General features: G+C 48.7%; 2 protein-coding genes across 6 annotated transcripts in view; one reads left to right on the forward strand and one right to left on the reverse strand.

Moving 5' to 3' along the window:
- Positions 1-5,974: 5,974 nt before the first annotated feature.
- On the forward strand, positions 5,975-317,036 carry LOC119402432 (ATP-binding cassette sub-family C member 3). The gene is made up of 23 exons (XM_037669579.2): positions 5,975-6,103; positions 11,048-11,212; positions 42,935-43,109; positions 56,134-56,388; positions 60,519-60,722; positions 109,656-109,802; positions 126,970-127,054; positions 127,331-127,524; positions 131,915-132,091; positions 156,343-156,510; positions 164,347-164,591; positions 178,883-179,072; positions 219,482-219,698; positions 220,232-220,376; positions 227,001-227,166; positions 227,350-227,549; positions 232,628-232,754; positions 234,913-235,014; positions 243,551-243,697; positions 251,961-252,119; positions 254,070-254,236; positions 262,313-262,507; positions 316,747-317,036. Exons 1-23 carry the CDS (start codon positions 5,976-5,978, stop codon positions 316,856-316,858), a joined length of 3,870 nt encoding a protein of 1,289 aa, XP_037525507.1. The 5' UTR covers position 5,975; the 3' UTR covers positions 316,859-317,036.
- A 114,477-nt stretch (positions 317,037-431,513) lies between these two features.
- The window catches only part of LOC119402433 (ferredoxin-fold anticodon-binding domain-containing protein 1), a 157,349-nt gene continuing 12,146 nt past the window's right edge, over positions 431,514-576,716 (reverse strand). For 2 of the 5 annotated variants that reach the window (XM_037669583.2, XM_037669580.2), the window contains exons 2-5: positions 570,466-570,625; positions 519,467-519,664; positions 454,403-454,540; positions 431,514-433,295 (exon numbers count right to left, since the gene is read on the reverse strand). In XM_037669583.2, the coding sequence (XP_037525511.1) occupies positions 432,359-433,295; positions 454,403-454,540; positions 519,467-519,664; positions 570,466-570,611 (1,419 nt within the window). In that variant the 5' untranslated portion in view covers positions 570,612-570,625 and the 3' untranslated portion in view covers positions 431,514-432,358. Of the gene's footprint in view, positions 433,296-454,402; positions 454,554-519,466; positions 519,665-570,465; positions 570,626-576,716 lie in introns of all 5 variants that reach the window. The other 3 variants (XM_049418639.1, XM_037669581.2, XM_037669582.2) reach the window with 3 other exon arrangements.

The raw sequence follows: 576,716 nt of genomic DNA on the forward strand, positions 1-576,716 counted from the left end.
ATACGGGACACGCGACGGCGGGGGAACGCCGGACGGAGCGACGACCGACCAGGTGATGCTATAAGGAGCTTTGCCCCTAAAAAAATTACGCCATCTTCCACTATAGGAAATCATGTGGGGATGCGAAGCAGCCCATGGGTCGACTTAAAGGTTTCGTGATTGCTGAGAGAGTAAGGCAGATAGGCCACAGCGTCTTAACCAGCCCCTTACACAGGCCCGAACGCGCTAGCGCGTGCCAGCGCGTTCTGACTAGGATACAACGCGTTGGTTCATCGCGCATCTGCAGGATCTTGTTCCCCGACGCCATCACATGAATGCTGAGCGAGTGTAGGGGAGAGGCCACAGCGTCTTAACCAGCCCCTTACACAGGCCCGAACGCGCTAGCGCGTGCCAGCGCGTTCTGACTAGGATACAACGCGTTGGTTCATCGCGCATCTGCAGAATCTTGTTCTCCGACGCCATCACATGATTGCTGAGCGAGTGTAGGGGAGAGGCCATAGCGTCTTAACCAGCCCCTTACAGAGGCCCGAACGCGCTAGCGCGTGCCAGCGCGTTCTGACTAGGATAGAACGCGTTGGTTCATCGCGCATCTGCAGAATCTTGTTCCCCGACGCCATCACATGATTGCTGACCGAGTGTAGGGGAGAGGCCACAGCGTCTTACTCAGCCCCTTACACAGGCCCGAACGCGCTAGCGCGTGCCAGCACACATGGTCCCGTGTGGACGGTCGCCAAGGGACGGACCAAGAGCTGCTTCGCATCTAAAAGTGATTTGTGGCAAAGTAAAAGACGACGTCCAAGCTACAATGACGCGTATAGTTTAGACACAGAGGGTTCACAGCAGCTCTGGCCCGAAGCTTGCAGGTGGCATATCAATTCGCTCTCAACAGAGCCATATGTACACGTCGCAAAAGTTGTTCTTTCATCCTGCCGCTATCTGCACCCCGCTCAAGCGCCGCCCACTTTGTGTGACGTATGCTCATCGTCCTTGCCAGCCCACGGCAGCGGAGCGGCGGAGACGAGGCGCCATATTTGCGCCAGCTCTGGGTTGCGTAAAGTGGCCATATTCCGCAGCCTCCAAAGCGGGACGGGGGCCGATTGCGGAGTGACGGAAGGAGGGGCACGTCATACAGTTGAAACAGAATATTCCACTTCTAACAGCGGGGCTGGTGTAGGCTTGGAGTGAGTCCAAACTACGCGGGCGTGTGTGCGTCACAGGAATTGGGCAAGCCACGCTACCGAGTACAGCTGCTGCGAGGGAAAGCGGACGTTAGCGAGAGAGTGGTGGGGAAGGAGGCCTGTGGTGGGAGAGGGTAAGGAGGACCGTTAAGCGAAAACTCTGCTCGGCGCAGTGGGAACTAGGGGGAAGGAAAGGGAGATGAATTAAAGAAAACGCTATCAGATTGCGAGGTGGGATTCGAACACGGGTACCCACGGTCCGAAGGCCAGCGTCGTAACCACTCGACTATGCAGGCGGGATAGCTGAACAAGCATTTATGGAAACAATATGATGGCGTTGCTATGGGCGAGAGAACGAGATAGAGAGAACGAAACGCAAAGAAACATAGAGAAAGCAGATCGTGGCAAAGAGGTGTGGTGACCGCGAGTGTAGGCCGGCTTTCGACCGAAAGCGGGACAAAAGTGTCCCGCAAGGAGGTTGGCGGGACAGCCGGACACCAGCCGCAAAACCGGGACATGTCCCGCCTAAATCACTTCTGGGTAGCGTGCGCATTTCGTGCGAAATATGCTCGTCTTCACACGTCAAGTGCTTGCGCGCTAAGGGTTGTTGCTCAAGCTTAGTGCTGCAGACTAAGCTTCCCAAGAAAATAAAAACGAAGGCTCCTTTGAGTTCGAGACATTCGACGCAACAAATGTACCCTGCCCGCCACAAATCTCGAAGCCTCCGTAAAGGGTGCGTAGTTTGCATCTCGGACAGTTCAGAAAGGGTCAAGATATTATCTTTGCTACCAAGAATCATTGCAGACGCCAAGGAACAAATGTAATATTCTGGCCAAGTACACGAAATTACTCCGCAGCAATCTAGCACATATTTCAGAGATCGCCAGCTGCTATTGTCATGCTAGAGTCAGACTCCAGCTGCAAGAAAAAAAGGGCTACTGAAAAAGTTTGCAGCTGCTGCTCAATCGTGTCAATAAACCGCCGACGGCACCATCACAAAGGGGCTAATGTTTGGGGCCCTGATGTCGGTTTTGCAGATGAATATTTGATGTAAACAGCATGAGTATGTTCAACCAACAAGTGTATCACTAATATTTCATTGTGTATCGTCACCAAATATCTGCGGCTATGTAGAGTCGGATTTCAAAACAAAAATGTATCGTGATATCTTGGCAGCACATTCTTGCGTAGTTTGTAATTAGTATAGAAAGTTTTCAGATTACAATAAAACAAGCTTCATAATTAAACCCATTAAATAATCGAGGATTTGTCAGCAAGCTTGTAGAGCGCATCTGCTCTCGTTAAGGTGCTTTCAGAAATACAATCAGCCGCCCACTGCAGGGCCTCTCGCATGTTCCGCCAATCAACCCGGTCCTGTGCTGCCAACCGCAAACTTCTTAATCTCACCGGCTCACCTAAATTTGTCTCCCCCTCGCGCATTTGTCGTCTCTTGGAATCCAGTCAGTTACTCTTAATGACCAGCGGTTATCTTGCCTACGCGCTACATATAGTTTCCAATCAAACAAACCATGACACCTACGTACCCCGTCTCACTTATATTAAATGCCGCTTAAAAGCAGTTAGTTTGCGAATCTTCTGCGCAAAAGTAGGTGCAAGCCGTGTATCGGATAGAATGAAAGAGAGCTAACAACGCTTAATTATATTCCCGGAGAGGTTTATCGCCTGGCTTGCTACTGCAGCTGTCGGATGGTGATTATGACATACACAAAGGTACGCACGAGTAATACGTAGTCAGGGACACACATATACACGAAAGCGATTCATTTGTGAGGACGCCTTAGTGAAGCAGTGAATACTTGCTAGTTATCACAACATTTCATCTTTAATTGCTCACCTGCTCGAGCGAGGGGCTAATGCAATCTGCTTTATAGCAGTACACCCTTTTGCAAGCAAGGTCTGGTTCATGGAGGCATGTCTTCGGCAAAACATGCAGCTTGCTTGATGAGAACTTGTTGCGGGGCTAGTACATGAAGATGTCGTCGTGCAGCTTGCGTTCGAGATGCCGTTGTCACGCAAAACTGGCGCACGTGCAGGCACAAATTTGTCATATTTTTATCTCTGTGTGAAAATAAACGTCACGTGGTCGTCACTTCACGGAAGGCCCGCATGATAATGCATGTAAACTGTGTTTAAGAGCGGCAACTGATAGAAATGCGATCTCTTCAGGCCCTTTGTGCATTTACATTGTTCACACAGGCCTCATTAAGCCAGTAGATGGCATGTGACCGCAGAGTTTATCAATAATTGCTCGGGCCCAAATCGTAGAAGTCGAAAGTAATATTGTAATACTTACGACAGCTTTAATCTAGCTTAATGAGCACCCCCGAGCGTCGAAAGTGCGACTTCCCGGACGAAACCGGACCAGTGATTTGTGATCGTAAATACTCGCTCGGGCTTAATCGCAGATGGTGGCAAATATCTTCCCTACACGCCAACAGATCGACTCTGGCGCGAGCAGCGGGGCTTTGACACGAACAAGTGCCAAATGAGACTGCATTTTGCTGAACGCCTTCAGCATCAGAAATACTGTCGCGTTGACGAAGGAAGCTGTCGGCGTGTTCAGTACTAGTCTTTATTTGGGCGAACCTGTGCCCGGTAAATGAAGAGAGAAGGTACAAGCAATTCACGCTGACAGCGGCCAACAGAGCGTCGGCCGTCGTTAATCTGATCTGCGGTTAGGCGCGCCGGCATTTATACATGTGGTATCGATCATCCAAGTCTTATCGCTGGTGGCCCCGCTAGTTCCAGAATAAAGTCAACTGTTCGAGTTTGCGCGCTCAAATCTATCGGAAGATTCTAAAGTAATCTGGAAGACATTCGGGCGCATGTTGCCAAAGGCAGTGGCTATACGTGTGACCGACCGGTCACACAGAAATACAAAAAGGAGCGCCCGTGGCAATATTATTACCAAGCGCAATAAAGTTAAGCTACAAGAAAAAGTTAGCTTCAGTACAACCTTAAAGATAAGCGAGCGGTAGGCTTTCATAGTGTAGGAAAAACGCCGCAGTTGAATCCAAGTTCGCGTAAACAATGTTAGACGTGCGCTTTTCTATTGTTTCAATATTAGCACACACCTTACCCTGTTCACCGCCTTTATTAAACTCGTACTAGAATATTACTGCACAATTTGCTTTTGTTTAGAAGCGCACGACCAGCGCGTGTATACGCTCAGCCATGCGGACTTGGCGCGGGTGTCGTAAACATGGCGGAGGGAGGCCACGCCCATTCGCCAGACCCTCTCCATATACGGCTCTACTCATTTGTCCTAGGAGTTTATTAATTGGCAAGCGAGAGAAGGAATTAATCGTGCCTGATAAACGGGAAGCCTTTGGACGTAGCAATCGCCTTTTGACCTTACACAAAAAGGGAGCACGAGGGAAACTGCGGAATTTCAACAAATCTTCTGAAAGCAGGGGTAACGACTCACGAGCTGCAGGCTCGGGAGAAGATGGGGGGGGGGGGGTTGCATCCTTGGAGAAGACCGCTTGTCGAAACGTCCACTCCAACCACCTTTTCAGGGATTTCTTATATCATGCATTGTTTGGTGCGTTGAACGAGTTTGTACGCTGATGTCACAGTGTCGCTGGCGCAACTCGCGCAACTTCTCGTAAAGCATAACTCACCCTGTTTTTTCGTAAAAAAAATGATGCAAGACTACCTCAGTCAGATTTATAAAGATACTAAAATTTTGGAGGAGCTTTGAAGAAAACTGTTTCGCATCGACGATAAAAATGCTGAGAACTGGAACGTGCTTAAAGGGACCGACAACCGGTCACACCGTGTGATTAGATCCTGGGAGAAATGAAAAGACAGTGAAATATAGTGACAGATTCCAGCATCCTTTTCGCCTTGTGAGTAGGGTTTATATGTTTAGATCGTGTTTAAAAGTAACAAAAACCGGTATGTGGCGCAGCCTGGCGGAAGAGCCTTGAAGCAGGAGACGGCCACATTGCTGTACGTAGTCTGATGCTGACATGCGCGCCATAATTCGTCCTCGAAGTTAATGTATGTTATTATCTATCCCCGCTCTATTTTGTGCTGATTCGAGGTAAAATGAGTTGCACGGTGAGAAGCGGCGCTGCCTTCGCGGTTGTGTCGAGCCGCGGCTCATGCGCGCGGTGTGCACGCATGCGCAGTAAACCGCCGCGCTCGAACACGAACCGCTCTCGCGCTCTCTGTTTGCAGCATGTGTTGTCACATGTGTATACGACTTCATATTCGCCGCAGATTGAAAAATTCTGATTACTAATGTTTCACGGCGTTTTCCACGTTACCGTTCCGTGATTAGACCTCTCAACGGTATGTTTTCCGTTGCGATAAAGAAAACGGGCACCATAAAAATTGGTTGTCGGCCCCTTTGATGGCGACGACGAAAACCTATAGTGATGACTTCATGGCAGGGAACAGCGCAGATACACGAGACAAGAAAGACTGGCGGGACTTGGCCTGTCAGTCTCTCATATACAGAAGCGCATATATTTGTGCACATACGAAATAAACGCTCATCTTGTTAGCCAGCGCCAAGTCCTGTCAGTCTCTCTTGTCTCGTGTGTCTGCGCTGATCCCTGCTATGAAGCCAAGCCAAGAAGCTCAAGTTTACACCCTTCTATAGTGATGACACACTTCAGTGCGAGTGGGTCTTTCGTGTCATTCAACAATAGCTGCGGTGACTCATGCTACCAAGCTAGTTGGCTGTAATTGTCACGCTTCGGCTCTTAAGATAAATCGCTCGGTTGAAGGAAAGTTAATCCAACAAGTGGCGTTCTCTCCAACAGCATGGCGATCCTGGGATTCAAGCGGCCCCTGCAGATGCACAACATGTGGTTCCTGGATCAACCCAACCAGACGGCCAAGATTGCGGAAGACTTCTCTTATCACTTCGAGAAGGAGAAGCTGAAGAGGGGGTACGTACGCCATCTCGACACAATCTCCTCCGATAACGGCCGTGCATTGTTAGGCCACGAAATAATCATTCCAGGAAGCGAAAATGCGCCTCTCGCTGAGAGGGCATCACGCGCTCCGATCACAAAATGCATTAGTTTGTTGGAGGGGGCAAACCTTTAGAACCAATTCTTTAAGCGAAATATCCAGATGTCGCACCGAAGAAGCGACGCTTCGCTCGTTGCTGTATAGGAATGCTTCCCCGCTGGGGTTATCGTAAAGTTATGCTCCTTTAATATGTCACACGTTCTACTGGAAAGTTATTCTTGAGAAAGTCGATCCCTTTATTACTGGGTCGTTTTAATTCTCTTGTCTTTTCACGTTGTCCTTCTTCGTTTAACTTCAATGAAAAATGCGGTTTCATACAGGCTACGTGTGCAATACGTGCCTCGCACCACTGTGCATACACTGCTCATGCTGCAAGACGTTTTTTCTCTGTACTCAGTTAAGCCTTGTTCTGGTCCGCGTCGTGTAATATAGACCTCAGCGATGCCACTCACTGGTCCTTCTGTTTCTGCGCTTTCCAGTGGCGGCATCGTGCATCTGATCGGAACCATAGTCAAAGCTGAAATTTGGGCTAGTTGGTCTTGACTTAAATACATAATACAGCGGAACAAAACAAGGACAGAGAAAGAAGCACACAGGACGACCGCTAGACCTCAACTGAAAATTTTACTCTGGACACGTGACATATAAAGTGTAAAAAACACCTAAACTGATGGAAACGTCACCATTCTGCCTTCACATCAAGCTGCACGTGCCAAGCTACGCGTCGCGCATGCGCCCTTCCAAGAAGCCAATCTCCTTTTTCGTTAGGGCAATTGAGGGCACACTCATACACCTATCTGCCTCCCTGTGTATATACATGGCCTCACAGATCTCACGTCGTATCTGGTCATGACCCCTTCCCAACACCCGAGTTGCACCAAATGCTGGGGCGCACCCATACCGCTTACACCGCTTACAAGTGGCCCCCCGTTTGTTGCGGGGGGCCACTTGGCCGATCATTGCGGGGGGAAGACCGAAGCCGACTTCGTATTCGGCGGGTAGGGGTGCCCTACATTCATCAGCTTACGCATCGCTTAAAAAAAGTGGGCAAGAAATGCGGTGTTGATGTGCTCTGCACTGCACCGGGTAAGCTGATGCGGCTGTGTCCTGCTGTGAATGAGAATAGAAGGCAAGGATGCACAAAAAAAACACGCTACCAGTTTCGTTTCCTGTGTTGAAGGCGTCGTCTACAGTATCCCTTTGTCCTGAAAATGTTACGTGGGACAGACGGGGCGCTGTTTGAATGACCGGCTAAGAGAGCATCGAACAGCGGTTTCATCGCTTGTCGCGGGGGGCCACTTGGCCGATCATTGTAAGCGGTGTGGGTGCGCCCCAGCATTTGGTGCAACTCGGGTGTTGGGAAGGGGTCATGACCAGATACGACGTGAGATCTGTGAGGCCATGTATATAAACAGGGAGGCGGATAGGTGTGTGAGTGTGCCCTCAATTGCCCTAACGAAAAAGGAGATAGGCTTCTTGGAAGGGCGCATGCACGACGCGTAGCTTGGCACGTGCAGCTTGATGTGAAGGCAGAATGGTGACGTTTCCATCAGTTTAGATGTTGTTTTTTACACTTTATATGTCACGTGTCCAGAGTAAAATTTTCAGTTGAAGTCTAGCGGTCGTCCTGTGTGCTTCTTTCTCTGTCCTTGTTTTGTTCCGCTATATTATGTATTTAAGTCAGGAACCATAGTCAGTGGCTTGTAATCATATTCGTAGCGCAAAAAACCAGACGCACACACAAGTAAGGAACACATACACAGGACAGGCGCGTCCTGTCTATTACTTACTGCGCTCGCCCGTGTCTTCTGCGTCCTCGTCTGTAGTTTGCGCGCATCCATTTTTTCCTTGCACGTATGAGCCAACTCGTCCAGCATCAAGTTTTACTGAACCATGCTTCCTTACTTATGCCTGCGTCTGTTTTTTTGCGCTACGAATACTATTACAAGTGACTCAAACCAACCACCCTGCATCACCGCCTTGCATGGTCAGTGAGGTCGCAAGCAGTGCATGTGTCTCTTGCTCGATGTTCCCAGTTTCGTCTGATACTTCGCAGAGACGACCTACGCAGCGTGCTTGCTCGTTTACAAAGAGCGGGCTGTTTAGGAAGACGCCTAACGTTTTCCTTGTGTGACATAATTGATGGCGCAAAGTGCACAGCCAAGATGACGGAAACAGGTTTTATTAGGTGAAGTTGTATCCAACTCCCTGCCAAATGATAATTCAAAACTTTGTTTCCATGCTCAGTAGTTTTCTATTGTGTGCAGTACTGTATTTATCCACTGCGCCATTTCCTTTGTGCTATTTATTATTTCGTACACGCTATTTTATTTGTTTGCTGCAATCTGTGATGTAATTTATTGTAACTGATGCATTTTGTTCCCCGAAAAAATTTCCGACGAGAATTGCAGTATAAACTTAATAATTAATAAATGTGATCTAGCTATCGATTTTGCTGCTTGTGTGGCGTACTTTCTCGATACGAGGATCGGCGATTAATATATTTCAAACCGCGACAGTTTCTGAAATCGTCGTATTCGAACGGCTGGCATCGCCATGATTTCGGAGTTTTTCGTCGCTCTTTCCGAGTGTTTCGCTGTTCAAGACACTGTGACCGTCCAGCAGTGAGTGCGAGTTAAAAGCGTTCCTTCACATCAGTCGAATAGAGGCAGTGCTTGGCCACAATAGTCCTTCGCAGCATTGCGATTTATCCCGCCTTAAACTACGCCTTGAAAGTAGGAGGGGTTGGACAGAGCTGCCTTTTGGTGAACTCTTAGATTTCAGGAATCACGGTAGTAGTAAATAGACCGATCTCACCAGATGATCTGCGCATGCGCGAGTTTCCGACAGCGGCACGGCCGCCATCTTAGTTGGAGTACTCTGAGCACTGCTGGTGCGGCTGCCTGCTTTTTGGCATGAATCCTCGGCAGAGAAGACAAATAAACGCTGTGTTAAACTGTGTCCGGACCTCTGATGTATGTTGTTTTACTTCAGGTTACACTGCATGTCCTAGCGTAAGAAGAAAAGAACAACAGACGACGCTTATACATGTAGCCAGCTCGTCTCGTCGTGTTGATGCGCTCGCGTTGCTTCGCTGAATAAGTATTAGTACAAGAAAATAAATGAAACACGAGAAATCACGTTCCTGCCGCCATGAGAGCAAAAATCTTTAGTGAACGTCAGCACGCGAGCGATACAAGTTACAGTGTACGGAAAATAACTTGCTCAATACGCCTATCTCTCCGCGACTACGAAGACGGGAAAAAAACAAACCAATGGGACTAGAAGAACCAAAAAAAGAAAGCTTTTTGCACTTCGTTTTTGTTCAAGCAGTACTTTCAATGTACACTGTGTTGTCAACGCAGGACTTCGATCGCAGTGGTGCGTTAAACGTTAATGAATATGAGACGGTCGCCGTGAAGCGCGTCCGCGGAGCGACGACTGCAGCCGCATGCCGTTTGGAAAAGTTCAACGTCACTGAAATCTTGTGAACGGTAAAATATCTCCTGCTGCACAAGGGATGGATGAGTCAGTAAGAGGTTTCGGTGACACACACAATGCGGCGGATGAGCAGTAGCCCGCTCAGGCCGGCGGCGGCAGCCTCAGCCGATGGCTCGGCGCCGATATCGTCGCTAGGCTTCGAAGCTTCAGTGTACGGCACATTAATAAGAGCCGCGTACGCTCATGTAAGAAGCTGAGCTTTGCTACCGCTGTTGCTGCTTTACGCTGCGTTCGCCATAAAATCACATTTTGAAAGGAATAGGGATATCCCGGCGTCGAAGTTGGCTGCGATGCCGGCACGGTCGAGTTTTCGCCGTGCACTCCATGGCGCGAACTGTACACAACATGCCGTTATGTTTGGCTTGTATCGCAGGTCTCGTTCATGCTAGGCACTTGACAGTCGTCATCGCTTTTAATGATAGGTCGGTTTAGGCATCGCTATATGTTTAAGCGATCTCTGTTTTGCCCGTAAAACACGTTGTATCCAATCTGTCGCCGCTGGCGCGCCGAGGGGACCGAGCACACGTTGTATGAAGTATTGCTGTCGCTGATTGGAGCATCAGTCGCGCAGAAAGCTTGTTATGACGCAATAGTCCGCTGATAAATTACCATGCATTATACACACGGAATTCACAAACACGTTGAACAATACGTTGAAGGTGCGTGGTAGTTGCCGCTCCGTCCGACTTGGTTGACTGTCGCACACATTCCTGTCGGAGGTTGACATCCCTTGAAAACACGTAAAAACCGAGTCCTTTTGCTTCAGGTTGCTGTTGTAGCATCCTAGCACGCAGCACGTGAACCCAACCATCGCGATTCATCCAAATACGGCCGCTAAAACGCGTCAATGCAGCTCGTCGATGCACCAGCTATATGCAGCTGAACGTACCGAGTACTCTAAGTACCGGCATGCACTGCGGCAGCGGTGGCGTAGTGCAACTCGCGGTGAGATCGGTCTATTAGCAGTTGTAAAAAAGTTGAATAATGAGAACAAGTGAGCCGAGAAACGGAGAGGTGGCACTTGTCCTCTTTTCGCTCGCGCTGAACAACTTTGCGCGGGACGTATGCCTCGTAGGTTAAAAAAAGAAGAGTTAGTGACGTTTCGATCGGGCTAGACATATCTCTCTCAAAGCACGCACAGGGTGCAGCTGCATTCGCGCAGTGGGTACTTGGCAACTGCATTCTGGGCCACTTGCTGCCGTATACCATACCGCTTGATCAAGTTAGCACGGCAGGTGGCGTTAAACGACAAAGCCAAGCTCGCTTCGTGGGGTGTTGTGGCCCAACACATGTCTAGCACACGGCAGTGCACTTTTCTCAAAGGCCTTGGAAGCAAGCATCAAGTGCTCTGTGTGCAGGGCGGTTCCCAGCAAAAAGCCGGACGCCGACGGCCGCCGTCCCATAGTGTCTATGACCGGCATAATGACTCCGCTGTTCCGAACCTTCTGGCTCGAGCTCACCCTGGTTGCCCTGGTCAAGCTCGTCTCCAGCGTTCTCACATTCGTCAGTCCTCTCATCCTCGAGTGAGTACATGTTTGCTCTTTTTTTTTTGGTCTGCTCTATGGGAAACAGAAGAAAGCTTACTGGAATGGATCTCGTCGTCCACTTCTGACGATTTAACTAAGGCAATCATATTGCGTGAGCACCAGTACTTGAAGCCTGCGAAGGAGATTTTTTTTACTTACATGCATATTGACATCACTGGTATAATTCAATGACCTTATCGGTCTTTAGGTGTTAATGAGGAACTTTTCTTCGGGAGAGCAGTCTGCGACGGCAACAAGTCTTGTTTCTGGGGATTCGAGCATGTTAAAACTTTTCCTAAATGTGTTGTAGATGTTGTTTAGTATAGCTTGTAGAATGTAAATACTAGGTATGTTCAAACTTAGGCGAGAACCTGAAGTAGTAACCTTATAGCCTAGTATGTTTGCTGTAGTACTTTGGGTCACCGTGTCGAAATATAACAAGAACGGCGACGGGACGAACGAGCGTCCTCTCGTTTCGGCTCAGTCCAGAACTTCCCTCCAGCACTGCGGCGTAAAGGTGCGGGCATACGAAATTTTCTCGCTGCCTGTGGGTTGCGAGAAAATTTCTCGCTGCATTCCTGTTACAGTGCCCACTTATATACCAGCCAACATGGGGATCTCGCAATTTGTAGAGAGGGGGACGCAGCAAAGGTACTCGAATATGACATTTATGGTTTCTCATGACACCATCTGCGTCATAGGCAGCTATCTCTTAGTGGTTGCTAGTAATATTTTAGACATCGTAATGTCGCTCGTAATTATACGACGCTTGCGTAATTAGAAATGTGTTATGTCTCCGTGAAATCCTTCCCCACTCACCATACTTCTCATCGTGTCACGACTGAAGTGCGGTGAGGCTCATTAAGTACATAGGGGCGTGAAAACGGTCAAGTTTAGAGCTGTATTCAATACGACTTTTTTTTTTCGGATAGCGAGGCAACAATTTACAAAACAGCCTTGGAAGTCAACGTTTTACTTGTAACTAATATTGACAAAGCTTAAAAGGAACATTGCTATTACTTTTAAGCGAAGGAAATCACCACAGTCATTTAGACTGTGAGAAATAGAGCGACGAGTACAGCCTTCGAGACATTCTCCAACTGTGGACACAGCACTGGAGGTAGTACTTTGGCACCAGCTCTTAAATAATACATAGACCTAAAAATTAAACGCCATACGTTGAGACAAATATGTAACGAAAGAATTTAACAAGTTTGTTCTCCTCGACAGACGGTAGTTGGCGAAGACGAACAGGAGAGACGCGCGGACGCCACTCGCAACAAGAAAGTTTAATTCCTTGATCGATCCCACGGAGGAAGCGAAAACTGAGGGGCCCTGGCGTCGGTGAAGCCAGAAGTCGGCCACGTTGACCGGGGGGCAGGCTCTCTTGTTTACGTGTGAACAGCGAAGGCCCGTGTCTCTCTCCGGCTCAACGTGGGCTGCACGGCGCGTGGCGTGGCGATCCGAAACCAACGAAACACGACGGGCCACAGCGATACTAAACAGCGTGCGTAGGTTGTTTTAGCAACATGCCGTTTCTGCTCAGCATGCCTCGTTGATCCTTTCCCGCTCGTTTCGTCGATATAAGTCGTGTCGCCACCCCCCATCGTACTTGTAGACGACCTCGCTCTGATCGGTCTTTTGGTTTCGCGAACACGTCTTAAACGGCTTGTATGCCCAGTGGACGCAAAGCTCTCCGAACAGGGTCTGATACACCCTGAACACGGGGAATGGACGCAGTGGACGTCGTCTTCAATCGTAGCGCATGCACTTCTGGGTATCGTTAATAAACATCCGTCGTTCCAGTACATCAACCACGTTTTCCACTTCTAGGACGTTTATTGTAGCGACAAAATGAGGTGTACACATCGATTGCTTGTCTTGGCCCCCTTTGCGGTTTCGTCTAAGGTTTTACGACGTGCGTATTTTGACAACCCGCATGCCTTCGTACGATTTTATTCAATAATTATATCATTTGGTTTGTGATCTATTACTCATTTTCTAAAGTAACGGGAAAGCAGCCGCGTTACTTCTTATTTTTATTTATTTACATATACTGCCGTCTCATTGCGAGACATTGCAGGGGTGGATACAGAAGTTGCTTGCAAATCAGGCATAACATAAAACAAATTAGCGTACAAATGAACGCTAAACTGCGTGATTTAACGAGCACATAAAAAAAGCAAGTTATACTAATGCACGCATAACAAATCAACATTGCATCAGATAACACTGGTTAGATGGTAGAAAAAGGCACAAATATACAAAAAGCGCACCACACATTTAGAACTCGAGAGGCACATGTCGAATTTTTTTCTGCAAATTGTGCGGCAGGTAACAGGCGAAGTGCGCCGTCAAGACCGTTCCAGAGTTCGACTGTGGATGGGAAAAATGAGTATTTAACGTGGGCGCAATGAGACAAGATTAAGGGGGTGATAGCTTGGAGTAGCACGAGTAGGACGCTTCACGAACGAAACTGGGGCCGCGATAACCGATGAATCATGTACAATCTTATGTAGAGTGAAAAGCCGTTCGCACGTGCGTCGGTGCGCTAGTGTTTCAAGCGATATGTGCATGCGATGAAGGAGAAAAGTGGCGATTGTATCTGCTTTTTATAAACCTTATGGCTTTCCTTTGCAAAGATTCCAACTTGACTACATCACAAGAGAAGTAGGTGGACCACACAATTGACGCGTACTCCAAGATTGGGCTGATTAGGGTTTTGTACGCAGTTAATTTGCAGTCCTTAGTAGCATCCTTCAATGTACGGCTTAAGTAGAATAGTTTGCGAAGGGCTTTGGAGTGAATGCGGTCTATGTGTTTCTGCCATTTCAAATGATGTGTGCAAGACACCCCAAGGTATTTAAACTCATCTACGTGTGCGATGTTAGCTCCACTGTAACCAGAAGAAAAACGTAACGGCTAAAGTCATAGAGACTGTCTTCGTTAGATTAGTAGATAGTTGCCAGGAATCGCTCCAGGCACAGAGCCTAGAAAAAACCTCATTTAATAGGAACTGGTCAGCACTCTTGGAAATTACAGAATATAGAACACAGTCATCTGCATTGGCTTGCAGTTTAACTGGCATGTTTTGAATGACCTTCACGACGTCATTAATATAAATGACAAATAAAAGCGGACCCAATACAGAGCCTTGGGGGACACCGGATTTAACTTCAACGGTATAGGACTTTTCTTTGTTAAAAGAAACATACTGAAGTCTACGATGCAGATAATCAACGATCCAAGAAATCAGTGCGTCATTTTTTTGTTACCTCACGAAGCTTGAGAAGTTTTCGGTGACAGACCGAGTCAAAAGCTTTGACGTAATTTATAAAGATAGCGTCCAGCTGACCTTGATTGTTAAGTACCGAAGCAATGTCACGCGAAAACTCGACGAGTTGCGGGATTTTCGAGTAACCCGGTCGAAAACCGTGCTGGCAGGACGAGATCACGTTATTCTCAGTTAAGTACTTAGCAATGTGTTTGTGTACAATGTGCTCTAGTAACTTACATGTGGTAGATAACAACGAAATTGGCCCGTAGTTAAAAATTATTTGTTTGTTACCGGACTGGGATGACGTTAGCTGTCTTCCATGTGCAAGGAACGGTAGACGTCTCAAGAGACTTCCTAAAGATGATTGTTAGGTAGCGAGCATTCCACTCGGAGTAACGTTTAAGAAGAATGTTACGAATGTCGTCAGGACTGCTGCTTTTGGTTGTGTTGACATTCAACAAAAGGTTATGTACACCTTCATAAGAAACAACAATGTCAGGGAGTGCTGGGAGGGATGGAGGGTTAAAAGGTGGAGTGGAGCCATCGTCATCGACGAAAACAGACTGAAAAAAGTTATTGAACGCCTCGGAGATGCAGGAAGGCTCAGAAAAGGGGGTGCCATCCACGAGGAACGATGAAGTGCTAGACGCTTTAGGATTGATTGTTTTCCAGAACCGCGAGGGGTTATCTTTGAGAACAGTTGATAGGGTGACGTTATAGTAGAAGTGTTTCGCCTCATACATTTTGGCTTTTAGTGTGGTCTTTAATGAGCTTAGAAGACTAAGGAATGGTCTTTGTGGCAGCGTTTACGAACACGTTAACTGTAACTGTAACTGTCACAGTAACTGTAACAGGTTACTTTTGGAAACTGTGTAACTGTAACAGTTACTTTTTTGGCTTAGGTAACTAACTGTAAAACTGTTACATTTTAATGGTAACGTGCCTATGACTGCCCCGTATATCCAGTGCCCCGTGCACTGGATCTTGACCTGCTGCAATGTAGTGCCGGTGGGAGATTGCGTAGTTGAACAATAATGGTTCGCAGCGTACACGTTAACTAGAAGCGGACCGCGGGTCTCTGTGTCTAATTTTTTTCTGTCTCTCATTGCCCAATAGCAGTGATCTTGCTATTGTGGGAAACATCGGCGCACACTGCATGCTTCGCCCCTCCACATGTTTCACGTTAGTGGAGCTGAAACACACTTCCCTACATGCTTTTTATTGTTTGTAATAGCTCTCTAGGGCTGAGCCTCTGAGAGTTTTATTCAGGACAAAGCCATTTGTTCCCAAACCACACAAGACTTTTATTTACGAATTAAAGCGAAAGACTGTCTACATAAAACTAAACACTGAACAAAAGGTTCACTGCATACGGTAAATACTTCTACCGGCACACAAACTGAAAGTTCAGCTACTCAAACCAAGCTGTATAGCTCGGCACGGATGAGCGGCGTAGCAATGGTAGAAATGGTGGTCAGTCTCACTCTGTCGTTGAGGGCTCGGCGACGTTTACGAAACCGGAACGCGGTGGCTTCGGCTAGGGCAGTGGACGCGGCTTGCTGGCTGGCTACGAAGAGGAAACGCTGGCTCGGACCCGTAGCCCGACTGCTGCTGGAGCCTTGGGCTGGAGTTCACGCACCATTACTGTGGCCGTCTCGCACGGGAACGCGACGGCAGGAGGCTCCGGCCTGTTGAAACCCTGGAGGCTCGGGTCCGCAACCCGACTGCCCGTCTTCAGCGCCCGGTCCGGGAACAACCTTCTGCTCGCCTCCTCCTCGAACGCCCCCCCCCCCCCCTTTCTTGTGCTGTGGATCAGGCTTTTTATCCACCTCGGGCCCACTTGTCTACTACTCATCGGATACTGCTCGACTGCCGCGTTGACAGGTGATTGGCCCCTGACAGGTTCCGTGTTGTTCTTTTATTGGTCCATTTGTACGTCGAACCCTTGCGCCTCGAGCCCTCGTGAAGTTATTCGTCGTCGTCTTCCATACGGCACTGTGCTCATCCCGTGCGCGCCCTATATGCGAATGGCTTCGACGACTTCCGACAACAAGACATGGCCTCGATTGCTGAGCAGCTCCTGGGTGGACCTGGGGTGAGGTGGACCGGCGTATCGCATGACATGGTCAACAGCGACGACGGCCCAGCGGTTACGAGCCGACGTGAGAGGAAGTGGCCCGTACAAATCTACGCCAACGCAACCGAACGGCTGGTTAGGGCAAGGTAAAGGTTGCAGACCTGCTGGCGGCATGTGCGTTCAAGTTTTTCGGCGCCGAAAATCGAGGCAGGAGCGAACGAACTTCTGCGCGTAGTGAAACATCCCTCGCCAAAACTACCGTTGTCGAATGCGGTGGCAAGTTTTGGATACTCCAGAGCAGTGTTGTGGAATGGGCGCCTCCATTCCATTCCAATTCCATTCCTTTCAAGTCCTTGGAATGAAAAAAACTTATCCCATTCCCACTGCGGGAATGGCCGGGCAGTTCAATTCCATTCCTGTAATTCCTCAACGTAGGAAAGGCACCTTGATAGTTTTATCGAGTTAAGAATGAACGCCCCATAAAGCTGATTCCATCAGATGCATTAAGAACTGCAAACGTACGCAATAACACGTTACCAACGTCGAGGGATCGCAGCTTGGTGACATATCTCGTGCAGTACAACCATCCTACTAATTCCCAGAGGGGCAGTTCTCCCGCTATCTAGAGTATTTGCATGGTCAGCATGTTTGATGTTTTGGTGATGTTTAAGTATTTTTTAGGCTTAAATGTGTTAATGCTAAAACGACGACATAGCGTATTTTTATGCTGATAAAAGTAGTATTCAAGAAGACTAAACTGTTTTGCCACGCGTCTGGAGCGGTCGTGAATGTGGAGAAAACTAAGATTTCGTTAATGTGGAACAAAACCCCCTAGATCTGCTGGTATTAGTTGGAAGTTCCCTCTGCATCGAATACCGAACACTGGGCCACACTGCTCGTCAGCACTCACGCTTGTCGAGCGCGCCTCGCAAGCATGGATGGGGTGAGGAGAACTTCCTGTGTTCGCCTGTGCGCAGGTATGCAATGTCTTCCTTGTCGCAACGGTTATTTAAGTGTGTCGGGTACTAAAGTGCTCGTGAGATAAAGATCAGGCTGTGCGTAGAGTATACGCCGCTTTCATGTGGGAGTATCAATGGGAACCAATGCGCAAGGATAATTTTTCTCCCTTCAGTATCTACAGGGATAATGAATTTGTTTGTACTCAACTAATGCCTCAGTTTGTAGTAGGCGCGTTGCTTATAAATGTACCGTGCTTGTAATCAGCCAAGTCATCTTAAAAATACTGCTTTATTGTTAAACTCGAGGCTCTGACTTGCTAATGTCTGAAGTTTCAAAAACAGCACGTAGATGAAAATGTGCTCTATTTTCGGAAAAAGACGTAATTCCGTTCCCATTCCATTCCGTGCAAAATGCGCTTAATTCCATTGCCATTCCATTCCTCCATGCGCTGTCTCCATTTCATGCCCATTCCATTCCGGGGTCGCGACAATGTGAAATGATTCCGGAGTCATTCCAATTCCGGAGTGGCAACTCCGCAACAGTGCTCCAGAGTGCGCACACTGCGGATTTTAGTGGAACGACTCTGGAGGCCGTCGGCGTTGTAATTGCGTTGGTGAAGTTGGTCGTCTCGAATGGCGAAATGGTGGGCTTGACGACGCAACGCGCGAGTGTTTGGTGTTGCCGATGGATCAGTGAGCAACTCTGACAGCGAGGCTATCCATTTATTCTTGCGCTGTTTGGTAGCGATGTTGTGAATGTCGACGGAAGAGACGGCACTGAGCTGTGAGCATTGTCGTCAGGCAAGAGCGAGCGCGAGAGGGCGTCGGAGTCAGCAAGTTGGCCTCCGTTAGGGTACAGCACGCGCATATCGTAGCCTTGCAGACGAAGTGCCCAGCTGGCGAGGCGGCCTGGGGGATCCTTCAAATACAACCAGCATACTGCATGATGGTCGGTAACGACATCAAATCGGCGGCCATAGAAGTAAGGTCGGAAGTTCGTAAGGGCCCAGATGATCCCTAGGCATTCTCTTTCCGTGACGGCGCAATTGGTCTCGGCTTTAGTAAGCGTACGGCTTGCATATGCCTCGACATATTCACAAACAGTGGTTTGCGCTGCGCAAGGACAGTGCCGAGGCCAACACCGCTGGTGTCCTTGTGTACCTCTGTAGGGGCCGTAGGGACGTAGTGGCGTAGGATGGGAGGAAAGGTCAACAAACGACGGAGATTTGCGAAAGCGTCGTCGCACTCTGACGAACACGAATTGAGGGGTCCGTTACTTCGAAAGAGCTTGATCAGTGGCGATGCGACAGTGGTGAAATTTCGAATGAAGCTCCGAAAGTAGGAACACAGCCCTGCGAAACTGTGCAGTTCTTTGAAGGACGTAGGCTTGGGAAACTCGGTCACGGCCCGAAACTTGGATGGATCGGGAAGAATTCCATCTTCGGACACGACGTAGCCTAGTATGGTCAGCTGCCGTGCTGCAAATCGGCACTTCTTTAGATTCAGTTGTAGACCGGCGTTGCTCAAACGCGTCAAAACATGCTACCAGAGCGAAAACGACGACGTCGTCGACGTAGTACAAGCATATGTGCCATTTCTAGTTGCGCAGAACGGTATCCGTTATGCGCTCAAAGGTCGCGGGCGCATTACACAGCCCAAACGACATGACTTTGAACTCGTACAAGCCGTCGGGCGTGATAAAGGCAGTCTTCGGTCAAGCGTCATCAGCCATGTGTGCCTGAGCGTCATCAGCCAGTAGCCTGAACGTAAATCGAGAAACGAAAAGAATTGTGCTCCCTGCAGGCTGCCAATCACGTCGTCTATTCGCGGTAGTGGAGAAAAATCCTTACGAGGGATTTTGTTGGTCGTCGGTAGTCCACAAGGAACCGCACTAAACCGTCTTTCTTCGAAACAAGAACAACTGGAGACGCCCAAAGGCCGTTTGTGGGTCGAATAACATCGCGTTGAAGCATGTCGTCGACTTGCTCGCCAATAACCCGACGTTCTGCAGGAGATACGCGATATGGACGCTGCCGCAGCGGTGGTTGGTCGACGGTGTCGATGCGATGTGTAACGGCGGGCGTGCAGCTGAGAGAAGTTTGCGCGACATCGAAAGAAGAACGAAATTCTTCCAATAGGCACATAAGCTGCGGACGCTGGACCGGCCTAAGGTTGTCAGCAATGGAGGAACTAAATACATCAGCGGGTGACGAATCAGACATGGAAACAGCACTGAACGTACTGCAACTGGGCAGGGCGTGTCATCGGGTGAGTCCATAACTTGTGCGTCTGTGAGGGCTCCAGTCTGCTGAGACATTTCTCTCGCACCAACGTACGGGGATGAGCTGGTAACAAAAATAGCGGTGCTGCCCTGAGTGGCTTGCACGGTCGCAAGTGGCACCAGCAAGCCTTTCCTATTGCAAACGCGGTCAGATGGAGAAAAGTGCAACGGTGTCGGAGAAGCTGGCGCAGTAGACTGACACAGCCGTTGACAAGTTTGGAGGCACTTTGGTATCGTATTTGACGAGTATCTTGCTCGAAGCCGATGGACCGTGTGCCGGCGTCAAATCTGAGAGCGGTGAGAGTTCTATCTCGGCTTGAGCGCAAGGAATTCGTCGTGGCAGGATAGAGAATCTCATCCCAGGATGACGTCATGGGAAGTTATGAAGAATGCGATGGTGTACAGAGCGTCCTCAATGATGACACGGGCTGCGCATACTGCTATAGGCCCGGTGTGTGCCACCCTCTGGCTACGCCACTGAGCCACAGGGATCGCTTGGGGCGACCTGGCTACAACTTACGCGTAACCGAGTGGCGCAGACACCGGAGGGGGCTGGTGGTATTCGTGCATGACCTCCGCGATTTCTTCCTCAGTCGCTCGGTGGAGGCAGAAGTGTGGTTGACGGCTGTTCAACATGCGGCGGGTGAGCAAATACCAACAGAGACATGGCGGGCAATGTCCTCGCGCACGAATGACTTGATCTCGGCGAGCAAGGCGAAGTGGTCAGAAATGGCCGACAAGCCAGCGAGATCTGCGTCGCGTGATGGAGGGCGACGGGTAAACCGCTGCCCGTGCAGCTCCTCGTAGCTTGGGCACAGTGTGATTACCTCTGCCACAGTGCGAAGGTTCTAGGCGAGCAGCGTTATATAATATTCGCGATCTTCTCAGACTCCGACACGGTCGCGTTGGCTTTCTTGCAAAAGTCGAGGATGTATTCGATGTAGCCTGTGAAAGATTCACCAGCCTGCTGAGCTCGTTCGCGTAAATGCTGTTCTGCTTGCGGCTTACGAACGGCAAGGCGGCCAAACACGTTGATAAGGGCGGTCTTGAAATCGGGCCACGTCGGAAAATGTGACGCGTGGTGTTGTACTACAGGCTTGCCACACTCGCGAGCTAGAAGACCACGTTGCTCAGTTTTCCTGCCTCGTCCCATTTATTGGGTGCGCTCACGCGCTCGTAAATCGCGAGCCAGTCCTCCACGTCGCTGTCATCCGCGCCGGTGAAGACAGGTGGGTCGCGGACACGAGGGACACCAGGACATGCGGTCGGTGCAGGGAGGAGGAGTTTGCTGGGCAGTGTCTCGAGGCATGGTAGGTGGCAGGGTACGGGATCGAAGGCACTCGGCGACAATGCGCGATGTCGGCAGTCAAGGCGAAGCACGGACTCCCAGCACGAGCGGCGTTCTTTCAGAAAGGAGCCGAAGAGGACTACTCACTAGAAGGCGCTGAAGAGGACGTCCCATTAGAGAGCTCCATGCGTTCGCTACAATATGATGCCCTCATTTCGTCGTGCGGGGCACAAGTGCTTCATCCGCTTTCAGAAGCAGGAATACTGCACAACCGTCACTGCGTTCATCGTGCACAGTGGTTCCGTTCTGTCATGGTGCATGAGCATGATTCGCCGAGCGATTCCAATCCTTTAACTGCTTCATCTGCCGCACAGCGCGTGGATACGCGCCCGTTCCACGCACTGTACACACCCCGTGGCTATCAACACGTTTTATAAGCGTTGCTGGGTAGAGTAACTGCTGGAAGAACACTGCGGGGCTAACGACGCGGCACAAAGAACTGATACTGTCCGCCACGGTTGGATGCGAGAAATGGGAAGGCACAGCGCGACTGAGACAATGGACAAGAACACGCAACACACACGAGCGCTGACTTACAACTGGATTTATTTTGCACCAAACTGCCTTATAAATGCGCTTAAACTTGACAAATGACACATCGGTAGTCAAACAGAAATAATCTTTTTTTTTTCCTTTTTCTTTTGGTTTATCAGCCACAATATACTAACAACCTGATTTTTGCTCTTTCCAAGAGCCAATTGACCAACGTACCAAGATAACAAAACCTAGAAATGGACACTTATCAACACATGGCTAACAGCAATATCACAATGCTCACAATGGTACAATGATTTAACCTGCTGGCGCAAGAAAAAAAAAGACAGAAAAAAGAAAAACAAAAAGGCACAAAAGAAAGATGGTTGATCCCTCTGTCATAGGAATCGGTATAACACGAAAGTGAAACGTGTCGTCACAGAAGTAATTGATTGCTTTAGTGCACTGGTATATCAGAGCTCGCATAATATCTGTTGTTGTTTGGCAGATGTAGCACCGCCTAATGTGGACGCACTCACGTTGACGTCTAGTGGCACATCTCCGTACCGACGACTAACGCCCATGATTATGATTTAACCCTTGCGATAGCTGAAGTTCTTAACATCGCATATGGTGAATCCCGCGCAAATATGTCATCAAAAAGCACATAATAAACACTGAGACTCGGTATGCACTCCTCCAAAGCGTCGTGAAACGCGAAGAGAAACGCTACGCGCGTTGTGTCTTCCCTCTAGCCTGGCAGTTAATTCTCACAGGGCGAGCGGTAACGCGGTACGACAGCCCCGACAGCCAGGCGAGCGTCGGAGAGCTATTTTTCGATATGGATGGACGCTATGAGCCAGGTTTGGGCTGAAGCAGCGGTGGCTGAAGCCACCGCCTCGCGGTGTGTTAAACGAAAACATTTCTATTGCAAACGCGCGGCATAGTACGGTCGCAGCAACGGCGCGTTTTTTTGTTTTGTTTTTCGAGCCTGGTGGCACACATGTCACGACCCCGTTATAAAGGGGACGCTTAGAGCATCCATCCATCCATCCATGCAAGAGCACTGTGAGAGGAAAGTGTGAAAGATAAAAGGCGCGTTCATGTAGTCTCTGATACGTGTTCGGCGGTAGCTTGGCAATAAAGAAAAAAAAAGTTCGGCGGTAGCTTAGTGGGCTAAAGCGCGCCCGCCAGCCATCGTCGCGGACCGAGAGGTCATGGGTTCGACTCCTGTCAACGGTACTTTTTTCTTATAGTTTTTTTGTTTGCCATTTGATGGCGTTCATTTTGCTGACGTATTTCCGTGACGGAAATACGTCAAGAAAATCTTGGTGAACCCGGCATAAAACACTTTCGTGTTAAAAAACGGGAGAAAGCATGAACATATGCATTGGTGAAACACTGTAGAAGCTAAACAAAACCATCAAGATACTGAATCTCGGCGTCATTCAGTAAAACGGAAGGCCTGCTTACGCAGTTGTCCGACGATTTGTTAATAAAGAGAGCTTCAATAAGCTTCAATAAGCTCCGTCCTGTCACTTGATTTCTTCAAAAACTTTGTAGCGGAAAAGCCGGCGAGCAACCGCACCTCCTGCATTGCTCCGCTAAAAAGCCTCCGGACTTATTTCGAACATTTAGGTTATGCTCCTTGGCGCGCTCATTGAGGCACCGTCCTGTTTGGCCGATGTATCGGCGACCGCAGCTCAAGGGAATGTCAGACTACATTTGACACACACTCTGTGAATCTGTTCCTATGCTGCGTTGGGCACTGTGGCAGCTCATCCTTTCTTGTCATTGTACATAGTTTTGACAACTTGCATGGTGCAGAAAATACAATTTGAACATCGTGCCTCGAGGAAATCGTCTAATTTTGTGTGACAGTTTATGGATGTATGGAATGACATGTACCGGCTGCTTTCGCTTGCCTTGGCTAACTTTTGTGCTCGGGCACTTAATCCTTCGAAGCAAAGCCTCTGAAACTGCGGTGATGAGCGCCGACGGATACCCGGCTTCTTCCACCCTCGCCACCTGAGTGTCGAAGCTTTCATTCAACAGGTGCACACACGTCTTCTTTAAGGCGGAATGAAGGCAATTCTTTGCGACTCCTCTTTTAACGAGTTTGGAATGCGCGCTGTTGAAAGGAAGTAACCCTTTCCGAGACCATATATCATCATCATCAGCCTGTCTACGCCCACTGCAGGGCAAAGGCCTCTCCCATCTTCCGCCAAGCAACCCGGTCCTGTGCTTTCTGCTGCCACGTTATACCTACAAACTTCTTAATCTCATCTAAGGTGCGTATTTGGGCCGGTTGGTACATGTTCAACGATACGAGAAACAGCGCGACACACGGGACAGTGAAAGAGACGGACCAAGCGCTGACTTTCAACCAAGGTTTTATTCCGTACGTGGGGGTATATATAGCACACGCAACATGAAAGGAAGGAGAGAAGAACAGTGACGTGGAACTTTGTTCACGAATTCTATGAAAGCTTCTGAAAAAATAAAACCATCATCCACTAGACAGATAGGCAATTTCCCTGATGAGGAGCGCTAACGAAGGCACACTCACGCACATATCACCTTTTTTTGTCAATGCAAAATGCCTCATAAATCTCGCGTGCTCGTTGATCCCTGTATCGCCGAAGTATCTTACATTGATCCAACATTGCATGACAGCCGCATACGGAGCTGTGCGCAGCTAGGTGGCTGCCCACAGAATATACCACCATATACCCCCATGTACGGAATAAAACCTTGGTCGTAAGTCAGCGCTTGGTCCGTCTCTTTCACTGTCCCTTGTGTCGCGCTGTTTCTCGTATCGCTTAATCTCATCTAGAGCTGTGCACGGCCGTATTTCCGAGCCCGAGCCCGGCCCGGGCCCGTTGACTTTATCGAAGGCCCGCCCGAGCCCGACGGCAAAGGGCTGCAAGCCCGCCCGGCCCGACCCGACGTACGAAAACACAATCCCGGGCCCGGTCCGGCCCGGCTTTTTGAAGGTTCGCTGCAAAAACAAAACATCGTTTTCCGGGAATTAGGCATTTTATTGAGCATGTCAAATATGATCAAACGACACACGACGAACAGTCTCTAATAGAGACTGTTCGCGGCACTTTTGCTATACAAGTAGACGGCCTCATGCCAGCAACAATTGAGTTCGCTCGCCAAAGCCGTCACGTGTATGGGGCATGCCCATGCAAGCATCAGCTTGCACGAAGGCGATCTACGTCGGGTCGCTCGTCGTTGTCGCGTGCATTTTCACTCATATGGGACTTGCCTTAAATCTAACGCGGAACAGTCGCGTGGCGCCGTCACTAGCTAAGATGTAGGGAGCCTACATGACCGGCCAACGGCCGGTCATGCAGGCTCCCTACTCAGGTGGTGCTACTTCTCTGTTTGTCGGAGTGCAACAGAGGCAGTGCTTTACCTGCTCCCCTTTTTTGTTTAATGTAGCGAATGGAAAGGAAACACGGTAAACGGCGGTCGCGGAAAAGGCGCTGTATGCGTGCTGGAAAACAATTCCCGCTCCTTCTCTATATGTCGGGCTTGAGTCGGGCTTTGCGCCGGGCCCGAGCCCGGCCTGGGCCCGAGGTGAAAATACGTCGGCCCGCCCGAGCCCGGCCCGCGGGCCGGGTCGGGCTCGGGCTTTCGGGTTACCCGGAGCCCGTGCACACCTCTAATCTCATCTACCCACCTAATTTTCTGTCTCCCCCTCACGCGTTTGCCATCTCTTGGAATCCAGTCAGTTACCCTTTTATCCTGCCGACGTGCTACGTGCCCGGCCCATATCCATTTCTTCTTCTTGATTTCAACTATGATGTCCTTAACCGCCGTTTGTTCCCTGACCCACTCTATGTTCCTGTCTCTTAAGGTTATACCTATCATTCTCCTTTCCATCGCTCGCTGCGTCGTCCTCAATTTAAGTTGAACCCTCTTTGTAAGTCTCCAGGTTTCTGCTCCGTAGGTAAGTACCGGTAAGATGCAGCTGTTATATACCTTCCTCTTGAGGGATAGTGGTAGATTACCATTCATGATTTGATAATGCTTGCCATTTGATAATGCTTGCCATGATTACCATTCATGATTTGATAATGATTTGATAAGGCAGCGATGGCGTAGTGGTAGAGCATCAGCTTCGCATGCAAGAGGTCCGTGGTTCGAATCCCGGTGCCGGACAATTCCCAACCGGATTTTTAAAAAATCCGCGTGATGATGGAATTGTGTAAAAAGGCCTGGGGTGCAGCCTGACTGGCGACCACAGCCAGCAATGCACTCCCTCACCAGAGCAGGATTGGCCACCCTGGTGTAGTACTTGGCCACTACCACCCACATGAATACGCCAATTGAAGACCATATATGGTCGTTCCTAAATAGCAACTTCAGGTCAAGGAACTGCAATTTATGGTCTTCAGGGGTCTCCCATGTAAAGTTAAGCCCACTACCACTGGAAGTGAAAACCTAGATAATATTGTGAAAGAAATCTTGAAATTCGCAACACTGCACATATTTAAAGATTACCAGAAAGTCGTCTACAAACCTACATATTTTTACAACACGAGGATCCTGCATGTTTGATTCAATGCGCTTGCCTACAGCTGCCAAAAATATATCGCAAAGCACCGGAGCAACAGCAGAACGTATACATATGCCTCGTTTTTGTACGAAAAAGTTCCCATCAATCTTGACTGTGGTCGAGTTCGGATAAAGTTCTAATAACATTAAGAATGCGTCATTGCGGATCTCTGTAGCACTCTGAAAATCTAGCTCTCCGTATTCCGCTATCTTTTCTTCGAATGCGCTAAGCGGCTATTTATGTGGTACAGAATAGTCTTCTATATCAACAGAAAAACCGCTATACGAAGCAGGTGATAATCGTCTAAGAACTTAACAATGTCCGAAGAATTCCTCATCAAAGAGGGATCACCGCTCACCAGCAGTTTCAGATGCTTTTGTAGGTAGCGGGCGATGAGGCGTTGCCAGTACCCTTTTCCGAGACAATGGCACGAAGCGGTGCCTCTGACTTGTGAGTTTTTAGGGTGAAGAAGACGTTGAGGAATCCCTTTTGTTCTTTCTTAGCTTGCTTTGCAAGGCTTTCAAGGTGAAGATCTTGCAGCGTATCTATTGCTTTCTTCTTCTGCTTCTTCGGGTCGAAGGTTACTTGCTTGAATTTTTTCCCGATGGCGCACCTTGCTTTTTCATGAAACGCTGCCTCAGGTGGAAGAGAAAACTCACCTTCCTTGTCATCTTGTACGACAACTGGTTGATGTTCCTCGAGGACCCTCAAAATCTTCACAAAGGGTGATTTTGAGGAAGGGATTGACCCAACATTCTTTCTCAATCACGCCACTCCTTCCGAGAGGGCAGCCTCTTTGCTTTGCTCACCACTGCGGTTAGCGACTCGGTGGACCATTGCGAGTAGCCCCGAGCGCCTGACCGGCGGTGGGAGGCTGCATTTTGGTCCCGTGTCTAAAATCTTCTCGACCTCTTGCGGCAGTTGTGCCCCTTCAAAAACTTTCACCTTATTCCCCTTGGATACCACCTTCTTCGGTCGCATTTCAAGGCTTTGAAGCGCTCGTTGCCACAGAAATTCAGTGGATGCGGCGGCTTGCCTTTTCAAGTCTTCCAGCTGTTTGGCTTCCTTCGTCGGTGCAACTCCTATAAGGATGAGGACACGAAGCCAACCGTGAAGCATCCTGACTTGCCTCCAGTACTCCGACTTCAGAATCTTGCAGACTCGTTTACAGTGTCCCCATGACGGCTGCAGAACACCAAACAGGGTTTGAACTTCCAGCGGAATTATCTTGCGCTTGATGCAGTAGGAGACCACTCTGGACTGACACGTCGAAGCGGCTATACATTGAAGATGTCGTCCACAATATTATCTAGGTTATCACTTCCAATGGCAGTGGGTTTAACTTTACATGGGAGACCCCTGAAGACCACAAATTGCAGTTCCTTGACCTGAAGTTGCTATTTAGGAGCAACCATATATGTTGGCAGTACAGTCCTAGGTCTCGGAAAGGGTTACTTCCTTTCAACAGTGTGCATTCCAAACTCGTTAAAAGAGGAATCTCAATGAATTGCCTTCATTCCGCCTTAAAGAAGACGTGTGTGCACCTGTTGAATGAAAGCTTCGACACTCTGGTGGCGAGGTTGGAAGAAGCCGGGTATCCGTCGGCGCTCATCACCGCAGTTTCAGAGGCTTTGCTTCGAAGGATTAGGTGCCCGAGCACAAACGTTAGCCAAGGCAAGCGAAAGCAGCAGGTACATGTCATTCCATACATCCATAAACTGTCACACAACAATAAGACGATTGCCTCGAGGCACGATGTTCAAATTTTTTTTCTGCACCATGCAAATTTTCTGCACCAGTGCTTTGCAATGCTTACAAGACACGTTTTCGCGACGGTTAAAGGGATACTGAGCCAAAATCACAAAATTTTACGAGAACTCTGTAAATGAAATCGCAGTGTGCGATTACATCGAATAGATGTCGTCTCTGAGCAATTTTTTCAGCGGATAGTTGTATTTTCGGTGTTTTTGTGGGCGCGCGCTCGTAAGATTGCCTGAGCTTGATTTCATCAATAAGCTCCTCCATGCTCTATTTGGAGGCTCCTTGCTCATTTGCCGTTGTATGGCTTCCAAGCAGACGACTTTAAATCCATATTTACATGGAATGTCCTTCAGTATTTGCCTCAGTCGGCTCATTGTTGGCAGTGGTAGCATGTTCAGGTCTATCAGCAGCTTGTAGGTCCGTGGGCTGGCGATTCGTACAAGCAGGCAGTTAAACAACAATTCTGCGTTGTATCGCATGGTGCCCTTGCTTTGATTTTGCGGAATGCAGTTGCAACCGCAAGCTTTTGCAGCCGTGGAAGAAAGTCGAGCTGCTTGTTTAGGCGCTCCTCCGAGGTCGTTTCTATCTTTCCTTTCAGTTCCACGATTTCTTTCTTCTGTCTCTCGCGAGCTGCTGCGGCCCTAAGCAACATTATTCTAAGGTTCTTAACGGTTGCCTTCGCTGGCCTCTGTAGTCGCATCTTTCTACGGTGCCTTAAACAATTCCGATAGATCGGCCGTGATGTGAGCACCGAGCAGTTCTTCGCGCGTACTCTGTCGCTACAAGAGTCGTCATTACTGACTCCTTCGCACAACTTCAGTTTTTCAACTTCACCGAGCAAATGTTCCATGCCCGCAGCACTTCTTACACTGTACGACAGCCGTTTGCGTTGCGTGCTGTAGCCGTTCACTACGCAGTTACACTGCTCGTCAACTACAATTGTATTTTGCACAAGTAAGTCTCCGTTCACGAGCCGGCGAGTGTAAAATATTGCGCACATCTTGTTCGATACCTCGTCGTAAAATGCCTCGAAAATCCACTGCTCTGAAGGCAGCGCGACAGTTGACAATTGATCGAATGTCAGTGTGATGTTACTCTGTCTCGCCTGCCTTTCGTTTTGCTGTTCCATTTCTGGAGGCTTCTCCAAACTGGGCTCTGGGCTTTTGCTGGACGCTATGCGTTTTTTTGGGGGGGGGATTTGCGCCTTGGTCCCGAACATTCTGACTTCGAAATGTGGGGTGGAAGTGCTGGGAACAAGCGCGGCACGGCAGCGGGCGCGAGTTCCCTCTTTCCACGTGGGGTTAAAACGTCTCGTCCCGCAAGATCATCACGACAGTGTCTTACAATGTCGTCACTCTCAAAATGAACGACACAGACCTTGCATTTCGCAGTAAGCTTTCTATCTTTGCGATGCGAAGCTTGAATGGCGTAGGGTCTTTTGGAGGTCCGAAGAAGTGTCGTGAAGCGGAGTCGTCGTTGCGGTAGCCGCTCTAGCAGCCCCCCGCAAAGCAAGTCGGCATACCGAACCGTGAATCTGTTCGTCCTCTTTACGCTTCGTAGATCATGCACGTGTCCTCGTACAAGACGCTAAGCCTGGTCAAGAACAGTCGCAAAAAAATGTTGCAGTGGCTTAGCTCGGCTATACCAGGATAACGTAGCGTTAGCAAAGGTTTAGCTGATTGTTCTTAGCTTGCCTGGTTGTCTAGGATTAGCTTGATTATCATGCTCACTGCTGCTCCAATAACACACACATTGTATACATATTATGTGGCACACGTACATTTATTTTGCCATTTATTTTGCTTCGAGATCCGATGAGTTAAGCTTCTCCGCTCTTCTGCGCCGTTGAGCAGCATTTGCGCTCTCCTTCTCCATGGCTCTACCACACTGGCAAACGCCAGTCAGAGGTGCTATCAAGCGGCTCCCGCGCAGTGTCCGACGGCGAGTGCACAACGAAGGCGAATAGCTGCGCACGCGCGGGCGCCAGTACGTCTACCTAGGCTACGACGTCACTCCTCTGGAAAGCGCAGACCGGCGGCAGCGAGTCGCGCGCGGCAGTGGCGGAGTGCGCGGGAGGCGCCGGCTGCGATGCGCCAACTGTGTGACATCAGTGATCATCGCGCATGCGCAGCACGGCTCTTGAGGATCCACGCGAAACTGGCTGGGCTAGGCCAGTGTAGCTAACGCTACAAAATGACGAGTGAACAAAGCGCAGGCGTCGCTGTAACACACGTGCGCTCGTCCGTCGCCGATCACAACATGCGCCAGCCGTGGGAGCTAGACCAGCTAGACCAGAGCCATATATACCCTTCGGGAGAGTTTGGCGATTGACTGCAGCGCCAGTAGTTCTCACGACCGCCACGCAGACCGCCTCTCCGGCGGAGCTTTTAAACTGTTCTAGTAACGTTGGCTTGAACAGCTTCGACGTTAAAGAAGTTAAGCAAGGAATCACTGATTCGTCGCAAGCAATGGCGCCCAAGGATGGAATAGCGGAAAAGACGAAACATCAAGATACCCATCCAAACCAAACTTCATGCACGCGTTGCAATTACAACGTGCGACATTAAGCCGATATGTTATATTCAAACCTAATGCAGGCGCCTTTCTTTTGCCTCCTTCTTTTATGCGCAATTCATTCGAAGCCATAGAACCTTTCACAACGCGGTCCGAAAAAGGTCGAGTTTCTTGCGTAAGCCGCAAAATATATTGAGGCGGAATACTTAGATGCTTCATCAAGCGCGGAAATGAACTGTAGGCGACGGCACGAGTGATGAAAAAATCATCCCGTGATGACGTCGCCGTATTACGTCATCCGATTGCCAAAATTTGTAATGTCACACACCACGACGTCATCACATTACACCGTCGCTTGGTCAGAGGATCACGGAGGCAGCGAGAAACAAGGTGAGGTGCCGAAAGGTTGCAATGCCTCCGATTCTGGAGGCACTGCAGAACCAATATACACACAGAACACATGCGCTTTCAAGCGCATTCAACAACGATGTTAGTGTACAGAAAAGTGTGTACAAGATTGCTAATACACAGGTAGCCCCAAGAAGAGAGAAGAAATAATAGAGAAGGAAAGGCAGGGAGGTTAACCAGGATAGGACATGGTTAAAAACAGCGCGAAGAAGACGCGGACAAGAAAGAACACAGGGCTAGCGCTGACTGCCAACTGATGGTTTATTGTAAAACGCGCAAATATACACAGAAACAGAAAAAACGGGGAAGGGAAACATAAGAGGGCTTCTAGCGGCGCATGCGTCCAGCGGCACATTATCGTTTAGTCATAGGTGATTAGTTACGGAGATAGCAACACTCCTTGTATGTTAGATTAATAGACGGCTCGCTTACACATACTTCATCTACACAGAGTAATGCCGTTTGCATCGGCTCGCGCATCGCACCTGTGTTGAGCGATCTGCTTTTAGCACATTATGATGACATCCTCGATGAGAAGCTTCAGTCCGCCGGCTGGGTCCGGATCTTCCGGTATGTAGACGATTTCCTGGTTTTATTTCGGGTCTGACCAGAGGAGACCTCCTGTGAAGTGGAAAGAATACTTGGTATGTTCCGGTCCTGTTTTCCAGGCCATACCTTCACCCGAGAGCTACCTGTTGAAGGCAAGATTCGCTTCCTTGACATGGAAATCTACCTCGGCCTAAACCACACCTGCTGGTCTTACGCACCACGATCAAAGAAGCTCCTCCTGCCGTTTTCATCGAATCACTCAAAGATTGTGAAACGGGCCATCGCTTGTGGAGCCCTGAGAAATGCCCTCGTTCGCTCCTGCCACCCCTCGATCGCAAGCAGCTATGGGTCGCAAGTTCAGGGGCTAAAGGAGTGTGGCTACCCGGAGAGCCTGCTGACTTCGTTGACTGCAGCTCTTTTGCGAGAAGTGAGGTACACGAGGGAACGCATCCGGCCGACCCTTCAGAAGTCGAAGAATGTGGTTATCCCATATGTACACAGTGTGTCCCACCGCATCAAGAAGGCCGCTGGGCGAGTGGTGGTCCATGTAGTATTCTCGGCCCCCAACAAACTGAGCTCCCTTTGCAAGAAGGCGAATGAGAACAAGCAAGTCAGCAAGGGTTGTGTAAAAAAGCACTCAACGAACTTTGTCTCATGCAGGTTTGAAGTAGTGTACGAGATCCCGACCACGTGTGGGGGTGCCTATATCAGGCAGACGGGCCGTTGCCTGAACGACCGTCTGCGCGAACACGCCAACAACTTCAAGGCAAGAAGCGGCAGCAATTTGGCCATTCACTGTGCTAAGTGTGGCTGCCAACCTCGTTTTCAAGAGACCCGTGTGCTGCGGACAAACAAGGACCAGACTGCACGTGAAGTCTACGAGGCTTTCGCAATGAAATGTAAAGATGAAGCATGTGTAAGCGAGCCGTCTATTAATCTAACAGACAAGGAGTGTTGCTATCTCCGTAACTAAACACCTATGACTAAACGATAATGTGCCGCTGGACGCATGCGCCGCTAGAAGCTCTCTTATGTTTCCCTTCCCCGTTTTTTTCTGTTTCTGTTATAAAGAGGTTTATTAGCGGCGACGATACTCAACAGCGACAGTCGAAGCGGGGCCGACTCTCAGCGCGAGTTGCGTTCTCTTCTAAAAGAGCCGAAGAGGGCGACCCACTAGGAGGTGTTCTAGAGGACGACCCATTACCAAGTTCGATCGCTTCGCTACAGTTACCCCGGGTACGAAAAGGGAGCCGCCTGGCGACCTAGCAACTTGTCACTATGAGGGGGTCGTGGTAGGGCTTCAGGCGCTCCACGTTGACAATGTCGCGCCCTCGACGGCGCAGGTCCGAAGATGGTTCTATGGGTTCGATCAGGTAGTTGACCGGGGATGTGCGTTCGACGATACGGTAGGGGCCTTCGTATTTCGGTAGTAGTTTTGAAGAGAGGCCGGTTGCAGTGGTAGGGACCGAGAGCCATACAAGCGCTCCGGGGAGGAACGTGGACTCAGAAGTGGTGGTGCCACCGCGAAGGCTCTTCTGCCGCTCTTGTTCGTGCGTTGTAAAGGCCTTTGCAAGCTCGCGACACTCTTCAGCAAGCCTGGCTGTGTCAGAAATAGGCGCACAATCAGATGGATCCGGCTTGTAGGGAAGGATTGTGTCGATTGTGTGCGACGGGTGCCTGCCATACAATAAGAAAAAGGGTGAGAAACCAGTAGTGCTCTGAGGGGCGGTATTGTAGGCGTACGTAACGAAGGGCAGAATGGCATCCCAATTTGTGTGGTCGGCGGCGACGTACATCGAGAGCATGTCGCCGAGCGTGAGGTTAAAGCGTTCGGTGAGGCCATTCGTCTGCGGATGGTAAGCAGTAGTTTTGCGGTGAACAACGTTGCACTCTTTGAGAATGGCTTCGACGACTTCCGACAAGAAGACACGGCCTCGATCACTGAGCAGCTCCTGGGGTGGACCGTGACGCAGCATGAATCGGTGGAGCAGGAAGGAGGCCACATCGCGCGCTGTAGCCCCAGGGAGGGCGGCAGTTTCAGCGTATCGCGTGAGGTAGTCTACAGCGACGATGGCCCAGCGGTTACCAGCGGACGTCAGAGGAAGTGGCCCGTACAAATCGATGCCAACGCGCCCAAACGGCCGGTCAGGGCAAGGTAGAGGTTGCAGACCTGCCGGCGACAGGTGCATTGAAGTTTTGCGGCGCTGACAATCGATGCAGGAGCGAACAAACTTCTGCACGTAGCGGTACATTCCTCGCCAAAAGTACCGTTGGCGAATGCGGTGGTAGGTTTTCGATACCCCAGAGTGTGCACACTGCGGATCAGAGTGGAACGACTCGCATATGTGAGAACGCAGACTGCGGGGTATTACTAGTAGCCACTGGCGACCGTCGCCGTCGTAATTGCGTCGATGGAGGAGGTCGTCGCGAACGGCGAAGTGGTGGGCTTCACGACGCAATGCGCGAGAGGATGGTGTGGCCGATGGATCGGTCAGCAAGTCTATCAGTGAGGCAATCCATTGATCCTTGCGCTGTTCGGTAGCGATGGTGTGAACGTCGACTGAAGCTACAGCTATGTGAGACACTGAGCTGTGGGCATTGTCGTCAGGCAAGGGAGAGCGGGACAGGGCGTCGGCGTCAGCATGCTGGCGTCCGTTGCGGTACAGCACACGGATGTCGTAGTCTTGCAGGCGAAGTGCCCACCGGGCGAGACGGCCTGAGGGATCCTTCAAGGACGACAACCAGCATAGTGCATGATGGTCGGTGACGACATCAAATGGGCGACCATACAAATAAGGTCGGAACTTCGTAAGGGCCCAAATGATTGCCAGGCATTCTTTCTCCGTAACGGTATAGTTGGTCTCAGCTTTAGTAAGCGTACGACTTGCATATGCCACGACGTATTCCGGGAACCCAGGTTTGCGCTGCGCAAGGACAGCGCCGAGGCCAACACCGCTGGCGTCCGTGTGTACTTTTGTAGGGGCCGTCGGGTCGTAGTGGCGTAGTATCGGAGGAGACGTCAACAAACTACGGAGCTTTGCGAAAGCGTCATCGCACTCTGACGACCACGAATTGAGGGGCCCGTTGCTGCCAAGGAGCTTCGTCAGCGGCGATATAATAGTCGCGAAGTTGCGGATGAAGCGCCGAAAGTAGGAGCATAGTCCTACGAAACTGCGCAGTTCTTTGACCGACGTAGGTTTGGGGAACTCTGACACGGCCCGAAGCTTGGCTGGATTGGGGAGAATTCCGTCCTTGGACACCACGTAGCCTAGTATTGTCAGCTGCCGTGCTGCAAATAGGCACTTCTTTAGATTCAGTTGTAGCCCGGCGTCGCTCAAACGCGTCAACACATCCCGTAGGCGTTGAAGATGCGTGGAGAAGTCCGGGGCGAAAACTACCACGTCGTCGAGATAACACAGGCACGTGTGCCATTTCAAGTTGCGCAGAACGGTATCCATCATGCGCTCAAAGGTCGCGGGCGCATTACACAGCCCAAACGGCATGACGTTGAATTCGTACAAGCCATCCGGCGTGACAAAGGCTGCCTTCGGTCGAGCGTCATCAGCCATGGGGACTTGCCAGTACCCTGATCGCAAATCAAGCGATGAAAAGAATTCTGCTCCTTGCAGGCTGTCAATGGCGTCGTCTATTCGAGGTAGGGGATAAACGTCCTTACGGGTGATCTTATTTAGTCGTCGGTAGTCCACACAGAACCGCACAGAGCCGTCCTTCTTCGCAACAAGAACGACAGGAGACGCCCACGGGCTGTTTGAGGGTCGAATAACGTCGCGGCGAAGCATGTCGTCGACTTGCTCGTTAATTACACGACGCTCTGCTGGAGATACGCGATATGGACGTTGCCGCAGTGGTGGTTGAGCGCCAGTGTCGATGCAATGGGTGACAGCAGACGTGCGGCCGAGAGGAGTTTGCGCGACATCGAACGAAGAACGAAATTCTTCCAACAGGCATAAAAGCTGGGAACGCTCGACCGACGTAAGGTTGTCAGCAATCGAGGAACGAAATACATCAGCGGATGACGAATCAGATGTGGAAACAGCACTGAGCGTACGGGAGCTGGCGCAGTGCGTGTCACCCGGTGCGTCCATAAGTTGTGCGTCTTCGAGGGGTTCCGCTCTGCCGAGACATTCCCCTCGCACCAACGTAACCATGAACGGGGATGGGTTGGTCACAAAAATATCCGTGTCGCCCTGAGTGATTTCCACGGTCGCAAATGGCACCAGCAAGCCTTTCCTAGTGAAAACGCGGTCACATGGAGAAAGAAGTGCAACGGCGTCGCAGAGACCGGTGCAATAGACTGACACAGCCGTTGACGAATTCGCAGGAACTGTGATGTCGTCTTTGACGAATACCTTGGTCGCAGCCGATGAACTGTCTGCCAGCGTCAAATGTGAGAATGGCGAGAGCTCTAATTCGGCTGGTGCGCAATGAATGACGGCGTCGTGGCGGGCGAGAAAATCCCATCCCAGGATCACGTCGTGAGAGCATGAAGAAATTATGATGAATTCGACGGCGTACAGAGCGTCCTGAATGATGACACGGGCTGTGCATACCGCCGTCGGGTGAATACTTTGGGTGCTGGCTGTACGGAGGGAGAGCCCGGAAAGCGGCGTCGTCACTTTTCGTAGCAGGCGGCTTAGTTTAGCATCCATAACAGATACGGCGGCTCCAGTATCGATAAGAGCAGATGCGCGAACACCGTCCACAAAAACGTCTATCACGTTCGATGGTCTTCGCTGAGGGCTTTCGCAGTTCGATAGCGTCGCAGCCCTTGCCTCGTGGACTGCGACGACTAGTTTTCCTGGTCGCGTGCGACCGAACGTGGCCGCATCGGTGACAGCGAGCGGCGTCGTGGTGACGGTGAACGGCGGGTAGATGCAGCTGGGCGAGACGGCGGCGACGGAGGCGTAGGTGGGTCGTAATACGGCCGGTTCGACTGGATGGCAGGCGACACGTCTCTAGGCGGCTGCACGCGATTGCAATAGCGCGCCACGTGGCCGGCGTAACCGCATGCGAAGCATATGGGGCGGTTGTCAGGTGTGCGCCATCGGTTCGCTGGGGCAGGGCCCACCCATGGTGCAGGACGGGATTGACGGGGCGGCAACTGATAGGACTGCATGGTGGGCTGCAGTCGTGGCCTGTGCGTGACGTCGGCGTAGGCTAACGGTACATCAGCTTCGAAAGAGTGAGGTCGAGTGGAGGCTTCGGCGTAAATGTGTGGGGCCGCCGTAGCGATTGATGGGGGCGGTCTTGCGACAACTTGGGCGTAACTCAAAGGTGCAGGAGCCGGATGGTGCTGGTGGTACTCGGGCATGACCTCCGCGATTTCCTGCTCAATTGCTCGACGGAGGGGAGGCAGAAGGGTGGTCGACTGCTGTTGAGCGTACCGAGGGCGAGCAAAGTCCAGCAAAGAGAACTGGCGCGCGATTTCCTCGCGCACGAAGGTCTTGATCTCTGCGAGCAACGCGGAGTGGTCGGGTATGGTCGACAAGCCAGCAAGCTCGGCGTCGCGTGATGGAGAGCGACGGGTCATCGATCGCTGCCGGCGCAGCTCCTCATAGCTTTGGCAGAGCGTGATGACCTCTGCCACTGTGCTGGGGTTCTTGGCGAGCAGCATGGTGAAGGCGTCGTCGTCGATGCCTTTCATGATGTGCCTGATGTTGTCAGAATCGGACATGGTGGCGTCGGCTTTCTTACAGAAGTCTAAGACGTCTTCAATGTAACTGGTGAATGATTCACCGGTCTGCTGGGCGCGTTCACGTAAGCGCTGTTCGGCCTGGAGCTTACGAACGGCAGGTCGGCCGAACACGTTTATAATGGCGGTCTTGAAGTCGGACCACGTCGTAAAATCGGATGCGTGGTTGTTGTACCACAGGCCCGCCACACCCGCGACGTAGAAAACCAGGTTAGTCAATTTTCCGGCCTCGTCCCATTTATTGGGGACACTCACGCGCTCGTAAATGGCGAGCCAGTCCTCCACGTCGGTACCATCGGCGCCAGTGAAGACTGGAGGGTCGCGAATACGAGGGACACCGGGACATGTCGGTGCGGGCGGGGTCGTTTGCTGGGAGGTGTCTTGAGACATGGTAGGCGGCAAGGTACGGGATCGAAGAGCCAGGGGCATCGAACGAGGGCCGAAGTTGTTGTGAAGGCTCAGCACTCTCCACCAAATTATAAAGAGGTTTATTAGCGGCGACGATACTCAACAGCGACAGTCGAAGCGGGGCCGACTCTCAGCGCGAGTTGCGTTCTCTTCTAAAAGAGCCGAAGAGGGCGACCCACTAGGAGGTGTTCGAGAGGACGACCCATTACCAAGTTCGATCGCTTCGCTACACTGTGTATATTCGCGCGTTTTACAATAAACCATCACTTGGCAGTCAGCGCTAATCCTCTGTTCTTTCTTGTCCGCGTCTTCTTCGCGCTGTTTTAGATGCGTAGCAGCTCTTTGACTAGCATGTGTAACGCTGTCCGTCCGCACAAACGCGAGGCAATGCGCTTTCCTCGGCGCAGGTGTTGGAGCGCTGCCAAGTAGGTCACGCCGCAGCTGGGCGTTGACGTCACGCACCCCTCGCACGCTTCCCTCGCAGGTGCGCGCGTACGTCACTCTCCCTCACCCGCCGGAGCGCCGCAGCTGCCGGCTCCGACGCCCGCTCACCTCCCGTGTCCGCGTTTCAAACAAACGTTTACAACAGTAAACGCTACACCGAGTTTCGCTTCAAACGAATCTTCCAGCGCCCACCGCAGCACCCGCGTTAGCGCTGTTCAACCCGTGACGCCACCCGTGCGCAACGCTGCTGCTTCGCATCCCATCAGGGTTCCCTTCGGGGAGATGGTCCATTTTTTTTAAACCATGGATTCTTACCAATTGGCTCGCATTCATTCGCATTTAAGTATAGGACAACCGGTTTGCTACCCTACTCATGGGGACAGGGTGGGGGAGATTAAAGATGGAGAGGAAAGAGAGACAGAAAGATAGAAAGATACCACATGACACTGCACACACAGAATCAGCCTGTCACTCTTGCGTGGTACGCGACATTTCTGTCACAGCCGCTTGTCCACGTTCGTCTCTCTTAAAAACCTCAGCAGTGCCTTCGTCGCCTTCAGCTGTGATGTCTTCTGTTGACGGCATGCAAGAACTGTTTCAACAGACATTTGTCTACTGTCAAGCTCGTATTTGAAATTCGATGTCTTCTTCACACTACACATCAGAAAGGGCACCACGTGACGTTTCAGTGGCTGCCAAGTCACTGCGGCGTCATAGGGAACGAACACGCCGATAATGCCGCTCGGGCAGCTCATGAAAGCACACAGGAAGATACCATCCCACTTTCAAGGTCTGACGCTGCCAGCAGTCTTCGAGGGCTTGCACATGAGATAACGCTCGCTCTATGGTGCCTACCAAGCAGCCGAACCAACCGGACCAATCGTCAACGCCACCGGTCCTCTTTTATGCATCTCTGCATGCCAACTGGACTCCGCCGAAGAGAGTCCACACTGCTTTATCGCTTATGGCTAGGCGTGGCATTTACGAGGTCATATACCTTTCGGATTGGAATGGCCGACAACGCTCTTTGCGATGCCTGTCGTTGCGAGGAGACGTTACACCACGTCCTGTGCAACTGTCCGGCATATAATGTTCAGAGACAGTCACTGGCGTCCGTTCTAGCGCGCCTTGACAGTAGACGTAGCCCTAAAGTTAGAAACAGTCAGGCGGTCTCCCATACATGATGTGAATGGGAGAAAGAAACGAAATATACATCATTCAGTGGCTACAGTATCTTCGGTACGAAATAAAATGGACAGTGCGAAAAAACGAAAGCAAAAAAATACATATACGTTTAACAAGGCAAAAAAAGTGAGTCTGAAGAACAATGGCAAGTTACAAATACAAAAAAATAAGAGCAATATAACGTGTGTACCAATTGTTGTCGTTACAATCAAAAAGCGATTGCTAGGATGAAGGCAGTTGTTGCAAAAAGTATTTCTTTACTTGGTTTTTGAATGCATGTTCCGTGACTGATGATGTAAGGAAAGGAATTCCACAGCTTGATTCCTTTAAATGTGGTAGTGAACTTACCTTAGTTTGTGCGAACTTTAGGGAGAAGACGGTTATCAAGCTCAGACAACCTAGCAATGTAAGCATTTACAAGGCCTTCCACGACAATGCCATCTACATGTACATTACCGCGAAAAAGCCTGTACATCACAACTGATAAGTTCAGCTCAAAGATGTGATGACGAGGATGTATATTTAAATTGCGATAAAGTGGCGTCGCATTGGTTAAGAAATTTTCGCAGGCGTTGAAGTTTGTTGAGGTGGGTGAAATATGTGTTACCCCAGGCTGATATGCAATGATAGATGGCTATGAATATGTGCGTGATAATGGGAGTGGATTATGTGTGGCTGAAAATATGAAAGAGTTCTGATTATGGCGCGTGAAGATTGCATTTCATGTGCCTGTCGATAACTTCCTTTTTGTCGAGAACCATTCCTTTTTTTATGTTCGTGCGTGCGTTTGTATGTGTGCGTGTATATATACACATGCAAAATCGAAAAATTTCGGGGGGGTCAACCCCCCCAAACACCCCCCCCCCATCCTGGCTGCGCCCCTGGCTCATCGACGTTATTAGCGTAGGTAAAAATGGTCGTGTCATCTGCATATTAGATAGTCTGTAGGCAGATCGTTAATGAATAGCAAAAAGAGCAGCCGGCCAAGGATCGGGCCCTGAGGAACGCCTTGATTTACTCTTAGCTGCTGAAACTTTGCCGTTCATCTGAACAACTTGAGTGCGATTGCATAGAAATAAATTCAACTAGAGGGCAGTTGTGCCATACGATTCAAGTTTATGTATAAGAATGTTGTCATAGGCGTATCTACCGGGGGGGGGGGCAAGAGGGGCGCTAGCCCCCCCCCCCCCCCACTGAGAGAAGGTAGGGCGGCGGAGCCCCCCCACTTTCGATAGTGGTCACTGTCGGCTGTTCCCTGGCAAAGCAACAATTGAGGCGAAGTTTTCCTTCAACACAGCAATCACGTACTTATATAATGAAACTTGTCCTACGCTTCTGCTGTAAAGATTGCCCTCCGCGTCTCACGACCACGCACTGCATACGCTCTCTGCGGTGCAAGCGAATTGCGTGACACTTTCACGCCTTGTGCTCAGACACTGCAGAGCAGAGAGGGGATCTATAACGTTAGATCAGTCTGTCATGCTCTTATGCTCCTCTATCTGGCCTGGAATTTAAATAATGGGAGACGCAAATACGGGCGGAGACCAGTAAACTTTTCATGGAGCGATGAAACCTCTTCCTGTTTCAGGAAATTCCCTTTATTTCAGAGAAAAGGAATAGCATCACCGCTTCCCTATGTCCAAGCCGCTGTGAGTCGATGAGTGTGCAGAAGTTTTCAGTGTTTTAGTTTGGCCGAAGTGGAAGCGATAAAAAAGTTTTCAGCTTTAGTCTCCGATCAAGCTGCTTAGCCTTCCTCATCATACGATTGTGGTATCTTGCAGCGTTCGCGGTGGCTTGAAACAAGGCGAAGAATATGGCAGTGGACAGCGGCATAGCCCGGAATTTTTCGATTTTGCATGTGTACATATACACACGCACGCATGCAAACTTGCGCACGAACATACAAAAATGATAACTGAACCCCCGCCCCCGTGGAAGCTCCGTCATCCGGTGATCACTAGAGCGTCGATAGTGCTGTAAACGCTTCGGACTGAATCCACCGGGTTGGTCAGTTAACGTATTAAAGCAAAGAACGACCCCTCGCTTTCTTACCTTGTTGTATCTTTGAGGTTTTCCCATCCTTGCTGATTATTCTAAAACTATTGGTGAAATATTCGGTGTTTCGAGTGTACATTATTCGATACGACGGCCCAATCGAATAGAACGCTATTCGATCCCTCGTTCGCAAATTTCGAACATACTTAAATGAGTTTCGCAGCGGCATCTAGAGCGCGAGAACTAAAATACATTTTTGCGTTTAAATGAAGACACTTTAGAAGACACTGCGGTGTTTAACAGGGTAGACTCGGCCACCGCGGTGGTGTAGCGGTTACGGTGCTCGGCTGCTGATCGCGAGTTGGATCCCGGCCGCAGCGGTCGCATCTCAACGGAGGCGAAATGGTAGAGGCCCGTGTGTGTGCGACGTCAGTGCACGTTATCAGATGGTCGAAATTTCCGGAGCCGTCTTCTGCGTCGTCCCTCATAATCATATCCTGGTTTTGGCACGTAAAACCCCCGAGGTTATTAACAGGGTAGACAAATGCTGCAAGACAATAGCTTCTGTGTTGATGTGTTTTCGCGGGATAACAAAGTCCACGGCCAATCGCAGTGCTATTTGGTTAAAGGCCCCTGAAATTGTCGGTGGGACGGTTGGGAAAGCTCAAGGCGTTTTTGGGTGCTGCCTTTTCGCGATGGGGCTTTTTTTTCTGGCCTGTTCCGAGTTTGTAGGTGTGCGCTAATAATTTCTTACTGAAAAACCAAAAAGACGCGTACCATCAAGGAAAAAGTAAGGACAGGACAGAAAGGGCGTCACTCGCAACTAACTTTATTCCAAGAACATCAGCGTCATATATAACCACAGCGACCCGGCGCGCGCACATCGCCTCACACGCTCGTCAAAAACCCGCGATAACAAGATTAACTAATCGAAAAATGAATCGATGAAACTAAATTCACCCCCACGCAGAGCAACAGATGTGTCACTAACACAGCATTCTTTTTTCTTTCTAATATTGTATGCTTCCATAATTTCACGCGCTAAGACATCGTTACTCTTTCCAAGAACGGAAACACTGGCAAACCCAGGCTCTCACTTGAAGGAACCACAATGCACAGGCAAATGTGCTGAAAGTTTATTTTTCAGCACATTTGCTCCCCGTGTGGGAAGAGGCACGCAAGGCCCTTTGTCGCCTGCTCGGTTGGCGTGGTGTACGAGATCCCGCTTAGTTGCGGTAGGGTATATATCGGCCAAACAGGCCGGTGCATAAACGACAGGATGAGGGAGCACGAACTTTCGGTGAAAAATAAACTTTCAGCACATTTGCCTGTGCATTGTGGTTCCTGCAAGTGTGAGCCTGGGTTTGCCAGTGTTTCCGTTCTTGGAAAGAGTAACGATGTCTTAGCGCGTGAAATTATGGAAGCATACTATATTAGAAAGAAAAAAGAATGCTGTGTTAGTGACACACCTGTTGCTCTGCGTGGGGGTGAATTTAGTTTCATCGATTCATTTTTCGATTAATCTTGTTATCGCGGGTTTTTGACGAGCGTGTGAGGCGATGTGCGCGCGCAGGGACGCTGTGGTTATATATGACGCTGATGTTCTGGGAATAAAGTTAGTTGCGAGTGACGCCCTTTCTGTCCTGTCCTTACTTTTTCCTTGATGGTACGCGTCTTTTTGGTTTTTCAGTAAGCATGTACCAACTCGCCCAACAAAAAGTTCTATTAGGCTAATAATTTCTTTCCGACATCGCAGCCTGCTGATCGCGTTCGTCAGTTCCGACGACCCTCTTTGGCGCGGCCTGTTGTTCGCCTTCACCATGTTCTTCTCGGCCATGCTGGAGTCCATACTGAACGGCCAGTACGACTACCGCATCTACGTCATCTCTATGCGCATGCGCTCGGCCATGATCAATGCCATCTACAAAAAGGTACGTGCCCTTGTTTGCACTCGTCTTCTGTGCGCCGTTTGCGATGTTATTCCGACCGGCCAAGTCGAAACGGACGTTTCGAATCAGCATTAAAAAAAATCGGTTTACTGCCTTAAACGGGACGCTATCAGTCGTATGTCGTTTCTAATGTCCGGCAGATATGAGTGTCGCTGAACGTTCTGCAATCCTGCCTAAAGTAGGTTCGAGAGAGCCCTTCTTATAAAAGGGTTTTTGAAAGACCACCAAAAGCACTTGAGGACAGACTCCTTCTGCAACCCGCGATGTAATGTACATTTTCTCGTTTTTCAAGCGAACCTTGTACTGACTGATCTGAGAAGCTGTTGGCGGAGGTGTTCCGAAAAACCCACAGCCGAGGAAAAAACACGTGACACACAAAAATCCTCAACCATAGCTGGCGCGCACCAAATAAATAATAAAAAAACAATATAAATTTTCTTTCACGAGTTGGTTTGAACCCGGGTCCCCCCGAAAGGTCCGAAAGCGAGTGCCTTGAGCACTAGGCAATGCGTCGTCGTTATCACGCTTGCTACAGATATCACGCTTGCTGCCTCGTCCGCAAATTGAAAAGTTTTACGGCTTCGTGGCGCCAGCTTTCGCCTTTTCTGCCAGTGCGCGGACTTAAACGAGCTTGGCGGGTTTTTGTCGCCGTTGATCTCACGGCCGCGAACACAAACTTCGCATCACGAGCGCTGTTCTTGGGTTAGTGCTTGAGTGCGATCCTTTGGACGTCCGATCTTCATGTTGTCTTGGACAAACTTCCCACGACAACATGCTGAACCGCAGGCAAGGCCTAATCAGCGTTGCTTGCTTTTCGATAGCGGTCGCGAGCGATAAAAGTTGCGGTTTGTTGCAGAATGAACGAAACTCCTTGCGATGGCTGCAATTGAAGGGAAGGGAATCATATCGTTAATGAAAACGAAGGCATGGTTGGCACGTGCAAATGTGGAATGGTGGTTCCGGATTCGATTGCAATGTCTCGGACATTGGGTGCGCGCCGGTGAAATCGAACGATCGGTACCGTTGAGCACGCGAAACTTCGGTCGCGATTCGACATAGTTTCTGTGTAATGCGCATACCTCGAGGTGGCCTGAAACGTAGTCGGCGAATTTCCGCGATGGCATTTTTTGTTTGCTTTTTCCCCCCGTGTTCACATCGTTGGCAGTGCGGGTCTTTGGCGGTTAATTTTTGAACATTAGGAAATCTAAGTGGTTGTAAGCGCCCCAAATCGCATGTGTCGATTATCGGACACGCGAGGCTACATGCTCAACACGTTTTGCGCAAGTGCAGCCTTTGAAGAAGGTTGTTTTGGTTATAGTGCGGTACCGCTTATAGTGCGGATATTCGCGACTCCGCTGAAAAACGTTATAAGCAGTCTACACCTAATACTTTGTCTCCATTAATAAAAGTAAAATCAGGTGTTCCGCAAGGTACCGTGCTAGGGCCAATCTTGTTCCTAATTTACGTCAACGATATAAGTAATCGCCTGTCATCCCCAGTCAGACTTTTTGCAGACGATTGTGTCATTTACAGACAAATTACTAATCATATCGACGTGAGTGCACTGCAGTCTGAAATTAACCAAATTACCCGCTGGTGCTATCAACGGCAAAAGGAAATTAATGACTCAAAAACGGAGTACTTTCAATATACAAGAACTAGAAACCCCGAGCTGCATTCTTACATGATTAACAATATGCTAGTCGAAAACGTGTCACTAAACACCAAATTTTTCGAAACACCACCTGGCAAGCCGCTGTATCTAGTTATTTGCAGAACTGCTTAACCTCTGAGTTTTTCAGACCCTTTTCGTATGCGTAATTCTCAGGCTCTAGTTCAGTTCCTCTGAGAGGAGAACCGCGGCTGTTGTAAGGCCTTTAGTATGGATATTGAATACCTGTATTATTCTTTGGCGCATGAGGACTTGTTCGTTAATACATTAACAAATTTTAACAAGAGCACCAGACGGTTTTCACCGAAAAATGCGGTGTTTCTACCGGGGCATTTCTAGAAATCCTTTCCATATATTTAAAGTCGACGCTGCTAGGTTGGAAGGAAGGCGTTTATGTGCAGAAATCAGGGATACGTATTGGTTCTAAGGTTGCTCCGGTTCTTAGTAATTTATACCTCAGCAAGATTGACAACCTCTTGGAAGACGCCTTAGGTAATTCGGCTATTAAGGTTTTTCGTTATGTGGACGATTACTTGATTTTTTGTAGTGGTGAGGACTTTGAAGCGGTAGTAACTTCCGTGAGCGAAAAATTTGAATTAAATGGACGAGGGCTGAGCTTTACTAAAGAGGTGCCTCAGAATAATGGAATAGAATTTCTAGACATTTCCTTAACGTTCCAGGAGAACCACGTGGGCTGGCAGTATTCTCCTAGATCTTCACAACCGCTATTAAAGGTTTCGTCGAAGCACTCGAAGGTTGTAAAAAACGGCATCGCCATGTCTTGCCTTAAATCAGTCCTCACCAAGTCGTGTGAGCACAAAATGAGTGATAGCTTTAACGCACAGGTTACGCGTCTTTTAGATGTTAGGTGTCCTCGTGATGCAGTGGCCACGGTCGCTGAACATTTAAAGAAGTCTATTGTGTTAAGTCCGAGCATGGTTGCAGAAAGCGATAGGAAGAAACGTGCGTAGGTATACCGTACATTCATTGCGTATCTCACAAGCTAAAGAAAGTAGGAACTAGATACGGCGTTAATGTTGTTTTCACCGCTGCCAATAAGCTAGGTAAGATTTGTGCCGCTGTGCAGAGGAAGAATGCGGGAGTAAAAGACAAGAAGCGGACCGATATTTGTTTCGTGAAACACACCAACAAATTCACTGATTGCCGTACGAATGTGGTGTAAAGATCCCTTTCAAGTGCGGCCGCTTCTACGTAGGACAGACGGGCCGATGCATCAACCAGAGATTGTTGAAACATAAGAGATCGCTAACAGGAGACTCACCTTCTAATCTATCCTTACATTGTCGAGATTGTAAGTGCACGCCAAAATTTGATGAATGCGCAATGTTGTACCGGCATAGAAATGAAGAAACGCGACTGATGGTTGAAGCATGGCATATCGAGAATAGTGGTAGCGCATGCGTGAGCCAACTGTCGATTAACTTGCATAAAGATGAAATCAAATGCCTTAACAGTTATCTTCCACGTAGACCACCACGCGTGCCGCATTGATAGGTTCGCCTGTTGCATGGGCATGCGCAGATAAGTTTTCGTGCCTTCCTTCTTTTCAGCCGTTGTGCGTCTCTTCAGTTGTTAGTCGGCGTTTGTGGTGTCCCGACTTCTTTCTTGTGTCCGTGTTTGCACGCCCTGTCTTTTTAGAATAGTACGGTGACCTACCGGTACGATACCCAGTGCTTCGCCATTCCTCACGGTTCACATTAGTGGAGATGCGGTGATTTGTTTTACCCATTTTCCCGCAAAACTTGATTTCATAGCGCTGCTAAAAAAACTGGCCCATTTTTTTCTCGACGAGGGTGCAGTAGATACCTCTGCGCAAAGCATGACCTGCCAACAACTGAGCGCAGGCAGCCGAAACCGGACTCGTTTTGAAGCCTATATCCTCCACCAACTTCTCCGCCCGAAGCCTAACCCCGCCATACGGCGTTGCCGGCTACCGAAAAAAAATCGGGAAGCTTTTCGGGCAGACCATGTATGCCGGCCAGACCGGCCAGTGTCTTAATGAACCGCTTGCACGAGCACCGAAATTACGCGAACAGTGTGGTGCAGGGGCATATTGGCATTCGTTGGCGTGACTGTGGTTGAACCCCCGTTTTCATCAGTGGGCGATAGTGGCAAGGCACATGAAGCCGGGAGATAACAAAAGCGGAAAAGATACACAAGCGGCTGCTACGTAAGCAGCCCATCCGCGGCACTGTTATGGCTTGAGCGTGATCGATTGGCCAGATTGTACAGGGAATCGTGGGCGCGAGCCCAAAAGGATTTGACTTGACCTTCTCATTAGGCTCGTATTTATCGGTTTCTGCGCATATTGCCACGTGCGCTTAGTTCATTTTGATGTAATCGATTTCGCCCACAAAAATGCTACCATCGCTCGGCGCCGCAATGTTAGAGAAACTTCTAAATTGTTCTATACTGTTGTCATAAGACTGCGCGCACGGCACGAATAGTCGCGTTTATTCTGGAGACAATGTGAACCCCAGCGATAACGCTCGAATTTTTAGGGGCGAAGCTCCTTAAGGCGGCACCCGTTCGTCCCTCGTAGTCGTAGTGGTGCGTAACCAGTCGTAACGCTAGTACCAGATCTTGACCTCCAAGGTGGTGCCGGTGGGAGATTTTTCCTGTGCGTTGTTCAACAATAAAAAATTCGCAGCGTGTGCGTTAACCAAAAGCCGAATTCTTCTGTCTCTCATTCCCCATTAGCAGCCATTGGCATGTTCCAGTAGGAAACGTTAGTAGAAGTAGAAGTGTAAGTGTTAGCTAAAAGCCGACTTCTTCTGTCTCTCATTCCCATTAGCAGCCATTGTTTACCTCCAAGGTAGTGCCTGGTGAGATTTCTCCTGTGCGTGATTAAACAATAAAAATTTTGTTCAAAACGCCGTTGATTGATGAAATAAACCAACTAACGACGCCAGATGTTTTCTAAAAGCAAAACGAAAGAACGCCAGATGTTTCTAAAGCAAAACGAAAAGACGCCAGCTGCTTAACGAAAGACGCCAGATGTTTTCTAAAGCAATGGTTTTCTAAACAATGAAAATTCACAGCGTACATGTAAAATTAAAGTGAGCTGCAAGTCGTCATAACTCATCTAACCTTTAGTATAAACGCGCCCGATCTCACGTCGGTGATGATGTACTGGGCAGGATTCACGGAAGATTCACGGTTTACCGATGAACCTCCGCAGCTTCGCCCACTCATCATCATTCACTCCGTGGATATGCTGTGATTTTTTATCATTCATGTATAGAATAACTGATTACCCACGGCCGACGATTGTGATCGCCGCTATCACCGTACAGAGTGCATTGCTTGTACTTTGGGTTTTCATTTACTGGACAGAAGTTCGCCGAATAGTTCTGTATTCACCAGTCTTACTGTAGCCATCTTCTTCACCGTCACTACGCGCAAGGGGGGCACTGGCAAGGGGGGCACTCTTAAAAGGCGGGGGGAAGGGCTGAGCCCCCCACACTTTTGTGAGCGTTCACTGCCGGCAGCGCAGTGGCAAACCAACAACTATGGCGAAGTTTTCGTTCGACACAGCTGTCATAAAATTAGATTATGAAATTTAGATGTATCCCCAACTTCTGCAGTGAAGATCGTCTTTCGTGCCTCACCACGACGCACCGTAGGTTCTCTGCCGTGCGAGTCGCCTATGCAACGCTTTGATACCTTGTGCTCTTGCATTGTGGAGGAGGCTACAGCTAAGCAGGGGCTCTCGGGCATCAGTCTTCCTTCCTGCGTTTATTCCGTTCTACCTGAAATCAAACTTGTATCACTGCCGACGCAAGCTAAGGCGGGAACCAGCAGCATTTATGAGGATTTCAGTCAATAAATGTCACTGCAGTTCACAGGAAATGCCTCTGCTTTTTCTTCGAAAACGTACAGCATTTCCTGCCGTATCCCCTTGCCTGAGGTGAGTCGACGAGCGCGCAGATGCGCTGAGTGTTACTTGGGCAGAGCTGACGCGGAACGGCGGTTGATGACGGTTCTGCCTGGGTTTCCGAATTAATATTATTCGCCTGGCTGTTCATACTGTAGCTTGCAATGACCTTAGTGGCTTGGATTAGGGCGATAAAAAAAACGCATCCTCAACAAAGAAGAGTTTACAGAGTGACGCCGTATACGCGCACGAACGGTTCAACTACGTTATACAAGCTCTGCAATTATTTATTATGAGAAAATAAATCCATTCTCGCCGCCTGCTACGAGTAGCCTCTGCTAAACCATCGTCGCGATGCCATCTTCTCTTTTGCTCGGAGCAAGAAGAAACATATAAAGTTTTGCTCGACATATTAACACTAATGCGCTGTTTAGTGCGTACTCGTAATTCTGACGTCGTAAGTTTGGCGATTTCGTGACATTGCGTGACAGACAAGCTATTTTAGCGCCGACCAACAATTAAGAACCAAGAGCGAAGAAGTAATGGCGAGGAAAGGCAGTATCGGAAATAATTTATTACCTCGATCTTCTGCCTAACAATACGTGGGGGAGTCATAGCGAGATGGGACGTTTTAGCTCCTTTCGTTGAATCGCGTTACGAACAGGAGCTGTGGGCATGACTCATAAGACTTCGACAGATCATAAACAGCAATTGGCTTATGCGAGACAGGCAAAAAAAAAACAAAAAAAACGGGCAACTTTATTATGCCAGTCCAGATCTAGTCAATACAAGTGTGGGGTTCTGCCGCTTGCATAGCCATATTGACAGAGAGGAAGAGTGGTAAGGGCACACTTGCCCTCCTTGCCCCCGCTCTCAGAAATGAGAGGTCAAAGTGTGACGCCTAAGGTACCATTTTTTGTACCTTTATAATCTTATACTTCCCACTGAATACTTTTTCCGTAAAATTATATCGACGATGCTTGCTCTTCTTGCTCATGAGGTTATATTACAAAACTCAATGTTACAAAGTGGCACACGGCCTATTTTTAGACGTCTCCAAAGCCGCTCACTTCGTCAACCACAACGTTTTGTTAAGAATGCTGGAATTTTATGGTACGGGAGGCATAGCAAGTTTTTGAACCTCATTGTATCTATAACGTGGAACTCAGATTGTCATAATTGCAGGTGAATTCTCAGATGCAGTGCTTCACAGGGAAGCGCTTTGTGGCCTTCTCTGTTTACATTCTCCATTTACCATATCCCAAACATTGATAGCAAAGCTAAATTTGTAATCTATGCAGATGGCGCGAGTTTATTTTTTCTGAGAAATTAAGGTTCAGGGCTAGTAACAAGGGTTAACAGACACCAACTGGTATAAATCTACCTTGACGAACACATATGTGATAAACACGTCCCGAGTGTGATGAGTAAACTCCGTAAAACATTTAATATTACACGCGAAACATTCTTGTGTGTACACCACATCAGTCGGCACGCCTCTGTACGAGACATGTTACTACAGAATAAATATTTCGCATTGCTCGTTCGAGCAGTCACCACCAATAAAAGTATTACGAAGTGGCGCCGTTTCAAAACCGCGTAGTTTATACAATATGAAATGTACCGTACATACCTTTTTCGGTGGCCTTTTCATAATAAACGCGGCACTATTTAGGTTAATTCTATATACACTGACAATGTTCCGGAAAATACAAAGTTGGGCTCGTTGATAATATTACCGAATATATTAACGATTATCACATGACAGAATCACTAGCTGGACTAAAAGCAAACAAAACGAAATGTATTAAGACTTTCAAAAGGCTCCAACCAAAAAAATGGGTTTAATTCCCGACGTTTCGGAATCAACTCGATTCCTTCCTCAGGGGGAGTGACAACGGCGGTGTCGAGGCGCAACTCTTAACTTCTCTTTCGAACCAGCTGGGGAGAAGGAGGGAAGGCGCGTCTTCTTTGGTGGTGAGAGTGTTGAGGGGGTCGTGGCTGCCGCGGTTGCTGCGGTTGTGTGGGATTGATGGGCGGGGGCCGGCCGGGGAAGGATGCGCTCACTCGCGACTTTGTTTGCATTGGTTTTCTTGCTGTGGTTAGACCGTGAATGTATACTGACGGCAGGTTCCCCTTGCAACGGTTCAAGTTGCCTTCGGTGTTCTGGATGAACCACGATTCCAGTAATAGCCGCTTTTGTTGGTTAGTTTCTGTTGCAAGGATTTCGGTTTTTTCCAAGTAATCTTATGGTCGGCATCTTCTGAGTGTTCTGCAAGGGGGTTTCGTCGTCTTGAGAACGTCCTGACGTCGTTTTTGTGCAGTTTAATTCTTTCGGTCAAGGAGGAGGAGGAGGAGGAGAAGGAAAACGGAAAGACAGGGAGGTTAGCCAGTTCTCAGACCGGCTGGCTACCCTGTGCTGGGGAAAGAGGAAGGGGGAGTGAAAGATGATAGAAAAGGGATCTTACAAAAAGAAAAAAAAAAGAACAATAGTACGATAAACGACACTGCTTAAAGTCTGTCTATGAGATTAGTTTTGCGCAAAAAGCGCAATAACGCTTTCAAAGCTTTCCGTGCCGAGGATGGTTTCGGCCAGTGTCCTAAGATCTTTTCTTCCGACAGTGGACGATTGTCAAGTCTATTTAACGCTGCGGACAGTTCTTCTCTTTGTGCACTGAAGCGAGGACACTCACAGAGAAGATGGGCGATTGTCTCCTCGCAGCTACAGTTATCACATGTCGGGCTGCTGGCCATTCCAATTCGAAATGAGTAGGCCTTCGTGAAGGCCACCCCGAGCCACAGGCGGCACAGGAGCGTCTCCTCAGCTCTAGTTATTCCCGACGGAAGACGGAGCTGTAGATTCGGGTCCAAGTTGTGAAGACGGGCGTTGGTAAATTCCGTCGAGTTCCACTGTGCCAGTGTCAGTTCACGTGCATGGGAACGAAGCCTTGTTGCGGCGTCCGTTCTTGACAGCGGTATAGCTGCACAATGGAGAGCATCATGGGCAGATCGGGCAGCCTCATCAGCACGGTCATTTCCGTAGGTACCGCAATGGCCCGGTATCCACTGATAGATTAGGCTGTGGTGCTTCTCAATGGCGCGGTGATGAAGCATTCTTATGTCAACGACTAACTGTTCATTTGGTCCATGACGATATGGGGACATAATGCACTGGAGCGCTGCTTTGGAGTCAGAGAAGACTGACCATGCCTGTGGCGTTTCTTCCACTACGAACTCTAGAGCAGCACGGATGGCGGTGAGTTCTGCAGCCGTCGATGATGTCAAGTGCGACGTCTTGAACTTTATGGTGACGGATTTCTCGGGTATGACCACTGCCCCTGCTGAGCTTGTAGGAGAAACTGAACCGTCAGTATAAATGTGAAGGCGTCCACTGTGTTTTTCATGCAGAAACAATAGAGTGGCTTGCTGTAGGGCCAGATATGACGAGTGTTTTTTCTTTTGTATACCGGGAATGGTTATCAGGGCTTCCAGTGGATGTAGACACCACAACGGCAACGGCGATCTTGCTGCGTGCGTGAAGTTCGTGGGAATCACTGCGCTATGCGAAGCAATAATTCCGCTGAATGCAGAGTGTGGCCTAGCAGCTGGAAGTGAGGCGAGGTGGTGTGATGGAATCCGGGCGGCATGTCTTATGTGCATTCTTAAAACATCGACGCGGATGTATGTTGTGATGGGGTGATCACGAGCGATGACGACAGTCGCTGCTGAGGACGCGCATCTGGGAAGCCCAAGGCATATCCTCAGAGCTTGAGCTTGAATCGACTGGAGTACGCGTAAGTTTGTTCTTCGGGTCCTGCCCAGTACAGGTAAACTGTAGCGCATGAAGCCGAGGAAAAGTGCAGTATACAGTTGAAGCATCGCTCGTACAGATGCACCCCACGATTTTCCCGCAAGAAACCTTAGGACGTGTGTGATCGTGGCGAGCTTCTTTTTCATGTAGGCGATCTGGGGGCTCCAGGACAAGTCGCGATCTATGATTACTCCCAGGAAACGGTGGGTCTTCACGTAGCTGATCGTGCGCCCATTGATTTTGATGACGTATGGGGTCATTACCTTGCGCGTAAACGCAACCACTGAGCATTTTTCAGACGACAGTTCCAGTCCCCGTCCTTGGAGGTAGTTTGCAGTCAGTGTAGCCGCTCGCTGAAGCCTGGCTCGTACGTGTAGACGCGTGACCCCTGACGCCCAGATGCAGATGTCGTCAGCGTATATTGACAGATGCACAGACCGCGGAAGAACGTCAACAAGACCGATGAGCGCAAGGTTAAAGAATATGGGGCTCAGGACTCCACCTTGAGGTACGCCGCGACAAGTACAATGTTGCGTTGTTGCACCATCTTCTGTCTGAACAAAGAAAGTTCTGTCCTTCAAATAGCTGTAGATCCAGTGATAGACGCGGCCCCCCAATCCAATGTTACCCAAGGCGTTCAGGATGGCTTCATGCAATACATTGTCATATGCGCCTTTCACGTCCAAGAACATTGCTGCAGATAATCTCTTTATGCTTTTTTGTTGCTGCACAGACGTGACAAGGTCAATAACATTATCTATAGAAGACCGTCCACGCCGAAAGCCGGTCATAGCATCGGGGTATATCTCGTTATGCTCCAGGTACCACTCTATGCGAGTCAGTATCATCCTCTCCATCACCTTTCCAAAACAGCTGGCAAGCGCGATGGGTCGATAGGAGGCCAAGTCCAGAGGAGATTTACCTGGTTTGAGCAGGGGGACAAGTCGGCTGGACTTCCACGAAGGAGGAACCAATCCGTTACACCACGAGTCGTTGTATACCGCTAGGAGGGCACGCCGAGCTGCTTGTCCGAGGTTACAAAGGGCCATGTAGGTGACGCCATCAGGTCCTGGTGATGACGAACGCTTGCATGCTGCCAAAGCTGCCTGAAGCTCCTCTGCAGAGAACAGGTTGTCCATCCGGGAATCTCTGGACATCGGCGCGTTTCCTAGGTTACTCAGGGTGATCCCGGACCCCTTATTGGCAACTCTGGCGCAGAAGTCTTCTGCCACTTCAATTTCGCGTCGACTTTGATGGAGAGCGAGGCATTTGAAAGGGCGGTGCTGTTGTGGCAATGTTCGTAAGCCGCGGACGATTCTCCATATTTGCGATAGGGGTTTGTGGGGATCAAGCGACTCGCACAATGATTTCCATCGTAGCGACTGGAGTGCGTTGATTCGACGCTGAATCTTCTTTTGCAGACGCCTCGCCTCCCTCAAGTCATAGATGGATTTTGTGCGTCTATATCGTCGTTCAGCACGACGACGGATTGCTCGGAGCCGCTCTAATTCCACTTCATATTCGCAAAACTGCGATGAAGGTGTGACATTATATGAAGCGTCTTGAGTAGCCGCTTTGATTATGTCTTCTAAGCTTTCAAGAGAAACTTCTTGATTTTCCTCGCACCGCTTCTCTGTGGATGATCTGTACTTGGACCAATCGATGCGTGAAGGGGCGGTGATCTGCGACTTGCTTAGGCCCTTGATCTTAATATAGGTGGGGATGTGGTCACTTCCATGGGTTTCATTGTCCGCGAACCACTGTACCTTGGCACTTAGGCTACGTGACACAAAAGTTAGGTCGAGACAGCTGCTATATGTCAGACCCCGTAAAAACGTAGGACTGCCGTCGTTTAAACAGTATAGTTCATGGTCAGACGCGAACGAGGATACATGTCGTCCCCGACGATCTGTCTTCAGGCTTCCCCACAATGGGTGATGAGCGTTGAAATCGCCGGTAATAATCCATGGTCCAGGTGTTGCCGATATAATAGCGCTTAATCTTGCACTGTCAAAGCGGCCTGAAGGTGAAATATATACGCCTACTAGTGTGAACGTCAGGTTATTGCGTTTCACAGTCAGGCACACGTATTGGTTGCTGTCATCAGGTGGTACTGGATGCTCGATATAGGTGAGTTCGCACCTGATAAAAACGATGACTTTACTACTGTCGTTGCAGGTAGCAGACTTGAAAGCTTCATATTTAGACAATCGTATCGCACTGTGAAGGCGTGGCTCACAAATGACGATAATCGGAAACTGATTCTTAAACACATATGGCCGAATATCCGAAATGCGGGTTTTAAGGCCTCGGGCATTCCACTGGAATATAGACGCTTCTTTCACTTCTTTACTGAAGGGCTGCAGAGGAGGAGCCATGATGCTTCTCCAGACTTGACAGCACCGGGTTTAGTGCATCCAATATTTGAAGTGCACTACGAGCAGCCGGAGTTTTTTGTTTCGCCAATGTATGCGGCCTGGCAGTCGGAACACTTGATTTCGTAGACAACGCCTTGCGCTCTCTCTCTTGGTGGAAGGTCCCTGGGTTTCGGTAGAAGGTTTATTGTGTTGGTTGGCTTGTGTGCGACCGTTATGCCTTCCTTCTTGAGAAGTCTGCTTATGGCTTCACTGGTGCCTTTCACGTAGGGGAGAGAGATTCGCTTCTGGGAAGGCGGTGACGCTGGGGCATTCGTTGGAAGTACTTTTCTTTTTTGCTGCCGGATTGCTTTCCGAATGAAATCGGGCGGGTAGCCGTTTTTTTTTTGTAGTTCGTTGAACACGGTGTTTCTTTCTTTCCTCCTGTCTGATTCTGATGTGCAATGCGTTTCCGTTCTTCTTATTAAAGTGTTGACTACTGATGTTTTGTGGCTTGCAGGGTGATTTGAATTAAAGTGCAGGTAGCGGCCTGTATGCGTGGGTTTGCGGTAGACTGAGAAACTTAAGGAATCTCCCACTCGCTTGATTAGTAAATCAAGGAATGGAAGGGATCACGCAGCCATGCGCGTGATCCCTTCCATTCACGGGCTGCGTTTGTTCCGTGCAAGATGGGGGTCGTATATGATTTGCCACTGTCATGTGGGAAGAGGTATGTAGGGCAGACGGGGCGCCGCATTAATGTGCGCCTAAAAGAGCATGAAAGAACAGGTCGGTCTGGTAGATTGTCGCACATTGGGGCGCAATGCAATGCAAGTGGTTGTGAGCCCTGCTGTGAGGAGTGTACAATCATTCACCGTCATAAGAACCAACTCATCAAAGAAATCATCGAAGCGTATCACATTTGTAAAGAGAGAGATTCGTGCGTTAGCCATACTTCAGTGTCAAGTAAAGAGAGCTATCTGCGGGCATCATTTGGTGACTAGGCGTTTCTCACGCGCATGTTGGCGTTTCTCACGCGCATATATATATATATATATATATATATATATATATATATATATATATCTGCGTGTGTGCGTGCTTCGAGGGCCTCCCACTCGTGAACAAGTTGGTACGCCACTGTACACAGAGGAGATGACTCCTTTGTGCTGTCATGCAGAGTCCGCTACGTATGTCTTATGTTCTAGAGCACGAATCGCCCTGTTTAGACTTGACGCAAGATGCTGCATGTTGTTCCTCTTTGCCCACAGGCGTTGGCCCTCTCCAGCGTCGCAAGAGGGCAGTACACAACAGGAGAGATTGTGAATCTCATGTCTGTGGACACGCAGCGCGTGATGGACTACATCCAGGTGTTCAACTTGATTTGGATAACACCCCTGCAGATTGGCCTCGCTATCTGGCTCCTCTGGGGACAACTTGGCATTGCCACCCTGGGTGGTCTTGGCGTCATGATCATTTTGCTGCCAGTGAATGGCGTAGTGACCGCTTACATAAGGAAGTATCAGGTGCGTGGACGTTTACAACTCATTATTTTTGAATTTTTGCTTTTTGCAAGCTCAATTTTTACACGGGCCGTCTCCACCCAAATAAGAGGACAATGTCGCCAACCGTCGCCCAATATCGCTAATATACGCCAATTCACTTAGCACAGTATTCGTAAGCGCTTTTTTCGTCTTTGCACAGTAGCGCAGATCTACGGCGATTGACGAGTCGGTGGAGCGGGAATTGGTATCCCTTGTGCCACAAACCGAATTCGACCTCGTCTTCTGTAAAGCGCTCGACCCAGTTCTACATAAAAAGCATTCAATTACCGGTGACAGTAGCCAAATCAGCAATGACCGACTGGATGCATAACTAGTCACTCTGTTAAAGCACGAGAAATCAGACGTAATTAAAGTGGCATCGCGAGTAACAGACCACGGCTCCAATTTCATTCTTTTTACCGATGAGCAACTGTTATACATCACAACAGAACCTTTAGCTGGTTGCAATATTTTAAAGAAAAAGCTGCCCTTCCATTCCCTAAAAATAGTGAATAATGATATACTACTTTAAAAGCACAAACGTGAGCTTAACTAAATATAACGCGTAAACAAACCATTTGTAACTAATCCATCATTAGGACGTGGGTTATATTCCCGACCACGGAAATATTCGACAAATTGTTATTTCCAGTTGAAAAGCCTTTCCTCATTTATGGCTCCTTTCTGAAGGTGAATTGACGTCAGGTTTCGAGAAACATGTGGATACTGGTCTGCAGGCTGACTGCATCTGGATGCCGATTATGGAGTACTAGTTTCTTTTTCACGTTTATGTTTTAACCAAAAAGTGGTTTTAACACATGGTGATGGCATGGGGCGCCTCGCAAAAAAAATTCATTGAGATTGATCACATCCCTTCAGCTCATGAACGTTCTCATTAAGAAAATAAAAATATACGGGACGAAGACAGTCATTCATTATAAAAACAGCGCAGCAACACGAGGACAGAAAATGAAAGAAGCAACGGGACGGGCGCTGTCCCGTTGCTTCTGGCAAGCAGCCAAATGTCCGTGGAGCGTTTTTTAGAATTGCTTACTTTTTATTTGTGCTCCACAATGATCGCGTGGAAAAATGGCATGTTTGTGCAAAGAAATGGGATTTGCATCGGGTCACGGATAGCGCCAGTGCTTAGTAACATTTTTCTAAGCTCTGTAGATACAATACTGGAGCGCAGCCTTGACACCCGTGTAAAAAAAAGTGTTTAGGTATGTCGACGACTACCTGGTTTTAATGGATGAAGGCACAGCAAAAGCTGGGGTGCATTAGGCCATGAATAGATTTGCGGAGGCCGGACAAGGCTTGGTTTTTACACGTGAAGCACCATGCGCGGGTGTGTTACAATTTCTTGACTTGGAATTGACGGTGAAGGTTGATCATTTGTGTTGGATGTATGCTCCTCGCTCCGTAAAACCACTCTTGGACTACAAGTCAGCCCACTCTAAGATTATAAAAAGTGGTATAGCGGTTTCGTGTTTGAGGGCGGCGGTGTGTAAGTCGTGCCCAGAAGTTGCTCAAGAGAGCTTTGATAGGCAAGTGGGCAGGCTGAAAGCCGCTGGCTACCCGGCGCACTTACTTACTCGGTCCTGCGAGAAGAATATTAGGAAGGAAGCAGCGTGATCGGGCGAGGGAAGGCAAGACGGCAGCCATGCCGTATGTGCACCGCATGTCACACGGTCTGAAAAAGTGTGCCAAAAAGATACGGCATCGACGTGTTGTATTCGGCGCCTAGCAAAATGGGTGGCATCTTCGCTTCTGTCCAGAGAAAACTTGAGAACAAAAAGTGGGCTTCCAGCGTGTGCGGCGTCAAGCATAGGGCTGCGTTTGTTCCGTGCAAGATGGGGGTCGTATATGATTTGCCAATGTCATGTGGGAAGAGGGCAGACGGGGCGCCGCATTAATGTGCGCCTAAAAGAGCATGAAAGAACAGGTCGGTCTGGTAGATTGTCGCACATTGGGGCGCAATGCAATGCAAGTGGTTGTGAGCCCTGCTGTGAGGAGTGTACAATCATTCACCGTCATAAGAACCAACTCATCAAAGAAATCATCGAAGCGTATCACATTTGTAAAGAGAGAGATTCGTGCGTTAGCCATACTTCAGTGTCAAGTAAAGAGAGCTATCTGCGGGCATCATTTGGTGACTAGGCGTTTCTCACGCGCATGTTGGCGGCGTCCATGTGGCATATACATGCTCTACTTTGGCTTCACTCTAGTTTTCGGTTGTCAATGTCACAGCGCCCGTCCCGTTGCTTCTTTCATTCTGTCCTCGTGCTGCTGGGCTGTATTTTTTATAATGAATGCAAACCAACTCGCCCAAATTTCCGTTCTCTGAAGACAGTCATGCGCGGGCCGGCCGCTAACGAGAGGCCCGCGAATTTGAGATTCAAGTTAAACAGCACAAACAATAAGTGGAGCCAATGACTTCGGACGACCTCAGATGGGAGACAAGTGTAAATTGTGCTGCGAATTCTGCCTTATGCTCTTTCTTAAAGGACGAGTCCCATCAGCTGTTCTGGTACGGGTCGAGTAACTGTTTGGTTACCGGCCTAGAGCGATTCCGTTAAAAAGCTGGAAGGTGTGCACAAAAGCCGTAATGTTTGCGTGCTCTAAAGATGATCAGTTTGATTCAGCATCAAAATAATTGAGACGAGCTGGACCTATCATGCAAATATAGGCCTAGTGATACGAGTGCTGTTTCTTGGGCGAGTTGGAAATTCATACTTGGAAGAGTAGCGCTAGTAGACACGGATCCGTGTCTACTAGCGCTACCCTTCCAACTAGTGATACGAACTTTTTCATAAGCAGTCTGGTATCGAGATTTCAAAGCCTGAAACTAGACAGTCACGCAACAGACGTTCGCTAACCTTACAGAGATACCGTTGCAGCACTGTTACAAACATTCTTTATTTCTGTTGGCATTTAGGAAATGGGGTAGATAGATAAAATTTTCACATGACGTTAAAATACCCAATGTGCCAGCAGTCGCTAAAATCTTGTCTACTTTCTGTGTAGCAGCCCAATTTTGTAGGACTGTGCTAAGTGTATTTGTATTGGCATCGTAGAATTTTTAGCCCATCATTTAGAAGTGATATTCTATAAGGCCTGTAACATTATACTAACCACGCTCCTACATTTAACATTGCGCATTTTTGCCCTTGCTGCGAAGAAGCTCCAGCGAGATTGGCGATATACATTAGATTTATAGTGGGCAAAAACAGCGCGCACGGACGGGATGAAGAAAAGGATACACAGGATAAGCGCTGACTCTCAACCGTGATTCATTGTTATATGCAGACTATGCACAAAATATAAGCATAAAGAACATGCGCAGAGGAGCTGGCAAGGGACCATAAATATATAGAGGCAAATAGGAAATGCTTTTTTACCTTGAAGAGACTGCGCAGGAGCGACAAAGATCAGATCATACAAACATACCACTGATTAGGTTTACTTCTTTTTCGTGTAAAGAAACCGATGTTTGGCTGACTCCCTTTCTTTTTTAATGTAGGAAGCTTCCACAAGTTCCCGTGTCGTTTGATCACTGTGTCTAAAGAGCACTGTCGTGTCACTGAACAGGCTTGCACCCACAAGTGTTGCAGTGCGAAGGCAGGTTGGCATACGTGCAGGTCTTCACGGTTCCAGAATGCTTATCGTTTGTGTATAAATAATCTGCATATGCCAAATAAATCACAGTTGAGAGTCAGCGCTTGTTCCGTGCATGCTTTTCTTCGTCTCGTCCGTCTGCACGCTGTTCTTGCCCGTCACCAACTAGCCCAATTTTCAGTCTTGCTGCATGCATTAGATTTCGGAATAACTTCTAGCGGCGCGTATTATAACTTTGTTGCATCACGCAGCACACCCCGATCATGAATTTCGATGCCTTCCGCTTCACAAGTGTGCGGCAAAATTTCGTCAGGGTGCTTCAAGTAATGTAACAAAGTGACACGCCGAGTGATGTAGTCAGGAATGTGCACTTCCGCACAAGCGGCCGGCTGCACTCTCAGTTAGCCAGAATGAATGACCACCTAGTGCTTTAGTTTCGACCCGAGTCATTTTTGTGCCGCGATACTAATCGCCATCCTTTGTCCGGTGTGTAGGTTCAACTGATGAAACACAAGGACCGGCGCCTGAAACTGATGAACGAGATCCTTGGCGGGATCAAGGTGCTCAAACTGTACGCCTGGGAGAAATCCTTCCAGCAGCGTGTGCAAAGCATCCGAGATGATGAGATGAAGTCCTTGAAAGTGCAAGCATACCTCAGCGCCGCCGTCATCTTTGCCTTCACCTGTGCACCATTCTTGGTGAGAGCAGACACAGCGCAGAATGTCGCCGTCTCTGATGGTTTCAAAGATATCAATTCAAGGACGCATCTAAAGACAAAGAACAGGAGTGGTTTCATTTCATGCGCTAACACGTGTTCCCCAACAATGTAGGGCCGGCATTTCGCGGTTGCTGTACAATTCAAGAATAACTTACATGCATCTTGGCACATTATCACTCCTCTTGTAGCCCTTAACTTGGTTCTTTGCTTCTGTTCGGTTTAAATACCAACACATAAGCAAGTGCGTATGCAGAGCTACACGTGTACATGATTTAAGCGTTTAAGATGCATTGGATTTGTAAAGACGTTGTGGGAATCGAGCGCGCCCTCCCCTTTGGCGCCTCGTTCCCCAGCTAACGCGTGTGCTGGCCCCGCGCGGCTCGAGCGCCGGGAACCGCCGTTATTCGGCGACATGGCTACCGTGGCTACGCCGCCAGGCATTGTTGCTTGGTGCGAGCCATGCATTGGTCTTCCCCGCACGATCCACGCGACCGGACATGCCTGGATGCTCGCGCCACTACGCTAGCCTACGTCACTGCGCAACGCCTGTCCTCATTGGCCGCCATTGACAACCCCCTTCCCCATGAGCTCGCTTCTGTGTGGCGTTGGCTGGCTCGCCGCGACAGATGCTTTCAGGCCGGCACGAGAGGTTGACGCGCTGCTCTGGCAGGCGGCTTCTCGTCCGTGTGCTCGACTGCTGCCCTTTGTGTGATAGTCGTAGCGCCGCTGGCAAGCGTACTCGATCGGTCTTGCGGAGTTACCCTGACGGCCCGCAAACCCGCGATTGTCGCACTGTGCTGCATCTTGGGTTAATAAACCCGTGTTTGTTGACAACCTGCCTCGAGTGCTTTTTCTGCGCCGTGACGAAGAGTCGACGAACCCGGCCGTAGCGTCTTTGTTCGGTGCGGCAGTGGAGAACGTCGCGTCGCTTCTCGGTCGCCTCGTGGGGTAAGCTTCGTGCAAACCTATCTCCACAACGTTTATTAGCGGGTACTCGGCGACGATGCACGACAGCGACAGTCAAAACGGGGCCGACTCTCAGCACGAGGGGCGTGCTCTCAGAGAAGAGGACGACCCACTAGACGGCGCTCGAGAATGACGACCCGTTACAGAGTTCGAACGCTTCGCTACAATTACCCCGGGTACGAAAAGGGAGCCGTGTGACGACACTTGTCACTATGAGAGGCTCATGGTAGGGCTTCAGGCGTTCCACTTTGACAATGTCGCGCCCTCGACGGCGCATGTCCGAAGATGATTCCATGGGTTCGATCAGGTAGTTGACCGGGGATGTGCGTTCGACGACACGGTATGGGCCTTCGTATTTGGGCAGTAGTTTGGAAGAGAGACCACTTGCAGTAGTAAGAACCGAAAACCACACGAGCGCTCCAGGGAGGAACGTGGACGCAGAAGTGGTGGTGTCACCACGAATGCTTTTCTGCCGCTCTTGGTCATGCGTAGTAAGTCTTTGCAAGCTCGTGACACTCCTCAGCAAGTCTGGCTGTGGCAGAAATAGGTGCATATTCAGATCGATCCGGCTTGTAGGGAAGGATTGTGTCAATTGTGTGCGACGGCTGCTTGCCGGACAATAAGAAAAAGTGTGAGGAACGAGTAGTGCTCTGAGGAGCGGTATTGTAGGCGTACGTGAAGAAGGGCAGAATGGCATCCCAATCTGTGTGGTCGGCGGCGACGTACATCGAGAGCATGTCGCCGAGCGTACGGTTAAAAGCGTTCGGTGAGGCCATTCGTCTGCGGGTGGTAAGCAGTAGTTTCGCGGTGAACAACGTTGCATTCTTTTAGAATGGCTTCGAAGACTTCCGACAAGAAAACACGGCCTCGATCACTGAGCAGCTCCTGGGGTGGACCGTGACGCAGCATGAATCGGTGGAGCAGGAAGGAGGCCACATCGTGCGCTGTAGCCGCAGGGAGGGCGGCACTTTCAGCGTATCGCGTGAAGTGGTCTACAGCGACGATGGCCCAGCGGTTACCAGCGAACGTCAGAGGAAGTGGCCAATACAAATAGATGGCAACGAGCCCAAACGGTCGGTCAGGGCAAGGTAGAGATTGCAGACCAGCCGGCGACAGGTGCGTTGAAGTTTCGCGGCGCTGACAATCGATGCAGGAGCGAACGAACTTCTGCCCGTATCGGTACATCCCTGGCCAAAAGTACCGTTGGCGAATGCCATAGTAGGTTTTCGATACCCCAGAGTGCGCACACTGCGGATCAGAGTGTAACGACTCGCATATGTCAGAACGCGGACTGCGGGGTATTACTGGTTGCCAGAGGCGGCCGTCGCCGTTAAAATTGCGTCGGTGGAGCAGGTGGTCGCGAACGGCGAATAGGGGGCTTGACGCAATGCGCGAGTGGATGGTGTGGCCGATGGATCAGTCAGCAAGTCTATCAGTGAGGCAATCCATCGATCTTTGCGCTGTTCGGTAGCAATGGTGTGAATGTCGATGGAAGAAATGGCAATGTGAGACACTGAGCTGTGGGCATTGTCGTGAGTCAAGGGAGAGCGCGACACCGCAACGGACGTCAGCATGCTGGCATCCGTTGCGGTACAGCACGCGGATGTCGTAGTCTTGCAGGCGAAGTGTCCAACTGGCGAGACGGCTCAGGGATCTTTGAATGACGACAACGAGCACAGTGCATGATGGTCGGTGACATCAAATGGGCGGCCATAAAATAAGGTCGGAACTTCGTAAGGGCCCAGATTATTGCCAGGCATTCTTTCTCAGTAGCGGTGTAGTTGGTCTCGGCTTTAGTAAGCGTACGACTTGCACATGCCACGTGATATTCCGGGAACCCAGGTTTGCGCTGCGCAAGAACAGCGCCAAGGCCAACACCGCTGGCGTCCGTGTGTACCTCTGTAGGGACCGTAGGGTCGTAGTGGCGTAGTATGGGAGGAGACGTCAACAAACGTCGGAACTTTGCGAAAGCGTCGTCGCGCTCTGACGACCACGAATTGAGGGGCCCGTTGCTGCCAAGGAGCTTCGTCAGCGCCGATATGATAGTCGCGATGTTTCGGATGAAGCGTGGAAAGTAGGAGCATAGTTCTACGAAAGTGCGCAGTTCTTTGACGGACGTAGGTTTGCGGAACTGTGTCACGGTCCGAGGCTTGGCTGGATCGGGGAGAATTCCGTCCTTGGACGCGACGCAGCCTAGTATTGTCAGCTGCCGTGCTGCAAATGGGCACTTCTTTTGATTCAGTCGTAGCCTCGCGTCGCTCAAACGCGTCAAAAAATGCCGCAGGCGTTGAAGATGCGTGGAGAAGTCCGGTGCGAAAACGACGACGTCGTCGAGGTAGCACAGGCACGTGTGCCATTTCAAGTTGCGGAGAACGGTATCCATCATGCACTCAAATGTCGCGGGCGTATTACACAGCCCAAAGGGCATGGCGTTGAATTCGTACAAGCCGTCGGGCGTGACAAAGGCTGTCTTCGGTCGAGCGTCATCAGCCAAGGGACTTGCCTGTACCCTGAGCGCAAATCGAGTGATGAAAATAGTTCTGCTCCTTGGAGACTGTCAATGGCGTCGTCTATTCGAGGTAGGGGATAAACGTTCTTACGGGTGATCTTATTCAGTCGTCGGTAGTCCACACAGAACCGCACAGAGCCGTCCTTCTTCGCAACGAGAACGACAGGAGACGCCCACGGGCTGTTTGAGGGTCGAATAACATCGCGGCGAAGCATGTATACGACTTGCTCGTTAAGTACACGACGCTCTGCTGGATAAACCCGACATGGACGTTGCCACAGCGGTGGTTGGGCGCCAGTGTCTATGCGATGCGTGACAGCAGATGTGCGGCCGAGAGAAGTTTGCGCGACATCGAAAGAACGAAATTCTTCCAACATGCATAGAAGCAGGGAACGCTCCACCGACGTAAGGTTGTCAGCAATCGAGGAAAGAAATGCATCAGGGGATGACGAATCAGCTGTAGAAACAGCACTGAGCGTACGGGAGCTGATGCAGTGCGTGTCACCCGGTGCGTCCATAACTTGTGCGTCTTCGAGGGGTTACGCTCTGCCAGGACATTACCGTCGCACCAAGCTAACAATGAACGGGGATGGGTTGGTAACAGAAATATCGGTGTCGCCCTGAGTGACTTCCACGGCCGCAAATGGCACCAGCAAGTCTTTCCATTGAAAACGCGGTCACAAGGAGAAAGGAGTGCAACGGCGTCGGAGAGACCGGTGCAGTAGACCGACATAGCCGTTGACCAGTTTGTAGGAACTGTGGTGTCGCCTTTGACGAGTACCTTGGTCGCAGCCGATGGACTATCTGCCGGCGTCAAATCTGACAATGGTGTGAGAGCTCTATTTCGGCTGGTGCGCAATTAATTACGGCGTCGTGGCGCTAGAGAAAATCCCCTCCCGTGATGACGTCCTTAGAGCATGAAATTATGAAGAAGTCGACGGCGTACAGATCGTCCTGAATGATGACACCGGCTGTGCATACCGCTGTCGGGTGAATACTTTGGGCGCTGGCTGTACGAAGAGAGAGCCCGGAAAGTGGCGTCGTCACTTTTTGTAGTAGTCGGCTAAGTTTAGCGTCCATAACGGATACAGCGGCTCCAGTGTCGATGAGGGCAGATGCACGAACACCGTCTACAAACATGTCTATCACGTTCGATGGGCTTCGATAGCGTCGCAGCCCTTGCCTTGTGTACTGCGACGACTAATTTTCCTGGTCGCGTGGGACCACACGTGGCCGCATCGGCGACAGTGAGCGACGGCGTAGAGACGGTGAACGGCGGGTATATGGTGCGGGGCGAGACGTCGGTGACATAGGCGGCGGTTGGGCATAATAAGGGTGGCTTGATTGGCTCCTGAGGGTTGATGCGACCCGAGGCGGCTGCACGAGGTTGCAATAGCGTGCGTCGTGATCGGCGCAACCGCACGCAAAGCAGATGAGGCGGTTGTCAGAAGTGCGCCATCGGGTCGTGGGTCTGATCCATGTCGCCGAATGCGATGTACGAGGCGGCTGCTGATATGACTGCATGGTGGGCTGCAGTCGGGACCTGTGGATGACCTCGACGTATGTAGGCGGCACAGCCGAGTCGAAGGCCTGGGGTCTGGCTACGGCTTCGGCGTAACTGAGCGAGCCAGCCACAGGAATCGCTGGGGGTAGCCTGGCTACAGCTTGCGCGTAGCTTAGTGGCACGGGCCCTGGAGGCGACCGGTGGTATTCAGGAATGACCTCCGCGATTTCTTGCTGAATCGCTCGGCGGAGGGGAGGCAGAAGTGTAGTTGGACGGCTGTTCAAGATGTTGCGGTGGAGCGAAAGCCAGAAGAGAGACCTGTCGGGAAATTTCCTCTCGCACAAACGACTTGATTTCGGCGAGCAAGGTGGAGTGGTCAGAAATGGCCGACAAGCCCGGGAGATCAACGTCGCGTGATGGTGGGCGACGGGTGATCAAGCGCTGGCGGCGCAGCTCCTCGTAGCTTCGGCACAGCGTGATGACCTCTACCACCGTGCGAGGGTTTTTGGCCAGCAGCATGGTGAAAGCATCGTCGTCGATGCGTTTCATAATATTCCTGATTCTGTCAGACTCCGACATGCTCGCGTCGGCTTTCTTGCACAAGTCAAGGATGTCTTCAATGTAGCTCGTGAAAGATTCACCGGCCTGCTGAGCTCGCTCACGTAAACGCTGTCGGCTTGCAGCTTGAGAACGGCAGGGCGGCCAAACAGGTCGACAATGGCGGTCTTCAAATCGGACCACGTCGGAGAATCGGATGCATGGTTGTTGTACCACATGCCTGCCACACCCGCGAGGTAGAAAACCAAGTTGTTCAGTTTGCCTGCTTCGTCCCCTTTATTGGGGACGCTCACGCATTCTTAAATTGCGAGCCAGTCCTCCACGTCGGTGCCATCCGCGCCGGTGAAGACAGGAGCGTCGCGGATACGGGGGACACCGGGTCAAGCGGTCGGTGTGGGAGGCGGCGTTTGCTGGGCGGCGTCTTGCGGCATGGTAGCTGGGACGGTACGGGATCGAAGCTCCAGGGGCATCGAATGGAGACCGAAGTTGTTTTAAGAGCACAACACTCTCCACCAAATTGTAAAGACGTTTATTAGCGGGCACTCGACGACGATGCACGACAGTCAAGGCGGGGCCGACTCTTAGCACGAGGGGCGTGCTCTCAGAGAAGAGGACGACCCACTAGAAGGCGCTCGAGAGGACGAACCATTACCGAGTTCGAACGCTTCGCTACTGATTCCTAAATGTTTGCATGAATTCGGACCGGACAATTGTCACTGCAGGTGACTGAAGAATAGACAAAAGGATGCCGCAAAAATTCGTGAGATGAAGCTTCGTGAGATGAAAAATTCGTGAGATGGCCGGCCGTAAAAACTTTGGTGTGTACAAAAAGCCCCTCGGAGCGCCTCGCGTTTCCTAGAAACCGCTCATGCCACAGCTGCGCCGCACCTGCTCCGCGAGACCAGCACGCGGTCTCTTCATCCTCTTCGTCGTCTTCACCTCCTGCTTCGCCACCACTGTTGAGCACACGAAGGCGATAATAGAGAGTTTGAGAATTGGGGACCCAAGACGCTGGGACCCCAAGCTGCGGTGGGTAGGCTGCTCTCGCGTTCGGAGGAGCAGCAGAGTTTCGAAATTGGGTCACACGCAAGATTCGTTGATTCAAACGCACCGGGCGCCACATGTGGCGAAATTAAAATCATGGCGAGGCGCGTGCCATACTTCGTGGCCCCCGCTGCGTCATCAGCTGGCGACCCAAGACGCCTTGGGGACCCATGCTATAGTTTTCGATTTTGGGGCCTTGGGCCAACGCGAGCGCAAGAGCACAACAGTGGCTTGTGTTCTGCGCATGCGCCCTGGCGGCTCGCAAGCTTCTTGGCTCCCCAAGCTCCTTGGGGCCCCAATTCTCAAACTCTCTAATGTACACTGACTCGTTAAGTGCACTAAAACCTCTATATCTGAAATCCTAGTGTGAACCCTTAGTTGGCGAGGTTTTAAATATTCTGAAACGAGAGGCAGTATCCGTTCGTTCCTGCTGGGTCCCAAGCCACGTTGCGATGCCGGGCAATGAAAAAGCAGATAAATATGCTTCCTTATAGCTGCTGACGAAATAGTTACAAAAACGAAAATTCCTTTTAAGGACAGCCAGCGAACAATTCGGACAGCTTTGTTCGGTAAATGGCAGCAGCAATGGGACTGCGCCTAGTAAAACCTGTACTTGGAGAATGGAAGACCTGCCCTCACCAAGAACGGTTTGCTGAGGTCATTTTAGGCCGACTCCGAATTAAGCACACACACCTGACACACTACTTCTTACTCACAAACGACGAACAAACAACCTGTGAAAAATGTCCACAGCCCTTATCATTAATGAGAAGTGATGGACAATAATGTCAAGGAATGTTACTACTTATAGGGGGTGTTATAAGTAGTGAATAGGATATAAATGTGAAGAAAGTAAAGTGGACGAAAAGGTAACTTGCCGCCGGCAGGGACCGAACCTTCGACCTTCGAATAACGCGTCCGATGCTCTACCACGGAGCTACGGCGGCGGTCACCCTCCCGTCCACTTTATGGGGTATACATGTGCATTTAAACCAAGTTATCAAGTTACCTCTCCGTCCACTTTACTTTCTTCATATTTATATCCTATTCACTGCTAATAACATCCCCTATACTTTCCTTGACATTATTGTCTGTTAGTTCTCCTTAATATCGTGGCTAAGAAAAGAAAAACGAGCACTTAAGAGTAATTTAAGAACCATTAAAGTGACACACATCCTAATCTCATGTATACCCATACTGTTAGGCAGACAAGAAAGTATTTCGGCCAGCTGTGCAAACAACACACGCTTATCCACCCAGCTCTGCTTCTTTGAGACGATCCTCTTGTACCCTTGCCTGCTGTGCTGAACCTTTTAAGAGAACGTGGCTTTTTAAATAAGCTGTACGCGACGTTATTTCACCGTGCATTACACACCTTTTCCCTCGCGCAGCACAGCCACAACTGCTTTTGCGCCATAAAACGTCGAATTACCTATCTTCTGCTTCGCTCTCAAAGCATCTTCGCCGACTGCTACGGCGCGCGACTCTTGAGGGGTGCGACAACGAGTACAGAGAGAGAGAGAAAAAAAGAGAGAAGTTTTAGGGGAAGTGATCCTTCGTCAGGCGAGATTCGAACGCACGTACCCATAACCCAAAGGCGAGCCTCTTAACCACTCGGCTATCCAGGCACGCTTGCATAACGTAGCATAGCCTTGTGTTATGTAGCATATCTACGGGGTAGGAAAGGGAAATGAGGGTAAGGAGGACCTATGGGAGACCGAGGAAAAGGAGAGAGTAAAGCATGGCATAGAAAGAAAACAGGAGAGAAAGAAAAATAGAAAGGCCGAGATAAAAAAAATAGAAAAAAACACGCAAAAAAAGACACACAAAAGAGAGAGAGAGGAAAAGAAATTCGTGCCATCTTCGCTCGAGACGGCCACGGCTCTGCCGATTTTTCGCCTGCTGCCTGATGCCAATAAACACGCTCCCAAAATAAGACCAATTTTGTCATTGAGTTCAACAAGGCGTTCATACAAAACATTTGTTTTTTTTTAATTTACTTATTCACTGTGTTTAGCGACGTGTAGGAAGTGATACAGACTGCCTGCTCTCGAACAGACTTGAATAAAATAAAGGTTTCACTGAATAATTCTTAACGAATAAGCATAATCAAAGTATAAGGTAAATTGTCGTCAACGATAACGACGCTTTCCAAAGCGAAACTTCAGCGCAGCTCTTATGATCTTGCGATATTGTCACGCGGTCGTGACGTGGACGAAGGCAGCAATCGGCTCGTTCGAGAATAAACTTTTAAATGCGAGGCATATCTTAGCGAACCTCAGGATCTTTGGCAGTTTCTGTCTACGTATATATCTATCTACCTAGCCGCCTATGTCTCGGCGCTCTCCTGGTCGTCTCCATAACTTGTAATATACCAAAATTGGCATAGCAGTGGTTCATTGTATGACGAACACGATTCACTGGTCATGACATGAACAACGCAAAATGCCTGTCGAGTACGTGATGAAATCCCTTCTCTCAGTCACGTGTTGCAATTACCCGCATACCACAGTTCATGTTATTCGGGTACGTGCCGCAGGTGATTCACAGTCTCAATCAACAGAGTAACGGCGAATGAATGAATAAAGCAGACGCCACGTACCGTAGGAATCGATGTAATGCGAAGCATTTGGCGGGAAGGTGACTGTGGCGCAATTTTTAGGGGCGACGCTCCTTATGCCGTGGGTGTGTCCATCCTCCGTTTGTTTGTAGCGTTGTAGTAGCCACCTCTAGCTCGCGAGAAGCGCGCGTTCTGGTATGCAATAGAAGAAGACGACGTTGACGAGTGAGACTCTCGTGCGTGTTCGCCTGTGTGGCATTCTTTCTTCTTTACTGCGCGCGTTCTGGTACGCAGTAGAAGACGACGTTGACGAGTGACACTCTCGTGCGTGTTCGCCTGTGTGGCGTTCTTTCTTCTTTACTACGTCTCGTGTTTTCAATGACACCTGAAGACAACATTTCAGAAGTAACGCGCCATGAGGCTCTCTCTTGGCACGCTTTCTCTTTAGCTCGGAGTCGCCAGATGGAAGACAAGACTGCGGAACGGAGGGCACGGAAGGCGGCGGCAGCGCGCGCTCGCAGACAGAATCCTGAGGTGAGAGCCCCGAGGCCGAAGCTGCACGTCGACGCCGCGAAGCAGATTCCGCCGTTCGAGCCCGCGAAGCCGAAGCTGCTCGACAAGCTGCACGGCTGCGGCGAGAAGACCCCGCCGTTCGAGCCCGCGAGGCCGATGCTGCTCGACAAACTGCACGGCTGCGGCGCGAAGACCCCGCCGTTCGAGCCCGCGAGGCCGAAGGTGCTCGACAAACTGCTCGGCTGCGGCGCGAAGACCCCGCCGTTCGAGCCCGCGAGGCCGAAGCTGCTCGACAAGCTGCACGGCTGCGGCGCGAAGGCCCTGCCGTTTGAGCCCGCGAGGCCGAAGCTGCTCGACAAGCTGCACGGCTGTGGCGAGAAGACCCCGCCGTTCGAGCCCTCGAAGCCGAAGCTGCTCGACAAACTGCACGGCTGCGGCGAGAAGACCCCGCCGTTCGAGCCCGCGAGGCCGAAGCTGCTCGACAAACTGCACGGCTGCGGCGCGAAGACCCCGCCGTTCGAGCCCCCGAAGCCGAAGCTGCTCGACAAGCTGCACGGCTGCGGCGCGAAGACCCCGCCGTTCGCGCCCGCGAGGCCGAAGCTGCTCGACAAGCTGCACGGCTGCGGCGAGAAGACCCCGCCGTTCGAGCCCTCGAAGCCGAAGCTGCTCGACAAACTGCACGGCTGCGGCGAGAAGACCCCGCCGTTCGAGCCCGCGAGGCCGAAGCTGCTCGACAAGCTGCACGGCTGCGGCGAGAAGACCCCGCCGTTCGAGCCCGCGAGGCCGAAGCTGCTCGACAAGCTGCACGGCTGCGGCGCGAAGGCCCTGCCGTTTGAGCCCGCGAGGCCGAAGCTGCTCGACAAGCTGCACGGCTGTGGCGAGAAGACCCCGCCGTTCGAGCCCTCGAAGCCGAAGCTGCTCGACAAACTGCACGGCTGCGGCGAGAAGACCCCGCCGTTCGAGCCCGCGAGGCCGAAGCTGCTCGACAAACTGCACGGCTGCGGCGCGAAGACCCCGCCGTTCGAGCCCCCGAAGCCGAAGCTGCTCGACAAGCTGCACGGCTGCGGCGCGAAGACCCCGCCGTTCGAGCCCGCGAGGCCGAAGCTGCTCGACAAGCTGCACGGTTGCGGCGAGAAGACCCCGCCGTTCGAGCCCTCGAAGCCGAAGCTGCTCGACAAACTGCACGGCTGCGGCGAGAAGACCCCGCCGTTCGAGCCCGCGAGGCCGAAGCTGCTCGACAAGCTGCACGGCTGCGGCGAGAAGACCCCGCCGTTCGAGCCCGCGAGGCCGAAGCTGCTCGACAAGCTGCACGTCTGCGGCGAGAAGACCCCGCCGTTCGAGCCCGCGAGGCCGAAGCTGCTCGACAAGCTGCACGGCTGCGGCGCGAAGACCCCGCCGTTCGAGCCCGCGAGGCCGAAGCTGCTCGACAAGCTGCACGGCTGCGGCGCGAAGACCCTGCCGTTCGAGCTCGCGAGGCCGAAGCTGCTCGACAAGCTGCACGGCTGCGGCGCGAAGACCCCGCCGTTCGAGCCCGCGAGGCCGAAACTGCACGGCTGCGGCGCGAATCGGATCTTCAAAATGTGAAGGACCATGAAGCGGCGTGAAAGCGCGCGTACCGGCAGGCAGAGCCCGAGGCTGTGCGAGCACGTGAAGTGGCTGCAAAACGCATGAGGCGGGCTCTGCCCGAAGGCGCCGACGCGCGCTTCCAGCGGGAATTCTTTGATAAGTTTCGGCCATAGTTGCGGTGTGTGCAACAGAATGTGGTTCTCAAACAATCTAGTCACAATATCTTCCATCAAGAAGGACCACGCTCGCGCCAATGCCATCGCCGTGCTGCAGCGCGAGTTCGCTTCGCCCCACTCATCATCATTCACCACGTGGATATGCTGTGATTTTTTACATTGAGCGAAACGTTACGAAATGACGATATAGATAGGCGCAAATAGTATACGCGCACACATATGTTGAACAGTTGCACATGTGTGATATAACCAATTGTTTACAGTTGAGATAACGGACAGTTTCAAAGCCACTATACGGAATGTGTTAGTTCATATTGCCGCGCGTATGTGCCAGTAGCGTCGACAATGAAGCAGCGCGAGGACACTGGCCCCAGTGCAAAGACGAAGAAGACGTTGTTGTCATTTCAGCTACTGATAAAGCGTATTTGTTGGTCGTTCTCCTTTTGATCGTCGATCCCGCGTCGTTACACTGGTGGAGGTGCGGGGTAAGCTTCATGCTTGGCACGCCTTCGCGGAGTCGACGATCGAGCCCGGAATCACCACCGCGCGTCGAAACACCGGTCCACCGTTTCAGTCGCCGTCGGCTAGGCCTGGCGCCCGAGCTCAATCCCCTGCCAGCAGTCGTCCTTCAACCACCATGGCCACTGCAGCTCCATCGCACGTGACACTGCAGAATCCTATGATTCCTGAGTGTTTTCATGGTGAAGCCTACGAAGACGCCCACGATTGGCTGGACCAGTTCGAACGCTGTGCGAAATACAATCAATGGACCACCTCAGACGACAAGCTTTCGAACGTCTATTTCTACCTCAAGGACAATGCTCAGACGTGGTACATAAACCGGGAGAGGAGTTTGGCTACGTGGGACGACTTCCGCACCCAGCTGCTCGACACTTTTACCAGTGTCGACAGGAGGGAGAATGCGCAACGTCTCCTGGAATCTCGCATCCAGAAACCGAGCGAGAGCGTTGCTATGTTCGCTGAAGACATGGCCCGTCTTTTCCGTAGGGCGGACCCTGAGATGCCAGAAGAAAGGAAGTTGCGGTATCTCATGCGAGGAGTGAAAGAGCAGTTGTTTGCCGGGCTTGTCAGAAATCCACCGACAACAGTCGCTGAATTCACTAAAGAGGGCACAGCGATCGAACGGGCCTTACAGCAGCGATACCGCCAGCATGAACACATGATCAACTCGGTAGCGAGTACCTCAGCCATGACTTTGAGTCACGACAAGCCTCTGCGTGAAGTCATCCGGGAGATTCTGCGAGAGGAGCTTCGGCAGCTCGGTTTGATTCCACCAACAGAACCGACGCCGGCATTATCTCTTGTCGCTGATGTCGTCCGGGAAGAGGTCCGTCAAGCTCTTTCTTCGCCAGGATATGGTGATGTGCAACGGCATCTTACTTACGCTGATGCTGTCCGATGTCCAGTCATCGCACCTCCGACGCCGCCGACTCCGACTAGGCCACCGCCTACCCTGCAAACGCAGCCTATCTCATCACCACCAACCTTGCCGATCTCGCCGACACGCAGAATGCCGTACGGTCGACACCCGAACGCCACAACGTGGTTCAACGGAGAATCCCCACTGAACTACCAGCGCCGGAAAACCGATTTGTGGCGTACCGCTGACCGTCGACCGGTGTGCTTTCATTGTGGCGAAGCAGGGCACGTCTATCGAGTTTGCCGTTATCGCGAGGCTCAATACTCGAGATTTCCTCCCCACCCCGATTACGCTACGCATGACGGTCGGCGCACGCACAACGACGCTCCTCTGAGTCTTCCGCCGCAAAATCTCACCACGCCCCGATCACGTTCTCCATCTCCTGCACGGTATAGTTCACCGAATCGTCGCAGTTTTGCCGACGTCACCAGAGGCAGGTCCCCTAGCCCGCGACGGGGAAACTAGACGCAGCGACCTCCGGGGGTGGGGTTGCCAATCGTCGAAATTCCGAACAGCCCCCACTACAGACGAACGCCAACTCAAAGACACCGACGCCGAAGACTGCGATTACAACGACGACTACGGCGACTGCGACGAATACGACGAATACGACACCTGCCGATGTAAGCGAAGTGGTCAGCGCTGACCTTGTCATTCACATTGACGGCCATCAAGTGACGGCTCTTGTTGACACTGGCTCCCACTTTTCGATCATCAGCCTACAACTAGCCGACAGATTAAGGAAAGTAGACACCATGGCACGGGCCCAATATCAGAACTGCCGGAGGTCAGTTGATGACACCTGTTGGAAAGTGCACGGCCCGACTCATCATCGCGGGTTCAACCTTCGTCGCCACCCTTGTGATTCTTTGTGAATGCTGTAAAGAGCTCATATTAGGAATGGATTTCTTGCGCGAATACGGGGCTGTGATTAACATCCGCGACAAGAGCGTAACATTTGCTTCACACTCGGGCACTGCTAACGATGAGGAAAACCAGCGACCTCGTTTGCGTATCGCCGGTGACGACGTTATACTACTGCCACGCAGTTGCTCCCTTGTACCCGTGCGCTGCGACAGCCTGCAGAGCGCCACTGGCGTCGCTGAACACATCAGTGAGCTAACATTTACTTGCGGCATTTCTATTGCCAGGGCCGTCATCAATATCAGCGATGGATGCGCTGAACTCTTGTTGACAAATTTCAGCAAGGAACGCCGACACATCGTTAGTGGCACTGCCATTGCCTATTTCGATGAACTTGCGCAAATCGAAGACTGCCATCTGGCGGAGAAGGTGGCACCGTCTACTATCAATACACCGGCACCTGTTGACGTTAGCCCGACATTATCGGCCATCGAGCGAGACCGCCTTCTTGCGCTGATCCACAAGTTTCACGGCTGCTTCTCATCCACTTCCAGGGTTGGTCAAACACCGCTCACGAAACACCGCATCATCACAGACTCCGATGCCCAACCCATCCGGCAAAATCCTTATCGCGTTGCCCTAAAGGAGCGTGAGGCAATTCAAAAACAGGTGAAAACGATGCTGGAAGATGGCGTCATTCGGCCATCTAACAGTCCTTGGGCATCGCCTATAGTACTAGTGAAAAAGAAGGACGGCAGCTTGCGTTTCTGCGTCGACTACAGGAAGCTCAACCAGATCACAAAGAAGGATGGTTATCGTCTGCCGCGTATTGATGATTCCCTGGATAGACTACGAAACGCCTGTTACTTTTCGTCAATGCATTTAAAAAGCGGCTACTGGCAAATTGATGTGGATGAGAGAGACCGTGAAAAGACCGCCTTTGTCACGCCCGACGGACTTTATGAATTTCAGGTGCTTCCCTTCGGTTTGTGTTCGGCGCCAGCAACGTTTCAGCGTCTAATGGACACTGTGCTATCGGGACTTAAGTGGCAAACCTGCCTGGTGTACCTCGATGACGTGATTCTTTTCTGCTGTGGGCATATGAAATGTCTTTGTTCGTGCGTGCGTTTGTTTGTGCGCGTGTATATATACAACCCCCCGCTCCCCTGGCTACGCCCCTGGTGGGCAGAAGTAGAAATGTGTGCGTGTAGACGCGTTATTCCAATGTGAACTTCTGCAAGCAAACTGTGCATTACCATGTTACTTTAACTTGTTTCAGTGTGAGGTAGTCGGTAGCTACGACTATCCATTTCTTTCCGGAATTCGACATCGGGAACGGCCCCAGTAAGTCCATCCCGATTTGCTGGAAGGGCCGGCGAGGTGGCTAGATCGCCTGAACAAGTCCGGCTGGCCTAGCCGGCGGTTTCTTCCATAGCTGAGTCTCGCCAAGTCTTTACGTGGTGGGTGACGTCGGCAGTGAGGCGAGGATAGTAGTACTTTTCGTGTATTCTCGCAAGCGTGCGGGAAACACTGAGGTGTCCAGCCGTCGGGTCGTCGTTGGACGTAATACTGAAGGTACTACGAGGAAGAAGTTGGCCCGGAGTGGCGAGAAGTTGTTTTAGGAGAACGCCATTCCGCAAGAAAAACGACGCCAGTCCTGCCTTGAATACTTCTGGAACAACGGTGGCCTTGCTCTCGAGGTATTCCACAAGGTGAGTTGCGGGTTGGCTCGCTGTTGTTCGGCGAGGTCATCAGCACTTAAGGTTCCCAAGAAGTAGTCACTATCGTGGTCGTCGTGTGGTGGTGGATCAACCAGGGCGCGGGACAGGCAGTCGGCGTCAGAGTGCGTTCGTGTGGACTTGTAAACGACGGTAATGTTGAATTCCTGAAGTCGCAGACTCGACCGTGCGATGCGACCTGAAGGGTCCTTCAAGTTAGCTAGCCAACACAAGGCGTAGTGGTCGCTGCCAACTTTGAAAGGCCTGCCGTAGATAGGGGCGCAACTTTGATGTAGCCCAGATGATGGCAAGGCACAGCGACGGGCTAGCGAAACTGACAACCTTTTCTAGTCCGTCAGTCCACTGCACTAGGACGGCGCCTAGTCCTACGCTGCTTGCGTCGGTGTCGATTTCTGTGTCGGCGTATTCGTCGAAGTGCGCAAGTATCGACGGCGTCTGCAGGCGTCGTTTCAGTTCATCAAATGCTTCGATTTGTGCCGATCCCCATTTGAATTCCACGTCGGTTTTCGTGAGGTGCGTTAGCCGCTCGGCGATCCGTGAAACTCCTTTGACGAGAAGGGCCATGGTAGGGGCTAGTTGGTTGTACATCTTTGACACTTGCGACGCCCTGTTTGAACACGAAGACTCATGAAAAACAACTGGTAGTACACACACGAGCGCGAACTAACAACTGTTTATTCGATAGAAACATCACACATATATACTGGGTGGAAAAACGAAAGGACAGGTAGCCTGCGCAAAGCACACAACAGGAGAACAACCATCTGCGTCACACATCAATTATGTGCATGTCTAATGTCTAAATTCCTTGTAAAAATGACACTTTATCATGGTCAGATTTATCGATGGCGCACTAACACACGTCTTCGCGAAGGTCGCGCACCGTAAAGGCTTCGATAATCTCGTCTGTAAACGTCTGTAACGGGCGCACAAGTCGAGAAATTGGCGCACGGCCTTCTCGTCGGTGGGCGGCGGGAAGGCAGCAATGGCAGCTGTTTTTCGTGGGTCGGGCTACAGAGTACTAGAAGGGGGCAGTGGAACGAACGAAGCGGCCGCGCCGAATCGCGGCTGATGCTCCGACGGGCGACCGTAGCGGCGGCGCTTTAGTCACTTTGTACTGAAGCTGTGGAGAGCGTCTGTATTTGGCGCGCGCGCGTCGCAGCCTACGAAAGCATAAATTGCGCGTTTTGAGCGCGTTTAATGCATTACTAAGCTTTAATCGGTGTCTCAACGCCTGCTACGCGCAGTGGTGCCCGAGTGAATATGCAGGCGTGCCAAAATTGCGCAGGCATATTCCCTGTTTTTGGAGCCGGCCGGCCCCCAAAGAAGGCGACAATCGGATTTTGCACCTAGCTGCTCATTGATTGCTGTGCGGTTTGTAAGCAACACTTCGAGCCGCGCTACAATATGTCACTACGAACACTGACTACGAAGAAATAACAAACCAGCTATGAAAGCCTACCATTCTTCTGCCGGCAGTCTGGTATCCAGAGCATTGATCCTTATATGAGCTGCAATGCGCTCGACTGTTTCATGAGTAACCCGCGGGTACAAATGACTATCACAACATTTATATTAGTGACGGCTCAGTTCTGCCTGTTTTGCTCTGTTTCTTTAATGGCGAAAGGCTATCTTGTTTCAACAGCGTGCTTTCGCGGTTACTATGCATCGGTTAGACAACATGAGTAGCACAAATTTCGGGACACGATTCGTGCCGCATGTGACCCTTTTCTGCGCATGCGGCTCCATAGACCACTCAACTTCCGCGGAGCCGAGAAAACCATGCGCATGCCATGTTTCATCGCCACGTTGTTGATATTGCGCGATAAGTTATGTACATATGGCATGACCACAAAATTGCCTCGGTTCCGCGAAGCAGAGGCGTTAACTGCTTCCCCTCTGCGCGACCTTTGCTGCTCTTTCAGCAGCTTCTCGGAAACCGCTCGCGTAAAATGGTCCGGGAACCCAGCTGACTTCAGTCTACTTGCTTGTTGGTCTATACTCGCCTGTATCAGTCATAACGTAGTTCAGCGCAAAAAACAGGCAACAGACGAGTGAGAGGACAAGGACACAGCGCATTCTTCCAACTAAAGTTTATTGGATTGGAACGCATGTATATATACACGCAGGCAAAGCAAGAAAAGATAAAAGGAAAAAGAAAAAAAAACAGGAAGTAAAAACCGAAAGGTGGAAAGAAGAAAAGTGCCGATAAGTCACACACGTGTGCCAACACCGCCCCCCATCCCATGTCTCGCCAAAAACAAAAGCTCTTTGTCAGAAAGATGCAAGGAAGGCATGCTTACGCATGCGTCCCCAGACCGTTTAATTTCCTCAGCCTCGATGATTTCCCTCACCCTTTGGTCCCGACTGCGTGCAAGGACCGCAGTGTTTTCAAAGAGGGGCCTACACTCACAATCCCGCACGTGGATGCCGAGGTGCCCCGATACTGTCGTTTGGACGCTGTAGTAGTGCTCACGGAGCCTATCGTTCAGGCAACGTCCCGTCTGACCCACGTACTTTCTACCACACGTCAGAGGGATGTGGGTCAGACGGGACGTTGCCTGAACGATAGGCTCCGTGAGCACTACTACAGCGTCCAAACGACAGTATCGGGGCACCTCGGCATCCACGTGCGGGATTGTGAGTGTAGGCCCCTCTTTGAAAACACTGCGGTCCTTGCACGCAGTCGGGACCAAAGGGTGAGGGAAATCATCGAGGCTGAGGAAATTAAACGGTCTGGGGACGCATGCGTAAGCATGCCTTCCTTGCATCTTTCTGACAAAGAGCTTTTGTTTTTGGCGAGACATGGGATGGGGGGCGGTGTTGGCACACGTGTGTGACTTATCGGCCCTTTTCTTCTTTCCACCTTTCGGTTTTTACTTCCTGTTTTTTTCTTTTATCTTTTCTTGCTTTCCCTGTGTGTATATATACATGCGTCGCAATCCAATAAACTTTAGTTGGAAGAATGCGCTGTGTCCTTGTCCTCTCACTCGTCTGTTGCCTGTTTTTTGCGCTGAACTACGTTATGACTGACTCGTTCCAACTCGCCCAACAAGCAACGTCGCCTGTATCGCGTGAAAACAGCTCTTTCGCAATGCGTTCTTGAAACAAAGCATTGCTCTGCCTCTTTTTGTTAGCTTTGAGTGGCAGTAGCTGTATGGCAGGACGTCTTCCTTAGAGCGCGGTGCATATGTCCAGCATACATGCATGTCGACATGGAACGAAATTTCTAAACCTAAAAACCTTATAGCACTACCTTGTGGTAATTCATAGGTGAAACGGAGGGACACAGCGCAGGCACTAAAACACTTGAGAATATCTGTCGTCACAGATTCTAGAGCAATGCGAGGAGACGTATTTACAAGCACAAAAAATCACCTACGTATCTAAAATCTTGACCGCACGGTTGTCATCCAGACTATCGCGTAACATGCAGTCGAATTCTGCCCAAAAGTTTTTCAACACAGATGCTATACCGGAGCCTATGCATATTCCACGCACGTTTTTGTGCATAAATGTCGCCACGAAAGTACACAATCATGGATTTCAGATAGTGGCCTAAAAGTTCTAAAAAACTGTCCACTGAAAAGGGAGACAACGCTTGGCATGGCGCTGGACCACTGTCCTCCAAGAATTCGCGCACCGCCGGTAGGAGTTATCGACTTGGTTCTTAAGTCGATGACGGCGCCGTGATGGTTTAAGAAGTCCTTGCCAAGTATGACATCTTTGGAGCAGCGTTGCAAGATAACGAAGCTCGCAGGATAAGTGCGATCATTTACTGTGACTCTTGCTGTGCAGACTCCAGACGGCGTTATGAGATGGCCTCCAGCAGTACGGATTTCGGGGCCGTCCCAGGCGCTCCTGACTTTCTTCAACTTCGTGGCGAACGGTCCACTAATGACAAAATAGTCGGCTCCAGTGTCGACGAGAGCTGTCACGCTGTGGCTGTCGATAAGAACGTCGAGATCGCTGGTTCGTCGTCTTATCACGGCTACGTCAGTTTGTCGCGCTGCTTCGACGTTGCGTCGTCAGGTTTTCTTCGGGCCGCGAAGTTTCGACGTCAGGGCTCCGTTCGCCTTGCGGCGTGTTCTTTAGATTTCGTCGCGGCGGTGTCGTCGGCGACGGAGGATCTTCGGTATTTCGTCGTACAGCAACCGCACCTCCATCGGTGGCTGCCCTTAGTTTTCCGGATACAGGCTCGGTGACCGGCTCCGAGTTGGGCCAGTGTATGGTCGGCGTTGGGTAGAGACGTAGCGGCCTGGCGACGGCGGTCAGTAAGGTCCTTGGGGAGTCCATTGCGCTCCTGCGAGATAGTCGGCGTTGTCACGTGGCCGTTCACCTCGTTCTGGACGTGGCGCGTTGATGGAAAATCCACGCAGGACCATCTCACGGTAGCGGCAGCGGCGGTAGGTGTGACCAGCCTCTCCGCAATGACAGTAGAGTGGGAGGGGCTGGGGGCGCGCCAAACGTCGGTCTTCCTCGGAGTGTAGCGCTGGCCGGCAGGTGGGCGGTATGGCTTCGGTGGCGGCAGCGGTGTCTGGCGGCGGAACTGCGGCGGTGCCGTGCCTTCACGTGGGCGCGGCGGGGAGCATTACGACGCGCTGAAGCAGCGTAGCTCATAGCTTCCGGATGAGGCTGCGGTGGTTTGGAAATTCCCAGCGATTGCCGGACTTTTTCGTGCACCATGTCGGCGATCGAATCCACTTGAGGCTGCGCCGAAGGTAACAGCTTGCGCAGCTCCTCTGGCACGATTGATCTGATGGTTTGCCGTTGGTCGTCGGTGCCTAGCGAGTGCGCTTTCGTGTAGCCTGTAGACCGGGTTGAGCGGTTGTATTGCTTCGTCCGCATGATAAAGCTCATTACGGAAATGGCAGAAATTAGAAGAAGCTCTCGGATAGCCGTAAGAAATCAGCCACCTTCAGCTAGCGGCAGAAGCAAGCAATCTGAAGTCCCACGACCCATGGACGTTACTGATGAGGAGGGGATAAGGAGAAACCCGCGCCTAAGAAGCGAGCCATGACCATGTGAACAAGTGCCTACCAGGGCGAAATCCGAAGTCAAAGAAATGCTCACAGCACTCAGCGAGAGCGTAAAGCAGATTAACGAAAGGCTGACACAATTCCAGTCAGGTATTTCAGCCATGGAAGAGCGCACTAACCAGAGATTCCTCAAGATTGAAGCATATCTCAACGATACAGTGGTCCCAGCTCTGGCTCCCACGGCTCCTGAATTTCTCGTTCAACGCAGGAGGTCTCACAGTCTTACTAAATAATACACCTCAGCCCAAGCACGATGGCTGCACAAACTAGTACACTTAAAATGTGGCAATGGAACTACAGGGGTTACCAACAAAAAAAAGCGCCCCTGCAACAATATATTCGAACGCACCCCGAGAAACCGCATGTCATCGTACTCCAAGAAACGCTCACCACCAGCGTCGCTTAGCCCGGGTATCGCTCGGAGATAAAGAGTAACGATGGGGGGGGGGGGGGAGGGTATCGCAACCCTAGTTACTAAAAGGGCTACGCACATCAGCCACAATCTAAAAGTGGCAGGTAGCAAATTGAATACATCATGACGGAAATCATTCCAAACTCTTCAATTGGCAATCAGGAAAGCATCTTTATTCTGTATGTCTACAGCAGTCCTAAGGATATGAAGCAAAGATTAAAGTCCCTACTTACCAAAGCTGTCAAACTAGCTCGAGACTCCGCTAATCGTTGCCGGAGACTTCAACGCTCCCCATCACGCATGAGGTTACCACTACAATACGAACAAAGGGGAGAGCCTATGGCGCGAAGCGACAGACCAAGAGTTAACGCTCATTACGGACCCAGCATTCCCGACTACAGGTTTTCCCGCTCAATTTAATCCAAGCGCCAGCCAAATTAAGCTAGGCGCCAGTGAATTTAATCCAGCCGCCACTCAAATTAATCCAGGTGCCATTCATTTTAATCCAAGTGCCACTGAAATTAATCCAACCGCCATCCGATTTAATCCAGAGGCCAGCGAATTTAATCCTGACGACATCGTGACTTCAAAGCGACCCAGAATTTTCGGGAACGCGTGGAGTGAATAGCTTCGGAGTGAATTTAAGAGGAAATATTATCAAGATGCGTAGAATAAACAATGAATGAGTCACTAGTGACACAATGTGACTCGCGCGACTTCATCACGCCTATCACCCGCGTACGCACTATTCACACCTTCGACATGTATATCAAAGGAAAGGCCGTCCACACAGTAATAACTTGATACCTATTGCCCAGGCCTATGATCTGATCACTAGTGACTCAGGTGACGTCATCACGCATATCACCCACGCACGCGCTGTCTTAACCTTCCGTCAAGCATATCAAACGAAACGTCTTTGAGAGAGTAATGACTTGAACCCTGTCACTTGGCCTAGTGATGTGATCACTAGTGACTCGCGTGACGTCATCACGCCTAACACCCACGCAAGCACTCTCTAACCTGCCTTCATGCATATCAAACGAAATGTCTTTGAGAAGGTAATAACTTGAACGCTGTTACTCGGCTTAGTGACCTGATCACTAGTGACTCGCGTGACGTTATCACGCCGAACACCCACGCAAGCACTCTCTAACCTGCCTTCATGCATATCGAACCAAACGTCTTTCAGAGGGTAATAACTTGAACGCCGTCACTCGGCCTAGTGACGTGATCACTAGTGACTCGCGTGATGTCATCACGCCTGACACTCACGCAAGCACTCTCTAACCTGCCTTCATGCATATCAAACGAAACGTCTTCGAGAGGGTAATAACTTGAACGCTGTCACTCGACCTAGTGACGGCATCACTAGTGACTCGCGTGATGTCATCACGCCTGACACTCACGCAAGCACTCTCTAACCTGCCTTCATGCATATCAAACGAAACGTCGTTGAGAGAGTAATAACTTGAATGCCGTCGCAGGCAGCGTCTGCTAGTAGAAAACTGACTGCTCGCGCTGCACAGCCGTTCACCGGCCATCCCGTATATGTAGGCACCGGATCGCGCGTTTCGAATTCAGTCAAGGGCGTCTTTACATGGATTTCGCTTGACTTGACGTTTTTCTTGACTCGAGTAGATGCGATGGAAGCAACAGTACCTTCAACCAGTAGTGGGGTACAACCCAACATCAGCGTCCCACCACTCGTTGAAGGCAACGCTTCTTCTTCATTCAATAAATAATAATAATAAAGGCGAAATAACAATTAAGCATTTCCAAACCATACTCAATTACGCAAAATTCACCCGATACCGTCACCACTATGCGACGCATTTACTCCAGCTCATCGTGTGGGAAGATGTGGGCGGCTTTCTTGTTGCTTCTCGTATTTCGAAGTATGCCTTGGAAACGCGGGCAGCCAGGCCGCACTACAGTGAACGAACAGGCGTTCACCACCAAACGGGCACGCTTATTTCAAGCACACTAACCTATAAGAAACGGCGTGGCGTAGAAGGTAGAAAGAAAGGCACGAGTCAGGCACAGCGTTCAACGGCGCATCAGCAAATGGTCACCTGCAATTAGCAATAGTATGTATCTCAAGTACGAGGACTGCCCTCTACGACAACGTATTTGTTTCACAGGATAACTAGATGAAATATTATTTGAGCCGAAGGAGTGGTTGACAAATTCTTTTGTAGCATGTTTTGAAACAGGCAGACCGTGCATCTTATGCTTGATTATGTATATACAGTGTTATGACTTACCTGGCATGTCATCGCAGTGCCGAAGCAAAGATGATGCCCGGTTAAAACACCCACCCGACCTTAAGAAACAATAGTTGTTCCTATAACGTCGAGCTTGTTAAATCGGTTATGAAATGGGTGATGAAAGAGAACCGGGGCAAGTCCGTGGAAAACGAAATTTATCATTGTACAGGCAAAGCAGTTTTCATAAACACGCAGCTGTACTTGTGCTGCTGAGCAGTGTTTCACATATCAAGGCAGTCGAGGGCAGCTTGTACGAAAGTGTAATTGTGCCTATCATAAGCGGCACAGTCCACACGCTGGATGTGCTGCATAGAGCGCCCCGCGGCCTCAACCAGCAGAGCACGGCGATGTTCTTTCTTGGAGATCCCTCCCGGTGTCGTGAGGAGATCATCCCTCCGCTCGCTTAGAAAGCCCTTCACACCTGCCTTGAACTTTGAGAAAAGCTCCTCAATTGGATTGAAGAATGGGCTGTATGGCGATAGCCACTTGACTGTGTGGTCGCTTGCCGCGAGGACAGCCTGTTCGGCGCGGCTTTGCGCTGGTGCGTTGTCAAACAGGAACACTGCCTGTATTCCCGGTTCCTGCTGAGAAACTTTTCTCGACACTTCTGCGAGAAAGTCGTTGAAGACAGCCCAGTGGACCTTGTCCGCAATTGTCCAATGGACAAGGCCGTTCGCCGACATGCAGGCTATAACCTTTACATTCGCCCCCTTCGCGCTAGTTGACAAACGGCACGCTGGAGCACCTCGTTTCGCCCTTCCGAAACTGCGCGAGCACCATACGTTGAAGTTGGTCTCGTCGATGTAGTATCGTGTTAGTGTAGTTCCCTCGCTCTGAAGCCACAGGGCATATCGGCGCCGCAGCTGCTTCACGTCGGCTCGATTTCGATCTACTGGCATCTGGGTCAGCAGCTTCACCGAATAACCATGGCCATCGAGAAGCCGATCAATCGTCGACGTGCTCACGTCAATATTAGGCACCTCTTCTTTGAGGGCCCTCTTTATTTGTTCCAGCGTGAAGGATGGATTTTCCTGTACGATTTGTTGCAGGGCGTCCACCACGTCCGGTCCAAACTTCTTCGACGAACCACCACGTGTTTTAGCTGTGTCACGGTCAGTAGCGGCAATAGAACGCACGGTCTTTATATTGATTCCCAGTGTTTCGGAGAGCACTTTTAAATCACCTCCGCGCCTGTGAACATCTATTATCCGGCAACGATCTACAGGGGAAACGCGAGCGTACTTTTTCTTCTGTTCATCAGGTGCCTTCCGCGGCCTTCCGGGGCGTCGAGTGTCTCGGTCTTCCATAGCACCAGTGGTCGCAGCGCAAACTCACTTATTCCAAGGCCTGCAAAAGCGCTCACATAACGATGTCACCAGCAGAAACTTGGAACCACGCCGGCTTGTCGCTCGCGTCGCCCCACGTCGTCCCGTCATCTGCGTGAAACAGACTCGCCGAAAACAGCTGCGACACACTGTCGTCTGCTTCAGTTTGATTTAAAGCAATTGCTTCGAATCATAAATAACCAGCTATATGGTATTCTCGCAGAATGTAAAACGTATTTAAAACGCATTTTCAATTCTCAATTTTCGTTCTACAATGCAGACGACAATCACACGAAATAGTGAATTGAAGATACGTTTTATTTTATTCTTATTTATTGAATGAAGAAGCGTTGACCCGATTTTACTCCGGTTTTCGAAGCTGAACTCATGGCCGTCATCATGGCACTGCGAAAACTCCCGACAGACGAGATCAGGGCGATAATAATAACTGATTCGCTCTCCGTATGCACAGCACTTACAGCTTCACATAACTCTCGTGCCCTCAAGACATTTCGATCTTTAGTTCCGTCTCAGCTGAAGCACCTAAAACTAGTGTGGGTCCCAGGTCACTGTGGCTTAAAATTAAATGAAATGGCTGATGCTTTAGCGCGCGCATCGCTAGATCTCCCAATAATCCAGGTTCTTCCAGTGGTAGAATATTTCACCGCAATCAGATACAGAAAATCGGCAATTCACACTGATAGGATGGAAACAATAACAACGTGGACGGAATACAAACATCTCAACTTCCCATGGAAGTCTCATTGGAGCCAATCTAGACAATCTGAAGTTACGATCACCAGATTTCGATGCCGTGTCCCCCCATTAAATCTATACTTACACAGAGCTGGTCTGACGATATCGCTCCTATGTCAATTCTGCGGAGAATTAGAAAATATTGCACATGTTAAGGTGTTTAATAGACAGCACTCAACGACAATGAGTAATGGCGGCAGTCACGGCAAGGCACGAACTCCCTGCGCGAGCGGCGTTCTTTCTTCAAGCAACCAAAGAGGATGACCCACTAGAAGGCGCTGGAGAGGGTAACCCATTACCATGTCCCAAGGCTTCTCTACAATCACCCCGGGTACGAAAAGGGAGCCGTCCGGCGACCTAACAGCTCGTCACTATGAGTGGGTCATAGTAGGCCTTGAGGCGCTCCACGTTGACAATGTCGCGCCCTCGACGGCGCATGTCCGAAGCTGGTTCGATGGGTTCGATCAAGTAGTTGACCGGGGATGTGCGCTCGACGACCCGGTATGGGCCTTCGTATTTCGGCAGCAGTTTTGAAGAAAGGCCACTTGCAGTGGTAGGGACCGAGAGCCATACGAGCGCTCCAGGAAGGAACGTGGGTTCAGAAGTGGTGGTGCCATCGCGAATGCTCTTCTGCAGCTCTTGTCCCTGCGTCGTAAATGTCTTGGAAAGCTCGCGACACTCTTCAGCGAGCCTGGCTGTGTCAGAAATAGGCGCACACTCAGATGAATCCGGCTTGTATGGAAATATCGTGTCGATGGTGTGCGACGGGTGCCTTCCGTACAGTAAGAAGAACGGTGAAAAACCAGTAGTGCTCTGAGGGGCGGTGTTATAGGCGTAGGTGACGAAGGGCAGAATGGCATCCCAATTGGTGTGATCGGCGGCGACGTACATTGACAGCATGTCGCCGAGCGTGCGGTTAAAGCGTTCGGTTAGGCCATTCGTCTGCGGGTGGTAAGCAGTAGTTTTACGGTGAACAGCATGGCACTCTTTCAGAATGGCTTCCACGACTTCCGATAAGAAGACACGGCCTCGGTCGCTGAGAAGCTCTTGGGGTGGACCGTGACGCAGTATGAATCGGTGTAGTAGGAAGGAGGCAACATCGCGCGCTGTAGCCGCTGGGAGGGCGGCGGTTTCGGCGTATCGCGTTAGATGGTCAACAGCGACGATGGCCCAGCGGTTACCAGCCGAACTCAGAGGAAGTGGTCCATACAAATCGATGCCCACGCGCCCGAACGGACGGTTAGGGCAAGGTAATGGTTGTAGACCTGCTGGCGACACGTGCGTTGCAGGTTTTCGGCGTTGGCAATCGAGGCAGGAGCGAACGAACTTCTGCACGTAGCGGTACATCCCACGCCAGAAGTATCGTTGTCGAATGCGGTGGTAAGTTTTGGATACCCCAGAGTGCGCGCATTGCGGGTCGGAGTGGAAGGCCTCGCATATATCAGAACGCAGACTGCGGGGTATCACTAGTAGCCACTGGCGGCCGTCGGCGTTGTAATTGCGTCGGTGCAGGAGGTCGTCACGAACGGCGAAATGGTGGGCTTGACGACGTAACGCGCGAGTGGATGGTGTTGCCGTCGGATCAGTGAGCAAGTCGATCAGCGAGGTGATCCATTTATCCTTGCGCTGTTCGGTAGCGATGGTGTGGACGCTGATTGAAGCAACAGCTATGTGAGATACTGAGCAGGGGGCATTGTCGTCAGGCAAGGGAGAGCGCGAGAGGGCGTCGGCGTCAGCATGCTGGCGTCCGTTGCGGTACAGCACGCGGATGTCGTAGTCCTGCAGGCGAAGTGCCCAGCGGGCGAGACGGCCTGAGGGATCCTTCAATGACGACAGCCAGCATAGTGCATGATGGTCGGTGACGACATCAAATGGGCGACCATACAAATAAGGTCGAAACTTTGTAAGGGCCCATATGATCGCCAGGCACTCTTTTTCCGTGACTGAGTAATTGGTCTCGGCTCTGGTAAGCGTACGGCTTGCGTATGCCACGACATATTCGGGGAACCCTGGTTTGCGTTGCGCAAGGACAGCGCCGAGGCCTACACCGCTGGCGTCCGTGTGTACCTCCGTTGGAGCCGTAGGATCGTAGTGGCGTAGGATGGGAGGAGACGTCAACAAACGACGGAGCTTTGCGAACGCGTCGTCACACTCGGACGACCACGAATTTAGGGGTCCGTTACTTCCAAGGAGCTTCGTCAGCGGAGATATGATGGTGGCAAAGTTTCGTATGAAGCGTCGAAAGTATGAACACAGTCCGACGAAACTGCGCAGTTCTTTGACGGACGTAGGTTTGGGAAATTCGGCCACGGCCCGAAGCTTGGCCGGATCGGGAAGGATTCCGTCCTTGGATACGACGTAGCCGAGGATTTTCAGCTGCCGTGCCGCAAATCGGCACTTCTTAAGATTCAGTTGGAGGCCGGCGTTGCTCAAACGTGTCAAAACATGCCGCAGACGTTGGAGATGCGTGGAGAAGTCCGGAGCGAAGACGACGACGTCGTCCAGGTAACACAGGCACGTGTGCCATTTCAAGTTACGCAGAACGGTGTCCATCATGCGCTCGAAGGTCGCGGGCGCATTACACAGACCGAACGGCATGACGTTGAACTCGTACAGGCCGTCGGGCGTGACAAAGGCTGTCTTTGGTCGAGCGTCATCAGCCATGGGTACTTGCCAGTACCCCGAGCGCAAATCGAGAGAGGAAAAGAATTCTGCTCCTTGGAGGCTGTCAATCGCGTCGTCGATTCGCGGCAGTGGATAAACATTCTTGCGGGTGACCTTGTTGAGCCGTCGGTAGTCCACACAGAACCGCACAGAACCGTCCTTCTTCGTAACGAGAACAACAGGAGACGCCCAATGGCTGTCGGAGGGCCGAATTACATCGCGTCGAAGCATATCGTCCACTTGCTCGTTAATTACCCGGCGTTCTGTGGGAGACACGCGATATGGACGTTGCCGCAGTGGTGGTTGGGCGCCAGTGTCGATGCGATGCGTAACAGCGGACGTGCGGCCGAGGGAAGTTTGCCCGACATCGAAAGAATGACGAAATTCATCCAACAAGCACAGAAGCTGCGAACGCTGGACCGACGTAAGGTTGTCAGCAATGGAGGGACCAAATACATCAGTAGGTGACGAATCAGACGTGGAAACAGCACTGATGGTGCGGGAACTGGTACAGTGCGAGTCATCGGGTGCGTCCAGAACTTGTGCGTCTTCAACGGGTTCCACTTTGCCGAGACATTCCCCTCGAACCAACGTAACAATGCACGGGGATGTGTTCGTAACAAAAATAGTGGTGCTGCCCTGAGTGATTCGCACGGTCGCAAAAGGTACCAGCAACCCTTTCCTAGTGCAGACGCGGGCAGATGGCGAAAGGAGTGCAGTGGTGTCGGAGAGACCGGCGCAGTAGACCGACACAGCCGTTGACGAGTTTGGAGGCACTTTCGTATCGTCTTGGACGAGGATCTTGCTCATTACCGATGGACTGTCTGTCGGCGTCAAATGTGAGAACGGTGAGAGTTCGATTTCGGCTGGTGCGCAACGAATTACGGCGTCGTGGCGGGAGAGGAAATCCCATCCCAAGATGGCGTCGTGAGAGCATGCCGCAATTATGATGAACTCGACGTCGTACAGAACGTCCTGAATGACGACGCGAGCAGTGCATACTGCTGTGGGATGAATACTCTGGGAGCTCGCGGTACGAAGGGACATCCCAGAAAGTGGCGTCATCACTTTTCGAAGTAGGCGGCAAAGTTTTGCGTCCATAACGGATACAGCGGCTCCAGTATCAATAAGGGCCGATGCGCGAACACCGTCCACAAGCACGTCGATTACATTTGATGGACTTCGCTGAGGGCTTTCACAGTTCGATAGCGTCGCAGCCCTTGCCTCCTGGACTGCGACGACTAGTTTTCCTGCTCTCGTGCGACCGAACGAGGCCGCATGGGTGACAGTGACCGACGTCGGGGAGACGGAGAGCGGCGAGTAGCTGGAGGTGGGCGTGACGTCGGCGACATAGGTGGAGGTGGGTCGTAGAATGCACGGCTTGACTGGCTGGTGACAGGTGACGCGACTCGAGGCGGCTGCACGCGTTGACAATAACGTGCCACGTGACCGGCGTAACCGCAAGCAAAGCAGATGGGCCGGTTGTCGGGGGTGCGCCATCGGTTCGCCGGGGTAGATCCCGCCCATGTCGCAGTACGTGATTGACGAGTCGGCTGCTGAAATGACTGCATAGTGGGCTGCAGGCGGGGCCGAGGGATGGCGTCAGCATATGTAGCCGGCACACCCGCCTCAAAGAACGGAGGTCTAGCGGCGGCTTCGGCGTAACTCATTGGGGCAGCAGCAGGAATTACTTGGGGCGTCCTGGCGACAACTTGAGCGTAACTCTGAGGCGCAGGAGCCGGAGGTTGCGGGTGGTACTCAGGCATGACCTCCGCAATTTCCTGCTCAATCGCTCGGCGGAGAGGAGGAAGAAGGGTGGTCGACGACTGTTGAACGTGCGGCGGGTGGGCAAAGGTGAGGAGGGAGATCTGGCGTGCAATTTCCTCGCGCACGAATGACTTGACTTCTGCTAGCAACGTGGCCTGGTCAGATATTGCCGCCAAGCCAGCAAGCTCTGCGTCGCGTGATGGGGAGCGACGGGTCATCGAACGCTGCCGGCGGAGCTCCTCGTAGCTCTGGCACAGCGTTATGACCTCGGCCACTGTGTCAGGGTTTTTGGCGAGCAGCATGGTGAAGGCATCGTCGTCAATGCCTTTCATTACGTTCCGGATCTTGTCAGACTCAGACATGGTTCCGTTGGCCTTCTTACACAAGTCGAGGACGTCTTCGATATAACTTGTGAACGATTCACCGGCCTGCTGAGATCGCTCACGTAAGCGCTGTTCGGCTTGCAGCTTACGAACTGCTGGGCGGCCAAAAACGCTGATGACGGCGGTCTTGAAATCGGCCCAAGTCGCAAAATCGGACGCGTGGTTGTTGTACCACAAGCTTGCTACGCCCGCGAGGTAGAACACCAAGTTGCTTAACTTGCCTTCTTCGTCCCATTTGTTGGGGATGCTGACGCGCTCGTAAACTGCGAGCCAGTCCTCCACGTCGGTGCTATCGGCGCCAGTGAAGATAGGTGGGTCGCGTATACGGGGGACACCGGGACATGTGCTCGTTGCGAGAGGAGGCGTTTGCTGGGCGGCGTCTTGAGGCATGGTAGATGGCAAGGTACGGGATCGGAGCTCCAGGGGCATTGAATGGGAGCAGAGCACTCTCCACCAAATTGTTAAGGTGTTTAATAGACAGCACTCAACGACAATGAGTAATGGCGGCAGTCACGGCAAGGCACGAACTCCCTGCGCGAGCGGCGTTCTTTCTTCAAGCAACCAAAGAGGATGACCCACTAGAAGGCGCTGGAGAGGGTAACCCATTACCATGTCCCAAGGCTTCTCTACACACATTTCTTTTTGTCATGCCGCAGATATTCAATTATTAGATCACGACTGCTCATTACTCCGCTGTTAAAAATAGGCTTAAACTTAACTGAAGAAATTATACTAAGCTTCGGAGCCTCAGGGTTGGGATACTGCCATAGGGATGCCTTCAATGCCGTGTGTAATTTCATGCAAAACACTAAACGTGTACGTTTTTAATCTTCCTTCAAAAACGCTCTTAATTAAAATGCGGTTCAATATATATAATCTCACCAAATTGTTCTGATCAGGTTAATACGGCTGTCTGAAATACGAGCGCAATAGCATAATTTTTGAAGTATTAATTTGATGTCTTATTTATTGTTGCCATTTCTACTCTTAATTTTTTTTAACCATTGTACATTCTTCGAATAAGATTTTAAGCTTCAACTACATATTCTTGGCCCATCCCCCAGAGTGGGTACGTGCCATAGAAAAGTAGGCAAAACAAACAAACAAACGAGTGCTGGGACGCTGATGTTGGGTTGTACCCCACTACTGGTTGAAGGTACTGTTGCTTCCATCGCATCTACTCGAGTCAAGAAAAGCGTCAAGTCAAGCGAAAGCCATGTAAAGACGCCCTTGACTGAATTCGAAACGCGCGATCCGGTGCCTACATATACGGGTTGGCCGGTGAACGGCTGTGCAGCGCGAGCAGTCAGTTTTCTACTAGCAGACGCTGCCTGCGACGGCCTTCAAGTTATTACTCTCTCAACGACGTTTCGTTTGATATGCATGAAGGCAGGTTAGAGAGTGCTTGCGTGAGTGTCAGGCGTGATGACATCACGCGAGTCACTAGTGATCCCGTCTCTAGGCCGAGTGACAGCGTTCAAGTTATTACCCTCTCGAAGACGTTTCGTTTGATATGCATGAAAGCAGGTTAGAGAGTGCCTGCGTGGGTGTTAGGCGTGATGACGTCACGTGAGTCACTAGTGATGACGTCACTAGGCCGAGTGACAGCGTTTAAGTGATTACCCTCTCAAAGACGTTTCGTTCGATATGCATGAAGGCAGGTTAGAGAGTGCCTGCGTGGGTGTTAGGCGTGATGACGTCACGTGAGTCACTAGTGCTCACGTCACTAGGCCGAGTGACAGCGTTCAAGTTATTACCCTCTCAAAGACGTTTCGTTTGATATGTATGAAGACAGGTTTGTACTGCGCGTACGTGGCTCAAATGCGTGATGACGTCACGTGAGTCACTAGTGAGCACATCACTAGGCCGAGTGACAGCGTTCAAGTTATTACCCTCTCAAAGACGTTTCGTTTGTGTTGTGTAAATTATTGCGTTGTGTAAATATATTGTAAATACGCACTGCTTCCCTGTGTGCCTTCACGTAATATTTTGGTGGAAGTGCGGGGTAGGAGCGCACAACGGAGCTCCGCAGCGGCCGCCAAGTCGCCACTTCAAACATGTCTACCGGCAGGGATCCTGCGTGAACAGCCGCGCCCACCGTACCAACGGCACCCACTCCCCTGTCCGGTGACATTACCCGAATCGTTCGACGCGAAATTGAAGCTATATCACCCAGCACCTCCACCAAAATATTACGTGAAGGCACACAGGGAAGCAGTGCGTATTTACAATATATTTACACAACGCTTAGGCGTTAGACAAGATGGCGGAGAGCGTGCCGCACACAGCAACATCACGTCGTCTTCTTTCGTGCCTTCCTTGCTTCGGCAGTGTGAAACATTCTTGTAACAATATGTATGAAGACAGGTTTGTACTGCGCGTGCGTGGCTCAAATGCGTTATGACGTCACGTGAGTCACTAGTGCTCACGTCACTAGGCCGAGTGACGGCGTTCAAGTTATTACTCTCTCAACGACGTTTCGTTTGATGTGCATGAAGACAGGTTAGGACAGCGCGTGCGTTGGTGTTAGACGTGATGACGTCACGTGAGTCACTAGTGCTCACGTCACTAGGCCGAGTGACAGCGTTCAAGTTATTACCCTCTCAAAGACGTTTCGTTTGATATGCATGAATGCAGGTTAGAGAGTGCTTGCGTGGGTGTCAGGCGTGATGACGTAACGCGAGTCACTAGTGATCAGGTCACTAGGCCGAGTGACGGCGTTCAAGTTATTATACCCTCTCATGGACGTTTCGTTCGATATGCATGAAGGCAGGTTAGAGAGTGCTTGCGTGGGTGTTAGGCGTGATAACGTCACGCGAGTCACTAGTGATCAGGTCACTAAGCCGAGTAACAGCGTTCAAGTTATTACCTTCTCAAAGACGTTTCGTTTGATATGCATGAAGGCAGGTTAGAGAGTGCTTGCGTGGGTGTTAGGCGTGATGACGTCACGCGAGTCACTAGCGATCACATCACTAGGCCAAGTGACAGGGTTCAAGTCATTACTCTCTCAAAGACGTTTCGTTTGATATGCATGACGGAAGGTTAAGACAGCGCGTGCGTGGGTGATATGCGTGATGTCGTCATCTGAGTCACTAGTGATCAGATCATTGGCCTGGGCAATAGGTATCAAGTTATTTCTGTGTGGACGGCCTTTCCTTTGATATGCATGTCGAAGGTGTGAATAGTGCGTACGCGGGTGATAGGCGTGATGAAGTCGCGCGAGTCACATTGTGTCACTAGTGATTCATTCATTGTTTATTCTACGCATCTTGATAATATTTCCTCTTAAATTCACTCCGAAGCTATTCACTCCACGCGTTCCCGAAAATTCTGGGTCGCTTTGAAGTCACGATGTCGTCAGGATTAAATTCGCTGGCGTCTGGATTAAATCGGCTGGCGGTTGGATTAATTTCAGTGGCACTTGGATTAAAATGAATGGCACCTGGATTAATTTGAGTGGCGGCTGGATTAAATTGACTGGCGCCTAGATTAATTTGGCTGGCGCTTGGATTAAATTGAGCGGGAAAACCTGTAGTGACTCAGGTGACGTCATCACGCATATCACCCACGCACGCGCTGTCTTAACCTTCCGTCAAGCATATCAAACGAAACGTCTTTGAGAGAGTAATGACTTGAAACCTGTCACTTGGCCTAGTGATGTGATCACTAATGACTCGCGTGACGTCATCACGCCTAACACCCACGCAAGCACTCTCCAACCTGCATTCATGCATATCAAACGAAACGTCTTTGAGAGGGTAATAACTTGAACGCCGTCACTCGGCCTAGTGACGTGCTCACTAGTGACTCGCGTGACGTCATCACGCCTGACACCCACGCACGCGCTGTCCTAACCTGTCTTCATGTATATCAAACGAAACGTCTTTGAGAGGGTAATAACTTGAACGCTGTCACTCGGCCTAGTGATGTGATCACTAGTGACTCGCGTGACGTCATCACGCATTTGAGCCACGCACACGCAGTACAAACCTGTCTTCATACATATCAAACGAAACGTCTACGAGAGGGCAATAACTTGAACGCCGTCACTTGGCCTAGTGACGTGATCACTAGTGACACGCGTGACGTCATCACGCCTAACACCCACGCACGTGCTGTCCTAACCTCTCTTCATGCATATCAAACGAAACGTCTTTGAGAGGGTAATAACTTCAACGCTGTCACTCGGCCTAGTGATGTGATCACTAGTGACTCGCGTGACGTCATCACGCATTTGAGCCACGCACACGCAGTACAAACCTGTCTTCACACGTATCAAACGAAACGTCTTCGAGAGGGCAATAACTTGAACGCCGCCACTCGGCCTAGTGACGTGATCACTAGTGACTCGTGTGACGTCATCACGCCTAACACCCACGCACGCGCTGGCCTAACCTGTCTTCATGCATATCAAACGAAACGTCTTTGAGAGGGTAATAACTTGAACGCCGTCACTTGGCCTAGTGACGTGATCACTAGTGACTCGCGTGACGTCATCACGCCTAACACCCACGCACGCGCTGTCCTAACCTGTCTTCATGCATATCAAACGAAACGCCTTTGAGAGGGTGAAAACTTGAACGCTGTCACTCGGCCTAGTGATGTGATCACTAGTGACTCGCGTGACGTCATCACGCATTTGAGCCACGCACACGCAGTACAAACCTGTCTTCACACATATCAAACGAAACGTCTTTGAGAGGGTAATAACTTGAACGCCGTCACTTGGCCTAGTGACGTGATCACTAGTGACTCGCGTGACGTCATCACGCCTAACACCCACGCACGCGCTGTCCTAACCTGTCTTCATGCATATCAAACGAAACGTCTTTGAGAGGGTAATAACTTGAACGCTGTCACTCGGCCTAGTGATGTGATCACTAGTGACTCGCGTGACGTCATCACGCATTTGAGCCACGCACACGCAGTACAAACCTGTCTTCATGCATATCAAATGAAACGTCGTTGAGAGGGTAATAACTTGAACGCCGTCACTCGGCCTAGTGATGTGAGCACTAGTGACTCGCGTGACGTCATCACGCCTGACACCCACGCAAGCACTCTCTAACCTGCATTCATGCATATCAAACGAAACGTCTTCGAGAGGGTAATAACTTGAACGCTGTCACTCGGCCTAGTGACGGGATCACTAGTGACTCACGTGACGTCATCACGCCTAACACCCACGCAGGCACTCTCTAACCTGCCTTCATGCATATCAAACGAAACGTCTTCGAGAGGGTAATAACTTGAACGCTGTCACTCGGCCTAGTGACGGGATCACTAGTGACTCGCGTGATGTCATCACGCCTGACATTCACGCAAGCACTCTCTAACCTGCCTTCATGCATATCAAACGAAACGTCGTTGAGAGAGTAATAACTTGAAGGCCGTCGCAGGCAGCGTCTGCTAGCAGAAAACTGACTGATCGCGCTGCACAGCCGTTCACCGGCCAACCCGTATATGTAGGCACCGGATCGCGCGTTTCGAATTCAGTCAAGGGCGTCTTCACATGGCTTTCGCTTGACTTGACGCTTTTCTTGACTCGAGTAGATGCGATGGAAGCAACAGTACCTTCAACCAGTAGTGGGGTACAACCCAACATCAGCGTCCCACCACTCGTTGAAGGCAACGCTTCTTCTTCATTCAATAAATAAGAATAATAAAGGCGAAATAACAATTAAGCATTTCCAAACCATACTCAATTACGCAACATTCACCCGAAACCGTCACCACTATGCGACGCATTTACTCCAGCTCGTCGTGTGGGAAGATGTGGACGGCTTTCTTGTTGCTTCTCGTATTTCGCAGTATGCCTTGGAAACGCGGGCAGCCAGGCCGCACTACAGTGAACGAACAGGCGTTCACCACCAAACAGGCACGCTTATTCCAAGCACACTAACCTATAAGAAACGGCGTGGCGTAGAAGGTAGAAAGAAAGGCACGAGTCAGGCACAGCGTTCAACGGCGCATCAGCAAATGGTCACCTGCAATTAGCAATAGTATGTATCTCAAGTACGAGGACTGCCCTCTATTACAACGGATTTGTTTCACAGGATAACCAGATGAATTATTATTTGAGCCGAAGGAGTGGTTGACAAATCATTTTGCAGCATGTTTTGAAACAGGCAGACCGTGCGTCTTATGCTTGATTATGTATATACAGTGTTATGACTTACCTGGCATGTTATCGCAATGACGAAGCAAAGATGATGCCCGGTTAAAACACCCACCCGACCTTAAGAAACAATCGTTGTTCTTATAACGTCGAGCTTGTTAAATCGGTTATGAAATGGGTGATGAAAGAGAACCGGGGCAAGTCCGTGGAAAACGAAATTTATCATTATACAGGCAAAGCAGTTTTCATAAACACGCAGCCGTACTTGTGCTGCTGAGCAGTGTTTCACATATCAAGGCAGTCGAGGGCAGCTTGTACGAAAGTGTAATTGTGCCTATCATAAGCGGCACAGTCCACACGCTGGATGTGCTGCATAGAGCGCCCCGCGGCCTCAACCAGCAGAGCACGGCGATGTTCTTTCTTGGAGATCCCTCCCGGTGTCGTGAGGAGATCATCCCTCCGCTCGCTTAGAAAGCCCTTCACGCCTGCCTTGAACTTTGAGAAAAGCTCCTCAATTGGATTGAAGAATGGGCTGTATGGCGGTAGCCACTTGACTGTGTGGTCGCTTGCCGCGAGGACAGCCTGTTCGGCGCGGCGGTGCGCTGGTGCGTTGTCAAACAGGAACACTGCCTGTATTCCCGGTTCCTGCTGAGAAACTTTTCTCGACACTTCTGCGAGAAAGTCGTTGAAGACAGCCCAGTGGACCTTGTCCGCAATTGTCCAATGGACAAGGCCGTTCGCCGACATGCAGGCTATAACATTTATATTCGCCCCCTTTGCGCTAGTTGACAAACGGCACGCTGGAGCACCTCGTTTCGCCCTTCCGAAACTGCGCGAGCACCATACGTTGAAGTTGGTCTCGTCGATGTAGTATCGTGTTAGTGTAGTTCCCTCGCTCTGAAGCCACTGGGCATATCGGCGCCGCAGCTGCTTCACGTCGGCGCGATTTCGATCTACTGGCCTCTGGGTCAGCAGCTTCACCGAATATCCATGGCCATCGAGAAGCCGATCAATCGTCGACGTGCTCACTTCAATATTAGGCATCTCTTCCTTGAGGGCCCTCTTTATTTGTTCCAGCGTGAAGGATGGATTTTCCTGTACGATTTGTTGCAGGGCGTCCACCACGTCCGGTCCAAACTTCTTCGACGAACCACCACGTGTTTTAGCTGTGTCACGGTCAGTAGCGGCAATAGAACGCACGGTCTTTATATTGATTCCCAGTGTTTCGGAGAGCACTTTTAAATCACCTCCGCGCCTGTGAACATCTATTATCCGGCAACGATCTACAGGGGAAACGCGAGCGTACTTTTTCTTCTGTTCATCAGGTGCCTTCCGCGGCCTTCCGGGGCGTCGAGTGTCTCGGTCTTCCATAGCACCAGTGGTCGCAGCGCAAACTTTCACTTATTCCAAGGCCTGCAAAAGCGCTCACATAACGATGTCACCAGCAGAAACTTGGAATTATGCTGGCTTGTCGCTCGCGTCGCACCACGTCGTCCCGTCGTCTGCGTGAAACAGACTCGGCGAAAACAGCTGCGACACACTGTCGTCTGCTTCAGTTTGATGTAAAACGTATCTTCAATTCAATATTTCGTGTGATTGTCGTCTGCATTGTAGAACGAAAATTGAGAATTGAAAATGCGTTTTAAATACGTTTTACATTCTGCGAGAATACCATAATGCTGGTTATTTATGATTCGAAGCAATTGCTTTAAATCAAACTGAAGCAGACGACAGTGTGCTGCGGCGAAAACAGCTGCGACACACTGTCGTCTGCTTCAGTTTGATTTAAAGCAATTGCTTCGAATCATAAATAACCAGCATTATGGTATTCTCGCAGAATGTAAAACGTATTTAAAACGCATTTTCAATTCTCAATTTTCGTTCTACAATGCAGACGACAATCACACGAAATATTGAATTGAAGATACGTTTTACATCAAACTGAAGCAGACGACAGTGTGTCGCAGCTGTTTTCGGCGAGTCTGTTTCACGCAGATGACGGGACGACGTGGGGCGACGCGAGCGACAAGCCGGCGTGGTTCCAAGTTTCTGCTGGTGACATCGTTATGTGAGCGCTTTTGCAGGCCTTGGAATAAGTGAGTTTGCGCTGCGACCACTGGTGCTATGGAAGACCGAGACACTCGACGCCCCGGACGGCCGCGGAAGGCACCTGATGAACAGAAGAAAAAGTACGCTCGCGTTTCCCCTGTAGATCGTTGCCGGATAATAGATGTTCACAGGCGCGGAGGGGATTTGAAAGTGCTCTCCGAAACACTGGGAATCAATATAAAGACCGTGCGTTCTATTGCCGCTACTGACCGTGACACAGCTAAAACACGTGGTGGTTCGTCGAAGAAGTTTGGACCGGACGTGGTGGACGCCCTGCAACAAATCGTACAGGAAAATCCATCCTTCACGCTGGAACAAATAAAGAGGGCCCTCAAGGAAGAGATGCCTAATATTGAAGTGAGCACGTCGACGATTGATCGGCTTCTCGATGGCCATGGATATTCGGTGAAGCTGCTGACCCAGAGGCCCGTAGATCGAAATCGCGCCGACGTGAAGCAGCTGCGGCGCCGATATGCCCAGTGGCTTCAGAGCGAGGGAACTACACTAACACGATACTACATCGACGAGACCAACTTCAACGTATGGTGCTCGCGCAGTTTCGGAAGGGCGAAACGAGGTGCTCCAGCGTGCCGTTTGTCAACTAGCGCAAAGGGGGCGAATATAAATGTTATAGCCTGCATGTCGGCGAGCGGCCTTGTCCATTGGACAATTGCGGACAAGGTCCACTGGGCTGTCTTCAACGACTTTCTCGCAGAAGTGTCGAGAAAAGTTTCTCAGCAGGAACCGGGAATACAGGCAGTGTTCCTGTTTGACAACGCACCAGCGCACCGCCGCGCCGAACAGGCTGTCCTCGCGGCAAGCGACCACACAGTCAAGTGGCTACCGCCATACAGCCCATTCTTCAATCCAATTGAGGAGCTTTTCTCAAAGTTCAAGGCAGGTGTGAAGGGCTTTCTAAGCGAGCGGAGGGATGATCTCCTCACGACACCGGGAGGGATCTCCAAGAAAGAACATCGCCGTGCTCTGCTGGTTGAGGCCGCGGGGCGCTCTATGCAGCACATCCAGCGTGTGGACTGTGCCGCTTATGATAGGCACAATTACACTTTCGTACAAGCTGCCCTCGACTGCCTTGATATGTGAAACACTGCTCAGCAGCACAAGTACGGCTGCGTGTTTATGAAAACTGCTTTGCCTGAATAATGATAAATTTCGTTTCCCACGGACTTGCCCCGGTTCTCTTTCATCACCCATTTCATAACCGATTTAACAAGCTCGACGTTATAAGAACAACGATTGTTTCTTAAGGTCGGGTGGGTGTTTTAACCGGGCATCATCTTTGCTTCGGCATTGCGATAACATGCCAGGTAAGTCATAACACTGTATATACATAATCAAGCATAAGACGCACGGTCTGCCTGTTTCAAAACATGCTACAAAAGGATTTGTCAACCACTCCTTCGGCTCAAATAATAATTCATCTGGTTATCCTGTGAAACAAATCCGTTGTAATAGAGGGCAGTCCTCGTACTTGAGATACATACTATTGCTAATTGCAGGTGACCATTTGCTGATGCGCCGTTGAACGCTGTGCCTGACTCGTGCCTTTCTTTCTACCTTCTACGCCACGCCGTTTCTTATAGGTTAGTGTGCTTGGAATAAGCGTGCGTGTTTGGTGGTGAACGCCTGTTCGTTCACTGTAGTGCGGCCTGGCTGCCCGCGTTTCCAAGGCATACTGCGAAATACGAGAAGCAACAAGAAAGCCGCCCACATCTTCCCACACGACGAGCTGGAGTAAATGCGTCGCATAGTGGTGACGGTTTCGGGTGAATGTTGCGTAATTGAGTATGGTTTGGAAATGCTTAATTGTTATTTCGCCTTTATTATTCCTATTTATTGAATGAAGAAGCGTTGCCTTCAACGAGTGGTGGGACGCTAATGTTGGGTTGTACCCCACTACTGGTTGAAGGTACTGTTGCTTCCATCGCATCTACTCGAGTCAAGAAAAGCGTCAAGTCAAGCGAAAGCCATGTGAAGACGCCCTTGACTGAATTCGAAACGCGCGATCCGGTGCCTACATATACGGGTTGGCCGGTGAACGGCTGTGCAGCGCGATCAGTCAGTTTTCTACTAGCAGACGCTGCCTACGACGGCCTTCAAGTTATTACCCTCTCAACGACGTTTCGTTTGATATGCATGAAGGCAGGTTAGAGAGTGCTTGCGTGAATGTCAGGCGTGATGACATCACGTGAGTCACTAGTGATCACATCACTAGGCCGAGTGACAGCGTTCAAGTTTTCACCCTCTCAAAGGCGTTTCGTTTGATATGCATGAAGACAGGTTAGGACAGCGCGTGCGTGGGTGTTAGGCGTGATGACGTCACGCGAGTCACTAGTGATCACGTCACTTGGCCGAGTGACGGCGTTCAAGTTATTACCCTCTCAAAGACGTTTCGTTTGATATGTGTGAAGACAGGTTTGTACTGCGTGTGCGTGGCTCAAATGCGTGATGACGTCACGCGAGTCACTAGTGATCACATCACTAGGCCGAGTGACAGCGTTCAAGTTATTACCCTCTCAAAGACGTTTCGTTTGATATGCATGAAGACAGGTTAGGACAGCGCGTGCGTGGGTGTTAGGCGTGATGACATCACACGAGTCACTAGTGATCACGTCACTAGGCCAAGTGACGGCGTTCAAGTTATTGCCCTCTCGAAGACGTTTCGTTTGATATGTGTGAAGACAGGTTTGTACTGCGTGTGCGTGGCTCAAATGCGTGATGACGTCACGCGAATCACTAGTGATCACATCACTAGGCCGAGTGACAGCGTTCAAGTTATTACCCTCTCAAAGACGTTTCGTTTGATATGCATGAAGGTAGGTTAGAGAGTGCTTGCGTGGGTGTTAGGCGTGATGACGTCACGCGAGTCATTAGTGATCACATCACTAGGCCAAGTGACAGGTTTCAAGTCATTACTCTCTCAAAGACGTTTCGTTTGATATGCTTGACGGAAGGTTAAGACAGCGCGTGCGTGGGTGATATGCGTGATGACGTCACCTGAGTCACTAGTGATCAGATCATAGGCCTGGGCAATAGGTATCAAGTTATTACTGTGTGGACGGCCTTTCCTTTGATATACATGTCGAAGGTGTGAATAGTGCGTACGCGGGTGATAGGCGTGATGAAGTCGCGCGAGTCACATTGTGTCACTAGTGACTCATTCATTGTTTATTCTACGCATCTTGATATTTCCTCTTAAATTCACTCCGAAGCTATTCACTCCACGCGTTCCCGAAAATTCTGGGTCGCTTTGAAGTCACGATGTCGTCAGGATTAAATTCGCTGGCCTCTGGATTAAATCGGCTGGCGTTTGGATTAATTTCAGTGGCACTTGGATTAAAATGAATGGCACCTGGATTAATTTGAGTGGCGGCTGGATTAAATTGACTGGCGCCTAGATTAATTTGGCTGGCGCTTGGATTAAATTGAGCGGGAAAACCTGTAGATGCGGCACATCGACATGTCGAGACACAACTCCGGACCTCACTTTTGTACACAACACTACGGAACCCACCTGGACTAACTTGAGCCAAGACTTTGGTAGTGACCATAATATATTAAGGATCGACTTACGAATTAGGCAGAAGAGACTACGCAAATTTCAGGTCATGGCCTGGGACGAATTCCGTAAAGTCAGAAAGGACAGGGTGATTGGAGAAGTGAACCTGGAACAATGGACTGCACAGCTGAGGGAGGATGTTGACGCCGCAACTAAAGAGGTGCTCACGGATCTCCCTATCGAGAAGATGGACAGCCGACTAGCGCACCTCATAGAATCTAAACAGTCCCTATTCAACCGGTGGAAGGGCCAGAGACTCAACTGTAGGCTGCGAAAGAAAACTGCCGAAATCAACCAAGCGATAGAAGAGCACTGCCAAACCCTATCCAAACAACAGTGGGATGAGGTTTGCAACTTCATAGATGGCCGAATAAGAAAAGGAGGAACCTGGAATCTACTCAAGCATCTACTAGACAAAACCCACATGAAATCGAATCAGCGAAACACGTTGAGCAAAATTCTGCAAGTGGCACAAAATGATTCGTCTAAGTCGCAAGTTATTGAGCAGCTAGTGAAAGGTAATAGATTGAGCGCAAATGGACAGGACACAAGAAGACAAGACGACTACATGAGCGCTTCCAGATGCAAATGACCTTTCTCACAAATGTAGAAAAAAAAAAGAATAACAATGACAACACAGAGAAACACGTAATGCTTTTCATATAAATCTCAATAAACAGCGCAGGAGGGCTTCTGGCCCAACTGTCAAGATGTCTCGCTCAGTAATGGCAGAGTCTTGCTGCATGCGTTACAAGTAGGGTTCCGTGTTTTCAGTTTAATCCAAAAAGACAAAAAATGCCTACCGGTAAATATTTGGCGATATGGTTCGAATCGAAAAAACACCGATGCTTCTGCCGTGATTTTTTTGGGGAAAAAACCCTATGTACCAACTATTAAAGGGCATTCACTATGCTAACAGTGATTAACAGAAATACAGATGCTTCTGTTGAAATGCATGAACTTTTAGGTATTTCTGTATATGAGCTCGTGTAGTCGTCTTGTCTTCTTGTGTCGCGTCCATTTGCGCTCAATCTATTACAGAATGAACCAACACTCCCAACAGAGCATTTTACTAGTGAATAGGTACCTATCCGTCGAGGACACACAGCAGCCGCCCCCTTCTCGATTAGGCTATGCGGGTCCAAGCAACCCCAGTTTAGATGCTGAATTCACAATAGCAGATGTGAGGGTGGCTTCACTTGAAACAGCGACCTCACTGTTTGACATTTTGACCGCACAAAAAAGACGAGGACAGAGGGAGGTACGACGACACGGGTGGTCCTCGTCTTTTTTGTGCGGTCAAAATGTCAAACAGTAAGCACCAACTAGGCCAAACGCAAGTTCTCCTGAAGCTTATAAGACCTCAATGGAAGATCTGCCCCCGACAAGATAACAAACAAGATGCTCCGCAAGTACTTAACACAACTAATTAATGGGATGTGGAAGAACGGTGAAGTTCCTCGCGAATGGAAGACCGCTAACACCATCTTAATCCCAAAACCCAGGCCTTGAGAATCTACGACCGATTTCCCTCACATCGTACGTGGGAAAGGTTGCTAAACATGCTATACTAAATCGATTATCTCGGTACCTGGAAGAGCACGAGGATTACCCTAACACTATGATAGGCTTCAGACATGGTCTATCTACGCAAGATGCCATGCTCCTACTCAAGAACCAAATAATCAGCCACAGGGCAAAGGACACGAGAGCAATACTGGGACTAGACATGGAGAAAGCCTTCGATAATATCCACCATACCTTTATACTCAAGACCATTTCGAACATCGGTTTGGGTAGTCACTTTTATCAATATGTCGAGGCTTTTCTCAGTGGAAGGATGGCAACGCTCAAGGCTGGGGATCAAACATCAGATACAGTGAAGTTAGGCAACCAAGGTACACCCCATGGAGCGGTCCCTTTTCAATATCGCTATGATAGGTCTCACCAAAAGAATAGAACACATCGAAGGCATAGAGTACACGATTTACGCGGACGACGTCACGACATGGTGTACTGGAGGCAGCGACGGAGAAATAGAAAATTTACAAGAATCCGTAATCGTCACTGAAGAGTACCTCATTCCAACGGGACTCCGATGCTCATCATGAAATCGGAACTCCTGTTATACAGACCGAAGAGAAGAGGCCGCAAGCCCCGGGGGTGGATTCCTCCAGAGGAGAACGAGATAACGCTTTATACCATGAGCGGAAGCGTCATCTAAAGAGTTAATTCTATCCGGGTCTTGGGCTTGGTGATAGAATCCAACGGCTCCAATAATCAAACAATACAACGTATCGCTAAGAAAGTGGACAACGCCATCAGGCTCGTCAAAAGAGCGACTAACCGCCGACAAAGGCTTGGAGAAGACAGCATCGTAACACTAGTTCACGCCTTTGTGCTTTGTCATTTCGCCTACGTAGCAGCCATGCACGAGTGGCAGAGATCCGAAAGAGACAAACTAAATGCATCGTTAAGGAAGGTAATCAAGGTAGCTCTTGGGCTACCTGTGTACACCGAAACTGACAAGCTCATGAAGCTCGGGATGCACAATACAGTGGAAGAAATAGCAGAGGCACAAGAAAGAGCCCAGTTCATTACTCTCCACCACGCGATCAAGACGGCACATCCTCACACGGATTGGTATACCAATTACAGCGATATATAACCATAGAGAAATTCCCAACGATCTCAGGGATTTTTCGATCAGCTTACAGCGCAAAAACGACGAGGACACAGACCAAGAATGCGACGACACGAGCGCTGACTCTCAACTAAGAGAAGGTGAAAGAGAAGGAGAAGGTGAAAGGTGTATAAGTCATCCGTCGGTTGTCCTCAGCGAAAAGGAAGTGCAATTTCTTAATCGAAATTTGCCTTCACTGGCGCCGGATTAGATGGCGTCACACATGGGTTTGTAAGTGCGTCTTGTTTATGTATATTTCTTGACGCACGTAGGTGTTCCACGTGCCCTGAGTAATTTGGTTATCACCGCGATGACTCTGATGAACACGCACACTTGCACGGTTGATAGCCGGTTGACCTCTGTATGTATTTATTCGTGCCCTTCCTTCCAATTAACCTTAGTTGAGAGTCAGCGCTCGTGTCATCGCATTCTTGGTCTGTGTCCTCGTCGTTTTTGCGCTGTAAGCTGATCGAAAATGAACTATAACGAACTAGCCCAGATTTCCTTTCTTAATCTCAGGCAGAATATAACAGTTCTGCCTATTCCAAGGAATGTTCACCCCATTCATAATGCAAGCAGAAGGCAAGCGAGGGCCAAAGCCCTGCTAGAAAAAGCTAAAAATCAGGCTGAAGAATGCTCGTCTGTCGACGCGGCTTTCGTGTCCAATAAACGAGCCTTCACAGTAGTACTTGTGAACGGCGAAGTGAACTCGTCAACTCGGCTTCCACCTACACCACATAATCAGAAATTGCTGAGCAAGTAGCTATCTCACTGGCACCTTTAGACCCAAATAGATCGAGGATCCACAGCGATTATAGGGCAGCCGTCCGAGCGTTTGCCAAAGGAGTTATTTCCAGACAGGCTCTGGCAATTCTAAAGGGAAAAGTAATCAAACCACACACGATCATCTGGTTTCCTGTTCACATGGGAGAAATCAACGGTGCTCCCGCGAACCTCAACGAATCTGCCCACAATGCTGCACGAGGACTTGCCATCCGTGCAACTACAAGGCAAGAAGATGCTGAGGTTTCAGAATGCAGTGATCACCTCCTCTCGTACGAGCTAACCAATCACTTCCACCTAGGACGCAGGGTATTCCCCCCTCCGCACAGTAAACTAAATAGAGCACAGGCCATTACGCTAAGGCTCTTACAAACAAGAACCTATCCGAACCCGCTGTTAATTAACAGGATTTATCCGGAGTTCTCTACTCCTACAACATGCCACAAATGCCATGAAACCATAGATATCACTCATATGCTCTGCCCTTGCTCCGCGTTACGCAGCGACAAGGAAAACACTGAAGAGCGGTGGGACGCAGCTCTGCACATTCCGCCATTAGAGAGACAATTATGGGCACTTCAACGGGCCCGCGAAGCGGCCAGAAGGCTAGGTCTTTCGGTCCCAACGTGGGAGCGGCTCGCTTCGGGCTAGGAATTTAGCATGACCTATTGGACCTCAGTAAAGTTCTTTCATCCATCGGGGTAGGAATTCGGTGATTGTCTCGGTGGGTTCCTCACCAATCCTGCAAAGAGGTCTTGTTTCACTCCCCGCCTAAGGAAGCGGACCTTTTTCACCTCAGGCATGGCAGCAACAGCCAGGCGGAAAAGTCGCGTAATCTCTTTCGTGTAGATGGTGACGGTCTCATTCGGCAGCTGCGCTCTTGTCTCCAGCAAAGCAGCGGCCTTTTCCTTGCGGACAATGCTCGCGAAGGTATTAACCCCTTAAGGGCTTATGACGACCTAAGCTCGTCATGAGCAGTCGCCACTTTTTTGCTTATGACGACCACAGGTCGTCATGACTCTTCCGCAATGTTCCAAGAGGCTTTTGACGAGCCCAGCTCGTCAAATGGTGCGTTTCTATTTACAACACAGATGGCAGCACGGGTTCCGTCATTGGTGCTTTTGTTGAATGAGCGTTTGCGCACTTGTTGGCGCGATGCGCGCCTTGTGTTTTCCTCGCGTCATAGAGGTTTTTGACGAGCCCAGCTCGAGGAATGGTGCTTTTCTATTTACACCATAGATGGCAGCATGGGTTCCGTCATTGGTGCTTTTGTTGAATGAGCGTTTGCGCAACAGTTGGCGGAATGCGCGCGTTGTGTTTCCCGCGCGTTGTATAACAAACATGGCCACATGTTGACGGAAATGGCAAAAACATCCGCAAGGAAACCAGGATCTGGTGCAGGTGGTGCGAGAAGGCTCTCTGCGCAGTGCCGTGCTTCGAACGCTACCACACTAAGTGAACTATCAAGGAATAGTGCATTTTGTGCGCAGCAATTCAATTCCAACCTTTACTTTCTAGAGTTGCAGAAATTTTTTGCAGAATACACCTCAAATGCGCTATGTAATATAGAGTAATACATGATGGAGCGAAGAATGGCCATTAAAACATTACTATCTGCCGAAAAAAGTTTTCGCAAATATTTTTTTGTTTTGAACACATTACTGAAGCATTTCGCATCATAAAAAAATTTGGCAATTTGGGACATATTTTTTTTTTTGTTAAATGAGCCTTAAGGGGTTAAGAAACGTCGTCCGAAAGAGGTCCCAGGTTTGAAGTGTCGATTCTCGGTTCTCAAACCACGTCTTTGCAGCGTCTCCTAGGTAGAAGTAGACGTAGCGCAGCTGAGGCGGAAATGTTTAAGGCCCGCGTACTTAGATTTAGGTGCACATTAAAGAACCCCAGGTGGTCGAAATTTCCGGAGCCCTCCACTACGGCGTCTCTCATAATCATATCGTGGTTTTTTTTGAGACGTTAAACCCCAGATATCATTATTATTATACGTGCCGCAGCTTCCAGAGTCCCACTGGTTGAAGGTGGCGACTCGCTCCTACGTCTCCAGCCAGCTCTCCGGGTCTTCAAACGACGATCCACGGAAAGTCGGTGGCTCCCTTGGCTGCTACATCACGACCGTTGTAGTCGGCAGACTACAACGGTCGTGTCATCGTCTCGGAGGTAGATGTGACGGTCTTGGGCTGCGTGGTGTTTTCGGGAAGGAGCCCGTACTCTGGCTGTAGTCCCTTCTGCCGGCAGCTAGTACGACGATCCAGGTGGTCTTTATCGTCGTCCAGGGGCGTAGCCAGAAATTTTTTTCGGGGGGGGGGGGTTCAACCATACTTTATGTATGTTCGTGCGTGCGTTTGTATGTGTGCGTGCCTATATACGCAAGCAAAACTGAAATTTCGGGGGGGGGGGTTTGAACCCCCCAACCCCCCCCCTTGGCTACGCCCCTGTCGTCGTCGTCTTTGTCATTTGGGCTGGGCTCACGGCCTGACGAGGGCGTCCGGAACACAAACGAAGCAGCACCTCCACCAGATGTCACGTGTCCGTGACGAGGGCAGCACTCGGCTTGTTCGAGACTAAAGTTTTTATTTGTGCGAACCTGTGCCCGGTAAACGAGAGGTCAAACTACACTGATTGCGGCGAATTGATAACGTCGTTCATTGATAACCTGAACCACGGCAAGGCGCGTAGGCATATAGTACAAGCGGCGTCAAACGTTCGAGCCTTATCGCTGGTGGCCGCGTTTGTTCTAGAATAATCTCAGCTGTTCGCGTTTGCTCCCTCAATCCTATAAGAAGATTCTAACATAATCTGGAAAGTTCCCAGGACATTAGGGCGCGGCTTGCGCAAGGCAGCGGCTACGCGCGCAACGGGCTTGTTAGATAAAAATAACCAAAGAAGCGCGCGTGGCAGTATTATACCTGCTGCTTGTTCCTGGAATAGGTATGTGTGTGTTTCAGTCTGCCAAGAAGAAAATAAATCAATAGGATGATTCTAATTATTCTTTAATAACAGCATGCTCTCACGAGTTTTTTGAATAGAACGTCTAACACATTTTCAGTTTCTGGGAGTTCCGTGTGTGTCGCCCTATACCCTAATTTCGAACGATCATAGAAGTGCCCGAGCCGTGTGTGCGGTCGCAAGTAGGTGACGTCACACACGTAATTGCACGTGCTGGAATACTAGTGCTTGCCTCTCATTCCGAACAGGCATGCTATCATGCAAGGAATAATTGTGGCCTTTGTGGTGTCCTGACTTCTTTCCCGTGTCCGTGTTTGCACGCCCTGTCTTTTTTAGAATGAATACTTACCAACTAGCCCAGCTCTCTGTTGTTCTAATAATTAAGACGTTATTTTATGTTTCTCGTTCGTTTTTTGACTACGACTTGAAATTTTGCCAGCAGCGGTACCACTGAATGTGAAATAGAAACCTTATTATTCAGCAGCCTTATCATTTAAGACGGCACTACTGGGGCGTTGGAGCACGTGCAATAATTGCAGCGTTAGATACGCTGTGCGCATTAATTCTGCCGTCTTAACGTTTCAGCGAGAAGCAGAAAGCGTTTAATGCCACTGTCTGCCCGACAGGTGGCACTGGCGAGCTTCGCGGTCTTCATCGCCATCGACCCGGCCAACATACTGGACGCCAACAAGGCCTTCGTGTCGCTCTCGCTGTTCAACATCCTTCGCGTGCCCATGGCCTTCCTGCCGATGCTCATCACCTTCACCGCCATGGCAAGTGTCTCGCAATCGTGTGCCTCTCACGTGTCCTTTATACCGTGCCTCACTGAAGGCTTGCTATCGAAAACATCGAAATTTTCACTTTGAAGACTGGCAGTTAACTTGTGTACGAGATTTTACCGCTAGTAAAGACAACGTACACAAGAAAGACAGAAGCACGACGACAAGGGCGGCCCTTGTCGTCGTTTTCGTGTCTTTCTTGTGTGCGTTGTCTTTACTGGCGGCAAAAATGTCACGCAGTAAGCAATAGGCCAAGAAGTTCTCAACTCACTTGTGGTTTCTGTTCAATAATACTGATACTTGCAGCCTGTTGTTATTGGCTACGACAGCGAAATGGTTGTCGTCGCGCCTTTTATTCCGTAAAGTTTTCTCAGAAGATTATGGCAACTACTTGTAGTTAGTGCCGAGGAGAGCAGGCACAACAGAGGAACGAGGACCACGGGACAAGCGCTGACTCAATTGAATGTCTATTACAAGGCAACCAGGCTTTTATACGGTCTCAGGAGAAACATACGCACAATCTCTGATCAGTGACAATCTTTCTTTCAAAAAGTTTATTTCTCTCTCCGATTGTAAGAGATGGCGAACTGACACAGCCTTTCTTGAGAATCCAAAAGGCCTCCAACATTTTTTTCCCTCTGGTCAACTGCTATATCCATTCTTTACGTTATTGTAGTGTTGACGAGCACGATCATTGAAACATTGTCCGGTTTGACCTGTATATAATTTCCCGCCGCTCATGGTAATGTGATACGCCACATTATTCATGAATTTAGTGAAACTCGTCTTGTGATAGCTGTGCACGCGAGGGGGCCTGTTTCCCGTATTCACACGTGCGAAAATCAAGGGCAGCTTGCAAGGTGCATTGTAAAGTGTAATAACGTTATCAGTCAGCCCGGCTGGAATAGAAGGCGTTTATTCAGCGCCAATGTACATATATATACCGATATGTGATGTCACATGAATTGCATACAGATTGTCAGCCACATATACACGTGGCGCGACATGCTGCGCTATCACAACTTCTGCCCTCTCAATTCAACAAGATTTTAGGTCACAGCTAGTAACCTTAAGCCACCGGAGTGCGCAAGCCACTCCGGTGGCTTGCGCACACAAACACTTCAACGTAGCAGTGGGCGTAGGTGTGCGCAGGGTTCCCCTTCAGGGGGCGCGAAGGTTCATCGCGGCGCCCCCCCCTCCCTATTAAGTCAACGTATGGGCCAGACTTTGCGCCCCCCTCTTCTCAGGTGACAAGGGAGGGGGGGGGGGGGCGGCCGCTTCTCTTGTTTCAGCACCTGTTTCAGGAAGGCCTTTTTTACGGTTTGTACCTTTCGTTCTGCAGCACTACTGGATGCAGCGTGATAAGGTGGAATACGAACTTGTTTCGCGCCATTGGTACTCAGAAAATCAGCAAACTCAGTTGAGGTGAACTGTGGCCTGTTGTCACTCACAAGGACTTCTGGCAAATGCACCCCGAGGTTTTTCCAGGGTTTTTAGGCCTGACGTTGACGAGTTAGGCCACAGTTGAATCCATTTTGAGAATGAGTCGGCCAATATCAGAAACACGTTCGCGTCTTTCTGAGCAAAATCTACATGCACGCGTGACCAACACTGCGCAGGGTATTGCCACGGCTGAAACGGAACAGGCCGGGCTGCACTACTTGGCAAATATTGCACGTATTGCTCAATGGCCAAACCTATTCTTGGCCACCATACGAAACTTCTATAGCCAGCATCTTCTTGCTGCTTGTGCCAGGGTGCTCCTTATGTAGCATGCTCCCTCGGCTGTTCCGAGATTACGACTCTTGCGCCCCAAGTGACAGCTCATCACGGCGAACATAGTACGATTTCAACTCGTCTGCATGCTGCCTAGGCCACCCGTTTAGCGTGAATTGGGCCACACGGCTGAGTGTTAGGCTTCGTCTTGGGAACAGCGGGAGGCACTGAAAGACTGATACGCACTCTGGTGCCTCATCCTTAGCAAGTCCTGGCTACAGGTGGAATATGCTTGTCGTGCCCTAGTGCCCGTACTAGTGGCTGATGATCTGTGTATATGGTAAATTCTCGGCCATACAAGCACCCGTGAAATTTCTTTAGCCTATAGATAACAACCTAAACCCCAACAGGGGAGGCGTGCTGATCCACGTTGTCAGTGCGGTGACATACATGGTGAAAGTGCGCGATGTACACCGTTTCACACATCTGCGCCCTCGACATGCGGACCCTGCTGAAGCGCCACCGCCCTTCGAAGCAAAGCAAACCCCAACAGGGGAGGTGCCGCCGGATCCCATTTCGACGCTTTCCCCATCCTGCTGTACGCGCCGGTTCAACTTGCACCGTTCCGCTATTACTGACCTTCTAGGGCTGTAGTGCTCCTTCAGGAGACGTTTTACTTTTTCGTACGGTCACGGTGCCTCTGGTACAACAACACTTCTTAGCACTTCATAAGGCTCTGGGCCTATTACTGTCAAAAAGACGGGAAGGCGCTTGACCTCGGCTATATCATTAGCCGTTAAGAAATGCTCGAAACGCTCTAAGTCCAATTCCAAGTTTGGGTCGAACTCCGCTATTTTCTCAAGTGGCGGCATATCGAGAAAATTAGATATGACTGCTAGTCATCGGTTTGGTGTTTCCTTGCTTTCACTGGCTGCGAGCTCGACGTATCGTAGCCGTTACTCAGACGAGTACCTCTGCAGGGCGTCGGGTACTTGTGTGTTCACTGGACGAATGCGCGGCTCGCTTGCTTCCGTTCAGTCCACTCGACTGCTGGGTACGTAGGATCCTCGTCGACAGTGGTAAGAACATCAGCCCGGCAGGAATAGAATGCGTTGGTTCAGAGCGCCGATGTAATATATATATATATATATATATATATATATATATATATATATATATATATAGCGATATGTGGCGTCACATAAATTGCATGCCGATTGTCAGCCAGGTATACACGTGGCGCTACATGCTGCGCTATCACAGAAAGTAAGTTGACATTGTCAAGAGTTCGATTAATACTCGGCTGGTGAGGTAGCATGATGCAGGTAGCGCAAAGAGACACGGACACAAGCGAAGAATAAGTGCACAGGACAAGCGCCACCTGTCCTGTGCACCTGTCCCACCTGTCCTGTGGCGCTTGTCCTGTGCACTTATTCTTCGCTTGTGTCCGTGTCTCTTTGCGCTACCTGCCTTAACATGAGTTCCCACAAACTAGCCCAGTTATCCGTTCTCGTAATCATGATGCACATAATGAAAATCGCGCTCACAGGCCAAGCCAAAAAACAAGGTTTTTGACGTTTGGGAGCCCGTACTGGTTCCTTGTTGACAATGCACCGGACGTAGTGCAGTCGTTCAATGAACGCACTGTATGACGCAATGAACGACTCTAAATGTGGGGCATTATTTCGGTCTGTCCTGTTAACAGTATCTGGTGTCAGCAGAGATCCGAGTGGCAATCTCGTTGTCATGCTTCTTTCCTTAGCACTGATTGTGGCATTCTCCCAAGCAATGCAGTGGCATCTCTAGTGCACATACTCTGCGAGTGCATTGGACACATGGCGATTACTTTGAACATCTCGTTTGAGCTCTTTCAGTCATCGCGTCAAGTTTCCCGTTTCACCAATGTTTAGCAGAAATTGCAGTGTTCGGACGGGATCTTGTAGATTAGCCTGGGAAACTTGTCCTCTCGCAAAGGTTCTTTCACGTTGACGATCTTGTTTCGTAGCTTATTGGTTGGCACATGTGCAAAGCGTAAGGCTTTGATGGAGAATATTCGTGACAGGGCTTGTACGTAATATTCGTGACATACCAGGTACGTAAGGAATGCTGGCCCGTTTCGGATAAGCTCGTTGTTCTGCTGGATTAGGATTCAGCACCCGTTCCTAGATTCCTCCACAAAAGCAGCAGAATAGCCCTTATTGCACAGTTCTCGAGTGAAGATCCCTTTGGAGTTGGTCTTCACTAGAGCATAAGCGTGTGGCACGCTGAATGAATGGCGACACGACAGATGACGAAATCCGAGATAGCGACCAGTACGAGTCAGTTTCGGATGAACGCAGAAGGACACGGTTTTTCCGTTGGAACGAGCAAGTCGAGCAAAAGGCTGTCTTTTTCCACGGTGAGTTGCATAGCCGATTCTATGGCAGTGAGGTTATGCAGGAAACGGTTGACGTCGTTCCTGCACAAGATACAGAAGCAGTCGTTGACATAACGCAGAAACACTTTTGGTGCAGGTTTCAACTCTGCCAGAACTATTTGCTCCAGTGCTTCCATTACAAGGTTTGCGGTCGTCATTGAGATCGATGCTCCCATGGCGGTTCCGTTTCTGCTTGTAGCTTTTAAATTCGAAAGTGAAGTATGCGTTACTTCAACATAATTCAAGCAGCTTACACAACTCAAAAGGATCCAGGGGTGTTCGGTCAGCGATGGCGTCCTTAGAAAGGGCTTCCTTGCAGGTCTCGACGGCCAAGTCAACAAGAACGCTAGTGCAGAGGGAGGCAACGTCAAACGACGCCACCATCATCACTGGGATGAAGGTCACGCACAGTTTCCACAAATTCTACAGAGTTCCCGACCTGTGTTGAGGTGCGACCGGCTAGAGGATTTGGCTCAGATATCCCCATGGATTGCAGAGTGGCGAACGAGTGAAGTCCACTATTGGCGGTAGAGGTACGCCTGTTTTGTGCACTTTCGGGAGACCGCATATCGCAGGTGCCGAACCCTTCGTGCACAATAAGCGACAGTTCACCTTCTCGGGCTGAGGACAGGCCGCTGGGAAGACAGGTGCCAAGCCTGAAGGAAGTGTGGAGCTGGGTAGCCTTCTTTGTTTCTCTATACTTTTTTTTCTTTCTTTTCCCATCCCTTTGTATTTTTTTGCATCCGTTTATTTCCGTGTCTTTCTTTCTCTATGTATTTCTTTGTCTTTCTCACTCTTTCTTTCTCTCTATTTCTTGCTTCCTCTTTCTTTGTCTTTCTCTCTCTCTTTCTTCCCTTCCTTTCTCTCTACTTCTCGTTCTCTTTTGTTAACACGAAAGTGTCTTATGCCGGGATCCACCAAGTACGTCTGTTATGGATATGACGTTGATAAAATGGACGCCAACGGTGAGAAAGAAAAAACCAAGTAAAAGATCCGCCGCTGGGAATCGATCCGACCACTTTGAGGCCGCGACGGTAAGCGCCCGACGCTCAACCGACTAAGCTACCTTGGCAAATGCCGGACATTCACGAAAGCGCCTTATATCTTTCACACATTCTCTCTCACACGGTGCTCTCTGTTGGGGGTGTAGGTAGGCGGGGTGGAGCGGGGTGGTGCCGCCGTCTGTGAGAGGCGGCAAGAAGTAATGCGTCACGATCGACACTTATAGCGCTTACTCCGAGATTGCGCGCGATATCGGAGTAAGCGTCTGGATACCAGCGAGAGACACTGGCCAGGCTGGCGTCGCCGAGGCAGCCTAGACGCAGTTACGTTCTTTGCCTTTCGCATCGTGTTAGCGTGCGCCGGCTCATCGGAGCAGTGCAGGTTCCACATGCATCAACGGGATTCCTCCGCTGCCGACTGCTTCGATTGCGAGAGCACCGACTAACAAAACTGCTGCAATACACGTTGCAGAAAGGACACGATTTCGACGGGCGAATGTCGTGCCTTGGTGGCGCGAGACATAGGACTGCGGGACGCACGCGTTTGCGGCTCAAGCTACGAACCTCTGCCTCCCGTGTTGATGCGCAGTGTGGTAGTGTGCGCATGAGCACAGGCGCCTGTCACCCATTACTAGAAAGCGTACACCATGCCGTTTCTCTCGTTAATTCACGACGTGTTGAAGAAGTGCATATCGGGTACCAGTGTTGATTACGAGCTTGTTGATGTCATGTTTACGCGGGATTCACGATTCACTGTGTCCACATATATGTTCACAACATCAGTTACCACAATTGTTTAATCATGATCATGGGCGTTAGTCGTCGCGATGACATGACACTAGGCGTCAACATGGGTGCATCCACGTCAAACGGTTCTATAGCGGCCAAACACGAATAGACATCGTACAAGCTGTTATAGCACACTGAAACGCGGTTCCGAAAACACAGCGCGGTTTATTATTGTATCTCCGCCATTGTTCCAACTACCTCTTCCTTCTCCACAGCAGACTACCCACTACTAGTTTATGTCCCAAGTGCGTCGTGCCAGAAGAAGAAATATCTGTGGCATACTTTTCTTCTTCTTCTGGCACGACGCACTTGGGACATAAACTAGTAGTGGGTAGTCTGCTGTGGAGAAGGAAGAGGTAGTTGGAACAATGGCGGAGATACAATAATAAACCGCGCTGTGTTTTCGGAACCGCGTTTCAGTGTGCTATATTTATTGGTGACCCGGACTACGAACGCGACCTTCCATGGAGCAGCGTGAGCATCTCCACGGCCTCAGCCCTGGTACCGCTGCCACTGCACCTGGCCATGTACCCTCTTCCGGCGTTGTTGGAGGTACTACTACCATAACGCTACCACAGCTGTGGCTTGCCGATCCCTCCTTATGGTTCATTCAAGTCGAGAACAAGTTCCGCATTCATCGCATCACGTCAGAAGTTCGCAAGCATGAGCTCCTCGTTGAAGCGTTGCCGCCACAGGCAATGGCCGAAATACGCGACATCCTCGTGGGCCCGCCTGGTGACACTCCATATACGACAGTCAAACAGGCTCTTCTTCACCGACTCGTTCCGCCTAAGCATCGGCGCATTCAGCAACTTCTGTGCAACGAAGAGCTCGGGGACCGCCGTCCCACACAGTTTCTACGTCACCTGCAGCACCTGCTTGGGGACCAGCCGGACGGCTTAGAAACATCCATACTTCGTGAGTTGTTTCTACAGCGTCTTCCACCTACCGTGCGAATGGCTCTTGTCCCAGCTCAGGATAAGACGCTGTCGGAGCTGGCAGAAATGGCCGATGACATGATGGACGTTGCTCCGGCAGTCATAAACGCTGCCCACACCTCTCCGATTTCTGAAGCAGATTCCCTTCTAGAAACGGTAAAAGATCTCGCAGCTGAAGTCGCTAACTTGCGTCTGCAATTGCTGAGCATTCATAACTTAAATGACCATCCTCGTCCACACCGACCATCTCTCACGTCGCCTGCTCCGCAACGGCCCCTCCACCAGCCCGAGCACCGCTTTTCACCGCAGAACACATGCTACTATCACCGGCGTTTTCGTGCCGCGGCTCGCAGATGTGTGCCACCCTGCTCATGGCGCATGGGAAACGCTCCGGCCGATCGTCAGTAACAGCGGCGGGCGATCAAGGCCAAGCATCAAGCCGCCTCTTCCACATCACCGACAGAACCACAGGTCTTCGCTTGCTGGTGGACACTGGAGCAGAAGTCAGCATAATTCCAGCGTCCAAAACTGACCGGCGTCTCCGCGAGAAGTCTACTCCTTTACAAGCGATCAATTCTTCGGTCATCGCAACTTACGGACAGAAGTCTCTGACCCTTGATCTCGGTCTCAAAAGGAAACTGCAGTGGTTATTTTGGATAGCAGACGTACGCTACGCAATCTTAGGCGCCGATTTAAGGCATTTTCATCTGCTCGTGGATATGAACCGCTGTCGCCTGGTGGATAGCTATACCGGCTTATCGGTCAATGGTTTTCTGTCACGCGCTACGGCCCTAAACCCCACTTTCGTGAAACCGCCTACGTCACCATATACAGCTCTGCTCAACGAGTTTCCGGAGATTACAACGCAGTCTCCAATGGATAAGACCCCCAAGCACACTGTGACCCACTGCATCGTAACCACAGGCCCACCGGTTCACTGCCGCCCTCGCCGACTTGGCCCTGATAAAGTTCGCATTGCTTGCAACGAGTTTGAGCATATGTTACAGCTGCAGATCATTCGTCCGTCATCAAGCTCGTGGTCGTCGGCGCTACACATGGTTCCCAAGAAGAACAATGACTGGCGGCCCTGTGGTGATTATCGGGCTCTCAATGCAGTCACCGTTCCAGATCGATACCCGTTACCCAATATTCAGGACTGTACTGCCTTTTTAACCGGCACAACAGTATACTCGAAGATTGATCTCGTGAAAGCTTATCACCAGATCCCCGTTGAGCCTTCTGACATTCCCAAAACTGCAATAATTACCCCATTTGGGCCGTAGCGCGTGACAGAAAACCATTGACCGATAAGCCGGTATAGCTATCCACCAGGCGACAGCGGTTCATATCCACGAGCAGATGAAAATGCCTTAAGAAATCGGCGCCTAAGATTGCGTAGCGTACGTCTGCTATCCAAAATAACCACTGCAGTTTCCTTTTGAGACCGAGATCAAGGGTCAGAGACTTCTGTCCGTAAGTTGCGATGACCGAAGAATTGATCGCTTGTAAAGGAGTAGACTTCTCGCGGAGACGCCGGTCAGTTTTGGACGCTGGAATTATGCTGACTTCTGCTCCAGTGTCCACCAGCAAGCGAAGACCTGTGGTTCTGTCGGTGATGTGGAAGAGGCGGCTTGATGCTTGGCCTTGATCGCCCGCCGCTGTTACTGGCGATCGGCCGGAGCGTTTCCCATGCGCCATGAGCAGGGTGGCACACATCTGCGAGCCGCGGCACGAAAACGCCGGTGATAGTAGCATGTGTTCTGCGGTGAAAAGCGGTGCTCGGGCTGGTGGAGGGGCCGTTGCGGAGCAGGCGACGTGAGAGATGGTCGGTGTGGACGAGGATGGTCATTTAAGTTATGAATGCTCAGCAATTGCAGACGCAAGTTAGCGACTTCAGCTGCGAGATCTTTTACCGTTTCTCGAAGGGAATCTGCTTCAGAAATCGGAGAGGTGTGGGCAGCGTTTATGACTGCCGGAGCAACGTCCATCATGTCATCGGCCATTTCTGCCAGCTCCGACAGCGTCTTATCCTGAGCTGGGACAAGAGCCATTCGCACGGTAGGTGGAAGACGCTGTAGAAACAACTCACGTAGTATGGATGTTTCTAAGCCGTCCGGCTGGTCCCCAAGCAGGTGCTGCAGGTGACGTAGAAACTGTGTGGGACGGCGGTCCCCGAGCTCTTCGTTGCACAGAAGTTGCTGAATGCGCCGATGCTTAGGCGGAACGAGTCGGTGAAGAAGATACTGTTTGACTGTCGTATATGGAGTGTCACCAGGCGGGCCCACGAGGATGTCGCGTATTTCGGCCATTGCCTGTGGCGGCAACGCTTCAACGAGGAGCTCATGCTTGCGAACTTCTGACGTGATGCGATGAATGCGGAACTTGTTCTCGACTTGAATGAACCATAAGGAGGGATCGGCAAGCCACAGCTGTGGTAGCGTTATGGTAGTAGTACCTCCAACAACGCCGGAAGAGGGTACATGGCCAGGTGCAGTGGCAGCGGTACCAGGGCTGAGGCCGTCGAGATGCTCACGCTGCTCCATGGAAGGTCGCGTTCGTAGTCCGGGTCACCAATAAATATAGCACACTGAAACGCGGTTCCGAAAACACAGCGCGGTTTATTATTGTATCTCCGCCATTGTTCCAACTACCTCTTCCTTCTCCACAGCAGACTACCCACTACTAGTTTATGTCCCAAGTGCGTCATGCCAGAAGAAGAAGAAAAGTATGCCACACTGTCATATATAGCTACACAATAAGCACTACTTCTGCGAAGACACGTTTCACTTTCGTGTGATACCGAATCATATGACGGAGGGATCAGCCATGTTTTTTTCTGTGATGCTTTCCTCTGCTCCTTTCCCTCCTCCTCACTCTCACTTGGCTTTCCCGCCACACTGCTGCACTAGACTACACTATACAAGGCTATGCTCTGCTAGCGTGCTTAGTTTCTACAGCGCGACTGGACGCGGACGGAGAAGGAACACGCAAACACACACACAGCGCTGACTTTCTACTGGAATGTTTATTTTTCATATGCACGTGACGCTTATATAGACACACGCGAGCAGGTGCACACAAAACAAGAAACAAAAGCAGGACCCAAACGCGCATGTTCTGCCGCGATCACAACCAGTTGCCACCAACCTAGAGTGACGCATCCAGATATCTCTTTTCCTTATCTGTTAGAGACAAGGATGGCATGCTGACACATGTATCATTCATTTTATCAATTTCATACGCTTCAATAATTTCTCTAGTCAATCGATCTCTTGCCCTGTTGAGAATACTAGTTTTATCAAAAATTGGAAAACAGCCACATCTTTGGCAGTGAATGGCAAGGTGTCCGGAAATAACTTTCGTGATATTGTACTTATGTTCGCGCAACCTTTGATTCACACACCGGCCGGTCTGGCCAATGTACACACGGGAACATGGCAGCGGGACGGAATAAATAACGTCTTTAGCGCAGGCAACATACTTCTCGCTATGTTTAGTGGAACACGAAGCATTTTCTTTTTCCCTTTCGGCGTTCACTCGCCTGCAAAGTCCCTGCAGTCGCACGGGCGCGGAAAAAACAACGTCCACACCGGACCTTCTCGCAATCCTTTTCAGGTTGTGAGATACGGTGTGGATGTAGGGCACTACTGCGAGCTTTTCCCTTCGAGTGTCACTCTGATGCTCACTCGGATTAGACCTGTACTTTTTGTTCAGGCGCTCCGCCACCGCTGACAACAGTCTCATGAAGTAACCGGAGTCGTACAGACGCTTGGCCTGGCCCCACAAACTTTCCTCAATCTTATGCTCACAAGACTTGGACAAAGAATTGTGGAAACACGACTGAATCACGGCACGTTTGACTAACTTGGAGTGCGCCGATGCAAATGGCAACACCGGCTTGTTACCTCTAGGCTCGTAGCTCCAGCAAACACCTCTTGGATGGCAATACAACCCTATGTCCAAAAATCTTATGAAATTGTCCTTTGGGACTTCATGCGTCAGTAAAAGAGGGGACAACACGTCAGTAAAAATGCTCAGGGTTCTAGCGACCCCTGCGTCAAAGTTGTTAGAGTCAAGGCGTGAAACAATTAGGTAGTCGTCTACGAATCTGAAGACGCCAACGACGTCCGAACTGGTCAAACGATCGCGAAGGAGCTTGTTGCGGTGAGCCAGAAATAGGTCGCTCAAACAGGGAGCGATAGAAGACCCAATACATATGCCATTTTTTTGTTTCACAATGTGTTCGTCCCAGGTTGCGTAGGTTGAGTTTACATAAAAGTGAAGGAGCTCTAAAAACTGATCACATGACAAGCCGGAAGCGTTCTGCTAGCGTGTGTGAATATCCAAGTGGTTGGGACGCTCGTCATCGGATCGTGGGTACGCGGGTTCGAATCCCGCCTCGCCAAGAATTTTTTTCGTCAAGGTGTTCTCTCTCTCTTTGCTTATATCTCCCTCCGTTCCTTTCTCTCTCTGTACTCGTTCTCTCAGCCACCAGATTTATTCATCCTGCGCCGAAGAAATCGGCGCACGTGTTCTGCGAGAGAAGCGGAAAATGCAGATGAAGAAGAGGACGAAGAGAGCGCGTGTCGATTCGTGATGATGATAGTTTCTGTTCGCACTACCCTGGGCAACGAAAAGCTTAAAGAATCTATGGGGTACATTTTAGCGCAAACTGTGAAAGAAAGCACGGGAAAAGCACAGATAATAGGCAGGAGCAGTGACACATTAGCGCGAGAGTTATTGGAGGCGTTCCATATTAAGAAGAGAGGCACGAGTTGTATCAGTGATACGTCTGTTTGTCTGTTCCAAAACGAGATGCAATTATTTGACATGAAAGTGTGATTTTTTCCCTTACTGGCGCGCGCATGCGCACATGGTTATTTGTTGTTGGCCTCACCTTTCGAATAAACAGTTGAAGTTTAGCGCTCGACCTTTCTGCTATCCTCTACCCTTTTCCCGTGCTTTCTTTCACAGTTTGCGCTAAAATGTACCCCATAGATTTCAACCAACTCGCCCAGCAACAAGTCTTACTCAAGCTTAAAGAATGCAGTTCGACCAGCCCTTTGAGCTTCGTTAATTGCCAAAATAATTTATTCGGAGCTTACCATGAAAGGGTCCTTTATTGCAGCTTTTTCAGATACGTCTGTATAACCTTCCCTATAGAGGGCACTGCGAAAATGTCTTCTCGGACACATTCACCCTGAGAGGTTTACCGAGCTCGTGGGTTTCGCGCGTGAAGAAAACTTCCAGGAACTCTGCAGCTGTGGTGTTGACAAGCTGCCTCAACGAGTCCATGTCCTTGAGTAGCTTCAAGGCGGCTTTCTTTCCTTTCTTCGGTTCGAAGGAATCCGCCACGGTAGTCTAATAGTTATGGTGTTCGAATTCTGACCCGCAGGTTGCTGGATCGAATCCCGGCCACGGCGGCCGCACTTTCGATGGAGGCGAAAATGCTTGAGCCCCGTGTACTTAGATTTAGGTGCACGTTAAAGAACCCCAGGTGGTCTAACTTTCCGGAGCCCTCCACTACGGTGTCTCTCATAATCATATCGTGGTTTTGGGACGTTAAACCCCAACAACTATATCGGTTTGAAGGAAATTTGTTTCAAGTTCGTCAAAACGGCGTTCCTGTATTTTTCTTTCATTAGGGCAGAACGAAGCCCACTTATTTCTCTGCCTGCATCCCTTGAAGTTCCTCCGGCAGGTCACAGCTCTCCTTAAGGGCGCTGTTCCCGATTTCTTCCTGCTTGAGAACACTGTCACCGATAACTCGTTCACCGTCCTGATCGTCCGCTCTGTATCCCATGCTTCTGCATGGCAGGAAGCTGCGAAGCAGTGAAATGTGGCTCAAAATTGTATTTTGGGCCTTTTACCAGAATCTTTCCGACATGGTCTGGAATTTTCGCGTCTCAAAGCGTAGTTAAAATGTTTGGGCTGGTGGTCTTAGCAGGCGGGTTTGGTAAAAAAAAAAAGCCTGCTTTGTTGCCAAAGGAGCTCTGCGGACTGCCCTTCTAGTCTTTTGTAGGTGCGCAGCGTTTGGTCTTCTTGGCAGGAGTCCTTTTCTTCTTCAAGATGCACTTTCCGTCAGTCATTGTACAGTCAATTTGGCGCCATTTTCCGACTTCAAAACTTTGCATATTTTCGCGTGTCGCCAAGAGATTCCACGAAACCAAAAACGACGTTGACTTCGGGAGGAACGATTAGTCTTCTTAGACAGTAGCCCACTGGCGCATTGTGGGATGTGCGCATGTTTTTCCTAAGTCTGTGTAACGGGCTCGTTTCCTTGAAATAAACATTCAGTTGGGCAGTCGGCGTTTGTTCCGTGGTCTTCGTCCCTTTGTTGTCCTTGTTGTAATCGCGCTGTTTCACCCTCAGCTTCAATTTTGAACCAACCGGCCCTCAGCAAGTTCTATTAAATTGCAGTCTTTGATGAGTGAAACTTCCTTCATTTGCCGACAACGTCAACAACACACTGATGCAAATACAGGGTACTTGAATTGCGCTCATCCAGCGGTGGGGCGTTTAGCGCGTTCTCAGCTCACTCATGTATAGATATGACATTCCACTTGTAGAATGGTGCAGAGCTATGCTAATATTTTTTGTCTTCCCGACGGGGCAGTTTAGTATTAATCCCACAACATATGAGTCTGTCCACTGAGACAAACCAGACATAGTCGTAACCACGACCTCGCACCCAATTTGACGCGTACCAACCTTTCAAAACATCTTTTGGTCGAAAAACTGTTGTATGGTACGCAATAACTTGACATGTTTTCGTGGAATATAGCGTTAATAATTTCGAGAAGGAGACAGTTTTCACGGTCTGGAATGCGCACTTGGTGATCGTTTTTATGTTTATCATCTTTACAGCTCTGTTCGCCGCTTTTCTGCTCCTCCAGTTGTCTTGGCTGACCGACTGGGGTGTCTATTTATTGGCATAAAAATACACGCCATATTGCCCCGCGAACTTTGTTTTCTCGTAACCGTCCCGTTACACTTGCGCGCGCCGCGCCGGCATTTCGAACATTCCCGATTATTTTCCATTGGTCTGATAAGCTGCCGCGGCGGCTGCATTTTGGATGGAAGCGAAAATGTTTGAGGCGCGTGTACTTAGATTTAGGTGCACGTTAAAGAACCCCAGGTGGTGGGAATTTCCGGAGCCCTCCACTACGGCGTCTCTCATAATCATATCGTGGTTTTGGTACGTTAAACCCCAGATATTATTATGCTCTGACAAGCTTGAGCGCGCAACGCGAACAGCAAACTTTATTCTGGAACATAAGTACTGCAGATTGGGCAAGCTGGCGCATTGTGTCTTATTGCTATATAATACGGCACCAATGATAGGCCTGGAATCTTTGATGCCACACGTTATAAATTCCGACGCGCCTTACCAGCGAAAGTGTCCTCTGCTGGCCGCTTTCGCTGCACCTTGAGTGTTCGCTCTGTTTTCTTGGCGCAAATTCGCCCAATAAAGCTTTATCGGTTGCGTTTTCCTTTCTTCGCCGTCATTTAGGGGCTAATATAAGAATTCCACTTAAAGCTTCACTGATACCTCTGTCACACGGGCACTTTTTAACGGCCATGAAAACGCCACAACTCTATCAACTCGATGGAGCTGTCGCGCTGCTGCACGGCAATTCTGAACGGCCGTTGAGTGGTTCCCGCGTCTCTCGCAAAACCTGCGTGGCGCTGCGGATCTTTATTTTCGTACTCATGTCACCGAAAGTTGAATAATACAAACCCGCCTAAAATCACAAATGTGTCTGTTGTTTTTGTTTGAACATTTTAATAAAGTGTTTATTTGTAGTTAGCAACACATATTTAATTTTTAAGTTGTTGAGCAGCGAAACTGTGGCGAGCGATAGACGGCAGGACGGCACGATAAGACAAGCACGTCGCTGATGTAGAGAGTATGTGCAGTTCGCACATTTCAAGTGACATACTTAAGGTTAACAGCGCGAAAATACCACACGGAGGACAGGAGAAAGACAGGACGGGAGAGGTCCTGCCATCACGTTTTGGAAGCCAGTCTCCTGGCACAGTCAAAGCGCCTAGAAAGAGAAGGGTACCCGCGCCCGTTACTTATTTCTGTGGCCGAAGCAATGCACAGAAAGAGGAAACGTAAGGGCAGTGACGGTAATGATAGAGCTCACCACAGCGGAAAAGCGGGAAAAGTTGGCGGTCATTCCGTATATGCCCTCGGTGTCACATCGCCTAAAGAAAATAGGACAACGCCTCAACGTGAAAGTGGTTTTCAGTGCTCCTGACAAGTTGGCCCATCTGGCTAGCAGGACCTGCCCCGTGAAGAGGCGTGGTAAATAGTGCGTGGTCAAGCACAGGGCGCAGTTTTTCAGTGCTCCTGACAAGTTGGCCCATCTGGCTAGCAGGACCTGCCCCGTGAAGAGGCGTGGTAAATAGTGCGTGGTCAAGCACAGGGCGCAGTTTTTCAGTGCTCCTGACAAGTTGGCCCATCTGGCTAGCAGGACCTGCCCCGTGAAGAGGCGTGGTAAATAGTGCGTGGTCAAGCACAGGGCGCAGTTTTTCAGTGCTCCTTACAAGTTGGCCCATCTGGCTAGCAGGACCTGCCCCGTGAAGAGGCGTGGTAAATAGTGCGTGGTCAAGCACAGGGCGCAGTTTTTCAGTGGTCCTGACAAGTTGGCCCATCTGGCTAGCAGGACCTGCCCCGTGAAGAGGCGTGGTAAATAGTGCGTGGTCAAGCACAGGGCGCAGTTTTTCAGTGCTCCTTACAAGTTGGCCCATCTGGCTAGCAGGACCTGCCCCGTGAAGAGGCGTGGTAAATAGTGCGTGGTCAAGCACAGGGCGCAGTTTTTCAGTGGTCCTGACAAGTTGGCCCATCTGGCTAGCAGGACCTGCCCCGTGAAGAGGCGTGGTAAATAGTGCGTGGTCAAGCACAGGGCGCAGTTTTTCAGTGCTCCTTACAAGTTGGCCCATCTGGCTAGCAGGACCTGCCCCGTGAAGAGGCGTGGTAAATAGTGCGTGGTCAAGCACAGGGCGCAGTTTTTCAGTGCTCCTGACAAGTTGGCCCATCTGGCTAGCAGGACCTGCCCCGTGAAGAGGCGTGGTAAATAGTGCGTGGTCAAGCACAGGGCGCAGTTTTTCAGTGCTCCTTACAAGTTGGCCCATCTGGCTAGCAGGACCTGCCCCGTGAAGAGGCGTGGTAAATAGTGCATGGTCAAGCACAGGGCGCAGTTTGTCGACTGTGCCGAGGGCGTGGTGTACAGGATCCCATGGTCTTGCGGCGCGTGCTACGTGGGCCAGACGGGCAGATGCCTGAACGAGCGCTTACGGGAACACGCCAATAACGTTCGTAATGGCAAAGATCGTTTCCTGGCGCTTCACGTGAGCACGTGTGGGTGCAGTCCGCAGTTTGAGAGGACCACAGTTCTGGATAAGATTAAAGAAGAGCACGAGCGCATAATATGTGAGGCAGCTCAGATGGCGCATGAAAGGAGCACGTGCGTCAGCAAGCCATCAGTTGCATTGTCAGACAGGGAGCTCTGTTTTTTGGGATGCGCGAGTCGGCGTAGCAGGCTCAGTGATAGTTGTTTAGTTGTTTCGTATTTTTGCTTCTGTTTTCACCTTTTTTCACCGCTTGTTTTCTGTTCACTCGGGGATATATAAGAGCATTCTTGTCAATAAATATTCAGTTGGAAGTCAGCGCTTGTCTCGTCTTTTTCCTGTCCGCCGTGTGTTCTCTACGCGCTGTTAACCTTAAGTATGCACAACCAACTAGCCCAGTCAGCCACTTTATTTTTCAAGTGGCACAAATACTTTACTAAATAATCGATAGCGCTCACATATACTGCTCTAAAGCATACTGGTTAACCTTTTTGTAATCGTGAATACGAGCACACTGTGAACGAGAGAGCACGTTCACGCTGTTTCCGCTTCCGTCGCTCAATGGTCATCGAAGTTTCCATGGAGTTGTGGGTTGCTCCGTTGACTCGATGGCCTTCGAAACCGCCCGTGTGCCAGCTCGTGCTTGACCATTGAGTCAATAGACTATCGGTTGGAAGGCCTTCCAAATGCCCGTGTGACCCGGGTATGAGACATGAACAGAGTGTGCAGGCCCGGAGCCAGGGGTGGGGTGGGGGGAAACACCATGTAACATTGTTGTGATGCATTGTGTTTTACCGAGAATAAATTATGAATATAGGCGTTTTTCTCAAATAGTCAAGGCTTTCAGCAAGTGCCCCCCCGAAAACAATTCCAGGTTACGGGCCTGAGTGTGTGGTTTCTTAACTAAATATTTTCTGCATTTCTCACCCGTCGTTTTTCAGTTCTTTGTGTCCCTGGGCCGTATAAACAAGTACCTTCGCTCGGACGAGCTGGACCCGAACGCTGTCCAGCACGACACAAACGAAGGTGCGTGAGCTTTCCTTGACTCTAAAGGTTAAGGTAAAACACGCGGTTGCATTCCTAGCATGCAGTAGAACAGTAATAGCTACCTGGTGTTACTATTTCTGTAAACGCTGACTGAAAATAACTAAATATCGCTGATGGAATATTTCTCAACTTGGATTAGCCGAGGACAAGTGTGGCATATTTTCTGCATGAGTAATCGCTCAACTTGTAGCCGTTTACATAGCTAACACTTGCAGTCACCATTTAATCCAGTTAACGACACGTGCTTGACCACAGGCAATCCATTGGTGATAAAAGATGCCAGCTTTGCCTGGGAAAAGCACGCTCAGCCCGCGCTGGATGACCTGAACATCAGCGTCCCCACGGGCGCTTTGGCGGCCGTCGTCGGTTCAGTTGGTTCCGGGAAGTCGTCCATGCTGTCGGCTTTCCTTGGCGACATGGTGAAGCTGAAGGGCTCGGTGAACATCAACGTGAGTGGATTGTTTGCCTGAGTGGAATAGCGCACGCTTAGACAGGGACACGACACAAGCGGTAACAAATGTTTATTTGAAACAGACTTGCATAGAGCTGGGTGAGTGTGCATGTTGTTACCTATCCTTGTTGCACGCAGTCATAGGTACGGTCTGAAGTTCGACGTGATCGATTTGCGAGTAATAGTGGTGTACTCAGTTTCGATGAGTAGATGCGCATTCTTCATGTCTACATCTCCACTAAAACATGGTGCTCGAGGGAACGGCACTTGGAACACACCCGCTGACCTTCTCAGCGGACGCTCGCAAAGAAGCAGATACTCACAAGGCCCTTGTGAATAAACCTAAAGAAACGCATGGAGGTTTCTTTGCAGAACGCACTTTGACAGCAAAGCGAAGGTGTCAACCTGTATTGTGCACTAGTTTGCATCACTTTGCCGCGTTCTCCAGTTCAAGACATGCGCCACCCTGGACCGGGATATGCAATATTGTCACGTGGTCGTGACGTCGACGAAGGCAGCAGTCAGCACGTCAGAGATCAAACTCTTTATTTGACCGAACTTGTGGCCGGGAAACTGAAAGTCAAACTACAGCAACACACTGATAGCGGCGAACAGAGCGTCGACCGTCGATCAACTGACAAGCGGTGAAGCGCGTCGGCATTTATGCATGTACCATCGAATATTCCAGCGTTATCGCTGGTTGTCGCGCAAGTTCTACAATAAGCTCGAGTGGTCGCGTCTTGAGCGCAATCTTAACAAAACGATCTACAATAATCGCGAAGCATCGGTTTTTCTTGCGACTAATGGTGTATGATTACACCTTGCAGTACGTACCTGCAAAGGATATCGTAATTCCGGACACCCTCTCCAGGGCATTCCTGCGTGACAAAAGGGCTCAGGACTGTGATGCCTCAGCTGACACAGACCTTCGCGCGCTTACCATTCAACGTAGCCTAGTTAGCGAGCAGACAGCCCATCGATTGGTCAAAGCTACTGCAGAAGGCCCAGAGCTGCAAAGTGTTATTGAATCTTTGAAGGCGGGCAATCTAGTAAAAGGCCCCTTCCGTACATTGGCAGCGGAGCTATCGGAGATAAACGGACTGCTATTTAAGGGCACCAAAGTGGTCATTTCACTTGCATTGAGACGAGAAATGCTGCAGCGTATTCACGAGGGTCACTTAGGCCTCAACAAGTGCAAAGCAAGGGCACGGGCACTGCTCTTCTGGCCTGGTCTGGCCACTAATATAGAAGCCTTAATCAGGTCATGCAGGGTGTGCAAGACGTTCGCATATCGTCAGGCATGCGAGCCCATTTTGCCCCGCGAAGCGCCAGGACGACCGTGGGATCATGTGGGAGTAGACATCTGCCAGTTCAATGCGCAGCACTGTCTGGTTGCGTATGACGCATTCTCAAATTTCTTGTTGAGCGATTGGGAAGCACTGATGCCCGGAAAGTTATTGATGTGTTAGGCAGCATGTTTTTCAGACACGGCATCCCAGGGGAGGTTGTGACTGACAATGGTCCGCAATTCGCTTGCTACGAATTCAGACAATTCGCAAACGTCTTTGAATTCAATCACACAACCTCCAGCCCACGATTTCCCCGGTCAATTGGCCTGGCAGAAAACTGTGTATAAATTGCTAAGCTGTTACTACAAAAGGCAGCGAGTGGAAAAGAATGCTTCTGGTTGGGCCTGTAAAACTGCAGAGCCTCCCCGCTCGAAGATGAAAGGTGCCCGAGTGAGCTTCTCATGGGCCGCCGCCTGAGAACGCGGCTACCGGACTTTTCAGCAAATGAACCTCAAGAAGTATGGAAACGGAAACAACCAAAGCGAGGACGTCTGCTCCCGGTCTTGAAGAAAGGGGACGTAGTACGTGTTCGCGAGGACCGCGGATGGAATATCAAGACTAAAGTACAGAAGCAGGTCGCACCGAGGTCATACACTGTGGTCACGGAAGACGGAACCATACTGCGCAGGAACAGGCAGCATCTGCTCTCAACCGAGGAGCAGTACGAACCCATCTTTACCGACGGCTGTGGTCAAACAGCGGACTGGTTTGGACACCCGGAAATGCAATGCAGGTCTCAGTCGCCAGCGAGGCCCCACCTAATGGACCATCTGCAGTTGCCCGCCAGCCAATGTGGTAGATAAACGCAGATCAGCCAGACATCCCCCAGCAAGGCTGACCTACGACGAAAACTTCCACCAGCTCGCCTGGCACTGACGCAGCTGTGCTCAGCGATGTAGCTCAGGCAGTGGGTAGGACGATGCTTCAACAATGGGTCCTTGTGACATTTCTGTGCGGGGTGTGTCTGTGACTGGACTGATAGTGAGCTTTCATTCTTTGTTTTGAAGAAGGGAAGATGTATCGTATGTATATAGTTGTATATAGCTGCTATCCACCACTCTCGGCTCGTATCGTACTATACGTGCACCTCAAACTACCGTCTTTGAATAAACGAAAACCATTGTTTAGTCATCTAAGTGTTCTGCACATTGATTTTTTTACGTTTTCACGCGCGGACGTACGCTGCGCACTCAATATCGATGCCATTAGGACTTACACGAAAGCTCATCTCAAAACGGCATCGTGTACCTTCATCAGTGCAGACACAATCTGCGTTCAGCAAACAATCGCCCTTCATAAGTGACTGCATCCCTCATATTACGGGAGCTTGTACAAAAACGCGCATAAGTGTCTCCACTTGTTGATAGGCAATTTAGGTTGGGCATCCACGACAGCCCCGCGGACGCAGGCTGCCATTGGAAATGGCTGGCAACCTACCTCCGCAGAGCTGCTGCAGACGCCCAGCTAAAGCTGTGTAAATTAGTGCCTACGAAAGCAGCACACACACCGTTAACAGGCGGACGTTCTCCGTGTTCGCAGCTCCGTGAATACGGCGCCCCCAAGCGTCTTTTGGAACACGCAGCTTCCAACCGCATCTTCCGCAACCGAAGATGTGCGTGCTTTCTCGAACACAAGACTACAAAACGCGCAACGCACAACGACAGGGGAGACTGAGAGAGGAGGCGCAGTCGCCGCCGGCCACCGTCGCGACGACGGCGATCCGCGGAGCCAGGGCATACAGCGCATGCGAACAGCGTCGAATGCCAGCACGTCATATGATGTTTGTCACGGCGTCTTCGTCGCGGAAGCCAATTGATGCGCGCTTCACGAGAGTCAAGTGACTCTTGCAGAAATGTGCCCCCTTTTCTGCTTACCTTCCAAAAGGGGTAAAATGGATACCGGAAGAGAGTCAGGGCACCGCGACCCTCTTTTGACTCTTTTTTGTAGCGTTAGCTACACTGGCCCAGCCGAGCCAGTTTCGCGTGCCTCCTCAAGAGCCGTGCTGCGCGTGCGCGAGGACCATTGATGTCACGCACCGGAGCCGGCACCTTCCGCGCACTCTGCCGCCGCCGGTCTGCGGTTTCCAGGAGTGACGTCGTAGCCGTGGCATACGTATTGGCGCCGGCGCGCGCAGCTGTTCGCCTTCGCTGTGCAGTCACAGTCTGACACTGCGCTGGAGCCGCTTGATAACGCCTCTGACTGGCGTTTGCCAGTGTGGTATAGTCATGGCGAAGGAGAGCGCAAATTCTGCTCAAGGGCGTAGAGGAGCGGAGAAGCTTAACTCATCGGATCCCGAAGTAGTTGCCTGGCAAAATAAATATACATATGCCGCATAATACGTATACCGTGTGTGTGTCATTGGAGCAGCAGTAAGCATGATAATCAAGCTAATCCTAGAGAATCAGGAAAGCTAAGAATAATTAGCTGAACCTTTGCTAACGCTACGTCATCCTGGCGTAGCCGAGCTAAGCCACTGCAACATTTTTTTTTCTTGGAGTGCTTTCAGTGCGTTCTCTCGGGGTCAAGGGATCGACGGCGTCCATTGCCTGGCTTGGAGTTGGCGCTTCGGGGTATGCGGCATCACGGACAACGTGGTGTTCCGATGGCGCGGCTTGGCATGCAGACTGTTCAATATAAAGCTAGGGCCGTGATGTTTCGTTAGAGCGCAAGCTGGAAGACCCGTCTGTGTCAAAATGGGAAAAAAATCGCCACTTTTTCACTAAATTATTTCAGAGAAAGTTTGGTGATACCGGTCTTGTTGACCTATTAAGCTAGGTTAGTTAATTCTTGATGGCAGCGTTGAACCCCATGGGTACCTACCGATGAACGGGGATTTCTTCTTTAGTTCGAAAATTTCGTAAAATCGGCTTCCGTTAGATTAAGTTTTAACTATATTGAGATTAGATGCCGTGACGCAGATGACATAATCAGGGCAGGCTGCGTTGCGCTAAGCGTGTCTCTATTTACGATGTTTTAATGTTGATCGCACCAAGCAGTGGCGAAAATGATCAGACAACTGCTCCACGTCGCTTCTTGCAGGGCTCTGTGGCCTACTGTCCTCAGCAGGCCTGGATACAAAACGCCAGCGTGAAGAACAACATAACCTTTGGGCAGCCGTTCGACCGCGACAGATATGAGCAGGTGATAGAAGCGTGTGCCCTCAAGCAGGATTTGGACATTCTTCCGGGAGGTGATGACACCGAGGTCGGCGAAAAGGTACGCGCTTTCCTTCTCTCTGTGTGGAGCATTTTGAAAGAAACTCTGTGAAATCGCTTTACACACATCGCGTGCCTTATTCATGTAATGCAATGTTTCACGCAAGCAAATCACTCTTGCATACCGTCTGCCTAACAACTTGCCGCAACACGTTCCTAGTTTTATGTCGCAGTGCTAAAACCTAACAAGTGCGTCGGAAGGTGTAGAGGGATTATGGCTTTTATTTAGAAGAAAAGTAGAATCGCATGATTTCTGTTTTACTAAGCCACATTTCTACTTTACACATTACATATGCTCAGCAACAATACAAACAGCCCCGGAGGCACTTGACTTTCTTCAAGGATAGCATAACGGGTGCGATGTAGTCGCTACTTATTATGTAATTTCCCGACTGATTTCGTATTGCAAGTATTTATTGGCGCACAAATATCGCATTGCCTCTGTGAAGCGCCTTAATATAGATTGTGTATAGCAGGCCGATTGTGATCTCCTTTGTGCACTGTCTACAGAACTGGCTATTTTTCGGCTTCCTTTAAAGGGGCCCTGCAACACTTGTTCGGCATGGTCAGAAAACGCTGCAGATTGGTAGTCGAGGCTCCTGAGAAAACGCGAGCCAAACATAATAGCGCAGCACGCGGCCTGGAATTTACAATTCCCGAAGTAACCCAGAAATCGCTCCCTCTTCTCTCTACAAATGATGCCATATACCAAAATTACTGCGCTTTATACACGAAGTCCTAACAGAATTAATACGACATTAGAGTTCAATCAACCAAGAGACCAGGCAGGATTTCGTACAGGATTCTCAACAATAGACCATATTCATACTATCAATCAGGTGATAGAGAAATGCGCGGAATACAACAAACCCTTATACATAGCCTTCATAGATTACGAGAAGGCATTTGATTCGGTGGAAACATCAGCAGTCATGCAGGCACTGCGGAATCAAGGCATCGACGAAGCCTATATAAACATAATGGAAGAAATCTACAGCGGATCCACAGCCACTATAGTCCTCCATAAAGAAAGCGACAGAATCCCAATAAAGAAGGGCGTACGGCAGGGAGACACGATCTCTCCAATGTTATTCACCGCGTGTTTACAGGAGGTTTTCAGGGCCCTAGATTGGGAAGAGTTAGGAGTTATAAGAGTTAATGGAGAGTATCTCAGTAACCTACGATTCGCTGATGACATTGCATTGATGAGTAACACGGGAGACGAATTGCAGCTCATGATTACTGAACTGGATGCGGAAAGTAGAAGAGTAGGTCTGAAAATTAATATGCATAAAACTAAAGTAATGTGGAACAATCTTGGCAGAGAACAGCGCTTTGCGATAGGTGGCGAGACACTGGAAGTTGTAAAGGAGTACGTCTACTTAGGACAGGTAGTAACCGCGGAGCCGAACCATGAGAGTGAAATAACTAGAAGAATAAGGATGGGTTGGGGCTCATTCGGCAAGCATTACCAAATCATGAATGGTAATCTACCACTATCCCTCAAGAGGAAGGTATATAACAGCTGCATCTTACCGGTACTTACCTAGGGAGCAGAAACCTGGAGACTTACAAAGAGGGTTCAACTTAAATTGAGGACGACGCAGCGAGCGATGGAAAGGAAAATGATAGGCGTAACCTTAAGAGACAGGAAGAGAGCAGAGTGGGTCAGGGAACAAACGGGGGTTAAGGACATCATAGTTGAAATCAAGAAGAAGAAATGGATATGGGCCGGGCACGTAGCACGTCGGCAGGATAACCGGTGGTCATTAAGGGCAACTGACTGGATTCCAAGAGATGGCAAACGCGTGAGGGGGAGACAGAAAATTAGGTGGGTAGATGAGATTAAGAAGTTTGCAGGTATTACGTGGCAGCAGAAAGCACAGGACCGGGTTGATTGGCGGAACATGGGAGAGGCCTTTGCCCTGCAGTGGGCGTAGACAGGCTGACGATGATGATGATACACGAAGTCCACGGCCGTTGACTGATTTGAACATCGTGAGCCGCATAGTTACCGTGGCCGCCGCAAGATGCGCTCGCATGCCCGCCCGCGCGCGCTCGCTCGCGATAACTGAACGTAAGCCGCGCGTTTCAAGAAAGCATTAAAAAGTGCTCAAGGTCATGGCGCGCTGACGAAGGGACGCATCTTCTTGTGCCCTTGTCAACTCCCTCTCTGCGTAGCCTGCAGCGCGCTCGCTGGTACGAAAGGAGAGAGACAGAAAGCGCTTAAAGGGGCCCCGCAACATTTTCCCAAGTAACTGTCTAATGACTTCATTAAAACAGCTTATTGCCTCACGAATGGACTACCACAAAATTTTTTTATAATCCGTCAAGTACGAGCGGAGTTACAGGGATTTGCGAGCGCTTTCCCTCTCCTTTCGTATCAGCGAGCGCGCTGAAGGCTACGCAGGGAGGGGGACGACAAAGGGGCAAGAAAATTGGTCCTTTCGTCAGCGCGCGTCATGATCTTGAGCACTTTCTTTACTCTTCAAACGCCTGGCTTACTTTCAATGTGATCGCGAGCGAGCGCGCGGGCACGTGGCGGCATCCCGCGGCGGCCATGGTAACTATGCAGCTCACGATGTTCAAATCAGTCAACGGCCGTGGACTTTGGGTATATGGCGCAGTGTATGTCATAATTTGTACAGAGAAGAGGGAGCGATTTCTAGCGACTCCAGGCCGCGTGCTGCGCTATTGGCCGCGACATCAAGCGGAGTCGCCGCCTGGCGGCTACTGGCTGAAGCGCGCCTAGTGTGGATTGCTCCCTGCGTCGTCTGCTAGCCACGTCGTTTTTGCATGTGCGCGTACGTCCTGCGAATTCTCAAAGGACGGTTTATTATTTTATGTTAGCGCGATTTTAACTGATCGTACGTATACCCAACATTGTGTACAGAAGCAAATGGACTTGCTCGGCTGCATGCGCATTGTAATAAGATCAGTGAGTGTGACTTTCGGGAGGGCTGTGTATTGGTGTCGTACCCTTCGTTCACCAGAATCATTTCGGTGTTGATGCCGCTTTCTGGTTCAAGCACATTTTAAAGTTCGCTTGGCATAGTCCCAAACATGAGGAGTATTAAATTGTGTGTGAATGCAGCGTTTTAGCGACTCCGTGGTAAACAAAGATGAGGCTCATGCGCTTTCGTGTTGTTGTTAGGTGTATAACAGCGGCACTGTAGTTCATGATGAGCTTTAGTTGCACTTAAGATGTCCTTTTATTTTACGGTCGTGGTCCCGCTACAGCGAAATATTTCTATCGAGTGAAGTCTGAGACTTCGGTACTCAAACTGTCCCTTAAAAAAAAACAGACAATGGAATGACACGGCAGTGATAAAACTGTATTGCCGCGCGAAATTTGAACTTGGGGCGAAATTTATGCAGAACCACCCGTGTTCTTAGCCCGACGGCGTGCCTCACATTTGTGTCGTATAATTTCATGCAAAACCTCATCCTTTTTTTTCACATTATCTTGAGCGTTTGTGTGGAGTTGTTATAAATTGATGGAAGGCAGCGGACATTATTATTTTGAAAAAAAAAGACACTTTTTCCACAAAATAACCGGACCTTTGTTGCATCACTGCCGTGCACGTAATCAATCGATGAAAGCTCTGTGCTAAACTCTTACCTGCGTATGCGTATTCGCGTGAACAGTGCTATTGAACTCATTGCACAGGAATATGGGCTGGTATACAAATGAACAAGAAGTAAACACATAAGTAGTTCAGTCGTGCTACAGCAGTGCGTGGTACACAGAAAAAAAGCTAAACACGTACAGAGAAAACAATATATATATATATATATATATATATATATATATATATATATATATATATATATATATATAGCGCGTAAGCGCAGACTGTCATCCAGGGCGAGCATCCCTTTCATCTGCAGATTGCGCTTCTCTCAGTAATAATAGGAACGTTGGATGATCTTCGTGCACGGTCTATTCAACAATGAGGAGTGTATATATTACCAGTAAGCAGCAATCAGCGCATTTTATTCGCCGACAATCGGCTCAAACTGCTCACAACGAAGCGCCGCTGTGTGCATTTCTATACGCGCCTCCGACCGCCTCTCCACACTAACGCGGCGACGCTGCTGCCGCCTATAGGTCGATCTCGCGGCCAATAATGTTTCTCTCGCGTGTTCTCTGGAGCCTCGACTGCCGCTCGGCGGCGTTTTCTGACCATCCTGAAAAAGTGTTGCAGGACCCCGATAAAGCGTGCGGCAAGTCCCTGTAACTCCGCTCGTACTTGCGGATTCTAAAAATTTTTGCGGCAGTTGATTCGTGAGGCAGTGAGCTGCTTTAATGAAGCCATTAGACGACTACTTGGACAAGTGTTGCAGGGCCCCTTCAAGGCCGCTAGTGCACCTGTTGCAGGTAACACTTTCAAGCGACGTTCGTGGATTTAGGCCTGGTACCTTTACATGTTCTGACACGCATATTCGACCGATTAGAGTCGACGAAAAACCGCCGACGATGAAGGTACTGCGTAATGTGATACGCGAGCGCAACTCTTCAGCTCTATTGATTTGCTATATGTAATTTGAGAGGCATGCATGCGTGTCTCCGCGATGGCTTCGGCTCTGCGAAAGACGAGCTCTTCTCGGCGGCCTCAGGATTTTGGCGCCGCTGTAGGGCTGCTCGTGCACCTCAGCAGCGGCTGCATTGCTCATTGATGGGAAAATTAATGAGGTCTGGCCATAAGGCCATGGAAAGTATAGGGGGTGTTATTTCTAGTAATTATGATATAAATGTGAAGTGGACGAAAAGATAACTTGCCGCCGGCAGGGACCGAACCTGCGACCTTCGAATAACGCGTCCGATGCTCTACCACTGAGCTACGTCGGCGGTCATCCCCTCGTCCACTTTGTGGGGTATATATTGTTGCGCATATGGACGAGGCAAGGACTCGTGTCCACACTGGCAACAGTCGTAACGTTTGCCAGCCGACCAAACTTTGGCGTAATCCGACGCATCTTGAGCGTTTCAAACGTTCTGCAATGCCGAATGACGTCGGACACAGAACTGAGGCTTTCTTTTCCAATTAGGAAATTGTACACGTCCTCAGCGACTCCTTTTAGCAAATGGCCGACTTTGTCTTCTTCCGACATACTAGCGCAGACCACCTTGCACAGCCTTAACACTTCTTCGATGTATGTGGTGCACGTCTCACCTGGGAGCTGCGCCCGTTGCGACAGTGTTTGCTCAGCGCGCTTCTTTTTAGCGACTGAGTCCCCGAAACACGCCTTGAGCTCCTCAACGAAGAGGTCCCACGTTGTAAGCGTGTCCTCATGGTTCTCGTACCACACGAGTGCGGTGTCACTCAGGGAGAACACCACGTTGGTTAGTTGAGCGGCTGAATCCCACCCGTTGGACTTGCTCACTCGCTTGTACTTGGCGAGCCACGCGTCGACATCTTCTCCCGCTTTTCCTCCGAAGGGTGGTGGGACTCGATAGTATTGAAGTGGGCCGCAAAGTGCTGTCCTGGGAGCGTCTCCTTCTTCGGACATGTCGAAGGCAGTCGCGGCAGATGGTGGGAGGCCGGCAAGTCGACGGCTTCGACGAAGCTGCAGCAGTGATGGTTCCGTCGTTGTAAAAGCGTACCCAGCTCCTCCACCACTCTGTTACGCTCAAAGGAGACCGTCAAGGTTGAAAGGGGCTGTTTATTACGTCGTGAGGGTGAGCTCAGGAGCGGCCGACTAGTTGGTGATTTTCGCCTCGTCCTCTTCTCTCTTTCTGACCTGGAGCGGCAAGCACGTTCACTGTGGTCTTCGTTGTCCTCGTCCATATGCGCAACATATGCGTCCATATGCGCTTACAAGAGCGGTCGACGACATGCCGATGCGGACTGCCTTTCACGTATGCCACTTAGCACAACGGATTGTGACGCCGATGACCTTGACCACCTTGTAGCTTCTGTTCCGGCTAATTTTCCAGACTTCCACAGCTTCGAAGTAGAACAGCGAAAGGACGCCAAACTAGCGCCGCTCTTCGCCGCTGCATCCGCCTCTACTACAGCACGCCATTTCTGTGTGCGTGATGGACTGCTATACAAGAAGAACCTTTCCAGCAGTGGCGCACGTTTTCTGCTGGTGGTGCCGGAGAGCCTTCGAACATCGATTATGACTGCTATGCACGACGACCCTACGTCTGGACATTTAGGTTCTGCGCGGACGCTTCATCGGACTAAGGAACGCTTTTATTGGCCTGGTATGCAAAAGTCTATTGAGATGTATGTGGCCAGCTGCATGCAGTGCCAGCGCCACAAGCGTCCATCTACTGCTCCAGCTGGTCTTCTGCAGCCGATGCCAACTCCAAGCGCACCTTTCCAGCAAGTGGGCATTGACTTACTGGGCCCCTTTCCTAAATCAGCACATGGCAACCGATGGATAATTGTTTGCGTCGACTACCTCACACGCTACTGCGAGACGGCGGCCGTTCCTTCCGCAACTGCCAGTGACGTATCATTGCTCTTGCTACAACACGTCATCCTCCGGCATGGCCCTCCTCGCGTGATCATCAGCGACCGTGGACGACAATTCACAGCGGATGTCGTGGAGGAGCTCCTTCGTCTCGACCCCCTACCATCCACAAACGAATGGGCTTACGGAGCGTACCAACCGGACAATTGTGAACATGGTTTCTATGTATGTTTCATCCGACCACAATTCTATTGAATTCAATTTCAAAATTTGTTTTATTGTATTCTTGTACAAGGAACAAGAAACAAAAGGATGTTGGGGCTAAAGGCATATAGCCTGACAGAGGACCAAACACCCTTGTACACAGTTCGTACAGCAAAATAAAAAAAACAAATAAAAAATACAGCTTTCGCGGCATCCAGACCATCATGAACAAAAGAAGCAATAGAGGAAAAAATAGCTGACAAAAAATGTCATGTTACATTGAATCTGTCTGACTATACAAATCTTGTACATAACATAATCCCTCAGGAAAGAATTAGACTATAACATTAGAGGCATGTGATACATAACGTTTTTATAGTTTATACAATACATGCAGTACAAAAATTCCAACTCCTAACTACTATCATTGCTAGCATCAGTATTTTTATGATACATCAAACAATATGTTTTCCTGCATTAGCACTTCTTGAACTTGTACAAGAACTGGGATGACGTACTGCCTTTCATTACGTACGCATTCAACACCGCGAAGCACGAGACTACAGGCTATAGCCCTTTCTTCTTGCTGTACGCACGTTCGCCCCGTCACACAATCGACACAGTCTTCCCTTTCAGTGATCACGAAAACGTTACTGTCGCCGAGACCCTCTGCCTGGCCGAAGAGGCGCGTCGCATAGCTCGGTTACGCACCTTGGCATCGCAAGACAGAGCGAAAGCACGCTACGACATTCACCACCGACCTGTAACCTATGGCCGTGGTGATTTAGTGTGGTTGTGGACTCCAACACGAAAACGCGGTTTGTGCCAAAAGTTTTTGGCCACTTACGATGGACCATTTGTTATAGTCAACGGACTCACAGAGATCACCTACACAATAGCTCGCCTCACTGCGAGTGGTCGAAGATCTGCCAAGACGCAAGTTGTCCATGTCGCCCGCCTGAAATTATTCACGCCGAGACAAATCGACTGACTCGTCCGGCGGCCTTCGTCTAAGAGGAGAGGAATGTTGCGCATATGGACGAAGACAACGAAGACCACAGTGAACGTGCTTGCCGCTCCTGGTCAGAAAGAGCGAAGAGGACGAGGTGAAAATCATCAACTAGTCGGCCGCTCCTGAGCTCACCCTCACGACGTAATAAACAGCCCCTTTCCACCTTGACGGTCTCCTTTGAGCGTAACAATATGTATCGCGTAATTAATACCCGAGCCCTAGACCAAGCATTCTATCTCTATATTCCACTGCTCGTGTCTACGTCTTCTTTCTTCTCTTTGTCCTCCTGCTTGTTGCCGCGCGGCCGCAATCGTCCGCAACATACTCCCAAGGGGCCAAGGCGATCACGAAGCAGTTGTAGCCTTCGAGGTGACGACAGCAGCGGGTTCCACACTATCCGTGACTTTGCGAACGCTGGTCTTAACCGAAACCTCATTCGTCTGGTCGTGATGGGAACGCACTCCCAGTGGCTGCGGGTCCCCTGGTCTCTCTGAGCGGCAGTCTTCTTCGCGCGGACACTCCAATCTCGCTTGCGATGCGATTCGCGTTGCCGCTTGGCGCCACGCGTCAGCTCCCTGGACTCGCTAGCGCTTCTGACGGCGACGCGGTGCGAATTCTCTGCTGCGACGTTCCGTGAACGCGCCCTCCTGGACGACGTCGCCATCATCGTCTCCCTGCCCGAATCTCCCGTAGGGTGTCTTCTTCCTCGATCGGTCTCGCTGTCGCTCGAGCCAGACCTGGTGTAGAAACTTCGCGACTCCCAGCAGCCTCTGCGGTCGTTAGAATCCCGTGCGCCTTGAGACGTGCGCGTCCTCCAGTTCCCTTTCCAGGCGCCCGGTTGCGTCGGCGGTGTGACCGACCGGCCACGCTGTCTCCACTGAGGTCTGCCCTGTTGAGTACGATCCGGCAGAGAATGAGGTCCATCGACGGCGTCGTCTCGGCAATCGCCGTACCGTGTGTGGTCGTAGTCCCGCGAAGACGTGTCGTTGTTGCCGTGGAAAGGCGGCCGGACTCCGAAGCCTCTGCGAGGACCCCGAGCTCCGTCGAAACCACCACCGCTTCCTCCTTGAAGAACGCGAGGATATCTTAGTGGCCTTGCCGTCTGAAGGGCGCAGCCTCTGAAGTAATGCCGGCGTCGTGACGGTGGGCCGCCGCGGTCGCACCGCGGAAATGCTGAACTTCTTTCGCGTTCCGTGGTGCCCTGAACGGTCCAGCCGAACTTGGTTTCCACGGCCGTCAGGTTGCTGGTTAAATGATCAACCTTTCCAGTCGCGACCTTCCAGTAGACGTCGGAACCAAGTAATACGCTTACTTCCTGTGGGTGCCATGTGTCGGGATGAAAGTTGTCTGCGGCATCATAGTTCTTGTCGCACAAAAGCTGCAAAATATCAGTGCTGAGCGGCGGGCTTGTAACTGCACACACTTCGGGGACCTCCAAGGCCTCCACGGTTACCGCTATGTCCCTACGTTGGCCTCGTAAAGTCAAAGCTACCCGTCGACTGCGTATTACTTCGCGGGGCTTCGAGTGGCCGAACGTCACCAAGGAAAGTTCTTCGGTTCCGATAACCGGGCATCTGAGGTCCTTTGAGACATCCGCTCGGATGAATGTGCGCTGGCTACCACTGTCAAGTAGAATGCGCACGAGACGCTTTTGGGACCCGCACTCGATCCAGACTCGTCCTGTTTGGAGAAGAACGGCGTTGATTCCGCTCAGGGCGCTTGGGGCCGATGTCACTGACGGCGTGTTCGTGCCTCGCCCGGCGATGCGAGGCTCGTCTTGGCTCACTGTCGTTGCGTTTGCACGGGTTGGGGCTGCCGGCGTGAACAATTCACAGAGGATAGTGAGATGTCGTCGGTTGCACTTACTACAGATGATGCTGCGCGCACGTCGGCAAAAACGCGCCATGTGGTTTTGCAAGCCGCAACGGTAGCAGCAACGAGCAGTGCGCAACCGAGCCCGTTTTTCCTCAGCTGAGAGTTGAACGTTGCAGTCCGCGATGGTGTGCTGACAACTGCTGCATAAGGGGCACACCTCTTCCGTAACTGGAACAGATTCGGCAGCAAGTGCGGACGCTGTAGGCAAATGTCCCATCGGGGCTGACTGAGGTTCGACATCTTCTTCGGGCAGTAACCGCGAGAAAGCAGACGGTGTTCGTCCTGGCCTGCCTTCCTCTCGAACCTCAATTTGTATGCGCAGGAAGCTTAGCATTTCTGCAGCCTGACGAGCTCTTTCTTCGGGGGTCGCTATACCGGACGTATTCTGCGCGGCTTCTTTGGACTTCTGCCGGTAGAGGATCGCGAGGTCGTCAGGCAGGCACCTCATTAGGACGCGGTTGAGGACCACGTTGTACTGGTCGGGTGAGACGCCCAAACCGGTCAGTGCCGAGACGCGAAATTGTACCTTGTCGTAGAGTAGGCGAAGTTTGTCGACATCTGCCGAAGACTTGACTGGTGGTAAGGCGAGCAGGTGGTCGATGTGCTCGTTGATGAGCAACTCGCGTCGACCAAATCGCTCCGTCAAGGTCCTGATGGCGATCGCATAATTGTCCTCCGTGAGTCTAATACCTTCGATGGCTCTCTTCGCGACGCCACTCAAATACGAGAGGAGGTACTTAAACTTCTCAATCGGCAGAAGGTCTTCATTACGGTGGATCGTGGCACTGAAATGGTCCCAGAAGGTCTGCCAGTCGCGAAGTGCGCCGGAAAATGTAGGTATCTGACGTTTCGGCAGGACCACTGTGCGATGACGCGGCACGGTTGCTGGGTCGGGTGTCCGCTCTGTTACACGAGGTGCAGCGTCAGTGACCTCTGTATGCGCTGAGCTGCCGGCCCCAGCGACGTCGGCGTTCGGTAACGTAGCCTCGGGCCTTGAAGTCCTCGTTGCCGTCGCTGTGTTGGCGTGTTCGCGCAGGAACAAGCGCGCTCGAGACACGGCATAGGACACCTTCCGGTCGTAGTCTTCCGCGGCCTCGAGCTCTTCGTCATAAGCGTCATCGTCCGTGGCGTCGAGGATTTGCTTGTTGAGGTTGCCGAGCTCGACGTTCTTCTGAGTCAGGTATGTAATGTGCGAATCAACTTGAGCGGCATCGGGAGCCGTGGCCTGAAGTTCGTCGGTCAGGAGCGTAATTGTTCGTGTGACGCTGGCCCTGACGACGCCACGGTTCTTGCGGAGCCGTTCCAACGATGCCATGGAAGCTGGAAGTCTTGGAAGGGCGATGACCGGGGGGTTTTCGGCACCAGAAAGAATATCGCGTAATTAATACCCGAGCCCTATACCAAGCATTCTATCTCTATATTCCACTGCTCGTGTCTACGTCTTCTTTCTTCTCTTTGTCCTCCTGCTTGTTGCCGCGCGGCCGCAATCGTCCGCAACAATATGTACATTTAAACCTAGGAGTGTTAGTCAGCGCCGATCGCAGCCATGGCGGCGAGTGTGGAACACTTTTTCTGCCTGTTGGCGTCACGTAGCACGTGATCTTTTTAGGAGCCGGCAGCTGACCAATAATCCCTCGCATACTACCTGAAGGCATCAAGTCTGCCAGAACGATACTCTCGATATGAATGAAGGAAAGAAGGTGACATTTGAGGGTTCGTTTTTCTTTGTTGGACCCATATTAATGAGGACTAACAGGCAATAATGCCAAGGAAAGTATAGGGGGTGTTATTTCTAGTAATTAGGATATAAATGTGATGAGCGATCACTAGATCATTGGATGAAGGCGATCGTTCGAGATGTTTCGATGCAGTGCGAGGGGAGACCCCTAGGGGTGAGAGCTATAGAATGCGCTCGCTCTTGGCGCGCTTGTTCTGATTGAAAGCGGCTGCGGCGCGAGCGAGCCGCTTTCCGTGCCCTCCGCTCCGCCGCCTTGTCTTGCATATGGCGCAGCGACTCCATTTATATCCTAATTACTAGAAATAACACCCCCCATACTTGGCATTGTTGTCTGTTAGTCCTCATTAATATTGTGTCTAACAAAGAAAAATGAACCCTTAAAAAGTCAGCTTCTTTCCTTCATTGATGGGAAGCCACTGGCTAGACTACGAGAAGCCTGTTGTGGACAATCTGGTGCGCGGCAAGTTGGATTACGCGTGGGTGCACCGCATCCTTTACTGTGTCGACGAACGCCCTAAGGTTACCGGCCAAGTCATCGTCGACGAGGCGTCACTCGGACGCCACCTTTCCCTGCTGCAGGGACGTCTGCGCGTTTATAGAGCAGCGTCGCCTGGCCGTGCCTGGCTGAGCCACGTTCAGGAAATACGGGGGTCCTGTTGGTTTAACTGACAATGGACCCACTCCTTAGTGGAGGCGGCACACCCCTTCAACGCAGTTGCTTTACGCAGACCTTGTGCTGACCTATCCCAAGAATATTGCCAGTCGCCTTTCAAGTGCAGAGAACTCTATGGGCCCGGGCTGTCGTATAATGTCGTGTGTTCTCGTATGCTGTCGTTTGCTGTCGTCTCGCGTAGCTCGGCTCCACGCACACAAACCCATGATAAGCATAGTCACGTATGGCATAGCCTTGTACGGAATAGCATAGTGAGAAGGCGGGAAAGCGAGTCAGGAGGAGGGAGAGGGTAAAGCATAGCATAACCAGGCCTGGCGTCACTCATACAAAACTATGTATAGCATAGCCGCGTATAGAAAGGTATATAGCAAGGGTGCGTGAAAGCCACGTGAGGGTGAGGAGATGATGATCAAGGAAAACAGATCATGACGTGGGCTCACGTAAGGCACGAGGAAACTGCCGAAATGTAGGAACACCCGCTTTTACCAGGCTTAATGACTGTCACATTAAGGAGACGGGACACACCGATGAAGTCCTGAGCTTGTTCACCAAACCTGGACATTTCCCACTGCATGAAGTATCACACAGTGAAAAAAAATCACAGGATATCCACGGGTGAATGATGGTCAGTGGGCGAAGCTCCGGAGGTTCGTGGCTCTTTCGTGAAAATTCGCCCGTTACATCATCATGAAAGACGTGAGAACTAGTGTGTGAGGTTTTATAAAAACTTTTATTCATTTTCTTAGATGAAGTTTGGCTTCCGTTGTCCCTTCCATATGACGGCTTTGTGGTCCGTGAAATGCAAGGAGAGTGGTTCTTGTATGGGTTGCAGTTGGACGTTCGTAAATGCAATGTCTATGCACGTCCTGTACGCTCGTTTCCTCGCCGCTTCTCGGGCTCTCACAGTTTCTGGATCCGCTTCTCGGCGTCGCCGTGCACCTTCTGCTTCGCGGGCTCGAACGTCGGGATCCGTTTCTCGGCGCCTCCGTGCAGCTTCGGCTTCGCGGGCTCTCACCTCCGGGTTTTGTCTGCGAGCGCGCGCTGCAGCCGCTTTCCGTGCCCTCCGCTCCGCCGCCTTGTCTTCCATATGCCGCAGCGACTGCGAGCGAAAGAGGAAGCGCGCCAAGAGCGAGCGCATTTTATAGCTCTCACCCCTAGCGGTCTCCCATCGCACTGCATCGAAACATCTCGAACGATCGCCTCCATCCAATGATCTAATGATCGCTCATCACACTATGCGGTTCCATACATCTGAATGGAGCGAGCACCGCAGCGCCATCTCGTATTTTAATTCATGGATGGATGGATGGATGCTATGAGCGTCCCCTTTATAACGGGGCGGTGACTAGTGTGCCACCAGGCTCGACAAAAAAAAAAAAACCCTTTACTCTTCTTTTTCTTAGTGTTGGCCTAGTGTCTTTACTTCAATTAAAACTATCTTACTCCAGAAAAAAAAAACTTTTTCAGCTCCGTTCTCTGCCCTTTACGGCAGAATGTCCTTATTTTTTTCCATTATTTATTTTTGTCCTTTCTCTCTAATTTTCTGCCACCAATACTCTAACCGTCTCCTACTTATTTCAATCGCGGGTGTGTTCAGCTTTCCATTCTCTCTAAAACCCAAGGCGTCATGTAGGCTCGTGCCCAAACGTACACCTGGGTCGATGTCTCCACACTCAATCAGAACATGCTCCGCCGTTTCCTTATCTTCCCCGCTGCACGTGCATTGTTCTTCTTCTTTACTGAATCTCGCTTTATAACTACCCGTTCTAAGGCAACCCGATCCCGCTTCCAACAGTAAAGCGCTTCCCCTTGAATTATCGTAAAATGCCTCCCTCCTTATGGAGCGAGCGCCGCAGCGCCATCTCGTATTGTAATTGGTCAACTATGCTGCGCTAGCGCCATCTAGTGATATCCCGTCACACTAGCCTTTACCGTGTATCTCTATGGATGGATGGATGGATGGATGGATGGATGGATGGATGGATGCTATGAGCGTCCCCTTTATAACGGGGCGGTGACAAATGTGCCACCAGGCTCGACAAAAAAGTCTTTTTCCTGTTTCTTTATTTTTTTCAATTGTTGGCCTAATGCCTCTACTGGAGCGAGCGCCACCAACGCCATCTAGTGGTCACTTCACGAACTCTCACCGCCGGATCCTGTCGGCGAGCGCGTGCCGCAGCCGCTTTCTGTGCCCTCCGCTCCGCCGCCTTGTCTTCGCTGTTCATGGCGCAGCGTCGAAAGAGGAAGCCCGCCAAGAGCGAGCGCCTTTTCGACTCTTAACGCTCCATCTGGCGCTCTCCTATCGCACTAACCCCACACGCAGCGCGCGCCTCCACGCCATCTATTGAGTGATTCATGTACTGTCACAGCGCAGCGCCATCTAGTGAACATTACGAGAAGCAGCTGGGGTGGATACGACAACGGAGGGACTGAGCCACAGCGTAAGGAGCTTCGCCCCTAAAAAAATTCAGCGGGGCTCTTCTATCGCAAACACCAAAGAAGAGCGGAGCTGGGCGTAATCTGTCTTCGCCGAACTGCGCTGGTCTTTGGCGCTTGCGGTAGAAAAGCCACACTTGATTTTTTTAGTCACTGCGAAAAATTTCCAAGCAAACGCCGTGTCACTTGTTTCAGTCCACTGCGAAAGAAGAAGACCGCCGAAGCGAGTGTGCGGGGAACGCAATCGAGCCCAGAAACACGTTTGAACATGCCCACGCAGCGAGCGTGCTGGAACGCCAGCACTAGAGTTACTGTATATGCTACCTTTAGGTAGCAGAGTTGCGCATCTATTTTCCAAACGTCGCTAGCAACCATGCATTGCGGAGAAGCTGACGCTCGGGCCAATTTTTGTATTTCTCGACGCCGCCGCTGCAGCTCACTCAATTAACACTAGTCATCGACAGCCAATGTTTATCGCCGGCCTTCGACACGCCAGACATGTTTATCAGCGACGCGGTAGGCATGTCGCCTGCAAAAATGGAGTGCGACTTCACCCCATAGCTGGTCTGCTACCTAAAAGCAGCATATACAGTGACTCTAGCCAGCACAGCTCTGCTGCGCCGCCACAGACGCGTGCGTTTGTGCACGACGAACACTCCTTGCGCGCCCATGATCTTGTCTTGGTGGTGATAGAGCATATGCTTCATGAAGCGTATCTCTAGGTCGGGGTGGTGGTGTGCCGCCGCCCGCTCAACCTCGCTATTCTGCGCGATGGTATCCTTAGCCCGGCGAGAACTGTGCACGTCATAGATCTAGCAGCTCCGCTGCAAAAGAACGGCGACACGTTTTATAAGAACGGAGCACGAGGTTGCGCAGTGAAGCAGGAGATCGCCCTTATCTGCTGTTTAGGATGTGCTGAACATTGGGCACATTCCAGTTTCCCATTTGTCGTGCACGAGCACTCATCGGTTGCGTCGACATTCCGAAGAAGCGCGTCGAGGTGCTCGCTTCAGAACACACTCTTCACGTGTTTCAATCAACGCATCCTATGACACGCAGGCAACTGCGTTTTACTGTGTATACTCCGCAACGTACAGAGGCTTGTTCGTCAAACTCGGGCAGGTAAGTGACGTGCACTAGTTAATAGCAAAACTAGTTATAGGAAGTGGTTCATGAGGTTTACACAGAATAAGAATAGCGATGTGGGCGAGTTGGTTTGCGTTTATAGTGATGACTAACACGGGGACTGAAGTATCAGCACCATGTTGGTTGGGTAGGTCCTGAATAACCTGGCTCAACCCATCCCGGGGATCGACCATGAGTCGGGCGCCGGGATGGGTTGCCCAACTCGCTCGGAGAGCTTCGTCGGCGCTGCAGGGAGAAATTGCGTTCTGCAGTGGAGATGAAGAACAACTTCGTCAGCTCTCGAGAACTCAAGTATAGCGCGCTATGCCTCACCGTCAGTGATCGCGTCTGTGCAGTGCTTCATTCGTCCTGTAAATAAGCCCATCCCGACTGAATTGCTGACAGCTTGGTAATTGCAGGATCGTGCAGCGCAAGCAGACGAGGACGAAGAAGGACGTGTGCAGATGAGACAGCCGATGGCTTCCAATTGAATTTGGACTGGTTAATGCGCACTTTATCGATTTATTATTGCGATAGGAATTATATGGACACTCTCGGATGATTTTTGCCGTCGCCGCCCTGTCCCAGATATGTGTATATATATATATATATATATATATATATATATATATATATATATATATATAGCACACTGAAACGCGGTTCCGAAAACACAGCGCGGTTTATTATTGTATCTCCGCCATTGTTCCAACTACTTCTTCTCTCACCACAGCAGACTACCCACTACTAGTTTATGTCCCAAGTGCGTCGTGCCAGAAAAAGAAGAAAAGTATGCCACAGATAGGCCCCCCCTGCAGACAAGTGGCCGTGGGCACTTGAAGAAAAAAAAATGGTCAGACTGAGCTTGTCAGAATGGGTGCCGGCTTGATCCTTTCAATGCTGACTGTGTCTTCATGCCCATTACGCAGGATTGTAAAATGATGTTCAGAACGCTTGATGACTGGGAAAGGACCGTCATAGCGAGGCTGAAGAGCACGGCGAGACGCATCGACACGAACAAAAACGTGTGAAGATGTCTGTAGGTTTGCCGGCAGAAAAACGTCGTTCTTAGTATGAGCTGAAGTTGGTGATGGGCGCAAGTTTTGCATGAAGACCCGCAGACGCTGGACGAAAGAAGATGGATCCGAAACACTCTGCGTAGTAACGGGGCTGACGAGGTCACCAGGCAAACGGAGTGTGCAGCCATAAACCATCTCGGCTACAGAGCAGGCAAGTTCTGGCCGAAGTGTTGAACGCAGGCCGAGAAGCACGATAGGGAGGTGTGATACCCAATCTTCGGCGTGAGGCTGCGAGGCGAGTGCTGCTTTTAGATGACGGTGGAGTCTCTCCACTAAGCCATTTGATGCTGGATGATACGCAGTTGTGCGAATACGCGCACAACCCAGTAGAGATGTGACAGAGGTGAAAAGCGCTGACTCAAACTGTCTGCCTCGATCGGTAGTCACCGTTGATGGTACACCGAAACGGCTAATCCAGGTAGCAAGAAAGGTACGAGCAACTGTTTCTGCCGTGATGTCAAGTATTGGAGCTGCTTCAGGCCACCTAGTGTACCTGTCAATACACGTAAGCAAATACGTATTTCCCCGACATGGAGGTAAAGGCCCGACAATGTCCAAATGAATGGTGTCGAAACGTGCATCAGGGAGAGGGAATTTTCCCCATGGAGGCTTGGTGTGCCGTTGTACCTTGATACGCTGACACGCTGTGCAAGTGCGAACCCAGTCACGAATGTTAGCGCGTATGCGCGGCCAGACATAGCGTTCAGTGACCAGGTGTTGCGTAGCTCTTACGCCTGGATGGCAGATGGAGTGGAGGGTGTCAAAAACAGCACGACGCAGCTGTGAAGGAACATAGATACGAGTGCAGTTGTGTGAAACATCGCACCAGAGCGTAACGTCGTCGTCGGGAAAGTTGACTTGTTCCAGTCGGAGGGAAGTAGAGTATCGGAGTCGTGGAAGCTCATCGTCTAATGCCTGTGCCTCCGCGAGCGAAGACAATGAAAGGTCGGTGGTGCCTGTCGTGGCATTGATGGTAATACGACTGAGAGCGTCCGCTGCACTGTTAAAACTGCCTTTTACATAACGTATGTCTGTGGTGAATTCGGCAATGAAAGCAAGGTGCCGAAGTTCTCTAGGAGTGTGCGTGGCACTGCAGGAACGTAAAGCCGAAACAAGTGGCTTGTGGTCGGTAAGAATGGCAAATTGTCGCCCTTCAAGGAAGTACCTGAAATGCTTCACCGCAAGGTAGGCTGCGAGGAGCTCCCGTCCGAAAGTACTGTATCGGCGCTCAGTGTCGCGTAACTTGCGGGAGAAGAAGGAAATTGGAGCCCATGCACCATTGATCCATTGATGAAGAGCGGCTCCAACTGCTTCTGAAGAAGCGTCCACCATGAGGCTAGTGGGAGCAGTTGGTGAAGGGTGATGCAGGAGGGTGGCCTGGGCGAGTTTGGTCTTAACGGCGGAAAAAGCTTGATCCGCGACCGTGTCCCAGGGAAGTGCGGCTGACTCGGCTTGAGAAGTCGAGAGTAGTGCTTCCAGAGGCTGCAGCAGTGTAGAGCATGTAGGGATGAAGCGGCGATAAAAATTGACGAGTCCGAGAAAACGTCGCAGACTACATATGGACGTGGGAGGCGGGTACTCGAGGATAGCTTGAACCTTGTCAGGTAGAGGAGTGATGCCAACTTTAGTGATCTGATGTCCGAGGAATGCTATCTCCGAGACTCCAAACTGACACTTTTCTACATTGATGACAAGGTCGTAATCACGCAGTCGAGTGAAAAGCTCACGTAGATGTGCCTTGTGCGTTTCAGCGTCCTTGCTGGCAACGAGAAGATCGTCGATATAGGCGAAACAAAACGGCAAGCCTCTTGTGACTTCGTCTATAAAACGCTGAAATGTCTGAGCTGCGTTTCTCAAACCGAAGGGCATTCGTAAATACTCATAGAGCCCAAATGGGGCAATTATTGCAGTTTTGGGAATGTCAGAAGGCTCAACGGGGATCTGGTGATAAGCTTTCACGAGATCAATCTTCGAGTATACTGTTGTGCCGGTTAAAAAGGCAGTACAGTCCTGAATATTGGGTAACGGGTATCGATCTGGAACGGTGACTGCATTGAGAGCCCGATAATCACCACAGGGCCGCCAGTCATTGTTCTTCTTGGGAACCATGTGTAGCGCCGACGACCACGAGCTTGATGACGGACGAATGATCTGCAGCTGTAACATATGCTCAAACTCGTTGCGAGCAATGCGAAGTTTATCAGGGCCAAGTCGGCGAGGGCGGCAGTGAACCGGTGGGCCTGTGGTTACGATGCAGTGGGTCACAGTGTGCTTGGGGGTCTTATCCATTGGAGACTGCGTTGTAATCTCCGGAAATTCGTTGAGCAGAGCTGTATATGGTGACGTAGGCGGTTTCACGAAAGTGGGGTTTAGGGCCGTAGCGCGTGACAGAAAACCATTGACCGATAAGCCGGTATAGCTATCCACCAGGCGACAGCGGTTCATATCCACGAGCAGATGAAAATGCCTTAAGAAATCGGCGCCTAAGATTGCGTAGCGTACGTCTGCTATCCAAAATAACCACTGCAGTTTCCTTTTGAGACCGAGATCAAGGGTCAGAGACTTCTGTCCGTAAGTTGCGATGACCGAAGAATTGATCGCTTGTAAAGGAGTAGACTTCTCGCGGAGACGCCGGTCAGTTTTGGACGCTGGAATTATGCTGACTTCTGCTCCAGTGTCCACCAGCAAGCGAAGACCTGTGGTTCTGTCGGTGATGTGGAAGAGGCGGCTTGATGCTTGGCCTTGATCGCCCGCCGCTGTTACTGACGATCGGCCGGAGCGTTTCCCATGCGCCATGAGCAGGGTGGCACACATCTGCGAGCCGCGGCACGAAAACGCCGGTGATAGTAGCATGTGTTCTGCGGTGAAAAGCGGTGCTCGGGCTGGTGGAGGGGCCGTTGCGGAGCAGGCGACGTGAGAGATGGTCGGTGTGGACGAGGATGGTCATTTAAGTTATGAATGCTCAGCAATTGCAGACGCAAGTTAGCGACTTCAGCTGCGAGATCTTTTACCGTTTCTCGAAGGGAATCTGCTTCAGAAATCGGAGAGGTGTGGGCAGCGTTTATGACTGCCGGAGCAACGTCCATCATGTCATCGGCCATTTCTGCCAGCTCCGACAGCGTCTTATCCTGAGCTGGGACAAGAGCCATTCGCACGGTAGGTGGAAGACGCTGTAGAAACAACTCACGTAGTATGGATGTTTCTAAGCCGTCCGGCTGGTCCCCAAGCAGTTGCTGCAGGTGACGTAGAAACTGTGTGGGACGGCGGTCCCCGAGCTCTTCGTTGCACAGAAGTTGCTGAATGCGCCGATGCTTAGGCGGAACGAGTCGGTGAAGAAGAGCCTGTTTGACTGTCGTATATGGAGTGTCACCAGGCGGGCCCACGAGGATGTCGCGTATTTCGGCCATTGCCTGTGGCGGCAACGCTTCAACGAGGAGCTCATGCCTGCGAACTTCTGACGTGATGCGATGAATGCGGAACTTGTTCTCGACTTGAATGAACCATAAGGAGGGATCGGCAAGCCACAGCTGTGGTAGCGTTATGGTAGTAGTACCTCCAACAACGCCGGAAGAGGGTACATGGCCAGGTGCAGTGGCAGCGGTACCAGGGCTGAGGCCGTCGAGATGCTCACGCTGCTCCATGGAAGGTCGCGTTCGTAGTCCGGGTCACCAATAAATATAGCACACTGAAACGCGGTTCCGAAAACACAGCGCGGTTTATTATTGTATCTCCGCCATTGTTCCAACTACTTCTTCTCTCACCACAGCAGACTACCCACTACTAGTTTATGTCCCAAGTGCGTCGTGCCAGAAAAAGAAGAAAAGTATGCCACATATATATATATATATATATATATATATATATATATATATATATATATATATAAAAGGCACAAAGAAAAATATAGCAGAAGAAAAAAAATTGGCGGCGTATCTGCGTGCTTCGCTGCAAATGTCGCCGAAAGACGATAGTCTCCTGCCGGCCGTACTACATGAGTCCTCTTCCTCTGTTAAATCGCCGCATCTGGCTCATAGCGTCGCATTTGCAGCGCAGCCCAAAAAACAATAGCATTTTCAGCGCACCCTTAGAGACATTAGGGTCTTTAAAATTATGTACCTATGTATTTTCTAATAAAGGAACACACCACCTAATTCTTACGTATTGATGTTGCGCCTCAGATATGCGTAACAGTTGCTTTTTATCGACAATGTTCACAAGTATGAACGGCGCTACCAGTTCAACATGGCTGGGCGTTCAGCAAGTCGTTAAACTTTGGCCGGGTGGCTGAATCGGGTGACAGACAGGGAAACAGACAGACAGACAGACAGACCAAAATTTCTGCGTTTGTGTTCCCCAAGAAAGACTATCGTCTTCAAAAAAATTCCGATGCACCCGACCGGGGATTCGAAACATCGACCCCTCGCTCCCACTGCATTAGGTAACTCAACCATGCCCCTTTTTTGTAGCGTTACCTACACTTGCCTAGCCGGAGCCGATTTCGCGTAGAGCGTCAGGAGCCGTGCCGCGCATGCGCGAGGATCAGTGATGTCACACAGCTGGGTCACCGGAGCTGGCATCTCACGCGCTCTCCGACACCGCCGCGCGCGGCTCGCCGCTGCTGTTCTGCGCGTTCGGGAGGAGTGGCGTAGTAGGCGCGGCAGACACGCTGGCGCCGGCGCGCGCGCAGACTCCGCCACCGCCGCGCGCGGCTCGCTGCTGCTGGTCTGCGCCGCATTCGAGAGGAGTGACGCACAGTGGCGCCGGCACGCGCGCAGCTATTCGCATTCGCTGTGCAGTCGCCGTCTGACACTGCGCTGGGGCCGCTTGATAGCGCCTCTGACTGGCGTTAGCAGGTGGGTAATGCCATGGAGAAGGAGAGCACAAATGCTGCTCGACGGCGCAGAAGAGCCGAGAATCTTATCTCACCGGATCCCGAAGTAGTTGCCTGGCAATTATCGGTTCAGCGTACGAAGAATGAACAGAAGGCTAATAATCCTAGACAATCTGGAAAGCTAAGAATAATCAGCTGAACCTTTGCTAACGCTACGTATATCCTGGCATAGCCGAGCTAAGCCACTGCAAAATTTTTTATCTTCATTTCATGAAAAGATGTCCTGTTATTGCTGCGAACGGCGCACTACATAAATCGTCACATTAGAATTACCTTAACTGACACAACACCCACATTGTTCCCTACAGTAGGAGGCATTTCAAAAGTCAGGCAAATACACACAAGCATCCAGAAGTGCAAGCCACTCCGGAACGAGCTCGAAAGTCTCAACAACACTGCCCACTTGAGCAGCTTCTTCTCGGAAGAGAGACCTCGTCGATCGTGGTGGATCGGCGTGTCTGACGATCATGCGACTTTTCCATAGCGAATAAAGTCTTAATAACATAAAGAAATTATACGGTGTATTATTGGTGGGGCTATTTTTGAAAGGGAGAAACTTAATACCATAAGCTGTGATAGGAAGATCTTTTCTGATTGTTCTCTTTAGAATGTCCCAGAAATAAAGTGCGTCACGACAATGGATAAAACAATTCATGCGCCGGCGACACCTATTATATACACCCCTTACCGCTGGTGGTAAGCAAATCTCGGAGCTTGAGCGTGTTTTCTATCACGCAACGCTCCTAATTTTCTTTCAATTTGAAAATTGCCCTTGAGACACGCACGACAAAGCGGTCCATTTCTGTACCCTCTCATGATGTGGAAGAAAAAAAAACAAAGAACATCGGGCACACCTTATATGAGACGCCCCCGTGTGGCCGGAGACGCAGGGGGTCACTCCACGCGCCGCAGTTTAAAAGAAAGAAATATCTCAGAGCGTCTGATTCTCCATTGTCGACACTTGCAGCACGTTGCTCAAGCACAAAGACGTAACAACTGCGACAGCTGTTAGTTCACGCTCGCCCTGTGCATGTCTGTGCGTTCTTTTCGGGCGTCCTTCTTTGTGCTTCAGCGGCGCGCTGCAAATATCGAGATGCTTCTCGTTCTTCGTGTGACATTCCAATTTCTTGCTATCGCATTCATTGCTTCGCCCTTGCGGCGAAACTGTGACTTTCTTTCCTTATATATTTATTTATTTACTTATTTATTTATTTGTTTATTTATTTAATTAATTAATTATGTATTTATATGTTTATTTATTTATTTATTTATACATGTACCTACAGTGTCCTTACAAAGCCAAAGTACATACACGTCATCAGAGAAAGCATATTGCGCAGTACAAAACAAAACAAAGAAAAACAAAAGAAATCCAGAAATCGGAGCATACAGTATATAGCACAAAATACACGGGCTGGACATTTCTGCTTTGCAAACTTAAAAAGCGCTGTAGTTAAAGCGCTGAGAGACAGAAGTGTTTCTTGAGCCTTTCGGAAGAGTAGATGATGACTGCAAGTGAATATTCAACTAGAACTTTTTGTTGGACTGGTTGGTGAATGTTTAACGGAAGGAATAAGGCGCAAATGAGACGAACACAAGTGACATGGACGGACGCCTATACTAACAACAGTTGTTAGTAGGCGTTCGTCCATGTCACTTCTTGTGTTGGTCTCGTTTGCGCCTTATTCCTTCCGTTAAGAATGTTCAACTATTTCAAGTTTCAAATATATCTTTGCGCACAACATCGTGTAATCACGCCAAACCTGTGAAATATTCAACGTCTAGTAGCAGCACGAATAGCGATTTCGTGCTGATGGAACTTGTCCCTTTCAGAGTAATAAAAGAACACCTTAAATATTCCGGGACTTTGAATGGGAGACAATTTCGGAATGTTATGGCATTCCAAAATTATTTGCAGGAGGGTGGAAGGTTCGTTTCTCTAATGGCGTTGGCGCAAAGGAAAGTACGCCTCCGAGATGGTTGATCCTACGGGCTGCAGCGCTGTTCGAGCCCTTTGTACTCCGCGTCGCGCTGACCGACGAACCTCGTTAGGCGCGATTTGGGCTCCTCCTACAGCTCATTGCCTGTTAACAGTGCAGCTCTTTAGACGTGTTGCGTTCGCAAAAAGTCGGCCTGACTTTGGCGGGGACTGAAAGCGGATATGTGCCAAGCACAGCCATCGATGCCTAGTGATAGTCAATCGATAAGCAATCAACGGCTAATCGATAACCGATCAATAGCCAATGAATTCTAGAAAATGCTTAGATGTGCTTAGCATGACCCAAATACATAGCCGAAGCCTAGTGATGGCCAATCGATAGTGAATAAATAGCTAATCGATAATATATAAATAAGCAGTAAATTCGAGAAAATGCTTCGATGAGCTTAGCCTGACTCAAATGCATGTCCGATGCCTTGTGGTAACCAATCGATAGCCAATCAATAAGTAATCCGTAATCGACCAACAAGGAATTTGATTGGATGAGCGTAGCCTGACCCAGAAAATTCATGAGCGATACGTTGTGATAATCAATCGATAGCAAATGAATCATCAATAACTGATAAATTGTATCAAATGCTTGGTCGTGCTTACCCTAGCCATGTCAAGAGGTTGGAAAGCGAAGTGATGCATACAAAAGTTCAGCGAGGGGAGGGATGGGAAATTGAAAGGAACGCTACCAGCTCCACTGCTTCTTCGCACCGCTAGCTGCCCCAGTTTTGACAATGCGGGTGTGCCTGCATCGACATGCTTTACGGTATGTCAATCCCGTCTGTTCATCCTTCTCTCACTAGGGCATCAACTTGAGCGGTGGTCAGAAGCAGCGCATCAGCCTGGCCAGGGCAGTGTACAGCGGTTCGAGCATCTATTTCTTCGACGATCCCCTCAGCGCTGTCGATTCACACGTCGGCAAGCACATCTTCGACAAGGTCATCGGTCCCAAGGGGCTCTTGAGGAAGAAGGTGGGTCAATGAAACAATCTAATATCGTCAGCTTGTGCGATTAGCCACACACACAATTGTAGTTTCTGAAACTAGTGGGCGTCAGTTTCCATGAACAAGCTGTAGGCATCCTACAAAACAAGTCGTTTAAGACAGTCTGATGCAGAAGCTTGCTATGATCCCGTACGTTGACTAGAAAAGAAAAGCCGAATGTAAAAGTTCTTTCCACGCCTGAGACGTTTCATAAACTGCGCAGAATAAAATCCCGGCGCCATCTCAAGATTGTGTGCAAAGACAACCGAAAGACAAAGTTGGCCGAATGTGCGGTGTCGGTCATGTATATGTTACTAATTTCCTATGGCAAAACTTATCTAGGTCAAAGTGGGAGGTGTGCAAATAATCTCCTCAGGGAACATTGTGGAAACTTGAAGGTCAAGTGCGGAGGCTTTCTCGATGTGCCTAGTAGAAATGGCGGTTTTCGTGATTATCTTTCTGTGGTTCCCAGTTCTGGCCAAAGGGCAGATCCCTGTGTGAAAAGGGGCTGTGCACCACTCTGTAAGGAATGTGCCATTGTTACAAGCAGCAGCCAACTCGCGCGTGAAACAATGGAGGCAGAAAGTATGGATAATTTAGGTGGTAAGGGCTTATCATAGCCATTGGTCGCCTTATTTTAAAAAAGTATCACGTCAGCTGCGTGGTCACCGATTGTTTTGCTGTCTGCGCTTGCGTGTTGAATGGTCACGATGTGCCTTGTGTATGCCGCTCGGCGGTTTTCAACGAAGCGTGTGTGTGTGTGTGTGTGTGTGTGTGTGTGTGTGTGTGTGTGTGTGTGTGTGTGTGTGTGTGTGTGTGTGTGTGTGTGTGTGTGTGTGTTTTCACGTGGTCGTGACGTTGATGAAGGCAGCAATTGGCGTGATCAAGACGAAACTCTGTTTGGGCGAACTTCTACCCGGCAAATGAAAGGGTCAGCGTACAAGCAATTCAGGCTTTACACTGGAAGCGGCGACAACAGCGTCAGCCGTCGATGATCTGCCAAGTGGTAAAGCGCTTCAGCTTTTATACATGTGCTATCGAAGATTCCAGCATTATCGCTGGTGGCTCTCGAATAAACTACACTGTTCGCGTCCTGCGCGCAATGTTAACAGTACAATCGCGAAGCTTCTCAAACACTGCGGCGCGGTCTGCGCCGTGCGTTTCTAGCAGTCTTTGTGGGTGAAATTCGAATACATCAAAATAAAACACGCATGGCAATGCCCCCCTCTGAAAAAAGCATCGCCCCGATGCCTAAAACAGAACATAGAATTAAAAAATTGGCCGCGTATCTGCGTGCTTCGCTGCAAATGTCGTCAAAAGACGATAGTCTTGTGCCGGCCGTACTACACGAAACCTCCTCCTCTATGTTGAACCGCCGCATCTGGCTCATAGCATTGCAATTTCAGCGCAGCCTGAGAAACACTAGCATTTTCAGCGCAGCCTAAGAAACATTAGGGTCTTTAGAATTACTGCTCTATGTATACTTACGTATTGATGTTGCGCCTCAGATATGCGTAATATTTGCTTTTTGGTCGAAAATGTTCCCGAGTATGGATGGCCGCACCAGTTCAAGATGGCTGGGCGTTCAGAAAGTGGTTAAACTTAGGCCGGGTGGCTGAATCGGGTGAGAGACGGACAGACCAAAATTTCTGCGTTTAAGCTCCCCAAGAAACACTATCCTCTTTAAAACATGCATGCAATACGAAAGAGCAATAATAAAGCAGGCAAAATAAGTCGCGCATAGAACGGTTTAAGGCGCACGACATGAACGACTTCAGGTCGTGCGCTGCGCCGCTGAGATTTGGTAATGCCGTCTGGGGCAACCTTGTAGTCTAGAGCGCCGAGACGTGGCAGCGCCTCGTATGGCCCAAAGTATCGCTGAAGAAGCTTTTCACTAAGTCCACATCAGCGTGTCGGTGTCCAGACACGGGCGCCAGGCTGGTATTCCAGGTGGCGTCGTCGAAGGTTGGAACGACGGCTGTCGGTCTTTTGCTCACTCTTGATGCGCAGACGGGCGAGTTGTCGTACTTCTGAAGCGCACTCAAAGTAGACTGTGACGTCGAAGTTTTCTTCGCCCGTGACGTTGGTTAGCATGGCATCAAGCGTCGTCGGGCTCCTTCCGTAGACCAGCTTGTATGGCGTCATCTGCGTCGTTTCTTGCATGACCGTGTTGTATGCGAAGGTCACGTACGGAAGGATGACATGGCCAGCATGTCCGCTATGGTTTTATTCGGACGCTCGGTGAGGTCATTGGTCTATGGGTGGTACGCTGTGGTTCGGCGATGGCTTGTTTGGCTGTATCTCAATTTCACCTGAGTTTGGTCAGCAGTAAAGGCCGTACGTCTGTCGGTGATGAGGGCCACTGGGGCGGCTCAATGACGCAGGACGATGTTCTCAACGAAAAACCTCGCTACTTCGGCGGCACTGCCTTTGGGCGGGGCCCTTGTCTTGGTGTAGCGGTTGAAGTAGTCGCTAGCTACGACGATCCATTTGTTTGCGCAAGTCCACGTCGGGAACGGCCCAAGTAAGTCCATCCCGATTTGCTGGAACGGCCTGTGAGGTCGCTCGATCGGCTGAAGTCCGACTGGCCTTGTCAGCGGTGTCTTCCGTCGCTGACAGTCTCAGCAAATATTAATGTAGTGGGTGACGTCGGCAGTGAGGCGAGGCCAGTAGTACTTTTCTTGTATTCTCGCGAGGAAGCGGGAAACACCAAGGTGTCCAGCCAGCGGGTCGTCGTGTAAAGCTTCCAGATCCTCTGGACTAAATGCTGAAGGTATAACGAGCAGGTAGTGGGCTCGAAGTGGCGAGTTCTTCTTTAGGAGAACGCCGTTACGCAAGAAAAACGACGCCAGGCTTCGCTTGCATACCTTTGGAACAACGGTGGCCTTGCTCTCGAGGTATTCCACAAGGCCCTTGAGTTGCGGGTCGGCTCGCTGTTGTTCGGCGAGGTCATCAGCACTTAAGGTTCTTAAGAAGCAGTCACCGCCATGGTCGTCCTGCGGCGTTAGGTCAACGGGGACACGAGACAGGCATTCGCCGTCAGAGTGCTTTCGTCCGGACTAGTACAATACGGTGATGTCCAATTCCTGAAGTCGCAGACTCCATAGTGCGAGGCAACTTGAAGGGTCCTTCAAGTTAGCTAGCCAACACAAGGCGTGGTGGTAGCTCACAACTTTGAAAGACCTGCCGTGAAGGTAGGGGCGAAACTTTGATGGAAAGACACTCCTTTTTTGTTATGGGATAGTTCGCTTCCGCTTTATATAGCAACCGGCTAGCGTAACTGAGAACGCTTTCTAGTCCGTCAGTCCCCTGCACAAGGACGGCTCTGAGCTCTACGCTGCTTGCGTCGGTGTGGATTTCGGTGTCCGAATATTGATCGAAATGCGCATTTATCGGAGCCGTCTGCAGGCGTCGTTTCAGTTGTTGAAATGCTTCGACTCGTGCCGTTTCCCACTTGAATGGCACGTCGGTTTTCGTGAGGTGAGTTAGTGGCTCGGCGGTCCGTGCAAATCCCTTGACGAAGTGTCTTTAGTAGGCGCACAAGCCGAAAAATCAGCGTACGGTTTTCTTGTCGTTTGGGCGGTGGGAAGGCAGCGACGGCAGCTGTTTTCCGTGGGTCGGGGCGAACTCTGGACGTGCTTTAACGTGGCCCACGAACAAGAAGCGGCACTTTTCTGGCTTCAGGGTGAGTAAGAAGGCCTTGATTTCTTGAAGTACTGCTTCAAGGCGCCGGAGGTGTTCTTCGAAGTTTGAGGTAAACAAGTTTGAGTACACGAGGCATGTCTGCCACTTCAAGCGTGCCAGTACTGTATCCATAAGTCGATCGATGGAAAGTCGAAGGTGCCGAGCAAAGACCAAAGGGCATGACCTTGAACCTTGCGAATTTTGACCTTGACATTGTTAGAGGTACTGGGATCAACAAGAGCTTGATTTGGGCGAGTTGGTTACTGCTGAATATCGTAGGTACAGCGCAGCAACAGTAAGAAGGAGGGAAGTTAATAATTAACAATGCTATGCATAATCACACACGTGTTGTGGCCCTGCGCACCGATCTTGCACCTTGTATAAAAGAGGCCAAGTACCTTCAATAAAATCAGTTGAAAGTCAGCGCTCTTTGCTGTCTTCTTCTTCCTTTTTACTGTTGTTGCGCTGTGCCTACGATATTCAGTACTGGGATCAATACCCAGCTCTTCCACCAGATGTCCCGAGCTCGTGACGTTGACGAAGGCCGCAGTCAGCGTGATCAAGACGAAACTCATCATTTGGGCGAACTTACTTGTGCCCGGAAAATGAAAGGGTCAACGTACAAGCAATTCAAGCTTTACACTGAAAGCGGCGACAACAGCGTTGACCGTCGAGTGATCTGCCAAGTGGTAAAGCGCGTCGCCTTTTATACATGTGCTAAGATTCTAGCCTTATCGCTGGTGGCCGCGTAGGCTCTCGAATAAATTAGGCTGTTCGCGTGTTGCGCGCAATCCTAAAAGTACCACCGCGAAGCTTCTCAAACATTGCGGCGCGGTCTGCGCCGAGCGTTGCTAACAGTCTTTGCTTGCTTGAGGCCCGTGTACTTAGATTTAGGTGCGCGTTAAAGAACCCCAGGTGGTCGAAATTTTCGGAGCCCTCACTACGGCGTCCCTCATAATCATATCTTGGTGTTGGGACGTTAAACCCCAGATAATATTAGATGCGAAGCAGCTTATGGCGCAGTTCAATCCGGTGGTGTGCGGCGTGACCACCCTTACTGTGCATGCGCAAACCCTCTCCACAAACCTCCTCTCCACGCGCCGTAGCCAACCTCCCTCTCCTCACATTTCCCCTCCTCGTTTAGATAAAAGGCTCGCGTTAAGCCGTACACACGCTCAGTCACTGCACCGGCTGCGGTCCTCGAGCTCCGGGCTAGGGAAGCCCAGCGCAAACGACAATGTCGGCGGGAAACTGCTACGGATGAAACGCGAGCTCGACATGCCGAAACGCAACGGCAGCGTCGGCAAGCAAACCCCGCCGTACGCAACCCCGACATCGAAGCCAAGCGTCAGCGTCGGCAAGCAAACCCCGCCGTACGCAACGCCGACGTCGAAGCCAAGCGTCAGCGTCGGCAAGCAAACCCCGCCGTACGCAACGCCGACGTCGAAGCCAAGCGTCAGCGTCGGCAAGCAAACCCCGCCGTACGCAACGCCGACGTCGAAGCCAAGCGTCAGCGTCGGCAAGCAAACCCCGCCGTACGCAACGTCGACGTCGAAGCCAAGCGTCAGCGTCGGCAAGCAAACCCCGCCGTACGCAACCTTGACGTCGAAGCCAAGCGTCAGCGTCGGCAAGCAAACCCCGCCGTACGCAACGCCGACGTCGAAGCCAAGCGTCAGCGTCGGCAAGCAAACCCCGCCGTACGCAACCCCGACGTCGAAGCCAAGCGTCAGCGTCGGCAAGCAAACCCCGCCGTACGCAACGCCGACGTCGAAGCCAAGCGTCAGCGTCGGCAAGAAACCCCGCCGTACGCAACCCCGACATCGAAGCCAAGCGTCAGCGTCGGCAAGCAAACCCCGCCGTACGCAACGCCGACGTCGAAGCCAAGCGTCAGCGTCGGCAAGCAAACCCCGCCGTACGCAACGCCGACGTCGAAGCCAAGCGTCAGCGTCGGCAAGCAAACCCCGCCGTACGCAACGCCGACGTCGAAGCCAAGCGTCAGCGTCGGCAAGCAAACCCCGCCGTACGCAACCCCGACATCGAAGCCAAGCGTCAGCGTCGGCAAGCAAACCCCGCCGTACGCAACGTCGACGTCGAAGCCAAGCGTCAGCGTCGGCAAGCAAACCCCGCCGTACGCAACCTTAACGTCGAAGCCAAGCGTCAGCGTCGGCAAGCAAACCCCGCCGTACGCAACGCCGACGTCGAAGCCAAGCATCAGCGTCGGCAAGCAAACCCCGCCGTACGGAACCCCGACGTCGAAGCCAAGCGTCAGCGTCGGCAAGCAAACCCCGCCGTACGCAACGCCGACGTCGAAGCCAAGCGTCAGCGTCGGCAAGCAAACCCCGCCGTACGCAACGCCGACGTCGAAGCCAAGCGTCAGCGTCGGCAAGCAAACCCCGCCGTACGCAACGCCGACGTCGAAGCCAAGCGTCAGCGTCGGCAAGCAAACCCCGCCGTACGCAACGTCGACGTCGAAGCCAAGCGTCAGCGTCGGCAAGCAAACCCCGCCGTACGCAACCTTGACGTCGAAGCCAAGCGTCAGCGTCGGCAAGCAAACCCCGCCGTACGCAACGCCGACGTCGAAGCCAAGCGTCAGCGTCGGCAAGCAAACCCCGCCGTACGGAACCCCGACGTCGAAGCCAAGCGTCAGCGTCGGCAAGCAAACCCCGCCGTACGCAACGCCGACGTCGAAGCCAAGCGTCAGCGTCGGCAAGAAACCCCGCCGTACGCAACCCCGACATCGAAGCCAAGCGTCAGCGTCGGCAAGCCAACCCCGCCGTACGCAACGCCGACGTCGAAGCCAAGCGTCAGCGTCGGCAAGCAAACCCCGCCGTACGCAACGCCGACGTCGAAGCCAAGCGTCAGCGTCGGCAAGCAAACCCCGCCGTACGCAACGTCGACGTCGAAGCCAAGCGTCAGCGTCGGCAAGCAAACCCCGCCGTACGCAACCTTGACGTCGAAGCCAAGCGTCAGCGTCGGCAAGCAAACCCCGCCGTACGCAACGCCGACGTCGAAGCCAAGCGTCAGCGTCGGCAAGCAAACCCCGCCGTACGGAACCCCGACGTCGAAGCCAAGCGTCAGCGTTGGCAAGCAAGCCCCGCCGTACGCAACGCCGACGTCGAAGCCAAGCGTCAGCGTCGGCAAGAAACCCCGCCGTACGCAACCCCGACATAGAAGCCAAGCGTCAGCGTCGGCAAGCAAACCCCGCCGTACGCAACGCCGACGTCGAAGCCAAGCGTCAGCATCGGCAAGCAAACCCCGCCGTACGCAACGCCGACGTCGAAGCCAAGCGTCAGCGTCGGCAAGCAAACCCCGCCGTACGCAACGCCGACGTCGAAGCCAAGCGTCAGCGTCGGCAAGCAAACCCCGCCGTACGCAACCCCGACATCGAAGCCAAGCGTCAGCGTCGGCAAGCAAACCCCGCCGTACGCAACGCCGACGTCGAAGCCAAGCGTCAGCGTCGAGCCAACGCGTCGGCTGCGGACAGAAGACGCGAGTCCGACGCCCGTGCAGGACGCCTCGCTAGACAACTTCAACGCCCGGGCTTCGACGGTGCCGACGCCCTGTTCCAGCGCCAATTCCTCGACCGGAGCTTCGGGCACAGCTACAACGTGTGCTACCGACTTTGGTGCGATGACAATCTGACCGAGGTCGGTAGCACGCGCAACGACCGCCAACGGAACGCGATCGTGCAAGTGCTCCCGCTTAGCGTCGCCTCATGGTCCCCTTTAGAGGGAGATGGTGTAATATTTATTAAGTCTTTGCTGGTGAAATTCGAATACGTCAAAATAATACATGCGTGGATGTGTGTGTGGGTGTTTGTGTATTATCGATTACTACGGGAAGAGTGCAGTGGTCGGTAAGCTCATGAGATTATTGTGACTAGTACAGTTCTTGCAGATTAATACAGAGACGTGCCGACCGTCACGATAAGGAGTTTGCGCTCCTGCCGTACGGCAAACCGGTACTGCTGAATATCCTTCGCTAGTGCAACGGGGAGGTCACAGGGATAAAGGCGCAATGCAATACTGGGAAAGTGGTCGTTTCACGTGGCGGGCATTTAGAATTCACTGCGGCTAGCAGGCGTCGTTGGTGTACGGGCCCTGGGCGCTCTTAAAGCTTCTCGTTGCCATGTGCTTGCAGACCCGTCTCCTGGTGACTCATCGGCTGTCAGTGCTGCCGCAAGTGGACATGGTTATAGTGCTCAGCGATGGCAAGATCAGCGACGTGGGCACCTACGACGAGCTGCTCACTCGTGGCGGGGCCTTCTCCGACTTCCTCGTTCAGTTCCTGCAAGAAGGAGAGGAGACGGAAGGAGTTTCCGACGAGGACATGCAGCTTCTCGGAGAAATCGTCTCCCAGGTCGGAGCGTCTTCCGAACTGGCCAGGTACGCGCTGCGGTTACAACACTTGGCGTAATTCTTGTGCTCGCTTCTGAATGCGGACAGTAAAGCTGTGCCATATTGGGTCCTGGATTGTTGTACTGACGCCAGCGAGCGCGCTTGTCTTCCCAATAGGGGAGAGATGTCGGGTAAAGCGGCGCCGACGCGCAGTACGAGTTATGATGAACGTTTCTTGCGCAAACTTTACAAAAAAGAACTGAAAATGAATGACGTACAAAACACATCAGCGCAAACTAACAACCGTTTATTACGAAGATGGATATGAAATATATACAGTGACCACATGCGTGCGCAGAACTGCTCGAGCTAGCGACGCCCCCTGTCCTCGTTGATCAGCTCAATTTCGGCTTGGCTGAGCGCTATCGACGGCGCGCTTACACACGTGCCCTCTGCTGTCATTTTTATAGTGAAGGCTTGGAAGACCTCTCTCTTCGTCTGCTTGTTCGACCTGTGCCAAATTTCAGTTTCTTCAAACACAGGACTACACGGGCACCCGCTGCAGTGTGTCGCCAGATGCCCTGGAGCTTGTAGGAGGCCGCAGTTGTAGCGGTGCTCCCGCAGCCTCTCGTTGACGCACCTTCCCGTCTGTCCAACGTAATGAGCACCGCAGGACAGTGGGATCCTGTGCACGACTTTTTTTCGTGCATTCAACGAACCTCTCCGCATGTCTGGTCGAGCACAGCGCTTCTTCGTTTCTGTCGTGGTCACCGTTCACTTTTGGGCACAATCCTATGAGCTTTTTCGGCGCAGTGAATGCCGTCCTCATACCGTACTTTTCAGCAACCTTCTTCATTCGGTGTACCACCGTGTGCATGCATGGTATTGTAATGAAAGGTGGCCTTTTATCTTTTGGCAGTTTTTCTTTTGCTTGCCTTAGCACAAGTGACGACGTGATTGCTAGCAACAAGTGACGTGGGTATCACCCCTCTTTTCGAGGCGCTGCACTCGCATGCTCACTGCCGCTTCGATAGTGGGAAAGAATGATTGCTCAACTGCCTCCAGGAGGCTCGCCGTGGCTATGCTCCTTTTCACAATCTTGGAGTGCCCGGAATCAAACGGCAACATCTGCTTTTCCCCTCTTGGCTCGTGGGTCCAGCACGTGTGCTTGCTTTCCCTTGTTTCAGTTTCAGTTTCAGTTTATTGCAATTGAGATTACAATGATCGGTACAAAAAGATATGCAGACGAGGGTCCCAAAGTCAGTGACTGCAAACGGGACCCTCGGTTAAAAATACACAACGAGAAGATGTACAGTAAAAACAGGGGAAAAAATATAGGATACAATTCAAAAGAAAAAAAAAACATCAAAAAGTAACGCAAGTCAACTGTAGCATAAAGAAACATCAAACAATCAACCTTATACACCGAGAAATGGTCAGAATGAAAGCAAAAAAAAGCTATCAGTGAAACTGTTTACAGAGAATATAAAGCTTTAATTCATGCCTAAATGTGTTTAAAGAAGTCAGCTGTTTAAGTTGTAATGGAAGGTCATTCCAAATTTTAAGCGATGAAAAAGATGCCATTTTACCATAGTTGGTGTTACATCGAGGAAGCAGAAAATTAAGATTGTGTGCAAACCTAGTGCAGTTATTATTGGTACGCAATCTGCCATCAATATATACGTAAGGTAGACGATTATGCAGTAATTTAAAAAAGAGAATACATGAATGATATTTAAACAAACCAGAAATTGGTAAAATAGAGTTATTTAGCAGAAGTGTGCAAGCATTCGATTGGAATGGACTGTTAGTGATGATACGAAAAGCCATGTTCTGTAAATGTTGAATAGATGAGAGGTGAACATTGTACGTGTTTCCCCATGAAGTGATCCCATAAGTAATATGACTATGAATGAACTCAAAGTATAATGATAATAAAGCCTGTAGTGGAAAATAGGTTCGTGCTTTTATTAATGCTCTTATGCCAAAAGCAGTTTTTTGTTTAATAAACGCAATGTGGTGGGTAAATTTCAAGTTTGAATCTAATTTTATTCCAAGAAATGATACACAGTTTGTCGCAGTTATTAAATGATTGTTGACAGTTACTTGAGGTACACATGACAACAACCTATGATTAGATTTAAATAACATGAACTGAGATTTTATAGGGTTTAAAATGAGATGATTTGTCTTACACCACTCAACGTCTCTTTCTAGTTCATTGTTTAGTTTAAAAAGTAAGGAAGTTATGGACGTATTAGACGCGGAAATAGTAGTGTCATCTGCATATAAAACAGTGTTTGAGAGCTCAAGACAATCAGGTAAATCGTTAATATATATACAAAACAACAAGGGACTCAATATTGAGCCCTGAGGTACGCCTTGATTAAAAAGTTTTGATTCAGAAAATACTCCACCAACATAGACTGATTGTTCTCGATTATGTAAGTAACTTTTTGTGAGAGTAAGGGCAGGGCCAGTTATACCTAAGGATTCAAGTTTAGCAAATAATATAGTGTGGTTAATGGTATCGAAAGCTTTAGTAAAATCTAAAAACACTGAACCAATAAACTTGCCTTTGTCAATAGAACTTCTTATAAAATCGGTTAATGCTATCAAAGCTAAGCTGGTCGAGCTGCCCTGTCGGAAACCAAACTGGAAAGGGTTCAACAAATTATATTTAGCGAGGTACTTATGTAAACGTGTTAGAAACAATTTTTCAATAAGCTTACTAATCGACGACAGAATAGAGATGGGGCGATAATTAGATACTTGAGATTTGTTCCCTTTTTTAAGACAGGAATTAATTTTGCCTTTTTCAGGGATTCGGGAAATATACCGCTTTTAAAAATTAAATTAATAAGATTGCACAAGGGTTCCGAAACAGATGAAGCAACAAGTTTTAAGTGATAGGCGGAGATGTTATCTCTACCAGAGCTAGTGTTCTTAAGATTCAGTATTGCAGAATAGACTTCATCTGCTGACACTGGAAAAAGAAAAAAATGATTACAACGATTAAGCGGAAAACTAGAATCTAGCGGGATGTTGTTGTAAACTTCATGGAAGTAATTACTAAATGCATTAGCTACACTAGATGATTCAGTGTAGGCTATATCATGATAGTATATTTTATCTATTGCACCGTTACCTGTTGGCGAGTTCAGAAAACTATTAAAAAGTTGCCATTGCTTTTTTGGGTTGTTCGTAGCTTGGAGAAACATTTTTTCATAGTAAAGCCTTTTAGATTTTTTTAGCAAATTGTTAAGCAAAGTATTGTATTTTTTATAGCGCTGCATTAACTTTACATTAAAAGGTTGTTTTTTAGTTTTTTGTATAGGTTATCTTTTTTTCGCAAGCTGGTTAACAAACCATTTGTTATCCAAGGATTGTGAATGAATTTATATCTGTTTTTTGCATTTAACGGTTGAAGTATTAGCGTACACGGCTTTCAGAAATACAGAGCAGAATTTATCTAGAGCCATTTCAGGGTGACATTGGGCACTCACTGATGACCAATCTACCTCACTTATCGCATTAACAAAGTTGTCAGTGTTGAACCTGGAAGTGAAATAACTTTTGTTGCATTTAGGTTTATTTGTAGCAAGGGAAACGAAAATGGGATGATTATCTGTGATTGGCATGTCAATGACACCTGCAATTGGAGACGGAGTGATGTTACACAAGGCATGATCAAGGAGAGTGTTAGTTCCAGAAGCGGAATACCTAGTAGGAGAAGTGATCAACGATTCCAATCCTAAACCAGCAAAGCAATCGCTGTAGGATGATACTAGAGAGTTTTCTGTGTCAAGTCATCATCATCATCATCATCAGCCTGTCTACGCCCACTGCAGGGCAAAGGCCTCTCCCATGTTCCGCCAATCAACCCGGTCCTGTGCTTTCTGCTGCCACGTAATACCTGCAAACTTCTTAGTCTCATCTACCCACCTAATTTTCTGTCTCCCCCTCACGCGTTTGCCATCTCTTGGAATCCAGTCAGTTACCCTTAATGACCACCGGTTATCCTGCCGACGTGCTACGTGCCCGGCCCATATCCATTTCTTCTTCTTGATTTCAACTATGATGTCATTAACCCCCGTTTGTTCCCTGACCCACTCTGCTCTCTTCCTGTCTCTTAAGGTTACACCTATCATTTTCCTTTCCATCGCTCGCTGCGTCGTCCTCTATTTAAGTTGAACCCTCTTTGTAAGTCTCCAGGTTTCTGCTCCGTAGGTAAGTACCGGTAAGATGCAGCTGTTATATACCTTCCTCTTGAGGGATAGTGGTAGATTACCATTCATGATTTGATAATGCTTGCCGAATGAGCCCCAACCCATCCTTATTCTTCTAGTTATTTCACTCTCATGGTTCGGCTCCGCGGTTACTACCTGTCCTAAGTAGACTTACTCCTTTACAACTTCCAGTGTCTCGCCACCTATCGCAAAGCGCTGTTCTCTACCAAGGTTGTTCCACATTAAGTCACCAACAATTAAAATATGTTTGTTTTCAGAAGTAATCTTTTCAAAGATTACAGAAAAATTGTGCAAGAAGTCAGGTATAGAAGATGATGGCGAACGATAAATGCAACCGATGATTAGACTGTTGTGATTGCTAGGAGAAGTCAAGTGTGTTTCGATCCATACTGATTCGCAATTGGATACATTTAAACTTAAATCAAGCCTTCGTTCATAGTTAATTGCTGATGAAATGCAAATAGCTGAACCGCCGTGGCGACTGGCGATGCGGTGGCAATATTCAGAATGGTAAGTGGGAAAATCATATAGGCTGCCATCAGAGGCTCCAAGCCAGGTTTCGGAGATACATAAGAATGAAAAAGAATGACCGAGTGAGTCGATAAGTGTAGCAATGCTGTCATAGTTTTTACGTAAACTTCTTGCATTTACATGTAGAATTGTGTAGTTAGAATCACTAAGCAGTGCTTTAGTGTCTTCAGTTGAGAACAAAGACATGCAGAGAGGCTGTAGCAAGAAAGTTAGGTGATTGATTTCGTCGGGTTAATGTCTAGGAGAAGACACGAAGATCAGAATCAGAAGATATCCAGAAGACCTTGCTGTCTTCAGTTTTACGCGCTTTGATGCGGCAGTTGTCGGTCCAAAGGTAACGCCATTTTAATTCTTTTTTGAGAGCGAGCGCTTTACTGAAAAGGTTCTTGTTGGCGATAGTCAGATGATCGTTGACAAAAACGGCATTATCAGAGCTTCCAGACAAGCCTAGCTGAGAAGTGCGCAAGCGCGCCTTACGAGCTTTCCGAAGAAATTCATTCTTCTTGTCACGCGAGCAAAATCGGGCGATAATATTCTTATCTGATGTCTTACTCGCCACACGATGGATAGTGTCAATGTCTGAGGATGAAACATGACATTCAATAGATTGGGCGATTGTTTTCAAGATGGCAGTGCAATCTTCACCTTGCGTACAGGGGACACCTTTGATCTCAATATTATTTAGCCTGCTGTATTGTTCTACGTCAGCGACTTTTTTGTTCAGTGCTTCATTGTCGGCCTTCAGGCCTTTGATCGTTGTTGCCATATCATCGACAGACGCCTGCACTTTGTCATATTCATCACTCATAAAACGCACACTGTCAACCAGTGACGTAAGGTTACGAAGACCTTGATCATCAAGCTGCTTGACAACCTTTGAGGCAAGGTCATCAACAAGTTTGTCAAGCTTATCGTTAAGCAATGATTCAAGCTGCTCGATCTTTCTAGCCAGTTCAGCATATGAAGGCATACAGTAACACAGGAAAATGCAAGCGAGCAGCAGTCGCGGTAAGATTTGTTAAATCCGGCTACAATATCGTCACAGTAGAGAACAACCAACCTGTAAAAGTTGGTTTATCGCACCAACACCACTAGGAATACGCTAAAAAGTCTGCAATAAGGACACGCAGAAACTACACTAGAAAAAACACTAAAAAGACTGCAATAAAGACAGCGCGAAAACTACAAAAAACTGCTGGCAGCAGTGGGAGCGGTGCGGAGTTCCAAGACAAAACCAAAAGTAAGGAGGCCAACCTGTATCACGCGGAAGCAGGGAATTAGAGCGTCGTCCTTTAGCCGGAACTACTGCTGCCAAAATGACGAGCCAGGACCAGAGGGAATCCTTATGTAGGGTCCAAGGCGCCTAATGGTGGCAGGCCAAGCTGTCCAATGACGTCCACTCCGCCGGTGGTAAGGGCAACCCAGCGCAGATGACGCAGGTTTCCCAGGCACGTGTACTGACCATGCAATTGCAATCAGCAGGCAGCTGATTGAATGTAGGCGACCGGCGGATAAGTGGTCGTCCTAGGAACGAACTGGCTGTCACCAACCTGTATCACGCGGAAGCAGGGAATTAGAGCGTCGTCCTTTAGCCGCAACCACTGCTGCCAAAATGACGAGCCAGGACCAGAGGGAATCCTTATGTAGGGTCCAAGGCGCCTAATGGTGGCAGGCCAAGCTGTCCAATGACGTCCACTCCGCCGGTGGTAAGGGCAACCCAGCGCAGATGACGCAGGTTTCCCAGGCACGTGTACTGACCATGCAATTGCAATCAGCAGGCAGCTGATTGAATGTAGGCGACCGGCGGATAAGTGGTCGTCCTAGGAACGAACTGGCTGTCACCAACCTGTATCACGCGGAAGCAGGGAATTAGAGCGTCGTCCTTTAGCCGCAACCACTGCTGCCAAAAATTTTAGCCGCAACCACTGCTGCCAAAAATGTGATGCTCAAATCGAGATATTGAAGGCGTCCGTCCTTCGGAACTTCGAATGTGAACCGCAGCCATTCGTGCTGCGGTTCACAGATGATGGAATCCGATGCAGATTCCATCATCTTGGAGAAGCAAGGCAGTCGAGGAAGCAATTGAAAGTTTCGGGGTGGGGAAATTTCAAAATGAGTGGGGCACGTCCCTGCGGGGCTTCGCGGACTTCAGTCACTGTTCGTCGGGTTCGATGGGAAGTTTTTTTTCCAAGATGACGGAACCTGCATCGGATCCAGAATCGCTCCAGTGCTCTGTAACCTTTTCATGGCAAGAGGAAACAGAAAATTATAGGCCTCTCTGCAGCAGTTTGGTGTGGCGAAGTGCGTCAGGTACGTGGACGATTTCCTCGTGTGCCTTCCTTATGGTTTGATGTCTGAGTAGACAAGGGATGACGTGTTACGCTCATTTGCAATTGAGCACGAAGGGCTACGGTTCACATTCGAAGTTCCGAAGGACGGACGCCTTCAGTATCTCGATTTGAGCATCTTAAGGGAAAGCAAGCACACGTGCTGAACCCACGAGCCAAGAGGGGAAAAGCAGATGTTGCCGTTTGATTCCGGGCACTCCAAGATTGTGAAAAGGAGCATAGCCACGGCGAGCCTCCTGGAGGCAGTTGAGCAATCGTTCTTTCCCACTATCGAAGCAGCAGTGAGCATGCGAGTGCAGCGCCTCGAAAAGAGGGGTGATACCCACGTCACTTGTTGCTAGCAATCACGTCGTCACTTGTGCTAAGGCAAGCAAAAGAAAAACTGCCAAAAGATAAAAGGCCACCTTTCATTACAATACCATGCATGCACACGGTGGTACACCGAACCCCGCAGGGGCGTCTGCGCAAGCAGGCGTTTGGTGTGTAGCGACACCACGGACCCGAGCTAACGGGGGGGTCTCGACCCCCTCCCACGCCCCGCCGTGCGTGGCTTTGCCGTGTCCGGGGAAAAGGGGATCCTGGGGGTTGAGCCGACGCCGGGTGCTTGGACCTTTAAGGCCCCCCGGCAGAGGCAACACACCCCTTTGGCCCCTGCTTCACGTAGACGGCACCCCTGGGCTGACCCACCCAGGGGAAATCGGCGGTCGCCTTTTCCTATCCCCCTCTCTGATCTTTCGCCTTCCTATCTTCCTTCCTCGCTGTCCTGTCTTCTAATCTCTTCTGTTACTTCCCCATTTTCGTAGGCGGCCCGGGTTAACCGTGTATATGTGTCCTCTCTTGGACATAATATATTAGGTTATAGCGGCATTGTACGGCTGGCGTCTGCAGCCTTAGTTCATAAGTGCTGCAGCGTCCCCAAGTTGGACTCCATGGTGGGTGGCCGCCACTGCTGCCGAAACACACACAACTATAATGGAAAGAGCTCCATTCCCCCGTCTCCTTGATCGTTAACCTCAAAAGAGGGTACGCACCGATGAAATACTTAATTCTCTGACCCGACCAACTGAAACGTTTCCAAAATTCCATGTCCTTCACAGCCAGAACCCTGACAAACTCGCAAGAACTATCTCTCCATTCACAGTTGCAAAATCCTTGACCGAAGCCTTAGGGCCGGGCTACAAGGTAACCAAAATGGCGAGCGGTGACCTTCTTCTCGAAGTCACAGCGAAACAACAGCATGAAAAACTCAGCACTCTCGTATCACTTGGAAGCATAGCCATTACAGTGTCACCCCATAGGTCCATGAACACCTCACGCGGTGTCGTTTCGGAAGTAGACCTCCTTGACTTGTCTGAAGCTGAACTGCTAGAGGGATGGAAAAGCCAGAACGTGACTGATGTGAAACGAATCGTTATTAGAAGAGAAGGAAAAGAAATCCCAACGAAACACCTGATTCTCACATTTTCAACCAGTGTTGTTCCCCAAACCATTGAAACAGGCTACATAAAATTAAATGTCAGACAATACATTCCTAACCCCAGACGTTGCTTCCAATGCCAGAGATTCGGCCACGGATCACTCAGCTGCCGTGGTCATCAAACTTGTCCTAAATGCGGTGTACAAGGCCACCCCTCCGACAACTGTGCTGAGCCACCACACTGCGTCAACTGTAACGGCAACCATCCTGCATACTCACGTTCATGTCCAAGCTGGAAAAAAGAAAAGGACATCATCACATTGAAGTACAAAGAGAACATTTCTTTCCGCGAAGCCCGTAAAAGGTGCTCACCCTTTCACAGCACACCCTACGCTGATGCGGCGCGCCGGGGGGCCGCGTCGCATCGGCCCCCGCCACTCCCACGGTCTGCGCAGAGCGAACCGTCGGCTGTGGCGCCTGCCCCCACGGCGGCAGTAGTCAAGTCTACTCCGCCAACTAGCGAACAGGGACCGGCGACTCCAGGGCCGTCGGGTCTCAAGGCCTCGTCACGCCAGACGAGGCCCGAAACTCGAGCCATTAGCCCGACCGTGCGGGCATCCAGTGCCTCCGAGGAGGCAATGGACACGGTATCGGCACCCCTGGTGCCGAAACACCGGCGCAGTTCTCTGGACCGCGCCAAGAAAACAAAAAAGCCAATAACGGGGCCGGACGACCGCCCTGCCTCCTGAAACAAAGTATTTCACTTGAACACTCCACACTTCCTTACTGTACACACAGCACCTTTTTATCATTAATATGCACACAGAAATATTACAGTGGAACATCCGAGGCCTTCTGCGAAACCTCGATGACATTCAAGAACTCCTTCACGAACTCAATCCAAAAGTGCTGTGTGTACAAGAGACACATTTAAAACCACAACACAAAAACTTTCTACGCAACTACCTCATTTTTCGAAAGGACCGAGATGATGCCATGGTATCATCCGGTGGTGTAGCCATTATAGTCAACCAATCAGTAGCATGTACACATTTACCACTACAAACGTCCCTGGAGGCAGTGGCTGTTCGAGTGGTTCTTTTGAACAAACTCGTCACCATTTGCTCTCTTTACATACCTCCACACTACCACCTGCAAAAACACGAATTCCAGTCCTTAATAGATGAACTTCCGGAACCTTACCTTGTACTTGGAGACTTTAATGCACATAGCAATCTATGGGGCGATTCTCGGTGCGATGCGCGAGGTCGTCTAATTGAACAATTCCTTTTCTCTTCGGGCGCTTGTCTGTTGAATCAGAAAGACCCAACATATTACAGCCTCGCTAACAATACATACTCGTCTATAGATCTCAGCATTACATCTCCATCGCTTCTATCCTTACTTAAATGGAAAGTGATTAAGAACCCTTACGGAAGTGACCACTTTCCTATTGTTCTGAGCACACAAATAGTAAATGAATGTCCCCCACAGGTTCCCAAATGGCACATCGACAAAGCCGATTGGGAACAGTTTCGTAAGACTGCTCTCTTAAGCTGGACAGACATGTGTGATTTAAGCATAGGTGCAGCTGTAGACTACTTCACAGCTTTTTTGATTAATGCTGCCACCAAATGTATCCCACAAACAAGTGGACTGTCTGGCAAACGACGGGTCCCATGGTGGAACAATGAATGCCGGAAGGCGCGCAAAAAACAAAACAAAGCATGGAGGTTGCTTCGGGACTCTCCCACAGCCGAGAACCTTGACAGTTTCAAAAACATAAAATCTCAAGGCAGGAGAACGCGCCGTCAGGCAAGAAGAGAAAGTTGGGAGAAGTTTTTAACGGGGATCAATTCGTATACACAGGAGGCTAAAGTCTGGAACATGGTTAGTAGGGTAGCAGGGCGGCAAGTACATTCACTTCCTCTAGTAAACACACAAGGCGACACCCTGGAAGACCAGGCAAACTTCCTCGGCGCACACTTCGAACAAGTGTCTAGTTCCGCGCATTACTCTGAAGTCTTCCAACGGTACAAAACAAGAATAGAAAAACAAAAACTAGAGCGGAAATGTACAAAACACGAGGCATACAACCAACCCTTCAGCTTAGCTGAGCTCCAGGTATCGCTTAACAGCTGCAGTAATTCCGCCCCAGGTTCTGACCGTGTGATATACGACATGTTGAAAAACCTACCTGCCGAAACGCAAAGAACCCTACTGTCCTTGTATAATGCTATCTGGTTCTCCGGCGAAATCCCCTCGTCTTGGAAAGAGGCCATTGTCATTCCTATTCTTAAACAGGACAAGGATCCATCCTCCGTTACGAGCTACAGGCCGATCGCACTAACAAGCTGCCTGTGCAAACTTTTTGAAAAGATGATAAACCGCCGTCTTATATATTTCCTGGAAACAAACAATCTACTTGACCCGTACCAGTGCGGATTTCGCGAGGGTAGATCCACGACCGACCACCTGTTACGTATCGAGGCACAAATCCGTGACGCATTCGTCCACAGGCAGTTCTTTCTGTCTGTGTTCCTCGATATGGAAAAGGCTTACGACACAACATGGCGCTTTGGAATACTAAGAGACCTGTCCCACCTTGGTGTACGTGGTAGAATGCTAGATATAATAGAGAGCTACTTGTCAGATCGCACGTTTCGAGTTCGGGTAGGAAATGTTCTATCAAGACCATTTCTTCAAGAAACGGGAGTGCCACAGGGTGGTGTACTTAGTTGCACACTCTTTATTATCAAAATGAATTCCTTGCGCCTCTGCATACCACGAAATATGTTTTATTGCACATATGTCGACGATGTACAGGTCGGTTTTAAGTCGTGCAACCTTTCGATCTGTGAGCGTCAGGTCCAGCTAGGGCTGAACAAGATCTCCAAATGGGCGGACGAGAATGGTTTCAGCCTTAATCCTCAAAAAAGCACCTGTGTCCTGTTCTCTCGAAAGAGAGGCCTTCATCCTGATCCAGATATTGACCTGCATGGTCAACATCTCTCCGTGAAGACGGAGCACAAATTCTTAGGCCTAATTCTCGATAGTAAGCTTACGTTCGTATCGCACATTAAATATTTAAAAACAAATGCCTAAAAACAATGAATGTTCTAAAAGTGTTGTCACACACTACGTGGGGTAGTGACAAAAAGTGTCTGTTGAATCTGTACAAAAGCCTCATACGCACTCGCCTAGACTACGGTGCAATAATCTATCAGTCGGCGACAGCAAGCGCCTTGAAGATGCTTGACCCTGTCCACCATCTAGGCATTCGCCTTTCTACGGGCGCCTTTCGCACCAGCCCCGTGGAAAGCCTCTACGTCGAATCGGACGAGTGGTCGCTACACCTACAGAGATCTTACCTATCTTTTGTATATTTTCTAAAGGTGAACGCAAACAAGGAACACCCCTCACACTCCACAATCAATGATTTGTCCAGTTCTGCCCTTTTCGACAACCGTTCTTCGGTGAGACAGCCGTACTCACTTCGTGTGAGGGCTCTAGCTGAAGAAATGGGTGTGCGAATTCTCGAACACTCTCTAATGGCTCCCGCTCCACGTCTCCCGCCGTGGCAGTGGCAGCTTATAGATTGTGATGTTTCTTTCGTGGAAGTTACCAAGCACGCTCCACTTGCACATATCTGCACACACTTCCTCGAACTCCAGCACAAATACACGTGTCCAGAATTCTTCACAGATGCCTCAAAGTCCAATACTTCTGTGTCGTACGCAGCGGTTGGTCCATCCTTTTCCGATTCCGGTATTCTGCACCCAAACTCAAGTATCTTCACAGCGGAAGCTTACGCGATACTTGCGGCTGTTAAACACATAAGACACTCAAAACTACAAAAGGCAGTTATTTACACGGATTCCCTAAGCGTGGTAAAAGCTTTAAAAACTCTGAAAAAACACAAAAACCCTGTCCTTGTCTCGCTATACTCTCTTTTATGCACGATCTACACACTCGAACAACGTGTCGTAGTGTGCTGGGTGCCAGGGCACCGCGAGATTGCAGGCAACGTGTTGGCGGATCACCTAGCAGTATCCGCCCACGAAAACAGTCCCAATACACTCATAGCTATTCCCCCACTAGACTTAAAACCCTTCCTCAAAAGAAAGCTCAGGGCCTTTTGGCAGACCACATGGGATATGCAGACAAGAAATAAGCTACACGTTATCAAACCACATCTAGGTAATTGGCCGCCGGTATCGAATTCACGCTACACAGAAGTTACACTCTGCAGACTGAGGATTGGCCACACACATAGTACCCACTCATATCTTTTGTCCGGAGGCGATCCACCTCTGTGTGATCACTGTGGCGATCCACTAACTGTACTCCACACCTTACTGCAATGCACGGAACTGGACGCTCTCAGAAAAAAGCATTTTTCATCTGTATACCTGCAGTACCCTCTTCATCCTGCTATGTTCATTGGCAGTGAACCCCATTTTAAATATCAGTCCCTGTTTGCATTCCTAAAAGATGTACACAATTTTAACGTTATTTTTCCAGGCGCTCCGTAGCGCGGCCTCATGATTGAGGCTGCTGCTACGGTTTCCATCAAAGGAAGCACCTGCCTCTCGGCCTTTGGGATCAAAGGCCTTGAGGAGGCACTCGTGCTGTTATCCCGCCTCTCACATGTAAATACCATGCTCACTAGTCATTTATCCCACACCCATAGATCACACCACTTGTCACTGCCATAATTTTATACTGTATACACATTTTTTACGCTTCTTTATAGCGCGTGATTTTAGGCCTTTATACAGCCACAATACACCCTGCCATCGTAATCATTGGTCATCGCCAACACCACATAACAGACATGGCGCTCTTTGGCCACCCATGGCCCTTGCGCCAAAAAGCCCCACTAATCATCATCGGTGGTACACCGAATGAAGAAGGTTGCTGAAAAGTACGGTATGAGGACGGCATTCACTGCGCCGAAAAAGCTCATAGGATTGTGCCCAAAAGTGAACGGTGACCACGACAGAAACGAAGAAGCGCTGTGCTCGACCAGACATGCGGAGAGGTTCGTTGAATGCACGAAAAAAAAGTCGTGCACAGGATCCCACTGTCCTGCGGTGCTCATTACGTTGGACAGACGGGAAGGTGCGTCAACGAGAGGCTGCGGGAGCACCGCTACAACTGCGGCCTCCTACAAGCTCCAGGGCATCTGGCGACACACTGCAGCGGGTGCCCGTGTAGTCCTGTGTCTGAAGAAACTGAAATTTGGCACAGGTCGAACAAGCAGACGAAGAGAGAGGTCTTCCAAGCCTTTCACTATAAAAATGACAGCAGAGGGCACGTGTGTAAGCGCGCCGTCGATAGCGCTCAGCCAAGCCGAAATTGAGCTGATCAACGAGGACAGGGGGCGTCGCTAGCTCGAGCAGTTCTGCGCACGCATGTGGTCACTGTATATATTACATATCCATCTTCGTAATAAACGGTTGTTAGTTTGCGCTGATGTGTTTTGTACGTCATTCATTTTGAGTTCTTTTTTGTAAAGTTTGCGCAAGAAACGTTCATCACGTCAAACCAATTAGCCCATTGTCAAGTTTTTCTTAAGTACGAGATAGTTGACCAGTGTTGCCGCGAGACGGGTGAGGTCTGAAGCGCTGTCGCTGTTTAGAAGCGGTAGCTGTAAAGAAATGTGGTCGAATTACTCGAAGCATTCGGTGTTGTGGAATGCTCGCTGCACGAAGCCCCGTTCTTCCGCGTAAGATGTTCCGATAGTATTGTTATTGATGCGCCTCTTTGGAACGTGATGTTTCCATCTAGGCAGTACTCCCGGCTGAGCGCCAACGAAAGTGACTCCACCTCGGATACTGAACGACGCGCCAGGCGGCGTCGCACTTCGTCCACTCGCAGCGCTGGAGAGAAGTCTGTACTGGCCAAGGCCAAGCCCGACAAGGCGCCCGTGGCTGCCGGAGCCAAACTGACCGAAGAGGAGAGCGCCCAAGTTGGATCGGTAAGCGTCGTTCGGGTCAGCGCGATGGTTCTGGAGTAGCTTGCTTGAATCTTTTTTTCTTGTCGCGTTAGCATGCATTTCGTATAGTACTGAGGAAACGCACCCTAACTTTTATCGCAGCGTTTTACCAACGTGGCTGAAGATAATATTCTTCTCGTGCCACATTCAGACATAAAAGCACTTCAACTACCTTGTACTGCACCAGAGTCTGCGACATCAGTAGAAATTCTTCTAAAATGTCAGACTTCGTGCTTTGGATATTGCCTCCCACTACTCGCATTGTAGTACAGTGACAATCACATTGTGGTGCTGAGCTTCGGACTTTCATTCTTGGCAAGACCGCCTCATTTTAATACGGGAACGCCTACAAAAAGGGATAATTGACAACCACCCACTTTTAGCGCGAAGCCCCAACGCAAGAGATTCATTCTTGTATGATTTGAATAGGGTCTTCAAAGTTTGTCAATTATCCCTTTCATAACGTTTCTGCCGCATAGCGGGATTTCACAGAACTCATAGCATTGTGTGTCCGTGTGCTTCGAGTTGTTGACTAATTCGCCGTCGCGCTGCCTATTGATAGCATGCTGGCTAGCGGTATTGGTAGAGCGACCGCCCCGGAAAGGCGTTGGTCCTGGGTTCGATCCCCGGACCAGGACGAGCTTTTCTTTAACTAGGAAGCTTTCCAGCGTTTGTTCTGTGTTACCTTTTCTTCGTCCCGTCCGTCTGCGCGCTGTTTTTTCCCACTGGGAAGCTTTCCTTTCTGAGAAATCCTTCCTTGTGGCTTCGTGCTACAAACGAGGTGGTTGTCCGCTTCATAACCTTTCGTCCACCTTGCGGGATTCCGCATAACTCTTTCGGAAGAAATGCCTACGTACAGTCCTCACGGTTTGAAACGCGACAGTTTCCACACTCTTCAGTTCGAGACATACCGCGTAATTTTTGGTTTGAACAGCAGGCTAACTTGAGTCTGGCCTAGTTGGTGTTTACTGTTTGACATCGTTTTTTCGGCGCCTTCCAAGCTGTCGTGGCTCTGCCCCCGTACCTCCGGAGAACCTAGAAGACACGGCTGTGGTAAGAACCATCCAGAGCCGTATGCTAAATGCTCTACCGGGGTTGTGTACGAGATCCCATATACGTGCGGCAAGTCCTACATAGGGCAGACGGGGCGGTGCCTCAACGATCGAGCCAGGGAACAGGCACAAAAGTAAAAAAAAAGGCAATTTGGCTCTTCTGCCTGCGCACTGTAATGACTGCACCTCTGAACCGCGGTTTCATCAGATCAAGATTCTGGACAGAAGCCAAGATCAGACAGCCCCAGAGCTGTTGGAGGCATATCATATTAGAAAGAAAAGTGATGACTGTGTAAGCGATACATCCATTAGATTATTTCAATCCGAAATATGTTTGTTTGACAAGTGTCTGCCCCGCTTGGCTGGTGAGTGAATGTAACGCTTTCTGCGCATGTCATAAGTCCCTGTATATTGCTAGGTCTGTGTATGAATAAACGAGTTCAAATTTTACCGCCCGTGTCTTCTACTTCCCTCTTGCCTCGTCTTTTGTGTGCGGTCAAGATGTCAAATTTACATCAGAGCCAACATGACCATTAGTGGCCAGATTTGCAGCGACATGGTGAGGTTATCTCGAGAAATTCTTCACACCAGTCGCTATACTAAAGAAAAGTTCGATTTTGCGTTCTAATCAGTGGGGACTGTACTTATATTTCAACCTGGCGTGCGCAGGGTTCCCCATTAAGGGGGGAGTCTTACCTCAGTGGTATGATTACCGACGACGTCTCGAACATGCTATTTCGACGCCAGTGGCCCGTGTAATTGTCACGTGAACCGTCACTCTGCCATGTGACCTTGCAAAATTGTGCTCCTACATGGCCACGGGACCGTCACATGACGCGATCACCTGTATAATCACACTGGGGAAAGTGGGTTTTGTGTCACTTGGGACAGTCAGTCTTTTTGAACACGAAAGCCTTCTATGCTGGGGTCCACCAAGATTTCAGTGACGTATGTCCGTCACCGATACGACGTCGAAAATATGCACGCGATCAGATGACAAAGAAAAAAAGTTCCGTCAACGGGAGTCAAACCCACGACCTCTCGGTCCGCGACAAGAAATGCCGGGCACGCTATCCACTGCGCCACGGTCACATAGTCTAGAGGATTTACAAACGCGCCCTTTATATCTCGCGCTTTCCTCTCACAGTGCTCTAGGCCGGCGGAATGGTGTCGCCCTCTGGGAGCGATAAAGCGAAGTAATGTATCATGACCATGGCCGGCAATTAGCTCCTGCAACGCGTCGCTGTACGTGTCCGTCCCATTCGGCGCGTTTCCAATAGAAGTGCGATTTTGTCAACGCTTTAACGCACCGCGATGTGGCGACCTTAGCCCAAGCGCGGCCTCGCTCATAGCATCCGGATATTCATACCCAAAATAGCTCTGCCACGCGCGCCTGCCTCGCCTGGCTGAAACACCGTGTTCCCAGCCTATACTCGCCCCGAAAACAAATCGCGGCCGGGCTACAGGGGAGAAACGACGCGCGTTGAGTTTCCCTGTTGTGTGGTCAATAACTCTAACATGCCGCGGGATGACGACATTAGCCCAAGTTCTGCGTGCACTCAGCGACGCTTTTCTGGCTGTCACACCGCTTTCTCTGATCAAGTTCTCACCTTCAACTACTACAGCTACCACAAGGATTCGTTTAATCATTAACCACGGACATTAGTCGTCGGGATGGAGATGTACCACCAAGCGTCCACCTGGGGGCATCCATGCTATAGCTGCCAAACACTAATAGACATTATGATATAGACATTATCTTATATCAATGTACAGTAAACATTCAACTGCTTCTGTAAGAACACGTTTTACTTTTGTGTTATACTGATTCCTATGATGACGGGATCAACCATGTTTTTCTTATTCCTTGCTTCCATCGACATTTCTCTTTTGGCGGGACACAGCTTGGTTTTTCTTGACGTTAAAGCGTGTCGCCATCACTTGGTCACGTGGCATTCGGTACCATCGGATTCTAACACCCGATGCTCGTGGGATTTTCCGCTTCATGGGGCATAATGCTTTCGCGTGTCCGACGGCACTCCAGTGTTCCTCATATGATTTCTTCCAGAAAAACGAGCCTGGCTTTATCTCGTAATTACATGACTTGGATTCGCTTTAACGTAAAGCAAACTAGTTGAACATGCCTGCTGCACCGTAAGTTAGCTACGAGTACATCGGCCCAATAAATCTTAGATCTCAAGAAATCGCACCATTATTCAGCTAATTAAAAATATCCCCTTCATCCGTGGCGGGCGGCATAAACTCAAAAGTTCCGAAACAGTAATCCCCCACCAATTCTCTCAAGTAATCCCATCTATCACATTCCTCAGCAATCCTTAAATACACGTGCAATGCTAAGTAATGGGAAAATTGTTAAGGTAATTCCAGTTCACAAATCTGGAGATAGAAATAAGGTCTGCAATTATCACCTGATATGACTAACCAACTTTCCTGGTAAGTTACGTGAACACATAATCGTTTCAAACGTAACCAGCTACTTGGAAAATTTCTTTGAAAACCAGCATGGCTTCAGAAAAGGATTCACATGAAAAACAATAGAATTTACTAATCTATTCCGTAGAGCTGACTCTAACTTTCAGACAGACTGCATACTCATAAGCTTTTCGAAAGCATTCGAATATGTCGCCCATCGTGCCCTCGTAGAAAACTTATATAGCATAGATTCCCTTGCTGGCTCCGAAATTGGTCATTTCGCAAGCAATTCACGATCGTCGATGATACTTTATCTCGAATTACTGACGTTTCGTCCGGTATACCCTAGGAGATAGTCTTGGGCGGCGGCCGCATGTTCGATGGAGGCGAAAATGCTTGAGGCCCGTGTGCTTGGATTTCAGTGCACGTCAAAGAACCCCAGGTGGTCGAAATTTCCGGAACCCTCCACTACAGGGTGATTCCACGAGAGATCGAACATGCCTGTCCGGTCGATATTTATGTTTTGCCTGGGTTTTTATATGTTGTGTGGGCACATACAATGTGCACGGAACCAAAAATATTATTTCCAAGAAACGCTCCCAGCGCGCCAAAAAAATATTTGTAGGTGGCGGCGTGGGCCTCCTGTTTTTGCTCACTGCAATGTTTTCGAATTTCACGGTCGAATTTAACGTGAACTATAAATGATGTGACGAAAACCTTTTTTGTTGATTTTAATACGCATTGCTGTGAATTACATCCACGCTTTTTTATGACGTCCTCGAAATGAAGAAAATGTCAAAAAGTGGCACACACTGCTGAAATAAAAAAAAGTGTGCTAAGTTTGAGGCGCCTTGGCGGCTTTCCTATTTCAGAGAGAAACTTGAAAACAGTGTCAAATATAGATAAGAGCCTTTGCAACATTAATACGGCAGATCATTTTCCTACAGGCAGCGCAAAAAAAAAGACAAAAAATAGTTAAAAAGCAAGTTTTTTCAAAAAAGTTCGTCTTGAAAAACTAAAATAAAAAAAACCTCCGGTCTCAATTTTGACGGCAGTCTTTTATCGAAGAGCGCTTATGTCAGTGAACACACGGTTTTAATATCAAATGTCCTTATTTGCTTTGTTCACGAGATATAACGGGCCAAAATTACGCTTAGTGTGTGTGCTCACTTCAGTTCGAATGATGGTTGTTATCAGCTTGCGTTGTACGTAAATGTACAGTTTCAATTATTCTGCTGCAGCAGAACTTTGCTCTGGTGGCTTTTCGTCAAGAAAAATGCGTTCTCAGAATTTATTTGTGTGTAGCGTGTGCGAAAGTGTGCTGCTGCCGCCCTCTAAAGGGCTAACGTGTACATAGTTTGCAGCTTACAACCTCGCCTACAAGCATCAGAGGAAAGGTGGGCGCACCTGGTCAAGATATCAATCGCTGAGGGGAACAGCGCAAAAAACGGGACGGAGAAAGATTGAACACACGACAGAAGCGCTTGTGTCGTGTGTTCAATCTTTCTCCGTCCCGTTTTTTGCGCTGTTCCCCTCAGTATCATGTACCAACTGGCCCTTCAAGAAACCCTTCATCAATCGCTTCTTCTTCTTGAAGAAATGCTTGGTCTACATCATCGCGGATAGATGTAGACAGGTTTTCCTTGAGGAGCGTAAAGCAGTGCTAGCAGACCTCGCAGTTGTCCCGAAGATCCTCAGCAAAGATCCTCAGCCTATGACAGTAGCTTCTGGAGGTAGGCAACAACAAAACGAGCAAGGAAAAAAAATTGTGCAACGAAAATGTTTTTCTCAGCAATCTTTTTTTTGTGAACGCATAAATAATTGGCACTGTATACTCGGGCGTAGCCATGGGCCGCGCGCATCGCGTGTAGTGAACAGCTAGACCAAGTCGAAACGTTTACACTGAACGGCGCCGCACACATTATCCCACTTCTGCGCAGCTGTCATGAATGAGTTTCCAGAACTGCTCACGGTTTCACATTTTATGACCAAGGGTGTCTAAGCGTTGGGTTGTGATAATTAATTTGTAGGCCACACTCGTTGTCAAAACTAAGGATAATGTCCGTCTGGCGCCACCAGTGACCTCTGCTGTTCTCGACGTGGGAAAGCACTTTAGTAAAGTGCCAACAAAACATCAGTTAGGCAGCTTCGGCCACTTATGGCTTAATCATGCCGCACCGCACGTTTTCTGGCTGCTGAAACGCTGAGGTAAAGGTCGAGATGATACAGGAAGACGTTATCTGCGACGCCGAAAACATGTGATAGCGGGAAGTAAAATAAACGGCTCGAAAATGATTGAGCTAACCTTTTACAAGTGTTGTTTAGGCACAGTGTGCGTCGAATGGGGAAGATGGTCAGAGCGTACAATGCACGTAATGGAAAACAACTGCATAACAGCGCGCCTACTGATTGTGGCATTTAGTTAGTTTAAGCTGGTCTTCGCTGCATACAGATGCTTTGTTTGGTGTGCAAGAAGAGATTTGACAAAGTCACCTAAACCATGTGCTCACGGTGTCTCGCGTACTCCTGATTGGCGAATACTGCCGGATTAGTTGAGGTTGTAAGCTGCAAACTGCGTACGCGTTAGACCTTTAGAGAGCGGCAGCAGCCCGCCCCCGCACACGCTAGACACAAATAAAGTTTGAGAATACATTTTTCTTGACGACAAGACACCACAGCAAAGCTTTACTGCAGGAAAATAATTACAACTAGATTTACGTGCAATGCAATATGATGGCAACCATCAATCGCACTGAAGTGAGCACACACAGCAAGGGTCAATTTGGCCCGTTAAATCTCGTGAACAAAGCAAATGAGGACATTAATATTAACACGGTGTTCTCACTGACATAAGCGCTCTTTGATAAAAAAATGTCGTCAAAATTGAGACCGCAGTTTTTTTTTACTGTTTTTAAATGAGCTTTTTTAAAAATCTCGCTTCTCCAATTCTTCTTCTTTTGCGCTGCCTGTAGGAAAACTATCTTCCGCATAAATGTTGCAAAGGCTCTTTGCTATACTTGACACTTTTTTTTAACTTTCTATGTGAAATAGGAAAGGCGCCAAGGCGCATCAAACATAGCAAACTCTCTTGATTTGGACCAAGTTTGCCATTTTTGTCATTTTTTTTCCTTCTGAGGACGGCATAAAAAAAGCATAGATGTAATTTACAGTAATGCGTATTAAAACCAGCAAACATTTTTTTCTACACATCACATATAGTTGGCGTTAAATTCGGTCGTAAAATCCGAAAACATTGCAGTGAGCAAAAACAGGAGGCCCGCGGCGCCACCTTCAAATATTTTTTATAACGAAAGCTGTTATGAGATCACAAGGGCGGTTTTTGGTGCCGCCGCTGCCGCCGCCGCCGGTGTCCGTAACCAGTATCGCTCGAAATAAGGAAAAAAAAACGAAATAAGAAAAAATTTCCAGGTTGGAACGAGGTTCGAACCTCCTGGGCCCTCTGCGTGGGAGCCCAGTATTCTACCTCAGAGCGATGCCGGTACTTAAAACTGCTTTGCAAAAAGACCCTATATAGCCTCCATATCGAGAAGGAACCACATTAACCTATGTAATGTAGCGTAGTAGAACAGTAAAATAACAAGCAAGTGTCACACAACGCGAATTATGTAACCAGGCGTCACACAATGCGAATTGTGCTACGAGTAGGTTGTTGAATGCTTCCAACCCATTACAAGGGGCTGTGCCATAATTCTTCATCGTCATCAGCCACAGCATCAACAAAGTACACATAATGTCTTACAGGTGTTTAGCAGGTACCACGGTTCTCCGCAGAATGAGAAAAATTGCATAGTCGCTGCTTCTCTACTTCACAAAAAAAAAATCACAGCATATCCACTGGGTGTATTGATGAGTGGGGCGAAGTTCCAGAGGAAATGATCGTGTTGAAACTTTTTTAGCGCGCACAAAAGACGGAGGACACAGAAAGAAGGCACAAAACGAGCGCTTGATGATCGCAAATGATCGGTAAACCGTGAAACCCTTCATCATAAAAAGAGTGTGAAACACCGTGTATATAATAAACATCAAACTTTTATTGTATGGTGGTTTACGTGGTCCCTTCATTATCACCGCTTTGTGATCGGTGAAATGCAGGGAAAGTGTCCGCTTCCGAGCGAAAGAGAAAGCGCGCCAAGAGCGACCGCGTTCCCCGCTCGCCCTATGAGATTTAACGGCAAGGCTTGAGGGAAGACACGACGCGCGTAGCGTTCTTCTTCGCGTTCCACGAGGCGAGGTCGGTCGCATGCCCAACGAAAGCCAACGGAACGCGATCGTGCAAGTGCTCCGGCTTCGCATCACCTCATGGTCCCATTTAGCCAAACATCTTGCTCAAGGTGTGCTTTGCGTTTTTTGTAGAAATTTCTTTATCATGTACATTAAGACAAAAAATTGAAAGCTCACTAGAGTATATCGCCGGCAAAGTATGTCTTTTAGTGTGATTAAATCAAGGAACACTACGATGTCTTGTAAATTATGATATCTAGTGAATTGCTCATCTAGTGAGCAATTCATTAAACTAGAGCTGGCTACATACTATTACAGAGGAGGGAACGACCCACGCCCTAAGGAGCTTCGCCCCTAATAATTCGGGAAGTAACCACGGCGCTCCTCAACATGACCTCTATCGCATATTGCATTGGTGTGAGTTATGACAAATTAGTTTGGACAGTAACAAATGCATAACCATGACTTTTGGGTGGAAAGCTCTCGAATTCTATCTTTACATATTCCCCTAACGAGGATTCACACTCAACTACAACTTGCTACAGATATGTTTGTATTCATTACACGCCTAATGTATCGTGAACAAAGAAGAGATCGCCGCAACTGCAGCGCAAACATAAGGCTATCTCAAAGGTAATTTAACAGCACAACTGCAACTACTCCCAAGCTCACCTACCATACTTTCGTGCGCCCTCAGCTGGAATATGGATCTGGTCACCTCACTAGGATTATCTCATCAAATCCCTCGAAGATGTCCAGAATTGTGCTTCATTATTCATGACTATAAGAGACTATCTAGTACCACAAAAATGCAGCATGCAATCACTTTTCCTGCCTTACCTTCGCTCTGGTAGGAATGCTGCTCTAATCCCACACGAGGCTACAAAAGAACAAAGAAAACGAGAATGCAAGTGTCCGATCATGTGGCCAGCGGTTCAAGTCTCTATATTACTTTTGAAATGCAGTACACTTTTTGTGTTGATCTTTTTTAACTTCAAACGCGCAGATACGCCTTCGTTTGTAGAGAGCCTTCGCTCGGCATATGATCCAATGCTCATTAGAGGCAGCATGAAAGCCGTGGATGGGTGGACGGATGCTGTGAGTTGAAATTGTCAAGTGGCAGCTCTCCCTCGGTTGCGCTCTCATTAACTCACCGGGGAAATCCCCTCGACATTCTTTTCAAGCGAATCGGCTGTTACCTTCCGGATGTAACCTAGCGCTTGGTACCCTTCCAGTTGATTTCCTTCTCCATCTACAATGTGTTGTTGCATTGTGACACACTTCCTACCTATAGCTTTTATGTGGCTCCAAAATACTCTAGGCGCGGCCTTGTTTTTTTCGTGAATCTGTCACCCAGCGTTCATTTTCACCTTAATTCTTCGCTTCGAGCAATATCTGTACAATAGATCTTTTTCTCTAAATACATTTACGATGTGAATAACTTCAGGCAGCGTGAAAAACACAACAGGTGTGTGTGTGTGTGTGTGTGTGTGTGTGTGTGTGTGTGTGTGTGTGTGTGTGTGTGTGTGTGTGTGTGTGTGTGTGTGTGTGTGTGTGTGTGTGTGTGTGTGTGTGTGTTCCTCAGCTTCGTCCTCGATTTTTTCGCGCTGCCTCAAGTTGTTCGAAAGATGCGCCGGCTCGCCAAAAAAAGTTGTTGATATTTACCACATTTTGTTCAGTTCGTCCTGCGGCCGCTTCGCCTTCTATGCTCCATCTCACAAGCTGGTTGCAGCACTGTGGAAGCTACGGGGCTGCACAGCCAATGGGAAGAGCGAGCACACCTCCCGATGTATTCATCCCCGCCGCGCCGTCTGCTCGGCGTCCGCGTAGCCGTAACGCGTTGTGCGAATAGAGCAAGCACACGAGAGCAGCCAACGCTCTTAGCGTTGGGCAGCAAGGGCAGCGCCGCAACAAAATAATAATAATAATAATAATAATAATAATAATAATAATAATAATAATAATAATAATAATAATAATAATAAAACATGCGTTGGGCAGATGTTGCGTAGGGCAAGTAAAACGTACAAGTGGTAGCAATCAACGCTGTTGCGTTGGGCAGCAGCGGTAGCGCCGGAAAAAAATTTGCAGTGGCTTAGCTCGGCTATGCCAGGATATACGTAGCGTTAGCAAAAGTTCAGCTGATTATTCTTAGCTTTCCAGATTGTGTAGGATTATTAGCCTTCTTCTGTTCATTCTTCGTACGCTGAACCGCTAATTGCCAGGCAACTACTTCGGGATCCGATGAGATAAGCTTCTCGGCTCTTCTGCGCCATTGAGCAGCATTTGTGCTCTCCTTCTCCATGGCGTTACCCACCTGCAAACGCCAGTCAGAGGCGCTATCAAGCGGCTCCAGCACAGTCTCAGACGGCGACTGCACAGCGAAGGCAAATAGGTGCGCGCGCGCTGCACCAATACGTCTGCCAAGGCTACGACGTCACTCTGGAAAGCGCAGACCGGCGGCGGCGAGTCGCGCGCGGCGCTGGCGGAGTCTGCGCGCGCACCGGCGCCAGTTTGTTTGCCGCTGCTACGACGCCACTCCTCCTGAACCCGCAGACAAGCAGCGGCGAGCCGCGCGCGGCGGTGTCGTAGAGCGCGTGAGATGCCATCTCCGGTGACCCAGCTGTGTGACATCACTGATCCTCGCGCATGCGCAGCACGGCTCATGGCGCTCCACGCGAAATCGGCTCCGGCTAGGCAAGTGTAGCTAACGCTACAAAAAGAAAGAATAACGTGGCAGCATCGGCGTGCGCAGGGTTCCCCATCAGGGGGGGGGGCGAAGGTTAATCGTAGCGCCCCCCCCCTTGTAAGTCAATGTACGAGGCAGATTTTGCGCCCCCCTCCCTCTTAGGGGACTCGGGGGGTCAATTTATGGGGCAGATTTTGCGCCCCCCCCTCTTAGTTTATTAGGGGGGGGGCGGCCGCCCCCCCTGTGCGCACGCCTATGCGTAGCAGCACACGTCGACGCTGGTTTAGCCCATAGCTGGTTCCTTGCGCTCGAAATTAAGAAGTCGCCGTCGAGAGCTGTGCGGCCGTAAGTTCTAAACCGACGCTTCGGCTTGCGTTGTATTTGCGTCCCGGTGCTTCGACAGCAATGTACTCATGTCTACTTTGCACTGTTTCCAAGATTCATTCTCAAATTCTCGGCGACAAGGCTTAGCAGGCATGGCTGAACAAACAGCTAATAAAAATGTGCCTGATACTTTGTCCTCAGCGTGAGATGCCACAAAGCGATAGCAGATTCCACCGTTTATTTATTGCTTTCAGGACAGTGGGCAAGTAGCAAACGCGAGTTCGGATCGAAGCGAGCGATCGCGTCTGCATGAGCGCTGCCATGTTGGTTCGTCATCACAATTATCGGAAGTTACCGATGCAATAAAAAAATGCCCGTGACGTACATGCGAATCCTGCTTAGCGCATCACGAATTGCTGTGACGTGTAGCACCTCCTCCAATTATAATGCAATTACAAACGGAACTACGTTTTCCTGCGCAAGGGTGTGACTTTCTTACACCTCGTAGCTTCCACCCTGCTGCAACCAGCTTGTGAGATGGAGTATAGGATTCTATCGTACGTTGTTCAAGAATACTTCTATGGTGACTAGCTTCGACCGCGTAATTTGTCTCATTATGTTAGGAGCGAGCATCTTACGGTCTCGGCTTGTCGGCGGTGCATCGTCGTGACCCATTTGGTTCGGCGCATCGTCGTGTCCTGTCCATTTGCTTGAGTGCAAGAGAGGGCGCCACCGCCTCAGCGCTCGCCCTGTGGCGAGAGAGAGCGAACGGCGTGCTTTGACTATGGAAATGCTCTTTCTGCGATGAACGCTGAACTACCAGCTCGCGAGGAACGAGAATGCGCCCTCGCCCGCGAGAGACAACGCCGACGCAGGCAACGTGTGCTAGCGAGTTTCTTGAAAAATTGGCCGCGTATCTGCGTGCTTAGTAGGATTGAAAGCTCGGCAAGTTGGTAACGATTCATAGTTGGTCGAGGTAAACAGCACAAAAAACGAAGACAGAGTAAAGGAGGGACACAACACGAGCGCTGCGTGCTTTGCTGCAAATGTCGTCTAAAGACGATAGAAGGGGCGCTGCGTGAGATGTGGACGCCATCTGGCAATACGTCGAGAAACATGAGTGCTGTGTTACGGCTGTAGTCCCGGCGCTGCAGCAGGCGAAGACCGGCGGTGACCAACGCGACCGGCGGGGACGCCAGCCAGCCCGAACACGCGGTTTGGCGCGAAGCGCTGAAGCAGACGAAACGTCCGCACTCAACTAGTACTCTCCACGCACTCTTTTATTTACACGTCGCCTAGGTAAAACAGGAATGCCAGAGCGGCGCCCCATGGCATTCGTACAGTGCAATACAGAACCGAAACCGAAACACAACAATGAGCTCGGGCAGAGGGCACGGAGGAAGGTAAGTTTCAGCGCAGTCGCATTTTTAGTGCAGCTTAAGAAGCTAGGGTCTTTAGAATTACGTATGTATGCATTTTCTATTAAAGGAACTAGAGCACTGCACGGGCTCGGGCCTACCCGAAAACCCGGGCCCGGCCCGGCCCGTGGGCCGGGCCGGGCCGGGTAAAGTAGTTTTAACGGCGGGCCCGGGCCGGGCTCGGGCCTGAAGCTCCGGGCTTAGGGCCGGGCCCGGGTTTCAGGTGGCGGGCTCGGGTCGGGCCGGGCTTGGACTTCCCTCAGTTCTTATTTTATCCCAAGGGAACGATGTTTTTACGTGTACCACGCTATTTAGAGAAGTTTTCTGAGGGACAAATACAGAACTTCGTTCGCTTATTGCACGGAGCTACATGATTGATGTGAAACGAACTAGCTAAACGTAAATAGACCAGACGCTTATACAGATGACATCTCACTGATATGTGCTTTATTTGCATTGGTTATCATTTTATATCCCAAATGTTATTTTGTAATCGCAGTACTAAATGTAATAAATTAATTTATACCTATAACTTATTATTGCAAAAGTGATCACAGAGCATGCAGAGCGGGAAACGTTCTTGGATGTTTCAGCCGTCCACTAAAACAAGGTCTGCGCGGAGTCTCGTTACATAGAGTCTCTATCGAGAAACGTTCTTTTTCCGTGGCTCCCCCACGGCTTCCAGTGGTCATGCGACGCGACATGCACATGCACAGCCTGCTTTGTGTGCCCACATTGCTAACGTCCAGGGTTTCGTCTTGTTCCCCTATATGGTGTGAGAGCTACATAATACTGCAGCAACAGCGTTGGAATCTGCAGGAATAGCATAGGTTCATTAAACAAGGTGTGGGCAAAGTGATATTCACTGGACAAAATATTTGGCTTAAAAAAAGGAAAAAATGCCAGGCCTGCGCGGAGCGCGCAGCATGCACAGTCACAGCGAGAACTCTCGCCAGTTAGAAGGTTCTTACACAAGATTACGATGTAGAATTCCACAATTGAATTACTACTTCCATAAAGCTGGACTTAAGGCATCCTCGTTATGCATGTTTTGCAACGAAATCGAAACAGTAGAGCATTTCTTTTTATTTTGTCGCCGCTATTCTAATCAGAGAAAAAGATACCTTGTAGCTCCATTTCAGAAGTTAGGTTAGCAATAAATGCTCCAGTAATTTTATCATTGGGCGGCACTTCGTTAGGTTATAGCCACAGGGGTGTCTGCCCTGCTGTGTTCGGTCACATCAATGAAACAAGAATATTATTACCTTGTTAGTCTGTTTTTCTGTGTTCATAATCTTGGTTTGAAATCTGTCATTATTTCTCTTAGAAATCCCAAACGAGTCTGACCGCTTGCTCGTTAAGCATTTTAATTTATTACAGCGAAAGCTGTTATGAGATCATTTCAACGGCCGTTTTTGGAACCGTAGTTGTCCGCCCCCGCCGCCGGTGTCCGTAACCACTATCGCACGAAATAAGAAAGAAAAGGTAACAAGAAAAATTTTCGAGGATGGAACGAGGTTCGAACCTGGGCCCTCTGCGTGGGAGCCCAGTGTTCTACCTCAGGGCCATGCAGGTGCTTGAGACTGCGTTGCAAAAAGACCCTATACAGGATTCATGTCGGGAGGGAACCACATTAACATATGTAATGTAGTGTGGTAGAAGAGTAAAATAACAACCAGGCGTGACACAAACGCGAATTCTGTAACCGGGCGTCACACAATGCAAATTGCGCAACGAGTGGGTTGTTGAGTGCTTTCAACCCATTACAAAGGCCTCTACGAGAATTCTTCATCGTCATCAACCACAGCATCAACAAATTGCACATAATACCTTACAGGTGTTTAGCGAGTACCACGGTTCTCCGCAGAATGACGGAAAATTGCATAGTGGCTGCTTCCCTACTTCACAAAAATTATGATGATTTATAGCGTAGTGGGTTCCTGGCAAGTGCACTTCTATTGGTTGCCAAGGAAGCCCATAAGGCTCCCATGATACATATCCTCAGGCTCTCAATAAAGTTAATTCCTGCTCTCTCTCGCTCTCCGTTTCTCCGCTTAACGTATGTTATAAAGCGTGGTGGGACAGTTAAATAACGACCGGGCGTCACACAATATAATTTACGTAACTAGTGGGTCGTTTAAAGCTTCCAACCCATTACAAAGGCCTCAGCCATAATTCTTCATCGTCATCAACCACCGCAATAACAAAGTGCACATAATGCCTCACAGATGGCACCTCGCTTCTCCGCAGAATAACGAATAATGTCGTGGTGGGTACTTCCCAACTTCCCAAAAATTATGATTTGTGGCGTAGTGGGTACGTTGCTAATATACTTGTATTAGTAGCCACAAGAGAGTTTATAACGGGCTCTAGAAATGCCGCTCTTCCAGCTTTCGCTGTGACTGTGCTGCGCTTTCCGCGCAGGCCTGGCGTTTTTTCGATGTTTCATTTCTAATCAAAATTTCCAGATTTGTTTAGTTTCATAGGTGTTTACCTTAAGCATCCTGCCGCCCGCTTCTTGCCCATCCCCCGTTGGGTGCGAGCGCCATCAGGCAGAGGACATCATCATCATTATCATCATCATCAGGTCAAAGAGCGGACTTTCTAGAGCCCGCTCAAAACTATCTTGGGGAAACTAATACAAGTACACATGCAAGGTATCCACTACGCCATAAATCATAATTATTGTGTAGTATGGAAGCACCCACTATATGCCATTATTCGTCTTTCTGCGGATAAGCGAGGTACCCGCTACGCATCTGTAAGGTATTATGTGCACTTTGTTGCTGCTGCATGCAGCTGATGACGATGAAGAATTGTGGCCGAGTACTTTGCAGCGGGTGGGAAGCATTAAAACACCCACTCGTTGCGCAATTAGCATTGTGTGATCACTGGCTGGTATTTTAGTCTTCTGCCACGCTATATTACATAGGTTAACGCGATGCCTTGCCCGACATGACGCCTGTATAGGGTATTTTTGCGAAGGAGTTTCAAGCACCAGCGTGGCTCTGTGGTAGAACACTCGACTGCCACGCAGAGGGCCCGGTTTCAAATCTCCTTCGATCCTGGATATTTTATTCTTATTTATTCTTTCTTATTTCACGCGATAGTGGTTACGGACACCGGCGGCGGCGGACATCTACCCCACTGCCGTTGTGATCTGATAACAGCTTTCGCTGTAAAAAAAAATGACAATGACGAATTGACTTTCTACCGGTACAGCATCGTTATGAAGGCATACACCATTAAACACCGAAAAAAGAGCACGGCACAATCCGTGCACAACCGAACCTACGACGACAAACCCACAAAGAGGAGCTTTATGGGTGATATTGAAGAGTAGCATGGTATTCGGGAACGAGCTATATTAATTCTGCAAAGGTCCGCAAAGACATCTGAAATTTGCTCCAGTGGTGAAGTCTAAGAAAAACGAGTGCCGATGCCTTCACAACTCGCAGGGCTGATTTTGTGCGCCCCTGCGGCTACTGCAAACAGCGAGAGCAACTTCAGCGCTGCAGGATATGCGATGCAATAGCGTAGGGCGTGCTTAAAGCCAGAATCTCACAATAATTTGCTTTTTCGCACAATAACACATGAGGACGTAAACTGTAAACTATGCAACAAAAATCTTATAGTCTAAATACTATAGCAGTGTAGTGATGCATGAAAATAATGGTTCCACGAATAGCGTTTTTTTTTCTCTCCGGCGGTGCATACGACTTTCGAAAAGTACACGTGGTGCACGTCGTTCATAATAACTTTTATCTAAGTTAGCATATTTTATTAAATTTCGCTTTTTTTTCCTCTCTATTTCTCTTGCGGTCGGAAGGTACTACTACGCTGAAGACAGGTGCTACAGAAGTGTGTACCATTGGGTTTGTTGGTAGAGCATGCTTTAACGTTCAATATAGAGCGCAATAAAAACAGAAAGGAAACAGATTATATTTGAACAGACTATTGGGCTCTCTACTGAAACTTAAGTCATGCTGCAAATCACTTTCTTTGCTGGAATATCTGCCACAAAACGCTTATGACGATTCCACTCTGTATTTGCAGAACAAAATAGGTACCGTATGCAGCTGCCGAACAAACGTCCATCGTACCTAGTATGTCCACTCAACTATATTTCCATCGTGAGACCATTTTGTACAAGGAATTACCGTAGATTAATGTATACATGTTAGCAAAGCATGCGCCAGAAAAACGTAGGTATTTGCTACTTAAAACGTTTTGCTGTCGATTCCATATGCGGGCAACACCACCTCGATTACAGGCTCGGGCCCATGTCGGGCCCTATCTGCGGTCGGGCCGGGCCGGGCCGGGTAGGAGAAATTTTTTCTCGGGTTCGGGCCGGGCCCGGGTCTCGCTTGGAGTCACCGGGCCGGGTTCGGGTGGGTAAACTTCAAGGACTGTCGGGCTCGGGCCGGGCCCGGGTCGAAAATCGCGGCCCGTGCAGTGCTCTAAAAGGAACACACCACCTAATACTTACCTAGTGATGTTGCGCCTCAGATATGCGTAATGTTTGCTTTTTGATCGACAATGTACACAAGTATGAACCTAGTCAGCCGTTCAAGATGACTGGCCCTTGGGCAAGTGGTTCAACTTTGGCCGAGTGGCTGAATCGAGTGACGTGCCGACAAACAGAAAGAGGAAGACGAAGATAGTGCGATCCTGTTGACGTCCCTGCGTGTTCCACGTCAGGAACGTCCAAAAAAACAAGCCATGGCGCCTTCAACGTCGTGGACGCCTTCGAAGGCTCAAGCCTTCGATGATTTTGTCCCTGCGGAGACTAGTCCGGAGACCGTAGTCGACGCGACGGCCTCAATAGTTCGCCTCTCAGAGGTACACTGTGTTCAGCATATAGGAGGCATGAACTTCGAAGTCACCGTCAAGAGCATGGCTTCCATGACTCTGATCGTCGAAGCTGGCTACCTGAACATCGGTGGCGAGCGTATTCCCGTCTTTCCTGTTGGCCCGCAGGTAACTAACGTCGCCTGGCTATTCCTGCCGTCCTTCGTCCCCAACGAAGTCCTCGTCCAGGCTCTGTACCCAACGGCAAGGTGCTATCTGTAAACGCAGGCTTCATGAGCGCTCGACGCGGAGTCCTTACAGGCACACGTTTTGTTCGGATGGAAATGAGCACCACGAATTAGAGCACTGCACGGGCTCGGGCCTACCCGAAAACCCGGGCCCGGCCCGGCCCGTGGGCCGGGCCGGGCCGGGTAAAGTAGCTCTTACGGCGGGCCCGGGCCGGGCTCGGGCCTGAAGCTCCGGGCTTAGGGCCGGGCCCGGGTTTGAGGTCGCGGGCTCGGGTCGGGCCGGGCTTAGACTTTGCTGGGTTCTTAAATGAACACTATAGTGAAGCACTGAATCGGTTTAGACTGATAGAGTGACGTCTAAGAACTCGAATGTCATACATTTCACCATGACATGTTTATTATCAGACGAGAAAGTCAAGGTCAAAATTCCACTTTTTTAAATTTCGCGCCGAAATCTCCGAGCCTGACGCCACGGATTTCAAAGTGCATTTGTCGTATTTGGGGACATTGGCTCTATAAATTTCCTGAAACTTGGTATGTTAAGTCTATGGCCCCCTCAGCGGTCATCGTACTTCATTTTTAGTGATTAGGAACTACGTAGACCCCATTAGACGCCGTTAGAATCTAAGATGTCACGGTGTCTGCTGCGCGAACTTAAAGCGGGCGTCGCCACCCGCATTTACCTTTTTGCGCGTTATCTCACTTACCAAGAGTCTTGTCCCGGCGAGCGTGGTGATTTAGGAATTGCTAAAGAGTAATTTACTGATAATAGGGAAATTGTTTTTCTTTCTTGTGCCCCTTCATGTTTGTTCCACATACGTTGTGCATACGTACATATATGTTTCACATTTTCTCTCGAAAAAAATGCTTTTTTTATGTGGGGCAAGCTGTTTAGAGAAATTTTATTAGAGACAAGTACTGAACTACTTTTGCTCCTTGCATATGGGGCTACTTGATTTATCTTAAACGGACGAGCTCAAAGTAGATATACCAGGCGCTTATATAGTTAACATGTCGTTATTCTGTGCTTTATTTGCATTCGTTATGATTTTATATCCCAAATGTATTCTGTAATCGCAGAAATAAATGTAATATAATAAATATATACCTGTAACTTGTCGCAAAAGCGATCATAGAGCTCCAAAGCGAGGAAACGTTTCTGAAGTTTCCAGCCCTCCACTAAAACGAATGGACTGCACGGAGTCTCGTTACGTATAATTCATATACAGAGACATTCTTTTTCCGTGGCTTCATCACGGCCTCGAGTGGTCATGTGACGCGAGATGGACGTGCAGAGCCTGCTTGGTGTGCCCAATTTGTTAACATTTGAACTTTCGCCTTTTTAAATGCGAAGCATTTCTTAGCGAACTTCTGCGACTTTGAGCGTATCTATCTATCTATCTATCTATCTATCTATCTATCTAGCCGCCTACGACTTTGTGCTCTCCTGGTCGCTTGGTTCATCGAATGTGCACCAAAATTGGTATGGTGTAACATGACTGTATGACGAACATGAATGGCAAGTCATAACATGAAAATCATGACACGCATGTCATGTACAGCATGATTTACATGCTACGCTCATGGTGCGCTGGCGGCCGTTTCGCTAGTTTGATATACACCAAAATTGGTATCTTGCGACGTGACTGTGTGACGAACATAAAAACACGAGTTAACATGAAAATCAAGACACGCATGTCATGTACAGCATGACTTACGTGGCACGCTCATGGGGCGCTGGCGGCAGTTTCGCTAGCTTGATCTACCCCGAAATTGGTATTGCGCGACGTGACTGTATGACGAACATAAAAACACGAGTTAACATGAAAATCATGACACGCATGTCATGTACAGCATGACTTAAGTGCCACGCTCATGGAGCGCTGGCGGCAGTTTCGCTAGCTTGATCTACCCCGAAATTGGTATTGCGCGACGTGACTGTGTGACGAACATAAAAACTCGAGTTAACATGAAAATCATGACACGTATGTCATGTACAGCATGGCTTAAGTGCCACGCTCATGGAGCGCTGGCGGCAGTTTCGCTAGCTTGATCTACCCCGAAATTGGTATTGCGCGACGTGACTGTGTGACGAACATAAAAGCTCGAGTTAATTATGAAAATCATGACACGCATGTCATGTACAGCATGACTTCCGTGCCACGCTCATGGAGCGCTGGCGGCCGTTCGCTAGCTTGATCTACCACGAAATTAGTATTGCGCGACGTGACTGTGTGACGAACATAAAAAACACGAGTTAACATGACAATCATGACACGCATGTCATGTACAGCATGACTTACGTCCCACGCTCATGGGGCACTGGCGGCCGTTTCGCTAGCTTGATCTACCCCGAAATTGGTATTGTGCGACGTGACTGTGTGACGAACATAAAAACACGAGTTAACATGAAAATCATGACACGCATGTCATGTACAGCATGACTTACGTCCCACGCTCATGGAGCGCTGGCGGCCGTTTCGCTAGCTTGATCTACCACGAAATTGGTATTGCGCGACGTGACTGTGTGACGAACATAAAAGCTCGAGTTAACATGAAAATCATGACACGCATGTCATGTACAGCATGACTTCCGTGCCACGCTCATGGAGCGCTGGCGGCCGTTTCGCTAGCTTGATCTACCACGAAATTAGTATTGCGCGACGTGACTGTGTGACGAACATAAAAAACACGAGTTAACATGACAATCATGACACGCATGTCATGTACAGCATGACTTACGTCCCACGCTCATTGGGCACTGGCGGCCGTTTCGCTAGCTTGATCTACCCCGAAACTGGTATTGTGCGACGTGACTGTGTGACGAACATAAAAAACACGAGTTAACATGACAATCATGACACGCATGTCATGTACAGCATGACTTCCGTGCCACGCTCATGGAGCGCTGGCGGGCGTTTCGCTAGCTTGATCTACCCCGAAATTGGTATTGCGCGACGTGACTGTATGACGAACATAAAAACACGAGTTAACATGAAAATCATGACACGCATGTCATGTACAGCATGACTTAAGTGCCACGCTCATGGAGCGCTGGCGGCAGTTTCGCTAGCTTGATCTACCCCGAAATTGGTATTGCGCGACGTGACTGTGTGACGAACATAAAAACTCGAGTTAACATGAAAATCATGACACGTATGTCATGTACAGCATGACTTAAGTGCCACGCTCATGGAGCGCTGGCGGCAGTTTCGCTAGCTTGATCTACCCCGAAATTGGTATTGCGCGACGTGACTGTGTGACGAACATAAAAGCTCGAGTTAATTATGAAAATCATGACACGCATGTCATGTACAGCATGACTTCCGTGCCACGCTCATGGAGCGCTGGCGGCCGTTTCGCTAGCTTGATCTACCACGAAATTAGTATTGCGCGACGTGACTGTGTGACGAGCATAAAAAACACGAGTTAACATGACAATCATGACACGCATGTCATGTACAGCATGACTTACGTCCCACGCTCATGGGGCACTGGCGGCCGTTTCGCTAGCTTGATCTACCCCGAAATTGGTATTGTGCGACGTGACTGTGTGACGAACATAAAAACGCGAGTTAACATGAAAATCATGACACGCATGTCATGTACAGCATGACTTACGTCCCACGCTCATGGAGCGCTGGCGGCCGTTTCGCTAGCTTGATCTACCACGAAATTGGTATTGCGCGACGTGACTGTGTGACGAACATAAAAGCTCGAGTTAACATGAAAATCATGACACGCATGTCATGTACAGCATGACTTCCGTGCCACGCTCATGGAGCGCTGGCGGCCGTTTCGCTAGCTTGATCTACCACGAAATTAGTATTGCGCGACGTGACTGTGTGACGAACATAAAAAACACGAGTTAACATGACAATCATGACACGCATGTCATGTACAGCATGACTTACGTCCCACGCTCATGGGGCACTGGCGGCCGTTTCGCTAGCTTGATCTACCCCGAAACTGGTATTGTGCGACGTGACTGTGTGACGAACATAAAAAACACGAGTTAACATGACAATCATGACACGCATGTCATGTACAGCATGACTTACGTCCCACGCTCATGGGGCGCTGGCGGCCGTTTCGCTAGCTTGATCTACCCCGAAATTGTTATTGTGCGACGTGACTGTGTGACGAACATAAAAACACGAGTTAACATGAAAATCATGACACGCATGTCATGTACAGCATGACTTACGTCCCACGCTCATGGGGCGCTGGCGGCCGTTTCTCTAGCTTGATCGACCCCAAAGTTGGTATTGCGCGACGTTACTGTGTGACGAACATAAATAATAGGAGTTAACATGAAAACCATGACACGCATTTTTCTCAATGACATACAAGACGATGTATGCATCTCTTTGCTGGCTGCTTCGCATTACATCGATTCCCACAATGCGTGGGATCTGCCGGCTTTTTTCGCTATATCAGGTGTCTCCAACCCACCTCAGCTAACGGGCCGCATTCACAAAAATTTACTCAGGCAGGGGCCAGGACAGTAACGCAGCTAAAAGCAGGAGGGGGTGGGGGGGGGGGGGTTTAGAGGGGCTAGGTCGTACCAAATGTTAGCCAACGTTGCCATTTAAAAGAAGAGCTTTCCCATATGTCACATATGGGTCGTTTCTGAAGGGTACTTGGCGGCAGGATTCCAACAACATATCGATACCTATCTTCAACATGACTAAAATCAGGACGCCGATTTTGAAATATAGAGTTTGTTTCACGGTTAGTTATCAACACATGGTGGCCGCAGGGGATGCCTCACGACAAAAAAGCTTTAGACCTGTCATGCCTGTGTGGTTTAAGCACATACTTATAAAGAAAATGAAAAAGTGGGACGAAGACAGTCATGTGTGGGCCGCGGGCCTTTAGGGAGGGGCCCACGGGCCGCGTGTTTGGGTCCCCTGCTCTATACAGATATAGTGTGAGAACTACATGACACTGCCACAACACCGTTGGAATGTGCCGGAATAGCATAGGTTCAAACAGCATAAGGCGTGAGGCAAAATATATTCGCTTGACGAAATATCAGGCTTGAAAAAAGACAATTACGAATTCCGTGCCGGGTGATGTCCCTTTACCTCGAACCATAGGCACCCAATGAGTAAGCGTCGAGAAGCTTACTCGCGCCTTTATTACCAAACTGTAACGAACACCAAAAATAAATCGAGATCGCTTCGTCCACCTCCTGCCAGTCCTACCCGCGTAGTGCAGTGGTCACCTTCTACCAGTACAACATCGTTAAGAAGGCATAGAGTATTATGATACAGAAGAAAAGACGAGCGCGGTGCAAGCCGTGCATAACATACACTGCTCAAAACTGCAAGCAAAAGCCCCCAAAGAGGAGTTTTATAGGTGATACTGAAGAGTGCAGGGGCGTATCCAGAAGTTTTTTTCGGGGGGGGGGGGGGGGGTTCAACTATACTTTATGTATGTTCGTGCGTGCGTTTGTATGGGTGCGTGTATATATACGCAAGCAAAATTGAAAATTTTCGGGGGGGTTTCAACCCCCCCAACCCCCCCTCCCTTGGCTACGCACCTGGAAGAGTGTCACGACGTTCGGGAACGATATATAGAAATGAAGGGATAAGCTGCACAGCTACATTCATTCTGCAGATGTCCACAAAGACATCCTAAATTTGCTCCAGTGGTGGAAGTTAAGAACAACGACTGCCGACGCCTTCACATTTCGCAAGGCAGATGTGCACCCCTGCGGCTAGCGCATGCAGTGCGAGAAACTTTAGCGCGACAGGATATGCGATATAACGGTGGATGGCGTGGTTAAAGCCGGAATCTCTAGATAACTTGATTTTTTTCACAATAACACGTGAAGAAATAAACTATAAAATATGCCCCAAAAGACTTATGGACTCTATATAGCAGCCCTGGTGACATATGAAATATATATGATATATGAAAAGAATGCTACCACAAATATTTTTTCGTCCTTTCGGCTTCCTATACGTATTTCTAAAAGTACACGTGGTGCACACGGTTTCTTCTTTTTATCTAGATTATTGTACATACAGCAAGGTAATAAACTTGGCTTTCTTCCTCCATCTTGCTGTGGCTAGGTACTACCATGCCGAAGACATGTGTTGCATTTCCGGAAGTGCATGATTGGCTTTGTCGTTAGAGCATGTTTTAAGTTTCAGTAAAGAGCGCAATGAGGCGTTGTGTTGCAGTAAGACAGATAACTGGGCAAGTTGGTATGGATCCATAATTTAAACTTTTTTAGCGCGCACAAAAGACAAAAGACGCTCGTGTGTCTCTTGCTTGTCCTTGTCTTTTGTGCGCGCTAAAAAAGTTTAAATTAAGGCGTTGTGTTCTCTGTCTCCTCTGTTTTTATTGCACTTCCTATCGAAACTGAACTCATGCTGCAAATCACTTTCCGTGCTACAATATCTGCTACAAAACGCTCTTGATGATCGCTATTGCATTAGCAAAAAAAGAAAAAAAAAGTTATAGTATACCATTGCCGAACAAACGTTCATTGTACCCAGTATGCCCACTCAACTCTTTCTACCGTGAGCCCCTTTTTACACGAAATTACCGTAGGTTAAAGTAGAATTGTTAGCGAAATATTCAATGTTCTGGCAACACCACCTATATTATTGGCTCTCGGGCCTCTGTCGGGCCTGATCTGCCGTCGGGCCGGGCCGGGCCGGGTAGGCGAAATTTTTTCTCGGGTTCGGGCCGGGCTCGGGCCGCGTATTGAATCACCGGGCCGGGCTCGGGCGGGTAAACTTGAACGAGGTCCGGGCCCGGGCCGGGCCCGGGCCGAAAATTACGGCCCGTGCAGTGCTCTACCACGAATCCCGTCCCCAACTACCTTCGAGTTTCTGGTCATCGAGTCACTTTCGACTACCGCGGCTTACAACGTGTTTGTCGTCGGTGTGGCTCGAGTGGCCATTATCGTGCACAGTACACAGCACCGTTCTGTGGTCGCTGTGGTGTCCATGGGCACGAAACCGAAGGTTGCGACCGCCAATGCCGAAGTTGTGGAGATGGTCACCCTACTACCGTCTGCCCAGTGCGGCGTTCGTATTCGGATGATGCTGCGGGGACCTTTCCTCCTCTACCGACTGAGTCGCCTGCGGTAACAGCTGAACGAGAAACCAGAGCTTCAGACGAAATACTCAAGAATTCACCTCCTGAAGCTATGTTAAACGGAGAAGTGTGCGGCTTGGCCAATCTCAACGCGCCATGTTTGCCCGCCTCGCTGGCAAGAAAAGATGACACCACGGTGGACGTGGCGCCCATTTCAAACACAACGTGCCATGTTTGCCGACCTCTCAAGCCGAGAAGCAAGAGCATGCAGGGACCGACGCGCCGGCCCCATCGTTAATTCTAGCGGCTGAGTGCGCAGTAGTCTCAGATGTTCCGAAGTGTACGGACGCTGGCGTTTCGTCAGGTGCAGTATTAAAGCCGAATGAGCCAAACACGGTTCCTTCAGAAAGTCAAGCTCGCGACTTCCTTGAACAAGTTGCAAGACGCCATGGGAGCTCCTTATTGACGCGTCTCGACAAGCAGCCAGTCGTCAAGGTTGTTGGTGGAGACAACGTCGACCCTGCAGCCCTACCGCTACCTGACTCGTCGGAAAACAGCTTCAGCCTTGGCGTGGACAGTAGCATCGTGCTCTCTCCTAGCCTTGAAGAATGTGATGTGGAAATGATAGCCCCGCGAGAAGTTAAGCGTCTCACACGGCTGGCACCAGCTCGGACGGCACCCAGGGTAGCCGCTCTGAGTCCCAGCAGCCAAAGAAACCTCGGCCCTCTTCTAGAGGGCCGAAGTGTGTTGTGTAACGTGTGCACCGAATGTCCCCCGGACAGGTCCCCGGGGTGCCGAATCGAACAACACGACCAGGTCAGTATGGTCACTCTTTAACATTCCGATATGACCGACACCCTGAAAATTATTTCTTCAAAATGTGCAAGGGTTCCGTAACCCTGTGAAACAAGCTGAAGTTATCAGCGTAGCTCGCGCAGAGCATTGTGATGTTCTGTGTTTACAAGAAACAAATTTTTAGGGGCGAAGCTCCTTAAGGCGGCACCCGTTCGTCCCTCGTAGTCGTAGTCGTAGTGCGTAACCAGTCTTACGCTTTGACCTCCAAGGTGGTGCCGGTGGGAGATTTTTCCTGTGCGTTGTTGAACAATAAAAAATTCGCAGCGTTAGCTAAAAGCCGACTTCTTCTGTCTCTCATTCCCATTAGCAGCCATTCTTTACCTCCAAGGTAGTGCCTGGTGAGATTTCTCCTGTACGTGATTAAACAATAAAAATTTTGTTCAAAACGCCGTTGATTGACGAAATAAACCAACGAAAGACGCCAGATGTTTTGTAAAAGCAAAACGAAAGAACGCCAGATGTTTCTAAAGCAAAACGAAAAGACGCCAGCTGCTTAACGAAAGACGCCAGATGTTTTCTAAAGCAATGGCTTTCTAAACAATGAAAATTCACAGCGTACATGTAAAATTAAAGTGAGCTGCAAGTCGTCATAACTCATCGAACCTTTAGTATAAACGCGCCCGATCTCACGTCGGTGATTAGGTACTGGGCAGAATTCACGGAAGATTCACGGTTTACCGATGAACCTCCGCAGCTTCGCCCACTCATCATCATTCACTCCGTGGATATGCTGTGATTTTTTTGACACGAAAGTGTTTTATGCCGGGGTCCACCAAGTGACGTATTTCCGTCACGGAAATGACGTCGAAAAAATGTACATGATCAGATGGCAAAGAAAAAAGTTCCGTCAACGGGCATCGAACCCACGACCGCTCGGTCCGCGACAACATATGCCGGGCACGCTATCCACTGCGCCACGGTCACAGACTCCAGAGGCTTTACAAATACGCCTTTTATAGCTACCACTCTCCCCGTCGGCGGAGTGGTGTTGCTCTCTGGGAGTGGTAGAGTAAAGTAATTCGTCATTACTCTGGCCTTCGCGACTAGCACCTGCAACGCGTCTACGCGTCCGTCCCATTCGGCCCGTTTTCAATAGTTCAATTTCGTCAATGCCTTAACACACCGCGAGGGGGCGACATTAGTGCAAGCGTCGTAAAAGCGTCTGCCTCGCTCACTGCATCACGCTAATCCAAACCAAAAATAGCTCTGCGACGCGCGCCTGCCTCACCTGGCTGTAACACCGCGTTGCCCGCTCACGCGCTCACCCCGAGAAAAAGATCACAGCATATCCACGGAGTGAATGATGATGAGTGGGCGAAGCTGCGGAGGTTCATCGGTAAACCGTGAATCTTCCGTGAATTCTGCCCAGTACATCATCACCGACGTGAGATCGGGCGCGTTTATACTAGAGGTTCGATGAGTTATGACGACTTGCAGCTCGCTTTAATTTTACATGTACGCTGTGAATTTTCATTGTTTAGAAAACCATTGCTTTAGATAACATCTGGCGTCTTTCGTTAAACAGCTGGCGTCTTTTCGTTTTGCTTTAGACACATCTGGCGTTCTTTCGTTTTGCTTTAGAAACATCTGGCGTTCTTTCGTTTTGCTTTTAGAAAACATCTGGCGTCTTTCGTTGGTTTATTTCATCAATCAACGCCGTTTTGAACAAAATTTTTATTGTTTAATCACGCACAGGACAAATCTCACCAGGCACTACCTTGGAGGTAAACAATGGCTGCTAATGGGAATGAGAGACAGAAGAAGTCGGCTTTTAGCTAACACTTACACTTCTACTTCTACTAACGTTTCCTACTGGAACATGCCAATGGCTGCTAATGGGGAATGAGAGACAGAAGAATTCGGCTTTTAGTTAACGCGCACGCTGCGAATTTTTTATTGTTCAACAACGCATAGGAAAAATCTCCCACTGGCACCACCTTGGAGGTCAAGATCTGGTACTAGCGTTACGACTGGTTACGCACTACGACTACGACAACTACGAGGGACGAACGGTTGCCGCCTTAAGGAGCTTCGCCCCTAAAATCGCGGCCGGGCTACCGGGCGGCACGACGCGCTTTGCGTTTCCCTCTAGTCCGGCCGTGGTGTTCAATCACATTTTAACATGCCGCGGGATGGCGACCAAGTTCTGCGTCCCATATGCGACGCTCCCCTGGCTACACACCTCGTTCTCTGATTACGCTTTCACCGTTAACTACTACAGCTACCACAAGGGTTTGTTTAATCACTTAGCATGGACGTTAGTCGTCAGGATGGAGACGTACCACCAATCATCAAAGTGGGTACATCCATGTTAAACGGTGCTATAGCTGCGAGACATCAATATACATTTTCCAAACTCTCTTATATCAATGTACAGTAAAGATTCAGTTACTTCTGTAAGGGCGCGCTTTACTTTCGTGTTATTTCGATTCCTTTGACGGAGGGATCAACCATGTTTTTTTTCCCCATTAGCCACGTTCGTGCATTCAAACGCACATTTACCTTGGACTGTTACTTTTCTTTCGCGACATCTCGCTTTAGTAGAGTTGGAATCATTATTTTTAACCTAACTCTCTTGCGAGATCATCACGTTTTCTATCACGGGTTAGGTCGTGTACTGGCTTTTGACTGCGTCCTATCGTCATTCAGGCTGCGCATTTTGTGTATTTATGGGCCAGCTCATGCAGTCATGTCTAACGATTTTTTTCGTCACCTGGACGTGTATTTTCTTGACGGTCGGCATGTCATACTCACCGGGGAATTTAACTGTGTATTAGACACGCGAGCTGACGTGCAGGATCCGGGATGCTGTCGATCTGAGTGGAATGCACGCGAGCTGCGTCGCCTGGTCCAGCACTTCTCTTTGATAGATGCCTACATACTAGTACATGGACCACAATATTGTCACGTGGTTGTGACGTCGAAGAAGGCAGCAGTCAGCACGTCCGAGATGAAACACTTTATTTGGCCGAACTTGTGGCCGAGAAACTGAAAGTCAAACTACAGCAATACACTGATAGCGGCGAACAGAGCGTCGACCGTCGATCAACTGACAAGCGGTCAAGTGCGTCGGCTTTTATACAGGCGCTGTCGAACTTTCCAGCGATATCGTTGGTGGCGGCGTTATCTCTCGATAAAGCTGGAACATTCGCGTGCGGCGCGAAATCTTAACAAAACGATCTACTACAATCGAGAAGCTGCTCGAACACTGCTTCGCGGACAGCCTCGAGCGTTGATAACCGTCCTTGCTGGTCAAACCCCCAAAAACATCAAAATAAAACAAGAAGTGGGCGTGGCATTGCCCCCTCTGAAAAAGCATCGTCCCGGTGCATGTGAAAGAACAAAGAGAAAAAAAAAACAAGTGCATACATAAATAAATTACAATAACAAAGGTAAAAGTAGAGTCCCCAGGTTCGCTAACGTGCAAAAAACGGCTTAAGGCGCACGACATGGACGACTTCAGGTCGTGCGCGGCGTCGCTGGGAGTTCGTAATGCCGTCCGGGATGACCTCATAGTCAAGAGCGCCGAGACGTCGAAGAACCTTGTATGGTCCGAAGTATCGCCAAAGGAGTTTTTCGCTAAGTCCACGTCGGCGTATCGGTGTCCAGACCCAAACACGGTCGCCGGGCTGGTATTCCACGAAGCGTCGTCGAAGATTGTAGCGACGGCTGTCGGTGTGCTGCTGGGTCTTGATGCGCAGGCGGGCGAGCTGTCGAGCTTCCTCGGCACGTTGTAAGTAAGCGGCGGCGTCGAGGTTTTCTTCGTCGGTGACGTTCGGTAGCATGGCGTCGAGCGTCGTCGCCGGGCTCCTTCCGTAGACCAACTTGTACGGCGTCATCTGCGTCGTTTCTTGGACGGCCGTGTTGTAAGCGAAGGTCACGTACGGAAGGACGGCGTCCCACGTCTTGTGCTCAACGTCGACGTACATGGCCAGCATGTCGGCGATGGTCTTATTTAGACGTTCGGTGAGGCCATTGGTCTGCGGGTGGTAGGCGGTGGTGCGGCGGTGGCTCGTCTCGCTGTATTTTAAGACCGCCTGAGTTAGGTCCGCAGTAAAGGCGGTACCTCTGTCTGTGATGAGGACCTCTGGGGCGCCATGACGCAAGACGATGTTCTCCAGGAAGAACTTGGCTACCTCGGCGGCACTGCCTTTGGGCAAGGCCTTTGTCGTGGCGTAGCGGGTGAGGTAGTCAGTTGCTACGACGATCCACTTGTTGCCGGAAGTCGACGTCGGGAACGGCCCCAGTAGGTCCATCCCGATTTGCTGGAACGGCCGGTGAGGTGGTTTGATTGGCTGCAGCAGTCCCGCGGGCCTAGTCGGCGGTGTCTTCCGTCGCTGGCAATCTCGACAAGTCTTAACGTAGTGGGCGACGTCGGCAGCAAGGCGTGGCCAGTAGTATTTTCCCTGTATTCTGGCGAGCGTGCGGGAAACACCGAGGTGCCCAGCCGTCGGGTCGTCGTGTAGGGCCTGGAGGACCTCTGGTCGCAATGATGAGAGCACGACGAGAAGGTAGTCGGTTCGAAGTGGCGAGAAGTTATTCTTCATGAGAACGCCGTTCCGTAAGAAAAACGAGGGCAGTGCTCGCTTGAATACCTTCGGAACAACGGCGGTCTTGCGCTCGAGGTACTCCATAAGGCCCCCCAGTTCCGCGTCGGCTCATTGCCTTTCGGCGAAGTCGTCGGCACTTATAGTTCCGAGGAAGCAGTCGTCGTCGTCCTCTTGCGGCGGCGCGTCGACGGGGGCTCGGGGCAGTCGGCGTCAGAGTGTTTTCGTCCGGACTTGAACACGACGGTAATGTCGAATTCTTGAAGCCTCAGACTCCATCGTGCGAGACGACCTGAAGGATCCTTCAAGTTAGCTAGCCAACATAAGGCGTGATGGTCACTGACAACTTTTAAGGGCCTGCCATAGAGGTAGGGGCGAAACTTTGACGTAGCCCAGATGATGGCAAGGCATTCCTTTTCTGTTGTGGAATAGTTGGCTTCTGCCTTGGATAGTGACCGGCTAGCATAACTGATAACCCTTTCAAGCCCGTCATTCTTTTGCACAAGGACGGCACCGAGTCCTACGCTGCTTGCGTCGGTGTGTATTTCCGTATCGGCGCAATCGTCGAAATGCGCAAGTATGGGTGGCGTCTGCAGGCGTCGTTTAAGTTCTTGAAATGCTTGCACTTGCGCCGTTTCCCACCTGAATTCCACGTTAGTCTTCGTGAGAAGCGTCAGTGGTTCGGCGATCCGTGAAAAGTTTTTGACGAAGCGTCTGTAATAGGCGCATAAGCCGAGAAATCGGCGCACGGCCTTCTTGTCGGTCGGTGGCGCGAAGTCCGCGATGGCAGCTGTTTTCCGCGGGTCTGGGCGCACTCCACACTTGCTGATCACATGACCCAGAAACAGGAGCTCGTCGTATGCGAATCGGCACTTTTCTGGCTTCAGGGTCAGTCCAGATGTCTTGATTGCTTGAAGTACTGCCTCAAGCCGCCGGAGATGCTCGTGGAAGGTCGAGGAAAACACAACGACGTCGTCCAAATACACAAGGCACGTCTGCCACTTCAATCCGGCGAGTACGGTGTCCATGACGCGCTGGAACGTCGCAGGTGCCGATCAAAGACTGAAAGGCATGACCTTGAACTCAAAGAGGCCGTCGGGTGTTATAAAAGCGGTCTTTTCTCGGTCTCTTTCGTCTACTTCGATCTGCCAATAGCCGGTCTTGAGGTCCATCGAGGAAAAGTACGTCGCGTTGTGAAGTCGATCCAGGGTGTCGTCTATCCGTGGGAGGGGGTACAAGTCCTTCTTCGTGATTTTATTCAGGCGCCGATAATCAACGCAGAAGCGCAGTGTCCCGTCCTTCTTCACTAACACCACGGGTGACGCCCACGGACTCTTTGAAGGCTGGATGATGTCGTCGCGTAGCATTTCGTCGACTTGTTTCTTTATGGCCTCACGTTCTCGCGTCGAAACTCTGTAGGGGCTCTGTCGGAGTGGTCGAGAATTTTCTTCTGTTATAATGCGGTGCTTAGCAAGGGCCGTTTGTCGGACCCGCGATGACGACGAGAAACAGTCCTTGTATTGCAGGAGCAGGGTTTTGAGCTGGGCTTGCTTGACCTTCGGAAGGCTAGGGTTGACGTCAAAATCCGGTTCGGGACTCTATTCGTCGAAGCAGGTTCGGCAGCATCGAAGAGGGCGAAAGCATCGCTGGCGGCTACACATTCGTCGATGTAGGCAACCGTCCTACCCATGTTGAGGTGCCCATATTCGTGGCTGAAGTTTGTCAGCAGTACCTTTGCTTTACCGTCATGCAGCTCGGCGATACCTCTTGCGACGCAAATTTGACGGTTCAGAAGTAGTTGCTGATCGCCGTCGATTACGCCTTCAAGGTTCGCAGGTTTTTCGGTGCCGACGGAAATAATGACACTGGAGCGCGGCGGAACGGTCACCTGCTCTTCTATCACATTCAGTGCATGGTTCCCTGGCGTCGCGTGGGGCGGGAGCGCTTTGTCTGAGGTTAGTGTTATCGACTCAGACCTCAGGTCAATAACGGCGCCGTGGTCACTTAGGAAGTCCATTCCGAGTATCACATCCCTGGAGCAGTTTTGTAGGATTACAAAGCTCGCAGGATAGGTCCGGTTATTGATGGTGACTCTCGCCGTGCAGACACCAATCGGCGTTATCAGGTGGCCTCCAGCTGTCCGGATTTCGGGTCCACTCCAAGCGGTCTTTACTTTCTTCAGCTTGGTGGCGAATGGCCCACTGACGACGGAATAGTCGGCTCCGGTGCCGACGAGAGCTGTGACGCTGCGGCCGTCGATAAGAACATCGAGGTCACTAGTTCGTCGTCTTGCGTTGCAGTTAGGTCGTGGCTTCGGATCACGGCTTCGTCGATTTGTCCCGCTGTTTCGACGTTGCGTCGTGAGGTTTTCTTCGGGCCGCGAAGTTTCGTCGTGAGGGCTCCGTCCGGTTTGCGTCGTGTTCTGAAGGTCTCGTCGCGTTGTCGTCGTCGGCGGCCGCGGAGGATTTACGGCATTTCTTCGTACAGCAACCGCACCTCCATCGGTTGCTGCCCTTAGTTTCCCGGATACGGGCTAGGCGACCGGCCCCGGTTTGGACCAGTGTACTGCCGGCGGTGCGGTGTCATGTAGCGGCCGGGCGAGGGCGAGCGGGTAGGTCGTCGTTCTGGCCACTGTGTTCCGGTGAGGTAGTCGTTAATATCGCGAGGCCGTTCGCCTGGCTGCGGGCGCGGCGCGTTGATGGCGAATCTGCGTAGCCCAATCTGTCGGTATTGGCAGCGGCGGTACGTGTGGCCGGCCTCCCCGCAATGGTAGCAGAGCGGGCGGTTGCCAGGGGCACGCCAAACGTCGGTCTTTCGGGGTGCGTACCCTTGTCCTGTCGGCGGGCGGTATGGCGTCGGTGGTGGTGGCGGCGGTGCATGACGGCGGAACTGCTGCGCCGGCGCGGCGTCTTGACGCGGGCGAGGAAGGGGAGCGTTGCGTCGGGCTGCAGCAGCATAGCTCATGGCTTCCGGCTGAGCCTGCGGTGCTTCGGGAATTCCAAGCGATTGCCGGACTTCCTCGCGAACAACGTCGGCGATTGAATCCACTTCATGCTGCGGCGGGGGTAAAAGCTTTCGCAGTTCCTCCCGCACGATCACTCGAATCGTTTCACGCAGGTCGTCGGAGCAGAATGATTGAACTTCTGCGTGAGCTGGCGTCGAGCGGCGATTGAATTGTCGGGTGCGCATCTCCAGTGTCTTTTCAATCGTCGTCGCTTCGGAGATAAATTCCTGGACAGTACTCGGTGGGTTCCGCATCAGACCTGCGAACAGCTCCTGCTTTACTCCTCGCATGAGGAAGCGAACTTTCTTGTCTTCCGGCGTTTGGGGGTCGGCCTGGCGGAAGAGTCTGGTCATCTCTTCTGTGAAGAGCACCACGTTTTCGTTTGGCAGCTGCGAACGGGTTTCAAGCGCCTCGGCCCTCTCCTTGCGGATGACGCTCGTGAGTGTAGCGAGGAACCTGGTGCGAAATGTGTCCCACGTTGTCAGGGCTCGCTCTTGGTTCTCGAACCAGGTGCGAGCGGCGTCTTGCAAGGCGAAGTAGACATGCCGTAGCTTGTCTTCGCTGGTCCAGTCATTGTAAACGGCGACTCAGTCGTAGGCTTCGAGCCAACTTTCCGGGTCTTCGAATGACGATCCGCGGAAGGTTGACGGTTCCATGGGCGTCAGGAGAAGTATCGGTGCGGGCGGCACAGCGTCTGTCATCGTCGCTGTGGTCGAGGTCAGGGTCTTTGTTTGCCTGGTCTTTTCAGGTAGAGGCCCGTGCTCTGGCGGTAGACCTTGTTGCCTGCGGCTTGCTCGCTGCTCGGCCTTGGCGTCGACGTCTTCTTTGCGATTCGGGCTTGGTTCACGGCTTGACGGGGGCGTCCGGAACATGGACGTACAGCACCTCCACCAGATGTCACGTGGTTGTGACGTCGAAGAAGACAGCAGTCAGCACGTCCGAGATGAAACTCTTTATTTGGCCGAACTTCTGGCCGAGAAATTGAAAGTCAAACTACAGCAATACACTGATAGCGGCGAACAGAGCGTCGACGGTCGATCAACTGACAAGCGGTCAAGTGCGTCGGCTTTTATACAGGCGCTATCGAACTTTCCAGCGATATCGTTGGTGGCGGCGTTATCTCTCGATAAAGCTGGAACATTCGCGTGCGGCGCAAAATCTTAACAAAACGATCTACTACAATCGAGAAGCTGCTCGAACACTGGTTCGCGGACAGCCTCGAGCGTTCATAACCGTCCTTGCTAGTCAAACCCCCAAAAACATCAAAATAAAACAAGTGGGCGTGGCAAAATGCCTGGACTTGGCGGCGTGGTTCATCGTCTAGTAGATTGGATCGCTTCTACGTCCCAAGTGCGCTAGCTTCTTGTGTGTCGCGATCCGATGTGATACCATTACCATCATCCCCTGTTTATATTTCTGACTATCGAACAGTGTTTCTCGAGGCTTGCTTCCCTTTTTCTTCATCAGTGAAACCATGGCGTCTTGACATCCGCGTACTGCATGACACGCGTTCGCGTTCCAGTTTGTCTAGAGTATTGTGCGCCTCCCTGTTCGGCTCCGGTCCCGAGTCATGGGACGCGCTCAAGGTACAGGTACTGCTCAGTCGAAGGGCGTGCCCTCAGACGCCGTATGTCGGAAGAACTAGCGGACACTGCCCCAAAGCTACGCATTGCTCTTCGGGTGGATCGACTAACTCCATTGATGCGCTCATGGCAGCGAGAGTTACGGGGACGTTTCCAACGCCTTATTGCCGCATCGTCGTTGTCGGCAGCTGCTTGGCGCTGCAGACGTAATCCATGTGCTCACCCCGAGGTTCTGCGCTTTGCGAGAAGCTCGCTTCTCAGACAGTCGAGTCCGCTGGGAACTCAGGCCGCCAGAGCTCTTCCCGCTGCGTTGCCACCTGCGCGTGATCGATCAATCTTCATAGCTCACTTTGAAAACATGGCTCGTACGACAATGTCAACGCATCATGGTACCGCCGAGACATTCACAATGTTTAGTGGGCTGCCTCAGGTTCCACCAGAGGTAGCTGCACAACTTTGTGCAAGTCCGTCAGTTGATGAGGTGAAAGAGGCATTGTCTTCCATGAAGCGTGGTTCGGCTCCTGGGCCGGATGGGTTGCCCGTTGAATTTTATTTAACCTTTTGGGATGACATTGGTGCCACTTTCTCTTCTGTTATTCGCCGCTGCTTCGAGAACTTTGATTTCCCTGATAGCTTTCACGATGGTCCAATTGTGTTAATAGCTAAACGTGACCCATCGTCAGTTCGCCCAGAGGAATGGCGACCAGTTACGCTTCTCAACGTTGATTACAAAACTTTTGCAGCAGTTGTCACTCGGCGTTTGAGAAGCCTGAAGCCTTCCTTAATAGAACATCATCAGGCGTGCTCGATTCCTGGAAGAGAAATTCATAGCCTCTCCTTTGTTACGCGTGATATATTTGCGTACACGTTGGCGAGATCAGCACGTGGACTCTTGGTTTCACTTGATCAAGAAAAGGCATTCGATCACCTTGAGCATAGCTACATATTTAGCGTAATGGTGGCGTTTGGCTTCTCGCAAGACTTCGTTGAGCTTCTCAGAAACGCATACAGAAATATACGCAGCACGCTGTTTCTTGATGGTTATGAAAGTGCCCCATTTCCTGTTCCACGCGCCAAGGGTGTCCTCTATCTCCAGTACTTTTTGTGCTTAGTCTCGAACCATTCCTGCTCTCACTCCTTAATGATCCTTACATTCGAGGCCTCCCACTACCTGGAAGTGGTACCGTGAAGGTGACAGCTTTCGCCGATGACATCACGCTGTATCTAAAGAACGAGGACAGCTTATCCCGTAGCCTACGGCTTTTTGCTGAGTATGGGTCTATTTCAGGGGCTGCATTGAATTTTTCGAAATGTCGATATTTGTTCATTGGTTCCCCAGACATCTGCCTAAGCCCCTTTTTCGGTCTTCAAAAAAGCGACTCTATTCGCATTCTGGGGCTTCATTACGGCTACTACGGCATATCAGCCTCCGTGTGGCTCTCAGTTCTCGAGGATGTAAAACGACAAGTCCGGGAAGTGCAAGAATACGATTTGCCACTGTTGGAAAGAAGGTACTTAGCACAGACTATTTTGCGGCCGTGCATGGTACATTTATTTATTTATTTATTTATTTATTTATTTATTTATTTATTTATTTATTTATTTATTTATTTATTTATTTATTTATTTATTTATTTATTTATTTATTTATTTGTACCTCAAATGCCCCGTGAGGGGTATTACATGAGGGGTGGGCATAACTAGTCGATGATAGTTTCGATGGATGCCTTGAAAGATGCATGGCTGGAGTGGTGTACAACGTCGGTAGGAAGACGATTCCAGTCCTTTGCCGTGTGAACGAAGAATGATTTCATGTGAGCGGTAGTGCGGGCTGCCGGAGGATAGACTGCCTTTGGGTGGCCATGACGGGATGAAGTACGATGCAAGGGTTCGATGTCAGCCTGGTGAGGTAAAAGGTGATAGAACTTATGAAAAAGACACAATCTTGCAGTCCTGCGGCGCTGCTCGAGGGTTTCAAGATGAAGAGATAACTTGAGCTCGGTGACGCTGGTGTGATCAGAGTAGTCTGAACAAATAAACCTAGCTGCGCGATTTTGTATGGATTCCAGAGCGGTTGAGAGGTTAGTTTGATGCGGGTCCCAAACTGAGCATGCATATTCGAGTTTTGGTCGAACGAGTGTTAAGTATGCTAGTAGTTTCACCGAGGAAGGAAAAGGGCGTAGGTTACGACGCAAATAGCCAAGCGCACAATTAGCTGCATTGCTGATGTTAGAAATGTGAAGTGACCAAATAAGGTTATTGCATAAGTTAACACCAAGGTATTTATAAGATGTAACTGCGCATATTTCCGAGCCAGCTATCATGTATTTAGCGGAAACGAACGATTGACGACGATGAAAAGTTAGAAGTGATGTTTTGCTCACGTTTAGAGACATTAGCCATTTGTTACACCAAGATTCTATGAGAGAAAGGTCAGACTGCAGGATGAGGATGTCAGTGTTGTTAAGTATGGGACGGTAAATTACACAGTCATCAGCAAACAGCCGGATTTTAGAAGCACAATCCTTGGGTAAGTCGTTAATGTATATTAAAAAAAGCAACGGGCCCAGAACAGTGCCCTGTGGCACGCCGGAGACAACAGGTGATAAAGGAGAGGAGTGTTGGTTAGCGTAAACAAATTGCTGACGGTTAGACAGAGTCGCAGAGCCATTCGTAAACAGGAGGGTTGAGATTTAATCGTGAGAGTTTTAGAAAGAGCCGTTTATGAGGAACCTTGTCAAATGCCTTTTGAAAGTCTTGGAAGAGGGTGTCGACGGGTATGTTTTGGTCGAGGTAAGAGGATATGTCATTGATGAAGAGGACGAGTTGAGACATACCCTTCTGAAAGCCATGCTGGTTAGGATTGAAGTAATGACATGACGCTAGAAACTTTACCACGTGAGAACAGATTATATGTTCCATTAGTTTCGAACAAACACTGGTCAGGGAAATTGGACGATAGTTATTGCATGAAGATGATGAACCTTTTTTAGGTACTGGAATTATCTTGCCCACCTTCCAGTCTTGCGGCACCACTCCAGATGACAGAGATTGCTGAAAGATGTGACATAGGAAGGTACTGGTGACGTGTTTAGTATTCTTCAACAATTTAGAGTTGATTCCGTCAATGCCAGCTGAAGACGTAAACTTAAGCGTCTCAATTAATTTGGTGATGCCATTTACTTCAAATGTTATATCGGACATTGGTGGGTGGTCTAGGTAGGGACATTCAGGAAGATTAGTACAAGGCTCAGAAGTGAACACGCTCGAAAAAACAGTGTTGAGTACATGAGCTATGTTATGGTCTGGAATAGGCTTACTATCGTCATCAACTAGAGATAATGGTTTGTGTGGCTTTGGGTTAATGTATTTCCAAAATTGCTTCGGGTTATTTCTTAACATGGAAGGCAGTGTTTCCGAATAAAACGATCGTTTAGCACTTGCGGCCAATGAATTAAACTCTTTTTCTGCTATTTTATATTTTTCCCAGGAAGAGACTCTATTTGAGCGTTTGGCTAAACGAAATAACCTTTTCTTTTTGTTGTTTAGGCGTTTTAATGCGTTGTTGAACCATGGGGATGAAGGGCGTTCTGTTATAATAATGGTTGGGATGAATGTTTCCTCATGTCGTACAGCCTCCATTGCGAATAACTCGGTCGTTGCAATCCCTTCTTGGCTCGTTTTTCTGGTCAGGTGGACCTGAGCTGGTTTGCCGAGCTGCGCTTGGGCAACCACGTAACAGGGGTGGATTCGCGTTTCCCTCCGTGTCTGTTCGCTGCCGGCTGCTTGCCCTGCGATTCTTGCTTCGTTTGTTACACGGTGATCAGTGTCCCGCGCGTGATCTTGCCTGCTATTTCTTCGGCACTAAGTTACGTTATTTCTTACCGGGAGCACGGCTAAACTCTGCGCCGCAAGTACTTAATTCTCCTACATTTTACTCCACGGCAGTAGCATTTTATCGCCACGCACAGCAGGTCTGTCCTGATGTAGACATTCTAGAAAACCGTGTTGTAGATACAACGGCGGCCTTGCTGCTCCCTCTGGTTCCTCCAGATCGTGTAACACGTTCGAGTCGTGTCTCGTGGAGCGCGATAACGGCATCATTTCTGCCTGGCCATCTCCGTGACTTCATGTGGCGTCTGGGATGGAGAGTACTCCCAACACGAGACAGACTGGAGAGGTGGGGCATGGTCCCATCGTCCACTTGTCCGAACTGTCCGCTACAAGAGTCTAACCAGCATGTGCTGCAGCAATGTGTAATTGCGAAGGTATTTTGGAGAGCTGTTAATACCGGTTTCCGTGGCCTAGGAGTTAATCGTTTCGTCACATCTGGTCGATGCTCGCGTAGTCGCTTTGCACGCCTTCTAATTGCTGCGGGGGCTTTTTGTTTGTGGCGTAACAGGTGTGAGGCTGTTGCAGCGGGTCACCGTCGTCGTGCTCTGTTTCCGATTCTGGAACGGTTGTATTCTGAACTGCTGTCCTTTTTGTCGGAGGAATTGTTCTTCCTGGGGGAAGAGGAATTTCTACGACAGTGGTCGTGCCGCTTCCTGTCGGTAGTAAATAGACGTGTGCGGCTAGCTTTTGACCTGGCCTGGTTCTTGTAACCAGGTCACCAAGCAGTGATCTATTAATGATTATAATCGGTTTGTATTGATTATTTCTGTGTGTGCATGTTCCCGTAGGTGTGTGAGTTCTTGTATATACACATTTCATGCTAACACTATAAATTTATTTAAATTACATGTACCATATGATTTGCTGTACACATATGTGCTGACATGTTCACAGTCATGTATATTGTGTATATGTTAGTCCTTAGTCCGTGTCCGTGTGTTAGTCCGTGTGTGTATGTTAGTCCTTAGTAGCATGTGTTAAGGACACCCTGTGGAATTGGACATTTCTGTTAAGACGTTTAATGTATATTGTGTTTAGTCATTTGTGTATGTTAATGTCGTTGTTGTACAGAGACTGTTTCCAAGTGTTCGTAGCGTCTTTTGATGGAACAACTTTTTTCTAAACAAGACAGACCAAAATTTCTCCGTTTAAGTATCCCAAGAAAGACGATCGTCTTTAAAAACAGACTGCTGGCGCTGCGCAACCATTCACCGGCCACCCCATAATATAGGCACTGCATCTTGACCTGCAAGGTAGTGCCGGTGGCAGATTTCTCTTGTGCGTAGTTGAACAATAAAGATTCGCAACGTGCACATTAACTAAAAGCGGACTGCGGGTCTCTGTCTAATCTTCCTTCTGTGTCTCATTGTCCATTAGCAGTGATTTTGCTGTGGGAAACACCGGCACACACTGCATGCTTCGCCCCTCCACGGGTTTCACGTTAGTGGAGCTGAAACAACCTTCCTTACATGCTTCGCCCCTCCCCAGTTGTTTTTCATGAACGCTTCCCCGAGTTCACTAGCCCTTTATCTTTGTGCTTCAACATAATGACTGTGTCACGGACAAAAGGCTTACACCCACATGATCTGCAATGAGCTGAAAGATGCGACGTCGGCGTTCCCTTTAAGGTATCGTATTCCCATTTTCCATTTGCATAGTAGCAAGCCGGAGACGAAGATCCTTGGGTAACTCCTTTCTCGCATTGAAGGGTATCTCTCCCTTTTCCATGCTAGTTCCCTCCCTCTCCACCTCCTAAACCATGTAAGCCCAACCGCAGGCTATTATTTTTGTGCTGCAGTTCAACCAAAAGCTCACCAAGTCTCTTATGTTTTCGCCTTAGACTACTCGAAGGCATTCAGCGACCGTAAAGATGTACATAGAGGGTACTTTATTTCACCTCTTCCTCATATTATGCACTCGGTTATGCACTTTCTTTCTTTAACGAATTCTCCTTAATGCGTTGGTAGTTCTGACATATTTCGATCTTTTTCAGTGGCTGCTACGTCATCGTCTTGAAGAGTGCGTGCCGTTCGACGACACATTGTCACTAATTAACTTCCACTAATTAACTGATTTCGCAAGTAAACTCACTTAAAAATTGCTTTGATCAGTCAAGCTTTCACTCGCTTTTGTATGACTCGGATAGACGCCATGTAATCTTCTTTTCTTGCTCGCACACGGGCCTAAGGCCGCGCTCGCGCGAGACACAACCGTCTCACGCATTCGCTGATGCAATCTTCCCGTGTGCGCAGGTGAAGTGGTGGGTGTACTTGGCGTACATCAAGGCCATGGGCAAGTGGTTGACGGCGCTCACCTTCGTGTCGTACGTCTTCTCGCACGCTTTCAACATAATGGGCAGCTACTGGCTCAGCCTTTGGAGCAACGATGCCCTTGACCCCGTACTGGCCACGGACCCGCAGCAGCGCAACTTCCGTCTAGGCATGTACGCCATGTACGGATTGGTCGAAAGTGAGTGAATGCCACTCCTGCCAACACTCCGCAATTCTTGGGTTCTTTGAACGAGTGTGCCAGCATGTGTCGCACCTGTATAATCGTGTGCAACTGAAGGCGCGCTTGAACGAAAGAAGGGCTGCTTTCTTTGTTCGACACAATGTTAATCAGAATCAAGCAGACGATGAAGCCACGTAATTTGTGCTGTTTTACCTGTATTACGAATGTGAAGAAAGTGCCCCCTATGCGTGCATGCAATGCCCCCGTGTTTTCGCAATCATTTTTACGCGGCCCCACATTGAGAAATGCGAGCTTGTTTTGCTACAAAGTGAGCCAGCATAATTGCCTATAGTTCAGTTTCAATATTCATTATTTACGATGTAAGTGCAAAGCCTGTGGTACCTCTTAATTTAGTCTGTTGGAAGCATTTGTGGGTAGTTGTGCTATATTCGCTTACAGTCGGTCACTTTCCGCCGCACTGTTATCTATCCGTATCGGTCTTGCGCGCGCGTGTGTTGTTGCTCATCTCGGGTGCCTGTGGTCTCTCGCAGCTATGTTCATCCTGGTGGGCAGCATTTCTCTGAACCTCGCCGCACTGAGAGGAAGCAAGATCTTGCATGCCGGAATGCTGGAGCGCGTCCTCTCTTCTCCCATGTCTTTCTTCGACACCACGCCGATGGGCAGGATTTTAAACCGGTTCGAACACTTACTTGCCACCGCGTTTTTTATTCGTGAACTAATGCATGAGCATTGAAGATGTTCAACACCGGCTCTATTTGCTGTCATGCAATGAAAAACGTATTTTCTAGAGCTTCGCTAGTACGCATGACCATAGGTCGGCAAAAAAGTTAGAGCTCACTCAGTCTCACCCAACAAATGTATTCTGCTCTGAGTGCTCACTGGGACTTAGATTCACGAACATATTTCTCAGCCGAACTCACTCGGACTCAAACTCACTAAACTTTTTCTCCACCAGACTCACTCGGACTCAGTCACCAACATATTACACAGCCAGACTCACTTAGACTCACGGTTTCGCTTGAGTCTGAGTGAGTACTCATGAGTCCGTGAGCGTAAAACTAGCTTTTTTCCGTGTTGGTGTCAACGCCCTTTAATGTCAATATCTCGCACACCCGGGGCTCTACGATGCACCTTTTTATGTTATACCTTCAAATACGAGTTATCAGTAATCCAGTAACCCAGTAAGGACATTTTTTTTAGATAGCCGACTCACACGACATATTTTTATCAAGAACTTTCCATGATAGTTTCCCGGGTAAGGTCATGGCACCCCTCCCAACTCACGTATCTGACCAATAAGTACTGAGGTGGCGCGTAAACGTGAGTGCGTTGAGATATGTGTGAATAGACTTGAGTATAAACGTAAGCCGATGTAAGGTTGACAGTAATGCTGAATATGAGTAGATAGGACCATAGGTCGGCAGTGAAAGGTGGAGCTCGCTCAGGACTCACTTAAAAATTATATTTTGCGCTTAGGGCTCACTCGGACTTAGGCTCACCAATATTTTCCTCAACCGGACTCGCTCGGGCTCACACTCACCAAAATATTGCTCATCTGGACTCACTAAGACTCAGACTCGCGGGCCGATCTGAGTCTGAGTGAGTCGATTCATGAGTGAGTTTGCCGACCTATGCGCATGACAGCTTAAAATGTGTTTTCATTGCACAATTCTGAGATGTAAAGGCGCCCTGTACCTCACTACTAAAGGGGCCTCTAAACCAACCAGAGGTCGAAGTGTGGTTGTGCTGCTGCAGTTGTACACGAGTCTGCAACAAACACGTAGCCGTGAGAATATTTCGAAACGGTGCCGTAATAGCGGAGTTACACGCGCCTGATGATGAAAAAATTCTGCAGATCCCACGCGTTGTGGGAATCGGTTTCACGCGAAGCAGTCAGCGAGTACTTCTATGCTGACCACCTCATATTGTTTGGCTTTGAGCCAAACAGTATGAGGTGGATCGACGTGTTCTTGTAAGTGTAATGGCTGTGTGCACATCGTGGGCTTACCAGGCACGTCGCCAACACTGGCCTTTAAAGAGTAACTTATGGCGCGACGTAAAAACAGCCCTCACGTTACAGTACATACGTCAGTATTATCGAAACTAAGTGCACTTTATGTTGTAATCATGTGAATATCATACGTACCTTCCGTTAATGTATTCATCCGGGCTCGAGCAATGCTTCAATATAGCTTGCTGAATCATAGGAATGCAAATGTAATGTTTATATAGACTGCTATAAAAGCGGAGCCAACTCTGGAACCACAGACGTTAATCTGATATGACGCCTGTATCGTAGGAGTACATATGTAGTGCTTATTGCTTTCTTGTAAAATGAGATAGCCAGCACCACAAACACAACGCTGCACCGACATTACGCCTGCATAGGCTCTTTTTACAAACCAGTTCATAGACCTGGCGTGGCTCTGTGGTAGAATACCTGATTGCCACGCAGAATGCTTGGGTTCGATTCCTGCTGGGATCCTAATTCTTATTCAACGCTGCCGGTGTCGGTTTTTCTTAACGCTCTCGCATTTAAATTAGCAATGGCTGTTCTCGCCGTTGCTGGGTAGATATAAACTGTCAATCACCTGTGGCGCATACCCGTACACCGATGCCCGTGCTAAACGGGTATGTGCTACACGTGTCTGGAGGAAAGGGTTTCACGACGTACGCGACAGCATTCTCACGTTATTCATCTCATGACCAGACAGTCATTTTCGTCATACCCTCACCCTCTTGTGCCAACTTTGGTCTACACCAAGCTAAGGAGGCAATATCGCGAGATAGATAGATAGATAGATAGATAGATAGATAGATAGATAGATAGATAGATAGATAGATATGCTCAAAGTCGCAGAAGTTCGCTAAGAAATGCTTCGCATTTTATATTACGGTCTTTGTTTTCGCATGCCACGGATGCTTGCATCCGTGGCATTCGCAGCGCTGCGTTTCGTCTGCCGTCTTTACCTCGTCCTTTGTGTGTTTTTCGCGCTAGTAGATATGTCCGCAGTTAATACGCACCAACTAGCCCAACTCGCTTCTCTAATATTGCATAACCGCACGTTATTGCGAACAGCATGCGAGGGCCCGCGATCAGCGCAACGATGAGCGCGATTATATAGCGAACAAACAACTCCGTCTACTGTACGGCTCCGCAACTCTTTGCTCCGTGCTCGCGGCGCATGCTGACCGAAGAAAGCGAAATAAAAATAAAAGCGGATAGATAAGGGGGCGTAAAGCGAAGGGCAGACGTGGCATGCGGACTACGTACTTCGGCGCATACTGCCTCGCGAAGCTTGCAAAGAGATGCCTGCGGGAATCTTTGCGCCGATCGAGTCTCGTGTGGCGGCACTGAAATTACCGCGCACGCGCGCAGCAGCGTCTGTGGCACTGCCTACACACTTTTACGTACGTAAAATAATTGTTTTCGTCGATCTGCAACAGCGACAAGCTAATGTTATCAATCATGCTCTCTCGCGCGTGTGCGACGTGGGCCGTCTCTCTTAAATTGCATATATCGTAATATATTGTCCTTCAGGTCTAGCTTATGTTGCAGGCGAGCAACTAAATAGCGCGGAGAAATAACAGCTGAGGTTGAAGAGCGCTTTTGCAGGCGCCGGTCATTTCCGAACCAGTGCCGATCTTGTTGACGCAACAAGTTCGCGTCGGTACATTCTTTTTCTTCGATCAGGTAATTGGTGAATTCGATTAAAAATAGTGTAAGCACATTTAACGCACTTGGTCGTTCTAACTGCTTGGTGCCGAGGCAGACAGAGCGGAATAAACGGTTCCGCTGGCGTTGTCTGGTCCGGTCGTCCTGCGTCTTTCAATAGTGTTACCTTGTTCCCGGCATTTTCAGGGCTCCCTCGTTGCCTGAACAGCGCACGAAGCAGTGTGAAGCCATCGCAGAACGAAGATAAAATGCAGTAGCTAGCACCTGAAAGGCTGCCATATGCGACTGGTTTCGTTTTCGCGCCCAACAAAACATGGCGGATTGAGCTTATGGTATTGTCGACAGATGGCGCTATACATTTTAAATACCTAAGTCCCCTGAAACTTGGCAAAGTAGCGACACTCTCCTCCTCCGCTCTCGTTCCTCCTCTCCTTCGCGCACTCTTTTCCAACGTGGCACCACCTACTTTGCTCCTGCGTGGCAGACGCACTTTCGTGGAGATAGCGCTTGCTTGCCAGGCAGCGCGCTGTATTCGCACCAGCCGTCTAGCTCTTAATATTTTGTTTAATTAGTTTTTGTTTGGGAGATACTAGCGCTTTTATATAGTACCGGCTACTTCTTTTCGCAAATAGGATTCGGGAAAACCACAGCAGTGCAATAAAGTTGCATAAAAGAGCACCGAGTGACAGTTCGTGTATCTTCTCCTAGAGCATAGAATTTCTCTCCGGTGGCGTATGCACATTTATTAACTGGACCTTTTGCTGTTTGATAACTTATTCTCAAGTTATCTAAACGAGCGTAACGGTGGCCCATGATAGCTCTGTAGCGCCGCATAGGGTGTACATGTGCCGAGAGCATGTACTTGCCTTTGATTGGTAAGTTTAGTAGTTCTTTTCATTAGTAAGGTACTTTTTTCATTGGTAAATGTCAACTCACGAGACGCACTGCAGTCCCTGAAGTCACCGCGCACGCAAGATCAACTAGTCCTGGACAGCAGGCGCTTAGGCAGAACCCACAGGGTCCCCTATGCATTCGCCTAAGACGACTCGAAGGTGAAAACCAGCTTCGTGTTCCTACCCAGCACCCCTCCGAAAACTTTCTGCACATCGCCTGGTTTTGCATTGCCTCCGCGATCGGCCCAACAATCACGGAGGCAATGCAAAGAAACAATGTCATCGTGTGACGTCACGTTGTGTGACGCCATGATGACGTCATAATGACGTTGCCATGTCGTCACCAGTTTTGGCGATCTGTGAAGTCATGATGACGTCTTTTGGTGACGTCTTCGCGGAGCGATATTTTGGATCACTCGTGTTGACGCCGCCGACACGGGACGCCGACTTTGCCGACGGTGAGTTTTAGCGCTTGATGAGGCATCTAAAGCTTTCGCATTAATAATGCGCGAGAAGGCGTACATCAATTATAGTTGATATATTTGGACGGCGTTGGTTGCTTCGTTAAGTCATTAAGCGCACCAACCGTATTGCGCAAGTGCGCCTTATAGATGTATCTGACATACGAACTATACCGCTGAATGAACGAGCAAGCGAATGTAAAAACTAGCGTGTCACCGCAAACGTTTCCTTCACGAAACCTCCACTCGCGGATATAAACGTTCACACGAACTAGCACGTAAACCTACGCGCGAAATGGCGCCTATACGTAGGTTCCCAAACGATGAACGCGCCCTGCGACTCGGTTGGGCACGCACGCTTTGCATAGCTACCTTCGTATCGCAAGCGCACCGGCTGATCGGTCAACGTAAAAGCGCCAGTGAAAGCTTTTTGCTCCGAATTAAACGAGCACGCCCGAAAAACAAACGGAGAGTATAAATCCTAATGCGAGTTTTCGGCCTCCAGCTTTGTTTATTCAAAAGAGAGCTGCGCCGAATCTCTGAAGTTTCGCAATCACATTGCTTATCGTCAGTCCGCGTGCATGATGCTAGCTTCGCGCAAACCAATACCGCGAACTCGAACCAGTCGGCGCATGACGTCAAGCAGAAAACGCAACCACGCATTGTTGACAAAGAAACAAAAACTAAGTAAAGACCCCGCACAAGCAGTAATAAAACGTGCGTGAGATGGCCACGTACTGTAGTGCGATGCCTGCTTTATTACGGCGTTAGAGCGGGCATCGAACTTCGCTAACCTCCATGCATACTTACAGTATGAGAGACCCGCAACTTACCTCGCATAGTCGAGTCGAGAATGTCGGCCTGAGGCTCTCCCTTCCGATTATGTGCAACGAAGTCTTTCGTCGTTGTTGCGCTTACCGGACAGTATTCCGAGGAGCTTCTTGCCTTCGCAAGAAGCTCCTCGGAATACCATCAGAAGGTGCAGCAGCCGCCCATGGCAACCAGCAGTGACGTCCATCTAGTGTGAGAAATACTTCACAGCACAACGCGCACGGCATGATAAGTGCCTATCCATAAAACACATGCGCTGCGCACAAGCGACTCCACGCTACACGAGCAAAGATGGCAGTCGAGAGCGACTGTAAACAAACGAACGCTGCGCGCGGTTCCACGTGACGGCAGTTGGCCAATACCGACGCGGCGTCAGCCTCGGAGAGGGCGGAGGAGGGAGAAAAGAGAGGAGGCGCGCTTTTATGCACGTATGTCGCTACATTACGAAGTTTCGGGGGCTTTTGGGGGCCTACGCGCGCGCTGACGTAACGTCTTTCCGCGGCGGCATCTCTGTAGCTTCCACCGTCGAGACGAGAGAAGGCTTTCAAAGCGTGTGACGAATCCATGCAATTCCGCCGGTTTTTTTAGGTGTGACAAGACGTATTAATGACGCGAAAAGACGTTATTGCACACTCACATCTTTCCTCAATGTGGAGACGTGTGTGAGTGTGCGACAGCGTAAGCGAGAACAGTTGGGGTAAAGCGAAGACAAATCAGACCTACAACAAGAAGCAGAATATCATTGTTTTATTTCACACATCGCGCTAAGACCACAACTAGTGAGACTGATGGGGGTGAACATCTCTAAGCCTATTTCCATATCACTTTCCAAGGGAGCGCGTTTTTCATAACTGTGCGGCTACAATATGTAAACTGCAATATTCGCCATAAAAAGTTGGATGAGCGAGATCGACGCATGTCGATCGCGGTTATCCTATGCGCGCAGCCAGACGTCATTACTAGGCAGGAATCGAGTGCACGCTACTTTCACCTGCCGTTACCTGCAGACTTGTAGAATAGGCTTTATTGACTTCTGAAAGCACATGTTCCGTTTGCGCAGAATGTGTGCCGCAGTCAGCGTCGGCAAGTTGCCGTAAGATGCTCGAGTGGGTGACCAAGCGGCATAACATTACCGAAGTGAACAAGACGCAACTACAATTCGGTGATGCGTCACTTCACACAGACGTTATAAAGACAACGCATGACATGGAACCAGACGAGCGATAAGTCCGATGTCTTAGTACTCGTTAAGTCCCATTGTCTGCTTCACTAATTTCCTTTTTTTTTTTTTTTGCAATCCGGAGCGTACACGTCTACATTTTGTGTAAGTGAAATCTCTCCAATCAAATTCTTGACTAGCAGGCGGTTCGAACTTAAGGAATGCCAGATCTATCTGTATGACTTGAAGGAACAACACAGAATGTGCCTCCCCACGCAGGTTTTCCAAGGATATTGACACGGCTGATGTGACTCTGCGCTTCAACCTAAGAATGCTCATGATGCAGTTCTTCAGGACAATAGTATCTTTCATCCTCATCTCCATGGAGAATCCTGTATTCCTGGCTGCGGTTATCCCACTACTCATAATCTACTACTTTGTGCAGGTAAGCAGCAGGTTTCACTTTGTCTTTAAAGCTAGATTTATTGTAGCTCCCTTTGAATTGAAGAGTCGACCAGTTGTCCGGCCCGTAACATAAAGGATGCGGGGAGCATTTTTAGTTGTTTTTTTTTGCGTAGGTTCAATAAGATACTTGACCACTCATGCATATTTTGTATGCGTGTTCCAGAAATTCTACATAGCCACGTCGCGTCAGCTGAAGCGACTGGAGTCCATCTCGCGCTCTCCGATCTACGTGCACTTTTCGGAGACGGTGTCCGGCAGCAGTTCGATTAGGGCGTACGGCGCCGGCGAAAGATTCGTGGCTCGCTCCAACGAGCTCACCGACATCAACCACGGCAGCTTCTTCCCCAGCATCGCTGCAAGCCGGTACGTATGTGGCCACACGCCAGGCCCTCCCAGATGAACAGCGCTCGCATGAAACGGGAGTGCCGTTGGCGAATGGCCAAAGGGTACTCGGTCTTCTTGCAACGGCGGCTCAGGGGTATCTGTGAAAGGAATTTGTTGTGTCGGGATCAGGGTTATTAGCTCGCCAAGTGCACGGGTATTCAGAAAAGGTGAATCAGGCAGCACGGTTTTGTACTGAGTGTAGGAGCCTTACATCGGCGAGGTTATCAAACGGCGTATTTACATTAATAGGCCTGACGCACGTCTAAGTGTTTAAGAACGAGTAGAAGGCTCAAGCGCATGCGGTGGTTGGCATCGTTCCCTATAGACTTCCCAAGCATCGCTTAGTGGCGCTGCTGCTCTTGACAGGCAGCGCCATCTCTGGCGGAAAAATAGAAACTGGGAGCATGCAACGAGCGTTTTCCGTTCTCGCCGCCACGCCGCCGCTCGCTTCCGCGCACGTGCAGAGACCTCGCGGTACATTCGCGTCGCCTCACAATGTACCGCGCGCAGTGCGGCTTCAAAAAGATTTCCGAGCTGGACAGGCACTTCGGAAAAGCGAACTTGATAAAAGGAGAAAGGCTCGTCAATCACGTTTACGGTGAAGAGCAGACGATCGACGACAACGACGCCCGACTCAAAGCGAAATGCATTTGCGAAGTCGCGATTACACAGTGTAGGACGTATACCTCGAGGTACGACTCATTCTGTCATGTTGAAGATACGTAATGGCCCATATGAATTGCGAAATGAAGCCGTGCACGCTATCGATGTTCTGCGTTGTGGAGTAAGAAGCATATGATTGTTTTGATATGGCCTTCTTGCAGTAGCAGCCATGTACTTTCGTGAACAAACGTTTGCGGCGTGCGAAAAACAGAAATTATACGGCCATGGCACTAGAAAAGCCTGAGAAGGTTAGAGTTAAGTCATCCGTGCCGCTGGAGCATCACCGCCGGTTTAGACGCGAGGCGGCTAGCTGAACTTTTACCACTGTGAAGAAAGTTGAACTGCTCGCCTCATTTTAGGGGCGAAGCTCCTTAAAGCGGCACCCGTTCGTCCCCGTCGTAGTGCGTAACCAGTCTTAACGCTAGTACCAGATCTTGACCTCCAAGGTGGTGCCGGTGGGAGATTTCTCCTGTGCGTTGTTGAACAATAAAAAATTCGCAGCGTGCGCGTTAACTAAAAGCCGACTTCTTCTGTCTCTCATTCCCCATTAGCAGCCATTGGCATGTTCCAGTAGGAAACGTTAGTAGAAGAAGTGTGTTAGCTAAAAGCCGACTTCTTCTGTCTCTCATTCCCCATTAGCAGCCATTGTTTACCTCCAAGGTAGTGCCTGGTGAGATTTCTCCTGTGCGTGATTAAACAATAAAAATTCACAGCGTACATGTAAAATTAAAGTGAGCTGCAAGTCGCCATGACTCTCATCGACCCTTTAGTATAAACCGGCCCGATCTCACGTCGTTGATGATGTACTGGGCGTGAAGCTGCGCGACGCCGCCGCCAAGATCCTGCCGTACGAGAGCTTCGCCCCACTCATCATCATTCACCCCGTGGATATGCTGTGGAATTTTTTTTTCGGCTCTCGCGTCATGCTTGCACTCTCTTTTTTTGAGAATATCGACTTTACAGGCGTATCAAACCTGCTGCACGAACACGTCCGTTCCGGCGTGATATAGCAGCCTTCCCGACGCGTAAATTGTAGGCGCCGAAATTTTGACAATGTGCCGAGTTCAGTTGAATTCAACAAACCGCGCAACGCTAACCGCGGTATAATGCTAGTGTGAACGTTCGACAACGACGGGTAGGTCTCGCGAACACGGGGAATCAAAACACAAAGTTGTTTCACCTACAACCGTAACTGGACTTCCACAATGCGAGAACACGGCGAGTAATCATTACTGTAGTCGTTGCGTGCATGCGCCGCGTTACGTACTGATACCGGTAGTCGAAACGAACGAAAGCGATGAACTGAGACAGCCAAAACAGAACGCGACACAGTGCTATCAACTAGGACATACTTGATTCTCCTTACTGCTGTGATCCACGCTTCTCGCCTTTATTTCTCGTGCGACGTGCCCGGGAACCGATACAGTTTGTGCCTTCGTGTTCCCTGCACTGTTGTGGCAGTCCATGACACAGCAATACTTCGGACCTCGCTTCTGCGGGGTCGCTTCAGCCAACGCGGAAATGTAGATTTGCACAGCAAGCCTCTCGATTCAGCGTGCCAAGCTGTCGGCACGGCGCCCCAGTTCCCCGCACCGACTGAGGAACGTGCGCGCGCGCGTGTTCTCGCTGCCAACAAACAGGCTGAGTCGGCCGCGCATGCACCCAGTTGCACCAGAGCGTCTCTCCAGAGCCGCAGCGCGGCGCTGTCGTCGCACCGCAAACTTGAGCTTGGGTTCCCTGTAGTGCAGGTGCAACGACACACACGGGAGATAAGCAAACCAGAAAATACGTATCTCTACTGAGCCAACGACTTGTTAGTGCTCAGGCTCAATAAACATTCTTTTTTAACACGAAAGTTTTATTCCGGGGTCCACCAAGATTTTCATAACGTATTTCGCTCACGGAAATACGTCAGCAATATGAACGCCATCAGATGGCAAAGAAAAAAACTAGAAGAAAACAATTACACCATCTCCCGCTAAAGGGGACCATGAGGCGATGCGAAGCCGGAGCACTTGCACGATCGCCTTCGTTGGGCATGCTACCGACCTCGCGTCGCGGAGCGCGAAGAGGAACGCTACGCGCGTCGTGTCTTCCCTCTAGCCTGGCCGTTAATTCTCACAGGGCCAGCGGAGAACGCGGTCGACAGGCGCGCGAGAGGGAGGAAGCGTAGGAGAGGAGGGGGAGGGGACGTGCATGCGCTGGCGCTCATCGCGGCGTTGCGCAGGAGAGAATGCGGCGCGCGAGACGGGGAGTGAGGGGGAGTGGAGAGGGAGAGAGGGGGAGTGTAGAGGAGGTGTGTGGAGAGGGTATGCACATGCGCAGTAGGATGCTGCGGATGCGCAAATCCGTCATAAGATGCTTCGCATCTAAAAGCTCCGTTAACAAAAGTCAAACCCATGACCTCTCGGTCCGCGACCCATGGCTGGCGGCCGTTTAACCCACTGAGCTACCGCCACACACATAACGGAGGCTACATGAACGCGTCTTTTATCTTTAACACTTGCTCTCACAGTGCTCTTCGATAGAGGGATGGATGCTACGAGCGTCCCCTTTATAACGGGGCGGTGACATGAGTGCCAGCAGGCTCGAAAAAAACACACAAAAAAACTTCGTTGCAGCCGCAATTAGCCCCGGCAACGCGCCGTTGCTACGACCGTCCCATTCGGCGCGTTTCCAAGCTTAATTTCATACGCTTTAACACACCGCGAGGTGACGGCTTTAGCACAAGCCTCGCTCGTAGCATCTATCCATGTCGAAAAAATAGCTCTCCGACGCTCGCCTGGCTGTCGCACCGCGTTCCCCGCTCGCCCTGTGAGAACTGACAAGATAGGCTAGAGGGAAGACACGACGCTCGTCGCGTTTCTCTTGGTGTTTCACGCCGCTTTGAAGGAGTGCACATCGAGTATCAGTGCTTACTACGTGCTTGTTGATGCCGTCTTTGCGCGGGATTCACCATATGCGGTGTCCAGGCATATCTTCACACTTCAGCTACCGAAAGGGGTAAATCATGATCATGAGCTTTATTCCTCGGAACGGAGATGTACCACTAGGCGCCAATGTGGGTGCGTTCACATCAAACGGTGCTATATCTGCCAAACAACAATAGATATTATACAAGCTCTCATATACGCATGCACTTTAAACAATCAACTACTTCTGCGATGACGCACTTTCGTGTTATACCGATTCCTATGACGGAGGGATCAGCCATGTTTGTTCCCAATGTTCTGACGCGTGAAAGATCACACTCATAAAAGGCCAGTGTGACGTTACTGTTGCTGCGATAGAGCACGCAATCAGACCAGACTAGGCGTACTTAGGACCGTAATCACAGCATATCCAAGTAGTTCTTAGTTGGCGTGACGCCTCTTTTGAGCACTTAGTTGCTTCATTGTAGAGGGGGAACAGCGCAAAAACGGGACGAAGTGACCGCACAACACAAGCGCTGTTCCCCCTCTGCATCACGCACCAACTGGCCCCTCAGAACACCCTTCTGCTTCAGTGTGTCTCGTCTAGATCCTGTGTTGGCAAAGGCTAATCACTGTACTGGCATGCCGCCGGCGTTACGGTGCTCGACTGCTGACCCGAAAGTCGACGGTTCGATCCCGGCCGCCGCGGTCGCATTTCGATGGAGGTGAAACACTACAGGCCCCCCGTGTACCTAGATTTTGCTGCACATAAAAAAAAAAATAATAAACGCGAGGTGGTCATTATTTCCTTAGCCTTAAACTACGGTGTGCCTCGTATTCGTATTGCGCTTTGGTACGTAATAACCCGGAAGTGATAATCATTGCAATGGAGCACAATCACAGGATAGTTCAGGGCGTGTTCGACGCGAGCTGACCAACGCCCTGCCTGCTCTTCCGCTGTCACTGTAGGCTACGACGAGTCACGTTGCAGTACTTGGATGCACAGCTTCTAAATGGTGCTCCGTCAAGATTGTCAAGTAATGGTGTGTGGTGTTAGCCTAATGGTTCGCGCGGCGGTCTTCATTTTCGAATCCCAGGCAAGGGAGCCATGGTCTTGGAAATTCGGGCGAGTTCGCAAAGAATGCCTCGCTTTAACGGGAGCCTTGCAAACGCTATAGAGCGAGACACAATAGAGCCACGTGCGTCCACATAAGCACTTTGGAAATTTAGAATTGCGCTGCACAAGATATTCTGCGCTGTCTGTGGTACGTGGAAGATATGCCGGGGTCCCGAATGTTAGCACGTTTACGTACTTGCTTATCACATTATGCGAAGCCAGCAATAAGCAGGTAAACCACTCTTTTCGGCCGATAGGGTTTGCGCAATGCGACGTTGACTGCGTTTCCAAGGCTGCTTCTTTGTGGAATACGATTTTCGCTCCGCTTGGTGGAGACCAATAACCACTCCAAGGAGTACTCGCAGGTGGCTCTCCATCAGGCTGGAGTTCCTTGGCTACAGCATCGTCTTCATAGCCGCGCTGCTGGCGGTCTTCACCCGAGAAACGCTCTCGCCAGGTCTCGCTGGTCTTTCGGTCAGCTACGCGCTCACGGTGAATAGCAATTTACTCATTCCTCTAAAACGTTGGTGTGCGCAATTTTAGACCGACATTGTTGTTGTTGTTCTTGTTATTATTATTATTATTATTATTATTATTATTATTATTATTATTATTATTATTATTATTATTATTATGACGTTTTTCATAGTCCACAATCATTGTTTTTATCCGAGCTTTGCACTGTTTTGACATAGTATGGCACAATGTACAAAGTCTTCCCTTCTCCGTATTTCCGCATAGTTGTATATGTGCAATCTAATTTTTTTATTCCCCTTCAATATTTCTCATATTGTCTTATTTTACTCCTCCCCTTTTGTGTTCATTTCTCTTTGTCTACGTGTTTTTTCTCTTTTTATTTATGAAGACTGTCTGTATTGTATTGTTTATCTTTATTGTTTTTTTTTGCGTGCGCCTGGACAAAGACCTCACGGTTGTTCCTGGGCACGTTAAATAAATGATTGATTGATTGATTGATTGATTGATTGATTGATTGATTGATTGATTGATTGATTGATTATAAATGCATGCACAAAGACACAGAGGAACGAGGGAGGTAGCAGGCTGACACCGATAGAGTAGGCAGGCTGACACGCCTGCCTGCTCTATCGGGATGAAGGAGGAGATACAGGAACGCAAGAAAGGAAAGCAAAAAAAAAGAAAGAAATAAATGACGAACACACGCGAAATGGTTGGTAAGAATTCGTGCTTTTAAAGCGCAACCATGTAATTATTAATCCGACAAAAATTTTACGCGAAGCTTTTACGAGTTAGATTTCGGTATCGGCAGCAGCATAGTTCGCGAAAAACCAGGCACCGGCGAGTGTACAGGAAATGCATGCGTGTACAAATGCAACCCTCGAAGGTCACGCGCTTGTTTTTGTGCGTGTGCCGTCTTTCCGATAACCGGTGCTGTCTCGATCATCGGCTTCAGCCGCTTCTAATATGGCAGTCTGATCGTTTATCCAGCTCACTTGTCATTTCACGTTGGCACATTTCATTGTTGCCCGTAATTGTTGCACTTGTTGCATGACCTTCGTTGTGGCAACGGGAGTGTGGCGCCGCTAAGCGCGTGGATGAAGGTGCCATATGCAGGAAAAAAGAAAAGTTGGGAGGGAGCATAGCGCAATGCGAGAGAAAACGGGCTTCGCTTTCCCCCATTCTGCCGATATGGGAAGGGCTCCTATAACTTCGTTCGTGCTGCAGGCCAATGTGCTGGCCCTTGCTGGAGGAAAAATAGCGTGGCAAGGTAAAAAGCAATTCAAGAAGGAAAACATCTAGGGTAGTTCCACTCACCGTGACAGCCGTAGAAACTGCTGTGCTACACGTGGTTTTGCATGCGTGAAGCAAAGAGACGACAAGGGGTGACGTGAGACGATAGCCCCTCTAGTGAATATAAGCAGTACATGTAAGTGATGCAGGCTACAGCCACGTTACAGAATACTGAACAACGGCTGCCTTTGTACAGTAAATACAATCAAGAGAAGAAAGAAACGCACACTTTAAATTACACTTTGCTGTGCAAACAATTGCGCAATGAAACATAACAAAAATATTGGCATCAAAATTTGCAAAAAAAACTTTCAGGCACGGCTTAACGTAGCGATAAATTATGGGACAAGATGGTCTTCCAATTCTTCTGTAAAGTTCCTTCATTGTAGTACATGAACAGACAGGGAATTCCGTTCGTCGATGATGTGCAGGTAAAATAACCGAAGTCGCGGGTTCGATCCCGGCTGCAGCGGTCGCGTCTCCATGTCCTGTGCGATATCAGTGCACGTCAAAGAGCAGCAGATGGTCTAAATATCCGGAGCCTCCCGCCAGGGCGTTCCTCATAATCGGGACGCAGCATGTCTGTATGCGCACGAACAGCGCACCTGAGTGCACCCACTGCGGTATGGCCACTGTCACGTTATCCTTCGGCGGATTAGACTGCTTTGCTTTGTGCAAGAGAAACCGATCCAAGTCCAATATTGTGATTTGCCTCTAGGTTGACCTCGATGAGCGCTGGACTACCACTATAGGGGAACGGAATCCATGCTGTCAACTAGAAGCGAGTGTCCAAAGCTCTCTGGCGTTTTATTGCCATATAATGCGGCTCTATTTAAAATCCTTTACAAGACGCTCACACGTTGTGAATGGTGCCACTCAGGTGACGTCGACGCTGAACATGCTCGTTCGGGCCACTTCGGACACGGAAACGAACCTCGTCGCCGTCGAGAGATGCTTCGAGTACACCCGCACACCGCAGGAGGTAAGTCTGTCGACAGACGCTTGCGCTCAGCGTTATGCTTGCGCAACACAGCAATCGCAACGCCTCTGGGCTCATTTGTCGCCCAGGGGAGCACTCCCAGCGAGTGGTCACCGTCGGCAGAGCCAACAACTGACAAGTTCTCGTTCGCCAAAGCGGCGACGTAATGCAATAGCTTGTTTACAATGTACCCCCATTCTTCAAAGGTATACTGCGCTATACGAAACATGTATATATGTCACCCTTCACTCAATAAAATTTCAGTTGTGAGTCTGCGCATGTGTTGTCCCCCCCCCTTTTCTGTGCCCTTGTTTCTTATAGCTCAGTATACCTTTGAAGAATGAACATCAACCAACTAGTCCAACTTGCTGCTCTGTTGCAAAATGTACCCCCAGTTTCTGCCGTGAAGATAGTCGTCCGTGCCTCATAACTATCTGCGGTGGAAGCTAGCTATGCGACGCCTTTGGCGAAGGAGGCAGTCACCGAGCGGGGTTTTTCTTTTACCCGTCACACGGACGAGAACCAGCAAGGTTTCACAATCAGTGTGCCCAGCCATCCTTTCCCTTGCCTATCCTTGCGGGATTTCCACAGATTTGCCAAACGCTGCACCTGTTCGCAGAAATTCTTTTTCTAATAAAGCATCACCTCCAAGCGATAATTTTCGCGAATGGGTGGATAGCAAAAACCGGACTCTCGCAAAGGATTGTGGGCTACGGCGGCCGTCTGCAAAAACTTCCGGTTCGAGAGTCCGCGCCGCCGTACGGGCACTGTTCCACCTCGCAGTCGCAGTGATACTTTTGTCGGAAATTACTGCATAGTTGAATGAAAAATGCAATCACTACTAGACAATTATAAAATGTGGGAATGGACCTTCCTTCATTCAAGTGGCACGGAACTCACACGTGCTTGTTCGGCAGCGGAGAGTGTCTTCGCGCATGTTTTGGGCTATGTATACAGAGGCAAAGGAAAGGCCCGGAGGTTAACCAGGTTCTACCTGCTTTGCTACCCTACACGGGGAGCCAAGACAGCGAGAGATCGGCTCCTAGACTGGAATGAGAGATGTTAAAAAAGGCTTGCAAGGACTATATAAAGATTTGTTGCACTTTCTGGTGTCCTGAAACATCAGTCCAATGTACGTTTTTACCTCAGAGTTCGTTTTCATGTGCCCTCGAAATTCGTGCTGTGTGGCATGCGAAATTCTGCGCACTCCATATACATTTTTCTTTCAACTCTAAGGTTTCGGCAGTTTGTCTCTAAAGTACTACAGACGCCATGTCTATTCGCAATGCCCATAGAATGTCACGCCACCAAGCGGATGTCAGAAGGAGGGTTAGACGACAGCCGCTCCCTAGTTCGGCTGCGCCAGCCCGATTGTCGACGCGTTGGCTGGAAAGGACCGCTTTGCATGTTTCGTCAATCCCTGAACCGTTCGTGACAATTTGATTTTTTCTTGCGAGACGCCAAGTTTTTGTGAAAATACGTGGTGAAGCACCCTCGGCAAGTCGTGCTGCCAATGACGGCACACGGCGTACACACTTGAGCTCCGCCAAATTTTCTGTGGCCACGCAGGCTAGCGAAACGTCAGTGTCTTTTTCTGTCGAAACTCGCGCTATTTCGCTTGTACACACTATCCGTCGGTGTTTTTGTAGTGTATGAAACCCATAACATTATACGCGGCGTGTCGCGTGAGCTCGCGATGTGGTCTTCTATAACTGAATAATATCATGGCCTTCGTAATAAATAGTTTATGCACCAAACTAAGACGCCTTACATTTTGTCGGAAAAGAGCTGCATGAAGCTTGCGAGCGACCATTCAGTCGAACTTTTTGTTCGGCTAGTTGGTACGTGTTTAACGGCAGTAATAAGGCGCAAACGAGACACACAAGTGACGTGGACGAACCCCTACTGACAACTGATTTTATTCGAACAAAACGGGAATGCATGTAGGCTCACATTTCATATATAGGCTCACCATTCAGTCGTTCGGGGCTGCGCTCGCCCCACGCCTATCGTGAACTACGACCAAGTACCGGCCGCGTTGCCGGCTCAATCTTGTCTTCAGCTGACGCATTATGACGGAGATTATACGTGATTGACTGATAGGTGAAATACGTGTATGTTGGACCCCAGCTGGCGAAACTTGATGGGCAGCTTCGCTCTAAAGATCGTCCTTCACCCGTGTTACGTGTTGCTTTCATAGCCAGCGCTGCGCTGCATGTTTGTTACTCTGTTGATAGGTGGCAGCACACTGCAAGTACTGTGGGGAAAATAGGGAAGCACGTTCTGATTTTAATGTGGACATATCCACCCAGGCGTACGTTTGGGCACGAGCCTTCATGAAGCCTTGGGTTTTAGGGACAATGGAGAACTGAACGCACCCGCGATTGAAATAAGAGACGGTTAGAGTACTGGTGGAAGAAAATTACAAAGGACAAAAATTAAAAGTTGGAAAAATAAGCACATTCTGCCGTAAAGGGCAGAGAACTGAACTGTGAATTTACGCTTTTCTCCCCTCTTTTTTTTCTGTAGTAAGATAGATTTTATCGAAGTAGAGGCATTAGGGTAACATTAAAAAAAGGAAAAAGTTTTTTTTATATTTAGAGCCTGGTGACACACTTGTCACCACCCCGTTATAATGGAGGGGAGGCTCATAGCATCCACCCATCCAGCCCAGAACGCGGAGAAAGCGAGGCGGAGCATAATTCTTTAGAATGATTTCTGACAATGATGTTCAAGGGGACGATGAGGATTTTTCACTGGACATTGAAGGCTGCACCGACAGCGATAGCGTCGATGAAGATGCTGCAGCAGCGATACTCTTTAACGTGATTTGCTGGTTAACCAGCTGAACGGCAAGCTTTTTTTAATCGTAAGTCACTTTGTCTCTACTTGGTGTACAATAGCGTCGAGATTAAAATAAAAGCACAATTTTTCTGATGCGATGCACGTAGCGCAACTTTTGTGGCCGCATGCCGCCAACAGGCTTGACGAGCGGAGGCGAAAAGTGCAATCGCGTCCGCATTTACCATTACCGCCCGAACGACGGTGGGTGTCATCATTCAAAAATTCTTCGACGTTGCGAAAAGCTTGCGTGTGCATTCGTATTGAGTTGCTCATTAAACCTGTAACATCCGAGAGAAGTGAACTGTGCCCTCCGCGTTCCTCGATCACCACACGAGTAATGATGACGGAGCAACATGTTAAGAAACCATCGTCACGCTAAGCACTCGGTACTGTGCAGCAACTCGACAGCGGTCTACTACTATTGCAAATCCGAGAGGCAGGCACAGCACGTATACTTTTTCGAGTGCCGTTCAGTTCATAAGTTTTCTGTAGCGCGCACAGGATTTCGTAAAGCATCGTTGATGCACGGTAACGGAGCCGAAACACCGCGGTAAACAGCGAGCATTTCGCACTTTCCGTGGAATGGCCAAGTATTTTGGCCTGATCTCCATTTTATTGCAGCTCATGACCTCATCCGCTAAAAGTGGCACGGGCCGTAGGTCCGCACGTCCTGTCTGTTCCTGTGCTAGCACTAGCAGACGGGTTGACCCTCCTGCGGGCGCCATGGATATATGGATGCTGTGAGCGTCCCCGTTATAACGGGGCGGTGACAAGTGTGCCACCAGGCTCGACAGAAAAAAAAAATCGCTTTACTCTTTTTCTTAGCGTTGGCCTAGTGTATGTACTTCAATCAAATCTATCTTACTACAGAAAAACAAAAACTTAAATTCTCAGCCCAGTTTTCTGCCATTTACGGCAGCATGTCCTTATTTTTTTTCAATATTTATTTTTGTCCTTTTTCTGTAATTTTCTGCCACCAATACTCTAACCGTCTCTTACTTATTTCAATCGTGGATGTGTGTGCGCGCTGTGCCATCTTGAATCGCACAGGGCGCCACCTATAGTTCGTGGGCATTGCGAATTACGTCACTCGTCGTTTCAAAAGCAACGTCGATCATTTTACGTCGATGCCGGTCACTGAGGGGCCGCTTTGTTCCATTGGCCGGCCTTTTCCGCGATCAGTGTTTCCCAAAAACTTGACATAAAGTAGTACAATGAATCGGCGCATTTGATGTGCTCTTGTCAGAACCTCTTAAACGATTTGGGAACGTATGTTGATTGCAGCGGTGGCGTAGTGGTAGAGCATCAGCTTCGCATGCAAGAGGTCCGTGGTTCGAATCCCGGCGCCGGACAATTCCCAACTGGATTAAAAAAAAATCCGCGTGATGATGGAATTGTGTAAAAAGGCCTAAGGTGCAGCCTCACTGGCGACCACAGCAAGCAATGCACTCCCTCACCAGAGCAGGATTGGCCACCCTGGTGTAGTACTTGGCCACTACCTCCCACATGAATACACCACTTAACCCTCGGCCCTAAGTCCCCAGCGGCTGCGAAGCAACTGACCAAGGCGGCGGTCAGACCTGCGACGCAGCAGAGGGTGCTAAGAATCTCTGGGTCCGGATAGGCCGCCATTGGAATCTGAATTTGGCTTCGCATAACGCTAGAACTTTATCTAGTGAGGCGAGTCTAGCTGTACTATTCGAGGAATTAGAGGGTGTTAAATGGGGTGTAATAGGGCTCAGTGAGGTTAGGAGGCCACAGGAGGCTTATACAGTGCTGAAGAACGGACACGTCCTATGCTATCGTGGCTTAGCTGACAGAAGAGAAATAGGAGTGGCGTTCCTTATTCATAAAGATATAGCTGGCAATATAGAGGAATACTATAGCATTAATGAGAGGGTGATATGTATCGTAATTAAGTTTAATAAGAGGTACAAGATGAAGGCGGTACAGGCCTACGCGCCTACATCCAGCCATGATGATCAAATGGTTGAACGTTTCTACGAAGACGTAGAATCAGCAATGAGTAAGGTAAAGACGCAGTATACTGTACTGATGGTCGACTTTAATGCAAAGGTAGGCAAGAAGCAGGCTGGAGATCATGCAGTTGGGGAATATGGCATCGGCTCTGGAAACACCAGAGGGGAGTTACTAGTAGAGTTTGCAGAACGCAATAATTTACGCATCTTGAATACCTTCTACAGAAAACGGGCTACTTGTAAGTGGACGTGGAGGAGTCCTAATGGCGAAACAAAAAATGAGACTTCATAATGTGCGGCCACCCGGGCATTGTACAGGATGTGGAAGTAGTTAACAAGATCCGATGCAGGGACCATAGAATGGCAAGATCTAGAATTCAACTAGACGTGAGGAAGGAACGGCAGAAACTGATACGCAAGAAGCCGATTAATGAACTAGCTCTGAGAGGGAAAGTACAGGAATTCAGAGTTTCACTTCAGAATAGGTACGCGGCTTTAACCGAGGAAACCGACCTTAGCGTTGACGCAATAAATGATAATCTGACTAGTATCATTAAGGAGTGTGCAGTGGAAGTCGGGGGTACAGTCGTTAAACAGGACACTGGTAAGCTATCCCAAGAGACGAAAAACCTCATTAAGAAACGCCAAGCTATGAAAGCCTCAAATGCAACAGACAAAATAGAGCTGGCGGAGCTTTCGAAGCTAATCAATAGGCGTAAAGTAGCCGACATACGAAAGTATAATATGGAGAGAATTGAGCATGCTCTAAAGAACGGAAGAAGCCTCAAAGCTTTGAAGACAAAACTGTGCATAGGCAAAAATCAGATGTATGCATTAAGGGACAAGGAAGGCAAGGTCACAAACAATATGGATAGAATAGTTGTAGGTAGCGGAAGAGTTCTACAGAGATCTGTACAGCAGCCGAGGCATTCAGGATGATAACGTAAGAAGGAGTAATAGCGCAGAGGAATCTGACATCCCACCAGTATTGACAGGAGAAGTAAAGAAAGCCCTAAAGGAAATGCAAAGAGGCAAAGCAGCTGGTGAGGATCAGGTAACATCAGACCTGTTGAAAGACGGTGGGGAGATTATGTTAGAGAAACTGGCCACCTTGTATACGAAGTGCCTCTCGACGGGGAGGATACCAGAATCTTGGAAGAATGCCAACATCATCTTGATCCATTAGAAAGGGGACGTCGAGGACCTGAAAAATTACAGGCCCATAAGCTTACTGTCCGTTGGCTACAAGCTATTTACAAAAGTACTAATTGCTAACAGAATTAATACGACATTAGAGTTCAATCAACCAAGGGACCAGGCAGGATTTCGTACAGGATTCTCAACAATAGACCATATTCATACTATTAATCAGGTGATAGAGAAATGCGCGGAATACAACCAACCCCTATACATAGCCTTCATAGATTACGAGAAGGCATTTGATTTGGTGGAGACATCAGCAGTCATGCAGGGACTGCGGAATCAAGGCATCGACGAAGCCTATATAAACATAATGGAAGAAATCTACAGCGGATCCACAGCCACTATAGTCCTCCATAAAGAAAGCGACAGAATCCCAATAAAGAAGGGCGTACGGCAGGGAGACACGATCTCTCCAATGTTATTCACCGCGTGTTTACAGGAGGTTTTCAGGGCCCTAGATTGGGAAGAGTTAAGGATAAGAGTTAATGGAGAGTATCTCAGTAACCTGCGATTCGCTGATGACATTGCATTGATGAGTAACGCGGGAGACGAATTACAGCTCGTGATTACCGAACTGGATACGGAAAGTAGAAGAGTAGGTCTGAAAATTCATATGCATAAAACTAAAGTAATGTGGAACAATCTTGGCAGAGAACAGCGCTTTGCGATAGGTGGCGAGACAGTGGAAGTTGTAAAGGAGTACGTCTACTTAGGACAGGTAGTAACCGCGGAGACGAACCATGAGAGTGAAATAACTAGAAGAATAATGATGGGATGAGGCTCATTCGGCAAGCATTATCAAATCATGAATGGTAATCTACCACTATCCCTCAAGAGGAAGGTATATAACAGCTGCATCTTACCGGTACTTACCTACGGAGCAGAAACCTGGAGACTTACAAAGAGGGTTCAACTTAAATTGAGGACGACGCAGTGAGCGATGGAAAGGAAAAGGATAGGTGTAACCTTAAGAGACAGGAAGAGAGCAGAGTGGGTCAGGGAACAAACGGGGGTTAAGGACATCATAGTTGAAATCAAGAAGAAATGGATATGGGCCGGGCACGTAGCACGCCGGCAGGATAACCGGTGGTCATTAAGGGTAACTAACTGGATTCCAAGAGATGGCAAACGCGTGAGGGGGAGACAGAAAATTAGATGGGTAGATGAGATTAAGAAGTTTGTAGGTATAACGTGGCAGCAGAAAGCACAGGACCGGGTTGATTGGCCGAACATGGGAGAGGCCTTTGCCCTGCAGTGGGCGTAGACAGGCTGATGATGATGTTGATTCGGCCCCATATGTGCTCGTGTGTGCGATTCTGAGGGAGCCGTCGTTTGTGCTCGAAAATACGTAATCGAGCTTATTCGGTAGAATATTACTGCGTGTTTTAAAGCATAACTGTATACGTGTGCTGGCTGCTGTGTTCGAGAGCCCCCTCTCACCGTTTCCCGTGTTTCCTTCGCAATGGCCGTCTATTTCTACTTCCCGCTTCATTCTGTCAAAGGCGAAATATTTCCTATCGATTCACAACTGAACGCCGATCACCGGTAAAAAGCGCGTCGCAGAAGTGCACGCGCTTCCTGAACTGGAAGTACCGTAGCAGACGACGCGCCGTTTTGCTATCCACCTATTATTCCTAAATGCCGTAGGCCCCTGCTGAACCAAATAAAATGTGCTGCCACCTGAATTTCGTTTTTTATTGAAGCTTTTGTTAATGAAAAACTCATAAAATTCGGGTGCTCAGAAAACAAGATTTTTTTAGTTAGAAAATGGTAGAAACTATTATTCTTTTGATTCATAAGAGTGCCCACGGTACGTCAAACAAATATTTTGACACTTGTAACTGTGAAGAATTTTTCAGAAACGCTCCTTTAAACAAAAAGTTTAAAAAATATAACCTTGTACTTTCGGAACGTTTGAGTATTTTCGCACGAAGTGTAAAATAAGTCTAGTAAATGACGTGCGCTGCTACCGTGAAATATGTCGTTTATGCAATAACGACTTAGTCGTGGCGAGTAAGCTCTTCAAGAGTCGCCTTGTTTAAGACTGACTGGTGCCGAGTCACGAGGTGTGTGGTCCCTTTTCGCTTCGTCGCTCTCTCCTTTGTCCTTGCAGCGGACGCTGCAAGGCTTGCTCCGATGCAGGCGCTTTGCAGATGACACCGCTGCGCGGACGGACAGCGGAGATTTCTCCCCAGAAGTGACAATGTGGCTTGTCATCAGAGAATGTCCAGCTGTAGTGTAGAAGATTTGGGCCACAACCGAACGACTATGCCAGAATACCGCTTCTGCTATCTGGACCAGATGACGTGCGTTTTCTGGGGAAAAAAACAGCTCCCTCAACATTTATTGGATCGCGGAGCTTGGGAACCGTGCCATCTTAACGCAAATGCAGCGCGAGAAAGACGAGCAAAAATAAGGAGCAAATACTTCTACGTGGCATAAACAAACAGGAGACACACTTAGTAGTGTACTGTGCAACACGACGTGCTCGTATAGTGACGCCCAACTTGCAGGCGCCGTGGGAGCGGCCCGACTTCAAGCCAGACGACACGTGGCCGACTGCGGGACGTGTGGTCTACGATAACTACTCGACCCGCTACAGGGATGACCTCGAACTCGTTCTCAAAGGCATCAGCTGCGATATTAATCCGGGAGAGAAGGTAAGTGCTTCTTTCTCATTTCGTTCTGAATTTAGGTTTTACTGGTTGGTCTGTACCTTTGTCGTGTGCAAATGGACGCGCGTCAGAGACTTGTCTTCAAACGTAACTAGTGATTAGAGCCTAGGCCGTATCATTCGAATAAGCAACGTGCGTGCGCGGCTCTCCAAGATGATTTAGGTATGCGATGAGGGAGCTAATACTACGAATTTTGAGACTACTCATTTTCACCGATTTTGGCCGCCATTGCACAAGGCGTTCGAGGTGCTTTTAATGCCTGCCTACCTGGGTATCGCTTCTCTGAAGCATTTCGTGAAGCTGCTCTGACGTCATCGAAAAAGGTGCACGCGTGCAGCACCGCCTGACCACTATGCGCAGCGACGCCCGCGTGCCTATGTTTTAAATGAAAACGGCGTGCAAGGCCAACTTGGTGCAAGAAAGTAGCCAATTCGGTACAAGCAAATGAGCACGATACCCAGTCTCATTGTTTGGTGTTTTCCTTTCCTCGACGCATACATGTAAACCACGGCTTAAGTACGCGAGCACGATAACAATGTTAAGAAGGAAACATGTGGCTAGTTGGCAATCCACTACAGGGATCGTGGGTCCGTGTTTGAACAGTGCACAATAATAGCCAGAAGCAATGACGCGTTTGATAACAGACGCGCAAAAAATCTCTAAACTACAGGATAGGTTCATCTGCCAGCCATCCATTGCCTTCTCCGTAAAAGAGAGTACACACGTGTAAAGATAAATCTCGTGGCATGCGTAGCGTCTTCTGAGCATTTGTACAAAACGTCCCGCAATGTTCGAAATAAGTGTAGCAACTTCGCCTTTCGCGTGTCTCATCGTGGCTTCCTTCGGTCCCTGTTTGTCTCGCGACCTTGTGCCTTCTAATCGCGGAATGCTAGAGCTTCTAAATGGGCGGACACTTGAGCTTGTTTGTTGTACACACTTGAAGAAAAAAATTCGGCAGATCCCACGTACCGTGGGAGTCGATGCTATGCGAAGCATGCGGCGGGAATATGACTGTGGTGTGATTTTTTTACTGAGCGCAACGTTACAAAATGACGCTAAAGATTTGTATAAATTTCATAGGCACACATAACTGTTGAATAGCCGCATATCTGTTATATAACCAACTGTTTACTGTTCGGTAACGCTGCCAAGGGCAACGTGGGTATTACCAACACCAGAAGCGGTAAGCTGACGTGCTTATCCCCCTTACGATGGAGAACACACGCACGTTTCACAAACCTGTGTGCATGGATGGAAGAGGTTCTTCACAGTATTTGAACAAGGTCATCATCATCGTAATCAGTGAGCACCAGCAGCTGGTCATGACTTGTTATCGGATCCGGTCGTGATCACGGTGACGAGGGGTCCATGCATAGTGAAGTATGAGGTATAGTACAGCTGTTGGAAATCGTTGATGTCTCGGTCATTTCGTCGACAAGTTGTCTGTCGATAAAGCCGGCAACATTTCGGAACCAGAAGTCACCCTGCGCGTTGGTGAGGTATAGGCCGTCGAGGCTGGTAGGCCTGGATAGTGCTACGTAGACCAACATCAGTGGATAGCGCTTGCATTCGTAAACTACCTGGGCGTATGTGGCCTACGTAGCCAAGTCTACAAAGCGGCTGTCAATCAATCTGGCAGCATCCTCGGTCAGCATGAGGCCATCGCCCAGCCTCGTAAGAAATGAAGAGGACACTGCGTCGTTCTGGAGGACTAAGTGCACTTTACGATGTGATGATGTGAATGTCATGTGTAACTTTCGTTAATGTATTCCTCCGGGGTCGAGCAATGCTTCAATATAGCTTGTTGAATCATACGAATACAAATGTAATGTTTATTAGACTGCTATAAAAGCGGAGCCAACACTGGAACCACAGATGGTAATTTGATGTGACGCCTGTATCGTAGGAGTACACATCGTAGGAATATCATGTAGTGTTTGTTACTTTCTTGTAAAATTAGATAGCAAGCATCACAACCACAATTGACGTCGCACCAATACTACGCCTCCTTAGGCTGTTTTTCCAAACCAGTTTATTGACCACGCGTGGCTCTGTGGTAGAATACCTGACTGCCACGCACAAAGCTTGGGTTCGATTCCTGCTGGGATCCTAATTTTCATTCTTTCCGTTAGTCGGGTCAACGCTACCAATGTCGGTTTTTCTTAACGTTCTCGCATTTAAGTTACAAATGTCTGTTCTTGCCGTTCCTGGGTAGATATAAACTGTCAATCACCTGTGGCGCATACCCGTGCACCGCGGCCCGTGGTAAACGGGTATGTGCCACACGTGTCTGGAGGAAAGGGTTTGACGACGTACGCGACAGGATTTTCACGTTAGTCATGTCATGACCAGACAGTCACATTCGTCAAATCCTCTTACCCTCCCATGCCAATATTGGTATACACCCAGTTAAGGAGGCGATCATGAGAGCGCCCAGACGTAGGGGGATAGATAGATAGATAGATAGATAGATAGATAGATAGATAGATAGATAGATAGATAGATAGATAGATAGATAGATAGATAGATAGATAGATAGATAGATAGATAGATAGATAGATAGATAGATAGATAGATAGATAGATAGATAGAAACGCTCAAAGTGCCAAAGGTTCGCTATGAAATGCTTCGCATTTAAAAGCGCAAAAACCAGCAGTACAGCGAAGGCGCACTCACCGCTGACTCGTCAATTTTATTTTGAAAAAAAAAACACCTTATGTCAACATGGTATATACGGTGCGTTGTTTCTTCACAATAAAATTATTGAGAGCCAGCGCTGTGTCCGTCTTCTTCTGTTGTCCAGCGCTGTTGCTTGAAGTAATTATGTTCGATGCTCATCACCAAGATTTAAGGGCTGACCACACGTACGCGTTGCAGCGCGTCAGTGCGTGGCGTTAGAGTGACCTAGAATAGGGGGAGTGTCCAAAGCGCCGCGCGAATACATGGGAGGAGCGAGGGCCTTTTGCGGTGAACTTCCGCGCCGCGGCGCTGCCATGCCGGACCCGTGGGCTTTCTCCGCGGCGAAGGCAGCGTCAAAGCGGTGAGCGTCTGCTACGCGCGTCATATTTTGGCCGCTATTAGCTAAAATTGTGGAAATTTGGGCAATATTTAATACTGCGTCACTGCAACATAATACTGCAGCGACTCATCACACAGATAACTCGTTTGTTAGTTTGTGTGTCGTGAAACGGAGATTTTGTATATATATCTTTTCAGCTGGTTTGTCACCGCATTGGTCCACACTTCCGCGGCTGTTTGAGGAACGCATCCTGCGCGCACTTCATCGTGAGAAAAGGCGCTTAAGTCACTTTCGTGTGGAATGACGAACGTAAACTTGCTGCAGGAGAGAATAAACTGGAGTTAACCAGGAGAACGTAGCACATAATGCACGTAGTAACTAGCTTCATATCCTGTCTTTTATTTCGTGCATTCGATTTGTTTTACAAGGCTGCCTCCGGAGCTCTGCTGTTTCAAGGCATTTCATGCGAAGCCGAATGTGTCAGTCGGCGTGGCCGCGCTACCGAAAGTAAAAAATTACTCGCGTCTCGTTCACGTGGTATACACGAAAATTGGCACGGAGGGGCAGAATGTATGTATGCCCAACACGACCGATAGGTCATGGCATCACTAACGTGACATTGCCATTTGCGTAACGACTAACAATAATATTATGGTGTGTGGCGCGCAAACCCGCTTGTAGCCACAAATAACTCTGACGATGTGTGGTCTGACGATTTGTTTCCGTAAGGTTATAAAAAACGTGGTGGTCACCAATATCGATGTAAACATGTTAGACTTACCCATACATTTTAAAGAACTGACCGCATAGGTAAAATGTATGCGAAAAAATTACATGAAAAAAAAACATGGTCCCTTATGCATTCGCCTGAGATGACTCGAAAACGAAAGCCATCTTTTTCGTCAGTCGATGCATTGATCCCCCCCCCCACCGCTCCTCTCCGAAAGCTTTCTTCTGTACATAACGTGCTTTCGGACTGCCGACAGGATCGAAGGCATTGCAAGCTTTCTGCACCTCACCTGCTTTTACGTTGCCTCCGTGATTGGCCCCCGATCACGGAGGCAATGCAAAGCGACCATGTCATGTGATGGCGCCATCATATGGCGTCACGTTGAATGACGTCATAGTGACGTCACAAGTTCTGTTGACGTCATCGCGTGATCATTTTGTGCATCGCTCATGTTGGCTACGCGGGACGCCGACGGTCAATTTTCGTGTTTGATGAGGCATCTAAGGCTCTACCTTAAAAAAAGCTAGACAAGTCAAAGTAAATGAATAGATAACAGTGCAACATCGTGTATGCCTCACTTCATGTTACGAGCGATCGCCCGAAAACAAACGTGATTGTCAGTTCAGAGCAGCTGATTGCGCGCGTCTGTGGGACAAAAGAGGCGCATGTTGCATTTTTTTCAGGCTAGGTACATAAGGGATCTCTGCATTTGAACAATTTTCTAAAGTGATTGAGATATTACACTTCTATTTGTCAATTTCTTACTGTATTTTCGTTCAGGCAACTTGTACAGCAAGAATGGGGGCATTTGTAACTTTGTTTCATGATATCTGGATATTTGTAAAGCATTTTCTATATTACGCCTTTTATGCAAAAACTTGTGGAATATGGTTAGTTTACCTGGCATTGCTTGTCTTTCAAATGTTTGCGCACGGTGAGCCTTGTTGTACGCTACCTCAGAAGCGAAAATAAGCCAACAGCATTGCGGTCGTATGGCCGTCTCTACTCTTATTTTTTTTTCTTTTTTGTTTCCCTTGCGTCTTCCTGGTGTGCTCCGTCCATAATAAAGAGCTAGTGGAGGCTAACGAATTGTCGAATAAGGCGGTGTGCATGTGGCTAGAAAACCAGTGGCGACTACCGAGTAAAAAGCTAGTAGTTTGAAGCGGTCGCTGCGCGCAAGTATTTCAGCTGACTGCGCGTGCAATTTACTTTTTTTATTACTCTTAATTCGAGCATGCGTGATGCTATTGCCCGATTACTCGTGCGAATAAGGTTTTGTTTTTCGTTCTTTGCTTGTGCGTGCCCGTTTTGCGCGTTTTTACGCACGCATCAACGTTCTCGATCTCTTTGACCGGAACTAGGCCACGCTGATGCCGCTTGACACACGATTTTTTGGATTCTGTTGTTGCCCCAGCACTAACACAACGCTTAAAGATGGATAAGCTCCATTTCCCACCGCCTTATAAAAGTTAAGTAGACTTCAGGTGCCCTGTGTGGAAACGCGGCGCAAAAAACTACAGCGCGTAGCAGACGCCCCTCGCTTCCCGCGCGCTTCCCGAGCGCGGAAAGCCCACGGGTCCGGCGCAGCAGCGGCGCGGCGCGGGAGTTCACGGCAAAAGGCCCACGCGGGAGCCGGCGCTTTGGACACTCCCCCTGTTCTAGGTCACTCTAGTGGCGTCTACACTCGCGCCGCGCCCTCTCCTTATGGAGGGAGAGCGCGCGCGACTACACGAAGCTGCGCGCTCTCCGTAGGGAGAGGGCGCGGCGCGTGCCTGTGCTCAGGCCTTTAGGCGTAGTGCCTTATTCCTTTCCTTCAACCACAACCACCCACGCCACTTCGGTCACCTACGGCAAGGCGCACGGTGGGCTGCGCGGCCCCGCTGGAAAAAGCATACTTCGAGCAGCTGACAGGGATTAGCACGAGCTTGCGCAAAAACAAGGGCCAAAAAAGATGCGCCTGTTCGTTCGTCCTCAAACTTGCTCCAAATATCACGTGACATCTGCAAGCAGTGCCTGATTAGTACAGAGGTAATAATTTTGTGCTCACTTTTTGTTGAAGCCACAGACGGCACGCTTTGTTCTCAGCAGCGGCCGCGTTTCCTTTCGCCCGAGTTTACGCTGCACGAGACATTGTTGCCGTCGCATTCATTGTTTCGCCTTTGTGGCGAAGATGAGTTTTTGCCGCAGACGTTGTTCTCACCGTTGATTTCACGACAGTCTGTCTTAAACTGCAGTTAAACCTATCTCGACATAATCGGGAATGAACAAAAACTTCTTTCTTCACACTTTATCTTTATGAACTTTCTTCACACTTTATCCTAATTACAACGAATAACATCCCCTGTACTTTGTTTGCCATTATTGTCTGTTAGTTCTCACCACATACACATGTTACTTGCTTACTGAAAAACCAAAAAGACGCGTACCATCAAGGAAAAGGTAAGGACAGGACAGAAAGGGCGTCACTCGCAACTAACTTTATTCCCAGAACATCAGCGACATATATAACCATAGCGACCCTGCGCGCGCACATCGCGTCTTTTGGTTTTTCAGTAAGCATGTACCAACTAGCCCAACAAAAAGTTCTATCATGTTACTTGCGTTTAGCAGCAAGTGTGGTGCCACGGCGGAGGCCTTCTTGTCAGTTTCTAAAAGCTACTCTTTTTTTTTTTACATGGGAAGGTGGTAAAAAATCGGGCGCATTCATTGGTTCTAAAGTGGCGTCTATACTTGGTAATATATTTTTGTTTGCTGTTGAGCGCGCTATAGAAAGGCAGGTACAGGGAATAGGTAAGATCCTTCGTTACGTTGATTTTTCTTATCATCCAACCGAATAATGCTTGCCCTTCCCGACTTCGTGTCGTGATGAATGAATATTGTCAAAGGCCTGCTGTTTACCTTTCTCGTTTGAATCGCCCATCAATGGTACCACTCAGTTTTTAGATATGAGCTTATAAGCTGGGCCGGAACATCTATACTGGTGCTTTTCGCCGCGTTCAATAATATCGCTCCTGAGCTATTGTTCTGGGAATCTAAAATAGTTAACGAGCGGCATTGCATACAACTCTTTAAACTCTGGCCTAATTAAGTCTTGCCAGTATCAAATCGAGGTCAGCTTTCGGGAACAATCAGTTTGGATAAAGAATGCTCGCTTCCTAGTTTCAATTCTATCATTCACTTCGCTCATTTTGCAGGAATCATTGAAGCTGTCCGCTTCCCGGCCTGGGCAGCGCACAAGCTCCAGCATTAGGCCTAATAAACTTGCAGTAATCTCAGACGTTCACATTGCCTCAAGAAGATTGCACAAGGCTTTAACGTAAATGTTGTTTTTTCTGCTCGTGGTAAAGTTCGAAGAGCTTGTGCCAAGATAACAAGACGGGCCAGTCGCAAAAGAACGTGTGCTCCGTCAATCATCGCACTCGTTTTGTGTCATCTGCGTGCGGGTAGTGTAGTTTATCGCGTCCCGCTAACTTGTAGCAAAACATACATTGGACAGGCCTGCCTTAAGGACAGGCTACACATTAAAGGGCTCACCTGCTTCGCATTAGCCATAGAGTTTCCTAAAATTAACTAGAAGGGACTCTGGCGCTGCGATCGTTCAGCTACCATGGGAATGATGGGTAGTACACAAATTTGCCTATAGTCTTCGTGCTTGCGGCTTCAAGCGTACTTGTGGCTTTGTTTAATGCTGTGTTTTGGCGTTCGTTTCGGATAAAAGAATGGATCATTGTGAACTTTGTGACCAGATTTGAATTGGTGAGCCTAAAAAAAGTTAAAGTGGTGAAGTGGAACTGCTGACTTTTGCTGAACTTCGTTTTTCGACAAAGCGGATGCAGCCGACGCGGAGCCAAACGGAGCCGAAAGAACGAAGTTTAGACAAATTTGTGTACTACCCATAATTCCCATGCTGGCTGAAGCGTCATGCGTTGCAGCTCCCATAGACACTGGCGCCAGAGTTCCCTCTAGTAAGTATTGTAGGAAACTCTATGGCATCAGCCTTCTCGATTTTGCCCACGTGGTTCTAAACCTTTTGTTCCATGCCCCGCATGTCATCTTCGGGTCGAAGATCACGTGACACCATAAACGCTTATAGAAAAAAAAACACGATCTTTGCATTTCGGCCCCATCCACCTATCTCCATTATTGCGAGCCTGCTCGAAAAATGTGACAAATATCTGCAACGTCCGACTACTTGCATTCCGCGTCCGTCGTCGTTCTTCTTCTGGCGTTTCCGTCTTTTCGCGCTGCTTTACCAAAATGAAGAGCAGCCCACGGGAACTCTTGAGGTGGCATTATCGTCTGCTAGACAAGTTCTCACGCTGCCGATTATGCAGCTTGCACTGGTCATAAGCATAACCACTTATTTTATATTACCCTGCGGATTTCAACTGTGCATGCCTCGTAGCCTTAAATGCTTCCTGTGACCTGCTGCTTATGGGGAACCGTCGCCATACTATAATCTCTCAGGGGAGTCGCATGCACCTTGTATCGCCCCACAGATCGGCATCGTCGGACGAACTGGTGCGGGAAAGTCCTCGCTCACGCTCTCTCTGTTCCGGCTCATCGAGGCAGCCGGAGGCGCTATTTGCATCGACGGCGTCGACATATCCTACCTGGGCCTCTACGACCTCCGCTCCAAGCTTACAATTATTCCCCAGGTACGACACCCTGTGAATAACGAGTCTGCTATTTGCGCAGAAAATGCGACGAAAGAGAACGCGTACAAGGCTCTGGTTCATGGCTTTTGCTGTACTCACTAATTTTTGTTCCAGTTGAACTGCATATGTCTGCTCACGAGTACCAACACGACTTTTACATATTTTTGGTGTTTTTGTACTTGGTAGACTAAATGTTTTAATAGGTAGCGGTCACTCTAAATCAGTTACTCTTTGTTCTACAAGTACAAACCGCTAGTTTATTCGCGAAAGACGCTTGCGAACAGCAGATGCAGCTTTTATTATTTGTAATAGGCGCGAAGGACAGCAGTCGTGGGAGGTTACAGCCTAAAGGATTCGCTTGTTTTTTTTTTTTTTAGACAGGCAAAACTGGACGCTGTGTACTGGGCTCGTGCCTGAATGGGGCGATGAACTTTTTTTTTTCAGATCGAGTAGACTGAAATATGGTCCGATAAATGCAAGACTGTGGGCGTGTCCGCCATCTTCTGTTGGGCACAGTCGCGAAACAGTCTGGCAGCATTATAAGAGCGGTAGTCGTTGCAGGTGGTTTCAGGCCGAGAAAACGCCGCATTTTTCTTCATCTAACGGTCTCAACTGCACTTCAACAAATGGAGGTGAACACGAGTATTGCGCGCTCAAAATCTCACCCGGACGGCAGTTGCAAGAGGTGCATTGCTTTGCACCTTAGGCCGAACCACGTTGTGCTGCGACTCGGCACTTATGCTATGCGTTCGTGGAAGTTCTTCGTTGCCGAGGAGATGGCTAGGTCAAACTTTTAAAATTCGGCAGATCGCACGCCTTGTAGGAATTGGTTTTATGCGAAGCAGTCAGCGAGTAGTTCTATGCTGCATTTCTTGGCTTTGAGCTTGGCTCTTGGCTTAGAGTGGATCGACGTGTTTTTGTAAGTGTAGAAATTGTGTGCACATCGTGGGCTTACCAGGAAAGTCCACCACACCGGCGTTTAAAGGGTAACTTATGGTCACAAAGAGGTCTAGTATTGATGGGTATAGTGCTGATGACAGGTGTGGCTTTAAGGCAAGCTCATGTGACCAACAAGTTCTTGTGGCGCGAGCAGGCAAAGCAGTGCTTAGCATGGAATAGGAAAGAAAATAACGGAGAGGTGACTGAGCAATCGTTAGTAGTCCATCTTCTTTCGCGAGGCCGAAATCGGTAACACCAACCAGTCACATTCCTGAGTGAAGTAGTTTTAATTGTAGTTGGTTCCTTATTTCGTGAGTTCCTGCAGACTAAGTGAACTTTCTGTCATTCTAATGTCTTGCGTAGACTCCTATTTTAAGCGAGGTGAGGCTAGAATGATAGCTCGGGCTAGATGACGATTCATTATCGACACGTTTGCTGCACAGCGCTGCTGCACTGTGCAAGCACGCCGCCTGTGTTGTCCTCTGTCCTCGTTCATGTTGCGCTGTAAAACATGCCGATATAAGTGAGATGATTAATTTTATAAATGCGCGCGGTGCAATGCAATGTTAAGCGAACGCACCCGTACACTGTTCTACAGTTCGATTTACCATAACCAGAGTCGTTTTTGTGTGGCGAATGCCTGTTATAATGCTAATAACTGTGATCTGCAGCTGCACCGTTCTCAAGGAGTGGCTACCGGCCGCGGCCCGTTTAGTAGTTACGGTGCTGACCCGATATTCCGGGCTTCGATCCGGCCGCGGTGGCAGTATTTCGATGGAGGCGAAATAATATAGGCCCGTGTACTGTGCGATATCAGTGCGCGTTAAAGAACACCAGATGGTGTAAATTTCTAGGAGCGTATCTCATAATCTCACAAAATCCTAATGTTACGCTTTTGTCTGAACAATACGGTAGCTTTGGTAGGCAGAACCCCCCGAATTATTACTGTTACTACTGTTCTGAAAGAGTGGCATGCTACTCACAAACCTTGATATCATCCCATGCTCTCAGGACCCCGTGCTGTTCAGCGGCACCCTTCGCTCCAACCTGGACCCCTTCGACAACATGAGGGACGACGAGCTGTGGCGAGCTCTCGAGCACTCGCACCTCAAGGAATACGTGGCCGGCCTCGAGAAAGGTCTCCAGCACAACATTACAGAGGGCGGTGAAAATATCAGGTGCGAGAATGGTCTCCTCTTGTGTTGTGCAAGTGCAGAGCGGCACATCTCGAGCTATGCAGGCGCGCTCTGCTTGGAACTTGGTCTTGTCCACCTTCAACTGTGGGGATTGGCCAAGAATTGAGTGGTTTTACAAAATGCTATAATATTTTAGAAGGGAACTTGCCTCTCGGCATGAATAGAGTAGAGCAGAGTAGATCCTATAAACTCTGGCACACACCCACGCTGGGGGATTGGCCAAGAACCGGATAGTTTTTAAAAAATAATTGTTAAAGTAAAGCGGAATTTTTTTCTATTTAAGAGTAAAAAGTAAAATTTAAAAAAAAATTAAGAATAGAATAATAGAAAATCATATAAACAATGAAGCGGAGAATTTGAATAAGAAATAATAACGAAATTTGGAAAAGTAGAAATACAAGAGTAAAGATTGATTCTATAGCCTAAATCTCTGTGAACCTTTAAGAAACTCGTGCAGGGCATCGGCAATCTTCTCGTCACTCTATCCAAGAGACAAAGCCCCGAATGAAAGTACATTTGGTGCACTTAAATCCAATCTAAGGAGTCGGAAGGCGGTACCTAAAGTCAATTTGCGCAAGGAAGAGCACCTGTTACAGCGAATCAGATAATGTTCTGTTGACTCATGTACTCCGCAAAAAGAACAATTAGGGGAAGCTGCCAGACCAGCTCTGTGTGAATAAAAATTTAGGTATGTAGTCTGACAACGTAGTCTGAACAACTATTGTCGTTTACTTCGTTCACTTCTGACCATCTGAGAGCGCGTGCTCCCTAACCTTACTTTTGGCCTGTAAATTTTGACGCACGTGCATCTTGTGTTTGTAACGATTGCGCAAGTTCACTGCAGTGTAAAGGCACAGTCTAAGTACGAACTTGAGTAAACGAACAGCGTGCTAAGCTTCCCATCTGAGACCCGCTACGGTAGTCTAGTGCTTATGGTGCTCGACTGCCGATTCGAAGGTCACGGGAGCGCATCCCGGCCGTGGCGGCCGCATTTTCGATGGAGGCGAAAGTGCTGCAGGCCTTCCATCTAGGTGCGCGTTAAAGATGGTTGAAATTTCCGGATCCCTCTATTACGGCGTCCCCCATATTTGCCAAGTTAAATTCCAACAATTATAATAAAATTTCCCATAAGGTAGTGTAATAATAATGCAAAAGTTTCATCCTCGATTATTGAAGAGATTATTGAAGTGAGATTATTGAGCGAATTCTATTGCGAGATGTGTAAAGTTGAGCGTGCGTAAGCTTTATCCGTAAAGGAACTTGATTTCCTTGGGCGGTCAACATGTGTTCAGTGAAGTGCTGATGTGTACTTGTAAACTGAACGATTTGAAATGGGCTTGAACTGCGTTCTTTTTTTTGTTGGTCACGTGCGCTGTGTCACACGTTCAGTTGATTTTTGGTCATGTGTGCAGCGTCACGTGTGCTGTGAGCGAGTCATATAGGGTTATGGAATAAACAGCTAGAAGTTGAACTTTTAGCGCTCATCCTCTCATTTCCTGCTCAAAATAAGCTGCGCTATAGGAGAACATTGTAATGCACCAACTTGGCCGATCTGCAGAAGTTGAGTTTGTGCTAATGAGGCGGCTTGGGTGGATATATGTACCCATTTCATGTTGGGAAAGACTGTACATGACGTTTCCCAAGCGAACCTTGGTCGATGCTGCAAACGTTGAAGTTTGTTACGTCAGCCTCCTGTTGCTCCCGCACGAAGACGCATCGCCTCGTTGACGGAAATGTGTCGCAGAGTGTGACAGTCCATTGTCGCTGTCACGTGACACCACAGGGCCGATGAGGGGTCGCTCAGCTCCACTACCACGAGAGGGGGAAAGGTAGGCGCCTTGTTGACTGCCAGTAACCCACTCGCTTGCCCGTCGCCCGAGTTCTCAACAGAGTGAAACGTCACTAAGTTTAGCCGAGCTGAAATCGGCTGACCTCTGACCCCAGCATCGCGAAAGTAAATGTTTGAGGTCATCGAGTGAAGTGTTTGCTGGTGCGACGAGGTCTAATGCACGCGAATGCTCCGCGTTGGCTCACACGCGCTTCCTCCGGAACGCTTGGTCTTTCTCCTTCTCCGTCTGGCCTCTAGATGGCGTTGCTTTGCGCGGGCAGAATGGATTTCGAATCGACAGGCGGTTAGACGATAATCTGTTTGTTCTTACCCAGTGTATAGAAATATCGAAAATAGAAAACAGACCCTTATACGTAGCTTATCTAGATATTACCGGGGCGTATGACAACGTTAATCAGGAATTTTTGTGGGATATATTGAAAGAAGTGGGTATAGGTGACGACTGTATACAGCTTTTGAGGAAAATATACCGAGAAAATAGAGTTTGTATAGAATGGGAAGGAATAAGTAGCAAGGATAGCGTTGAAATTAGCAAGGGGCTGAGACAGGGATGTCCTTTGTCCCCGCTGTTATTCATGCTGTACATGGTGAGGATGGAAAAAGCGCTAGAAGGTAGCAACATTGAATTTAATTTGTCACACAAACAGGTCGGCACGATGGTTGAGCAGAAGCTTCCAGGTCTATTTTATGCTGATGATATTGTCTTATTTGCGGAGAGTCAAGATGATACACAGTGACTGGCAGATATATGCGGAAGGGAATGTGAGGCTCTAGGACTAGGATTTAGTGCAACAAAATGTGGATTGATGGTATTCAATGATCACGAAGACCATGCGGTATTTATACAGGGCCAAAAAATACCGAGGGTAAGCGAGTACAAGTACCTCGGAGTATGGGTAAATGAGGGGGACCGATATATGGAGGTACAAGAGAAAGCATCGGTAGCAAAGGGAAAGAGGAATGCTGCAATTATGAAGCACAGAGCTTTATGGGGATACAATAGGTACGAGGTGCTTCGAGGGCTGTGGAAGGGTGTGATGGTCTCGGGGCTTACATTTGGGAACTCAGTGGTGTGCATGAAGTCAGAGGTACAATCAGGAATGGATGTAAATCAAAGGACGGTGGGCCGCCTCGCGTTGGGCGCTCACGGGAAGACGACAAATGAGGCTGTAAAGGGTGATATGGGATGGACAGGCTTTGAAGTCAGGGAAGCTCAGAGCAAAATGAGATTCGAAGAGAGGCTGAGGAAAATGAAGAACAATAGATGGGCAGAGAAGGTTTTCAGGTATTTGTATAGAAAAAGCGTTGACACGCAGTGGAGAAAAAGAACTAGGAGGCTCATCAGTAAATATACGGCTAGCAGTGCGGGCGATATGGCAACAAGGAGCATTAAGCGGAAGGTCAGAGAGGCGGAGAGGACTTATTGGATGACAGCGATGGAAAAGAAGCCGGCTCTGAGTAACTACCGAAAGGGAAAAAACGAAATAAGGAGGGAAAGGTTTTATGATAATTCAAGGGGAAGCGCTTTGCTGTTTGAAGCAAGGTCGGGCTGCCTTAGAACGCGTAGTTATAAAGCGAGATTCAGTAACGAAGAAGAACAATGTACATGCTGCGGGGGAACTAAGGAAACGATGGAACATGTACTGATTGAATGTGGCGATATTCACCCAGGTATACGTGTGGGCACGAGTCTACATGAAGCCTTGGGGTTTAGGGACAACAATGGAAAGCTGAACAGTTCCGCGATAGAAATAAGTAAGAGACGGTTAGAGTATTGGTGGCAGAAAAGTAGAGATAAAGTACAAAAAATAAATAATGGGGGAAAATAAGGGCATTCTGCCTCAAGAGGCAGACAGATGGACCGTGAATTTATATTTTTTGGTATAATAACATAGATTTAATCAATGTAGATAAGGTATTAAGCCAACTTGAAACAAGGAAGTTTTTGTTTTCGAGCCTGGTGGCAGACATGTCACCGCCCAGTTATAAAGGGGACGCTCATAGCATCCATCCATCCAGTAGACAGATTTAATTGAAGTACTGACATTAGGCCAACATTAAAAAAAGGAGGAATAGAGGAACAAGATTTTTTTTTTGTCGAGCCTGGTGGCACACTTGTCACCGCCCCGTTATGAAAGGGACGCTGTCTCACAAGGCCGTTGTGGATGGATGGACGCTCATAGCATCCATCCATCCAGTAACACGTTGCTAGTATGACGTCTCAGTTGTAACGACGTTTATTAGGTCGCAAACTCGGGAGCGAACAAGCGCCACGGACACGATGATGAAGAGCACGAACCCGAAGATAGTGATGATGATGAAAGACAAACGCGTGATGATGATGATTACAATAAAGCAGAGATGAACAAGGAGTGCATAATAGATTTATTTATTTATTTATTTATTTATTTATTTATTTATTTATTTATTTATTTATTTATATCCACAATACTAGCATGTTGCGCGGGACGAACGCCAAGGCGGGTAGTAGAGGGCGTTCGGAGTACCGGAAGATAGTGCAGTCAGGTGGGTGGATGGAGATTCAGGTGGCATCGACCGGAAGTGGATCGGCGGCGCAGCAGCAACCAACGCGTACGATGGCAGCGGCAACGTCGAATTTGCGTCGCTGGGAGGCGCGGCAGCAACGCGCGCGTACGTTGGTGGGCGAGGAGCATCTGGCTGGACGTGCGCTGGACAGGTCAAGGATGTTAGTTCCTCCCTGATGATGTCTCCCAAGGCCGTTGCTGAAGGCTGTGCAGGGGACTGTGAAGGTCGGGATAAACCCATTGACCGCAGTTCTTTGCGTATGATCTCCCTGATCATGTCGCGTAGGTCATGGTCCGCCGTAGGACGGTGTTCGACAGTGCCCGGTTGCAGGCGGACGCAGTCAAGTTCATCGAGGCGCTGACACGTTGTGACGACGTCAGCGACAGCAGACGGATTCTGAACAGCGAGGGCATTGAAGGCAACAGGCCCTATACCCTTCAGAATGTGCCGTAGTCTGCCTGACTCCGTCATCGATGAGTTGACACACCGGCAGAGCGCAAGGACATCCTCGATGTACGATGTGTATGACTCGCCGGGATGTTGTGTGCGAGCATCGAGGGTCGTCTTCGCGAGAGCGGATCGAACTGCAGGTGTGCCGAAACCTTGGGCCGCTTGAAGCCAGGCCAGTCGATGAAATAAATCTCGTGGCTGAAGAACCATGTCTTCGCAACACCCGTGAGATAAAGGGAGACGTGACGGAGCTTGTGAGGACCGTCCCACAGATTGGTAGAGCTCACTCGCTCATAATTCTCAATCCAATCCTCCAGATAATCTCCGTGGAGACCGGTGAAGATCGGCGGCTCACGCTGGAGGTTGTTGGTGACGTAGAGAGATGAGGCTTGCGGCGCCGGGATGGGAGCGGCATGGGCGTCGGCCGGCTGGTTCTGCGCCATGCTGGGGGACAGTGGGTGCAAGCTGCGGCCCGAACGAAGCTCCAGCGAGTACACGGGGCGAGAATACCTGACCGCCACGCAGAACGCTTGGGTTCGATTCCTGCTGGGATCCTAATTTTTATTCTTTACATTCGTAGGGTCAACGCTGCCGATGTCGGTATTTATTAACGCTCTCGTATATGAATTACCAATTCTCGCCGTTCCTGGGTAGATATAAACTGTCAATCGCCTGTGGCGCATGACCGTACAACGCGGCCCGTGGTAAACGGGTATGTGCCACGCGTGTCTGGTGGAAAATGCTTGACGACGTACGCGACAGGATTTTCGCGTTATTCATGTCCTGACCAGACAGTCACATTCGTCAAATCATCTTACCCACCCATGCCAACTTTGGTGTACACCAAATTAAGAGGCGATCACGAGAGCACCCAGACGTAGGCGTCTAGATAGATAGATAGAAACGCTCACAGTGCCTTGGTTTCGCTAAGAAATGCTTCGCATTTAAAAACTCGCCCAAAACTGTACGTCATCAACTGGTATGTGTCGTTGAAGGAACGCTATCTCGGTTTCTCGTAAGCTAATCGAGGAGTGGCTCATGCACCTAGAACGTTCCCGGCTGATATGAAAGGCTTCGGTGATCTCCCTCTGAGTTTCCCATGGTGCCACTGTCGTCCTTTCGAACAGGGGCCGGCTTCCACTCTACTTGCACTCTTTGTAAGGCATGGCCAAGTGTGTGAAAGGCTTGGAGGAGTTGTTATTACGCTCTCATAAGCGTGTATTCAGACACCTCGTGGTCTGCCCGCCGTACACCTTCCCGCATGACAGGGGCAGTCTGTAGACGATGCGCAAGGCACAAAATGCTTGGCGTGTTTCACGCTGCATGCCTTGTCATTTCGTGCCGGACCTTCAGCACTGAATGCTGTTTGAGCAATGCTGTTTAATGTGTAAATGAAAAGATTTATTTACCTTTTGCGTTCACTTTCGTGGATAGTGACCTTCTGTGAACGTAAAAGGTGACAAAAAACATTGACAAATTGAAGGTCATTACTGAAATTGTGGTTTTCTGTTATTTTTCAGTGAAACATATGCAAGGTGTTTCACGTAAGTAGGTCCAAAATATTTTTAAGTGCGGGGCACTTTAGGGGCCCGGGCTGTCGTATGCTGTCGTCGTCTCACGTAGCTTGGAGTGATGCTGGCAAAAGCACGTATGTGACTTGTTATATGCCTTGTCATTTCGTGCCCGATCTTCAGCACGCCTGCTGATATCAGAGGAAATCTGCCCGACCTTTCGTATCGCGGAAAAGACAACGCCAGTGCTGTCTTGACGCCACTCTTCCGAAGCCATGCGATAACCAGTGGGTTTACGGTATCTTAGAAAAGTTTAAGACGCGCCATTGAACAGAAGATTGGGACTAGCACTCTCCTCGGGATGTCAGACGAGTGGCTAAGATGCCATCTGGGTTATCGCATCGCTTCGAGAGGGTGGCGTCAAGATACGACGACGCTGGCGTTGTCTTCTCTGCGAAACGAACGGTGAGGCAGATTTGCTCTGATATCATCAGGCGTGCTGAAGATCCGGAATGAAATGACAAGGCATAGTACGCTACGCGTGATTTTGCCAGCGTTACACCAAGCTACACGAGACGGCGACAGCATACGACAGCCCGGGCCCCTAATGTGCCCCGCACTTAAAAATATTTTGGATCTACTTACGTGAAACACCTTGCACATGTTTCACTGAAAAATAACAAGCAACCATAATTTCAGTAATGACCTTTAATTTGTGAAAGTTTTTTGGGACCTTTTATGTTCACAGAGGGTCACTACCGACGTAAATGAACGCGAAACGTAAAGAAATCTTTTCATTTACACATTAACAGCATTGCTCAAATAGTTGATGATTGATGCAGCGCTAAAGACGAAGACTCAGACTAAAGGAACTCAGAGTGCACGGGACGGGCGCTGTCTCGCAACTGAAAGATTTATTTCGAAAAACAAAACGGGAAATACAGAACAGGGCATAGCAGACATGCGCATAAGTAAAACAGTAAAGCTAATCATTGAACAACAACACGTGCACATTCTTAAGAACAAGTCACTCGATAATGCATGAGCCAAGCAGATATGCAAACACCTTGTCTGTCAAGAAAATCGACGGATGGCTCACGCATGCGTCTCCCATTCTTTTAACGTGAAAGACCTCGACAGCTTCACGGGTTATTTTGCTACTGTGCCTAGACAGGACTATAAATCTTTCAGTAGCGAGACAGCGCCCGTCCTGTGCACTCTGTGTTCCTTTAGTCTGAGTCTTCGTCTCTAGCGCTGCATCAATCATGAATGCATTCCGACTAGCCCAACTTTCCATTCTACTGCTCAAATAGTTGTTGCCTGCCGTTTTTAGGAGAAATCGAAATACTTTCAAACCATAGCGACCAGACAAATTATTGAAGCATTACCTGGCAATTAACGAGAAGACAGTTGCACCAAGCTACCATCACACATGCTCAACAAATGTGAACGCGTTTTCTGGAAGACAAGCGTAAAAAAGGCACAGCACCGATGGGCACACGCTACGCTGGTATTAATCTGCAATAACCATGCTTTCTTTTTCATAACAAACTTGTGCGAGTGCAGCGGTCGTCCTGCCGAGTCCTTTTCTAACTTAGTGTCGCGTTTCAGTGTTCAGGGCATGTTCAGTGTTCAGGCCGTGAAGAGGACTTGTTCCCAACTCGTCCAACAATTTACTAACCTTGTGTCTTCCTATTGCAGCGTTGGTCAGCGCCAGCTGGTGTGCTTAGCGCGAGCTCTACTTCGCAAGTCTCGCATCCTCATCCTAGACGAGGCCACAGCTGCTGTGGATATGGAGACGGACGACCTCATCCAGGCCACGATACGCCGGGAGTTCGCCGACTGCACCACCATCACTATCGCGCACAGGCTCAACACCGTCCTCGATTACGACAGGCAAGTTTGGAGTGAAGTTTTCACGAGTCATGTATATCACCAGAGTCATCTCGCGTTTTGTTGTGCGTCTTTGCTGGCAATCGACAGAACCCTGCTTGTTGCTGCGATAGCATTTGTGAGCAAAGACGCGGAGGCTCATTCCTGTAGTATATTGCAGTGTGCATGTTGTCGTGCAAGTACCAGACAACGGCATGGTCGAACAGGATGTGGCGGCAGACCGCGTAGGCCAGTGGCGCGGCGACATGTGTTGGTTGAGAAGCGGACGGCAACCCCTCGGAGAGCTGCTCCTGTCCGATGGTCGGCGCTAGGCAGTTCGTGGGTGGTCGGCAAATACGACCAACACGAAAGCTGTCGAGTCACTTTTTCGTGGCATATTCTTTTATCTGTGTGTTGTCACCACCGATCGCCAAGGTGGCGAGAGAGTCGTCTGCTTTCGTCGACAACCGAGCTGAGACGCGTTGCTTACCAAGTTCGTCGAAGCTCTCGCATAGTCACAGGCTCGGACACATGTGCGCTGGTCATTCGCCAGCAACATTCGAAAGGCGTCGTCGCCTATGTCTTACAGGATGTGCTTAAACTTCTCTCGTTCGTTCATCGCAGGGTTAAGGCATACGTCTATGGCGTCTTCTACGTAGCTAGTAAAAATTTTGCGCTCTGCATCTGCGCACGTCCACGTAGTAGTGATGCAGAACTATCGGTAAATCCAGTATCGATAGTGTCGATAGTTTTTTTTTGAAACTATCGATAGTGTAAACAAACTATCGATAGTGCTACTATCGACAAACTATCGATAGTGCAATCGGTAGTACCATCATTAATATTACTATAGCGATATTACTGCCACGCGTGTTTATTGCTTTGTTTTGACGTATTCGGGTTTCACCCGCAAAGACTGTCAGCAACGTTTGACGAAGACCGCGCCGTAATGTTTGAGAAGCTTCACAATAGTTTGAGATCATTCTGTTAAGATTACGCGCCGGACGCGAATAATCAAGTTTATTCGAGAGTTTACGCGAGCACCAGCGATAACGCTGGAAGGTTTGATGATTGATGTATAAAGGACGACGCGTTCTACCGATGATCAGATTACTCGACGGCTGACGACTGCTCCCGCCGCTGTCAGTGCGCAGGATGTATCGCTTGTTATTGAGTTTTGATTTTCTGGGCGCCAGTTCGCCCAAATAAAGAGCTCCGTATTTCCCAGCCTTGCTGCAGCAATCTTCACCGTCACAACTACGTGACAATACTATTGATAGTGGTGTGAATAATGATGCGGTTGCTGGCCGGCCATATGGCCAAAATATTTGTGATAGCCTACTATCAGCCTCGCCTAATTTATGACCAATTTCTGGCAAAGAAATTAATTATTTCCGCAGCGAAAATGGTGGAATATATCCATCAATAAATTCGTATCCAAAAGCAACCAGTTAGACCTTACAATTTTTGTTGCTATTTTTTATTTTGAAATCATAAAATACAATATCAATTTGAAGCCGCGCAGTCCCACCACATGTAAAGGCTTCCTTTCAGCTAGAGCTGAACCGTTTGGCTTAATGATCATGTGTCAGCAAAGCACTCTGGTGAAGAACACAATCATGTCAACTTTCTTGCCCTTCAGCCTGCTCCTGCGGCTACACTATGTACCACGCGCGCGGGGAACCAAGTTTATTAGATGCGAAGTATCTTATGGCGGAGTTCAATCCGGAGGTGGTGGTGTGCGGCGTGACCACCTTTACTGCGCATGCGCATACCCTCTTCACTCACCCTTTCCACTTCCCCTCTCCCCTCCCCTCTCCACTTCCCTTCTCCCCTCCCCCTCTCCACTCTTCCTCTGAAACGCGGGCTAGACATGCCGAAATTCTCTCCTGCGCAACGCCGCGATGAGCACCAGCGCATGCGCGTCCCCTCCCCCTCTCTCTCCGCTCCTACGCTGCCCCCCCCCCTCTCGCACGCCTGCCGACTGCGTTCCCCGCTCGCCCTGTGAGAATTGACGGCCAAGCTAGAGGGAAGACAAGACGCGCGTAGCGTTCCTCTTCGCGTTCCACGACGAGAGGTCGGTAGCATGCCCAAAGAACTTCAACGGAACACGTTCGTGCAAGTGCTCCGGCTTCGCATCGACTCATGTTCCCCTTTAGCGGGAAATGGTGTAATTTTTCTGCACTTAGTCGGCGCTGTTGATTTTATACTATCGATAGTACCATGGAATTTATCACTATCGATAGCGCTATCGATAGTGATAAATTCCATGGTACTATCGATAGCATAAAATCAACAGCGCCGACTAACTGCAGAAAAATACTATCGATAGCGCTATCGATAGTATTTTTCACCATCGATAGTTCGATAGTGACTCAGCTATCGATAGTATCGATAGTACCATCGATAGTTCTGCATCACTACCACGTAGGCGCTGTTCGGCGCGGAGCTTGCGTACTGCGGGACGACTGAACACTTCTGCGAAGATGTTCTTGAAAGCGGCCCAAATGAAAAAAAAAACACGGTTGATTCCTCCGTCGTAGGAATCGGAATAACACGAAAGTAAAGCGTGCCCTTACAGAAGTAACTGAACGCTTACTGTACATTGATATCAGAGAGTTTGCACAATGTATATTGATATCTGGCAGCTAATGGCGCCGTTTAACGTGTATGCACTCACTTTGATGATTGGTGGTACATCTCCATCCCGACGACTAACGTCCATGTTAAATGATTAAACAAACCCTTGTGGTAGCTGTAGTAGTTAACGGTGAAAGTATAATCAGAGAACGAAGTGTGATAGCCAGAAGAGCGTCGCATATTGGACGCAGAACTTGGTCTCCATCCCGTGGCGTGTTAAAATGTGATTGAACACCACGGCCGGATTAGGGGGCAACGCAAAGCGCGTCGTGCCGCCCCGGTAGCCCGGCCGCGATTTTTCTCGGAGCGAGCGCGTGAGCATGGAACACGGTGTTACAGCCAGGTGAGGCAGGCGCGCGTCGCAGAGCTATTTTAGGGGCGAAGCTCCTTAAGGCGGCACCCGTTCGTCCCTCGTAGTCGTAGTAGTGCGTAACCAGTCGTAACGCTAGTACCAGATCTTGACCTCCAAGGTGGTGCCGGTGGGAGATTTTTCCTGTGCGTTGGTGAACAATAAAAAATTCGCAGCGTGCGCGTTAACTAAAAGCCGAATTCTTCTGTCTCTCATTCCCCATTAGCAGCCATTGGCATGTTCCAGTAGGAAACGTTAGTAGAAGTAGAAGTGTAAGTGTTAGCTAAAAGCCGACTTCTTCTGTCTCTCATTCCCATTAGCAGCCATTGTTTACCTCCAAGGTAGTGCCTGGTGAGATTTCTCCTGTGCGTGATTAAACAATAAAAATTTTGTTCAAAACGGCGTTGATTGATGAAATAAACCAACGAAAGACGCCAGATGTTTTCTAAAAGCAAAACGAAAGAACGCCAGATGTTTCTAAAGCAAAACGAAAAGACGCCAGCTGCTTAACGAAAGACGCCAGATGTTTTCTAAAGCAATGGTTTTCTAAACAATGAAAATTCACAGCGTACATGTAAAATTAAAGTGAGCTGCAAGTCGTCATAGCTCATCGAACCTTTAGTATAAACGCGCCCGATCTCACGTCGGTGATGATGTACTGGGCAGAATTCACGGAAGATTCACGGTTTACCGATGAACCTCCGCAGCTTCGCCCACTCATCATCATTCACTCCGTGGATATGCTGTGATTTTTTGGTTTGTATGAGCGTGATGCTGAGCGAGGCCGATGCTTTTACGACGCTTGGGGCAAAGGTCGCCACCTCGCGGTGTGTTAAGGCATTGACAAAATTGAACTTCTATTGAAAACGCGCCGAATGGGACGGACGCGTAACGCGTTGCAGGTGCTAGTCGCGGAGGCCACAGCAATGACGAATTACGTTACCTTACAACTCCCAGAGGTCAACACCACCCAGCCGACCGGGAGAGTGGTAGATATAAAAGGCGCGTTCGTAAAGCCTCCAGATTCTAACCTTTTTCTTCCGCTTGAGAAGGGTGGGCTTAGTCTTGTGCATTTGTTTGTGCGACAACTGGTGCTGCGATTTTTTTACCTTAAGGATGTTTGTCACCCGTTTCTTCTGGCTGTTATACGGAACCGTCTTTCTCACCATCTCCCTTTTCTTTTTGTCACAACAAGAGTGGCGGAAGAATCGCAATTATGGGGTTTCTTGAAAGAGATTGTCGACACTGTCCAGTTTTTGAAAGCCAGATTCACGTTAGAGTATTTGTACAACGTGGACAGAAAGACGCTAACCGCCGCACTTGTAAACACCCTTTTCCCTGAACCTGTTTACCGACAGCAATATTTATCTCATTCTGGTCATGATGTATTCTGCCGTGTACGTAAAATGTGTATATCGCCAGCTGTGAAAACGTTTTTCTTTAAGCTGCACACATCCACTTTACCTGTAAAGACATGGCTTCATGGAAAAGGGATATACTTGCCCTGGTCTGTAAATTGCAGGCTATGCAACGAGCCTGAAACAATCGAGCATTGTTTTATTCATTGTCGTGATGCATTTCATTTCTGGGACATTCTTAAGAGAACCCTCAGAAAAGAATTTCCAATTACATCGCATGGTGTGAGGTTCCTGCCGTTCAAAAAGAGCATCAACAATAATGCACCATATGATTTAATCATGCTGCTAGGTCTATATTGGCTATGGAGAAGCCGCATGATTGACAGACATGCTGAGCCACCTCGCTCGACACGGTCTGTCTTTCGGGAAGAAGCAGCTAACGTGCGTAGTGTTGCTGAGACTTTTGACCCGGTTCCGGCGTGGCTTGGCCTTCTGGACGTTTGTGTCTGTTTACCGGACTTTTGAAGATTCATTGGACTATGTGAAATTATGTGTGTTTTGTGCAAATGTGCATGTGAGTGTAATTCTAAAGCGATGAATTATGTTGTAATAGATGGCGACATTTGATGGCATTATTACCATGCATTAAAGAGAAAAAAAAGTGACCATGGCGCAGTGGATAGCATGCCCGGGGTCTGTTGTTGCGAACCGAGCGGTCGTGGGTTCGATGCCCGTTGACGGTACCTTTTTTTCTTTGCCATCTGATTGTGTATATTTTTTCGACGTCATTTCCGTGACGGAAATACGTCACTGAAGTCTTCGTGGACCCCGGCATAAAACACTTTCGTGTTAAAAGTCGGACTCGTGGTTATGAAACCAAAGGCTGGCGACGCCTTTTGGGCAGAATGGGACATACTCCAAATTCGTGGGGTCGTCTCACTTTTTGGCTGAGCTCACTGTTTTAAACAACAGCCAATCTACGTCTTGTTCATCGGTGCCGCTCAAGGAGGGATCGCGCTGGTGCGGGCTGGTAGGCACGATGATCAGTGGAGATTGGGCCGTGCTTTCCTGGGCGCTGCCTTGATCGGTGGCATTGTCGGGGCAGTGGGCTGCGTCCAGCTTCGGAGTTCCAGGTTTAAGTACTCAGCGCCTCCACCACTTTGGAAGGGGGTTTATTGATCGACGTCGGTAGCAGGCAGAAAGCCGGCAGAGCGGTAGCACTCCAACAGCAGCGCCAGCACCTCGCGATCAGCGCTCGCGCTTCAAACCAAGAGAGCGTCCCAGCGGTGAATGTCTTGTTCGTCCGCCCCTATAAAAGCAACGATGGACGCATCTTCAGTATACTGTCACGGGGTTGCGACGTCTACGAAGACAGCAGTCGTCGTGCTCAAGCTGAAACTCTTTATTTGGCCGAACATGTGGCCGGGAAATGAAAACTCAAGCTACAGCAATACACGCTGTACACTGATAGCGGCGAACAGGGCGTTGGCTGTCGATAAAACTGAACATCGCTGGGATGCGCCGTCATGCGTCACGCACCGAACTTTCCAGCCTTATCGCTGGCAGTCTCACAAGCGCTGGAATAATGTTGACTAGTTTCGTCATGTGCGCAATCTTAAGAAAATGGTCTACTACAATCTGGAATCTTCTCAGACATTCTGGCGTGCTTTGCACAAGGCAGCAGCTACACGTGCAATGGGCTGGTAACAGAATACACGGAAAGAAAGGAGCGTGTGTGGCAATACGTCAGTTTTTGTGAAACAATCACTTAGTATCAAACGACTGGGCAAGTGAATAGAAAACCTTCAATACGTCATCCCTCAGTAATGTACAAAATCCGGAAATCTGTCACAATGCGGAGACAAAGCATATGCGAGATGCAGCCAGGAAAACTCCCTTACTACAAGTTCCCTACGGAACTTGCGTGCGATATAACCGTTTGATTAGGAGGCTTGCTTCTTCCGGACCTTCACCAATATTTGTTCGCGTAGCAGCAAATCTAGTGACACTGACTCCACGCCCTGAACTAGGCAGATTAAGAAGCCGCTGTTTATGCATTTTGGATGCATTTTGGAAAGCATTTTCGGATGGCTGTGAAGTGGTCAATGATTTGCGTTCTTTACATGCACCAATATATCGGCATCTGAAATCAGAGCCATTTTGCATCCCTTCTGACTGCCAAACGCGAACAAGTTTTTGTCACGCTTGGGGTAATAGAACTCTTATTTAATTTATTATTGACAGTGTCAGACAACACCTGTAAATTGAACGACAATCTCTCACGTTTGAAAGGTAAGGAAAGAGCTACATTGAATCGTAACAGAAAAAGTTGCGCAAGGTTGGCTCACAGGAGAGCTGGTGGGCACGTTTCAGCTTCTCTTTTTAACCATCTGTACAGAATGCTTGGGCGGTCATTGAGCGCTTTCCGGTTCATGATGATAATAAACCATCTGTACAAAATGCTTGGGCAGTCCTTGAGTGCTTTCCGGTTCACGATGATAATAAACCATCTCTACAGAACGCTTGGGCGGTCATTGAGCGCTTTCCGGTTCACGATGATAATAAATCATCTGTACAGAATTCTTGGGCGGTCATTGAGCGCTTTCCGGTTCACGATGATAATAAACCATCTGTACAGAATGCTTGGGCGGTCCTTGAGCGCTTTCCGGTTCACGATGATAATAAACCGTTCTCTACAGAACGCTTGGGCGGTCATTGAGCGCTTTCCGGTTCACGATGATAATAAACAATCTGTACAGAATGCTTGGGCGGTCCTTGAGCGCTTTCCGGTTCACGATGATAATAAACCATCTCTACAGAACGCTTGGGCGGTCCTTGAGCGCTTTCCGGTTCACGATAATAATAAACAATCTGTACAGAATGCTTGGGCGGTCCTTGAGCGCTTTCCGGTTCACGATGATAATAAACCATCTCTACAGAACGCTTGGGCGGTCATTGAGCGCTTTCCGGTTCACGATGATAATAAATCATCTGTACAGAATTCTTGCGCGGTCATTGAGCGCTTTCCGGTTCACGATGATAATAAACCATCTGTACAGAATGCTTGGGCGGTCCTTGAGCGCTTTCCGGTTCACGATGATAATAAACCGTTCTCTACAGAACGCTTGGGCGGTCATTGAGCGCTTTCCGGTTCACGATGATAATAAACCATCTGTACAGAAGCCTTGGGCTGTCATTGAGCGCTTTCCGGTTCACGATGATAATAAACCATCTGTACAGAAGTCTTGGGCTGTCATTGAGCGCTTTCCGGTTCACGATGATAATAAACCATCTCTATAGAACGCTTGGGCGGTCATTGATTGCTTTCCGGTTCACGATGATAATAAACCGTTCTCCACAGAACGCTTGGGCGGTCCTTGAGCGCTTTCCGGTTCACGATGATAATAAACCGTTCTCTACATAACGCTTGGGCGGTCATTGAGCGCTTTCCGGTTCACGATGATAATAAACCGTTCTCTACATAACGCTTGGGCGGTCATTGAGCGCTTTCCGGTTCACGATGATAATAAACCATCTGTACAGAAGTCTTGGGCTGTCATTGAGCGCTTTCCGGTTCACGATGATAATAAACCATCTGTACAGAATGCTTGGGCGGTCCTTGAGCGCTTTCCGGTTCACGATGATAATAAACCATCTTTATAGAACGCTTGGGCGGTCCTTGAGCGCTTTCCGGTTCACGATGATAATAACCGTTCTCTACAGAACGCTTGGGCGGTCCTTGAGCACTTTCCGGTTCACGATGATAATAAACCGTTCTCTACAGAACGCTTGGGCGGTCATTGAGCGCTTTCCGGTTCACGATGATAATAAACCATCTGTACAGAAGTCTTGGGCTGTCATTGAGCGCTTTCCGGTTCACGATGATAATAAACCATCTGTACAGAATGCTTGGGCGGTCCTTGAGCGCTTTCCGGTTGACGATGATAATAAACCATCTCTACAGAATGCTTGGGCGGTCATTGAGCGCTTTCCGGTTCACGATGATAATAAATCATCTGTACAGAATTCTTGGGCGGTCATTGAGCGCTTTCCGGTTCACGATGATAATAAACCATCTGTACAGAATGTTTGGGCGGTCCTTGAGCGCTTTCCGGTTCACGATGATAATAAACCGTTCTCTACAGAATGCTTGGGCGGTCCTTGAGCGCTTTCCGGTTCACGATGATAATAAACCATCTCTATAGAACGCTTGGGCGGTCATTGAGCGCTTTCCGGTTCACGATGATAATAAACCGTTCTCTACAGAACCCTTGGGCGGTCCTTGAGCACTTTCCGGTTCACGATGATAATAAACCGTTCTCTACAGAACGCTTGGGCGGTCATTGAGCGCTTTCCGGTTCACGATGATAATAAACCATCTGTACAGAAGTCTTGGGCTGTCATTGAGCGCTTTCCGGTTCACGATGATAATAAACCGTTCTCTACAGAACGCTTGGGCGGTCCTTGAGCGCTTTCCGGTTCACGATGATAATAAACCGTTCTCTACAGAACGCTTGGGCGGTCCTTGAGCGCTTTCCGGTTCACGATGATAATAAACCGTTCTCTACAGAACGCTTGGACGGTCATTGAGCGCTTTCCGGTTCACGATTATAATAAACCATCTGTATAGAAGTCTTGGGATGTCATTGAGCGCTTTCCGGTGCACGATGATAATAAACCATCTGTACAGAGTGCTTGGGCGGTCATTGAGCGCTTTCCGGTTCACGATGATAATAAACCATCTGTACAGAATGCTTGGGCGGTCCTTGATTGCTTTCCGGTTCACGATGATAATAAACCGTTCTCTACAGAACGCTTTGGCGGTCCTTGAGCGCTTTCCGGTTCACGATGATAATAAACCGTTCTCTACATAACGCTTGGGCGGTCATTGAGCGCTTTCCGGTTCACGATGATAATAAACCATCTGTACAGAAGTCTTGGGCTGTCATTGAGCGCTTTCCGGTTCACGATGATAATAAACCTTCTGTACAGAATGCTTGGGCGGTCCTTGAGCGCTTTCCGGTTCACGATGATAATAAACCGTTCTCTACAGAACGCTTGGGCGGTCCTTGAGCGCTTTCCGGTTCACGATGATAATAAACCGTTCTCTACAGAACGCTTGGGCGGTCATTGAGCGCTTTCCGGTTCACGATGATAATAAACCATCTGTACAGAAGTCTTGGGCGGTCCTTGAGCGCTTTCCGGTTCGCGATGATAATAAACCATCTCTACAGAATGCTTGGGCGGTCATTGAGCGCTTTCCGGTTCACGATGATAATAAATCATCTGTACAGAATTCTTGGGCGGTCATTGAGCGCTTTCCGGTTCACGATGATAATAAACCATCTGTACAGAATGCTTGGGCGGTCCTTGAGCGCTTTCCGGTTCACGATGATGATAAACCGTTCTCTACAGAACGCTTGGGCGGTCATTGAGCGCTTTTCGGTTCACGATGATAATAAACCATCTGTACAGAAGTCTTGGGCTGTCATTGAGCGCTTTCCGGTTCACGATGATAATAAACCATCTCTATAGAACGCTTGGGCGGTCATTGAGCGCTTTCCGGTTCACGATGATAATAAACCGTTCTCTACAGAACGCTTGGGCGGCCCTTGAGCACTTTCCGGTTCACGATGATAATAAACCGTTCTCTACAGAACGCTTGGGCGGTCATTGAGCGCTTTCCGGTTCACGATGATAATAAACCATCTGTACAGAAGTCTTGGGCTGTCATTGAGCGCTTTCCGGTTCACGATGATAATAAACCATCTGTACAGAATGCTTGGGTGGTCCTTGAGCGCTTTCCGGTTCACGATGATAATAAACCGTTCTCTACATAACGCTTGGGCGGTCATTGAGCGCTTTCCGGTTCACGATGATAATAAACCATCTGTACAGAAGTCTTGGGCTGTCATTGAGCGCTTTCCGGTTCACGATGATAATAAACCATCTGTACAGAATGCTTGGGCGGTCATTGAGCGCTTTCCGGTTCACGATGATAATAAACCATCTGTACAGAATGCTTGGGCGGTCCTTGAGCGCTTTGCGGTTCACGATGATAATAAACCATCTCTACAGAACGCTTAGGCGGTCATTGAGCGCTTTCCGGTTCACGATGATAATAAACCATCTGTACAGAATGCTTGGGCGGTCCTTGAGCGCTTTCCGGTTCACGATGATAATAAACCATCTCCACAGAACGCTTGTGCGGTCATTGAGCGCTTTCCGGTTCACGATGATAATAAACCATCTGTACAGAATTCTTGGGCGGTCCTTGAGCGCTTTCTGTTTGAGGATGATAATAAACCACCTGTACAGAATGTTTGGGCGGTCCTTGAGCGCTTTCCGGTTCACGATGATAATAAACCATCTCTACAGAACGCTTGGCCGGTCATTGAGCGCTTTCCGGTTCACGATGATAATAAACCGTTCTCTACAGAACGCTTGGGCGGTCATTGAGCGCTTTCCGGTTCACGATGATAATAAACCATCTGTACAGAAGTCTTGGGCTGTCATTGAGCGCTTTCCGGTTCACGATGATAATAAACCATCTGTACAGAATGCTTGGGCGGTCCTTGAGCGCTTTCCGGTTCACGATGATAATAAACCCTCTCTATAGAACGCTTGGGCGGTCATTGAGCGCTTTCCGGTTCACGATGATAATAAACCGTTCTCTACAGAACGCTTGGGCGGTCCTTGAGCACTTTCCGGTTCACGATGATATAATAAACCGTTCTCTACAGAACGCTTGGGCGGTCATTGAGCGCTTTCCGGTTCACGATGATAATAAACCATCTGTACAGAAGTCTTGGGCGGTCATTGAGCGCTTTCCGGTTCATGATGATAATAAACCATCTGTACAGAATGCTTGGGCAGTCCTTGAGCGCTTTCCGGTTCACGAAGATAATAAACCATCTGTACAGAATGCTTGGGCGGTCCTTGAGCGATTTCCGGTTCACGATGATAATAAACCATCTCTACAGAACGCTTGGGCGGTCCTTGAGCGCTTTACGCTTCACGATGTCAGTACGCAATCTGTACAGAATTCTTGGGCGGTCATTGAGCGCTTTCCGGTTCACGATAATAAACCATCTTTACAGAATGCCTGGGCAGTCCTTGAGCGCGTTCCGGTTCACGATGGTAATAAACCATCTTTACAGAATTCTTGGGTAGTCATTGAGCGCTTTCCGGTTCACGATGATAATAAACCATCTGTACAGAATTCTTGGGCGTCATTGAGCGCTTTCCGGTTTACGATGATAATTAACCATCTCTACAGAATGCTTGGGCGGTCATTGAGCGCTTTCCGGTTCATGATGATAATAAACCATCTGTACAGAATGCTTGGGCGGTCCTTGAGCGCTTTCCGGTTCACGATGATAATAAACCATCTCTACAGAATGCTTGGGCGGTCATTGAGCGCTTTCCGGTTCATGATGACAATAAACCATCTGTACAGAATGCTTGGGCGGTCCTTGAGCGCTTTCCGGTTAACGATGATAATAAACCATCTCTACAGAACGCTTGGGCGGTCGTTGAGCGCTTTCCGGTTCACGATGATAATAAACCTTCATCTTGAGAAGCTTTTAGCGCTATATAAGACAGGGACACATAGGGAGGGAACAACACCAGCGCTGGTGTTGTTCCCTCCCTATGTGTCCCTGTCTTATTTTGCGCTAAAAGCTTCTCAAGATGAATATGTACCAACTAGCTCGACTTTCGGTCTTACTTCAGGTAATAAACCATCTGTACAGAATTCTTGGGCGGACATTGAGCGCTTTCCGGTTCACGATGATAATAAACCATCTGTACAGAATGCTTAGGTGGTCCGTCAATCAGGCGCATAGCAGCCTGAATGATGCCCGACAGTGCTTGGAAACAGTGGAAAACTGCGTGTCACTTAGGTGACAGTAAATATAAATGTTGTCCATTTTGCTGAGGGGTGAAAGAAATCTCTTTTCTCGATTTCTCTTTTCTCGTATATGGGTTAACGCATCTAATACTGCGTAGTGGAAGCGTAGAATCACCCCATGCGTCAGAATATTTGTTGGGCAATCAACCAAGTGTGCAGCTGCTCGGGTGCGCGTGTTGCCTTACCGGCGCGTAGTGGGCCCTTCGCAACTCTACTTGCAGTATACACTCACGGATAGTTTGTCAATGTTGCGCGCAGACATTTCTTTCCTCATTACTGAGAAGCGAAGTTGTCGATAGCGATGCGAACGGGGCCTGATTGAAGGCGAGGCTAAGGGTCCTTCAAGTTTTTGTTCCCGCTTTATAATACCAAAGCTTAATTATGTACAGTATACTTGGGGTGTAAGGGCGGACAATTTTTAGCTTGTAAGCGGACAAGATCGCGTAGTCTTCCACTGTAATACGGACCACGAGGAGGTAAATAATCTTGATTCTTTGCCTATGACACTGCTGATCCTTGCATGCGAGTCTTCTGGACGTAACCCCACACTTCCTTATTTGCTTCTGCAATGGTAAGCGGGCACATTTCGCGAGTGGGACTCTTACAATGATGAAAAGTATAGCACGTAAACATCCGTGCATACAATATACATTTCATTGTTGCTCAACAGAACCTCTGCATAGCCAGAGGCTTTGTTCGGCTTCAGAATAACCACTCGCATGTTCTTCTGACCTACTTTTAGCAATGAGCTTCAGCACGTACTTCAAGGCGTCGCTGTCACTTTTCTCAGCGAAATCACGGACTTCTACAACACTGGCAAGTTAGAGGTGACCTCAGCGGATGCAACAACTTGTGCTAACCTAGGCAACCGCATTCACGTTAATTCTGACTTGTCAGATCTGCAAAAGGAGCTGCTGCTAAGCCTTAATTGTGACAGAATTCTCCAGATGTTGCCCCACAGCATCAAAAGTTCGACACACTTCCGTTACCAGACACCCTATTGTTACGGAGGAGTTGGCGCGGCCTCTTCGCCAATATCCATACCGCGTGTTCCCAAAGAAAAGGGAGGCGATTAAACGTCAAGTACAAGGAATTCTCAATTATGACGTCATTCAACCGTCAAGTCCGGGGACGCCGCCTGTTGCACTCGTAAAAAAAGTCAGTTTCACTGCAACGGCGAAGCAATGAATGCGATAGCAACAAATTGTAGTGTTACATGAAGTGATGCTGGCAGCTAACTGTTTGGTATCCGATCTCGCGTAACTACAAAACGCTGGTGTAGGAATATACGGCCGCTCCAGGGAGCGATGCTCTCCGCACTTCGCGTTGAGAGCGCAGCACGTAGAAGGGTATACGAGCCGCCCGCTGTGATGGCTTTCGAGATAGCGCGCGCGCCAGCGATCGCGACCGCGCCCTTAGATTCAAAGTTGCTCCTCCCCCCCTCGCGTTTTCGCGTCTTTTTTCGTGCTCGTTAAAGATGGATGGGGCGTTTCCTATCTGCTTCGACGGCAGGCCTCTCGAGCGGGGTGATATCGCACGCACCCTTCGAGCGACGGAAACCGGACGGCTCGTTTGATCTCTGCTTCGGCCGCGTTCGTCGCCTCCACTCGTGCGCTTTTAGCCGCGGTAGAACATACGATGCGCGGGGGGGGGGGGTGGTGTTATCGATTTGGGCTTCATACCGGAAGGACATGACGGCGACGGCAAAAACCCGTCGAGGCTGTCGATATAATTGCATAAAAAAACCGTACGCCTTCATTTAATTTCACTTCACTTTATTACCTTAAGGACCAGTTAGGGGGTATAACGTAAGGGGTGGCTTAACAAATGAAGGTTACAGAGAGTGATGAAAAATGTGCAGTGATGTTGTCTGCAAAAGTTGATGAACACGTGATAGCTGCAATGTAACGGGCAAGGCCACTCCAGTCCACTGCTGTGCGAAGAGAAAATCAGGCAGCAAATGTAGAGAGCGAGCGCGTGCAGTTGGATAAGGATGGGTCGTGCGGTGAGATATGCGCGTCGGTGGGATGACGTGAGATGCTTGGTTGGAGGAACCGTGAAAAAATTCGTGAAACCTGGCGATGCGACGACGCAGAGAAAGAAGCAAGATCAATTTCACGTTTTAGGTATGATATGCTCATTTCGTCTGAATATGAAAAATGAATGAACGATTTTGTACAGATTCTAGTTCGTTCAAGTATACCTGGCGAGAGCTCCAGATGGGCGCTGCATATTCTAGTTTAGATCTGACGAGGGATTTGTTCGCGAGAAGTTTTATGTCTAGTGGTGAGTGATGCAAATGACGCTTCTGTGTTGACTACCGACAATTTAACAGTCACCAAACGCGATGTTTATCCCCTGCCACCTATTGATGACGCCTTGGACCGTCTACGCCATGCTCTGTTCTTTACATCGTTAGATCTCAAGTCAGGGTACTGCAAAACCGAAGTTGACGAGGGCGACCGCGAGAAAACCGCCTTCACGACTCCCGGCGGGCTTTACGAACTTAAAGCACTGCCTTTCGTTATCCGGTCCACTCCCGTCACGTTTCAGCGAATGATGCACACCGTGCTCGCTAGACTAAAGTGGTAAACGTATACTTGGACGACGTCGTTGTTTTGAAGGACGTTCGCGAACATCTCACACGGCTTAAAGCCGTCCTCACTCCAATACGCAAGGCAAGCCTCACTATCAAGCCCAACAGTGCTACTTTAGCTACCAGGGACTCGAGTTTCTAGGTCACGTGGTGAGCCCTGAGGGCGTTCAAACAGAGCCGGACAAGCTGGCTGCCGTTTCCGAGTTCCCTCGTCCTGGCAAGAAAGCTGTACAGCGGTTCTTTATACTCCGCGCCTACTACCGTCGTTTCGCTGAAGGATTGTTCAAAAGTGCGGAACCTCTCACGAGACTAACGCGATAAGATGTACCGTTAGTGTGGACTCAAAAGTAACAGGCCTTCGTAAAGGTACGCAAGGGACTTCGAACAGCTCCACTGCGGGCACAGTTTGACGACGCTGCGAAAACTCAGCTTCACACGGAAGCCAGCAACGTAAGACTCGGAACCATGCTAGTTCAATGTCAGGACGGCGCAGAACGTGTGATCGCTTACGCGAGCCGCAGCCTCACAGAAGCAGAGGCTAACTACTCTACCGCCGAAAAAGAGTGCTAAGCAGTGAAGACACGAACTGAGACACGGGCGCCGTGTCTGTCAGTTCGTGTCTTCTCTTCGTCCCCGTTTTCTTTCAGTTATACTAGTTTTTCCTCAAGTAATCAACCAACTAGCTCAGCAACAAGCCCTGTTGGCTTAGCAGTGGTTTGGGCCATCAGTAAGTTCCGACCTTTTCTTCGCGGTCGCCGCGATATTGCCTAGCGGGCTTGTGTGGGAGGTATGCGTGCGGTTGCAGTTGCAGTATGTTTATTTTCGCTCTGGCGCGCGGAATCTCGTATCAAGTGATGCAGTTTAGGTAGGAAATGAGTGTCTGAGACGTCCTGAAAAGGTTTCATTCACTGAGGGTCAATGACGTTAATATACGGCGGTACGGACGTGTCGCAAGTGGTCGTTATCATATATTTTCGGCACTGTCTGTCTGTGAAGCGCGCAAATATTTCGACTCGTTCTAGCTGGGCAAGCAAGTGTTGGAACTCCTTGGGGATACAACGAACTCTTTTCTTGCACTGTAATCTTTTAGTGTGTTTTTTTCTTCATTCTCGGTTTTTTATGTTGTCGCACCGACTACCGCTCGTACATGCGGTCGTGCGTGAGCGCTCAGTCACTCGATTTCGTGGCGCGGACGACATCTGTTTCTTGCTCACAAACTGTCGGCTATCTTGTTTCTCAACTTTTAAGTGACCACTAATTACTCGCTCGGCTATTGTCCACCGGTGAGAACGAAATGAGAGCTGTTTACTGGGAGGCGCTGGTACATAAAAACTATGCTGATGTTTACATGCTGACGCTCTTCTTTTTCTTTTTCTTTTGTTCTTTTGACAGTCGTGACATTTGATAAGATTTCGGCGGCGATAAGGTGAAGATGGTCTGAAGGTTTCTTCTGTTGGTGAGGCACCAAGCGCGCCCGGAGTCGAGCCTATTTATTTATTTATTTATTTATTTATTTATTTATTTATTTATTTATTTCATTACCCAAAGCGCCAATTGGCATTACAGTGGGGAGGGTTCACAAAAGTAGAATACAATAGAATACAATACCGCCAACCGAATAATCAAGATCACCAATTAATCACAATCAGCAACACAAATACATATAACAATGACATATAACATTGCACATAACAATGAGAAAAGTAGAAATAAAATCACGGTTATTTTAACAGAGAGCAAAATAAATCATTTGACACGATAGAGGCAATGTTTGAACGCAATCGGCTCCATTCTCGGATTGTATTGGGAAAAAAAGCATTTTGAAATACGTCAGTCTTGCATGCGATTTCTCGTACCTTGAACGTACGGTCTACGCGGTCTGAGAGATAGTGCGGTGAAAGTAAATATTTTGTCTTATCAATGCTAATATGACTGTGATAGATGGCACGAAAGAACTTCAGTCGCAGTTTACGTCGACGGTCGCGTAAGCAATCCCAATCCAATCTTTCTTTAAGGATTGCTGCCCCGATTTCTCTGTTGTAAATCCCCGATACAAACCGAGCAGCTAAACTCTGGATCCTTTCCAATTTATCAATGTCTCGCTTAGCTGGAGGGTCCCAAACTGTGCAGGCGTATTCAAGAATGGATCTAACGTTAGTCTTGAGCAATAATTCTTTAGTGGGAATAGGAAAAGATTTCACATTTCGTCGCAAAATTTCCAACGCTTTCCCGGCTTTTGCTGCAACGTAATCAACCTGTCTCTGCCACCTTAGCTGAGACGTAAAATAAATACCGAGATATTTGTATTCAAATACTTGTCTTAAGTTTACATTGTTCATATGATAACTACTCACATGTGGATTTTTCTTCCTAGTAAAAGTCATGAAAACTGTGTTATTTAAATTTAACTTCATATGCCATTTTGCACACCATTTGCTAATCCTGTCCAAGTCTTTTTGAAGCACAACTACATCGTCCATGCCTTTTATTTCCTTATACAACACACAATCATCGGCGAATAAACGCATTTGGGAGTGAATACCGTCAGTTATATCATTTATGTATAAAAGAAATAACAGCGGTCCCAACACAGATCTTTGAGGTAAACCCGATGTGACATTTGCGATTCGAGATTCGGCTCCGTTAACAGTGACGAACTGCTTTCGGGATGTTAGGTACGAGCTTATCCAAGAAATAATCTGCGGATGTATATTATAAACTGCAAGTTTTTCGATTAATGAAGCATGAGGTACAGTGTCGAATGCCTTCTGAAAATCCAGGAATGCGCAGTCTACAGAAAGTCGATGATCTAGAGCTTTTACTATATCATGTGTAAATTCTGTTAGCTGTGTAACACAAGACAGGCCCTTTCGAAATCCGTGCTGCGCTGGGTTAAACAGACAATGTTCGTTAATATGTGCCACAACAGAGGTATACAAAATATGCTCTAAAACCATACAGCAAACACACGTCAAGGACACCGGTCGATAATTTGCTACATCACTACGGGGGCCTGACTTATAGATCGGAACAATGGCCCCAACTTTCCAGTCATCAGGAAGTGAGGACTCTTCTAGTGATTTATTATAAATTATCTTTAAATATGGCGCCACTGATGTTGCACAAAGTTGTAAAGATTGGTTTGGAAGGCCATCAGGACCGCAAGCCTTTGATGCATTTAACCCCTGCAGCAGCACTTCAATGCCACGTGTGGAAAGTTAATGCTGTCCATCTCGCCTATGCCGCTCCTGCTGACTTGTCTGCTTTCATTGTTTCTTATCACTGGGGTGAAGACAGAGCAGAAATACTGATTAAAGCTTTCGGCCTTTTCAGTGTCGCCATTTACAATGTCATCGCCGATCACCAGCGATGGAATAGCTACCTTATTCCTACTATTTCGTTTAACGCGCCTCCAAAACTCTTTGGGATTTTGCTGTAATGTAGAATGCATAGTACCAGAATAAGAATCCTTTGCCATACGAATAGCGACTTTCATCTCACATGTAATATCCCGCAATTTTCTTTTGTTTTCATCTGTGGGTACCATTCGAAAAATCTGATAGCATTTCTGTCTTTTCTGTGTTAGTCTGTACAATGATTTGGTAAACCAGGGTTTGCTTTTAGCACGCCTTGGGGTTAATGCCCAGGATGGAACAAACTGACGTTTTAGTTCCACCATCTTTTGTTTAAATGATGTCGACAACTTCGCCGCACCCTCAGTTTCGGCCAGTGTCAAGAACTGTTAGGTAGGAATCCAGGGACTCATTAATCTGAGCAACATCAGCCTTCTCAAAATTGAATATCCGCCTACTAGGGCCAGTTATGGTTGTCACATAGCTAATATGCATCTCACACACCACAGCGTTATGATCACTAATACCATCTACAACAGCACTGGATGTAACAAGTTCCGGTTGATTTGTAAGTACCAAATCTAAAATATTTCCTCCACGTGTTGGTTCCAACACAGTTTGTTCGAGTGCAAAATAATCTAGTAAATTTTTCATTTCTTGACTGCAGCTGTCTGTCGTGGTAACAATATTAGGCTGCTGGCAGCAGTCGAGAGAAGGCAAGTTGAATTCACCACCGATTACTAATGTATCAGTCTGTATTGTTTCGAGAACTGCTGTAAGCTGTGACAATGCGCTGACAGAGGAGCCCGGTGGTCGGCAAAGACTACATGCAGTCAGTACTTTGCTATTTGGCAGCATAAGCTTGCAGAACACTGCCTCACAAGCGCCTACATCCACGTTAACCGAGCATGACGAAACCTTACTATCTACTAAAATGAACACACCTCCCCCGCGAGAATTCCTATCCTTTCTATAAGCAGTGAAACCATCAGGAAATACTTCATTGTCAGTAATGTCTCTAAGTAATTCCCTAAGATTAAAATTAGATTTGCTGTTTCAATCAGACTATTGAGATCATCTACTTTGTTTTTAATACTTGTACAGTTTACCAGGAGAAAAGAAAGACCTACATCCTTTACCCGGGATGGTCCAGTCGTGGGTACAACTTGTTTCGCGCCATCGTCGTACACGTACTTCTGCCCATTCATTGTCAAAGTATCATAGCGAAGGCTCATTTTATCGCCTTCTACCTTTCGGGACTGAGCGTACTGCCGTAAAAACTTTCGTTTCGTCCTCACCGTTTTAGAAAAATTTTCCGAAATGCTGACGTCACTTCCTTTTAGCTTTTTAGCGCTGTGCAGAATCTGTTTATTTTCTTTACACAAAGTAAAATTAGCGATCAAAGGACGGCTTTTTCCGGACTGAAACTTTCCAAGTCTATGAGCCCGTTGAATAGAAATAGACTGCATTCCAAGTTTACTCTCACAAATTTTGCGGACGTAACCTTCCGATTCTTCACTAGACTCCTGAGCTTTCTTGTCATCCACTCCGAAAAAAAAGCAGGTTGCAACGTCGGCTGCGATTCTCAGGGTCATCAATTTTCATCAGGAGCGCCTTTATTGCCTCTTGCTGCCTTTCATATTCTTTTCTACATTCTCGAACTGAGACCGTTAAGTCATCAAGGCAACGTAACTTCGACTCTAAAGTCGGAATTCGGGAGCCAAGGTCAGTTATGACATGCGTCTGCTGTGTCTGGGCTTCCTCGATAGCCGTCAGTTTTGCTGTAAATACACTTTGGCCTTCCAAGAGCTGAGCAAATTTCGCGTCAGACGAGGGTCCCGGATGCAGTTCAAGATCACCACACTAGAATAGCAACAAAATGTAGAACGAGAAACGCCGCAGTAAGCGAAAACGCGAGGGACGACGCAACACTCGCTCAGGAGTAGAATTCGATAACATACACTCAAACAATATTGCGCGTGGAATCGGCAAAACATAAACAAAAGAGCGAGATGAAAAAATCCGGCAGATCCCACGCGTTGTGGGAATCGCTTTCATGCGAAGCAGTCAGGGAGTACTTCTATGCTGTATTTTATGGCTTTTAGTCAAGCGTTACGAGGTGGATTCATGTGTTTTTGTAAGTGTAGTAGCTGTGTGCTCATCGTGGGCTTAGCAGGCACGTTGCAAACAGTGGCGTTTAAGGGGTAACTTAATGTGCGACATAATGTCAGCCCTCACGTTAAAGTACATACGTCAGTATTATCCAAATTAAGTACACTTTAAGCTGCAGTAATGTGTATATGATACGTAACTTTCATTAATATTTTCTTCCGGGGTCAAGCAATGCTTCAATATAGCTCGCTGAGTCATAGGAATACAAATGTAATCTTGATTAGACTGCTATAAAAGCGGAGCCAACACTGATACGTTAATATTGTTACCAGCCCCGACAAACAAGCAGGAATGCTCCATCGAGTCGATGAAGACGACGATCGCAATAGCGCTCGCGTTGTTGTTGTTGGTGTTCCGCCATCTTGGCTGAAGGACTCCGCGTGTATATCCTGTAAATACATTTCATTCATTCTTTCTTTATTGCGGGTATTCCCACTCCCGTGACATTTTGGTGGTGGTGCGGGGTACCAACACGGTATAACGGAGCTCCGAAGCGGCCGACACTTAGTTGAACCCACAATGGCAGAAGAGGGTTCGGCCCCTGTAGCGGCACGTTTTGCGGGACTGACAATGTCGACATCGAAGAATGGTTGCCGATGTACGAACGCACCAGTAAGAATTATCGCTGGGACGACACTCTTATGTTGGCGAACATCCTATTCTACCTGAAAGGGACAGCCAGAGTGTTGTTCGAGAACCACGAAGCAGAAATTGGCAGCTGGGATGCGTGCAAAGAAAAGATGCGTGCCCTGTTTGGCAAATCAACTGGTAGAAAGATAGCGGCCAAAAAGGAGCTGGCGTCTCGTGCTCAGACATCGAATGAATCCTACCTGTCTTATATACAAGACGTGCTCGCCCTTTGCAGCAAAGCGGACGACAGCATGGAGGAGTCTGAAAAAAACGCCAGGCCTGCGCTGAAACCGCAGCACAGTCACAGCGAAAGCTGGAAGAGCGGCGTTTCTAGAGCCCGTTAACCCTGCCTGGGGCTACAATACAAGTACATTTGAAAGGTACCCACTACGCCATAAATCACAATTTCTGTGAAGTTGGGAAGCACCTACTAAGCCATTATTCGTCATTCTGCGGAGAAGCGAGGCACCAGCTACACGTCTGTAAGGCATTATGTGCACTTTGTTGACGCGACGACTGATGACAATGAAGAATTATGGCTCAACCCTTTGTAATGGGTTGGAATCTTTAAACGGCCCACCAGTTATGTAATTTGCATTGGGTGACGCCCGGTCGCTATTTCCCTCTCACGTCATGCTGTATAACATACGGTGACGTGGGAGAGACAAGGGGGGGGGGGGGCGAAGAACTTTACTGAGACCCCGAGGAAATGGATCATGCGCTTATGGGCTTCCTTGGCAACCAATACAAGTGCACTTGCGAGGAACCCACTACGCTATAAATCATTGTAATTTTACTGAGACCCCGAGGAAGTGGATCATGCGCTTATGGGCTTCCTTGGCAACCAATACAAGTGCACTTGCGAGGAACCCACTACGCTATAAATCATTGTAATTTTTGTGAAGTAGGGCAGCAGGCACTATGCCATTTTTGTCATTCTACGGAGAGCGTTGGTACCTGCTAAACGCATGTAAGGCATTATGCGCACTTTGTTGATGCTGTGCCTGATGACGATGAAGAATTATGGCAAAGCCCTTTGTAATGGGTTGGAAACATTCAACAACCCACTCGTTGCGCAATTCGCATTGTGTGACGCCTGGTTACAGAATTCGCGTTGTGCGACGCTTGGTGCTTATTCTACTCTTCTACCACGCTATATAGCATACGCTAATGTGGTTCCTTCCCGACGTGAAGCCTGTATAGGACCTTTTTGCAAAGCAGTTTCAAGCACCGGCATGGCTCAGAGGTTGAATACTGGGCTCCCACGCAGAGGGCCCAGGTTCGAACCTCGTTCCATCCTGGAATTTTTTACAGCGAAAGCTGTTATGAGATCTTTTCACCGGCCGTTTTTGGCGCCGTAGTTGTCCGCCGCCGCCGCCGCCGCCGCCGGTGTCCGTAACCAGTATCGCTCGAAATAAGAAAAAAAAACGAAATAAGAAAAAAATTCCAGGATGGAACGAGGTTCGAACCTGGGCCCTCTGCGTGGGAGCCCAGTATTCAACCTCTGAGCCATGCCGGTGCTTGAAACTGCTTTGCAAAAAGGTCCTATACAGGCTTCACGTCGGGAAGGAACCACATTAGCATATGCAATATAGCGTGGTAGAAGAGTAGAATAAGCACCAAGCGTCGCACAACGCGAATTCTGTAAACAGGCGTCACACAATGCGAATTGCGCAACGAGTGGGTTGTTGAATGTTTCCAACCCATTACAAAGGGCTTTGCCATAATTCTTCATCGTCATCAGGCACAGCATCAACAAAGTGCGCATAATGCCTTACATGCGTTTAGCAGGTACCAACGCTCTCCGTAGAATGACAAAAATGGCATAGTGCCTGCTGCCCTACTTCACAAAAATTACAATGATTTATAGCGTAGTGGGTTCCTCGCAAGTGCACTTGTATTGGTTGCCAAGGAAGCCCATAAGCGCATGATCCACTTCCTCGGGGTCTCAGTAAAATTACAATGATTTATAGCGTAGTGGGTTCCTCGCAAGTGCACTTGTATTGGTTGCCAAGGAAGCCCATAAGCGCATGATCCATTTCCTCGGGGTCTCAGTAAAATTAGAATGATTTATAGCGTAGTGGGTTCCTCGCAAGTGCACTTGTATTGGTTGCCAAGGAAGCCCATAAGCGCATGATCCACTTCCTCGGGGTCTCAGTAAAATTACATTGATTTATAGCGTAGTGGGTTCCTCGCAAGTGCACTTGTATTGGTTGCCAAGGAAGCCCATAAGCGCATGATCCACTTCCTCGGGGTCTCAGTAAAATTACAATGATTTAGAGCGTAGTGGTTTCCTCGCAAGTGCACTTGTATTGGTTGCCAAGGAAGCCCATAAGCGCATGATCCACTTCCTCGGGGTCTCAGTAAAATTAGAATGATTTATAGCGTAGTGGGTTCCTCGCAAGTGCACTTGTATTGGTTGCCAAGGAAGCCCATAAGCGCATGATCCATTTCCTCGGGGTCTCAGTAAAGTTACAATGATTTAGCGTAGTGGGTTCCTCGCAAGTGCACTTGTATTGGTTGCCAAGGAAGCCCATAAGCGCATGATCCACTTCCTCGGGGTCTCAGTAAAATTACAATGATTTATAGCGTAGTGGGTTCCTCGCAAGTGCACTTGTATTGGTTGCCAAGGAAGCCCATAAGCGCATGATCCATTTCCTCGGGGTCTCAGTAAAGTTCTTCGCCCCCCCCCCCTTGTCTCTCCCACGTCACCGTATGTTATACAGCATGACGTGAGAGGGAAATAGCGACCGGGCGTCACCCAATGCAAATTACATAACTGGTGGGCCGTTTAAAGATTCCAACCCATTACAAAGGGTTGAGCCATAATTCTTCATTGTCATCAGTCGTCGCGTCAACAAAGTGCACATAATGCCTTACAGACGTGTAGCTGGTGCCTCGCTTCTCCGCAGAATGACGAATAATGGCTTAGTAGGTGCTTCCCAACTTCACAGAAATTGTGATTTATGGCGTAGTGGGTACCTTTCAAATGTACTTGTATTGTAGCCCCAGGCAGGGTTAACGGGCTCTAGAAACGCCGCTCTTCCAGCTTTCGCTGTGACTGTGCTGCGGTTTCAGCGCAGGCCTGGCGTTTTTTTTCTTATTTCGTTTTTTTTTTCTTATTTCGAGCGATACTGGTTATGGACACCGGCGGCGGCGGACAACTACGGCGCCAAAAACGGCCGGTGAAATGATCTCATAGCAGCTTTCGCTGTAAAAGTGGCTCATATCTTGAAAGGTATCGCAGATGACGCATTCAACCTCCTGATCTGCAAGGACTGTGACACAGTAGATGCCATCATCCATGAGTGCCAGCGTTTCGAGACCGCCAAAGGCCGACGTATTGCCCATCAATTTACTCGACTTCCTAATACAGCAGCAACATGGTCGTGCGAAGACGCCCCCCTACCACAGGGACCACTGACTGCGGAGCACGTGACGAAGATAGCCCGACGTGAACTCGAAGCTATCTCTCCTGCCTCCACGTGCTCTCGTTCCTGTGATTCCGGCTCGCAAATGGTACCACTAGTGCATGCCATCGTTCGTCAAGAGCTTTCGAATGTTGGCCTGGACTCCGTGTGCACGGCCGCTCCCTCCCGATCGAATGACTGTCGTCAGCCACTTTCGTACGCCCAAGGCCAGAGGTCGGTGCTTCCTCGCAATCCCGCCGAGTGGAGGACTGCTGACGACCGGCCCATTTGCTTCAACTGCCGTCGTATTGGCCACGTGGCCCGCTATTGCAACAGCAGGTGGTATTGGCGTCAGGCGTCCTATGAGTCCAACCGTCGCCCAGAGACAAATGATGGTCAATTCCAACCCCACCGTGAGTCACCTCAGATCACCAGTGATGACGTTTCTTCCATGCCGTATCGTCGGTCACCATCACCGTATGGTCACCAGTCCCGCTCGCCGCAATCTCGTCGCCCGTCGTCTCGCTCACCCCAATTCCGCCGTCCTGCATCGCCGACTTCCCACGTGTCTCGAGAAAACTAGATGATGCAGCTCCCGGAGGTGACGCTGCATCGACGATTCGCCCGCTAAATCCTCTGACCACACTGCAGACTCGACGCAAGCTTATTGACGTTAAAGTGGACGACGCACATGTTGTTGCTCTTGTGAACACAGGCGTCCGCATATCAGTGATGAATTCAGAGCTTCGTCGCCGCCTAAAGAAGGTTTTAACGCCGCCCACGGTGCCGCTCATCCAGGTCACCGACGGTGGAACGTTTCCCGTGCTTGGGATGTGCTCTGCACGTATTAGTGTTGCTGACCGCTCCACAGCTGTACTATTTGCCGTGCTCGAAAAGTGCTGCCATGACCTCATCCTCGGCATGGACTTTCTGTCCGCCCACTCTGCCCTTATAGACTGTGGAACCGGCTTACTTTAGCTCGACCTGCCATGTTACTACGACGCTCCAGCAACACCTCAACCACGTTTGTGTTCTATCGAGTACGTCCGCCTATAGCGCCTCAAGCCGTTACGTATGTGACCCTGGGCTCTTGTCCCCCTATTCCCGACGGCGATTATGTGTTGACTCCGACCATTGACGTTTGGCTGGCCAGAAATATTGCCGTTCCTCACATGGTTTTCACGGTCACGAATAATCGAGCATCTTTATCGATACTGAACTTAGCTGGTGTGCGCAAATTATCACAGATGGCATGACTCTAGCCAACGTCTCTTCTCTTGCTTACCATTCTGTTTCTGCGTTCATTGCAGACGCTTCTTTTCCCCCCGCTTCATTCTGTTCCTCACTGAGCCCAGCTGATGGCGACATTGACAAGGTGATCGCGCCTGACCTTGTTCCAGCACAGAGAGCCGATATCCGGCGTATCTTGGAATCCTTCCGGGACACCTTCGACTTTGACGACCGCCCTTTAGGTCAGACGTCGGTCGTAACTCGCAAAATCAATACGTGAGACGCCAGTTCAATCCGACGACGTCCTTATCGCGTGTCCCATGCTGAGCGAGAGGTAATACAGTGTGAAGTTGATAAAATGCTCACGAAAGACGTCATTGAACAATCCTGTAGTCCATGGGCATCACCAGTCGTGCTCGTAAAAAAACAAGGACGGCAGCTGGCGCTTCTGAGTAGACTACCGTCACTTAAACAAGGTCACGCGCAAGGACGTCTACCCGTTGCCAAGGGTCGACGATGCTCTCGACTGCCTACATGGGTCTGCCTACTTCTCCTCTATCGACTTGAGGTCGGGATACTGGCAGATTTCTGTCGATGACCAAGACCGTGAAAAAACGGCATTTGTGACACCGGACGGACTTTTCCAGTTTAAAGTAATGCCCTTTGGATTATGCAATGCCCCGGCTACGTTTGAAAGGATGATGGACTCCCTGCTACGTGGGTACAAATGGTCCACTTGCCTTTGTTACCTCGATGATGTCATCGTATTCTCCCCGACGTTCAAAAGCCACCTTAGCCGCCTGTCGGCAGTTCTTGAAGTTTTCAGGAGCGCAGGTCTCCAGCTGAACTCTTCCAAATGCCGTTTTGGCCGCCGATAAATCACTGTGCTCAGCCACCTCGTCAGTGCTCAAGGCGTCCAACCTGATCCTGACAAAATTCGGGTCGTCAAAGACTTCCTTATACCACGTTCCACGGAAGATTTAAGCAGCTTTGTCGGCCTATGTTTTTATTTTCGACGTTTTGTCAAGAACTTCGCCCAGATTGGTCGGCCTTTGACACAACTCCTGAGGAAGGATATGCCGTTTTCTTGGGGTCCCCAACAAGCTGATGCGTTTCGCAAACTTAGTGCGTTGCTTACCTTCCCGCCCATCTTAGCCCATTTTGACCCGTCAGCACCCACTGAAGTTCGCACCGACGCCAGCGGACATGGCGTTGGCGCAGTTCTCGCTCAGTGGCAGCAAGGAAAACGCGTCATCGCCTACGCCAGTCGCCTCCTTTTCTCATCCGAGTGCAAGTTTTCGTTCACTGAGCGTGAGTGCCTCGCACTTGTTTGGGCAGTCGGCAAATTCCGACCATACTTGTTTGGCCGCCCCTTTTCCGTGATCACAGATCACCACGCTTTGTGCTGGTTGTCGTCCCTCAAAGAGCCTACTGGACGACTTGGGCGTTGGACTTTGAAGCTTCATGAATATAGCTTTGACGTAACCTACAAGTCTGGCCGACTGCACCAGGATGCTGACTGTCTATCTCGTAATCCTGTAGACTCCCCTGACCTGTCGGCGCATGATTCAGACGCCTGCGTTTTCGCCATCTCTGACCTCACCGACATACGCAGTGAACAGCTCAGTGATGCCAATCTGCGGTCCATCATTCAAGGTCTACGTTCTCACGACTCCGACCCGTCCCTCGACTTGTTCGTGCTCCGTGATGGCATTCTCTACCGGCGTACTATGAGCTCCGAAGGCCCAGAGCTTCTACTAGTTGTTCCCGCAACGCTCCGCTCTACTGTTCTTGAACAGCTTCACGACGCCCCAACCGCCGGACACCTCGGAACAGCCCGCACGTATGATCGCGTACGGTGTCGATTCTTCTGGCTAGGCCTTTACCGTTCTGTGCGCCGATACGTTGCATCTTGCAAGCCCTGCCAACGCCATAAGCGTCCTTCGCTGTCGCCGCCCGGCCCACTTCGACCTATAGACATTCCTGCCGACCCGTTCTGCCGCGTCGGCCTCAATCTCTTTGCACCATTTCCAACGTCGCTGACTGGGAATAAGTAGATTACCTTCGCTACTGACTGTGCGACACGATATGCTATCACGCGAGCACTACCGACAAGCTGTGCAACTGATGTCGCGGACTTTCTGCTTCACGACGTCACTCTCCACCATGGAGCTGCACGTCAACTGCTGACCGATCGTGGTCGCTCATTTCTCTCAAAGGTCGTCGACGACATTCTTCGCTCGTGTTCTACGCGTCATAAGCTCACCATGTTAAGGCAGGTAGCGCAAAGAGACACGGATACAAGCGAAGAATAAGTGCACAGGACAAGCGCAAACTTCAAACTTCAGCTTGTCCTGTGCACTTATTCTTCGCTTGTGTCCGTGTCTCTTTGCGCTACCTGCCTTAACATGAGTTCCCACAAACTAGCCCAGTTATCCGTTCTCATAAGCTCACCACTACATACCACCCGCAAACTAATGGACTCACTGAGCGCCTCAATCGCACGCTGACCACGATGCTATCTATGTATGTTTCTGCGGACCACCGAGATTGGGATAACACTCTGCCTTACGTGACGTTCGCCTACAACTCGTCACGCCACGATACTGCTGGCTTTTCCCCCTTCTATCTCTTGTATGGTCGCCATCCCACTTTACCGTTTGAAACTCTTCTACCATCAGATACCTACACTCCTACAGAGTACGCCCGCGATGCAACTGTTCGAGCTCAAACAGCTCGCCAGATCGCACGGGATCGTCTTTCTGCCTCGCAGCTGTCTCAAAAGTCTCGCCACGACGGCCATCACCGGGCCGTCTCCTACTCCCCAGGATCGTTGGTCCTGCTCTGGACACGTTGCCGCCACGTTGGTCTGTCGTCGAAGCTCCTCTCCCGCTATTCCGGGCCGTATAAGGTCTTGCGCCAGCTTACTGACGTCACGTATGAGATCGCCCCGTTGGACAGTACATCGTCATCGTCTGTCCCCTCTACTGACATTGTGCACGTATCCCGTCTGAAGCCGTACTTCTCCGCCCACGATCGTGCTCCTGCCTAAGCGCCGAGACGGCGCTCCCAGCGGCGGGGGCTATATGTTACAAGCCGTGACAAACAAGCAAGAATGCTCCGTCGAGTCGATGAAGACGACGATCGCAATAGCGCTCGCGTTGTTGTTGTTGGTGTTCCGCCGTCTTGCCTGAAGGACTCCCCGTGTATATCCTTTAAATACATTTCATTCATTCTTTCTTTATTGCGGGTATTCCTACTCCCGTGACAATATGATATGACGCCTGTATCGTAGGAGTACATATGTAGTGTTTATTGCTTTCTTGTAAAATTAGACAGCCAGCACGACAAACTCAGTTGACGTTGCACCGGCATTAAGCTTGCATAGGTTGTATTTTCAAACTAGTTTATAAACATGGCGAGGCTCAGTGGTAGAATACCTGATTGCCACACAGAATGCTTGAGCTCGATTCCTGCTGCGATCCTAATTTTTATTCTTTCCATTCGTCGGGTCAACGCTGCCGATGTCGGTTTTCCTAACACTCTCGCATTTAAATTACCAATGCTTGTTCTCGTTGTTCCTGGGTAGATATAAACCGCCATTCACATTTGGCGCATACCCGTACACCGCGGCCAGTGGTAAACGGGTGTGTGCCACACGTGTCTGGAGGAAAGGGTTTGATGACGTATGCAACAGGATTTTGACGGTATTCATGTCATGACCCGACAGTCATATTCGTCAAATCATCGTACCCTCCGATGCCAATTTCGGTCTACACCAAGTTAAGGAGGTGATCGTGAGAGCGCCCAGACGTAGGCGGCTAGACAGACAGATAGATAGATAGATAGATAGATAGATAGATAGATAGATAGATAGATAGATAGATAGATAGATAGATAGATAGATAGATAGATAGATAGATAGATAGATAGATAGATAGATAGATAGATAGATAGATAGATAGATAGATAGATAGATAGATAGATAGATAGATAGATAGATAGATAGATAGATAGATAGATAGATAGATAGATAGATAGATAGATAGATAGATAGATAGATAGATAGAAACGCTCAAAGTGCCAAAGGTTCGCTAAGAAATGCTTCGCATTTAATAGTCAAATTACCAACCTGCAAAAGCAGTAATAACCACATGAATAGCATCGCTTCCGCGGGGCCGATTCCACGCCCCATTGCGTCCGTGACTGTCGTTGCTTTTCGTAGACCAGTGATAAGGATGCAGTCCAACCAGGGTTCGTAAACCGGCTTTGTACTTTCGCTGTAATCGGTGGCAGGTCGTGTCGAATGATCAGCCTGGAATATCGTGGAAGTGATGTTTTCTAGGCTGTTGTCACGACCAAGCGTACGCGAATCCCAGCTGCTTCCAGATCTTTTCGCAGTAAATGCTCTGCTGACCTGCAAAAGCAGTAATAACCACATGAAGGGCATCGCTTCCGCGGTGCCGATTCCACGCCCCTCGGGCATCGGCATCGGAGGTGATTCGCGTTTACTTTTTTTAATAACTTCGTCTACCAGATGTACTCTCTTTGCGAAATTCTTACTGTCGTTCGCAAATCTAACCAGCAAAATTCGAAGTTATACAAACACTAGACAAGCATAACAACGTGGTTTTTGTTTTGCGCTTAGAAGAGAATTAACTGGTTTGTGTATCACTTGTTGGATACGGTTCTTGACCACGTAAACAATTGTCTTCCCGAGACAGTTTTTCTACACACGAAGCGACAGAACTTTTCTTCTTCTATCTCCGTTTATTTTTGTTCCTTTTTTTACTGTTCGGCTTTTATGTCACACAGTGTATACGACACACCGCTTTATTACGGAAATGGTAACCTTACGAAAAGGATCTGTAGCGTTCGGTGAATGTACGGGCCGGTGCAGAGCACAAACTGAACGTATGATGCCGGTTACCCTGCTGGCGAGTGAGGGATTTCTCGTCCGTTCTAATACAGCTACAGAAACTGCAGCGATCACCGTGTTGAGCCGAGCTACGAGGCTAATGGTTAGACCTACCACACCATATAGACCATTTCGCTGTTTACAAACAAAGCCGCTGGACGACTTCCGGTTTTGTGCGCCGGAGTAGCCGAGTAGCGTTGACGAGGAACAGAAGCCTTGGCGAGTAACCGGCACATTTTCAACACTTTTCTCCCTGTGTCTGGCCAAATATTTTATATAAATATTTTCCTAAGCTGCACACACAACATTATAAGAGTTAGTCCTTCACTTCAAGCGCCTTCTTTTTACCTGAAAGCGGAAAAAGAGTCTTTCCTTACTCTGGCACAACTTCAAAAGCACGCTTTTTGCTTCGGCGTTAGAGAGTGATAATTGAAATGACCGGAAGTTTCTTGGGTGCAACACCTGCTGCTGCTATCGCAATCTTGAAACCGACCGAAAAGGCGAATTAAAATATAAAAATTACACCATCTCCCGCTAAAGGGGACCATGAGCCGATGCGAAGCCGGAGCACTTGCACGATCGCGTTCCGTTGGCGTTCGTTGGGCATGCTACGACCTCGCGTCGTGGGAACGCGAAGAGGGACGCTACGCGCGTCGTATCTTCCATCTAGCCTGGCCGTTAATTCTCAGAGGGCGAGCGGGCAACGCGGTCGATAGGCGGGCGAGAGGGGGGCAGCGTAGGAGAGGAGAGAGAAGCGGAGGGGACGCGCATGCGCTCGAGCTCATCGCGGCGTTGCGCAGGAGAGAATTTCGGCATGTCTAGCCCGCGTTTCAGAGGAAGAGTGGAAAGGTGGAAGGGAGAGGAGAAGTGGAGAGGGGTATGAGAGAGGGGGAGGGGAGAGGGGAAGGGAAATGGGTGAGGGGAATGGGAGAGGGGAAGGGAAAGGGGTGAGGGGAATGGGAGAGAAGTGGAGAGGGTATGGGAGAAGGGGGAGGGGGAAAGGGAGGTGGGTGAGGGGAAGGGGAGAGGGTGAGTGGAGAGAGGAAAGGGGAGAGGGGTAGAGGACAGGGGGAATGGTGAGGGGGAGTGGAGAGGTGTGTGGGGAGGTTATGCGCATGCGCAGTAAGGGTGGTCACGCCGCACACCACCACCACCACCAACACCGGATTGAGCTCCGCCTTAAGATACTTCGCATCTATTAATAACATGAAGCGAAGGCAACCCAGGTGGCTACTTGAGTGGTGCTTAGATGTCTCGCGCCTTACCAGATAGGGCCGTACTTGACGCTTATGTTTTGACGCTTACGTCAAGTACGGCCCGGACAACGCCTATCTGGCCATATCCGATCGTCATTTGACTGTGTGGAACACTGGGAATATAGGATATATTGCTGAACTTGCCGATTTAGAACCCGTAACGCAACACAAACGGTGTACAAACGGAGATACACGTCGCATACTTATTCAGACAGCAGTTTTCCATTTTTCTGTAATTGTTAGAACAACCAAAACGGCCAAGTGGTTTCCTGTTGACGTTTCTCAGGCTGACAGCGCAATAAAAGAGAAGAAATTCTGCAGGTCGACCTAGAACACGCAAAAATTGTTCGACAATGCCACTCATCCAAGCACCAGCCCTCACACTCCGCGCCGTCGCGCACGAGCCAGAGAGGAGGAAAGCGGTGGTTGCCAGTCCGGTCCTCCTCGTCCGATGCAGGCATTTCGGGCGGTCAATGACCCCCATTCGCGTTGTTGGCTTGCCAATCTCCGACATCCATCAGGCCGCCTCGCTCTTTCAGGCGATCGTCTTGAAGCGTACGACGTAACTGTCGTCTACCGACCTGGACATCAGCATACCGATGCTGACTGCCTATCGCGTGTTCCTATTCCCTCGATATTGTCACGGCGTCGTGACGTCGACGAAGGCAGCGGTCGGCGTATCCAAGATGAAACTTTATTTGGCCGAACTTTTGGCCGGTAAACGGGAAGTCAAACTGCAGCAATGAACTGATAGAGGCGAACAGAGCGTCAGCCATCGATAAACTGAAGCGCGGCAAGGCGCGTCGGCATTTACGATGTCTGTTAGAAAAGCATCCGACCTTTGGCCGAAAAAAAAGTGGCATAACCTGGAGCGTTGGAAACCTAGTCACTGTCAAAGTAGTCTCCTTGGGATTCCGCACAGCTCTCCGAGCGGTGCGGCTATTATTGGAAGCATTCCGGGAAGGCCTCTTTCGGAATAGCTCAGCTCTCGTTGCAGCCGTAATGTCCTCTCTTGTCTGCTATCTAGTGATGCAGAACTATCGGTAAATTGACTATCGATATAGTTCCTTTGAAACTATCCATAGTGTAAACAAACTATCGATAGTACTACTATCGATAAACCATCGATAGTCGAATAGGTAGCACCATCGGTAATATTCCTAGCGATATTACTGCGACGCGTGTTTATTGCTTTGTTTTGATGTATTCGGATTTCACCAAGAGACTGTTAGCAGCGTTTGACGCAGACCGTACCGCAATGTTTGAGAAGCTTCGCGATTGTTTGACATATTAAGATTACGCGCCGGATGTGAATATTAAAGTTTATTCGAAAGCTTTCGCGAGCACCATCGATAACTCTGGAAGGTTTGATGACTGATGTGTAAAAGACGAAGCGTTCTACCAATTATAGACTCTGATATACTCCAGCGTAACGTCGACGCGCGCGTCACGGCGACGTTACGTCAGCAAAAACATTGCAGTGGCTTAGCTCGGCTATGCCAGGATATAGGTAGCGTTAGCAAAGGTTCAGCTGATTATTCTGAGCTTTCCAGATTGTCTAGGATTAGCTTGATTGTCATGCTTACTGCTGCTCCAATGACACACATTCGACGACATCGTTCAGAACCGGTAGACCTGGCGGCATGGACGGGTAACGATACCCATTGGTAACGCTAAAGAGCGGAATGTTCTGCTTAACGAGAAAGTTCTTGCACGTTGTACAAACCCGCGCCACGGTTTCACCCCACTCAGGCGCCGCCACTAAACTCAACGTTTCACGCATGGCACTACTTAGCGGCGTCAAGTCTTTCATGTGCCATAGTCTTTCACACACGTCGCACACGTATCCAAACGGAGTGTTTACGAAGTCCGTGTCGAACGTCCGAGTCGCACTGGCGCTTTCGCTAAGTTTCACAGTATACACAGTCGATCGGCGAGCCTTGTCATCGACGGCGTCTTGTTGTTGCTGATGCAGAGGTGGTCGGGCATGTCGCTCAGCATCCTGGCGATGCCGCTTTGCTAGACGGTCTTCCCTTTCCTCCAGTGTCTCAGCAGCACGTTTAGCCTTCCTCTGTTCATTCTTCGTACGCTGAACCGCTAATTGTCAGGCAACTACTTCGGGATCCGATGACATAAGCTTCTCGGCTTTTCTGCGCCGTTGAGCAGCATTTGCACTCTCCTTCTCCATGGCGTTACCCACCTGCAAACGCCAGTCAGAGGCGCTATCAAGCGGCACCAGCGCATTGTCAGACGGCGACTGCACAGCGAAGGCGAATAGCTGCGCGCGCCATAGGCCTGACTGGCTGCCCAGGCGGCGCTGCAAAAACGGTGCTAAAAAGCGCCCCCTACGATAAGTTCTTTGGTTTCGAGTAGTCAGACTGGCGGCCGCATGCAGCACTAAGCTCAGATGCGCAATGGAGCCGCCGCTGTCGGTTGTGCTGCGCTTTGGATCTCGGCCAATTTCTGGCATGGCTGAGTTCTTCAGGCCAAGCAATCTGCGTAAACGCAAGAAGCTCGTCAACGTCAAGTATGTTTACGACGTGCAGGAGATTGAAGGAACCATTTCGGCGCGCTGCAACTCGCAAGTGCAGTGAATCTCATACGACGTTGAACTCGAGTTAAGTTTTACGAGGCATGCTCGCGCCATTAACGACAGTGCATAAACGAAAAGATTGATGTTAAGAAAGCCGAAATGATTTGCATTACACGACGAAACGGAATCAAGAAAGGTCCAATGACGAAGGCTAGCCGTCAGCGGCCCGAATGAGCGCATTCGCGCCGTGTGCCGTTTTCTGCCGCATTCAGTCGCAAACACAATTTTTCCCCCATGCACGGTCGTAATTTTCAACATTTGCTTCTAGGGAATTCGTCAAATTCTGTCAGCGTGCGGTGGCGGTCGAGAAGCGACGCCGCGCAATGTTTACAGCCGGCTGTAAGCTGCCGGAAAAATCGTAGGCACGTACGCAGGGTGACTCATGGCATCGTTTTTCTCGTTTCCCACGAAATGCCGGCTGCATATCCTCGTGATCGCCGTCAGCAGCCACGGCGTGCCGTCTGGACTGCACACAGGGAATATATATATACATATACAAACGCGTGCCGCGCGTACGAAAAGTAATCAGCACGTTGCGTTGCAAACCACGTTTTGCTCGCGTACTCATTTCACGCGTCGGACGGCACGTATCCAGCGGTTCCGTCGCTCCACTTCGTACGGCTTTCAGGGGAACCAGTAAAACCGCACATTAGGATCCTTAGCCCCACTTTCGAGGCAATTAACCACGCAACAATAACTGCGGCGACCGCGCGCTGCTCAGAGCCGTCGCCCGGACCACCTGCTTTCGGCACGGTTTGTTGAAGCAGGGATCTCTCGTCGAACATGTCAGACTCTGAAGGCACAGCGGACAAGTTCCTGCGTACGTTTTAAGCACTTTTTGAGCCTGAAAACTAGGCGCAAAATTAAGTAAAACGCTCAAAGCAACTGAGAACTGCGTAACTCGCCGGTCGGCGTCCATTTTTGACTACCCAAGCAACTTCGGCGCACGCCACCAGGCTCCGCCACAGTACTCAAAACTCCAGCGCGTCAGCCCTATGGCCATAGAGTTAATATACTGACTCTAGAGGAAAAGCTGGGCCGCGAGACCTATAACCACAAGAACGCTGACATCTTGGAACGTTGTCATTCTTGCCATCACATATCAATCCTAAAGAAGCATCTGCACAATTAAAAACTTGCGGATATTGTTTTGTGTTTATTTTGAATACTTCTACGAAAGAATACGACGGCTATTTATGCAATTTACTGCGAGCGGAAAGGAGCGTTTGCAGGCTAGTTAGCTAGATGGCACCACCATATCAACACTCGCGAGTACGCGAGTGTGTGCTTGCGGCCGATTGCGCCGGTTTGCGCGCCGTGTTAAAGCCCCTGAAACTTCGTTCGCGTCGTGTGTCTCGTAGTTGTCATAGTGTCCCGTTGTGTGCGTTTTCTCTCGCCGCATACCACTCGACTTCATGTGACAGCCCTTTTTTCTTTCGAGCTGGAAACTTCAGTGCATCAGTGCAAACCAGGACGGACGGCAAAGAATAGATGAGACAAGCCCTGAAAGTTATGTACGAACTAGTCGGAACCGATCTTTTTTATACTTTCTAACGGCGATAAAGCTTCGTGGGCCGTGTAACTTTAGTTTCGATTGAAGCTTTCGGGAGATGTCTCACTCACATTCGCCGCTGCATGCTGCAATCGACATTGTTCTGCTTTACGGCTCTCTGCGCTGAAGTACGGCAGCAATGAGCTGAAAAAGAACGTGCATACAGATGTCTCGCCATGGCAAGTCGAATCAGCGCGCGACCACGGCCTACGGACTTTGCTTCGAGCTGCGAATCTGTCGAGTGACCTTTGTGCCAGCGAACGGAGAAACTTTGGTATGGAGTGCCTAGTAAAAACCACAAACAGGTGGAAATTTTAACTGTTATCAACCGGACCAGCTGCACAGACAACCGTACACTAACACACGGCTTCACGCATCAAAACACAGCTGATGTTCTCTGAACAGCGCGTAACTGGCTTAGGTTGGTAGATTAAAACTGATTACTACCGTCAAATATAGCGAGCGTCTCAGGGTCTGGCAACGCTGGCAACGATCGTTTCGTTCCATCATGGCGGAACACATGCGGTTATAGGTTTCAATGCATGGGCCCTATGGGGAGCTTTTCCTCTAGAGTCAGTATATTAACTCTATGCCTATGGCTACGGAGTCATCCCTCGCTGGTGGCTAGAGGGGGAGGTGTCAGCATCGGCCGGGCTGCGCCGTGCAAGCCGGTGAAGCACATTTTCATGACGCCGACAGGTGGCGCGCTCGTCGTCTCCGAGATGCCTAGAGCGAGGTCTGGCGAAGTGGTCTCGTGGATTCTCTCCGGCAAAGTGCGTGTTATGTCACCTGTTGCTTCGCCTGCTCGGCTTTTGTTTGTGCGTATTGGTGCCTGATGGCCAAATGCGTTGCCGTAGCCACCGGCGCTTCGCGGGAAACTGGAATTTCCTAGTCAGCGAACGCGTCTATGGCACCCTGTCTACTAAAGCGAGAAACGCATGTTGCGTTTTTCGCGACCGAGAAACGTACGTATGTCGCGGTTTTTGCGAGCGAGAAAAGCATGTCACGTTTTTCGAGACCGATAAACGTATGCCGCATTGTTCGCGAGCGACAAACGCATGTCGCGTTTTCTCGCGAGCGAAAAAGATAATTGTGCGGCGAACGCCGGTGTTGCTGCCGATCTCGTGAGCGCACAACATTTTCTGTCGTGAAGTTGTGTCGTTCCGTCGATAGATTATCCGTCGCCGTCACCGGACCAGAGGACGCGTGCCTTGGTTACTTTATGTGATCGACCGAGCCTCGCAAGAAAGCCGAAAAGCGTCCGCTACATTGCGCCGACGGCTCACCTGCGAGTTTGTTGTTTTCATCTGCTGACGCTACGTGATGGCAAAACTGCAGAGACAGCAGAGACATTGTTTCGCCCCTGGATCCACTACGGGATAGGTCTCGGACAGGAAAACAAGATAGAAATTAAGGTCTCTCTCATCGCAGTTATCACGCGCCGATGATGAACGTCGACCGTTGGGAACGTTCCATTCCACGAGCTGATAAGCCGCTGGACAAGAACAGCGTTGTCTGTGAACTTCACTTCGACGAGAGGTTTATATTTCGCAGCTACACACATGTGATAACGGTGACACAGTGGAAATTCCCCGTGGTCGCCCTTCCCTAACACCAGATGCGGTTCCAGCTTTGTTCCCCAACGTCGCTGCGTACCTTTCCAAGAAGTTGCCAGCGAAACGGGGGGCAATAGCCCCCGCAAACGACCACCCACTGCATAAGCCGAGGTGCGGTGTTTTCCAATCGTTACACTCAACACAAAGCTTCAGCAGTACAAGCAATTACCAAAGCTCTTGATGGGCCAGCTTCATTGATATGTTTGCCTAATCTCGAAAATTATTTGGTTATATGGTGCGCCGTAAGAAGTCGTGAACGGAAAACGCGCCTCGCGTCCGTACCAAGCGCGCGGATGATATCTCGGAGCCGACAGACGCGCCCGAGGACGCGCCCATGCGGCGGCGCTGCTGTCGGCACCGAGATACCTCCCGCGCCGTCGCATCGTCATGAAAAAATGCTTCTCTCCGGCGCGCCGTTGCTCACACCTCCCCCTCTAGCCACCATACCCTCGCGAATGCGCAGAGCAGCAGCGGCGAGTCGCGCGCGCCGTCGCCAGTCTGTCTGCCCGGCCGACGCCACTCCTCTCGCTCTCCGCCACCAGCAGCGGCGGCGGCGGTGGCTGAGAGCGCGTGAGATGCCGGCTCCGCACTCATCCTCGCGCATGCGCAGCACGGCTTATGATGACCCACGCGAAACTGGCTCCGGATGCTAGGCAAGTGTAGCTAACGCTACAAGACAGCCTTCTATACCAGGGGCGTAGCCAGAATTTTTTTCGGGGGGGTTCAACCATACTTTATGTATGTTTGTGCGTGCGTTTGTATGTGTGCGTGTATATATGCGCAAGCAAAACTGAAAAATTTCGGGGGGGTTTGAACCCCCCAACCCCCCCCCCCTTGACCGCCGACGCACCCGACGGCTGCTGGCGCGCTCAGGCGTCGCTCGGCTCCGAATACACCCTGCTGCATTTCGCGCCGGACTCGCACGTACAGGAACCTTGTTTCGTCGGTTCCCGACAGGTGTCGCGGCGCGTTCTTCGCTTTACTGCGCATGCGCTCCTCGAGATGTGATCGCACCGGCACGTCGGAGCCGGCTCGACTGAAGCGGAGATCGATTTGCGCATAGAGTTTCCTAAAATTAACTAGAGGGCACTCTGGCGCTGCGATCGTTCAGCTACCATGGGAATGATGGGTAGTACACAAATTTCCCTAGTCGTCATGCTTGCGGCTTCAAACATACTTGTGGCTTTGTTTATTGCTGTGTTTTGGCGTTCGTTTCGGATAAAAGAACAGACCGTTGTGAACTTCGTGACCAGGTTTGATTTGGTGAGCCTAAAAAAGTTAAACTGGTGAAGTGGAACTGCTGACTTTTGCTGAACTTCGTTTTGCGACAAAGCGGATGCAGGCGACGCGGCGCCAAACGGAGCCGAAAGAACGAAGTTTTGTGTACTACCCATCATTCCCATGCTGGCTGAAGCGTCATGCGTTGCAGCTCCCATAGACACTAGCGCCAGAGTTCCCTATAGTAAGTATTGTAGGAAACTCTATGGATTTGCGCTTGGCGTAGCGTCGCCGGCTCGACGTGACGAAACGCAACGTCCTCGCGCGAGCGCGTCGGGAAAGTCGGAGTATAACAGTGCCTTATCAGATTACTCGACGGCCGGCGACTGTTCTCGCCTCTATCAGTGCGCAGCGTGTATCGCTTGTGCATTGAGTTTTGATTTCCTGGGCATAAGTTCGACCAAATAAAGAGATTCGTATTTCCCAGTCTTGCTGCAGCATTCTTCACCGTCACAAGCACGTGACAAACTATCCATAGTGGTGCGAATAACGATGCTGTTGCTGGCTGGCCAAATTGCTCAAATAGTCGCGATAGTCTACTATCAGCTTCGCCTAATTTATGAGCAAATTTTTCCCGAAAGAAATTATTTGCGCAGTGAAAATGGCGGCATATGTCCATCAATAAATTGATATTTAAAAGCAACCAGTTACATCTTACAATTACCAAACTTTGTTCTTGATCATTTTTTTACTATGAAATCATAAAATGCAATCTAAAACTGAAACCGCGCAGTTCCACCCCATGCAACGGCTTCGTTTCCGCTACGGCTGAATAGTTTGACTTTATGATCATGTGTCAGCGAAGAACTCTGGTGAAGAACACAAGCAGGTCAACTTTCCTGCTCTTCAGCCTGCTCCTCCGGCTCCACTATGTACCACGCGCGCGGGAAACCAAGTTTATTCTGCAATGAGTTCGCGCTGTTGATTTTAAACTATCGATAGTACTTACTATCGATAGCGCTACCGATAGTATCTTTTACCATCGATTGTTCCCTAGTGACTCAGCTATCGATAGTATCGATAGTACCATCGATAGTTCTGCATCACTACTGCTATCGCGCTGCTTTCAATGGCCTCTTAATTTTGGGAAACAGCCAGTAGACGCAGGGGGCCATATCAGGAGCCTGTTGAACTACACGAGTCTGGTTTTTCACCAAGAAGTCTGAATCAAGTGCGAGTAATTTGCTGGAGCATTGTCGTGATGGATGCGCCGATTTCCTGTTGACCACAACTCCGGTCTCTTGCGCCGCACAGCATCACGTAGGCGACGGAGGACATCCTTGCTGTACCCTTTGGTGCGTACTCGTGGTGTACCACACAACGGGAGTCAAAGAAAGCAGTCGGCATCGCTTTGACGTTGCTGCGCTCTTGGCGGGCCTTCTTTAGTCTTGGTGACGTGGAAAGCTTCCACTGTGACGACTGGGATTTGATTTCCGGGTCATACCCGTATACCCAAGACTCATCACCAGTGACTATGGTTTTCATGAAGTCGGGGTCACTGTTTGTGGAATCCAGCATGTCCTGTGAGACTTCAACACCATTTTACTGTTGCTTCACCGTGAGTAGCTTCGGCGTGAATTTCGCCGAAACTGTCAAGGCCAAATCTTCGGTCATAATGGAATGTGTAGAAAAAGTGCTGATGCCCACCTCTTCCGCAATTTCTCGGATAGTCACACGACGGTCCCGCATCACCACAGCGTTCGCTTCGGCAATGACCTCGTCATTTCGGCATGTTCATGGCCGACCGGAGCGTGGCTCGCTCTCCACCAATATGCGGCCGTCTTTAAACCGGTTGTACCAATCCTTAATCTGTGTGCTCCTCATAGCATCGTCACCGAAAGCCGTCTGAATCTTCCGAATGGTTTCCACTTGGCTGTCCCCAGTAAAATTTGATGCAGTAGCGCTGCTTCAGTCGCTCCATCATTTTCCTTGCAATGAAAAACCGACGAGAGTACTGCGCACTACCTCACTCAAACGCTGCGTCCCAGCGACTGACGCTGTCGGCAGGCGGGAAGAAATTCGCGCATGCGCACGAAGGTTCAAGGTCGGCTAATGCAAGTGCGCTTGTTTCATATCCATCAAGTGCTCACAAAAAAATAAGGTGGAATACTTTTCTAACAGCCCTCGTGTACAAAACTCGGAGTCATACAGCCTTCTCAAATCCTTGATCACCTGTGGTATTGGCGAAGAAAAAAGATGGCTCCATTTGATTTTGCGTGGACTAGCGCCACTTAAATAATATTACAAAAAAAGAAGTCTATCTGCTGCCGCGAGTAGACGATGCTCTTTACTGTTTACAAGACGCAGAGTTTTTCACTTCCCTGGATCTGCGTTCTGGATATTGGCAGGTACCAATCGCTGAGTGTGATCGCCCCAAAACAGCCTTTGTAACGCCTGTTGGCCTATAGGAGTTCAACGTCATGCCGTTTGGGCTCAGCAACGTGTCTGCCACATTCGAGCGCATGATCAATACCGTCCGTCGAGGCCACAAGTGGAAGATCTGCCTTTGTTGTTATCTGGACGACATAGTCATGTATTCAACCGATCTCCAGACACACCTTGCTCATCTGCACGACAGTCTCACGTGCCTCACTTCTGCAGATCTACAACTCAACATCAAGAAGTGCCGCTTTGCCGAGCGGAAGGCAACCATCTTGGGACATGTCATCTCAAGACGGCATTTTTCCGGAACCTGATAATCTACGGGATGTCGCCGACTTCCCAAAACCCGCATCCATCAAAGCCTCAGAAGGTTATCGGCCTGTGCTCGTATTTTCGTAGCTTCGTGCATAACTTGGCGTCCATCATCGCAGCTTTGTCGATTCTGCTTACCACCTGTAAATGTATACCTGCGTGGTCACCTGAGTGTGATACGCATTTCACCAGTTGCGCCGCCTGTTGACCCCATCCTTCGCCACTACGACCCGACTGCTCCCACGGAAATTCACACCGACGCCAGTGTTGGCACAACGGAAAGACGCTCAAGGTGAATACGTCGTCGCTTATGCGAGTCGTGCTCTGAAGAAGGCAGAATTCAACTATTCCGTGACAGAGAAGGAGTGCTGGGCGATAATTTGGGCACTGACCAAGTTTCGCCCTTACCTTTACGGCCGTTCATTCGACGTTGTTACACACCACCACGCCCTATGGTGGCTTTCTACATTGAAAGACCCGTCGGGACGCTTGGGCCATTGGGCACTTCGCTTACAAGAATGACATTCGTGTCGTATATCGTTATGGTCGCAAGCACGCAGATGCTGATGCGCTCTCCCGCTCACCAGTGACACCAGATGTGCCTCTTCTATCACCCCTTTCACTACCTTGTCACCACTCAGCGCCACTGACATGCTTTCGGAGCAGCGCAAGGACCCATCACTTGCAACGCTGCTTGGCTACTTTACCGATTCGTCTGTTATCCATTCGACGAGAGCGCTACGCCGCCAAGCAGTGCACTTTTCCATGCGCGACAACATCCTGTGCCGCCGCAACTACATGCCAGGCAGTCGAAAGCGGCTCCTTTCTGTCCCTCGTCATATGCGCTCTGACATCTGCGCGAATTTCCATGCAGATCCCTAATGTGCTCACGCCGGCGTCCTGAAAACTTACGCAAGGCTACGTCAGCGATATTACTGGAGTGGAATGTACCGATTTCTGCAGAAATACGTCCAGTCTTGCACTACATGTGAACGAGGCAAGGCACCTACGCGACACCTTACTGGATCGTTGCAGCCGATCCCCTGCCCGGCTCGCCCATTTGACCGCGTTGGTATCGACCTCTACGGCTCCCTACCGTATAGCGGTTCTGGAAACCGGTAAATCATTGTCGGCGTCGATGACCTGACACGCTACGCCGATACTGCAGCTCTCCCGACAACGACCGCTCGCGAAGTTGCTTTTTTCATCCTTTGCAACTTCGTTCTTCGCCACGGTGCTCCGCGAGAAGGGGTCGTGAAGGGGTCGTGTGTTCCTGTCGGGTGTCATCCAAGCACTCCTCGCTGAATGAAACATCATTCACCGGAAATCGACCGCCTGCTGTCCACAGACAAATGGTCTTACGAGTGGTTCAATCGCACACTCGACGATATATGTTGAGGATGTATACCACGAACGACCACACCAACTGGGACACCGTACTCGCTTTTCTTACCTTCGCATACAACACCGCGACTACCGGCTTTTCCCCCTTCTTTCTCTTGTATGGGCGCGAGCCTTCCCACCCACTGGATACCATACTCCCGTACCGGCTTGATGCCTCCGAGCGCTCTAAAATTTCTGAAGTCGCCCGATACGCCGAAGACTGCCGTCAGTTGGCTCGTTCCCTGACTAGCGAAGCTCAAGGTCCAGAAAAAATACATGACGACATCAATCATCCAGCTCCCGCGTTTCCTGCTGGCTCCCTTGTTTGGCTATGGGTACCACCACACGTTCCTGGCCTCTCTTCTAAACTTCTGGCGCGGTACCAAGGTCCATACCGTGTCACTGAAGTCACCTCGCCGGTGAACTACATCGTTGAGCCCCTCACACAATCGCCGGACTTGCGCCGTCGTGGACGTGAGACCGTACACATCAACCGTCTAAAGCCGCATTTTACCCACTCCCTGAATCGCCAGGATGGCTACGCTTCACCCCCGGGGACACTTGTAGTGGTGCAGACGGGTATGCGGAAGAAGACGACAACCACCGGTGCCCCGATTGCGCGAGAGCCGGTGCTGTTTTCTGGCCTTGTAGTGCTTGCCCATACTGTCATTATTCATCAGTACACGATTTAATTGCATCAGTAAACCCCATCAATAAAGCTCATCGCAGTCGTTGTTTTTTTTTACGTGCATCCTGCGAAAGGCATGCATTCCCATGTGATGTAGTAGAGCGTCGGTGTGCTCGCACACCATCGGCATATATGTATTTGTATGCTGTGCGGTAGTACGTGTGTAATCTATGAATGTTTGACAAAAATTACTTAGCGAAATAAAAACACGGCACACAAGAGACACACGCTACTTGCAACTGTTTATTCCACAATGTTGTCATTAAACATATATATATATATATATATATATATATATATATATATATATATATATATATATATATATATATATATATATATACCCTGGCACATGCACAGGTGCGTTCAATGGAAAAAAAGAAACGAGAAATGAAAGTAACATATTTCCTATCTCATATACGTGTCGAGGCATTCGTGTGCAGAGTGACGGAAGGTTCGCTAACGCACCCCGCCCTCGTCTTCTTAATGAGAAATCCCTCCAGTAACAGGTGAGCTTGTTCGTTGCGGCTTTTGCCAAGAATCTCTGCCTCGCCAAACAATGCCTCACAACCACAAGAGTTCACGTGGTCTGCTAAGTGCGTTTGTTCCTTCTTTTTTATGTTCAGGGCACGCTGTCTGAAACGGTGATTTGCACACCGTCCGGTTTGGAAATAACGACGCCGCAGGTGCATTTCACGTAAGGCGAAAGGTGCTTTTCTTGGTATCCTCGCCTTGTTGCTTTTGCCGCAGTTATGCGAGGGCAAAGGCGGGCGAGCTTGTTGGGGGCAGAGAATACCACTCCAACGTCGTGCTTATTCGCAACCTTGTCGAGGTTATGCTAAACCTTATGCGTATAGAGGACAATTACTAGAGCACGTTTCTTTCGGGTGAAGTCACTGGCGTCTGTATTTATGCGTTGTTTTGCACTTCTGCAACAGGCTTTCAGCAGGATATACTGTTGGGCGAGTTGGTAATTCATTCTGGAAACAAATAGCGCGAAAACAGTTTTTAGATATTAATTGCGGTTTTTAGATATTAATTTTGAATATTCGGGACTACACGTGTGCCGGCCGTATCGGCGTCGGGCAAAGAAGGGGATTTCACCTTTCGACTCGTCTCACTCCCAGACAGTAAAAAGAGCCATAGCATCATAATTAGAGACGTGAGTTGGGCTAGTTGGTGCGTGTTAACTGCAGACATGACTGAATAGCGCAAAAATAAACCACAGACAAGGTAGAGGCGACAGACAGGACGGAGCGCAAACTTCAACTGAGCATTTATTTACACAAAAACACGAAAACACCAGCTGCGCACGAGGTTGCGCAACACGCAAAACATCACTCAAAGACACTCCCAAAACGTCACTTACTTAACACTTCCCATGCTTACGCAACCCACACGTGCCACACCTAACCAAACGTTTCCATGCGCATATTTCTTTCTAAGTAAATGCATTCTTTATTGCTGAGAGCCAGTGACGGTGCACTCACACACCGATCACCCGCTTTTCATATGCAAAAAGCCTCGAAAATTTCTCTGTCTGCTTGCCCTCTCAACCGCATGAGCACACGAGTGCAGTTAAACTGCGCTGTACACATACATATTCGGCAATGGTCCGCGAGATGTCCGGCAGCCGCGACAGCGCTGACAGCTAGCGGCACGGTGTTCCCTCAAACGGTCGTTTAAGCAACGACCCGTCTGACCAATGTAGAGCTTACCGCATGACTTCAAAATTGTTGCTTGTTCGGCAAGTTGGTACATGCTTAAATTCGACAAAAGCCACTAAAACGTCGAAAAAGGAAGAAAACTGAGAGGCAGGAGCAGAGGCAGTGAACACAGTCTCTGCTCCTGCCTCTCAGTTTTCTTCCTTTTTCGACGTTTTTAGTGGCTTTTGTCGAATTATCGCATGACAGTGGAATCATGTAAGCCACTGCAACGGAGCATTCTGCGAACTGTGTGGCATGCTGTTTTACACAGGCGCGAACACCCTCCACGGCATTCACCATGGGGCACATCCCGGAGAGTTTTTTTCGGCGCAGTGAAAACTGCTGAAACGCCGCACTTCAGTGCTGCCCTTTTGAGTCGGTGCGACACTTCGTCAGGTGCGTCATGTACCGGTGCCGTACATGCACAAAGTGTCGCACCGACTCAAAAGGGCAGCACTGAAAAAAAAGAAGGAACGAACGCACTTAGCAGATCACGTGAACTCTTGTGGTTGTGAGGCATTGTTTGGCGAGGCAGAGATATTTGGCAAAAGCCGCAATGAACAAGCCCGCTTGTTACTGGAGGGATTTCCCATTAAGAAGACGGGGGCGGGGTGCGTTAGCGAACCTTCCGTCACTCTGCACTCGAATGAATTTAGATTCCTCGACACGTATATGAGATAGGAAATATGTTATCTTCTAGCATGGTCGACAGCTGGGCTAGTTCGTAAGGTTCCATAATATTTAAAGCAGCGCAAAATACGGGACGAAGGACAAGAAGTTGACACACAAACGCTTACTCGCAACTGGCAGGCTTATTAGAAGAACCAAGAAGAAGAAGAAAACAAACAGAAGGTGACTCAAATGATCTGTGCAGTGGCCGCCCCGTGGGGAGCATGATAACACGCGCAAAGGCAAGAAAAACCAAAAGACCCAAGGAACAACGATAGCTAAACAGACTTCCGTCTTAATACCAGGTAGTCATCAACAACGTAAGCCAGCAAAAACAAGAAAAACAAAAAAAACACAAAAGCCAAAAGCATCTATCTACCCCGCCTCCAAAAAAAATTTGCAGTGGCTTAGCTCGGCTATGCCAGGATATACATAGCGTTAGCAAAGGTTCAGCTGATTCTGAGCTTTCCAGATTGTCTAGGATTAGCTTGAGTGTCATGCTTACTGCTGCTCCAATGGCACACACACGGTATACGTATTATGAGGCACATGCATATTTATTTTTGCTCAACGTCAGGTTGCTTCTTCATTCTTCGTACGCTGAGCCGCTAATTGCAGGCAACTACTTCGGGATCCGATGACATAAGCTTCCCGGCTCTTGCGCTCTCCTTCTCCACGGCGTTACCCACCTGCAAACGCTAAAGCAAACGCCAGTCAGAAGCGCTATCAAGCGGCACCAGCGCATTGTCAGACGGCGACTGCACAGCGAAGGCGAATAGCTGCGCGCGCCATGGCTACGACGTCACCCCTTTCGAATGCGCAGAGCAGCAGCGGCGAGTCGCGCGCGCCGGCGCAAGTCTGTCTGCCCGGCTACGACGCCACTCCTCCCGCTCTCCGCCACCAGCAGCGGCGAGCCGCGCGAAAACGAAAAGTAAGCACCGCCTCCTTCGCACTCCCTGAAAGAGAGAACGGCGCGCCTGGACGACGGACGGTGCCTGGGAGGCGAACAAAAGGCACTATACACAGTACACACAAAGAAGGGATCCCGGCGGTGTACATTCCTGGAAACAGGCTGCGTTGTCAGGTGTGCTGTCAGGTGCAGGCGTTCCTTGCCTCGATAGCACCGTCGGAGCAGCGGACGGCCAGCTCCTAGTCGGGTCACAAAGCCACAAAGGAACCATACATACAATGAACGGATCACTGCTGCGCACATTCCTGAAAAGTGGCCGTGATGTCAGGTGTGTTGACAGTCGCAAGTCTTTCCTTGCCTGGGTGCGTCGCCGGCCCAGGTGACGGGCAGCTGCCGGCCGGGTCACAAATTCGCAGACACCGCATAGTCTGGGAAAGTGTGCAAAGTGTGCGATGAGGAAGCTCCGGCGCTCGGCTAATTGTTCGGTGCATCTCGCAGAAGCCTGAACAAAGCAGTGCACAAGCGACTGCCTCCTCCGAGCAGTCTAGACTGCAAATAGTTCATCTTCAGGCCATAAAACCGTCACAGTCAGCCAAGCGTGTCCAAGGCGATTGAAGAGGGAACTGACAGCCTTGAAGGGTTCAAGACACAAGTGCAGTGATGTCGCCGCATCTGGCGTGTTTCGGGGAACGTTGAGGTCGAAGAAAGCAGGGCTGATGCCGCCATACCATTCCGACGATCCAGCGGCGCCAAGCCGTGAAGTCCGATCATAACAGCCCTGAAGTCTGCTATTACCAAGTCTTGTACGCATGGTTTGGAGCGCAATTTCTGCTTACAGATTCAGCGGCTAAAAAATGCAGGTTTCAAAAGGTCTTTTCTGGCTAGTTGCCGTGAAAGGCTGTTGAAATGGGTCAAAAATCGAAATTGTCCCGACACCAGTGGTGGAAAGAAAAAATTACAGCATATCCACGGGTGAATGATGAAGAGCTTGGGCGAAGCTCCTGAAGCAATCATGGTTACACCGTGAAATGTTCAGTGGTTTCGCCTAGCAGTAATCAAAGCGATACGCCGCTTTGATTACTGCTGCCCTCGCTTGGCGGCAGCCTCTCGAGCTCGCACCTCGGGATCCTGCCGACGAGCACGAGACGCAGCGGCCTTCCGCACCCGGCGCTCCTCGTCGTCCATGGCCCGCCAAGCAGCACGATCCGGCAAGCGCACTCCTCCACGTACGGCGACGATCAAGGAGAATGAGAGATAACGGGCGCAGCAGCCAATCTGAGAGCAGCGGCACCTATAACGCCATCTAGCGTGCATTCACCCAACCGCCATATTGCACACATCTCTATGGGACAGTGCCATCTGGTATATCATCACCCAACTGCAGTTTGCATGCACCTCTATGGGACAGCGCCATCTATTGAATGATACGGGATACGCGACGCCGGGGGAACGCCGGACGGAGCGACGACCGACCAGGTGATGCTGTAAGGAACTTCGCCCCTAAAAATACGATAAGGTATCGCTTTTGCCTTATGTCCATAAACTTTCCCACGGCCTGAGCAATGTTGGCGAGAAATATGGTATTAAAATAGTGTTTTCTGCTCCAGAAAAGCTATATAGGATGTGCCCTCTTGTTAAGAAAAAAATGGAGGGCAGTGAAGAGAAACCTGACGGCTGTAACGTTAAGCATGTGTCCACATATGTACAGAGGCGTCCACTTCCACCTTGAACATCGCACCGTGCGACCAGCGCTCCGCGGAGCGCCTCTCGCGGGCGCTTGGCGAACTAGCACGCAAGCGCAGTGACAGCTGTAAGTGGGGGCTTCGCAGCGTCGTCTGCTAGAGCTCGGCGGCTCCGCCGAATCGCACTTGCTTTGCGGTAAAGCTAACTTCGCTTTTGCTATGCGCACGCAAATTGAGAATCCGGCACGGTTCTCGAGAAGCGCAGTGACTGCGCCTTGTTCCGTCCATCTTTTCCTCCTACTGTTTCCTTTATTTTCTGCATGCGATCTCACAGATAATAAAATTTGGCTCGTGCATGAGTAAAATTTCCAAGCCGCGCTGGAACTCCCACATCTAAGCTACTCAGCTGCTTTGTGCCTTACCAGGATGTTATCGCTGCTCTCGCGATTGTTTTTGGCCAGCCTAAATGTTAGGCGCCGCAGAATTGGCGGTAAAGACATTGTAAGGTCTGACAGAACAGCTTTAAATGTGCGAAAGATTCGATTCGCTAGTCACCTGAAAACAAAAGGATGTTAGCATTTTTCCAAATTCCGAGAAGTTACATAACATTCGCGTGTTGCTAGCACCGCTGGCTTCATGCGCTAGGGAACTAAACTCGCCAATACGCCGCTCTAATTTGCTCATTTGCAAACGTGTTTCTTCGTACCATTCATGCAGACAAATAAAGAAGCGTTCTAATCGAGTTTTCAGCTGAACTCATACCAGGCAATCAGCGCACCAAAGAAGCGCCGCTGACAAATCTGTACTTCTGTAAGCAGGCGCTGAATAAAGCTTCGCTCCCTTTTTATCGCTTGGCGATCGAAGGCCAGCGTATGGCTTTATATCTTTCTTGGCTCAAAACTTAAGCAGAACGCGGAATGTTTTCGGTAAGCCTTCCATTCGCAGTGCAGTCAAACTTCTTTTTTAAAAAATGCCAGGCCTGCGCTGAAACCGCAGCACAGTCACAGCGAAAGCTGGAAGAGCGGCGTTTCTAGAGCCCGTTTTAAGCTCTCTTGGGGCGACAATACAAGTACACTAGAAAGGTACCCACTACGCCATAAATCACAATTTTTCTGAAGTTGGGAAGCACCTACTAAGCCATTATTCGTTATTCAGCGGAGAAGCGAGGCACCAGCTACACGTCTGTAAGGCATTATGTGCACTTTGTTGATGCGACGACTGATGACGATGAAGAATTATGGCTCATCCCTTTGTAATGGGTTGGAAGCTTTAAACGGCCCACCAGTTATGTAATTTGCCTTGGGTGACGCCCGGTCGCTATTTCCTTCTCCCGTCATGCTGTATACCATACGTTGACGTGGGAGAGAGACGGGGGGGGGGGCGAAAACTTCACTGAGACCCCGAGGAAATGGATCATGCGCTTATGGGCTTCCTTGGCAACCAATACTAGTTCACTTGCGAGGAACCAACTACGCTATAAATCATTGTAATTTTTGAGAAGTAAGGCAGCAGGCACTGTGCCATTTTTCGTCATTCTACGGAGAGCATTGGTACCTGCTAAACGCATGTAAGGCATTAGCGCACTTTGTTGATGCTGTGCCTGATGACGATGAAGAATTATGGCAGAGCCCTTGTAATGGGTTGGAAGCATTCAACAACCTACTCGTTGCGCAATTCGCATTGTGTGACGCCTGGTTACAGAATTCGCGTTGTGCGACGCTTGGTGCTTATTTTACTATTCAACCACGCTATATTGCATATGCTAGTGTGGTTCCTTCCCGACATGAAGCCTGTATAGGACCTTTTCGCAAAGCAGTTTCAAGCACCGGCATGGCTCAGAGGTTGAATACTGGGCTCCCACGCAGAGGGCCCAGGTTCGAACCTCGTTCCATCCTGGAAATTTTTTCTTATTTCCTTTTTTTTTCTTATTTCGAGCGATACTGGTTACGGACACCGGCGGCGGCGGCGGCGGCGGCGGCGGCAGCGGCGGCGGCAGCGGCAGCGGCGGCGGCGGCGGCGGCGGCGGCGGACAACTACGGCGCCAAAAACGGCCGGTGAAATGATCTCATAACAGCTTTCGCTGTAAAATTATTACCGACTTTGTCTCGCCAAAGTTTCAGCTGATGAGAACAATTGTGTGAGTCGCTGGAATATTCTAGCTGTTCGGCACAGAGCAGCTGAGTTGTAGGAGCGTCAGTGTGGCTTGGAGATTTTACTCACGCAGGGGCCATGGTTTATTATTTGTGAGATCGCATGCAGAAAACAAAGAAAACGAGGAGGAAAAACTGGACAGAACGAGGCGCAGTCGCAGCGCTTCTCGAGAACCGCGCCTGATTCTCGATTTCCGTGCGCATAGCAAGAGCGAAGTTAGCTTTACCGCAAAGCAAGCGCGATTCGGCGGAGCCGCCGCGCTCTAGCAGACGACGCTGCGAAGACCCCCACCTACAGCTGTTACTACGCTTGCGCGCTAGTTCCCCAAGCGCCCGCGAGAGGCGCTCCGTGGAGCGCTGGTCGCATGCATGTCGCATGGTGCGGTGTTCAAGGTAGAAGTGGACGCCTGTGTAAGCGCGGGTGGTGTACCAAATTCGGCTTACTTGCGGCAAATCGTGCGTGGGACAAAGCGGCAGGTGCATGAACGTTCGTTTAAAGGAACATAATCAGTCCTTCAAAAAGCCTAACACATCCCATCTAGCATCGCATTGTAATACTTGTGGCTGCTTTCCGGTCTTCGTAGATGCGGAAGTGCTTGCTAGGCGCACTAGCAAAGTAACCCGGCAAGTTATCGAGGCCTTTCACGTTGAAAGAATGGGAGACGTATGCGTGAGCCATCCGTCAATTTTCTTGACGGACAAAGAGTTTGCTCTTGGCTCGTGCATTATCCAGTGACTTGTTTGAATTTGTTCCAAAGAAGGTGCACGTGTTGTTCTCCTTTAATTTGCTTTACGGTCTTCTATGCCCAGTCTTGGTTTTCTCGGTTTGTTTTTCGAAATAAATCTTTCAGTAGCGAGACAGCGCCCGTCCTGTGCACTCTGTGTTCCTTTACGTCTCCGTCTTTAGCGCTGTATCAATCATGCATGCATTACAACTAGCCCAACTTTCCATTCTACTGCTGCATTTTATTACGTCTCTTGAAGCACGGAAGGTTCTTTTTTTATTGCGGCTAGTTTGATTACGAGTGATTAATTGTAGTCGGACTCTCTCACGTCATCGGGATCATTTCCAAAATGTCCCGCTCGTGGCGCTCATCGTGTGATACATTTAGCTTAATTTATCGGTAAGTAGGGCACTGCTGTTAATATTGCCGTTTTAGACGTTGTCATGCATTCAGCTTTCACTCTGGCATATTTAGTGTCCCTTTAATAGATGAAATGCCAGAATCTTGACAATTTCAACGCGCACAGCGGATTGTGGGGCGACTCGCGCAGCGATCCGCGAGGCCACTTAACTGAGCGGTTTCTTCTTTCCACCTACGCATGTTTAATAAACACGAAACAACGTGTTACAGCCTTTCCAACAAGACTCATTCTTCTATCTTAGTATTGCTTCTTCGGCTCTTTTACCTGAACTTCAATGGAAAGTCATTCAAAATTCTTACGGGAGATAACTTAGCAATAGTAATGTCATCACCAACAACGAGCGCATTTCCACCACAAGCCCCTCTGTGGAAGGGTGAATGTGCTGGCTGGAAAAAATTCCGGAATGTTACTTACCTTTCTTGGTTTGACATATATTCATTAAGCCTAAACGCTAGTTTTCAGTATTTGACCACCTTCTTGATTGATGCTGCCTTGCAATGTATTCCCAATGCAAGTGTTGTGACTTGTAAGCGTCGTGTACCGTCGTGGAACGGCGATTGCCGCAACGCTCGTAAGAAGCAGAACAAAGCATGGATCTTGCTGCGTGATTATTCCACTGCAGAGAGGGAGGTGTGAGAGGAATAAGGCGTGCTTGCAAACCTTCGTGCATGTGCGTCGGTGGGGCAGTGGGTAGAGCGCCGGGCACCTGTCGTCGCCGACCTCAGAGTTCGTAGGTCCGATTTTCAGGTCGTCCAAATCAACGAAACTCTTTCTTCTGTTTTTGCTTTGTCATCTGTTCGCGTACATTTGACTGACGTCACTTCCGTGACGGAAATGTCAGTGCAGTCTTGGTGGACCACGGCATAAAACACTTTCGTGTTAAATGAAAGAGAGAAACAAAGGCCACCCATCTCCGCACTTCCTGCAGTCTTGACACCAATAGTTTGAACCGGACTTAATTTTTCTAAGGTTGTAACAGAATATTGTGGCCTTCAATGACTGAGGTCCCCTGTTGCTTCGCTGAAGTTCACGTGTAGCTGCACCTCTGGGAAGTCCTCTGGCCTCAGATGCTCAAGCCGCCGGCGCGCAAGGAATGTTTGCGCTTCCCGCGTCCGCAGTTTCTCACGGCACTCAGGAGCACGTAGGTTCCGCTCGGCCTGACGGATTATCGCTGTCCCCACGACGTGCTAATTGGTCTTCTTGTTCACATATTCGTCAGCGTTTAAAAAACATAGAAAGCAGGCACAGGCTAGGAGCGCACCGACGTCTTCGGCGGTCGACGTGAGGTTCCGTTTGAAGTCCAAGTGGCATAACATCGCCCCGTGCGTCATATGTTCAATGAGCCAGTCAAAACGTGCAAAGGCGATGATCGCGGTTTAGGCGGAGAGGAAACGTGCCTGCCGTCTCCGTCGCCCGAAACGGGTTGGGAAAAGGGGTTGGGGGGAGGGAGGCTGGGTCGCTCGGGCAGTAACTGCCTACTTCGATCGGCCGGGGCGGTCACGCGCGCCCTATGTAGACATGTTGAAAGACCGGACGTGCAGACACAATCAATAGAGAAGACACCACAAACGGCGTTTGTAGTGTCTTAACTTGTGTGTTGTGTCCCTGTTTGCACGCCATATCTTTTAGCATGAATACGTACCAAATAGCTCAGCTCTCTGTTCTGCTGTCTAGACGGCGTTGCACACGGCTCAGGCGTTTGCGTGTGCTCCGTTCTCAATTAATTTTGGGGCTATGTTATTTCGAGTTCCGTGGTTCTTGTCTACGGCATGTACAGACATCAGCCTTCAAGCACGCTGTCGGAACCTATCACTTGTTACCGCACAACGTGACCGATCGCGACGTACGCGCTGGAACAAATAGGTGGTTTCTCTCGTGTGATATTCCGTGCCTCGCTTGTTTCCTTCCTTAAAAACTGCCCTTACTACATTGTTATCAGTAATGCTATGACAGGCTGATGGCGACTACGGCATTCTTAGCCCGGAAGTAGCGGGCGAGCAAAGAAGGGCATTACAGTGTGACAGAAAGGTGCCCAGAACATAAAAAAAATTTTAGAGTGCAGCATGCTTTACTGTGTAGGAAGTTCCTGCTCGTTGTCCCTGCTCAAGTCCCTGCTCGTGGTGAAATTGGAAATAGCATGTGGTGATAGCCCGTAAAAATGTTTGTGGATTATTTGGACAAGATAATCTAGACGCGCAAAAGCGTTATATGACCGCGTGCGGTAAGGATGGTGTTCTGGAGCTCGGTCTTGTAGCCACAACAGCTGTTTTCCTCTGCAGTACATAAAGTTGAAGCATTAGTGCCGAGAGCCGTGTAAAGCTGATGCTTTGGCGTTTTGTGCACGCACGTAACGCTCTCCCGTTGCCTTGCAGGATCATGGTGCTGGACCGCGGACAAATTGTGGAGTTCGACGCGCCGCGTGATCTCCTGAAGCAGGAGACGTCAGTCTTCTACCAGCTCGCCAAGGATGCCAACCTCGTATAGCCTCATGCTGAGAAGTTTTATTATTGGCTGTAGCTAGTGTTCTACCTTAGTCACTAATTTTAGATACCTTTAAGACAGCACCTCTACATTGGTTCAGGTTTATGTCGAAGGTGAATGGGCTTTTTAGTAGTTCATGTGCTCAGTGGTAAAGAAAATAAAGCGAATGAAGCTGACTGAATATTTGTGTGGCTGCATTTGACAGGTATGCTCTAAAGGGCCTTTGCACTGAGCTGATGATGGAGCGCTTATGTTTGCAAACTCGCTGCTTTTGACATGAAGATATGACGGTGCAGTTTCGGGAGCGGTGACGATAGTACCAATCAGCAATACAGGAGAACACTCACCCTAATTTCTTTGTTTCGCACTCACTCACGTTCCTACTCACGTGTACTCACACATACGTACTCTCTAACGTTTGTACATATTCTCGCACTCCAAACTACACACTCAGTCCATATTCAGGAGTACTCGCACCCCTACATCTTCACTCATGTTCATACTCCCATAACTCACACTACAAGCTGCTTACGTTCGTACTCATGCCTACTCATACGTTACCACTCACGTTCATACTCCCGTCTGTTCACACTCGTACATACTCACTCACGTTCATACTCACATATACTCGCACTACAAGCTACTAACTCACGTTCATACTCATGCCTACTCATACGTTCTCACTCACGTTCATACTAACGCCTGTTCACACTCATACATACTAACTCGCGTTCATACTCACATACTCACACTACAAGCTACTTACTTACGTTCATACTCACGTCTACTCACACTCATACGTTCCCACTCATGTTCATACTCACGTCTGTTCACACCCATACATACTCACGTTCACACTCACACATACTCACATTACAAGCTACTCACATTCATACTCGTGTCTACGCATACTCTACGTTCCCACTCACGTTCATACTTACGTCTGTTCACACTCATACATACTCACTCACGTTCATACGCACATATACGCTCACTACAAGCTACTTACTCACGTTCATACTTGTGTCTACTCACACTCATACGTTCCCACTCACGTTCATACTTACGTCTGTTCACACTCATACATACTCAATCACGTTCATACCCACATATACTCACACTACAAGCTACTTACGTTCATACTCACACTACAAGCTACTTACTCACGTTCATACTCGTATCTACCCATACTCATACGTTCCCACTCACGTTCATACTTACGTCTGTTCACACACATACATACTCACGTTCATGCCTACGTATACTCATACTACAAGCTACTTACGTTCATACTCACGTCTACTCACACTCATACGTTCCCACTCACGTTCACTTACGTCTGTTCGCACTCATACATAGTCACTCACGTTCCTACTCACGCTACAAGCTACTTACTCACGTTCATACTCATGTCTACTCACACTCATACGTTCCCACTCACGTTCATACTTACGTCTGTTCACACTCATACATACTCACTCACGTTCATACTCACGCTACAAGCTACTTACTCACGTTCATACTCATGTCTACTCACACTTATACGTTCCCATTTGCGTTCACACTCACTTGTGTTCACACTAACACATACTCACTCACGTTCATACTCACATATACTCTCACTACAAGCTGCTTACTCACGTTCATACTCACGTCTACGCACACTCATACGTTCCCACTCACGTTCATACTCACATATACTCGCACTACAGTCTACTTACTCACGTTCATACCCATGTCTGCTCACAGTCATACGTTCCCACTCACGTTCATACTTACGTCTGTTCACACTCATAAATACTCACTCACGTTCATACTCGCATATACTCTCAATACAAGCTGCTTACTCACGTTCATACTCACGTCTACGCACACTCACACGTTCCCACTCACGTTCATACTCACATATACTCGCACTACAAGCTACTTGCTCCCGTTCATACTCATGTCTACTCACACTCATAAGTTCCCTGTTCACACTCATAAATACTCACTCACGTTCATACTCGCATATACTCTCAATACAAGCTGCTTACTCACGTTCATACTCACGTCTACGCACACTCACACGTTCCCACTCACGTTCATACTCACATATACTCGCACTACAAGCTACTTGCTCCCGTTCATACTCATGTCTACTCACACTCATAAGTTCCCACTCACGTTAATACTTACGTCTGTTCACAATCATACATACTCACTCACGTTCATGCATGCCAATCCCAATGCATGCAACAATAAATAACAACAATAAAGCAAGAAAGCACAATAAAGAATAAGCAAAGAGCAAGAAAGTACAATAATAAAGTAAAAGTACAGTCCTCAGATTCACTAACGCGCGTAATATAGCTTGAGGCGCACGACATGGAAGACTTCAGGTCGCGCACGGCGCCGCTGAGAGTTCGTAATGCCGTCAGCGACAACCTCGTAGTCGAGTGCGCCGAGGCGTCGAAGTACGCTGTACGGTCCGAAGTATCGTGGAAGAAGCTTCTCACCAAGTCCCCGTCGGCGTATTGGCGTCCATACCCATACACGGCCACCGGGTTGGTATTCCATGCGGCGTCGTCGAAGGTTGTAGCGGCGGCTGTCAGTCGTCTGCTGGTTCCTGATCCGTAGGCGGGCGGGCTGTCGTGCTTCTTCGGCGCGCTGTAGGTAGGTGGTCACGTCGATGTTTTCCTCGTCGCTCACGTTTGTAACATGGCGTCGAGCGTCGTTGCCGGGCTCCATCCGTAGACCAACTTGTATGGCGCCATCTGCGTCGTTTCTTGTACGGCCGTCTTGTACGCGATGGTTACGTACGGAAGGATGGTGTCCCACGTCCTGTGTTTCCCGCCGCCTGTTTTTGGTCACGCCGCTCGCGCCGCCGCTGAAGTCCCAAGAGAGGTCACGCCGCCGCCGCCGCCGCCGCGCAATAATTGCGGCGCGCCGCCGTTAGTCTTTTCTTTTAGTTCGAATGGGGAATCTGGAAATAAAATACAGCACTTCGAACGCTGGAGGAGCTCTTCTCAATGTGCCCATGTAATGAACTGTCCATTTAAGCGGCCGCTGAATAGCGGGGGCTCGGTGAGAAGTGTGCCCCCTGTTCTGTTTCCGTTCTTGTTGTGCAGCCCCATCATGACATCACGAATCTTTCAAACACTCTCGACACAAATCATAGGGACGGAATGCACTTCAATGCAACGAACGCAGCCCTCAGAGATCCGATTTTCGGTGCACATGCCTTTTGTTCGTGTTAGCCATCCATTTAGGTTTTAGTGCGGCCGCTCATATAGCGCAGCTGTAAGGTCGCTACGCATTTCCTGCATCGTTCTCAATCATATGGGACACATTCATATGCAAATTCAGACTTGAAAAGTTCCTGTTTCTGTGCATTGCGTCCACTCTCTTCTCACGCTAGGAATGCGCTGGCGGGTTCGGTGCGGCGACGTGGTCAAGAGCGAGGTGACATCACGGCTCACCGCTTTTAAGAATCACTGAATGCGCTCTGCCGAAATGGACTGTGGACATCTCCTTTGGATGAACGCATCGAGAATAGCTCCCCAGACGTTGTAGTATCTTTTAGGGGCGAAGCTCCTTAAGGCGGCACCCGTTCGTCCCTCGTAGTCGTAATCGTAGTCGTAGTGCGTAACCAGTCTTACGCTTTGACCTCCAAGGTGGTGCCGGTGGGAAATTTTTCCTGTGCGTTGTTGAACAATAAAAAATTCGCAGCGGTAGCTAAAAGCCGACTTCTTCTGTCTCTCAATACCCATTAGCAGCCATTCTTTACCTCCAAGGTAGTGCCTGGTGAGATTTCTCCTGTGCGTGATTAAACAATAAAAATTTTGTTCAAAACGCCGTTGATTGATGAAATAAACCAACGAAAGACGCCAGATGTTTTGTAAAAGCAAAACGGAAGAACGCCAGATGTTTCTAAAGCAAAATGAAAAGACGCCAGCTGCTTAACGAAAGACGCCGGATGTTTCCTAAAGCAATGGTTTTCTAAACGATGAAAATTCACAGCGTACATGCCAAATTAAAGTGAGCTGCAAGTCGTCATAACTCATCGAACCTTTAGTATAAACGCGCCCGATCTGACGTCGCTGATGATGTACTGGGCAGAATTCACGGAAGATTCACGGTTTACCGATGAACCTCCGCAGCTTCGCCCACTCATCATCATTCACTCCGTGGATATGCTGCGATTTTTTTCTTCTCCAGAAATATCATGAGTATTTCCGACCTTAACGCTGCCGCGTCCTCCAGCCTTCAAGGGCAATGACCCAGCTCGCTGGATAGCATATTCTTGGAGTCTTAGACCTAGTACACTCTGCATAAATAAATAAAATAGATAAGTAATATATATCTCAGTACACTTTTTCCTTTCATTCTTACTCTAGTAAATAGATAAATAAATACAGAAGTAAAGAGAATGGCAAACTTAGAATATAGCTGAGCTAGTTGGTAGGTATTCATGTTAAGAAGACATGACCTGGAAACACGGACATAAGAGAAAAGTCGAGATAGTGAACAGCTATCTCTCACGTAGACCACTACTCGCACTTGATTGATAGGTATGGCCTCTTGCGTGGGAATGCGCAGATAAATATTTGTGTCTACCTTCGGTTCCGCCGCCGTGTGATTTTTCAATTGTTAGCCGCGTTTGTGGTCTCTTGACTACTCTCCTGTGTCCGTGTTTGCACGCCCTATATTTATAAAGGGCCCCTAACAGCCTCTGAAAATACAACAAAAAACAAAAACACCGAGCGCGTTATTCTCTCTTGGCGCTTCTTGTTTTTGTTGCACTTCGTGATGCCAGAACAGTGATTCACGTGACATCATCAGGGTACATACTCTCGACTGGTCCATATACGAGAAAAAACAGTTGTGAATTGTCTCCCATACTGCTTTGCTATGTAGCCGCCCACCCGCTCTTGCTTCTCTCGCACGACTATGGAGCACGATTAAATGATTTCGCTCGATTTTGTGCGTTTGCGACCGCGCATTCAGAGATAAGACTGCAGCCGACAAGCGCGAAATCATGATAGGTTCAACGCTTAGTGCTGACAATGTACGCGTGCTTTATGACAAAATAAGTGGCGGGGAGATGTCCCCTGTAAAAAGGGTATAGAAGGCGAGAACGAAACCAATGGAAAAGGCGCCGGATGATTCTTCCAACGGACGCACTCTTTACAGCGGAGACGATGCAGCTTTCCAGGAAAAAGGCAAGCCCGCTTCGACGGTTTTTTGTATATTTTTTATTGCATTTGCAATTGTATGGACACTCAGGACAGGTTTTCACTGTCACCGTCATGTTCCGTATAAACTCTAAATCGATGACATCGCTCCGCGCATTGTATGTTCTACCCGCGAGTAAAAGCTCGCGAGCGTTGGCAAGGAACATGGCTATAGCAGAGATGAAACAAGCTGACCATCTCCGTCACACGGAATAACATCAACCCGCGTGCGAGGCCTGCCATCGATTGCTCCTCAAGCAGAAGGAAACGCCTCGCCCGTCATTTGCTGGACGAAGGAGCAAGAAGGGATGCCTGGGGAGAGGGACTGCGTAACTCGAGCAGCATCTGTGAACTTTGACTATAAGGGCGCGGTCGAGAGCGCTGGCACGCGCGCTATTTCGGCAGACATCCCCCAGCGAACGGCTCGTACACTTCTGCACTTCTGCACTGTGATCGCACTGTTTCGCGCTCGGACCACTGATACGACAAACTGACCGAAAACCGCTTCTCTCCCGGGAGCGGCCGTATTGCCATACACCAGCGTTTTGTAGAGTTAAAGGGGCCATGACACGCAATTTTCGATCATAATCTGTGTTATGTGGATTAATCCTTGTGCATTCACAAATACGCTGGCGAAATTTTAGCGCATTTGGTCGAGCACCTAATTTATAATCGAATATTTTTATAAACACGCGAGCGGCCCGAGAGTCAGGTAACAATGGTGCACTCGCGAGCCGTGACGTAACGAGCAGCTAGCTGTGCAAGCGTCTGCATCGCGGCGAACGATATTGTTTCGCGGTCAGCTGCACGTGATATTGAGATATTTTAGCTTTCTTCAGCTTCGCACTGAAACTGAACGATTTGCAGCGGCTGAAACTTTGGTAGAAGACGATGGCTCCGTTCCGTGCTGCACGTGACGTCACACGCGCCATTGCAAAATGGCGGTCGCCGGCGGTGGGCGGGGTTTACAGCCGGCGACTTCTAGGGCTTGTTTTGCACTGAAATATTCTTTTAGGGCCCACTTTTGAAACCTGTATAAGCATAATGGACCCTCTACTTCTAGCTTTCGCTGAAAACCACAAATCTTTGGGCGACCGTGTCATGGCCCCTTTAAGTGAGATCGGAGCAAAAAGAGTTAGCTGCTAGCTCTCGTTCATGTAGCATTATGTCGTGTACTTATCGCATTCACTGCTTTACAGTGAATGCGATTCTTTACAGTGAAGGCAAGTCTTTACGTAGCGAGTGACGTCGGCGGCAAGGCGCGGCCAGTAGTACTTTTCCTGTATTCTTGCGAGCGTGCGAGAAACACCTGGGTGCCCAGACGTCGGGTCGTCGTGCAGAGCCTGGAGGACCTCTGGTCGCAATGTCGAGGGCACCACGAGAAGGGAATCGGCTCGAAGCGGCGAGAAGTTCTTAAGAACACCGTTGCGCAAGAAAAACGACGTCAGTCCCCACGTGAATACCTTCGGAACAACGGTGGTCCTGCCCTCGAGGTATTCCACAAGGCCCCTGAGTTCTGGGTCCGCTCGCTGTCGTTCAGCGAAGTCGTCGGTACTTATGGTCCCCAAGAAGCAGTCATCCTCCTGGTCGTCCGGCGGCGGTGTGTCGACGGGGGCGCGAGACAGGCAGTCAGCGTCGGAGTGTTTTCTTCCGGACTTGTAAACGACGGTTATGTCGAATTCTTGAAGTCGTAGGCTCCACCGTGCGAGGCGACCTGATGGGCCCTTCAAGTTAGCTAGCCAACACAAGGCGTGGTGGTCGATCACAACTTTGAAGGGCCGGCCATAGAGGTAGGGGAGAAACTTTGATGTAGCCGAGATGATGGTTAGGCGCTCCTTTTCTCTTGTGGAATAGTTGATTTCTGCCTTTGATAGCGACCGGCTAGCATAACTGATGACCCTTTCCAATCCGTCGGTCTTCTGCACAAGGACGGCACCGAGTCCTGCGCTGCTTGCGTCGGTGTAGATTTCCCTATCGGCGTATTCGTCGAAATGCGCAAGTATTGTAGGCGTCTGCAGGCGTCGTTTCAATTCTAGAAATGCTTGAACTTGCGACGTTTCAATCAATCAATTAATCAATCAATCAATCAATCTTTATTAGTCGCGTCAAAAAGGTAGTACGTTGCAGATAAATATGCAGGAGGAGGTCCCAAGGTTGCAAACCGCAGGCGGGCCCTCCTATCCTAATACATTGAAAAATCTAAACAGTGAACAAGGAATAGCAAGAGCCTTTTCGAAGTGTTACTAGCAACAGGGACCGTACTAAATATTCAGGTCAGTACTTAACGAATTTTTTACATACAACACAATTTCACAAAATTAACGGAACGCATCAGTTATACATTGAATAAACACAGTTTTAATCTCCGCTTGAAAACATGAATCTTCATTATTTCTTATAGATCACGTGATACTGAATTCCATAATGAAACTGATGAAAAAACAATGCTCATTTTTCCATAATTAGTGCGAACTTTAGGTAACAAGAGATTATTATGGATCGCGAATCTAGTTCTATTGTAATTAAACAACACAGCAGGAAATATGTCGATAATGAGAGTGCAGTGAAAAACTTTAAAAAACAAAACACACACATAATATATATATATACAGATCGGAGATGGGTAGTATGTCAAGCTGGAAAAAAATAGGATGTGATGGCGTTTGACGAGAAGCGAAAGTTATAAGCCGCATTGCTTGCTTTTGCAATACCCTCAACGGCCAAATATGCACTATCCCACCTAATTTCGACGTCTCCCTTCGTGAGTTGCGCCAGTGGCTCGACGATCCGTGAAAATTCCTTGACGAAACGTCTGTAGTAGGCGCACAAGCAGAGAAAACGTCGTACGGCCTTGTCGGTGGGCGTCGGAAAGGCAGCGATGGCAGCTGTTTTCCGCGGGTCCGGGCGAACACCATCCTTGCTGATCAAGTGAACCAAGAACAAGAGCTCCTCGTACGCGAAGCGGCACTTTTCAGGCTTCAAGGTGAGTCCGGAGGTCTTGATTGCTTGAAGTACAGCTTCAAGGCGCCGAAGGTGTTCGTCGAAGTTTGAGGAAAACACAACGCCGTCGTCCAAGTACACGAGGCACGTCTGCCACTTCAAGCCGACCATACTGTATCCACAACCCGTTGAAAAGTCGCAGGTGCCAAGCAGAGACCAAAAGGCATGACCTTGAACTCAAACAGGCCGTCTGTTGTTATAAAAGCAGTCTTTTTTCGGTCTCTCTCGTCGACTTCTATTTGCCAGTAACCAGTCTTGAGGTCCATTGACGAAAAGTACTTTGCGTTGTGTAATCGATCCGAGGTGTCGTCTATCCGGGGAAGGGGATACACGTCCTTCTTCGTGACTTTGTTCAGGCGACGGGGATGCCAACGGACTATTCGACGGCTGGATGATGTCGTCGCGTAGCATTTCGTCGACCTGTTTCTTCACGGCCTCGCGTTCTCGCGTCGAAACTCTGTACCGGCTCTGACGGAGTAGTCTGGCACTTTCCTCTGTTATGATGCGATGTTTTGCCACGGGGGTCTGCCGAATTCTTGACGACGACGGAAAACAGCCCTTGTATTGCAAGAGCAGGGTTTTGAGCCGTTCTTGTTTGTGTTTCGGAAGGCTAGAATTGACGTCAAAAGCTGGTTCCGGAGCTTTATTCGTCGGAGTAGGCTCGGGAGAATCGGTGAGGCCGAAAGCATTACTGGCTTCTACTATTTCTTCGATGTAGGCGACCGTCGTGCCTTTGCTCACGTGCTTGTACACGTTGCTGAAATTCGAGAGCATAACTGTTGCTTTCCCTGCCCGCAGCTCTGCTGCTCCTCTTGCGACGCAAATCCCGCGATTAATCAAGTGGTGCTGGTAGCCTTCAACGACGCCTTCCAGGTCTGCTGATTTCTGAGTGCCGACGGAAATGATGACGCTGGAGCGAGGGAGAATGGTGACCTGGTCTTCTAGCACATTCAATGCGTGCCTTCTTGGCGGAGTGTGCGGCGGTAGTGCCTTTTCCGTGGACAGTGTTATCGACTTGGACCTTAGGTCGATGATTGCACCATGAAGGCCTAAGAAGTCCATACCATGGATGACATATCTCTCGAGCAACGCTGCAGGACTACGAAGTTCGCGGAATAAATCCGGTTGTTAATGGTAAGTCTCGCTCTGCAGATTCCCTCCGGCGTTACCAGGTGACCTCCAGCTTTCCGGATTTCGGGGCCTTCCCAGGCTGTCCTAACTTTCTTCAGCTTCTTGGCGAACGGTCCGCTGATGACAAGATAGTCGGCTCCGGTGTCGACGAGGGCTGTGATGCTGTGGGCGTCGATAAGAACGTCGAGGTCGCTAGTTCGTCGTCTTGCGTTGCAGTTAGATCGTGGGGTCGGGTCACGGTTACGTCGGTTCGTTCCGCTGCATCCATGCTGCGTCGTCGGGTCTTCTTCGGTCCGCGAGATTTAGTCTTCAAGGGTCTGTCTGGTTCGCGTCGTGTTCTGAAGGTTTCGTCGCGGCGTCGTCGGCGGCGGCGGAGGATCGTCGGTAGTTCGTCGTACAGCAACCGCACCTCCATCGGTTGCTGCCCTCAGTTTTCCGGATGCGGGCTAGGTGAACGGCCCCGGGTTGGGCCAGTGTATCATCGGCGTTGGGGAGAGGAGTAGCGGCCTGGCCACGGCGATCGGGAAGGTCCTCGGGGGGTCCACTGCACTCCTGCCACATAGTCGGCAATGTCACGTGGTCGTTCACCCTGCTGTGGACGCGGCGCGGTGATGGCGAACCCGGGCAGTCCCATCTGTCGATACTGGCAGCGGCGGTACGTGTGGCCGTCTTCTCCACAGTGGTAGCAGACTGGACGATGGTCGGGGGCGCGCCAAACGTCGGTCTTCCTCGGCGTGTATCGCTGGCCGGCTGGCGGGCGGTATGACGTCGGTGGTGGAGGCGGTGGTGCCTGGCGGCGGAACTGCTCTGGCGGCGCGGCGTCTTGACGTGGGCGAGGAGGGGGTTCGTTGCGTCGGGCTGCAGCAGCATAGCTCATTGCTTGCAGCTGCGGCGGTGCCGGCTGAGGAACACCCAGTGGCTGTTGGACTTCCTCGCGTACAACGTCCGCAATTGAAGTCATTTCGGGCTGTGCAAAAGGTGCGAGCTTTCGCAGCTCCTCTCGCACGATGGCTCGGATCGTTTCGCGCAAGTCATCGGAGCCGAGGGTATGAACAGCTGCGCTGTCTTGGAATGCGCGGCGATTGTACTGCTGAGTGCGCATATCGAGCGTCTTCTCGATGGTTGTCGCCTCAAAGAGGAATTCTTGGACGGTCTTGGGTGGGTTCCGCATCAGCCCAGCGAAGAGCACCTGCTTGACTCCTCGCATGAGAAGGCGAACTTTTCTCTCTTCGGGCATGGTAGGGTCTGCGTGGCGGAACAGCCTGGTCATCTCTTCCGTGAAGAGCGCCACGTTTTCGTTCGGCATCTGCACGCGGGTCTCGAGCAGAGCCTCAGACCTCTTTGCGGACAACGCTCGTGAATGTGGTGAGGAACCTGTCGCGAAATATGTCCCACGTTGTCAGGCCTCGCTCTTGGTTCTCGAACCAGGTCCGAGCGGCGTCTTCCAAAGCGAAATAGACATGCCGTAGCTTGTCTTCGAAAACGGCGACACGGTCGTAGGCTTCGAGCCACCTTTCCGGGTCTTCGAACGATGATCCGCGGAAGGTTGGCGGCTCCTTGAGCGTCCGGAGAAGGATCGGTGCAGGCGGCACAGCGTCTGTCATCGTCGCTGTGGTCGAGGTCAGGGTCTTTGTTTGCCGGGTCTTTTCAGGTAGAGGCTCGTGCTCTGCCGATAGACCTTGTTGCCTGCGGCTTGCTCGCTGCTCGACCTTGGCGTCGACGTCTTCTTTGCGACTCGGGCTTGGTTCACGGCTTGACGGGGGCGTCCGGAACATGGACGAACAGCACTTCCACCAGACGTCACGTGGTCGTGACGTCGATGAAGACAGCAGCCGGCGTGTTCGAGATGAAACTGTTTATTTGGCCGAACTTGTGGCCGGGAAATGAAAAGTCAAACTACAGCAATACACGCTGTACACTGATAGCAGTGAACAGGGCGTCGACCGTCGAAAAACTGACGAGCGGTGAAGCGCGTCGGCATTTATACATGTGCCGTCGAATATTCCAGCGTTATCGCTGGTTGTCGCGCATGCTCTAGAATAAGCTCGAGTGTTCGCGTCTTGCGCGCAGTGTTAACAAAACGATCTACAATAATCGCGATTCGCGAAGCTTCTCGAACAATGAGGCGCGGTTTGCGCTGAGCGTTGCTCACAGTCTTTGTGGGCGAACACCGAATACAGCAAAAGTGATAAGAAACGCACGTGGCAGTATGTATGAGTGTGAACAGACGTAAGTATTAACGTGAGTGGGAACGTATGAGTGTGAGTCGACATGAGTATGAACGTAAGTAGTACCTACTGACGATTATTTAAATCTGACAATGACTTAAATGTATGAGTGAATAAGAACTTCAAAACAGAATGAAGGACCAAAACGCCGCGAATGTGTACGGAATAAAAATCAAACAAGATAACAAGGAAATCGAAACAAAGCACTTTGTTCTGACATTCGCATCAAGCATACTACCGGCCACTGTGGAGGTTGGCTACACCAACGCCCATACATACCGAACCCGCGACGCTGCTTTAACTGCCAGCGATACGGTCATGGCTCACAGAATCGCAGGGGCCAAACCACACGCGCTAAGTGCGCTTCTCACGAACACACTTCTGAAAACTGCAAAGTTGGACCACACCAGTGCGTGAACTGCGAGGGTAGTCATCCTGCTTACTCGCGAGCTTGCCCACTATGAAAACAAGAAAAAAGGGCATCGTCACACTCAAAGTTAGAGAAAACATCAGTTTCAGAGAAGCGTGGAAGCGTCTTTTGTTCATTGAAAGCAGAAGCTATTCTGTTGTGCTGCAACAGGGCGCGGCAACACAGCGGCCTACAGCGCCTGCCCATGGCACACCTAGTGATGCCGGGACAGGGCATCCGGCGCCCAAAGTGGACGCAGCTCGCGCGGCACCGCTATCTAGAACTCAGGCTGTGCAGACCCCAGGGTCAGCGAGCCTCAAGGCCTCTCTCCACGTCACGAGGCTAAACGCGAAGAAATGGTACATTCAGTACGGACGTCCAGCGTGTCAGGCGATGCGATGGACACGAGTCAAGGTAGTCCTGGGCCGTCGACATCAGAAGACCAGTGGGACTTCTTGGATCGGAAAAAAGACAAGCCCAGGACAGGCCCCGGAAAGTCGCAAGTTCCAGCGATCGCCGCAGAGGGCGAAAAAATCGACCGCGGCGAGTTCCAGCTTCAAACACAGGGAGTGGATCTACTAACCTCTGCGTTAGGATAACATGGCGACGTTGTAGTGGCCGCCATTCGCGCTATTTGACTTTTTATGTAGGGGCGCCCTCGTCGGGCCCAAACTTCAAATTAAAATATTCTTGAAATAAGGAAGTTTAGTTGTTTGCTTACTGTTACACCTCAATAAACAAATTGCTGTTTATACGAAGTGGCCTTGCCTTGCCAGTTACCACGTCATCAATCTTTTGTAATAGTTTTTGCTCCAACAGACTCGTAGTTGTCAGCAGCCTATCGGCATCATTATCTTCATTTCAAAATATACGGCGGCAGAGGCAACGTAACGGTAGGTAACGGTTCACGGTGCATTCGGATGGGTCTCGCGCTCTTTCGTTTCGCTGTAAAAGTTTCCAGCCACTGCCGGCCGAGACACTCGCATTCGTTCTGTTTGTTTTGACTCGTTGAAATGCTTTCGCGAAACGCATTCAGCAGACTTCGGGAGAACGAAGGGACCGTTGAAGCGTTCACCGGATGAACACTCGTTTCAAGCCCGAGAATATACGAACCGGTGAGTATAAAAACCCACTGCTTCAGCTTTTTACCAATGACCGTGTGGGTGTCACACGGAGGCGACGCACTTCAATATTAAAATTTTCAACGTGTCAAACTCTGTCGATGAGAAAACGTGCGATCCTTGCGGCGTGGCTTCAAGTGGGAGCAAGTTGCTGAGTTTATCGTTCGGTTCACATTAACCAGGCCGCTGCAATAAAGAAAGGCAACTGCATCACCAACGTCTCGCATGTATCTTCGTAACTAGCCCGCATATCAGTGCAAAAAAGATACGAGTTATATTTTGCCGCAGTCGCATTTGAGAAGCCAGGTTTAGAGGTCTCATTTCTCCTGTTGTCAGTTTAGGTTATTTTTACTACACATTTAGTGCAACGAAAGCTTCACATAATTGTGAGTGCACATTCACTTTATTGTGATAAAGAAACCGGCACTATAATCAGAAATATTTTTGTTTTTTTTTCTGCCATAGCCTCCTGGTCTGACAAGGAAACAGCTGTGTGCAATGAGCAAGGCACCTGTTACATGACACGCCTGTAAAGAAGCCAGCCCGAGTGAAACGACATGCATTATAAGGTACGTTTACATATATGTATAACAAACCGCTGTTTTTGTTCACTATGTTTATATGTTTATTTTTGCAAAGTTTAATATTCACTGATAATGCTTATCAATATCTGGTGATGTCATTGTTTTTCCAGGATTGCCGGGCAACGACAGGATGACTACCCCCGAATGTCCACTCTGCAAGTGCGGCGAAACATGTGAACGTCTGCTACAACAGGTCATCTTGAACCTCACGCTTGCAATGCTGTATTTGTGAATGGTTTACCAGGCATCTCATGGAGGTGTGCCTACAATCGTCCACAAGTATTAGCTGTCTACTGTGTCATGCAATCTACACCGCGATAGCGTTGAAATGGAGCACTAGCTCCGTGCATTAGTTACGTTACCTGGCACTGCTGAGCTCAACGACGCAGGTTTTATACCCAGCCACGGTGGTCACATTTCATTGGGGGCGAAATGCAAGAACACTCGTGTGCTTAGATCTGCGTCTGAAGTTCAGGGAAAGACGGAAGCTTGAAGAGACGAAGAATTTGTTAACAAGAGGTGTCGCTGGAGCAAATGTTTCGACAAGCAGTCTTGTCTTCTTCAAGGCTACAACTGCGTTTGTTTAACTCCAGTGAGTTAGAATCAATCTAGAGTTGCCCACTACTGTATGACTCATAATCATATCATGCTTTGCATGTGAATCATCAGAAATTATAAATTTAAGGGTAAATATATAGAAGTCTGTCTGGCTGGGCAAGATTATAAGAATAAAAACACTCTCCAGCCACATTTAATCATTAGTCTTGTTAATTTAAAAAAACTAAGAGACCAAACGGGTCTCGAAACGTAGGGTCAGTTTTTTTTAAATTATAAATCACATTACAAAACGAACATCACGGCAGTGAGGGGAATTAACAGTTTTTCCAACATCTAATAATATCTAGGGTTTAATGTCCCAAAATCACGATACGCCGTAGTGGAGGGCTCCGCAAATTTCGACCACCTGGGGTTCTTTGACGTGCACCTAAACCTAAGTACACGGGCCTCAAACATTTTCGCCTCCATCGAAAATACAGCTGCCGCGCAACGTAAATGCAACATTTAGTTGTGCCTTATGAGACTGTTTACACACTATGCTCAAACCTGTTTTGCCTTAATTAACTGTGTTTAGATCATAGAAGTTTACAAAAAGATACGACAAAGCTTTACAAGGCTGTGCTCAATTACATTAGCCTTTGCACATATGTTCAATGGGCTCCTTCAAATTATTTACAGCTAATAAACAAATTATAAGTGTGACGAGCACTTCTTCCAGCGCAGCTTCACCAAGCACGTTTACGTTGTCGTGATGAGTGAGATTGTGTTCAGTGAGTATGGTAGTGTTTTCTTTTTTACATAGCAGAGAAACGTGCCAAATTTGTTTGAACACACCTACTTCTGCTGTTTGATTAAATTAAGATGCCGCAGTTGTAGCACCTACCACTCTGAAGTGAAAGTCTGTAAACTACTGTCACGAAAAAAAACCTAGGAAACCGAAGAGGTAATTTAAAACATACATGAACTTGGACTTATCCACAGCCACACTGCAAGATTTTACGTATTGTCACGGGGTCGTGACGTCGACGAAAGCAGCAGTCGGTGTGTCCAAGATGTAACTTTTTATTCGGCCGAACTTGTGGCCGGGAAACGAAAAGTCAAACTACAGCAATACATACTGCACACATAGCGGCGAACAGGCGTCAGCCGTCGATAAACTGATCTGTGGCAAGGCGCGTCGGCATTTATACCTGCGGCATCGAACATTCGAGCATTATCACTGGTGGTTGCGTTAGTTCGACAATAAACTGAGCTGTTTGCAATTGCACGCTCCAGCCTAACAGAAGATCCTAAAATAATCTAGAATGTTCCCAGACATTCTGGCACGGTTTGTGCAATGCAGTAACTACACGTGCAATTGGCCAATAACATAAAACATAGAAAGAAAGGAGCGCATGTGACAGTATTTCAAGCCGGAGCTTCTAAAAGTAGCAGGGAGAATACATACTTGTGCTCCCAAGCCCAAATATATTGAAAAAGTAAATAACACAATAACAAGTATGCAATATATATATGACCTTTATTTATCCAGCATTGGCACAGGTTCACATCGTGCCCCACAGTTTGATTTCGTGAGTGTTTGCTTGCAACAGAGTGCTCAAGTTCTATCGACATGTCTATGTGATACAGAGATTGTGCTTACGGCTGAGCAGTTGTTTAGTGTTCTGATCGAACACCAACGAAGATGTACACTGCATGCCTAAAGCTTATTTTCTTAGAATTGTGCTTCTAGAATCTGTAAGCACTCGCCTTATATCTCTGTTTCTTTAGCATTCATCTACGCTGCATCTCAGCAGTCCGATTACTACTAGCGCCAAGAAATTCTAGCTGTAGAAACTGTGTAACTGAACTATATCGAGGAACAAAACGAGCCTGAAATATTTTCTTCCACCTATTACCTGAATACGTACTACCTATGGTATGGCTTCACGGCCGAAAAATTCGTGCCTGCCCTGTAGACACAACGCGATATTCCTTATTTGTAACGCATTCAAGGTGACATCGCAGAGCGAGAAAGATGCAGAACTGTACGCATCCGCGATTGTTTACGTAAAAGATTAATCAAAACGACATTGCTCTCACTGCGCCAACTATCTGTCGGCGTAGCGCACGTTTCATTTCCGACTTCACACCATGCACTCAAAGATCAACACAACCTGGCAAGCGCCGCATAACTAAAGGAAGGATAAGACCCTTGTCCTAAAGCTATGCTGTTAAAACTCGGACGCTGCTACACAACGAGAGAAACGTTCTTTCAGCGATCTCGGTGTTCAGTTATATGCACATATTTGTCAGCTTTCAGACTGATTACACACGTACGGGTTGAAAGCTTTCGACGTGTATGAGTGACTTGTTTTGCTTGGACCTGACTGTATACATTGCTTGTACCAGCTTGGGCACTGACAATAAACGACGCAAACCTTACTTGATTGACGTTGTTTTTGCCAGTCGAGGCCAGTTCGGTCACCTGGCGATAAATATTACACACGCGAGCAGCGATTTAGCAACGACAAAGAACAAAATACCATAGGGAGCAAAAAGCGCAGCAGCGCGACCAGGGCGAACCAACCGCAAAAACGCGTTTGTCTAATGATGATGATAGTACTTGCAGCGCCATCTCGCCTCGCTCTATTGCAGTTCAGTACGCCGCCGCTACCCTTATTTCCGTACTACAGTCAAAGGTACAGTTTCCGTTCTCTAAAGTGGTAGATATTCTCTGCCCAGGATCACTGGGCCTGAAAACAAAACTTAGGTTTTCTACCGTACCCATATAGTACAGCATGGCTTTTATACATTGGAACTGCAGGGGACTCATCATAACCTAAGCGGCATAAAGGACATACTAACCACGCTTTCACCAGTAGCCTAGTGTTTACAAGAAACGAACTTAGGTCATAAACACATACTTAAAGCGATTACAGTGTGCAGCGTGCAACAGTGTACAGCGTAAAATAACCATCTCTGATTTAGATTACCTTATAGAGCAGCTGCCAGAGCCCTTCCTGGTAGTCGGAGATCTTAATGCGCACTCCAACTTTTGGGGGAGTGAAAAAAGTGACGCTAGAGGCCAAATAATTGAGGATTTTATATTAAGCTGTAACTTTTGTCTACTAAACACAGGAAAACCAACATACGGTTCTCCTAGCTCAAGAAAAATGAGCTGTATAGACTTATCACCTTCCGTTTTTGTGGATTTCAAATGAGACATCCTAAACCCATACGGAAGCGATCATCTACCCATAGTAATCAGCCTAACAAACTCACCTGAAGCCATCCAACGGAAACCCTGACGTTGGAAGCTACATTTAGTCCGACTGGGACCTCTTCCAAGAAGAGGCTAGCCTAGAAAATATAGCGTCAGACAACCTCAACATAGATTAACTAAGCGAATTTATCACAAACTATCATAACTAGAGACCGGATTTTAGGCAAATGCATATTTTGTTCCTTGCGCTCCTATCGCGCCATTTTGATATATTGTCACGGGGTCGTGACTTCGACGAAGGAAGCAGCCGGCGTGTCGAAGATGATACTATTATTTGGCCGAACTTGTGGCCGGGAAAAGGAAAGTCAGACTACAGCAATACACACTGTACACTGATAGCGACGAACAGAGCGTCGGCCGTCGAAAAACTGCTCATGGCTGGGACGCGCCGTCTTTTATACATCACGCATCGAACTTTCCAGTCTTATCACTGGTGGTCGCGCAAGCTCCGGAATAATCTAGACTATTCGCGTCCTGCGCGCAATCTTAACAAAACAATCTACTGCAATCGCGAAGCTTCTCGAACACTGCGGCGCGGAAGCGTCGCGCGTTGATAACCGTCATTGCTGGTCAAACCCGAATACATCAAAATAAAACAAGAAGTGGGCGTGGCGTTGCCCTCCTCTGAAAAAAAGCATCGTCCCGATGCTTGTGAAAGAACATAGAAGAGAAAAAAAACAAGTGAATGCACAAATAAATTACAATAACAAAGGAAAAAGTAGAGTCCCCAGGTTCGCTAATGCGCAAAAAACGGCTTAAGGCGAACGACATGGACGACTTCAGGTCGTGCGCGGCGTCGATGGGAGTTCGTATTGTCGTCCGGGATGACCTCGTACTCTAGAGCGCCGAGACGTCGAAGAACCTTGTGTGGCGACACACCGCGCACAAACCGGCGCAGCCTCCGCCTCGTCACTAGCTAGCCCCGGCGTGACACGGCTGTATGCTACACCACGCCTCCAATAAGGGACAGCGCCACCACAGCGTCACCGGAGGCTTACGTCACCGACGGTGGCTATAAAATCAAGCTGCCAAGCTCGGAAGTGATATTTTTCCTTCGCTACCCAACTGAGCGCAGCGTCGCTTTGCTCGCCCCGTTGCAGCTACTATGCTGATAAACAGTCGTTATGTTTTATGTTGGCATACGTCCTTCCATCGACACGGCACCCCACATGTGGTGACCCGGAAATCGAACAAACCGCACCACCATGGCCGACCCAGAAGCCCTCACCGCTCTGCGTCAGAAAGTTCAACAACTTCAACAGGCACTGCAGACCCAGCAAAAGCAGCATTCTCGCAACGCCTCCACAACCGAGGCCGTGCCTGCCGGCTCCGCTGAGGACGTCAGAGCTCCCCAGAAGGCATCCCGCACGCTGCCTCACACGACACCTGGCGTGTCGCTGTCAAGCTTCCGCCGTTTTGGGCGGACTCGTCCGAGGTCTGGAGCCCAGGTCGACGCCCAGTTCTCCTTGGCGCGCATCACATAAGACCGGACCCGCTACGATTACTTCGTCGCTCACCTGGACGCACGTTATGCCAACGAGGTCCGGGATATCCTTGCCAACCCACCAACGGCCAACCACTATGAACACCTTAAGACTGAACTCATCCGCCGCTTCTCGCTCTCGGAAGAACAGAAGGTACGACAACTTCAGTCCGCAGAGCTTGCTGAACGCAAACCGTCGCAGCTCCTGCGCCACATGCGTGCGCTCATGGGCAACATGGAAGTCCAGGATTCCTTCCTGCAGCGCTTTCGCTCCAACGACTCCCGCCGCACATCCAGGCAATTCTGCAGGCTCAGGTTAGGCTACCTCTCGACAAACTTGCGGAGATTGCTGATCGCGTCATCGAGGTCTCCTTGCCGCAGTTGTCGCCACCATCCAGGCTGTCGCCGCACCGCTGAACACCGCGGAGCTTGCACGCCGTATCGACGACATCGATCGACATCTCACCTCCATTCAACAACGCCTGGGTGAACGTCTTCCGATACACCACCGCCGCCACTCGCAAAGCCGCGACCTTAACACCACTTCGTCGCGGCAACCCGATAACAACGGCCCGTGTTACTACCACCGACGCTTCGGGGACAGAGCCCGGCAATGTCGACCCCCCTGTTCCGCTGGGCATCCGGAAAACGCCAACGGCAGCTCGTAGAGACGGCCGCAAGCTGCCAACCCGGAGGCCGTCGCATCTTCGTCACCGACCAAATTATGAAGCAGCGGTTCGTTGTCGCCAGCGGTTCCCAGATTTGCTGCTACCCGCGATTCCATCTCCAAGGTCCTCGTCCGCCTACGTCTTTCAAGCTCAGTGCGGCAAAACGCTCCACAATCAAGACGTACGGCTCGCTCCGCCTGCACATCCAGCTCAGAAACTTACGCCGTGACCTTCGCTGGAATTTTGTCATCGCCGAGCCAATCATCGGCTCAGACTTTCTGGCCCACTACAACCTCCTTCCGGACTGCCGCAACGACCTCCTCATCGATGCGACAACGGGACATTCCACACCTGGCCAGCGAACGACCGCCCAACAGCCAAGCATCAAGGTACTCAGTGTTGACAATCATTCGCCGTACCACGCCATCCTCGCTGGATTTCCCGGTTTGACGCGCCCCAGCGGACTGCCACGCAAAGTCCAGCACACCACCGTGCACTACATCCGGACCACTGCAGGCCCCCCGGTTTTCAGCCGCGCCCGTCGCCTTGCCCCAGACCGCGTGCACATAGCCAAAGCAGAGTTCGAGGCCATGCTCCGCGAAGGAATCGCCCGCCGCTCTGACAGCTAGTCCTTGGGCCTCGCCCCTCCACCTTGTTCCGAAGAAGACCGAAGGCTGGCGGCCCTGTGGGGACTACCGTGCCCCCAACGCGCGCACCATCCCGGACAGGTACCCCGTCGACCACATACAGGACTTCGCCCTTCGCATTCATGGCTCCCACGTGTTCTCCGTGCTAGACTTGGTGAAGGCCTACACACAGATACCCGTCAATCCGGATGACGTCCCGAAAACGGCAATCATCACTTCCTTTGGCTTGTTCGAGTTCCCCTTCATGAGCTTCGGCCTGAGGAACGCAGGACAAACCTTACAGCGCTTCATCGACGAAGTCGTCCGCGGCCTCGACTTCTGCTTCGTTTACCTTGACGACATACTGGTATTTTCCCGCGACGCCGAAGAGCACCACAGTCACCTTTGTCTGCTGTTCCAACGCCTCGATGACCATGGTCTACTCGTCAATATCCAAAAAAGCACGCTAAGCACTTCCGTCATCCGCTTCCTCGGCCACGAACTTTCATCTTAGGGAACTCGGCCCTTGCCCTAACGCATCTCGGACCTGCAAAAGTACCCTCAACCCACCACCGCTAAAGACCTTCGCCATTTCCTCAGCATGCTGAACATTTACAGGCGTTTCTTGCCACACGCAGCCGACTACCAGGCTCCCCCCATGATGCTTTGGCTGGCCTACGAGCAAACCAACCCGTCACGTGGACACCGACGTTAGCGAAAACTTTCGAAGAATGCAAAGCCGCCCTCTGCACCTCCACACTTCTCACCCATCCCGTGCCAGACGCTCCCTTGGGACTCTTCACGGACGCATCTAGCTTCGCCATCGGTGCCGCCCTCATGCAACGCGTGGACAACACCTGGCATCCCTTGGCGTTCTTCTCCAAGAAGCTCGAAGCTCGGAAAACGACCCCTTCAACCACTAGTTCCACTGACGAAACCGCGACCACCGCCCCGACATGTTTGCCAGCCTACTACAGAGGAGTTCTGGCAATATACGAAGCAGTTCAACACTTTCGCCATATTCTCGAAGCATAGAACTGCACCATCTATACCGACCACAAGCCTCTTACCTACATCTTCTCTCAACGTCGCGACAAACTCCCGCCTGTACAGCAGAACCAACTCTCGTTCATTGCACACTTCACCACCGATATCCAACATGTCAGCGGGAAAGACAACGTGGTCGCCGACGCGCTTTCACGTGTAGGAGCCATCAGCTACGTGCAGATAACAGCGGACGTCCTCACCGAGGCTCAGACTACGGACGCCGAACTGCAGGAACTTCTCAAGGACAGGTCCTCACTATAGCTGCAACTAGTCCCCATCCCGGGGTCGACAACCACAATCTGTTGCGAAATGTCGACAGGAAGAAGCAGGCCCTATAAACCCCTGTCCCATCGCCGTGGTCTTTTCAACCAGCTCCACAACCTCAACCATCCCGACATACGCGCCTCGACACGCCCCCGCTATGTCTGGCCCTCCATGCAGCGGGATTGTCGCACCTGGGCGCGCTCCTGCATTCAATGCCAACGCGCTAAAGTCACTAGGCACGTCACGTCACCACTCGGAACATTCCCTCAGCCCTCTGGTCGGTTTGAGCACGTCCACCTCGACATCATAGGACCCTTTCCCCCGACTGGACCCTATCGCTACTGCCTCACCGCCATCGACAGGTACACTCGATGGCCCGAGGCATGGCCCCTCGAGGGAATCACCGCGGAAGACGTCGCCTCGGCCTTCTTCACCGGCTGGATTGCTCGTTTCGGCGGCCCCCGCCGCGTAACCACCGACAAAGGACGACAGTTCGAGTCGCACCTTTTCAGGATCCTCGGTCTGACCATCGGTTTCGAACGCTTGAGGACCACCAGTTACCACACCTGCGCTACCGGAATGATCGAGCGTTTCCACCAACAGTTCAAAGCAGCCATTATGTGCCACCCGGACTCAACCTGGCTCGCGGCCATCCCAGCCGTCATCCTCGGTCTTCGCGCCACCTTCAAGCCGGACATCCACAGCGCTGTGTGTGTGCGTATTAACGCGATAGCGTTAGAGAGCTCGTGTCGCAGAAATTCCGCCGTCGGCGTCGGGACCGTTGGCTGTGAGCGAAAAATCGTCCGTGAGCGAAAAATCAAGGAAGAAGCAAATAAAATTTTCGGTCCCATTGAGGATCGAACCCTGGCCGTTCGCGTGGCAAGCAGGTGTCCTACCACAAAGCCACGATGTTACTTGCAGCTGCTATGGAAAAAAACACTACATAAATGCCATGTAGTGGAAGGAGTCTCCTTAACGCATTTTGTTCGACAGGTGTAACGACGAAAACGAGCCCATTCGGCGATTTGTAGGCGCATTTGGGAGGCCATCAAACTACGTCGAAAAAGGCCGGGATAGTGCAGCCATCGCCGTTAAAACACACACGAACTTTCAAACACCTCAAAAAATGGACAACTATGTCCATCTAGCGGAAAACATATCAAGCCAATGCCGCCTTTCCAGAGGAGGCGTTGATCAAGCAAACAGCAAACGCTAGATAATGTGCTACCATCTGCGAGGCGTTCGGAGACTCTCAAGTCCTCCGAGATGGCAACCGCGCGGCGTGTATCTTGGAGGCCATGCGACTCTTGCTTTAGATCAAAAACCTGTATGTACCATTCTCGCGCGCGCGCGTGTGTGTTTCGGTGTGCTTGTGTGTGTAACAATGCACATTAATAAGTATGCACTTAGCGGTTGAAGTGCGCACTAGGGGCCGGATTTCGCTATTGCGTTCAACTCTTAAAGGCGAAGCTTAAGGGTCCCCCAATTTCTCTTTGTCCGCGTCCAATCGCGCTGTTCAAACTTCGCATGATAAACCAACTAGCCCGCCAACGCATTTTGACGAGAAGCCATGCCATAATCTATAAAATGACCGAATGTGTAACACAGTTTTTACATAATTTATTTATTTATTTCAGAACACTCCACATTGGATGCCGCTCATCCATACAAGCTCCGCGTTCCGCCGAGGGACGTCATCAGGCGACTTCAGGCCAAAGTGTCCAAGCATAGAAAGAGAATATCAAGGCTGCGGAAAATGCAACGCAAGGCGCCTGCGACCCTCTCAGATGCTCTAGAGTGCATTCGGTATAATGTAACAGATGAGGTATTTCAGCGTATTAGCTGTCACACCAAAATGCGCTCTAAGGGCAAAAGGAAAAGGTTTCCGTTGTGGCTAAAAAACTTTGCTTTGCACTTGGACTTTCGCAGCCCGCGAGACTACCGCTTTTTCTCTTCGTATTTGGCACTGCCCTCGCAGCGTTCCTTGAGACGATGGCTGAGCAACGTGGAAATGAGCCCTCGTATTATTCCTGGAATACTTCCCGCACTACGTTCCAAAACAGAGTCATGGAACGCACATGATCGGGTATGCTCCCTGATTTTTGATGAAATAATGCTCAAGAAAAACCTTGCCTATCATGTGACGAATGATGTGGTCCAGGGATTTACAGATGATGGAAGGAAAATGACATCATCAATAGCGGACAGGGCACTGGTTTTCCTTCTGTCTGGAATTTCTAGAAAATGGGTTGAACCTGTTGCCTACACATTTGGGCATGCGTCTACTACTTTTCCTGCTTTTCCTGGCAGGTCACAATTGGGGCCATTCTTCTGCTATGGAAAGACATTGCCAGCAATTATGATTTCTCTTTTCTGCTCCCACGCCGTCTCCAGCAGGATCCCTTAGAAAACTTGTTCGGCCACATCAGGCACGGATGAAACACAAATCCTAGCGTGTCCCAGTTCACGTCTGGACTGAAGCACATAATGGTCAGGAGGCTATCCAAGGTTTCTGCATCTGCAAGTACTGAGAACGATGAATCTGAGCTCATGCACGAGTTGACAGAATTTTCCCTGAAAAATGAATCCTTTGGAGACACTGCCTTTCCTGTTCCCCCGGTTGACTTGTCCGCTGCAGACATCATCGCCCATTTAGATGCAGAGCAACACTTTCGCGAAACAGAGGAATCTGCTACCTACTACGTTGTCATGAGTAAAGGGGCACGGGGCGCGTGCTGGACGGCGGAATGCGTCGATGGTGTGCGGGGAATGGAAAAGTACGCGATGGTGTGCACCAGTACCACGTCCACGCACCCCCTTGGCCGGGGAAGGGCGCGTGCCACGCGACCCGAGCTTAGGTGAGGAACCCCGGAAGAAGAAGCGACCATTGTTCGGTGGAGTTGGCCAAGAGGAAGGTGGTGCAAGCCAGCGTCGCGCCTGCGGCGGGAACAGCAGAGCCGAGTTCTGGAGGCAGCGTGGCGTATGTCCCGGGAGGGTGGCCGTCGACCTTGGTGGCTACCGAGCGAGGCTTCCCGGGCTTGCGGCAGCCTCATCACGCAGTTCTCGTGGCACCTGCGGCACTACCACGGCTCGGCAAGAGGGCGGCGAATCACCAGAGGGCCACATCGGCAGTTTGACTCGGTGGCACCAAGGGGAGGCAAAGAGTTGGGCCTAACTGTACGAGACCGATGTCCTCGACGAAGGGCCGGAGGATCCCCGCAGGGGCGTCTGCGCACGCGGGCGTTTGGTGTGTGGCACCAAGGGGAGGCAAAGAGTTGGGCCTAACTGTACGAGACCGATGTCCTCGACGAAGGGCCGGAGGATCCCCGCAGGGGCGTCTGCGGACCACGGACCCGAGCTAACGAGGGGTTTTGACCCCCTCCCACGCCTAGCCGTGCGTGGCTTTGCCGTGTCCAGGGAAAAGGGGATCCTGGGGGTTGAGCCGACGCCGGGTGTTTGGACCGTTAAGGCCCCCCGGCAGAGGCAACACGCCCCTCTGGCCCCGGCTTTACGTAGACGGCACCCCTGGGCTGACCCACCCAGGGGAAATCGGCAGTCGCCTCTTCCTGTCTCTCTCTCCCCTTATCTTCGTCTTTACCTCTCACTTTTAATATTTCCTGTCCTCTGCTCTCTTCCATTTACTTCCACTTTTCCTGGCAACAAGAGTTAACCTTGTGTGGCTATTCTACCTAGGGTAAACCATATTTGATTATAGGAACGGCACACTTCTGGCGTTGCGCAGACTTGTTCACACGTTCTGCGACGTCCCCTTGTTGGGCTCCGTGGTGGGTGGTAGGCGCCGTTTCCGAACTTTTTTTATGGGAACCTTCAACCCTTCTTCAAGCGGTCGTGCACCGAAAAGGGTACGCACCGACGCAACGTCACTCTTCTGTCCCAAAAGCAAAGAAACATTCCCGAAATTTCATGTGATTCACTGTGAGCAACCGACGACAAAAGCTGGAGCTATTTCACCATTCCTAGTGGCCAAGAGCCTAAAAGAGACAATTGGAGCCGGTTACAAAGCCACAAGGATGGCAAGTGGGGATCTGCTGCTCGAACAAAAAGACAAACAACAGTTCAACAAACTCGCACACCTAGTAGCTTTTGGTAACATACCTGTATCTGTAAGTCCACACCGAACGATGAACACAGTGAAAGGCGTAGTGTCGGACGAAGACTTGATGACATTGAACGAAGATGAACTCCTCGACAAATGGAGGGACCAACGTGTAATTCTTGTTCAACGAATCAAAATCTGACGGAACAACAGCGAAATCGCAACGAAGCATCAATAATTACCTTCAGCTCAACCACACTATAACTTAACATAACTTTATTTTCCTTAAAGACCCCCGAGGGGACTTAAGAGGGTATATGTTAACCCACCCCTTATGTAATACCCTCGAGGGGGTATTACATAAGGGGTGGGTTAACACATAATTTTTTTATTGCCACAAGTTTTTATCTTGAAAAATGGACACATAGTCAATCAAAAAATGATGATGAGCATTCAGTGGTGACGACATCATGGGGAAGGTCATTCCAGTTTTTTGCTGTCCGTACAAAGAAGGACTCAGAAAAGGTGGTCGTCTTAATCCGCGGCCGGGCAACTTGAAGTGAATGACACGTGCGGGGAGATATGCGGGCCGGTGGAGCGATGTAGGGATGACGAAGCGTGCTGTGAAAAAACTTATGAAAAAGGCTGAGACCAGAGATGCGGCGGCGGATGTCGAGGCTTGAAATAGCCGATTCTTTTTTGAGCGATGTTACACTGGTATTGTATGAGTACGAAGAATGAATGAACCTGATGGCACGGCTTTGAACTGCCTCGAGTGAGTCGATCAGATAGGCTTGGTGTGGGCTCCAGACTGCAGATGCGTATTCCAATTTGGACCGGATAAGGGACTTGTAGGCCTGTAGCTTGACATTTTTAGGTGCGTGCCGGAGGTGACGTTTCAGGAAACCCAGAGATTTGTTCGCTGATGATATAATGTTAGTAATATGCGCGCGCCAGTTCAGATCATTACATATGGTGACACCGAGATACTTGTATGACTGCACGTGTTCGAGGGTAACGCTAGCAATTACATAAGGGAACAGAAAGGGGTTGTGGCGGCGGTGAAATGAAACGGTCTTGCATTTGTTGGGATTAAGTTTCATGAGCCACAGGTCACACCATTCTTGCACGTGGTTTAGGTCATCTTGGACAGCGGCTTGATCGGTTGGGTTGGTGATTGGGCGATATATTACGCAGTCTTCGGCGAATAAACGGATACAGGAGGAGACACATGAAGCTAGGTCGTTTATGTAAATCAGGAAGAGAAGGGGCCCGAGAACGGAGCCTTGGGGGACACCTGACGCTACTGGAACGGGACTAGAGTGTACTTCATTGATGGAGACAAACTGCGAGCGGTTAGTTAGAAATTCCTCAATCCAATTTACAATGTCAGGTTGTATATTTAAAGATCTAAGTTTCATTAAGAGCCGATTATGAGGCACCGTGTCGAACGCTTTCGAGAAATCTAAAAATATTGCTTCCGTCTGCAGATTAGTGTCAAGGTTGGCATGCAAATCCTGAACAAAGAGGGCTAATTGGGTTTCGCAAGAGTAACCCTTACGAAAGCCATGCTGCGCGGGGTGGAAGAAGTTATTGCCGTCAAGAAAATGAATGATTTGGGAAAAGATGACGTGTTCCATGATTTTACAGGGTACGCTTGTTAAAGAAATGGGACGATAGTTTAGAGGGCTGTCTTTGTTACCTGATTTGAAGACCGGAGTGACCTTCCCCATCCTCCAGTCGGCTGGTAAGTGGCCGGCGTGAAGTGACTGTGAGAATATCAGCGACAGAATGACTGAAGAAATACATTTAGTGTTTTTAAGAATTTTGGAATTAATTCCGTCCACGCCTGCCGAAGAAGAGAGTTTCAATTTTTCAATGACAGACATTATATCCTCTGGGATAAATGTTATACGCGACATAGAAGACAGGACACAATTCGGTAACACAGGGAATGGCATAAGGGTTTCGTGGGTAAACACAGATGAAAAAGCAGTATTGAATAGCTCAGCGCTCTCAAAATTACCAATATCGTCTCCCACTTCACTTTTCAATGTAATGCTGTGCGTATCCTGAGGATTAAATATTTTTCCAAAATTTCCTGGGGTTTTTAGTAAGTATCTTGGGCAGATCTGTGTGAAAACACGAGTGCTTGGCGCTGCGTAAGGCGAGCAAATATGCTTTTTCAGCCGCATAGTATTTTTCCCAATTGTGAGCACTGTGTTTTAGCTTGGCAGCCCGAAATAACCGTTTTTTTTTATTTTCTAGTCTTGTCAAGGTTTTTGAGAACCATGGTTTCTGGGAAGACGTGCGAAATGTAGTTGTAGATATGAACTTTCTTGCTAACTCCCCTATTTTGTTTTTGAAAATTGTCCAGTTGTCTTCCACCGTTCTGCTCGAAAGACGAGCTTCAAAGTCTGGTAAAAAGCCCTGAAGCTCGTTATTGATTGCCTCGTAGTTCCCTTTATCATACAGACTGATAGTCTTCGATTGAATCTGGCTGGGCAAGTGACTGAAGTTGAAGACTGAGTGTATAACCTTATGGTCGCTGATTTCGCGCAGTTATGTAAGAGAAGATAAACTTTCAGGATGTGTTGTTAGTATCAAGTCTAATATGTTCGCTGAACTATTTGTCACGCGGGTTGGCTCCAACACCAGCTGTGTGAGGTTGAAGTTTAGGCAGATATTCACAAATTCTTTTGCTTCCGCACTTGTTCCTGACAAAGCTGCCTGGTCTTGCCAATCGATGTCGGGATAGTTAAAGTCGCCGAAAGTTAGGACGCGCGCGTTGGGATGTTTCAAAATGAGATGGTTCAATATGTTGTTAAATTTCTGTGGAAAGTCTGGGCTGCTTTGCGGGGGCCGATAGCACACTCCAAATAGCAAAGTTAGTGGCGTAGAACGAATGACAAGCCATAGGATTTCTAAGTCAGTCGTAATGTCGACGACTGAGCACGAGAGTAGCTTACTAGTGGCGATTAGAACACCTCCCCCACGGCGCCTTTACGATCGTTACGAAAAACGTCAAAGTTCGGGAGATCGGTCAGGATTTCGTCGTCTGTGACGTCACCAGAAAGCCACGTTTCGGTGAGCACGACTATATTACTGCTAGATGACGAGACAAGACTACATATTTCCTCGCGTTTTGAAAGAAAGCTGCGCACGTTAGTGTAGACCACGGAAGTAGTGATATTTGCTCGGGCGTCATTACGGGGGCGGTGTGGTAGTTGGCGATACTCCCTGGTTTGCTATGGGATTTTTTTTACTGTTTGCGATACTTCATCGAAGGCATACCGCTTTGAGCCAAGAAAGAACGTTTTGTAAGGGCATGAAAAAGCGGTCGACTTGTTTCTAGCGAAGGCTATAAGGTGTTTTCGTGCATTTTGGACCGAACGTGAGAAATCCTGCCTGACTGCGTAAGTTGTACCTTTCAGTTTTTTGCCGTTAGAAAGGATCACTTCTTTAGTTTTAAAAGATGTAAATCTTACTATGATAGGACGCTGCAGGCCAGCCTTGTAGCGGCCGAGCCGATGCGCCCTTTCAATTTCCTTCGGGTCAATTTTTATGTTTAAGTGCTCACTGCAGAGGTTCATAATTAATCCTTCCGATTCCGAGAAAGTTTCAGAGTGGTTAGTATCTGGAAGTCCGTGGAATAGCAGGTTGTTGCGTCGCGAGCGATTTTCAGCGTCCTCAAACCGGGCCTCTAAAGTTTCAATGTGACGGCTGGTGGCAGCCGTACTTGTCTGTAATGTCACTAGTTCTGATTGCACAGTTGAAAGGGTTTTGTAGTGCTCCTCCAACTGTGCTATTCTATCGCTTAGGCCACGAACAGTTTTTTTCCGTAGTATGCAGTTAGACGGTGAGATGGGCTAGTTGGTGAACATTCATTTTGAAGCACAAAGCTTATAAGCGCACATAAAACGAGGACCGAAGATATAAGAACTTGACAGGACAGCGCTTAACTCACAACTGAAATTTTTATTGAACAGAATAACATTTAAAAGCACAAGAGAACAAATTGCACATGCGTAGTCGAACGTAGTCTCTTGTGCTTTTAAATGTTATTCTGTTCAATAAAAATTTCAGTTGTGAGTTAAGCGCTGTCCTGTCAAGTTCTTATATCTTCGGTCCTCGTTTTATGTGCGCTTATAAGCTTTGTGCTTCAAAATGAGTATGCAGTTGCACTTTTAAGTCTTGCACTTCGGAAAGGAGTGCAGACTGCCCGGTAGATATTTTTTTCAGCTCAGCAAGAATTACAGGATCAGTAGGCCCTGGGTTGGTTTCTATGTCCCCTGACAGTAGCAGTAATAAACAGTGAATGACATCGATACATTCAAAAGGAAGGCATACACAATACTGCGGGCTCGGCAGCTGGACCAGACAGTAATTACTTGAATTTTTTTTAAAACAAAGAGCTTTTTCTACCAACCTGCATGGCAAACAGGAGCGGGTTAGATGACTGTTCCGTGGCGTAGCCACCGAGCCCACAGCGCGCCGCGCGGGGATGTTCCGGTTTTATAGCTGTTGGTGATGCTGATGAAGATTGGGCTGCCAGTGGCTGCTGAATCCATAGTTCCTCGGGCGGGGGCGCCGCTTGACAGGCCAGTGCATCGATGTTGAAGCCGCATTGGGTAGGCGTATCCGCGCTGATTTCGAGCCACAAAGGCTCGCAGGCTGCTGGTCTGTGAGGCACTGTGCCCAGTGAAGCAGAGGCAAGTGCGTGAATGGCAAGCATCACGTACACCTGCATGGCAAACGGAGCGGGTTAGATGACTGTTCCGTGGCGTAGCCACCGAGCCCACCAGAGACTCTTGAAACCGGCTGTGTGAAACTTCATGTCCGACCGTATATCCCTAACCCGAGGCGTTGCTTCAAGTGCCAGAGATTTGGTCATGGATCGCAGAGCTGCCGAGGGCAGCTTATTTGCGCTAAGTGTGGCACCACCGGCCACAGTACTGACGATTGCAGGAATGATGAGGTCCATTGTGCAAACTGCGAGGGCAGTCACCCCGCATACTCCAGAGCTTGCCCGGCCTGGAAGAAAGAAAAGGAAATAATCACTGTAAAGGTAAAGGAGAATATATCATTCCGTGAAGCAAGACAACGGATTGCATCGTCATTCCCACTGAAAACATCCTTCGCCGAAGTGGCGCAACGAGGGGCGGCACCACTAAGGCCCTTGGCAGTTGCCCGGACCACGCCTAGCGTGCCGAGGCTAACGCCACTCGCCCCTACGGCGGGAGCAGCCAGCGCTGCCCTGCCCACCCTCACTCAGTCCACACCAGTGGCCTCCACATGCTCTGGCAGCAGCCAGGGCAATGACGAGGCCAAGGGGGTCCCATCGACCTCCGGCTTGGTGGGGGCAAAGACTTCGTCGACCGCGGCGAAGTCTACACTACGCAAACACCGCTCAGTAGAGCGACTGTCTGTCGCCTCTCAAGAGGCGATGTACACTACTGGTCCACCAGCGCAAGCTGCGCCGAAGGAGCGTCGAGCATCCCTCGACCGCTCCAAAAAAGACAAAACGCTAATCACAGGGCCTGGCAAAGGCTCTGTAAAATAAGTGACTCTCCTTCCTTTGCGACGCAGAGCACACGCATAGACATTCAAAATGGACAACATATTACAATGGAATGCTAGAGGACTTTTACACAATCTTGACGATATACAAGAACTCCTCACCACATTTCGTCCAAAGGTGCTGTGTGTACAGGAGACACACCTTAATCCTGCACAGACAAATTTCCTCTGTCATTATATTGTTTTTAGGAAAGACCGCCAGAATGCTCTCGCATCATCTGGCGGTGTAGCCATCATACTAGACAAAAACGTAGCATGTCAGCACTTTCCGCTCCAAACGGCACTGGAAGCAGTAGCCATTCGAGCTATAATTGCAAATAAACTCATCACTATCTGCTCAGTATACACACCCCCACACTACCAGCTACACAAACACGAATTTCAATCTTTTATTGATGAGTTTCCCGAGCCTTACCTCGTTCTCGGCGACTTTAACGCTCACAGCGGCCTGTGGGGCGACTCTCGCACCGACGCGCGAGGCCGCCTCATAGAGAATTTCCTGTTTTCTACGGGCGCATGTCTACTCAACAAAAAAGAACCCACGTTTTTTAGCCTCGCAAATAAATCGTATTCATCCATGGATCTTAGCGTCGTCTCTGCATCTATTTTACTTGGTTTTAACTGGGAAGTGGTTAGAAACCCTTATGGGAGTGACCACTTCCCAATACTCCTCCAAACACAAAGACAGAACGAATCTCCACCCCAGGCCCCTCGGTGGAAGCTTGACAGAGCCAACTGGGAGGAGTTTCACAACACTATTAATATCTCGTGGGCGGATATGGCTCCTTTAAGTATTGACGCTGCTGTAGAGTTTTTTTACCGCTTTTATAATCAATGCCGCTTCTAAATGTATACCTGAAGTAACCAGGGCGACAGGCAAACGTCGTGTGCCCTGGTGGAACGATGAGTGCCGCGAGGCTTGAAAGAAACAGAATGAAGCGTGGGGGCGTCTGTGCGAATCCCCCACAGCAGAAAACCTATTCAATTTTAAACAGATCAAATCTGAAGGACGGAGGACGCGCCGGCAGGCCAGAAGAGACACCTGGCAGAGGTTCGTATCGGGTATTAACTCCTACAGAGATGAGGCCAAGGTATGGAATAGCGTTAAGAAAGTTCGAGGTCAGCCAGCTTATTCCTTACCCTTACTTGACACCCAAGGAGAAAGCCTGGAAGATCAAGCTGACTCTCTGGGAGCACACTTCCAACACGTATTCAGTTCTACACACTATTCCAAAACCTTTCAAAGGTACAAAACGAGAGTGGAAAGAGAGAGGTTGGAAAGAAAATCAATAAATAATGAAGCATACAATGAACCGTTCTGCTTAGCAGAGCTGCAGGCAGCACTGAGCTGCTGCACCGAATCTGCCCCAGGCTCTGGTCGTATTGTATACAATATAATGAAACACTTATCCCATGAAACACAAAAAACACTGCTTTCCCTCTACAATACCATATGGTTTTCCGGTGTTATCCCTATTTCCTGGAAAGAGGCTATCGTGATACCCGCTTTGAAACAGGGAAAAGATCCATCGTCTGTCACAAGTTACAGGCCCATCGCGCTGACAAGTTGCCTATGCAAAGACTGAAAAAATTATCAACTGCCGGTTAATACACTTTCTCGAAACAAACAAATTACTAGATTCGTACCAGTGCGGATTTCGAGAAGGTCCATCAACAACCGACCACTTAATCCGCATTGAGTCTGCAACCCGCGAAGCATTTGCACATAAACAGTCTTTTTCTCTCAGTATTCCTTGACATGGAAAAAGCATACGGCACAACATGGCGGTTTGGAATACTGGGAGACCTCTCACAGTTAGGTATACGAGGTACGATGTTAACAATAATTGAAAGTTACTTGTCCAATTGTACATTCCGTGTTCGAGTGGGTAATGTATTATCGCGACCATTTGTGCAGGAAACTGGTGTACCACAGGGTGGTGTGCTGAGTTGCACCCTTTTTATTATAAAAATGAATTCCTTACGTCTCTGCATCCCACATAACATATTCTATTCCACATAGGTGGATGATGTCCAGATCGGTTTTAGGTCTTGCAATCTTGCTATGTGTGAGCGGCATGTTCAGCTCTGTCTGAAAAGGTGTCTAAATGGGCAGACGAAAACGGGTTCAGGTTAAGTCCACAAAAAAGCACCCGTATCCTCTTTTCTAGAAAGGGAGGCCTCCACCCTAATCCCGAAATTGTCTTGTATGGCCAGCGATTACCTGTAGAGGCGGAACATAAATTCCTAGGCCTAATACTGGACTCAAAACTCACCTCTACATCACACATCAAGCAAATAAAAAACAAGTGTATGAAAACAATGAACATCCTAAAAGTGATGTCATGCACTGCATGGTGCAGTGACAAGAAGTGACTGATGAATCTATACAGAAGCCTCATTCGCACGCGCCTAGATTACGGGGCCGTTGCTTATCAGTCTGCGACACCAAGCGCCTTGAAGATGCTCGACCCTGTTCACCATCTAGGCATTCGCCTTTCTACGGGCGCGTTTCAAACGAGCCCCGTAGAAAGCCTCTACGTTGAATGCAACCAGTGGTCGCTCCACCTGCAGAGATCTTGCATGTCCTTTTTATATTACCTGAAAGTGAACGCAGATAAAGAACACCCCGCACACTCTACCGTCAATGATTTGTCGAGTTCTGCCCTGTTTAACAATCGTCCTGCGGTGAGACAGCCCTACTCATTTCGTGTGAGGGCCCTGGCAGAGGAAACGGGTGTGCCACTTCATGAACACCGTTTGATGGCCCCCGCTGCATATCTGCCGCCGTGGTAGTGGCAGCTCGTAGACTGTGACGTTTCCTTTGTAGAAGTAACGAAACATGCACCTATTGCACATATACGTACTCACTTTCTCGAACTGCAGCAAAAATACACCTGTCCTGCATTCTTTACGGATGCTTCAAAGTCTCACACCGGTGTGTCCTATGCAGCCGCTTGTCCATCCTTTTCCGACTCCGGTATTCTGCACCCTAATTCAAGTATCTTCACCACAGAAGCTTACGCGATGCTTGTGGCCGTTCAACACATTAAAGAATTAAAATTAACACGTGCAGTCATATACACGGATTCTCTGAGCGTTGTAAAAGCTTTAAAAACTTTGAACAAACATAAAAATCCTGTCCTTGTGTCCCTTTACTCCCTATTATGCACGCTCTACACACTAAAACAACATGATGTAGTGTGCTGGGTGCCAGGGCACCGCGAAATCGGGGGAAATGTGTTGGCGTCTGCCCAAGAAAACGCTGCCGCCAATACATCCATAGCTGTCCCTTAAGTCGACCTAAAACCATTCCTTAAAAGAAAGCTCAGAGACCACTGGCAGCGGTCGTGGGACAGGCAAACACAAAATAAACTTCATCTCATCAAGTCACATATCGCGTATTGGCCGTCAGTAACAGTCACGCCGCACAGAAGTAACACTTACCAGGATAAGAATACGAGACACACACAGTACACACTCACACCTTCTATCCGGTGGTGATGCACCTATGTGTGAGAGATGTGGTGAAACACTAACCGTAATTCACATTTTAATACAGTGTAAGGAACTAGAAACGCTTAGAAAACAACACTTCCTACTACCCTACCAGCAAACATTACCACTACACCCATCAATGTTCGTCGCTAGGGAACCCGTTTTTAAACATCAGTCACTGTTCGCGTTTTTTAAAGACGTCGATAGCTTTCACGTCATATACCCAGGGAATCCGTAGCACGACCTCTGAAAAGAGGTTGTTGCTACGGTAGCTATACTAGAGAAAGCACCTGCCTCCCTGCCTTTGATCTCAAAGGCCTTGAGGAGGCATTCGTGCTCCCACTATATCCCTATTGTTTTACCATCATGACCACTTGCCATTCATTCTCCATGCCCATGCTTCACGTCACTCTCATGATTTTATTACATATATGTTTACCCGCCTTTAGCGCGAGGAATTTTAGGCCCCTATACAGCCAGGTAACATGACCATTGTTCAGTTTCGTTATCATGTCTTGGCGCTCTTTGGCCATCGAATGGCCCTTGCGCCATTAAGCACCATATATCATCAAGGGCCGGAGGATCGGCGACGAGGACGACTAGCGAGGCGGCGGATCGACGACGACGACAGACGTCGACAGTAGCTGCGACGACGGGGCCGAGCGTCGACTTTGGCACGGAATCGAGGCCACGAACACACACGAAGAACGTTCGATTCGCGTATCGAGACTGAGACGCCATAGTGGCCAGACTTTCGTGCTAGTAGAGCTGGGTTTAGGTTGAAGTGGGTTGTTAGCTTCGTTCGTACAGCTTAGCACGTGTTCATAGGTTTCTCCTGATTGTAAATTTTGAGTGTGTTAATTTTGTTGTTTGCAGTGCTGTGCTCGATGAAGTGTATTTGCCGTGACGCCACGGTCTCCCGCCTCTCTCTCTCTTCCAACTCCATCACATATTCAAGCGCTCCCGAGATACGTGACACAATAAGTGGCGAGCCTGCGCCAGGGTTTTTCCAGCGTTTGGGCCCAGTCACGTATCGTCGGGGGTTGCAAGGATGGATTGGGAGAAGATATTAAGAGTCATTCGGGAGAAAAAGCTGAATAAGGACAAGGTTTAAAGTTTATTGAGGGCGAGAAGGAACGCGTTCGAAAAGAGTGGGAGAATGAGAGAGAGGAGCACAAAGCCGTACTAGAGGCACTACGCGCCGAACGCGAGGCAAAACACGCCGCAGTGTTGAAAGCATATGCTCGAGAGAAGCAGGAACTCGAGCTTCAACTGCGATTGGCACAAGCCAACCAAGCCAAAGGGTTTATGGGACAGAATGAGAGAAGGCCCATAGAGATTTCATTGGGTCAGTGTGCATGAGTTTCAGAGTTCTGTCTCCGAGAAGCAAAAGGGCAGTGAGCACGCTAGTAGTGCAACTGAGGTCAGTCTTTTAAGGAATGAGCAGAAGGAAAAGGGCTCAAATGTTGCAGAGGTTGGTAGTAAAACGATTAGTGAACTTCATGCCACTGTTGTTGAAGAGGGCACAGAGGAAGAGAACGTGGAGCATCTAGGCAACATAGAAACAGAATACAGCGTTTCGCTGAGGGACATGCCTGTTGCAGAAACAAGCACTCAGCGTTCGCGGGATGTAACACCAGAGAGGAGTAGGACCAGGGCTGGGCAGTATCGAAGATAAATGTATCTTAGATACTATCTTAGATACTCTATGGGTATCTTGTATCTGTATCGCGATACGTCTCGAAAGATGAGTATCTGTATCTGTATTTCCGATACATTCGATAATGTATCGTGTATCTTAAGATACAAGATACTTCTATCGCAACACAACCACGCGAAACAATAATCGCTGGCCAAGCTCCCATTCTCACGCTGGTACTGGTGCCACTAAGCCGTCTGAATAAGTCTAAGGGCAGTGACGTTATTTTATTTTTACGCCAGAGTCATCCAGTGAGGGTCGAAGATCAGGAAGACAAGCACGCAGACGTCTACGCCCAGCCCACGTACCTTTTGTTCTCTCGATTTCTTTTCTTTTTAGTTGCGCCAATACCGCGACACTTGCTCTTAGCCACTGTCTTGCACCGCGTACTCCAGTGCGTGCGGAGTCTATCGCGCAAATTCTGATGTTGTTACAGTGTCGTTATTGAAGATTCTCTTGCGTCTTGCTCCGTAACGAAATGTGATGCGTGCAAGAATGGGGTTGCTTTGCGTCGCGTGGATTTTACATATCAGCTATTTGAAGGATCTCGTGGATGTAAGTTTGACTTGCATGCAATGAAATAACTTATATGCAAATAAGATTCTAACAACTTTAGCACCACTGGTACTGATGCTAGATCTAATAGAGCAAGCGCTTACCTAAGAGAAAATATCTTGGCGTACCGTATTTTTCACTTTCATCTACATTTATTCAAAGAATTTATGAAATCATAATTTCATTATTAGCACAAGTGCTTTCTTAGCTGTCATTTTGCATCACATACATTACCTAGGTCGCTGATTTTTTTTTCCGGTCTGGTCACTGCAGTATGTCTTTTGTAACGCGCTCCCAAAATAAGATTTCTGCTTTATTCTTTTAACTGTCTGCTTTATTTCTACTACTGTTTACAGATTTACACGTTGCCAAGGCGATTTTGAAAACGAATATATTATGTGGGCGTGCCTTGAGTACACAGTATAAAATATTCTGCTTACCGCTTAAGAAAATAGTGAAATTGAGTTTTCATTATAATAACGGATATCATTAGCAGCCATCTTAAAGATTTTAGGAAGGGAATTCATGAAACGTTGTTTTAATGAATGCTCCGTTTTACTCATGAGCGTCCCAACGAGTCGTTTCAGGTAATTCTCCATAGGCACTGAATTTTCTATTGTATCAACAGGTAAGTTGACGATACTTCATGCTGATAGCTAATAAGGGCGCCGTCTGTATTGTGTTTCTGTACTCATTCAATGTGAATGTTTGATACACAACCACCTCTCTATTTTACTTATATTTGTTTTCTTGTCTTAGGCCTCCTTAAATATTTTTCGTATTACTAATCGCCATGTAATGGAAGCTATAAGCGGCAATAGCGCGAATAGCGGCGGTGTCCTGCGACGCTTTGTGCAACTATACAAGACGTCTGAGACATTTCTGTGTTGCACACGTTCTCTCGTTGAAGAAAAATTGCTAAAATATTCTACGTTAGTGAGTATATCAACAAAGAATCCCTTACGCCAGCAGCTAACTAGAACATGGAAATTCATTGCAGTTTTACGTCACCTACGTATACACTAGGGGTCTCAAACTCAGCTTATAGTCGGCGGGCCGCAGACGCGAAATTTAGCTCCAAGGGCCGGGACAGTGATGATGGTGGGGTCGGAGAGAGTTTGAACAAAATGACGTTGCCATTTGAAAGAAAGCTTTTCCAATATCTCATATATAGGTCATTTCTGAAGGGGATTTGGAGTCAGGATTCGAGAAACATCGATAGCGATGTACACAACGAGTGAAATCTGGACGGGGATTGAAATATAGTCTTTGTTCCACGATTATGTCTCAGCACATGGTGACTACATGTTCCTCACGAAAGAAATGCTTGAGACCAGTCATATGTCTGTGTAGCTCACGAACGTACTTATTTAGAAAATAAAAACAAATGGGACGGAGACGGCCATGTGTGCCGGCCGGGCCGCTAGCGAACGCTCTCAAACCCCCTATACACCATGCGTCCCTCCACCCCCCCAAAAAAAAAGTCGCTACCAGCGTTGCTGCTGCTGTACACCTGTCCGGATATATGGTATTGTGCAAACTGTCTTTTACGGACAAGGTAAAAGTCCACACCGGCCGGTATTTGCGCCGCCGTGCGAAGGTTTCTTATTGACGTTATTGTGATTATATGGCAACCCGCTAGCTGGTCGGCAAGCTGAGCAGCGACTCCCATCAATTGCAAATATGACAAGCAAGAACCGCTGTCAGCGAAGTGTATAAAGAGTTGTCCTGTGAAGAAGCTAAAACAAGCCCCAATAAGTTGTTTTGGAGGGAAACTAATGTAGTTTGAGCAAGAAGGCCAAAACTTTTGAGGTACTAAGAGCCGTTTCATTCAAGTGAAACAAAATAGGTGTCAGTTAAGAAATTTTCAAGCAGACATTTTCGTGTATAGGCGTTCGCTGCTACATTATATGGATCTATAATAACAAATTTGAGAATGTATCGAAGTATCTTAAGATACAATTGCCAAGTATCGTATCGGATACAATTATTGCGGCAGTATCTTGTATCTGTATCTCCAATACTTTTTGCCTCAGTATCTTGTATCGTATCGCGATACAATTTCAAAGTATCTTTGCCCAGCCATGAGTAGGACGAATGGAGGCCCTCAGACGCATGGCGGTAAACGCGCAAAAGCAAAGGGAACGCCGATAGCTCTGAAGGCACCGGAAACTGGTTGTATGCATGAGGACGCAAGAATGGTTGCTCAGGTTCACGGTAGATGCTTTGGACGAAGGAGAAAGAACGCTCTGAAAACACCAGAGAGGAGTAGGAGCGATGAAGTGTGTCATACGCAGGGTGGTAAATGCGTGAAAATGAAGGGGACGCAGGCAGCTCCAAGGGTAGTGAAAAGTGATTGCAATTTGCAGAACGCAAGAAGAGTTCCCCGAACTGTGAACAGTAGACGCGTAAGACGAAGGAGAAAGAACGCTCTGAAAACACCAGAGAGGAGTAGGAGCGATGGAGTGTGTCATACGCAGGGTCGTAAATGCGTGAAAATGAAGGGGACGCAGACAGCTCCAAGGGTAGTGAAAAGTGATTGCAATTTGCAGAACGCAAGAAGTGTTCCCCGAACTGTGAACAGTAGACGCGTAAGACGAAGGAGAAAGAACGCTCTGAAAACACCAGAGAGGAGTAGGAGCGATGGAGTGTGTCATACGCAGGGTGGTAAATGCGTGAAAATGAAGGGGACGCAGACAGCTCCAAGGGTTGTAAAAAGTGATTGCAATTTGCAGAACGCAAGAAGAGTTCCCCGAACTGTGAACAGTAGACGCGTAAGACGAAGAAAGAAAGAACGCTCTGAAAACACCAGAGAGGAGTAGGAGCGATGGAGTGTGTCATACGCAGGGTGGTAAATGCGTGAAAATGAAGTGGGCGCAGACAGCTCCAAGGGTAGTGAAAAGTGATTGCAATTTGCAGAACGCAAGAAGAGTTCCCCGAACTGTGAACAGTAGACGCGTAAGACGAAGGAGAAAGAACGCTCTGAAAACACCAGAGAGGAGTAGGAGCGATGGAGTGTGTCATACGCAGGGTGGTAAATGCGTGAAAATGAAGGGGACGCAGACAGCTCCAAGGGTAGTGAAAAGTGATTGCAATTTGCAGAACGCAAGAAGAGTTCCCCGAACTGTGAACAGTAGACGCGTAAGACGAAGAAGAAAGAACGCTCTGAAAACACCAGAGAGGAGTAGGAGCGATGGAGTGTGTCATACGCAGGGTGGTAAATGCGTGAAAATGAAGGGGACGCAGACAGCTCCAAGGGTAGTGAAAAGTGATTGCAATTTGCAGAACGCAAGAAGAGTTCCTCGAACTGTGAACAGTAGACGCGTAAGACGAAGGAGAAAGAACGCTCTGAAAACACCAGAGAGGAGTAGGAGCGATGGAGTGTGTCATACGCAGGGTGGTAAATGCGTGAAAATGAAGGGGACGCAGACAGCTCCAAGGGTAGTGAAAAGTGATTGCAATTTGCAGAACGCAAGAAGAGTTCCCCGAACTGTGAACAGCAGACGCATAAGACGAAGGAGAAAGAACGCTCTGAAAACACCAGAGAGGAGTAGGAGCGATGGAGTGTGTCATACGCAGGGTCGTAAATGCGTGAAAATGAAGGGGACGCAGACAGCTCCAAGGGTAGTGAAAAGTGATTGCAATTTGCAGAACGCAAGAAGAGTTCCCCGAACTGTGAACAGCAGACGCGTAAGACGAAGGAGAAAGAACGCTCTGAAAACACCAGAGAGGAGTAGGAGCGATGGAGTGTGTCATACGCAGGGTGGTAAATGCGTGAAAATGAAGGGGACGCAGACAGCTCCAAGGGTAGTGAAAAGTGATTGCAATTTGCAGAACGCAAGAAGAGTTCCCCGAACTGTGAACAGCAGACGCATAAGACGAAGGAGAAAGAACGCTCTGAAAACACCAGAGAGGAGTAGGAGCGATGGAGTGTGTCATACGCAGGGTGGTAAATGCGTGAAAATGAAGGGGACGCAGACAGCTCCAAGGGTAGTGAAAAGTGATTGCAATTTGCAGAACGCAAGAAGAGTTCCCCGAACTGTGAACAGCAGACGCATAAGACGAAGGAGAAAGAACGCTCTGAAAACACCAGAGAGGAGTAGGAGCGATGGAGTGTGTCATACGCAGGGTCGTAAATGCGTGAAAATGAAGGGGACGCAGACAGCTCCAAGGGTAGTGAAAAGTGATTGCAATTTGCAGAACGCAAGAAGAGTTCCCCGAACTGTGAACAGCAGACGCATAAGACGAAAGAGAAAGAACGCTCTGAAAACACCAGAGAGGAGTAGGAGCGATGGAGTGTGTCATACGCAGGGTGGTAAATGCGTGAAAATGAAGGGGACGCAGACAGCTCCAAGGGTAGTGAAAAGTGATTGCAATTTGCAGAACGCAAGAAGAGTTCCCCGAACTGTGAACAGCAGACGCGTAAGACGAAGGAGAAAGAACGCTCTGAAAACACCAGAGAGGAGTAGGAGCGATGGAGTGTGTCATACGCAGGGTGGTAAATGCGTGAAAATGAAGGGGACGCAGACAGCTCCAAGGGTTGTAAAAAGTGATTGCAATTTGCAGAACGCAAGAAGAGTTCCCCGAACTGTGAACAGTAGACGCGTAAGACGAAGAAGAAAGAACGCTCTGAAAACACCAGAGAGGAGTAGGAGCGATGGAGTGTGTCATACGCAGGGTGGTAAATGCGTGAAAATGAAGTGGACGCAGACAGCTCCAAGGGTAGTGAAAAGTGATTGCAATTTGCAGAACGCAAGAAGAGTTCCCCGAACTGTGAACAGTAGACGCGTAAGACGAAGGAGAAAGAACGCTCTGAAAACACCAGAGAGGAGTAGGAGCGATGGAGTGTGTCATACGCAGGGTGGTAAATGCGTGAAAATGAAGGGGACGCAGACAGCTCCAAGGGTAGTGAAAAGTGATTGCAATTTGCAGAACGCAAGAAGAGTTCCCCGAACTGTGAACAGTAGACGCGTAAGACGAAGAAGAAAGAACGCTCTGAAAACACCAGAGAGGAGTAGGAGCGATGGAGTGTGTCATACGCAGGGTGGTAAATGCGTGAAAATGAAGGGGACGCAGACAGCTCCAAGGGTAGTGAAAAGTGATTGCAATTTGCAGAACGCAAGAAGAGTTCCTCGAACTGTGAACAGTGGACGCGTAAGACGAAGGAGAAAGAACGCTCTGAAAACACCAGAGAGGAGTAGGAGCGATGGAGTGTGTCATACGCAGGGTGGTAAATGCGTGAAAATGAAGGGGACGCAGACAGCTCCAAGGGTAGTGAAAAGTGATTGCAATTTGCAGAACGCAAGAAGAGTTCCCCGAACTGTGAACAGCAGACGCATAAGACGAAGGAGAAAGAACGCTCTGAAAACACCAGAGAGGAGTAGGAGCGATGGAGTGTGTCATACGCAGGGTGGTAAATGCGTGAAAATGAAAGGGACGCAGACAGCTCCAAGGGTAGTGAAAAGTGATTGCAATTTGCAGAACGCAAGAAGAGCTCCCCGAACTGTGAACAGTAGACGCGTAAGACGAAAGAGAAAGAACGCAGCGAAAACGCGTCAAGCAGGTTTGAATTGTTTGGATGCAGAGTGTGTGGTGCAGGCACGGGGCAAGAATTCTTGAGGAGGCGAAACTGCGCTCGCTCGGACGTCCTAATAAAGTCACGGAATCGGGCACAGCGCTCACGCGCCCTCTGTCGTGAAAGTCCGCTAGCGGAGAAGGAAAAATGCGTGCGTCCCTCTCACCGCGCTCTCCGACGAAGCTCGTCGGTTCAAGGCCATTCGTTGCCGATTCGCCGTTCGCGCTTCACGCCCGAATGGATGTTATTGTGCGTCCTCGCCGGCTCCAAATTTTAACGCGACAGCGTTAAAGAGCTCGTTTCGCAGAAATACCGGTGTCGGCGAGGCTAGCAATTGAGAAGGCGATGCGCACGGGGCCTGATTACGCTATCGCGTTCTATAAGGCGAAGCTCAAGCGCACTCCAAGTTTTTTCGCTAAATTAACGAGAAAAATAGCGTCACATACAGGAAAATTACCAGCCTGATATATTTTGTACAATGCGAAATCTATAATTTTTGATAACGTGAGCTCAATGGGTTAGGTATAACTTATTTTAACGAATGATGAGACTTACGCTATATGCCATCAATTCAGATTAAGGTTGTTGCGGTGGCCGCATTTAGATGGAGGCGAAATGCTAAAGGCCCGTGCACTTACATTTAGGTGCACGTTACAAAACCCCAGATGGTCGAAATTTCACGCTGTCTTTTTTTTAGAACAGCAGACAAGTAGCTGGGACAGCCCGCGGAAAGACTGAAGGCACGGCGTCTAGTAACACTGGCCGTTTCGGTTTGTCAAGGAGAACTTCGCCACCAAGCTCGTTATAATAGCGCTGCCTGTCTATGTCACTGTCCGAGAAGTGCTTCTCGCAAACTTAGTCACGAGGCGTCAGCTGTCGGTCTTTCCTTGGCATGGCGCGAGCCCACGCTTCCAACCTCACTGAGGAACTTTGAAGGTTCTCCTTGCAGGACGCGTACCCAGTGCTGCAGTTCGGCACGACACATTTCCGCCCCATCCTGAAGAAGCACTGGTCGAAATCTGGAAAGCACTCTCCTTTGTCGCGGCGTGAAAAGCGCGCGCAAACATCGAGGAGTCGGCGCCGCCAACGCAACGCGTGGAAGCCACTGAGAGCGCTAAAGATAAAGAAAACCAGCAAATCGCGAAGAAAACTTTCCCTCCCAAGGCCACCTACGCATGCGCGCGCACAACATGCGAGCGAGGAGCGAGGGGCGCGTGCATGCGGCGGCAGACGTCGTCTGCTCAGGGGCCACTACTAGCAGTTCGTTTCAAGCGCTGTGCGGCCTATAATTCTGGCAGTATCCATTAGGAACGGCAGCTAAAATATATGTCATATCTACCGATTGATGTTACAGAGAGAAATCTTAGAAATTTTACATTGTACGAGGCGCTATTGCGATTTTTATGCGTCGCGTCCATAAAAGAGCATGTAAAAGATGGCAACAGGGCGAAAGCGTCATCTGTCGTGCTTCGGCGTAAGCCGCATTCCGCCGTGACGCTATCGCGCCGCCCTCGCGCGCTGCCGCGATTCTTCTCCTCAAATACTTCTTTCTCCGCGGGTGCAGGTAACCAGGGCCAGATATAGAGGAAGGACGCAGTCAGAGAAACTTGGGTCGAAGAAGCGTCGGATGAGAGTCATCAGCTGGTGTAAGCGTCGGAGACGATGCGTTGCGAATAGGAGAAGGAAGAAATTGAAGAAGATGCGCAATGTGAAAAAGCACAGATTGAAGCACCGTGTATAAAACTGGTGGCTGCTATTGTGGTATACAGATTCTGTTCAGTGGAAAAGAATTTTGAGGATATTAGCGGACGACATTATTTAATAGAGCTCGGTAGACAGTGTACTGGTAAAGAATTTTGAACAGTGAGTGTTGCGTTTCGTGCGTAGTTATTTCTGTGAGTGTAGCAGTATAGTGTTAAAGACGATGAACGCGTGGATTATAGTGAACTATAGCGTGGACATTGTGAACGGTTCTGTGCAATGTGTGATGACGTGTCCGCGAAAGTGCGTGGTGAACACCAGTGCAGTGAAAGTAAACTGAACACAAGAGGGTACAAGTCATGAGACACCAGACACCAACAGAAGAGTAGAGGGCCGCAACCCTGAAGAGGAGGACAAAAGCAGTTTTTTTACGAAAAAACTCTTAAAAGGGGGCCCAATGTCATGAGTAAAGGGGCACGGGGCGCGTGCCGGACGGCGGAATGCGTCGATGGTGTACGGGGAATGGAAAAGTACGCGATAGTGCGCACCAATGCCACGTCCACGCACCCCATTGGACGGGGAAGGGCGCGTGCCACGCAACCCGAGCTGAGGTGAGGAACCCCGGAAGAAGAAGCGGCCATTGTTCGGTGGAGTTGGCCAAGAGGAAGGTGGTGCAAGCCAGCGTCGCGCCTGCGGCGGGAACAGCAGAGCCGAGTTCTGGAGGCAGCGTGGCGTATGTCCCGGGAGGGTGGCCGTCGACCTTGGTGGCTACCGAGCGAGGCTTCCCGGGCTTGCGGCAGCCTCATCACGCAGTTCTCGTGGCACCTGCGGCACTACCACGGTTCGGCAAGAGGACGACGACCCACTGACAATCACCAGAGGGCCACATCGGCAGTTTGACTCCATGGCACCAAGGGGAGGACAAGAGTTAGGCCTAACTGTACGAGACCGATGTCCTCGACGAAGGGCCGGAGGATCGGCGACGAGGACGACTAGCGAGGCGGCGGATCGACGACGACGACAGACGTCGACAGTAGCTGCGACGACGGGGCCGAACGTCGACTTTGGCACGGAATCGAGGCCACGAACACACACGAAGAACGTTCGATTCGCGTATCGAGACTGAGACGCCATAGTGGCCAGACTTTCGTGCTAGTAGAGCTGGGTTTAGGTTGAAGTGGGTTGTTAGCTTCGTTCGTACAGCTTAGCACGTGTTCATAGGTTTCTCCTGATTGTAAATTTTGAGTGTGTTAATTTTGTTGTTTGCAGTGCTGTGCTCGATAAAGTGTATTTGCCGTGACGCCACGGTCTCCCGCCTCTCTCACTCTCCAACCTCCATCACATATTGCAAGCACTCTCGAGATACGTGACATACGTTGCCGGCTTCCTAATTATGCACATCCTCAAAACCGCAAAAAAGCAATGCAGCTGCTGCAATATTCTCAAAGATGCTAATTGTAACTTGGAGAAACGACATCAAATTTTTCCCATGCTGAAAGCGTACCACGTTGCAGGTAAACTTTTTGGAAACGTGGTGGTGCCTTCTGATCTGAAGCACCATTTGCATTCATACAGCTGCTGGAAACTCGATTCCTTTCTTCAATTAAAGAAACGTCTCACGTGCAACGAGCCTGTGGTACACTGTTTGAGCTCATGAAAGATGTGGGAGACCTTCCTTTTTGTTCATGGAGTGCCGTGAAAGATTTTTGAAAATGTTTTGCAGGATTCGCCTCTTGTGGCACTTGCGCTTCATCGATAGAAGCTTGGACAGCATTCGTTTCAAGGCATCAGTGTCTGGCAGACAGCTCGACAAATTTAAAGCCTGATTTTGTCGTTTTTTATGTCGCCAAATGCGGCTAAAAAAACACAGCAGCACTGAACAGATCTACCCAGAAAAGTATTCTGGAATACCGATATCGAAATACACGTGCTGGAGGTCTAAGATACACAAGTATACTTAGATGCATTTCTCTTTATTAACGAGTCAAACCTTAGATTACATTGAGGCAAACGAAAAAAAAATTATCTCTGCATAAAGGTGCTGGAATATTTCTTTATTGTTTCGAAGATTTGGAAGGTCCCTAAAGACATTCATCACGTGCAGCATAATATTGCTACGTAGCTAACCCATCAAGAGCCAGACATTCTGCATACAGAAGACGACAAAGAGGACTGGCCTGTCGGTCTGCTGTGGGTGCTGTCCTCCATCTTGACCGATGCTGTGCACATCAGTGCCAATACACTTGTAAATAGTCACGCCTCGTGTCATTTTACGTAACATCTTTGTGGTGGAGGTGCTGGTTGTTCCCTGTACCCATCACGAAGCTCCGCAACGGCCGTATCATCGCGGGTCCGACCATGTCACAAGTCGACGGAACATCGTCGTCACCGCCTGCCCCTCCCATGGCTTCGACCTACGTAGTCCTACCTCCTGCTCGTGATCCTGGCGTATTCTCCGGACAGGATGGCGTTGACATTGACAAATGGATCAACCTGTATGAACGCATCAGCGCCAGCTATAGGTGGGACCCGACCCTTATGCTCGCCAACGTACTTTTCTACCTTGATGGCCCACCGCGGGTGTGGTTCGAGGCGCACGAATCTGACATGACGAGCTGGGAATCCTTCAAAGAGAAGATCCGCGACCTTTTTGGCAACACCACAGATGGCTGCGCGGAATCAACTGGCAACTCGAGCACAGACCTCTACGGAATCGTACGTCGCGTACATTCACGACGTCATCGCCCTTTGTCGCCAGGTTGATCAGCACATGCCTGAGTCGGAGAAGGTATCGCATGTGCTGAAAGGTATCGCAGACGATGCCTTCAACCTGCTTGTTTATAACAACGTTGCCACCGTCGACTCAATCATCAAAGAGTGCCGACGGTTTGAACAAGCCAAGAGCCGCCGTATAACTCAGAGATTTACGCGGCTTCCCAACACGGCCGCAACCTCATCTTGTGAAGCCGCTCCCCAGCCGCCCACCTATGACAATGTCACACGCATTGTTCGTCGGGAGATTGAAGCTGCCTGTCCTGCTCCCATTCAACCACCCGTTTTTACAGCACATACCACTGACCCTTCACAGCCATCGGTGGCCTTCATTCAAGCTGTGGTCAGGCAGGAGTTTGCAAACCTCGGCCTTCCTTCAGCATGTCCCCTGACTCGCCCTGTAGTACCGCCTTACTCCCCAGGCAACGCTCGCCGATCCTCTCCTACAGTGCCCTTCCGCAACCCTACGGAATGGCGAACACCCGATGACCAGCCTATCTGCTTTTCCTGTCACCAGCCAGGGCACGTTTCCCGCTGTTGCCGTCGCCGCTGGTCAAACCCACCACGCCAGACCTACCCTACCTACATGCGCCCTACCACTTCTACACGTTCAGCCGCTGCACCCTCCAATTTCTACTCGTCCTCTCACGAACCTCTCACCAATGACGCTACTTCGCCCGTCCGCCGCTACTCCCGCTCGCCGTCGCCGCAACGCCGCCAATCCCGCTCTCCGCAGCCTCGACGCTTTCCCTCACCGACCTTCTCTGGACGCTCGCAGCAGGAAAACTAGATATTGCAGCTTATGGAGGTGAAGCTGCAATACCGTCGACGCCTACAAATCCTCTACTGACGCTGCCCACACACCACAGCCTGCTTGAAGTAAAAGTCGACAATGTTCCGGTGACCGCCCTCGTTGACACAGGCGCGCACCTGTCTATTATGAGCGCCCCTCTACGCCGCCGTTTGCAGAAGATTATGACGCCGTCCACGACACAGGCAATACGTGTTGCCGATGGCGGTACTGTAGAAGTAATCGGAATGTGCACTGCTCGTGTCAGCATTGCCGGTCGTCACACCGTCGTCCTTTTCGCCGTTCTAGCTCGTTGCCCTCATGACCTCATACTTGGCCTTGATTTCCTTTCGGCACACTCGGCCTTAATTGACTGTTCTTCTGGTACACTCAGCCTCGATCTTCCTCTTCTCGCCGATAACTGTGAAAAGCCCGTCAGCCGCTTGAGCCCAACCACTTTTGTTCGCCTACCACCTCGAGCAGTGACGTACGTCTGTTTGTCATCGACCCCTCCAGTTCCCGACGGCGACTACATCGTTACACCTATAACAGACGCACGACTTACGCGCAATATTACTGTGCCGCATACCATCGCCACCATAGTGGATAACTCCGTCTTCCTTCCGCTCCTCAATTTCGGCCTCATCCCCCAAGTGTTGCCCTACCAGATGTCGCTCGCCCAACTCACAGCTATAACCGACGATGACATCAACGTTGTCGCCGTAACTGCTCCGGACCAAGCTGAAGTCTCACGGTTGCCCGGTTCTGACGCCGCCATTTTTCGAAACATGATTGGATCAGACCTTTCTCCTGATCAGGCCGACGCTCTCTCTCAGGTCTTGGCCTCCTATAGTGACATTTTCGACATCCATGATCGTCCCTTGGGCCAGACTAAGATTGTCACTCACCGAATTAACACCGGTGACTCTGCACCCATCCACCGTCGGCCTTACCGCGTGTCTGCATCAGAGCGAGCAGTGATTCAAAAAGAAGTGGCCAAAATGCTAGCGAAAGATATCATCGAGCCATCGTCTAGCCCTTGGGCCTCCCCCGTGGTATTAGTAAAGAAGAAAGACGGCTCCTGGCGTTTCTGCATTGATTATCGGCACCTCAACAAAATTACCAAGAAAGACGTGTATCCTCTTCCACGTATCGACGACGCACTCGACTGTCTCCATGGCGCCACCTTCTTTTCATCTCTCGACCTCCGATCTGGCTACTGGCAAATTGCTGTAGACGACATGGATCGTGAGAAGACCGCATTCGTTACCCCTGACGGCCTTTACCAATTCAAGGTCATGCCCTTCGGTCTTTGCAACGCTCCAGCAACCTTCGAGAGAATGATGGACACGCTGCTTCAAGGATTTAAATGGTCGACGTGCTTGTGTTACTTGGACGACGTGATCATCTTCTCACCCACCTTCGCAACACACCTTGAACGCCTTTCGACCATTCTATCAATATTCCGACAAGCTGGCCTCCAGCTCAATTCCTCGAAGTGCCACTTCGGTCTTCGTCAAATTACTGTGTTGGGCCACCTCGTTGACGCTTCCGGTGTACGACCAGACCCAGCCAAAGTCCGCGCTGTAACGAACTTCCCCGTTCCTCGCTCTGTCCATGATGTTCGCAGTTTCGTGGGCCTGCGCTTGTACTTTCGCCGTTTCGTGAAAAACTTCGCCGCACTCGCACGCCCACTCACTGACCTTCTCAAACAAGACGTCCCGTTTTGTTGGGGTCCTCTCCAAGCTGACGCCTTTTCTCAGCTAATCACCGCTCTAACGACACCACCTATTCTTGCACATTTTGACCCCGATGCTCCTACAGAAGTGCGCACAGACGCTAGTGGTCACGGCATCGGCGCAGTATTGGCCCAAACGCAGCGGGGCACTGATCGCGTTATTGCGTACGCAAGTCGGCTCCTCTCGAAGTCTGAACGCAACTACTCTATAACAGAACGAGAATGCCTTGCCCTTGTCTGGGCGGTTTCAAAATTCCGCCCTTACTTGTATGGCCGCCCATTCCGTGTCGTGACAGATCATCACGCGCTCTGTTGGCTTTCTTCACTGAAGGACCCTACTGGACGACTTGGTCGGTGGGCGCTGCGTCTTCAGGAGTACTCCTACTCAGTTGCCTACAAGTCTGGACGCCTCCATCTGGACGCCGATTGCTTGTCCCGTTACCCTGTTGAACAGCCAGACGGATCGGTCATCGAGCCTAGCGCCAGCGTCATGTCCATGTCTCAGTTTCTTCAGATTGGTGACGAACAACGTCGCGATGCTTCCTTGCGATCACTCATCGGCCGTCTCGAATCTGCCCCTAACGACGCGTCACTCCGCATGTTCGTCCTCTTGAATGGCACGCTGTACCGTCGTAGCGTTCTGCCCGATGGCCCTGAGTTACTTCTCGTCGTGCCTAAACATCTGCGTTCAACGGTCCTGCATGAGCTTCACGACGAGCCCACTGCCGGCCACCTGGGCGTATCTCGCACGTACGACCGTGTCCGGCGCCGCTTCTTTTGGCGCGGTCTCGCCCGGTCCGTTCGACGTTACGTGGCCTCCTGCGATAAATGCCAACGTCGGAAGCGACCTGCCGCACCCCCTGCTGGACTCCTCCACCCGATCTCCATCCCTACCGAACCTTTCTTCCGTGTTGGTGTAGACCTTCTCGGCCCTTTTCCTGAGTCCAACTCTGGCAACAAGTGGGTCGCCGTTGCTATAGACCATGCGACCAGGTACGCCATCACTCGAGCGCTCCCCACCAGCACTGCTACTGACGTTGCCGACTTTTTGCTCCACGACGTCATTCTACACCATGGCGCTCCTCGTCAACTGCTCACCGATCGTGGCCGCGCATTTTTGTCACGAGTAATTGACGATCTTTTACGCTCATCCTCAACGCAGCACAAGTTGACTACTTCCTACCATCCCCAAACAAATGGCCTCACCGAGCGCCTAAATCGCACTCTCACGGACATGCTCTCCATGTATGTCTCATCTGACCACCATGACTGGGACCTGGCGCTACCTCACGTGACCTTCGCTTACAATTCATCGCGTCATGATACCGCCGGTTACTCACCTTTTAAATGCGAAGCATTTCTTAGCGAACCTCTGGCACTTTGAGCGTTTCTATCTACGTATCTATCTATCTATCTAACCGCCTACGTCTGGGTGCTCTCATGATCGCTCCCTTAACTTGGTGTTGACCAAAATTGGCATGGGAGGGTAAGATGATTTGACAAATATGACTGTCAGGTCATGACATGAATAATGTAAAAATCCTGACGCGTACGTCGTCAAACTCTTTCCTACAGACACGTGTGGCACATACCTGTTTACCACGGGCCGCGCTGTACGGGTATGCGCCACAGGTGATTGACAGTTTATGTCTAACCTGGAATGACGAGAACAGACATTGGTAACTTAAAGGCGAGAACGTTTAGAAAACCCGACATCGACAGCGTCGACCCGACGAATGGAAAGAATGAAAATTACGATCCCAACAGGAATCGAACCCAAGCATTTTGCGTGGCAGTCAGGTATTCTACCACAGAGCCACGCGAGGTCTGTAAACTGGTTTGGAAAAACAGCCTATGCAGGCGTAATACCGGTGCAACGTTAATTGTAGTTGTGGTGGTGGCTATGTAATTTTACAAGAAAGCAATAAACACTACGTGATACTCCTACGATGTGTACTCCTACGATACAGGCGTCATATCAGATTAACGTCTGTGGTTCCAGTGTTGGCTCCGCTTTTATAGCAGTCTAATAAACATTACATTTGAATTCCTATGATTCCGAAAGCTATATTGAAGCACTGCTCGGCCCCGGAGGGATACACTAACGAAAGTTACGTATGATATTCACATCACCGCACCGTAAACTGCACTTAGTCCGCCAGAACGACGCAGTGCCCTCTTCATTCCTTACGAGGCTGGGCGATGGCCTCATGCTGACCAAGGATGATGCGAGAGTGAGTGGCAGCTGCTTTGTAGACTATGCTACGTAGGCCGCATGCGCCCAGGTAGTCTACAAATACGACAAGTGTCATCCACTGATGCTGGCCTACGTAGCACTATCTAGGTCTACGTAGCACTATACCTTACCAACGCGAAGGCTGACTTCAGGTCCCGAAAAGTCGCCGGTTCTATCGACAAACAATTTGTCGACGAAATGACCGAGGCATCCACGAATTCCAACAGCTCTACTGTACATCGTACTTCACTACGCATGGACTCTTCGTCACCGTGATCACGACCGGATCCGATAACTAGCCATGACCAGCTGCTGGTGCTCACTGATCACGGTGATAATAACCTCGTTCAAGAAGTGTCAAGAACCTCTTCCACACATGTACACGGGTTGGTGAAACGTGCGTGCGTTTCCATCATAAGGGACAGGTATAAGCACTGCATATCAGCTTGCCGCTTATGGTGTTGATAATACCTACGTTGTCGTTGGCAGCGTTACCGCTGCAAGCAACTGGTTATATAACACATATGCGGCTCTTCAACATATATGAGTGCGTATAAAATTTATAGAAATCTTTATAGTCATTTTGTAACGTTTCACTCAGTGAAAAGGAATTACGCCATAGTCACTTTCCCGCCGCACGCTTCGCATAACATCCACTCCCACGGTACGTGGGATCTGCCGAATTTTTTATATGCTCTATAGCCGTGATCCGACGTTACCACTGGACACCCTACTTCCGGCTACTACATCTCCGCCGAGCGAATACGCACGGGACGCTATCGCTCGTGCAGATTACGCGCGTCAGATCGCCCGCTCTAGGCTGTCGGCTTCACAAGCAACCCAGAAGACCCTCTACGACAGCAGGCATGTCGACGTTCATTTCTCGCCTGGTTCCCTCGTTCTCCTGTGGTGCCCAGTTCGTCGTGCTGGCCTGTCCGAGAAGTTGTTATCCCGCTACATGGGTCCATACCGTATCGTCCGCCAGGTAACGGACGTCACCTACGAGATCGCTCCCGTCTCGGAGACTAACCCGCCTGCAAACACGCCCAGTGACGTAGTGCACGTCAGTCGGCTCAAACAATACCGCCCTCCTTCTGAAGAACATGTTTAAAGTGCACCGAGACGGCGCTTTTACCGCCGGGGGTTATGCTACGTAGCTAACCCATCAAGAGCCGGACATTCTGCATACAGAAGACGACAAAGAGGACTGGCCTGTCGGTCTGCTGTGGGTGCTGTCCTCCATCTTGACCGATGCTGTGCACATCAGTGCCAATACACTTGTAAATAGTCACGCCTCGTGTCATTTTACGTAACAATATTGTCAGTTATGTTGCAGCACATTGAAATTTTCAACTAAAGCATATCGCTGGAATCACTAACGAACACCAGTGAATTGAGAAAAAGTATACATTTATTTTATACACAAGACCTGTGTTCCTGAGAAGGATGTTTCGTAAGTTGCGCTTAAAGGGCCACTAAAGAGCAAAGCGATTTTTTTCGCATTAGTAAAGTAGTCTTCCACGATACCAAAAACACCACGAGAAGACGCTTAATAAGCCAGAAAACGCGCAAAAAGAAAATACAGGTGGCGACGCCAGCTTGGAATTTCCGCACCATTTGCCGTGACGTCACATATTTTGACGGCACCTGCTTGGGCCTACGTAGTTCCTAATCGGTTAAATCGAAGTACATTGTCCTTTGAGGGGGCCAGAGACTTGACATAACGAGTTTGTGGAAATTTCGTCGAGCCAGTGGCGCCAAAATACGTTTAATGCTCTTTGAAATCTTTCACGTCACGAATTACAAAGTTCAGCGCGAAATTTAAAAATGAAACTTTGAACTTGGTTTTCTCCTCTAATAATAAACCTATGGTGGTGAAATAAACTACACAAGAGTTCTCCGAGCACACTTTATCAATCTATGCCAATTCATTGTTTCTATTTAGTGTCCCTTTAATAAGTAACTGCAGTTCCTCGATAGGCTATCTCAATACTCTTGCACTGTATTGCTTACCATCTCTGAAATACTGATCTTTCGTAATCATTCACTCTCATAGTCACTCTGGTCATTGACTACATCTATCATTTCTATCATTTGCTTTGCTATAGGTTGCAAAACTTGTAAAGGTGTGGACTTGTAGGCATGAGCGCAATCGGATTGGTGTAAAGTCGCATTTTCTTACCGCCCTCAAGAAAACAAACCTTTCTGAAGTTACGAGATACACATTGTTGGCCATTTGGCTTCATTTTTTTTACATAACGTCTAGTGCTTTACAAAATATTCTTGTAATAATCGCTTATCATCAAGGGTGCATGCTTGCTGTTGTGATACTGTCATATTTGTTATGTTTGGATTACAGAACAATACAAGGCTGATGTAGAGGAATAGCGCGGAGACCGTGTGTGCCTTTTTTTCGTCGTCGTCATCCTTGTGATAACCACCTCGTATCAAAAGTGCATTCTTGCTGTTGTGATACCATGTATGTTATGTATGTTATGTTTGAATTTTTTAACAGACCAAGCTTGACGTAGAGGAATATCGCAATATCGCAGATACCACATGTGCCTTTTCTCACTTTTTCTTGTGTCCAGCCGTTGGCAATACAATCTCCTTTTCCGTTTCTCGCACGGACGTTTTAGACCAAATAGACGAAGCGTCTCAACGCTTTTTTTCTGTTGATTTTGACGTGGGGTTCAGCGCTTTACTATTCATATTTCATGCTCTACTTTGTAATATGTTGCACATCATCAAATGTGTGATGAGGCCTATCTTTTTGCATAATTTTCCATGTAAACAAGGAAAAATAAAGCATTTTGTACTGTGCCACAACTGCTTCCTGTTGTGTGTAATTCAAAAGAACGGCACAAAACTGAGAACAAAAACAGCAACAAAATCTCTGACCGCATGATTTATGCTGTTCGCATGAACAAATTCCGTTTTGCATGGCACATCGACAACCTTGGTTGTTTTTGTTCAGTAAAAAGATTGCGATCTGCTAGTTTATGCGCCTGTTTATGCCAAAAACACAACACCGGAGCTTCACTAAACACAACGTAGTTGAACACTTAGACAGCTAGGTAAATCATATTGAAGAGCGCTGCTGTCAAAACCGAAACCAAAACAGAGCTAAACCAGGCATCCCAAATCTTGGAAGACAAGAATGACGGTCTGACCAGCCGCTGGTCGGGCTGGTAGCAGTGCCGTAGCTGGGCCGCAAGGCCGTACGGGAGTGTCCACGCTTTACGTAAGTATATTTCTCTATGATAGCAGAACCAGCGCTAGGCTCGCATTGTCGAATCGCCGTCTTTCTGCATGAGCAGCGTTATCTGTTTCTGCAAGTAGTGCCGGTCTTATTTGTTGCATGTGTTTCATCTCCGGTAAAGAGACATACTGGCGAATTTCGGGTATAACACCACTGCACTCTGGTGCTCTGCTCAATGTGCAGGCTTCAGCAGGTTCATATGGACAATCTCATGCCATCGACGTTGTTGACCACACTGTAATTCACGAGTATTGCCTACGTATCGGGCGGGTTCCATTGGGGATCGCTTGGTAATCACAGCACCAAGTACCCTAATGACCTCAATGAGCCTAATTGGCCTCACTTGAATATTTCCGGATTGGTCACATATAGCTTGCATCCCAAGTTAATCTAGGCTTAAATATAATCGCTTACTTTAATTCAATACATTTACTTGCATATTCGAGGCTTGGTCCCGATTAGCTTGCATCCCAAGTCAACCTAAGCCTAATTCGCAAATTACCTTATTTTACAATAGTTAGGCTCACTCTTAATTAGTGCAAGGAGGGAAAACAGCGCTAATTTTTGGATGATCTCAAAAGGGAGACAGACGACGACAGGCGCTGTCTCCCACAGCGCCTGTCGTCGTCTGTCTCCCTTCTGTGTTCGTCCAAAAATTCGCGCTGCTTTCCCTCCTTGCACAATGAACCAACTTGCCCAAGCCTTAACTCTTAATTAGTGTTAATTAAACTAAGCTCGACACATATTACCACGCTCGCCATGACTCTGCACAGGAAAATCCTAGCTCGGCTGAATTAAGATTTATTAAGCTGTGATTTCATTTGCTTAGTTATGTGAAACTAATTAGGTTTTACCATGCTCAACATAGCTTAATAAGGCTTGTCAACGGTTACATTGCCTTAACTAGGTACAGCTATCCTTAATTTTGCTTTGGCGTTGCCGCGCCGATGCGACCACGACACGGTGTCTACGCCGCAAACCAGACAAACGGCGGCGATTGCACGCCTGCTGTTAAAAAATAGGGCATAAATGAACCCGTCTGGCTGCACTTTCGATACCTCCGGTGTTGTCGTGCGTCGTTTTCTTAATCTGCAGCGTTAAACGAGTAGTTGCCAAAGAAACGGGAAATGATTAGCCATTTTAACGTTACAGCTCGCCGGTCTTACCTTCGTCGCCGACGCAACGGAGAACGGCGGCAGACCAAGCCAAGAGGTGATGCTGTGTGTTCTGAACTCTCTTTCTTTTGTTTCCTTTCTTTCTTGCCACGACGCAACTCTTGACTTCGCGGAGATTCCAAAAGATAAAAGTCATGCGGCACGTGGTGGAAGACACGTGAACTAAACGCCAATGTCCGAAAACTGGATCTGTGAATGTCCCAATCCCGGTTATCAGCCGCAACGTATTTCGCGAGCATGTCGGTTATGGTCCTGTTGAGGCGCTCCGTGAGGCCGTTCGTCTGTGTATGGTACGAAGTTGTAAACTTGTGTTTGGTATTGCAAGACCGTAGGATTTCTTCAACGACAGCTGAGAGGAAGGTGCGGCCACGGTTAGTGAGAAGTTGGCGTGGAGCTCCGTGCACTAAAATTATGTCGTACAACAGGAAGTCTGCAACGTCGGTAGCGCAACTCGTCGGAAGCGCTGGTGTGATAGCGTATCGCGTCGCGTAGTCTGTGGCGACAGCAATTCATTTATTTCCGGAGCTGGAGAGTGGGAAAGGGCCAAGCAGGCAGCGCCGTAGCCAAGGGGGGGGGGAGGTTGGGGGGTTCAACCTTCCCCCCCCCGAAATTTTTCAGTTTTGCTTGCGTACATACACACGCACACATACAAACGCACGCACGAACATGCACAAAGTATGGTTGAACCCCCCCCCCCCCCCCCGAAAAAAATTTCTGGCTACGCCCCTGCAAGCAGGTCAAGATTAACTCGAAAAAAATTACAGCATATCCACGGGTGAATGATGAAGAGTTTGGGCGAAGCTCCTGAAGCAATCATGGTTACACCGTGAAATGTTCAGTGATTTCGCCCAGCAGTAATCAAAGCGATACGCCGCTTTGATTACTGCTGCGCTCGCTTGGCGGCAGCCTCTCCAGATCGCACCTCGGGATCCTGCCGACGAGCACGAGACGCCGCAGCCTTCCGCACCCGGCGCTCCTCGTCGTCCATGGTCCGCCAAGCAGCACGATCCGGCAAGCGCACTCCTCCACGTACTGCGACGATCAAGGAGAATGAGATATAACGGGCGCAGCAGCCAATCTGAGAGCAGCGGCACCTATAACGCCATCTAGCGTGCATTCACCCAACCGCCATATTGCACACATCTCTATGGGACAGCGCCATCTAGTATATCGTCACCCAACTGCAGTTTGCATGCATCTCTATGAGACAGCGCCATCTATTGAATGATACGGGAGACGCGACGGCGGGGGAACGCCGGACGGAGCGACGACCGACCAGGTGATGCTATAAGGAGCTTCGCCCCTAAAAGAGGTTCAGCGGGAACGTCGATCGGCTGAAGGCATCCAGCTGGAAGGGCAGACGGCTTTTTGCGGTACTGGCAGGGCTCACAAGCGGCGACATAGCGTCGAACAGAACGGGCAAGTCCAGGCCAAAAAAAACGACGACGGTCGTATGTGCGGGAAACGCCCAAGCGGCCCGCCAAGGGGGCGTCATGAAGTTGCTGAAGGACAGTCGAACGCAGGTGTGCTGGTATGGCGAAGAGTAAGTCGGAGCCGAGTGGATCGAGGTTGCGGCGGTATAGGATCCCGTCGTTGACGAGACACGTTCGTAGAGGCGCGTCGCGAGGCGTTGACTCAAGTTGGTCAATAATGGCTCGTAAAGAAGAATCCTGGCGTTGCTCTTCGCCAATTTTGAGTAGCTGCGACACAGAAAAAACGTCTGCGATGGTATCAGTATCGGTTGCTTCTTCCACAGTGTAGCGGGATAAACCGCATCCTGATGCAATCGCCCTGTTTCATACGTTACAGATTCTTGCAGGCGTAGAGCCCAGCCAGAGAGTCGTTCTGTGGGATGCTTGAGTGAGGCTAGCCAGCAGAACGCGTAATGGTCGGTGACGACACGGAATGGGCGCCCGTATAAGTATGGAAGAAACTTGGCGACTGCCCACACAAGAGCGAGGGACTCGCGCTCCATGATTGAATAGTTGCGCTCGGTGGGAGATAGCAGTCGGCTTGCATATAGGCTATAAACGTTACCTGTCAGCACACTTTGCCTGAACGACTCTGATGTTACGGATACAGGTATAATAGCGCAAGCTTTTAATGACCAATCTTCCAACGTGTTTCTACGGAGAACAGATGCGGTTGCCGAATTCAGCTGCAAAGGTCTAGATATACCTGACCTCATTTTAAGCGAACAGGGCATTTTTTCAACACTTCTTAACCTCGACACAAAGAAGTCATCTGGACCGGATGGTATTCCAAACTGCTTTCTCTACAGATACGCTGAACGGTGCGCGAAATATTTTTTCATTATTTTCAGTGCAAGTCTCGATAAAGGTGAAGTTCTTAAAGATCGGAAAACGGCACGGGTGATACCAATCCAAAAGTCTGGTGATAAGCATTCTGTGAGAAACTATAGACTGATTTCCCTTTTATGCACTGCCACCAAGGTTATCGAATACTTCATTTTTGGGCACGTGAGCTCGTTTTTGGAAAGGGAGAACTTTTTTGCGAGTAGCCAGCATGGTTTTCGGCGGAGCCTCTCGATAGTGACGCAAGTACTTCATATGACGAACGAATTTATCGCAACGTTGGACAAAGGTGGTCAAATAGATGCACTCTTTCTCGACTTCCAAAAAGCCTTCGACCGTGTGTCCCATTCTAACTTAATGACAAAACTTAGGAGCCTTTTAAACAACAATCAACTAGTAAGTGGCTTGACTCTTATATAGATCTAAACGCCATCAATATGTCCAAATAGCAAAATCGAAGTCTAAAACAGCAGCAGTGCTTCCCGGGGTACCTCAAGGTTCGGTCCTTGGGCCCCTTCTTTTTCTTATTTATCTGAATGACTTGGCCATCGAATCTCCTGTCCGGAGCCGTTTTTTCGCAGACGACTGCATCGTCTATCACGATATTGAGTCAATCGAGGATCAAACCGTACTAAACAACTATTTAATGGCTATAACTAATTGGTGTCAAACGTGGGAGATGACCGAACTCAGCGAAATGCGCTCAGATGTCAATAACACGTAAAAAAATCCGGCAGATCCCACGCACTGTGGGAATCGATGTAATGCGAAGCAGCCAGCAAAGAGCTGCATACATCGCCTTGTTTGTCTTTGAGCCAAATGAAATCATTTATGCCATGGCATCTAGTTCACCATATATCGCATGTTTGCCATGCACGCATGCATGCACAATCTAGTATACACCATGCCAATGAAACGCATACTCTGGTATATACAATGCATGACCTCTCGTTTATGTTCCTCACGCACTCGTGTCATGCCATACCAATTTTAGTATATATCCAGTTAACAAAACGGCCGGAAGCGCACCATGACAGTGGCATGTAAATCATACCGTACAGGACATACATAACCTGATTCGCATGTTAAGACCTCTCATTTATGTTCGTCATACAGTCATATCGCGCAATACCAATTTTGGTGTATATCAAACGAGCGAAATGGCCGCGAGTGCACCATGAGTATAGCATATAAATCATGCCATACATGACATGCATATCATGGTTTTTCATGTTACCACCTGTCACTAATGTTCTTCATACAGTCACATCGCGCAATACCGATTTTGCTGCATATCAGTCTAGCGAAACGGCCATGAGTGCGCCATGAGCATGGCATGTAAATCATGTCGTACATGTCATGCATGTCATGATTTTCATGTTACCACCTTTCATTTACGTTCGTCACACAGTCGCGTCGCGCATTACCAATTTTGGAATATATCAAGCTAGCGTAACGGCCGCGAATGCACCTTGAGCGCGGCATGTAAATCATGACATACATGACATCATGTCACGGTTTTCATGTTACCATCTGTTATTCATGTTCGTCGTACAGTCGCGTCGCGCAATACCAATTTTGGTGTATATTATGCAAGCGAAACGGCCGCGAATGTATCATGAGTGTGGCTTGTAAATCATGTCGTACATGACCAGCATGTCATGATTTCCATGTTACCACCTCTCATTTACGTTCGTCCTGCAGTCACGTCGCGCAATACCAATTTTGGTGTATATCAAGCAAGCGAAACGGCCACGAGTGTGTCATGAGCATGGCATGTAAATCATATCCTGCATGTCATGCATGCCATGATTTTCATGTTACCACGTCTCATTTACGTTCCTCATGCAGTCGCTTAGCGCAATACCAATTTTGGTGTACATCAAGCCAGCGAAGCAGCCGCGAATGCACGATGAGCGTGGCATGTAAATCATGACATACATGACATGCATGTCATGGTGTTCATCTTACCAACTGTTATTCATGTTCTTCATACAGTCACATCGCGCAATACCAAATTTGGTGTACATCAATCTACTGAAATGGCCGCTAGCGCACCATGAGCGTGGCATGTAAATCAGGTCGTACATGACTTTCATGTTACCACCTCTCACGTTCGTCGTGCGGTCGTGTCGCGCAATACCAATTTTGGTGTATATTAATGCAAGAGGGCACGGCACTTGGCTGGCAAACAAGATGTCTAAAACGCCGTTGCTGCTATTGCAGATGCTGCCATGGTTTTTCGTCGGAATGCCTGTGGAAGACGACGGAAGCTGTTTTTCGTCATCGATGCGCAGCGTTGCAGAAATGAAAGCTTGGAGTGCGCACTTTCTGTACTTGCTGCCACGGGTGTGACGTCACCAGCGACCAGTCTACAAAAGAGACAACGCGAGAACATCGGCTTCAGAGGGCACGGCACTTGGCTGGCAAACAAGATGTCTAAAACGCCGCTGCTGCTATTGCAGGTTAGTTACAGCTCCAAGGTATGTGTAAACTGGTAGCGTAACTTCCGTAGAAGCCCACGTGTCAAGCCGGTGGCTAGTTGTTGCAACAGTCGCCGTCTATATGAGGAGGGGACAAACAGAATTAAAAAAAAAGAAAAAGATGACGTCACAACCGGAAGCGGAAATGACGTCACGTTTTAACGCGATGGGCGGGAAATTATGAAAATTTTTGACTGGACGTCGCTTCTCACTTTTTTTTATAGCTGCACGTTCTTTTTCTTATCACTATGACGGCTCCATAATGTAAGCCTGCAAGATAACGGGAAGACGAAAAAGACAGATTTGATAAATAAGGTGTATTTTATTGGCGAAATATTGCAGTTGAACAGGATATTACCCCAAAATATATAACACAGAAATCAGAAGTAGCATAACAATTCAACGTGCACACAAACCTTGCACACGTGTTGCTCTTGCATCCGTAGACAGCGCAGCGTTCCTTCGCGTAGCGTGGCGGACTCATCGTCCCAAAGGGCGACAGCACGCCGGCCGTGCGCTGGCAAAACACAGTCACTGAAACGGTTCCCGATGGCTGCGATGGGCTATATTACCTTCTGCCAAGTACCACGACTAGAAAACAACGCTTATGCGAGGAAATCACCTACGGACGACAGGCACAAACCTACTGCGCAAAAACGAGCGACGCCATTTGCATCTGAAAATGCGCAAAACCGTTGGCCCATGTTACCAGGCTGCCTGCATGTGCCCGCTGTTTCTGAAAATAAACGAAAACAATTGGCCACTCAACCACATACCCAAGACTAAAGTTTGATTAAAGTAATCTACTAATTTAATTCGTGACAAATAAAATTAATACCAATGAAAATAAACGTTTAATTATTTTTTTGTTTTCATTATTTGTCCCCCCCTCACCTAGTAGCGCTTTAATCGTCACGCGAGTGTTGATGTTTGTCGCAATAAGTTTCCGACCACTTTTCGTTCCGACTTTCGCGACCTATTTAGATTGACCTTGACAGCTCTACGTATCGCAGTGATAATAGATGCTTGTTAGTGCTGCCGTGCCCTCGTAGATGTGCTATTTTGAATGATTGCTGGTCAGTACTGTTGCTGTTGATGGCTGGTGATGTTGAGGAAAATCCAGGCCCAAAGACTGCTGAAATTTTCCAGGAAATTCTCGAAAAACAAAATGCTTTCGGTAGCAAAGTACACATCAGGAGAGAAATTGCAGAAGTGAATGCTAAAACAGATAAGATGCAAAGTGTACTATCCATGTTTGACGAAATGAAAGATAGAATAGATAAACTGGAGACCATCGTTCGAGAGCAAAATGACAAGTTAATCGATTACGAAAATAGAAGCAGACGAAATAATCTCTTGGTGTTTGGCCTTACTGACAGCGCGAACGAGTCTGCACAAGTGTTAAAAAGACGCATTGTGAATGACATTTTTTCTAAAGTTCTTGGCATAGAAGTCACTACGGTGGAAAGAATCCACCGGATCGGCAGAGTAAACCCTGATAAACCAAGGCCCGTGATCTTGAAATTTTACGACAGCAAAGAAAAGAATACCATCTTTAAAAACTGCGCAAAACTAAAGGGAACTTCGATCAGAATAAGCAACGACTATGCGAAGGAAACAGTGCAGATACGAAAGAAGTTATGGCAAAGCGCTGCCTTGGATAGGGAGGCGGGTGCGAAAGTAGTCCTCGTACACGATAAACTCAGGATAAACGATGACTTATACGCATGGGATGACGTCAGAGGCAAGCGCTATTTGCACTCGGGCAAACCTGGTACTGATACAACGAAGCAAAGCGAGCGCGTTGTATCAACTGAATCAAACGGATCTGATAGCCCAGGAAGCTCTTTCGACACACCAAAAAAATAGCTAAGATTGCTCTCGTTCAATGCTCGCAGTATAGTGGACAAGGCTACGCACCTTGAGTACTTATTGTTTTCACACGATCCTCACATAACCACAATAACAGAAACATGGTTGCATGAAAATATACCGAATGATTGTGTTGTACCTCCCAGTTACAACATATTTAGAAAAGACAGAAACTCACGTGGAGGCGGGGTGTGTATAATCATTAAAGGTTCTCTTAATGCTTCGTTGATTGATTGTGAAGTACCAGAAACTCTCTGGTGTAGAATAACTTGTGAAAATACCATTTCCTTATTGGAGTTGTATATCGGCCACCCTCAAGCTCCCCTGAGTTTCTGAAATCCTTGAACAATAGTAACAACTTGATGTGGGCTAGTTGGTTCATAATTAGAACAAATAAAGTAACAGCGCGAATGAAACAAGGACGACAAAGGAACGAAGACCACGGGACAAGCGCTGACTGCCAACTGAATGTTTATTTCAAGAAGAACCAGCCTTTTATACATTCTCAGAATGAACATGCGCACAACAAACACTCGCTAATCACACTCTCAATCCTTCTTTTAAGAAGTTTATTTCTCTCTCCGAGAGTAGAAGAGAGGGCGAACTGATACACTTATCACCTTCGTTATGGATCCAAAAGGCCTCTAAAATTTCCCTTTCCTTCTTAGATTTTCCATTTCCTATAAATTTCGTTTTTCAAACATGGGAAGACATGCGCACTTCTTACAATGGTCAACTAAATGACTGCCATATCCATTTTTTACATTATTGCAGTGCTGACGCGCGCGATCGTTGAAACATTGTCCAGTCTGACCTATATAAACTTTTCCACAACTCATGGGAATCAGATAAACCACATCACTGGTGCATTCACTGAAGCGGGTTCTGTGTTTAGTGGAGCATGCGGGAGGCTTGTTTCTTGGTTGCATGCGTGCACATATCGAGGACAGCTTGCAAGGCGCACTGAAAAGCAAGTTAACATTGTGCCTATTTGATACTTTCTTTAGATTGTGTGACAACTTGTGCAAGTATGGAACTACGTGCACTGGTCTCTTGTCTTGCCCTTTTTCTTTTTTGCCTGGCTCTGCTTTTGCTCTCTGCAGGATTGTTTCGCACACGGACGTGATGACAGAATGGGGAAAGCCTGCGTCTCGTAACCGTCCTAGCTGAATCCTCAGGCTACGCTCGCATTCGTGCTCACGTGACTTATTCAAAGCCGCCTTAATACAGGTCGTGGCTATGCCCCTCTTAATCAATTTGGTCTGTGCGCTGTCATAAGGCATCAATGTTTTCTTTGATCTAGGCTGATAGGCCCAGCATACATGGTTACTCTCGGAGAGAGAAATAAACTTCTTAAAAGAAAGATTGAGAGTGTGATTAGCGAGTGTTTGTTGTGCGCAAGTTCATTCTGAGAATGTATAAAAGGCTGGTTCTTCTTGAAATAAACATTCAGTTGGCAGTCAGCGCTTGTCCCGTGGTCTTCGTTCCTTTGTCGTCCTTGTTTCATTCGCGCTGTTACTTTATTTGTCCTTGAACAAGTTTTCATGTGCCCATGTAAATGGGAAAACTAGGTTGGTAATGACTGGAGATTTTAATATTCCACATATAAACTTGAAGAATTTTTCATACAGAGGTGGCGAACCAGTAAACGCTGAAAAAATGCTAGAAATTATGTTTACCTACAATATGAAACAAATAGTGCTTGAAGATACCAGAATTACGCCGACGTCAAGGTCGTTACTAGACTTGGTGTTCCTATCAAATAAATTAAATGATTACAAGGTGATGGTGGAAGATGGTATATCGGATCACCGGATGATCTGTCTTGATGTGCCTGTTCGAGCATTAAGACATGTGAAGAGCTACGTGCCAGTAAAAGTTAAAGACTATGCTAGGGCTGACGATACTTCGATTCTTGACTATTTGGAGATCCAATTGGAAAATTTCGAGAGCATCTCTGGTTTAAAATCAGTAGAAGAGCTATGGCAAGAATTCAAATGTGTTATAAGTTATTGCATAGACAAATATGTTCCATCACGTGTTAAAAAAACGCAAAAGAGAAGTCCTTGGATCGCCCGAGATATAATCCATATGAAAAGGAAAATTAAGAGACTGCGTAAAAGGAGCACGTCGCCAGAGGTTCTGAGAAATCTAAAAACTGAACTCAGGCGTACTTTGGCTACATCTAAACAAACATTTTTTGAAAAAACCTCAGTGATTTCCTCAGGTCTTCACCTCAGAAATTTTGGCGGTATTTTAGCGACAGGAAAGAAATAGCTGATGAAATCCATGTTGGTAGTGACATTATAAGGAAAATGGTGAGATAGCAAATCATTTTAACAACTTTTTTTCAGTCTGTATTTAACCCACCAGGAACTACAGCGGGTACGGAAGAAGCATTAAGAATTCCCCCTTCTGTTCCAATGGAAACACTTGAAATATCTAGGGAAGGCGTATTTCAACAACTACTCAAATTAGATACGAAAAAATCGAGCGGTCCCGACGATATACCAACTGTATTCCTCAAGCGATATGCAGAATGGATGTCGCATTATGTGACTATCATCTTTCAAAAAATTCGGCAGATCCCACGTACCGTGGGAATCGATGTAATGCGAAGCATCCGGCGGGAAGGTGACTGTGGCGTAATATTTTTTTTACTGAGCGACACGTTACAAAATGACGCTAAAGATTTGTATAAATTTTATACGCACACATATATGTTGAAGAGCCGCATATGTGTTATATAAGCAGTTGTTTACGGTTGGGTAACGCTGCCAATGGCAACGTGGGTATTACCAAAACCAGAAGCGGTAAGCTTATATGTAGTGCGTATACGTGTCCCGAGAACGCACGCACGTTTACGAACCCGTGTTCATGTGTCGAAAAAGGTCTTGGCAGTTCTTGAACAAGGGCATCATCACCGCGATCAGTGAGCACCAGCAGCTGGTCATGACTTGTTATAGGATCCGGTCGTGATGGTGGTGACGAGGGGTCCATGTGTAGTGAGGTATGTGGTATAGTAGAGCTGTTGGAAGTCGTGGATGCCTCGGTCATTTCGTCGACAAATTGTCTGTCGATAGAGCCCGTGACATGTCGGAACCTGAAGCCACCCTTCGCGTTGGTGACGTATAGGCCGTCGAGGCTGGTAGGCCTGGATAGTGCTACGTAGACCAACATCAGTGGATGGCGCTTGTCGTATTCGTAGACTACCTGGGCGTATCTGGCCTACGTTAGTCTAGTCTACAAAGCGCCTGTCAATCAATCTGGCATCATCCTCGGTCAGCATCAGGCCATCGCCCAGCCTCGTGAGAAATGAAGAGGACACTGCGTGGTTCTGGCGGACGAAGGGCACTTTACGGTGCGGTGATGTGGATATCATATGTAACTTTCGTTAATGTATTCCTCCAGGGTCGAGCAATGCTTCAATATAGCTTGCTGAATCATAGGAATAAAAACGTTATGTTTATTAGACTGCTATAAAAGCGGACCCAACACTAGAACCGCTGACGTTAATCTGATATGACGCCTGTATCGCAGGAGTACATATCGTAGGAGTATCATGTAGTATTTATTGCTTTCTTGTAAAATTAGATAGCAAGCACCACAACCACAATTGACGTTGCACCGATATTACGCCTGTGTAGGCTGTTTTAGATGCGAAGTATCTTAAGGCGGAGCTCAATCCGGTGGTGGTGGTGGTGGTGGTGGTGGTGTGCGGCGTGACCACCCTTACTGCGCATGCGCATACCCTCTCCATACACCTCCTCTCCACTCTCCATCACCATTCCCCATGTCCTCTACCCCTCTCCCCTCCCCCTCTCCCATACCCCTCTCCTATTTCCATCTCTCCTCCCCCTCTCCCATACTCCTCTCCACTTCCCCTCTCCCCTCCCCCTTTCCACTCTTCCTCTGAAACGCGGGCTAGACATGCCGAAATTCTCTCCTGCGCAACGCCGCGATGAGCTCGAGCGCATGGGCGTCCCCTCCCCTTCTCTCTCCTCTCCTACGCTGCCCCCCTCTCGCCCGCCTGTCGACCGCGTTCCCCGCTCGCCATGTGAGAATTAACGGCCAGGCTAGATGGAAGATACGACGCGCGTAGCGTCCCTCTTCGCGTCCCACGACGCGAGGTCGGTAGCATGCCCAACGAACGCCAACGGAACGCGATCGTGCAAGTGCTCCGGCTTCGCATCGCCTCATGGTCCCCTTTAGCGGGAGATGGTGTAATTTTTTTCCAAACCAGTTTATAGACGTGGCGCGGCTCAGTGGTAGAATACCTGATTGCGGCGCGGAATGCTTGGGTTCGACTCCTGCTGGGGTCCTAATTTTCATTTTTTCCATTCGTCGAGTCAACGCTGCCGATGTTGGTTTTCCTTAATGCTCTAGCATTTCAGTTACAAATGTCTGTTCTCTCCGCTCCTGGGTAGATATAAACTGTCAATCACCTGTGGCGCATACCCGTACACCGCGGCCCGTGGCAAACGGGTATGTGCCACACGTGTCTAGTGGAAAGGGTTTGACGACGTATGCGACAGGATTTACATGTTATTCATGTCATGACCTGACAGCCATATTCGTCAATTCCTCTTACCCTCCCATGCCAATTTTGGTCTACACCAAGTTAAGGAGGCGACCGTGAGAGCACCCAGACGTAGGCGGCTAGATAGATAGATAGATAGATAGATAGATAGATAGATAGATAGATAGATAGATAGATAGATAGATAGATAGATAGATAGATAGATAGATAGATAGATAGATAGATAGATAGATAGATAGATAGATAGATAGATAGATAGATAGATAGATAGATAGATAGATAGATAGAAACGCTCAAAGTGCCAAACGTCCGCTAAGAAATGCTTCGCATTTAAAAGTTATACAACGTACTCACTGCCACTAGATTGGCGCACCGCATTCGTCATTCCTGTATTTAAAGGAGGCAACTGAAAACAGGCAACAAATTATCGTCCAGTTTCACTTACTTCAGTTACATGCAAAGTGTTTGAACATGTAATAGCAAAACATATACTCAGGTTTCTAGACCAGAACACTTTGCTGTAACCTTATCAACATGGCTTCAGGACCGGGTTATCAACCGTGACGCAGTTCATAGAAACAATTCATGATTTTGCGGGTGCTGTAGATATCAGACAACAGGTTGATGTGGTTTGCGTGGATTTTGCAAAGGCGTTCGATAAAGTACCCCATGTCCAATTATTCCTCAAATTACGTAATGCAGGAATAAAAGAACTCGTAATAAAATAGATTGAAGCATATTTAACAAACCGTACGCATAGTAAAACTGGATGGCCATGTATCAGATCCTTTAGCTGTACTTTCAGGAGTGCCCCAAGGCTCAGTACTGGGACCACTATTATTTCTCCTCTATATCAATGACATCAGTAGCGTGGCGGCAGAAGAGGGTGTCCAGGTTAAACTTTTCGCAGACGACTGCTTAATCTACGCCACAGTTACCAAGCTAGACGATCAACTCAAAGTTCAGAATTGTTTGAAAAATTTAGGTAATTGGTGTACGAAATAGAAAATGTCAATAAGTTATTCTAAATCTACATATACACACATCAGCAAAAGGAAAACTATCCATTCCTTTTCGTACAGCATTGGTGGACACTTGTTGGTGAATGCGCACCAGTTCAAGTATCTCGGGGCAACAATTACGCGGAAACTGTCATAGAATGAACATATAGATAACGTCTGCATGACAGCCTATCAAAAGTTATACATATTGAGGAAAAAATTAGAACATGCATCGCGTGACGCAAAACCACCTTCATTAGGACGATACTAGAATATTCAGCCGTTGTTTGGAGTCCCCATCAAGTGACCCTTAAGAAGAAGCTGGAAAGAATGCAGAGAGTGGCAGCGCGTTTTATTTGTTCAACGTACCGAAGGAAGGAATCGGTCACGCTGATGTTACAGAGATGCAACTTAGATTCTCTTGAACTACGGAGAAAAAAATATAGGCTGAAGGTATTTTTCCAAATAATTCACGATCAACTTAAGATTGATAAGCTCAAATATTTACACGACCCAGCCAGAACAAACCCCCGAGCTAACCACGATTGCGTCATAAAACCATACCAAACAAATACTGACACGTTTCGATATTCCTTCTTCCCAGATGTCGTGGAAATGTGGAATAAACTACCAAACGCTATTGTTGTTTTAAACGATGTCACCGACTTCCAAAATGCTGTAGAGGCGTACTTACGAGATTGTTCAATGTGATTTTTGTTCAGTGCCAAATGATGCGAGCGACCTCATGCTCATTGTAAATGTTTTAAAAAATGTCAGAGAATTTTGCATTGTTATTTCTAATTTTGAACTGTTATTTAAGGAAATACCTGTTTTCATTGTGAAGTGCCAAATATTACGCAACTTTATATACCTTGTACATTTTTATGTATGTTATGATGTATGTATGTTATGACCCTCTATGAGGGTTGACAGTATTAATAAATAAAAATAAAATAAAAATCCCGGCAGATCCCACGCATTCTGGGAATCGATGTAATGCGAAGCAGCCAGCAAATAGCTGCATACATCGCCTTGTATGTCATTGAGGAAAATGCGTGTCATGCTTTTCATGTTAACTCCTATTATTTATGTTCGTCACACAGTAACGTCACGCAATACCAACTTCGGGGTCGATCAAGCTAGAGAAACGGCCGCCAGCGCACCATAAGCGTGGCACGTAAGTGATGCTGTACATGACATGTGTGTCATGACTTTCATGTTAACTCATGTTATTTATGTTCGTCACACAGTTACGTCGCCAGATACCAATTTCGGTGTATATCAAGCTAGCGAAACGGCCGCCAGCGCACCATGAGCCTGGCACGTAGGTCATGCTGTACATGACCTGCGTGTCATGATTTTCTAGATAACTCGTATTATTTATGTTCGTCACACGGTCACGTCGCAAGATACCAATTTTGGTGTATATCAAGCTAGCGAAACAGCCGCCAGCGCCCCATGAGCGTGGCACGTAAGTCATGCTGTACATGACATGCGTCATAGCAGGGAACAGCGCAGAAACACGAGACAAGAGAGGTGACAGGACTTGGCGCTGGCTAACAACATGAGCGTTTATTTCGTAAGTGCACAAATATATACGCTTTTTGGGAGAAGGAAATAAACAAAAGAGAGAGGGGGGAAGTCAACGCATGCGTCCCAACTAGTCCATGACGGTGCTATGATCACGTGCGGAGATACTTAATTTCCTTGTTCGTCATGAAATCTTGTCACGCCGTACCAATTTTAGTATATATGAAATTAACGGAACGGCCGCAAGAGCCCAAAGGCCGTGGAATGTAAATCATGCTGTTCATGACATGCGTGTCGTGATTTTCATGATATGGCTGTCATTTATGTTCGTAATAAGGCCATGTTATGACACACCAATTTTGGTATACATTCGATTAACGAAACGGCCAGGACAGCACAAAGTCGTAGGCGGCTAGATAGATAGATAGATAGATAGATAGATAGATAGATAGATAGATAGATAGATAGATAGATAGATAGATAGATAGATAGATAGATAGATAGATAGATAGATAGATAGATAGATAGATAGATAGATAGATAGATAGATAGATAGATAGATAGATAGATAGATAGATAGATAGATAGATAGATAGATAGATAGATAGATAGATAGATAGATAGATAGATAGATAGATAGATAGATAGATAGATAGATAGATAGATAGATAGATAGATAGATAGATAGATAGATAGATAGATAGATAGATAGATAGATACGCTCAAAGTCGCAGAAGTTCGCTAAGAAATGCTTCGCATTTAAAACACTTCCCTATGCATACAATGTGAACAATAGCCTAATCACACGTGTTGATCAGTTTAAGTACTTTTGTTTAACTATTGACCGTACATGAAGCTGGAACACGCGTATTAAAAATATTGTCTCTTCAGACTCAAAACCACTATGGTTGCTCAGGCACCGCTTAAAACACTGCAACAGCAGTACAAAATTAGTTGCATATACATATCCCTCATACGACCGCTACTTGAGTGCGCAGATGTAGCTTGGGATCCATACGCTAAAACAGAGATTAATCGCATAGAACGTATTCAGAGAAAAGCGCTTCGTTTTATTTACAATAAATATAGTAGGCATGTGTCAGGACTTTATATGCAGTCTGGTCTTTGCACACTTGAATCTCGGCGGAATTTACACCGTCTCAAGATGATGTTCAACATTATTAACAGTCTGAATAAGCTAGACTTGCAGGCATACATGCATTTTAACACGTCACGACCTACCCGGACGAAACACAACAAAACCATCTTGGTAGCTCAATGCAGAACAAATGTGTACAAGGGCTCCTTTTTTCCGAGCACCGTAGTAGAGTGGAACGGGCTGCCAAACGAGGTGGTGAACATGTCAACGACTGATTCTTTTTTATCGGCTATTGTTCCCTACTTGTGACTACTGGGTGCTTTGATACTTGAAAGCCATTTACTTGTTATTGATTGTTCATTGTATCGTTCTTGTGTGCTTTGCTTTGCGGCAGGTGTGCTTTGCTATTTGTCATTAGTAACTAAAGATTGAGTGTTCATTGTATTACTCTTGTTGGTGTTTATGTATTTCAGTGTTATTTTGTCGTTGTACACATTTACTTGTAACAAGTGTAACCTTCTGCACTGTAACCACTCCTGCCGTGGCGACCAAAAGGTCGCTGGCAGTATTGAATGAATAAATAAATAAATAAATAAATAAATAAATAAATAAATAAATAAATAAATAAATAAATAAATAAATAAAAATAACACGGTCGCGTCCACGTTGGTGTTGCAGTAACAATGCTCCTATGCCGTGCCCACTGGCGTCAATGCGGACCTCGGTTGAAGCTGATGGGTCGAAGTGGGCCAAGACTGGCGGCGTGGTAAGCAGGGTCGAAAGTTGACAAAAAGATGAGGCTTGATCAGGGCCCCAGTGAAACGGGGCGTCTTTCTTCAAGAGGTCTGTGAGGAGGCGTGCAATGGTCGCAAAGTCCTTAACAAAGCGACGGAAATAGGAGCACAGCCCCACAAAGCTGCGAACATCCTTTGGGGACTTCGGAACAGGAAAGTTTATAACGGCGCGAATTTTCTCTGCATCTGTGCGCACGCCTGTGGCATCGACGAGGTGGCCAAGCACGGTGCTTTGACGACGAGCAAAGTGGCATTTGGAGGAGTTCAATTGAAGTCCGGCTCTACGGAAAACGTCAAGAATTGCCTCTAAACGACCGAGATGTGAGTCGAATGTGGGCGAAAAAACAATAACGTCGTCGAGATAACACAAGCAGGTGGACCATTTGAAACCTTGGAGCAATGAGTCCATCATTCTTTCGAAGGTGGCCGGCGCATTACAGAGACCGAAGGGCACCACCTTGAACTGATAAAAGCCATCAGGGGTGACGAATGCGGTCTTCTCGCGGTCCATGTCATCGACGGCTATCTGCCAGTAGCGACACCGAAGGTCGATAGTTGAAAAATCAGTAGCACCATATAGGCAGTCTAGGGCGTCGTCGATGCGGGGCAAAGGGTAAACATCTTTTTTGTAATCTTGTTGAGATGCCGATAATCTACACAAACGCGCCATGTTCCATCCTTCATTTTGACATGACAACGGGAGAAGCCCAGGGGCTGCACGAGGGCTCGATGTCTTTCGCGAGCATCTTCTCGACTTCCTGTTGTATTACTGTACGCTCCGACGCCGAAACACGATATGGACGCCTGTGAATCGGATTTGCATCGCCAGTATTGATGCGATGCGTAACGATTAAGGATGTACTGGCAAAGTCAAAAATCTCGCGATAGCGCTCCAGAACGTGGCAGAGAGCTTCAGCTTGATCAGACGTGAGGTCCGATGAAACCATCCGTTCAATGTCGACGCCTGAGGAAGGTGATGAAGTTGAACCGTGGGCTGAGCTGCAGCAATCATCCACTCTGAAGGGCTCGACATGGTGGTCCTGAAGAGCGGTAGTTTGGGCGAGGCAGATACCCTGTTGGAGAACTTGTGCAGTCAGTGCGAAATTGACAAGAGGAAGGCAAGTGCGGTTTCCAGTAATTGCCAGAATCGTGTGCGGAACAGTGACACCACGCGTAAGCATCACGGCAAGAATCGGTGCAACCATGTAATCGCCGTCAGGTACAGGTGGCGTGGAGCATAAGTCGACGTGTATAACGGAGTTAAGCGGGAGGCGTATGAAATCGATGCAGCTGAGACGACCTTGAGGTGGGCCGGTCGGATCGAAAAGGAGGAGCAGATCAAGGTGAAGAAAGCCGGCTGAACAGTCTATGAGGGCAGAGTGAGTAGCTAGAAAATCCATACCGAAAATGAGTTCATGAGGGCAATGTTCGATAACGGCAAAAAGAACGACAGTGCTTCTATCTTCAATAGTAACTCGGGCAGAGCACATATCAATAATAGCGACAGTTCTCCCGTCGGCGACTCGTACGACAAGGGTACCAATATGGGCTTGTTGGTTCATCGTAAGCTGGCTAGTAGCATAGCGCGGGAAGACACACGGACAAAGAAGAAGTACGAGAAGTACTACGACGTTCGTCTCGTACTTCTTCTTTGTCCGTGTGTTTTCCCGCGCTATGCTACTAGCCAGTTTGCGACTCGTACAGCTCGGTTTAGGGCGGGCGTGACAACTTTCTTAAGTCGGCGGCGAAGAGCAGCACTCATAATGAACACATGCGCCCCAGTATCTATTAACGCACTCACAGGAACATCGTCCACAGTAACGCCCAAAAGATTCCGGTTGGTCGTTAACGTCAAACGAGGATTTCTTGCTGAGGTCGTCAATGCAGCTTCACCTCCAGAAGCTGCACTGCCTACTTTTCCGGTCGGAGACGCTGCGAATAGGTCGGGGAGGAAGCACGGCGAGATTGTGGGGGCGCGCGAGATTGACGGCGAGCAGGGGATGGTGAGCGGTCGTAGCGAGGTCTGGTCAGAGGTGCGGCAGGAGCAGAGAATGTGGTCGGCATAGAAGAAGCAAGTGCTGAGGACGACTGGTTGACAGAACTGGCCTGATTTGGAGACCCGTAGTGTGCCGGTCGAGCCCAGTGGTTGCGGCAATGGCGAGCGATATGACCAACGCGTCGGCAGTTAAAACATATGGGCTTGTCGTCAAAGGTACGCCATTCGGACAGGTTGCGTTGTCGAGAATAGTTGGAAGCAAGTCGAGGAGCGGACGGCCGACGATAAAAAGGCTCAGCAGAGTATACAGGTGGAACAGCATGTAGGCCGACGTTCGATAATTGTTGACGGACGACGGCCTGGATCAAGGAAAGCGTGGTCGGGGAAGGCTCAGGCGTTGGGAATGGAGTGACTACCGGTTGCGCTGCCTCGACCTCTCGAAGAATGATGTGGGTGAGGTTGTCACATCGAGGGGCCTGGCGGAAGACGTCATCACAAGAGGAAGTAGGCGCTGTGTTCGGAAGGCGCGTGATGCTTTGAGGTGCGCGCAGGGCCTAAAATCTCCCTTCATTGGAGGGGGGGGGGGCTCATAGGGCGGTAACATATATATTGTCGCAACGCGGAACGAACAGGACACAGGACCACGGTGCGACAAGAAAAACAAGGTCTGTATTGACAGATCAAAAGAGCAGACGCTTCAACGTCGTCTTCCTCAGAGAGACCGTGGTTGCTGCTCGTGCTCCTCACTTCGTTGTCTTCTGTCAGTCTGCCGGCTTTTAGTCGTGACATCAGCCTCTCTTCCAAGAAAGCATCGTCCCATCGTCCCGATGCTTTATAACAACAGGGGTTTGTACTCACTGGCAGCGTATGATTTCATTCGGACAAATACGGCTTCATCCGAACCACGTGTACGACTTCTGGTGCATGCCTTTTACGTCTTGAGCCATCAGCAGTATCGGGAACAACCTCATAGTTGACGTCAGTGAGACGTCGGATAACTTTATACGGCCCGAAGTACCGTCTTAACAGCTTTTCTGATAGGCCACGACGTCGGATTGGAGTCCAGACCCAAACTTTCTCTCCCGGCGTGTATGAGACTGGTCGGTGACGCACTGGTCGGTGAATTGTAGACTGGTCGGTGAATCGTAGTCCTGCTGGCGACGAATACGTATGCGCGCAAGTTGTCGGGCTTCTTCAGCAAGCTGGGTGATGTAATCAGCATCCGTTTCGGCTCCTTCGCACTCATGTGGCAGCATAGCATCTAGCATAGTTGTCACTTCACGACCGTGGAGAAGGTGGAAGGGTGTCATTCGTGTTGTTTCTCGGTGAGCCCTGTTATATGCGAACGTGACATACGGCAAGATCTCGTCCCAGTTTTTATGCTCCACATCGACGTACATGCAAAGCATATCCGCAGGTGTCTTGTTGAGGCGCTCCGTCAGACCATTCGTTTGCGGATGATACGCCGTTGTTCGCCGGTGGGATTTGCCACTAAGTCTTAAAACTGTCTCTAATAGCTCGGCTGTGAATGCAGTTCCCCTGTCATTTATTACCACTGATGGAGCGCCATGCCTCAGAACCACATTCTCTACAAAAAAATCGAGCTGCTTCACTTGCAGTGCCCCTCTCCAGAGCCTCGGTTTCGGCGTAGCGAGTAAGGTAGTCTGTGGCTACTATAATCCATCTACGACCCGCCGACGAGGTTGGAAATGGGCCTAGGAGATCCATTCCGACTTGAGCGAATGGAGTACCAGGGACGTCAATAGGATGGAGCAGGCCTGCTGGTTTGACGGGCGGTACTTTCCTGCGTTGGCAATCAAGGCATGTGCGAACGTACTGTTGAACGGTCGCCGTCAGTCTTGGCCAGTAGTACTTCTGCCTCACTCTGCACAGCGTTCGCATGTAACCCAAGTGGCCGGATGTTGGTTCATCATGGCATGCCTGTAATACTTCGCTCCTTAGAGATGTTGGAACGACGAGTAAGCAGTCGTTTCCATTCGGCGTAAAGTTCACTTTATACAGGACGTCGTTGCGCAAGCAAAATGATTATAGTCCTCTCGCAAACAGTTTCGGTACAGCTGAAGTGCGACCCTCCAAAAAACGAATTATGGGATCCAGTTCCGGATCGTCTCGCTGCAGCTGTGCTACTGTAGTCGTGTTTACAACTCCGACAAATGCTGCGTCGTCATCTTCTGCATTCGCAGGTTCGTATGGAGCACGAGAAAGGCAATCGCCATTTGAATGTCGCTTCCCCGATCTGTAGACAATAGCCATGTCGAATTCTTGAAGCTTAAGGCTTCAGCACGCTAATCGTCCTGATGGGTCTTTTAAATTCGTCAGCCAACAAAGGGAGTGATGCTCACTGACAACATTAAAAGGACGGCCGTAGAAATATGGGCGGAACTTTATAACCGCCCACACCACCGCAAGACACTCTTTTTCTGTGGTGGAATAATTCTCTTCCGTGCGGGAAAGGGTTCTGGTCGCGTAAGCGATTACTCGTTCAGCGCCATCTTGCTGCTGCACGAGTACAGCTCCTAAGCCGACGTTGGTGGCGTCGGTGTGAACTATTGTCGGGGCGTCTTCGTCAAAGTGTCCGAGGACTAATGGCTTTTGGAAGCGTTGCCGCAGCTCGTTGAACGCTTTTTGCTGCTCGTCATCCCATACGAATGCGACGCCTTCTCTGGTGAGGCGTGTCAGTGGCGAGGCAATGCGTGAGAAGTTCTCAATGAAGCGTCGATAGTAGGCGCACAGTCCTAAAAATTGTCTGACTGCCTTTCTGTCAGTTGGTGCTGGAAAATTTGCAACGGCAGCTATTTTTTCGGGGTCAGGCCGCACACCTTCACTGATGACAAGATGCCCCAGGAACAGAAGCTCTTCGAAGCCAAAGTGGTATTTTTCCGGCTTAAGTGTTAGTCCAGCAGAACGCATAGCTTGAAATACTGCGTGCAGTCGCTTCATGTGTTCTTCAAATGTCGCAGAGAATACGATGACGTCGCCCAAATACACTAAGCACGTCTGCCACTTGAGGCCTGATAGCACGGTGTCCATTAGACGCTGAAATGTTGCCGGCGCTGAGCACAAGCCGAATGGAAGTACTTTGAATTCATAAAGAACATCAGGTGTCACGAATGCTGTTTTTTCCCGGTCCCTTTCGTAGACTATCTGCCAATATCCGCTACGTAAATCCATCGACGAAAAATAACGAGCATGCCGTAGTCGGTCGAGTGAATCGTCAATACGTGGTAGCGGGTAAACGTCTTATTTTGTGACCTGATTGAGCTTACGGTAATCCACGCAGAATCGTAAAGTGCCGTCTTTTTTCTTCACTAATACTACCGGCGATGCCCAAGGGCTCTTCGACGGTTGAATAAAATCCTTGAAGCATCTGTCGCACCTGAATTTCAATGGCTTCTCGTTCCCGCGGAGCTACCCGGTACGGGTTTTGCCGTATGGGTCTGGTCGCGTCGTCCGTTATAATTCGATGTTTCGTCAACGGCGTTTGATGAACTCTGGAAGTCGAAGAGAAACAGTCCTGAAACTGGTTAATTAGCTCGAGGAGGCTCTGCTTCTGCGCAGGCAGCAAACTTGGGCCCACATCAACGGATAGAGGTCGGGGCGGCGGCTCAGTTGAATCATCTTGCTGAACAGTCAAGCAGTCTGTCACATCAGCGGGCTCTTCCACGTACGCGACTGCCATACCTCTCGTAAGATGTCGGCGCTCGGAGCTGAAGTTCGTGACAAGGACTTGCGTGTGTCCGCAGTTTATGTTCACGACGCCTCTTGCAATAGACAATCCATGAGTGAATAGCAGCGTCGGAATTTGCTCGGCAATGTTGGCAGAGTTGCTTGGCATTTCACATGTCACAGTCACAAGTGCGCTTGACCGCGCTGGGATGGTGACGTCATTGTCGAAGACACGCAGAGGTGCACGTCGTTGATCTGTACAGGGCGAATCCAAAATCTGACCAGGGCCCATCCAAAACGTAACCGATCTGTCAGGAATGTTTATAACTGCGCCGTATTCACGCAGGAAATCCATTCCCAAGATCAGATCTTTGCAGCATTCCGGTAAAACGACAAAGATAGCGACAAAATCCGAACTGCCTATATTAATTCGAGCGGCACATTTCCCTGTTGGCGTCACCAATTGAACCCCGCGGTTCTAATGTTGGGGCCCGTCCATAAAGTTTTTACTTTCTTTAGGCAGTCGGCGAGCTTCCGGCTAATAATAGAGAAGTCTGCACCAGTATCTACCAGCGCTGTTACTGGGCGTCCGTCTATGCGAACGTCTAAGTTGGCGTTTACGATTTCCTTTGCTTGCGCCAACGTCGTATCGTCCGTCGTATCATCCGTCGTATCGTCCGTCGTATTGTGTCGTACTGAAGACGTTGGGGGTGTTGTAGCATCTTGACGGGCGGCAACCTTCCCCCCCATAGGTCGCTGCTGTTAGTTTCCCCGACGAGGGCTAGGCGATCTGCCCCGGACCGCGTCGGCGAAACTGCGGTGGTGCGGTGAGTTTGGTGCAGGAGACGGAGAGCGGGATCGACGGTACGGCGTATCGAGTGGCTGTGCTTGCGGGCATGCATTGCTGTCACGTCGGTTATCCAAACGAGTACGAGGGAATGTCGGTGCGAAGGTGTCATATCTATGGTCCCGATACGGGCAAATGCGATAAACATGGCCGGCTTCTCCGCAATGGAAGCAAAGTGGACGCCGGTCGACGGTGCGCCACAAGTCCGTCTTACGAACGAATGGTCGACTTGTGGGCATCCTGGCAACCAAGTTGCAGATGTCGGCGAAGGGTAGAGCGGCGATGCTTCCGTAGTCACGTTAGACTGCGGAGTCGGCGGCGGCGGATTGTACGCTGGGGTCAAGGGCGGTGGCATATTGTACGCTGGTGTCAATGACTCGTTGTAAGGCCCAGTGGTGACGTTGTAGTAAGGCAGTGGTGACCAGTTGTGTGTCACTGGAGTAGGCGACGGACGGCAGATGCGTAGTTTACAGACCGCTGGTGTGATGGGGATTCCGGCAACGACAATGCCTGACGGATTTCTTGCCGCACAACTTCTGCGACAGAAGCCATCGCGGGTTCTTGCAGAGTCACAAGGAGGTTGCGGATCTCCTCACGAACGACCTCGCGAATGAGCTCACGCAGAGAACACTCGCTGCCGGCAGTTAAAGCAGAGACGTTTATCGATGTGCTGTTTGGTCGGTCGTGGTAGCGGCACCTTTGCTGGAGTGCTCGCTCGATGGTTGTAGCCTCCTTGATGAATTCCGCTACGGTTGTTGGTGGGTTGCGAAGGAGACCGGCAAAAAGCTGTTCTTTGACGCCTCTCATCAAATAGCGGAGTTTCTTAGCTTCAGCAATCTCGGGGTCAGCTCGGCGAAACAGGTGGGTCATATCCTCCGCAAACATGGCGACACTCTCATTCGGCTTTTGTATGCGAGACTCGATGAGTTGCTGAGCGGAATCGCGACGGTCGCTGTTTGCAAAGGTTCAAAGAACTTGCTGCCGAAATGCATCCCAGGAAGACAATGGGGCTTCCCGGTTCTCGTACCACGTCTGCCAGGGCAAAGTAGACGCCTGACAGCTTCCGCTCGACGTTCCAATGATTCGCCTTGGCGACTCGCTCATACTGCTCGAGCCAATCCACGACGTCCTCATAAGCTTCACCGTGGAAGGTCTCGGGAATCCGAGGCTGCTCAACAGTGACCTGTGAAGCGCCGGCGGTTGCCATTTCTCCAGACGGAGTCCTTGGCTGGTGAAGTTCCAGGGGGATTGCCTCGGGACAGAGGCCACGCAGTCGGCGACTGTAGCGGTGGACAGGGGTGTCCACTGCAGGAACGGCTTGCGGGATTGGACTGACAGTGCCGCTCCGGGGAGGAGTGTTGAGCATCAGGCGTTGAAGTCCAGCACCTCCACCAGTGTCGCAACGCGGAACGAACAGTTAGTTTCGCATCCATCGAAAATGCAGCCGCCGCGGCGACCTTGCCAATAGGAGGAATCCCTCCCTTCTGGTCTTTTAGCGATCTGGCTATCTGCTCCTGCTCTGCCCTTCTCAGCCATGCCGAAAAGACACCCAGGAGTGCGTTGTTTCGACAGTGCACACTTGACTCCCCTTGCAGAACACGGAAGAGACTCTGTTCTGCAAACCATTCAGGACAAAGCACAATTGGACCGCTATGTGGAACTACTGGCGCCTTTGTGCCATCTTGAGCAATAACATTTGTTTTCCTGTCGTAGAGAGAGATCGCGCACGTCTTCGTTTCAAATTATTTCCATTTATGTGACAATTTATTGCGCCTATACTTACGATATTACAAGCCTAAAACGTTGCTTTGTGTGCCTATTTTTGGCGCCTAAAGCGAGGTTTTTTAATGCCTAAAAATCCGGCCTCTAATCAATAGCTGCTGGCCTATCCATCCCTCAGACCTCTGGACTGGTAAAACAAGATCGCTAACTATGGTACACATACGAGTGCAGAGAAGCAAAGCCTGGGGAACCTTCCGCAGGTACTCAACACCGGAAAACTCTGTAAATTTTAAAGAGGCCAGAGCGAAAGCCAGATACATCCGCCGCAGCGCTGAAAAATCTTCGTAGCAAAAGTAAGTCTCTTTCATAAACAGCACAACCACATCAAAAGAAATGTGGGAACGGATTCGAAAGACAGACGGCAGTTTCGCTCCATTCACTGTACCCTTGCTCACAAGCCCCGGCGTACAGACAAATATTGAAAAACAGGCAAATATTCTGGGTGAATTCTTTTGCGCTGTTTCCAGCCCGTCACATTACACACAATCATTTCTGAAACACAAACATACAGCCGAAAAACAAAGGCTTCCAGCAAGCGACAATACAACGAACGCGACAGGGCGTAAATATTGTTCTTTCAGCTCCCTGCAAACTTGCTAGCCTATGCTCACGTGTTGCTCGTGGAAAGACAAGCAAACCGGTGTGCACTACAAAACACGAGCGTTGTTTCACGAAATGTGCCACACGTGTTGTGTATAGCATTCCGCTGCCCTGCGATAAGGTATACATCGGCCAAACCGGCCCATGTATTAATACTAGGTTGCGTGAGCATCACGCTTCTTTGAGTTCGAATGATGGGGCGAATCTTGCACGTCACTGTCGGTAATGCGGTTGCTACCCGATTTTCAGTAATGTCACTTATCTGGGAAGAGGAAAGCAAAGAAGAAAGGGAAATTGTGGAGGCATACTACATTAGGAAAAGCGGAGATAGATGTATAAGCACACCGTCAATTTGCCTCATTGACAAGGAATTTAATGTGTTGCAACGATGGCAAGAAAGACGATTGCGTAATCTTTCACCGGGTGACGTTGTAGGTGACACAGACGTGCTGCACATGCGTTGTGAGGTGTCTTGGTTGAATGTTTTTCTTCAATAAAGTCACTGTTGTTAGTTCCAGCGGTGTGTGTGTCTGCCTTTTCTCGTGTCCCGTTCTTTTGCTGGCTTTCGTCAAGTATCATGAACCAACTGGCCCAGATCTCAACTCTTCTGCAACGAAATACAACGAACCCTACCACTGCTTAATTACTTCTCAAGAAATCCATTCAGTATTGGCTGCAGGTAAGCAGACTGCACCCGGGCCTGATGAGATACACTATCAAATGCTAGCCCATCTCTCCGAACCCGCCACAGGAACACTTTTGACGTGCTTTAAAGTGTGAATATCTGGAAAATTACCAGAAGCCTGGAAGAAGGCCATTATCGTTCCTTCTAGGGGCGAAGCGCCTTAGGGTGTGGGTCGTTCCCTCCTCTGTAGTAGTAGTAGTAGTAGTAGTAGTAGTAGTAGTAGTAGTAGTAGTAGTAGTAGTAGTAGTAGTAGTAGTAGTAGTAGTAGTAGTAGTATGTAGCCAGCTGTAGTTTAATGAATTGCTCACTAGATGAGCAATTCACTAGATATTTTTATTTATTTATTTTTATTTTTTATTTAGCAATACTGCAGACCACAGTGTGGTCCATGCAGGAGGGGCTGTACAGTGATTACAAAATTATAAAGAACATCGCAATCACAGCGAGAAAACAAAAATAAGAACAATGAGAAGAAGGAAACGCAAGAGAAACATCGATTACAATCACGACACCAAATACAAGTTTTCCAGTTCGCGTACAAAGTCATTGGCATCAACAACAGTGGAGGGTAAGGCATTCCATTCAGACACAGTTCTAGGAAAAAAGCTGTATTTATGGGATTTTGTTTTCGCGAAAATTGGGGCAAGTGCCCTACTGTGGGTGTGTCTAGTTTTTCTAGTTGAGTGGGGACGTACACAATCAGGCATAGTTACTTTCGTATTTCCGGTAAGACACTTTTGAAGAAAAGTCAACCTACTGATCCTTCTGCGTGATTCTAACGAAGGGATGTTATGTTGCTTCATTAGTAAGGAAGGCGAGTCAGTCATCCTATACTTATTAAATATGAAGCGCACTGCTTTTCTTTGGACACGTTCTAGTTCTTGAACATCACTTTTGTTGTGGGGGTCCCATACAATTGAAGCATATTCTAATTTAGTTCTGACGAAGGTGTTATATGCCAGAAGCTTAACTCTAGGAGGTGCGGTTTTCAATTTCCTTTTGAGAAACCACAACTTCTGCAGCGCACAGGTACAAGTAGCCGATATATGTTTACAAGACATCGATATATATTTACAAGACATCGTAGTGTTCCTTGATTTAATCACACTAAAAGACATACTTTGCGGGCGATATACTCTAGTGAGCTTTCAATTTTTCGTCTTAATGTACATGATAAAGAAATTATTTCTACGAGAAACGCAAAGCACACCTTGAGCAAGATGTTTGGCTAAATGGGACCATGCGGCGATGCGAAGCCGGAGCACTTGCACGATCGCATTCCGTTGGCTTTCGTTGGGCATGCGACCGACCTCGCCTCGTGGAACGCGAAGAGGAACGCTACGCGCGTCGTGTCTTCCCTCTAGCCTTGCCGTTAATTCTCACAGGGCGAGCGGGGAACGCGGTCGCTCTTGGCGCGCTTTCTCTTTCGCTCGGAAGCGGACACTTTCCCTGCATTTCACCGATCACAAAGCGGTGATAATGAAGGGACCACGTAAACCAGCATACAATAAAAGTTTGATGTTTAATATATACACGGTGTTTCACACTCTTTATATGATGTACTGGGCGAATTTCACGGAAGAGTTTCACGATTTACCGATGATTCCCTCCGGAGCTTCGCCCCACTCATCATCATTCACCCCGTGGATATGCTGTGATTTTTTTGAAACCGGGAAAGCCACCAACAGATCCTAGTAGCTACAGACCTATAGGGTGATTCCACGTAAGATCGAACAAACGATGGCTGGTCGACCTCTTAAATTTATTTCAAAATTTTATATATTATTGCCTGATGAGTGGAAAGAAGAGATCCGCAATTTGTTTTGCCGCCAAAAATTTTTTCGAAGCACAGGAAATCAATAATGACGAGGATGTGGAGTGTAGCGCTCATCCGCTCTGCTGTTTTGGCCAACTTTCTTTATGAATTGCGCAAAATATATTAAAGTTAGATAGCTGAAATTTCTTTAACAAAATATATGTATGCTTTTGTTGCCGCTTAGGTATTTTTAGTTTTCATGTGTAGTGTACATGTTTTTATAAAGAACCTCAAAATTGGCCCAGGAAAGGTTATTTTCTTTACTTTGAAGGTCTTTATCTCAAAAAAACCTTCTAGCAGAGCGACGAAAATTTCGCATTGCCTTCTTCGCATGCTTATCTACCAAACTGCCGAATCTTATATTTATATAACTTTTCAGTAAAGAGATGTGATCGGGCTAAATTCAAGAAAACACCGAACAATGGCAACTTCTGACAATTAAAAAAAAAGCATTTTTTATATTTCTTAAACTTTGTCCACTTATTCTCCTCCACATCAGCTTTCACAATCATTGAAAACATGTTGCATAATGTCGTTGCACTAATAGTTACGACCCCTCCAATGAGACCCTTAGGCAAGGATTGGCAATTCCGACTTCTTGCCCAGCAAGTGTATAAAATGCAGGCAGGATTGAATTTCTTTTTATTGAAAAGCCAGCAGGTACCGAAAAAGGTGTCGCCGGCACTGAAGACGTTAATTTTGAAATTATTTTCAAAGTTAACGTCTTCAGTGCCTAGCAGGCGCGCGCGCACCCGAGATGCTCGTTGTAAGAGACGGCGCAGTGAGAGCTCATTTTCGCGTCCTCAGACCGATTGAGTTCGAAACAGCAACAGCTCTCGGGTGACTTGAACGCACGTGCACTGGAGCTTCGCTATTCTATCCGCCGTCTGTTCGCATGGCAGCTAGGCGCGCTGATAACATGGCGGAGGTGGAAGCAAGATGAAATCTCTATAAGGGAGCTATGAGCGCTCGCTTCACGCACGCTGCTGCCACAGAAACTGCGCAGCGCCAGTTGCGATCAGTGGAAAGAATGAACGTGGCGCTCCAGTGGCAAAGCAAAATATGGAATATCAAAGGAAATAAAAGCAAAACTATCGGTAACCGGATGCGCTTGCCTATCTTAGATGTCGGCAGCAGACGGCCTGAACTGGCCGCGCGTTCGGTGCGCTGTTCACACTTCATTCGGCGCGGATAGTTCTTGTGCTTTGCTCTTACTCTACTCCTCCTGTGCGTCTCATGGCGAGAAAGTATAGCTCGGAATTAGTGTATTCTGGAGAATACATTTCGAAGCACAAGAAGCTTAAAGGAGTATTGACACGAATTTTAAAACATTTCGGATTGTTGCTCTAAATAAAAATACTGGTGTCGAGAAACCTAAAACGACTATTGTGGTGCCTGGGAATGCATTGTATATATTTTAATTAGCGCCACCTTAAAAAATTCACAGCATATCCACTGGTGAATGATGAAGAGCTTGGGCGAAGCTCCTGAAGCAATCATGGTTACACCGTGAAATCTTCAGTGGTTTCGCCCAGCAGTAATCAAAGCGGATAGCCCAGTACATCATCAAAGGCGTGACAAACACTGTATATATTTATACAAGAAATTTTATTAATCGTAAGTGGTAGCAGACGTGGCTTCCGTTCACCTATCATTATAACGGCTTTATGGTCGGTGAAGTGATGGATCGGTGATGGGTCGTAGTGGGATGTTTGCAAAGACGAAGTAGTGGGCAGTTTGCAAAGGTGGCTTCCGTTCCCGCTTCATTATAACGGCTTTATGGTCGGTGAAGTAATGGATCGGTGAGGGATCATAGTGGGATGTTTGCAAAAGACGAAGTAGTGGGCAGTTTGCAAAGGTGGCTTCCGTTTCCCCTTCATTATAACGGTTTTACGGTCGCTGAAGTAATGTATCGGTGATGGATCGTAGTGGGATGTTTGCAAAGACGAAGTAGTGGGCAGTTTGCAAAGGATCGGTGATGGGTCGTAGTATACTGCCGGTTACGCCTTATGCCGGACGCGTGACAAGGTTAGACTAAGAGGAGCTTCGCCCATAAAAGACACTTTCGGTTTCGATATCGAGGGCGTGGCTTCTCAGTGTCGTTTCATAGCAGTGTGACGTCACGGAGATACAGAAACTCGCGACGTACTAGCGGCAAATCCGTCATCTGCTCGTGGTGCACATAAACAACAATGAGTGAATTGTCGTCCAGTGACCCCGACAGTGATTTCTACGATTTAGGCTGCATGCAGGACGCAGAACTCGCAAACTCGGGGGAACTGTCTTGACTCGTCGGGATAATGTCCTTGCAGTGGAGCTGGCTTGCAGATGCTCAGCGACCAAAACTTCAAAGTCAAATTAAAATATTTTATACGTGTTCTCCGACTCCAGTGTGTGGACAGTGCTGACACTGCATACCAACGAAGTAAAGAATGTCCCTTTTGCGACGTCTCAAAATCGTGTCAGTACTCCTTTAATTATTGCAAAGAAGCCAAAATTTCGCAGAGTTACCGACCTAGGCATATACGCTTTGAAGGAACGTTTAGAGCCCGAAAGATCAGTGACTGTCAGTGAGACGGACTACTTGTGCTACGCGTGCTTTTGCACTGTAATGAAAGGTCTTCACGGAACGCACAGTTTAACGATGACATTCTTATGCCCCCTGAAAACGAAATCGACGTCATTAACCAGATTACTGCGACTACCGGTGCACGTGCGTTCAAGTCACCCGAGAGGTGTTGCTGTTTCGAACTCAATCGGTCTGAGGACGCGAAAACGAGCTCTCACTGCGCCGTCTCTTACAACGAGCATCTCGGGGGCGCGCGCGCCTGCTCGGTAGCCCCGCTCTCGTGGCTGCTGCAGTGACCACATAATTTCAAAATTAACGTCTTCAGTGCCGGCGACACCTTTTTCGGTACCTGCTGGCTTTTTAATAAAAAGAAATTCAATCCTGCCTGCATTTTATACACTTGCTGAGCAAGAAGTCGGAATTGCCAATCCTTGCCTAAGGGTCTCATTGGAGGGGTCGTAACTATTAGTGCAACGACATTATGCAACATGTTTTCAATGATTGTGAAATCTTATGTGGAGGAGAATAAGAGGAGAAAGTTTAATAAATATAAAAAATTGGGTTTTTTTTTTAATTGTCGTCAGAAGTTTCCATTGTTCGGTGTTTTCTTGAATTTAGCCCGATCACGTCTCTTCACTGAAAAGTTATATAAATATAAGATTCGGCAGTTTGGTAGATAGGCATGCGAAGAACTTAATGCGGAATTTTTGTCGCTCTGCTACAAGGTTTTTTTAAGACCTTCAAAGTTAAGAAAATAACGTTTCCTGGGCCAATTTCGAGGTTTTTTATAAAAACATCTACACTACAAATAAAAACTAAAAATACCTGAGCAGAAGCAAAAACATGCATATATTTAGTTAAAGAAATTTCAGCTACCTAACCTTAATATATTTTGCGCAATTCATAACGAAATTTGGCCAAAACAGCAGAGCGGATGAGCGCTCCACTCCACCTCTTCGTCATTATTGATTTCCTGTGCTTCGAAAAAATTTTTGGCGGCAAAACAAATTGCGGATCTCTTCTTTCCACTCATCAGGCAATAATATATAAAATTTTGAAATAAATTTGACTGGTCGACCAGCCATCGTTTGTTCGATCTCACGTGGAATCTCACCTATGTAGACAGCTCTCACCAGCTGTCTACATAGGTCGGCAAAAAATGTGGAGCTCACTCAGCCTCACCAAAATTTTCCTCAACTGGACTCACTCGGACTCAGACTCACTGAAATCTTTCTCAGCGACTCACTCGGACTCAAACTCACCAAAATATTATTCACTCGGACTCACTCAAACTCAGACTCACGAGTGTATCCGAGTCTGAGTGAGTCGACTCATGAGTCCGTTAGCGTATATTTGTCTTTTTTTTAAAAGACCATGGTGTCAATGCTCTTTAACACATATCTCGCATATTTGGCGCTCTTCTTCGCACCTTTTGATCTTGAACCTTCAAATATGAGTTATCAGTGGTCGCAATTCAGTAAGGACACTTTTATCGAAAGTGGTGACTCAGACGAGATATTTTTGTCAAGAACTTCCTGGGAAAAAGCTTGCGGGGGGAGGTCAACCTGCCCCCCCCCCCCCTCTTGTACGTAACTCACGCCTCTGATTAATAAATATGAACGCTAGTGCTTTGACGTAAGTGTGAGTCGGCGGGAGTATAAATGTGAGCCGACGTAAGGCTGATAGGGATGCTGAACTTGCGTAGATAGAGCTATAGGTCCGCAAAGAAGTGTGGATCTCACTCAGACTCACTCAAGAAATATATTTTGCGGCTTAAAATGTACTGATGGGCTAGTTGGTGAGCCATGATTCTCGAATAGGCAGCGCACAAAAGGCAACGAACACGTACACAAAAAAGACGCAAACACAAGCGCTGTACAGCGCTGACCTGTAACAAGGTGTACATTGGTCAGACAGGCAGGTGCATAAACACACGGCTAACGGAACACAACCGCCACTTTGCAGCAAAAGATTCTGGGCATTTGGCCTTCCATTGTAGGGATTGTGGCTGTGCTCCCACTTTAACAGGTACGGAGATTGTGCGCAAGGAACGTAAGAAGGAAACCAGAGAGGTAATCGCGAGGCCATGGAAATTGACAAATGGAAAGATAAGTGTATCAGTTGCCCCTCGGTTGCGTTCTCTGAAAAAGCGCGCCGATACCTTGGTATGTAACCACATACTGTGTGGCAAAAATTTTTTATCAGAACCACGTGTTTTTTGTTTTTGTTGTTTTTTCTGTTTGTTGTTTTGTTGTGCCTTTATTTGTGCGGTTTCCTCGGGTTTTTCGGTCCTCATCGTATCCACTGCTGTCACAGCACATGTGCGTGTTCACATACATAAGCCGGGTCTTTCGACAATAAATCACCAGTTGCAGTACAACGCTTGTGTTTGCGTCTTTTTTGTGTACGTGTTCGTTGCCTTTTGTGCGCTGCCTATTCGAGAATATTTTGCGGTTACGGCTCACTCGGACTCAAACTCACCAAAACTTCCCTCCACCGGACTCACTCGGACTCAGACTCACTAAACTTTTTCTGATCCGGACTCACTCGGACTCAAGCTCACCAAAATATTACTCACCCGGATTCACTCACACTCAGACTCGATCTGAGTCTGAGTGAGTCGACTCATGAGTGAGTTTGCCGACCTATGGCTGTCTAAGAGTCTTTTGAAAGTGTTCTTAATATTAGGCTGTCATTCGTGTTACAATCCTGCGAACTTCTCCACATTCATCAGTGTGGTTTTAAAAAAGCATGCTGAACAACCGACCACCTAGTACGCCTCGAAAATACTGTCCGTGAAGCGTTTGTACACAAACACAACTGTCTGGCCCTCTGCTTTTTTTTTTTAGAAAGGTCAGACGACACCACCTGGAGGTTCGGAATCCTCCAGGACCTGGCTGAGCTAGGAATCCGTGGCAAATGTTGAACTGCCTAAAAGACTTCCTATCTAACCGTTCATTCCATGTGCGCCTAGGCTCGACACTATCGAAAAATTTGACGCAGGAAAATGGAGTACCGCAAGGATGCATTTTAAGACCAACACTATTTGTCGTGAAAATGAACTCGATCAGTAAAATAATAGCGAAATCAATCATGTATTCAGTCTACGTTGACGACCTCCAGATAGCTAGCACATCCTGCAACACATCAACATGCGAAAGACAGGTCCAGTTAACAATTAACAAACTGGCAACATGGGCAGACAAAAATGGTTTTAGCTTTTCTGCGCAAAAAACAGTGACCATTCTTTTCTCTATCAAACGAAGCATATAGACAGACCCTGCCTTACACCTAAACCAAACTGAATTACAAGTAAAGAAAGAACACATGTTCCTCGGTGTAATGTTTGGCAAGAAGCTTACATTTCTTCTACGCATAAATGCGCTAAAGAAAAAAAAAACATCTCAATCTCTAAACATACTGAAAGTCCTGCCACGCAAACAGTGGGGTTCAGATAGGGCAAGCCTACTAGAAATCTACCGTTCAGTAGTACGATTCTGTTTAGATTATGGCAGCATAGTATATGGGTCAGCGAGACAATCATATCTAAAACGACTGCATCCGGTACAGGCATCCGCCTCACCCATAAATAGTCTGTATGTAGAAACCAATGAGCCACCATTGGCAGACAGAAGAACCATGCTCACATGTTCTAAAGATTCGTTCAATGCCGAACCACCTCGGTCACCCTGTAGTAAATCAGTGCCCATCTAAACACTATTTATCAGCAAACCCCAAACAATAAGGCCACTCCTTCGCTTTGAAGTGCCAAGAGACATTGAATATGCAGGACACATTGCCTAAGATGGCACAGAGACCCAATGCGCTCCCGCCTTGGTACTGTCTACCCTCTTTGTATGACTTCACACTGACACAATTTCAAATAAAGCAAACTTCCCGCGAGCATATATTACAGGAATTCCTAGCACTTAAGGCAAAATATGCAAAACACACAGCATTGTACAGCGACGGTTCCAGATCAACGCGATACGTTGGAAGTGCGATAATACACAATCATGGGGAAAATACAGTTCGGCTACCCCAAGGCGCATTCGTCATTACTGCAGAAAGCTACGTAGACTGAGTGGCGGCAGAAAAAATACCAAATGAAAATAACGAGAACAGCATAATTTACACGGACTCATTAAGCGTACCAACAGCACTTCAGCCCAGAAACGCGTGTGTACCAATAAAATTACACATCATCTCCCCCTACGGGCAACCATGGTGGGATGCGAAAGCATCGCGGGGGTGCGCATCGAGTTTCCGTTTCCCTTGTGTGACTTATGAGACGGTGGTTGTCGAGGCGTTTGAATTACCGCTTGCCTACGCTGACGTTTACGTTCGGCTTCCCGAGCCTTCCTCTGCTCCGCGGCGGTGACGCTGCCACTGCAACTAGCGCCCACGTTGACGTTGTTCATGGCGTTTAGCACACCATTGCACAGAGCGAGAATGACGGAAGCACAGCGAACGCGCGCTTTCGCAGCCTCGCAGCTTCGCGATTCGCTTGCCGGCGTTGCCGTTTACGTCCATGCAGCTTCGAGAGCGTCCATAGCGCCATTGCGAAGGAGCCGGACGGCAACGCTTGCCGGCGTTGCCGTTTAATAGCGCCGTTGCGAAGGAGAGTGCAACGGGAGCGAGCGCGCGCGCGCCGCATTATATACGAGCGCACAGCTGTGGCGGAGAGAGAGAAACGGGAGAGGAGAAACGAAGTGGAGGCAGCGCTCACGCCACCTCCACCCCACCTCCTCGCGTTCACGCGAGTAGAGGGGGGAGAGGTGGCGCATGCGCAGTATGGGTGCGGACGCCGCAGAACGGACACTGCCCCGAGCATAAGATGCTTTCGCATCTAATAGGTGAAATCCTACACAACATAACAATTATAAGACAAGGACGCGTAACATGAAGCTTTTCTGGGTGCCGAGCCACGTCGGAATCTGTGGAAATGAGAAGGCAGATGAATGTGCAGCGAAAGCACGGCATAAAGAAATTAAGAATGTCAGCATCCCCTACAAAGACGTCATCAAATCGGTGCGCCACAAACTCAGAAATAAATGGGAGTCTAGATGGGAGTTAGAAACAAATAATAATCTCCACCTCGTAAAACCAACCATAGAAGAATGGAAGTCATGCTCACACCAAGAACGTTTCAAAGAAGTAATTTTATGTCGCTTACGCATTGGACACACACACTTCCGACACAATTTCTTACTAGCAAAAGATGACAGACCTCTGTGTGAGAGATGCGGATGTGAGCTCTCAGTGAATCACATTTTACTGTCATGTACTAAACTGGAAGAACTAAGAAAAAAAAACATTTTACCGTGAACATGTACCTCTTCATCCTGCATTGCTCTTAAATGAAGACGCGCTGGTTGATAACTCGCATGTTTTTAGCTTCCTATGAGAGGTAGGCATTTTAGGCAAACTATAAATTCATACCCTGCGCCGTTTAAATACACACCTCGTTGAGCTTCTCACTATTGAGAAGAAGATCGAGGTCTTTTTAACCTGTCCTCGGGGCCCTTGGCTAGACAAAGACTCGGCGAAGTATTCCAACATTTTAAGAGAACCATACCATGCATTTGGTGCATGATAGCCTAAGTTGCTTAAGCACCATTAAAACGAACCAAACCAAACTTTCAATATCTGAATCACCTACTTGCCCGTGACGTCATTGTTGCACTGGCCGTTGGTGTTACGAATATCTCACAACACAGGATTGAGCGTACCGTACGAGCACAGAGCGACCCGAGTGTGGCATTTTCGAGCGTATGCTGGCTTCTACACAGTGAAGTCGGAGTCTGGGTAAGTTGGTATATAACACTGAAAGAATAAACCAGTCATGAAGATGAAGGACAAAAGTGGCATACACAACGACTGGCCTATCAAGTGTGATTTATGGTGCATTAAGCCGACGGACCGAATCCAGACTTGTCGTGGACGCGGACGGCTAATCCGCGGATCATCCGCCAGCAGGCGCATCCACACGACCGACGGTGTCCTGCATAGACTTTCCTAAAATTAACTAGAGGGGACTCTGGCACTGCGATCGTTCCGCCACCATGGGAATGATGGGTAGTACACGGATTTGCCTAGTCTTCGTACTTGCGGGCTTCGAACGCACTTGCAGCTTTGTTTATTGCTATGTTTTGGTTTTCTTTCGGATAAAAGAATGAATCGTTGTGAACATCGTGACCAGATTTGAATTCGTGAGCCTAAAAAGGATAAAGTGGTGAAGTGGAACTGCTGCCTTTTGCTGAACTTTTTTTTGCGACAAAGCGGATGCAGGCGACGCGGAGCCAAACGGAACCGAAAGAACGAAGTTTAGACAATTCCGTGTACTACCCACCATTCTCATGCTGGCTGAAGCGCCATGCGTTGCAGCTCCCATAGACACTAGCGCCAGAGTTCCCTGTAGTAAGTATTGTAGGAAACTCTATGGTGTCCTGTACTCGCGGACAACTTTTCTTGGCAATGAAGGAAAGGCTAAGGGGGCGGAGTTACTGCACATGTACTGCTCCGCGAAGTAGTCCAGTTCGGCGCGCGTTTCTAATTTAGTTTTGGTTTGTGAACCTTCCGTATCTCCTGTGACGGCCATTGATTATTCGAGCGGCCGTCACAAGCTTAGACAGCCATTTGTTAGTGAAATTCGTCACAAGCTCCTTCGGCGAGTCATCAGAAAAGCTGGAGGGTGTAAAAATAGAAGAAATTTTGACAGTGAGGATGGATGGATGGATGGATGCTATGAGTCCCCTCTATAACGGGACGGTGAGAAGTGTGCCACAAGGCTCGAAAAAAAATTTCACCTTTTCTCTTCTTTTTCTTATTGTTGGCCTAATGTCCCTAATTAAATAAATCCATCTTACTACGGGAAAAAGAAAATTCTCAGCCCAGTTCTCTGCCCTTTACGACAGAATGTTCTTTGTTTTTCAAATAATTATTTTTGTCCTTTCTCTCTAATTATCTGTCATCAATAGTCTAACCGTCTCTTATTTCAATCGCGGTGTGTTCAGCTTTCCATTGTTGTCCCTAAAACCTAAGGCTTCATGAAGGCTCGTACCCAAACGTACACTTGGGTGGATATCTCCACATTCAATCACAACATGCTCCGCCGTTTCCTTATCTTCCTCGCAGCACGTGCATTGTTCTTCTTCTTTACTGAATCTCGCTTCATAACTGCGCCTTCTAAGGCAACCCGATCTCGCTTCAAACAGTAATTTAGAGCGTTTCCCTCGAATTATCGTAAAATGCCTCCATCCTTATTTCATTTTTGCCCTTTCGGTAGTTACTCAAAGTCGGTTTTCTTCTCCATAGCTGCCGTTCAGTAAATCCTCTCCGCCTCTCTGACTTTTCGCTTAACGCTCTTTGTTGCCATGTTGCTTACACTACTTTTACTAGTGAGCCTCCTAGTTCTTTTTCTCCACTGTGTGTGCACACTCTTCCTATACAAGTAACGGAGCACGTACCTCCTCTGCCCATCTACTCTCCTTCCTATTTCGTAGCCTCTCTTCGAACCTTATTTTGCTCTGACCTTCCCTCGCCTCAAAACCTGAACATCCCATATCGCCCTTTACAGCCTCATTTGTCGTCTTCCCGTCAGCACCCAACGCGAGGCGTTCCACAGTCCTTTGATTTACATCCATTCCCGATTGCACCTCTGCCCTCATGCACACCACTGAGTTCCCAAAAGTAAGCCCCGGAACCAATACACCTTTCCACAGACCTCGAAGCACCTCGTACCTATTGTATCCCCACAACGCTCTGTGCTTCATTATTGCAGCATTCCTCTTTCCTTTTGCCGCCGAGGCTTTTTGCTGTTCCTCCATGTATCTGTCACTCTCATTTATCCATACTCCAAGGTACTTGTATTCGCTTACCCTCGGTATTTCTTGGCCCTGTATTGACACCGCCTGATCACAGGGATCATTGAATACCATCAATCCACACTTCGTTACACAAAATCCTAGTCCAAGAGCTTCACCTTACCTTCCGCATATATCCGCCAGTCGCTGTATATGATCTCGACTGTCCGCAAATAAGACGATAGCGTCCGCACAAAATACACCTGGAAGCTTTGGCTCAATCATCACGCCACCCTGTTTGTGTGACAGAATAAAACCAAAGTTGCTACCTTCTAGCGCTTTTTCCATATTCACCATGTACAGCGTGAATAACGGCGGGGACAAAGGACATCCCTGTGTCAGCCCCTTGCTAATCTCAACGTTCTCTTTGCTACTCATTCCTTCCCATTCTATGCAAACTGTATTTTCTCGGTATGTCTCCCTCAAAAGCTGTATACAATCGTCGCCTATGCCCATTCCATTGAATATATCCCACAAGATTTACTGATTAACGTTGCCGTATGCCCCAGTGACGTCCAGAAAAGCCACGTACAAGGGCCCATTTTCTATTTTAGATATTTTTATATACTGGGTGAGAACAAACAGGTTATCGTCTAACCACCTGTCGACTCGAAATCCATTCTGAAGTTCTCCCAAAATATCGTGACGTTCTGCTCATGTTTTAGATGCGAAGTATCTTAAGGCGGAGCTCAATCCGGTGGTGGTGTGCGGCGTGACCACCCTTACTGCGCATGCGCATACCCTCTCCACACACCTCCTCTCCACTCCCCCTCACCATTCCCCCTGTCATCTACCCTCTCCCATTTCCCCGCTCCACTCACCCTCTCCACTTCACCTCTCCCATACCCCCTCCCATACCCCTCTCCACTTCCCCTCTCCCCTCCCCCTTTCCACTCTTCCTCTGAAACGCGGGCTAGACATGTCGAAATTCTTTCCTGCGCAACGCCGCGATGAGCTGGAGCACATGCGCGTCCCCTCCCCTTCTCTCTCCTCTCCTACGCTGCCCCCTCTCGCCCGCCTGTCGACCGCGTCCACCCCCCCTGTGAGAATTAACGGCCAGGCTAGATGGAAGTTACGACGCGCGTAGCGTCGCTCTTCGCGTTCCACGACGCGAGCTCGGTAGCATGCCCAACGAACGCCAACGGAACGCGATCGTGCAAGTGCTCCGGCTTCGCATCTACTCATGGTCCCCTTTAGCGGGAGATGCTGTAATTTTTTCATTTTTACTGCTTGCATCCCCAACCTGTATAGTACCGATGTAATGGTTAGTTGTCTATACGAGCGAATCTTGTCCTTTTCTTCCTTGCCTTTACAGGTTAACTTCATTCTACTTTTTCGCCAACTGTCCGGTATTTTCCTGTCCTTTGAGCATTTTTCTACGGTTTTCAACAATGCTTCTATAGTGTTATGTCCTAGTTCGTTAATGAGGCTAACGGGCACCCAATCTAAACCCGTGGCAGTGCGCTTTGGAATTTTTCCTTCGGCCTTTTTCTAGTTGAAATTTTCCAGTACTAGCTCTTCCTCGGTTGCTCTCTCCGCCACACTTTTACTCACCGGGGAAATCCCCTGAACGCTCTTTTTAAAGGGACACTAAAGGCAAATATTAAGGCGACGTTGATTGCTGAAATAGCGGTCCAGAAACCTCGTAGTGCTACTTTTGCACCAAGGAAGTGCTTATTTTGAAATAAAATCGCGTTTTAGTGGTTTGCATCGCGTTAGTACACTTCAAATCACCTGCCTGTACAGTGCAATCACCCGCCTGAAAGCGGTTTTTCTCACGTCACTGTTGCCGCACCCAACGTTGCCCGCCTTTACTGCGCGTCGGCGTGCACTGCCGGCGCGCACCATTCGGGCATCCGGCAGCATCACATGCATGCGGTATTTTGTCGAACTTTCTGTCAGAGAACAGACGCCGCAGTACGCGATACCGAAACTACCAATGAGACGCGACCGCGTGAGCGAAGCCGGGCGAAGCGCAGTTCGGCGAAAGCGGAACCTGTGAACCCCGCGCGCCGTTCCCGATGGCAACGCCAGAGATGTTCCTTTAGGGGCGAAGCTCCTCTTAGTCTAACCTTGTCACGTCTCCGTTGTCCGGCATAACCACCTTTGCAAACTGCCCACTACTTCGTCTTTGCAAACATCCCACTACGTCCCATCACCGATCCTTTGCAAACTGCCCACTACTTCGTCTTTGCAAACATCCCATTACGATCCATCACCGATCCATTATTTCACCGACCATAAAGCCGTTATAATGAAGGGGGAACGGAAGCCACCTTTGCAAACTGCCCACTACTTCGTCTTTGCAAGCATCCCACTACGACCCATCACCGATCCATCACTTCACCGACCATAAAGCCGTTATAATGAAGGGGAAACGGAAGCCACGTCTAGCTACCACTTACGATTAATAAAATTTCTTGTATAAATATATACAGTGTTTGTCACGTCTTTGATGATGTACTGGGCTATCCGCTTTGATTACTGCTGGGCGAAATCACTGAAGATTTCACGGTGTAACCATGATTGCTTCAGGAGCTTCGCCCAAGCTCTTCATCATTCACCCGTGGATATGCTGTGAATTTTCTTCCACGAATCAAACAGAAACGAACAGGCAGCATTTTATTACTTCTCTTGATGCACGGAAGGTTCTTTTTTCATTGCAGCTAGTTTGATGACGAGTGATTAATTGTAGTCAGACTCTCTCACATTATCGGGATCATTTCCAAAATGTCCCGCTCGTGTCACTGATCGTGCGATACATTTAGCTTAAATTCTCCGTAAGTAGAGCACTGCTGCTGATAATATTGTCGTTTTAGATGTTGTCATACATTGAGCTTTCACTCTGACATAAATTGTTATTTGCCTTTAGTGTCCCTTTAAACGAATTGGCTGTTACCTTTCGGATGTAACCTAGCGCTTCGTACCATTTCCTCCTTCATCTACGTAGGATGGATGGATGGATGCTTTGAGCGTCCCCTTTATAACGGGGCGGTGACAAATGTGGCACCTGACTCAACAAGAAAATCTCTTTCTTTTTTCTTTTTTTTTTTGTTGGCGTAATGCCTCTACTTGGATAAAATCTATCTTACCACAGGAAAAAAAACGTTAATTCTCAGCCCAGTTCCTGCCCTTTACGGCAGACTGTCCTTATTTTTTCCCATTATTTATTTTTGTCCTTTCTCTCTAATCTTCTGCCACCAATAGTCTAACCGTCTCTTACGTATTTCAATCGCGGTGTGTTCAGCTTTCCATTGTTGTCCCTGAAACTCAAGGCTTCATGAAGGCTCGTACCCAAACGTACACCTGGGTGTATATCTCCACATTCAATCAGAACATGCTCCGCCGTTTCCTTATCTTCCCCACAGCATGTGCATTGTTCTTCTTCTTTACTGAATCTCGCTTTATAACTACGCGTTCTAAGGCAACCCGATCTCGCTTCAAACAGTAAAGCGCTTCCCCAGTTATTTGCAGCGCCACCGCCCGGGGCTCAAGAAAAACGTAAAGTATGGCCTCCGAGATTTTTGCGAATACAAAACTCGAAATGAGATTTCATCTTTTGCGTTGCTTATTGAAGCAAGACGTAGCAACTGAAGCTAGTCCGGTTGAGAGAAATTTCAGTGAGTTTGAATGAGGAAAAGCTTGGTGAGACTGAGTCTGAGTGAGTTCTTAAGGCAAAATATATTTCCTGAGTGAGTATGAGTGAACTCCACATTCTTTGCCGACCTATGCTTTCGGTCGGCAGCCGGGCTACAGTGTACTAGAAGGGGGCAGTGGAACGAACGAAACGGCCGCGCCGCATCTCAGGTGATGCTCCGACGGGCGATCGTAGCGGCGGCGCTGTAGTCACTTTGTACTGAAGCTGTGGAGAGCGTCTGCACATGGCGCGCGCGCGTCGATGGCTACGAAAGCGTGTAATTGCGCGTTTAATACATTACTGGGCTTCGATTGGTGTCTCAACGCCTGTTACGCGCCGTGGTGCACGAGTGAATATGCAGGCGTGCCAAAATTGCTCCGAGATATTTCCTGTTTTTGGAGCCTGCCGGCACCCAAAGAAGGCGACAATCGGATTTTGCACCTAGCTGCTCACTGATTGCTGTGCGGTTTGCAAGCAACACTTCGAGCCGCGCTACACTATAAGTGACTACGAAGAAATAAAAAAAACCAGCGACGAAAGCCTACCATTCTTCTGCCGGCAGTCTCTACGATATCCAGAGCATTGATCCTTATATGAGCTCCAATGCGCTCGACTGTTTCATGAGTAACCTGAGTACAAATAACTCTATCACAATTTATATTAGTGACGGCTGAGTTCTGCCAGTTTTGCTCTGTTTCTTTAATGCCGAAAGGCTATCTTGTTTCAACAGTGTGCTTCCACGCAGAGGCGTGCGCAGGGTCTCCCTTCAAGGGGGGGGGGGGGGGGGGGGGGTGCGAAGTCGGGCGAATGTTCGTCGCAGCACCCCCCCCCCCATCCCTATTAAGTCAATGTACGGGGCAGACTTTGCGCCCCCCCCCCCTCTTAGGTGACTAAGAGCGGCGGCTGCCCCCCTGCCCCCCCCCCTGCCCCCCCCCCTCCCCCCCTTTGCGCACGCCTACGCTTCCGCGGTTACTATGCATCGGTTATGCGACCTATGAGTGCTTAAAATACCAGGAAGCCGAGCCAGCCGCAGGAGCCGAGCCCAAGGCGCGCTCCGAGGCACAAACTTCATGCATCAGCGCTTATCTCCAGCATCTTAAAATGCGCAGATGTAAATATAGCCCGTCGGTTATTCTGCCTAAATTCACTACAACCAGTTCTCCTTTTCAATGGACAGCTTGTATAGCACTTTTCCTGACATATCGATGCCATTGCAAAAACTTTTTTCACAATGCATGTTTTGTATTATAATTTCGTTGCTTTATCTGTAAAGTGTCAAAAGTCAAGCCAGGAGGGGCGGTGGTGCTCTACGCTTTGCGATATTATGTTTTATGTATATGTGCATATATATTTACACGCACAAATACGGGCAGTTAGTCTCACCTTCCCACCCGGCGCCAATAACAATATCCATGCAACGCCCCTGAGGACGACCGTTATTTGTACCGATCGAGCTACCTTTGACTTCCAATACCTTTGAGCCCTCGTAATGTCGAAAAAGTCATATTTACACAGGGCATTTGTAAAGATACGCACTGTACACACAGATTCGCCAACGCGCGGTAAATGTTCGGCGTGCTTTCGCCAGAATGTCAGCACACAGCTTTCTGAGCACAGTTAAATTCCAATAGAGCAGCTCAGTTACTCTGAATAAACTAGACGCCGAATCACCACCATAAGGAAGCATTAAAACAAGAAATCAGAATAAGGCACGCCCTTTCTGTTTCCTCTCTCTTCTGGCGGTCGTTCGGCGTCTGGTTAATTGACAGTAATGTAACTAGCCCAGCAATGAGTTCAGCTCAATTACACCGAGACCTTGAATCTTCACGGTCGGTATCAGCCCATTTTCATTTTTATATTTTGCGTACCTCCAGCAGTCACTTCGGCTAAAAGAACTGATTTGCAGTATCTCTCAAAGGCATTTATGAAGCAAGCATCCATTAAAAGCTTTGCAGTTTCGTCCATCAAGGCTTACGACGACAAGACCTACGCTTAATAATGATAGACACGCAACGAAAGCCGCATCAGTAATAGTGCCGATTAGCCGGCTGCCGCCGACGCGCCCAGCAGTTCTTGCTCCCGGCGCCGCGCGCCTTCAGTACCGGGCGACAGCAGCGCCGCCGCTACGGTCGACGCAGAAAGGCGGCGAGGCAATTCTAGTACACTCTTTTTTTTTTCAAAAGTTAATTAGAGCGCAACCACACGACACATTCACACACCCACACACCCACAACCCAGACATCAACCACGCACGGTTGTGGGTGTGTGGGTGTGTGAATGTGTCGTGTGGTTGCGCTCTAATTAACTTTTGAAAATGAACTAGCCCAACAACAAGTTCTTTCTAGTGCACTCTAGCCGGGCATCGTAACCGCTACCACCGCGGCGGCAAAGTTTCAACTAAGTTGGCAGTGATGTTTCAAGGGTAAAAATGAGTCTGAAGTAGAGGTGTGCACGGGCTCCGGGTAGCCCGAAAGCCCGAGCCCGACCCGGCCCGCGGGCCGGGCTCGGGCGGGCCGACGTATTTCCACCTCGGGCCCGGGCCGGGCTCGGGCTACTTGGAGATTTATCGGGCCGGGCTCGGGCCCGGCGCAATGCCCGACTCAAGCCCGAAAGATAGAGAATGAGCGGGAATTGTTTTCCAGCACGCATGCAGCGCCTTTTCCGCGACCGCCCTTTACCGCTTTTCCTTTCCATTCGCTACTTTAAGCAAAAGGGGAGCAGGTAAAGCACTGCCTCTGTTGCACTCTGACAAACAGAGAAGTAACACCACCTGAGCTACACTCTAAAAACTGAAACTCCTGCAGTGAGAGTTACAGAGCTGTGTTACTCCCACAGATCTCATTATACTCTCTCTCGGGGAGGCGCTTTACTCTCTTTTGGCCAGGAGGAGTGAAAAGGCCTTTCACTCCTCCTGGCGAAAGAGAGTAAAGTGCCTGTTTCACTCCTGCATCCCACGAGAGAGTAAAAGGTTGTTTTACTCTCTTGCCATATAAGAGCTTGTTTCAGAGCTTGTTTTAGTCTTGCAACTCTCCAAATATAAGAAGCTGTAAAGAAAAGTTCGTGCAGTCTAATATCTTTGGCAGTAGCTCAATCGAAGAAGTGACGGCGATGGATTCCTGGTCAACTTATCGCGACGAAAACCGCTGACATGCACAAAGAATCTGCGATCATAAATGTACGCGATTATATATACTCACACGTACGCACACTCTGAGTCAGGTCCTAGTTATTAACTGACTAGAGACGGCACTCCGCAGCGTACGCAATAAAATGCTATGGACAGAAAGCACGAGAAAAAAAAAGGGGGGGGGGGGACTCTTAGTTTCGCCTTTAAAACGCGACAGCGGTATTCGTACACACGCATTGACGCGCGCGCACGCACACACACACAAACACACACACACACACTATCGCCTTTTCAATCGCTAGCTTGCCTGCGCTTCTCGATGGAGACGTATACACAGTGCCGCAAGGAAAGCCAAAGTGAAAACGCCCTCTGTCTCTTTGCATCTACCTCGACTTTTCGCTCACGACCAACCAACGCTGCTTTTTCGCTCAGAACCAATGACGCCGACGCCGTCGACACCGGAATTTCGACACCGGACACACACACACACACACACGCGCGCGCGCGCACCAGGAGAGGAGAAGCATGCGTGCTCACGTCGAAGTCTCGCCGTCGCCCGTCGCTGCCTTCGCCATTTTCTCCCGTTGCCCGGTCATCGAAGTTTCCGAATTGCTCAGCTGTGTCGGCTGTGCGTGCCCGTGTCCTGTGTGTGCGAGACTCTGATCTCAACGCTGGACGTGAACGGCATTTAGCGACGGCAGTGCAACATCGCGTACTGTGAGCGTGTTCGTGTTGGTTTCATGATGGTCTGAAGACTCAAGCGTGCTTGCACCTTCGTGTATTCGTGTTCGGCCAGCACCTGGTTAGGCACAGTCGGAAATGCGAACGGTAAGTGGTGCTTCTGTGTTCTCAGTTTCGCGTCGCTCACGTGTGTAGTGCTGCACAGTGTGTCGCGTGGAAAGTACAATAAAAAGCAGAATGGAAAAGCATTGCGCGCACATACGTGTGATGCCTGATGCGCGTTTAAAAAGCTTTTGTGAAGGCACACGCTTCGCACGGCCAGTCTATCGAAGAGCGGGTACGCCTCAGTGAAGACAATTTGTGCTATACAATTTCTTTGCTTGCCATAAAGCGTGAATACGGCAGCGTGCTTTCAGAAAATATAAACAAGCGAGAGGCCGCGGTTATCACTCCGTCATGTGTGCATTAAGGCTAACTTTTGTTTTCAGTTGATTCAGTTATTGTAGTTGTCAGCCTCGGTTGTACGATGGTTGCGGTGCTCGGCTGCCGACCCGAAAGTCGCGGCTTCGATCTCGGCCGCGGCGGTAGCATTTCGGTGGAGGCCAGGGGCGTAGCCAGAAATTTTTTTCGGGGGGGGGGCGGGGGGTTCAACCATACTTTATGTATGTTCGTGCGTGCTTTTGTATGTGTGCGTGCCTATATACGCAAGCAAAACTGAAAAATTTCGGGGGGGGTTGAACCCCCCCCCCCCCTTGGCTACGCCCCTGGTGGAGGCGCAACGCTAAACGCCTGTGTACTCTGCGATGTCAGTGCACGTTAAAGAAAACAGATGGGCGAAACTTCCGGTGCCCTTCGTTGCGCCCTTCACTTTTTTAGAAAAACGCCTATTTTCATAATTCATTTTCGGTAAAACAGCCCCCTCCATCAGAATTTCGCTCCCCGGCCCCCTTCCCCTGTGGCTACGGGCCTGGCGTACGCTATTCCAAAACTCCCTAATATTAGTAAGTGGGAATACTTTTCGATAACAATTTTGCATTGGGCACTTTGTTCGTCTCTAAGACAAAAAAGAACCAGCATACCATATATAGGGTAATAACGTCATTAGGTTGGACTAGAACGAATAAATTATGCTGCAGAGATATGATTATGGCCATATTATGTGAAAGTTGTCTGCTAAGTGACAGCGTTTATGGTGAAGCACGTGCATTTTACGATATTGTCACTTAATTCGTGACAATTTTGTGACATAATTAGTGACATCTTGAACTTTCCTGAATTTCATGTGGATATTCTCATCGAGTTGAAGATGTGCGAGCTGTGCCAGGCTTATTCAGTCACAGTGCAAGTCAGCTCAATGCAATACTGATGGCAGAGGGACAATAATTTAAAAAATGTGACTCTCATAAGACTATTATGAAGCTTTGAATCAAGGCTAAGCAGCCATTAAACATTATCACAGTTAAAAAAAACTAATGTTCAGCAAGAACAGAACACCTTACGTCATTTCTTATGGTTTACTTCTTTAAGTCATATGTAAGCTTCCTACCTTCATGCTTCTTGATGAATGTGAATATTGTGTTTAGTGCAGCACCAGAAGCAGTAGACAATGGCACACAGGTCACCAGATGACTCTATCGCAAATTCTCAAAGGATGTGCTGTTGTGCACCTACTCCTTGCTGTATCATGCTTTGTTTTGAGCTCTTTCATTAGCATGATACACGGCAAACAACTTAATTTATCAGAAACTCAAATGCTGTGTTTCTGACGAAATGGTAGGTGTGGAGGGAACTTGAAACCACAAGTATTTGCTTTCTAGTCTCGCACAGGCAGTGAAATTTGTGGTTGGCTGTAGGTTGGCTGTAGGTTATGAATGTTTGTGCAGTTGGCAACACTGCACTACTGAACTTGGTGTGTATATTTGTAAATGCTGCAAGACTTAAAATCAAGGAAGGAAAGAAAGAAATAGATGGGAAGACAGGCAGGTTATCCACTTCTCAAACTGGCTGGCCATGCTGTGCAAAGGAAGAAGGTACGAGGAATAAAGGATAATACAAAAGAACCTTTACAGAAAAAGAACAAAGCAGGAAAGAAGAGTATGATGCCTCGTAAAGTCTGTCTCTAAGCTCACTTTTGCGTAAGAAGCACAGCAGCACTTTCAATGTTAACATCAAATGGGAGCAGCAATGAAAAAGCTCTGGAATCTGTTTTCCCTGAGATTAAAAAAAAACGCTTTATCTACACTGCCAGTTTTGTATTATGTACTGAATTAGTTCTTGGTGTTCGAGTGCATTAGGATAATAAACTGAGAGTTAAAAGATTGTTACATGCATGGACGTCTAACTGAATTTAGGCCGGTTATCTGAATTAGGTATTGGTGTCCTTTACAGCTGTTTAGTGCAGCACGAAATAGTGAGTCACTGCAAAAAATCTGTACATTTTTTTTTCTTTGCAGATGGTGCTCAAAATGGCACATGCAACGCTATGCAGCTGTGGACACCAGCAGCTTGATAAGAACTCTTGGAGATCATCTGGATGCTTCACAGAACCTGGGTTGGTAGCAGTCATCTCGTTAGGAGAGAGTGATCAAATAGAATCCATTTCTGAATTGTGCAGTGCATACCTGTGTTTAATGAAGCAAGTCATTGATACATTGGAAACATTGCGAGTATCACTATTTTGAGTCCAATGTCATGGTAGCTCTTATCTCAATCATCCGATACAGTATGCAGAATCTGCACCTGCTCTCTGTCACGCCTATAACACTATATTTAATTTACAGTGGAGTGCCTCGATAATAGACACCTGTAGCATGATATTGACTGTATTGTGAGGGACTTCACAGAACCTGGGTTGGTAGCAGTCATCTCGTTAGGAGAGAGTGATCAAATAGAATCCATTTCTGAATTGTGCAGTGCATACCTGTGTTTAATGAAGCAAGTCATTGATACATTGGAAACATTGCGAGTATCACTATTTTGAGTCCAATGTCATGGTAGCTCTTATCTCAATCATCCGATACAGTATGCAGAATCTGCACCTGCTCTCTGTCACGCCTATAACACTATATTTAATTTACAGTGGAGTGCCTCGATAATAGACACCTGTAGCATGATATTGACTGTATTGTGAGGGATTCATAGTGTTCCTGGCGAAATGGTCAGTACTTATATAACGGCAGTGCTAAGAAGACAAGGACAAGAAAGTGCACATCAAGAGCGCTTACTCACAACTGAAAGCTTTATTGCCTAAACTTGAACCTCGCCTATTACCCGCCAACTAGTTCACATTCCCGTTTTGCTTCAAACGATCAGTATTGTGATGCATTACCTTAACAATGAAGTGGCATATACATCGATATACATTGAAGCTCACTAGCGCATTGTTATTATGGTGTTTAACTTTATTTTTGTGTTCGGTAGTTGCAAAACCGTTCACAATTTGCGACACAAATGTTAGTCCTGTTGTGAGTCACAACAGGACTAACATAGGATGGGCTGCATGCGCCTTGTGATTTAAGTTATCACTGTTAGGAAAATTTTACATTCATTTCTCCTTGATAGTTATATTAATTGCTTGTCTAGTTTGTGTTGGCTAGGGGATATTTAAGGTAACAGCAAGCAGTAAGCAGCATATAAAATTTTCAGTATGCACGCATTTCATAGTTGGCAGAAGCAGGATGGTGCAGTGCTTACAGGCAGGTGCTATGTGCACAGCTGGTTTAGTCCAAAGTGCTGTGAGAAGGACAACATCTAGATGTTGCTTTGGCATTAACAGAGTTTTATATTTAAATGTAAATTAAAAAATCGAGGCTGTCCACTGTGGCATGCCTCATAAGTACTATATATCTATATTTTGTCCCGTCTAGCCTAGGATTTTAAATAATTTATTTGGGAGAACATGCACTAAGTTTTGAGGATAAATGAATTATTTTGTAATAGGAGTTGCCTCCACAAAACTACAAGCAACACTGCACACTAGCTATTGTACCTTGTTCTTTTGCTAGGTGTATAAAAACATGGCAGCAAAACATGGACAAGCAATTGAGCCTCGTCTTTCTGTATTATAATGCTGCGTCTTTCTAGATATTACAAGAATGAAAGTGTGCTGCACACTTATTGCATATCTCACAAGAAAATACTTGGCAGCTTCTTAATTTTGTATTTTTCTGTTTTTTCGGAGAAGTCTGCAGTAAGAGAAGACAAGTGGGTATTTTGTATGGATGCAGAAAGTTTAATGGACTTCTTTGCTTGATATCTTTTTCAGGAAGACTGAACACTTTTGGCAAAGCAGCAACAGTTCTGGCCCACCTGTTTCTCTACAAGACGATCTCTTCTGTGAACACTCCTGTGCCTTACAGTATACTATACTGATGATCTTGTACATCTCTCAGTATTTAGGATTGTCAGCACTTGGACTGCTGCAGTGTGTTATGCACGGTGCTGAGTCCAAACTTTCCAATAACAGTGTGCATTTGAAAATTTTACATGGCTTGAAAAGATGCTGAATGTAAACTCATTTAATTTACTAATCATGGTTCTTGACTGTTTTACAGCCGTTATTTATTCCCTGTTCAATTTTTATTCAACCTCATGGCATGTCCTCTAATGTGCCAAGCCACCACCAGTATTGATGGGCAATTTTTAATTCAAAGCATGTTATTGCCTAACTCCGAGGTAACTTTCCTGTCATGGTATTCGCGGATTCATTTTCAATGTGGCACTTCTGCATGAGCCATAAATTGAGCTGTTGAAGGTGACGAGGAACCAATTTTCCGGTCGCATTTTATGGCACTAGCTGGCATGTAAATATTGTAACCATTGGTCTACTATTTATGCATAATAATACGGGTGAATAGGGTTGCGAAATAATGCCATGTTCCCAAGCTTAACTTTATAAATTTACATTATTTCTTAAAAATATGTGAATAAAGGTGACTGTGTTTACAAACCTTAGCAGATGGATCTATGGTCTACACCACAGGTCTTTATACAAAACATTGAACTGCACAATCATGCGTAACATGTTTTCATGCCTGAGGGCAAACTAATGCAATATATAAGAAAAATGGTACACCACCATGCCTAAGTGTTGCAAGCCTTTATTACTTATCGAGTTGCCTTCATGTGTAAGCAGACACCAAGTTCTCTGTGCATCAGGGGCATAGGCAGAAATTTTTTTCCGGGGGGGGGGGGGGGGGTCGTCTCCTTGATTTGAAGTGGGAGCCGGGCAGGCAGAGGTGTTCAGTTGTCATTTTGGGCTCTGTATGCCATAGCAAAAAAAAAATTTCGAGGGCGGGGTGGGGCGAGGGAGGCCCGGTGTGCCCCCCCTGGCTACGCCACTGCTGTGCATGCCATCTCTTTGGATTGTACTTGCATACTGGCATTTCGAAGTGTATGTGTCTTGCTTTGTGATGAATTTTCGAACTATACTTTCATAATATTTTACTGCTGTGAATTAGTGCTCAGGTTGCATTGTGTATGTTGTTTCATCTGTTCAATAATGAGCATAGGTTCTGTGGTAGATGGAAATGTATAATTTACATTGACATTGTGAATGTTATTGTTTTGATTCTAATAAAGTGCTACAACCAGCATTTATTGTATCATTTGAAGTTTTAAGAATTTGTAATAAATTCAAACAAAAAAGTCCTTGTACATGTAAAATAAATTGTTCAGGCTCTTATATAGGTCGTGGTTCTCAGCCATGGATGTTTTGGAGACCCCTTGTGGACTGGTGGAAGTGATGAGGGACCCCTTGCAGTGAGAAGTAAGGAGGGGGGTGTGAGGGCTTATAAATTAGCACAACATGCAGCGTGAAATAGGTGCCTTGCGTTTCTCCGTGGCAAAGAATGGTCAAACTAAAGTGCCACGCCAATTCAATCTCAACAGCTTGTCACTAAGTTGTGCGATCTGCCGCCACATTTCAGCTGTTTCTCGCTACGCTTTCTCTTCAAATATGCAAGCCTGGAAAAGCACATGTGGTAGAAAATTGCAGTAAAAGCTTTATAGCCATCTCGCGAACGCCGGCCATGTTTCTCAGGCTACCTTGATCTGGTTTCCCGCCCATATGGCCGAAGTCTGCCCGCACTTCCCCAACCTTAACGAGGCAGTGCACTCCGCCGCACGCGACGCAACAACCCGTGCGGGAGGAGCTGGCCTTGTCGAAGAGTTCGCGGACCGGGATCGACTTACGGGATACAACGAACTGACCAAGACCTTCTACTTGGCCCGGCGATGCTACCCTCCGCCTCGTGGCAATCTATGCAGAGCTCAAGCGGTTACCTGGAGACAGCTGCAAACGAACACTTACCCTAATCCACTGTTATATCACCGAATATACCCCGAGATCTATAACACCAGCATCTGTAAGGTCTGCCAGACAGACACAGCTACGCTTAAGCATATGCTCTGGGAATGCGAGGCTAAAGCCAAACGTATTAATCCCGATGCTCTCTCGGCGAGGTGGGAAGCCGCTCTGCGCAGCTCCAAGCTCGCCGACCAACTCTGGGCAGTCCAGCAGGCCCGTGAAGCGGCGGAGAGGCAAGGCCTTCACGTCCCGACATGGGAGACCTGAGCCCGGGCCGTTAATCTGCCGGACAAACAATAAAGTTCTTTCATCCATCCATCTCATGAAAAGCATAAGTGAGCTCCGCCGCAATGCATAACCGTTATGCGGTGAAGCAAAACAAAAAATAGTGGGGGCCGCTGTCATTGGACATACTGTTTCTTCAAAAAAGGCGTATTTTCTTTTTTGTTCGAAGATGCGTTTCGCGGACCCCCAGAAATGGCTTCGCTGACCCCCCCCCCCCCTTCTTGAGAACCACTGCATGCTACAGATAATGCTTGCGTTACCAGATGGGTTTAACCGGTGATTCTTGCAAAACATCGTGCAAATAAGCGACAGGCAGTAAACGAAAACAGATCAACTGTGATCGAACATTGATGGGTTGATCATTTATCAATGGTCGCATAATTTGTAGATTTGGAATCAACTACAGGTACACGAGGTAGTAGGAGTGCACATGGCACCCACTTTTTTCAGTTTTTATTTATCTGCTGCACTCATGTTCGTGCTATGTGTAATCCTGAATCACGAAAAAGTCAAGTTGTGTCCTGCCGTGACAAAAATATCCTAATTAAAATGACACCTTATTTTCTGAAGAACAGCTGTTTCACTGAGGCATACAATAATGCCTTTTTTTTTTTTAATAGGTACTGCACATTCTCTTCAGGAGTAGTGCCAACTACACGCGGACGTTCGCAATACAGAGGCGCAACAGTATTATCTTTTCTATTTTAAGGGTGACGTGTCACTCGCGAATTAATGGACATCGTGCTTAACCTTGGTGGACGCCTTCGACATACATTTTAACGGCGGCGTGATACGGAAGAGTAAAGGTTACTTAGTAAAAGGTAGCTAGTCTCCGAGTATAAAAGCAATTAAATACTGACTATGACTAATTCAGAAGCACTGTATGTCGTGCTTCAGCGCGCGTAAGTGCTCATCACGCAAATATTCGTCTAACTGCTCAGAGGTGCCGCTGACCCTGCGTGCAGATCGCAACAGCACCTACACGCGCAATAAATGCACGAGCTTGTATAGGTGCACGCTAAAATACCCTTGGAACTCTGACATCGACGTATGTAACAAAAATATGCGACATATGGTGGTCTTCGAACAGCTGAGAACGCACTGCCGACACTTGCAGCTCGCGGCAAAAATAACCAAAACTGCTCCAACAGCACACGCTCGTAGAATACACATACGTGAGTTTCGCTATCTAAAGGTACTTTTCACGCCGGTATGAGCAAATTTTTGGGCGAGCCAGACATCCACGATGTATGGTGAACACACAAAAAACACACGTTTATCATTTCTCTTGCGGCACGACAAACAACGAACAGAAGTCGGAGCTGAAGGTGCTAATGGTGGCCTTCGTGAGTTCATGGCGCCACGCTAACTATTTACTAACCTAATCCACGCGCAAACACACGCCGGTGATGCAAAAAAAGAAGTAGCAAGCTCCACCCTCTCGTTGCAAACTACTTTGTAAATATATAAGGCCGTGAAAAGTCAACGAAGCACGAGGTGGCTCCGTGGCGTAGTAGTTAGAGTGTCTGCGTTCGGTGCTTGTGGTCATGAGTTCGATTCCTGTATCGTGTGCGATTTGTATGTGTTGTCATATGTGCATGTTTACATTGATGTACATTTTCTAATTACCACTAGAGCTACGCATTACAGAAATTATTCCGTAAAACGCTGTTCGAGTGCCGAAATTTTTTCTTTTTCGCAGCCGCTTTGTGTGCCGTAGCTGCCGCCACGTCAAGTTGCGCCAGCTATGGAGGGTAAAAACTACTAACCGACACATAATGTATGACCTTCGAGATTCCGGGATTGTCACTCGCTAAGCCTACATCGTTGATTATTTGAGTATGGCTCTCGAAAACGGTGCCGAATCGACACGAATACCTTGCTGTCGAAGTTTAAGGACGTGAACCTAAAGCAAATAAAAGCATCAGTTCGGAGATAACGAGCGACAGAGCGCGCGACCGCCACTTGATAGATCCGAGGTGGGCGGCAATCGCTGTCGGCGGCGCGGCCATGTTTACCGGGCGTGCGTATGCGCAGTTCACACCCGGTATTCTGGTACACGCAAAGCAATTTGAGTATACCGGTGTGCCGGACCGACTAAAATCCTCTAATGTATGCGTTTTGGTTGCGAGCGCTCTAAGTGTTTTGATTGCGTGAATGTGTGCGCGTATGAATGCGCCATTTTCTGTGCTCGATTAATTTTATTTCAAAGCTGTTTCAACGTGATAGCTTTACTCCCTCGGAGGAGTGCTTTCACTCTATCGCAGACGGAGTACTGTACTCCATGAGGAGGCGTTGAATCACTCCCTGCCTAGAGGGAGTTGTTTCACCCCGGAAAAGGGAGTGCCCAGCGGGACAAGCCAAAACTCTCACAAAGGGAGTGCCCCGACGCCCTTTCTTCTAAGAGTGTAGTGACGGCGCCACGCGACTGTTCGCGCTAGATCCCATATGAGTGAAAATGCACGCGACAGCGACCCGAATAGATCGCCTTCGTGCAAGCTGACGCTTGCATGGGCATACCCCATACACGTGACGGCTTTGGCGAGCGAACTCCATTGTTGCTGGCATGAGGCCGTCTGCTTGTAATTTGTAATCTGTGTAATAGTGACTGTTCGTCGTGTGTCGTTTGATCATATTGGATATGCTCAATAAAATGCCATATTACCGGAAAACGATGTTTTGTTTTCGCAGCGAACCTTCAAAAAGCCGGGTCGGGCCCGGGATTGTGTTTTCGTACGTCGGGCCGGGCCGGGCGGGCTCGCAGCCCTTTGCCGTCGGGCTCGGGCGGGCCTTCGCCAAAGTCGGCGGGCCCGGGCCGGGCTCGGGCTCGGAAATACGGCCTGTGCACAGCTCTAGTCTGAAGTGAAAGGAACTGTACTAGAGTAACCTAGAATAGGGGGAGTGTCCAAAGCGCCGCGCGAATATATGGGAGGAGCGAGGGCCTTTTGCGGTGAACTTCCGCGCCGCGGCGCTGCCGTGCCGGACCCGTGTGCTGTGAGTGTGTGTGTGTTTTTAGGGGCGAAGCTCTTTAAAGCGGCACCCGTTCGTCCCTCGTAGTTGTCGTAGTCGTAGTGCGTGACCAGTCGTAACGCTAGGACCAGATCTTGACCTCCAAGGTGGTGCCGGTGGGAGATTTTTCCTGTGCGTTGTTGAACAATAAAAAATTCGCAGCGTGCGCGTTAACTAAAAGCCGAATTCTTCTGTCTCTCATTCCCCATTAGCAGCCATTGGCATGTTCCAGTAGGAAATGTTAGTAGAAGTGTAAGTGTTAGCTAAAAGCCGACTTCTTCTGTCTCTCATTCCCATTAGCAGCCATTGTTTACCTCCAAGGTAGTGCCTGGTGAGATTTCTCCTGTGCGTGATTAAACAATAAAAATTTTGTTCAAAACGCCGTTGATTGATGAAATAAACCAACGAAAGACGCCAGATGTTTTGTAAAAGCAAAACGAAAGAACGCCAGATGTTTCTAAAGCAAAACGAAAAGACGCCAGCTGCTTAACGAAAGACGCCAGATGTTTTCTAAAGCAATGGTTTTCTAAACAATGAAAATTCACAGCGTACATGTAAAATTAAAGTGAGCTGCAAGTCGTCATAACTCATCGAACCTTTAGTATAAACGCGCCCGATCTCACGTCGGTGATGTTGTACTGGGCAGAATTCACGGAAGATTCACGGTTTACCGATGAACCTCCGCAGCTTCGCCCACTCATCATCATTCACTCCGTGGATATGCTGTGATTTTTTTTTTTTGTTCGCTGGCTAGGGCAAATTAATCTTGCCCGCCCGATACAAACGGAATAGCCCCAAGTCATCATCATCATCATCGTGGGCTTTCTACGCGGCGGAAGCCGCGTCAATTGCGGCGAGCGTCTGCTACGCGCGTGATATTTTGGCCACTATTAGCTAAAATTGCGGAGATTTGGGCAATATTTAATACTGCGTCACTGCAACATAATACTGCAGCGACTCTTCACACAGAGAACGCGTTTGTTAGTTTGTGTGTTATGAAACGAGGATTTTGTATACATCCTTTCAGCTGGTTTGTCACCGCATTGGTCCACACTTCCGTGGCTGTTTGAGGAACGCATTCTGCGCACACTTTGTCGTGAGGGAAGGCGCTTAACTTACGTTCGTGTGGAATGACGAACGTGAACTTGCTGCAGGAGAGAATAAACTGGAGATAACCAGGAGAACGTAGCACATATGCACGTAGTAATTAGCTCATGCATGCTAACGCGTTTGCACCCTTCATATCCTATCTTTTATTTCGTGCATTCGATTTGTTTTACAAGGCTGCCTCCGGCGCTGCTGTTTCAGGCCATTTCATGCGAAGCCGAATGTGTCAGTCGGCGTGGCCGCAGCACCAAAAGTAAAAAATTACTCGCGTAACTCGCGTCTCGTTCACTTGTTACACACGAAAATTGGCACGGAGGGGCACGAATGTACGTATGCCCAACACGACCGATGGGTCATGGCATCACTAACCTGACATGCTTGCCGTTTGCGTAACGACTAATAATAATAATATGGTGCGTGGCGCGCAAACCCGCTTTCTGTAGCCAGAAATAATTCTAATGATGTGTGGTCCGACGATTTGTTTCCGTCAGGTTATAAAAAACGTGGTGGTCACCGATATTGATGTCAACATGTAAGACTTACCCATACATTTTGAAGAACTGACCGCATAGGTAAAATGTACGCGAAAAAATTAAGTGATAAAAAAAACATGGTCCCTTATGCATTCGCCTGAGATGACTCGAAAACGAAAGCCATCTTTTTCGTCAGTCGATGCATTGAACCTCCCTCGCCCCTCTCCGAAAGCTTTCTTCTGCACATAACGTGCTTTCGGACTGCCGACAGGATCGAAGGCATTGCAAGCTTTCTGCACCTCACCTGCTTTTACATTGCCTCCGTGATCGCCCCCCTATCACGGAGGTAATGCAAAGCGACCATGTCACGTGGTGGCGTCATCATATGACGTCACGTTGAATAGTGACGACACAAGTTCTGTCGACGTCATCGCGTGATGATTTTGTGCATCACTCGTGTTGGCTACGTGGGATGCCGACGGTCAATTTTCGTGTTTGATGAAGCATCTAAGGCTTTAGCCTTAAAAAAAGACAAACCAAAGAAAATGAAACGATAACAGTGCAACATCGTGTATGCGTCACTTCATGTTACGAGCGATCACCCGAAAACAAACGTGATTCTCAGTTCAGAGCAGCTGATTGCACGCGTCTGCGAGACAAAAGAGGCTTGTTTTACCCGTCTGGTCATCTCTTTATATTTATTCAAGACATGAGCAGACTCGCTCTTTAAGTACTCCGGAGTATCAGCACGAAATTGTCGTGGACGCTATATTGAGGTCATCAGGAAAAAGCGGGAAATGGCGGTCGGGTGCCCTGTTGGCGCGCACTCAACTGCCGCGGAAACAAATGTATTTTATGTAACTACTCGTGCACATCTTTTTGTAAAGTCTCTGAACCGGGCGAACGCTAAACTACGAGAACCGTGAAAACATCTGAAGTTGAGAATGAGTTGTTTGAAACTGTTTTCATTTCGTATGGTGAAGGCTTGAAGCAATGCATGCATCTCGCGAGAACGTTCCATACTAACTTTCAGCGATCCAATGCATATATATATTATCGCATGTTGCATTTTTTCAGGCTAGGTACATAAGGCATCTCTGCATTTGAACAATTTTCTGAAGTGATTGAGATATTACCCTTCTATTTGTCAATTTCTCACCGTATTTTCGGTTCAGGCCGCTTGTATAGCAAGAATGGGCGCATTTGTAACTTTGTTTCATGATATCTGGATATTTGTAAAGCATTTTTTATATTAAGCCTTTTATGCAAAAGCTTGTGGAATAAGGTTTACCTGGCATTGCTTTTCTTTCAAATGTTTCCGCACGATGAGCCTTGTTGTACACTACCTCAGAAGCAAAAATAAGCCAACAGCATTGCGGGCGTATGGCCGTCTCTACTCTTTTTTTTTTGTTTCCCTTGCGTCTTCCCGGTGTGCTCCGTCCATAATAAAGAGCTAGTGGAGGCTAATGAATTGTCGAATAAAGCGGTGTGCATATTGCTAGCAAACCAGTGGCGACCATGAGTAAAAAGCTAGTAGTGTAAAGCGGTCACTGCGCGCAAGTATTTCAGCTGACTGCGCGTGCAATCTGCTTTTTTTTTATTACTCTTCATTCGTGCATGCGTGATGCTATTGCCCGATTACTCGTGCGAATAAGGTTTTTTTTTTTTTCGTTCTTTGCTTGTGCGTGTCCGTTTTGCGCGTTTTTACACACGCACCAACGTGAATTCTCGAGCTCTGTGACCGGAACTAGCTATAGCCATGCTGATGCCGCTTGACAGATGATTTTTTGCATTCTGTTGTTGCCCCAGCATTAACACAACGCTTAAAGATGGATAAGCTCCATTACGCACCGCATTATAAATGTTAAGGAGACTTCAAGTGCCCTGTGTGGAACCGCGGCGCAAAAAACTACAGCGCGTAGCAGACGCCCCTCGCTTCCCGCGCGCTTCCCGAGCGCGGAAAGCCCACGGGTCCGGCGCAGCAGCGGCGCGGCGCGGGAGTTCACCGCAAAAGGCCCACGCGGGAGCCGGCGCTTTGGACACTCCCCCTTTTCTAGGTCACTCTAACTGTACTGCGGCCTTTTGAAAAGGGAAACGCCATGTCTGCTGCGCTGCTACTACCGATGAAATGACTTACCTTAACAGCAGACGCCCCAAAGCTGTCGAGCACGACACCATTTTGAAAAGGCCGCGCGACATCAGCAGTGATTTGCTGGTGGAGCAACACCGATCTATGGTGGCCAACTGCTTTTTTCAAGCTGTCCTACTATAGCAATATTAAAAACAACAGATGGTAGCATTCAGTGCTTTATTCGGGCCGCTGTGAGTTCGAAGTATCGATATTTCAGTGTTGTATACATAATTTAATGAATTCAAAACAAACAATATGAGCATTATAGAAGATTTTTCATGATTTAAATAATAATATGGGGCTTAACTTCCCAAAACCACGATATAATTATGACAGACGCCGTAGTTGAGGGCTCCGGAAATTTCGACCAGCTGGGGTTCTTTAATATGCACCTAAATCGAAGTACACAGGCCTCAAACATTTTCGCCTCCATCGAAAGTGCAGCCGCCACGGCCGGGATTCGATCCCGCGACCTCCGGGTCAGCAGTCGAGCGCCATAACCACTACACCACCGTGACGGGGCCATGATTTAAATCACCCATTGGCCTGGTCAGACCTATTTGCCCCATAGTTGGTCACACCAGCAGCTTTGTTTGCCAAGGGAAGACAAAGCAATTTTTGGCCGTTATTGATGCGAAATTGTCAACTCCCTGCTACACGCAATGTAGTTATACTTGGCTCTTGTGGTCAAATGAGCCTTGATTGCAGATCAGCAGAGTCTTTTTTATCGTTCAAGCAAGTTCGAATTGTGTTCAGACTAACCCATGGTCTAGACCAGTGTTTCCCAACCATGAATTTTCGGCAACCCTTGTGGACCGGTGGAATAGATGAGGGACCCCTTGCAGTGAGAGAAAGAAAGGGGGGGGGGGGGTCACAACACCGCATGCAGCGTGTAGTATGTGGCTTTTATTTAAACGGGTCTCCGCAGGCCTCCCTGGGTTCCTCGGAACCCCATTTGAGAACCACTGGCGTAGACTCTTACCAGAGAGAGGGAATCAGTGACATAAAAAAAAGGCAGTTCGTCCAGTCACCTGACTGTCACAGGAAGCACTTGACTGACATCCACACCCAGTGCCAAATGGAAATCTCGTGCAGCTTCTTGGCTCAAGGCTTTCCACAGTGACTGGTAGCAAAGTCTGAAGCATTGACTGCGGCGTCCAGTTTTGCTGTCCAAGTAATCATCAATGAGGTCCATGCTTCGAAGCAAGTCACCCACCTTGTTGAGAATAAATGTCAAGAAGTTGCCTTGGTCAAATCCTTCACCCAACCAGAAACTAAGATCATGAGTGAACGAAGCAGTTGGAAACAATGGCTTTGGACCAGGTTGTGGCAGGAGTAGGCGCCAGTCACTGAGGCTGCTGGATGCAAGTGACAGCAGCTCAATATGTAGGCTTATCTTGCAAGGAAAAACAGGATGAGCTGTTCTATCATCATCAAAGTTTAAAGATCTAAGACAATCAGACAGCAAATTACACGCACTGGTCTGCAGTGAACAGCTATTTTCTTCAAAAGTGGCACTGCAAGATGTCATGGGATTTAATGACGAGATGTTTTTGCCCACAGGTATTTCAGCTGTTGGCGAGTTCAGTGGCGTTTGGCACATCAATGTGGCTACAAGCAAGCCCCTGCAGTATCCGTGGCAACCTTCAGTGTCCACGCTGTCCTGAAGCAAAGAAAATGCATGAAATGTCAAATTGTGTCTACAAATGTCTTGAAGCAAGCACAAGACATCTCTCAGCCTGGCAGGATCGCTGATATCAATGTCCAGAATGTGGCTGAATGGTGGCTTAGTAGGTGAGCACGTATGTGATCTCTCCAGGCGGCACCTCCACACAGCATCTGTCGCAGAGACTTCCTCTTGGGCAGCCCAAGATGTAATCAAGTCACCAACGCCCAGTTCAAGCATTTTAGCCACATGGTGTACTGTTCTGCCTAGCGGGTTTTTGTCGGCAGCCATCAAGGACCTGCACAAGATGATAACAGTTTACACCACGAATTGGCTGTTCTAATGCACAACAGATCTTTCTGACAAGAGAACTTGTGTCTTAGCAACTTCTGAGGTTTGACTTCGGGCCTTCATCACTTCATTAAAGAAAAAAAATGCTAAATGAATAAAATAAGTCACAGCAAAGAACACGTGGCACTGGAGCCTGTTCTGCAGCAGCAAGGCAGCCTACGTGTACATGTGCAGGACTAATATCCAGAGACCAAACCAACTGTGGCGGTGAGCAGGCTACCACAAGTACACCATCTCCTACAACAGCTACAGTGGGAGAAGCCTCGAGCTTAAAGGGGTCATGAACCACTTTTCCAAGTAATGACCTAATGACCTTAGTATTGGAGTTTACTGCCTCCCGAATCGATTGCCGCAAAAATTTCTCGAATCCGTCAAGAATCAGCGGAGTTACGGGGTTTGGCGCACGCTCTCAGCGCTCTCTTTTCTCGTGCCGACGAGCGCACTGGAAGCTAGACAGGGAGGGATGGCACGGGGGTAAGAAGTTACGTCAGCGCGCGTCATGAAACGCGATCGCTCTCCCGCTGTGATTCGCATGCGCGAGTGCGGCTACCGTGTAAAGTTAGCAGACTGAGGAGTGCAGCGCGGGCAAGTGGCGGCACCCCGTGGCAAGAAGCGCGTCTCATCCGGCTTCTTCTGTGGTTATTAAGGAAAGGAAAAAGGCACCTAATTTCTGTCTGCCTATAGGCGACACGGCGCAGTGCCTTGTAGGGGTGGGGGTAAGGAGGGAATAAAAGAATAGTAGGAAAATAGAGAGAAAAGTGATAGGAGCACATCCATCCAACGAAGAGAAAAGAGGACATGAAAGATGGGGAAACGGTCACGGGAGTTCAGGGACGGGTCCGCGAAACACAGCTAGAGGCACGGTGCACAACATCGGCGAAGCGGCGAAGGCCCCGTCGATGAGCGGCGCACGGCATGGCGGGCGAGGAGTCCGTCACGGGGCGCCGATCAGCGAGAGGTACGAGGAGTAATCCAGGACATCGCGGCCGGCACGTCCGTCTTGCTTGAAATCCAGCGAGCGAATCCTCCGGCTATCGGCCTATAAGCATGCTATGCCTCCGCGATGTCAACGTGCAGGCGCCCCGCCCACCGACAAGAGTGAGAACCGGCCTCTGTTTGAAAAGAGGGCGCCTGAGGAAACGGCAACTTCGCGCTGCGCTTGTGGCCTTCACGCGGCGCGCACGACTGTAATATTTTGCAGAGCAGTTCATAGCCGTGTCAGCTTTCCGCAGGTTGTGTTTTTTTCAACAAGCCCAAGGGGTGCTTCATGGCCCCTTTAAGGCAATTTTCTCTGCACAAGGTGGTGGACCTTTTTCATGCCAGAAAGGCACCTCTAACGGTAGGCACTGAAAACACAGAGGACAGTCAGGTCTGCATGATGCAACTCGGTGGAAAAAACCATGCGTGTTCTTTCTATGTGAGTGTGTGACTAAGTTCGTGAACTCTCACGCTTCATGCATGTGCACGTAGTGCCCGTGAGTTGCTATTCGAAAGACAGACTGAGCAGAAGTTTAGTTCTGTTCAGAAGAGAGCCAGCCAATAAAAATGTGCACTCAACACGGCCAATTCACCATAGCACTCCAATAAAACTTGTACCTGGGCGAGTTGGTTCATACTTGAAGAAAAACTGGGATGCTCTAAATGATAAACAGGGACACAGTAAGACAAACATGGACGAGTGCAAACTTTCAACTGAGACTTATTTTTCGTCACTCTTCCATATACTATACACATAAACAGACATGCGCAAGCGAAAGGGGTCAAGTTGTCCCCAACTCACAGATTCCTTGCAACTGCAGGTAAAATCCATCTTTTGTTTCGTTTGAGAACGGATTTTACCTGCAGCGACAAGGAACTTGCACTGGATCTTGTGTTGCCCCAGTCTTGTGCAACGTACATATTCCTAGCGGATGTTCGTTGATCATTGTTTGTTAGTATCCTTCACAAGAGCAATGTTCTTAAAGTTTTTAGGTATGTCAATGATTTTTCAATCCTTTCAAAGAATCCCCATTGTATAACTTTAGACAAGTCTGTTCATACTATTCTTGACGCTTTTCGACAGTGTGGGAGGGACTTGGCTTTCACCCTTGAATTATCTGCTGACAACTCACTGGAGTTTTGAGATCAACGTCTCGTTTTAGCTGATCATCTAGTTAATGTTATAGTCCCTGAGCACAGAAGGCACTGTTGCCATATGATTCTGCGATCTGCTTTCACGAAATCATGCCCACATGCAATGCAAGATAGTTTTAATGATCAGGTGCAGTGTTTATTTGCTGCCTGTTATCCCTGCACGGTAGTTATGGCAATCGCAGAGATTCTTCTGCATGAAGCAAAAGCAGTCCGTGTGAACCCTGGGCCGCATCGTAGGAGGCGCCCAGAAGCGTTGCCGCATATGCATCACATTTCCCACCACTTGAAAAAGATAGTGAGTAGGCACGATGTACCGAGTGCTTTGCCACCCTGTGTAAGCGGGCTGGGCTTTGTCCCAGAATCTCTTCTGGTAAGAAGGAACCCGGTGGTTCACTTCAGCATATGCAAGATGCGCGACTGGCGTCGTCTACGAAATTCCGCTATAATGTGGAATGCCGCAAACTGGACGCACAGTGAACGACCGCACCAGGGAACATGAGCTGTCAGTTGGAATAACAGGAATACGCATTGTCAAGCTTGCACGCACGCACCAATTTTCCTAAACATTCAAGGGACTATCTACCGTCCTTTATTGCTTGTCTGTTTTCTGCAGCAATAGAAAGCATTCTGTCTGAAGTGTCAAACCCTGCAGCAGTATCTTTGCAAAGCGAGTAGAAATTTTTAAAACGGAATCTTTCTATCTAGGTTCTGTCATCTTCAATTGGTGTGGGGATGCCCGTAACACTGGTTACTGCACGCGATGACAATGGTTGTGGCGGTGAAATTAAAAAGCTATAATCGCATACAGTTTTTGCAAGCTTAATTAGGTTTGTTTAATAATAAAACGATTACGGGGATGGTAGTTCACAGCTTGTAAACTGCTAAATGAAGTATTATTCCTGCATTTTTTCAAGCTTTGTATAGTTAGCCTGAAAAACCACCGCAATCGAGCGCAAAACTTGGTGTGTTCCAGCAACAATGGTACGCCGGCGTTGTGAAACGAACCGTAGTGGGTCCATTCATGCCAAACGTGCGACTGACACGAACGTGAAACGTGCTTTACAGAAGAGGAGGTCCTTTCTGTTTTTCAGTTGTGTTTGGATGTTCTGTGTTGCATATGCGACACGACAGCTGACACGGACACCTTGGTGAAGCGGAACCTGAAGGCAAAATCTTCGTCAATGTAGAACCCATGGGGTTTGCCGAAGTGATTTTAGTGCAGTCTTGGGCAGTAACTAATTACTAGTAATGCGTTACCAGTAACTAGTTACTTCTTTCAGTAACTTGCAACTATAACTAGTTACTTTTAAGTTAGAGGAACTTGCAACTGTAACACAGTTATTTTTTACACAGTAACTGTAATGGGAAATAGCGTTAGAGTTCCTTTCCCATTTTCTCTCCGCCTTTCACCTTTCCATAACACCGCTCCCCTTGCAGTTTGGGAGGAGAGGTCGCTAAGACTAAGTTCATGTCCGTTTTTTTTTTTTTAACATATATATCCTAGCTATGTAAATGCGCTGAATGAAGCACAGACGAGAAACGTAACAGGGGACAGGACAAGTGGTGCGCAAACTTTCAACTGTTTATTTTCGCAAAAGCACGTCAAAGATATACACAAAAAACACTGAAGATAACAAGGACTATATTGCAACGTGTTGTTCATCGAATGAGGTCATATTGGTGCTATCATGCTCCGCATGTGTATTCCTAACTATATGACCTCATTCGATGAACAACACGTTGCAATATAGTCCTTGTTATCTTCAGTGTTTTTTGTGTATATCTTTGACGTGCTTTTGCGAAAATAAACAGTTGAAAGTTTGCGCACCACTTGTCCTGTCCCCTGTTACGTTTCTCGTCTGTGCTTCATTCAGCGCATTTACATAGCTATGCCATACCAACTAGCCCAAATTGAAGCTTTGCTGAACATATATATCCTTTTGGTCACTTGAGCTGCTAGCTCTTCTCTTGGTGTACCGGTGAATCATTAGGACTCCAAGTTTAAAGACTCCTTCGTCCGAGGCTCCTAGCTAATCGTGTTTGACAGGTGGCTAGAAAGCAGCAGAACGCAAAACGGCTGAGAGCCAGAAATACCGTGAACTAGCGAAGCATTTGAAACCTCTTTGGAACTGTGTAAAAGGTTAACTCCAACTCGCAGTTTTCTCTCGCCCGCCAAATTCATTCGTGAGCCAGCGTCATCGCATTGTTTAGGTCAAAGCTATGTCCAGTTGTCCAGCAGTGTTCAAAAAGCTCTGTCTTAGAATGCGTTGCATGAGTTGCATTAGCAATATGCCGCTTGTCGATCCTTTCCCTCCCGTTTCGCCGATGTTGAGTCGCGTCGCAATCCCCGCATCGTGCTTGTAGATTTTCACGAACACATGTTCCAAGGAGAGCTTTGCGCCCAGATGACACAGAGCCCCCCGAACAGGGTCTGATACAACTTGAACACAGGAAACAGACACAATGGACGTTGTCTTCACTCTTGACGCACTCCCCGTTCCCCTTCGCATGCGCTTCTGGGTATCGCTAATAAACGTCCTAGGATAATGCTGTCGTTCCAGTGCATCAAGTACGCTTTCCACTTCTACACTCTAAGAAAAATTCGAGTATTTGGGGAGTATTTCTGCCACGCAAGAATAATCGTCATCTGGCTTGCTCGCGTTTCCTTTCTTGAAAACCCGGCTCTCGTCACTTTCCGATCGATAATGCTATGCCACGCTGATAACGCGCGCGCCGTTCGTGACCGGGAAGTGCCGCGACCGCGGCGATAACGTGAGGAAAGTACGCGAGATGGATGACGATTATACACTCTAAGAAAAGATCGAGTAAAAAGGGCGTCTTTTTGTCCCACAACAATAATCGTCATCTGGCTTGCTTGCGTTTCCTTTCTTGAAAACGCGGCGCTGGCCACTTTCCTACCAAGAATGCTATGTCACGCTGATAGCGCGCATGTCGTTCGTGACCAGAAAGTGCCGGGCGCGCGGCGATAGTGCAAGGAAAGGAAGGCAAAATAAATGACGATTATTGCTGTGGGACAAAAAGACGCCCTTTTTACTCGATCTTTTCTTAGAGTGTAGTTGCGTGGCAGAAATACTCCTCAAATACTCGATTTTTCCTTAGAGTGTAGTGTCCAAGGACGTTTATTAGTATTATTTGCAAATAAAGTCCATTTTCACTAACGGTGCATGAACAAATAAATTGATGCAACAAAATGAGGCGTACACAAAGAAGGCTGGTGTTGGGCCATCTTTAGCACGCGCTTGCGGCAGCTTTAGGACGTGCTTGCGGCAAATACACATATTTTTGCTCCAAGAAATACGTGCAACTTTGCCCATTATACTTTGCATCTAAAAATGAGCCGCGGTTGACACAACAAGCATGTGCAAATTTACATTCCTCTTTTAGCACACGTATCTCTATGAAGCATTCTCCGTTTTGAGGGAAGCAACGAAGCATGCTGAGAGCTCCATGCAGCCGCAACCTTTCTGATATTGCCACGTCGTCGTGACGTCGATGAAGACAGCAGTCAGCGTTTTCAAGATGAAACTGTTTATTTGGCCGAACTTGTGGCCGGGAAATGTGAACTCCAACTGCAGCAATGCACGCTGTACACTGATAGCAGCGAACAGAGCGTCGTCCGTCGATAAAACTGCTCATGGCTGGGACGCACCGTCTTTGATACATCACGCATCGAACTTTCCAGTCTTATCACTGGTTGTTGCGCAAGCTCTGGAATAATCTAGACTATTCGCGTCCTGCGCGCAATCTTTACAAAACGATCTACTACAATCGCGAAGCTTCTCGAACACTGCGGCGCGGTCAGCGTCGAGCGTTGATAACAATTGTTGGTCGAACCCGAATACATAAAAATAAAACAAGAAGCGGGCGTGGCAATATGATTGGAGGCAAATGCAAGAGAGCCGTATACGCACGTGCATGCCTCACTCGGAGTTGTAGGTAAATATGATTTGACATGAGCATAAGCTTTTCTACGGCACGTTCTGAATATTTACCTGTTGCTCCGCATTGCGCTCCACATTTTCAACGGTTGTCACACGGTGCACTTTTAATCATCACCACCGAGCCACATAGGGATGAAAGTTTTCAATGATTGACTCAGTTCTCTAGGTTCTACAAACGGGCCGATCGCGATCGAAAAATATGGTCCCAGTTGGGCTCGATTGCGATAGCAAATGCGCCGCGTGGCAGCCGGCCGTATTATTTTGTGCACTTGAATGAGCACGCTGCAAGGTGTGGCTCACTACGGTCTAAATGGCAATTTTATGTTTCAGTGAAAACACCGGCGTCCAGCATTTACAGCTTCATTGATAAGCAATATGACACTTTGCTGCTGCTGTTAGAAGGTGAATTGGTGTTTGAAGCCGGCCACATTTTCGCCTGCAGCGTAAAACAACATAGAGAACAAGTGGCACTGGCTATGGGCTCATTCTACAGACATAATCTATAAGCAAGAGACCTCATGGGCTGAAGTCGGGGGTCGGACAGAAACCGATGTTGCCGGGAAACCATGCGGACAATTATATATATTTAATATGGACACCGCAGAAGCGGGGGGGGGGGGCTGGAAGTCTTGTCGGCGAGACAGGTAACTTTGAGCAAAGACTCAAGCAGCACATGTATGATACAAGAAAGAAGGTTTCATTGAACAAGAAGTACACGTTGCTGGGCTAGTCGGTTCATGTCTAAGTACAAGCCACAAAGTATGGCTGTTTCTTGCGCGAGGAAATAACGAGGGAAGGGGTCCAGGGGAGCGCAAGAAACGCTCCCCTGGATTGCGCTCCCCTGGACCCCTTCCCTCGTTATTTCCTCGCGCAAGAAACAGCCATACTTTGTGGCTTGTACTTGTTTCATTGAACGCGGTGGCCGAGCACGCAGAAACAACTGGCCACGTACGAAGTAGACTGCGATAGGGCAAAAATAACGAAAGATAAAAGAACTGGAATGGCAGCGCCCTGTTGCATCCTATCTTCAGAGGTCTCTGGCAGTCCTACCCATCGATGATCCCTGTCGAATCAAGAGCCCTGTCATCGTCAGTGATTACCTCCGGACTGAGTGCCCAATACGAGTAAGCGCCTTCTCTGCTGATGTCAAGGACTTATTTTATTCCTTGCCTCATGACCTCGTGTGCGATGAAGTTAGCCATTGCATTGAGCGTTATGGGTGCACAAAATTGCAGAATGCATGTGGAATTCATGTTGACAGGTTTTTGGAACTAGTACTGCACTTTTACCTACAATCGACCTTTGTACTTCATAAGGACACCATTTACACCAAGCGTGAAGGAGTGTGCATTGGCTGGTGCTTAGCTCCGCGGTTCTTAGCGACCTTTTACTGGCACGGTATGACAGAAGTCTCATATGGCTAAGCTTCTCCAGACAGGCACAGTTAAGGTGTTCCGCTACGTTGACGATTTTTTGGTTGTTTACCAATTTGATCAAAATAACCCTCGACGAACCACTGGTGAGATTTTTGACGTATTTCGGCGTGAAATGAAGCAACTGGAATTAACTTCTGAGTTTCCGTCTGACGACAGGCTACGATTCCTGGATCTTGAGATGCATTTTTTGTCTGACCATGTCTGTTGGCGGTACGAGCCACGGTCAAAGAAAAGCCTTCTTCCTTTCACGTCCGCGCATTCCAAATTGGTCAAGCAAAGCATCGCTCATTCCTGCCTAAAGGCAGCCTTAACTCGCTCTTGTCACCACCAGGTCGATAGCAGTTTTACGCACCAAGTGCAAGTCTTCAACAAGCAGGCTTCCCTATACCCCTGCTAACTTCCATTGCCGAGGCTCCCCTAAAGTCGCTAAGGATGCCCAATAGCAGACAAAGCGACAGCCAACCTATCACGCCTCACTCTAGCACGGCTGTTATTCCCTACGTACATGAGGTATCGCACAGGCTAAAGAAAGTTGCAGGCAAAATAGGTGTAAGAGTTGTTTTCTGCGCACGCGGCAAGCTGGCCGGGCTGTGCCGCAGGGTTAACAGTGATGGACCTAAGAAACAAGCATGCACTAACAAACACGCTACGCGCTATGTTGAATGTGTTTCAGCTATTGTGTATAAAATACCATTCACTTGTGGGCGCTGTTACATCGGCCAAACAGGCCGATGCATAAATGATCGGCTGAGGGAGCACGCTTACTCTCTGAAAGGCTCCGTCCCCAGCCACCTGGCGGACCACTGTAAAAATTGTGGTTGTCAGCCGATTCTTGATAAGTGCGTGGTCATGGGGCGCTATAACAAGCAGCGCGAACGCGAGATTAGCGAAGCCTTTCACATTGAGCAGCACGATGTTTCCTGTGTTAGCGTACCCTCAATATCGCTTCATGGCTGTGAAATTAGATATCTGGGGTCCACTCATTTGACAGGTTCTTGATAATGTTTGCAGTTTGGCCTTTATCACATGTATGTGCACTTTGGCTTAGGTTTCGTGTTTCCGCGCAGATACCTGTGCCCTATATACTGGACTTGTTTTTGCAATAAACATTGGTTGTTAGTTGAGCGCCGTGTATGTGTCCTCTTCTCGTCCCGTGTCTAGCGCTGTTCTTATTCTTCGTTTACCATGCAGCACCAACCAGCCCAATCACGCACGGTGTTAAAGGGCAGGGGCAAAAGTGAAAGCTCACGCCTGGCGTCTTCGCGTACGTAGCGCACTGTGGCACGGAGCAGAAAAGTACCATGCTGCCGATAACTTTACCGCATTTTCCCGGATTGTGTAGCTTCTAGGGGTCCGCACACATAAAGTGAGAGCAAAACAACGCTGTTCAAAAAGAACATGTCGAGGAATCGCGTGTAAACAATGCATTCAACTGTCCGCTTCCCTTCGCCAGAACGAGGTGGGATCACGTGATCCAACCCTGCACGTCACGACGATTGCAGCGCCCGCGTCTCCAGTGGTGGGCCTCACGCCCAATATCTTTGAGAAGCAATGTTTACATAAGCGACACAACGATTTCTTTATTTGATAGTGAGTGGAAATTTTTGCGAGCCTTGTTATAATCTGTGAATTTTTGACAATGTGACCACCTTTGATTGTCTGATTATGCGTATACATTGAAGAGAGCTGAACAATAGATGTCAGTTGAAAGTTTGCGCTCGTCCGTGTTTGTCTTACTGTGTCCCTGTTTATCATTTAGCGCACACCAGTTTTCCTTGATAGCATTTCACTTTGCATCAGTGAAGTGCCAACACCACAATCATTGTACGTTAGAGTAAAGATACCTCTAATAGTATTCTCACGTGGTCGTGACGGTGAAGAAGGAAGCAGTCGGGCGTTAAAGACGAAGCTCATTACTGGGCAAACTTGTGCCCAGGAAATAAAAAGTGAAAGCATGGGCAATAAACTTTGTGCACTGATAGTGCAAAAATGTTCCAAAAGCCGGGTGAGTTCATGATTCTAAAATATTTAGTCTGACTTAACGCAACAAAAATATAACATTTCATAGACGTTTCACCACCTACGCGAGTGACATTCTCAGTGTACACTGCACCAACTGAGTGGAGGTCACCCAGTCCACTGTTAGTCACATATGTCCTTGTAATTGTCCGGTAGGGAGCCGCGGTCGTTATTGTAAGTAGATATGTCGTGACGGATGAGCCAGGATTCCAGGAGTTTTCTTTGCCCCTACCTTTGTTCCCGAGCCAGCGTCGTCGTACTGTTGAAGTCGAAAGTATGCCCTGTTGTTCAGCAGTGTTCAACGAGCTCTGTCTTGGAAAGCGTGGCATGGGTGGCGTTAGCGACGTCCCCTTTGTGTTCCTTGAGCCTCGTTGATCGTTTCCTGCCTGTTTCACCGATGTAAGTAGCGTCAATGTCTCCGCATTGTACTTTGTAGACGACCCCGCTTTGCGGTCTTTGGGCTTAGCGAACACGTGTCCCAAGGTGTAATGAGCCTTAAAAACGGTTGCCCAGTGGCCGCAAGGCTCTCCGAACAGAGTCGGACCTACCTTGAACGTAAGGAATAGGCACAATGGGCGTCGTCTTTTCTCGTAGCGCACTCCTCATTCTTTTTAGCATGCGCTTCTGGGTGTCGTTAATAAACGTCCTGGGATAATGCAGTCGTTCCATTGCACCAAACACGTTTTCCACTTCGTGCAGCCGCAACTGCTGATTTGAGCACCCCGCATCAGAACGTGACAACAAATTCCTCACGGCGGACCGTCTGTGTTCGCTCGGGTGATGAGATTCAAAGGACAAAAAATTTCCGGTGCCACATCGCTTCCGGTACACTGTCGTTTCCACCCTGCCATTATCGGCCGTACGTACAAGCACATCCAAAAAAGGCAAGACATTGTCTTTCTCTGTTTCACACATGAACTGAATGGCGCGGTGTACGCTGTTCAGCGCCTTGTGGAAGGCCTCCAGATTTGCCCTTTTCAGGATAACAAACGTGTCATCCACGTACCTACAGTACATTTTCACCCGAAAGGGCAGTGACCCAGCACACACGTTTTGACATGCTCCATCACTAGGTTTGCCATGGCCATGGAAACGGGGCTTCCCATAGGGCACCCTTCAATTTGATGATAAATTACGTTGGCAAAGCTGAAATAGGTTTGCTTCAAGCAAAACCGCAGCAAAATTATCTCCACCGACATGGACGTGCGAATTTCTAAATTCCAATCTTCTTTCAAACCGCATAGGTGGCAAAACGTCTAATGTAATTTTGTTATATTTTTGTTGCGTTAAGTCGAAGTAAATATATTAGAAGCACTGATAATGGCAATCATTTGATCATTGGCGGAATATGTCGTCTTTTACATCAGTCATCAAACCTTCCAGCATATCGCTGGTGCTGGCGAAAGCTCTCGAATAAGCTTGGCTAGTCGTGTCCTGCGCGTAATCTCAACAGAACAACCTGAAACAATCACGACGCTTCCCAAACATTGCTGTGTGGCCTGCACCGAACGGTGCTAACAGTTGTTTGTGGGTGAAACATCAAAATAAAGAAATAAGGGTGCGTGGCAGTGTAAAATTTACTGGCACAGATGTTGTAGCAGCTGCAAGTACTTCATTCTTCTTTCCACAAGCTACACTACTGTTCCAGATTATCGGTTGTTTCAGCATCAACAGCACATAGCCCATATTGGTGGGTGAACACAAAATAATGCCTCACCTGCAAAATATAACTCGTAATACTGTGTCATTCGACGATGTTTATCCCGTGTACATATCAGATTAGTACACGTTACAGAGAAAAAAAATATAGCTGATTACAATTACAATGAATTCAGTCAAAAATATTATTCACTACAGTTAACACTGCCTCACCAAAGTAACAGATAAAGTGCTCCATAGCAAGTCAGTTACCTTAGTGTAACTTTGCTTTCAATTTGAAGTGCTAAGCTCCGTTTGTTACTCACACTAGAAAAGTTGTTTATAATACGCACCTGTTTCTTGCCTTATGTTTTTTCCCCACCAAAGCTGTTAGCCATGCTCGGCGCAGATCACGTCGCAAATGTTCGGGAGGCTTCGCAATCGTCTGAAATCATTTTGTTAAGATTGCACGCAGGACGCGAATGGTCTAGTTTATTCGAGAGCTCTCGCAAGCGCCAGCGATAACGCTAGAACCTTCTATACCGCATGTATAAATGCAGATGCGCCTTACCGCAAATGAGCTTTTCGACGGCCGACGCTCTGTTCACCACTATCACTGTACAGAGTGTATTGCTGTAGTATGACTTTGCATTTCCCGGTTACAAGTTCGGCCAAATAGTATTATCTTGGACACGCCGACTGCTGCCTTCGTCGACGTCACGACCCCATGACAATATGACCTTGCCTCAAATGGAACAGCTCACAATTAGAAAAGTGCCACAGTTTGTACGATTCTAAAAAAATCTAGCAGTGCTGCATGTCATACCAGTGACCGTGCATCTGACAGCAAAGCCTATTACAATACATGCGCAGGTATCTAAGGTTGCGTAAACTTCAACCATATTGAAGCAAAGTTTTCAACTGCGCAAAGAAGACAGGACGAAAACGGGAACACATATGCATACACGAAGTGCAGAATCTGCGCATGTGTGTACATATGTGTTCCTGTTTTCGTCCTGTCTTCGCACAGTGTAAAAGTTTGCTGAATTCAACCACGTGCACGAGGTGCTTGTAAACAAGTGCAGTAGCAGTTATGCAGCACCTCATAGTGGTATCTAGTAAACCATGCAAGCTTGCTTGTGAAGTGTAAGAGGATGCGTGTATGCAAACTCTGTGCCAAGCCCACTGCAATATCTTAGCAGGTAAGCTCAAGGACGTGGGTTCAATTCCCGGCCACATTTCAATGGGGGTGACATGCAAGATTTAGGTGTACGTGAAAAGGGCACAGAAAGAGTTTTAACAATATTGTACAAACGACCTGAGCCAATAGAACAAGTCCTAAGGATCATTTGCACACCGATTTAAGCTCTTTGCAAACTGTGTAATTTATTACAAGGCTTTAAACCTGTGTATCGCTTCAGATGGCTCAGCCAAAGCAGTTTACAAATCTCTACTTCCACTATACAGAGCATGGAAGTGCAACGTAACGCCGGCCACCTAATCTCGTAGGATGTCCAATCTGCATCACGGACAATTTTTCAAGGGGTGGGACGTGGGTCCTAAAAACTATTTTTTTTTTACTTTTGGCTCAATCTCAACTAGACTTCACTATCTAAGGTAGTTTTTCATGCTGATTTCAAACCTGTAATTTATTTCTGGTCGGTTCCACGAAAGATGAAAAAAAGGTGTGTACTTGATGTTTCCGATTTTCCTGATAATTTTGTATGTTGTGCACATATGACTGCACAGCATGAAATCGCAGTTCGTTTTCAAATGAAAATTTTTTTTCAACACAGGAAAATTCGACAAGGGTCGCCGGTTGACGACGACCATTTTACGAATAGTGCATTTTCGTTAATTCGCAACCATGCTGGCAGCTACTGAAGCTATATATTACAAATATCTTTCTTTTTAGCGGAAGTAGAAGTAAAGAGGAAATAGCTCTCATTATTTCATGGAATTCTGAGCAAATTATGTATTTTTAAAAATCAGTCAAATTTGGGACGCTATGGCTACCTCTGTGAATATCTTAGCTTGTTCATATTTGCAGTATGAATATGCCTTTATGTGAATAATCAACCTCTGCATTTGTATTTCTCTAATAATTTTCAAAGTAGTAAATTTTCATGCTCGAGACACCAAAAAGACAAAAGTGCTCCTCGATTCAAAAATCTAAAATAAAAAAACCCCACTCTCAATTTTGTTCAAAGTCCCCCGAAATGTTCTCAAAGGACTGCAGAATATTATGAAAGAACATGTTGCATCATTTTTTATTAGAACAAAAGCAGAAAATGTCTAACATTGTGTCTCCAGAGCGTGGTGGCTACTGCATAAAGGATATCTCTAGTAACAAGGAAACACAGTAAACGTCTTTAATCTTCTCTGAACTTCGCTAAACAACAGTAGTGATCTATTGTCGGAAAGTGGGAACTGTTTTGTAAAGAAAAAGATCGTTCCAATTAAATGCATTTGCGACACCACTTATATTCCTCGTCGACGGGCAGCACGGACATTTTCATTCCTCTGGATAATTTTTTTGAGTTAATGCGCTTATATAAAAGCAACGAATCTAAACGCGAAATTTGTGTAGCTGAGTCGATCATGCATTGTAAGAATGTGAGAAATCGCAAATGGCGACAGTGGTGAACGGCGAGTACCGTAGTGCAACAACCTAAGCACAACCGCCACACGTGGTTTTCCAGGCTTTGTCACTCTGCACGAGAAAATGCTGGGGTGTGGATTGCGTTGGTTACACGATACATTTTTCACCACTCGTCGCTCTCCCGCCCGGTCTCTGGATCCGCACCGTACGGATCGTGTGGCGGATCGAGTGGCCCACGCTACACGCCTTCGTGTAAACGGAGTAGCAGGCGTTACGCGGACAGCTGCAAAGGGCGGCGCGGTAGACGCCCGCCTGAGCAGACGACAGCAATGAGCACGGCTGTGCCAGTCAGCCAAACACCATCTGAGATAGAAGTTAAGCATCCAAATAGGGCTTCACTTTGGTGCGATCACTGTCCTACGCTCTGAAGGTGGCTACGGGTAGGCCTTATAGCCATGACCGAGTTTTTGTACGGACTACCTCATGGTGCACAAAAAGAAAATTCTGCTGCAGCGGAATTTTTGTTGTGTAGAAGATATCGGATCGAGTCTCTCTTTTGCAGAGGTTCATGAAGCAGGATATGCGCTCAATTCAAGAGGGAGACCAGATCTGCCAGCACTACTTCAAGAGATACAAGGACATTAAAAGCAAAGCAGATGCAATGCAAACAAAACGTGTTTTGTACGTGGTCAGAACTGCTGCCACCAATCTTCACGTAATCGATTCTTTTTAAACTCTGCATTGATCGCATAAGGTTTGACAACGTACACATTTGGGCCAACAAAAACCACACCTCCTGGCGACCGCTCTCCAGAAATTCATTTCGATTCCTGGAGAGACCTTGCCTTTTATACTATCTCTCAATTCTGGCGCACCACATCATCATAAGAGACGCATGGAGTGAATGCGTTCTTTAGCACTCAAGATATGAATTATACTCAACTGAAATAGATGAAAGAAAAGGAGGCTACAACTGAAAGTGCCTACTGTGGACTGAGGGATGTCTAACACTGGCGTGAAGTCGCAAACCACGCAAATGCATTTATATGGAACGATCTTTTTCTTTACAAAACAGTTCCCATTTTCCGACAACAGATCATTACTGTTGTTTAGCGAAGCTCAGAGAAGAAAAAAGACGTGTTACTGTATTTTCTTGTTACTAGAGATGTCCTTTACGCAGTAGCCACCACGCTCTGGAAACACAATGTTTGACATTTTCTGCTTTTGTTCTCATAAAAATGATGCAACATGTTTTTTCATATTATCATTCTGCAGTCCTTTGAGAACATTTTGGGCGACTTTGAACAAAATTGAGATTGGGTTTTTTTTATTATAGATTTTTTAATCGAGGAGCACTTTTGTCTTTTTGGTGTTTCGAGCATGAAAATTTATTACTTCGAAAATTATTGGAGAAATACAAATGCAGAGGTTCATTATTCACATAAAGGCCTATTTATACTGGAAATATGAACAAGCTAAGCTGTTCACAGAAGTAGCCATAGCGTCCCAAATTTGACTGATTTTCAAAAACGCAGCGTTTTTCGTGAATTTTTAAAAATACATAATTTGCTCAGAATTCCATCAAATGATAAGAGCTATTTCCTCTTCACTTCTACTTCCGCTAAAAAGAAAGATATTTGTAATATATAGCTTCAGTAGCTGCAAGCATGGTTGCGAATTTACGAAAACGCACTCTTCGTAAAATGATCGTCGTCAACCGGCGACCCTTGTCGAATTTTCCTGTGTTGAACAAAATTTTTATTTGAAAACGAACTGCGATTTCGTGCTGTGCAGTCATATGTGCACAACATATAAAATTATCAGGAAAATCGGAAACATCAAGTATACACCTTTTTTTGATCTTTCGTGGAATCGACCTCCTTAAGAGCTTGAGCGGTTCAGGAAATATCAAGGTTTCAATTTTAATTAATTGCCTATCTTTTATGGGACTTCTTGGCAATTTCACCTTAGAAAAATGAAAAGGTAAATGTATAACCCCAATGCTGAAGACTTGCTGTAGGGGGTGATGCTATTTTTTTCCACTTGAAGGCATTTTATAGGCAAGAAAATGGACAAACACTTATGATGAATATCTTACTCTAATTTCCTCTCAGAATTATCTTTAATTGTAATTCTTAATGTGGTTCTAGAGAAATGAAGATAGCATGCGTTGCGTCAATCTCTCGTCGAGACCGTCGTCGACGTCCTCAGTAGGCCTCCGAGTTCATCGTCGGTTGCCTTCGTCCAGCCCGCTGCTTGCTCTTGTCGCGTGCGTCCCCAGTAGTCTTCTCCGTCCTCGGTCCGTCGAGGTTAGGCCTAACTGGGCCTTGGTCCCTTGCTTCAGGACTCCACAGATGACGGGCGTCTCGTTCACTGCACTGTGGTCTGCAGCCGTCCTGCCGAGAAGAGAAGGGCTGCTGGCGATCCCGGAACTGCTGTATTGAGGGGCGACGTGTCCGGGCAGCCTCGCTTGGAGCCTTCCAAGGTCGACGGCCACTCCCCGGGCCTTGCGTTCCGCCATCTCCAGAACCGAGTACCAGCCGCTTTCGCCGCGGGTGCGACGCTTGCTCCATCCTCGATCTTCTCCGTCCTGTGCCCCACAGCACAGTGCCACGATCATCCTTCGTCGTTCACCATCACGGCTCGGGTCGCATGCCACGAGCCCGGCCAATCCTCTGCGTCGACGTGGCTGGTGCGCGTGCCATCGGGTGACTTTGCTTCTCGCGCACCGTTGCCGCGCTTCCACGTTCGGCACGTGCCTCGTGCCCCTCCTTTACTCATCACATAGCATCACCCTCTGGATCATTTGAAGACGAATAAAATCACATAAACTTTGTCACTCTCACTCAAATATAACACAGGAAAAACCCCCGTAGGGCTGAGTGAAATGTGCAAAAACAACGAACTGAGAAAAACGCATTTGAAGTTTCCACCAACTGTAACTTTTGCTAAAGTGAAGCCACGGCAATATAAATGACACCGTTTTGTAACTGTATATTATACGATAATAGCCATGCTAAATGTATGATTGTACCCTCCCAAAATATTTGTCACAGCTTGTTCCAAAACTATGACATGGTCATTGACGCATCAGGAGAAGGATTTTTTTTTTACTTTTTGGCCGGTCCAGTGAGTTGCAAGTGAAAAGAATGCACAAAAATTGAACAATGATGTTGCCCTTGCATATACAACACACCTACACAATGTTCAGGTTGAAAGCACACAATATTTATTTTAGAAAAAATTGTCACCATTTGCATGAGGACAGTCCAGACCAGGGTTGTAAGCAGGGTCCCCTGCTGGCTTGTGACCCTGCGCCAGTCTCGTTTTGGTTGAGTTGCTGTTGAGCTGCTCTCTCTGCGATTTTCGCCGCCCGTTTTTGTCTTTTCCGAGGCTGCGACGAACCAGGTTGTAGCCCGCGCTGTAGCCCAGTTTCTCGGCAATTTCTATGCTGCCCTTCGTTATGCCTTGGTTGAAGCGGCTGATGGTTTTTGCAACAGCCCTCTCAAAGCTCCGCAAGGATGCATGCTGGGTTTTAGGGGCCTGCTGCCAAATCACAGAGTGCAGGCTTTCACTTGGGTTCTGAGTGATCCCATCACGGCACCTTTACAGGAGCGCTCTGTCACTCAGCCGCCTGAACATGGGCAGCTCCGGTGCCTCACTCACAAAAACAGGCAAGCTGTCCTTGTGTGGTGGAGGCTTCTCTTTCTTCGCCACAGTTCTCTGGTACTTGCACCACGAGTCTGGGCCTTCAGGGCAGAGGTCATGCTTCGGTGCTTTATCAGTAGATGACATGTGCTTCAGAGTTGGAAGCACAGCTCTCTGCGTGCCTGGAACGTCGTTCCTGTGGCTTCTCAAAGCGTAACCGTAGTAAGAGGCGATCTTGATTTTTTGTTGTGTGAGCCTTCCCTTGCCACCTAGCGAGCCACCTTGAGCTTTTTTTTTTTCCTACAAGTGTACGTAAGGCAGCTCCCATACGTTTATGCACATGATTAATGCAGTCCTTTTTTGGCTACCTTGACGTAACCGTAGACCTCATTTTCTGTAAGTGCATGAAATGTTCTGCTGTCACCATCCGACAGCATGGTCGTGTATCGAAGCTTATGCTTCTCAAGTGATCGCCCAAACAAGTCTAGCGCTGCCTCCACTTCCATCTGGCCAGCATTGCAGTCGACATTCTTCTGGCACAGAGGGGCGTGCTGGATGAGCCAGGCAGAACGTCCTGCCTTCCTTGGGTCCGTGGTGCAAGCCAGGCAAAATTTCGACAGTACGATATGGTCTATAACGAGACGACTGTACATTTTAATAAGGCAGCGCATACATGTGACCTATGTCTGCGCGTGAGCCAAGCGCCGTCATATATAACGTCGACGTTGCCGGGCGCGTTGCCAAACTCCGCATAGAGCTCTTTGACGCAAGCAACGCTCGCTACTTCACGGGTGGCCACGTCCAAGATGGCTACGCGGGCTCGTCAGCGCGCCTCCAGGACGGCGTTCGCGGCCAAGAGGGTCAGCCTGCTTCCAAGCCTCAAGTTGGCCCTTGTTTTCGCTGCGGCAAGTTAGGGCATTTGGCGACTTACAGAAATTGTCCGGCCAAAAACAAAACTTGCCAATTTTGTCACATCAAGGGGCATTTCGCGGCAGTCTGCCGTAAACGACAAGCGTCACTGCAGGAAGTTACCCCCGTCCGAGACGCTGACTCCGGCACTGCCACAGTACTATCCGTCCAAGCTGCGCCGACTGGCCCAAGGGACTTCGCATCCCTGTCGTCGTCGGAGGTCACATGTCAATGTTGGTGGACACCGGAGCCACTGCATCACTAATGACCAAGAAGGACTTCAACGTGCTTTTCGCATCGAAGCACCAACTGCTCCAAACGTCCATCCAACTGCAGAATTTTTCGAAGCAACGCATACCGGTCCTGGGCCATTTCCGCACAGACTTGCAGCACCATGGCAAGCGGGCCTTTGTCACCTTCTATGTGACAGCACACAGCACTTCACTGCTGGAGCTCGACGTCATCCAGCAGTTGGGACTCCTCATTGACGGCGCAACGCTAACGTGTCGTCTGGCTTCACCCGTTTCCTCGCAGCTTCCTGCAGGTGTGCCTCCGGGTTTCGAGCACCTGTTCGACGGGGAGCTGGGACTTGGTCAAGGACTACGTCCACCGTGTCAAGAGGCGGCCGGACATCGTACCAGTGTCCGCCAAGCTGCGTCGCCTGCCTCTGGCGCTCCGGCAACAAGTCGCCAGCGAGCTGCGTCGACTAGATCGGGTGTCGGCATCCAGAGTGTCGGCAATCGAGCGGGTGTCGGCATCCAAACGGGTGTCGCCACTCGTGGTCGTCCGTAAGAAAGACGGGGACATCCGCCTCTGCGTCAATGTGAGAGAACCGAACAAGGCCATCGTCATCGACAGGTTCCCACTGCCCTATGTGGATGAACTGCTTCAAATGTTAAATGAGCTGTTGCCTCAGCAATCCGTTCCTAGTGCCCCGGCTGTCCAGTGCGACGGCGCACCTGCTGAAGTGCACCCTCCGATGCCTGCGACCCAGGATCAACCATCAGGACTTCAGGAGGAAAGTCCAGGGTGTTCCTCCTCACCTACAGCAAATGCACCAAATTCCAACACGGGGGAGGGAAGTCTCGCCGGAGCTTGGTCTACGCGTCGTCACTTTACGCACCCTCCCGTCGTTCGGCCTCTCAATCGGCCCGACACGGGTTACGCCGCGCCCCTGCCCTACACAACAACAGGTACGCACAGATGAAGACGTTGAGGCGATCTTGTACAATTCCTATTTCTGGCTCCATGATTGACGAGAATGCAAAGATTTTGCTTTTACGCTGGACAGCCCCGACTTTCAGGGTGGCTCTGGTTAGAGAACACTGAATTAAACGAGTGCGGCAGTAAAGTTCGCAGTTGAAAAGCGTCATGGAACGTCAAGAAACAAACGATTCAGAACTGCCTTCAGAGTTGGGTCTCAGTATTTCCGGTGGTGCCGATTCCCCACTGAATCCCTTGACGATCTTGGATAATTTGGTGGGTCTTGCTTTCCAGGCGCTGCTTTTTACTGGACAACAAACACCGACTTCACTTCCAATCACGAAAGTGTTCAGACTACCAGAGTTCGCCAGTGACAGCAACGAGGACCCAACGCATTCCGACATGTCTGCATTTTCCAATGCACTTGATGGAATGAGCTTTCTTTGCGGCAACTGCATGTGATTAGAACTCCGCTACTCTCAGCCACTGGACAGAGTTTGAAAGTGCATGCTTAACAATGCACTGAAAATGAAGAAACAAAATAGGGTCAAAGACAATTTTCCATGCTCATATGCCCGCAGTACATCTTTTGAGAAAGTAAAGAACAGTTTTTACGAGACGCATTGTTTACATTGATAAATTTTTAAAAGTTCTAGATAGATTTATATGATATATCAAATTAAGAAAGAGAAATTGACAACCACCTGTTTCTAGTGCATGAAGCCCTACGAATTTCTCAGAAAGAAGGCTTTTTAGTTGCCAGAAAATTCGTCCTGGTCCGGGGATCAAACTCGGGACCAATGCCTCTTCGGGGTGGTCGTCTACCAATTCAGGAAGTGCCACCTTGCAGAATTCCGCAGAATTCCGCAGAAATGATCTGCAATAACATGTGTCCGCGTGCTCTCATGCTGCCAACTGCTAGCTTCCTGCTTAGCTCAATTGGTAAGATGACTGCCCAGGAAAGGTCCCGAGACCAGGACAAACTGAAAAGCTTTCTTTCCAAGAAATCCGCATGGCTTCGTGCGCCGAAATCAGGTGGTTGTCAATTTCCCTTTCTTAACCCTTCCGCTGCCTTCTGTAGAACTGATGTGCGATAGATAACATTAATTCCAGTTATTTTTTTCCAGTTTGATATATGTGGGTTTCACTGTAGATGTAAACGCTGAGACATGCTGTGCTTTCACGAATTATGTCAACATTGTCAGTTGATGTTAAAGTACCATACAATTTATGTGGAAAGTTAACTATACTGTTGAAGAAAGTTTCTATGTCTAGATTTCTTGCACACACAGCACTTTTGCATTCTAATTGTGCACAAGTTCTTGAACATCGTTGAAGTTTCTGGGAAGACCTCTCGTGCTCTGTCGTATAATTTGTGTACGCATAGTAAAGGTCAATTGCCGCTGCGTATGCAAAAAAGGAAGGAAGAAGGGCCTGTGGACTTTGTCCTTTCTGGAGCAGCCGAGGGAGGATAAGCAATGCCAGAGGCAAAAATGCTGCATACCTGATGCGAGTGGCCACAAGGTTCTGCTCTGCACAGGTGGCAGACGGGGCAGCACTGGGCAGCACTGGGATCGCACTGCCCACCAGGCAGAACACATGCGTCAGGGCACCCTCAGTGTGGAAGCCTTTGGCACCACCCCTGCATACAGTTTCTACCCGATTAAAACAAAAGGGCTTCGGGTTAACTCGCAGAGAGCAACGAAGGGGAAAAAAAGCTAGTCTCACTGTTGTACGGTGATGTTTTACTAGAGACCAGATTTTAGGCAAATGCCTGTTTTGCTCCTTGCGTTCCTATCGCCCCAATTTGATATAGGAGCACCAATTAGAGGTTAAGAATGGCATTTATAGTGTTTTTATAGTGCCTATAAACACCTATTTTTGGCATTCGGGCCTAAATTTGTATAAGTGCCTATAAATGCCTATTTTCAAAATAGATGCTTATGAACACTATTTAACCTCAATTTTCGCTTTCGAGTGCAGTTTGAGACCGTTATTCATGTTACCGGGCAAAAATGATTGTTCAAAACTCTATGGGGTTTAACCTAGTCATCTAGTTCAACCTAAGGCTCCGCCTTTTTTGAAAGGTAGCAACAACTAGGCGCGCGCCTTGCCGAAGGCTACAAGAAGCAGACAATGCGCCGCTTGCTCCCGTGCATCTTGCAGACACCTGAAACCAAATTGAGTACACGCTTGAATCGCTTAATCATTAGCATCTGGGACCTACGATGCTCATCAAATATAAACCTGCAAGGACAATAACTTGAACGAGGCAGGAGAACATTAAACGTTGAAAAAAAAAACATGCATTTCCGAGGCAGCTTCTGAGCAGTTTCCCACAGCACCTGTCATGCAGCGCATTTATTTTTCGTTCTTTGCACATTTTGATATTCAGCTTAACTTGAAGCAGAGGTGAAATTTTGATGAGCTGATAGCGATTATTATCTAGTTCTAAAAAAATAGGCATGTTGTGAGCTTACTCTTACTTTCGGCAACCTCAATGGGTACCCAACGCTATTGTTGTACGCAGTGCCAAATATGCGCTATTATTGATTTCATTGCGCTTGTAAGCGTTTGGAAGTATTCCTATGGTTAGAGGGTATTGTCCCCAAAGCTTATTGTGTTTTTCAAGTATTCTAATAGGTTTGCTTAGAAGAAAGAGTTGCACTGCATGTGTGGAATATCAGCAACTAGAGTACATTTCGAGATCTAGAAAATATAGCACGCCCACTAGTGTCTCAACCATTTTAATGTTTACCTGTTTTTAAAGAAATGCATTTATTCAAAGCCGCCCCCCTTTTACTACCCCCACCGCCTCTATGCCCAGCCAATATAAAGGTTTGTTGCAATGTTGCCCAATGCGATTTCAAATAAATTTGGGGTATCTATACACCTACAGGCCCTAACATCAGACTATGACCAGAAAAGCTGAGTTATGTGTCTTTTTGTAGAGATGCAAGAGAATAAAAAAGCACAAAAATGGGTTTTATTGCAGTAATTCATAGCAAACTTTTTTATTTGGAACATTTGTTGTGAGCACTGATCCTCCTTCACTGGCTTAGAGGATGGCTTCCGTTCCTTTTGCTTTGGCCAATAAGCAAAGATGCTCGGTGCGGTATATGGTTTCAGTTTTTTTCGACCGGGTGTCTAGCAGTATTATTTACTGGGACTCGTCCAAAGCATTGAAGATATCACGCGGAATGTTTCAACGAAGGAGCCTTGATCGACCTCGCGCAAAGCAGTGGGGCGAAACACAGAAAAGTGTGGCAAAAAAGTAGTCCAATATGGTCCTTTCCTTGTGGGCTTTTTAGCCTTAAAGCCACCCCGCAAACAAATGCGTCTATATTGGGGTCCCGAGCTATTTATTGCGAGAAATATGGGGCGTGATTCTACAATCATTACTACGCACAAATCTACAGCATAAAGAATACCAAAACAGTAACAGCATTGCTGAGATAATGCTCATGAATATGCACGAACAAAAGCACCCTGTCCAGGCAAAAGGTGGCTTGAAGTTATAAGCATTGCAAAATCACTCAATGTAGCCGGGTGTTTTATGTCAGCACACAAGTTCCTTGCGCCTGATTTTGTGGAGTCATACCTTCCTTCAGCAGATATTGTTGTCACCGTGAGGAACGAAAAAAAAAACCTTTTTTTCCGTCCTTCGCGCACTGAGGCTGCCGAAGCCCGGCATACTAGCACGTCATGCTCCAAGCATTATATTCAAGCACACAATTCCTGCCTCTACTCAAGCATACATAGGCCCTTCCAGTTTGCAACAACAATGCGAGGGGCGCGTGAAGTACTTACTAAAATGGTCCAACTCCACGCTTCAAAACACAGACATCCGTACCTAACACCGGCACAGCGCTGTCACCGCTGGACCCTTAGGGCAGGGCGCGAAGGACAAACGGTCACGAGTCCCAAAACGGCCTATTGCAGGGCACGGCGGCTGGATCAAAACCTTTCGCTACTTTTGAAAGATAGAGGAGCTTCAGTTCAACTTCCGGAAAGCAACCGCTAGCAGCGGTGAAATGAGACTCACCGACCACCATACGTCAACGCGCTGACATGGCGCGAGCACTTGGCGAATGCGAAACCGTGGAGAGCCGTGAAGAGAATGGTAAGTCAACATCAAAAGAAAGAAAAATGTGACGTGCATGCGGCTTTTGTTTCGTTTGTAATATACTTCTTAAGGTGCTCACCAACACGGGAGAAATTGACCCCACATGGTTAGAACCAGGCAATACGAGGCATCTCTCCCTTCTAGTATTTTAGTGGTCTGGCTATCTGCTCCTGTGCTGCCCTTCTCAGCCATGCCGAAAAGAAAAGCAAGAGACCCAGGAGTGTGTTTACTTGATAGTGTACACTTGAGACCATTTTCTACGTACCGCGCAGGACAAATGACAATTGCACGGTTATTTTCAACTGTTGGCGCCTTTGTGGCATCGTAAGCAATAACATTTTTTTTTAAATGCGAAGCATTTCTTAGCGAACCTCAGGCACTTTGGGCGTTTCTATCTACGTATCTATCTATCTATCTCTCTATCTATCTAGCCGCCTACGTCTGGGCGCTCTCCTGGTCGTCTCCATGACTTGTAATATACCAAAATTGGCACAGCAGGGGATCAGTGTATGACGAACACCATTCACTGGTCATGACATGAATAACGCAAAATACCTGTCGCGTACGTCATGAAACCCTTTCTCTCAGTCACGTGTGGCTCATACCCGCATACCAGAGTTCATGTTATACGGGTGTGTGCCACAGGTGATACAAAGTCTCAACCAACACAGTAACCGCGAACACACACACATTGACACGCAAAGGAATTGTGATAATATTAATAATTGTTGGGGTTTTTTGTCCCAAAACCACAATATGATTATGAGAGACGCTGTAGCGAAAGCCTGCGGAAATTTTGGCCATCTGGTATTCCTTAAAGTGCACCGAGATCCCACAGTACACGGGCATCTAGCATTCTGCCTCTATCGAAGTGCGACCGCCGCGGCCGGGATCGAACCCACGACCTTCGGGTCAGCAGTCGAGCACCGTAACCGCTACACCACCGCGGCGGACGCAAGCAAAGTGAGGAAGCTGAAGACATAACACATCTGGAAGACGCTCAACTACCATGCACTTGTTCACGTGGTTTGCAACGTGGACCACGTTGATTACGCAAAAACCGGGGTCAGTGCTTCCTACAATAAATCTGCCGTGATTTCAACATTGATTTATCAAGACCCAACAACGCCTGGTCTTTATACTGCGTGAAAGACGGCTTGAATGTGGACAGGGCATCGAGAAAATTTGCTGCCACGTCCAGGACAGGAGGCATCATAGATTATTTCATCGTAAGAGCCACCCAGGAATTCCGCCAGCGGTACTATACCTCGCACTTCACTACACTTAGACCCATAGTAGCCACGATCACAAACGGATCCGATTACAAGTGCGTTCCAGCTGCTGATGCTCACTGATCACGCTGATGACCTCATTCAAGAACTGCCAACACCATCTACACATACACACGGGTTCGTGAAACATGCGTGTGCGTCCGTCATAACGGACAAGTATAAGCATAACAACTGTAACTGCGACTGTAACGTACGTGCAGTGCGCCTGCGCGTGCCACTTGGCTGTGGGTATATCTAGGGAAACTTTCCTGAATGAAGCTTAGTTGCGAGTAACGGCTGTCCTGTGCATCTCTCTTCCTTCTTTGTCCTGTTCGGATTCGCGCTATCCTGTATTGAAGATTATAAGCACTACATATCAGCTTACCGCGTCCGGTGTTGGTAACACCCATGTTGGCATCGTTATGCAACAGTAAACAACTGGTTATCTAATACATATACTTTTCAACATATGAGTGTACGTACACCACTTCCACATTTGTCAAGCCTCATTCCGTAACGTTTCGCTCAGTGTGAAAAATTGCGCCATTCACCATCACGTGCATGCTTCGCATAACATCGATTCCCACGGTACGTGGGATCTGCCGAATTTTTTTTTTTTTTTTGCTTTCCTGTCGTAGATACAGGTCGCGCACGTCTTAGTTTTGAAATTCTTTGCATTTATGTAAAAATTTATTGTGCCTACGTTTATGACATTGGAGGCCTAAAGCGTGTTTGCCTGCCTGTTTTTGGCACCTAAAACGTTGTTTTGGCAGCCTATTTGTGGCACTTAAAATGCGCTTTTTAGTGCCTAAGAATCCGGCCTCTAGTTATTACACCTGGAAAAAAGAAAGACCAGTGACCAGGTGACACAAGTGTTCAGCAAAGCTTCAATTTGGGCTAGTTGGTACGGCATAGCAATGTAGATGCGCTGAGTGAAGCACAAATGGGAAACCTAACAAGGGACAGGACTAGTGGTGCGCAAACTTTCAACTGTTTATTTTCGCAAAAGCACGCAAAAGATATACACAAGAAACACTGAAGATAACAAGGACTATATTGCAACGTGTTGTTCATGGAATCAGGTCATTTTGGTGCTATCATGCTGCGCATGTGTATTCCTAACTAATCTGGCAGTTGTCAATAAAGTTAAATGATGCCTCACTGAGGGCAATAGATGCAGAGCTCACGTGATCGTGTGATTTAAACATGAAAAATGCCTCCATGATTTTGCGTGTTTTTCAGGTCATTCTGGTGCAGCATAGCACCAAAATGACCTGATTCCATGAACAACACGTTACAATATAGTTCTTGTTATATTCAGTGTTTTTTGTGTATATCTTTGACGTGCTTTTGCGAAAATAAACAGTTGAAAGTTTGCGCACCACTAGTCCTGCCCCTTGTTACGTTTCTCGTTTGTGCTTCACTCAGCGCATCTGCATTGCTATGACACAAGTGCCTGTTTTCTGGGGACCGTGGAGTAATACAGACAGTAGTGCCAACAACAGTGCCATGCAATACATTCATTCGGGACAGATTCTGACAAGTGGATCCGATGCGGCACCGAGATAACTCCCTCGCTCTCTCTCTCTCTCTGCTTAACCATCTCTCTATCTTCCTCTTTTGCTTGTGGCAAGGGTGTCTTCCAGGGGCGTAGCCAGAAATTTTTTTCGGGGGGGGGGGGGGGTTCAACCATACTTTATGTATGTTCGTGCGTGCGTTTGTATGTGTGCGTGCCTATATACGCAAGCAAAACTGAAAAATTTCGGGGGGGGGGGTTGAACCCCCCAACCCCCCCCTTGGCTACGCCCCTGGCTGTCTTCCGAAAAACCATCTGCCAATGTTTGTGGAAATCGCTCGACGTTCCTCTTATTGTGGGCATGCTCAACAGAGGTGAAGGCTGGTGTCAGTTGCGCAGAACCGGTGAGACGAAACTCTGGCTGTGGGCATTTTGTAGCAGTTAAAGAGCCAGTAAACAGGCTCCGACATTTTTTTACACCCCCCCCCCCCCCCCCCGAACCAGTTCGCTAATTCGTACACTAGACCGCCGCGATCCCATTTTGCGAATATTACAGCGCTGCACACAACGCAGACCCTCCATTTCGAAAAACAATTCCCACGCCTCTTTCCTACGCTTGTCCAGTCCCCCTTGTACGCGTAGTGATGAAATCTTGCCCATGAGCAACACTTCATACCACTGAGCTTGTCGATTGGTCCTTTGCACTACGAAATGGCACCTTGGCTCTGTGGCGATGCCGCTTCGGCCGCGCAGTCCGCATTTTCATTTTCTGTGCTGCCGTTTTCTAGCACCCGAGAGGACAAGTGGTATTGCCAGAATGAGAGCCTCCGAGAGGCGTCTCCCTACATTACCGCTAGGGGAAGGGCCTCGCCAGTGCCTCGTAGAGTGCCTCGATGTACTCCTCCAGGGGCTGGCGAGGAGGACATCGAGGCACTCTAGTGCCTCGCACCGCACTTCCTCCTGGCGTCGCTACGACACGCGTAGGAGAAACCTCGCTCGGTCGTCGGCTGCGCGCCGATGACGTAGTCGCAACAAAGGGCTGTGCCTACCCTCTCCGCTGCGAGAGGAGGGTGGGAAGGATGAGCGAGAAACAGAAACCAGCCAGCGCAGGTAGTTCTATACCACGTAAGTTCCTTGATACAGCACCTATTTCGAAAAGTTCTTGCGACAGCACGTCCACATTGTGCAAGTGCACAGTTATTACTCCATTAGAAATTTTGGACCGCGAGGTTGTTTAATGGCCCTTAAAACAACATTCCGCATGCTGAATCACAATAGAAAAAAAAACCATGCATGTTTCACTGCTTTTCTGCACTAGCACATCAAAACTTGGAGGATGCTTGGGCTTTGCCTTCAAGAGCAGAACGTGATAGCGTAATTGGGCCTTGTTTGCATCACCTTCTCAAGTGCTAGCCTAGCTTCGCTGCTCAGTTGACGCCCCAACCGTGCCACAAGAAAAAGAACGTCTGTGCCTGTAACATTCGCTGTTTCAACGTATCCTAGAATGCCTACTGCAAATACTGTTGCAAAGTACCCACTACACCATAGTCCTCCCTTTTCAGATTTCTTGAAGTACCCACTATGCGCCCGGAAGGCAACAGACGCAGCTGCACGCTTTCTTGATGCTCTTACGTGGTGATTAATTATGCCTGAGCACATTGTAATGTGTGGGCCTTTAAAATAAAGTGCAATTCACATGTTTTGATGCCTGGTGCAAATCTACGCTTCTGCCATGCAATATTACATGCGTAAAGGAGACTCTTTGCACTACATGACATTCATATAGGATTTTTTCCCAAACCAGTTTCAAGCACTGGCGTGGCTCTGTGATAAAACACCTGCTTGCCATGCAGAAGTGCTGGGTTCAATTCCCACAGGAGCCATTTTTTTATTTATATATTTATTTGCAACTATCTCGAATTTTCGCTCACGGACAACGCTGCTTTTTCGTTCACAACCAACGACGTAGACGCCATTTCTGTGAACTGAGCTCTTTAACGCTACCGCGTTAAAATATGCATGCGTGATAATGAAAGCAGGTGAGAAATAAGACTGCACAAAAACAACAGAGGCAGACAAGCCAATCTTTCACAGAGGAACTTCTGCACCAAAGTGTCATTCTCCTTCGCATAGCTGCAGCAGTATACTTTCTGCTGGCATCCTGTTCTCACTTCGTTCTTTAAGCATATTCTGTGTGTGGCAATAGCATCAGGCAAACTTTCACATGTTGCTCATACTTTACAAAAAGCCCCTTTGAAAAGAGGGCAAACAAAGGTGGGTTCCCAGGCTTGCAAACCAATCTTTCTTCAACCTTGCCATTTTGAGCACTGTACCACTCAAGCGCACCCCTCAGCATTTCATTGCTTCTTCAAACTCTGCTCTGTCGCTAGAGGAACGCAAGGCTGAGCAGTGCAGTATCTGAGTGACATCATAGCGTCAACACTGCCCCTCACTTTGTAAACACCTTCCTTAGCCCATACTAGCCGGCAGCAAGAAAATAAACGCTGTCGTTATCCAGCCACGATGCGCGTGTCGCGTCGTTCACTTCAACAAGCAATCCAGACATGGTTATTCTGTAGGCCGACAAAGGAAATGCAACTGCTTTGATCGTAGCGGTGACTACACTCAACAGATCTTGGCACTGCTTAGTGATGCCAGCACCCACACCCGCCCGACACGTGATCCCACAGAAAAACTGCAAAGGGACTTGTAGCCGATATCTTTCCTTTGGTCTCACCTCGGCACAAGTCACTCTATTACCGACCGATGCTCCAGCCCTGCGTGGCCTACCAAGGATACACAAGTGGGGGGGCATTCCCACGTTCACTGCGCTCGCTCACCTCTGCACAAGCCATCTGGTTTCTTAAACCATATTATTTCGCCTCTCGTTGGAAAAAGCGGCACCTGTGTCTCGGCTGCTTCATTGAAACGCTTCCTGCTCATGACGACATCACGGTTTCATTTGATGTTAAATTCAGCGCAGTGTTCCAGTGGCTGTGCATCCCTGCCCTCAAAGCTGACCCTGCCCAAGAGACCTGTCCCGCCTCCTCAGGTTCTTCTTATCGAATAAATGCTGTGTCTTCCAACAGAACTTTTACCCTCTAACGCATGGTACTGTTAAGGGCGCACCTATCTCTGCTGCTAGTCTCGTTATGGAAGATTTTGAGTGTTGCGCACTCGCTTCTTACAACCCTTCTCCAAAGGCCTTTCAACAGCATGTGGACGACTGTTTTTTGCATAATTAACAAGGATTCCCCCACCGCTTTCACTGCTCAACTGAACAGCGTTGAAAATCCGATTCGGTGTACTGTTGGCCAAGGAGCAAACGGCTGTCTACCATTTCTTGACGTTATCGTCAATTGCGGGAACACCGGTGTGATTTTTCAAGTCTACAGGAAGTCTATACATACGGGTCAGTACTTACATTTTAACTCAATTCATCCATATTCACACAAACAGTCTGTTCCAGAGAGTGAAAACCATATGTACAAGTCATGAGGACTACCGTGTGATACTGAGAGCGTCTGTGAATAATTAAAAATGTGTGGGTACCACCTATCTTTGTTGTCCTCGGTGCAGAAAAGAGAAGTCAGTTTCGCTGCAAGGGCAAAGCAATGAATGTGGCATCGACAAAGTGGAATGTTATACGAAGAAGGGCTGGCAGCTGAACACTACCAGCGCACTGCTCAAACACAAAGAAGGATGCACGAGTAGAACACACAGGTATACACAGCACAAGTACGGACTAACAACTGTCACATTTGTCGGGTCGCGCTCGTCCTGTCTCTACCTGTGTGTTCTCTTCATGCGTCCTTCCCTGTGTTTCAGCAGCGCACTGCAAATGACGACCATGCACACTTCTGCTTGTCCCTTGTGCTAACGCTACATATCATCCATTAGTCAGTGTGCGTTAGGGTTAATGGCAAGAATCAATTATCTGAAAATAGTATTTTTTTCTAACACATGGGCACTGCTGCAAGTGCCGACTAAGTTTCTTACATCTTGGATTGGTATTTCAGCCTCAAGAGCGATTTGTATCACCAACACAAGATATATTTCAATTGAGAAAAAGCACAAAAAATGGGCTCCTTTGATTCCGTGCTGCTCCTGAATGATGTATGCTGCAGCAGTAGGCATGCAGGTTTTGTTCCTGGTGGCTACTAATCATCTAACAAAATATGTCAACATCTTCCGTTACATGCGGTTAAAAATGAGCTTTACCTGTTTCCTTGCATTTTCTCACTCCAAGCTTATACTCAACCAGCTTTTATTACGATAGCAATTATATGGACATTCTCAGCGGATTTTTGCCATCACTATCACCGTCATGTCCCGTACATGTACATGGTGTCCGAGCTATCTTTAGCCAAGAGTTAAAAAATACCTTATTAGAGGCAGGCGAGTGAAATAAGTAGCAAATTGCTGACATCCACCTTGCGCATTAAAGACAATTTTTTGTTTTGTAATTAGCTAATTTGTTAATTAGGATTATTTAACTAAAGTGCTAAATATTCACTTTAGGCAAGAAATGCTGCTTGCAAAGTTCGAGAGCGTCTTCAGAAACCCCCAATGCATCATTTGCGATAAAGAAAGTCTCACGTATACCATTGTTTCCAAGCTGCAAAGAAAGCCCGCGAAATGCAAAAAGAACCCCGTGACTAGCGCATTCGAGCGCCGCGAAAATGGTGCCCTCAGCCGTGGTTTGAGCGAACGAAATCAGCTGCGGCCGCGACTCGCCATCTCCGTTGCAGCGGTAGGCCGATAATAACGGTGGTTTCTTGGCCCGCGCTCGCTACAACTTGCGCCGTCACGCACGTCATCTGGCTGGCAACTGGCCAAGAAACCACCGCCCACTTAACGGCCTACTGCTGCAACGGAGCCGGCGAGTCCGGGCCGCAGCTGATTTCGTTCGCTCAAACCTCGGCTGAGGGCACCATTTTCGCGGCGCTCGAATGCGCTAGTCACGGGGTTCTTTTTGCATTTCGCGGGCTTTCTTTGCAGCTTGGAAAAAATGGTATACGTGAGACTTTCTTTATCGCAAATGATGCATTGGGGGTTTCTGAAGACGCTCTCGAACTTTGCAAGTCGCATTTCTTGCCTAAAGTCAATATTTAGCAATGTAGTTAAATAATTAACAAATTAGTTAATTACAAAACAAAAAATTGTTTGTAGCGCGCAAGGTGACTCAGTAATTTGCAACTGATTTCACCCACCTGCCTCTAATATTGTATTTTTTAACCCTTGGCTAAAGATAGCTGGGACACCCGGTGTATGTATGTATGTATATATATATATATATATATATATATATATATATATATATATAAGGAACAAGAGAGAGTACGACGCACGTTGGTTTTTGCGGTATGTTTACTGACGTTTCGGCTGGTGGACCAGCCTTTGTCAAAGTAACAAGTACATGTCAACGAGTCTCCTTATAAATACGATATACATGAGATAGCATAGCATGGCGACGTAAATCAGCGATTACACAATTCACTGCGTGCAGTGCTCATGACGGTACAGTTAGATCACATGCGGAAAAAAGAAGAAAAAAAAGAAAAAAAAAGTACAAAAATCACTTCTTCGCGCACACAGCATTACTATGTACGAACGCGATATCGACAATTACAATGCTAACATGGCAATATCAATGTGCCGCGGACAGTGCAGCGAGATTGTACGTTCAGTTATTGCGAGGCAAATAGTTGAGTAGTCTACTCTTTTTATTGGCGCGTGCGCGGTGAAATACAGTCTTGCATCCATACCTATGGTAACAGGAGGGGTGATTAATCAGCGCAACTAACTATAAAACATGGATACATAAATGGACACAATCAAAGCGGCATGACCGACAGTATTCAGCAAGCTTAATCGATGACGTAACGGGCTGTAGGTTCAAGCGCAAAGCTGAACTTTCATGGATTGTCCCAGTTAAGGCTGATGATGCTTCGTGGGCACGCTAGAAAGTGTGCCTGTACTTTCGTTTAGACCTGATGAAACGGTGTTGAATTTATAGATTAAGTAAGACTCGCGGATTTCACGATCATGATGAGAATGAAAGCCTGATTCAAGTATAGTGGCCCTGATTTTGTCGAAAGAATGCCCTGGTAAGCGGATATGTTTAGAAAGCGGCAGGTTGGGTAGCGTATTAGTATGAGATCTATGGTTGTTGAAGCGTACTCGGAACGGCGTTTCAGTTTGGCCAATATACTGTTTTTGGCAGACGGCGCACTCGAGCATGTATATGACGTTAGAGCTATCGCAATCAAAGGAGCCGCGAACCTTAAGGGTGAAGTTTGAAGACGTACTAATGACTTCCTGGGTGTTTTGCATATGTAGACACAACTTGCAACGTGGTTTGTTGCAAGCTGCACAACCAGATATTGTGGGTACATTTAATTTCGACGATGTTAACATGTCGCGGAGATTCTTTGACCGCCGGTAAACCACGCGAGGTGGTTCAGGAAAGATATTTTTCAAATGTTCCTTCTAGAACATTTCTGAAATCTAGAAAGATTGCCGAGAAAGGCATCCGTTCCGAGCTGCATGTCACTACACTGTCGGCATACTTGAGTGCTTCTAAAGTTCCGAAAGGTTTACAACTAAGAATGAAACCGGCAACTTGCGATCTTTCTGCTTTACACAAAGCCAAGTGGCAACAGGTACTAAGTGACGCCTCTGTGGAATTGCTGCGCATAGTTATTGATCACTACAAATCCCGTATGCTTTGCCTTCATAACGAGGAAGCCCGCCTCACTTCTCAGTTGGGGTCTCGTGAGACTGAATTCTTGGGAGCCTATAAGCGTAAGAAGAAGAATAACTTAAGCGCGCTCAAACGCAATAAATTCATTCGCGACGGCGTTGACCCTTCTATATGTACCGCTAATACAAATAATGACCCTACTCAGTCGTCAGTCAGAAGTATGCCCACTGAACCAAGCAACAATGTTATAAACCTATCCTCTATTACTCTTTCTGGGGCTCAAATAACTGCCTTGTCGAGGGGTCTTACTTTTTGCCCAACCTCAGGTGGATTTAATGAATTCCAGCTTCTAAAAGATCTGGACAACTTTGCCCGAAACATGCGCCTAAGAGAATACTTTCACGGCCGTGAAAATTCCAGCAATACTACACTACCTATGTCATCGCACAAGAGATGGACACCACCACCGCAACGAAATCAATGTCTCGATATGTACATCAGTGCTGTGCAACGTGAGGTCCTTGAGGCGTACAAGACCCGTGTTCCTTACCGACATAACTTGACAAAGAAGGAAAAAGTAGCGCTTGAACAGCTGTCCAATAATGCTGACATTGTTATTAAACCTGCCGACAAGGGAGGAGCAATCGTTGTCCTTAATAGGAAGGATTACATAGCGGAAGCTACCCGACAGCTCTCGGATGACAGTTTTTATAGAGCCCTCCCGACCGATCCAACAGATAACTTTAAGTCCATCTTGCAGGATAAGCTTACGACACTAGCAAAGGAGAAAAAACTAGAGGAAAAAATTGTTCGGTCACTTATACCGCTCAGTCCTGTGGCCGGCAGATTTTACATGCTCCCGAAGATTCACAAGCAAGGTAACCCGGGCCGTCCGATCATATCCGGTATAAACACTATAACCGAAAATTTGTCTCTCTATGTTGACTCCGTTATTAAACATATTCCCGAGACATTTCCATCATTTGTCAAGGACACTAATAATTTTCTTCGAGACATATTAAGTCTTATCATTCCGCAAAGTGCAATACTTGTAACACTGGACGTCGCTTCACTTTATACTAACATACCGCATGCCGATGGAATTGTCGCAGTGCTTAAGGCTTATGAGGGTTCTTCTGTCGAGAGACTCATCAATAAAGAAGCCCTGCAATCGCTATTAAAGCTTATCCTTGAACTCAATAACTTTGAATTTAATAATTGTCATTACGTTCAGATCAGCGGCACGTCAATGGGAACCCGAATAGGCCCTACTTATGCTAGCATTTTCATGGGCATTCTAGAGAATGATTTTCTGTCTAGCACTGACCTGCAGCCTCTGTTTTATAGACGTTTTATAGATGATATATTCTTGATCTGGACGTATGGAGAGGAAACCCTCTTAAAGTTTATAGAAGGATTTAATAATTTTCATCCGTCAATTAAGCTTTCACACAATTATTCTACGTATTCGGTTAACTTTCTGGATGTCACTGTCATGCTTTCCGAAGGAAAATTGGTCACAAAACTATACCGCAAGTCTACTGACAGAAACCAGCTTCTGCATTTCCAGAGCAGCCATGTGCGACATTGCAAGACGGGTATACCTTATAGTCAGGCTCATCGATTTAAGCGATTGTGTTCCGACCGCAAAGACTTCGTATCGAATTGCGAGCAACTTAAAAGCGCTCTCATTAAACGCCGTTATCCGACGGACTTGGTTGATGACGCTATAGACCGAGCAGACCAATTGAATAGAGCCGACATTCTTGGCGGAAACTGTTTACCTGAGCGACGTACTGATACTAATCTCGTATTGACTTACTCAGCATCAGTGCCAAAGGTTGTTTCTATACTGAAACGCCACCACAACATCCTTACCCAAAGTGAACATTTGAAAAATATCTTTCCTGAACCACCTCGCGTGGTTTACCGGCGGTCAAAGAATCTCCGCGACATGTTAACATCGTCGAAATTAAATGTACCCACAATATCTGGTTGTGCAGCTTGCAACAAACCACGTTGCAAGTTGTGTCTACATATGCAAAACACCCAGGAAGTCATTAGTACGTCTTCAAACTTCACCCTTAAGGTTCGCGGCTCCTTTGATTGCGATAGCTCTAACGTCATATACATGCTCGAGTGCGCCGTCTGCCAAAAACAGTATATTGGCCAAACTGAAACGCCGTTCCGAGTACGCTTCAACAACCATAGATCTCATACTAATACGCTACCCAACCTGCCGCTTTCTAAACATATCCGCTTACCAGGGCATTCTTTCGACAAAATCAGGGCCACTATACTTGAATCAGGCTTTCATTCTCATCATGATCGTGAAATCCGCGAGTCTTACTTAATCTATAAATTCAACACCGTTTCATCAGGTCTAAACGAAAGTACAGGCACACTTTCTAGCGTGCCCACGAAGCATCATCAGCCTTAACTGGGACAATCCATGAAAGTTCAGCTTTGCGCTTGAACCTACAGCCCGTTACGTCATCGATTAAGCTTGCTGAATACTGTCGGTCATGCCGCTTTGATTGTGTCCATTTATGTATCCATGTTTTATAGTTAGTTGCGCTGATTAATCACCCCTCCTGTTACCATAGGTATGGATGCAAGACTGTATTTCACCGCGCACGCGCCAATAAAAAGAGTAGACTACTCAACTATTTGCCTCGCAATAACTGAACGTACAATCTCGCTGCACTGTCCGCGGCACATTGATATTGCCATGTTAGCATTGTAATTGTCGATATCGCGTTCGTACATAGTAATGCTGTGTGCGCGAAGAAGTGATTTTTGTACTTTTTTTTTCTTTTTTTCTTCTTTTTTCCGCATGTGATCTAACTGTACCGTCATGAGCACTGCACGCAGTGAATTGTGTAATCGCTGATTTACGTCGCCATGCTATGCTATCTCATGTATATCGTATTTATAAGGAGACTCGTTGACATGTACTTGTTACTTTGACAAAGGCTGGTCCACCAGCCGAAACGTCAGTAAACATACCGCAAAAACCAACGTGCGTCGTACTCTCTCTTGTTCCTTATTCTACCGGGGCCAACGTGACTTCCTTGCTGCAACTATATATATATATATATATATATATATATATATATATATATATATATATATATATATATATATATATATATATATATATATATATATATATATATATATATATATATAAAAGCCACAAATAAAGATAATTCAGCAGACAAAAATTCGCAGAATCATGACCGGGGATTCAAACCTGCGACCCTTCACTCCGCACGCCATGCCTCATTTTTTTTTTCTTCAATTCATGAAAAGATAACCTGTCAATGCTGCGAACCACGCACTACATAATTCGTCACATTAGAATTATTTTAACGTACACAACACCCACATTGTTCCCTACAGTAGGAAGCATTTCAAAAGTCAGGCAAGCACACACAAGCATCCAGAAGTGCAAGCCACTCCGGAATGGGCTGAAAAGTCTCAACAACACTGCGCACTTGAGCAGCTTCTTCTCAGGAGACAGACCTCGTCGATCGTGGTGGATCGGCGTGTCTGACGATCATGCGACTTTTCCATAGTGAATAAAGTCCTAATGACATAAATAAATATGGTGTATTATTGGTGGAACTCTTTTTGAAAGGGAGGAACCTAATACCATGAGCTGTGATAGGAAGGTCTTTTCTGATAGTTCTCTTTAGAATGTCCCAGAAATAAAATGTGTCACGACAATGGATCAAACAATGCTCTATCGTCTCAGGTTGATTACAGAGTCTACAATTTAGAGTCCAGGGCACAAATATTGCTTTTTCATTGAGCCATGTCATCACTGGTAGAGTGGATGTGTGCAGTTTAAAGAAAAAACATTTTCGCTGCTGGCGATATACACATTCTACGTACACGGAATAATACATCATGGCCAGGCAAAAGCAAATACGGCGGTCAGTATACTGGGAAAAGGTTATTCACAAGTGCAGCGGTTAGCATTGTTCTGTCTATATTATATAAATACTACTCTAATGTAAATCTGGCTTTCGAAAAGTTCACAGTATCAACAATTTCTTTTAAGAATCCCGACAACTGCGATTTCTTAGCAACACTTGTCGTGACATCAAGAAAAGGAAGGTGGTAACTTAGGCATTTTCGAAGAACTGCTAAAAGAAATGGGTGACAGACGCCCTTAAGATAAAAAAAATCGCCACACCAACTGTCGCCATAGGTCAGCAAAGTCACTCATGAGTCTACAAGAACTTGTTGGTGGGCGAGTTGGTGCATCTTAATACAAAAGGGATAACTGCGCTACCTGACACACACGTAACAACCATAGACTCATGAGTCACTCATGAGTCGACTCACTCAGATCGGGCCGCAAGTCTGAAGGTCCATTCGATTCACCCTGCACTACCTGAACTGGTTCATGGTGGTGACGTCTCAGTGCCGTCGTCGTGCAGGGAACGTTTGAGAAAGTGCAGCAGCAACCAGATGCCAAAACGAATACGAGAGTGCAGATGCCGTGCAAGCCCTCTGCTATGGTTGGCGGTCTCGCGAATTGTGGAGGTTGTGATTCGTAGAAGTTGCCGTCGCTTACACTGCCTGGCATTTCAAACTACCGGAAAACGTTCACTGACGTATTTGTTATGTGCCGTTAAAATAGCCACGAATGCAGTCGGCTGCGTCGTCTGCTGCGGTTCCAGCCATTTTGTGATGCACGGACTACCTCACAAGCAAGTGCAGGGAATTCGTGAACTAGCCTTGCACGACGGCTGCACTTTTTTATTAATACTTCTTCTTGGGCGAGTTGGTTCATCTTGTAGATTAAGGGGGTAACAGCGCGAACACACACCCACAAGAGAGACGACACGGACACAAAAGCGCTTTTTTAAAACGAATACCGCGGTGCCGACACTGCCATGCTGAACTCGTGAAACGAATGCCGGAGTGCAGCGCCACCATGAACCGGTTCACGAAGTGCAGGTGAAACGAATGGACCTTGAGTGAGTCCGGGTGAGTAATATTTTGGCGAGTTTGAGTCTGAGTGAATCCGGTTGATGAAAACTTTAGCGAGTCTGAATCCGAGTGAGCTCCAAGCGCAAAATATATTTCTTGAGTGAGCCCAAGTGAGCTCCACCTTTTGTTGCCGACTTATGGTCCCATCCACTCATCTTCAGCCTTATATCGGCTTACGTTTATAGTCAAATCTACTTACACTTATCTCAGCATACTAGCATTCATGCGCCACCTCAGTATTTATTGATCAGAGGCACGAGTTAGGGAAAGGGGTGCCATGACCCCCCCCCCCCCACATGCAAACTCTTTCATGGGAAATTATTGATAAAAATATCTCGTGTGAGTCGCGTATTTCATAAAGATGTCCTTACTGAATTGATATCTGATAATGGTGATATACGATATATGATGATATCTCGTATTTGAAGGTACAAGATCAAAGGGTGTATCGTAGAGCACCAATTATGTAATATATTGGCGTTAAAAAGGATTGACACCATGATCTAAAAGCTAATTTTACGCTAACGGACTCATGAGTTGACTCACTCAGGCTCACTCAGACACAAGTGAAGCCGTCAGTCTGAGTGACTCCAGCTGAGTATTATGTTGGTGAGTTTGAGTCTGAGTGAGAGTCCGATTGAGAAAAAGTTAAGTGAGCCTGAGTCTGTTAAGGATTTCCCGTAGCCTCACGCGGGGTCCCCAACCACAAACACGAAACATCTCAGCGTTGGGACGCAAGTCCGCTTTCTACAGGGTCTTAAGGCGTCTCTCCCAGCCCCCCACGCAAGCATGCAGTCCTCCCAGTGATGCTACCGAGGACATCTGATTTGGAGCAATTTTTGGAGCAGCAAAATTTCCGTTTTAGAGCACTTTGGAGCAGCAAAAATTTTCATCTTGGAGCCTTTTAGAGCAGATAATTTTGCATCTGGGAGTACTCTGGAGCAGCAAATTTCACATCCCGAAGTACACTACAGAAGCATATTGCATTAATATTCAAGCACCTGAATAATATTATGGGGCTCTTATGAAGGCTAGAAATATTTAGATTCATTGCAAATCTCATGGGAAAAAATCATCTCAGGAGAACTCCATACTTCACTCGCTATGAAAAAATAAGGGCTCATGCAGTTGAGTGTTCTGGATTAACCTCTTCGGTGATTATCTTCGACACTAACAAATAAACAGAATACCGGATCAATAAAATTACCGTTTATGAAATAACACTCTAAACACATCTATGTGGTTATCAGCAGACGTGGTAGACAAACGCCGTGATGTACAGCAGTGCCTCAATGCCAAAGAGCCACACTGTCCTTAATGCATTCCCCTAAGAAAACTCCAAGGCGAAAGCCAGGTTCTTCTAGATCGATGTGTGCTGATCCTCCCCCTCCTTCTCTGCAAGCTATCTGCACCTCACCTGGTTTTGCGCTAGCTCCATGATCTGTGCACCGATCACGGAAGCAGTGTAAAGCGACGATGCCATGTGATGACGTCATCACGTGACATCACGATATATGACGCCATGATGACGTCACAAGTTTTCACGATCTATGACGTGTGGTGAATGCATGTTCTGACGCGCCGCCCCAAACCCGAGACTTTGGCGCAGTTTGGCGCAATTTTCGTCGATATTATCAGGCTGCGCAATAAATACAATTTGGCGCACTTTGGCGCAGTTGGCGCAGGAGTGGAATCACTGAGTCCTCCCCTCCTGTCGACGTAACCGTACACCACACCGCCCTCACAGGCATGGCACAAACGGTGCGACGGGGTTGTGGGGCTTTCCTGGAAAGGCATCGGGACTGCGCACGTGACGTTCAACAAGTGAAAATGGAAACAAAACAGACATACCACAAGGGTGAGAGAGTGGCCGGCGCGGGGCAAGCTTGGAGACCAGGGGCAGAGACTTTCGAGCCACGAACCAAGAATCACGTCTCAAGACAGTTGTAAATTCTGTAAATAAACTTTTTGTTCTAATTGTAATCGAAGCTTTCATAACATTTTGGTGCCGAAACCCGGGAAGCTCAACGGAAACAAGAAGTTCAACGAGAACAGATGCAACTGTACTGATCGAAGATGGAGCGTCTACAAACAAAAAGGAACTTGGCGCCCGTCGACCTGCAGAAGCTGAGCGATCAACTTACGCTGCTGAAGACAACCGATGACCTGGAACCAGAGCATGAGGACCGCATCGCGGAAATAACAGCTGAATTGGAGGTCATCGCCAAAGATCAGGATGCGCTAATCGACCCGCATGTCAGCGACGACGACTTCGCCGAGGAGTGCGTGGGCGTGCGGAAGTACGAAGCGCTCATCACACGTATGCGGACCCGTCTTGAGCGCTTGCAACGAAAGAGCCTGTCTGGTGGAGGTACGGTGAACGGAAGTACAACGGCCTTATCGTCAACCAGCAGCGCAGGGCCCCTCAAGCTACCGAAGCTGGAACTTCAAAAGTTCATTCTAAAGAGACAGGGCGTGCAAACACGGACACAAGAAAGAAGTCAGGACACCACAAACGCCGTGTCCGTGTTTGCACGCCCGTGTTTGTGTCCGTGTTTGCACGCCCTGTCTCTTTAGAATGAATACTTACCAACTAGCTCAGCTCTCTGTTATTCTAAGCTTCAAAAGTTCAATGGCGACCGAGTTGGCTGGCAGCCGTTTTGGGAGCAATTCCAACAGGCTGTCCATGAAAACTGCACCCTTTCGAACATGGATCAATTCTTATATCTGCGTGCGGTGCTGACGGGCAAAGCGGCTGCAGCGGTGAGTGACATCCAGCCCAGTGAACATAACTACGACTACGCCATAAAGACTCTGAAGGAGCGTTTTGGTCGACAGGACGTGCTCGTGCAGGAGCACCTCACGCAGCTGTTGAACCTGCAGACAGTTAAACAACTGGATGACGTTAACGCGCTCCGTCGCCTACACGACAACGTCCAGAGAAACATCGCTGGGCTGAATTTGGGTGTACAACCGGACACATATGGTGCGATGCTGTGTGCGGTCTTGTTTCGTGTGCTGCCTACCGAGTGGGCTGTTGAGTTCCACAAGACCCATTCAACGGTCAAGGATGTGCTCGACAGCTCGACTCTGGGTGCGATTCTTAGCTCGCTTCGCCTGGAACTGGACAGCTATGAAAGGGCCCACACAAGCAACACACAAGCTCCACATGAGCCGGCTAAGAGTCGCTCTCCGAAAGATCAGCATCCGGATTACATCTGGAGAAAGGGTTCTGCCGCCAGCCTTAAAGTGGGTGTCCAACACGATAATGAAAAGTGCCCCTTTTGTGATTCTCCCTCACATGACGCGGCTGAATGCACTGCTCCCATACCAATAAAAGAAAAGAAGATGAGGCTACGGAGCGCAGGGAGGAGCTACCGTTGCGCTAAAACAGGGCATATGACGAAAGCGTGCAGAAATTGGACAATCCGGTGCGCGAAATGTGGTCTCCGCCACATTACCCACCTCTGCGACCCTCCCGTGCCATCTTCTGACCCGAAGACCGCTGTGGAACTCCACTGAATGGCTTTGCTGAGCAACAGCAGCAAGAATTCGGTTCTGCTGCAAACGGGGCAAGTATGGGTCGACGGTCCCTGCCGAAAGCGCCTGGCGCGCTGTCTATTTGATGGGGGCAGCCAGCGCTGATTTGTCACTGAGGGCCTCTCTCGAGAACTGAACCTGCAGGTGATCGGTGACGAATAGGTGACGGGAATAGGTGAAGGGAATAGGTGACGATGCATCCGTTCGGTGGGGCTGCTAACGTCATCAAGAGCAAGCGACGTCTAGTTCGAGTGTGGCTTCGGAGCCAGTATAGCCGCAAGAAGGATTGCATTGAGGCGCTCGAGGTCGAGGGGATCTGCTCCGACAAATTGGTACTACGAGGCGACGTGCATCACCTTACCGGAGTAGCTTATCCACAGATGGCAGACGTGGTGGTATCCCCGACCTGCGGTGACCGCAGGGACATTGAAATGCTAATTGGAGCCGACAGCTATTGGCGTATAGTGATCGGTGAAGTGGGAGCTGTTGAGGGAGCGCTTGTCGCGCTGACCACTGACTTTGGATGGAATCTGCAGGACCCAATTCCGACGCGACCTCGACCGCCTGCGGAATTGGGACCTGCACCACCCTGGTGGCCGGCCCACCGGGGTGGTGGAGCCGGCGTCCAGCCTTTCCAACGAGCTCCGACCTTTCTGGGAATTAGAGAGCCTCGGCATCTCGACGAAGGACGGCCCATCGGGAGACGACGAACACGCGAGGCGCTATTTCGTTCATTCATTGGGCTTTGTCAACTGCCACTACGTGGCAAGCCTCCCTTGAAAGCAATTAGACCGGCCTTTAGAACATAATGAGGTAGTTGCAAGACAGCGCCTAAACAATCTGATTCGCCGCCTGAAGCCAAACAATGAGAGGCTCTATGAGTATGACAAAACCATCCGAAGTTATCTAGAGGAAGGCTTCGCCGAAAGGGTTTTGGCGAACCAGATTCAAAAGGGAGCCTTGATTTATTACATGCCGCACCGGGCAGTTCTATGACCTGGCAGCTCTGCAACCAAAGTGCGAATTGTGTTCGACACCTCCACGAAAGCGCGTGGTTGTAGGTCCCTGAACGATGCACTAGTGACCGGCCCAAGCCTAAACGCAGACCTGCTGCAACTGCTTCTTAAAGGGACTGTCCACCGCTCGGAAAAATTTTCTGATTCAGGTGAAAATGATAAGATCGTTCGTCACATCGGCGGCAACGAGCACGCTCTTGCCCCAAAAAAAGGAGTTATATTTCTAATTCGATGTTGAAAATTGTGAAAGAATGACCGCTAGCGTCACCCAACGGCGATGTGGTTCAATCTCCTGGTATGACAAGAAATCCTCACAGGTAGACTCATTTTGCTTAAAAACAAACACGTATAACTTGAAATTGTATTTTACGCACTTGAGGTACCTTTCGACTGCGTCAGAGAGTAATTTTTTGCTTTTTTTTTTCCCTCACGCATCCAAAAAGGCGCCCGGTGGCACTGCTTGCGGTGCCGTCTTCGATTTCGTCTACTTCAACTCATGCGCTATGCTATGCGGCTCTCCGCACTGGTCGTACTGTGCCGCTCGCTGTATTGTTGTTAGGATGTCTCACATGTGCTGCGTTGTGAAGGCGTGCATTTATTGTCTCTCTTTGATGAATCAACTTAGCTTGGATTGCGGCAACAGTGCTGAAATAAACGCATAGACTGCGATTACGGCAAAACAAGTGTTCTGTAATCGTATAATAAGGCTTCATTTAACTGCTAGCGCGCTGAAAACGACTGTTACATTCATTACAATAGGGTTCAGCGAAAATAAAGTAATCCTATAGAAATCACATGTGCTTTCGGTTTTAATTTTTACCGGCACTACAATCGTCATCGCGTCTACCAACCAGTGTTGTGGGCATGTTTCACGCCAATGGAAGAAGACCGAACACAGATAAAAAAATTCTGTTTTAAAAGTTTCTACTCACTTTCCAGAGAAACCGCTGCAAGGTTGGACACTTCAGACGGTACGCTTTCTATTGCGGTACAAAACAGAAAAGCGATGAAGCACGGTAGACAGTCCCTTTAACTTCTGGCGTCATGCCATTGCGATCACAGCGGACATTGAGAAGGCTTTCCTTCATATTGGTGTCAACCCTGAGGACCGCGACGCACTCTGCTTCCTGTGGTTCCGTGACCAGCCAAACGAGCAAACGACAGGCAATGAAATTGAGGTGTGGCGCATGACGCGAATCAGGTTTGGCGCAACAAGCAGCCCCTTCATACTCGCTGCCACTATTCGACGCCATCTCGCTGGTGTCGGCGCTGCTCTGTCAGACACTGCCAAGGCACTAGATAAGTGTCTTTATGTCGATGACCTAATTACGGGCGTTGACAGTGTGCACCTTCTACGAGAAATCACGGCAGATCATGAGCTCTGCTGGAATGAAGCTGAGGAAGTGGAGCTCCAACAGTGACACATTGCAACAGCGATTCACTTTTGATGGGGTCGAGAATTCGTGTAGTGCCAGTGAGGCCGGAACGTCAGAGATAACACCTGTGCTAGGGCTCGAGTGGAACAGGGAGAGCGACGTGCTGCGGTATCCGCTCAGAACTGTGTTGGAGCTTGTCACCGTAAACCGAAACCCCAAACGATTCGTACTGCAGGCGTCAGCAAGGATATTTGATCCTCTTGGTCTTCTTGGCCTAGTCACCAATGTTGTGTCGCGCGACCCCTGGTGACATAAGACACCAGCGTGGTGGGGGTCATGTGACCCGTGCCTCGCTGACCAATAGCCCTTCTTTTCCCTCTTTAAAACCACTTGCAATAAACCCGGGAGAGCAGTCTCCCGTCAGTCTCGCCGAAGCTTGGTCTACGCGTCGTCACTCCACGTGCCCTCCGTCGGCCCGCCGCGGGTTACGCCGCGCGCCTGCCCTACACAACAACCATCACGGCCAAAATGCTGTTTCAAGAGCTCTGGACACTTGGCTTGGAATGGGACGCATCGCTACCGCCAGGTGTGAGTGAGAGGTGGGAAAAGTGGATTGATAACCTCCACCACCTCACCACCTTCCCAGTCGCTATGCTTGCCACATGGAAGCCACCGACTTGCACATATTTACAGACGCAAGGTGTAACCTTAAGAGACAGGAAGAGAGCAGAGTGGGTCAGGGAACAAACGGGGGTTAAGGATATCATAGTTGAAATCAAGAAGAAGAAATGGATATGGGCCGGGCACGTAGCACGTCGACAGGATAACCGGCGGTCGTTAAGGGTAACTGACTGGATTCCAAGAGATGGCAAACGCGTGAGGGGGAGACAGAAAATTAGGTGAGTAGAAGAGATTAAGAAGTTTGTAGGTATAACGTGGCAGCAGAAAGCACAGGACCGGGTTGATTGGCCGAACATGGGAGAGGCCTTTGCCCTGCAGTGGGCGTAGACAGGCTGATGATGATGATGATGATGACAGACGCAAGGCCGCGCGCTTATGGGGCGGTCGCATACCTGCGCGGCGAGAGAGATGGGAAGACCACCGTGAGCCTCATCCTGGCAAAGACACGCGTGGCACCACTGAAAACACTATCGCTCCCACGGTTGGAGCTCCTCAGGACTGTGTTGGGTGCTCGAATGTGCGCCAATTCGAGGGAAGCCCTGGGTCAGGGCCTCTCTAAGGTGACCCTTTGGACAGACTCTATGATTACCCTGCACTGGATAAGAAGCTCAGCTACTCAATGGAAGCCTTTCGTGGCGAACCGCGTGCTAGAAATTCAAAAGCTGGTTGATCCGAGCGATGGTGGCATTGCCCGGGCGAAGACAATCCAGCAGATCTGCTCACCAGAGGCGTCCCTCCGGAGGCTTTGAAGGCATGCGAGAAATGGTGGGGAGGACCGACATGGCTGTCTCAGACATCGACAATATGGCCTCGTGTAGTTGCTGACGTTCCTGCAGAAATCGTCCGCGAAAGGCGAAGGTTGACCAAGACGGCAGTGGGTAGTGTCTCCGCGACTGCCCCCCCCCCCCCACTTCTGATAGACATTGAGCGCTGCAGCGACTTGAATCGTTTGTTAAGAGTGACATCTTGGGTGCGTCGGTTCACGCATAACTGCAAACACGGCGCCCAGAGGCAAAATGGCGCGCTCGGTGCTGAAGAATTTTTTCTAACCCGACAGGTGCAGAGGGAAGTGTTCGGTGACACACGGAGCAACGTCGAGTCAAACAGCCGCCTCAAACAACAGCCAGACCTCAAAAGTTTGGAACTGTTAATCGATGACAGCGGATTGCTACGGCTAAAGGGGCGTTTGCAGAAGTCGAATGTGGCCTATGAAACGGCGCACCCCATCGTACTGCCCGCGTCACACCACTTCGTGGAGCTCCTGATACGAAACGAACATCGGCGGCTGCTGCATGCTGGGTGTTTGGACACATTGACGCAGTTAAGAGAAGCGTTTTGGATCGTTCGAGCTCGACAGGCAGTGAAGAAGGCGTTGAACCGCTGTTTTGTGTGCAAGAAGACGAGCAGCAAGGCTGCAACGCAGCCTGTCGCGCAACTACCTAGAGACAGGGTATCTGAAGCGGCACCTTTCATGGTATCGGGCCTCGACTTCGCCAGACCAGTGCTCACGAAAACGGATGGCAAGATACAGAAGTCCTACATCTTGCTACTCACATGCGCTGTCACCAGAGCCATCCATTTGCAAACAGTCACCGACCTGTCCACGGGGTCCTTTCTTTTGGCCTTTCGCCGCTTTGTGGCACGGCGCGCCATCTATTCTGACAATGCTAAAACCTTTCCCCGTGCGGCAGGTGCGCTGAAAAAGCAGTGGAAAGCGGCGCGTGACCAAGAAGCTCTCCACTATTTGTCTCAGCAGAGAATCGAGTGGAAATTCATTTTGGAAAGAGCACCCTGGTGGGGAGGTTTTTGGGAGAGAATGTTGCGCTCAACGAAGACCTCGTTGAAGAAAGTGCTTGGGTGCAGCTACGTAACGGTTGAGGAACTCTTCACTATCCTGACGGACGTTGAGGCGGTGATAAATTCACGCCCGTTAACCCGCGTTTCCAGTGACGAGGACAAAGCGGAGCCGCTGACACCGGCCCATTTTCTCATAGCAAGACGCTTGACCTCCCTGCCGACTCGCGGAGAACAACCGATTGCTTCAAACGCCAACGAACTAACGCGTCGGTTGAAGTATCGCCAGAAATGATCTGATCTACTATGGAAGCGCTGGCGAGCAAAGTACTTGTGCTCTTTAAGATCACATCACCATGCCACTCCGGCAGCAGCGATTTACAGGTCAGCGACCTGGTGTTGCTACATACATGGAACGTTGGCAGGATAACTGAAGCTTTTCCCGGACGCAATGGACGCACCTGCGCCTGCATGATACGCCTGCCTGGGGGAAAGAACGTACGACGGCCTGTTCAACTTATTCGTCCGTTAGAGGCTCCAGGTCAATGAGCTACGCTCATTGGGCGGGGAGTATGTTAAGGATTTCCCGTAGCCTCATGCGGGATCCCCAACCACGAGTAGCCTCACGCGGGGTCCCCAACCACAAACTCGAAACATCTCAGCGTTGGGACGCAAGTCCGCTTTCTACAGGTCTCTCCCACCCCCCATGCAAGTACGCAGTCCTCCCCTCCTGTCGACGTAACCGTACACCACACCGCCCTCACAGGCACGGCACAAACGGTGCGATGGGGTTGTGGGGCTTTCCTGGAAAGGCATCGAGACTGCGCACATGACGTTCAACAAGTGAAAATGGAAACAAAACAGACATACCACAAGGGTGAGAGAGTGGTCGGCGTGGGGAAAGCTCGGAGACCAGGGGCAGACACTTTCGAGCCACGAACCAGGAATCACGTCTCAAGACAGTTGTAAATTCTGTAAATAAACTTTTTGCTCTAATTGTAATTGAAGTTTCATAACAGAGTCCGAGTGAGTCCGGTTGAGGAAACTTTTGTTGAGTCCGAATCCGAGTGAGCCCTCACAGCAAAATACATTTCTTGAGTCGAGTGAGCTTCAACTTTTTTGCCGACCTATGACCAACGCACTAACAAATGCACCAGACTGAGGCTCAAGAGGAAGGAAAAGGTTGTCTCTTCTTCCCATGAATAGCCCCAAACAAAACGAGCAAGTATCCTGTGAAATGCTTGAATGTGCACTCGAGAGCAGTGCAATACCTGCAGAACGTAGACAAGCTATGATGCAAGAAATAAATCGCATGCTTTAGCTCTCGCAAAAATGGAAAGGTCTCGTCCGTGCCATGTTGACACCTTTTGACGGATATTACTATCGCAGACGTACAATGTGGGCCGCTGTTACGATGGTTATCGAGAGGCACACCAAGATACCGCATAGCAGTCGCAATCCAATGGATATTTGAGAACACTGAGAGAGCTTGAGCCCACATGCCCAGCCAGAATCCTCGGTTTTTATCAAAATTTATGCTGGCGCCAGCGATTTCACAGAAGTGTAAAGTAGTGTTTACTGCTCCTTGAACATTGCGTTTTATAGATGCAAAAGATGACAATGTTGTCGGCATACGCTAGAACTTCAATTTCCTCAGCCTCAGTTATGTCGTCGCCTAATTTTCTCAGTTACGTTGTCGCCATGTGTTGTATTGGCAGGAGCGTGGCATAGCCCGCAGCCAGCCGACGGAAATGCCTAGCGACGGGAGGCTGCACGGAGTAACAAGACAAGATGCAGCTTGCGGGCGAGACTGGAGAGTGTTGTTCTCCTAATGTCAATCAATCAATCAATCAAATCAAATTTTATTTTCGCTTCAGACAATACAGTGCATTGTCACTGCGAAAATAGGGGACCAGAGAAAAAATTCGGCAGATCCCACGTACCGTGGGAGTCGATGTTATGCGAAGCATGCGGCGGGTAGGTGACTGTGGCGTAACTTTTTTTACTGAGCGACACGTTACAAAATGGCGCTAAAGATTTGTATATATTTTATACGCACACATATATATGTTGAAGAGCGGCATATGTGTTATATAACCAGTTGTTTACGGTGGGGTAACGCTGCCAATGGCAACGTGGGTCAGGCACGTAGCCAGGATTTTTTTTCGGGGGGGGGGGGGGGGGGGGGGCCCAAGGCCTAATTGTTCGAAAGACAATCTTTCCATGGCAAAAACAAAAAAAAGTACCCTGGGAATATAGAGGGCTGGAAAAATTTCGGGGGGGGCCCGGGCCCCCCGGCCCCCCCCCCCCCTTGCCTACGTGCCTGACGTGGGTATTACCTACACCAGAAACGGTAAGCTGATATGTAGTGCTTATACGTATCCCGAGAACGCACGCACGTTTCACGAACCCGTGTGCATGTGTGCAAGAAGTTCTTGACAGTTCTTGAACAAGGGCATCATCACCGTGATGAGTGAGCACCAGCAGCTGGTCGTGACTTGTTGATTCGGTCCTGATCGAGGTGATGAGGGGTCCATGTGTAGTGAAGTATGTGGTATAGTATAGCTGTCAGAAGTCGTGGAGGCCTCGGTCATTTCGTCGACAAATTGTCTGTCGACAGAGCCGGCGACATGTCGGAACCTGAAGCCACCCTTCGCGTTGGTGAGGCATAGGCCGTCGAGGCTGGTAGGCCTGGATAGTGCTACGTAGACCAACATCAGTGGATGGTGTTTGTCATATTCGTAGACTACCTGGGCGTATGTGGCCTACGTAGCCTAGTCTACAAAGCGGCTGTCAATCAATCTGGCATCATTCTCTGTCAGCATGAGGCCATCGCCCAGCCTCGTAAGAAATGAAGAGGACACTGCGTAGTTCTGGTGGACGAAGTGCACTTTACGGTGCGGTGATGTAGATATCATATGTAACTTTCGTTAATGTATTCCTCCGGGGCCGAACAATGCTTCAATATAGCTTGCTGAATCATAGGAATAGAAACGTAATGTTTATTAGACTGCTATAAAAGCGGAGCCAACTCTGGACCTACAGACGTTAATCTGATAGGACGCCTGTATCGTAGGAGTATCATGTAGTGTTTATTGCTTTCTTGTAAAATTAGATAGCAAGCACCACATCCACAATGGACGTTGCACCGTTATTACGCCTGCGTAGGCTGTTTTTCCATACCAGTTTATAGACCTGGCGTGGCTCAGTGGTAGAATGCCTGATTGCCACGCAGAATGCTTGGGTTAGATTCCTGCTGGGATCCTAATTTTCATTCTTTGCATTCGTTGAGTCAGCGCCGCCGATGTTGGCTTTCCTTAACGCTCTAGCATTTAAGTTACCAATGTCTGTTCTCGCCGTTCCTGGGCAGATATACACTGTCAATCACCTGTGGCGCATACCCGTACACCGCGGCCCGTGGTAAACGGGTATGTGCCACACGTGTCTAGTGGAAAGGGTTTGTGGCGACCACTGCGCACAGACTTACGCAGCCTCCGTCTCGTCATTGATTAGCCCGGCGTGACACAGCTACCTGCTGCAACACGCTTCCGATAAAAGACAGCGCCACGCAGTTCCGTCGGAGGCTTACGACACCACCGCTGGCTATATAACCCAAGCTACCAAGCTTGGTTTCATGTTTGTTTCTCTAACCTTCCGAAGCGCAGCATCGGCATGCTTGCCCTGCTGCTGCTACTACGTTAATAAACATCGTTTCGTTTTATGTTGGGATCCGTCTTCCATCGACACGGCATCCCACATCTGGTGACCCGGAAAACGAACAAACCGCACCGCCATGACCCGGACCTTGGAATGACCTTCCAGAAGATTCCACGGGACCTTCACGCCGAGTCAACCGACCTCTGACACGCCTATCACGATGGCGCTGCGACCGGATGAAACCACGGCGCACTGCATCTTGCTGCCGCCGGAGTTTCCCGAATTCTGGCCGCAACGTCCAGCCATCTGGCTCATCAAGATGGAGGCTGGTTTCTCCCTGCGAAACATCGTCTCGCAGCAGGACAAGTACGCCATCACGGTAGCTATGCTTCCTCCTGCTCTGCGACACGTTGTGCCTCCTCTTGGGCCGCAGGCATACGACCAAATTCGAGGGTTCGTGCTAGCCCCACCGCAACCGGCAGCAACCGTGCCCGCACCCGCCGCAGCAACCGCACCTGCCTCAGCAACCGTGCCCGCACCCGCCGCAGCAACCGTTCCCGCACCGGCCGCAGCAACCGTTCCCGCACCGGCCGCAGCAGCCGTGCCCGCACCCGCCGCAGCAGCCGTGCCCGCACCCGCCGCAGCAGCCGTGCCCGCACCCGCCGCAGCAGACGTGCCCGCACCCGCCGCAGCAGACGAGCCCCCGGCACCGCCCGCTTCGGCAGACGAGCCCCCGGCACCGCCCGCTTCGGCAGACGAGCCCCCGGCACCGCCCGCGACGGCAGACGAGCCCCCGGCACCGCCCGCGACGGCAGACGAGCCCCCGGCACCGCCCGCGACGGCAGACGAGCCCCCGGCACCGCCCGCGACGGCAGACGAGCCCCCGCGCGACGGCAGACGAGCCCCCGGCACCCGTGACGGCATCAGCACCTACTGATCCTGTGTGCGACACCCGAACCAGCGCTGCTTGTCAGGTGTTCGCTGACACCACGGGTGTCACCCTAACCGAGCCACCTCAGACTGTCCCGACCACGCTGGTTGGCTTCGAACATCATACTGTCCCGACCGCCGATCCTGCCCAAGCTGTCGAGCGGCAGCGCAAACGTGACGACGCCCGCCCGACCGCGACCACCCGGTCCCAGTCTCCCTGGGCGGACCACCACCAGCCACAGGCGCCTACTACAACGGCGCCACCAGTCGCGGAGAAGCCCGTGAAAGCGCCCACGTACACAAGCGCGCCCGGTGCGACCGCTCTTTCGCGGATCCACTCGGCCCTCCTGAAGCGTCTCTCCGCAGCGCCGCCCGTCAGCGGAACGGCTCGCAAAATCCACTAGGTTTCTACACCCGTCCTCTACGCCACTCTCAGCCCCGACCCCCAGAAAAAAATGGAGCACCCGTTCGCTACTCCGTGTTACCGAAACAGGACAGGACCGACTCAAGCCCGCGTACATCGCGGCGAACGAACCTGGCAGCGCCACTCTTTCAACTGGCGTCCGTCCACAGCCACCGACGTCGCAGCCCGCTCCTTTCACGACACGCTCTCGACGTCTGGTACGCCTCCCAGGTTTCTACAGACCCTGAGGGCTCTGCACTCCGCGGGGGGGTGATGTGGCGACCACTGCGCACAGACTTACGCAGCCTCCGTCTCGTCATTGATTAGCCCGGCGTGACACAGCTACCTGCTGCAACACGCTTCCGATAAAAGACAGCGCCACGCAGTTCCGTCGGAGGCTTACGTCACCACCGCTGGCTATATAACCCAAGCTACCAAGCTTGGTTTCATGTTTGTTTCTCTAACCTTCCGAAGCGCAGCATCGGCATGCTTGCCCTGCTGCTGCTACTACGTTAATAAACATCGTTTCGTTTTATGTTGGGATCCGTCTTCCATCGACACGGCATCCCACAGGTTTGACGACGTACGCGACAGGATTTTAACGTTATTCATGTCATGACCCGGCAATCATATTCGTCAAATCCTCTTACCCTCCCATGCAAATTTTGGTCTACACCAAGTTAAGGAGGCGATCATGAGAGCACCCAGACGTAGGCGGCTAGATAGATAGATAGATATATAGATAGATAGATAGATAGAAACGCTCAAAGTGCCAGTGGTTCGCTAAGAAATGCTTCGCATTTAAAAAGCTGCGCTTGCGCAGCTTGACTAAGCTCTGGTCACCCGTACAGCAGCAGTGACAGGACGAAACATCTAAGCAAGTCTATGTAGCCGCAGTATATATAAATGCTACTACCAAAAGTAGTTACCTAATCTACGTTGTTGAACTGAAAAAAAAAAAACACCAATGTATGTTTTAATGTGCAATCACTTTAGTAAAACCGGCTGCTGTAAATATACGAACATGAGTAGTTCCAACACATTTATATAAACAGATCTAGTAAGGTTTTTTTAGTACAGTTAAGAACATCAACATTTCTTTGTTCTAGTTCATTTAGTGTGGTTGCGAGTACGTAATCAAGTTTTTCTTTTCCATAATGGGTACGCGAGAAAGGAACGTGGTATGGTGGGTGATACCTGAAAGGATAGGAAATTGTATTTGCTCGGAGATTTGCTATTGCTTCGAATAGCTCTGTTCTTCCTAATGTGGCATTTTTGTATGTTCTCAGTAGTTTATGTTTGTATATGTTGTAAATCTTCATAATTTTATGTTTGTGGAATAGAGGTTCTGTGTGTTCTAGAAACGAGGCGTTTTCTATTGAACGAAGTGCTTTTGTCTGGGCCATGAATATTTGCTGTAAGTTTGATAATGTTGTGTTTCCCCATATTAGTGTGCAATAATATAAGTGAGAGTTGAAGAGCGCGAAATATAACATTCTTTTAATGCTAACAGGAAACGTGTGACGGTTCCGGCTTAATACACCCGCTACTCTGCTTAATTTTGGCAATAAGGTTTATTATGCATTTTATTAGGAAATTATGTTTATTACATCACATTTTAAAGAAGGGGAAAAGGGGAGACTGGCCGGCGTGACACGGGCCACATGACTTACGGGGCCACACCGGGTTGGCTACAGAATTCAAAATGTGAACACCAGTGAAGACCTGGCTCCATCCTGCGGCATTGACAGTAAACATAGCGCAAGCTGGTGTGCTGAAGTGACACCAGAGGTCGCATGACAACAATAACGCAATCGACCCCCACAGTGGTAGGCGCAAAGGGGGAAACAGGTTTGGAAAAGACAGGTGCAAGGGACACAGGACCCACCTTCCGCGAAGTAGTCTTGGGAACGGGAGGGGACAAAACAACAGCAGTAGCACGCGCTAGTAACAGGTGCAGTGGCCAGGTGCGGGAGAGTCCACCAGAAAAGTCGGATCACGTGATAATCGCCGGGGACTCGAATTTAGCTACATGCGCAGAAGCAGTCAAGGAAAGGGTGAGAGGCGACAAACGAGTTTTAATAGGAAAGTTCCCGGGCCATAGGCTGGGATCAGTGATGAGACAAGCTAACGCAAAACTCGCAGCTAAGTCTAATGGACGTAACCTCGTGATAATCGCGGGAGGTCTAAACGACGTCTTGAGTAACGAATCAGCCGAACTAGGGACCACATTGGCGAAAGGGGTCGATGACATGCGCGCCATTTCCCCTCAGGTGCAGATAGTGGTATGCACAATACCGGAAGTACCGGTGCGTGACGGCAACCTGCAAAGAGCGGTTGTCGACGCAAACAGAGAGATATGGCAGATGAGTAGAGAGAAAGGCATTGAGGTAGTGGAAATAAACAGAGAGGTGCACAGGTGGGGTGGTTTTCGAAGAGACGGAATACACTTCGATAGGAGGCTTGGCCATGAGGTGGGTTGGCGTCTTGCAGGACGCGCAGTAGCTTTTTTGGGGGGCACGCGGGCCCTTCGGTGCCCATGGTAGCTTGTAATGAGGAAAACAACCAGGGGGACTCTTTGACAGGTAGTATAGCGAAAAAAACAGAGAAAAGGTAAAAGAAGGGAGAAGGCGCGTGTTGCAATTAGTTACATTAACATGCAGGGTGGCAGAAAAAAGGCAAAATGGTTAGAGATTGAGGGACAGGTAAACAAGGAACAGATAGGTGTTTATGCGGTTACAGAAACACACCTTAGAGACTTGGAAGAGCCACCACATATTGAAAATTATGTTTGGGAAGGATGTAACAGGATCACATCAGAAAGGAGAGGTGGGGGGGTTGGAATGCTAATTCATAGCAGAACAAAATGGGAGAGAGTGAAACAAACGTGTTCAGAGCACATGTGGGTTTCGGGCACAGTAGGTGGAAAGAAAACGTGGCTAGGTGTAGCTTACTTGTGGACAGGCAATAACTGCAGAGAAAAGAATCTGGAGATAGTGAAATGCATAAGCACCGATATTAAAGAATTTGGTCATGATGCCGAGATAATCCTTCTAGGGGACATGAACGCTCACATTCATGACCTTGACGGATATTCAGACACCAATGGCAAGTTATTGCTAGATCTCTGCGAGCAACATAGTCTTGAGATAGTTAACGTGGGGCCTAAGTGTGAGGGGCAGATCACGTGGGAAGTCAGAAACAGGCAATCGAGCATTGATTACTGTCTCATGACAGAAGGAATATATGACAAACTTAGAGAGATGAGAATAGACGAAGAAGGCATTAACAGCTTGGGTAGTGATCATAAACGCATAATATTACAAATGGGATATAAAACTGAAAATAAGAACATAGAATCAAAGTTTGGCAGCTCGTATCTAAATGACAAACAAATAACAAATATAGCCGCAAGAGTCGAGGAAAAAGTAGACAACTACCAGGCAAAGACTGGAAGTATAGTGAGCTGCTACATGTAATCACGAAAGAAATGGAAATAGAGAAGAAAACCATTTGTTGGAAAGGAAAGAAAAAGCCAAAAAGTTGGTGGAACAAAGAAATCCGGGAAGCGATCGAGATGCGACGTCAGGCATCACGGGAGCACAGACAGGCAAAAAAGGAGAAGCGGCCACAGGACGAAGTCAACCAAATATGGGAAATATATTTAGAGCAAAAATCCATTGTGCAGAAATTAGTCGAGGCAAAAATTAAAGGTGAAAGTGAACGCTGGATGACAGAGATTCGCGAAAAGAAGAAGGCCGCGCCTAGGATTTTTTGGAGCCACCTAAAAGCGCTGGGTAGGAAGTCTGTCACAATGCAACAACATATGGTAGATGAAGGAGGAAATAAATTGGAAGGATATGAAGCGCTAGGTTACATCCGAAAGATAACAGCCGATTCGTTTAAAAAGGTCCCCCAGGGGATTCCCCCGGTGAGTAAAAGTACGCAAAGGGGTGCAACCGACGAAGATGTACTACTAGAGAATTTCAATTGGAAGAAGGCCGAAGGAAAAATTCCTAAGCGCACTACTCCGGGCTTAGATGGGGTTCCCGTCAGCCTCATTAACGAACTCGGACATAACACTAAAGAAGCACTGCTGAAAGCCGTAGAAAAGTGCTTACAGGAGAGGGAAATACCAGACAGTTGGAGAAAAAGTAGAATGAACTTAATCTATAAAGGCAAGGGAGAAAAGGATAACATTCGCTCGTATAGACCGCTAACAATTACATCGGTGCTATACAGGTTGGCGATGCAGGCAGTAAAATTAAAAATAGAAGCGTGGGTAGAACAAAATGATATTTTGGGAGAACTTCAGAATGGATTTCGAATCGACAGGCGGTTAGACGATAATCTGTTTGTTCTTACCCAGTGTATAGAAATATCTAAAATAGAAAACAGGCCCTTATACGTAGCTTATCTAGATATCACCGGGGCGTATGACAACGTTAATCAGGAAATTTTGTGGGATATATTGAAGGAAGTGGGCATAGGTGACGACTGTGTACAGCTTTTGAGGGAAATATACCGAGGAAATACAGTTTGTATAGAATGGGAAGGAATAAGTAGCAAGGACAGCGTTGAAATTAGCAAGGGGCTGAGACAGGGATGCCCTTTGTCCCCGCTGTTATTCATGCTGTACATGGCGAGAATGGAAAAAGCGCTAGAAGGTAGCAACATTGGATTTAATTTGTCACACAAACAGGTCGGAGCGATGGTTGAGCAGAAGCTTCCAGGTCTATTTTATGCTGATGATATTGTCTTATTTGCGGACAGTCAAGATGATATACAGCGACTGGCAGATATATGCGGAAGGGAGTGTGAGGCTCTAGGACTAGGATTTAGTGCAACAAAATGTGGATTGATGGTATTCAATGATCACGGAGACCATACAGTATTAATACAGGGCCAAAAAATACCGAGGGTAAGCGAGTACAAGTACCTCGGAGTATGGGTAAATGAGGGGGATAGATATATGGAGGTACAAGAGAAAGCATCGGTAGCAAAGGGAAAGAGGAATGCTGCAATTATGAAGCACAGAGCTTTATGGGGATACAATAGGTACGAGGTGCTTCGAGGGCTGTGGAAGGGTGTGATGGTTCCGGGGCTTACATTTGGGAACTCAGTGGTGTGCATGAAGTCAGAGGTGCAATCAGGAATGGATGTAAATCAAAGGACGGTGGGCCGCCTCGCGTTGGGCGCTCACGGGAAGACGACAAATGAGGCGGTAAAGGGTGATATGGGATGGACAGGCTTTGAAGTGAGGGAAGCGCAGAGCAAAATGAGATTCGAAGAGAGGCTGAGGAAAATGAAGGAGAGTAGATGGGCAGAGAAGGTTTTCAGGTATTTGTATAGAAAAAGCGTTGACACGCAGTGGAGAAAAAGAACTAGGAGGCTCACCAGTAAATATACGGCTGGCAGTGCGGGCGATATGGCAACAAGGAGCATTAAGCGCAAGGTCAGAGAGGCGGAGAGGACTTATTGGATGACAGCGATGGAAAAGAAGCCGGCTCTGAGTAACTACCGAAAGGGAAAAAACGAAATAAGGAGGGAAAGGTTTTATGATAATTCAAGGGGAAGCGCTTTACTGTTTGAAGCAAGGTCGGGCTGCCTTAGAACGCGTAGTTATAAAGCGAGATTTAGTAACGAAGAAGAACAATGTACATGCTGCGGGGGAACTAAGGAAACGATGGAACATGTACTGATTGAATGTGGCGATATTCACCCAGGTATACGTGTGGGCACGAGTCTACATGAAGCCTTGGGTTTTAGGGACAACAATGGAAAGCTGAACACGTCCGCGATAGAAATAAGTAAGAGACGGTTAGAGTATTGGTGGCAGAAAAGTAGAGATAAAGAACAAAAATAAATAATGGGGGAAAAATAAGGTCATTCTGCCTTAAGAGGCAGAGAGATGGACCGTGAATTTATATTTTTTGGTATAACATAGATTTAATCAATGTAGATAAGGTATTTGGCCAACATGAAACAAGCAAGCTTTTTTTTTTTTTTTTTTCTTCGAGCCTGGTGGCAGACATGTCACCGCCCCGTTTTAAAGGGGACGCTCATAGCATCCATCCATCCATCCATCGGTTAGAGTGCCTCGATGCGCGCGCCCCCGCTTAGAGTGGTGTCAGCTTTTGAAAGGGCAGATGCCGCCTCCTCGGCCTTGGCGGCAGCGTGGCCGCCATTTTGAATCCCCCGCCCGGTCACTTGTGCGTGGCGCGCGTGCTGTTTTTGGGTCGGTGCTCGTTTCCCTCCAGTTTTATGCGCTCGCTACCATCATCATGGCCGGGTGTTGCGTGCCGCAGTGCACCAATCATTCCAGCAACGCTGGGGGTTGTATCGTTTTAGACGATACGAGGTTTCTTTGGACAGTAAAAATCAAACGTGACAAGCGGCATCCGAAGAACACATTATGCACTTGCAGCGTACGTTTCCGGCCGGTATTTCGAATGCACATGCAAGAATAATTCTGCCGGTGTTAACCTTGAGTAATAAATGGACACACTGATATAAGCTACATGCTCAAAATGCTTTGGTTCACGTGTGCATGAATCCTGCATTTTACTTCGCAAACATTCTTTACTGCACTTGGTTGGTCCTGTATCTGCCTTTGATTTTTGCTTTCGCTATTTTTGTGATTTGAAATGCATCATGGAATATATTATGCGTGTTTGTCTGCAGATCAGATCCATGTTTTTTTTTTTTCTAATAATTATTTGTGAGAATTTACGTCCCAAGAACCCCGATATGATTATGAGAGGCGCCGTATATAGTGGAAGGCTCCCGAAATTTTGACCATCTGTTGTTCTTTAACGTACACCTAAATCTAAGTACGCGGGCCTCTGTCATTTCACCTCCATCGAAATGGGGCCGCTGCGGCAGGGATTCCATCCCGCAACCTCCGGGTCACCAGTCAAGCACCATAACTAAAACCACGGCGGGTTCTTGTTTTTTATATTCCTTTCCGTGTTTCAAGTACGCCTTCTGTGCTGATCTAATGCCCATGTATGTATGTGTGCAGTTAAATGTTTTTTTATCCTTCCCTGTTTGTGTTTTAAGGTTACATTTTCGTCCTGTCTTAAATAATTACGCAGTTCCTGTTTTTTTAATCATTTACGATCACTGTGAATCGACTAGTGGCAGTTTTGTTTTATTATGTAATCTGCGTTTTATTGGTGTAATTGCTTCTGGCAGCGCAGAGTTAATGCGCACAAATAAATGGCCTGTACACTGGATAATAACGCGTGCGCGCGCGCGCGCGCACGCACGCACGCACACACACGCATGCACACACACGCACGCACACACACGCACGCGCACACACACACACACACACACACACACACACACACACACACACACACACACACACACACACACACACACACTGAGTATCTTATTTCTTTGAGCAAGTATAATTTATTTATTAATAATGTAAGCCCTGAAGGTTCATAGAAGAATACGCATACAAACAGTTCTTGCGAAGCGTCTATGCAAAGAAGACGTATGAAAACAACAAGAAGACGGGGAATCATTGTTTACAGTAGACATGTTATGTCAGTAAAAAAATACAAGAAACAGTCAAGTTGTACAGTGAGTACGTCATGGAAAATCAGTTAATGAAATAAAAACTCACAGGCTCCCAAATGCGTTCGCTTAAGACGGCTCGAAAGCGCCATCTTATTCTCCGTTTTCTGCGCACAAAGCGCGGTTTAACATTGCCTCCAAGATCGGAGGCACCTCACCTGGTTTTGCACTGCCTTCGTGATCTGTCCACTTTTGACCAAGCTACGATGTCATGCGATAAATGCATCATATGACGTCACGCCAAATTTGTGAAGCCATGTTGACGTCATATGGTGACGTCATCACATATGACGATGATTCTTTGCATCCCTCGTCCCCAACGTCGTGGTATGCTGACGCCGTAGACGCGGGACGCCGACGGTCAAATTTCGTGTATGAGGAGGCTTTTAAGGCTTTCGCCTTAAAAAAGACGCCCGCCACGGTGGTATAGTGGTGACGCAGCTCGGCTGCTGACCCGAAAGTCACGGGTTCGATCCCGGCCGCGGCGGTCGCATTTAGGTGGAGGCGAAATGCTAGAGGCCCGTGTAGCGTGCGATGTCAGTGCAGGTATCAGATGGTCAAAATTCATGGAGCCCTCTACTACGGCGTGCCTCATATTCATATCATGGTTCTGGCAAGTAAAACCCTAGATATTATTAAAAGAGACAAATAAACTACGCCGTGCATCCGCCTCACAAAATGTAAAACAGTATAGGAAACACTCAATGATATGTGCATGCAATTGGGCATGCGAGAAAACCTGCAGATACAGAAAAAGAAACTGCAGATACAAGAAGAAGGAAAAACGCACTGATACTGCGCGCATGCAAAGTTTTACGGCATACTACTTAACAACGTATTGATCGTTTCGATAAGGACTCAAGGTGCAACTCGAGTGCCGATACAGTAGCGGCTACAGATTGTGAGCAAGAAATGTCAGCAATAATAATGATAAAGACGCTTTCGTTTCATTTTAGCAGGATATTCGCACCATACTGCCCCTCGGCCCTTTATTCTGTGTACAATATGTATGATGCCATTTATAATAAACGACTAAATTGTTTGCAAACTTAGCAAAATGAGCCACCTTAATCGCGCTTAGCTTCGCAACACTAAATTGTGTGTGTTCAGATACATATACTGCTGCTGCTGACACGTATACAAATACCTTAAACGATTGTTTGTTTATTTGGAATGCAGAGCTTACGAGAAAATTAAGTAAGGCTTTAGACTTTATCGTTTCCGGCGTAAGGAAGAGGATTGGTTTTCAACATAACAGTCCACGTCTACCTCTAGCGCATCACACGTGCACAGGCCGTCAGCTTACATGAATTACATGCTTCCTTAATAAACATTTAGGCAACAACAGCAATAAAAGCTGCCCAAGCTTCAAAAAAGAAAAGAAAAAGAGAAAGCTCACTAGCGCGCACTTATTTCCGGACGCATCCGCGCACCGCAAGCGCTTTGTGTAGCGCGTTCCACATGCTGCCGAGCTGCGGCGGGATTCGCAATGGCGGCCGTCGTAGCAGACGACGCGCCTGTCCTCACCCTCAGCGGAGCGCGCGGGCATCAAGGCACCCTAATATCGGTTGGCAATGCAAGCAGTAGAAACGAAAATAGAAACATGGGCAGAACATAACGATATTTTGGGAGAACTTCAGAACGGATTTCGAGTCGACAGTGTTTGTTCTCACTCAGTGTATAGAAATATCTAAAATAGAAAATAGGCCCTTGTACGTGGCTTTTCTAGACATCACTGGGGCATACGACAACGTTAATCAGGAAATTTTGTGGGATATATTGTGTGGGGGTCCTCACCGCCTGACCAAATGACGAGTTGCCGCGCTGCCTCCCAACTCAGAAAACATTTATTAGTACAAACAACGATTAAACTGAACAGTTAAACTCGTAACTCAAGGTCCTCACGGCCACCACATACCATCAAACGTTCAACCCTCGCCACGCTGGCCGTCCAACACACGTGCGCACACACCCCGCCAGTCTGTCGCCAACTCCCCGCGCCTCGTGTTGGCTGGCGCTTTTATGGGGTATCTGTGGGGCGCGCAACCCGCGCAGCACGTGCAGTAATCGGATGGCGATGCGCACGATTCCCACAATTGAAAGGAATGGGCATAGGGGACGATTGTATACAGCTTTTGAGGGAGACATACCCAGAAAATACAGTTTGCATAGAATGGGAAGGAATGAGTAGCAAAGAGAACGTTGAGATTAGCAAGGGGCTGAGACAGGGATGTCCTTTGTCCCCGCTGTTATTCATGCTGTACATGGTGAGGATGGAAAAAGCGCTAGAAGGTAGCAACTTTAGTTTTATTCTGTCACATAAACAGGGCGGCGTGATCATTGAGCAAAAGCTTCCAGGTTTATTTTATGCGGACGATATTGTCTCATTTGCTGACAGTCGAGAGGATATACAGCAGCTGGCGGATATATGCGGAAGGGAAGGTGAAGCTCTTGGACTAGGATTTTGTGTAACGAAGTGTGGATTGATGGTATTCAATGATCCCTGTGATCAGGCGGTGTCAATACAGGGCCAAGAAATACCGAGGGTAAGCGAATACAAGTACCTTGGAGTATGGGTAAATGAGAGTGATAGATACATGGAGGTACAGGAAAAAGCCTCAGCAGCAACAGGAAAGAGGAATGCTGCAATAATGAAGCACAGAGCGTTGTGGGGATACAATAGGTACGAGGTGCTTCGAAGTCTGTGGAAAGGTGTTATGGTTCCGGGGCTTACTTTTGGGAACTCAGTGGTGTGCATGAGGGCAGAGGTGCAATCGGGAATGGATGTAAATCAAAGGACTGTGGAACGCCTCGTGTTGGGTGCTCACGGGAAGACGACAAGTGAGGCTGTAAAGGACGATATGGGATGTTCAGGTTTTGAGGCGAGGGAAGGTCAGAGCAAAATAACGTTCGAAGAAAGGCTAAGGAATATGAAGGAGAGTAGATGGGCAGAGAAGGTTTTCAGGTATTTGTATAGGAAGAGCGTGGACACACAGTGGAGAAAAAGAACTAGGAGGCTCACTAGTAAATATACGGCTGGTAGTGTAAGCAGTATATCAACAAAGAGCGTTAAGCGAAAAGTCAGAGAGGCGGAGAGGATTTGAGTAACTACCGAAAGGGCAAAAATCAAATAAGGAGGGAGGCATTCTACGATAATTCAAGCGGAAGCACTTTACTGTTTGACGCGAGATCGGGCTGCCTTAGAACGCGTAGTTATAAAGCGAGATTCAGTAAAGAAGAAGAACAATGCACGTGCTGCGGGGAAGATAAGGAAACGGCAGAGCATGTTCTGATTGAATGTGGAGATATACACCCAAGTGTACGTTTGGGCACAAGCCTACATGAAGCCTTGTGTTTTAGGGACAACAATGAAAAGCTGAACACACCCGCGATTGAAATAAGTAAGAGACAGAGTATTGGTGGCAGAAAATTAGAGAGAAAGGACAAAAATAAATATTGGGAAAAAATAAGGACAGTCTGCCGTAAAGGGCAGAGAACTGGGCAGAGAATTTACGTTTTTTTTTTTTTTCCTGTAGCAAGAGAGATTTTACCGAAGTAGAGGCATTAGGCCAACATAAAAAAAAAAGAAAAAAGGAAAGATTTTTTTTGTCGAGCCAGGTGACACACTCGTCACCGCCCCGTTATAAAGGGGACGCTCATAGCATCCATCCATCCATCCATCCATCGGTATCCTATAATGCTAGAATTTGGAAGCACATTTAAACATAGTGGTTCCAAGTATATTGCAAAGAGCAAAGGTGAGGGCGGACATCCCTGACGTACGGATGAATTTAACTATTATATCGAAAAGTGTACAATGAGCCTTGTAGTGCACTGTATGACAGACTGAAAGGCCACTGCACAGTACGTCTGCAGATGTCTTAGGAGCCGGAACAGGAAAGCATGATGTACCTTATCAAAGGCTTTAGCGATGTCTATTTGCAGCAGGGCTACTTGGTGCATACTACCATCGATACACTCAAGGAATGACCGCACTATATGGATATTTGTTGAGCGGCCTCAAATTCCACGTTTGATGGTCAGCCACACATCTAGTGATCACTGTCTGCAGCGGAGATGTGAGCAATTTCGCCAATATTTTGTCATTTACATTACATAATGATATAGGTCTATATCCATTAACTCTCTTTACAGGGACCAACAACCAATTTTTGTGGTGCCCATTTTCTTTAGCGCATCGGAAAGCTTACCGATGAGAGTGTCTAATCACAGAATGGTAACCTGGAAAACGCTGTGAAACATTTGGAATCAGAATTTTTCTCTCTGCGGCGAATATGAAGATGTAAACACAAGAGACCAACCATGCTGCAAACAGCGAGCGCAAGAGCCGTTCGTGTTCGAGCGCGGTAGTTTGCTGCGCATGCGTGCACTCCGCGCGCATGTGCCGCGGCTCGACATGTTCCACTGGCTACTGCAAAGGCAGCGCCGCTTCTCACCGTGCAACTCCTTGTACCTCGTAAGCAGCACAAAATAGAGCGGGGATAGATAATAATATACATACTCTAATTTTCAGGTCTAATTATGGCACGCATGACAGCATCAGACTACGTGACTACGTACAGCAAAAAGTGATTGACTCCATAATCCAGCTACAAGGCTCTTCCGCTAGGCTGCGCAACATACCGGTTTTTGCTACTTTTTAACACAATTTAAAAATATAAACCCTACTCACAACGTGAAAAGGATGCTGGAATATGTCACTGTATTTCACTGTCTTATCATTTTTACCAGGATCTAATCACACGTTGTGACCAGTTGTCGGTCCCTTTAACGTCTCAGTGTCAGTACTTTTTGGGATTAATGTTGTATGGCCCTGATAGAAAGGAGGAAGCTCACCACGTTCATAAGCCTCTTTAAAATGTTGCTCAAGAAAAGGAATCAGAAGTTTTTGAAACTTTATGTAAAATTCCCCACTAAGGCCATGTGGGCCACGAGTTTTGTTTTTCTGCAACGGGCTTATTGAAAACCTAATTTCTTCCCTAGTGATGGGCCCATCAACAGTGAGCCTGTCATCCTCTTGTAAGGGCGGCACAATTGGGCAATAAAGTGGTCAGCTTTTCCTTCATAATCATCCTGAAGCTCGGCCACATCTTTTAGAGCCAGCGATTCTAAAGGTATCTACTATTGCTTCTACTGTATGCTCTAGCATTGGACCTGCCACTTCGTTAACAACCACGAGGTAGTCATCCACATACCTGAGAACGGTTAGCCTGGACAAGAGAGCTGTTCACACGTTTGTCAAGGATGCTGAGATACAGGCCAGACGAATCGAAGCGAGCGAGGACCCAATACAGACACCCTTGCGCTGTACAAAAAGCTGACCTTCGAAATTAACCGCAGTGGAGTGAAGGTAAAATTCTAATAATTCTAGAAACTTATCACTACTCACTCTAGTGACACAGGTGAACTTGAACTCCCCGAAGTCCTCAATCTTATCCCTAATTGCACTGAGCATACCGTCATGAGGTAAAGAGTAGTACAAGTCTTCCACATCCCCTCCTGTAAAGTCTGCACAACTTGCGTCGTGCTCCGCACAAGGAAAGGGTCATCTAGGGGGAGCATGCGTAAATGTCGCTGAAGGAAGCTGCCAACTTGGATCTGCCAAGTCCTCTTCTCTGATACTATGGCTCTAAATGGGAAGAAAGCAAGTCATGCGCACACAGAGTAGAATTAAGCTTTCAAAATCAGGTAACCAGGCTGACCCAAGCGGGTTTTCCTTCATTTTTAGTTTCCAGCATATGCAAGAAGCTTCTTCAAAAGCTCAAGAAGGAAAGGCAGGCGGGTAGCACAGAAAAAATAGCAGAAAAAAAGAGAGTGCATGTTATCCCCTATTGGCATAGGGTTTCGCACAATTCGAAGAGTGTTGTGCAAAGGCACAATGTCAATCTTGTTTTCAGTGCCCCGTGTAAATTGTGTAAGATTTGTCCAATAACGAACAAACTGAGACCGGATCCCTGCACTAAGAAACACGCGATACAGTACACCCACTGCAACAAAGATGTCGTCTATGAAGTGCCGCTGACATGCAACAAAGTTTATATAGGTTAAACGGGGCGCTGCTACAATGAGAGGGCACGTGAGCACAAATGGACTGTAAATAACAACACGGGAGGGCATATGTCAGAGCACTGTAAGCGCTGCAATTGCCGACCAATTCTTAATATACCTTTATCAATGTTGTGTATTCGCCAGTGAATAAGGTCCTCGAGGCAAAGGCCACTGGTATTCCGTCATCTTCACCCACTTGGCTCAGTACCGCACCCAGCCCGCACGGAGACACATCGTGGGCCAGCCTTATGGGACGTGTCACATCATAGTGTGCTAAGACGGCTGATGATTCCAGCAGGCTCTTGGCACTCTGGTATGCCCTTCGCTTCCGTCTCGGTCCAACTCCATGCCTTGTCCTTGTCCAGGAGGTGGCAAAGTGGTTCGAACACATGTGATGCTCCTTTCAAGAAACGGCCATAAAAATTTAGGGCTCCCAAGAATGACTGCAGCTCCTTCTTCGGTTCCGGAGCTTGCCTGATGGCTTGCACTTTTTCACGCCAAAGGACTTACTCCGTCCTTGCTGAAACGGTACCCCAGGATGTCACTTCCTTGTCCCTAAATGCACACTTGTCGGCATTCAGACGAAGCCCATCGTCTTGGATACGCTGCAGCACCTTGCGCAGCCATTCGTCATGCTCAGCAACTGTTCTTCCACCAATGAGGGTGTCATCCAGAAAGCACTGAGCTCCTTCCAGTGCTTCCATATAATGTTGAAAGATGGCTACGGCCACTGCCACACCAACCAGCAATCGTGTCACCTTGAACAGGCCCTTGTGAGTTGTCACGGTCTGCAGCATGGCAGTGTCCTCGTCGACACTGAGTTGCTGATAAGCTTGATCCAAGTGCAGCCGAGAAAACGCTGCACATCCTCCCAGTCTTGCAAGCAGTTGCTCTGGAGTTGGAAGTGGATACGCCTCCCACTTGACGACTGGGTTGAGTGTTCCTTTATAGTCCCCACAAATTCTCTCATCTTCTCGTTCTTCTTTAGAATCAAGACGATTGGCATAGCCCAGCAAGAATGCTTAATTGGAACGTAAATGCCTTGCTCCACCAACTGTTGGATGGCTTCCTCCACCTCGGGCAGTAGCGCGAAAGGTACTTGCCGTGGCTTGTGAAACTTAGCCGTGGCTTGTTCCTCCACTAAAATCAGCACCGGAGGACCCATGCTCTTGCCAAGCCCAGGTTTAACACTTTGCTGTCCGCGGGAAAATAGGCCAATTTTGGGTACTCTAGTAAACAATTTTTCTACTGCCACAGAATATCATCGATACTCTAATATATGATACGAACTTGTAGAACAAGAAATGCGCTTTCTAATGGTATTATATTTAAGCAAACATTCCTAAAGTATTTTCAGAAAAAGAAACTTTAATAGGAAAATGTTTGACAAAAACGAGAACACTATGTAAAAACATCAATGGTGCCTTGCACCATTGATTGACCAATTGAATACAAAAGATTTCGAAACATACATTTTAACCACAAATTCCATATCCATTATCCCTGCAAATATAAGCATTTTATCTCAAGTTGTTATTTAGATACAAAAAAAAAAAAAAACGTTACCCCTAGTGGCTATCGTGCCACCGCGCAATGCAGTTACGTGATGCGGCGAAGCACAAGTTTGCGCAGAGTGTTTCGCAGAAAACTCGTTTTCTGTCTTACTCTAGCTGTGTGCATTCATGCATATTTATTAGTTGAGCTGCACATCCAGGCGATTATTTCTCGGGTAAAGAAGACCCTGAAGAAATCGACAGCTCCGACGAAACGCCGTGCGGCATTACGGAGCGCAATGCCGAGGTCCACTCCGCGTCGTTTTCACGCGCTGAACTGCACAAATTCAGCAGCCAGCGGCAAGTGGTCCCATCCAAGCGATGTTGATACCCCGCAGATTAAAACTGTGACCTTTAGCACGTGCCAGATATCTTTCGAACGAAGCGCGGCAGCGACAACTCGGTTCGGAAATCAAAACGAAAGTTACCGGCAGATACCTGTTGACATTCCACGGTTGTTTGACGCACTTTCGCTGTCTGTGTTGAAGGCCGATGAGTCAAAATCATCTTCCGAGTCTGCGCTGCTGCCAACATAAAAAAATGACTCAGACTCGCCGGAATCTACCAAATTTGCTGTTTCTGAGAGGCAGGTGCGCGCTATGTCGACGCCTTGTTTGAAGCTACGAGCGCTCGGTCCTCTCGACTTAAGTGGCACTTCAAAGCTCTCTCCGCGGTGGAAAAAATAAACGAATACAGGAAACTGGAAAAATAGCTCCTGTTTTATACGACGGATGACGTTGGCTGTCCGTAAGCGCTCCTAGCGCGGCAAAATTTCAAGCTGAAAACCATCGACAGCGGGCTATCGATGGGTATAGGCGCGGACAGGAAAGTTTTAAACACATCTGGATAGCCCTGCAGCAGAGTTTGCACGCTCGTCACCACCTTGCTCTGGTTGCGTGCAGCCGGTTGGACTTCTCGACTGGGACTCTTGGAAACTGGAGCTCCGCTGAGCTGGTGTAGTCCTTCCAGTGGTATGCCTAGCGGTAGGAACCAGTCTCACCCCAGGATTCTGATTCCCGACCCTTTCATGACGAGCAGAGGTAGTTTGCCCTCTCTACTGTTGTACTTGACAGGAACTTCCACTTCGCCCACGACACAAACAGGCTGCTGTGTGTACGTCCGCGCTCCCCGGGAACTTGGCCGGAGCGCCTTCTTCGAGATTCCCAGCTTGCTCAATGTCCTCGAATTGACAATGGAACAAACGGATCCACAGTCCACTGTCATCGATACCTGGCGTCCGATCACAATGACCTTTGCCATAAAAGCTGGCAATCCACTAGCAATGTGGTAAAGTCCGTACACTCCTGAGTGACCCACGTTGCCTGGGCGCTTATTGCCACTCTTTGCCTTGCTTCTTGCTTCTTCCTTTCGACGGCAGGCACGATCAATGTGACCTTTCTGCTTGCAGAAATGACACACTGCAGAGCAATACCCACAGCTCGTAGCGTCGTGGTCACCGTTGCAGCAGGTACACTGCCTGGTTCTTGACTCCTTGGAACGCTCTTGTTTACCTCCCGGCTCGTCCCCCTTCGGCGCTGGATCCATCCGATGTAGTTCGAATGCCGCCGGCAACGCCGCCCTGATGATTTCCGTTTGCCGTGTCGCATACTCAGCAGTGATGGCCTTTTCGTACGCCTTCTTGAAATCCAACGCAGTCTCAGTCAGGAGACGCCATTGCAGCCCTTCGTCACGAACGCCACTGACTGGACGATCGCGGAGCATGTCCTCCAGGGTGACGCCGAACTCGCAGTGCTCGGAGAGTCGGCGCAAGTTCGTAACAAAATCTGCGATACTTTCACCCGGATGCTGATAGCGTTTGTGAAATGTGAAACGCTGTACAATTACTGAAGGCCTTGGCGTGAAGTGGTGCATGAGCTTGGAAACAATATCTGCATATGGCGCCTCAGCCGGCGTCGATGGCAAACACAACATACGCAGGATGGCATACGTACCGGACCACAAACGCTGAAGAGCATTACCCGTTGCTGCTGCTCCTCAACCACTCCAATCGCCGTGAAATAGAACTGTAGGCGTTCGAGGTATGTAGGCCAGGCTGCCGCATTGTCAGGAGAAAACTCTTCCATATGGCCCAGCCGACCAAAGAACACGTTTGAAACGCTAGGCATAGCTTCCGAAGCACCCTCGTTCAAAGCACTGTCCGAAGCCATCTCGCTTTGCGTACTGCCGCCGAGGTTCACCAAAGCTCACCTTCGTTGCCTTGTGTGGTGTCTTGCCACTTGCTTTTGCTTGCAGCCACCGTCGCTCACCACGTCGGTTCGTGAACTCGTCACCAAATGTTATATATGCATAACTGTAGTTTATTGCCAGCTGACTTAGCTGGGTACAAGCGTAGCCCAAGGCAGATGGAGGAATGAATAGTCCGTCAGACGTTACTGTCCACTCACTCCAAGGGCGGCGCTGCGGGTGCTCATGGTTGCCGACCTTGTTCACTGGTTAATACACAACAATAATATTCTTGAATGCGGCTCTTATTTGAGATGTCTCTGTCACAAGATTCAATTTGCAACATCTGTTTACGATTTTGTGAACAAGCCCCCGTACGGGAGCCGAAACGTCTTTGTTATTATTAAATGCGAAGCATTTCTTAGCGAACCTCAGGCACTTTGGCCGTTTCTATCTACGTATCTATCTATCTATCTATCTATCTATCTATCTATCTATCTATCTATCTATCTATCTATCTATCTATCTATCTATCTATCTATCTATCTATCTAGCCGCCTACGTCTGGGCGCTCTCCTGGTCGTCTCCATAACTTCTACTATACCAAAATTGGCATAGCATTGGATCAGAGTATGACGAACACGATTCACTGGTCTTTATATGAATAACGCAAAATGCCTGCCTCATACGTCATGAAACCCTTTCTCTCAGTCACGTGTGGCACATACCCGTAAACCACAGTTAATGTTATGCGGGTATGTGCCACAGGTGATAAAAAGTCGCAACCAACACAGTAAACGCGAACACACGCATTGATATGCAAGGAAAGTGATAATAATGATAATTGTTGGGGTTTTATGTCTGAAAACCATCGTGTATTCTTTAATGTGCACCGACATCGCACAGAACACGGGAATATAGCATTTTGCCTCCATCGAATTGCGACCGCCACGGCTGGGATCGAACCCGCGACCTTCGGGTCAGCAGCCGAGCGCCTTAACCGCTACACCACCGCGGCGGACGCATGAAGAATGAGGAAACTGTAGAGAGAACACCCCTGGAAGATGCTCAACTATCATCTACTCCTCCACGTGGTCCGCAACGTGGACCAGGTGGATTACGCGAAAACCGGCGTCAGTGCTTTCTACAATAAATCTCCTGAGAGAACCAGGCCTCTCATCATTACCGGTGACTTCGACATTGACTTATCAAGGCCCAAGGACGCCTGGTCATTATACTGCGTGACAGACGGATTGGATGTGGAGAGGCCATCAAAACACCTAGCTGCCACGTCCACGACAAGAAGCATTATAGATCATTTCATCGTAAGAGGCATCCAGGATTTCCACAAGCTCAACTATACCTCGCACTTCACTACACTTAGACCCCTCGTAGCCGCGATCACGAAAATATCCGATTAACAAGTCCGGTCCAGCTGCTGGTGCTCAGTGATCACGGTGATGATGACCTTGTACAAGAACTGTCAGGAACCCCTTCTACACATACACACGGGTACGTGAAACGTGTGCGCGTTCTCCGTCATAACGGACAAGTATAAGCATAACTGTAATTGTGACTGACGTACATGCAGTGCGCCTGCGCGTGCCACTCGGCTGTGTATATATGCAGGGAAATTTTCCTGCATGAAGCTTAGTTGCGAGTAAGGCCTGTCCTGTGCATCTGCGTTCTTTCTTTGTCCTGTTCGGATTCGCGCTATCCAGCATTTAAGAATATAAGCGCTACATATCAGCTTACCGCGTCTGGTTTTGGTGACACCCATGTTGCTGTTGCCATCGTTACGCAACTGTAAACTGGTTATATAATAGATATGCGACTCTTCAACATATGAGTGTGTGTATGCCACTTCCATATTTCTCTAGCGTCATTCCGTAACGTTTCGCTCAATGTGAAAAATTCCGCCACAGTCACCATCCCGCGCATGCTTCGCATAACATCGATTCCCACGGTACGTGGGATCTGCCAAATTTTTTTTTTAAGTTTTTGGTCGGCGTCTTCTTACTTTTGACCAATATCTGTTTAGAAAGTGCATATCGCTTTTCTTCCCCCAGAGCGCTTTTTGTAGGTTCCTGATCAGTGAAACAAGCAACACGTGAACCAATCTTTGCCCCTCTGTATACTTCTGTATCATGTTTTAAATGCGAAGCATTTCTTAGCGAACCTCAGGCACTTTAGGCGTTTCTATCTACGTATCTATCTATCTATCTATCTAGCCGCCTACGTCTGGGCGCTCTCCTGGTCGTCTCCATGACTTGTAATATACCAAAATTGGCACAGCAGGGGATCAGTGTATGACGAACACCATTCACTGGTCATGACATGAATAACGCAAAATACCTGTCGCGTACGTCATGAAACCCTTTCTCTCAGTCACGTGTGGCTCATACCCGCATACCAGAGTTCATGTTATACGGGTGTGTGCCACAGGTGATACAAAGTCTCAACCAACACAGTAACCGCGAACACACACACATTGACACGCAAAGGAAGTGATAATATTAATAATTGTTGGGGTTTTTTGTCCCAAAACCACAATATGATTATGAGAGACGCTGTAGCGAAGGCCTGCGGAAATTTTGACCATCTGGTATTCCTTAAAGTGCACCGAGATCGCACAGTACACGGGCATCTAGCATTCTATTCTGCCTCTATCGAAGTGCGACCGCCGCGGCCGGGATCGAACCCACGACCTTCGGGTCAGCAGTCGAGCACCGTAACCGCTACACCACCGCGGCGGACGCAAGCAAAGTGAGGAAGCTGAAGACATAACACATCTGGAAGACGCTCAACTACCATGCACTTGTTCACGTGGTTTGCAACGTGGACCACGTTGATTACGCAAAAACCGGGGTCAGTGCTTCCTACAATAAATCTGCCGAGAGAACCAGGCCTCTATCATTACCAGTGATTTCAACATTGGTTTATCAAGACCCAACAACGCCTGGTCTTTATACTGCGTGAAAGACGGCTTGAATGTGGACAGGGCATCGAGAAACCTTGCTGCCACGTCCAGGACAGGAGGCATCATAGATTATTTCATCGTAAGAGCCACCCAGGAGTTCCGACAGCGGTGCTATACCTCGCACTTCACTACACTTAGACCCATAGTAGCCACGATCGCAAACGGATCCGATTACAAGTGCGTTCCAGCTGCTGATGCTCACTGATCACGCTGATGACCTCGTTCAAGAACTGCCAACACCATCTACACATACACACGGGTTCGTGAAACGTGCGTGTGCGTCCGTCATAACGGACAAGTATAAGCATAACAACTGTAACTGCGACTGTAACGTACGTGCAGTGCGCCTGCGCGTGCCACTTGGCTAGGGGTATATCTAGGGAAACTTTCCTGAATGAAGCTTAGTTGCGAGTAACGGCTGTCCTGTGCATCTCTCTTCCTTCTTTGTCCTGTTCGGATTCGCGCTATCCAGTATTGAAGATTATAAGCACTACATATCAGCTTACCGCGTCCGGTGTTGGTAACACCCATGTTGGCATTGTTATGCAACAGTAAACAACTGGTTATCTAATACATATACTTTTCAACATATGAGTGTACGTACACCACTTCCACATTTGTCTAGCCTCATTCCGTAACGTTTCGCTCAGTGTGAAAAATTGCGCCATTCACCATCACGTGCATGCTTCGCATAACATCGATTCCCACGGTACGTGGGATCTGCCGAATTTTTTTTTTTGTATCTCAAGGATCTACTTGTGAATGAATTTCTGTAAATATTATGTCTCCTATGAATGACAGGCCAGGTTCCTCCAACCTGTTTCTCACTTTTATGTACCATATGCATGTGTATGTAGATGTGTATATATATGTATGTATATATAGTGTGTGTATGTATGTAGACGGTGTGCGTATGCATAAATGCGTGTATGTATATAGCATTGCCTTTATGTGCCTTTTGTATTTTCTTTTTTATATATAATGAAAACAGCCACGATGTCTGAATTTCGTATGCCTAGGTAGCTTATGTTGCAAATTTTCATGCAAATGTGTTCTAGTTATTTTTTGCTGTTCCATACATGTTGACAATTGCTATATCATGTCGCACTGTTTGCTGGACGTTTAAATGTTGTACACTTCACGTAGCGAAGCCACGTCAGGCTGAATGGCCTTTAGCTTCGCTTCGTTTTTCTGTATGTTTTCCAGAAATAAAATTTGTTCATTCATTCAAAAAAAACTGAATTTATCTCGTCAACGTACAATCCTGGCTCTTGACTTTCGAAAGCACGGAGCTTATGAAGTAAATCATAAAGGTAATGTTTTTCAGCAGTTTTTCTTTGGGCTAACTCGCATGAAACACTAATCGCCTCATACCTAACGTTCTCTCTGAACATTTCCCACTGAGCAAAGATTGGCAGCTGTCGACATTGTGTTACCGCACGTAGCAATTCGTTTACCATTTTTTCGAAACATTCCTCACGCAAGAGCTGTACGTTAAGCTTCCATAGTTCCGAGTTTGGAGGAACCTTACGAAGCTTTTGGAGACCCCATGAAACGGCTACTAAGCAATGGTCTGTAAAAAATATGGGCTTTACTGCACAGTTATGAATGTGAGACCATAGGTTTATAGATACATACACACGGTCTAGTCGAGGATGTGAGACACCCTGAAAGTGCGTGAACTTCACCGAGGAGGGCACATGCGCTTCCACATCTATTATATTGTGGTCATTCAGTAATTGCTGCAGTAAAGCCGCACTTGCGTCATAACGATTCCTTATATATGAACACAATTAAAGTCTCCCAACACTATCAAACTTCTGTCAGTGTTCAGCAGCGAAGAGAGGAAAAAAAGCCTTCCTGTCGTTTACTTTTGAGGGAGCATAGACACGGACAAACCTCCAATTATGGGAATGAAAAGAGAGGCCACAACAAATAAGGTGGCCTTCCCCATCAACATGTAGCGACATTAAAGTGTGATTCAGTCGCTTTTTTACTAATAAAAAGCATCCAGTGGAAGCACCACGTGCTTGGCTAATGTATACAAAATAATCTCGAAAATCTTCTAGTGCAAGGTCGGCACCACTAGCACACGAAATCTTAGTCTCTTGCACTGCAGCAACACCAATGTTATACTGCTCAAGCACGTGCCGTAACTGCCACTGATGCCTAACATTTCTCAGGCCACGTACGTTGAGTGTCGCTACAGACAGGGGAAAGGTAAGCACAGTAGCCATTTTGCTCACTTAAAGCTTCTGTTGGTCGCCTTCAGCCACAGGGCAACCTGTGGCTTTACCTCCTTTGCACTTCTTCACCAGCACTTTCTTGAGGATGCTGGCATAGGCGGCGTGTCCCTCGGTCTCCGAACGAGACGACACGTGGGCCACGAGAGGACACTTGCTCTGTTGCGTCTGACACACTCGTTCTTGCTTCGTCGCTGACCGGTGCCGGACACTTCCTTGTCTGGCTGCTGTCCATTGCCTCTCCTTCTCCCTCGTCATCAGGAGGCTTTTCTTTAAGTTCTTCCATGTTGTGTTCCCCTGCAGTATTCTCTTCGCTGATGTCTTCAGCATAGGTCGGCAAAAAATGTGGAGCTCACTCAGACTCACGAAACATATCTTACCCTTAGGGCTCACTCGGACTCAAACTCACCAAGCTTTTCCTCATCCGGACTCACTCGGACTCAGACTCACTATAATTTTTCTCAACCGGACTCACTCGGACTCAGACTCACCAAAATATATTTCACCTGGACTCACTCAGACTCAGACTCACGGCTCGATCTGAGTCTGAGTGAGTCTGAGTGAGTCGACTCATGAGTCCGCTAGCCTATAACTAGCCTTTTTCGACCATAATGTCAATGCTCTTTAACGCCAATATCTCGCATAATCGGTGCGCTACTTAGCGCATTTTGATCTCGTACCTTCAAAGACGAGTTATCTGAGTTTGCAGTTAAATAAGGACCTTTTTATTGAAAGAGATGACTCGCACGTGATATTTTTATCAGTAACTTCCCGTGAAAAAGTTTGCGGGGGGAGGTCAAGGCACCTCCTCCCTGCTCAACTCATGCCTCTGATCAATAAATATTGAGCTGACGTATGAACGGTAGTGCGTTGAATTATGTGGGAGTATACGTGAGTATAAACGTGAACCGACATAAGGCTGATAGTGATGCTGAACTTGAGTAGATAAGACCATAGGTCGGCAAAAAATATGGAGCTCACTCAGACTCACTCATGCAATATATTTCGCCCTTAGGGCTCACTCGGACTCACACTCACCAAAATGTTCCTCAACCAAACTCACCCGGACTCAGACTCACCAAAATTTTTCCCAATCGAACTCACTCGGACTCAGACTCACAAAAACTTTACTCACCCGGACTCACTCAGACTCAGACTCACGTCTCGATATGAGTCTGAGTGAGTCTGAGTGAGTCGACTCATGAGTGAGTTCGCCGACCTATGGTCTTCAGTGATGTCTTTAGCAGTGTATTGCGGCTGCTGGGCATCGCTTGCATGGACAAGTGTTGATCTTCCTTTATGCTCAAGGCGCGTTGTTGGGCTAGTTGGTTATGATCCATGAGACTGTTTGGCGTAGCGCACACCCACAAGGACAAAGAAGGACACACACTGTGTTCCTTTGTTTTTGTGGGTGTGCGCTACGCCAAACTGTTCCTTTATGCCACCTGCTGCTTCTCCTGTCGCATCAACTACCTCGTTCTCCAGGATACTAATGGCAGAATACGAACGCAAGCAGCGTTGGATGAAATTAACGGGACGCCACACGTGGCGAAATTAAAATTAAGCGAGACGCGGGCCATGCTGCATCGTTACCCACACTGCATTTGCGTCGTATCACTGGCGACCGACGCTAGTTATCCATTTTGGGGTTTTAGCGCCGCGCCACTCATGGCCACTCTGGAGCTCGTGGTGGTGCAAGCTAGTGGGAATGCTTTGGCTCTTGCAAGCCTATGCCACAGGAGGGAAGAAACGAGATGACTGAACCAGAATCACAGTATATATCTTGCATCGTGACCAGAATCCTGAGGCTAAAATTACAGGGCAAACTCGCGAAACACAAACGAAGAAGAGAAACGTACAACACAATCACTGAGGGAGGCAGCGGAGGAAGCGCGGCCACTGCGGCAGAAACCATTGCAGTGTGAACGGAAACTTTGTTGTCATATTGTAGTGTCGGCACGCGACGCGACTGAGGACAACGAATGCACTCAACCCATGTCATGCAAGAACTACTTTGTTCCGGCATGCACTCGCGTATATATATACAGTAGAAGGTGGCGCCATCTCGTGATTACAGACAGACACAACTAAAGTCACCTAGCGTCGACCTTTGACACTACACCCACTTCTTGTGATCCTGTTTATTGACGATGAGTCTCATCAACTGAAAAAAACTGGGCAGCACGCGTGAATCACAGTGGTTCTTTCAGCTCCGGGGAAGCTGCCAAAACTTTGCAAGCGTGTCAATGACTTGGCACTACATCAAAGTGTCTGCACTGTGAAGCACAGAGATCCTTCCGTGTCCTGTGCCACAGGCATGGTCTACACGATACACCTGTCATGCGGTGCTAAGTGTGTTGGGCAAACTGGAAGGTGCCTTAATGGGCACCTAAATGAGCACCAGAATAATGTCCACAATCAACGTAAGCATATGCGGCTGTGGTTGCGTGCCAATTTTCACGAATGCACATGTTTTGGCAAGAAGTAGATTTCAGCTCCCGCACGAAATCGTTCAAACTGATCACATCAGAAAACTGGGCAGTGCTTGCATCAGCTCCATAGCTTTCACTCCTAGTGAAATGATCTTTCTGTACGGGTCTTGATACAGTAAATCCTCAGTGATACGAATCTCACGGGGTCATCAAAAATATTCGTATCATCCAAAATTCGTATCAGCAGAAAACATAGAAAATTAGTATGCGACAAAAGAAAGTTGGCATACGTTTTGATTTAGTGTTTCGCAGGGCCGCACCGACGTCACGACCAGCTTTGAATGATTGCCAATCAAGTGTTTAGATGTCAGCTATCCTACTTGTACTCATAAATATACCGTGCATGCGCGCGCGTGTAATTAATGAAGCAGCTGTGTTGTGACCCGTGATCGCTAGTGACCCCTTCCTAATCTTAGTACGCTTTACCACATGACACCGGAGTACTGCGGCAAAAGTCACTTAAGAAGCGCTTTGCACACGATAGATGAAGGCCAGAAAATTTTAGAATCACTGTCCTTTGCTGCTGTTATTTTCTTATCGTGGTGACGTTGGGGGTGTTTTTCGAGAAATTTATGGCTGTGCCCAAACAACTGGGAGGTTTGCTCAACATTCGAGAGTCTCCCAAGCAAATCGGAGTTGGCAGGTGTGCGCGTACGTAGCAAGGCCTAGCGCCTTCGCCAATAACAAGACCGTCCACTTCGTCTCTTGGGGTCCTCGTCGCCCTTTCATAGGACGCCTGATTGCGAGGACATGGCTTTCATCGACGTGGCAGGCACGTGTTAACACAGTACAACAATGCTACTGCCTCGAGCCCAGCAGCACGCGTCGACGCGTTGGAAAGAAAAAAAGAGAGAGAGAAAAAAAAAGAAGCACCACGCCAACGCCATCCGTAATCTAAACATGAAAGCGCATTAAGGTCTCCAAGATTTGCATGCACAATCTCGGAGGCAACGACGCACTGCTGATGGTCGCGCAGCCAGTATTTCCGCGCCCGCACGTGCTTTCCGCTTCTTCCGCGACAGCGTGGGCAGCACCTGTACCTACCTTTGCGCTAGTGTACGTTCGCATCAAACGTCGCGCGTTAAAATTCGGTTCGCAACGGCCGTACTCCATTATATTGCAGGCTAATGGGACTTGGCCAGGACCACAGGAAAATTCATACGAACCGTGATCGTATCACCGAGGTTTTACTGTAGTTTGCGTGGTTTGATACTACTTACTTCTGACAAGGGTACCAATCCTGGAAATAAAATATTGTTGCTGAAAGTTAGCGCTTGGTTCCTTCTGTTGCTTCATCTTTGTCCTTGTTTGTCTCTGCACTATGCAACAAGCAAGCACCCCCCCCCCCCCCCAGTGGAAGATAACCACACAATATTTGAAGTGGGGGTCCTTGCTCGGTTGCGAATCAATATTCAAGATGGCGGCAAAAGAGCCTTCTAATGAAATGCTTTATTGAGTACACAGGCATTTACTTTTTTTACTGAACTGGAGAGAATCCTCGTGTGAAATTTCATGTGTTATGACAAGGGGGAAAGGCACAATCTGTAAGAACTCAGAATGCAACCCAGAGGCAGGGGCGGATTATCCAGGGTTCAAAGGGTTCAAATGAACCGGGCCCTCCGGTTTTAGGGGGCCCCCCAAGGGCCAGAAAAAATGGCCGACTTCGTTGTCTTGTTCGAAAAAGTTTAACCCTCCTGCTGGATTCCTCTGATATAAACAGATTATCTATTTCAATAATCAATATACATGCTTCTAAGAGGTTGTTTGTTGCATAACGTGCATAATCTTGAAGTCAGTTCACAGCTCTGCAGTCTGTGGTAAAAACCTTTTACTCGCCCAAGACCATGCATCGTGTAGAGGGAAGGAGCTGATCCAGCGGATGGACACACAGAGCAGCCTGACGAGGATTTTAGCAGCTACGGTCCAACACGCAATGCGAGGGCGCATAGAGAGTGGTTCCTGCTTGAAATATCGTTTAATGCGCTGAATGAAAATAACCGGTAAGAAGCTGACGCATATGTATGCTATAGTATGCTTCCATTATAGTGTAAACAACGCACCATGAAATATTTGTATGTTAAGGAACTTCCTGATTATGCAATGATTCCGAAGGAGTAATGGCTTGATTCTTCGCTTCTGGCATTGCCGTTCTGTCTTAATTCCTGCTTGGTGGTTACATAGGGAAACTTAGGAGACCATCACTTGGTAAAGGTTGTGCACAGGAAATATCTACAACATATATCCACTATCTGGCCACCAGCAGACCCTCACCGCAATTGCTTGAGCGTTGTGGTGGGGGTCTTCAACCGACCATCACTTTTGAACTTCTTCTACGCAATGCCCTGCATAGCACATGCAACCACAGGCGTCTCAGGTGAACATGATGCTTCTCCGAGCCGACCGCGGGTGCGCGCAGCTTGTTCGAGATCACATAACACCGCTGCCGCGCTCAACGATCCACGAGGCAGCACGGCTCTTATGACGCATTCTTCGGTTAAAGAAATTTCGTGTGTGCACACGACCAGTGAAACCTTCATGCTCTGGAGCCTTCTTTGTAGTCGTCGTTTTCACTGCAGAACAATAGCATCATATGCTGACCTTAAAGGTAAGAGCTTCAAAATTTACATTCGTGCCAGTATTGGAAACAACTGCAAGCGCGTTTCTTATATTTGGGCACTTGGGCACTTTATGGTGGCTAACAGGTACAGTGTGCACGTTTCGTGCGAGAGTTGCAGAGCTTCTGTTTTCGTTACTTTGCAAAGATTGAGGCACTACCAACATCTTTGCGAGACCCTTGGGAACATTAAAATAATATTCAGTGGATTATCATTTGAATACTTTTATTGCGAATGTATTATTACGCAATGACTAAGTGGGTGCGTTTGCTCTCGTGTTGCTTCCGTCATTATCAACTAATTTTATGAATAAGCAAGTACGAGCTTTTCTTACTAACTTACTCAGAGCGGCCGATTTCGCCAAGCTTCGACATTTTGTGCTTTATTTTTGCCACCTTTGGAGGCTGTCGGTCACCATTCATTGGAATGAGCGAGCATCGCTGTAATATTCACCTGAACCAGAACGCTTGAGAATGCCACCCGCTGCGAAGATATGTGAACCATAATGATATAGAGATCTTATTGTAAAGTCAATTCCGGCTGTATCATCTTATTCTGTGGACTTTTTTCGTATTGCAGACAGATCCAGATCATGTCGAGAGAGTAATCGGTAGACAGGAAACCCAAACTACGCGATAAACTCTTGTCAGTGAGTTTATCGCCAATATCAGATTTCTTCGGTAGCGTTTCATTGTCTTGTTAAACTACCGCAATGTTACCCATAAATTTGTTTGGAGAGTATTCTTCATTGTCGCTCTTAGTAAAAATTATTTCTAGAAAAGCACACTTTGAATAAGTTACTTATAGATCATAAACTTGGCTTGCAGGCTCTGTTACTGTACCATGCCACGGAAAAAGGAGTTCTCTGGCGCTCGAAAGCGCCATTTGGCAACGGAGAAAAAAAAAAACACCTCAGCGATACTTTAGAAAAAATGTCTAAGCTTTCTAGCTATTTTACCATTGACAAGAGCTTGGCCAGTAATCCGTCGACCAGTGAGACCAGTGAAGGTGACGCAGCAGCTCAGTGAAACTGTTTGTTCCGAAGCAGGCGCAAGCGAGGCGCTCTGTTCAGTGGCTTTAAAGCCAACAGCCTCAACGAGCATGGTCGGGGAACACAACTTCATCGCACACTGCGATGAGGCCCAGTTCACCAGGGACGAGCAGCCCGACCGAGACAGACCAGCCACTGCCTGATGAGCGTCCTTGCATGTCTATGGATCCCGCGGACTGGCTTCCTCTGCGCGGAGCCAGTCTACTTTTGGGTGGCACAAACCCAGGATGTCTGTGAAAATGCTAGAAACATGCAGGGTGATTACTTTCGCTCGAAGCGGTACTTTCAGCCAACTGACACGGCACCGAAGGGCTACCAAATTCAAGCAAGAAGTGTTCTATGCTCACCGCACCAACGGCGAAGTAGTCTTGCGCGAATGGCTGCTGTATAGCCCTTCCAGAAGATCTGTATATTGTCGAAAGGACCAATTATCGGAACCAGATGGGTTCAGTTCATGGAACAAGGCATATGCAAAGTTAAAGACACACGAGGAAAATGAGTGTCATAGACAATGCGTGCTTGACCTGTGCAAGCGACGTTCTCTCAGAACGTCGCTTGCATTCAAACCAGACAAATCTTAATGCTGTCCATGTGTCCTCGTCTACTGATGTAGTTAATTATTACGATGACAATCTCTCCACGTGCTCCGCAAGAAAGAAAACGCCCAGGTGATATTAAACACTCCGGAGAGGCTTAGAATAAATGTGGCTTGTGTTCTTTGCAGCTAAATCTAAAAAGCGTCAAGTCTCAAGCATCACCAGATGACAAAGCGGGAAAGAAAGGGGGCAGGGCGAGGGGTGAGAGGCCCCCCCTTATTTTTTTTTTGAACCGGGCCCTCCGCACTGTTAATCCGGCCCTGCCCAGAGGCACCGCACCTAAGCACTAAGAAATCTTGCACACATCTAAAGACTCCCAGAACATGGGTTTCTAGGAGCCGCTGCTTCAGGATTCTGTAGCGGAGAACAGGCCGAACAAAAAAGTGGTGGGGGCACATGCTCGGTCATTGGCGCATATTTCAAGTTTCCCGAAAAGGGGAAGGGGGCACTTGCTGGGATTTCGCGGTATGTAGTAAGACAGCGTGGTGTGTCGTCTTCCTTCTCATCGTGCTGCAAGTCTAATGTAACGTAGGTTCTTGCTCCTCTGTCAACTCCTCGTGTAGCTTTCAGCACGCTCATTGTGAGAAACAGAGAGAGAAAGCGCTTCAAGCATGTGGCAAATCTCTGCAACTCCACCTGCACTTGATATATTTGAAAAATTTTTGTGGCAATTGATTTGTGAGGAAATAAAACTGATAATGAGGTCATTCAATGATCAAGGAAACATGCCCAGCCAAAAACAGACTAACCCAGGAAACGGTGAAGGAGACAGGAAAGCGGCTACGCTCTTTTAATCACCAACGCGAGGCTCAAACACTCACGCGGTCACATGGTCATATCACAATCGCTCTTTACATCAACCGAACTAACCAAATAGGCATAACAATGATTCAATGATTACTTGGAAAAGTGTTGCACGGCTCCTTGAATATTTTCGCTAGAAGACACTTGAAACCCACTCAACGAAGTGTTCATGCACTGGTGTAGTAAATCCAGGAGGCAGCAATGTTTCTTTTCTTGTTGTGGGAGACAACCACATCTCCTCAGTCCCAGCCACAGCCATCAGTGCAGGGTGGCCGTCTCTCTCCTCACACGCGACCTTTGTCGTCCTTGCCTCCTTTTTCCTTCCACGGCATTCCTTCGGTGGCACTCCAATACTAGGATGTGTTCGATAGTGCTGGCCCACGGCAGCCCACTCAAACCTGGAAAGCTGGTGCACCGAGTGAGGATAGCTCCGGGATTGAGGTCCTCCAGGCTCCTGCAGGTCCTAAACCTTGTGAGGTCTTCTAGGATATCCCAGGCTGAGACGCCTACCCGGTCCGCCTCCACGATCGGGAAAGTGCAACCGGCAGGTTGCCGGGGAGGTGCAGCCACCAACTCGCAGGATTCCACCACAGGAAGGTCGACCAGCCACCTCATATGCGTATGGGAAGGTGCAGCAGATAACCAACACCCGATGGCCTACATGCAATTCTTCCTGCTCCCTCTTCTGCGCCATTGAATAACGCCACAATGACAGCCAATAGCTCGTCGTGTTTTGACTATAATCTACTGCTGACAAACACGTCTTTCACGTGCCACTCACCGTTCTCGTCTTCCTCCATTAAGTTAACGTAAGGCTTGTATTTGCCATCTCCTTCTTTGGCCTGCCCACTTCCGGCAACGCACTTATTCTTTTCCTCACTGCCTGCCTCATCACTTTCGTTTACCACTTCCTCTTCGCCTCCCTTCCCGCTCTGGTCATTGTCCTTCGCGTCGTGTTCCGTATCTTTGCCACTGGCTCCGGCATCCTGCATGGTCTCGTCTTCTTCATCCGCGAAGGCGTCGTTCCGTTTCTTGGGCTCGTTGTCGCCATCCGTCTTGTCCTCAGTGTCCGACTATTTGTCGCTGCTATTCACATGCTCCTTGTCGGTGACCCTGTGGTGTCGCACTCTCACGGGCAGCCTCACTGGCATTGGTGTTGTCCTTATTGCCTTCGACCTCTCCTATGACCCTTTGCTTCTTGGGTGCCTTCTTCTCGCTAAATCAGTCCACCTCATATTTCTGTTTGTTCCCGTTATCGGTGTCCCATTCAGCTTGTCTCAGATCGAGGTACACGGCACCTTCTGGCAGCCCTGGACGAGCCCTGTTCGCCTGGAGGATGCAGCCGAAACGGTGGCCCTCAACCGCAGCCACTCGTCTCTGCTCATCTGTTCCCTGGCAGCTCTCACCAGACGTTACGGCTGCTCAAGTTTGTTGCAATGCCCGGATATTAGTCACGCACGAGCTGCAGAACAGGTGACGCGGTCCTTCCTAGAATGCAGCTGGGGCCCCGCCAATGTGGAAGATGATTGCATCCCCTCCATACCAGTTGCAGCGATCAGTTCAGGGCAACCATAGTCGCCACATCCAGGAGCACCCTTGCAGCGCCTGGCTGAGCACAGCACGCACGTCTCTTCGCGCGCGATCTTTGTCGTTTCTGTCTAGTGTTTACTTCCAAAGTGTCCTGTTGGCAGCATTGCCATAGTGTGAAAACAAAATGCATCGCTGTTACAAATAAACAATGAGGTGTGTTTGGAACACTTTATTGCCACTGTTACGTTGGAAAAAACTAATGGGGTGCTTACAAATAATGTTGGCTGCGTGAGGTCTTTTCATGTGAACACAGAGCATGGTAGTCAAGGAGTTTTGTCTTGGAAGACCACCTAATAAGAACATGGATGCCACAGCCATCCATTCATGCTGTGCCCACATTCTTAGTAAAAAACTTTTAATGTTTGCACTAAGTTGTGCAAAGCTTGGCACAGCGAAGCACAGGCCCGTCGCCACTCGTATCCTCCGTCGACCGGAACGTCTAGCTTCGAGATGTGCGGCTTCTTCCTCGGGAGCACGCACTTTCTTGGGACACGATCGTAGGCTATGCACTATAGAGCGGTGGCTGCTCGTGATGTCTCCGTCGGCGTGCGTGGCTTGCTGGCTTCACCGCCCTCACCATCATCTCTCCTCGTCATGCTCACTTCCTTCCCCCCCCCCCCTCTTGCTACACTATACTATACAAGGTTATGCTATGCTCTGCTAGCGTACCTGGATAGCCAAGTGGTTAGGACGCTCGCCTTCAGATCGAGGGTACGTGGGTTCGAATCCCTCCTCATGAATTCTTTTTTTTTTTTGGCAAGAATATTTGTCTTCCTTTCTTCTTTCCGTCTGAAACGCTGCTTCGCATCGCCTCATGGTCCCCTTTAGCGGGAGATGGTGTGTATTTTTCGGCAGTGTCGACATTTTATGGCCAGCTTAAACAGCTGTCATAGCCAGGGTTGCCAATGGTGGCTACTTTTCGCCAAATTGGCGAATTTGAGAGGCCCGTGGCGACCTAAAATTATGAATGGCGACATGGCGAATTTTTGGCGATTTTCGGCTTAGGTCTCCACTGAGTTATGCATCCTAAGCTCTGTGTCTTCCCAACGAATGAGCGGTAACATTCTCCGTATTTTTCATGGCTTTAGACTCGCGAGTAGAATGTGCACATTACGCGTCATTCGGTATTATCTCAATTCGTTTTGATGCAGGAGGTACTGGAACGCCCCCCAGCGACATTCTAGCAAAATGTAAGTGAGCGGACTGCCTTGCAAGCCGCGACAGGGCAGTGTTTGATTATAAGTTTATGGCTTTAGGTGCTTTAAGCTTCTCTAAAGTTTCGCTTCTGAAGGGGCTACAGACGACAGGTTGGCCGCATGTTCTGACTATTTGTTCCGCCAAAGCCCAAACTGTACTGAATAGCTTGGCGAATTATTCACTGTTGCAGTACCCCCAATTTAGCTCGTAAAGACTGTTTTGGAATAGTGAAAAGAGGCGGATACGCGGCTATTTGTGCAGTTAAAAAATATTTATTGAGGCATTGTCCACTGTTCTCGGTGAGCGTGTGCAATGACAACAATAGCTATATAACATTTTACATTGTCTACCTGTTCAATAATAACGCGTCGGATTGACACGCGTAGATATAAGTGACTTAAAAAAAGGGTCGGTGGCGTCCTTTATCATATTACACACTTAAAAGGTGTAAGACTCACTAATGATCCGTCGTGCAAGAATTATGTCGTCTTACCTTCAATAAACCTCTTAATCCTTATAATTCATATAAGGCTGCGTAAAGCTGTCTGCAAACAACGCGTTCACGGTTTTCGTCCAAGCTTTACCACACTTTTACCTTTGAGACGAGCGGACGGGGATGGAAGGATATCATGAGCGTTTTCTTCATTCACCCTTACGCCACCACGCACATCTTGCGGCTAGTCGGAGAAGCAGCACCATGCACTCCCATGGTGAAGCGGGCGATACGACTGGCATTGAGAAACGTCTATATAATTTAAGGGTCTTAGATGGTACTGTATTCTACGGTTCTATACGTGAGTGGAAATTTTTATTACAAGGTATGTCGTTTATATCTAGAATGGCGACATTTTTGGCGAAATTTGTAAAAAAATGGCGACTTTTGGCGACTTTTTGCGCGTCGTTTGGCGACATTTACTCGAAAGTCAGTGGCAACCCTGGTCAGGGTCAGGGTTGCAGCGGATCCCTGGTCAGCCAGGGATCCGCTGCAACAGACACTAAAAAACTGCACTGCGAAAGAATAAAACCAACCTGAGAAACTACGAACATGAATGTGCTTAACAGCAATACTAATAGTAAGAGGATTCCTTTCATTTCACAATTGCTTTATTGTCTTCCAGGCTAAAATAGGTTTCATCTGGAGACATTCCTTCACTAATAATAACCACTAGAAGCAAGATCTGTTCACACTGCTGGAACCAAAATATGTTCGCCAGCACATCTGATTTCGGCTCATAGCAGCAGTCAGCCCCTTTTCAACAGTTCTTTTTCTGAGCCATCGCTCTGTCTGATGCACGAAGCAGCCATTAATCATGCATGAATTGCAGATGCAGTGCAAGTACAGCATGCCTGCTTGATCACACCAAAGCCTGTACTGATGCATAGCACCCAATTTACACTCGATACAACAGTAAAGAAGCCGAAAAGCTACTCTGCTGACACCGCAAGATACTTCCGCACTTTTATCCATGTTGTGCGCACACAGTCTGTAAAGCAGGCGTATGCTTAATAGGCACCTGAGCTGCCTAGTGCAGCAAGGGTCCTACTGTGATATTTCATCATAGTACCCGATGCAGTACTGACCTGTAGCCACGCGGAGTATATCCTGCTGGCGCACAGAAGGGCAGAACCTGGTGCAGGATAAATCCGCCAGGAGCAGCCATCTCCACCACCTGCCACGTGTTGCCGGGACAACGCACGTGACTCTCTGCAGGGGTGCCCCCCTGACCACGGCACAGGGCAACTCGCACCAGAGAACCAGGCCGCAACACGCGCCCTGCACTTTATATCGTCGTGGATTTTTTTTCATTAGCTTTATCCAAGAATTGTGTTCACACACTTAAAATGCAAGGAATTTGGGTGTGCACTCTTTATGCAAATTAATTGGATGGCTGGCTCATGTATGCACTGAATGCACCATTTTATACATAAACAGGAAGTGCATCCAATGGTTGAGGCATGGCATATCAATAGTAGTGTACGCCAGCTATCAATTAACTTGCATAGTGAAGAAATGAAATGTCTTTATCTCTTGCGCAATTTCACACATGTGCCCGACGGACAGGCGATGCTTGGTACTTGAGCATGCACAGATAAGTTGTGTGCCTGCCTTCTTTTCCACCACTGGGCGCCCTTCCAGTTGACAGTTTGCGTTGTCTCGTCTTATGCTCTTGCGTCCGTGTTTACACACCCACCCTCTTTATTGGTGGCTCTTTAATGAATTGCAGTGGGTACGCATTTAGCCTGCTCGGCTCATGATTATGATCAGAAGAAAAAAAAAATAGTGCTATAGTACGACAGGACGAAGAAACCACGGTGCTCTTCAGCTCTTTAACGCTATGCTGCACACGTAACTTTGCCTTTCCGTACCATAGTGACTCCATTGTTCTGCGCATTTGATACCAAATTGTTTTTTGTGGATAGAAAACAAGAAAAAAACAAAATTTTTTAAACATCAGAGCCCGTGAAAATGCTCGCAAACAACTCTGGAGACATACAATGCAAGCACCTGTATCCAAGCTCATCATGTACGTATTTCCCAAGTTTGTCAGTTATTGCCCGGCAATAATAGTGTGAGACATCTCCTCGCCCTCGTGATTGTATATATTTTCACACCATCTGAGCAATAAACTGGTTGTAAGTGTGCACTCTGTCCTATCTGACTTCTTCTCTCGAACGTTCTGCACACAAAGAAAGTATTTTCCTTTTAGAATGCAATACCAACCAGCCCAACTAGCCACCCTGTTGTGAAGTGCAGATAGCCTAAGAAGGCTGTAAGCAGAAGTGGGCATACAATTCCCATGGACTTTCAGCAATTGCCGTTGCGCTGTCTGGGATATTTAAAGTTACAGTGTTTAGGCAGAGGATGAAAAATCTGTGAACACGGGGTGTCGCTGCAGGCAACGTTTTGACAAGCAAAGTTGTCGTGTTCAAGGCTGCAACTGCTGCCTTGAAGACAAGTCCGCTTGTCGAAACGTCAGCTTCAGCGACACCCCGTGTTCACAAATCTCTTCAGGCTTCCATCTGGCGTCTACTGTGTTTCTTTGTCCTTTGCGCTGCCCTTCCCAAACAATTCCATCTTCCTCTGCCTTTTTTTGTGTTTAGGCGTCACGAGTAAGAGCCCTTCGAAAGAAGAAAGACGACGACGAATCGTTCGAAACGGCACAAGCGCGCGCACCATACCGTGGAGAAGCCCGACGCGCGTGACCCGAGCTATGATCAGGACGCAAGCAACGACGCACTGGCATCGTCTACGTGGGCTTGGCAGGAGAAGGTTGTCTAGCCAGCAAGCGCACTGGCGACGGGAGCGGCAGGAGTTCGACTCGGCAGCCCGTGACGCGGGCGTCCCGAGAGGTGGCCGGAGACCTCGACCCAGTTCGAGTGGGGCTGCTCGGGACGCAGCATTCGCGCACAGCCATCACCGACGTTCCTGGTGCAAGCCCCTTTCGAAGCAAGCTGCCGAAGACAGTCCCCAGTGGGCCACATCAGCTCTTAGCACCGGGTACGAGCGACTTCCGCTAGGCCTAATCTTGGAGGCCTCCGCCACGTCAGCAACATCGTGTGACGATTAAAACAAACGAAGGTTCGGCAGCGGCAAGGACGGCGACATTCAATACCGTCGAGATCACCGACTGGGACACAACGCGACCAATCCTGGACATTGACGAGAAGCGCATCAGCTGTGCCGAGTAAGGTCAGGCCGAACCACGAGCAGCATAAGGTAGAGTTGCCCGACTTTAACCAGGACGGTTTTATTAGTAGTGCAGCTTGTGGGTAGCTTTAGTTTGAATCTGTAGTTTTTGGTATTTGTTTTGTATATTCTTTGTATTTCTTGAGTGCCGTGCGTGTGTTTGATAAATGTGTTTTGACATACCAGGAGTCTTGTCTCAGTCCATCATCAGCAAACACCCGAATCCGTGACATAAGGAAACTACCTTATCTTCAAAAGTGGCAAAACTGTGATGCTGCACTGTGAGGAAATGAGCATGAAACATCTTTCAGGCCACCACCTGTTCAGCCAGTACAAGAAGGAGGTGCAAGAACTTCTCAAGTCCTTGCTGATGCTTCCTTTAGGATGACTCGGCTGTCCCCTTTCCAGTCACAACGGCTGGCAGAAGAAGAGAAAAGAAAATGCCTGCTCTGCATCAAGTTTGGGATGGGAGGGTTTTATTTCAACAAGAAGGCACATTGCCGAAAGGAAAGAGATGGCGTGTTGAAACAACATGAAAAATACACTCCTCGTGTTTGTTGTCTTTTACTTGTTCCTGCGCTTCTTTTAATGTTCAAGATGGCTCAACTGTCGATTTTGATGCTAACGGAGTGCGCTGTGTCCTGTGGGCTCGAAGTCAAGGTCCCGGCGGCATCGGTGAGCCCAAATGAAAAGTCGCAGTTTAATGCGATAGCAAGAAAAGCAGCTCGTGATGGATGCGCTGCTACGCTGCAGAAAGACCTGAAGGATTTGCGCTTTGTGGCGTAGTGGTTAGCGCCACGCGCTGCGGAGCAAGCGGTCGCTGGTTCGATTCCGCGCTTCGGAAGCATTTTTCTAAATTATTTTTCTTTGGGACTTTTATATATATATACATACTTATACATATATGGTGCGTGACGGCGGCAGCAAAAACCAGCCGATACTGTCCATATAACCTCACAGCATGAATGTTCGGGAGACCGCAGCGGGGGGGGGGGTGATTTTTTTTTTCTTTTTGCATAGCGGAAATTACTGAGACTGAAGATTGACATCAGAAAAGGGTAAGGATGTTTGTTTTGAGCTGCTTGAACCAAACTTCTTTAGTTGTGAAGGCATCTGGCAGTTGACAGGCGCACGTGGTACAGAATCTGTACTTGTCACCTTTCCGCGAAGTCACAAAGCACGGAAACTCAGCTGTGTATGAGTCCAGAAACACTTGCAAGCACTTCTTTGATTTTGACGCCGTCATCGACCTTCTAACTTAACTCTGCATACCTGCCAAGTTTGGAGAAACGGAATCCGGGAGATCTACTCAACGGGGGGGGGGGGGGGGGGGGTACTGTGATAGCAATTATATGGACACTGTCAGGGGGATTTTGCGGTCGCCGCTGATCTGTAGAGTCCAAATCGATAACATCGCTTACGCATCGTCTGTTTCACGTGCGAGTAAATGCGCGCTAGCGATAGCGACGAACGCGGTTGAAGCAGAGATGAAACGACCCGGCCGTCACCGTCGCGCGAAGGGCACATTCGATAACATCGCTCCGCGTGCGAGGCCTGTCGTCGCTTGCTTACCAGTTATTTCGTCGGGCAATGGGACCATAAGGGGCGCCGTTGAGACGGGGACAGTCGCAAGCGCTGGTGAACACGCTATCCCGACAGACATCAGTAACGGCTACCGTTTTAAGTGCTGGGCTCTCCACTTAAAGAAGCAGTGACACAAAATTTTGAAGGCGAGATAACTTGTGGGATAGATTTGTGTGTACACAAATGCATCATCTACGAAATATTAACGGCTGATATAACCTATAACACATTTAGGATCAATTTTTAAATTGCGTGTAGCGCATCTGTACGCGAAACGTCCCACCTCGCGTCACCGTGACGCACAGGGCGCGCAATGCACTGGACGCGCGGGGCAAAACTGGATTTCCGGGAGATTTTCCTATGACCCGTACAACCGGGAGAAACGTTCAAAATCCGGGAGTCTCCCGGGTAATCCGGGAGACTTGGCAGGTATGACTCTGGAAACACGCAACCCCCACGGCAGACAGCGTAGCGTACAAAATGCGGGGGCCAAGAAGGAGATGCAAAAATTCTGGCTAGGCTCAACGGAAACGATTGCCGCAAATAAACTGAACGGTGGCCAGAGCGGCAAGATTGCGACACGCGGCGCTGTTTCTCCCAAGCACGCAGATATCGAGAGTGCAAAGCACAATGGGGGCCGCTTACTTACCACCGGTCTGCCGGCCACCCCTCGTTTGGAAGATGAATGTGCTCGACAATCTCGCGTTATCGGAGCGCTCGTGCAGCGCTCCGCAATCTTTTTCTGTTGAGACTGTACCTTTTCCCTCGCCTTCTTTCGGTACGGTGGCGAGTGCTTCTCACGGCCAGCCTTCGCCCAGATGTGCAGTGCCTAGAATGTACTCAGCGGTACTCTACGATATGGTTACAATGAAATAGAAGTGTGGTGGCCAGCATGGGCTGTGATAAGATTAGTTTGCCGTTCCGGCGCCCGGGGGCGTCGATGTTGCAAGGAAATAAATACGGCGCACATGACCGGCCAGTCATGTGTGTAACCCGCCAACGTACGTGTGTGTGATTTGGTCCGGTGACCGGCATGGCCCAGGACTACCCGGTTATCACAAGTGGCGACGAGGTCGACTGACGAACCGGACGGGCACAGCACAATCGCACGTCGTCATGCCTGTCGTGGGGAAGCTGGATTCGTTCGACCCGAGTACATCGGAGTGGGCGGAATACCGTGAGCGGGCCGAGCTGTACTTCATCGCGAATGACATCCCGAGCGACAAGCAGACAGCTGTATTTTTGACATGCTGCGGTCCAGAGACTTATTCTCTGCTACGAGGCCTCCTAGCACCAAGCAGGCCCGCCCAAGCAGGACTGACCGAAATTTTTACTACACTTGGCAAGCACTACGCCCCTCGCGTATCAGAAGTAGTGGCAAGTTTCAAGTTTTTCTCGAGGCATCGAAAAGAAGGGGAGAACTAAGTGACTACATTGCCTCGTTGAAGAAGTTAGCCGAAGACTGCAATTTCGCAACATTTCGAGAGCGCATGTTGCGCGACCAGATAGTCAGCGGAATCAATGACGTAACCATGCAAACACGGGTGCTGGAAACGACGTGTTTAACCTTCGAAACTGCGAAGGACACCGTCGTAGCGATGGAAGCTGCGCGTAAAGATTCACGCGCATTGAGCTGTCAGCAAGCACAGCTACTATCTGACGAAGCTCCGGAGCAAGCGAACGTTGTCGCCTCGGGGAAAAATGATTGCTGTTGCTTTCGTTGCGGGGAAGGTCATTCTACGCGTTCGTGCAGGCACGGCAACACGAGCTGTCACAACTGCCGTCAAAAAGGGCACCTTGCCATAGTTTGCAGAGTTCAGCCGGGGAGTAGAAATGTCGACCGGAGCCAGTCTAGTCGCAGCCGGTCTAGTCGCGTGAACAACCTGGGCGACCTGCCTGTCTCTGCTGAAGAGCCCGAAGTTTTCGACTTGTGGACGCTTCACACAGCTAGTTCGGAGCCAATGCGCATAGCGGTTGAAGTTAACGGCGTAACGCTCGATATAGAGTTGGACACCGGCGCAAGTGTGTCGACCATTGATGAAGGCAAGTTCGCCGAGCTTTTTCCGTCGGTGCCGTTGGAGCCATCGAGTGTGCAGCTGAGAAGTTTTTTCGGCGACATGAAACGCGTCCAGGGAAAGCTGGAAGCAATGGTCAAACTTGGCGACAAGGAGCGCCAGCTACCACTATTTGTCGTGAAAGGGGCGTGTCCTACGCTGTTTGGACGGAGCTGGATGAAGGCCTTCAAGCTAGGCATCGCTCAGACGGAGGGAGTCAACGTCGTGAAGTCTACGGAAGACCTGGTAAGCCAATATCACAAAGTTTTTTTCGGAGCAGCTTGGCACGTTTCACGGCGTTGCAGCTTCTATATCCGTACAAAAGGGCGCGACGCCACGTTTTGTCAAGGCACGTCCGATACCATTTGCTTTGCGTGATCGGGTTTTTGAAGAACTACAGAGGATGGAACGGGACGGCGTTATCAAACCGGTGAAAACTTCTCAGTGGGCCGCGCCCATCGTTCCTGTATTGAAGCGCGACGGCCGGGTTCGGGTCTGCGGCGATTTTAAGACTACCATAAACCCGGTGACAGTCGTCGAGTCCTACCCCATTCCTAGGATTGAGGAACTTTTTGCGCGGCTTACAGGGGGCAAGAAGACAAAGCTTGACTTGCAAGACGCCTACCAGCAGGTCCCACACGATAAGAAGTGCCAAGAGCTAGTCACCATTAACAGTCCGAGGGGTTTATACCGATTCGCAAGGCTGCCGTTCGGGGTTTCATCAGCTCCGGCTATATTTCAGCGAGAGATGGAAAATCTTTTGCACGACCTTGACCATGTCGTAGTGTACTTTGACGACATTCTGGTCACAGGAACCAGTGACAAAGAGCATTGGGAGAACTTGGGCCGAGTGTTGGATCGCCTGAAAACCGCGGGACTGCGGCTGAAGTTATCCAAATGCGAATTCTTGAAACCAGAAGTCCAGTACTTGGGTCATATCATTAGTGCGGCTGGGCTGCGTCCAAACCCGGCTAAGACTGAAGCAGTGCTGGAAGCCCCCGCACCCCGAGCGGTCAAGGAACTTCAGTGTTACCTCGGGTTGGTTAATTTTTACAGAAGATTCTTGCCAAACCTTTCTGCCGTGTTACAGCCGCTCAGTAGTTTGTTAGCGTCGGGAACACCGTGGCGCTGGGAAACTGATGAAGAGCAGGCATTTCGGAGAAGCAAGGAGCTATTGGCCTCTGCTGCTATATTGGCACACTTTGACCCAGGAAAGCCAACTGTGCTTGTCACTGATGCCTCTCCCTTCGGTATTGGAGCAGTACTGGCGCAGCGAGAGCCATCTGGAGAAGAGCGCCCCATTGGTCTTGCGTCCCGCAGCCTGGCAACCGCGGAGAAAAACTACAGCCAATTAGACAAGGAGGCATTGAGCCTTGTATTTGGCATTACAAAGTTCAGGCAGTACTTATGGGGCCGGCATTTCGAGGCCGTCACAGATCACAAACCGCTGCTCGGCCTGCTCGCAGCAGACAAACCAGTTCCCGAATCCTGTTCTCCGAGAGTGCTAGGGTGGGCCTTGCTGCTGTCGGGGTACAGTTACGACTTGAAGTATAGGCCGGGTTCACAAATTGCACATGCCGATGGGTTAAGCCGGCTACCTCTGCCAACTGCCGAATTTGTTGTTGACTGCCCTGCCGAAGTGTTAATGCTCGAAGGAGCATACCCAGGGGTACTGTCGTCAAATGCTGTTGCGGCAGCTACCTCCAGAGACCCGGTGCTGTCGAAAGTAAGAGCAGCGTTGTGGTCAGGCTGCCAGACAAACCTAGGGTCAGAAGGAAGACCCTACGAGACGCGCTTTCATGAGATGAGTGTGCAAGGGAATTGTCTATTGTGGGGCAACAGAGTCATTGTTCCAAAATCCTTACAAAGGGAAGTCCTCCAGTTGCTGCATGAGAGTCATCCAGGACTGTCCAAAATGAAGGCAGTTGCGCGTAGCCATGTGTGGTGGCCTAGCTTGGATAACGACATAGCGATAACCATTCAAAGGTGCCGTATGTGCCAGGAGCATCAAAGAGCGTCACGATCAGTGCCTGTCATGCCCTGGCCGTTCCCGGAGAAACCGTGGTCACGGCTGCATGTGGACTATGCCGGTCCTTACAGGAACACCTATTTTTTTATCGCAGTCGATGCGTTCTCAAAGTGGATTGAAGTGTTCCCGGTCTCGACACCCTCGGCTGAAGCAACTATTTCCTGCATGCGAATTATGTTCGCAAACCAAGGCCTTCCAGATGTGGTCGTGTCGGATAATGGGCCAGCATTTACCAGTGAGCTCTACTCCACATTCCTCAAGAAAAACGGGGTGAGGCGAATGCTGGTGCCACCGTATCATCCAGCGTCTAACGGTGCTGCAGAGCGGGCAGTGCAGACGGTCAAAAACAAGTTGCGGAAGGCTGGCCCTGGAGATATTCGCACTCAAACTGCCCGCATGCTCCTGACTTACAGGTCAACGCCTCACGAGGTCACGGGTTGCTGTCCGTCGGAGCTGTTGTTGGGGCGGAAGCTGAGGACTGCGTTGGACCTGCTACACCCAGACCTCAGGACTAAGGTGCTACAGAAGCAACTTAAGCAGAAAATCAGATGCGACCAAGGAACAAGACCCAGGGTTTTGGGTCACCCTGGTGACCAGGTGTTCGCAAAGAACTTCCGTCCAGGTCCTGCGTGGCTCCCTGCAGTCGTCACCGAACAACGCACTTCGTCCATGGATGTTCTACTGGAGGACGGACGGCGTTTAACTCGACATCTGGATCACATCCGCCAGCCCCCTGAGGAACTAAGTGCAGACAACCAAGAGTCGGGCAACCCAGTAGCTACAGGTCTGGCTCCAAGCTTGGACGTGGGTCAGAGGAAGCTAACTCCGGATCGCCTTCACGACACCGAGTCTAGGCAAGATCCCAGGGAAGACGTGGCGAGGGAAACGGAACTTGCTGTCACAGCACCCAGTACTCCTGTCCTGCGTTGAAGTGCCAGAATTCGACGACCAGTATCGCGCTACTCACCTTGAACATGCAGGAAAATTTGCGCTAAACTAGAAAAGGACAACACAAAGAAGGAACACTTAAACAGATCGAGTGCGCTCGATCTGTTTAAGTGTTCCTTCTTTGTGTTGTCCTTTTCTAGTTTAGCGTAAATTTTCCTGCATAGTATGAACCAACTAGCCCCTCAAGACGTCCTGATCACCTTGAACAAATTGTTTGCATCCATTAATAAAGGGGGGAGGGATGTGATAAGATTAGTTTGCCGTTCCGGCGCCCGGGGGCGTCGATGTTGCAAGGAAATAAATACGGCGCACATGACCGGCCAGTCATGTGTGTAACCCGCCAACGTACGTGTGTGTGATTTCTTCCGGTGACCGGCATGGCCCAGGACTACCCGGTTATCACATGGGCGTCGGCAGAATTTTGTCTTGGGGGGTGCAAACCCGTGTTGCATCGCGGCTGGGGGAGGGGGGGGGAGAGAGAGCTGGCATTGCTTAGGTGGGGGGGGGGGGGGGGGGCAAGTGTCCCTTTTGCACCACCTGCCTACGCCCATGGTGGCGAGTGCTCTTCCGCAGCACCCCCACAGCAGGAAAGGCTGACGTACGCGCATGATTTTAAAAAAAGAGAAAAAAACCCCGCCTCTGCTGTGGTGGCCACTTTTCGGGAGAATCGAGATGACATTCATACAATCGGGAGATTACGTCCAAATTCAGGAGCCTCCCGGATAATTTGGAAGAGTTGGCAGGTATGTAACACAATCTTTGCCAAGCCTATGAATAGTTGCCGATTCGATGATTAAACGAGTAGTTTCGTCAAGGTGCCTACGGACAACGAAACACTTATCAAAAAGCGGAACAGAACCACACGCGCTGCAGTGTGTGGCTAACCAGCCATCGCTGCCTTTCCTGACATTGTAGCAGTGCTCCCTGAGCCTGTCATTAAGACAATGCCCCGTTTGTCCTACGTAATGCTTACCCAGCGGTGCAACAGCCGAAATAGGATTTGGAGCAATTTTTGGAGCACAAAAATCCAAATTTGGAGCAGGTTGCGAAAAAAAACCTGAATTTTTTAGCCCGAAATCCCAAATTTGGAGCAGTATATCAAAGAAGGCTTACTTTTAGAAACGAAAACAAAAATACGTAAAGACAATTCAACATCAGCTAATTCGTGCAGAGTGCACGTGAACACTGCTATTTCAATAAAAGCAGTGTGTTGAGCCACCCCACAGTGTGAACAATGCCCAAGTCCACATTACCATTTGCAGGACCTGTCAAATAATTCCACAGGCACTGGGAATGCTAATGTGGACCTGCGAACCTGGCAACCTGGAAATTTGGGAGATTCGTAAAGCAGGAGCAAGTGGGGGTAGCGAAAAAGGAAAACTGGCGTACGTTTTTGTCTATTATTTCTCAAGGCCGCAGAAACGCCGTACACAGCAGCTCCAAATGATTGCCAATAATTTTTTAGACGTCAGTGATCACACTAGTACTCGTCATTACACGGCGCGTGCACGAATGAGTAATTGCTGTGTGCTGTGTCCCTGACAGCTAGTACTAACAGCCCCTTCAAAATCTCAGTATGCTTTTCCGCAGGACAGCAGTGTAATGCGGCAAAAGTGGCTTAAAAAGCGTTCTGCACGCAATAAAACAACCATCAGGAAATTTGAGAACTACTGTCCTTTTCCACTGCGATAGCAACTATATGGACACTCTCGACGAGTTATTGTTGTCATCTCCCGTATAATGTCCAAATTGATAACATACCCCTGTGCATCAAGGGCGTAGACAGATGGGGGGTTTGAAACCCCTCGCAATGTTTCGATTTTGCGTGTGTATATATACACGCACACATACAAACGCACGCACGAACATAAAAAAATGATGGTTGAACCCCCTCCGAAAAAAATTTCTGGCTGCGCCACTGCTGTGCATAGTATGTTCTACCGTGGGTAAAAGTGTGCGAGCGCGTGCAACGAACACGGCTGGAGCAGATATCAAACGAGCCAGCCCATCTCCGTCGCTCGGAGGGCGCATGCGATAACACCACTCCGCTCGGGAAGCCTGCCATCGAAGCACAGAGGAAACGCCCCGCCCGTCTTGAACGAGCATGAAAAGATGCGAGGGGGCGGGGAGGGGGCTGTTGCTCGAGCAGCAACTTTTGAACTTTGTTTCTAAGGGCGCGGTTGCGATCGCTGGCGCGCGCGCTATCTCGGTAGCCATTAGTGGGCGGCTCGTATATCCTGCTACGTGCTGCGCCCTCAATGCGAAGACACTGTGTAGCAAGAGCATCTTTCCCAGGAAATGCCGTATTCTCTTATACCAGCGTTTTGTAGAGTTACGCGAGATCGAATACAAAAGAGTTTGCTGCCAGCCTCACTTCGTATAGCATTACAATTTGTTGCTATCGCATTCATTGCTTCGTCCTTCCGGTGAAGCTGACTTTTTTCTTTTCTTTCGCGGGGGGTTAGGGTTACTGTATTGGATGACGATGACCACACCGCAAATGAACAACGCGGCCTCCATTTCTCGCCCAAATTTGTGCAACTAAGAAAATTTTAAGCTGGACGGGCATTTTGGCGCAGCGTGGTGCAAAAATAAGGAATTGTATCAAATTGGCGCAATTGGCGCAGCTGTTGCATCCCTGCTTACCACACGATAAGGGGATCTGGCAAACAACACCTTCCTTCCAGGGCACGTAACGTGCTCCGTTCTTACTGCAGCCAAGCCTTCCTTGAGCAACTGGGTTGCTTCTTTTGCAAAGTTTAGTCAACTTATTTTAGGCCGTGAACACGACGCCAACGTTTGCTCGAGCACCCACCTTTCTTATGTTGTGGGATACCCTGTGTAGATACGGTATAGTGGCAAACTTTTTTTGGCCATCTAAATTAGCTGTTATTCCGGCCTGACGATTGGAAGGTGGTTTTTTGAGCAAGCATTCTGCAACCGATACGACAAGGTGATCGGGATAACCTGCTTGCGTCAGGCGAGTTCTCTGGCAGTGAAAGCTTGTCTCCAAGAGATGAGAACAGGATTTCTTTAGGGCGTTATCGAGGCAGTGCAGGATGACGGACCTTTTTACCAGCTTTGAGTGGGAGAAGTGGAAAGGCAACAACGGCTTGCTCCCCCTAGGTTCGTAAGACCAGCACGTGTGATGTTCATGGAAATGAAATCGTACATCGAGGAACCTGATTGTACCATCCTCGCCCGGAAGTTCGTGAGTAAGCACGAGTGGCTGTAAGCAATCACGTGCCAGTGTTATTATGTTAGTGGCTTGGGATTCGAAGGAACCTTTGTCAGATTTGATGAAGAACAGATAGTCATCCACATACCTGAAACACTTAAGAACCTTTGTGCCCGTAAGACGCGTGAAAAGGACTCTGTTAAGACTGGCTAAAAACAAATCGCTAAGAACAGGCAATACAAGATCCAATGCAAATGCCTTGTTTTTGAATAAGAGGTTTCCCATCCCACTGAATGTAAGTCGAGTCGAGCTACAAGGCTGAAAGATCTAAAAAATGCCTGAATGAAATACCTGACGCATCCTTGAAATCTATCCAGCCAAACTGCTCAAGGGCATCCTTGATGCATTTCAGTAACCCATCACGAGGCAGAGAGTAAGAAAGGTCCTTAACATCTACAGAGATGGCAGAAAGGCCTTCGTTGGAGTGCAAGGACATAAAGTCCAAAACATCCTGGGACCTTTTCACTAAGAATGGGTCATACACCTCCAAGATGTTAAGCTTCTCTTGTAGGAAGAGAGCCAAGGCTTTCTGCCACGTGTTTATTTCGGAGACAACCACCCTAAGGGGAGTTTCTGGCTTATGCGTTTTGGCACTGAAGAAAACCTCAAGACATTCTTTTTTGCATTTCACAATTTTCGCCAGCAATTTATCTAGATGAAGCTTCTCACACAGGTCCTTCGCTCTCTTCTTGATGTTTGACATGCGCACATCGGCCCGACACTCAAAAACAGCAGAAACCGCTTGGTTTGCTTGGTATAACAGCCAAATGTAAATTGCTTGGTAAAACAGCAAAAACCGCTTGGAATAACAGCTAATTTTGATGGCCGAAAAAAGTTTGCCGCTATACCCCATCTACACAGGATATCCCACAACGTAAAGAAAGGTGGGTGCTCGAGCAAACGTTGGCGTCGTGTTCACGGCCTCAAATAAGTTGGCTAAACATGCCAAAGCAGCAACCCAGTTGCTCAAGGAAGGCTTGGCTGCAGTAAGAACCACAGGGCACGTTATGTGCCCTGCAAAAAAAGGTGTTTACCAGATCCCCTTATTGTGTGGTAAGCATTATGTAGGACAAACGGGGTGTTGTCTTAATGACAGGCTCAAGGAGCACTGCTACAATGTCAGGAAAGGCAGCGATGGCTGGTTAGCCACACTGCAGCGCGCGGTTGTGTTCCGCTTTTTGAGAAGTGTTTCATTGTCCGTAGGCACCTTGACGAAACTACTCGTTTAATCATCGAATCGGCAACCATTCATAGGCTTGGCAAAGATTGTGTTAACACCCCATCCCTATCGCTGACTAACAAAGAACTGGTGTTCCTCGACGGTACTGTACCTGCGCATGCGTAATTTTTGGTTCTTAAGTGTATAAATATGTGTGATTCGGATTCAAATAAATCATTTGTTGAAAGTTGGCGCCTGTGTACGTGTTCTCCCTTCTTGTGCAGTCTTCATAATTGTGCGCTAAACACCAGATATGTCGTACCAACAAGGCCAGTCAGCCCTTGCTAAATACAGTCAACGTCCGACTGAAAGTGACCCCTTCAGATTTTCAATATGCTTCACCTCATTACGCTCTCGTATTGCGGCAAAGCTGCCTTTCAAGCTCCGTTATGGTCGAACTTAGCCAAAAGACAGTCAACGTCCAAGTGGAGGTGGTCCCTAAATTTTCAATATGCTTCCCCTCATCACACCTCCTTTTGCGGCAAAGCTGCCTTTCAAGCTCTGCTACGGTCGCAAATGTATTAAACTCAAGAAAACGCTGGTTCCAACATGGAGATGAAAGATGTGGCAGAGGTGGGGGCTCAATTAATGCTGTTTTGGAGCTAAAATTTGGGCAGTAAGTCTGAAAAATCAGACGCCGAAGGTTTTTAGCATCCAAAATTTCAGATGTTCTTATTTATCGATGTCTACGAGGCAGATTTGGAACTTTGAACTTGAAGGGAGCACACCCTTGTCCGCCACATCAGTTGGGCTTCCACAGAAGTTGAAAGAGGAGGAGAGGCTGAGGAAATGGCATCTTTGCCTATTACGTGTAAAGTGTTGTTGACAACACTTTGGTTGCACCAAATCATGTACATAATTACAATTTGGCCTCTACATTGCCTCATTCTTGATAATACAACTATGAAAGACCACCCCGCCAGCGCTTCATCAACCTAGCGAAAAGAAACACTTTCATGTTGCTATCTCATAAGAATATGCTTAGGAATCCTTTCCTTTTTCTTCTGCAATTTCGCTTTGAAGTATTAGAAAAATATTCAAGAAATGTTCGAAAAATATTCGATTCAATTCGCACTCACACTTCAAAAAATATTCGAATTCGCTTCGCACCCAAAATTTTGCTATTCGCACAGCTCTAAAAAATACCTTAGCGAGAACAACATCTTGTCACCTCATGAGCATGGTTTTCAGGAAGGTATGTCGACAGTAGCGCAGTTAGTAACAACCGTACATGAAATCTCTATGATTCTTCATAAAAGTGGCCCGATTGATGCGTTATTTCTTGACTTCTGTAAGGCTTTTGATAAGGTATCACATTCCAAAAGCTCTAACTTCCGGATTACCTGATTAAGTGGATTGCGTCATGCTTGAGCAACAGAGAACAATTTGCAGATAGTATTTGCCACTCTCGAGTGTTGGCCCTGGTGTGCCGCAGGACAGTGTATATTCGTCGTTGCTTTTAGTTTACAGTAATGATTTATCGGATGATATTTCATCATCAGCACAGGTAAAGTTGTTCGCAGATGACTGTATTACCTTTAAAGAAGTAACTTGTACGAGTGACCAAGATGTGCTCCAAAAAACCATTGATAACTTAAGTTCTTGGTGTCATTCCTCGGATATGCAGTTAATTGTGCAGAAAACAGTTTTACTAAGGCTTCCCATTCAAACTGTTGACAGCTACAGGCTGCGTTCAGAAAAGAATGTCGGTAAAGCATGTCCGCCGATTCCCTTTAATTAAAACTAACAGACAAGAAAGTTGTATTTTAAGAAAAAAATCGCAAATGTCGCACATTGTGCAATAATGCTCTAATCTCACTTTTTTTTGCTCCTTGTCTATATTTGTCAGAATTTCCAAAATTTCCCAGTGTTGCGACACATTAGGACACATTAGGTTAACAATTGTGCCAAATACTATTGCCGACATTAAATGCAAAACAAGGATGCAAAAGGAAGGCTCTGAAAATGGAACAGTTGATTTTAAAAAAAGGCCGCCTTTGATTTTTTTCAACTTGCCAGAATTAAAGCCAAGCACATGTTCTAACTTAATCTGTAAAAACATGTAGCATTATTTTTGTGTGGTCCAATGAGGCAATATTGACGTTAACACGCAACCACTTAAATGAGCAAGCATGGCGCTATTGGCCGCGAGATCGAGCGGAGTCGCCGCCTGGCGGCTACTGGCTGAAGCTCACGTAGTGTGAATTGCTCCCTGCGTCGTCTGCTAGCCAAGTCGTGTTTGCATGAGCGAGTACGTCATGCACGTTCTCAAAGGGCGGTGTGTTCTGTTGTGTTAGCGCGAGCTTAACTGCTCGTACGTATACCTAACATGGTGTACAGAAGCAAATGGGCTAGCTCGGCTGCATGCGCATTGTAATAAGATCGGTGAGTGCGACTTTCGAGAGGGCTTTGTATTGGTGTCGTACCCTTCGCTCGCCAAAATCATTTCAGTGTTGGTGCCGTTTTCTGGTTTAAGAGCATACTAAAGTGCGCTTGGCATAGCTCCAAACATGAGGAGCATTAAATTGTGTTTGAAGGCAACGTTTTAGTGACTCGTTGGTAAACAAAAACGAGGCTCCAGGCCGTGCACTTTCGCGTTGTTTTTATGTGTATAACTGCGGCACTGTAGTTCATCGGTTATGCGATGAGCTTTAGTTGTGCTTAAGATGTCCTTTTATTGTACGGTCGTGGTCCCGCTACAGCGAAATATTTCTATCAAGTGAAGTCTGACACTTCGGTACTCAAACTGTCCCCTAAAAAAAAACAGACAATACAATGACATGGCAGTGATAAAACGGAGTTGCCGCGCGTAATTTTAACTTGGGGCAAAATTTACGCAGAACCACCCGTGTGCTTAGATTTAGGTACGCTTTGAAGAACCCTGATGTTCAAAATTAATCCCGACGGCGTGCCTTACATTTCTGTCGTATAATTTCACGCAAAGTCTCATCCTTGTTTATTACATTATCTTGAGCGTTTGTGTGGGGTTGTTATAAATTGATGGAAGGCAGCGGACATTATTCGTTTAAAAGACACTTATTCCATAAAATAACCGGACATTTGTTGCATCACTGTCCTGCATGTAATCGATCGATGAAAGCTCTGTGCTAAACTCTTACCTTTTTATTCTGTTACTGGAGCAAGAACAAGTGCGTACGCGTTGAAAGTCTCCGTAGCGCTAAAGCGCTGTCGATCACGTAGCTTTCCTGACTAAACTTATCAACTGTCCTACATTTCATGGAGAACTGAAGAATAAAAAAAAATGCGTATTTGCACGAGCAGTGCTAATTGCACAGGAATATGGGCTGGTATACAAATGAACAAGAAGTAAACACTTAAGTAGTTCAGTCGTGCTACTACAGCAGTGCGTAGTACATAGAACCCAACACGTACAAAGAAAACAACCAAAAGCGTCATAAAGTGCGTAAGCGCAGACTGTCATCCAGGGCGAGCATCCCTTTCATCGGCAGACTGCGCTTCTCTCACTAGTAATAATAACATTGAATGATCTTCCCGCATCGATTCAACAATGAAGAGCTCATATATTGCCAGTAAGCTGCAATCAACGCATTTTATTCGCCGAGAATAGGCTCAAACCACTCACAACGAAGCGCCACTGTGTGCATTTGCAGTGATGCTACCGAGGACTTCTGATTTGGAGCAATTTTTGGAGCAGCAAAATTTCCGTTTTGGAGCACTTTGGAGCAGCAAAATTTTCATCTTGGAGCACTTTGGAGCAGATAATTTTGCATCTGGGAGCACTTTGGAGCAGCGAATTTTACATCCTGGAGTGCAATACAGAAGCATATTGCATTAACATTCAAGCACCTGAGTATTATTATGGGGCTCTTATGAAGGCTAGAAATATTTCGATTCATTGCAAATCTCATGGAAAAAAAAATCATCTCAGGAGAATAAGCGTGCGCACAGGGGGGGCCGGGGGGGGCGGCCCCCCCTAATCACCTAAGGGGGGGAGGGGGCGCAAAATCTGCCCCGTACATTGACCCTTGCGATAGCAATTATACGGACACTTTCGGCGGATTTTTGCCGTCGCCGTAATTTTCCGTATAAAGTCCAAATTAATAACATCACCACGCTTATTCTAGCCGCGGGTAAAAGCTCGCGAGCGCTGGCGATGAACGCGGCTGAAGCGGAGATTAAACTAGCCGGCCGTCTGTCTCCGGCGCACGGACAGCGCATGAGATAACATCTTCCTGCGTGCGGGCCTGCCGTCGATTGCTCATCAAACAGAGAGGAAACGCCCCGCCCGTCTTTCGTAAGGAGCATGAAGGGACGCCAGGGGAGCGGAAGGGGAGGGGGGCGCAGTCGCTTGCGCGCGCGCTATCTCGAGGTATCAGGAGACGGCTCGTAAACTTGCTGTGCTCTCAACGCTTACTTCGCATTTAGAGAACGCAGAGCAAGAAAACGCTTCGGTTCCTGGAGGGGCCATATTCCCTTAATCCAGCGTTTTGTTGAGTTACGCGAGATCGGATACAAAAGAGTTAGCTGCTAGTCTTACTTCGTTTCACAATACAATTTTTTGGTATCGCATTCATTGCTTCGCTCTTAAGCGAAACTGAGTTTTTTTAACCGTTAGCTATTGACCCCCGAAAGCGAGGGGCGGACGTGTAACATGGCGTAGCCGCTTCACTGTGGGCCGTCAGCGACGGGCCCGCTACTGACAGCTGCGCATTTGCGGCTGCTCCGACCAGGAGATATGATTTTACTAATGAGATGACATTTTTAAAAAAGCAAGCAAAAAATTCGAATTGGAACAGCTCGAAAGGGCAGGGCCTTTTAGGGGGTATTTACCACAGAGTGATTACAAACTTGGACGTGCTGGTATAAGCAATTACGAAAAAGCTCTTCCGAATGAAGATCCATGGATAAAGTATATCTGAGGAAAAGTGTGAACGCGTTTCCACCGTTCGTGTGCTCTTCCATAGACGCGAAGCAAGGAAATTCGATATTGTCCCATATATCTACTGCTAGCGATCCCAGATTTCATTCCGCGATGTCCGGAAACAGAAGTGACAGACATTTTAGCAGTACACATGTAGTTATTACTGAACATTGCTTTCCTTGCGTGCCGTGCGACGCTTGAAACGAGCTATCAGCAGCGTTTCTAGAACAGACGACGTCCGCCGATGAATCGCCGTCGCACTTCCTCGCTACCGATAGGGCTGACGCGCTGGAGTTTTGAGTACTGTGGCGGAGCCTGGTGGCGTGCGCCGAAGTTGGTTGGGTAGTCAAAAATAGACGCCGACCGTTGAGTTACACAGTTCTCACTTGCTTTGAGCGTTTTATTTAATTTTGCGCGTAGTTTTCAGACTCAAAAAGTGCTTAAAACGTACGCAGGAACTTGTCCGCTATGCCTGCAAAGCCTGAAATGTTTGACAAGCGATTCCTGCTTCAACAAACCGTTCGAAAGCAGGTGGACCGGGCGACGGTTCTGAGCAGCGCGCGGTCCCGAAGCGCGGTCGCCGCCGTTATTGTTGCGTGGTTAATTGCCACGAACATGAGGGTAAGGATCCTAATGTGCGGTTCTACCGGTTCCCCTGAAAGCCGTACGAAGTGGAGCGACGGAACCGCTGGATACGTGCCGTCCGACGCGTGAAGTGAGTACGCAAGAAAAACGCGGTCTGCGACGTAACGTGCTGATTACTTTTCGTGCGCGCGTGCACGCGTTCTATATATGTATATGTTCCCTGTGTGCAGTCCTGACGGCACGCCGTGGCTGCCGACGGCGAACACGAGGATATGCAGCCGGCATTTCGTGGGAAACGAGAAAAACGATGCCATGAGTTAGGTGCCAGATATATTATTATTGTATTAGTCACAGAATGAGAGTAAACCACCAGAGAGTAAACCACCAGCTTAGCAGTGCGCGCCCTTTGAGAGTAAACCACCAGCTTAGCAGTGTGTAGTTCAGGCCCCGCAAACTGCAGAAGCATCAAAGAATTTGTAAACAATTCATCATTGCATTGAGCATCAATGAAAGCGAAATTTCATTTATTTTTTGTGAAATATTGGCTGCTGCATTGTACTACCTTCACTTAAATTTTCATTGTATTACTTGACTGTTTTTTATTTGCATCACTTTTTGCTCCTTTTTGTTTTCATTGTTTACTTCAAGCTGCCCTTTCTTGCTGTTTGTTTCGGTCAGAAATATTTACCGTGTGGTGGTCGAACCATGGCAAACGTTTTCAAACGTAAAAAAAACAAACAAAAAACGCTAGCGTTATCTTTAAAATTGGCAGGGTTAACACGCCACGGTAAGTAAAATGAGGTTGAGGGGGCATTTACGCTAAAAATATCACCTTTGTACAGCAATAAAGAAAAGCTCAAACCATGATTTGATGCACTGACCACAGGAGAAAGCAGTGTGGGCTCGTTTAGGTGCGGCGAAAATGTGGAAGGAAGGTCGATATTTGTAGTGCGCCTCCTAAGCCGCTAGCTCCTCGTTTTATTCTTGTACTGTGAGCCGTGCTCACTGTGGGGCGCAGAAAAGAGCGCCACTTTTAATTTCCGGACAATACCCCCCTCCCCCCACCCCCCTCCGAAGCCAAGCTTCGCCACACAACACTGCACGCCGTCGCTCCTCGTCCGCCACCGCACGCTGACAGAATTTGACGATTTCCCTAGAAGCAAATGTTGAAAATTACGACCGTGCATGGTGCGAAAGTGTGTTTTCGATGGAATGCGGCAGAAAACGGCACACGGCGCGAATGCGCGCTCATTCGGGCCGCCGATGGGTAGCCTTCGTCACTGGACCTTTCTTGATTCCGATTCGTCATGTAATAACGTCATGTAATACAAGTCATTCCGGCTTTCTAACAGCAATCTTTTCGTTTATGCACTGTCGCTAATCGCGCGAGCATGCCTCGCAAAACTTACCTCGAGTTCAACGTCGTATGAGATTCGCATGCACTTAACGAGTTGCAGCGCGCCGAAACGATTCCTTCAATCTCCTGCACGTCGTAAACATACTTGGCGTTGACGAGCTTCTTGCACTTACGCAGATTGCTTGGCCTGAAGAACTCAGCCACGCCAGAAATTGGCCGAAATCCAAAGCGCAGCGCAACCGATAGCGGCGGCTCCATTGCGCATCTGAGCTTAGTGCTGCATGCGGCCACCAGTTTGCAGACTACTCGAAATCAACGAACTTATCGCAGGGGGCGCTTTTTAGCACCACTTTCGCAGCGCCGCCTGGGCAGCCAGGCAGGCCTATAGGCCTAGACGTCACGAGCCTCTGCGGAGAGCGCGTTTTGCTATCGAGCCGACTTGCAGAACAGAAGCTGCGTCGGCACCGTGCATGGCATCGTGGCTTACTCGAGACGCACGCGCGAGCGCTATTTATTCAGCGGAATAATTCTTGGTCCATGGTTGCGACTTTATTGGCAGCCCCAAGATCGAGCTGCAAATGTTCTGACGCGCCGGCGGTGCGATTGTCGGTGATAGACGCCCCCAAACCCGAGACTTTGGCGCAGTTTGGCGCAAATTTCGTCGATATTATCAGGATGGCGCAGTAAATACAATTTGGCGCACTTTGGCGCAGTTGGCGCAGGAGTGGAATCACTGCATTTGTATACGCGCCGCCGACGGTCTCTCCACACTAACGCGGCGACGGTGCTGCCTCCTATAGGTCGATCTCGCGGCCAATAGTTCCCAGTGTCATGATCCTAGGTATGTTCTCTCGTGTCCACGAAACTATAAATTGACAGAAAAAAGACGAAGAGTTGCTTTAAAGTGCAAATTTGTTCATACACGAGTTTGTACGCATTGTAGTGCAGTTCCTGGCAAAAGCAATTATTGGAAAGCGTTGATGTAGATGCGCACTCCCGGTCAGGTTTTCGCATGCAACAATTTCTTCAGCCCAAACATACACAGGACGTGAGGCAGACACTGAAGGAAGACTGGGTCCACGTAGACAGTGTCCTGGAGACAGCAATCACGATCTCCGCCTTCTTGCGCCTGGCGTGGGACGTCCGATAATGACGTTTCCCCTTCACCGCCATCTTCAGAGGAGAAATTTCTGTTGAGTCAATGAATAAGTTTAGCTCCTCAGCAGCATTCTACTCAAAAACAAAATTTTGACGGACAGAGACACATCTGGACATTTTACGGCGATCTGTGTGAAGAGGCTGAAGCAGTTTTTTGGACAGGGAGAGCTTCTTCTGGCATAGGGCTCATGAACAAGGCGTTATCCAAATCTTTTGTATTCTGAGAGTTCCGCTAATAGCTAATATTTTCTTGTGCTTGTTCAAATAGCTAGCCCTAAACGCACACTTTGAGCTGTGCAACTCAGCCATAAATCTCAGTGGAGGACAAGAAGCGTGTGCATACTCACACAGGCTGTGCAGCAGATGTGAAAGCTGTTGAGACTTCGACCTTTCTGATGCGTATTGAGCTGTTTGTTGCCTTTATTTGTTTATTCGATTTTTTTTCTTTAGTGCAGTGGGGCTGCAAAAACATGGTGGTGGTAAAACATGGCCTTCGAGATAGCGAGTGTGCCTGCCTCTTCTTTTTTTTTTCTTCCTTACTTCTGCTGCATGCTGAACAGGGCCGGATTAAAGTATGGGCTAAAGGGGGCCCACACTGTCTGAGGGCACCCATGATGAAAGGCTGACTGACACATCTCGCAGAGTAAAAAAAAACTAAAATCTAAAAATTTTTCAAACAGCAACGTTGCTTTGTTGCAACATTCGAGAAGAGAGAGATACATAAATAATGGCGATGCTAACGAGCCCAAACACGCACTTGGCACATTCCTGTTTCTATAGAAACTCGGCCCGTTAACTGCTTCGGATGGTGGTTCACTTTCTTTTGAAAGTGACCTTGAGCAGATGAAGAAAATATACGTGGGCCCCCGGAATCTGGTGTTATTCACTCCTCCCTTCTTTTCTTCACGACGGGTGATGTCTTAAAGGGACACTAAAGAGAAACAATGAATCGGTTTAGATTGATAAAGTGTACTCTGAGAACTCTAATGACGTTAATTTCGCCATCATAGGTTTATTAATAATGGAGAAAATCAAGTTCAGTGTCATTTCTAATTTCGCGCCAAAATCTCCCCACGTGACGTCACGAATTTCATATTGTATTTATCGTATTTTGGCGCAATTGGCACCCCCCCCCCCCAAAAAAAAAACACGAAAACAAAATTACCAACAAAATTACCCCAAACTTGGTAGCTAAGTCTATGGCCCCCTCAAGGGACAATGTCCTTCATTTTTACCGATTAGCAACTACGTTGTCCCTAGTAGGTGCCATCACATGTGACGTCACGGCGAATGGAGCGGAAACTTCAAGGTGGCGTCACCACCCACATTTTGTTTTTGCGCGTTTTTTAGCTTACTAAGCGTCTTCTCGCAGCAAGCGTGGTGTTTTTGGTATCGTGAATGAGTACTTTAATAATATGAGAAAAATCGTTTTGTTCTTTAGTGTTCCTTTAGTGGCCCGTATTCTGAAACGCTCTTTACCTCAGTGAGGGGGCCTTAACTGCTTGAGGACGCATTATCACGTATTCTGGAACGCTCCTTACTAAGGTTCCCTCACTGAGGCCCTCCTTGGTGCTCCCTCAAGTCAAGGTAGCTCTAGGGCTACCTTCAGGCCTCCTTACCTTGCTACTCGCACTGAAAGGGCGCTTCTCTGCACTACTTTTTCAGCGACAGTGTGTGCGATTTCTTATATTCGATCGATGCCTTGCACTTTTGCACAAGCTCGCTTTAATTGTATGCTCGTAGTTGGAAAATTGCTTGCCAGGCGTGTTTTTGAGTGTGCGGCCGAACGGCTGTCAACATTTTTCGTTAATATTGCGCAGCGCGATGAGGACAAGGCATTTTACAGGATAGAGAAAAAAAGAACAGACTCAAGGAATGCGAAACGGTAGGCCCCCCTCATCGCACACCGTTCGTGTTGCCGTATTCCAGGAATGGCAGTTCTTGTTTGGATTAGGCTAACAATATAATGGTATTCTTCACATGGCATTCTTCACATGCCATGCTGCTTCCACAATGAGACAGGTGCGGTCGTCCGGGTAAGAGAAATCACATTGGTCTCAGCGAACACAGGGGTGCAGCCGCATGCGCTACAATGTATGCCCAGAAAACCCTCCTTTCCTTTTCTGCGAATTATCTCAGCCAATGAGATTAGTAATCCGTCGTGATACAGGCGAGTGACCTGTGCCTGAAAGCTGGCGCCTACTCTGTGGCAGCATGACTATTTTAATGCGTTGTAGAAGCAAGCCCGAACAATAAACCTTTTGACAAGCTTACTGTGCGGAGTTGAGATTGTACGAGCCTAGCTCATATGTCCAGCAGACATGATCACGGGTGAAATCGAGCTTAAGGTCAAGGAACCCGACAAAATCCTAGAAGGGAATACCACATGTTATGACGACGGGCGACATTCTTCAAATATTCCGACCATTTGTGACAACTCAGAATGCAACTTCGAGGCACCACACTGTAAGACTACTAAGAAATAGTGCACATATATCTGATTACTATCAGGACTTGGGTTCCTGGGAACCGCTGCTGTAAGATTTTCTCGTTTAGCAAAAAAAAAAAAAACAGGTCAATCCACGAAGGCTCGATGCACGACCCGATAGACGCGCCCTTGTTTCGAATGTAAACATAACAACTTACTTGGACATAAGTACATTCGAGTCAAATTTGCACCAAAGTGAGGAGATTTCACAAGCTTAACACTGCTCGGTTATGAAAATCAATTTCACCCATGTCTTCAATTCTTTAAACGATCTTTATTACTCACTCCCATATAACAGGCCGTTGAAATGCATCAATGAACGCAATGAGCTCTAAGGTTGCTCGACCATCCTGTTTTTGTCTTATGCAACAGACGAAAGTTAAGTAAATGGAAAAGGCTGTGCACCCATATCGCGAAAAAGCAGTGTACACATTCATCATTTATGCACAAAGAATCTTTTCTAATTCTTGCTTGAAAACGGACGTTTAGTCAGTATTTCGCACAAAAGCAGCGTATACGTTATTATTCATCGTTATGCCTAAAATATATTCCTTATTCTTGCTTGAAAACGGACGTTTAGTACGTATTTCACGTACTCTCGATCCCAGACTTGTGAAACACGCGCCTTACCGGCGGCCCTTAGGAAAGGAAGGTTGAAGGAAGCTTTTAGAATACGCTGGCTCCCTCAAGGAGCTCCTTAAGATAAGGAGGCATGAAGGGCTCCTCACGTAAGGTAAGGAAATGGTCTGAGGTAAGGAGCGTTTCAGAATACGGGCCTAAACCTTCACCTTGGTCAGGCCCATGTCGAATGCGCACAAACACTTGTTTTAACATGGAAGTGTTAAAGAGCCTGTGTCGTAGAAATTCCAGTGTCAGACTCAGTGGCATTGTCCCTGGGCAAAATATTGTGACGGATGCAAAGACTAAAAATTAAGGCTACAAGCCAGAGTCGAACCCAGGCATTCTGCATGGCAGTGAGGTGTTCTATCATGGAGCCACGCCAGTGCTTGAAACTGCTTCGCAAAACGAGTCGCCGACGGGAGAACTGTCGCTATTGTTCGGCAGATCCCACGTACCGTGGGAGTCGATGTAATGCGAAGCATCCGGCGGGAAGGTGACTGTGGCGTAATATTTTTTTTACTGAGCGACACGTTACAAAATGACGCTAAAGATTTGCATAAATTTTATACGCACACATATATGTTGAAGAGCCGCATATGTGTTATATAAGCAGTTGTTTACGGTTGGGTAACGCTGCCAATGGCAACGTGGGTATTACCAAAACCAGAAGCGGTAAGCTTATATGTAGTGCGTATACGTGTCCCGAGAACGCACGCACGTTTAACGAACCCGTGTTCATGTGTCGAAGAAGGTCTTGGCAGTTCTTGAACAAGGGCATCATCACCGTGATCAGTGAGCACCAGCAGCTGGTCATGACTTGTTATAGGATCCGGTCGTGATGGTGGTGACGAGGGGTCCATGTGTAGTGAGGTATGTGGTATAGTAGAGCTGTTGGAAGTCGTGGATGCCTCGGTCATTTCGTCGACAAATTGTCTGTCGATAGAGCCCGTGACATGTCGGAACCTGAATCCACCCTTCGCGTTGGTGACGTATAGGCCGTCGAGGCTGGTAGGCCTGGATAGTGCTACGTAGACCAACATCAGTGGATGGCGCTTGTCGTATTCGTAGACTACCTGGGCGTATCTGGCCTACGTTAGTCTAGTCTACAAAGCGCCTGTCAATCAATCTGGCATCTAAGTACAAGCCACAAAGTATGGCTGTTTCTTGCGCGGTAGAAGCGGGGAAGCTGGGTAGAAGCGGGGACACCACGGCTCGAGAGTTGTTGGAGGCATATCATATCAAAGCACGAGGTTCCATGCGTATCAGTGACACTTCATTGTCCCTTTCGCAGGCAGAGCGCAAGTTCATAGATCAGAGGTTGTGATTAGGGTGGTACGCGCTCGCTGTGTGCCTAGTTTGCTGCGCATGTCTGTGCCTATATATTTGGTTGCACTTTCTCTTGAATAAACAGTCGAAAGTTTGCGCTCCCCTGGACCCCTTCCCTCGTTATTTCCTCGCGCAAGAAACAGCCATACTTTGTGGCTTGTACTTAGACATGAACCGACTAGCCCAGCAACGTGTACTTCTTGACTACATTTCTTCTACAGTGGGCCCGTTCCAGAACTTAGACAACCCTGCTTTGAGTGTACACTCCCTTGTAAACCGGATCGTTGATTCAACCTGTCGAGCAAGGCTCATCGCTTTCTGTCTGCGGAAAGGCCATGTTCCGGAAGAAGTGAGTGCCCTATTCGGGGAAATCGCACCTTCTTTTGGTCATGTTAAACGTGTATGTAAAATTTTTAAATCGGAACTGTGGCGGCAGGTGCGCTTATTTTTTCACCTGCTTCGAGCGCTGTGCTTCAGTTTGGACCCCGATTGGCTGGCGCTGAAGAATTTTCGCGACGCTAAGCGTTCAGCAGCCCACATCACTGAGGCAAAGTGGAACCAAGTGCTAAGGGATGCCCGCCGTTTCTTCCCCAAGAAGCCTGCTCGTCCGGCCCGAGAAGGCCTCGTTGTGCTGGGGAATATTAGCATTCCAGAAAACGTACGCTGTGTTCCCAACAAAGGTCCAAAGTTTAGTCAGGAACCTTCGTTGCCGGCTCACGAATTACTGGCAATGAACCGACGAGTTGCCGGAAAAGCCGACGTGGAAGTTAGGGACCGTTGCGTACAAGAGGGCGTGGAAGCCCTAGCCAGAACCGGGGCAAAATCTTCCGTTTTACGTCACAAGGATCCTACGGCCGCTGTTGTCTCATTCTTCAAGGGCAACAATTTGTGCTTGCTTCAAGCGGATAAAAGCGGTGGCTTCGTGGCAATGGATGCGGATTTGTACAAATTCAAGACAGGACAGGCAGTCAACAAGAACTTCGTCAAGATAAAAGCCAGCGATACAAGAGTGAAAAGCAAGGCGGTGGCTTTGTGCAAAGACTTCGGACTTGAAAAAATTGCACGGTCTATTGGAACTAGCAAGAACAACGCCCTTTCGGTGTTCTTCACGGCCAAGACGCATAAGCCGGACGTTCCTTTTAGGACGATTGTGAGTGAACGAGGTACCTGGCAGAATGTGATCAGTAAGTTTCTAATGAGGCAGCTAAACTCGGTTGCAGTGAATGACCCGTTTAGAACTGAAAATTCCTCGTGTGTTACCCACTTTCTTCAAACGAACCCTTCGATGGGGTACTTGTTCTCGGTTGATGTTGAGGACCTGTTTTATTCTGTCCCGCTCGGCGAATTGTTTTCATGTGTAAGACGTTGCATAGACGAGAGTGGTGTTGTTGCCTTCCGGAATGCCGCGGGAATGACTGTAGAAGCTTTTATGTCCCTTCTCGAGTTTTGTGTCAAAGTCACCTTCATCAGTTTTAATGGAGATTTTTATGTCCAAAGACAAGGCATTTGCATAGGCTCTTGTGTCGCTCCTGTGTTGTGCAATTTGTTTTTATGTCCTATTGACCGTGCCTTGCACCAGCATTTTAATGGGGGGGGGGGGGGAGGTTTTAAAAGTTTTTGGTACGTTGACGATTTTCTGATTATTTTAAAGCAACTAACAACCGCTGCATATCATCCCATAGTTAACAATGTGTTAGCGGCCTTTTGCCGACTCGGGAAGGGATTGGTGTTCACACACGAGTTGCCGGTTCTTGGCTCCTTGCAGTTTTTAGACTTGAACATTACCCTGCAGAGGTGTCACGCGTGTTGGCTTTATTCACCTAGGTCTACAAAAGAATTGCTGCCATATGAGTCGGCGCATTCCAAAACTGTGAAAAGGGCTATAGCTAAACATTGCCTAGAGTCTGCACTTGCAAGGTCGTGCTCGCACGTGATGCAGAAGGGTTTTCAAAACCAATTGGATCGTCTGTTCTTGGCTGGTTTCCCTCGCACGCTCCTCATCGCCGTCGCCGAGTCGCTCCTCCAGAAGTTCAAGAGTGAACACCACGGTTCTGGGGTAGAGCAAGAGCGGAGAACGGTGAGACCTGAGGTCGTGCCGTATATGCACCGGGTGGCACACAACCTAAAGAAGGTTGCTAACAGACACGGCGTGCCAATTGTTTTTTCTGCGCCGCGGAAGCTGGCTCAGCTATGCCCACGTATCCTATCTGATGGGAGCAAGAAAGGTGGCTGCGGCAAGAAGCACGCAAAGTCGTACACAAAATGTGCCACCGGTGTTGTGTATGAATTTCCGCTAACCTGTGGAAAGACGTATGTCGGCCAGACGGGAAGGTGCGTGAATGAGCGTGCGCGGGAACACGAGCTTTCACTAAAAGGTAAAGATTGGGCACATTTGCCGACCCACTGCAGTTCACATAAGTGTGAGCCGTGTTTGAATAAGATTCAGATTCTGGGTAGAAGCGGGGACACCACGGCTCGAGAGTTGTTGGAGGCATATCATATCAAAGCACGAGGTTCCATGTGTATCAGTGACACTTCCTCGTCCCTTTCGCAGGCAGAGCGCAAGTTCATAGATCAGAGGTTGTGATTAGGGTGGTATGCGCTCGCTGTGTGCCTAGTTTGCTGCGCATGTCTGTGCCTATATATTTGGTTGCACTTTCTCTTGGATAAACAGTCGAAAGTTTGCGCTCCCCTGGACCCCTTCCCTCGTTATTTCCTCGCGCAAGAAACAGCCATACTTTGTGGCTTGTACTTAGACATGAACCGACTAGCCCAGCAACGTGTACTTCTTGACTACAATCTGGCATCATCCTCGGTCAGCATCAGGCCATCGCCCAGCCTCGTGAGAAATGAAGAGGACAGTGCGTCGTTCTGGCGGACGAAGGGTACTTTGCGGTGCGGTGATGTGGATATCATATGTAACTTTCGTTAATGTATTCCTCCGGGGTCGAGCAATGCTTCAATATAGCTTGCTGAATCATAGGAATAAAAACGTTATGTTTATTAGACTGCTATAAAAGCGGACCCAACACTAGAACCGCTGACGTTAATCTGATATGACGCCTGTATCGCAGGAGTACATATCGTAGGAGTATCATGTAGTATTTATTGCTTTCTTGTAAAATTAGATAGCAAGCACCACAACCACAATTGACGTTGCACCGATATTACGCCTGTGTAGGCTGTTTTAGATGCGAAGTATCTTAAGGCGGAGCTCAATCCGGTGGTGGTGGTGGTGGTGTGCGGCGTGACCACCCGTACTGCGCATGCGCATACCCTCTCCACACACCTCCTCTCCACTCCCCATCACTATTCCCCATGTCATCTACCCCTCTCCCCTTCCCCTCTCCCATACCCCTCTCCTCTTTCCCTCTCTCCTCCCCCTCTCCTATAGCCCTCTCCACTTCCCCTCTCCCCTCCCCCTTCCCACTCTTCCTCTGAAACGCGGGCTAGACATGACGAAATTCTCTCCTGCGCAACGCCGCGATGAGCTCGAGCGCATGGGCGTCCCCTCCCCTTCTCTCTCCTCTCCTACGCTGCCCCCCTCTCGCCCGCCTGTCGACCGCGTTCCCCGCTCGCCATGTGAGAATTAACGGCCAGGCTAGATGGAAGATACGACGCGCGTAGCGTCCCTCTTCGCGTTCCACGACGCGAGGTCGGTAGCATGCCCAACGAACGCCAACGGAACGCGATCGTGCAAGTGCTCCGGCTTCGCATCGCCTCATGGTCCCCTTTAGCGGGAGATGGTGTAATTTTTTTCCAAGCCAGTTTATAGACCTGGCGTGGCTCAGTGGTAGAATACCTGATTGCCACGCAGAATGCTTGGGTTCGATTCCTGCTGGTATCCTAATTTTCATTTTTTCCATTCGTCGAGTCAACGCTGCCGATGTTGGTTTTCCTTAACGCTCTAGCATTTAAGTTAAAAATGTCTGTTCTCTCCGCTCCTGGGTAGATATAAACTGTCAATCACCTGTGGCGCATACCCGTACACCGCGGCCCGTGGCAAACGGGTATGTGCCACACGTGTCTAGTGGAAAGGGTTTGACGACGTATGCGACAGGATTTACATGTTATTCATGTCATGACCTGACATATTCGTCAATTCCTCTTACCCTCCCATGCCAATTTTGGTCTACACCAAGTTAAGGAGGCGACCGTGAGAGCACCCAGACGTAGGCGGCTGGCTGGCTGGCTGGCTGGATGGATGGATGGATGGATGGATGGATGGATCGATCGATAGATAGATAGATAGATAGGATAGATAGATAGATAGATAGATAGATAGATAGATAGATAGATAGATAGATAGATAGATAGATAGATAGATAGATAGATAGATAGATAGATAGATAGATAGATAGATACGCTCAAAGTGCCAAAGGTCCGCTAAGAAATGCTTCGCATTTAAAAGCTTTGGAACAAAGTGTGCATGGCTACTTTGCACAATAATGCATTATGGCGTAGTGGGCACTTTGCAACTGTATTTGCAGTAGGTGTCATAGGGGAGTCTCCGATGGCCAATATCCCAGACATTCGTTTCATCATGGCACAGTTGAGGTGTTCACAGCAAAGCAAAGCACAGCAAGTGGACGAGAAGGCAATGTAAGCAGGGCTCGATTACGCTATCATTTACAGCTGCGCTTAACACCCTACTTGGGAAGGGAGCAAAGCTGCATGCCAGAGGGCTCCCTCCCTAGTTGACACCGGCTGCTGTGTTCTTGAGGATATTCTCAGTGGCCCTCATCATCTAGTTTGTTTGTTTAGACCAAAAGATGCACCCATGGGTTCCACTTCACAAGATGCTGAGTCTGCGGCGGCACGGACCAGTGCCTGATGCTGATACACGATTTTTAACAGAAGTGACAGTTTTGTTAGAGTGTACTAGAATATTTTGAGTGGCGCAACCGAAGGCGGAGCCCCTTGCGAACCGGTGTCCACTCTTTTGAAGAAAGTAGCGGCGGCGCTGGCGTCGCATAACCTTGAATACGGCCAGGGACGCGACACGCGCAAATGAAGGAACGCGCGCGTCTCCCTTCTAACCCGGCCGCGCCGAGGAAAGTTGGCATGTTCTGACTCACTTGCGCTCGCGTCTGTGAGTTGCTCCGCGCATCAGTGACCTAAATGCAATAAAAAAAAAGAACAGCGTTTAAATCACTGCTACGCGCCCGTGTGCAATACTGTGCATGCCCGCATGAACCAAGGCCACAAGATATCGCTTTTTAAAGCTCCAATTTTGTGTGTCTCGATGCGCGAAGAAAGCGTGCATCAAGGAACCCTACTCCCAATGATAAAGAGCGACAACTTGTGTGGTAAAGAAATTGGTGCCGACTCGACAAGCCCCTCGGTGCCGATTGCGCTGTGTGTGAATATGACTTTGAGCCTCACTTCATCGAGAGAGACTACGTACATGTAATTAACGGAGCGGAAGTTCGAGTGCCGAGAGAAAAGCCGCCTACTCGACCTGACCGTGGTGCCGACAATTTTACCGAATGCACCGTCATATCTCTCCAAGGAAACACCGGCGCCGCGGCCTCAGACAAAACGGCGTCAGCTTGCGTCTGACGGTCACAGTGAAAGGAAAGGACGTCGCATCGAGCAGGGCAGTGCGTCGACACCCAACGAATGTTCAACAATCGCTACTGCGAACCAAGGCGGTGAAGCGTAAAGTGAAACGGTGGGTGCGGTCATGGGCTTTGCTTTTGAGCAAGCCGCCTCCGTTGACAAGCTGCACAATTTCGCCGTTCCATTGACGTCGTGGGCAGTGCGTGAATTCCCTGAGCTTAACGGTGTATACGTTGCGTGCAAGTTGAAGCAATGCTTAGAGCAAATTTCAAGAAACGGCAGGTTCATAACAGCACTTTGTAGAACTATATTATTGTCGCGCTTCAGCACAGCCCGCGTGCTGTGGTGAAGCGCGACAATAATGTAGTTATAGAAAACGCTGTTCTTAACTTGCCGTTTCCTGAAATTTGCTCTAAGCATTGCTTCAACTTGCACGCATCGTATACACCTTTAAGCTCGGGGAATTCACGCACTGCCCACGACGTCAATGGAACGGCGAAATTGTTCGGTACAATCACTCTGCGCGTCACAAAAAAAAAGCCAAAAAAATAAGCAGTGTATCTGTGTACGAAGACAACCGATGAGCGAAGCTCCTTAGAAATGGAACGCAATCGACCATGTACGTTTTGAAACTGTTTATCTCTGCCACGCGCCTTGTTTTTTTTTTTTTTTTTTGTGCAATGCGCGCTGAACGCCGCGCGTGCCTTTTTTAATTTTTTTTTCCGCCACGCTTAGCGTTTTATTGTCTTTCTACGCCGGCGCCGCATCTATGTTGCAGAGAGCTTCGATGGCGACGGCGGAAAAAAAGAAAAAAAAAAGCTCGAGTCTTCCAGGGGCTCGCACGGCGCATATTAGTTGTAGCCGGCATGTTAATGTAGTTCAGTTGCGATGGAGCGTTCATTGCTACGTTCTTTTTGTTATATCTCGCCGCCTCTGAAACGCACCGCCAAGTAGCCGCCTGCGATGCCGGGGGACGCTTTCAAGAGTAGTCGACTGCAGCGCCGCCGCTATTTTCTGCACAAAATGGGCCGCTCAACGGCTGCCGGTTGCGCCACTCAAAATATTCTAGTACACTCTAGTTTTGTCCCTAACAATGAGCTCACAAGCCCTGCAAATGAGAAGCCCAAAGAGATGCCAGCAGGCCCCCAGAAAAAGCAGCAGTACATAGCAGTGATTCACATTCTGTGACTGATGGTCCTGTAACAACCGGGCTCTACATTTCAGTTGCTGACTGGTCGATCTTGCAGAGTGGGCGTAGCACATAGGCAACCGTGCCATTTCCTTCGTTTGTACCAACCATATTTTAGCATTGTGTTCAAAGTTATGAAAACACGCTATATGATGAGGCCTTTTCTTTCTCCAAGAGACAAATTCTTCCATGTTGGAGTCCAAACGTCAGGCCTAAGTGGAGCTGCTTAAAGAAAAACAAAGCTTGAGAGAAAAGGTTGTGAATCAGCCACCAGTATCACTGAAACTAAATGCTGACTGCTAAGTGCAATCCACCGATCATGTCAGAGGTGAAGAAGTTGATCCACCTGTTCTCCCGCGATGCAATAGTCTCGGCCACCACCACAGGCACCGAGCCCTTCCAACAGCTTGCTTAACAGTAGAAGGAGAATTGAAGGGCTTCAAGTCGGCGCCACTGACTCCCAGGTTTAAATACACAGATATAGCCCATGAAGCGTACTCCCCCGCCGTAGCTCAATTGTTAGAGCATCGGACGCGTTATTCAAAGTTCGCAGGTTCGGTCCCTGCCGGCGGCAAGTTATCTTTTCGTCCACTTCAATTTCTTCACATTTATAAAATTGTTCCTACAAATAACGTCCCCTATACTTTCTTTGGCTTTGGTGTTCCACAGGTGCCGGAGACTGCAGGCGGGTAACTTTACGGGAGCCGGTGGCTGTCCACGCAAGTGAGGATGTCACAACTGCATCACCACCCAGTGATTCTGACAAATGTGTGGAGCTTTCTCTGCAGCCTCTCGAGGTCAGATCTGTAGCGCTCTAGTACGTGCCACAAGAATCCAAACAGGAGAAGACGACACGCCAAGCACGAGATGGCTGTGCCTGTTCCCGCCTGTCAAAATGGCTTCTGAAAGCATATAATTTGTGGACTCCCAACATCGACGTCTGTCTTTCTGTTTCCACAAATTGGCGACCAGGACTTGGCCTCATCGCTCTCGCTTCCCGAATTATGCCTGCCTCGGCCACTTCACTTGACCTACAGCTGCCAGGACGTCGAGCACAAAGGTCTTCGCAGTCCTTCCCGAAGCCAGAAAGTCACGACCGTCCATCAGGTACCGTCATCTACACCACAACCCCGCGAGCCAGAGGTTTCCGCTCCCGAGCTACCTGAATTCTGGTCGTCAGACTCAAAACTTTGGTTCATCACCGCAGAACCATTGTTCTGTCGTCATCGGCTCACTTCCCAGTTGACCACGTCATTGGAGCACTTCTGCATCATACTGCTACGGTCGTTCGCGATGTTCTATTCTCTCCTCCAGCCGACACCCCTGACAGCAAAATTTTTGTTTGTGACTTTTTTACTGTAATTTGTAGCTTTTTGTCTGGTAATCCTTAAATTGAATCATAAATGCTCTAACGTATAAATGCTCTAACGTATGCTAGCGTAGTTAATTGTGACCACTTTAGCATCACTTCAAAACGCCCACCTAAAAACCATAAGCAACTAGCGCCCCATGCGGGGGAGAGCCAAAGAGCACGTGCACTCAAGCTGTGGTGACATTGAAAGCGCAGTTTTCAAATCGGGGCCTCGCGCTCGATATAAATTGAAACAATAGAGAGTTTTAGCACTGGGGACCCCAAGCCACCTGCGTACGCACGCTCTTGCGTTCCTTTGTACTCCCAGCCGCATCCACCGAGAATACAAAAGAGCGCAAGGGCCCGCGCGCCCCCAAGCCCGCGGGAACCCAGCACTAAAACTCTCTAATGTGGGTGCCTCGGTACGGGTTAAACCCGTTAAATGCGTGTCCCCTCACGAAAACTACCTCGAGAGCAGCCCGCCAACAGAGCGAGGGGTGAGGAACAATAGCCCTCGCCGGGTGCCAGTCGTGACCTTCTGTAACGTCCACAATACTTGCTTTCCTCGCGGAACGGGGGGAATCGATCTACGTCATACCAGTGCGATGTCGCGAGGTGCAGCCAACTCAGATGAGCACTCACGCTCACTTTAAAACCAAATAAAAATATCTTAAAGGCGACGTTCGCCACTAGTAATCGGTCAGAAGTGCCCCCGTATACAGGAAAGTCAAACAACACAAACATCTCGAGGTTTCAATTTTGGTGTCGGGGGTCCTTTAAGGAGACGCTCATCAAGCGCACCACCAACACAGAACACCGACTGCAGCAACTCCTTACATTAGAGGAGCTCAGCAATCGCAAACCTACCAACTTATTGCGTTTCATGCAAATCTTGGCGTCCGATCTCGCTACGTCACCGAACGCACTTCATCAAGAGATTTTTCTACGGTGCCTTCCAATGCAGGCGCAGATGATTCTGACCGCGCCTTCATCCCCGACGGTGGAATCTCAGGCTCAGTTTGCCGACAGAATTATGGATGTTGCTTCTCCCTCTGTGGCCACACTTCGTCACCCTACAGATCCTTCACCCAACACAGCTTGGCGACAGCTTTGTGCGTCTCCTCGCTCCTAACGAAGAGCTCACCCGAAAAGTACAGCAGCATAAAGCTGAAGTCGCTGCCTTTCGAACAAACCAGCTGTGTTAACTCTCCGTTTCAGCCTCAATTGCTCTGGCCGCCATTCTACTACTCCCGACAGCCTTTGCTGGTACCACCATCGCTACGGGTCGCGCACAAACAACTGTCGCCAGCCCTGTCCGTACGTGGGAAACGACCGGGCCAAACGGTGACGGCGACCGCCGTTGCTGGCCCCAGGCAGTCACCTCTTCCACGTCACGCATCGTATCGCCGAAGGGGGTATGCACCTGACGTCATCCGCAAGGAGCGCTAGCGTCGTTCCAGGATGCCGCCATTTTGGCGGTCTTAGAGTTACTGTATATGCTACCAAAGGTAGCATATACAGTAACTCTAGGCGGTCTCGGTGGTTCGCGGCGCTCATGGTGGCACTGTGGAACTATCTGTTTTTTCGCTTTTCTTGGTGCATCTGTGGATTGCAGTGGACTTAAGCGCATACGCACGTGGGTTAGATAAACCTGCGCGATTGCGCTACCCGGAGAAAGTGCGTCTGTGCGGCGGCGTAGACCCACTCGAACTCAAAGACGCTGAACTTCAACCCGATGTTGCACTGCATGCTGCCGCGGGTCGACTTCACCGACATGAAGGACTACCTTGTTCACGAGACAAGTTTTGTGTCGCGTGAGCAACTGAAAGCTTATAAATCCATGCACGGTCACAACTATCTCACGAGCGGATGTGTGCAGCAGCCGGGTGTCAAGGTTCTCCAAGACAGCACGATAGTTGTAGTTGGAAAGGTAAACAGACTTCCCTCGTCCACTTGTAATCGCGTTTATTTTGCCGTGCGAGCGCTCTGCCGATACTGTAAACCCAGTAACGGGATGTAATGGCAGAAAAGAGATCACAGCAATTGCTGCAGTGCTGTTTTCAAATGGTTTTTGCTTCTCAACAACCGCTGCGTGCGGTGCTAATGTGTAGCCGATTTATCGCAGCTTTTTAGTGCAGGCGTCAAAGTTCTGCCGTACAGCACAATCGCTGTTGTCAGAAAAGTAAGCCGACTTCCCCGTTTATTTCTAATCGCGTTTGTTCTGTCGTGCTAGCGCCGTGTGAAACCCGTAAACACGGTAACGGGACGTCAGGGCAGGAAGGGATAACAGCACTTGCCAGTGGCTGTTTCTAAATGGCTTTCGCATTTCAACAACCGCTGATTGCCTTGCTCGTGTGTAGCTGAGTTATCGCAAGCGTTAAGCGACAGTTCTAGCTAGGGCGACGCTCAGCTTTCTGAAGGATTAAGTATGATCTAACTCCATTCCGCGTTAAACGCGATCGCCAGAATTTAAGAAGCCGCGTTGCGTCGATCACTTACGTCGTGCAAATCAGCGTTGACGTTGCTTTATTCAGACATTTCTTAGTGTTCCAACTTTGCAGCTACGATAGCTTTCTAATTTATTTCAAATGTTTAGGTCACATCACTGAGGTTGTCTGTTTGTACTCCCAGGTTCGTCATTCACAGTCATTTAATGAAAAGCTCCTTACGCCGTGGCTTCTCATCAAAGAAGACTGTGACGTACAAGCTACTCACTGCACCTGCAAAGCTGGCCTTTGGTATGAAAAAGAAACCAACCGAGGCAGCATTCTGATCCACAGGCTTCTTTTTCGTGTGGTTGTTACAACCAAACACGGCGCAGTTCACCATTGTCGCAGCTGGCTGTCGTGCAACCACGGCACGTACCGTCTCTCCGCACACACAAATAAATTCGTTCAAAGATTTTCACGTAATAAATACGCACCGCGCACGAGACACTGCTGTGCGTGGGCTAAGCAGAACGCATACAGAACGTAGCCCGATACTGCCGGTACTGCTAAGGTACTGCTACCTGCTACTGCGCTCACGAACGGCCGGACCGCCAAAATGGCGTCGCTGCCCGGCGATGCTATCGCCACCTCGCGGATACAGTGCATACCCCCTATACGTCGATACTCCTGCGTTGGCCGAACGATGCCGTCCTCCCGACTCCCCTCCTCCCACTGCGGTCAACGGATCGACCATCCGGACTTACGGTTGGTAAACGCTTGACGTCGGCCTCGGACGTACCTTTTGCTGGCTCTTTGTCATTGCGGACGTGCGCCAACCGATAATTGGAGCCAACTTCCTACGGCACTACAAGCTTGTCTCAATGTTCGGGATGTGGCCGTGCCGCACGTCGACGACGAGCTCGTAGACCAAGCGGCACCGAGCTGGCATTAGGCACACTCTTCGAGTTCCTGGCAAATTCTTCGGCAACTCACCCACGATACCTGCATCTACGCAACGCCATGCGTACCATATTTCCTGCCCGACAACGACAAACATCCCGTCGTGTGTTGTGCAACACGATGGCGTGCGGCCTCCCTTACAGCCCTCGTACGACGGCCCATTTAAGGTTCTCGACCGCACACCTAAATACTTCCTCCGGCTCGTCAATGGCCGGGAAGATACGGTTTCCATCGACCGTCTCTTACTGACAACTTCCGCTCACTCCAGAGTGCCATACTCGCCGTGCGTATTTTGCAGCTCCTGGCCACCTGTAACATACTCGCGACTTCCTCACTAGAAGGGGGGTCCCGTAGCACGCTAGGACAAGAGTCCCAACAGGAGAAGACGACATGCCAAGCACAAGATGGCTGCACCCGTTCACCTCTATCTAAATGGCTCCCGATTCAGCTTTGACATCTATCTGTACGTTACAACAGATCCATAAGCGTTGATAGCTATCCAGCTATGTGCCTTACAAATTTCGAATTGCGTGTATAGAGAGAGAACCGAACTACTCTTGAAAGGGTCATTTTTCGTCCACTTTAACTTCTTTTCAGTTTAGGTCATAAGCATTACGCTAAAGGTGAAAGCAACAAATCATGTCGCCTATACCTTCCTCGGTTTCAGTGGTTATGTTATTCAAGATCAACCGGAACATTACCCCACTGCTGAGACAGTACACAATCAGTAGCACTGATAGTCGGGCGAGCTGGCAAGGTTTCATGATCGTGACACAAAACACTGACAATGAAGAAGACACCGGCGCTTGTCTTCGTCGTTGGTGTCTCACGTCTCATCGTTGCGCCGCTTCGTAATCACGGACGGTACGTGAGCCAGACACGATATCTCTCCTCGTCTTTTGGTGCCACTAACCGGGAGGCATTTGAATGACGCAGGCTTTTGTACTCTCGGTACAACAGGCCTGTGTATTGTTCCATGTGCTGCTTCAAAGAGTCCTCTTGCGACACATAGGTTTTGTGACTGGAAAAGGCCCGAAAGAAAGAAAAAAGAGCCTACAATAACAACGTTGACATCGTAATGCCGTTGCTGCGTGGCTAGCTTACTCTATTGCTCAAAGGGGTGCCACTGAGAGTTTGCAATTTGGAGCATGCGAATCTAGATTTTGGAGCACTTTGGAGCAGCTACATAAAGGTAGTGGAGCGCTTTGGAGCATTAAATTACTTTTGGGAGACATCTAGCAAAGTTTCCTGAGGAGGGGAGGAACAGCCTCATATAAAGAGCCAAATTCTACCTAGGCAAAAACAATACTACAAAACAACTAAAACTGGGGCCATAAACACAGTTAGAGGATGGCCACAACTTGTTCATACGATAGGTAGATACTGCGCTTCACACTTTTACACTGCACTCTCTCTAGTCTCTGAGCACTGATCGAGCTACCTTGTCAAAAATAGCGTCAGCGTGCGGTGACGGTTGTTCATAACATCTAGGGTTTAACGTCCCAAAACCACGATATGATTATGAGAGATGCCGTAGTGGAGGGCTCCGGAAATTTCGACCACCTGGGGTTTTTTAACGCGCACCTAAATCTAAGTACACGGGCCTCAAACATTTTCGCCTCCATCGAAAATGCAGCCACCGCAGCCGGGATTCGATCCCGCGACCTTTGGGTCAGAAGTTGAGCGCCATAACCACTAGACCACCGTAGCAGAGCGCAGTGACGCTTGTTAACCTTTCCGATAGGTTGAAGTTCGCAAGAATTGGTTTTACGCGCATGATTTGGAAGTACTGTTATTTAGTTTTAGCAAATGAAACCATTACGTTTATTTTCCAAAAGTTCAAATACTTCGAATAGTGAAAATTCCAGTGGGAATCAAATCGAATAGCAAGCAATATTTGAAAAATATTCGAAAGTTTGAATATTCGTACACCCCTAGTTTGTTCTACCTAAGATGCGCCGTTTATTTCCCCTTTCCTTGCGTTGGACAGAGACGTGTAGAGCAGCCCAGCATGATGGCCTTATTTCCTTTGCAACGTACACAAACTGACAAATCACTGCTTCAGGCAAACAAATTCCCCTACTGAGCTTCTGCACCGAGCAGAGCTATCTACATTCCGTGACAGAGCAAAATACACCGGTTGAAGGTTTTTTTACCAATTGCTGAATGGCCACATTAAAACTAATGGCTCAGCCTTTGCTGTTTAAAAGAAAAAGGGAAAGTGCGCCAAAAACACGACCTAATGTTTAAAGAACACTTCTGCAATAACAATACCTTCACTTTTCCCCTACATAATAAGAGAATGGAATGCGCTTGATCCGACTACTGCAGCACAGCCAACATTAGAAACGCTTTTAGAAAGTATTGATAATCTCATGTTACATACTCCCAAGTTCCTAAACTACTTGCGTACGGGTGAATGCATTTACAGTCTAACGTTTTGTTTTTTCTTCTTCATTCTTTTTGGTTCTGTAAGCAATGTGTTGCCATGCTTGTATATTGTATGCTTTAGTATTCCCCTTGTTCCAGACACTTGCGATTGATGATGTCATTACTTTGTGTGCTCTTTATTCTTGAGTACTCTTCTTTATATTGGCATTGCATTACCTTGCTTGTATATTGTTTGTATTTTTACCACTCCTGTAGGGTTGACGGTATTCTGTAAATAAGGTAAAATAAAAATTTCAAAGCTGACCTAGAGCTCCAGGCAGTCGAACCTTGGCTTGGTCGGAATTCAGACGCACAGTGACTCCATCTGGACAGGGTTTCAAGTCATCCCCCGGCCACGCCTGCAACCCCCGACGCCAACTGCCACAAACGAAAGTAAATTCGGACTTTACTGTTTTTTACGTGCAGCGAAATTCAGCCATTAGAGATGTATTCCTCTTTACGTTTGTTTGAAAAGAAAATAGTTGGAGTGAATGTGTATGTGTGCATCCTTCTGGTTTCCTTCACTTTATGGATGGTGACAACGCGTGTCCAGCATTTTCGCCTCACGTTAAAAATAGAGAGAGAGAGAGAGAGAATTTTATTTGAAGGCAGAGAGGTCGGCCTGAGCTAGTGCGCTCTAGCCTGCTACTCTGCACAGGGGAAAAGGGAAAGGGGAAAAAAGGAGTGATGAGGGGTGATGATGGGGAGAGGAAAGAGATATGCGTATATACAATAATACAATAACCACGTGACGTAGTGGTTTCGCTATAGTCTTGTGTCCAGTTCTGTGCTCCTAAGAAAATCTATCACAGCCTTGATAGCAGTTGGTGACTTTGTCTGGTCGCACATAGCTGACAAAATACCCGTCTCACTTAGTGTTGCCACACCGATTCCTGACAACGTTAAAGCAAGTGCATTACGTTGTGACACGTAAAGTGGGCAGTCACAAAATATATGTGCTGTTGTTTCATGTACTTGGCATCGTTCACAGTTCGGGCTGTCCGCACGGCGGATGAGGTGTGCATAGCGGCGAGTGAATGCAACTCCCAGACGAATCCGGTGCAGCAAACTGGCGTTGCCTCGGTTCATTCTAGCCGGGAGGCGAAAAGTCATTTCCGGATCTATTTCCCGCAGGCGCCTGTATCGATGGTCTGGCTGAGACCAATAAGTGGTTATGCACTCTCGCATGAGCAATCTCAATAAAGAGTTCACGTCACCTCGCGTGTACGGTACTTTCACGTCGGTGGGGGCGTTAGCGACAGCGGTTCTTGCTTCAGAATCAGCAAGCTCGTTGCCTACCAATCCACAGTGTCCAGGAATCCATTGCAGCGTAACTGAATGACCAATCTTCTGCGTAAGGTCGAATGCGTGAACGATTTCTAAAGCAAGTGCATAATATTGTCCCCTTCTTGAGCAAGAGTCAATGGCTTGTAATGCGGATTTTGCGTCTGAGAGTATCGTCTGAGAGTAGGTCTTCATATTCCCACGAATCTTTGCTGGCTGGTGTGCCCACTCGCCAAACTTTGCCACCAGGGAAAAGTGCTGCACTGTAGGTTTAAGAAATAGTCGACTGTTTTTCTGTGTGAGCAAAACACCAATTCATTGGCCACACTTCAACTGGGCCTTCACTGGCTTTTTCTCAGTGTGCAACAGATGGAGATGAAAGACAACTGTCCTGTCCTCAACAAACATGGTGTGCCTAATGGACTGCATTAAAGTTCAAAACCTCTTGGGCACGCAAACACGGAGCATCTGAAACACCATGAAAACCGTCGGACAGCGAAGCCGTGCAAGCGTGAGGGTAGACAGCTCAGTCGCACCATGATCCCCATTTAGCAGCATCACTTGGTTTCTTTGTTCACTCCGGTCACGCGACGTGCCTGGCACCGGCAGACGGCACAGGCTCGACTTAGCTCCTCCGTTAAAGGGACACTAAAGAGCAAAACGATTTTTCTCGCATTAGTAAAGTAGTCTTCCACCATACCAAAAACACCACGCTTGCTGCAAGAAGACGCTTAATAAGCGAGAAAACGTACAAAAGGAAAATACAGGTGGCGATGCCGCCTTGGAGTTCCCGCACCATTTGCCGTGACGTCACATATTTTTGACGGCGCCTGCTTGGGCCTACGTAGTTCCTATTCGGTTAAATCGAAGTACATTGCGTTCTGAGGGGGCCAGAGACTTGACATAACGAGTTCGTGGAAATTTCGTCGAGCCAGTGGCGCCAAAATACGTTAAATGCTCTTTGAAATATTTTACGTCACGAATTACAAAGTTCGGCGCGAAACTTAAAAATGAAACTTTTAACTTTGGTTTCTCCTCTAATAATAAACCTACGGTGGTGAAATAAACTTACACGAGAGTTCTCCGAGCACACTTTATCAATCTAAACCAATTCATTGCTTCTCCTTAGTGTCCCTTTAAAACTAAAATGCTGTGCCTGTCATCAGCATGGTCTGCATCCTTTTTCTTCCTCAACTGAATGCTTTGTAGTTCCCATTCAAATTGCTCATACTCTACCAGTTGTGCCATCTAGTTCTCGTAAGGCTAGGAGAACGTTGAAGTTGCCGTGCGGTTCACCAACAGTCGTTGACGTAGACGAGTTCAGCGAGGTGAGGTCGTCGATGACACGAGTCACACCGGCCCACACCGTACTCTGCTTTTTTTAATGGCGATCCATTCTTGCTCGAGGAGGGAATGCTCGGGCATGCAGAGCGTAGGCCTAACTGCTGCTCCAAGAGGCTGGCAATTGCAGTCAGTGTGTCGGAACAGAATGAAAACCAAAAACGAAAAACGAAAAAAAACTATTTTTGACAGGAACGAAAACGTAACTTTATTATTTCGTTTCACAGTGAAACCGAAATTTTTTAAATCGTTTTTCGGTTCACGAAAGAACTTGGCAATCCAGAACAACTGAGGTCATGGAACGTGAGCAATTATGCATATCTCAGGGTACAGTATTAGCGTGTACCTCAGGCAGGAATTCCAAAGCAAAGATATGTTGAAATTGTGCGAAAAACGAAAACAGTGACAACCAGAGATGCAAGTGGATTTTCGTGTGCCTGTCACGCAGGCCAGTGTGGAGAGGGCATTGTCGGCGCTGAAGTTTGTTACAGCGAAAGCTGTTATGAGGTCACAAAAGCCGATTTTGGTGCCATAGTTGTCCGCCGCCACCGGTGTCAGTGACCGCTATCGCGTGAAATAAGAAAATATGAATTGAGAAATTTCTAGGATCGGATGGGATTTTAACCTGCGCCCTCTGCGTGACAGTCGAGTATTCCACCACAGTGCGACGCTAGTGCTTGCAACCCCTTCGCAAAAATACTCTATACAGGCGTCATGTCGGGCAAGGAATTGTGTTAACATATTGTTACGGTTGAGGGAAGGTTGTCTGTGTTTATTTACAGGATGAGAATGAGACACGGCAGTCAGACGTAAAGATGGAGTCCTCAGGCCGCACCAGACCACTTCGTCTTCCTCCTCCACATGCCCGGCTCATACCACAGCCCGGCTCATACCGTAGCAATCCCTGGTTCACAGACGAAGCCCGCTGGGCGAGTCCAAGTCACTGGAGGGATGGAACCTCTTGAGGCGAGCCACATGCACCAACTGCGTTCGATTTGACCGACGACGAGGTGTCGTCAAGCGTGCCACGACGTACGTCAAGTCGCTCAAGCGATTTACAATGACGAACGGGCCAGTATAGTGCGGTAAAAACTTCTGGCATAAACCGCGTTTGCGTTGGGGGGTCCACAACCATACAAATTCACCTTTTTCGAATGAAATGTCATCGTGGCGTCGATCGTACCGCTGCTTGGAGCGATCTTGTGAAGCCAGTGTGCGTAGGCGAGCAATTTGTCGGGCTTCTTCTGCCCGGCACAATGTTTCGGCCACTGAGTCATCGGCATGGAGCGTAAATGGGAGGATTGTATCGAGCGAGCTGCGCGGTGATCGAGCGTAGAGCAAGTAAAAAGGTGTGAAGTCCGTGGTCTCGTGCTTCGCTGTATTGTACGCATAGGTGATAAACGGTAAGATTTCATCCCAGTTCTTGTGATTGGACGAGACGTACATCGCAAGCATGTTAGTAAGAGTGCGGTTTGTACGCTCTACAAGGCCGTTCGTCTGGGGATGGTATGGTGTCGAATGTCGGAACTGCGAAGTGCAGAGGCGAAGCAATTCTTCCACAGCGTCCGCGATGAATTGGCGACCACGGTCACTGATGATTACGCGAGGTGGACCATGGCGAAGAACTACAGAGCGGAGCAAAAATGCAGCGACGCCGTCAGCCGTGGAAGATGGTATCGCAGCGGTTTCGGCGTATCTGGTAAGGTGATCGACGCACACTATTATCCAGCGGTTGTTGTTCGAAGATCGCGGAAACGGGCCCAACAGGTTGATGCCAACCTGCTCGAAAGGCGTAGTAGGCGGCGCAACGGGGTGAAGAAGGCCGTGCGGGGCGCTTGTCGGTCGTTTGTGACGCTGGCACTTCTCGCAGCTGGAGACGTATTGCTTCGTAGAATGTCGCATTCGAGGCCAGTAAAAACGCTCCTGTGCTCGATGTAAGGTGCGAATGAACCCAAGGTGTCCGGACGTTGGATCATCATGCATAGCACGGAGAACGTCGCATCGAAGACTTTCAGGTACAACCAGTAAATAACGTGCGCCACTTGCTGAGTAGTTTGTCTTGCACAATAGTCCATCACGAAGGCGAAAGCGACCACTACCTTTGAGATTGCGGGCATCAGCGAACAATGGGTCTAAAGATAAGTCGTTGAGTTGTTCGCGTTTGAAGATGTTGGCGTCAGGAAACGTGGTGGAGACCGCAGCAAAACAGATATCGAAGGTATCTGCACTATCTTCCGTCGTGGTCATAGGTAGACGAGAAAGGCAATCAGCGTCCGAATGACGTCTTCCACTTCTATACGAAATGCTGAAGTGAAATTCTTGAAGTCGTAAAGCCCATCGTGCAAGGCGGCCAGAAGGGTCTCGGAGGGTAACAAGCCAACACAACGAATGATGGTCTGTCACAATCATGAACGGACGGCCGTAGAGGTAGCAACGAAACTTCTGGATGGCGAATACAGCCGCTAAACATTCTTGTTCTGTCACCGTATAATTCCTTTCAGCCTTGCTTAGAGATCGACTTGTATAAGCAACGACATGTTCTGCATTATTATGGCGCTGAACAAGTACACCTCCGATGCCAATTCCACTTGCGTCAGTGTGAACTTCGGTAGGAGCAGACGGATCGAAGTGACGAAGGATAGGTTCTGATGTCAATAGAAGCTTCAGTTCAGAAAAAGCGGCGTCACATTCAGGTGTCCACTCGAATGGGTTGTCTTTTCGTAACAAGCTTGTCAATGGGTGCACAACGTCCGCGAATTTGGGCACAAAACGACGAAAGTAGGAACATAATCCCAAGAAGCTGCGGAGTTCTTTTAGGGTCTGGGGTGGTTTGAATGTGCTGACTGCTTCAATTTTGCGGGGATCTGGCCTGACACCATCTTTGTCAACCAGGTGACCGAGAACTAATGCTTGTCGTTCACCAAATCGGCACTTCTTAGAGTTCAAAATCAAGCCGGCCTTACCGACACAGTCTAAAACAAGGCTCAAACGGGCGTTGTGCTCTTCGAAGGTACGCCCAAAAATGACGACGTCGTCCAGGTAGCATAAACACACCTCCGATTTAAGACCACGAAGGATAGAGTCCATAAATCTTTCAAAGGTAGCGGGGGCGTTGCAAAGCCCAAACGGCATCACATTAAATTGGTATAGTCCATCAGGCGTCACGAATGCGGTCTTCTCCTTGTCTGAAGGGTGCATAGGTATCTGCCAATATCCTGATCGTAGGTCTACTGAAGAAAAGTATGAAAAGGTCTTCTCCTTGTCTGAAGGGTGCATAGGTATCTGCCAATATCCTGATCGTAGGTCTACTGAAGAAAAGTACGAAGCCGAGTGCAAGCAGTCAATGACGTCGTCAATCCGAGGCAGCGGATATACATCCTTTTTGGTGAGGGCGTTGAGTCGTCTGTAATCAACGCAAAACCGCCAGGAACCGTCTTTCTTTTTAACCAAAATGACCGGTGCTGCCCACGGGCTACATGACTCTTCGATGACACCCTTTTGCAACATTTCCTGAACCTGGTCGGCAATAACTTTGCGCTCTGATGACGACACTCGGTAAGGTTTCTGCCGGATCGGATGAGCAGTGCTGGTATCAATCCTGTGCTGAGCGCGAGAATAGGGTAGAGGTCGCAGCTTCTCCTCTTGGCAAAAGTCAAACACAGAAGCATGTCTTCCCAACAGGCGGAGTAATGTCTGCTGTTCGTGTGACCGTAAAGTGGTGCTAATCATGCCTACAATCTGCGACTCGTAAGAACAACTGCGCTCGCAAGTGACTGCACTTTTTTCGCTTTCATAGTTGTTAATGACAGCAATAGAATCTTTAGTGGAATCATCGAACACGCCGAGCTTCATTCCTCGAGGGAGCACAACTGGCATCGGCGAACAGTTCAGTGCCCACAGAAAGGTTGCTCCGGCATCAACCGATACAAGGCAATGAGGTACTAATATGCCTTTCTTGGCACATTGAACAATGGCAGGTTCAACGACGGCGTCAAAGGATGTGGCAGATACTGGAGCGAATACCGCAACTGACCTCATTGACCACGGTGGCACTGTCTGTTCATCGGAAATAATCAGAGCGTCCTCCGCGGGCTGCGACTCATCGACGAGGGCAGGAACAATTTCACCGCTGACGGAAAGTTCACCAGTTCCACAGTCGACGAAAGCGCCACACCCTTGGAGGAAGTCTATGCCGAGAATGACATCGTGCGTGCAACGCTGCAGCACCAGAAACTCTGTTGGGAACACCTTTCCTGCCAATAAGACGTTAACAGCACAAACACCGACAGGATGAAGTACATCCCCACCAACACCACGAAATCTTGTCGATTCGTCCCAAGAAAACATAACCTTGCGGCCAATGCGATTTTTGAAAGAAATACTCATAACTGATATTGCGGCACCAGTGTCCACCAAAGCACTTGCAGAAAAACCACCTATTAACACACGTATCTTGTTCTTGGACATCATAACTGGCGGAGGCATCTGAGGCAAATCCTGTTGTGCGACCTGACCTCCATCGGCCGCGCCGGCTAGTTTCCCGGCGGCGGCGGAGATGACAGTCGTCGTCCCGGTGAAGGCAAGCGATGCATTCGGCCAGACGGAGGTGTCAAACTACGGTCGGAAGCGGGAGAACTGCTACAGTGATTCTGTCGGCGTGAGGTACTCCTGAAATAGGCGGGCCGATGACCGCTGTTGTGACCAGTCGCCGCTGGAGGAAACGCTGATGGGGAATCATACCGTGAGGTCGGCTCCCTCTGTCGACGACAAAACCGAGCTATATGCCCGGCGACACCGCAACGGTAACACACAGGGAATTGGCGGTACACATTGTGCTGCTGGAAAGCATTGCCATTGCGCTGACGTGGTGGTGGCACAAACGTATCTTCGTTCGGGTATTGATAGGTGTTGGCCGGCTGGCGGGGGTAAGTGAATCGGTGTTCGTAGCTCGGCACCGGGAAGTTATTGCGCTGTGGCCTCAGCGGTGAGCCCGACCTGTAGTTGTAGTCATCGACGCCTGCTGCGGCAATTGACACGTGATGGTGAGAGGGATGCAACACGGGTGTAGCTTCGTGCGGCGTCAGGCGAGCATGTCGAGTGAGCTCTTCTCGAACGATCTCACGTATTGTCGACGCGAGATCAAACGGCGTGTGTTCGTCAACACTCGCAACAGTGGTTACATTCGGTAGGCGACCGAACTTGGGAGTGATACGCCGCATCTGGAGGGTCTCGAATGTGCGACAGTGGCGTATGACGTCGGTTACTGTGCCAAGGCTCTCTTTGCCGATGAGGAACTGGTATACATCCTCGGCAATGCCCTTCAGTAGGTGGCCAACTTTGTCCTCCTCTGGCATGGAAGGGTTGACGATCTTGCAGAGCTTCAAGATAGCCTCGATATAGGTCGTGCACGTCTCTCCCGGGATCTGGGCTCTCTGCAGCAGCGTTTGTTCCGCTTGTTTTCTCTTTGCTATGGAATCTCCGAAGCACTCCCTTATTTCGGACACGAAGTGATCCCATGACGTGAGGGCATCCTCGTGGTTCTCATACCAGACGAGCGCTGTGTCTGTCAAGAAGAATACTACGTTGGACAGCTGGGTCGCCGCGTCCCACTGGTAGTACTTGCTCACCCGTTTGTAGTGTGTGAGCCAGTCGTCCACATCCTCGCCAGATTTGCCACCGAATGTGCGAGGCACTATCATATCCTGACGCAACCAGGGACCAGGCGCGCCCGAAGCTGGCACTAGCGGTGCTGCTGGGACTGGTGCAAGGCCTGCAGCTGCGGGGATCCGGTTCTCGTCTTCGCCGTGAGACATCTCAACCGCCAGTGGTAACGGGGGCAGTCCAGCAAGGCGGCGGCTTCGGCGTAGATCGGGCGCTTGCAGAGTCGTGTTGCTCGGTTGATTACCCAGCACCTCCACCACAAAACTGTTACGGTTGAGGGAAGGTTGACTGTGTTTATTTACAGGATGAGAATGAGACACGGCAGTCAGACGTAAAGATGGAGTCCTCAGGCCGCACCAGACCACTTCGTCTTCCTCCTCCACATGCCCGGCTCATACCACAGCCCGGCTCATACCGTAGCAATATGTAATATAGCATGGCAGACAGACAGACAGACAATGAACTTTATTTGACCCTGAGGAGCTTCCCGGGGACCCCTATCGGGGACCCGCGGAAGCCGCTGGCCGCGTCCAAGTCGGGGCTGGGACACCGTGATGTTCCGCCCTTTCTTGGGCCCTCTGGATTGCATGGCAGAAGAGTAAAATAACAACCTGGCGTCACACAATGTGAATTGCACAACGGGTCGGTCGTTGAATGCTTCCAACCCGTTACAAAGGGCTCAGCCATAATTCTTCATCGTCATCAGCCACAGCACAAGGTACACATAATGCCTTATAGATATGTAGCGGGTACCACGATTCTCCGAAGGACGAAAAGTGGCATAGTGGGTGCTTCACTACTTCAGAAAAATAACGATTTATGGCACAGTGGGTACCTTGCATGTGCCGCAAGAGAGTCTACAACGGGCTCTAGAAAGGCCGCTCTTCCAGCTTTCGCTGTGACTGTGCTGTGTGTTCCACACAGGTCTGGTGATATTTTTTATCAGAACAGCGGTCTCGCACATAAGAGAGTGCACTCAATGACGTGCTGCTTCTGAGGTCGTGCTCACTCCCTTGACACAAAGCAGTGGCACGGCTGTAAAAATTGTAATTGACTTTTGAGAAAACTATACTATGACTTTTAAGAAAACTAATACTATGACTTTGAAGGGTATACTGGTTCGTGCTAGTTGGTAGGAATTCGTGGTGCAGTTACTTCTGCTCCTCTGAAGAACGTGGGAAGAACATGTTTTACCCCTTTCCCACTTTCTTAAGAGGAGGACAAGTAACTATATCACAAATCCAATGTTTTTCACGATTACCTTAACTTCAAATTTTTGCATACAAAAAAAAAACGTTACAGACTGTTACGGAACATTTTTTTTTCGTTCCGGAACAGAAACGAAACAGAACTTTTTGCGGTGGAACGAAACTAAAACAGAAACGAAACACATTTCGTTCAGACACCCCGGTTGCAGTAGATGCCGGATATGGACTTCAGGGGACATCGCTCCAACAATCTCCACGGGGGAAGCTTTTCTTTTGGAGGTCCCTTTTGGTCAGGACTTGATTGGTATGGTGCTCTTCAGCACCATACCTTTAGGAATGATCGAAGTTGGAGACACGTCTACACCGTGTACGGTATTTATTGGAACACGGAAGTGTGGTACAAGAAAAGCATGTCCCACGATTGCTAAGAAAATCTTGTTTCTCTTCCTTTGCACAAATCTCCCACACAGGGCGTATAGAGGAGCTCTTCGTGCAGTTTATGCTGCCAAGCTGCAGTCGCCTGTGCTACCAGCTAAAACACAACCATCATGCGCTAACTAGCTGTGCTAAAATTCTAAACATCATCTCAAGGCATTTCCGGAAAACACAAACCGGTTTTCATCATGCAGGAGCAGAAACCCAGATCGTTTTTCCACCTTGGGAGGGACACTGGAGGTGTGCTCTGCCAGGGTGGTAAGCAGGAGAGGAGTGGTGGTTGGCCTTGCAGTACATCTGCGCTGGTTTCAAAGGCGGCAGTGGGACTGGGCATAACTAGAATAACAGAGAGCTGAGCTGGTTGGCAAGTATTCCTTCTAAAGGCGTTTGTGGTCTTCTTTCTCGTTTCCGTGTTTGCACGCCCTGTCTTTTTAGAATGGGCATAACTATGCAGCAGCAAGTGAGAGTATTCTGAGAAGACCACCACCACCAGAATACAGCCATGGGTGTGGTGTCGCACATGGAGAGTCAGCTGAACAGTGGGGGGAGGAGGCTGCCTTGCCTTACGGTAACCTCTCCCGCACCCTTTTTTTCATGCCACCCAGTTACATTTATAGCTTAAAACAATGGTATCCTCATACCAAATGTTGTAAGTGTACTCAACTGCACTTAAATGAAGCCTGTGTTCTTAATATTCCGCAGAATTAATGTCGGCTTGATTAGACAAAGAACACAATTGGTATTGTCTGTTTATTTTCTCTAGAGTAAAAAAAAACAGTTCCTTTGATAATGTGCAGTGCGTCATGAGAGAAACTTAGTGATGATGTAAGCATCAGTCATCGGGATATGACAAGTGTTGGACGTCAATCATGAGAATGGTTGTAAATTACTGGCAACATATTCAAAAAATATTTTGCATCCAGTTTGATTTGTACCTGGCACTATTACATTTGTACTTAATTCAAGGGCTGAGTGATTCCTATTTAACCTGGCAACAAAAACTTGCATGGCATTAGTCTCAACTATGGCAATTGTTTGTAACTTGACAGATTGCAGAAGCAGCCACCGGACTTTGTAGCTATATGCAGGTACTTAAACATTCTCTGGTAACAGGACCAGCTGAAGAGTCCCCTTTGGGGATCAAAATAAGCAAGTTATAGCTTTGGTACAAGCATCTGCTCAAAGAAAGTGCACGCACATTTCAAGTGCTTATTCCCCACTTTTCCCCATGGTCCAAAATGACTTGTAATTATCATGCAGCCAAGATATACAAAGCCAGCATAAACTTGGTGCTTGATCGCCTTCGTGGCAGCCAAGCATGCCACCTATAGTTTGTGTGCACTACGAATTTCCATTAAAAAATATCTTAAATGATGGGCCACTATTCATTCTGGGATAGTAAATGTTGGTACTTGTATAAATTCATTAAGTTGTAATGGAATGCCACTGCTTAAAAAAAGCAGTCAACACGAGGCCCTTTGTTGGCCCCAGCCTCCCATGTTCACCACGTGTTTAACACGACTGGACCTTACCTGAGGAAAAAGTCTCGCAGCAGCTTGCGGTTCTCGTGAATCTTCATTTTGCCACCAACATGTGGAAAGTTGAAGACAATTTCACTCAGCTGTGTGCAACGCAACACCCACGGGTGTTCGTGCAAACGCCGGGCATCCACGTCCATTAATACTCGAACACCTGCAGCACACAAGCCTCACTTGTCAGCGTGCACAGCTACAATTCAACAACTCACCTCACTTACAGTGCTGCTTTTTGGAATAACTTTACGAATTCACAAAGATATGCCAGTAATGCATCAACACACTCGTGACAAGCAAAAGCCTTGGACGATATTCGGGGCAAGGAGTTACGGAATCGCCCTCTATCGGGCACGCCTCGTTTGCATGCTAGGTAGGATAACGTCGGTGCAATCCTCATAGGTTTCGCTGCCACTGCTCTATGAAAACAACACGCGGAAGCCCTCCTAAATACCTTTGAAACAAGGCACATCTTTACGGACAAACAATAAGCTTGGACAAAAAGAAAGCTTAGATGCTAGCCACAGAAAACGTACAGTCAGCACACATTGTGCATGGCCACCACAACAGGGTATCCCCGAACCAGCTTCTTGCATAAAAGACAGGCAATTGCTCAGGACAAGCTCTGTGACATATGATCTGACGTTAAGCTGTCTGTCTAACTAAATGGAGCATGCCAGAATGAAGCCTCAATTCAGAGATCGTGCGGTTACAGCATATGAGCATTTAACTGTACACAAGTAACTGTTGATCCGTGAATGTTATGAAATCTATTTCAAGATAACTCGGTTAAAGGGCCCCTAAACCACTTCCGGTAATTTTTTTAACAATTCAAGTAAACGCGCGTATCGAGTTCAGAAGGTGGTCACAATAAACAATGCCAAACGCGGGAACGCTACGAGTGCCCACAGATTCCAAGACAACAATCCCTTCACCTCTCGGCAATCCTCAAACCCTCAGGGACGTCAACATCTGCTTGTCATCCACTGTACCCTTGTGTCTGCTCGCACACATGTTGCGCAGGGAGGAGCAAAACGAGCGAGGGCCTCTTTGGTGTCACAAAACGCGTCACAGCTGCACGTTCGCTCATGCACAACTGCAACAACACAACTAAGTTTCAACCTCCGAGTGGTTTGGGGGCCCTTTGTCTGTGCCATCAGGAAGGCTAATGTTTTTGTCTAAATTCCTGGACGTTTCATTATCATCGTTTCTCACGCAGCGTCACACTGTATGCGCACCAGTCTACTCAGTGCTTCTACTGCTTAATCCGGCACATGCATGGTTGGGGCCCAAACATGAGCCTTCTTTTCGATTCCTGCCGCTTCCTTCCCATTCCAGTGAACTTAGCCAGTATTTATGCCGTCAAAACATTCCTAGACCAAAGCTTCACACCACAGATTTCGCGAGTGCTGTTGAAGGTGAAGCGGTCTACGAGGCGACACCAGTGGCATTGTGCAATGTGAAGGTGAACAAATATCATATCTCAATATTCGCCGGACTAGTTCTGCAAATGATGGCAGTAGACAAGAACTCACAGTGAAAAAGAGACAAGTTATTTCTGCAAGTAGCTGCAGAGCAGGGTAAGAACAAAGTCTAGAGATAAATGGAAATTTTCAATGCACAACATTCCTTGGCTTGTTCTCCAGCAATTTTGGTGGCAAAGTCATGTCTATAATGCAGAATGCATGGCACCTTTTTGGCAGGAATACATACAGCTCTGTAGAAAACAAATGGCTTTGGGACGGGCAAACTTGAACTCAGGAGTGAATCGACCTAACTTTGGGGCCGATACGGAGGTGGGCAACACATGGCCAGTTTGCGCAAGAGAAGCGTCACTAGCCAACCAAGCGAGCGCTTTCTGCTACTTGCCGAACATCGCAGCCCCACTCTGAAACAGAAATCATCCTTGCAGAAGCCATTGGCCGTTTACATTTTTCACAATTCGGCTTCACGCAGCTACTTACCCTGCGGACGCACGTGAAGGCCGAATCCGACGCGTACGTCTTGCACCGAGGCATCGAGCACTGGTCTACCAAATCGGGAATCTTCAAAGACGGCAACTATGCATTCCCCTGCTTTCAAGTGTTGTCAAGCGCGCAAAGGAAGCGGAAAAACCTGCTTTCTCAATCAGAAGTACGATGCAGGTGGTATTCTTAAGTTTCCTTGCGAGCTTGCTTCGGCACTCTCGAAGCAGACGGCGCAGCTACTGTGACGACACGATCCCGACAAGCACGTCGTGCCGACAGCTTCTCCAGTGGTGGGCCCGATTCCCACGTGTTTTACGTGATCATCCTCCTCGTCCTAGCCATCAGAGTAGTGGATAGCTGAAGACCCCGAAGGTGGCGTTTGCTGCTGCCTGCAGACAAGCCACCGCTGAAACACTCTGGGATCTACAGACTGCATGCAACTGGCTGCGCACACATCTGGAGAAGCCATTGGGTATCCATTCTTCTACACACTGTGAAACACTGCATGTTTACTGCATACTTTGAGCACCGCACTAGTCTGCTGCAGCAAATATTAGGTGGTACGTTACAATACATGCTACTCAAATGTATAAATCAGCCAGAGCTTGATTTCACTTTATTTTTTTGCTGCGATTTTTAACTGACGCCGTGCTTGGTCACTAGCAAGAGCACTGGAAATCACACAGGAAGTCCTACTTCAAGCACTAGAGCGTTTCTCTTGAACAAAAGATACTGCATAGTACCTTGCAGTACATACAGTTGAACCAGCACATATTGAATTCGCAAAAAAACAGTTCGATATATCGGATAATTCAACGTACAACTTCTAACGAAATTATTGCATTTTCAAGTGAATTTTGGAGCAAATGTTGGCTTCGTGGCAGTGCTTCCCAATAATGTAAGATACACGCCTTTGCGGAAATATGCAGGATATTTTTTTAGCTTTGTATTTTTCCAAGACTTGTAGTTGGGAATGCGGGGTAATAGGCTGGGGCAGGTTATGGACGAGAAAATATGGTATAGATGTAAATGGCACTCCGAAATGTTCGTACGCAGCTGTACTCGTCGGGCGCTGGGAGCGTGCACTCTGCCTTGACCCAAATGTTGGCCTTGTTTTCAATATAATGCAACAGTGCAAGCCGCACCTTCCCTTGGTCTTCGTGACGTTCGAGTGATAAAAGAGATTTTAAAAGTGGAATTTGCATAATGTAAAGTGCTTGGTAAAATAGGCACACCGGATGACTTGCAGTCATTTTAGGCATAAGGACCCCACAAGTTTTTTTCTTGCTACGTGTAGCCAAACACATTTAGTCATTGTACCATGGCTGCTTACTCCTATGGAAACGATGCAAGAAAGTGCCCTGGGTGGGTGGGGTAGCACGCATGGATTTTGCATGGTATTCATACTTGCCTAGGGGTCACTCGGTGAGTGCAACACTGCAGCATGGCTGGCACAATAATAACAGACGAGACACCTGTGAGGACACCACACCATCAGTGCACTGTTGAAAGACGACATGCGTGCACCGAAAGTAAACGCTTAAGTGGCTCACTGAGAAATGCAGGAACGTGCCTGAACGAGCATTGCCATGGTGCGCATTCACAGCTAATTGAGCAAAGGAGAGCATGCTTTTTCTCGCAGTTGCCCTTCTCGCACTAGCACAACTTGTTCGTTCCAAGTGAATGAGGCAAAACGCACCTCCGTGGTCACACACGGCACCCCAAGGGTCACTGGGTGTCTGCATCAATCCACTTGACTTGTCAGGGTTCAGTCAGTTTCGCTTTCAGAGTGGCATCCTCGTCGCTAGGATTTTGACAGTGGTGTACACCGGAGGTGGTGGCGTTTTGTCCTCCTCCAGAAGGGGAGGAGACATGCTTGGCAAGTGGGCGCCAACCCAGCGCTTTGTCTTTGTTTACCTGGCAAGCAGTTTGCTGTACGAACCGTTTTTGCATAGCCAACCATCAGAAACTTGACTACAACCCGATTTTCTTTCTTTTCAAAGGTCGTGGAAGAACAGACTGCCATTTCTGACAATGGAAATTCTGTGGGAGCTAGGGTGGTTAGTATAGTTGTATCACCCACCACGTTTTCTCAAGTTTGCTTGAGGAACCGGCATTTTCATGCTCCGCCACGAATTGCCTCGTCAGCCTCTTTCCAGTCGTACTCTAGTCGGCTTCCCAAACGGGCTCCCCGTTTACCTTCCAGTCTCCCGACAAAACGCAATATCTCCCCGAAGTTGGTGTGTACACCTTGTGTCAATGATTTGATGACATGCAATATCACGCTGAATTACGTTCGTGGGAGGACTTCCCAGAGAAGCTTGTCATTCCTTTTTTTTTTTTTTTTGTCGGTGCACGTGGGAGGAATAGGCTCCCTCCATAAGCAAAACATAGTTGTTCACACATCAGATGTGCCATATTTTTTTTCTTTTTTCTGCTGCTGCCCTTCACCGAGTATTGTAGGTACAGTGCAACAAATGTAGGAAGAAAAGAAGAGACAGCACTTACTTTCAATTGAATTTGTTGAAGACACTCCGGCTGCTTTTATGCAAGGTGACAGAAATGTGTACATGCACGAAAGCACGTGTGTCAAAAAAGGAAAGACAAAGAAAGAAAACAAGATTATAGAACCATTTCTCATCGGGAACGCCGCAGATCAACGCATCGGCACACCATCGTTTCACCTATCTGATGGAGAGTTTTCTTTCCTCAGTGAACACCGTTACACGTAATCACGCACGTGTTTTTGCACATGTCCACGGTTCTTTCACCTTGTATAAAAGAAGCCAAAATGCATTTAAAAAGTTCATTTGAAAGTCTTTTCCTTCTAACGGTACTTAGCAGGAACCAACTCGCCCAAACCAAGCCCTCCATTCAATTTACCTCAGCATGGTTTGCATCACGTTTGTTCATTTCAGATTTCAGCCCACCTGCCAGAAATTGCATTTAACAACACATTCTCGAGTTGTGCCTATAACGGATGCTTCCTTCTCATTCAGACATTTGTTTCTTCAAATCCAGTTCAAGGAGTGCTGTTGGAACTTAGTTTGAAACAGCCAAATATACATGTCAAATGCTAGTAAACTCTATGTAACAATAGAGTAATGCATGGGGTTTTACTTGCCAAAACCACTATACGATTATGAGGCACGCCTCAGTTAGGAGCTCTGGAAATTTCAACCGTCTGGTGTTCTTTGACGTGCACCGACATCACCCGGTACAGGGGCCCGTAGCATTTCACCTCCATCAAATGTGACCACTGCGGCCGGATTTGAACTCGTGACCTTTGAGCCATCGGCCGAGTATCGTAACCGCGGCATCACCGAGGCAGACAAAACTCTACGTATTATGAGAAGAGAGAATACAAGGATGTGCCTCAGATGTCGCAACTGCTTCAGTTTTTTGGGGGGTTTTTTCCAGGACCAATAGCAATCTCAATTCAGCCCCGCCTGATTGAACCGTGTTATACCAGAGTTCGCACTTCAACAGTGGCGCTATGTCCCAAGACCTTCAATCCAAGGGGAATTTCTTTCACTGACATGCAGCTATAGACATTAGGGCTCGATGGCATTTAGCTGCTGAAAATAACGAGAGCCCTCGTCCTCGGTCCACGTGTTTCGCAGAGCACACTGAAGACGCAAAACGAATGCACATCAGGAAGGTCTATAATAATAATTGTAGGGGTTTTACGCCCCAAAATCACGATACGATCGTGAGGGACGCCGTAGTGGACGGCTACGGAAATTTCGACCACCTGGGGTTCTTTGACGTGCACCCCAATCTAGGTACACGGGCCCGTAGCATTTAACCTGCATCGAACCGTGGCCGCCACTGCTGGGATTCGATCCCACGACCTTCGGGCACGTCGGGAAGGAGAGTGCATTTTACTATTTAACCCTTTCGCTACCATTGACGAGTACGGTCGTCACGAGATTTTGTAACCAAATCACCGACGACGACTATACTCGTCATCAACACAAATTGGTCCCACATGGAACCAATGACCACTATACTCGTCGTACGGGTGTTTCTCGACGCTAGATGTTGGGCCATTTGCGTCTCGCCTTTCATTTCGTTTCCATTTTTCATTGTATCGTCGTGCGGTGAAGCCACCTTCGAGCTATCTTTTTTTCATGCGATTAGTGAAATAAAGGAACCCCATTGAATTGAAAGAATGGTATCATTTTATTCAAAAAAGAAGAAGCTCTACAAATTAAGCGGAAAAAATGGTGCAGTGATTGTGGCACGTTTTTCTTCTTTTTTTACGGTAGCGAAAGGGAAAAG

The sequence above is a fragment of the Rhipicephalus sanguineus genome, chromosome 8 (assembly GCF_013339695.2).
Source record: "Rhipicephalus sanguineus isolate Rsan-2018 chromosome 8, BIME_Rsan_1.4, whole genome shotgun sequence".
Taxonomy (NCBI): Eukaryota; Metazoa; Arthropoda; class Arachnida; order Ixodida; family Ixodidae; genus Rhipicephalus; species Rhipicephalus sanguineus.

What these genes read in the sequence shown, in the direction of transcription:
- LOC119402432 (XM_037669579.2), top strand. Translation starts at nt 5,976, where the DNA reads ATGGCGATCCTGGGATTCAAGCGGCCCCTGCAGATGCACAACATGTGG. An exon ending in TCATCACCTTCACCGCCATG is followed by an intron (nt 109,803 to 126,969) that starts GCAAGTGTCTCG and finishes GTCGTTTTTCAG; the next exon opens with TTCTTTGTGTCCCTGGGCCG. An exon ending in ACCGTCCTCGATTACGACAG is followed by an intron (nt 262,508 to 316,746) that starts GCAAGTTTGGAG and finishes GTTGCCTTGCAG; the next exon opens with GATCATGGTGCTGGACCGCG.